Genomic DNA, 576,716 nt, shown 5'->3' with positions numbered 1-576,716 from the left:
TTCTCACTGATATCCTTGCAAATCTGCAGATCCCTGCTGACATGTAGGTGATATGGATTCTTGGATCAAATCTAGGGAAGGGTTCATGATCCCAGAAGAAAATTCTATATCTGACTTCTGTTTTCCGTCTTGATTTTGCATGCAGCTTCTGTTTCAAATCCTGAAACTCCCTTTCTAGTCCTTGTTTCATTTTTCTTGTGAAGATAACATTTCTTCTTGAAGAATGGATTAAATACTCATTAAAAATACATTTATAATTAAAATTCATATGACTGGGAATAGTTTTACATGCACAATACTTGTTACCAAGACCTGAGTGTCTTTGTCACTGTGAAATCTGTGCAAGTGGAGGGCTCAGTGGCTTTCAGACCTTTGAACCAACATTTTAACTTTCATTACTGCAGGTCAGCTCTTGTGCCATAAAAACTGAAGCACATCCTTCTCAAAGGATCAGTGGGTAAATGTTAAGGTAGCCTAAGCTTCTAGTGTCAGTGGGGAAAAAATTGTAGTGGGAACCTCTGAAAATGAAGTTCTTGATCCAGTAGCATCATAGATGATCACACAGTGATCATTATGGAGCTCCATAGTGCAATAGTTTTTGAGACTGAATCCTTATCTTACCACTTACAGTCACTTCAAAGTCCTCACTGAAGCCTTTCCTTTACACAGCATATAATCTGGCTATTTCTGCCTCTGTAAATCACCCATAAATCAAGGCAGTGTGTTGAGGACTGCACAGACTTGCAGGGGTATCTGGAGTCTCTGATAGAAAGTCCTACCTGTAAATTATTATGATAAAGATCTGTCATAGAAATTATGTATTGCATTGCAAGTTCTAACTTGCTATGATGGCAGATGGCAATGGAGTGATCCCCATTAATTTGGGATGGCTGGTAAACTCCAGCAGCTTCAATTACTGCTTTCAATTGTTCAGGGGTTCTCTAATGTGTTGCTTTCATAGGGAAGCTCACCAATGGCAATAACCCCTGCAGTCCTTACTGTTTGTGAGCTTGCTGTGTGAAAGCCATGACCTCCAAAACTCAGAAGGACCCATTTGCTCATGCCAGCAGCCATGCCAGGTCTGCCTGCCAGGCACCCACTGCCAAGAGGGAAGTATGGTACCAGGGTCGGAAAGGAATACAAGCCAGCCTTCAAATGCTGAATAAAGAGGTCTGAAATTTTCTTAGCTCTCCATTCTGAGCAGAAAGGATTTGATTCTGGCATTTTTCTTTGGCAGTGCTTTATCTTTGACTTTGTCCTGAGAATAGTGTATTTCTTCTTATTCTGGACACTGTAATCAATAATCTTAGAATTCTATTGCATTTCAAAAAATACTTTATTAGAGCAAACCTCTGCCTTTGACATGATTTGTGCCCCTGTTAAAGTTTTTAAATTCAATCCTGACAATTAAACCAATGAAAAATCCATTATACCACTATTTCACTCTGCACTGCAGAGGGTAGCTGAATGTCTTATCTCTGGAAGTCTAAAACACAACCATTAATATGTGGCAAGCACAGACCAAGAGCAAACTTGCAAGAAGAAAGCTGCAGCTCTCATCAGACACAGGCCTACAGGTTTCTTTGGCCATGGACTTGCAAACTCTGCAAGCACTTCTTTACTCAGAACCTTGTAGCATGTGACTGAAAAAAGAAAGACATTTTATCCAAAGCAAGTCAGCCTGAAACCTCTGGTGCCTTTTAGCTGTAAAATGGAGGCTGAAGTGTCCTTCATTATCATATGGCACCCAAAATGCTGATTTCCTACTTGGTCTTTTCTCAATATTTTCTGTAGACGACAATTTGCAGTTTCTCAGAATGTTTCTCAGTACATTGCAAGCAACAGCAGATGCAAGTTACTTAAATTTAGACAGTTGAATTTTTAGAAAGGCAAACTGTCTTCATTTTCTAGTAAATAGACGAACAGAGCTCATAAATATCAGATCACCTTTGTTTATGCAGAGAACATGGGCAAAGACAAGAATGTGCCTATAAGAGAAGTCAGGAGAGCCTCCTTGCTTTATGATGGTCATGCTCCTATTTCCCGTTTAAAGAACACTATAATCTACACTGCTGTTTATCTTCCAGGACTGTCAGGCAATTTAATTAGTTAATTTTTTAACAGCATAGGGAATTGGAAAATACAGTATTTGCATTGAATATTGTCATTTGGTCTGGAGAATATTTAAGTGTACGTTTTGAGCAATTTCATTTTTTATAGATATACATTACCTCTGCCTTGGTCCCATTGCCAATGCAAATAATTTTGAATTTAACTGAAAAAATTTCTGCTTTGTTTCTTCACATTTAAGATTGCAATTTTTTTTTGTGTCTGTGGGAGTCCTAAATTCCAAGATCTGCTGGCTTTTGTTTTTTCTTCCTTATGGCTTGCAGGATATATTCATTGCATTGAGGTTTTGGAGGACATCACATCTGCCCATATAAGGAAACACATGAAAAGCCATTCTGGAAGCACAGAAAGCATAACCATTTATCAAACAAATCAAATATGTTGTTTTAGAAGGCACTTTGAGTTTACTTCTTTTCACTTTAGATTTTGCCTCTCACAGAGGTCACCAAGCTTTATTATTTGGAGAAACTGGGTGGTTTTGAGATATTTTGATTTGGACAATAAGAAGTTAAATTCATTAGCTGCCCCTCCATATCTTCAGCTGGCATCTAAGAGCAGTCTTAGGTTGACATCTCTAAGGGATGAAATCCCTACTCCTTTTATTTTCTCTATGACATCTGGATTTCCTTGCATTGCTTGTAGGATATTCAACCTATTTAAAACACTTTGAGGTCAGTAACTTTGATTACATAGTCCCCAGTCAGGAAGAAATCAACTTTAACTCAGCATTCTTCCATTCTTAGACATGGACTCCCCATTACAGAGGTTAAAAGAGTCTGAATATCCATGTAGACTCATCTGGATTCTCAAACTGAAGGTAATCAGGGTGTCCTCTTCCTGTGTTTTTTTTCCTTTTCTTCAGTAAAAGTGTTTAATCAGCAAGTTATTCAAGAAGCTTTCAAACATATTTATAGTTCCTAAAGGCTTTTGCTACTGTTTCTCTTGAGTTGGAACTGGATTTGTTTGCCAATTAACATAAACTTTGATTTTATAAACCACATTATGAACAGTACAAAATAAAGTGTAGGGGATTTAAAATTATTTTCTGTAATTTGTATAGGTAGCATAATCTTTTGACAATGTGGCAAAATCTTAATTCCAGTTTAAAACAATTTAAACTCATGATGTGAAGATTGTTGCCCACATTTCACTGGGTTGGAAAAACACACCCAAGAGACTGTACCACTACCTGCCCCATATGTACAGTTCCAGACTTTCCAGACTGCTATTCAGAAACACTGTATAGTTGCATTTCCAGTTAAAGTTAGTATTAACAGTGATGAACACCTTATGCTTGTCATTCTTAAAATTTCAGAATTTTTCACATTCTGGAAATCCCTCTAATTGAGTCTCAAAGCAAGCAATTTTACATTGCCTTGTACTCCAAAGCCTTGAGTACCCGCCCATTGATGCTCCATTCTCCGTCTCTTGATGGTACAAACACGAGGACTAGGATGCCTCAAAATGAATGAACGTATTTTGGGAAAAGACATGAAATGACTTTCACCAGGATTCACTGCAGTTATCGTTACAAGATAGAAAATCAGGAAGTTGTCACTCCTTATTTGTCATTCCTTTCTTCACATGAAGCCAAATGGAATCTCTGAGAGCAAAGACTCTTATTTTCTGTTTGAGTCCAGGAGCAGGGGTCTGAGGCATGTCAGAAATATGCCATCTGATCTGCTTTCTCTGTGTGATCTGAAACATGCCATCTGTATTCTTCAGGTTAAATATGTCAAAATGCATAATGATGCTGACCAAAACCAGAATTCTGTGCTTACAGTCAAATAAAGAGAAGCCAAAGTTCCCATGTAAGACTAGTCATTATGCCATCCCTACTGGGATGCAAGGTAGAAAGTGGTCTACTGAACAGTAATACCAGGAGAAGTCAGATTACTTTCTTTATACTGTTCTAGGGTGTTAGGCCAGATAGATGGATTTTGGTTTGTTTCGGTGGGGGTGGGGTGGACTGTTAGTTTTTGGTTTTCTTGTTTGTTTTGAAGAGGCAAAGAGACAAAAAAATTACAGTAGATCGAGCACAATGTTTAAAGGGTACATGGATTTCAGACTGGGACTGACTTCTGCCCCGACTATTCAGAGTACAAGCAGAGTGAGGTTGGTTCAGTCTGCACCCACTGCGGTAGACAAGTTCTGTGTGGTGTTCTCAAGTGTGTATCTATTTCTGTTATGTAAAGATGAAAGTCTTTACAACTATTTTGGCAAATAGTCTTGTATGTATCTCCCACTGTATAAATAACTTTGAGAGCTTTGTTGAATAAATCAGGATTGATTTAATATACACAGTCCTTGAACACTTTTCAAGTGTTTTCATATGAATCTCTTGATTTCACAACCTGTTTATGGTGATCTCTTATGAGGCCAAGTGGCTGCAGTGAGAGCTTCACTCAGTGCCTGTAGATGTAACACATCTCTTCGCTGTGAGAGAAGAGCAGTAAGATTTACCAGCACACTATTGTAGTTTCTGTAAATGAAGTATCCTTTATACCCTCACTCTCTTACTAAGGATACATTTGTATCTTTTCTTCAATGTAGGGAAAACCGCAGGAATTTGATGGAATTTATCTGTGTGAAAGAAATCTGCATTTGTTACATTGGATCCACTACTGTGTGTGATTTTAAACTGGGTGCCATTTACCTGCATGTGATAGTTTATTGCAATTGTCATTTAAACTCATTTTACAAATGGAGAAGTGCAGACAGCTGTATGAACCTTGGCTAAAACATCTTTGCTGTAGTTTCATCACTTAGGGCCACAGCTTTTCCTAGATTTGTGCAGTTTGTGGCTATGGAGAAAAGGAAAACATTCTTTTGAATGTTCAAATGAATCCATTTGATAATGTTCAGCTTCCGTAACCAAATCACTTTTGAGAACAAAAGAAAATAAATTTTTCATTCTTAAAGTAAAAGTTTACAGTGTTTTAGGACAGATGTACTCCTGAGGTGGGTGTGAGTAGGATGTTAAATCTGGTGGGAAGGTTGCCAGAAAGGACTTTGTGCATTTGAATGTGCTTAGGAAAAAAATAGCTCTTAATTATTTCTTTTTTTTTGGTAGGGTGGGTGATAACTAAAGAAGACTATTCTCAATAGATTATTTTCCTCATAAACTAAATGCTGTCACTTTGGCATGATTCAGGTTTGTGAACAATGCAAAGCTAACCTGCCTTTGAGGGAAAACCAAAGGCTATTTTTTTTCTGGACTCACAAAGACTTCAGGAGGAGCCTAATGCATGAAAAGAGATCCAGAGAAACCCTCCCTCATGCCATTGTTGCACATGGGATTTAGAGACTTGGAGCCTGCTCTTTGTCATTTTAATGGTAAGGCAAGCTTCCATGAAAAGAATTAGGAAGCTGCTGTTGTACTATCCTGAGATGGGAGAAAAATTTTTTTCCCTAGAAGAGAGAGTTCTTCCTTTCTCCTCATTCTCATCCTACAGAATGAGTGGAAATACAGCAACAAGGATCAGTCCTTCCTTCCAAGATTATGATCAGGGTTTTATGGCAATCAGGAACGACTACGACATGTTGTGGCATTATTTTATGCCTTTGCAACTCTATAGCAGAGGGTAGCAACCACTGAACTTTTAATACATCTTCATGCAGCATTTACCTATCCTTTGTTAACCTCTTCTCCTGTCACCCATCAAGCTTTCTACTAATTTTATAGCAAACACTAAGTGTATGTGTGTGGGAGAGAGTTGCTGAATACTACAGTTGTTTCTGTTACGTTTCACACAACCCAAACTTGAGTTATGATGCAGAAACCAGTGAATTAATGTGCTTCTGGGTTATTTTAGGGTCAGTTTTTTGAAGCCATACACTTAGGTTTGGAAGATTGATTCTCTTGGACTATAGAACTTTAATCTCAAGAGACATCTGTATTTAAGTAATTTAGTATCAGAGTCAAAGGGTTTGTTTACATGGAGAATTGATCAGCAGTGCTACAGCAGAAAGAGCTTAACTCCAGTGTTACTCCCTCCTGTGGACATTGCGCTCTGGAATAAAACCGACTTCGTTTTGAAATAATTACTCTTACTAATTGTTCCAGAATCGAGTGTCCACAGGAGGGAGTTACGGCAGAAATAGTCATAACAGAATAATTACAGCTCTCTGATTATGTTCACTGGGTAGGAATATCCTGTGCAAGGGTGGCATGAGATTTGCAAGGGTAAAAAATGCAGTAGATACTGCCATTTCTGCTCTTGTCAACCAACTGGATTGTTGCTGTTAGTTTTTTCTCCTGTACAAAGATTTGTTGTTGTCACAGTGTTCCGGGAAACTGCAGCAATTTTGCTTTGATAGCACTCTCCAAATAAGTCAATAAATTTAATATAGAATACAGATTTGCCTCTTCTCTCCCTCTCCCCCATTTATTTTCCCTTTCTAAATTCAGTTACAATTTGAACATAAAATTCTTGGGTGAAAACCAGGTTTTTATTTTTTCTTACAGTGTTCCCTGACCTGCTGGTATTTGGCAGTTCACTGACGTTTCATGCCTCTCGTTACCTCTGAGCTAAAGAACACCTTCTTGAAAGACCTTTTCACCCTTGCCGCCATATAATCAGGCTTTACCACCAAAAAGACCATCAGGATGTCTGGTTTTCTTGGCTGCTTTTCTCCCCTGTAACAGCAAAGAGCTTTTTGCTAAAATATATTTCAGACATTGCTGGTAGCTGCCTGAATTTCAAATGGCTGAGACAAAAACCCCACAACAAACCAGAGAAGCAAGATAAAATTTTAACTTCTATAAAACCTGCCATTACAAAATATGTTTTGTGACTCTTCAGAAATCTTAAGGAATTGAGGTTTGGGCAGTTTTGTGTAAGCTATTCTGTAAAGGTGAGAATTGTATGTTTTAATCCTAGCTCTGCTAAAGTATGAGTCTGTGGCCCTGGAAGAATCTCATATGTGCCACTGTTTGCACAGAGACACACTGTACAGCATGTCTGACAGTTCAGACCATCAGGTAACAGCTGCCACACCACTGCAAGTGCTGAACATTAATTTTTACTGCTTTGGTTGCAAGTTCTAAAAGAATCATTCAGGGAAGTGGCTCAAGAATGGAAGCAAAGGTCCTGAAACTCTGCTAACCTCTCTGTGATGTACTGTGGGCCATAATGAGCTTACTCTTGCAGATCTTCAAGCCAGTTCCAAGTTAGATAGTTTCATTGCCATAGGGATGAATTCAAGTTCATATACTTTCTTTTCCAAGGTGGAGCACTGTCTTAAGCCTGTTGCTCATGGTGCACAGTAACCTGGCTACCTCTGGGAGTGCTGCTCAGCAGACTGGCAGCCAGGCAGAATATAGGCGCAGACATTAAATACAAAGGCTCCTGTGTGAGGATAGCAACGTATTTCAAATCACCCTCACTGAACTGGAATTTGGTTTCCGATTTGCAGACGTGTACTCCTACCCAGTATACTGGAGAAGAGGTCTGGAAAGGAAGGAAAAGTTTAACTAAAGTTAAAACCAAAGGAAATCCAGGAATATGCTGGCTCACTCCTCTGAGTATAGCAACATAGACACTTCAAATGGTGATAACTGGTCCTATAGAATAAAAGAGTCTGCACAAAGTTTATTGAGAGAGAATCTGTAGTGAAAAGGACAAAATAAACCAAAGTTGAAAAAAGTTCCCATGGAATCACAGAAAAACAACTAAACCACATGGTTTGTTTCCCTTCTCTCAACAAATAGACTGTCCCTCTATCAATGTTATTTCCAATGAGCAGAAAAATCAGTGGAATCCTCTCCACTCTGCAACAGACTTTTACATTTTGAAATATTGCTGTTTCTTTTTGCTTTGGTTTTCTCTTCACTGAAGAAAACAGTTTCAGCTTACGCAGTTTTTCCTCCTAGGTCCTGCTGTGTAGATCTCCACTTGTTCATGTTGCTCTCTTCCAGACTGTTTCCAGCAAGTTCACGTGTCATGCATGCATGACACTTGAGACTTTACCTGGGCCTCACCTAGAGGCCAAACGACTACTTCATGTATTTTAAGTACTTTATATATTCTGCTATGTTTTTTTATTTGCACTAGTTTTAATGTGAGGAAAAAGAAGCAAGTGCTTTTGCAAATGAACTAAACTTACTCATTCATATTCAGACTAGCACTCAAAATGAAAGGGAGGAAATGGGCCAGACCTGGGCTGCTACCAAGCTTAACAGAAGCTGTGAGTAAGGAGTGATTTCCTCCCACAGCAACACGTTAAGAGGAGAACCAGGAAAATGGCAAGAGAAAGAGCAGCAAATTAAAAGTGAGGTTCTCTCAGCTATAGGCAGCACAAAGACCAAGATTAGATAAAAAAGGTCATGCCTCTGTGTTAGAGCTACAATTCAATTACATTCATTACAATTCAAACATGAGACTCCTATGCATCATACAACAAGTGCTAATTCAAATGGGGTGTTGGGTGTTTCTAAGTTGGATTAGGAGGTAATAGAGATATTCAGTCTCACCTGGATCTCAAGAATGACTGCTTGCATTCAAATCAGGTTAATTGGAGGGAATCTCTTTAAATATCAATATTCAACTGTGCAGTGATTAATAAACTTGTTTTGGCTGGCTTGATGCGGAAAGAAAACTGAAGGTAGAGTGAGGATTAAAGAGGGGTCTCAAGTAGATGAAGAGAACCAAGTGGTCAAAGGGGCTTACTTTTCTGTTATGGAAGATGTATTCACTTTTCCATGACTTAGACATCATGGCAAAAGGAGGCCATGTATTGTCGCTTTAGCAAAGCTCTTCAAATGGTATATTTCTCGGCAGCATATTTTGCTGTTTTCCTTCAAAACAGTGTTTTAGCAAACATGAAGAAAGTATTAAAAATAAAAGCTATATAAGGAGATCAGGTAGAGCAGAGAAATCTCTTAATTTGCCCATGAAGTGCTGATCCGTAACAACAGAGGCTTTGAACACTGAAAACTTTTAATGCCCTTATTTCTAATCTAATGCAGTGCCTCTGTGGAAAGAGAACTCTTAAATCTTCACCTTATTTTGACAAGCTGGACTGAGGCATTGAAGAGCATTTTTGTAAAGAAGGATCTATTTCTTCACCCTGATTGTTGAGTTATTGAATTCTGAAATTGTCTACCTGTCCAGTGATGTAATGCTTTTCAGTCACTACATAATTACCTCTGCAGAAGGAATAGAGCAGAGCGTTATTCCCATCCTCCCATGTGTCCTCATTTCTCAGCAGATTTGTAGAAGACAACAGCCTTTACCAGCAGTAGAGTGAAGGACACAAAAATGGGTCACCCATGGCAGTGCTGACTGCCTTTTCCAGCAACGTGTCATTGTGAGAGAATGAATACTTCCCTGAGGGAATATTTCCTTGAGATTGATTATTTGGTAACTGTTACAGTTAAAGCAATGTGCTATTTATCAATGTTCTTCATTAAACTGAGAGACAGGATGTTCATTAAAAAGAAGAATGTTTCTTTTAATTAAAAAAAATTGTAATTCAGACCAATTGCTTGCATGTTGGATTTCCAAAGCTGTTGTGCTCAAACTGAGGGGATTCAGTGGGAATTGTTTCTGAACAGCACTCAGGTGGTCAGATTAGTCTCCCGGTCCTGTCCTGAAGTGTTACACTGCAATTGTTTCAGTCGTTAAAAAGTATCTGGATATTAAGAAGAGGACAGTGGGCACACCATTCCATCTGTTTCCTTGGACACAGATTCTGGCTGACATACATAGAATCCCTAGTTTAATTTTTTCCCTGTGAAACTCGGGAAGCAGTCAGCCCTGTGCTTCTTCTCAGCCCTCAGCTTGCTATCTTCTCTAAATATGCCAGTCCAACATGAAAACTGGATTTGGTGGTTAAACCTGTGCCAGATTAAAAACTCCTGTGTGAAGCTGTCCTTAGAAGGCTGCAAGATCTGATCAAGAGGGTAAAGATTGGGTTTTCTATCCTCTTAGCCTGGCATGTGAAGCTGTTTCTTAAAGAATTTAAACTATGTAATTGAGGCTCTTTGTTTTGTTTTGTATTTTTCTTGAAACAGGACTAATATGGAAATTTAAAGATCTAAGTGGTCCCTTCTGAAAGTTCCTAACATTGCTATCAGTATCATTCCTTTTTATAAACAGAACTGTTACAGTTCTAAGAAATAAAGTATTCAAAGAATGCACTCATAAAAGATTACGCATACAATGGAATTTTTTAGCCTCAATGGGAACAGAAGGCTTTGTGAGAAGTGTTTGTGTGCAATGAACATAATGTTTGAATCAATTTTTAAGCTGTTGCTAATGAAACACCACCATTTGAATAAGGGGCTACAAGGCATGTATCTTACAGATGCACAACATATCAGTTCCTGCCCAGCATATCAAGACCCCAGGGCTTTGGAGTGTGAAACAAGTGTTCAAAAAGAACTATTCTAGAAGGGAGGGGGAGGAGGGAAAGAGCCTGAAATGCAGCTTGAAGTGATGTGAGATTTATTCCCTTCGCTCGTGTTTTCTGTAGTTTCATCATATGATTTGGCAGTTCTGCCGGGCTGGTGTTAAATACATCACATGGGAGTGCAACAGTGATACTTCTGAGCCTTGGATAAGCTACAGACCTCACAGAGAAGTTGTTACATGACAGTTCCTACCTGTTCCACTTCTGTAGTTCAGCTTTTCTTTCTTATGTAGTCTCCAGTCTGTTTCTCCCATCACATAACTGATCTGACCACACCTCGGGGCTTTCCTTTCAGGGGCATGGCTGGTGATATTGCCCCTACTCAGATTTTTCAATGAATGGGAAGCTTTGGAGTATCCTTCCATTTTGTCCTCTCTTCACATACATTATGTGCTGCTAGAAGTCCCCCAGGCAGATTCTCTTCACAACTCAACCCCAGCCTTGCTTGAAATTAGCAATAAAGAAATACAGTTAAGGATGAATTGGTTATTCTGAAAGGTTCGGTGAATGATTTAGATGGGTACATATCGTCCACACTATGAATTGTTTCCAAATAATTTCCTCCGAGAAAGTTTGTGTCTTGATTCTGCAAAAAGGCATATTGCCAGACAAGATGGGGGCTTGGTCTTGAATGGATAACTCTAGAGCTTAAAATTAATTTCCAGCATGATATGTGAATGTTTCTGTTGCCTTCTCACAAACATCTACAAAACCTTGCCATCGTGACTGTTCTCTTGCACACATATTTATTTCTATGAGCTTCCATGTATTACATGAAATACATGTAATAAATGAGACACACATACAAATAAAAAGCCACCAAGTGCATTTAGTAGTTCTTTATTCAAGTGAATGTTTAGATTAACTGTTGCACAATAGTTGCCCAGAACTGCGTGGAGCTGGGTGTCCCTGCTATGAACGTATTTCTGGAATTTCCACTGGTTAGCAGAGTTTGTTACATACTTATTCCAGCAAGGATAACCCACTAGAAAAATAAGCCACTGAGAAATACTGCATTTAGCTAGACCTTTCTTTGGTCTATTTTTTATGGTGCTTTTGTTTAACTGTCACTGCATCTGGTGAGCACATTCAGACTGGGGAGTAAAAGCAAAAAAAAAGCAAAAAAAAGCAACATAGGGAGCAAGTGAGAAGTTCCTGGAATATTACAAGCTGCTGTGTGACTGGTAATGGCAGGGCACACAGGCAGAAAACTCTCTCCAAAGGTGACACTACAGTGGGAAAATTTGATACTTATTAGCTAGCAAATTCTCTGAAGCAATAACCTTGAAGCAAATGTTCAGCTGCAAACAAATATTGAATGTCCTGCTTTTCTTAATTTCTTTTCCCATTGATTCTTATACCCTATGCTTTTCAAGATGTGTTTTCTGAACTGTATTGTTTGAAATTTTATAGTCCAGATGGCATGTTTTCTAGATCTAGGGACTACTGTACGTTTTTTAATTACTTAAATTGTTTTTATTTTAAAGTGATCATCCCATTTAGACAAAAAACCAGATTACTGTCTAATTGCAGATGCCATTTGGGATGAAGCACAGATTACCTTGTATGCATTAAAGAGAGAAATGAGTTCATTACTCCATCTGCAACAAAGCTGATGTGCTGAATCCTTAGAAACAGCGAAGTCTGGTTCCCATTCTGTCCTGTGCACCATGTTCCCCAAAACTGCTGTCTTCTGGCAGCTCCTTTAGCCTGAAAATATGTGTAAGCTGTCATCTAAAACAAGAGGATGTATTGTCCTTAAAATAATTTTGAGAGTAGAAAACCTCTACCCTCATCTTTCAGACATGAATGAATGCAATTATCAGGATTGCATAAATAAAGTGTGGGTTTTTTCCCCAGTCTTCCTTTTCCTCTTCCTTAGAACTTTGTTCTCTGAGAGCTTTTCAAAAGGAGGGAAAAAACCAACCCAACACTTAGAGGAGCAGTTGAGGGGGTCCAATTCATATTGACCATTTTGAACCTTTTCTTAACCCACACCTCAGTGGCCCAACCAGGAGAGACAAGAATTAGGTTTAAAATGCACCCAGTTCTGGCTATATTCTTGGTTTAGGGCCTGATTCCCAGAACCACTACATAAGGTTACCTTTCCTGATAGTTTAGATATTCTTAATATCCCAATGTTGCATGGTAAGCAACAATTTTTGCTACATGACAAGCAAAAGTAATGTTAAAAAGTCAAAGTTGAACATGGGGAAAAAAAAAGAGGAGCTAAAGCAGTAATCCATGCTCACATACCTGCAGGTATCTGTAAGATTAGGACTTGGGTACCCATCCTCTTGTTATGAGTGTCAAATGAATAGATCCAATGAAGTCTGTAGAGTTCTTGTGTATAAACAACTGCAGTTACTTGGTCAAGTGTTGCTCCTCATCCACCCTCCACCCAAGCACTCCTAGCTGTTTCAGTGACTGAGAAAAAAAAGTTCTGTTTCTTAACCCAAATGTGCTTTTTTTTTTTTTTTCCTTTGTCCCCTTAACGTTTTAAAAACCACAGCTGAGCTACAATGTTTTTGGGGTGATCTGCATAGTGACGGTAGCTCCACCCAATCTGCTAGCCACAGGGGCTGGTGACAGCTCAGGCTGCCACCCATTTTGTTGCATGGCTGTGGTCTGGTGGCTCGGGTGCCAGTCCCATGCTCGCACAACCGAGCATCTTCTGCAGCATCCCAGCATCTGGAAAGACAAGCAGCACAAATTCACACTTGCCTGCACCTGAGTCTGCAAACATCCCTTCTGATGCCGTAATAGCCTCAAAATTTTCCGGTTTCAGTGGAGCTTAGCAGCTCATCATGAAAGGTTTGCAGGGGCTTCTAGGGAATCGAGGCATGCTGACTTAATTTTCACTTAGCATCAGCTGCAGGCAGGCTCGCCAGCTTATTAACAGCACTTGGCCGTGGAGGGTGGTGGAAAGGAGGTTGTGGAGCACCGATGCAGGATGCTCGGAGTTAACTGGTGCCTTTGAACAGAGGTCTTCCCTTTCTGGAAGTGCAGGAGCACGACATGTGTTATGCTGCCACAAATAACATTTGGGGGGCAGAGGAAGGAAGGCCTGGCTGCTTTGGAAGTCGTTGCCATGTCAGTGGCTCACAAATCTCCGGTGCCACCCAGCAAGGCCAGGTCACCGGTCCGGTTCAGAGGAACTTTCACGCGGGCAGTTTCATGCCTGTCGCGTAGTACCGCACAGACACGGGGACAGCGTGGGGCTACAGAAACGAGACGGGTTTAACTTGCTCCTTCTTCCCCTGTTCTTACACAAACATTTGGTCATACGGGAAAAGTCGCTTTTCCGTACACGTGGGCGAGGCATTTACGCAAATAGCCCCGCCTGCTACCAAAACAGGCGCCGCCCGCGGAAAGCGGAGGGGTGGGAGCACGATCTCCTGCGAAAAGCGGTGAAACGGGGCCAGAGAGCGCGGGGTGACACCGGGGCGGAGGGGACAGCGACGAGCCGGGGGCGGCGCTGGCCCCGGGCACCGCACCTGCGGCTCCCCCGCGGCCCCGCCAGGTGGCGCCGTCCCCCGCCCGCGAGTTCGTGTCCCGGGGCCGCGGGTTCCCGTCCGGGGCGCTCGTCCAGGCGCTTCCCAGAGCCCCCGCGACGTGCCGAGGGCTTGTCCCGGGGAAAGGCCCCCGGGAGCCGCGGGCTCTGCCTCCCGCGTCGCCTTACCCTCGCCGTGGAGTCCGGCCCAGGGGCAGGAAGGGCCGAGGAGGATGATCTGCCCTGGGGAAAATTGCTCCGTGTCTAGACAAATTCATGAAGTGGATTGGGGGGTGGGGAATGCAGGAAATTATTAGAGTAGCTACTCCCCATGGATACGTCCAATCTCCTCGCACCTCACGGCTTGAAGTCCTGCGGGGCAGGAAGGGCCGCGGAGCAGCAGGAGGATGGGGGTGCGCTCCTGCCGCTCCAGCCGTGTTTCCTAGGAGGCTGGACTCGGAGAGAGGAAATTTTCAGCTGAACAAAAAGTGTCCCTGTCATTCGAGAAGCACCGCAGAAACTTTTATATTTCAACAAAACTTTTCCCTCTGGGAAAGCTTTGTAGATGGGGAAGAGTGACTTTTATAAGGACTGGTCCCTGGTTTGTCTGAATGAAGCCTCTGCTCAGAATCAGAGCAAGAGACCAGCACTGAAAGACCATACTAAAACAAAACAAACCACTTGCCAAGTCCTATGAAAATTTCTGTGCAACACTTCTCTTACTTCTGTTTTTTAATGGAACATCAATTTGCTTTAATTATATGTGAAGCAATTTTTATTTTGGTATTCTAGAGGGCTGCCATGAAATGGAATCATAGTCCTCTTGGCTGTCAGGGTGATTGATTGCATTTTTTCCTAATCATGGTGAGAGAACTGTGGTTTCTTATCAGGCTGCTGTATTTATGTTATGTTCTGTATCTGTTTCATTATCTGCTAGTTTTAAGAGCTGAAATCAATAAAGCTTGATTGCTTGACTGTCGCTTACATGCATATGGGATACCCTTTTAATAGTTTTTAATAAATGCTGTAATATAAGTTGAAAACATTAACTGTTTGGGTCTAATGCCCTGAGAGAGACAAGCACTGCCGAATGTTGCAGGTTCTTGTCTCAGTTCACACTAATTTTACAGTGACTGATAAGCACTCTTTTGTATTTCTTAGAAAAATCTGAACTTCCCAGAAATGTCTGAGGTATTACAATGGCAAAACAACTGAATTTTGCAGACTTTTGATGGTTCTGAATTTGATGACAAACACAGATGCAATTGTGTAATGCAATGCCTCATATAGGCTCTCTTTAGTTTAGCTGATTCCTCTGGTATGTTTTTGCAAACCACCCTTCATTGCTGGGATTGTCTTTCCTGTAACCATTCACAGGTAGGAGCCTTGTCAGTACTTTACATTATTAATATATGATCTTGTTCATTTTGACAAGAGGCTTGAACAAATTCCTGGATACCTGTCACAGTGACTCCCCACAGGACTCCGACAAAGCTGCTTCTCTCTGCCTCATATTGGGCTCAGCTGTAGAACAGGAGTTATGGTATTTTATCTATGAGAGAGGTCAAGATTTGTAGGTGAAGAATGTGACTGTAAATTCAAACCTTTAAGAATAGATGAATTGGCCATATGCTGTCGAGAGAAACGGAACAAAAACCCCACCCTTCTCTGGTGACTGATCCAGTTTCTCTGAAGTCTTTTGGAATAGAACTGAAGTATTTCACATGTAGAGAAATCTACACAAAGGCTGTCCAAGCTTGTAAAGTGTCAGATGGACCAAGCTCACAAATATGTGCAAGATTCCAAAAGCACTTCAGAAAACTTGTTTTCCTTGCACTGGCAACACTGAATTTTTTTGTATCTCTGCATAAAATTGTTTATCGTACATTAAATTGTAACTGTGTGGCATCCATAAAAATTATTTCCTTTCTCTCTCTACTCCAAAAACAAATATTAAACTTATCTATACCTGAAGTATATCTAGATATACTTTATACTATTTTTTTTACCATTGAAGTGCTCAGCTTACACACTATGACCATCATCTAATCAAAATAACAGATAAGAACATATGTGATCATGATAGAATTATTTAGCTAACAGCAATTTCTGTAATGATCAGTTAAACAGACTCTTCTTGTTTGCACAGGATTTTTATAATGAGAACAAGGGTAGTGATGATGGTGTCAGTTAAAAGTTCAATTATTTTTGTAACACAGCAAGCTGCTTCTTTCAGATAGTCATGACTTTCAGACCACTCAAGCAGAATTATTACATTCTTGCTTATAGACAAAAAATTTGTCAGGAGATTTTCAACAGAACACATCCACCCTTTATTAAGTCATACTGATGCCAAGTATTAGAAACCACAGCCACAATGAAGAATGCTCTTACTGCTGCTACCAAAACATAAATGTGCATTTTCCTATCTTGATGGTAATTTAGATGCATATGCTATAACTTGCCCTTTTTGTAGCTCTCACTGAATCTCAAAACTTTGAAAATAGGTTTTTAAGTTATAACCACTTGCCTAGATTTTTTCGGTACCCTGATGTTTGCAAGGAGTGTCAAGGACATAGGAAATACTGTGCTGTAGCAGTGTCTGCACTTACTTTATTTCAGCTTGGTTGGAAATTGAAAAAGGGGTGGAACAAGTACGGCTCTTTTAAAATATATTCTTCATCTCTTGTGTTTGGATGTTGCTCTTCCTTCAGTAATATTGAACTCTGATTTTCAGAGTGTAGAGTGCCCTTGTGCAATTTAGGGCTTACAGGCTCTTTAAAACTCGAATGTGTTTTCAGAAACACTTTAGGAAACCCATGAGTTTCAGTGCTGCTGCTGATGTACTCATTTAGGAGGCTTAGAAACACACGAAGTGTTAGGATGAAGGCTCCCAAGTTCTATTTCCCACTTAGTTTTCATCTGGACATACTAATATTTCCATTAACAGAAATAAATAGACATCTCTTTGGGCTGGTTATTACAACCATTTTATAGATGGGAAAATGGAATTTCAGGAAAGGATATGGGTTCACAGACATGTATGTGTGAAGAAGGAATTGGCATCTGAGACAGGATACGGCTCTACCATAAGCAAAGTTCTAAGCCCCATATGTTTGCTGTTTCTTTACTTTCAGGGAAATTGCTTCTTCAGTCTCTGCTTTCTTACCTGGAAATTGAAACAAAACCATAAAACCCCACAGGTGATTGAAGAATAATGTCTCTCAGTGGTCTAATGCAAAACTCTTCCTTTTCTTATTAGTCCTTTTATGTTGATTATGTGAAGCAGACTAAGGAGGCCACCACACCAAATTGTAAGTTAACGCATTATATAATGCAAAGTTCAAGTGCAGTGAGTTTCAGTACAGTCCATGTATTTTTCCTATGTGGCTCTGTCCTCAAGTTTCAAAGAAATATGCATTCAAGCCAAATTCGTAGAAATTCTTTTTGGAGCTTTCACACTAAGAAACTTTTTCAACCTTTCCAGCAGCTTAGAAAGCCATGCTTTTGAAAGTTTTTTTATGCAGGTTCCACTTACATTGACTTTATTAAAGTTGTTAATCATTGCTTTTCCCTCTGGTCTGAATTAGAATGCCGCCCCAACTGCAGAGCTAGAAGGCGGCTCTCTTGAACATTTATCCTATTTCTTTCTTTATTCTTCTGCTGTCTCACCAGTGTCTCAAAAAAACCATTTTGTCAAAATGTCTCTATAGGTCCACCTAGTTTGTCCATGGCCTGCAAAAAATGTAGCGGGAACACTGTAGTGAGAAATTTGTTTCTTGTCTGTCAGTTTCCTTCTTGTAGCTTTAGCTATGTATTGAATATGCATATGCCAGTTTAGTAGCTCCATGAAAGATCTGGTATTGTACATATCTTATAAGAGCTGTCATAGCCTGTCCCGGCTTCATTTTGCTTATGCTGCGTGTGTAATTTCATAAATAAACATTTATTCACAGAATATAAATTTGGCTGAATCATTCTGCATATGTGAACCATTTATTCTTGAACAGAGTAATGTTCCGTATTCAGTAACTTAAATATTATATAACCACTGCAAAGCTTGTCCATTTGAAGGGAAAAAGAAAACACAATTTTCTTTTGGCCTCTTTCTTTAATTTCCGTAGAAACCTTTTCAATTGTGATTCAGCTTTGAAACACAAAAACATTAGCTTCGTTTTATTCAACAGAGCTTTAGCTTGTGTTTATCAAAGGCATAGTGGAAAAAGTAACCTTTTACTGCCTTTTGCTTCTGTTATCGTTTAGACCTAACACTGCTCTAAAATGACTCAAGGTATGTTGTCACATGCAGTATCAAAGCAGATTACTGAATTTTAAGCATTTGCAAAACAGGATAAACCCACTGCTTGAATCACAGTAGGAGCACTGGTTTGTGTGCTCAGCCTCACTGGTGCTGTCAGCAACATATGAGAAAATAAATACTTCACATAATTTGCATAGCATTGGCTGTGTTTGCACACTCTGTGAATGATTATGTTCAGTTGTGAGTCATTGAATGCAGAAGGAGGGAGCTGCATGGAGACACTAAGGTCCATTTTGTGGAACCATGGTGACTTACTGCTGCCATCCAGAGGGACCTGGACAGCCTTGAGAGCTGGGCCTGTGCAAACCTCATGGCTTCAACAGGGCCAAACACCCAGTGCCTGGGTCAGGGCAATCTCAAGCACAGGTTCAGGCTGGGCGGAGGATGGATTGAGGACAGCCCCCAGGAGAAGGAGGTATTAATGTGTTGGTGGACAAGAAGCACAACATGACCCAGCAATGTGCACTGGCATCCCAGAAAGACAAACACATCCTGGGCTGCATCTAGAGCAGTGCAGCCAGCAGGGCGAGGAAGGGGATTCTCACCCTCTGCTCCACTCTCATGAAGACCCCACCTGGAGTTCTGCATCCAGCTTGGGGCTCCCCAACAGAAGAAGGATGAGGAGCTGCTGGATTGGGCCCGGAGGAAGGTGAAGGGCAAGGAAGATGAATGATCAGGGGCTGAAGCCCTGCTCATATAATGACAGACTGAGAGAGTTGGTGCTGTTCAGCCTGAAGAAAAGAGTTTGGGGAGACCTTCTCACAGCAGCTTTTCGATACCCAAAGGGGGCCTGCAAGAAGGCTGGAGAGGAACTTTCTATGAGGACCTGTGGATTAGATATAGGGAAGAAATTTTTCATTGTGGGAGTGACGAGACACTGGAACAGGTTGTCCAGAGAAGCTGTGGATACCTCATCCCTGGAAGTGTTCAAGACCAGGCTGTATGGGGCTCTGGCCAGCCTGGTCTGGTGAAAAGTGTCCCTGCCCATGGCAGGGGGATTGGAGCTAAATGGCCTTTACACCCCGACCTTTCTATGATTCTGACTTGCACACATAACGTTTTATATTAGGACAATATCTAACAGGCGAAAAGGTGCAGTATTAAATTGTGGAGGGCCTTGTTTGATAAGAGACGGGGAAAGTTTTTAGTTCAGTAGTACAAGCATGATTCACTCACATAAGCAGCAGTCACCTTTGACATCGGTTTATAAGGTAAGAGATGGAGGGATTTAAGTATCTACATGTTTGAATATACATTTCCCCATTATTTCTTCTTCTTTTTCTTCTCCTTTATGTTCTCCTTTGCGTTCTTCTTCATCTTCTTCTTCCATGAAACAAGAAAGGAATGAAAAGCTTGGTAAGTTCAAGGAGAGAGGACATAATTATTCCCTTCTGGGTCTCCACAAGTACCCCCTAGGCATGTATAAGTCCTCATGTTTCCATATATTTTTTCAATTTTCTCACAGAAGAGCAGTCTGTCAATCAGTTGAGCTTACCCAGCGTACTCTCATGTATTTCTGGTAACTGTGGTTCTTCTCTTGGGCTAGCAGATTTGTGACTGAGTAGGAATAAAAATGCCTGTCTGTTTAAGCTAAACTCTTGTATACTTCTAACAGTGGGAGCAAAGCATGACATAACATTAGAGAAACATGATATTAAAATTATACCAGGTGTGTATGTAGTTCACCTTTACAAGGTCCTGACTTTCCTCTTCCTGGGGTTCCAGAAGGTAAACCTTTCCCTAAATTCTCATACAAAAGAGTCTCATTTGTCAGTCTCAAGACATAATCTCTCTCACTTTCTTTCAAGTGTATTTCTTGAAAAAATTCTTGAATCCCGGTATTCCTGCTGTCCCTGAAACAACTGCTTATCTCTTAAACAAACAAACAAACAAACAAACAACCCCCACCAAAGCAAAACAAAAATCCACCCCAAACTACTACTGTAATTTGTCTATTACAGATTCTATTATGAAAAAGAAAACAAAAACCAGGCTCTCCCCTTATGTCTCAGGTGTATAAAGAGTCTTAATCTAGCCCCACTGTAATTTTCCAGCCTGACTGCATCGCTATTATATTAGTTCAGTATTTGTATGCAGTAAATCAGCACACAGGATTCAGGAATTATCAAGGGCAGCTTTAAATCTATTTAAAGGAGAAGATTGTTCTTTGCATTGAGTAAAAAAATTGTAAATGAGGAAAGCAAAATTAGATATTACTGGTGTTCAGTCTCAAAAATAAATCAAAGTTGGGAAGATGTAAGCACTTAATGTAGAAAGAGTTTGCAATTCTTAGTCTGTGTTTGGCTTGCCTGTTGCCTTCTAGGCTGAGCATGAGATTAAAAGTATCTAAGTGATTAAAGACCAAGGCTGTTGGAGACTTAAAGGGATTTTGTGCATTATATCTGTTCATTTTGGGCTGTCCTTTCATGCTAATTTTTCAGTCCCTGATGGTGGAAAACTGGAATGTGATAACTTGTGTAAGCTAAACTGTGTGTCTGCTGTGGTACTGCTGGGCTGAGAAAAGTACCATAGGCCAGATGCATGTCTAATGTGGCTAGGCTCAATGATCCTGAAAATAGGATGTGGTTTGATCCAAAGTGAGAGATATTAGCTTAATTTTCCATCTGCGAAAGAGTTCCACTGTTCTGTTTACATTACTTCTCTGAGCCTGAACACTTGCTACAGTTCTTTGAAAAAGAGTCATTTACCCTCTTCCTTCACAAGATATTTATCTGCAAATTCTCAGGTCTCCAAGAGCTATCCCCTCTATTCCCTCTTACTTTACCTTTGCAGACATTGGCACATAGCTGTTTGGTCTTCCTGGCCAGAAAGTTCTGGATGTGACTCCAAGTAGCGTCATTCAACGCTGCTGTTGGCTGAATACAAAACATGTGCTGCTCCTGCACCTTGTTACACAAGCTCTGCTTCCTGCCTCCACACTGCTCATGAGAGTTTGCTGTGCTACTCCTATTTAATGAGAACATCTGACAAAAAAAAATATTCTGTTATCAATTTAGAACTTGAAAGATGTTCTTTAGGCTGTTCAATGCCACAGAGTCTATTAATGCCTTTTTATATTTTTCATATATTTGTAGCTTTGTAGATTGCCAATGAATGGGTTGTAGCTCCTAGTACTTTCTCATCCTCTTTCCCTACATTTAGGAACAATAAACTAACCTTCTACACACATTCCTAAAATATTGTTTAGTCTTACTTCAGGAAGACAACCAACTACAAGGACGTTCTGTTTTCCAACCAGAATCTGGACCAGACATAACTGAAGTGGGGTAAAGAAGCCCCTGAACCATTTCCAGTGGGACAGAACGCAGGGAATTATTACCTAACCAACTAACCTTTAAACTGGACAATATATGATAGATATACTAACCAACTAATCTTATAAAATTGTAGAATTACTGTACCGTGTTCTTTTTTTTTTTTGCCATATTATACCTGAAAACTTTCAGTTAAAGGTTTACTTTTATATTATCACTCTAATGTTGTTTGGGAAGACCTCTTCTGTTTTCTAGGCAACACTGTGTTATTTGATCCTCTGCTGCTTCAGTAGTAAATTTTCTGTTTCTTGAGCCTCATCCAGTTTTGTGTGATCATCTTTAGGAGGAAGGAATAGGGAAGGAACTGGAAACTGTGATTTTCCAAAAATGGTGTAATCTCAGTGCCTGAAACAGTGGAGTGTAATATTACAGCGTGTACTGTTGAGCAGAACAGTGCTGAGAACAGTATCCTACTTTTGAAAAATGTGGTCTCCTTCTCCAGAAGAAACTTGATACTTTTCAAAGGCAAACATTTGAAAAAATATCTTTTTATCATTGTAAGGAATGTGGTCTACATGTCTTAAAAGACAGGGAGAAGCTCATCAAAGACAAAGGAAATCTCCAAGGCCTTCATGGTTTGTGAGGGCAGAGGTTTGTGACTGGTGGTGTTCCCAAAGAACTTAAGGCCTTCTATGAGTGAGCACAATGATAATATTTAGGCCCTCTGCAGTGATCTGGAAATAACCTGAGTAAGAGAGTTCTCCACCTACTCAGGACCACGAAGGCCACAGGCAGCTCTGTCTAAGGAAGGGAGAACAAAGTGAAGTGAAGTGCTGGAAAGGTCCAAAAGACAAAATGAAGGGGATGAAGGGGCTGTGTAGAGTAGATAGTGAGGCATGACGGTAGCAGAGAAGAAAATACCATGAGATTTTGAACCAAGCATATGAATGGCATTGATGGAAACACTGCAAGGAAGGGGAGAGGGCTCTCTGCAAGATGCACAGCTATGCAGTTGAGAGCACCCAACGTTTGCTGCTGGCTCTGTGACCATGCCAGAATCTTCTCCTTGTGTCTGAATTATTCAGCTATAATCTGGGAGCTTGTCTCATAGGGAGTATTCATATTATTTTGGTATTTGCCAGGTAAGATGTAAGAAAGACATACTTAGTGAAACCATACCTTCAGGAGAAGCCTCGATGAATTTGAGAATTATGCTGGCAGACACATAAGTACTATCCTGTCATTGACAATGTATTTTTCCATACAAAAGCAATTGATTGTACTTACTTGGTAGTGCTCTTCATCAACCTCATTCATTTCAAATGTACGACGTATGTTCACAGCTCAGATTCTGTTAAATCATTACTGAACTTTGCAATGTTCTCGCAAACTTTGCAAAGCTCATAGGTAACAAGGAAAATCCTTTATATTTTCCATTGTGTCAGGTGGGGCAGACACTTTAAAAATCAAAGCTTTCACTATACCATTTCTCCTGCCAACACCCTGAATGCTGAATGAGCTAAATTTCATATTTAGGAGCCAAAATAAATATTTCTGCCACTTACTGCTGGCAGTGTTAGTCTGATTCCACTCTAAGCTAGAGTAAAGATGTTCCTGGAAAAAGAAATAATTGGCCAATGGTCGTCTTTCAGAATGCATTAGAAAGCTGGATGTATTCTGACCATCAGGGATACAGAATTTAAGTAAAATTAGGTTAATAAGGTTTCTATGGTGTTTCTGTAGTGTGTGCATGCCAACATGCCAGGGAATATTTATTTCAGCTACTATGAACTGTCTTACAATATAGACCATTAGTCTGGCTCCACATGTACGCTTTTCATGGGGTCAGCAGATAAATAGTTCCAGAAGGCAATTTTTCTACTTACCTCTGACATCTATGGTAGGAACTGGTAAGTTTCCCTGAGGTATTTTGTCTCCCTTCATTGACTACAGAAGAAACCTGTGCAATCAGCCAAGCCTAGATGCATAAGCGACTTAAATGACTACAGGTATCTACGATAAATTCATCCAGTACTGTAATGTATATGTGCAATATGCAGCACAGAAAACTTGGAGATCTTTTGATGTGGTATGGCATTATTGTTATACACAGAATGCAGACAAATCTCTGTGGCTTATCCCAAATTTGTCCCATTTCTGCAGCCTAGAACCTTGGCTTCCAGGGGAGGGTAGTTGTTTAACCGCACACACCCCCTCACACATCAGTGACTGCTGTTTCATCTGCTGTGTGGTATAGAAAATGTGAATATAGACTGGTCCTCTTCCACTGTATCTTCATAGAATCACAGAATCATTAAGTTTGGAAAAGACCTCCAAGATCATTGAGCCCAACCTTTAATTGATCACCACCTTGTCAACTAGACCACATCACTAAGTGCCATGTCCTGTGTCATTTCTTGAATACCTCTAGGGATGGTGACTCAATCACCTTCCTGGGCAGCCCATTCTGATGCATGACAACCCTTTCCATAAAGAAATTCTTCCTGACGTCCAACCTGAACCTCCCCTGGCACAGCCTGAGACTATGTCGTCTTGTCCTGTCCCTTGTTGCCTGGGAGAGGAGACTGACACCCACCTGGCTACACCCTCCTTTCAGGTAGTTGTACAGGCTCAAGGTCCCCTTGAGCCACCTTTTCTCCAGGCTGACCAACCCCCAGCTCTCTCAGCCACTCCTCATAGGACTTACTGTTGGAACCCTCTAGATCCTTCACCAGCTTTGTCCTTCCCTGGACACACTTCAGTGTCTTTCTTCTTGTGAGGGGCCCAGAACTGAACACACGATCTGGAGTGTGGCCTCACCGGTGCTCAGTACAGGGAGGCACTCCCTAGCCTGGTTCTGCTGGACACACTATTTTTGATACAGACCAGGATGTCATTGGCCTTCTTGGCCACCTGGGCACACACTGGTTCATGTTCAGCTACTGTCGACCACCACCCCAGGTTTTTTTTTCCAATGGGCCACTTTCTTCTCCCAGTCTGTAGTATGGGGTTGTTCTGACCCAAGTGCAGGACCTGGCACTTCACCTTATTGAACTCCATACAGTAGGCCTCAGCCCATCAGTCCAGCCGGTCCAAATCCCTCTGCAGAGCATTCCTACCCTCCTGAAGGTTAACACTCCACCCAACTTAGTGTTGTCCATGAACTTACTGAGGATGGACTTAGTCCCCATATCCAGATCATCAATAAAGATATTGAATTGGATTGGCCTCAGGACTGATCCCTGGGGGACAGCACTAGTGACTGGACACCAACTAGATGCAGAACATTCCTCACCATCCTCTGGGCCCAGCCTTCCAGCCACTTCTTAATCCAGAGAAGGGTGTATCTGCCCAAGATATGGGCAGCTGGATTTTCTAGGATAACACTGTGGGAGGCAGTGTCAAAAGATTTGCAGAAGTCCATCTAGACAAAATCCACAGCCTTTCTCTCATCCACTAGGGGAGTCGTGTGATCATAGAAGGAGAGCAGGTTGGTTGAGCAGGACCTGTGTCTCCTAAACCCATGGCTAATCCTCTGGTTGTTCTGTCTGTGCTGTGTGATTGCACTCAAGATTTTGCATCCTGCCTCAAAATGTCTCCTAGATTGAACAAAAGCAATCTATTAGACAGTATCTATTAGCTAAAAGAGCTGAGGGAAGACATTGAAGATGCAGGGAGCATGTTTGTTTTTTCTCAGAACTGAGAGAAAAGTATCAAGTATTTTTTTGAGTTACCAAGTATTTTTTTTTGTTCTTACTAGAGATGAAACAATATAACTGTTTTAGTAATTCAAATTTCCTGCTTCAAAATGGCACCAGATCACATTTGAAATAGTGGTACCAGGGGGCGCCAGCCTGAAGGGGCAGAAACAGAGATTTGATAAGACTTGGTTTTAATTTATGTAAAGTGGGCACTTGTAAAGAAGGCTGGGGTAAGATTTAAAGGAAAAGTAGTAACATTGGTCTAAGATACCAACAAGTAGCTAGAAAATTAAGATAATGACAGCAGTTTGAAGGAATGGCTATGGTCCCATAGTGCACAGCCAACATGCCAAGCAGAGAGCGAGGCACTGGTTTGTTAGCAAAAAATCTTCTCAGTGATTGATTGGAGGAGTGTCTGGTATATCCTCTAGATATAAATACCAGGGACAGCAACCTGAGGCAACTCATTTATAATCATCACCAAAGTATGAATGCGGGTTCCAGAAGTTTGCTAAACAGTGGAAATTCAGTTGGCTCTCAGAAGAGTGACCCAGGGTGTGAATTCATTTCCACTTAGAGGCAAAGGGGAGGCAACAGTGTGTTCACACACAAAATGTTAAGTTCAGAAACTGCAGAAAACTCCCTCATGTTGGTCTTCTAGGTTTTGGTGGGACAAATCATATGTGGTGACCTTTCTCCTCCTTCCTCTTTCTCCCAGTTTATCCAGACAAGCACTGTTTATTACAGGCTATTCAAATGCCAAGTTTTACGTTTTGCTGTTTAGCCATCTTGGAACAGTTGACCTGGGAAACTTTGTAACAGTGGTCAAAATGTTCAATATATTTAGTATTGTATTGATATATTTTGTATTCAATACATATTGTGTTTCTCACACACATATCTCTGAAGTGTCTCAGTGGATTTTTAATTTTTTTTGTTTCATTTTTCCCAAATGTTCTCCAGAAAAAAGTTGCCTTTGGCCAAATAATAAGCATGGAAGTCTTTGGCCCAAAAGACCAATATTTAATGGTCTTTTGACACATTAAATGAGCTTAATGTGTTATCATGGAAATGACTTGATAACCAGTGCTAAGACAGATAATAATGATGTCAGCTGTCACGTGCCTATGTCACAGGTGGGATTGGGAGCACTGTCTGTCTGCCCCCCATCATCCCATGATAAGACCTTGCTTTTCTTTGCTTTATTATTGTTGTTGAACTCAGACAGTTTAGGCTGAAATTTTCCATGTCAGGTCTCTGCCCAAGGTTGATGATTTTGGAAAACTCAGTTCAGCCATTTCCAAAAATAAGACTAGAGGAAAATATGTTGGTTCTGACTATGTCTAAAAAGCTGTGGCAAAGCTTTTGTTGAAAAGCTCTGGAACTGCAGTGCTTTAAGGCACAGGTGTACCATTTTCTGGGGTGATGAGACTGAAAGCAGGGGAAAAGCTTCATGTCAGTGACATAACTCCTGTTGTTCCACTCAGTACTGGGCACATATAGTTAAGTTATAAGCCTCTTAGAGAAAATGTTTTTTATTTTCTGAAAAGGCCTACTTGTATGTAACAGTTTAATATTCCTAAGTTATATCTCTGCTCAGACCACTTTGCACCTTAAGGTTTGGCAAGACTTTCTTTGCAGCTGTCTGATCTGTGTAAGAGCAGAAGAAACACTGAAAGTAGGGACCATGACAGAAGATGGGAGTAAATAGGGAGATGAACAAGTAAAGAAGTGTAAATTATATAAAGATATATAGAGGTGGTATAAAGGAATTATCTGTGACTAGTCACGGTGACAGAAAAAAGGAAAGAACATCTAAAAGAATGAAATTATGAGTTCCTGTATCAGAAGATGGGTGCTAGGTTTGGAGTCCTGAGGAACGGCTTCAAGAAATCAACTAGTGAGGGAAATGAGCCCTACAGATCTGGCCCTAGACACAGGCAAAATACTTAGAAGAGCAAAGTCCATTTCCTTGCTGCATATTTTGGCCATGTTAAAGCCCTGAGAGGTTGACAGGCTTCTGAGGATGATAGAAGAGGAGATGGGACATACAAGGTACCGTGTCCTTCTGCTAAATCTCTTATGTCCCAGTTTTTGCAGGAGCAGGATCTCCTGCTCTTCAGCAGTCACTTTGGCAATTTGATATGGGTCACGCCTCTTCTTCCCAGGCCAGCCATGAACAAGCCCTGACATTATCTGTAGCATGGCAACAGGTACTTTCTCCTCTCTTCTCCTCTCTTCTCCTCTCTTCTCCTCTCTTCTCCTCTCTTCTCCTCTCTTCTCCTCTCTTCTCCTCTCTTCTCCTCTCTTCTCCTCTCTTCTCCTCTCTTCTCCTCTCTTCTCCTCTCCTCTCCTCTCCTCTCCTCTCCTCTCCTCTCCTCTCCTCTCCTCTCCTCTCCTCTCCTCTCCTCTCCTCTCCTCTCCTCTCCTCTCCTCTCCTCTCCTCTCCTCTCCTCTCCTCTCCTCTCCTCTCCTCTCCTCTCCTCTCCTCTCCTCTCCTCTCCTCTCCTCTCCTCTCCTCTCCTCTCCTCTCCTCTCCTCTCCTCTCCTCTCCTCTCCTCTCCTCTCCTCTCCTCTCCTCTCCTCTCCTCTCACTGTGAACAGCACTTTGCTTGTGCAGTGTCCACAGCTGGCCTTGAATCCAAGAGAAGCTTTGGTGAGTTCTTGGCTGCTTTTCTCAGGAGCTGCTCCTAAGCAGAGGGTTTGCCCTTGGTTCTGTCTAAGCTGTGTTGTAGCTATGCCCTTGCCTGACCATGTCTCTTGCTCATCCAGACCAGCTGAAATAGGGTAGGAAACTGATCCCACAAGTGAAATCTTACCAATCCAGCAGCCAATGCTCACAAATGAGGCTGGAGCCCAGTATGCTAAGTGTGGTGTGCTCTTGCCTATGGAAATGCAATCTCAGTAAATAAAAGATAGGAGGGAAAAATATGACAGGGAGGTACAAAAACATGTAAAATCATCAAGATCAACCCAACAGAAAACGTATTTATTAATAATTTATTATCCAGGTTTCCTGGTTTACATATGGATCACACAACAGTCTCAAAGATGTGCAAAATATTATCTAAAATACTTGCCCTTTCTAAGTGGTCTTTGACCATTGCATTGTTAGTTATTTATTTTTTAATGGGATGGACTGGGAGTCTGACTGGAAAGGAATCATAAGGAAAGTAGTTGGGGATTGTCTTTACAAATGAGATTGGGATGCAGAACCTTAAAATTAAATGCTTTTCATTGTTGGGTAACTCCTTTGGCTTCTTGGTTTTCATTTGGCACTTCATTGCTACAGCTTTACTCCACTGTAGTCGTGGCAGTAACACTAACAAAGAACTGGAATTAAGCCTTGGCAGATCAGGAAAGCTAAAATTAACTATATTTCTTACATTTATCTTACTATTTTAGGGGTAAAATAGTAAGTTTTCATTAAAGAATAGTAATTTCATAAATAAAAATTGATCATGTTTGTAGGATCATCTGCGGACAGCAGGGAGAAGGAATTCTGCTGACCTGAGATATTCTAGAATGCGTGGTTTTATTGCATGGGTCGTGGGTAAAAAGGGCCTTGCCTTCAGCCACCAGCCTCGGCTGAAGGAAAGTCCCAGAGAGAGTGAGAGGAAGAGCAAGGGGGTATGAGTTAAGAGAGAAGGGAAGAGGTAAGAGTTAAGAGAGGTAGAAGTAAGAGAGCAAGGAATAGAGCTAGGAAAAAGAGAGCGAGGTCCTTCTTACAAAGCATTATATCTCCTTTTGTGATGAATATTCTAATTTACAGTGACCAACCAATACAAGACACAAAATCCTATAGAATCTACATATAGCCTATAAGAACTACTACATTACCATACTATGTTATATTTTAAACTCCAAAAACTACTCTTTAGATTTTCTGTTTTGCTACATTGACCTTTAGATCCCTTAGCCAGCAGAAAGCTATTGTTCAATCAAAAGAGATTCTTCTTCAGCTGGCTAGGCTATTGTTTTCAGGTTATATAGTAACTAAGACTTGGTGTCCTACAACTCAAAGTAAGCTTCCATTTCTATTTCGAGTATAGGTTTCATATTTTCAGAATCTTTTGCTAAACAATCATTTTTACAAGGTCTTCCTGATTCATCTTCCCCAACACATACTGACACTTGCTTTACCATTGAAGCAGGTTTTTCAAGATCTTTTAAGGATTTAAATGTCACTATTGTATATCAGCATTCTTAAACTTGATGTTGGTAGGAAGACAGTACAGTGTTTATCTTCAATGAGTGAAGTGCCCAAGCCTTTTGTATCCATAACAAATCTTAATACTGTACATTCATATGGTAGTACATGAAAGTAATTTGTTTCTGGCAGTGCTTATTTTATCCAGGTTTGACATATAAACAGCCAAAATCATATTAATAAATCCAGCCTTTAATTTTTGTCAACAAGTGCATAGCTGATTTTAAAAAATAAACAAATCCAAACACACCCCTGCTCTGTGCCATTGTCTTGGCCAAGCACCTTTGACATTCTGTCAGTTTGTGCTTTCCTGTGTGCTGGTAAAATGACAGGTAGGAGGTATTTGACAGTGTGTCTGTGACTAAAAGTAGTGAAACTAGTGGAGTACATCAGTTTATAACAGGTGGTGACATGCAGTGTAGGAAGAAGAGAACATGAAATTGTGTGGTGTGGCATACATAGTTTGTAAGTACAGATTGGAACATTTTATCTAATGAGAACTCCAGGAAAGATTTGCACAGCTAATCATAAATGAGTGCCAGTGACACCTTTTTTTCAAACTGGCTATTATGTATTTATTGTATGGATACCAGCAAAACTACTTCAGGAATATGCTAAAATTTCTATTTCCAATTTAGAATAAAAATATTGAGAAATAAATAGAATAATAGTGACAACTAGATTAGAGTTCAATCTTAAACACATTTTGAAGTATGTGGGTTTGGACCACTAAATTTGGAGGCAAAACCCCACAAACAGGGTTTTGCCCTCTGGAAAAATTCAAACCTGATTCCATGATGCCTGGCTGAGGCTCCGATATGTAATACAGTATTTGCCTGCAAGCATGTACACATAGGAGAGACTGGTAAAAGGGAGATCATGTTTTGGTACACCAGAGATATCTGGAGTAATTCAACTGGAGTAGGAAGAACCACATATTTACAGCTGCATGCCTAAATGAACAATATGGTCCATAATCTCCAGAATGTTAAAAAAAAAAAAAAATAGGGCAATCTCTTGAAAGTTCTCTCTGCTTTTGTCCTATTGAAATTACGTAACATTTAATAGTCCTTTCTTTATTTTCAGACTTATTTGTTAAGTCCAGGAATTATTACTTTTTCTTGGCAACAGCTAATCCATCATTCTCTAATTTCTCTACCTTGGAAATTTAATTTTTTTATTTTACAGTTGGCATCATCCTCAAAAGAAAACAAACAAACTGGTAGTCAGTGAAAGAAAGGACAAGAAACATTAAAGAAGGGATAGAGAAAAAAATCTTCAAATCATGTTTAGCCCCATCTGGCCCTAGAAAAACATGGAAATGTATGATCGAGTGCAGATTCCAGAACGGGCTGCCTTTCAAGGGAAACAAAATCTGGATATTTCTATGTCTAGACCACAGAAGGAAAAATGCTTTGGTGCTAATTAACCTATTAAAAGCTTACAAACCCTGAGTGGTGTCTGGTAACATTCGTAGGGAAGTTCGCAGATTTAAGCTGCCAGAGGAAATGTGGGAGGGTGCAGCCTGGGAGTCAGGAGATCTGGGTCCTGCTGCTTACTCTAGCCCTGGCATGGATCTTTGATTTTAGCATCAATACTCAGCTTTTCTCTGCCTTTTTTTCCCTCCCTTTAAAGTGGGACTGTGACATTCCCCTCCCTCCAAGAGTTCTCTGGTATCAAGAGAGGAAAAATGCTATGAATCCAGTCTTGCTCTTCTATGTTGTATACAATTTATCTGAATGTTGTCTATGTAGAAACCAGAGTCTAAGTTTGTATGCTGTAGTCAGATGTTAAATAGTCACTGAGTAAGCACTTTTTTAGGACCATCTATGTTGCTAAAAGGGTAAATAAAGCAGAAAATAATATGCTCCACGCTTCTCTTTCAGTACATATGTTCAGAGTTTCTTTCTAAGTGAGGTTTAGAAGGATATACAGATATTAGCCCCTCAGAAACCTAATAATTGTGCTTTAGACTGATTGGTTTTTAATTGCTAAAGCATGATCACCATTAGTGTGACCTTAAAAAACAGATTCAATATGGATGGAAATGGAAAAGTAGAAACAATATTTCACCCAGACAGGTGCTGCCTTTGATTCTTTACATGTTTCTCACCCCATCCCTGCAACCACCTGCCATTATGGTCCTGCTGATTTGGAACAGAGTGGAAATTGTTCCCATATGACTGCTTTTTGTATTAAATAAATACCCACTAGAAGACAGAAAAATCCACATTGGCTGCATCAAAGAGAAAAAAAGTCAAAATCCAGGCCTGCCTGGATCTGGGCAATACAGTGATCATCTAGTACCTGAATTTTACCTCTTGCTCCTTTGTCCCTCTAATGCCTTGGCAACCCTCCCACTCCTCTGTTACCACAGCTGCTAGTTCAGGCATTGCTGCTCTAATTTCACTGTCTGCATTACCCACTTTCCCATTTGGGGACACATGTTCCTCGTTTGTTTACATACCACCCTTTTCCTGGATTGCTCTGACTTTCACAAACGTGGGATTTCACAAACTGTTGGGGAGGGAAGAGAAGTTGGAGAAGGTTGGTTTGGTGATGGCTAATGGGAACTCTGTTAGAACTTCAAAACTTAGACAAACCTCCATTAGCACAAGAAGTTAATAATGATATATACTTTGGGAAGGAGCTTGAGAGGGAAGGGTCACTTTTGGCAATTTGGCATTCCTTCTGTGTTTACAGACATTTCACACTAATAAATTAGTTCAGTGTGTTAGCATCTACTTAAATGTTTGGGTTGTCACCCACTGATTGATAAGTTGAGAAGTACCCAAAGAAAGATTTACAGTCCCACCAGGTCAAAACGCCTGTTCAGCAGGAATGCTGGCTTAGGTGTTTAAATAAGTACTGGTATTTTGAGCTTCTAGATTTGCCTGGTAGGATGTCCTACCATGCTTTCTTCATTCTTTCCTTTATATTGCCTGTGTGCTCTTTCTCACTCCAGCTTCCTAAAGTGCATTTTTATCTTCCACCCTGCATAATTTAAATCTGTATTTTCATTTATTCTGGACCTCATCTTTTCTTCTGTGCACCTGCATTCAGTCCTACACATCTTTGTCACTGAATCCCAGAGTGACACAGGGCTCTCTGGAGTCTCTAAGTCAGTCTGCATGTTCAAAGAAAATGCTTAGAACCATATCTGGCTGGGTTTTGACATACCCAAGGATGACAACTCCACAACCTCTCTGGGCATCTTTTCCAATGTCTGTCCAGCCTTAAAGTAAAAGAAAATATTTTTCTTCCATTTAAATGGAGCTTTCGTATTTCACTTTGTGTCCATTGCCTCTTATTCTATCCATGCATTCTGCTGAGAAGACTCTGGCTCCATCTTTTTACTCTACCTCCTCCACTATTTACATGTTTTGGTAAGATCCTCCCTTTCTTTTGATAAGACCCTTGTTGTTATGGTTTTTTTAATTCTCTCAGTTGGTTATCATATCAAATGTTAGACAGGGAGAGGACCACTGCAGTGAGAAAGTCCTAAGAAGTACTGGCTGATTACAGGAGGAGACTGCCTGCAGTCATCAGACTGCTTGTGCTTGGAAGACAAGTGCCCCAAGGCAAGTGGATATTTCCTGGGGAGGAAATAGGCTGAGCACGGGTAGGAGCTCTCTCCTGGACTTCTCTGGCAGTGGTGACAGGGAGTTGAACTCAGTATTCAGCTCAGTATTGGCGTGAAACTGGAGAAAGTGAAGCAGTGCCAGAAGAAAGTCTTCCCTGGAGAAAAAGAGCTCTAGACAGAAAAACAAATAGCTTAGAGGGAAATAGGGTCAGGCATCTTCTTACTACTTGACTGAGATAAGAATGGAACATGGGTTGTTTTCATAGAGTAGGTTGCAGAAATCTGGATGGGGGCAGGAATTTGAAGTTCATTTGGGGGACACGGGCAGAATAGTACCCAGAGCCTTGAAAACATGTCTATGCTGACAAAAAAACTGAATGGAGTTTTGATAATGGAACATTGATAAAAAGTGGCATTACAAGGCGCAGGATGCATTGGTGCAAAAAGGGTATCAAATACCAGCTGCAAAGCTCAGGTTTAGCTTTACACCTTTTGCTATAGCATATTTCAACATTTCATTTTCTGTCTTGGAGCTAGTCTCCAGTCTTAAGATATGAAAGTTTTTTGCCCTTTCCACAGACTCTGTAAGTTCATAGGAGTGAAACCTTTACATCATATCCTGCTAATACTCATGCCAGATGTGTGAACAAAATCTGAACTCTAGGGGAGACAGTAATCAGGGAAGTCAAGTCAGCTGACCTTTTAAACCTGGTAAGCAGATTTTTAAATACATGTTCTGATTTGATAATGAAGGAAATTTGTTTGAATTTGGAGCTTTGTTACACATTATCTTAACTCCTGAGTCAAATAGAGTATGCCAGCAAATTAAACTCAACCTACATAAAGCCAGACTGCCAAATGCATGCTGATTTATAACCTGTGAGATTATAAAATCACAATTAAAGAAAATATAAACTTTGAATGGTACAGCTGCGAGTTCAGCTTTGGTAACTTAGGAAACTAGCCTTTGTCCTTGTCAGTCCAAAGGCATTCTCCTGTCTAAATGGGAAACATTTCTCTTCAATTAAGATTCAAGTGTATAACTTCAGAGTTGAAAATGGAAATATTTTGTTATTCTTTGTAGATGATCTTTCCACTCTTCATCAGATATAGTGTGTATGCATTTGTAGTATATATGTCTTCCCAATGTAAGCTCTCACCAAGTCAAGTATTTCATCAAATAAAATTACTAATTTCAGATTTCGTCTGCTGAGTATTGTGCTAAAAACTGATTCTTGGTTCAGTAGCTGAATATTAAAAAAAAAAAAAGATCTAATTTGAATTATCTATTCCTGACCAATATGAATAAATGATGGGGTTTTAAAAGTAAAATTAATATTTTGACATTTGAAAAGAACAGATAAGTGGAGGTGAACTAATAGACTTGAGGAATGTGGAAAAAGTCATTGAGGAGGTTTTGGCTCTGGGAGATAAAAAAGGAGTATTGAGATAAAAAAAAGGAGTATTCTCCCTTTGGCTTTTTCTTTGCTTTTTGTACAACTGTTTCAGAATGCAATGCTCTGTTAATGCTCAAATCAAAAGTTGAGTGTGAAGGAAAATGCTTATTTTCCCCAATTTTTTTCTAAAGTGAAAAAAGCAAACAAGAATTGGTTCAATCTAATATTTTAAGAATTTTCTGTCAAACATAAAGCTATTATTTGCTCATTTCTACTGACTAGATTTTTATAATTTTAATGGAAGAGGGTACACCAAGCAACAGCATTCAGGAGTAATTTCACAGCTACATACAGAGAGCTAATACATGATTTTGAGTGGTTTATAGAAGCCCATCATTCCCATAAAATTTTCTGTGTCCTATAAACTTATTATTTCTTTTTCCTTTGTGAAAATATCCACAGTATAACATTAGTTATGCAGCATCATTCCTGTTGTTTTTTATCACAATTATATTTATATCACATGGTGCTATATTTTATAAGCATCTATTTGTCCTTTATTCTAGATATTTTATTACTAAGTAGTCAAAGTGAAATTAAGCAGACCATGTCTTAAAAAGTGAAGTTATTTTATATGATGCTGAAAACTACCATGTTTTTCTGACATAGGGTCATTCTGTTAACAAAGAACAAGGTGTTCAATAGCAAGTCTGCTCATAAATCTGTTTTGGGGACATTTTTGTTTAGGTTTTTATTTCCTGAGAGATTAAAGCACATCACAGAAGAATTTGCGAAAGATAGATTAGAGGACATTTAAATAGCTTGGTAAGAGGACTTCCAATTTGGTTGTTCCTACCAATTCCATTTGAACCAAATTTCATTAGAAACAGAAGTAGGCAGATAAAATAGTTTAATATATGTTTAAACAAAACACAGTTTCACACAAAGGCCATAATGCCCTCTATTAGTATTTTAACACTATTTGTACAAACCAAAGAAGTTAGTGTGGAGAGCGCTGAACAGCATCATGAATTGTAAACATACACGTGTGTCACAGTTCTCAACAGAAGTATTCAGATCCCACTTTCATACATATTTGTTTGGAAGGGGGGTTATATATGAAAGCAGTAAAAGTAAACCATGCCACTTGGGAATCCATCATAGTAGGAGGAATGAAAATGTAGCTACTGAAAACAGTAGCTGTTCCAAATTTACTATAACCAGATTACAGGTCATCGTTAGTTTGCCTAACCTGTTTCATGGCATGGAAGGCCTCTACGATCTGTGAACCAACAATAAAAAAAGCTAATTTAGTGTAATTCATAATCCACTGTGAAAAGTTTATACATCTGAGCAAAGACCAATGTTTGGCCTCATTTGTGCAGGCTGATTAAATCATGCTGGAAACCATTACCTTTGCTGCTTTACTTACTGTTTATAAACTTAGGTCCTTTGTTTGTTTTGATTTTCCTTTCTCACACACCTCTCTAATGAAGTGTTTCAGTAACTTTGCAAACTACTGTAACTGAGGAACCAATTTCTTAGCATTCCAGGGCTAGCTAGTATTCATATTTCTCCTGTGTTTTCCTGAATGCTGATATCTATTTCTTAGTTCTCCTTGGAGCCCATCATTGTACTTAAATAATGAGTTACTTAAGTCACATCAACATCATTAATGGGGACACTATTTTACATTAAGCACTTTATCATTAACTTCTTGAGTATCAAAATACTGCAGGGAATGTGGTTTGTGTTTTTCACTTCTTTGGTTGATGATGTTATTGATTTCCTTTGTGTCTGGAAGAGATTTAGAAGTTGATAGGACATAGTCCTGTTGAAATGACTTTATGTTTTCAGTAGTGTGGTCCAGCAGTTTTGCATCTCCCCATATGATGCCCAGCTGTTTCTTTCCCTTATCCTGTCATGCATTTACCTTTTGTGACTTAATGCAGTGGCATTTGTATGAGCAAAATATTCTTTACAATAGTGTGTGACTTTGTAAAATCACTCTTTGTGTTTCATAGATAGCAGCCTTGCTATAAAATGTTTTAGAAATATGCAAATACAACAGTGTTCTACTACACTAACTGCTACACTGTTCAGAATGTTTGCCTTTTCCTTGAATAACAATATCTACCATAATTTCTGTCTTTCTGGAAGTTAAACCAAAAAAAAATAGCACGAAGAGGGACTCAAAGGACTGAAGTCAAAATGACTTTTCCATTCCTGATTCCCTTGGAGTCTGTGAGGGTCCTTAGTTAGGGTTGCCATAACCATTCCTAAGGCACTCTGAGTGCAGTATTGTGGAATCAATTATCTAGTTCTAAAGGAAATTTTAAGTATCTGAATTTAGGTTTTGGTTATAATATAAAAAAATCTTGTAGAGAAATAAACACTGCAGAGCAAATTCTCAGATGGTTATTTATCACTCAGCATGCAGAGTTATCAGTGGTTTGCATGGGTATTTCTGTCTTTGAAAAATTTGTTTTGGAAACTCTTGCCCCATTGTGCGGCACAAAAAAGCCCATACTCCTGTTCTTCATTATCCCGTATCCTTTGGCACTGCTATTGATATTGCTTGAGTGCCACAGTGTGGCTGGTGCCCCTCTGTCATGACAAAATACTTCTCTTTTCAAATGCTGTAGCACGTTTTCTCAAGCTACTCTTTCTCTCTCACTCTCTCTTTTATATTTGTTGTTTAGACCTTCTTTGTAGCCTCTCAGCAGCACTGGTACTCTCTCCAAAAACAAGGGTAAGGGAGGAAGCTGGGCCACTTGAAGAAGCTAGAAGTTTGGCTTGGATGTCAAAGAATATATGAAAGAAGTTTTTGCCTTGTAGGAAAAAATCCTGATAGAGAGAAATCCTGATAAAGGTCAATTATATTTGCTCCTGTTATGACTGTAGGGTAAAATTCTTTCTGGGTCTCTGGTGGGACTAGCATAGTGCAATGGAAAAAGCAAAGAATAATTATGGTGAGATTTTTTTGTTTGTTTTTAAAGATCTTGCTCTGTTAATGTGTAGGAGTGAAAAACGTGTAGGAGATATTGGTAAACCTGAGGAAGTTTGTGCTTGCATTAACAAGAAAAGAAACTCAGGTCTGACATCTGTACAGTGTCCTAGAGAGATGGTGGGACTGCCGGAGACACGTGTATGATTTTGGTATTCTTGTGGTGCAATGGAATGTCTCTGGCACAGTTATCCCAGGGCATGTGTCGGTAAGCTTAGTTATTAGAGATGATAAGCAGGCTGCTTGTGAAACCAGCCTGGGTCAGAGAGACATGGGTTTTCTTGGATTCTTTGTTAGCCACTACTGAGCTCTTGTGTGTAAAATCTCTAGGGTCCCTTATTCTATGTTTGCTAGGGTTCCCATGGGACATTGTACCAAAATTGATGCCAGAAACAAAATGTCTACTGCAACTGGAATTTTTGTAAAGCCTTAGAGTCCTTTGTAAAAGGACTCTTGTAAAATCTTGGAATTTGTTTTTTTGTTTGTTTGTTTTAATTTGGCAGTTGTTTAGTTCTGGGCTTTATGCTCCAGGTCAGGTTTGCAGCTCTTATTTCCAAAATCCAAGCAGCGCCTTATAGGTATTATTTTTCAAGATAAAAGTCTTATAAAATAATAGTTATATTAAAGATAATAAAGCACAAGTACTTTTATTTCTCTTATGACAGTAAATAAAAAGGTACATTTCTCTTTATGTAGCTATATTTGAGCATTACAGATGTGCAGGGAATGGTAATAATATCTTGTCTGACTGACTAAATGAAGATTGTCACTTCCTTTGGACATGCAATAAATGAAAACAGTTTTGGCCCAAGTTGAAAATGGGTAGAGCGCAGACTGATCTGTTGCTAATAAAAACCAACAGTGAGAATTACTCAGCACTGCAAATTCATAAATATTGGTTATACAATCTTAGGTCCCATTAAAATGCACCCTTGACATCATAGCACATTCATTGGAATTCATTGGTAAATAAAGCAATTATATGTGATTAAGTAAGCCCACAACAATGTCAGTCTACCTTTCATCATATTTTAGGTTTTCCATAATGACATTTTGGCATGTAGACTTGATTTTTGTCTCCATAATAAATGTGCTTTTGTATGATTAAAGGCATACCACAGCAGTCAATTTCCCCTGTTTATCTGGCCGGTTCCATAACAGGAGAAGAGGAGAGAGAGCTCCCAGATCCCAAGTCTCTCTGTCTGGTGGATGCTCGCAGCACAAGTCTTAACTATCATGGCTTACGCTCCCTTTGATGGCTGTTTTTCTTATATCCAGTGTTAAGCCTATATGACTTGTTTTATTACCCTTTTCAGCAAAGTTTGCCAATGATAGCAAAATAAATGTTTTTCCTGTGAGGAGTGCTGTGTTCAGTCTCCTCAGGAATATCTGCTGTGGCAGCAGGATGAGGGAGAAATTGCAGAAAAGGGCTGTTTACTGGAAAGGCCCTGCTACAGCAGGGTAGTTCTGGTGGGCAGATCAGCACCTGACATGAACCACGCAGAGCTAGGTGAACCAAAGGAACCAAGCAATGCACTGGGAGAGAAGGATGCAAGGACACTTCATAAATCTGTAATTCAAAGAACAGTTCACCGCACATTCTAGGCTGACGTTCAGGCCAGCTTGTTGCATTCAGACCTTTTCCATTCTCTTCGTCCATGCCCTTGTAAGGTTGCATTCAGCAACCACCGTTACAAACAAATGGTTAAGGTAATAAAATATCTTGGACTAAGCTAATCCTGTAAAGGAACTGCTGTTGCTTGGTCTGAGAGTGTTGAGAGAACAGAAAATTGGTGGGATGATGGGTTGGAGGAAGACACAGAATGCCTTTTGAGTATATTGCTTCCTATTCAAATTCTCAGCTGGATGCCATATCAGGAATGTACTTTTTCATTTGGCCAAGATAGTCAGCCCTTTTTAATTCTGCAAGTGGTTGTTGGACTGTGAACCTGAAATCAAAAGAAGTAAAATGGAAGAAGCCAAGTACTTTGTGTAAGATTCATAAAATAGTGTTAGAGGCACGTACAGCATTATACTATGCTGTATATGTTATGATACTTTTGCAGTATTCTTATAATACAATACAGAAAAATAAAAGGCCCATGTGGTTACCAACTCTCTATGTTATGGGGATTTGATGGAAGAAGAGCATTTATCCATCAGCAACCTGATTCTGCTTCCACTGAAGTCATATGGAGTTTTGCCAAAGACTTTAGTGGGTGTAAGAAAAGGATCTGGGAGGTTATAGATGAGAAAAAGCCAGAGCTTGTAAAGTTTTCTCAGTATGTCATTGGATAAGTGCCACTGTCTAGAGGGCAGTGGGTGGCCCAGAGTAAAGTTTCTGAAAAAAGAGATAGAACATGAATTCAAACTTTTTTGGGGGGAAGAGTCTTGTATAAAAGAAAAAGCTTTTGAGGGATGTTGTATCTTTCTATTGACTAGTGACTGTGGAAGGTCCACTGTGTCAGAGAAAAGCCATTAACAAGTCTAGGTTTGATTTTTAAGTGTGATGTTTCACAAAGTGGTGGCGTTAGAGAGATTCATCAGACAAAATGGATTTGGGTGGCGAATTGATATTCATGGTTGTCAGCCCAAAGGAGCCAGACCTGAAGTAAGGGTGTAGGAAGATAAGCCTTGGAGATACACCTTGTACTTTGGAAACTTTCGTTTGTACATCGCTACACTTCATGGAAAGCTGTTCTGAAGTTATCATTCTGGGGAAAGGGCACAGCCATGGAAGGGGCATATATAAGAACAGTTCACATATAAACTAGTAACAAAATGGAATAGTGAGCTTGACTATTCAACTATCTTCGTTGACTTCCACAGGGTGGCTTGCTGAGAACATCAAGAACAGTGGCTTATCAATTTACAATATATTTTTTTTCATTTGCAAATGAAAATTTCCGAAATAGATATGTAGCTCAGGAGTTTATAAAGGCCACAAGTTTTCTAGTCCATGATCCATAAAGGCACCAGGAAGATACTGCTGGATACACTATAGTGTAGTTAGTATAGACTAACTATAGTTACACTACTCTCCACATAGTAGTCAACAAAATACAAAGACAGGGAGACCTGGACTCTCCAGTCTTTACAGCACCTGCTGTTACCATCAGAAAGAAATCCACTAAATTCACTTCATATCCTGTATTGACTATTCTCATGCAGTTTTGTAGATCTTAACTGCTCTTGCCTTTTTACCTTGACAAAGATGGGCAGTTGACTACATGTGCAGACATCAACACACTTCAGTCTATGCAATTCCATCACGGTGGACATGGTTAGAGGAGTGTAGGACATGCACAGAGACTGATTCTTGGAATACCAGTGTTAGGCGTATGGAAAGAGACCTGAAGGTGTTAAGTGTAACAGTGTCAGCCTTTGAGAAAGCAGAAAGACAGAAGTGATTGTATAAGTGTAGGAGCATTATACTGAAAGACAGATTGAATGTCCAGCTCCGCCATTCTCCTCTTTGAGTGCTTGGACACACCATTCTGCCCTCAAATTTCATTTTGTAGAAACCATAAAAATATGTGTTGTTTCTGCACCCTTTTTATTTCTGGTTTGGGAAATCTGAACAAAGTGGATACAAGGTAGTATGCTGAAGTGGATCAGAAACTGCTGTTTTAAAAATCAATCTCAAAAAAACCCCAAACAAAATCAAAACAAAAACAGCTGTTGGCTTCAAGCATCTTCAGATGTGCAGTGAATTAGAGTGCAGAGGCCAATATCTTAATGGTTTCAACCAGGGTTCACATGGCAAGGCCAAGATCTGAAACCTTAAGCACCCTGCATATTTGGTATTTTTCCTTATTTTTTCTCTATGTTTGATTTCACATTGTGTATGCCCACTAGCAAGGATTCAGCCAGGGGACACTTGAGGCTGGAAAAGGCATGCCAGGGAATCATGGCAGGACACCAACATTTCTGCCTCCACGCTTTTCTGATCGAGGAAAACCATGGTGAAGGCGACCTTATCTGTGGCCCTGATATTTCCACACCTTTCTAATCTGGGCCATCCATGGTGATGGGATGAGGGGAAGTTGTTTGAGGAGTGGCTGAGGCCACTTGGTTTGTTCAGCCTGGAAAAGACTGAGAGGAGACCTACCTCGTGGTCTACAGCTTCCTCTGGAGGGAAGTGCAGGAGCAGGAATTGGCCTCCTTGGTGACCAGTGATAGGACATGAGAGAATTATAAGAAGCTGTGCTTAAACCAGAGTGTGGGCACTGGAACAGGGAAGTGGTCAAGGCACCAAACCTGCCAGAGCTCAAGAAGTGTTTGAACAATGCTCTCAGACACATGGTGTGACCCTTGGAGTGTCCTGTGCAGCACCAGGAGGTGGCTTTGGTGATCCTTGTGGGTCCTTTCCAACTCAGAATATTCTAGTCATCTTTTATTCTATTCTGTTTTTCTACTTGGAAACAGCAATATATATTACCACTTGCAACAGGAAAGGTCAGAGCACAGGATACAAACATTGCACTCTTTAAAGTAATGTTCTGGAAGACACAAAGCTATAGCTGAAAAGAGGAACTCTTAATTCACCTTTTATATCCCTTGTCAGCATTCACAGAAGGGGATACAGTGGAGATTTATGTATCAGAATTGCTAAATTAAGTGAAAATCTAATGTCTCTGAATGACCTGATGCCATTCATTAAACGGGGGGTCATTGAAGACCTCTCTGTATGTAACTCCATTATATTTATCTGCCAGGAAGCTTGGCTAATACATTCAACATTTTTATAGTGGAAAATCAATCTGTGTATAGTAAAGAACTTGCATTTTCTTCTTAGCACGTTTTTAATACTTACAGTGAAAAGGTATGCATTTGATCTACAAGCTGGGCAATAACCACTCGTGGGTAGAGGAACATGAGAAAAAAATTGGAAAGAAGAGTGACTTCTGTTCCACTGGTATCTCCCCTTGGGATCCTTCCAGCAAACACATATTTAAGCACTTCTATAAACCTACCGTTTCAGAAGAAATATCAACACCAGTTGCATTTCAGCCTCTTTTACAACCTGATAATGGTGTGTGCTTTTCTAGGGACTTGTGAAGCTCTATTTCAAATAGTAGTCACTGTTTTATATTGCCTAATGGCTTTTCCAATTTGCTCTGGTTAAATCTGATAGTAGTGCTGCGTGTGAACAGCCAATGGGCATACACAGATTTCATATTGTGTGTGCAGCTTGTTAAAGAGCATCAGCCTGCAATTCTTCCTGCAATTTTGCAAAAGTCCTGTCTTACACCAAAGAATATGGAAGATGCTTTTGCTATGAAGTTTCTTAAGTCTCTAGGTTTAGATGCACAGTGAGGCCACACAGTTAAGAGAACACTGAGCACAAGAAACTTCCTTTGTCCTTTACAAACATTTGTCTTTCCTGAAAGGTGATTGCCCCATGCAGGTAAGGGAGTTTCTGTGATTTGACTCACAAGTTTACCATATTGCTGAAGAGCTGCAAGTGGGTGTCTGTGGAGTCAGTCTACTAAACTGATTTGCAGTACACAGTGAGGTCAGGGAGATGCTCCAAGACAGCAGAGGCCACAGTGGCCCCCAATGATGTCCACTAAGCACGTGTTCTGTTCACCTGTCACAGAAGAGGCTGCAAAAACACACAGCACTCGTCATCAGACCAGAACTGTGTTCACTTCCGCAGGCAAAGCAGAATTGGTATACTTACCCAGGTTTGGTCAGGTCGTGTGGATGATTTCAGTCTTCTCTCAGCTTCATTCTCTTGCTTTCTTGTAAAAGGTTCAGTAATGGAGTGAAGCATTAAAAAAAAATTTTAAAAAAATCACACTCCAGAGCTTTCCTTTGTTTCCACAAGCAAATTTAAAAATTTTTGAATTTTGAGGCTGCACCAGGTATTCTGAGAATGGTACAGTGATCTATGCTAGAGTAGGAATCACTGGCAACTGCTCTCTTGTTAATGTCTTCTGTATATATAATCTGAGGAACTGTGCTATCACTGGCATTACTTTCATGCAGAGTAATTGTCTTTACACCAGCTGTGCAGAACACACCTAAAGAGCTATTTATTTATTTATTTATTTATTTATTATTACATGCACTTTCACACACACACAACTCGAGGTGGATTTAAAAAAGGCTCAGGATATTCCTTAAAAATATATATTTCTCTTGCAAAAAATGCAAATTAAGGCCATCCAGATTAATCAGATTCTCATATATGGTAGAATAAGAGAATAATTTTGAAATAGAAGTTTAATGTTATTTTAACTCTGAGTTTCAACTTATCTGGAAATCTAACTTAATTCTTAAAAAAAACCCAAAACCTTGCAACAAAGCTGGCAATGATTCAGGTCTTGGATTTGGGTTTTTTTCAGATTCTTTGTTATGTGTTTCCTGTAAACTATAAAAACGGTCTTCTTTGCATTTATGTTTCATATTTGCAAATTTTAATATTCTCCCAAAACTCAAGAAAAATGGAAACTGACAGCAGCATATCGAGGAGAGAACAGCTTGGTATGTTAGAAATCAGTTAATTTTAGTAAGATCTAATGGTCTGCAAAACTAAATGCCACTTACATTTAATCTAGTTCCTACATTTAAAACGTTGAAATTAGGAGTATCAATTTTAGGATAATAAGGCATGATTTTATTTTTAAAATAAAATGTCAGCATTCTTATATCTCAGTAAGAATAGAAACTCTTAGTTTTGCCTTTTGTGAAGAGGCTTCTTGCAAAACACCACGGTAAGGGTGGATGTTTAGTTTTTGTGATCTGGAACCATTTATTCATTTTGAGCAATTATTTTCAACACTGATTTTTTTATCTTCTCATACAAAGATTATGGTTGTTTACACTGTCTATATGTTTCCTTTTCACTTTCACAGACTCCCGGGAAGCAGTTCAGTGGCCCTGTGTTCACAGTTTGAAGATAAACAGATCCTAAGGGTAATATTATTACGTTATTCAGTTTAACATGTTCAGTATTGGCAGAAAAAAATTATACATTCTCACTGTAGACAATCTTATCTTATAGTAGGGGAAGTATTAGATTAAGATTGACATAATGGTATCATGACCATGTAGTTTCACATATTCTGATTTTTTTTATCTGAACCTTCTTTTTCTTTAAGGATTTCAGTCAAGTGTCTGCTGCATTTCCACGCAAGCACAGGTGTCCAACTTCACACATGGGTTCTTTGGTTCAGATACAACACATATGAAATTGGATTCATTGTTTTTGTTGCCTGGATATGCATTTTTTTCTGTGAGGTCTGAGAGGAGGGGTTGCTGAGGGAAAACTAGAGGCAGTATGATATAAATGAGTCATATAAAGTCATACTAAAAAAAAAAATGTATGTCAAACAGCAAGTTCCTTGAAATTTAAGCACTTGAATAGTTTTTCATACTGACTATTGTCTGGTCTTACATGAGAAGGAAAAAAAAAAAGAAGATGGACCCCAGATTACATGCTAAATTCTGCTTTTTAGCATAGAATATTACTCAGATGCCAAGCCTGCTAACTGTGCCCTACCTTCAGTATTTGGCTGAAAACACTGATGAGTACTGTTATGTAGGAAGTTTCATGCCAAGCAAGCAAGCAGCAATTTAAATAAAAAGGAACTTTAGAGTGGGATAAGTGAAAACAGACGTTAACACAGTTTCAGTCTCCGTTTCAGAGCCATATGGCACTCCAGGAATTGTAACAAAGACACAATGACCTTATTGCAAACCAACCACTCTGATTAATGGAGTAATAACTTCAATACTTCTCTTTTTTTTTTTTTTTTTTTTTTTTTTTTTTTTTTTTTTTAGGATTTAGGAAAACTAATTTTGTTAAAAGGAAACTTCACACACTTGATAAGGTGAAGGGAAAGTCTATCACTTGGCTAGAATTAAGAATACTTTCTATTGGACTTTATAATGGCTTTGATTTTTTGCTTTTATAATGACTTAAGTAAGAGGAAATTTGATTTGGATGTTCTGAGTTGCACTGCCAGAGACTTATGACCAAACTAGACTTTCAGGAACCCATTTGAAGGAAGTATATTCCACTGGATCTGTAGGACTTCCATGGTCTGAAAGACACACTGGCATTTGTGGAGTAAATGGGGGTGTTGGCTCTTCCCTGATCCAACAGGGACTCAACCTACATATCCCATTCTGGGAGATTCAGTGCTTATCTGTGAGAGCAGGACAAAGCACAGGAAGATGAACTTACCCTCCTTGTTTTAAATTCACCTCCTGGTCAAAGAGTGCATGGAAACAGCAACATTTACTCAATGCAGAAGTGTGGCAGGGGTCGCTAACAGGTTTAAGGGTCTGCACTTACTTTTTTTACTATGGGTCTTACTGTGGCAGACCAAAAGACAAGAAAACATTCAGCTCTGACAGACCCTGGGATTTGTTGCAAATGCATTCTGCTTATATCTGATGCATTTCTAAATGATTTGCCTGTGAAACTTGTCTGGATATCTGACAGTTTGCAGTTGTATGTTCATCTGTTAGATGGAAATAACATTTGAGGTGGAGAGTCCTACTTGTATATTTTTAATGGCTGCTAAGCCAACAAACACAGCTGGTGTGTTGCCAATTTGTGGCATTGTTTTGTCCTAGTCCTAAATTCTCACTTATGCAGATTACTCCCAGCAATTAAAAAGTGACTGACCCCTTGAATTCTTTTGCTTTACAAAGTTTCCCTTGGATTTCTGAGGTTTTCATCAGATTAGGCCTTTTTTTTTTTTTGCCATTTACTAATCTGTTTTTTTCTAAGTCTGGAAATTAGAAAGATCACACCATCCACAAGAATTTCATAACGCATTTCTGTGATGCTTATTATGGCATAATACTGGAGTTTTTTTATACATAGTGTTTTTTACATGCAAAGCTGTTAAATGCTCCCTTCTTAAATTCGAGATTTTTCTAAGAGATCTCTGTATAGGTCTCAATTTTAATTTGAATTAACTTTGCCAAATTTCAGCTGTTTATACTGATATTTTCCATGTTGGTCTTAGCCTGAAATTCTTGTTTTAATGTTTCAGATTAAATGGTACAGATGTTTCCAAGAACAAGATTAGGGATAACTGCATTGTTTTTTATCTATTGTTGATCTTTTTTTCATAAGTCCATCAGGAATCTCTGGAGCCTTTCATTCTCTGGAACAAAGATTTGAAGCATTAGGATAAGAGGAAAGACATGAGGAGGAGGTGAAAAAAGAAATGAGATGGAAACAAGCCCTAGGGGATCAAACAGTCTCTCTAAACAATGTTCTCCTCTGAATGTTGCTTCGGACCTGTGTGTCCCAAGTGTTTCTTTCCCATGCTCTCGGCAGTTAGTTCTGAGACATTTTGGAAAATGATTATTAGCCTCTTCCTGGTTGATGTCACTTGGGCAGTTTTCATTATGGCATTTCCTGAAGGGTTTTTTAAGTTTTGGATTGTAACTGACTTGGTATCAACTTTTTTTCCTTTTGTATGCTTAGGCATGGAGTTTATATCATGACAGTGTTCCAAAGGCAGTTAAAGCAAAGGTGAAGAGAGAAATGCACTTCCACAGAAAGCTCCTATTTTAGTGTAAGATGCAACAAATGAAGAACAGTAGCGCCGAAGGTGAAAACGGAAATACAAGCGGTAAATAGAAGGTGTATATAAAATAATTGTTAGTTTTTTTGATATAAAGCATTGCAAAGCTGTAGACTCTGTCTGAGGGAAACAGAATAGGGCTCATATGGGCACTCATTTTCAGATTACTCTTACCAGAATAAGAGATTGTGAAGTCATGAGAAAATGAAACTTTGTAATTCCTGCATCCATCTCTGACCAAAAAAACAATCAACCCCCGCCCCACCAAAACCCAAAACGAAACAATAACTCCCCCCCCAAAAAAACCCAAACCCGAAAACCAACCAAACAAAAATAACCCCAAATAAAAATTATTTTTTAAGATTTCTTTGACTTATGCTAAGATAAACCCTAGAGTATATTTTTTTTGAAAGGGACATTTTCCCACATTGAGTTTTTAGTTTTTACAGAACACAGTCATTATTGCTTTCCAGGCAGAGACTTTGCATCTTGTAACGTATGACTTGTTCTAGCCTACAATACCTCTGTGTTTGCAGAGCTTGGTATTTATCCCTGGCAACTCTGTGTGACCCACAGGGTTCTGTCTTGGACCTTCACTAATTGAATTCTCTCCTCCAAAATAAATGCCAAAGCATTAGCCAGAAAAAACATGAATATTCTGCATATGGAGGGGAAAACCCTGTTCTGTAGTTCATTTTTAGGACAAATAATGTAACGGTAAATAAAATTGTCAAAGAAAATTGTTTCACAGATCTAAACAGATGAATATTAATAAGCCCTTTCTTCATTCTAGGCTCACACAATCCCCCCCATGACTGCAGGGAAAAAAACCTGGTGCTTAGAAAACATTCTCCTTTCATATGGTCCAGCATATTTCACAGATCTGCATTGCCACCAATCATAGCCAAAGATGAGTAAAACTTATATTTTCTGTGAGGAAGATCTCAGAGTCTGGAAAGGTTCAGGAACACTTGGAGGCCAGAGTTCACATCCATTGGACACAATTTACTGAGTCAGGTGCAGAGATAGGAGCTGCAGCCCTAATGGCATCACACCACTCCCCAAAACAGCCGTGTCCTTCCATGGCTGGAGAGCAGCTCTCAAAGTTGCTTAGACGTACGATAGACTATCAAGATCTATTGAAAATGACAAGCCTGGAGAGCCCAAAAAAGCCTGGGAAGAAGCCTTATTGGAAAGGATGAGGCAGAATGCAGGAAGATTGAGGAGATACAGCAAAGAATCTGTAGCAATCCCAAGGGAAAAAGATAGGATCACATAACTAAGCATGCTGTCATCACACACATGCAGGATTAGACAAACTTAACCTTACCTTTGACATTTCCCAATTTTTGAGTGTTCAATTCTATAATTAGTTTCTAAAGTAGGTTGTTGGGGTTTTTTTGCTTGTTTTTAGTTTGTAACTATACATGCATGTATAGAATGAATCAAGCTTTGAACAGATGTGGGAGGGTGTGTGTTGCCTTGGGCTGTCCTGCTTGTACATGTGAGTTAGATCAGTAGTACGCATTTTCAAATGGAAGACTTGAATGAGCACAATGCAGCAGAGGTAGAAGATAATGTGATTTGTTGGGATTTCAGCAGGAATCTTATTTTGTACATCTACATGTTCTTCCCCATGCTCCTCAAAAGGCAAAAGAAGGTGAGGATGTGTTAAAAAAACCTTCTAGTGTGGCAAACAGGAAAGGTTTCTGAGCAAACTGGCTGTCTAAAAGAGAGTACACCTGGATAAAAAGCACAATGGAGATGTTTTTCAAGTGGAGGACAAGACAAAGTATTAGAGCTGCCCTGGTTGCTACTTCTGTCTTGTCTATCTGGGACAGAGCATGGTTGGTTTAAAGTCTAAAAATGCTAAGACACAGACACATCCTTTAATGCTGCCTGGTGTAACCTGCCCTTTCTCTGCTCTTGCTCTGCTTGAGTGAATGAGGAAACTTAGAGGTAAGGAGTGTTCATGCTTATCTCCTCATCGATTCCCTTGCCTGTTAAATAGCTAGCTGTTGGGCTAAGAACTTAACTCATCACAGCTTTCAAAATCATAGGGCTATTTTGGTTTTGAATCAAATTTATCTATTTGGCACAGAATATTGTATGTCTGTTACAAGGATCAAGATAAAATGCAAGCCCATTTCCTCCTCCCTTTTCCCTCTGCCCCTCTTTTTTGTCTTTGCTAAAATGAATACCAGACAGTATCCTTTGACAAAGGGATAGAGCTTCCTCCAGGTAATTTCAGAGGCAGTTCTCAAATTCTCATGGGGAAATCAGATTGCAAATTAACAACACTCTACATAGAGTCTAGTGTTTAAATAAATTCTGATCTCTTGTCCTAACATTAGCATCTATCAAATACAATAAGTTGTTAAAACAATGTGAAGAGTTTGAGACTGAAATTACATGTATATAGGGAAAAAAATTTAATTGATTTGTCATAATGTGGCGGTACTGTCAGTGAGTGAATGAAAACTGGAATTTGCAAAGGGAAATGGCTGCCAAATCCCCATTTTGGTGAGATTTGAGTACCTTAATCTCAATTTGAAATTCCCAGCCACAGTTCTTAAATGTATTGTTTTAGTCTACAAATGTTAAAAGATAACTCCAAATTTTTCAAGAAAGATGTGTTTATCTAAAGTGATAAAGGATCTGGGTGTAGGATAGTAACACAAGTTCTGTTCAGATGTTTTTCTCCCCTCACATTTGCACACAGGAGAATAGGGCTGTCCAAGCCCCAGATTCTTCCCTGCTCCATTCCTAGCAGTCCCCACTCCCTTCTTCCAGATGAATTTACAAGACTTCACTTCCAGGCTTTTATGCTGTCCATCAACTCATGACAGACAGTCTAGAAAATAGTGTGCCCTGAATGTCATGTAAATGTTAGTCTTAATCAGGCAGCCAAATTCAATATTGTGATACAGCTAAAAATGAATTAAAGAACCTGCCACACACACTTTTAAAAATTACCCTAGAAAGGAAGGTTTCGGGAAAGTTCAAATGCATAAAATAAGGAGAACATAGTCATGACAGGATACGTCTTTTGTTAACTGAAAAAATGAGGAAGGGTCAGCATCCAAAAGAAATAACACCCATTTAAAACATTATGGTAGAGGGGAATCCATTGCTGCTGGGTGAGAAGGCCTACCTGTCTGTTCTGTCTGGAGAACATAGAAATGGTATAGAAAACTAAGAAGACTCAATATCTCAAGGCACTGTGAAAAAAAAGAAGTGGCAGGAAAAGCCATTTCCATCATTTCACTTCCATATCATTAATACCTTTCACAAAAAATGGCCCAACCCACCTTTCCTTTATCCTTGCCTTTTAGCACTATCCTAGGGATGAGTGGTTGGTTCCTGTTATGGTAGAGCACCCACTGTAGCAATTAAAGCATTTCCTGTTTCTTTATGGTCTATAAGGAACTTTGCAAACATTAAAAAGCTGTCCTATGAATAATTACACTGCATTCTGAGCCACCAAAAGGCTATCCAAAGGGAAAGTCTTTCTTGTGGCTAGCAATTCCAAGTTCCTGATCCAGAAAGTGATAGCAAAAATGAAACTCAGGGTCTTTTATTGTGCCTCAGTAATTTTCAGGTCGAAGATCCATCTGGCTGGTTACTGAATATATTTTTTCCCTGTTTCTACACTCAGTTGCAAAAGCTTGCTTTGTGTGGTACATGTGGCACTTTATCCTTGCTGTGAGTTGGTGTATGATTCCTTTCCCTTGTACTCCCGTCTAGTCTATCAGCTTTTATTTCCTCCTGGGACATTGATAACCAGGTGACACTTGCTATGTTTGCCAACAGCTTTACTGGCTGTTGTGGACATCCCTATTTCTTGCAAACTGCTTAGGGGTTGGAGCCCAACAGCCTTGCTCTGATTATAATCTGAAGGTTCTGACTGGGTTTGTTATTTTTCTGTGCCCAATACACACTGTAGTGTATTAGACTGTTAGTTGTCTGAATTTGTACTCCTTTTAAAATATAGGCATATAACCAAATAGCTAATCATATCATAATATTAGTTTCTTGTAGGGAGAATGGGAATTACCAAAATGGTTTCCTTTTGTAGGGAAAACTGATATCCCTTTATAAATGCCAGCAATTCAGCAATAAAAAGTTCTTACATGTTATTTCCATGTGGAAAAAAACCCCCTGATGATGGTAGAGTGAAGCAGTCCTGCTTGTGCATAAAGGATGTGCATAAGCCATGTTCATCTGACCATATTTGAACAAAAGCAGTTACTTGGCCTCTAGCTCCATGCCTGTCTCTCTGGCAAGCTACAATAAAAGAGCTGGTGCTTTGCCATGCTGTTTGTCTCATCATTTCTGTTTTCCTCCTTGCTGTTTACAGTACACACCTAGGGTTGAATCCACATCCACATCCTGATGGTTTGTTTTGTTTTCTTGCATAACAGAAGGACACTGAACCTTCTCTGCCTTTGCCTAAGTGGCCTCTCCCACTTGATTAATTGTAGAGGTGTTTGTGATTTCCTTTCAATCACAGCCTTATCGAGTAGTGTCTAACCAACCACTGCTATTCCGGGCAATTGTGGAAAAATCTGCCTATCAATTTCTTTCTGTATATTTTTCTTTCAGTATCATGTAATTCCAGGAGGAAAATCAGATTCTGAGCCAGGATCCCTTCTACATAATTTGTTGCCTTTGAGTCAGAGCTGTTTGGGGATTTCAGCAATCAAAAGAGCCAATCATCCAGCTCACTTAGCCTGGGAATGAACTCACTTTTTCTCTGCCTGGCTTTAAAGGTGTCAGAGATACAAGGTCAATGGTAAAAGGCAGGTTTGTTTCCAGGTCCTTTTAACTTGAATTGCAGCTACAGAAAACTATAGCTCTGGCAGCACTTCAATGCATCACATTTGTAGTGTGTTGGCAAAACTGGCAGCTTCCATGAAGCTACAAGACCTATATTTGCTTCCTTGAAGCTGTGATAAAAATAACTCCTTCACAGTATAATCCTCTCAGGTAACAACTGGTACAACATGTCTTTACAAAGTTTAAAGCTCCTGGTTTTTACTGAAAATTACATTTTAATTGATTTTGGAATTAATGATGCTTATTTTTTTCTTGATTCAAGTTCTTTGATGTAAGTAACATTGACATTTGGTTGGGAATGTATTGCTGTTTTGAGAGAATATGTGGGAAAGAGGTACGAAAGTTCATGAGGTAATAATTTGACACTTCACATTTGAAGTCTGGATACAATCTTTCTTTGTCTTCTGTTGTCACTAGCTATGCTTCGTTTCTGAATAAGAAGTACATTTATCTGAAGTTTTTTATGAGATGCTCAAATCATGTGCAATTGTAATTTCCTCTGTATTATGAATATTTTTACTGTTTGTAATAGAGACCTAAAACTCATCCTTCTTTCAGGTTATACATATGGATGTTTGCCTTTTGCCTTTGATGAGTGATGTAGGAGCAAAAGCCTTTCATCCACTGCCTTACTGGCCATTGGGTTGTTTAGTCTGTTTTGCCCTTAGTCCTGCCATTAGTGATCATGGACCTACCTTGCTCTCCTGAGAAGATTTCAAAAACCAGTACTCCAGAAGCAAATCAGAGCCACTGTGCGCCCTTGGTTTGTGTAGGGGAACTTTATTCTCTTCTGGGAGAGAACTCATGAAAGTTAAATTCACTTTAAGGCTTCTTCATACTGGGGCTGAATTCTCATCTGCCTAACAGTTCTTAGGAATCAAACAACTTGTCCGTTTGCCTGAAGGAGAAAGATGGTGCGATGGGGTAGACTAAAGATATATCAGGATGCTTTCAGAGATAGGATATTCCACTAATTTTTGGGTGTCAAGCTGGCTGCAGGCAGCCACATCCCATCTACTTCTGACCCTCGTGTCTCCTTTGTAGTTGCATGGAGAAGACAGTAGGGGAAAGCAATGAATGCTAGATCTCTCCAGTTTCTCTCTTCTCCATTTTTTGTTCTTTCTTACCCCTCTCTTAGAAGTCCTGCTCAACTAGCATGACCTTGGGCCAGGCTTTCCTTCCTCCTAAGCACTACAGTGTGATAACTCCCTTTGGCCTATTCTATACCCCCCTTATCTCTGATTCCCTTGTTCTTGGCCTCTGACTGGTCATGGACCACAATACTTGACTCTATCTGTAGACCAGGACTCTTTGTGTCTTATAGCATGGTGGAGCAGTCAGCATTTGTCTTTTCTGTGATTTTTCCATTACATCAGCCACAAAGCTATGTAATATATAAGAAGATAAAGAATTACGAAAGAAAAAAATCTCCTTGGAGCTCTGTATGTGTGTCTTGTTTAGACACCAAAACAATCTACAAAGAATGACACTCATTATTCGCTGTCAATGAAGCAGAAGTGAGAGGTGCACTTGTTCCTCCTGTAAAAGGCAAGAACAACATCCCTTGTTCTTGCATGTGTAAGCTGCACAGCAATCCCTCTGTTAGTCTTTATTCTGCCCACCTGTGTCCATAATGCCATTCTCTCTTGCCTGCAGAAACTGCATGACATTTGCAATCAGAACTGGTTATGCAACAGGACTCACAACAAGAAGGAGGCACATCAGATATGTCTTCTACTGAGCATTTCTTCCAAACTGTAACTTCCTTTTCTGTCCTTGACTCCTAATCCTTCTGCTGCACAAAAGCCTTGACGAAGTTGGAGAAGGATTTGTTTGTTCCAGTGCAGGAGCCAGGAGGACATTATCTGATTGGAAAATAACTCAGCAGCAGGTACCTCATTGCAGGGTCCTCTTCACCTAACTCACCATACACAGCAATTGCTAACACACAGTACAAATGAGATTTTTTGACCCTCTCTCTTATAGGATCCTTTTGGATGCAGTGATATTTGGGGGGTTCAGTGTGAGGAACTGTGAAAACTGAAGCAGTGCTTTCCTTGCACTTTGAAGAGACCTCAGATTGCTTGTGAACTTCACTTCAAGGTACAGCATTAATTATAGAGGCCTCTTTCTGATGAAACAAGAACACTGTGAGTCCCATTCAGTGGGCCAAAGATCTGTGATAATCTCTTAGGAACTGAGAGTTAGATGAAAATTACAGTTTCCAAACCAGAAAGGTCTTGCTGTTACCTAATATACTTTTAACACAGAGGGGCATTTGTTACATGTGAGTCTTTGGCAGTAACTTCTTAACCACCTTTTCCTGAAACTCTCACAGTTGGGAGTTGCTTTCTCAGACTAAGGATAAATTACTTATGAACACATAAACATAGTTATTTTGTTAATGCTTTGGGTATTAGTATGAATAACAACATGGCCCTAAGCAAATTTCTCTTCGGATTTTAGACTTGTGAAGGAACAATAAGACCAATTATTCTAAAAAGGGTTATTTATTGTAACTCTTATGTTGTGTCTTTGCAGAGCTTGCTATTTTTACCAACTAAAATGCAGGGGAATTCTCAAAAACAGTTTAAAATAATAAACTTGTCTTAAGTCAAGAGCAGATCCTGTCAACCTATTGGCTCCTGCTTCTGTTTTGAAAGGAGCATTACTGTACCAACAGCCATTCTTCTGGTGTGAGTTTCCCATGGGTTTTCACTGTGGGTAATCTCTAAATTTTGACCAGATCTTAGACAGTGACATTATTGGAATTAAGAGCTTCTGAATGAGTCCTGTGGAATAACATTTGCATTCTGTACAGCTTGTATGACAGATTAGCATAAAGTCTTGGCCTCCTAAGATTAGCTGTTTTCCTCGTTCCAGCAAATGTCACTGAGAAAGAGGGGAGAAGATTTAAAGTATTGATCCCCATTTCAATCTGTCTTGTTTTGTTGGGTTTTTTTTGGGTTTTTTTTTTGTTTTTGTTTTGTTGTGGGGTTTTTTTGTGGGGGGGGGGGGGGAGGGGGGTTGTGTGTGGTTTTTTTCCCAAGAAGTGAAATGATCCATAAAAATTTGAGTTATTAATGTACATGATTTTTTGACTCAAGAATTTGTGGAGGATAGAGATCAAAATACAGAGCATACACAGTGAAGAATGTGTGCTCGTCCAGGGGAGCTTTCTCACACGAAGAACGAACAGCAGTGTGTGGCCTGTGGGCTCATCCTGCACTGTGTGCAGGGCATCCAGCTGCTGTTGCAGCGCTCCTTGGAAATCTGTCTTCTTGGACCCTAACAGGTATACCACAAACATCTGACAATAAATTAAGCCATTTGATTTAGGGCCACCAAGGAATGTCACAGAAAAGCTTTGCATACAAAATGGTGAACAAATTCCAGAAACATGAGCATAAAGGAGGGTCTCCCCACAAGGTTTGCTGCGGGTCCATGCTGGGAGGTCTGCATGCCTCTGAAGCACTGCAGCCCTGTTTCTGGATCCAACCTGTCAGCTACTGCTTTATTGCATCCCTGTCAGCAATAGGGAACAACACGTGGTGGCTGCAGGAACCTCAGCAACCTACCACCCAGAAAGTGGGATGTCATCTATACTACCAAAAAAACTGCCACTACTTTCATCCTGCCTGGAATAAATGGCATCCCATCACAACTGACTCACTGTTCCTCTCCAGTACAGCTCTCTAGAGGATGGTGGTCAAAGGAGCTTGAGATTTTACTTCCTGTCACTAGTGCTATATCAGACTTGATACAGAAAGGTTGGTGTCCCCAGCTACTGGAGATGCAGGCTTAGTGCAGGCCAGGGAGAATCTCTTCATTTCAGTCTGCACCATTAGCAGGGCGCCAGGCTGAACTGTGTCCTCACAGGCATGTGCTAGCTCTTTTTTCCTCAGTCAGGACAGGAACCTGCACACAGGTTCAAGGTACCTGGCTTAGGGAATTACTATCAAAACAAGAGATGAAACATATAAAAACAGAAGACACACAGAAAAGTGTGCATGTGCAAATGACAAATCTGCTTAGAAATTAGAGATTCATGAAAATGTAAAATCACACAATGAAAACTTCTAAGCTAATATTTTTATTGATGACATGAATGAGGTATCGAATCTTTCATTTGTAAATTTGCAGACACTAAGCTGGGAGTGTGTGTCGATCTGTTGTAAGGTAGAAGGGCTCTGCAGAGAGACTGGGAACAATTGCATGGATGGGCAAAATCCAATAAGATGAAGATTACTATGTCCAAGTGCTGAGTCCTGAATTTTGGCCACAATAACCCCCTGCAACATTATAGGCTGGGGACAGTGTGGCTGGACAGTGTCCCAGGTGGAAAAGGACCTGGGGGTACTGGTCGATAACTGACTGAACATAAGCCAGCAGTGTGCCCACAAGGCCAAGAAGGCCAAGGCATCCTGACCAGTATTAGGAATAGTATGACCAGCAGGAGCAGGGAGGTCATTCTTCTCCTGTACTGGGCACTGGTCAGGCCACATCTTGAGTGCTGTGTCCAATTCTGGGCCCCTCAGTTTAGGAAGGACGTTGAGATGCTTGAGCGTGTCCAGAGGAGGCAATGAGGCTGGTGAGGGGCTTGGAACATAAACCCTGTGAGGAATGGACTGAGGGAGCTGGGGTTGTTTAGCCTGGAGAAAAGGAGACTCAGGGGTGACCTTGTCACTCTCTGCAGCTTCCTGAAAGGTGACTGTAGTCAGGTAGGGGTTGGTCTCTTTCTTCAGGCAGCAGCTGACGGAATGAGAGAACACAGTCTTAAGCTGCGCCAAGGGAAATATAGGCTAGATATCAGGAAAAAGTTTTCTACAGAAAAGGTAATAAAGTATTGGAATAGTCTACCTGGGGAGGTGGTGGATTCACCATCTCTGGATGTGTTTAAGAAAAGACCAGATGTGGAACTTGGTGCCATGGTTTAGTTGAGGTTAGGGTTGGGTTGAACTTGATGACCTCAGAGGTCTCTTCCAACCTAATGATTCTGATTCTGATTCAATTTTTCAGCATAGACCTACAATACCTATTCCCCTTGCTCATTCAGGGATCAGGCCAGGTATTGTGATCAGAGCAGGCTGGCTGGGAGAATGGATTCCTTGATTCTTTTCCAGCGCTGTAGTCAATCCTCTGGGTCCTGCTGTTAAGGCCGCAATAACTGCAATAGCCACAGTTATGTATTTGAACAGAATATTTGGATTGGATCCTGAATGAGCTCAGACAAGCCAATTAGCATCCTTGCTATGTCTCATCTGCATTTGGTTTAGCAATACTTTTTATACATGGCATCTGGGAGTGGTGATTAATGATCAGAATGAGGTTTTGAAACTCTTGAATCAAAGAGGCTGCATCAGTACGATGTCTAAATATTTTTTAATTTTTTTTCTCTTAGTGCCAGTATTTTATACCTTGTAAACTCTTCAGCACAGCATGAAACTCCAATCCCATTAAATTTTATTGAACAACTTAATAAAAATCTGTGAAGTTCCAAAGAGAAAATGAACCGCAAGTATGAGCACAAGGAGCAGTTTTGTAAGCCCTGTTGTGGGCCTATGCAGGGATACCTGGGTGCATATGGAGCCCTTTTTACTCCATTGGTGCAAGCTACATCTTCTTGACACATTGTTCACAAATTACCACAGGAGATCATCTTGTGTCCTGTGTGGCTCCTATTACAGCAGCAGTTTATGTTTGCACAGGCAAGCTGGCATTGGAAAGCACTCCATGTGCCCAAAGCCTGGTTTGCAAAGAAAGAAGTTGGTATTTGCTGGTTCCACTGCTGCACTTGCCAGAAGAATTGTCAGAGTTCCTGATTTGTTCATGACTTTTGCCATGGGAATGTTTCGTGGCAGTGAATTGGTCTGAGGCTACTGAGTCTGCTTTCAGCCCTCTGGTAGTATGCCTAACAAACTCAAAGATTTGGAGCCAGTAAACTGCAGACAGATAGAAATAGTGCTCACAAATTCAAGTGCAGTATTTGTCACTTTATATCCTTCTAAAGTAAAGCTGAGCTAGTAACTAAAAGGTGTTTCATAAGTATAAATCTTTCCTAATTGCATTCAATCTGTTCTTAATATTTAAACAATTTTCTCATTGTTGGTTCTCTTAACCTGTAAAGTTAAAGAACTTGTGGGGTTCTTTGCTCATAAGGCTATCCCATGATACAAGCAGAAATAGCTAAATATAGTGAAACTCTCCTCTACGCAGCCCCCTAGGAAAATATTATGATAAGCCCAGGCCACAGGCAGGAAGGCTTGAAAAGGAAAGTAAGACATACCTCTCTGAATCTGTACAAACCTTAGGAAAGTGGGACTTAAGAAATAGACTACATTTAAGCTTTTATTTTATATGAATCAATTTGCCTATCCAATGTAAAACACATGTCATAATCCATCCAGGTAATAGGAACAAGGAAAATCTCTTTTTGTGATTCTTCTGCTTCTCTGTACCCAGATGTGACCCTGGCAAATGATCAGAGATTTGTTTTACATTTTGTTGGTCAGCAGTATACATCAGTAAGGCTGTCAGGGAGCTGCTGCTTTTCCTGCTTGCACATCCATACTGAGACAGCATTGTCTGAACCATGGGATATCCACAAAACAACAACAAAAGATCAATTTTATACGAAGCTTTTATAGATGGGAAATTGAATATGCTGTGGCTCAGATTATCAAGATAATCATGTTTTTTGGGTGCTGTACTCTTACGATGAGTAACATGGTAATGCTAAGGGGGAGGATGAGGTTAGAGAGAAGGGAGCTAACTTTCTGGGAGTGTGCATGATTTCAAATTGTATTTCAAGAGTATTGGCACCATCTGACTTCAGTGTCTAGCTTACGTGCCCATTGGAAGGTCAATGCCTACAACACAGTAAAAACTGTCAGGTTCTGGTCATCTCTGCAAACCCTGTTGCACAGTTTTTGCTGTAGCGTCCAAGGTGAGAAAGGATCTTTGCTTTGCAGCCCCTTGTGTCTGTGGTAAGAACATAGAAAGAGTTTTTGTACTTGGATCATTTTAGTCATTTTATTAGCAAATTCTCTTCTTATAAATTAAGGACAACTTCTAGTGCTACAAGTGAAAACCCATTTTTACAAAATCATGGCTAACCACATGCGTATCAGTTCTATGAATCATGGGGAAGGGGTTTAAAAAAAAAATCCCAAATCCAACCCCAAGCTGTTTCTTAGAGAGACTCACCATGAGTACAACGAGCAAGAGCAAATCTGCAGGTAAGTTCACTCATCTTTCAGGCATGCCCTGAGAAAACTTACTGTTATATAACTCAGGGCAAGGCTGGATAATGGCTTACCCAACAGAAAACCATAAAATATTATATGCTTCTGTGAAGTTTTTGGAAAGCTCCCTTGTCTCTGTGTTTTATGTTCTGTTCACTAAGGAGCTCATGTAACCAGACATCATGTCACACCCTGGAGTCTGACTGTACCGATGTTGCAAACAAATGGCCCTCAGAGTGCAAGCATTGTATTCAAAACTTTATAACAACCAAAAAATACCCCAACCCAAACAAACAAGAAACAACCACATGAACTCCTGACCTGTAGCACAATGTGCTGAGGACATATTTCAAGAGGACTGTTTTCCAACTAAAAGAATAGGAAGACATATAAAAACCCCAAATCAATATACTTTGCTCAAGGCTGAACTGAACTTTGATATTTAAGTGCTTTTAACCCTTGCACTACATCCTCTCACTTACTTCAAATACATGGTGGCCTCTCCACATGGTTTATTACCTCCTAAATGTGAAGCATGCTTTCAATGGGGTCAACACTTAGGGTTGTTTAAGGATAAAATATATGTGCTAAGAATTGCATATTTAACAGGAAATTGAATCATGAAGTGGTCTTAAAATACTTTTGATGGCATAGAAATAGCTAAGAGTTCCAAGTAGGAGAGTATTCCTTAGGTCATGGTTCTTATTCTGATCGTGGTATGTATGGAAAAATCATCATCATCATCATCATCATTAGTTCACAAAAGCTGTAATTTGCTGGAGCAATTGTAGCAGGTTGGTACACTCTGTGTTTGGTCAGACCTCTCACCTAGGATTATGTACCTTTTCTGTGGTCTATGTTGGTGTGCAAGAAACATTCTGAGCAGGATGGTCAGAGTGAGGCACCCCCATGAAATTGCTCAGAAAAAGCAATATGTATTTCCTAACATGTTCAGAAAAGACCTGGAGTAGAAAAAGCAGAGTGCTAGCCTACCTTTCCAAGAATTTCTAATGTCAAGTGAAGCCTGAGGCTAGAAAAACATTTTCACACCAGTCAGTCTGTTATATGCATAAAGCTGGTATTTTACAGGGCATTAAATATTTTTTGCCATATTTAAAGTAATTTTCTCTTATTGGTGCCAATTCAAATACATGCTGCATTTTCTGATCTTTGTTACTTATTCCTGAATGCCTCCCAGTTCATAGCTTTCCTTCTCCCAGCCTGCAGTTCTCAGGGACATCTCATTTTTTACTTATTTTTCCTCTTGATATTTCACTAATTTGTTTTCCATAACATCTAATCCTTTTCAAGTTATTGGCTTAATCTGCTCTTTTTAGTCCCTACTCACTTTTCATCAGTTCCATTCATTTATTGTTTTTTCTTGTCAAATTTGTTTTCTATTTTTGCTTAACCTCTCTCATTTATTATTTTTCTACTCTGTCTAAGCAAAATACAGTCAGGAGATAAAAGGGCACTTCTGTCTCATACATTCCTTTCCCAAGAGACCAGGATTGTTCCCATCAGTGCAGGACCAGACTTATTCCTTGATGAGGTCAGTTATATACCAAATTTTCAAGCCCAGTTTTTAATTCCTGAAACAGAAGGAACACATCTCAAGTATGATTTTTTTGTAATGATCTAAGAATTGGTATGAGATGGTAATCTCATATAATTAGTTGGTTAGTGATTGATTAATGAGGGTGAAGGAACACTAATGGAAGCTAAGGCATGATGTAGAGGAGTAACAGCCAAGAAAGCTCTTGCCAAATAGCTGTTATTTCCCTGGTGTCCACATGGACACTTGCCTTCTAATTTCATTAAGTTTTGGACGGAAGCTATTTTACTACCGTGAAGATTTTGGAACTGTGGTGCAAGCTGATTTTTATTTTAACCGACTGAAATAGACAGCTTAATGTTTCTAATCTTGGCCTCAGAAGGGCCAAAACATTTAAATTTTAAATTCAGCTAACTTCATCTCTACATTTATACTGAAACAAGTGTACCTGAACACACACTGTAACTTCCCTTATTTAAGCATGCAAGCTTGAAACATTCAGCCAAGATCCCCTCAATACAATCATGAAACCCTTGAGCTTTTCATACTTTCTCTTAGTCAAATTCTTCTGTCTTATGGGCAAAAATGAAACTAAAAGGACTCCATCTTCAAAACTATGCAGAAGGCAGGTGCAGCAGCACACTCAGAATCTCCTGGTTCATGCACTTTAAACCTCAGGTCTCTTTCTGCAGGGTGTAGGTGTATGCAGCACAGTCATCACCCCCTGATGTGTAAGACTGAAATGGTGGAAATCAGAGAACTACTCCCATTCCCTGACAGAATGGATGGGAAAGGGAATTGTTTGCAATAAACAGAAACAGCGAGCCTGGCAGTACTGCCACTGTTGGTTTTCCTCAGTGCTGGACTAACTGAACACAGGGCCAGTTGCCTGGAAGCATTAGCATGAGATGTGAAGTGCATGGAGACCTTATACAATGTTCTTGCCAAGGCTTGCCTGATAACCTCTAACCCACATAGATACAGCAATTCCTTGCGACACACGGGAAAATATACGTGTGAATATTCTCTGTCCCTCTCTTAAAAAAAGATTGTTTCCAAAAGCAATATGGAATATTTGAGAAAAACTCGGCCAGGACTGACCATGTGCAAGTGAGCTCCCCTTCAGTTCACACCTCCTGGTTGGGAGTCAGCATCCACCTGCAGGTCCTTAGGTCCTTTGCTACAAAGGTACATAGAGGCACCAAGCATGGCTCTTCCAGCTGAAGATGCAGCCCTTCCTTCCTTCCTTCCTTCCTTCCTTCCTTCCTTCCTTCCTTCCTTCCTTCCTTCCTTCCTTCCTTCCTTCCTTCCTTCCTTCCTTCCTTCCTTCCTTCCTTCCTTCCTTCCTTCCTTCCTTGAATCTTGTTACAAATGAATTGCAAGTTGGAATTACAGCTGTCTGAAATGGGATTTTGTTGTTGTTATTTTTCCCCTTTAATGGTAAGCGTTTTTCTTAGTTTGTAACTTGAAAAAAAAAAATTACACTGGTAGTTGTATGCAATTATGGGTTCAGAGAGCAGCGATAACTCCCTGTGCTGTGTTTGTGTTAGTTACCCAGAGCCTGACATGGCCCCAAACACCCAAGTTTTCATGTGCAAGCAAAGAAGAAAAAACCCTTGCAGACTTCTCTAAGATAAACTCCCATTCCTAGCAGAATGAACATTGTGCTGATAATGAAAACCTCAGTAACTAAGGAGTCCTTAAGACATTTGTTCAGAAATAGTTTCATTGGCAGATGTATCACATCAGGTTCTCTATATAGTTGAGACACTTCCAAAAATACAGAATCTGGGGTGAGGAAGCATTCAGACTGGATGAGAGATGAAAGTCGAGTTTCAATAGTAAATAATACAGTACAGGAATAACACCTTTTCCAAGACAGAGTTGTGACACAATTTTCAGAAAGCTGCTGGGATTGCAACTTTGCTAAATAGTGGTTTATTTTCTGTGTATTTGAGCAATAGAAGAGTTTATCAATCACTCCATATTTAGGTTGATGTTATATGGGGTTGTTTTTAGGTGCGAGCACCTATACCAGTGAGTATGTGTATTTAATGTCTAAGGTTACCTTAGAAGTAAGGAAAAATATTTTTAAAGGCAGTAATTAACATTTGATTTGAGGAAAAACTTGGAAAGAGCATGATGTTTCTCTTTCTTACAGAGTCTTTCTTATAAATCTTGTGATTAGCCTTTTCCATTTCATCATAGGAAACGCAAAATATAACAGCTGAAATTTTGTTAAGAGCAGAACAAAGCTGCCAAAATCCAGTTCTGTTAGATCTCAAATCAGCTAGCTAACTTGTGTTCTAATTCCCCTCATCATGTGCATATAATTTAGAACTGTAAACAAAAAACTGTGAGAATTCAGGTTCTGAAATGTATCCAGTTCCTCAGTGCTAGTAATGATGATGACCAAAGATACTCATATCTCCCTTTTGTGTGTCAGCATATTCTTCAGTTGTCAAAAATCATCCAACTGTATTTCTTGTCATTTTGGTTTTCTGAAAATGTGAAATGATGTTGAAAGAATTCACAATGACAGTTATTCCCTCTCTCTTCCACATGGCCTAGGAAACTGATTTGCATCACCAATGTTACAAGAAGGGGGAAGGAAATTATCTTAAAAATACGTAAGGGAGAAAGTACATGTAAAGGGAAAATTTTGTCTATGCTTAGAAAGAATGAAAAAACTAATGTTCATCTCTCTTTGGGCAGTCATTGCTGTCTCAGTAATGCAGTCTCAGTAGTACATGAAACATTTTCAGAACTGAAAGGATTGGAGTTTTATTGGCACAGCTGCCCATCCACGCACAAGGACTCCCTTGTAAACTTCAGTGTCTTTTCTGGGAAATACGGGACATCTGCAGATGTTTTAAAGAGCGTTGACAGAAGAAGGTTGTTGCTTAAACCTCATTTATAATAATGAAGTGGCAGGTTCTGTAAAAAGTTCAACAGCAGAAAATATGTTCTAATTTGTGCTGATCCTCTTCTCTTCTTGAATTCAAAGAGGGATAAACTTATGACTTTAGGATGAATCCTGAAATAGGATTTGTAGGAGAAAAAAAATTCACTCTGATTTGTATCAGACTCTGTGGCAAGCCTAGGGAGATGAGTAAGATTTTAATGGACATAAAGGATCAAAATTTGTAGGTAATTAAAAGAATTCTGTTGCATCTTGTTCTGACTTTAGTCATATAGAAGCTTTTTGATCAAATATCTCCCAGAATACTTGTTTTCTAAAATATAACCTAAGACTGTGTTTGTTTTAACAGAGGTTCTGCCCTTCAGAGGTGCTGAAAGCCCCTTGGACTTGAAGAATATACTGAATTTTCCACTGTCTTCAGCAAAAGAAGAAAATATTCAGCACCAGGTAGGAAGTAAAAGAGACCTGATTTATTGGTCTCAAAAACTGAGGAATCTTGAGATATATCAAAGAGCCTTGCACTCTGAAATCTTGAAAGTCCTTGGGAATTCAAAATGAGGTTTCATTGATCCTTAGGTCAAAACTCTTAGAAATATGCCTGTCATCAAGCCCTGAATTAAATATATCTTATGATAATCTGATCGTATCCATATTACATTACTGTCTTGGCATTACATGTGTTTATGATGGTGCCAAGTATTCCTTTTTTTTTCCACCACTGATGAAGTACAGATGTAGTAGCCTATGTTAGCAGAAGGGTGATGATTGGGGTATAGAGGCCTAAAATTACTGAATTTTGCCCTTTCTACTCTTTTAACCCTGTATATGTAACACAATTACTATCACTGCTGACATTTATAGTACTTATGGTGCACTGCTCCAGAGACTGGAAAATCTCCAGCAGGGAAACTTGTTGCATATCTGATCCTATTCCTAGTAAAGCATGTGGAATTGCACTAACATAAATACTGATACAAGTTCTCTCGAATAAGGGCATTTGACAGACAGCGAGTATTTCTTTTGTTTGTGGATGGAAGTAAAGCTCAAGAGGGTGTTAGGATTTCTGAACCTAGATTTGGCTGTGTGTCTTCAAAAATCACCTGTCACAAAGTATGAATTATGCACCAGCTATAAAGAGGTGCACCAACCTTTAAGAGCCTGGAACAGACTGGCACAAAACATATTTAGAGTGCTGTCAATTAGTCAGCTAATGACAAAATATCTTACTAAGTTGTTACCAAAACCCCTTTGATTGTAAGCTAAGCTAAGATGCAGTTAATCTACCAGTAGTTCTATACTTTATCTTTACTGTGGAACAAAGCTGAAATCTTGTTGAGATCCCAAAGCAGAAATGGATTTTCAGAAAAGCAGACATAGGCTTGAACCACAGTGTGGTAAGGAGTTAGCTGGACATAAAGCCAGTAATCTTATGCTAGTGCAAGAAATAAATACATAACCTAACTACCTAAAAAGTGGAAAGTTGTACCGTTTAAACTATTCTTCTGTTTGTATCAGAAGATGTGGTCATTCTTTAGTAGAGAATGGGAATTGTACTTGATGTTCAGATGGTCTTGAGTGACCGTTTACATTTTGCAAGCCAGGATGGAAGTCCATGTATGATGTCAGCTCTTGCAATGAGGCAAGAGGAGAGGAGGGAGCAGAACTCATCTGATGATGGTGTATCAAAAGCTGAAGTCAGACACAGAGGGAAAGAGCAACCAGCTGTCTGGCATGGAGGGAAGTCAGTGGTGGTTTCCTTTTTTTTTTTTTTTTTTTTTGCCAGCTAGCATGAATACCTAATGTTGGAGACTGTAAATGAAAGGGCTCTTATCTGTGGCCATTCCAATATGTTCCAAGATATGCAAGTAAGTAGTAATTAAGGATAAATGTCTAAGATCTGAAAGTGAATCAGTGATTCTTTAGTTAGTAGTGATTCTTTGGTCAGTACCCTCTTGACGGTAGAGACAGTGGAGGAAATGTTGCAGTTTGTCCTGCATTCTGGCCTCTCTTCATATTTCTTCTGAGCAGCCAGTGAGGACAAAAGGCCAAGCCTGAAAATAGAAAAGCTGCTTTTGCATATCATCACTACTTGATAAGTATAAACATAGCCTGTTCTCACTTAATTCCTGCCACAAAAGGCTTCTGTTTTCTATGTGATAGAGTTTATAGCACGTGTACAGGACAACTTGGCACCTGATTTTTGAAATGCAGGTAGCAAGAAACAATTTTGCTCATTTGTAATCATATGTCTCTAAAACACTTCATAAAGAGTCTCCAGTGAGATGATTTGCAGAAGCATAACAGAATGTTTTTTTCAAGGTCCTCAGAGAATTCAAAGCAGCACTGAGTGTATAGCTTTGAATTGCACAGCTTCCTATGGACTGACACTTCTTCCTGAGAGATCACCGTCCCTCGGGTCTTTTCTCCACATTGTCCTGGCAAAGTTCCATGTAATATGTGGTTACTGAAAGCTGTCCTCAGATGGTCTTTAGGATTTCCCAGGCAGGCATTCCTGAAACTGAACTGGGATTACAGAATAGCTAATTTGAGAGTATAGCTGCAGTTTAAAATAAATTCTGTTCTGTCTTCAACGCTTCCAATTTTAACTTCTAAGCTCAAGCAGCATAAATTATGTACCAAAGCCTACCAGCTGAGCCTGTTGTCATGCACCTTTCTGGTTCTTAAAAAAATGAAGTAAAAAGGTAGCAAACAGCTATCACAGAACAGCAGGAAAAATTCTCAGAGCTTTACGGCTTTCAGGTGTGGAAGCAGAAGCAGCAAGTTAGGGGCCAAATAAGGTGGATCAAATCACCTCTTTGTTTAAAAGAGAAGATGGATCAGTGCAGCTCTGGGCTGGAGAACGTGCTAGGAAGTGACTGACCTCTACAGCCTGAATGAGGAGTGAGAAACCTGTGTTTATCCATGTTTACCCCTGACTGGACCACAGGGCAAATGCAGGACAGGCCTCTTTCACACTCTCTCCCCTTGCCCATGCTCCTCAAAGTCCAGATGTGGCCTGACCTTTGGTCTGTGTGTGATGTGTCTGGAAGAGAACCAACAGGAGCTGGAGCTCTGGTGTTCTGCTGTCTTGGCTGTGCCATGGGCCAGTGAGGATGTAAATGGTGGGGAAGGAGAGAGCTTTCATCAGCCTCTGATCTCATCTCAGGAAGGTGGGAAGCCCAAGAGCCGAAAACATGGCAACACTGTTGTTTGGAATAGACTGAACATGTGAAAAATCACTGTCCTAATGATAAACACTGTAATAAATATTGGCAAGACATGAATCCAGCCTCTGCAAAAATGTCTTTTATTTGTTTTTGCAGCTCAAATCACATTTTTCTTTAGCACATCTTTTAAGTTTTTTATCCTTCACCCGTCTCTAGATTGCCAGCCATATGGTGAAAGAAATGGCTCTTAGAACTGTTTTCTGTAGAACTGTAGTAGACATGAATACCAAACAACTTCACAAAACCACTGAATATTTGGCAAACTTCTAGTCTACTGTAGTTTTTTTTAAAATGTTCAAGACAAATGTTTGTGTTGAAGGGGAAAAAAATCCCCAGGATAAAACTGTCAATTAATGGATAATTTCAGCTATCCTCTATAACACTGTTCCATAAATCATTCTTCATAAGGAGTGAATACTCTTCTAATTAAACGTTTCTGAACCCTAAAAGCATCTGAATTGTAAGTGGATGGTGCTCTGGCTTTTTTGGCATATTACATACCGGACGTCTGGCCAATTCTCCAGTCTTCTCTCAGATATGTTACTGATCCAAAATATTTTCACCAGACACCCTGAAATGGAATCACAAGTTTGCCAATTTCCATTTTGTGTATCTTCCTTAGAAAACTGAAAATTACGGCTCGTGAGCATTGGTGGTTTGATTGCTCAATGTCCAAACTTAACTCACTGGAAAAAAATAACAACAAAGGTGCAGAAGATGGTGCTTCTTCTTTTTGAGACAAAATTGCTTTAAAAAAGTGCTACCTTGTTTCTAGTTCAGGAGTTAATTCAGGGAAAACCAGTGTTCTTAAAACAATAATGAAGCAATATTTCAACAATATGAAACAATAAAACAATAATCAACAATTATGTTACAACTTCTTCAGCAAAGTTACTGCATTATTAGACTGACATTTCCCTGAACCTGCCCAGGTCTCCAAAGCAAAAGAGCAATTTTCAGTATCTTTACACTGTGTAATTTTCAATTTTCTCAATTCTCTGAGCTTCAAGTCAGCGCTTTTTTTGAGAAACATGTAAGTCAGAAGAAAATTCTCGACAGAGGTCTCATATTCTGATTTCCTTGGACCTTACAGCAAGATTTCAAATGCTGTTGAAATTGCCAAAGAAGAAAAATGTCTGTTATAGTATTACAGATGATAACATAGTCCAGCCTGGAGTTTTTCCTTTTACCCAGTGCTTGAGAGCTTAAGCAATGTTATTTCACTAGGCCAGGAAGTCTAGGCAGAACTTCATTAAAATACAGCTGAACGACCTGCTACATGAACTGAGCTCCACAATAAAGTATTTGGGAGTTTGGCAACGCTAATGGTCCAGCAAGTTGGTTCATTTTTCACTAAAGTTGTAGCCTGTGGCTTAAACAACTCCTGTTGTCTAGAGAGGGACAATTCTTCCTAGATGCCCCACAAGGTGTCTGGTCCTTATTGAAAAGTTCAACCCTGGTTCAAGTAAAAGGCTTAAATTCCTTACTATTGTCCTGAAAAATGCACTCCCCAGCCCTCATTCTATTCAAGACAAATGCTGATCCACCACCCCAGCCCATGCTTGTTCCAAGATGAGGCTGTGTGTTGGGGCCACCTCTTCACCTTCCAGAAAATCTTCTTGGTGGAAGAAACAAGAAAATGGAAGAGAGCTGTGGCTTTAGTAGTGAATCCCACAGGATATACAATGCTATGGTGATCTGACTTTGGAGGAAGAACATCCAGTTGATGTTGCCAGAAGCACTCCAAGAAGCTGGTAAAGATTATAGCAAGGCCAAGTCCAGTACTCTAGGTATGATCACCCAGATGTACAGGATATTTAGATTTGAAGCCCAAGGAGAGGACAATTTTAGAAACAAGTTCAGATTTGCTGAACTGGAGACTGAAGTGATAGCCATTTAGAAGGATACCATCATGTACCCAAAAGCTCATAAGTTCCCGAATTCAGGCTTTGCCTGAGATTGTTTTTCCAATCTCCTGTTTTGACCTTCAAGGTGCTGCAAATCCCATGTAATTATAGTCAGTGAGAATTTCAGGAGCTGGATCTTCTACGAAAATCTCAGCTAGGCAGACCAGCTACAATTTGCAGGAAGTGATACAAAAGAAATACACATAGAGCCAAAAGCTCTATCAGATCAGGAGGGCACTGCCTGAGTTGGTTTATGGTAACAGCCTGGCTTCCTCTGACATTCCTGAACTCTTGCACCAACCCAGCTTATCTCAAAGCCTGAAAACCTTTCCTCAATCCTTGCTCAGTGTAATGTAGCCACCCCACCAGGAAGCCCCAACAAGAGTTAGTAGGGAGTGTATGGGTGATTTCCAGTCCGGGATATCCAAGTATGCCCTGAATAGTAAGCTTTACATAGTGAATATTATTCTTCTTGAAGGAGAATAATATGATGTCTAGTGAGGGAGGGACTGCAAGACTATGGGCAATCATCCAGAACTGTAAAAGAAGGCTATCCTTTATAGTAGTGTATATCAGTTTAGAAATATCATCAGAGGGTTAAAGTAACTGCTTACAGACAGGTCATAAAAATAAAGGAACCCTGAGGATTTTCAGGATTAGCGTTAGTGGGGGGAACACAGTATTTTTATTCATAATTGGATGCAGTCTATCATTAGTACAGCAGCCTCTTCATTTTGTGCAGTATAAAATGGGAGGGAACAGTGTCACTTCTGGATGTGTCATCCCAGCAAGTGCTCTGTGTTCAATAAAGGGCTTCAGTCATAAAGACTGTCAGCTCAACAAGTTTCACTGAGGTAAAAAAAGACATTAATTTAAAACGTTAAAAGCTGTTCTTGCCAAAACATCATCTGGAGAGCACTAACATGCTCTGTGTTTAGGGCAAAAGCAAGATGAATATCTTGTGTCCAACTCTCTTTCTTTTTCTTCTGCCGTCATAAATTTCTGCAAGGTGAGTGAACACCAAATAAGGAAAGTGAAGTATGGGCAGTTTCTTTATCTACTTCCAAGTGACCTGGTTCTGTTCCAGCCAGGGAACTCTTGCTCACTGAGACATATTTTTGGCCCTGCTACTTTGGGGTGTCAGTCTGTATTCCTCTTTGCACAGTTAGTGCCAACATGGCAGTGGAGGGTCTTGCCATGCTCCTATCCTGGCCAGGCTCCCAATCTGAGCTTCCTTCTCCTCACTTGATTGGTGCACACAGGCAAGGATCAAGCTGCCCAATGAAAACTCCAAGATGCTTCTGGAGGTTCATTACAGGGTGCCCAGCTGGGGGCTTGCAGCTGCTTCTAAGGATTGCTGCACCTCAGGAGGCTCACATTGCCTTTACAAAGGTGTTTCATAAGTAAAAGCATCAGGGATGTTTTAATCCAAACTAGATTGTCTTTCATCCTCCATGGTTGTTTCTGCTGCCACGGAGCTGCTCAGAGGCCTGTGCCAGGGCTGAGTGTCTGCAGGGTGCTGGGACCAGTGAGGACAGTGAGCCCCACCACTGCCTCCACCCCACCACTGGCCTTCTCCTGCTGCCTCCTGTGCTGCCAGTGTTGTCTGCATTGGCTGTCCTAGTAGTGTGCTGATTGTGTGTTGTCAAAGGGGAAATTGCACATTATGGGAACACCAGATGAGATTCGGTGACCCTAAACCACCACAGAGAGGATTTTAAAGGGTTTTTAAAGCCAGAGCTTTCAAGTGCACAGCCTGAAGTTAAATATTTAAATCTGTGTTTAGGCATCAAAATAAACATGGTCTGATTTCAAAGAGTTGTGGAACAATTTGGGTTTTCCACACTATTCCCCAGAGCCTGCAATTTGTTCATTTCTGGCAGCCTCTTTAGATCTTTAGGAATGGAGCTGCACTCCCAGGAATCTGGGGAAGACTGAGAGCATCCCTCAAAACTTTGCTGAGTAAGGATCTGAGGACTGAAATCCAGAAAAGACCTGAGGCCTCTAGTCTGAAGCACAGCAAGAGTCTGGGTGCCTATACTCAGGGGCAAGAAGTAAAAACATATAAGCAAAAGAACTGAAGTAAAAAGTAGGTCCTCTCTATTTGCTAACTTCCAGGCCTTACCAGTCTTGTGTGGCTTTCCTAAGTGCTATAGTTTCCACATCACAGCTAGATCCTTGGCGCTGAGATTATTACCTTGGGAGAGGACAGAAGTGGGTTCAAACCCCCTGGGCTTGTGAGGCTTCTCCTTTTGGAGCCTGTGTTCCACTCCTTGCACTGTGATAGGAAACAAAGCACTGTTCTCACGCTTGTCCATCTTTTTTTTTTTTCTTTTTTTTTTTTTTCTCTAAAGAAAGCAATACAGTAATTCCAGCTGCCAAAAAGGACCAACTGTAGCAAAACCCATGAGAATTCTGCTGTTCTCACGTAACTGTGTATGTGGCAGGGCTGTAGCTTGGTCTGCTCATTTGATCATTTCTGTTCATCTGTTTTAGGCAGCTCCTGATCAGCACACCTTTTTTCCTTACTTGTTTTCCTGTGTGCTTAACTTTCCCCCATTCCCTCAATAAAGAATTCACTTGAGGCTGTGAATTCCTGTCCTGAAAACTCATGGCAGTGACTTCATTCCCCTGGGAGAACACATCCTGTGACCAAGAGTCCTAACACCTGTTTTCACCATTTGAAAGGCCGATAAACAATCTGAACTGCCTCCCAGCATCCTCTCTGAGGTCCTTTGAGAGAGGGCAAGACTTTTTCTAAGGGCAGTCCTGACCAGTTGTTTCAGATATCTTTCTGAGGAAAGGATAAATTTGGCCCAGTTGATCACTTCCACCACTGACAGTAGAGGAAGTCAAGAAGAACAAGTGGCATTAGAAACCTAACAGCAGCCTGAACGTGAGTGTCGGTTGTCACTGTCACATTCAATAAGTGATGTGTGGGTGGAGCTGGGACAAACATTTCTAATCAACACAGCATGTCTCCCTGTGCAGTGTTGCACAAGGCATTAGTGAAAAATTCAAGTCATCTGTGCTCCAGAAATTCACACTGGAAGACATGTAGAGGGTCAGTAATTAAAATGGGAAGCGAGGAACATGTTTTAGGAAGGAAATTTATAAGAGCTGTGTTAGTGTGGCCTCGTGAGATTAAATTTGAGAGCAGAATATGATTATTTTCACATACAGAACATTAAGGAAGGGGAGGAGTTGCTTAAGTGAAATTAGAACATTGGTAGAAGCACATATTGATAGGAAGATATCACAAATGCACAAATAAATGCAAAGAATTTCTACAATTTGCTTCATCCCTTTGTCTCTTCATGGTATTTATGCTGCAGAAGTTGGGGTCCCTTACAGGGGATGCATCACCTGTCTGAGCTCCTCTCCCTCCTTCCTCCTCTCAACATGAAAATAATTTGAAAAGTTATACAATGTGAGAAACATGTGGAAAGCCCCCCAAATATATTGATTACAAGTTGTCTTTTGGAGAGCATGGCGTTGGACCTTTACTCCACAGCTGATTCACCTTGCATGACTGAGTATAGATAAAGGGTGTTATTCATATGCAATGATAAAAATGTATCAGCCATGGACATATTTGGAAAAACTCATTATTTTGACTAATAGAGGACAAATCAAAATACATTAATATAGGATTTACATCCTTCCATCTCTTAAAAAAATTCAGTTGCAATTTAATAATCCTTTTGTAAAAATGCAGTGTATAGAGGGGATGTGAGAGAGTCTTATATATAGGTTGTACCAGCATAATACCCTACCATTATACTGTATCCTGGACACACCATATGATTAACACTGTTTCCATATACCATCATATGCCAGGCATAAAAAGTGTCCACTTCATATTTTTACCAGGGCATTTTGGTGTCAAACTTCCTAAAGTTCCCCTTCCCCCTTCTCCAGAGAAAGTGAAATCACATTATTTCTACCTCGTTTTCCTAGGTGTCCTGCAGAAGTTTACCATTGGTGAGGCTCTGGGATTCTCTTCTGATTACCTTTCTTCTTCTGGTCTCTCTGACTGAAACCTTTCAAGGTCTCTCTAGCCCCCGGTATCATCTTTTTCTCTTGTTGGTCAGCAAGTTACAACTGTGCAATTCCAGGTTACTTTGGGTCTCCGTGCCTGGTCTGGCTTGGAGCCCTAATAATACCACTGAAGGGACTTAGCAAATAATTTTCCTTTAAGTTCCTATTTTAAAAAGGGCTCAATGGGACCCCAGTATTTGAACTTCCCACAGCTGGTCTTCCAGCTCCTATGGGGTGCCACCCCATAAGCTTTAGATTTCTCTCAGGCAGACACTCAGGGAAGCTGCTGGTACAGTGAGCATGGATATAAAGATACTGCATCCTCGTGGCCCCTGCCATTTATCCTGGCCCCCTGGATGCTGTTCCCAGTCAGGAAAGAGATCACTAATCCTTGCTGGGCTTAGCACTGGAATGGCTCTAGTTTCTGGACACTGTAACTGTTAGCTTGATGTGCTTCCATTCACTGCTCCCATTTCTGCATCATCGGTTTCCAGGGATATTGGGCATTGCACTAAGTCTAGCACTGTGGTTTTAACTATTCCTCAAAACTGCAATAAAAATGAAACAATCCAGCCAATACTTTGATGTTTTTTTCTTACTAAATCCATGAAAACATGGCTCTTTACAGCACTGGAGGTTTTCCCAACAGTTTTCCTGACAAAAGGCAATATTTAGTTGACTAACAATGTCTGCTTTTTAAAAAAGCTTTTCATAAAAATGTGAGAAGGTAAATGTATTTTCCCATCAGTGCAATTATTTTCCAGGTGCCTAGATACGACCTTTGCCTCCATGAAGCAGGTTCATGAATGGACACCTAAAGAAATGTGGAATTAATGCATTTATTGATCAAAAATATATAAAAAACCCCCAAGCACTCTTTTCTAATGGGCCAAAAAAGGCTTGAGAGGCAGACAAAGCAAATAATTCCACTCATTCCTTCAACTCAAGTGATAGATCAGTGTGCAGACATGGTGTTGAACTGAAAGTTCTCCATAAATATTTCAGGTTAATGGCTTTGCATCATTCTCGCTGGTACAGGTTCCCCAGTGCTCATTGACTTTACATTTTAAATTGATATTCTGGATTATTGAGAATTTTTTACTCCATAAGATGCTGCACCACAGCCCACAGTTTTTTGGCCATGTATTTAATTCTAGCCTTGAAAGAGAAAGGATGATCACTCTGTGAGGCTGTACCCCAACATACATACCCACAAAGACAAATCTGGATAATAATAGTCATGTAAGACATTGCTATGACTTTTACACTGTAACTGATAAAAGAACTTCAGAAGAATATCCATGAAGAGGATATAAATTAAATAACTTTCGTTAATTACTCGTGCTGCAGAAAGAGCCCTATTTATGGACCCTATTTGTTTGGATCTCCCAAAAAAACATGAAACCTGCCTGGCCATAATAAAAATACATAAGGCAGAGAAGGAAAAGAGGAAGGTTATTTTACACAGAGATGTAAGTCTTAGACCTTCAAAGATTTTCATCTGGAGAAGATCTTGATGAAGTCATCCTGAAAGGGCATTCCAAAACTAAAAGTAAAATCCTGATCTCACAGACCCCATGCAAACAATGCCCATCCCATATTTTACATTCTCTTATGCATTTAGGGTGTGGGGCTTCTGATTATTACCTTGCTGGTAACTGGGCCCTTGAAAATTCACTAGAGAGAAGGTAGACAAGCAATCAGGCAACCACTGCTTTAAGCATATTAAGAAAGTGCTTGTAGTAAAACAGCTTGGTAAAAGACCTGAAAGTGATATGAAGTTGATGTCTTGAAATAATTCTGAAAGAAAGAAGCCTCCCTTGGCAGTTATATTCTTCTCATTACTTTCAAGCACATCAGTTCTCAAATGGTTCCTGAAAAACCTCCACAAAAGGGTTTTTGTCTCCCAGTATAATTGTCACTTCAATTGTCAGTTCTGCAAGAACTCAAGAATGAGCAACTTCTGAATATGAGGATACTTACTTACACGATGTTAAAATTACAACTAACACCACCAGAAAAAAATTACAGCTAACACCACTGTTTCTATTGCTGCTTTGAAGAAGGTGTGTTAAAATCCATTGATCAAAAAAGCCACATCTGTCCATAGCTGATACTATAAAGGCCAGCTCTCATGGAAGCACCGTCCTTGAAATTCAGCTTTGCTGAGGGGGATTTCAGGGAACTCCCGTCGTATGCAGAAGTCCTCTTTTTCCCAGAGTTGTTTTAATAGAGCCAACATTTTTCATGTGACAGCTGTCTGTCTTGGTTTAGATAGACAGGTATCTGCCAGGGAGGGTTGGAGTCTCCCTTAAAATGTAAGCCCCTCCCCCCTTTTTCCAAATTATCATAAATTTGCAATTAAAAGGTTGTCAGGCAAAGATTTTGGGAATAGGTATAGCAGTTCTTTACCAGGAATATAAAAATACAGATGTTGTAGTACAGAAGAATAAGCAAGCAAATAAACAAACAAGAAATCCTAGAAAACCCTGTCAGAGTCAGAAATACAACCTGACACCCTGTTGGTCGGGGTGTTGGAAGCAGTCCAAAGTAAGCCCTCCTGGAGTGGCAGATGTGGTTGTGTTGGAGTAGAGATGGTCCCGTCGAAGAAAAAGGGTCCAGTAATGGTGAGATGGGTCCGGTCTTCCTCCAGGGATCCGGTGGAAAAACTGGATACCTAGTGGGACTGTGGCTCCTTTTTGTCTAGGTTAAGATGGTTTGGCTCTTCCTCCCTGTGTAGAGCAGCTTACAATAGTGCAGTGTAATGTGTAATGTCATTCATGAGCTCTTAATGGTCCATTAGCAGAAGACATTCCCATGGGAGTAGTGAAACAATGAAGAGAGATAAGTAGCACTTCACCATCTGATAAGTGACACTGACCCATTTGGGCAAAGATAAGCAATTCTGCTCTACCCAGAAGGAATAGAATAATATGCTCTTTACAAAACCCATGACACTGTCATATAGCAAGGTAGTGACATCTTAATAGATTTATATCAGCTAAGCAAGGGCATTATGGGCACAACATGGTTTGGTGCTGTTCCACACTAATTCTGGAATATGGCTATAATTCTGTATTTTCCTACATTACCCTTAGCTGTGTGTATCAGTCATTAATGGGTTCTCTGCAAAATCTTCCTGATTGTTTTCTATTTGTCTTCTAGCTTTATATTAAGGTATCAGCGATACCTGGCTTGTGTATAATGCTTTAATCAGCAGGCCTTGTGGTCCTTGGCTGAGAGACCAATGTCATTTGCTCTGAGAAATGGAGAGGTTCAGGGACTGAGGCAGCTGCACATCACATGATGAAGACAGAAATTCAGTATTTTGTTTAAAGTTTGAACCATCCTTTTTGTCCATTGGAAGCAGATAGAGTTTCTGTGTGGAAAATGTAATAGAGGACATATGATTAAAAATTGCAGTAGAATGTCGGCATGCAGGAAGGCCACGTTCATCTTGGTCAAGCAGCAATTGATTCCAAGAGTTCCCTCACATTTTAGTGCTTGATATTGGTGTCTTAATAGCGTTGTTTCTGCATATTTTCTTTAATCAAAAGTTCTACATACATTCTGTGTCATGGTTTCCTAGTTTAAATGCAGCAAAGTGAATTATCACAGCATAAAACTGGAAAAATCAACAAATCTTTGTTTTGATATGAGTGAGTGATAAATCAGCAGTTTAAACTCAGAGTAAGTTTCAAAATATCATTGGATTGTAAGTGCAAAGTACCACAGAGATCTAGAGACTTCTGATAGCTAGAGACATAACATTTTCATAGCATGAAGAATCTCTTCATAGAAACTCCAGTTCAGAAAAATGGTACAATGTGTTCTTAACTTCCACAGAAGACAAAGCACATCCTTTTGTGAGCAAAGGCCAGAAAAACAGTCTCATTCCTTCTTGCCCTCCCATTCACAATCATGTAATGCCTCTGTACCAACTCAAAATATTTTATACATAGGAAAATATGTGTGTTTCATTGCAGGCAGTTATGGATAAATGGTTCTGTCCATTCTAAGACAAATTAATAATTCTGCCTACATGTGTTCCTAATTTCACCTGCCTCTCCTATCTGTTGTCTTCCTCTCTCTCTTCCAGCTCACTTTGTTTAACTGAGTTTTTCTGTTCATCTGAGATCAGAAGTTGGCCCAGCATGTGTTTGCAAATTTTATTTTATGTGTCTTAATAAGGTTTTGTTCAGAGATTTGGTTTCTTTCTTTTTAAAATCTCTTTCTTTGAAAATGGATTAAATATCGAGGCCATTGGTTTCCCTTTTGTGGGAAGTCAAAAGGTTTTCCCCTATGAATGGTCAAATGAGGAAGGTAGTGTTAACAGAAACCTGAACTGATGGAGCTGAATAATGTGCTCCAGTTCCAGGTTTCGGGAAGACTTACTTGACAGTCAGCCACATTTAGAGAGCAGAATGTGGGATATTTGTGAGGCAGGACTTGGAGGCCTCTCGCGTCCTGCTCTAGTGCTCCGTCGCAGAGTGAGCTTTGTACCACATCAAGTGCTTTATATCCACTCTTGAGAGTATAGCCAGGTGTGGCAGGAGTTTTTGTTTTACTTAGGTACACATACTCTATTAATCTAGCTCCAAATGCAAACACTCATCAAAGTAGATTAAATAGACTAATATTCATATGGAAACAAAGCTTCTAAGTGGCTGCTTTCATTACATTTCTAATTCAAACATTCTGTATGGCTTAATCTGTCCAATAAGCAACTGGTTTTCTTCTTTTCTTCACCTGCTATGAAGACATGTTCAAGATAAAGAAAAATGCAGAAAACCAAATATGTCATTATTCACTTGGAAGAACATGATTTAAAGCTTTGGAAGGGTTATGTATTTCTGCCCTACTTGACTGTTCTTGCTAACAGAATCCTAGTTTGCTGCAGGTGACATTTGAGAACTGCTGTAGGTTTGTAGAACAACTTGATATGTTCCAGGGCTGAACACATTTGTAACAGCCTCATGGAAAGCCATAACTCTTACTGGTGCATTGGAAAAACAGAAAGTTTCCCTGTGCAACTGGAGGATCCAATTTTGCTCTACATACTGCCACCAAAAAAATGAAAGTAACTCCACTTGAATTCAGAAACATTGCTGCACTGGAGTAATATAAAAATCAGAAATCAGTTTCTAGACATAACATTTTTCAGTTTTAAAAATAAAACCAAGAAAAAACCTCTTGAATTTGGCAACCCTTTTGTTTCTTGCCTGCTCCCACTGACTCTTCCTTCAGCCACTTGCCTCTCCATTCATCCAGTCTCCCACAGGCACATAGCACTGGTTTCAGTCTGTCATTAGATTCATTACTTTCAACTACTCCTTTTTATTTATACTGTCCAGCACATGCCGCTACTGAATTTGCTTCAGTGGCTTTCCTCTTCCATGCTTTTCGTTAGTGGCAGTCATGTTACTCACAGAGGGAGAAAGAGGCTCTTTGCTTTAAGTTCCTGTGCATAGTCTAGAGAAATTTTAAACCACCACTGCGGTCCTGACCCCAGAAGCTCCAGCCTGGCTTGGCAGCAGGGCTCACCTAGGGAGCTCTGACCATGCTTTGTGGAGCAAAAGCCTCCAGAGATCATAGATACTAGAAAATCAAGGGCTTTAGTAAGGATGTGTGAAATGCATTTTTTAAAAAAGCTTTCACAAAGACAGCAAAAAGGACTCCTGGCAGGAGTGCCCCTTCCCCTGCCAAATCTTATATGTATTCTTTGAAGTATTAAACAAATTGCGTACAAGAAATGGCCTAATTTTTTCATATGCGGGCAAAACTTATTTTTCCCTAACTTTTTTCTTAGAAACAATTGAACCATGACTCTTGAAATTTAAAAACACATGAATAACAATGGCCTGGAACAAACATCAGGCATGGAAAATGGAACTGAATGTGTAAAAGTTTAACTAAATTATAACAGCATCTAATAATATAAAATGTCAAAAAGTTTCTTAGTAGCTATAGAATAATGGTGAAACACATCCAGCATTTAGTTTTGGAGGGTTGATTAGGTAACAAATAGCATCACAGGAAGAAAAAATGGAAATAAATGAATGGTGGGTAGTAATAGGTAGCACACATAAACTATAGAAGCTGTAAAAAAGTTTAGAGAGTATTTCAGAATGTGTTTTTCTTAATATTTTTTTTTCTAATCATGAGAAATGTTAGTGGCATATTTCATAACGGGAAGAAAAAATGTAAAACACATAGGAATGTTGCAAAGTGGTGATAAAGTGATGAATGCTTTCAGACATCTAACTATTTTCATGGCTAAGGAAAAGTATCTTGGGTGATCTTTTAAGTTTGCCATTCCAGTCAGATATTTTTGTAAACCAGGCTAATGTATGGCAGTCAACTCTGTGGCAGCCACTCCAGTTGCAGTGATAGTGGGTCCCATTTCTCCCATCCACGACAAAGAAAACTCTCCATTGTAGGAAACAAAACTATGTGAAAATCAACCTTTCCTATGCATTGTAATGTATGGTTGTTAGATATCAATTACACTGCTAGTACACATCTAGACCATGGTACAGATGAAGCTTTCTGAGACCCTCTCTTGCACTTGGTTTTTCCACCTGTTTCACCCACAGTTGATATATCCTCTTTTCTGTTGCTGAAAAATGAAGAATAGATTCCCTTTCTTTGCTCTCCAAGAGGAGTTTTGCATCAGAACAAAAAAATAGCTGGTATTCACTGAGATGAACTGACTCCAGCTGAAGTTCTTTGCCTAGAAGCTTACAGGTAGTCCTTCCTTCTGAGGAGCAAAGAGTGTCGGAAACAACGATGAACATTTATTGTCATATTCTATTATTATACCCACACAGTAGCTCATGAAATGTCATCAGTCCCCAAGGGTGTCAGTACAGAACCTACCAAAACTACTGAATCTCCCCGTTTCTTGGGACCTGCTCTTGTCTAGGACTCAGGAGTAACTGTTTACATGGGTTTTTGGTCCCTCCTGTTGTCTATCTGCATTGCAGATGATTCCTATGGATATGCCTATGGTATGAATGAGACATCTTGGCCTTCTCATTAGTCAGTTCTTGGGTAGCAAAAAATAACTTGGGACAATTGTACACCTCCTTTCCCACCTATTCTTGGAAAAGCTGTTTGTGTCTTTTGGGGGGCATCAGCTGAGGCTGGTCTCTTCCAACCATTCCATTCTGTCAGCCAACTTTGCTCCCTTATCCTGTGCTATGAGGTTACCGACACATTCTAGGGATTTCTTTTACTGGACAAAAAATAGCAGCTTCCCAAGACTCTGTGCAAACAGCAATAAATCCAGCTGGACCTCAGAATAGACACTAGTACAACTTTCAGCATTTTCAACTGTAATGAGTTAGATCACACAACAGTAGAAAAAGTATTATATTTTCTTTTGTTGAAATAGAAAGGAATAAGTCCCAATCCCAAACATGGGGTTCTTTCCAGGGTTCCACACAGATCTTTCAGCAACATTGCCTGTCTGAAATTCTTTCTGAAAACTGGAGCTTTGTGGTGTGCCAAATACAGAACATTCTGACAAAAGAGTAGACAAGCATATTCCAAAGAAAGGAATGCTTTTATATTTAATTCCCTGAGAATATTTCTTTAGCTTTAGGCTTAATTTCTCTTCCAATACACTTTTCCCAAAAAAAGGCTTAATTCGATTTCATACTGTCTCTTTAACATGAAACAGTGGAATGTATCATAGTATCTTCTTACTTGCCAAGATTTGCTTTTCCAAATATGTGCATTTACTGAATGAGGTAAAACCAGATTGCATTCTGCTTGGGCAGCAGATGTGGCAGAAGTCTTCAGAAATTCCCTGGTAGATGGCTAGGACCCAGTGAATCCTACATGGTGTAGCACCCAAGATGTTGCAGGGAGAGACACTGACAATCTAAGGAGAACTTTTTGGTGGAGAGAACTTTCCAAAAATGGGTTAGTTTTCAGTAGGTTGGTATGCTCCTGACCTTGCTAGACACGACAGAATACATTTTAACTCATCCCCCATCCAAGACATTAATTATCTAAGGATTAATTTAAACTGTAATTATCAATCAGTGTTTTATTTTCCACCCTCAGCTGGAAACTTGCATTTTCTGTGAAATATTGTGAAATACTTTTGTGTAATTTTCAATTTTCATCTCTAATTTTGATGGCAGAGGGATGGTATCCTTTTTATTGTGTTTTGTGTTGTTTAACAAAAAAAGTTACAAGAATCAGATGGCCTACACAGTAATGGTTGCACATGTCATTATTAGTGATTAGTACAATTCCAGGAGCTGACATCCCTAAGGACTATGCTCTATCTTACCCAGGGGAAAATAAGTCAGGGAGAAGGACCATGGCCATTAGTTTGGAGAAAAAAAAAAGCACAAAGCAGTAAATCTAGAAAATGCAAAAATTGTAATCTTGATTTCTAGCATTGCTTGGTCAGAAACCATCTCTGTGCTTGTTTCTGCTTAAGGAAAGCATATCTTCTCACCAGAAAGCAAACGTGTATACACTCCTTCTGTTTGGTGTCCTTTTAAAGCCCAAGTCCTTGCTTTTGGTTTCACTTACATTTGAGTTTTACTTTAGCAGGCTGATTTAAACAAGTATACATCTGCTGCAAATGGGTCACATTTGTTGCTGTACAGTGAACAGCAAGCAGCCATTAATCCGGGATAACTTGTTATTTAACCCAGATTTACAGCTGTGCGTTTTCAGTGGCCTCCCCCTCTCAGCTTGCTTGTGCTGCAGCAGTGTTTTTCAAAGTGCAGGTCGTGTTCCCCTTGAGGGCTTTGAGAAGGATCAGAGGGTGGGTTGGAAGCTGCAGGAGAAGTGATAATCCAAGCAGCCCCGGCTGTGGCTCCAGCGGCTTTGCTTTGGTTGCAGCACTGGTGTGAGGAGTCCCCCTGCCCTTCCTCCCCGCTGCCGGCTCCTGTTCCGCACACCAGCCCTGGGGGCTCCTGAATGGGGCTGGGGAGTCACAGCACCCAAGCCAACAGGGGTCGGCCTGGCTGGTGAGATGCTCTGCCACACAAGCACACGCCCTGTCACAGCCAGATGTGTTTCCAGGCCCAGCTCTCCATGCAGACACGAGGTACCAGAGTGTTGCTGGCTTTGTGCCGGCCGTGGCACAGGGTAAGAACAAGCTGTGAACACCAGGTTAAGCAGCAGAGCCACAAGCTGGGAGCTTGTACTGTCAGGTCATTCAGGGTCAGGGAAAGTGGAGGCTGTAAATACTTGCTACAGTCTTGAAACTAGCCAGGAAACTACAAATTGACTTTAATTGCAGACAGTTTGTCTGCATGGAAGATGTGATTATTTAACTAATACAACATACATGAGCAGCCATTCTGGATCAGACCAATGTTCTTATTAGCACTGTATCCTGCCTCCAACATGAGCCAAAAAGTATACAAAGAAAACAGGCATACTCAGTAATTTTCCCCAAATACCCTCCTTGCTGCCAGCCACTTGCAGCTCAGGGGTTTCTGAGTTACATATGGTTGAATTTAGCAGTCCTCGGTGGACTTGTCTTCTATGAATTTCTATTTCTCCTTGAACCCATGTAAAATTTTACTATTTCAATGTCCAAAGACAGTTTATGTCTTGATGTAGTGATTTCAGCAAGTCCTTTCTTCTCTGCCTTGGAGAAAACGAGCTGCAGATCACACTTGGAGTCGTACCAAGACATATGAGCCAAAAGGAGTGGATGGAATTGCCACAGTTTCAAGAGGGTAAAGAAAACTTTTTTTGTTAAAAAGAGGTAATTTGGTCACTGTGTGCACTGAGTAATCTCTTCAAGAACTTAAGGGACCTATCCTTTAGCTGTTGAGCACAGATTTATCTTTACAGGCTTCAACAGCAGCAAATAGCAGTTGAGCTTAGCTTTCTTTGTAAGTGGCCATCAACTGGCTTGTAACATCTGCTCTTGCTGCTGGGGGTGTTCTGGGGAGGGAATTGAAAGCAATGCTCCCTGCACAGCCATCACAAAATCAGAAAGATAATTGCTTGGATTTGCATACGATGAGTAATTTGTTACCTAGAGAGTGGCAGAGGTCTCTGATCATTGATCAAATATTTCAGTATCCAAAATTCAGTCTTTGATTCGTGCTCATTAGATCAAAGTTCTGCCAGCTTAAGGATCCATTAAGCTTTTGTGCTGACTGCATATTGCAAACAAGCTGTACAAATTCTCCCTGCTGATGCACTTGTCTCTAACAATGACTATCAATTGGATAGGTAAACAGTACAAGCATAAAACCTGTCTCATTTGGCTTCCAGTTTCTGTAGGTTGTTCATTTGCTTTATCAGATATTAGTTGAGGTAGAATCATAGAATCATTAATTTGGAAAAGGTACCTCTCAAGTAGAATGGGTACTAGCTTTTCTTTTGGTAAATTCACATCACAGACTCAATTCCTAGCTCACAGCAGCAAAAATGTGCCCTTCAGAGGTTCATTTGTTTTCTCTTAGATTGTGTATCTATGACTCTGAAAAACTGTATTAACCTACATCTCACCCTTGAGGACAGAAGTGGTGAAATCTCAAAAATACCAAGTCGATGACTTCTAAGCACATCTGTCCTGTGACATGATAGATGTGCATGTGCGAATGCCAAGGAAAAACTTATTGTAACATGCGTGTTAGAAGATGTTGTGGGTTAGCCCTGAGAGGCAGCTCATTCCCACACAGATTGCTCACTCACTCTCTCCCAGCTGAATGAGGGAGAGAGTTGAGAGGATTAAAGTGAGAGAATTTGTGTTTTGAGATAAAGGTAGTTTAATAATAAAGGCAGTTGTGTGCACAAGCAAAGTGAAACAGTGAATGAATTCACTATCTCCCATGGATAAGCAGGTGTTCAGCCATCCCAGGAAGGCTGGGGTCCATCAAGTTGATGACTTGGGAAGGCAAATGCCATCACTATAAATGTCCCCCCCTTCCTCCTTCTTCTCCCAGCTTTTATTGCCAAGCACGCCGCCTTATGGTGTGAATATCCCCATGGTCACTTGGGGTCAGCTGTCCCCACTGTGTCTCCTCCCAGTGCTGCTGATCAGAGTGGCTAAAACATCCCTGTGTGTTCAACACTGTTTTCATCAGGAATCCAAAGCTTAGCAGCCTAGGAGCTGTTATGAGCAAGATTAACTCTATCCTTCCCAAAACCAATTCAAAGTCTGTATATTCTCCATATACTGTGCTGGGAATAGATTGATTTGCACACCCTCACTTAGCAGTTCTAGAACTGACTGGAGGTCAGTATATCCTAAACATTAAAGTGACAGAGAAAATAAAGCAAAAAATTCAGTAGCTAGTGTTGAGTAAAAGCCATGGATGTATTAAGATGTTATCTTTACCAGTTATCTTTTGTCATCCAGGTTAACTCACTCCTTCCTTGGTTTCTTCCTTAGTTTCACCAATACATCCTGTCAGTGTACAGAGAAAGGCTCCCAGAGGAATTGACCCAGAGCACTGACACCGTGAACTGCTCTCAGAAGAGCTGCCATGTGTTCTCATTAGAGGGAGGACCTAGGAAGGCCTTTGGCCTGCTATTTTGGGTGCATGGAACTGGGTGACTTTCCCCTCCCCCCCCCCTTTTTCAGTGACTGAAAATCACTTAAATTAATATAAAGATCTAGTCTCCATATTGATTTACGTGTTTTCAATTGTATGCATGTTTCCAATATGATATATTTGAATTTAATTTGTGTTACATTACATTCTTCTGTATGCAATGGCTTTCCTGTCTCTTTGTGTAATTAATATATAATAACACTTCATGATACCTCAGTGACCTGGAGTAGAGCCCTCAATCTGTGCAATGAGAAGGCTGCCAGAGGATTAGGGCACTGGAATAGAACTAAAAAGATATGAGATCCCTTTCCATCTCTGTTGCTGGAGGATAGCAGCAGTGTTGCTCTCCTCTCACTGCTCGTTTGCCTTTCTGGTCTGTGGAATTAGGATAATTAGTGCAACCGTGACCCTCAGTGAAATGAATAAATGGAAAATTGAGGTAATAAGTTTTACTGCAAGGTTTAACATTGCCAACTGTTTGTGTAGGTGCTCTCTCATTGTCAGATCTAGGATAACTTCTCAATTCTGTACTCCCTGTACCTACTCTGGCTGCATCCTGACTCTCAGGGATACACACTATCACAACTTCTTGTTTAAAATGCAGGGAACTGTGGGTGCGGGGGGATCAGAGCCAGGTCACCAGGCTGAGCAGTCAAGATGCCAGGACTGTGAAGAGTTCCATGGAACACACCTGATACAGGTAATTGACTGCTGTGAGCATACATGCCAGCTGTACACACACACAGATTAACACCCTGCTTTTCTTAACAGTTGGGTCCAGAGGTCAAAATACCTGCATTTTCCACACTGCCTTTATTAAAGGACAAAAAAAGGGATGCAGTTGTCTTTTTCACTGACAGCTGTAGTGGCACTTCGTTACTGTTGAAGCATGCCTGTGGCACAGGGAATATGTCTGGGAAATATCTGTCATGCTATCCTTAGGATGCCAGTGTCTGAATGCATCGTAAACCTTGCAGACATGAATGGTGTATGGCTATGGCACAGCTGCTGTGAGCAGCCCTTTGCCTGCTGGGCTGTGCACACAACATGCCAGTATCTGCTGTGCCAGGGAAAACAGCTGTCCTTTTGGTAGAGGCCACAGAGTAGAAGTTCTCATAACTTCTGGGGCCTGATTTATGCACATTGTGGACTATGAAGAGCAGTGCTCTTGAAAGGGCACTCAAGTAACAAACACTTTGCATGAAGAAAAATAATGTCAATGTACTGAAGGTAAATGTCATTTCATATTTTGACTGTCCTTGGTCCTCCCAGTCTGCTTCAAGGACCACATCTAACTTTTAAAACCTGAAAATCTTTCCAAATTATCTCTTAATCATAGACTTTTTCTTTCAGTTGTACCAAACCACAATACTTTCCTTGTGTTCTTTTGCTTTAAGTTGCATTGATCTGAAGTGTAAGACAGGCAATAAACAAATCTGAATCGGCTTCAGATCCAGTGTCTCACCAGAGCTAGACATGGAACCTTCCCAGTGCCCTGTGAGATATTTAATAGACTTAGAAGTCTCTAAGAATTAAAAGAATGCAATTTCTTTTTTTTTTTAATTTCTTTTAAAATAAAGCATTTTCTTTTTTTTCTTTTAGAAGTTTCTAAAATGCATTAACTGTGGATTCTATCTGTGTTTCACATCCACAGTATCTCTAGATAGGAGAATAGGAAAATTCTAAATCCTGAAATCACTTCCAGTATATTTTTCTTTAAAATGCAAAATAATCTTTGTTCAAACATACAGAATGGTTGGTATTTGGCCTGGTAAGTTATAGATTTTAGCTCACATAACTGTACCTCAAGATAACTCACATAACTCAAATAAAGTTGACAAATTCTGAATACAGTTGGAAGAATAAAGGCCTTTTTTTCTCTGTGCCTGAGTGGAAAAAGTTGAAGAAATATTATTTAGATTCCATTTGGAGGGCTCAGGAAAATAGAAACAACAAACAGGTGTTTTTGGCAAACTTCAAATATTTAATTTACTCTGAAATAAAACATTTTAATCCTTTTTGTCATCATCATTGTGTTTTTAATAAATGTTTTGTGCTTCCTTATTTATAAGGTAGGTCTTGCTAATGGAAAAAAGGACATTTTAAACCAGAAGTAAAAAATGTCAGAGCAGACCACTCTGGCTCTCCGTAGACAAATATTTCATATAAGGAGAATGAGGGAAATTGCCTTTTAGTCTTCAAAATTCTTCCAGTTGATCTTGGAACAAATTTTGGTCCAGTTCATTGCCTCAAGAGCTCGATTTCTTCTACCACCTCTACTGCTCACTGGAGAAAGAAAGGATAAAAAAAAAAAAAAACAGCAAAAAAGCCCCTAACTTTATTCAAAATAAACCCATCCAAACTGATGCCAGGAAACCCTTTTTGCCTTAGCAGCATGTCCTGGGCTGTAGTATAGGATGTGCACAAAGTATTCTACCATCATCTTCATGAACTGTTGAATCCAGGTGGGGCAGTGTTTTCCCAGACCCCCTCCCTCTGGGCCATTATCCTCTGCTAATGGCCCATCAAATGCCTTGCCCATGACCCATAGATAACTCCCTCCGGGAGTTATCTCTGTTTAATGGGCCATCAAGGACCCCCTGCATGATTCATCATCCCATTGTGAGATGCTCTGGCCAGGGGGAGGAACCAAGCGTTCTCACCTGGATATAATCTGGGGTTTGGGACAGTACAGGGGGCCTTTACCCACTGGATTCCCAGAGGAACAGAGCTACCAGACCTTTCTACAGGATCACTGCTTCAAGAAGACCACTTCATCTGGACTGCTTCCATCACTCTGCTCCCATAGTATTCTGACCCTGTCAGTGGTCTTTTGTATTATTGCATCTATTTTATTTTACTTTTTTTTTCCTTTCTTCCTATTAAATTGTATCTCTGACTTGGAGCCTCTCATTTGTTTTGCTTTCAAACCACTACACAGCATGTTCTGAAAACCTGCTCACTCAGGTACTGTGTTCTCTAGTGATGCAGACTCCCTGCAGCAGCAGTTAATTGCTTCCTCTTGGCGCAGACCCCTGGCTACCTTTGGGTAAACCTGCAGCAGTCCTGCACACAGGGGCCTGTCCATGGCATGACCTGAAGGATCCAAGCAGCTTCTCTGAAACCTCCCAGGTGTTAGTGCAGGGGCAGGCTGCTCCTGCCTTCCACACAGGCTCCACAGAAGAGCTTAACCAGAGCTCTGCATCACGGCTGAGAGCATCAGCTACTCTGATCCAGCAACTATCCATCCACCAAAGCCAATGACTTGGAATTAAGTGTGGTGAAGGGAAGCACAGTAGGACAATAATGGGCTCCAAGAGAAGCCAGCCTTGGACTTAAAGCAATAGTGAACGTTTTGCGTGAGAAATACAGCAGCACTTATGGGGAGATCTGTTCCACAGGAAAATTCTAGGGTGACTGGCCCAGCTCTCTGGGACCACTGGCTTTCTGAAAGACACACCACAGCCCATAAAACTGGCTACTAGGGCTGAAATAAATGAATCTGCTGTGGACACTAAATGCTGTACCATGAATGTTTCTTCAGTTCTAAACTTTCAGGTGCAGTTCCTAAAATTGGATAATGTTCTTCAGCTACTTTTTGTGGGAAATAGGAACTGTCTCCTAGACTTGCCATATTCATTCTCTCTTAGTTGAAGTGTTTGCTCCACATGTGTGGAAAGGAGGAAGGGGATAGGAAGGACAGGGTTTTCCAGAATACTTACTACTTTTCTGAGCCCTTATTAAGCATATGCATGAGATGTATCTCCTTCATTACTTGCCCTAATGTATGGGCTTTGTGCTTCATTTACAGAGCATTTAAAAAAACCCATAGAGAATCGAAAAAGCAGACATGCACTTTGACTGAAGGAACTGGGAAACAACAATACTTTTCTCAAGTCTGATTATCTTAATTTTACTCACCTAGCAAAACGAGAAAACATGTCTTTGAGTGGAATTATTTGGAATCAGACTAGATGCAGGATGTGTCATTTGTCTGACATGTGGAAACTTCTGGATTTATTTAGGAAAACATTACTTTAAAGGGAGTTCCTCAGAAGAAAGCAATTAAATGTAATTTAGGAAAAATGCATATTGTTGCATAAACGATGAAATATGATTGTAAAATGTATAGCTTTCTCTCCTGGTTTTATTTTTTCTGGTTGGACCTTCTCCACAGACCTGAACAGCAACAGCTAATCATACTGAAATGTGGGAGAGGTTTTAATGGGTTTGGGTGTAGGAAAATACCTAACAAAAGGACAACTTCTTGTTGCTCAAATCAGACTTACAAAGTTCTGATCTGACTGAAATTCTCAAGGGTGAAAAAAAAGTGCATTGAAAGCCCATGAAAACCAATAGCAGTCTTTCTTTTTACTTCACTGACCTTTAAAAATTACTTGGAGGTTGAAATCCTTCCCTCACTAACTTCAGCGGTTCTTGGATGAGGTCCACATAAGTGTTTACTACCTCCGGAGCATTTCTTCAAAAAGTGGGGAGCTTCCCTGTGCTTGCTACATACCAACTCCATTGGCAAAGTGGAATCAGAATTCAGACAACTTAACATTAAATCAAATGTATTTATTGATGGAAGTACTTTAAGCCATCCTGCTGAATTACTGCATCCCCCTTATCAAAATCTTGCAGACACTGAGGGTTTTTCCTCTGTGCTTGATTCTGCCTAAGGAATTTCTACCATCCTCCTCCAGGGGCTCTGTGCAGGTACAAGGATCCACATCCACAATCTCTGCTCCTCACAGTCAGGGATTCCAACTGTGGATTGGAAAACTATCATGACATTTTGAAAGGTTTAAGCTACTTTGTGACCTGCTTTTTCTCCTTTACGAGTGGGAGTGAAAACCTGGATACTTTTCATAATAGCCAATTATCGTGTAAAAAACCCAAGAGACTTAAGGCTACATTTTCTCCTGTAGGTTTAAGTAAAGTACTGTCCAGAAACAACTGCAGAGGCAAACATAAAAAACCCCTCTGTGTACACTTTGGTTAGGTTGATTCCAACCACTTTTGCGGGTACTACAGAGAATGTCATTAATGTCATTTGTCTGGTTTCAATATTGAAGCTTCAGAAAAATATTAAGGTACTGAATATGAAAGCAGAAATGTGTCAGCCTCAGCCCTGCACTCACTTGATCCCCACTAGCTGGGACAGCGGTTCATGTGATTCAAGTGGTTGTGGTTAAAAACGCTTTTATGTCTATCTAAAGTTACCACCAATAACACAGGGCCCTCTACCAGCACTGTCGCAGGGTACAAGTTCTTGGAAGCAGTAATAACAGGATTGTTTCTCTTCCTGTGTGTATGATCATTTTAACCTTAATTGTAGCTGTTCATTTATTAAAATAAATAACTCAGGAATATAACAAGTTTTAAATTCCAGCTGTTCAAACAGTCTTTTTATTTTCTTTGTGCACATGGTTTGGTGGGTAATTTATTGTATCCATTTTCTTTTTTAAAATTTTCTTTTTCTTTTTCTTTTATTTTCTTTTTTGTTTTAACAAAAAAAATGTGCAATGTATTTTCCAGATATACTTGACAACTATGTATGGAACCAGTGCTGGTTCAACACAGGGCCATAACAAAAAATAAACTTTGCCTTTTCTTTAATAGCATGTTACCTATGATGCACACTGATTTCTGATTCTGATAATGTTTGACAAGGTGGTTGAGACTGCCATTGTGCAGCTTAATTTTCCACCTGTCCCTTTGCTCTTCCCTTTACCTGCTAGCTCCTTTCCTTGAACTTTGCTTAAATGCTTATTAGTATCCACTGTGCCTTCTCCCAAAGGAATGCTACTCTTTGCCCTTGAGATGTGCACCAGGTTCCATTTACCAGCCTCCTTTGAGATCAGAAGTTCTGCTTCCTACATCAGACAGCATACAGGATACACAGGTGTAGATTCAAGGCCAATTCTTCCCCATGCTCCTCCAGTGAAGCCAGAGAAGGGTTTCCCCACTTCCCTCCCCTAAAGGAAGAGGCAAGAGGGCAGAGAGGTTCTGGCCTCAAACTGTCCTCCCACGCTCTGTCAGTCCTGAGGAGATGCAGGGAAAGGGAGGCAACTTGCAGCAGCAGAGAGCGTCTGCGCTGCTGGCTGGTATCCAGGCATGATTCAGAACACGAGTAACGAAAATATTCTCAGGAGCTGCTTATGATTTTAAACTGTCCCTATACATTATTAACTCATACTAGAAGGGCAATAAAATCACTGAATCCAAATCGAGTCTGTAAAAAGGTCTTTCTTCTGTAGTTTTGTATTCTTGTTATCACACCATCTCACACATGAAGCGAAGATGGTGATTTTCTTGCATTCAGCAAAGTAAAACATATAATGAGGCATAGTTTCACTTGTAGAAAGATAAGAGATAAAGGAAATAAAAGAAACAATCTTTTATATCTGCTAGGGAAATGGGATGCACAAATATGAATGCCTTGATTTTCATTAGCATTTAAAGTTGGCAGCATGTTTGTCTGGTCTTAAAGCGGATACAGGTCCCTTTTAAATCCACCTCTGGTAAGGGAATAGTGTAAAGTGTCCCCATACATCAAACTAAAGACAGGGTCTTCTGGCCATTTTTCCTGTGACACAGAAGAAGAGGCCCTGTAAAAGTCTAATGTCAAGAAAGGCTGAAGCTTTTCTGCATGGTGACAGGTTTAAATAATCTGGAAGAGAGCATGTAAGATCTGCTTCTGCTTACATGTGTATGCCAGTCGCCTAATTCTGATGTGTAAATGCTTCCCATATCCTAAAAATGGCAAAGGCTATATAATTCACCTCAACTCACCCTGGAACTCTGAATCCAATTTGTGATAGGAGCCAATGAGTTCTGCTTCAGAACCTGTTTCCTTCCAAAAACGAAAAGAAAATCTCTGTGAAGGAGTGGTTGTTCACAGGACTGCTGCCTCCTGATTTTCTCTGCATGATGTTCTCCTTTACACAGACTAATTGTCAGCACTTCTGAGTGTGATATCCAGCTTCCTGCATACTATAAGATGCTCATAGGGGAAAACATACCATTATTATGAAAGATAGTTTGCTGTCCCACAGGAGACACTTGGCAGAAGGAATAAGGAAATAAAGTCAGCTTGAAACTATAGCTGAACATTTGCAGACTGTTACAAAGCCTGCAAAACAGGAGAAATCCCAGCATGTTTCAGTTATATTGGCTCTCCCATATCATTAATCCCATGACCCAGGCAAGTCTTTTCCACAGTTCGCAATAATTAATAGTAGGAGAGAAGAGATTAAAGTTGAGGAAGAAAAAGCAGCAAAGACATTAGAAGCAGATTTCCTAGCTTTTGATGAGGAATGACTAATAAGAACTTTAAAAGCTGACCCGTCTTCAGAAATGTTTGGTTGAAGTTCCAAATCCCAATAACGCTTCATGAAAAATATTTTAAGCCTTCTATTTAAAGGCAAGCGTCTCTGTGTGTGTGTGTGTGCATGTGTGTGTGTGTTGTGGGGTCTGCATTTTAGCTCTTCACCTTGGAAAAGTTCTTTAATCTGCTTATGAAGAATTACTTGTATGGTGGTGATGCTGCAGTTACGAGCAATGTAAATGCTTTTAACCTAAAAGAGAACTAAAACGTCCAGATACCAAGATAGGCAGAGGGCTTGTCTGGAAAAAATTTAGAATGTTGCTCTGAATAGTGACTAACAAAAGATCTCCTTTCCACTTACACAGTAAATAAACTAGGATGAAAATAACTACTGTCCACAGGTATGACAAAAATAGCTGATCCCTGTGACACCCATGAACAGATGTATGAGGAAACCTTCCCAGGGTTTACAAAGCACTGCTTGCGGGCACCAGAAAACTTTGTAGCCTGGAATGAGTTACTGGATACCACACACGTTACCAACCACCAGAGAAGTCAGAGATACAGTGATTTTGTCTGAATCCCTTCCCCTCACTGCTTTGTACACATCAGCATGCATCCAGTCCCATGCAGAACTTTCCAAATTGAAATCACACATTGTGCTTCCCTTGAAATGTGCAAGCCATCTGCCACAACTTTGTTTGGGTTTGAGCCATTTCTTTGTGAATAGGTGCTTATCAGTTTCTCTTGTTATTTGTACTTTGAGGTAGGTGATGGGGAGTCCAAGACCACCAACACTCTCTTTGTCTGACCAGATGCATACAGAATTATTTTCTATAAATAATGGAAGAAAGTTCTGAAAAATTTATATTTCTATTGGATTTTTCATTACTTCTGGCTTTTGTGTTTATTTTTAATGTGTTGAGAAATAAGAATAGAGATGTATTGTTAGTATATTGTGACAAAGGTGCTAATAACATCAAAGAACATAATCTGTTTTACAAAAATGATAAAGTGTTTATGATTCACTATAAATGGACACCAGTATACTTATGAAGTATGTGAAGTACTAGTAAGCAGTATTTGTTTTCCCCTGTGGATAGCTGAGATGGTCATCATTGATATATGGGAGGCAAAAGGACAATTTTGTTTTGCTTTATTTTGGTTTGGTTTGGTTTTGAAGAAAACCCTGCTAAAGAAGTGGCCTTTTTATTCCTTTGACCTACATGATCTTAAAACTTGGTTTGCTCTCCCAGAAGGAATTCCATAGCCAGTAATTCTAATCCCCAAAACACTCTCCCCAAAGGCTGTCTAAGATGAAGTCAAAACTTGTCTTTTTTGTTTTACATCTTGTCTCAATGGAGCACAGCTGCTCTGTGGGTTGTGGGCAGAAAGGTGATCTGATGCACACTTCCTTTGAGCATGCACAAGAATATATATTCATCTACACTACTTTTTTCCACATAAATTATCCAGAACATAGTAAGAAAAACAAATGTTAGTCCCTCACAAAATGGAAAAGGTCTTAATAATTCAATAACCAGAAGTATTAGTTTGATACAAGTGTCTCTTGCTTCCTTTTGAAGGCAGCAGATTTATGAACAAGTGTAAAAATAAGATGAAAACTCTAATTTGGGGCTAGAAGGGACCTGTGGAGCAGGACCACTTTAAAGTTTTTTCAGGTTGCTTGTGACCTCATCTGGTCCAGTTTTAAATACCTCCAAAGAAAGAGAATCCATAACCTCCTTGGGGATGAAATATAATTTCTTCATGTGCTTCCATTCTTAAATAGGAATCTCCATGGCCACCTTACTATTTTCACAGTGAATTTAAGCTTTCATATCCATTATTAGAAAAACACAATTCAGGTCCTTGTACAATTAATTTAGATTTTCCTTTTTCAGAAGACTTGAGAACGAGGGAACATGTCGGGCTTACCAGTGTTTATTAAACATAACAGCAAGATAGGAAGGCAACAGACACAACCTGTAAGCTTAAGTTCCACTGGTCAGAGTAGAAAATGCTTTTCCAAAAGTCTCTGGAATTTTTAAAGGAGATTGTAATTTGATTTTCACTAAAAGAAATTTAAAGCATTCAGTCCATTTGGGACACACTTGCCAGGAATATTTTAGTAAATGAACTTATTTTGTTAAGAAAAGAAAATTATTCACAGGAAATTAATTCAGAAGTTTTATCCAGAAACCAGAACCTGAGTTTTAGGTTTGTCCCATGACCATAAAACCCTGTCCAGAGAAATAAAATGCAACAGACAGCAGAGCGAACAAATAAAAAACTGAGGCTGAGTAAGTAATGGGTGAATTGAGGAAGATGGCATCCTTCCTGCAAATACCTTTCAAGCAGAAAAAGCAGTGATTTGTGCCAGGTTCAATTTTTGTGGCAGTTTTTCATACACCTCTTACAGTGCTGCAGTCTGTGGAACGTGTTATTTTAGAAATTTACAAAATCGCGTTGGCTGCTGGATAAAAGGATAATCTGGTTCCTCTGTGTTTCTTAACCTTCATCATTTGCACCACTCCTAACAACAATCCCTAGGAAAATTGCTTCTATATACACAATCTTTAAGGATCTTGTTCCGAATGGAGGCAGATTCCCTAACAGCGTCTAGAAAATAAAAGAGCTTTACCTGATGACAAATGTCAAATGCAGGCTGCTCTGCTGTACCTAACCACTGCTGTTCACTTTCTTGGAAATGTTTGGAAGCGCTTAAAATCACTAAGGTCAATTTTTTTAAAATAAATGTCTACCCATAAAGCCAGATGCCTTGGGAACGTGAATGCAATTTATGGATGTCTGAGAGAAAGGAGGAAAGTGTAACTGATACTTTGTTTCCCCATACCATTTGAAATGTTTTGCTTCTCTAAAGTATGGTATCATTTAAGGAAGAAAGGAAGCACCTTGGTTGAACTCAGTGGTCTTACGGGCCTTTTCCAGCCTTGCTGGTCCCTGTGACCTCTCCTAATAGGGAGAGCGGCACCAACTCCATCAAACAGTCCTGGGAATGGGCATAAAATATTGGGTTTTTAACTTTCCAGACATCTAGGAGTAAATGTTATTCTTCTCCTTGAACAAGTGTGTTTCTTTCTTGTGAAGACAAGTATGGGAGAGTTTGAGGCTTTATATCTTATCCCTGAAGAAGCATGTAAATTTAAAAAAAAAAAAAATAGTGATATTTAAATAATTCCAAACCCCCACCTGTATTAAAGCCAACAAGAGGAGCAGTAAAAATCAGATAAAATTCCAGAGGTGTTTTGCCAGAGGCTGGTGTTCCTCAACTGCATCTTTGTTTCTCTGATCCAAAACTACAATGTCCTCCTTAACAATCCAAAAGAAGAAGCAGAGTGGCAGGCAAAGAGGGAGATCAGCAGGAGAAAAGTAACCTGGACCACATTTACATGCTGACCTTAAATCTGTGAACTACTCTCTTAATAAGTCCTCATAATTAATATTGGCATTAATATTTCATGAACAGCATTTCTATGAATTTTTATTCATTATATTGTAAAATTCCCCACAATAACCTCAGCTCTGCCCATGTTAACTTTGATATTTCCCTAGGAAAGAGACAACGTTGCTGTGACCAGTCTGGGGCTGCATATTTATTACGAGTGAATATGTTTGTACTCTTTAGAAGGGTTGCTGCAATTAAATTGTATTTACAAGGTCAGAGTTCTGTCCACATTCTCTCAGACTCTGTCTTTTACCCAGCAGTGTTTGACAGCAATTGAAGTAACTTCATTACCTACCTCTCTTTGAAACTTAGTTAAAATCAATTCACAAAACTCAAGTGATTGAGATGGGAAGACAGACTCATAGACCACTTCCATGTAAGTCCCCTTTCTTTGCAAAATTCCCACATTTTGTCACTTTTTTGGCTTGAAAGAAGGCTGAATTGAGTTCTAGATATGTCCAGCCAAAGGCATCATGACTTGGCATCAGTGTGTAAAAGTGGTCTTACTTAGAGTGGTCTCAAAAGTTATAATGCTGACCCCACAAATGTCTTTTCCCACTGTCATGACTCTCCTCTTTCAATATCAAATTTCCCTGCCTATGAAATTACAGCAATACAGAGGAGCAGCAGCTCAAGATTGTCACAGCCAATAGCTTATGGGCCTTCTTATTGAAATGGTGGGGCATAAATGGGCAAATTAATTCTTAAACAAAAGATTACCCTTCCTGTTCAGGAGACACTTAATGTGAGGTAATATAATTTTAACAGGAAAAACATTGAGGCTTTTTCTTTAATATAATGTTGCCAGACTCTAGAAAAATCTAGTCAGATACTCCAGACTAGAAAAATCAGTGTCCTCAGACACCCTGAGTTTGGGTGCCCTACATTTGGAATTACAAATCTTGGAGTGTGTTGGGCACCTCATGCAGCTTGCCGTTTTCTTCAGGCCAGAAAGTTTAGACAGATCCAGAAAGGCATCAGATCTCCAAAAAGAAAGGGCTTTAAGTTGTACATTTACATGTGGCTTGTTTCAAACCCTACTACTACATCCTATAAAACATACTAGGACTGCTGTTACTTCTTTATTGGCTTATAAAACTTGATCCTCTCTCCCAAATCCACAAGAGCACTGTTTACTAAGCTACCAGTTCCTATTTTCCAAAAGATAGCAGACAACTATAAGGAAAATTTAGTCTAGCAATTAAAGTTCGTCAGCTTTTTCTGAAGTTTTGGGTTGAAAGATGTTGGCAAAGATGCTGCTAGCAACAAAATCACTGGTATGTGCTGAAACAGTCTGTAAGTTTGTAATGACATGATTCTTTCTATTTGATTACCTGAGAATGTTAGGGCTGTTTCTAATGGGTTGTATCCATATATAATGCATAATGGAGGGCAGGATTCATGCTAGTTCAGGCTTACCTGATAATTAATATGGATTTTTTTGGGTGATAAATCCAGGCCAGCTAACTCATGTACCTTCCCTAGGTTTAGCTAGTGAAGTTCACGCTTTCAGATTACTAAAATACTGACGTGATGGCTGCCAGATTCACTAGTGCTGGCAGATGCCCTGCTGGAAAAGAGGAAATTCCCTGGCCAAGGAAGTGAAATGCAGCTGTCCCCTGCCCCTAGGAAGTGCAGTTAACAAATTATCGGCAGAATAGGATGGAAAAGGATAGACCCATGGGTTGATTCTGAACAGAAAATATGATCCAAAGTAGACAGGATTTTAAATTAGTTGGTGAGGCAAATGGCATTGCTATTCCTACTGTTGGTGATCAGCTGTCCAATGGCAGCTTGGGGTTTATCAACCAATTTGCTAACTTGTTGGCATCTAAATTTTCTTCAGGTACCTCCTTTCAGGCCTACATTGCCAGTACTTTAAAAATGGTCTTTGCTGCAGTCTGAAGGAAGCTGCAGGAAACAGAACACAGGCTAAATGTTTTAGCAGCAGAGGGATGTGAGAAGTGTGGGATCTTTTGCCAAATCTTCTTGGCTTTTCTGCACAAAATTTGACTGATTTTTCCTATGTTTTAACCTCTGACACTGTTCTTTAGGGGCTGTGTGTTGCATATATTTGAGTTGCTGTAGACTCAAACAGTCACAGCAAAAATCTAATGGCTTATTCATCAGGCACGTCAAGTTTTCAAGACTCAAGTTATTTCTTAGTAACCAGCAAGTTTCTTAGCTGCAGCCTTGCGTCTCCTGGGCCTAATGTACAGAGACAGCAAACATTCTCATATTCTCAGAAAATGAATGTTTCTATTCTTTTCAATGTGCGTAAAAATGGTGAATAGTCTTCATTAAACTTAATTCTTCCAGTCTTCTTTATGGCATGTCTTTATTTTGAAAGTTCTATTCACCCAAAATAATTATATTATTGATTTTTATTCCTTTTAACACTTTTTTCCTATAGTCCTTCAGAGGCTGATAAACTAGATGTAATGAGTGACCACAACTGAAATGCAGCCAGTTTTGAGGTGAAACAAAGCAGCTATAAAATGGCAAACAATAACATTTCAAAATAGGTTAGGAGAGGACAGAAGGAGTAATAATATAGGCAAGAGAAAATTCAGAGGGAATGTAAGAATACAAAACAGGAATTTGGTCAGTACATACCGTATTTAAAACTCACACTAAAAATAAGAATTTCAGAGGAGGGTTAGTAGCTGAATGCTCTTTTGAGTCTACATTCAGCTTGTTGCCAAGCGCGTTGATTGTGTGATAAAAGCAATTGAAATGTTTGACCAAAATGTGAAACATTGGGATTTTGTTTCACACTGCACCTATTAGTAGGAAATTATAACTGTTTTAATAGTGAGAGGCATTCTAGTCAAATTAAGCAGCTACCCAGGAGGAGAAATCAATGTAGGGAGGATCCATTGACTTTAAGCCAAGGAGCCCTCAAGTGTCCATTGGCACTTATACTCCGTCACACCTTGTCCACAGAGGAGTGTGACACTTATTGACACCAGGGCACACCGTATTTTGATGGCTTTTTTTATTATCTCTCAGGATCCTAAAAGGAAAATGTGGTATCCAACCACACATAGTTTAATTTGCAGGTATTATTGAAAAAGACCCTGGAGCTAAGGTGTCTCTCAGTAAATTCTGCCCTGTCTGTATTCTCTTATATCCACTTGGGATTTCCCTGAAGTTCCCCTTGAGCAACATCAAGAAGTCTCTATTCTGCCTATGAAAACTCCCATTTGCTCAACTGCCTCACAGAAGTGTCTTGGTTTCAACTTCTTTGAGCAAGGTAATACTGGGCTTTGGACAATGCAGACCCAGATGTGTTACTAGCCTTTTCCTACCAATTTTCTTTATTCACTTTTTGCATTTTTGAGGTAACACACAGCAGCCCTTGGTGCAGTGGGCCATGGAGCCAGCCCTGTACAAACATCCAGCTCACAGGCTCTGTTGGCCAGTTGGTCAGTTCCAATGGACACAGCAAACATCCCACACTGCTGAAGGAAGCTGGGAATGGCAGCTAAATGATGACATGAACAGCAAAGTCGACTTCATGTGAAGATAAGACATCCCAGGGCTGCTCACCCATCTCAGCCTAGGACAGCATTAGAAGCAGACCAATATCCCAAGCATTTTTCCCTGAACTGCTCATGGCACTAAGCCCAAATGAAGGCACAGCCCCAGGGAGATCTGCTTCCCAGTAACATCCAGTTCCCACATGCCTCTTTTTTCAGGTGGATCCTGGTAGGTACCCTATTATAGGGGAAATATCACCAATTCTTCAGTAAATTTCTCTCCTTGTCCTGTCTCCTGGGTTGGCATTGTCTCTGAAAGCTGGAGGAAGAGCTCAAGACCTGGCCAAGGGACAGAGGGTGAAGAGGGGAACAGTTTTACTGCTAATGCAGAATTGAATTTTGTCACATCCAGGCTGCAGACACAAAAGGGATTTTTAGCTTTGTTTGTGTCCTCCATCATTAGAACAACAAAATTGGATTTTTGCATATGTTACTAGGAAGTCTGGAACCAGCTTTCAGTAGCAATGAGCTTTATGTCTTTTTAAGTCCCTGATGTTGTTTACTTCTCATGAAAAAAAAAAAAAAAGCTGACTTTGTAGACTGAAATTCAGATAAATAGTCCCTGCTGTTAAAATTATTTTGCTGTTAGTCCAACTAAAACGTGAGGAAGCAGTTCAGCCTTTCGGATAGCCATTATAACCTCCTAATCCAGATGTTTCAGGTGGAATTGTTCAGCAGATGAGCATGCATTTTACAGAAAATGCATGCTGCACAGTCTGAGTAGTAGGTGTGATGGGAATTATGCTGCATTGGCATCCGTCTAGAATGACCAGATTCATTCTCTGCTGCATTGACATTCTTCAGCTCCTTTTCCCCATTTTTTATGTTTGTTCAGACAACCTGAATCTTGAAATGATGGAAGGGTGCCTGCAACCTCCTGGGTAAACTGGTGCCATTGGCAGTTCAGCCAAATGCTTTGCTGCAGCTTAAGACTCCACCAGAAATCAAAAGAACTCAAATGTCCGTACACTCCAGCCCAAGCAGACAATGTGTAAATGTTTAGTCTGAGGTATTTTATTATCTTGTTTCTCATCTCTCTGAGAATGAACATTTAACCTGTCCTGGATTTTTAATAATTTTTTTTTGCAATGGTTGAAAAATACAATGAAATCAATTTGTTGAACCTGTGTCCTCCATCTCAGTAAAAGAATAAAACATTTGAAATTCTCTAGGTTAAGGGAGTGAAAAATTATTGTTGTGGGCTCTCCAGTGAAATCCGTGACTTGTGTAAAAAAACTTTAAAAATCCTTCAGGCAGAATATTTTCAGAAAGAGATTTTTTTAACTGTTGAGAACTTTATTCAATATGGACAAGAGAAAACATTCTTCCATGAAATGCTAGAGAGATTTCAATGTATTGGGCAGCTGGAAAACATTAGAGATCAAATGAAAACCTTCTGAATTGAATTTTTCATGGTGGTTGGTGATTATTACTTATTACAGTACATGTTAAATTGCCTTTGCTCACTCATGATGATTTAGCTTACATATTCACTCTTGAGTACATGAAAGGTTTGAGTAGTGGAATTAATTCCTCTTGGAAAGAAGCTCCCAGACTTCAGCATAAGATGTGTCTTTCTGGTCAAATTTTTCCTGGCAGGAAGTTTTTCTTACAATGAGATGGCTTGAAAGGAAGATTTCATTGTTATTTCTTGCAGAGATGTGTGGGTGCTATTTTTTAGTTTTACTAGGTGACATAATGATGTCTATCTTAAAATAAATGCTTTTTGAAAACTTCATTTTCACAGACATTTCAGATGAAATCCAGCTGAATCACTGGGCCATCAGCCATCCCAAATAATTGAGCCCATTAATTTCAGAAGAATGACAGCAATGTTCAGTTTGCCTAGGAAGCAGAAGACCCTAGATTGGTTACCCAGGTGAGGGTTGCTGAGTTTCTACTTAGCTGATTCAATTCACTTAAGGTAATTTAACTCAATGCCAGTGTAATTGGAGTACCCAGATCCATACCAGGGAAACTGTTAACAAACCTTCATTTCTCCACCTTTTTCTTCAGTTCATCCTCGTCTTTTATGGTTGTGGTGACCAGTAGTACCAAAGCCTGTGAGCTTCAGACTTACTGGAGTGTATATATTAGGAGGGGGTGAAGGGAGAGAAGCAAACTCCTCATTTAGTAGATTGCTGTGCTGTAGGTGCTAGCAAAAAGAGAGGATTTTCAGCAGCCTGTGTAGTTGGGATGTTCACCAAGTTGTTTATTCAGTAGTGACTTTGGGACTGGAGACCTGTAATTTGAATCACTAACAGCCTTCCTCCTGCTCCTCAACCATGCAAGTTCATTCTGCTGTGAGGTAAGATTTTACAAATATTTTTGCAGCCACAGTTAAGCCTATATTTAACAAGTTGGGCAGAACTGCAACAACTTGTAGCAATGAAGACTTGAAACCAGCATGAAAATATTTTAAAGCTTCAACCAAAGCAGGATGAAGAACATGAGCTTTTTACTTTTATGATTACAAATAAGAAGGTTCTTCCCTGTTGCTCAAAACATTTAACCCTCCAAACCTCTTGTCTGTACAAAGCTGTCTCCATTATTTACATTAGCAGAAACACAGGGTTGGCTTTAGGACACAGGGCTGGTTCTTTAGGCAGAGTAGGAAAATTCACAGGCCAAATACTGCTCTGTGGGGTTGAAAGAGAAAGTTACTTTCCTCTGTTGCCATGTCATATGATGGAGGAGACCCACATTTAAAATGGGTGCTAAATCCTTTCTTGTTACTTTCCCCAAGTAAATCCATGAGGCTCACTTTTACTCTCAAGATGGATTACATCACTTAATCATACTTATTTAGATATTGATCCAAAGGTCTATTAAAAGCAGTGTGTTGTCCATGTGTCCTTAAAGAGAAAGAAAACTTTTTTACAAATCTAGTATTTATTGATTTTTTTAAATGAAAATTTTCTTTATATTTTCCCACACACAAACCTGAGAAAATATTGCAAAATTGGTTTTGTGAATTTTCATTCAAAATTTTAACAGGATGCTTAATACAACGATAATTAAGATAGTTCTCTGCTTTGTTCTATCCAACATATGGACAAACTCCTTATAAAGTAAGACTTTGTTTTTCCTACCTTTATTACCATTTCATAGCTTAAAAAAATTGAATTTCCCCCCACACCCTCTTAGTTGTAATGGTTTTTCTTGTGATCTGAGACTTAGGATATATGGCTGTACATCTGGAAACTTGTTCTACTTATCTCCAAGATCTTAGTACAAATGATACTAACAGGCAACCAACCAAGGAAATTATGATGCTTGGACTGTGTCTTTGAAAAGGATGTTTTGAGTGATGCGTGGTTATAATTTTCCGGATTGCATTCAGATGTCAGAACTGGCAGTTGCTTCCCCAAACAGCAGGTGTTCGAGCTGACAGACAAGATGGTAATAATAGCCAGCATAAAATTTTATGGTGAATTCTATATAGCACAGTATCTGTGTTTGACTACATGCAGAGTCATTAGGCAGTGAGAGATTTATGAAATCCCCAGGCTGATATGAACAGAAACTCAGTTCAGTCACTGAATGTGGAGAAAGTCAGTGAGCAATGAGCATGAACGCTTCTTTATTCCTTATCAAAATGACAAAGACTTTTTCAGTACTATCTCCATACATTTACCCCATGTCTCTTCTCTGTGAGCACTCCTGTAAACATCCTTGAGACACTTATCTGCCCGAGCTCTTTGGGCTGTCTCTGTCTCCCTGCAAACTAAAGTGGAGAAAATTATCAGTAACATATGAACGATGCCCCTGAAAAGTTCTGGGGCACAGGCATGCCTACTGGATGCAAATTTGGTAGAATTTGATGTCTTCTTAACCAGAGTAAGGGTACATGAATGTGTTCAAAACCTTTTGTATTATAGCTCACACTGAAATGTCATAAGATAGTTTAGAAAGAACAAACACAGTATTTCAATACAAACTTGGCAGAACAACCACAAAAGAAGTGTTAACAAAACAAACAAACAAACAAACAAAACCACCACACACACACACACAAAAAAAAAAAAAAAAAAAAAAAAAAAAAAAAAAAAAGAAAAGAAAAGGAAGAGTCTGGTTTCAGATGCCTGTTTTCTCTGTTTTTAGGCTGTAGAAAAGACTCACAACTTATTCTTAACTGCTGGATGATCCTTCTGACAGACCTGTGCTCCTAGTCTGACCCATACGTATTCTCTTAAAATATACATTGTTGAAACTTCAACAACATGAAGCTGAAAAGGTGGGTGATCCAAAGAAAATGTGCTTGCTATCCAAAATGCCTGTTGTTCCTTTACTTCAAATATTGACATTTGTCTGGGTGCTTCTTGTTGTTTGGGTTGTCCACAGACCAATTTAACTAAGACCAGCCTGCCAAGAAATAGGACTTGTCTCAATAGGAAATTTCACAATCATTACCACTGTTTAGTACCTGCTTTCAGTCTCATTGTATTCTTTAATAAACCAATTTAACTTACAAATTGATGAGGTTTCCTACCTGTATGTCACCATGCCACATGGTTCTGCCCTCACAGTAATGTTATATACAGCATTTTTTCTACATTTATTTTCAATTATTTAGGCATGCATTACTAGATCTGTGTTGTTCAAAGATCTCTTTACTGATCTATTACTTGGGGTTTTAATTTACTACTGTGAGCTTGGAGGTAGAGAAAGCCACTAAAAGAAACTTGTCACAGATAATTACAGATCTACAGGCAGACAGAAAGAAGTTTCCATTCTAGAAAAATGTTTCTAGAATGGCTGAGAGATTTCTGAAGATTCAAATTCTCGTAAAGACTTGGTAACCTTATAATGTGCCTTTATCTGTCCTTAGTGTGTTGTAACTTTTGGTTTATATATTTTATAGTTATGGTGTCATTTTAAGGGACAATTTAGTGGCACAAGAGAATAGAGATAACAAGGGAAAATCTGATTTGATTCCAGAAAAAGAAATTCACAGCAAAGGATACCAAGCACCGGAACAAGAGGCTCAAAGAAATATTAACATTTTCATCCTTGGAAATATTCTAGATTTGGCTGTGTATTATCCTAAGCAACCTGCTCTAGCTTCAAAGAAGGATCTGCTTTTAGCAGGGACTTGTACTAGATGGCCTCCAGAGATCCTTTCCAACCTAAATCGTTCTCAGATTCTCAGAAAATTCTGCTCTTTTGTCAATAGTTTGTGAAGAAAGTTCTAACATACTAAAGATTATAAAATCTAAAATTTTAAAGGATAGCAATAAAATTCTAATAGTAAATATTTCCCTCTGAATAACACAGTGACAAAAGATATTTCATTGAGTTGTCATAGACTGAATTCATTAGCATTTGTATCAGGGAGGTCTCCGCTGTCTTTTCCTAGCTAATGGGTCAAACTCCTTTTCCTTTTCAATTAAAATAAAGCATCAGCCTCCACCTTCCACTGCTTTTTGCTGTCACTTTGCCAATTAAAATATCACAGATGAACATTCTAATGAATGGTTCATTCCACCTCCCAGCAGGGGAAGAATCTTCCCTTCTGCATGCTGATGGTGCTTTTCCTTTTCTCATTTTAAGTCTCCCAGGGTTTCCACTACTGCATTTGCCCATCTACTTATTGAACAACAAACAGAACTCAGTCTAATGAAGTTTTCCCTAATACCAACCTGTTTTCTTATCTTTTCCTGTTGATTCTATCTCGCATATTATATTAATATACCTGTCCCCCTCTCTGTGTTTAAATATTTCTCATTCTTTTAGCAGTTTATATGTTATCACCTTCATTTTCCTCTGGGTATTGCTCTTCCCTGCCGTTTTTTGCTTCTCTGAAGTCCTGCCATCTTTTTGATCACTGGGCATGTGGAACTAAGCATTGCCTTCAAAGCCCACATGTATGGGAGCCAGGAAGAATTTAGGTTATTTTCCCCTTGCTCTGTGATGAGGTACCTCTGCAAAAACAGGATAGAAGTGCATTTAACTTTCCTTTCCTGAATTTACATTACAGTACAGCTGTAGAAATTTATCATCCACTGTCTCCATCAGAGTTCTTTCAGGATTACTGCCTCTCTGAGGAATAGCCCCACTGAGGAAGTGAACTCTGGGGCCTAAGAAATAGTCCTTTGAGACAGGTCATTAAAATCACTGGGTTCATATGTCTCATTAAAAAAATCAGAGGATAAATGTAGTAAAATGCTCTGTATGCAATGAAGCCAGCACAGTCTTTTCAGCGTGTTTAACATATTAATGGATGCTACCTACACGTCATGCAACTGTATGAAAGCACAGACTATGCAGAGATTTTCATGCAGCTCTGAACTCACAGCGTTGTGTTGTAAAGGTCAGCTGATGAACATGGACCAAATGAGGAATACTTCAAGCATGTGAATGAAGCTAACAAGTGGAGAAAGGAAGAAGAGAATCAAACTCGGGGGTGGGGGGGTGGGGGGGGGGGGTGGAGAAGGAGGAGGGAGATGACAAGGAAATGGTAATTCCCCGGCATAAATACCCTATATAGCTCTCCTACTCAGAGTCTGCATGATAAACTGAGAGCTATCCAAAGTCTCATTCCCTTTCCTCCTGCTCATCTCCGCTCCATCTGACTCCAACCCAGAGGAGGCCTGCTGAGAGTGCATCTCTGTGTCTGTGCACAAAAGGATCACTTGTACCTGCTTATCTTTTTGGGTATGTTCTTCATTCAACACCACCAGGAGTGTGTTTCTGATTAGCTAGAAAAAGAACATGTTCTATTTCACATTGAACCTCCCTTCAGGGAAAAGCAAACAAACGCGTTGAAATTGCAGGAAGAAAAAGTTCACCAATTCAAAGTAGGCTGATGGGTCTCTAAACTCAAAACAGAAGCATGGGAGGTTTGCCCACCGGTATGAATATGTGAGTCTGAATCACCAGAGAGGGAGGTCAGCATGCCAGCAGAGCTCCCCCTCCACTATGTCAGGAAAAAATCAAGGTCCCTGTGCTAACTGGGAATTCATCAGTCTGGCAGTAATCTCCATCCACATCTCTGTTGTCTGCAGGCAGGCAGGCAGGAAGGCAGGCAGTCTTGCAAACAGATGAGCATTGAGCCCACGCCCCAGGGAATGTAACCACACAGTCGGACCTGCGAGACACTGAACTAGAGTCCCTTCTATAGCTGCTCCTGTTTATCAGGAAACTTGTCTATAGAACCTATTAGATAAAACAGCCTTTGACAAGCCTCTAAATAATAACTGTGCTGCAGTAACAAGCCAGTCATGTCTGTCTAAAGCTTGGGAAAAGTTGTACTCAGTACAAAACAATACTTTTATTTCCAACTTTTTAACAGAGACCAGCTTCTAAATATGATATCGTTTTGCTAGTCTTTTTGGAAGTCAACCTTTCTGACTGTTTTTCTTTGGCATCTGCTATTCCAGCAAGGAATGATCTTAATAATTTTATAGAGAATTGGTTGGATTTTTCATCTCACAGTTATTAGAAAAGCAATGCTCATGAATTGGTCAGTGTTTCCAATATATTACAGTTTGCATTTCCAAAGTTGAAGCAATAATGATTTTATTTCTTCTTTTTTGGGCACTCTTAAAACACAAATTTTCAGTTTAGCCTGCCTGTAGGCTCTGTCCTGCCCTGTTTGCTCTGGCTTCTCTGCTTGTCCTTTGTGCTGAGTGACAGCAAAATGGCTTCCTCTCACTGGGCAAAAGGGTTGTGGGGTTTTTTGTTCTGTCTGGCATCTGTTCACAAAATAAAACCCCACAAAATTGAAGGCATGATGTCATAGAGATGTATCAGAACTCTGAACCTCTACTGATGCTGCTTCTCTCAGTTTGGGAGGAGGGATAGTACCATTAGATACCCTAAATTAACCTGATTTTCAGGAAATACAGATTCTGAAAAGAGGTTCCCTTTAAAAATACATCAAAGTAGGCAATTCCATTCAAACATTTTTTTTGAAAGCCATTTTTTTCTCTCTTTCTTTTGCCTGTACCTGTTCAATTTTACCACCTTGTTTTATCAGCCCTTTTCTTCAGCTGTGTAATTTCCTTAACTAATAGCTAAACATCAAGTGAAAAGTTGCTGCTGTTTTAAAAAGATCATTGAAAGATGCTTCCCTTCTTTCAATCTAATATCTCTGTGAGCCATAGGCATCCTAATAATTGACGTCTATTTTATTTGTGGAATTATAATATGAAAATAATTGTTCAATTCTTATTGGGGAGTTATTTTTGTTTCATTAAGCAAAATGCAAGTCATCTAGAGTCAAAAATATTATTACAACAGGATTTTCCCAGAGGATGTATGCTTTGTTTTATTTTTTACTCATTTTGTCCTTTGTATTTACATGTTTGTTTTTTTAATAAATATTTGAAAGTAGTGCTTTCAGTAACCACAGCAATGCCTGCTTCTAGTGAGAATGTTTAATAATACCTGAGACTTGGTAGCCACCTTCATGTTTTTTTCAAGGGATGACAAAATTCAAGCAAAAGACTTCCAGTTGTCTACAGTGTTTCTCCATGCAGTACCAAGAGACATGACATGCAGGGACCGTGCTGCTGTCCTGAGAAAACCTAATGCTGCATATTCCATAACTCTTTTAAAGAAAAGGTGTCTGAGGGGTCAGAGGGAGAGGAGGAAAGAGGCTGAGGGATGTGGTCAGGCTTAAAGCATAGAGATTGTTCAAAACTGACCACACGGAAGATACTGAGATGCTAATTCACTGAAGTTTAATCATCTCGGCTTAATTCTTTGATACAGCAGTCCCTTTTCTCCTCTGTCTCTGAACTGAGATCCCAATTAGAGCTTTTCTTGGATAAAACCAGTATGATGAGTGCTAGTGATTCAATTTCCCTTTATTGACATAAGGACATATGTAGGTAATGTAAGAGACATAAATGTAAGCAATATAAGAGTCTTTAAATGACATTCAGCTGGACTTTTTCAAGCTGAGAAGTCATACCTTGTTCTTCATAATTCCTTAGTGCACCCATCAATGCATGCAACCATGGAATGGGAATTTCAAAGACAGATATTGAACTTAAAAAGATATTGATCATTCATTACATTAATAATTTAGTGCTTGTTGCAGCACCTGGCTCTTTGCTGTGTTGAACATGTACCATTACAGTTGCCTCAAATACTTAAACAGAGGTCAGGCCCTAAAATAAAACAGAATCCCAAACTATGCTGTCTCAGTCAGCCTCTCTTCTGTTCTTAGAAATGAGCTTGGTCTTTCTCAAATTACGTTATCTCACTACTCCCTGTTGAAGACTTTTCCATTGTGAACTCAGACAATTAGTTTAAAATTATGTCTTTTGCCTGGCAATGACCTGTTATGGACATTCTTGCTGTAGCACAGGAACAAAACTGTCTCTTTCTGGAACAGCAAATATGATCTTCTTTTATCACCCAATCCCATATATTTTTAGCATTTTGGTGGAGGAATAGAAAGAAAACTATTTATTCAGGCTTTTGCTTTGTGTTATCAATATAGCATGGGACCTGGAAAGTTTTAATTCCTGAGAGGTTTGACAAAAGTATCCTTAAAGAAAACAAAAAAAGAACAAAGAAAGAACTAACAAAATTGTATCATTCTGGAAAGAAAGGGGCTCTGTAATATGGCATCCCTATAGACCTGGAGATACTATTATTTACAATAATAAAATCTAAGTCTTATTTGGCATTCTTTCTGAGTTGATCCCTGAGTGTTCCACAAATGGAGTCTTCGTCTCCATTTTGCAGATGGAATAACTGAGATACTGACTGTAAACTGCCTGCAAAGGATTGCCCCAAATGCAGAGCCAGGACCAGGATTTGAGACTTGTGGGCTCAAGCCTTTGCACAGAGCAGAAAGCCAGGCTGGCCCTGTGAGAGTACTAGCACTGTTGTCTGAGAGTGCCAAATGACCTGGGCAATTTCTTTGGGGTGCGTTTTGGGGAAGCACTCTGCTCTCCCTCCAGTCAGCCACAGTTCTGCTGCTGTTATCAGAGGGAGCAGAGTTCTAGATTTTGAATTTTTAAGGAAACACTGACCTTAATACATCGTACTTGTAACAGCACCATTATTAGGGATCCTGTTTGTGTTACTATGAGCAAGTCCCACACAGTTACATCTCTGCAGCTGAAAACCTCTTGTAAATTCCAATTTGACATGAAGTATCTGTTCTGCAGGCTGTTAGGCTCTCCACACTTAGAGATAATACTCCAAATCTGTTATACCAGCAATTATGGCTTACTTACATAGCCATAATCTTCTTGTGATTATTTAATCAGTCAAGATTTGGTCTCTTCAGTTCTTATCCTGCTTCCAAGAGGGCTGATGGTTAACTTCAGAGTGCCTTGGGTTTTTCTCCTGGCTGCAATGTAGACAGAATTTTCACTAATATGGGAAGCCTGGAGCCCCAGTGGAGTATGAACAGAAGGTTTCAAAATGTTTAAGAGAGGAAGACCTGTGAAGGCCTTAAACAGCTCTTACTGACAATGTCCAAAACATCCTTTCTTCACTGCTAAAAAGAAATTTTCCCCAATGCATCCTTTAAGAATAATAAGTAAGGCACTTGATGCGAAATAGTTGTTGCTGTAACAAACTGTGTCATTTTTATTCACTGCAGCCTTCTTTTCTATCTTGAAGGATGTGATTTTTAAATTACCTCTATCTTGACATTTTGCATTTTGGGGCTAATTATATATGGAAAGTTGAATGGCTGCATCAGATCAAATTGAATTGAACTCTAGCTGATCCAGGATCCTGCAACCAAAAAGTGACTAGAAACAGATGCCTGGATAAGAGCATCAGAAGAGGGCAACTTCAGATTAATACACGTCATATATTCTAGCTATTTGCAATTCAGAGCCTATCTGAAGCAGATATGATACTGTGTTTAAGTTCTGTCAGGAGAAAGAGAACATCAAGAGACATTGTGTCTGTGTCTAGTGCAATTACATTACAGGTACAGTCATTTTTTTTTGCATGTCATATTGCTTTCTGTTTAATTCACACATTTCTTTCTGCAGTTCACATAATTTTGTGAATTACTTCACAAAATGCCTCTTTTTGCTAGAGTTGGCCAGAGTAGAAAAATTTTAGTATAGCATATCTGTTCTGGTGTCACCTAACTCAGAAGTATTTTCCCTTTTGCCACATCTACCTATTAGCCCTATTTCCAAAAGACACCAGGATCAAATGGTGTATGTTTAATGTTTAAGCCATTATCAAAAAATTATTGAAAAGGACAAATCCTAAAAAGAAACAAACCCTATAGGAAACATTTTCCTTTATTGTAAATTCTTAGCTGGACACTCAGATTTTTTTCAGGACACTTGAATGTTTTGCCAGTGATGTCCTATAATCTGTAATACTCTAGGACTTCTCATTCTTTTTCTTCATGAAAAGACCTGCAACTGCTTCTCTGGGTTGCTGAACAGTTAATCAACTAAAATTGGGACAGCATGTTAAGGTTAGTGATGTGCTATATAAACATCTATTGGTAGTGTGTCTCATATCCAAAAAATCTCATTAGACTAGTAGCATTCCTTGGAGGAAAATCTCCACTCAGCCTACATCAATAGGAATGGTATGTATTACAGGCTTAATGTTGAGAGGGTAGTGGAATTATAGTTACAATATAGAAGTTAAAAATCTGATTGTCAGCTTGTTAATTTATTGTGATTTTGGGTAATAAATCGTGCTCATACTCCATCATGGTTAAGCTTCTCTTACATGCTTCATTGGGCTGATTTGTCCATGTGCATCACTGCTTACATAGTACCAGTAATTAGAATTACACCAGTGCTAAAATGAACAAAACTATCAGTCTTGAATTATGGAAGTCTAAAGCAGACAAACATGTGACAAGTCATCAGACCAAAGACTTGGCATCAGGAATGTGTGAAGAAAAAATAACTTTAAAGAATATTTTCCAAAGTCATGTAAGTGTGTATTTTGCAGAGAGTCAGAAAGCAATCATTGCTAGGAATTATACAAAAGAGTCTTCTCTAAGATTCATTTGTCTACTATAGAAGATGTTACTTTCCCTGCCACAGGGATCATCCCAGACTTCCTGGCTGTTTGGCTCCGTATGGAGAACTTAGAGACTTCCTGCTGCTACAGCTCAGGAAGACTAATGCACTCCTGGCAACTGAAAATGCTAAAAACACAAATGTGATTATTCTTTCAGTTCTCATTTGGATGCTTTGATTTCAAAAATATTATTTTCATAGCTGCCTTCTGAATATAAATCATTACCTTCATGGCTGCTTTGCACATTGCTTTCCTTTTCACTTAAGACATATTGCTTACACTCGGAGAAGTTGTGCAGCCAATTATTTGAGAAGAAGGTCAAGTGGCAGGAGTTCTCACACCCAGCATCCAGTTTGCCACTGATATTACATATTGCCTTGGGCAAATTGTCTGGTAGTACTGCCTATCACGTGTCCTGTGCACTTGTAAAAGGAGTAGATCTACCCTGTGGTGGTATTCTGTCATCACTGCCTTACCAGGGTAGTGGTGTTTGCAAGCCCCAGCAGACCCATCCATCTCTGTGTTGTCTGGGGATCTGATCTGAAAATAGAGCGTGGAAAAGAGGACGTAAAAAAAAAGTGGAGTTAGTAGAGAGTAAGGAGAATGCTGGCCTGCTTCTCACCAGCATCATTCTCCCAAGAGGAAATCAAAGAAGCACGAGTTTTGCAGACATTACCCTCTTAGTTTAATGCCTTCTGTGGTAAGCTTCATTACAGCTGTTGTTGGATACCTGTGCTTAGGCTTCACATAATTTTTTCCAGTGGAATAATTCTCTCAGTATAAAATTAGAAATGTTTGTTATTTTTCTTGGAAGAGGTTTTTTTTTCATAATAAAACTAAAAAGTTTTCTAATTCCAACAAAACCAGAAGCCAGATTGGTCTATACAGTCCTGCTGAATTTTTTTCACTGAGGTGGGCTCATGTGAAGAGTGTGGTGGGAAGCTGGTCAGTGTTTGCAAATTCTGCCAAGTGCCTTCTGCTTGAGCAAATTGCATTTTTAACCTGAAGCACAATGTTTTCCATTGTGTGTTATCCTAAAGATCACCAGACTCACAGAAATAAGCAGATTATTTTACATATAGAGAACTAGTATTCAAATATTATTAAGACACTTCCATTTTATCGTCAATTAAAAAACTGTATTCTTCCTTTTGGTTGTAAATTGTTCCACAGCAATTAGATCTGTATAGCTGCTACTAGAAGTCAGAGTAAATTTAAGTTTCTCGGCACAAGGGTGGCTCCAAGATTAGGTTTACAGCTGAATTATTTCCAAAAGAACCATTCAGCCATTCCCCAGAAGTGTATATTGAAGTTTTAATAAAATGTATGTCCTGTTTAAAAATGGTAAACCTGCTATTTTTACTTGGAGCTGAAGATCAGGTATGAATATCTACAGATGAGGGTTTTTTTAAAGGAGAGTTTCCTTCAAGCATGATGATCGGAAAATAGTTTGAGGAAACATTTTCTGTTGTTGCACGTTATTAGTGCAATGCAAAGTATTAAGACTGGTTTGATGAGAAAGATGAGCCAGGGAGTCAGAGAATTCTCTGTGACACTTTCCTGTGGGCTGTTTGCTCAGGTGTAGGAAAGACCGGGCTGATGTTTCAAAAACACAATTCTCTGTTTCAGAAGGAACCAAAAAACCAGGAATTACATCAGGTCCCTCTGATCACACTGCTTAATCTCCTGTAGAAACACCTGTATTTAAAATCCACTTGGTGTGTTATTCCCATGGTGAAGCCAGGAGAATTATTATTGGCAGCATTGTCAAGTCTTAGATGCTTAGATTTAAGCATCTAAATATGTGGCCTCATTCTTGAAGTGAATGTGCACACATTTTATTGAAGTCAGCTGGAGAAGCTGGGTCAGAAGCATTTTTGAAAATCAGAACACTTATTTAATTGTTTAAATATGGATTTATGAGCATAACTTCAGACACACTCAGGTATAATTGTAGCTGTCGTAGGCACCACTGTATTGTCCCCGCGCTGTGAGTTCTACATACTTCAGAATAGTTGTTAAGTCCCATTCCAGAATCACACTTCCCTCAATCAGGATGAATTAAAAGAACATTTTTTGTAGTAATTACATCCATAAAATAATAGTAGTAGTAGTAGTAGTAGTAGTAATAATAATAATAATAATAATAATAATAGTAATATAGAAGATAAAAGATATTATTCTTCCTCTGCATAAATGGAGCACAAATGGAGCATAAATGTAGTAGCCCTTACTTTTTACTCGTGAGACTTGGAAAGTCAGACAATTTTATTGGCCAGTATTTTTTCCTTTTGTTTCTTTTAAATATCACAGTGCTTACTGAATCAGTGGGGCAGCCTGTAGTTATTACTTATAAAGAGCAAAGGAAACCTCCGCGAGTCCTTGCTGTGCCACGGCAGCATTTTTGCTACACACTGGTTTGTGCTCCAGGTTTGGGACAAAAATCCAACCTCACCAAGGGGCATGAAAACTGAGCAAAGAAACCAACTTTACCAAAATTTTCCTGTGAAAGTGAATGTCAACAAGGTGCAATTCTGTTCATTAGCACCTGAGCAGTATAAGTTCATGCAAGCCTTGGGAGGCTGAGCATTTTTGATGATTCCCGTTGTCCATGGAATGGAATCATGCACTTTAAGTACCACTGAACCAGGCGAATATTCAGCTGTCATGACTAACTCAGCTGAAATACGTTTGTTCTTTCCTTTGCTTTTCTCTCTCCCCTTACCACAGAGAAGCTGATTAATGCAGAAGGCACTGCAGGGCTGGAGCCAGCTAGGCTAGAACTTTTGAAATGGTTCTTCCCCCCATCTCAAGACAACTTTGTTTCCTCTACCTTTTCAACACTCATGCAATTTATAAAGCATGGTCTAAAATTACGTGAGTGCTGAAAAAATAAGAGCTAACATGCAAACCAAAGAAAGATTTCCAATGGCTGAATCCACACAGAAAAACATATAAGGTGAGGGGCAGCAGTGTTTTTTGGGCATGTTTCTCAAAATGTCCTAAAATTCTTTATAAAATAATTAATGTATGATCAATTCCATTTTTGTTTCTAAACATTCCCAGAAACATATATTTAATATAGAACTTCCACTGATACTCATTTTGCTCCACTGCAGGACAGGTTTCCCTGCTATTTTTATAGCAGGGAAAATATTTTATATTTTTATCTTTCTCATCCTCTTCAGCAGTACCTCACTTTCTAGATGTTCCTTGCCAACTCCATAAACAATGAGTGACAGACTAAGTGGAGATAGATTAGTAGTCTCAGAAAAGAAACATCAAGAGAAACTGAATTTAGCTCTGAGAATGAAGGAAGTAGGTAAATAAGAAAGGAACAGTTCCAAGTGAAGAGTGAAATGTACATGCCAGACTAGAAAGGAAAATGGGGAATTTTTTCCTTCAGACACTCAGTAACAAAAACTTCAGTCACCATCAGTGGGAGATTCCCAGTTCGCTTAAATGGTTATAGTGTCAGAGCCCAATGTCCTGGGCAGAATATCACAGGAGTGTAAAAAGGAGCTTTTCACAAGCAGAGGAGTTATCCCTCTCTCATGGGTCTTAATAGTCTGGAAAACAAAGGATGAGGCAGAGAAACTCATGATATCCAATGAAGGAACTGGGGCACAGGCAGGTACATGGTTTTTGGCTGGCTGGTTAACAGTGACTTCTTGTTTCTAGCTGCATAAATACCCTCTCCTTTAGCTTCCTAACATGGTTCAGTCCTTTTTTTTTTTTTTTGTCTGCATCAGTTCAGTCTCCATTCAGTGTCATCACTCAGCTACTTCCTTATAGTTGTCCTGTCTTGCCCACAAGAATACTGAGATAGTAAGCATGCCATCTGCTCAGCTCCTTGCTTAGAAAGCAAGAGATCTTCCAGGAAGTCCTGTACAGGGAGTATAGACCACAGTGAAGAGGAAGAAGTGAACTTGACAAAGAGATGCTCAGCACAGGAAACCGAGGATGATACAATCAGACAGAAGCATGGGAACACACAGAGTATGAAAGTCAAATTACTTTGTTTTTTTTTCACTCATGTAAACAATTAGCCTATCAGTATAAGGTTCCCTCTGGTACTTTCCATCACATAAACAGGCTGTCTCACAGTCTGGGAATGATGTGGGAATCATCTGAAAAGCAGATCATTTCAAATAGTTGTGCCAACCCTGGACTGTGAAGCAGTAAGAAAATTTAGATTTGTGAGGAAGGGAAGGTCTTGAGCTAGTCACTCTATAAAAAGATATTAAACAATGGCCCAAAAATGCATAGGAACTGGAGAATTTTTCAGAAGATGAGATGTAAGACAGGCCATCTGAGGTGAGAAACAAATCAACATGTTTCTAAGATCTGGGAAGACACAGTAAGTAAAGTATGTTGCTGTCTTAACTGCAGCAGGATTTTCAGTTCCCGGCTACCTTCATCAATAATGAGCCCACTAAAAACAAAAGAAAGTTACTCATCAGATATTTTTGGCAGCAGGGCAGAAGTTATTCAGTCAAAAGGTTACATGCCATACAAAGCCATTTATGAGATCTGCAGGACAAGGATTTTGTTGTGGTGATTTTCTTAGTGATTGCATTAAAAAAATACAAAATTGAGTGTAACTTTTAGAGAGTAATACATACATCCACACAGGCTAGACTGTGGGAAGAGGTCTTGGACTGAGGTCACATAATTCAGGACTTGGGTTAAGACTGGTTACATGTTTCCATGTTCACTATTAAAAGGAAGTGCCACTTCTGGGCACACTAGGTTTCGTACAAACACAGAGAAGAAAAAGTTCCTTCTCCAAAAAGCATTAAAGCTTTGGGGTTTGTCCAGTTATAATACAGAACTTGTTTTAACACATTTAAGTTAGACAAGCTGAAGCCTGTTTCCCACAGGCTTAGCAGCTGGAGTTTCCTAAATGTATCGTGGACAGAGCATAAAGTAAATTTACCCTACTTCACTCCCTTCTGACACAGAGATGTGGCAGAAGGAGGCTTCGCACCATCATTAGAAGCCGACCATATAAAACTATCTTCCTATCCATGTACACAGAACAGCACACTCTGATTTCTCTTCTCATCTAATCTCTCCTGAATCCCCAGCAGCACACTTCTGCATTGTCATTTTTTTCTCGGTTATTTTCTAACAAATGCTTTAAAAACTCTGATCTTCAGCAATATAGTATTGATTTGAATCCTGAATGCAGATATGAGTGATTCAAATTATTTTTTCTTACTCATGAAGAAAATTAAAAACCTTTCTATTAAATGAGATATAACAACAGACCAAATGAGCCCATATTGTTTTACTGAACCACCTCATCTAGATTATACTAAAACTTCTGGATTCATTCTCATATGAATTTGGCCTTCCAAAGAACATCTACTTACCTGGACTGCTCTTATCCAGAGGCTTTACCTTGTGCAGTGCTTTGTCCTTTTCAGAAGTCATGAAACAGAAGTTTCTTTAGTCTCCATAATAGTAGCAACCAAAATTCTCAGGAATTTCTAAGGACACCTGTTCCCATGTTTTCATCTCTGTTCTGATGTCATCATGTGAGATGGTAGAGAGGAAAGAATTTTTTCTATCCCATAATGCAGCCTAGTGTGTTGGGGTTGACGTGAGATGTATTTAGGCCCCTTTTGTTAATGAACTACTATCTGCACTTGGTAATAATTTAGTAAAGGGATTTGCTTGAATTGTTTCTATAAAATGGAGTGCTTCGAGAACCAAACTTTTGAGGGGTGTACAGTGATAACGATTTTCAGCATAGACATTGCAGAAGATTGCACACATAAATCAGGAATGTGGCAATGGGATATTGAGCACACCAGCCAAGAATATCTTTACTTGTCAGATGAGAAGAGGGCTTACTCCTTCCATGTGTGCTTTTTCAGTAAAACAAGTTTGTACGGCTGAGGCTTTATGAAAATGTGAGGTTACTGCCTGTAAAATGTCAAACTTAATGCCTGTTTGAGTGGACACCAGAAAATCTGTACGCTTTAATCTCAGGCTGTGCATGAATTTGTTTCCAAGTTTGTAAAACACACTGCTGATGGTATTTCATCAGCTGTGAATCCTGTAGGTACGGAATTACATCCTGCATCCTGTAGGTACAGAATTGCACCACTGAAGTTGGAATTTATCCTCATTTACAGATGATCAGACCTAGTAGATAAACTGCACTTGCGTTACACCACGCTCCAGTACAGCCAGTGAGGTTGCATCAGGGCAGCTGAGAAATGAATGTTCGTTTTTCATTCCAGCATGGGCTGTCTCCAGTCATTGTTTTCATCTGCTGCTGCCTATGAGCCACCAGACCTTTCTGCCTGAGAATGTTTGAATCCTTTGTATTCCTCACCACCTAAACTGTATCCAATGGGCAACGTGTTTTCCCTCAGATCTTTAATATTGATTAGGTAACTGAATTTAAATTTTAGAACTATGAAAGTTTGGAAACATCTGCAGACACTGAATAAAGTCTGTTTTCTCTTCCACAGTCTGCGAACAGCTGGAATCCTCAGCCTGAAAAGACTTCTTTGTTTCCCAGGTTTCCATTACACATTTTTGTACCACACATGCAAGCTATCCAGGCCTATGAAGGAGGAGCAATTCTTATTTTTGTGAAAGATGTTTGCCATTTTCCATTCTGCACTCTTCAGACTTCTCCTTGTCCAATAAATGCTAACTTGTTAAAAACGTCCTATTTTTCCCTCTACAGCTATATATTTAGTACAGATACAGAGCCAAAGTTTGATTTTGCACCAAATTTAATCCATCACACACAATTAACATCAGCAAGTTTTCTCTAGATTTGTTTTGAGGCACAACACAAACTTTTTGCTAATCTCTTCCTCAGAAGCTATAGAACAAGTAGGGCATGTATTAACCATGGTACCCACTAAAAATATCAGCAACACTGGTGAAGAGCTGTATGTTCCTTTTTCCCCTCCCTCATATTTGCACACCTAAAGTATGTTAGGTGGAGATTTATAGACCCTACTCTGCAATTTATTGAGCATAATTCTTGACCTGATATATGATTTCACAGATGTTCTGCTGATTTTCCATGATTAGGCCTACCAACAACTGGTTTTAATAGCATTCTGGGCATGTTGTTTGTGTGTGCAATTAATCCAGCTACTGTCAGATGTTTATTACTGTTTATCATTATTATTATTATTATTATTATTATTATTATTATTATTATTGCTAGATACTTATGTATTTTTAGACATTTACTGTTGTTAGATGTTATTAGATATTTATCTATGGTTAGATGTTAATTATTGTTAGCCGTTTACTATTGTATAGGTATTATTTGTTATTGAACACCTATTATTAGTAGATATTTAGAATAAAGACTCAGCGAGGAAAAGGCTTGTCAAGCCTCTAAAGGGGGGAAATGATGCCTTAAGTTTTAGCTTTCATGTTTTCAGATTCTATGCTGCCTAGGGGTGTAGATCTGAGCCTCATATTAAGCACTGGTAAGCTCTCTTCACATTGTAGGTAGACAAAACAAATCCTTTTCCTGCTCAGGACCAAGGACAACTTTCAGGCCCAAAAGCACAAACAATGGCAGACTGAAGGGAGGAACAAGAAGGATGAGACCTCACAACCTGAAGCTGTAATTGGATGATTAAACCCCAATATGCAAATCGACCAAAACTTTAAATAAATTTAAGATCTCATGACCAGCCAGTGATTTTGTGACCGTTCTTAGTCCACCTTGGGTGTAGGCCTGGTCAGGCCCTGTCCTGCCCAAGGTGGATCCTGGAGGTCTTTCAATAAATACCTGGTTTATTCTCAAGCTCTGTCCAGCCTCTGTTTCAGGTCAGCCTTCCCAAGGCATCAATTCTGTAATTTAAATGTTACATAGATAATGTTAGGGGTTTGAGTATTCATCAGTAGTCTAATCTGAAATCCTTGGAATAATAACAATGGCTGATCAATGTCTATCTTGTTTTGTCTGAGCTAACAGAATTCTTTTCAACATGTAGTACTTGGTTGAAGAATTTTGAATACACATAGAAATGTCTATGAAACTGAGTGATTCCCACTTCCTAGAGTTACATGGCAATATTTTCAAACCTGGTACTGAAATCAAAAGATTGAGTTGCAATGGGTAGACATTCTTGGTCCTTGCAATTGTACACTCACAGAAATAAAACGGGACTGTAGAAGGTTGCTTAGTCTACCCTTTACCATGTGCAGGATGAACTACACTGTACTGTACTGTGTTCTTCTAGCTATGGCTGGTGGGAAAAATCCAGCTTGATAATAAAAGTGTGCCATAGAAACTCTGCTGCTTTCCCGTGTCATGTATGCCAGCCTGAAATGACTTGATGCTTTGAAACGTTTTCTGATGGTTTTTCTGAAGCTCCATATTTTTTCTGGTTACAGTGCACTGGAGAACGTGTGGAGGAAAACACACACATCTTCTCTTTGCAACAACTACTTGCTTTTTGGACACTGCCTTCAAAACATTTTTGCAGAGACTGACAAAGAGTTTGTAATAATCAAGGCATTTTGACTGAAATGCAGTCAAACCTGGATTAAAAGAACTGCCTTTAAGTGATTGTATCTGATGATACTTGCAAAGACCTGGAACAAATTAAGTAAAGCATTTGTCTGTGCCATGCTTTTAGTCAGTCCTCTGCACAATGTGAAAAAGTTACCAATTCCAGATTGACTACAAGGAGGTTTTATAAAGGATAGACAGAATCACACAGACAGCAATGTGCAAAATTTGTACTGAAAACTGCTTTCAAATCATGCGCCTGATTACCAGAGAGTGAGCTCAGAAGCAGTCCTACAACTAGGAATATTGATTAGGAAAGCACATCAAGTTTTTTTAATGATACCACCAAAAGAAAAACGAGACTAGTACAATAATAGCACACTAGATAAAAGACAAGTTTTTTAGATTTTATATCTATTTCCCCATAGGAAGTAAAGGTAAAGAACAGAGTACAGAAATAATTTTTAATAAGTATTGAACTAGTTTTTGCAGAAACACGTTTCCAATAAAGCCTCACCTTTCAATCTGTGGACACAATCCATCAACAGAATTAACTGCTCACAGAATACATTCAAGTACAGATTTAAAAAGCAAAGCTGCTTCATTATTATTATTAAGTGGATTTTTCATATTAACATCACTTTATCCTGCCCTTTCAAGCATATGAGACCTCTCATTTTGAAATTACTTTTTCAAAAAGACTCCTGTGTAAGCTATTCACATAAATTTAATTTCCTAAATCTTCCTCCTGTTGTTTCTAGGTATTTTGTCCTCTCTACCTCTCTACATTGACAATATTTTTCTTGGTCATGAACAGAAATGGACATTTCTGGATTTTATTTTATTCCAGTCAAGACAAGAAGAACACAGAAGCTCCAATAAATTATAACTCTGAATAATACTAGTTATAAAGGAATGGCAAAGCTTCTTGGCGATGTATTTGCAAGGGAGAGCCAGAGAACCAGAGACTAACGTCTAGTAAAAGATGTCAGATTCAATTCTTGCTGCCAATGTCTGGTGAAAAAAACCCTGCCCAATACATGATTTACCTCATTTGACCCAGTTGGCCCTCAGGGAAATGTTGCTTAATCATCATAAAGATAGTGCAGGTAAATTGTAAGGAAGGCATGTAGTACTTCCCATACATCCCAATTTTTGCATACTGTTGTTCTCTGGATTTTAAAACTGGGCATTCATCCATAACAGTATTGTCAGGGGCTTATAGGAACCTCAGTCTGCTGAAAATGGTGAAATCTTTGGGATTTAAATCATTGCTGGCAGTGGGTGCTCACCCAGTGGATTCAAGAGAGCTTCTGCACTTCTTCACTGACACTCAATCTCTTTGGCCTCATTTTCATAAGGGAGGGAAATCACAACGTCCTTGTATTTCTGTGAAAAGAGTAAACTTCCTTTCCCTTTGGCTTCCCCCAATGGCATCAAAGCCGTATATTGAATTGCACAATGGTATTTCAAGGGACAGAACACATGATATCTGTCAAATACATGAAGCAGAGCTAGCCAGGTTTCAGCTCTTGTTGCATAAAGTTGGGATATTGTGTGCAGGATTTTGGTGGCCTGTTGGAGCTGTTATTGTTCAGCCAGCCCAGGAGCATCTGTGGATAGGTACTCACCTGTATTAACCGTGATGGAATAGCATGAGAGCAAAAATAGCTAAAGTGTTTATCTAACTAGCAGCAAATTGGCAGTAATAGGAGCTCGTATCCCAGAACTGTGACACCAGCTCCAAAGTGACATTTCTGCATGTATGCCTTAGACAGCCCAATAATTTAGAGATGGTGTTTTAAAAATGTGATATCTCTCAGGCTATATAGAAGTTATTTCATCTACAGTTGGCTCAGCATGCATAAACTTTGACAGCCTGGCAAAGGCATGCTCCCCAAAAAAGTCTAAAAACAAACTAAGTCCCATCTTCGCTACCTACCTGCTCCTGAATGGATGTCCATCGGGCAGTCCATTACCTTGACAGGTTGATCCTAGTGAGGTCAATCAAATTACTATTTTTAAAAATCAGATACCAGCACATTTGTTTTGCCCTCCTTGACAAAAGAAGGAAGATAAAGTGCAAAGAAAAACTCCTGGTCAAGCACAAAAAAAGCAGGTTGAAATTTATGCCCCTTACCATAGAAATCTCAAACACTGTGAATACCACCTTAATTCCCTGAATAGCATTTCATTAACATGACAATACAGCTCTACAAAGCCAAAAGATAAAATCAAAGCAAGATAAGATTGCCCAAAATGAAGTAGTACTAAAGCTTGACAAATAAACTGGCAAAATGTTAATCGAGAACAAGTTGCTCAGTGCTTGCATCAATCAGGAGTTCACCATTCAGCAGATTATTTCTCTGCGATGTCCAAAATGTGCTCTCCTTGGGTCATCAGCAGTTTCTGTGCTCATCAGGGAGACCAGGCATCCCTATTAGGGCTGCCCAGGATGTTTAGTCCAGCTGGTTGGAGACATGCCATTTATAAACAAACAAACAATCAAACAACCCCCACACTGTTTTTGGTGCTGCTTGCAGTATTCACTCCTGAAAAGATTTCTGACTGACTGTGTGACTCCCAGATAGCAAAGACAAGTTTTCAGTATATAACATCTGATGAATAGGCTGTCCCCTGGGGTTTGGCAGGGCTCAGTAACTGCCTGAGATCTGCTGTAACTTTCTCCACTTGGCCTAAACTTTCTGATATGAGATGCCTCAAAGTTACACAACTAAAAGCCATCTTTAACCACTCAAAAAAGCAGACTTCTTTTAGAGACTCTGAAAACTGCAACTCCAGCAGGAGCATATGGGAATACTTGCGGTGAAAATCAGGCCATTGTCATAAATGACTGCTTTAGGCACACAAGTCTGGAATAAAAAGGCCAATAAACTGAACAGGATCATTGGTGAATGACCCACCAGTGGCATTCACTCAAAAGCCTGGAGATAGCAGTTTGGATTTCATTCATTAAGATTTGCATGCAACTAATTTTCCCAGCTGCTATTTAAGGAACATTATAAAGCAACAGTGAGAACCTGAGGTTTTTTCCAGTTTGAGTTCCGTGCTTTCAGTGAATATTTTATGAAGCATGAGTTTGGCTAATAGTTGCAATTCATCTCAGCGGCCTCTTTGATGACGTGCATTTTTGAAACGGATGCTTGTGCTGATGGAGTGACTTGTTCCAGGGTTAAGTGGGTCCTCCAAGACATAGCTCTGACTGCCTGCTGCTGGGGTCACCAAACTACTTCAGTGGGTTTATTTTAGCTCCCTGAAAGACACCCCTTCTGATGGCTTTAGCTCTGAGCAAAATTCTTTTGCTTCCTAAAGGCATTTTCTGACTTCACCATGTCACAGATTACAGTGTTCTAGCAATTCAATCCTGACTTTTCATTTTTTCAGAGGCATTATAATTTATCCATGGGTTGCATGTTGGTTCTTCTGCCAAAAAACAATACACAGCAGCAAGTGAATATTGTTAATTAAATTACTACAAGCCAGAGTTATCTCCTAGTTTGCAGCCATCTCATTAAGAGATGCACACATCTTCATTCAGCACCTGAAAAAGTTTGCAAGAGAAGAGCAGTCCAGCTGCTTACTCAAAGTCTCCAGGGACTGGTGTTCAACTCACAGTTTATCTGTGCCATATTCTTGTTTCTCTCTCTGTCATTTGATCTCAAAGTGTTCCAGATCCCTCTGTCTCTAATGAGAATACTACAGCCTCTCATATCCTACAGGCAGTTGTTTTAAGGTTTAACTTCTCGAGGACTTCTGCCTATAAAATGGTCTATGTTTGTGAATCTCCTGCTTTTAAGCAAATTTTCTCCTAAGCAGTCAAAATTCTCATTCAGAATCATCACTTGTCTCTCTTTAAGGCTACAAGGAAACCTTACTATTTTCCCTCTAGGTGTTTTTCTACTCTCTCTTCAAGTTCAGGTTGTGCTGTGTGAGACTAAGATATGAGCAGATCCATGTAAGTCTGAGGTCTTTGACATTGTCCCCTTTGTCACGGTGTGCAAGTACTTCGTAGTCCCTAGGACAGCTCCCCTTCCTTCACTGATGTGAGCTGTCTCCTCACAGGTAACAACCCCTACCTTTCCTAAGGTGGTTCCTGGCAGTAGATCTAGAGGAGCTCTATGAAACAGTTTCCCTGTTTTCCAAAAGAAACAAAGAGAAGAGTGCAGACCAAGTGCATAATGTCCCTTTTTATCTCTGAAGTGAGATTTAAATAAAGCTTAGATGCCGAATCCAGGTGTGGAATCTGACTCTGTTAAGCACTCACATCCTCTAGCTTTGCCAAGAAAGGATCTCCCAAGCACTAAACCCGTGTTTCTGCATATGCTCAGAACAGCTTCTGATTTGGCAAGACTCATCCACTGCTAGATCTGCTGTTCAGGAGTTTAATCTGATGTCTCTGGTAATTCCTATCCCAGCCTTCTACTACGGTTTGAGTAGAATTTGCAAACTGGAATTAGTAGGATTTATGTATTGGAGATCAAAACAATTTCTAGTGTTAATAATATTTCTGTATGAACATTAAGAGAGCTCTAGTGTTTCCTCAACACTTAATCTAGTTTATGTGAAATTCTTGAGAAAATATGTATTTCTTCTACTCATACTTGATGTTCAGATACAATTTTGGCTAAAGCAAGGCATCTGGATATCCTGAGGGTGTTTCCATTATATTCTCACTAAACAGGCATTGCTTCCTGTAGGGCAAAAATGCTGCAGAATAATTTGTCCTTTTGCAAGTCAACAAGTATTTAGTGAACCAGGAACCACCCATCTGCACAAAAGAAGACATAGGTAAAACAGATTTGAAAGAGAAGGAGCACACAGCTATAGAAATAGCAGGTTCTTCAGTCTAGGAGGCATGGGGCTTTGTTTCAGAACCTCAAAATGAGGGGTCAGAAAATAAATGGAGGCATTATATTTCCATTTCTTATCTGACAGAATAAATAAATAGATAGATAAATAATATATGACATTCTGTTTACCCTGTATTTTTTAAGAATGGTGATTGATAAACTAAATCTATAGATTAAAGACTCTGGCGGTTTGAAATACATTCCATTAATTTAGAGAATGAGTGGAAAATATTCTTAGTCCCAGCACCTGCTGTTGAATTCCCCAGATTCTCTGTGGTTTTACTGTAACACTTTCCAATTTTAAAAAAGCGAAGTAGACTAGACACAAGATATTGTCAAATGCCCAAGACAAATAAACTGGAAAAATATTAAGAAAATTGTATATAAATTTCTGTAATAGCAAAAGGGAATATTAAGTGAATAATATTAAATTAAGAGACAATTCTGAAAAAAAAAGTAAATGGCAATAAAGTAAAAGTGGAACAGCATCCCTTTTAAATAAATATACAAAATGCCCACTGAATCCTAAGGGGTGAAATCTTTCTGTGTTGCTTCACAGAATATGGAATATGACTCAATCTTAATTTATGCAGTAGATTAATTATACATTTTTAATGTGAATCATATCTCTCAGTTTCTGAACTTACAAAAGTCACCTTTACTGGCCCCATAGGAGAGCTCAGTGCCAAGACCACCCAGTGACTTTACTTTGAAGGATGCAGGAAACTGTAGAGTCTTAAATTCTCATGCAAATGCTGATTCTCAAATTCCTAACTTAAAGAATAGGAAGATGGAAACTCATAGCACACTACAATAAAAACACCCTTTGCACCTAGAAGAGAAAAAGTCACTTGTGAGGTTCCCTTCTGGATTTCCCTGTGTTTCCCTAGGATGCCCCAAAAAGTGAACAAAAGACCTTTTATCTAATAGACAATTATGACAAATCCAGTTCAGGGCATTAGGTAGGTGCCTGAGAAGCTGTATCATTAAATCCTCTCTGCTGTTTAGGAAGAGAAAGAACTAAAATGGGAAAGAAGGCCAGTACCATGTTAAACTACTTAAGAGGTCAAATAAAATCTGACTGCAGCCAGCAATGTTTGGATTTTTCCTTTGGCTCAGAGAACAAGCTGTACATCATCCAGTAAATGTGGACTCTACAAGGGGTCAGAGGAAAAAACATCTGCCCATACTGGGCAGCTGCTTCAGCCCCCTCCTGTTGCCAAGTTCCTAAAAGTACCCAGAAGCATCTAGGCTGATGCATCAGGTCTCCTGCCTCTCCCTGGGCTGGTTCATGTCCACCCCAGATCCTTGTGCATTAGATGTGACATGTAATATGCAGAGGGAAGGGGGGAAGCACTCATGAACCATTTGTTTGTCCTTCTCCTGACAAGGTTGTGACATAAGTTTTTTATCCCAACTTGAAGGGGATTGTGGAAACTGTGGAGAGGGAGAGAGAACTCCTCACTCCTTTGCTGGTTTACCTCTAGTCCACACATTGAAAAATCAAATATGTTCCAGCCTTACCCTGATGACAATTTGTGTACTTGCAAGAAGAAGATGAAATTCTCAGCTCAGTGGAGAACATAAAACCATCTTTTTCAGTAGAAAAGCCAGCAAAGCAGGAGGTGGTGAAACCTCCCTGGAGAGCATGGCAGCATAGGAAAAGTACGTGACAATGGGAGGGGTAGTTGCATTAACTCTTCCTGACCTATGCTTTTCCTGTGAATGTATATTAAAATATGTACCAAGATTTGTTTCTGTGGCTACAAAGCCACAAAAAATTACAGCACTTGTCAGTAACAACACGGATGGGCTTTCAACAAAATCAGCTGTTCTGAGACACCTTCGAAATAAGAATCATGTCGTAAGTATAGAGAAAAACTTTTTCACTTTCATATACCTGTAGTTCTACTGCATCTGGGGCTCATTTCTGGCAGGGTAATGCAAACAAATATAAAGAAGAATCCCCTGATGTACTAAGCATCCTGAACTTTACAGTCACCTGCACTTACGACATTCTTAGTGTTTCACTATGGTCTGGGATAGAAGTAATCTGCAAAAGGAATGGAGATGATTTCTCATTTTTTTATTTCTTTTGAATGTGCTATCTACCAACCTGAGTTTACTAAAACAATTTAGATTGGAGCTGGCCTAGGTATTTGGCTAATACACTGGCTTCCCGCCTTCACCTTGAGCTTTTTTCTTTCCGGAAGGCACGGACACTCAGCAGTCTGCTTAAAAATGAAGACGTCGTGACACCTAGTGGCGAATTAAACGCCAGTAACTTCTATTTCCCTCGCGGTTCGCGCGTGTTCTCCACAGGCACGTTGCTCTTGCTCAGACTGCAACGCGAGAGAGGTGGGCATTACCCTGACTGCCCACAACATCCAAGCAGCTCATTTCTGTTGCAGTCCCTGACAATGTGTCTTGTTGCATCAGGCTTGTTGCACAATGTGTGTGTCTTGTTGCATCAGACTTCCGTGCTTCTCGACAGAAGGTGGTATTGTCAAAGCCCCTGTGCAGCCCCAGGTCATGCTCCTTACTGAACGGCATCTTTGGAGTAGCCATTTATACCAAGATCACTACAAGTGCCTTGTCTTTGGAGAGAAAGGGAACATGGCAGAATCCTGGCATAATACCAGCTGGGAATTTCAGACTCATTTTCTTGTCAAGTACTTATTCATCAAGGCTGTCTTCAGATGGGGACTCAAAAATGTATTGTATGGCATGCTACAAATTCCTGGCAAGCTGCTTAAACTGACTCAGTTACTGGCAAATTCTTTTGCTTTTGAAGACTACTCAGAGTCTGCCTTGGTCAGCAGCAGTGAAAAAGTGCATACTGGCTGTGATACCATGACAAGAAGTCACACTGAAAAGCGGTAAACCAGTCTAGACATGTGCAAAAAAATTATAGGTTCTTTCCAAACAGTGGCAAGCCTTGGAGATTTTTTTTTTTTAAAATTTATTTTTTTAGGGAAGCAGAACAATGTACAGTTGTAACTAGGCTGCAATCACCAAGTGGCGAGATTTCTTGGCTTGTTGAGCCAACTGGCTGGGGAGTGCCCATTTTTTATCACAAGAATGAGCTTCAGTGCAAAAAAAATTCAAGTGAAAACATCACTGTAGGTTGTTCCGGAATCTGATTGCATGCTTCTTTGCATCTGTAAGGGCTGTTAGCAGTGCAGCCCCACAGCTTCATGTCCATATTTGTGCATGATATATCAAGCATACTTTCCACTGCCTTCAATGAGACAAACTCCTTCCTCCGCCTTTGTCTTGCAGAAGAGATGCATGACAAAATTGCATGTTGTAACTGAGAAATGGAAACTAAATTACTTGAATATACAAGGTCTGTTTCATCTAAAGATTTTTTTTTACCACATATATTAGTACCTGTAACCTCCCCATTTTGCTGTCTTGGGTATAATTAACACTTATACCACCAGAGTGTCTGAATATAAGGCAAGTGAATACAAAAACATCAGCTCTGTGCAAAATGTTCCAGTTTCTATCCCTTGAATCATCAGCATGTGACCTGTTCTGTGCCAGTATTAATAACCATTGCTCATGGCTTTCAAACAACTCAAACTATTTAAAAATTAATTCTGTTTACTGTGCCTTCTAGAGGAAGTATTTTGTAGAAGTGAATAACTCAAACTGACTAGTGGCTACCCACAAAATATGACTATCCAGTAACAAAATGAATCATTTAGAACTTAGTTGGCAAGGAATGGACATATTGTTGGACAAAATAGAAAGTGGAGATCAGATACAGCAACAGAGACCCCTGGGTTCATTTTCCACTGTACCATGCATTTCCTATGTTGCTCTGACAAAAGCAGGCCTAGCCTTTGTCATCTCAAATCCCACTGTTGGCTTTTTTTGCACAGAGCTGTCACCTGTGAGGGTGACATTCAGCTGTCACTCCTAGAAACATTTGTAGCCATGAATTGGAGGCCATAGATTATATTTTGACTTTGGTTTTACCTCTGTAAAAGGGAGATGGTCACCAACTGGTGCATGACAAGGTTGTTTGAAGTCCCTAGTGTGAGTCAAGGACTAGTATTTCTTCAGTCTTCACTGAAGAGAAACAACACGTAATAAAAAGAAAACACTAATGTTGGCAGATTTGAAACCTGAAATAGGTAATGCAGTCATGAACAGTACCAGTGCAGGCAGAGTTTTTGAAGTGCCAAATTGAAAATGTGACTTTGGTACAGCAGCAACAGTGTGTTTGACCATTCTCATGCCAGGCAGGACAGTCGGCTGCAGTCTGTGTTATTTGGGTACATACACCAGAACCGCTTCTATGTCTTGCTCTTGCATTTTCATGATTCTCCTTCTGACAAATAGGACACAAGGACTGTAAGACAGAAAGTAGCTGCCAGAGACACACTGAGGAGTAAATTTGTAGGTGATATTCACTCACATGGGATTTTGAATGCTCAGCTAGGATGTGATTTTTATGCTAGTATCGGTATGATACTAGCTGAGCGCAGCTGAGATGTGGACAGTGAATCTCCAGTGTATCACACTCACGTGCATGGCTAAGCCGCAATGGTTAGAATGAGAAGGAATCTGTAGAGATTGTTTAGTGTAAACCCCTTGGTCAAAGCAGGCTCAGCTACAGCAGGTTGCTCAGGACCATACTACAACAGGTTGCTCAGGACCATACTCAACTGGGTTTGAATATCTTCAAGGACAGAGACTTACAACCTCACTGGGCAACCTGTGAAAATCCTGAATTACCCTTCAGTTAGTAAAAAAAAAAATTATAAATAAATAAAAAGAGGTTTTTGATGTTTAAATGAAATTTCTAGTGTTTCAGTTTGTGTTTATTGCCTCTTGTCCTTCCACTGGATACCACTGAGAAGAGTCTGACTCTATTTTCTTTATACGCATCAGGTATCCATCCATGCTATTAAGAATTCCCTTACAATCCCAGCCCTCACCCTCCCCTACTATGTCAGATGCTCCAATCCATTTGTGATTTTTGTGGCATTGCCCTGGACTGGCTGAAGTATGCTCATGTCCCTCCTGCAGTGAGGAGCCCAGCACCGGGCCCAGCACTCCAGATGTGGCCTCACCAGGCTGAGTGAGGAATCACCTTTGACTTACTGGCCATGCTCTTCCCTTATGCAGCGACAACAGCCACCCTTGCTGCAAAAGCACATCTCTAGTTCATGTTCAACTTGTTGTCTACCAGGACATCTGTCTGATATCCAGTTCCACATTAGTGGCTAGTTTCAGCTGTAGCTTTCTTTAGCTTCCTTGATTTAATTGCTTGAGTTTCTCCTTAATACAAAGATAAACATGCCTGGTCTGTTGTGCATCATGGACTGTTTCTGAATCAGAGCTATTTAATTACTCAGTAGCACTGGGAGCTCTAAAAAGGCCTCCAGGCTGTTGACCAATTCAGCAGAATGGAGTCAACTGCCTAGAGCAGACAGAACCAGCAGCACATTACTGTGATTTCTTGTGAACCAGGGTAATACCAAACCTCTTGCTGTACCAAAAGCTTTCTTGGCATCCTAACACTGCAGAATGGCTTGAATTGAGGGAGGAGCTGCTTCTGATAGCAATCTCATTGTTGTCCTTATGGATAAAACAATTCTGTGATCTCTATATACACATTTGGGGCACCTCTCAGGCCTACATTTCCTTGCCCTACAGCAGGAAGGAAAATTCACCCTTTCCCTGGTAACTGTCTGAAATTCTTCTACAAAAAGCCCAACTACATTCTCCAAAAGGCAACAAAAATGAACACTGTGTTAACACTCCAAAAACAGGAAATACCCCTAACCAACACTCCATGTCATCACATAACCTAGATTTCAGTTGAGAATTTGGGTGTTGTTTTAGATAACAAAATACAACATGTGTTCACCATTAATCTTCTTGAACATTTGTTTGGCCAGAAACTGTCTCTGATCAACTCACTTATGTAAACAGGTCTATGCTTCAGACTGGAGTGGTAAAATGTTATTCCAAGGGCCTGCATTGCAGGGAATCTCTCCTAAACTCTAATAAGATTCACTTAATGACAGCCTCAGTATCGGTGTCTGTACTTCAAAGACTTCTATCTTCAGTTTAAATTTCAACATGTAATAAAAAATCTTGCCTCAAAGAAGAAGAGCACAACCTCTAAAAATCTATGATTTGTCCCTACTCTATCTGCAGTTTCAATTTCCAATGATTTTGCATCTGGTTTGTGAAGAAACAAAAAGCTGTTTCGTTTTTCATTACCAAATGGCAAATGCATTCTTTGCAGTGGAACACCCTGGAGAAGCTTCCACTCATCATGCAAATTTTTCTGCAGGTACAGGACCACACAAAAAATTAAAGAAAAAAATTAGGAAAATAAGCTTGGTTTATTTAAGGAAAATAAATGGTCTATCTCAGTTGTGTCAGCTAGTTCTGGGCACAGCTGATGTATTTCATTTGCGTTTGAAAATGTAGGCACATAAACTATCAAAATTTTTAATTCCAGAATATTGGTGCAATAAATTAAAACATGTAATTTCCTACAAGCTCTTGCTCCCGATAGTTGGTCTCTTCATGACTTTTTGTTTCAGACCAAAACAAGAACATGCAAACAGCTTCAGTCCAACCAGTCCAAGTGCAGTGTGTGAATGGAGAGCAAGGCTCTCATGGAGTTGTGATCACTGCAGCTTCTTACTGACTGTGAAAATTGCCCAAACTTTTCTGTCTTTCTTTCTGCATTTGTAAAATGTAAAACGTATCTAAGAACCAGCCAAGAGCCATATACTTACTCATGTCTGGGGAAGTTAGCTCTTCACAATCGAAAAGAGTTAATGCTTTGATTGCTTGAGGGTTAATCCAAGGCTTTAAACTGTCTGATAAGAACTCATGTCCAGATAGAAGGAGCCCCAAGTTTGCAATAAACACAGCCATTAGAAATATTTATCATTGAGTCAAAGCATTGAAGAGGATTAGTCTCAGCTGCGCCCATGCCAGAACACAGTATCTTAATTGCATTACATAGTTTGGACACTGTCCTGAAATGCTTCCGGAGATCGTAGAGATAAAGAACTCTTGAGATATGGTTTTGTTTTGCTCTTAAATCTGTAATTCAGTTTACCCAGGATGATTGTTTTAAGGATTTATTACAAAGTTCTGCATTCAGTAGCTGGGAAAACAGTACAGAAAAGAGTGCGTTAAGAGACATGCAGAGTAATAAGGAAAGTACAAAAGCTAGAAAGGACAGAGTAAGGGAAATAAAAGACAACTACGCTGGCTCTTAATATTTCAAATCCCTCAATGGATGGGAAGAAAATAGAGTTACTTTTGTAGCTGCAAAGAGAATTTGGTAGCTTTAGAAAGAGGACAGCTAGTATAAATGACATGGTTTCTTCTCTCTGCTTTTGGCAGAAATTGTACCCCTCAGAAAATGTGCTGCCATTCCGCTGCCTTTTGAGGCTTTTAAATGCATTTAAAAGCTGTATCTGCCATTCTGCAGAGTTTGCCACCAAAGAATCAGAAATCCTGATGAATTAAATGAGCTGAAGTCAGACCTCCCCTTCCAATTCCAAAATTGTTAATGCTACCCCTTTTTCATTTGGATTTCAGTCTTAGTATACTGAACTGAACAGTTGTAAGTCTCCAATATACTGTTTTTTTCTGCTAAGTATTGCTCTGAAGCCCTTCTATCTATGCAGTTTGGCTTGCCACAACTCTGTCATGACAAAGGTTCCTTCAGAGATATTATCCCATTATATCTACAAGTGATTGAGATCCATAGAAGTCTAGATTGGTTGTCTGGAGTTGTTGGAAATTACAAAAATCCATCTTAGCCTGTTACATAAACTTGTTTTGAAAGCAAAATGAAATTAGAAGCAGATAGGTTGGCTCATATCAGACAGGTTAAATCAGTTGTGATAGTGAATACTTAGAGTTATTTGGTCATGCAATGATTACAACAATGAGAAAAATAAGAGGAAATGTTTGTAGCTGAAGTCACTAAAATGTACCATAAGTAATGTCCATGGAATGTGGTTTTCAGCTTTCATGTTGTTTTTCTGAGGGTCACTGAACAGAGGCAGAGGAAAATTGACTGGGGAGAGCTCTTATCATCATGGATTTCATCCTAGCATATCTCAGAGGGATCCATCATTACACTAACACACTTCTAATAGGAGCCTGCTCTGGTGCTAAACCTGGATTTTGGCTGCATTTATTCAGTGAGGAAAATCTCCCTGGGAGCCCTCATTTCCTGAGTCAGTTTGGAGCACCGTCTGAATAGCTTTGGGGATAACAATGTTAAAGGTGCAGTAAATAAGGTCATGAGCAGTTCTTTTTCAGAATCTGGACAGGTTCAAGGCTCCCTCTTAAAACTGAAAACTCAGTCTTCCAGGATCCATTATTTCTAGACTTCAAATATATGTAGAAGTTTAAGAATGTAAACAGAGCCAAAGACCTCTTAGTCTGCAGTCAAGATAATTTTCTTTTGATACTGCCAAAATGTAATGTTTAGATTCTGGGTTTTTTATATTTTCTCTTCCAAAACCAACTTCAAATTTCCCATCTTGTCTCCTGAGGTGGTATTGTTTCCTTTTTCCTGTTCACTCCATCACTCTTCAGTTTCCATCGTAAAGAAAATCATGACTGTGAAAAGCTCCACAGTTCAGCAACATGGAATCACAGAATTATAGAATGTCAAATGTTGGAAGGGACCTTAAAGATCATCCAGTCGCAGCCCTCAACATGGAAGGAGTGGAATCATCACAAGAGGCCCAGTAAACTGATGTTGTAGAAATGGTCTGAAAGAATCTGGATTATTTGGAAATAGTATTTTAGCCATGAAAAACTTCACTATGATGGAAGAAGAAGTAAGTTGGTCAGTGACCCGTTTAAATGTTTTGGGGTTTCTCTTACACATGATACATTTTCTTTGTATTCTGCTCTGTCTTGGATAAAAGTAAAACTACCATGATCTTCATACCAAGCCTACATCTGGAGGATTGTGTAAGTCTTCTGGTTGCTCTGGATGTTAGTGTTTCAATTGGTGGAGACTTACAACAGATTTATTACATTTCTGTTAGTTTCTGTGTAATTTATTTAAGAGGGAACCAAAAGCGTTATATCATTTCAGGGGTGGATTGGATGGAGTATTTACCTAAAGTAGTATGAACTGTTATCCAAAAAACCGAGGTGATGTGAAATACAGACTGAGCAAACTGGGCCCAAAACTGTTTACAAACAGCTGCAACTCAGGTTTGAAGTGATCAGTACTCAAAGTGGTCTTGATATGAGACACACAGGGGGGGAAATGAATTTCTTTTCTCTTTTGTGATGGGGGTTCTCTGAATTTATTTCACATTTATTCTGTGCACAGTGCTGGTGGTAAAAATATAAACCCACTTGATGCTGTATTAAGAACTGAATCCACTGCTCATTTCTATCTTTTGAGCGTTCAAGCTGCCTGCAATCTGACTACACATCCAGCTTCTGCAAAAGGGTCCTGTCTCTCCAATGGGCCCCTCAGTGACTGAACCCAAAATCCTGATTCCAGCTTTCCCTGTTTTGAGGACATTTCCCTGTTAATATCTGAATTTTACTGCATGAGCTTGCCATGTCTGTCTACTGCTGATAGCAGGCACCTTTTAATTTTCCAGGAGCTGTGTCTGTGCTCAGAGGGAGCAGCCAGACTGTTCTCAAACTATGTTCAGGGTCACACTAAGGAAACACCCTCTTGGAAGCTGCCTGGCTCTTTGTTCCTTCCATCAATCTAAAATAAATGCCATTGAAAACGTCTCATTCCTCTTTGTGTATGCAAAGACCATGGGAACACTTACAAGTCACTGTCTTTCAGATACTGCATAGAAAATCGGAGGAAATAACAATGTTTGGATCTTTTAAGAAAATCCAAAGTGTCCAGATTTCTTTGGCAGACATTACCACTTTGTTTTGCCAAGCTGAGAATCATGGAAGTGCCTTTTCCACCTCTTTCCACCTCCCTGTCACTCATAAGTATGGCTGATCATACTTGGAATGAGAGACAAAACTTAAAAGTGGATGGAAAAACACATCCAGCTGACCCAAAGGGGAACTGCGTCCTCTACCTGCTGCTGTCTTCTTCCACATGTTTTACCTTCTTTCTGCAGGTTGACCCACTACATTCTTCTGCCAATTACTTATCTTCTGTTTTCTCTGTGTGCACAGCAAATCTCTGATGCTTGTGAGACTGTTCCAAGTTCAATAAAATTTCATTTTCTGAAGATTATAAGATTCCTCAAACTCCAGTCAAGATCTGGAGCCAGAGGGAGGTCCAGACTACATAAATACAAAGTTCTGCCACAGGCAAGTGACACATATATCTCATTAATAAAGTTCTCAATCTGAAAGTGTTATTTTCTATGTGAAGAAGTCATCTTAACTGAGTATAAACTATTGCTGAAATTTTAACTGGAATTATGTACACAGTCCTGGCTGGCATAAGCAGAAAATATTTGCAGCATCCTGACCCACAGATAGAGTTCAAACAAACACTGATGGGAAAATTAAATTAGAAGTACAGGATATTGTCCTTCATTCTCTGCATTCAGCCTACTCAGATGGCAGAATCTGAAATTTATATGGCATTTTAATTGGTCATAAACAAACTCAAAATGATTCCAAGGTTGGATCTGAACAGATTTCATACATGAATATTTAATATTCATAATGTTTGCCAGGAGGACTGTTCTGAATGTTGAAACTTCGCGTTCATCGGCAAAACAAGGAAAGCAACAGAGGTGAACAGCAGAAGCTTAGGCAGAAAATCCCCTTAACACTTTTTGTGATCCCCTGTGCTGTGCCATAGTGATACATTAAACACCTGAAGTGTTTACTTTTTCACTTATACTATCAATGTTTCTATTATTCTCTTTAATTTTTGTATCTGTCTCCATGCATGAAAAAAAAATGGTATGGCAAAGAAATTTAGCACTGTGAAAGAGGATTTTAGGCTGTTTAGCCAAATGGAAAAGTTGGGGGAAAAAATCTATTTTGGAAAACCTGACACACAAATTAAAAAATGAGCATTAATGAAAGCACTTGTTTTGTCCCAGCCATCAGTATTTAATATAGTGCTTAGTTTAAACACTTTTTTGACATTTTAATATATATATAAATTGCAAATAAAATAAAAAGGAAAGAACATACTATCCTTAAATATTCAAATGAAACATGCATGATTGGGATGAAACAATTGCAGTGCTATTTACCAGCCTCACAAACAGCTCAAAACTGTGATTTCTTGCTTGCTTGCTTTTCTTTACAGTAAATAATTCTACCCAGTCTCAGAATAATCCATAAAGGAATCATCTTAGCCTTCATCAGACCCCTGTTAACACCTGCCGCTCTCCAAAAATGACCAGAAGGCATAAATCCAACGTCCATCCCCTGTCCTATCCCAACAGAACTGCTAACATCACATTTCTCCAGATCCTCCTTTCCAGCCATACTGAAATGAATACTAATTAACCTTCCTTGATGTCAAACTTTACCTCAGCTTTATCAAAGCTCATGTTGAGCATGGAGCAACTACTAAAGACCTAAAGCAAATCCCAGATGAAAGTCTTGTCCAGAGTTTTATCCGTGCTCCAACCTCTTTCACACATTACATTCCTGCTCTTCACGACTTAGATCAGCCAATGAAATGGGAATTATTGGTCTCACAGAACCCAGGCACAGAACATGCTTCTCAGGCTTTGCTTATGTAAAACACAGCAGCAACCATTGCTCCCCTCTCAGCAGAAGCCTTACTCTCCCACACAGAAAGCACACACCCTCCCTAACCATGGCTTTCATCCTGCCCTGGAGAGCTGAAGGACTCCAATAATAAGCTGACCTCTGAAGCCCCTGCTTTCCTGAACTGCGGTTTTATTGCTGTCTAAATTTCAAGTCCAGAAAGATAATCTCCTCGTTCTAGGCCTCAATGCCCTGCAAGAAACCACACTAATATTTAAAACCACACCAGTATTTGAATTTTGCTTCACAGATCCCTAGTTTCAAATCCTGTCCTTCTGGTTATTGTATCCAAAACCTTGTCAATGTTTCCTGCCATTCACTACTCAGAGGAAGGATCAGCCGCAACGCGTCAGGATCCTTTAAGGAAATTTTCTACAGTCATCTTTCTTTACCTTAAACACAATGTTAGCCAATAAACACAATAAAACCTCACCAACCCAGACACTCTAAAAATTAAGTTTGGAGAGAACCACACAGCTCACTACAAACAGTAGCTCCTACATGATTCCCGCAGAACTTTGTAGGTCATCCACCTATTAATATGCTCATGTAGCCTCCCCTTTCCTGGACCATAACATTCAAGACCAGGATGTTTTGTTAATTACAATGCCAATGAGTTCTACTGACTTCATACCATGAATGGCTTCTCTAATATCAAAGTTTGCTCTTTTTCTTTAGCTTTTGAAGGAACAATCGTAAAACCAAGACCTTAGCAATCTTTTACTGGACCTGTGATCCATAGCCACCTAAGAGCTTTCCTGCCAGTGAATGCTCTTGCATCCTCGGCTCAGTCACAGTTTTCTGTCAGGGGATGAATTACACATTATTCACTGCCAAGAGAACTAGTCCTGAAACTGTTGGTCTACAGTTCCTGTTGCAGCTAGCCAGAAGCTATAAATCCTTGCCACCACCAGCCCTCATCCTAGACACACGACACTGATAAGATCCTGCAGTAAATGCATTTGTCCAGCTCTTCCTTTCCTGAACCCTAACCCCCACTGCAACCATACAGCTCATCCCTGCCACTCCAGAGCATCAGCCATAATTGTAACCTTAACTGCAACCAGTCCTCTCCAGCACAGAATTAATCACCTGCAGACTAATCCTCTCTCCACTGCTAGATGGAAAACCTGTGAAATTAGGCTTACAGGGCAGCAAAAAATGCCAATACAGGAAAATTATCTTCCTTTGAAGTGATATGTACCTTTTCTTCATTTGTTGCTTGAAAACCATTTTTAAAGGTACTGCTGTCAGTTTTAACTGTGTTTTTGTTTGAAGAAATGAGTTTTAGCTTTAGTGTAGTGTCAATGCTTTTACAGACCAGGGCTAACAGAAAATCTTTATTTGCAGCTTAATAGCAAAAGGGAAAACACATGAAGGCTTCTTCAATATCAGAAATGCTGTGCAAGGACAGATACACTGCCTCCAGTAAATGTGCAAATGCTTTACCAGATGTAAGCTGTAGAAAGCTTTGTTGGATGGAATTTTTATCTTTTTCTTTACCTACATTTGTATGTGTTGGAAGATATTTTCACTTATTGCAAAAAAGATTAAATAAATTTATGAAATCATATTCTTTCTTTTCCTCTGTAAAATTCTCACTCTTCTAATCCAGTGCTAATTAGAAAATTGTGATCCCCATTAATTTTCATAGGTTCTGGAAGATACTGTAAACCAGTACCTTATAAAACTAACAGCATGACAAAATGTTTCAGAATTAACATGAATACTTCTCTCTATATAAAAATTTCTTCGAAAGCAAATGCCTGGAGTCTTCCACACGTTTTCCTAATCATATTTCTTTTTTGGTAATGTAAGCAGTCATTCCCCATGGGCAGGATTTTGTTCCCCTTCAAGTCAAAGATAAAATGTCTCTTGAGTTTCATGGGAACAAGAGCATTCTAAAAATAAAATTCCTTCTCTGATAACCTCTAATGGATGTTTTTTTCTCAGAAAGTAAACACAACAAAGATGACCTTTCCATCAGTTCCATTTCTGTCCTTAGGGTGTAACTCTGAAGGATCTGTGAAGGCAGGTTATGTCATCTCATGCTCCCTCTGAGGCAAAATTGTGCCTTTCTAGTGGTAGTTTACAGCTGCTTCTGGGCATTGGTATAGCACAGGAGCCTCCAGATAAGTAGGGAAAAAGACTGATTAGTCTTAGACTGCATCACAGTAGGGGCAAATCTTTTTTGAACTCTGGGAATTTCTCATCAGCCCTGGTATACTGCCATGATTACCACAGAAGAGGCTGCAAGTCTGCTCGTGCACTGTGAATCCCTACTGAGGATGGGAAGACACGGGGCTGCCACAAAGGAAGGTAGAACAAAGAACTAAACTTGTACCTCTGCCACAGATCAAGTGTGTAAGGCAAAAAAAGAATTAAAATCATTATACAGATTCAGGAATCAGACCGTCCTTGAGCCTCTCTAGCTATGAATTCTTCAGGTCTGTGCAGAGACCCACAAGACACTTTGTGACTCAAGCTTTCCAGGAGAGAGACGGATTTTTAAACTTTCTGGATCTCACTTTAGGTAAAAACAATGAGCAATCTGTTGTGATGAATGCTGCCTGTGTGCCGTGCCCATCTCCTCATCTGTTGTTTACTCTTGCAGTTAAACAAAGCTCTGCAGGATATTTCCTCATGTCTTTTGGAGACTTGTGTTTGTCGTTCTGCATGAATAGGTGGTACCTTGCTCCATTGGCACTGAGCTGGGTGGCCATGCTGGGCTCAGCAAACACCGCTGGAATTGGAGCACCACTGTTCACTTGGGTATGTGAGCAGGGTGATGGAGAGAACCACACAGACACAACCCACGCATATGAAAAACTACTGTCAGCATCTCTAGAACCACTTTGTAGGCATCACTGCTTAAAGAAATGCTGTTCATCAGGTTGTCTGTTCAGACAGAAGCTGAAAGAGAGAAAGAGATGTTTGCTTGTATAGGTTTATACTGCATTTTTCCTGGTTTACTTGTGTTTCATAGCTGGATTTAAAAAGAAAAAGAAGAAGAAGAAAAGAAAAAAATAAAAAAAAAAAAAAGGAGAATGGGAAGGCAGTGGGAAGCAGTTTCCTGCCTACACAGTAATGGCAGAAAGTTTACATTAAACTGATGGATTTACTTGAAGCAACTGCAGTCAGAAGACTGTGCTTTTAGACACACACAAGTTAATTATTTAATTTTAATACTGACAATATATTAGTTTGTACAGCTATCACACCTTTCGTTTCTTTAAAGGTTTATTAAAATACTTCATACTGTTTGAGCGAGCACCGCTTACACAAGTACCGTAACTTGTGTTCTTCGCCAGTAGAGGACAGCACGAACCCAGCTATTGTCCCGAAAGTTGCTTCACCATTTTTTCCTCATTTCTTCACCCAACATCTAAAGTCAATGGAAGTTTCCTCGCTAGCTTTTTCTCAAGATGAATACCTGGTCTCCTTACTGAATGTTTTTCAGTCAAGTAAAATCCAAGCATATGTTTTATTACTGGCAGAAATCTCTAATGATCAACATATTCACAAGGCTGCTGTTAGTTTTCTTCCTTCCAAGATACCTTTGACCTGGGAGATCCTCTACCATTTCTCACAGACACAGAAAATAACAGAAGTTAAACCCAAGGTGAGCCTGAGAGGCTGACAGATAAACAAGCTGTGTTCTACTGCAGTTTCCAGACGTCACCAGCCTGCAGTTTGCTCTTCGCTTAATGTTGCTTTCCAAGAAGCACAGAACTGTATCAGCCTTGAAAAGCACAAAGGAAAACAGGGTCTTTGTCCTAAAATGTATTTGATCTTACCTTAGACAAATCTGATCAATTCAGACAAATAGAAAGGATCCTAGTAAGGGGATAAGCTGCAGATTCTGCATTACAGTTCATAGTGGATGATCACAGGAGGTGGCTGGTTCTTCCTTTCTTCCTAGGGATTGACCAGGAGAGTTTACCTACTGTCTAATTCAGAAGATGCAATGAATTGCTCTAAATCTCTCATTATTTCAGCTTTTGCCTTAATGCTTGTTTGTGTTCCTTAGGCCTACCTCATCCCCATGTATGATCTGGGCTCTGGGCTGTCTCTGGCTGCCATGCCTGGCTGGCCCTTCTTGGTTTACTCTGGTAGCACGGGGCTGACACAGCTTCTGCCCTATTGTCCTTGTTATGCTTGGCTTCCAGCTGCTCCCCAGTGTTGGAGAACAGCTGGACTTTGCCTTTCCTCACACTCACCCACCTCACAGTAGCTCAAAATCTGCAGAAAAATGACAGACAAAAAACATTTAAGTTTTAGTTAGAATATCGCCTGGATAGTACTTCAATATCCCTGCTTATGTGAGTCCTACTTGTCTAAGCTTGTGGTTTTCCTTTTTTCAAAGTAAGTGACAAGAATTTTTCCAAGTCAGGCAGCTTTAATGAAAAGATTGTTTTAAAAATAATTCTTTCTTTCAAATGGACTCTTTTGTGACTTGAAAAAGCCTACTACAACTCTTTATACCCAGAAATTCAAAACTGAGGTCAAGACCTTCTAGGAAATGCAGGTTTGGAGTTGCACACGTGCACTGTGCCTGGGTAGAGATAATGGTGTAGATATTTTTAGGGAATTATTGAGTTATTTTACTAAAGATGCTTAACTATGAATATTTAAGATGAAATTGCAGGATGATTTCTAACAACCCAAGCTTTATGTTTGTCAAATACTCCCTGTTAGCTGCACCAGGCAAGCTGCTGGCAACAAATTAGACTTTGGCAAAGCTTTGAAGGTTTTGTATGATTTAGGGCACCTAACTCTACAAGAGATGAGTGCAAGCCAGGTTAGAAAGGGACACAGAAAACTTCAAGTTTTATTACACATTTACTTCCACTTTATCTTCTGTAGTTCTGGTTGTGAGCTTCTACACAAGGGTATGAAACACAACATAGCCAACTCGGCAAGAAATTATCAAACCCTAAATCTCTTTTGATTCATAAGATTTCTGTTGCTTTTTGAGGAAATTGAGTCGGTAATAGGACAATTTAGGGGAAACCCTTCTGATGGGACATTGGATTTTCTTGTTTAATTGAACAAGCAGAGCCAACAACCTGCAGCTCTGTCTGCCTGTATTTGTATTTCTGTCTTTCAGTTGCGTATCTACAGCATTTGCCACACCTGCTCCTGCTTCTCTGCAGGCACTCACGACAATGCACTGAGTCTGGTCACCCTCAGCTCTCACAGGGAATTCAGAGTTTGTCTCTACTAGAATTTGAATTGTAATGTTTGTCTGTGCCGTGTTGAGTACACATGTAACGCTCACAGCCACTTTTCCTCCGAGCAGTAAAACTGGTGTCCATTGAGCAGCTTTTCAAAAATGGTTTTTCAGTTGTTGGGAACAGCACATAATTAGGTATCTCTAATTCAGATCCCAAGTCTATACTACAAAGTGTCTCCTAGTTAACTTCAGAAAAGCCATGTCAATTTTCAAGCTCATCTGACTCTTCCTGCATCTTCTAAACCTTACAGAAACACTTCTTTGACAGAAATGCTGTCTCACTCTTGCCTTGTCTCTAGGCAAATGTCTATTTGCTTCCTGAACGCTGATGAGCCCTGGACAGTGTAGTGACAGACAGTTTTGATAGAACATGTCTCATTAGCTCTGGGGGAAAAAACAAGCAACTTGTGTCAGTTTTGAAGTGAAGCTGAATTATGGGTGGCCATTTCCTGCCATCCAAAGTTCAGAGAACTTGTGTTACTTCATTTGAGGTGCAACAATTTCTGAGAGCTAATTTGTGTATGTATATGGTCTTGCAGAGGACTCTGGGTATTGATTTTGAATAAAAAGTTCTGCTTAACATGACTTACAAGTTCTCCTTGAGTTCCTGCAGGGGAAAGAGATTTTGCCTTTTAATCCTCCTTTTTCACGATCTCTAAAGTATCCCAAGTGTTGCCTCAGCACTGATGGTTTGGGCAGCAGTAACTGCGAAGACTTCTCAAATGCCCCATATATCTTCTCACATTTTGAGCTGGGTCAGGTAAGGCCTACCTTACACTTCCCATGGCCTCTTACCTCCTAAAAGTAATCCTGAGAAATCATGATAGATAGTACACTGTAAGATATTAATCATCTCAGGCCCACTTAGTCCTGTGATCTCTTCTTAGGGAAATAATAAAGACCTGGGAAGAGCTATAGATGACTTCAAGGAAGTCATCTATAAGCAGCATCTATAAGTCAGCAGCTAATACACATTCTAAGGCCTGTTTGCGTTTTGTGAAGATAAAGCAGTACCAATTCAGCAATTTCCAGTGCACTGATTAGCCTGAAATGCTAGCAATTCCTCCTGCTCTGCAAAAAAACACAGTATCCTTTATTTTGAAAAAATGTTGTCTGTGTCCAAAAAGAGTTTGACTCAATATGAATATTTAGGGGCCGTGTTTCTTGCATTCAGACCTTCTGGTTGAGCAGGATGTTTCTGAGGAGATTCCTTTCTTAGCTATTTGTTACTGCTTCCCCAAAGATGGGAGAGAGCTTCTTAAAACCATGAGGGATGATATTACATTTTTATTACAATATATCCCTCTGCCTGGTGATGGAATCTAGCAGAGAGGAGTGTCTGGAAATTGCATAGCCTCCCCCAGCTTTGGTTGTCTCTTGCAAACTCTGGGGTATATTGTAATTCTTATCTAATGTTTCTTAAGGTTTCTGAATTCCTTTGTCTGCAAGTAACAACATTTAATTTTTTCTTTTGTGACAGATATGCATAATATAATGGTTTTGTTTTGCGTTTTTTTCTTTCGAGAAAGGAAGACTCCTACAAATTAAATGCTAGGCAAGTAATCGTGCATCAATAATGAGCAAGGGCACGTAGTCAGCAAGCATTTCGGACTTTATTCTTTTCACAGGAATGCCTCCATTCTTGCTTGCGGCCACCAGGCACAGCAGAATTTAGGAAAAGTCTGTGATATTTCTTGGAGATAGCATTCTTGCACAGAAAGGCAAATTTCTTGTACAACAGACGCTAATCTAAATGTTCTGATGACTTGATCAAATAGTCATAAGCATAAAGCAATATTTGCCATAAAGCAAATATTTCCATGGGCTATTTGATCAGACTTGACAATAACATCTTTAGCTTGAAGGAATGATGCGATAGTAACTTTGAAAATTCAAAGCCATATAACTTCCTATATAATAAATAAGAATAAATATCAGCCCTCATTATCAATGCTGTTTACCCAACTGCCAAGCTACAATCTGTTTCACTAAGGCGGTCATCTTTTTCGATTCCCTTTAATATTAACAGAGTGTTTATTCCTTTACCCTCTTTAAACTCCGTCTGATCACATAGCTGTTCCCCTAAAGGAAATTACAGGCTGCAGAGAAATCTGGAGAAATATCTGTGTTTTAATACTAGCTGTATGTCATCCAGGATCCCACCGGAGATGACATTATTACTTTTCAATGGCAAGAGCTGGTCACATGGGAGGTGATGTTTTTATTATAATCAGCTGCAGAGAACTGGTGAGGGTGAGCTCATCTGCAGCTGAGTATGTTTGAACTTTTGCACCTTTCAGTACCTTTCTGTGAGCAGTGAAAACTCTCTCCAAGTGGGATGTGTTAGGGAGTTAGGTTTCCTGTAAATGCTGAGATCTTAGAAAATGGCCACAGGAAATGAACATTGCAAAATAAAATAGAACTGAAGAATTATGATGTTGATTATTGAAGCAAAGTAGTTTCATCTGGGTTCTGAAGGAAAGGATTATTATGGTTTAAATATCTGATTTGATTTTAGTCTTCCATTCACAGAATTAATCAAAAGACTTCTTGAATCTAGGTCATATTACTCAAAGCAGATTCCACGAACACTGTGGCCAGCCATTCTGCTGTGAGTCTCCTGGGAGATGCTGCGCACCCTGAACTCCTGTCTGAAGCTTCAAAAAACGGTCTTTTGTCAAAACCTCGAGAAACAGATCACATCTGCTTCCCTTGGACAATTTCCAGACAATATGCATTTAATTGACTTTTGGTGAGGAATAAATGGAAATCTAGTGGCACATCTGGTGCTGCCTTCAAACCAATTTACAGTGGTTAAATAGATTTGAACTGACACTCACTTGCATGAAGAACCTGTCATGCAGCTCTTTGTTCACTTCACCCCACTAACTAGGCTATTAAACAGTGTATTTTGCCTTAATGCAGATTTTGCTGAAAAAAAGATGACATTTTGCACAAGGCTGGGCTCTAAGGCAGTTAATGAAATTAAAGCAAAGAACTCCCAGCACAGTAGGAAACCCAGATAACAGGAACAATCGTTTAGTCAGCACATTTCTGCTCCCACAGGAGCTGAGGCTAATTATCAGGGCCAAGGCATCCAGCATCCAGAGGGGTGAGGAGGTGACAGCACAACAGCATTTCTCTGCACAACTGCCCTAGTCAAATTTATTTACACATGCTGGAGAAACAATGCTTTTGAAACATATTTTCCCAATGCAGACAGGGAAGTGTAGATAATGGATCCATGTAGTTGTCCTATTAAGTTGTCACAACAATTTGCAGTTTGGAAAGCAACTTAGGTAGTTTATACAGTGCCATCCATACGGGTTGACCCTGGGTAATTTTGGAAAAGATGTATCAAAGGAAAAAAAGAGTTTACAGAGGGAAAGGATTCAAGTCTGGAAAATGTCTCTACACAAAACAGACACTTTCTTTCCTCCCACCCCCCCCTCCCCAATTTAAGAAAATTCAAATAACATTCCACAGTCATCAAAGCCCGTTCTCTTATCACCAAGCTGGCTTTGAGTTAACGGCACCCTTATTGATCTTTCTCTATTTTCTTTACTAAACCAGATCATAAAAGGTGAGAAAGAGCAGTTTTTTCTGAGCACTTTTATGAGTTAAAAGCATTATTTTGTGCTTAAGGCACTGGGCCAGATCTTCGAACATCTGGTTCAGATCCTGCTTTTTCCTGTGTGACAAAATATATTTGCATTTCAATTCCCCATCTACAAGGAGGGGATCATGTTGTTTTATTGTTTTACAGAGGTGGTCAGTTCATGGAGTTTGTGAGTGCCTGGATGGCCCAGTTCAATGAAAATGTGACTTTAAGCTGTGTAAAACAGTTGGTTACTTAATGTTTTGATTATCTGGTTCCAGCTCTATCGCTGTTTTCTGTGGCTTCAAATTATTTTTGCCAATATTGCCATTCATAATATGAGGAAAATCCTGCTTTCTTACTTCCAATGGCAGTTATATTAATAAGTTGTTTACACTGCTTCCAAAAATGTGCTGTAAAGATGGAAATTATTTCAGTCATGTGAACTCCATCCACTAAGGTATCTTTTGCAAAGACAGTCCTTCCACTTTTTTTGCTGCTCCTGCTCACAGAGCTTCTTCCCTGTTGTTTCCTATACATGGAAAAGTCTATTCAGGCTTCACACATTACTATCTCCCAATTTTCAGATGTACAAATCCAGCTGCAACATCGTGAAAGATGAGGAATGAGTAAATGATGGTTGCAGTCTGATCTTGGCCAGAACTCAGTTAAGATTTTCTCTTAACGCTGCCTTTGGTGTCCAGGGAAAGAACTGACCTGTGGGCCACCTTCCAGCTCGTGCCTAATTGGAATGCTGGCCCTTGACCAACAGCCCAGCAGAAAATCAAGTCGTGAAACAGGAGAAATCTTTGAGTCAGCTCTCAAAATAGGTGGAGCTGTCGCAGGCAATGAAGTCTTTTTACCATCCACTCTGGGAAACATCTTTCCTTCCCAAGGTTTTATTGCTTTTGTGGCTTCCTGATAGTTTTCCAGCAAGATTGCAATCTCAGCCTACAAAGCACCAAAAGACTGATTCTAGGTGAAAATGCTCTGTGGTAAATGGACACATTTCTGACGCGTCTACTTTTCTGTAAGGGAGCTATGTGTTTGGAACAAATGCTGCAGACATCTCCTTTGGGCTGATCATTTCTGTTGTGAGTTAGTTCAGGAAAATCTGCTTAATTGCTACACAGGACAGGACCACAACTATCCCAAATGTAAATATGCCAATTATCTGGTCCTGTTCTTATATCCTAAGAATTTTCCCTTTCAATCTTTCACCAAAAATCACAGAATTATATTCTCAAAATTACAGATTCAAATGTTTTACAACCTGTTCATAATGCAGTATTTCTGTAAACTGTGTGCTGGTCCTTTTACTGCCTCCTAATTGAAGGAGAGTATTTTTCTGAGATGAGGGAATTTTTTTCACAGTAATGCAGGAACTCTCAGCAAATCGTGTCAATATCCTTCTTGAGCCAAAAAAAAAAAAAAGAAAAGAAGAAAAAAAAAAAGGCAAAAAAAAAAAAAAAAAGCAAGCAAACAGGCTTTTGAGGAAGGACTCAGCTTTTCATTCCAGGATTCTTACTCAGACCAATACACATTCCACAATTCCAGCCTGTTCCTGATAAACACAGAGCACACTCTGCTTTCTCAGGAACAAACATTTTCTAGTAATTTACATGTGTCTATTTGGATTGACTGAAATGATAAACTAAGTGTTTTGAAAAATCCCTGGGATATCAAGAAATTGTATGCAAATCTGGCCATACTTTCTCTAGAAGAACACCACATGTTGTGGGGTTCCTTAGGATCCCACCCATGGGTACCCCAAAGTTCCTTCTGAGACAAGAAATATGGAGGGATTTTTTCAGGTTTCCCCTTAGCCCAGGGGGAATAATTGCTAATATTTCTTTCGTGGTGAGTTTTGAAAGAGGATGATCAGATATTATCAGATATATAAGCAGATATTCTGTTTATGTAAAGCAGAATATGAAGAAAAGATAACAGGGTGCACCAGGGATTGAGGATGTGTGAACAAGTGGAGTGCATATTCAATGGGAGACAAAATTCCCTTCTCACCAACCTAGAAATGTTCAGTAAACAATCAAAGGAGCAGTGTGGGCTGGGTGTAGGAAAAACCATCGCTTAGGAGCTGCTCTTAAGTACCAAACACCAATTTTAGAAAGTAATGCTTTTCATCAAACTATCCAGAGAAAAGGTTTGTGACATGGAAATCAGTTTGGGTTTTGCTAGTTCTGCCAGCAGGTATAGAAAAAGGTCACTTCCTCGCAGCCTATTGTAGCTACAGCAACACTGCTACATTTTAATGCTGTTGGGTACTCCTGAGACAGAAAGGGTATAAAGGACCAGCTTGTGAAATCCATGGACCTCTAGCAACTTTGGTAGAGTTTCTTTTTATTTACATGAAGTAAATCAGACCTTGGTCCTCCTTTGAGACCACTCTAAAGGAGAGTTTCAGGAATTTGTTTCAGAACAGTGATCCAGATAATTAAATAGATTTGAATGGATCAGAGTGGAAGTAACAGTGGTGTGAAAGTATAATCAAAACCTAACACTGCATCTATAAAGCTGATAAAAAGTAGATCAAATAATAAAGTGTGATGACAAATATTGTGAGCAGGCAGGACTTTTACATCAGCAATTCAATGCAGAGAAGTTCATTCTCAAACACAGGTCAAATTTCAAGATACTTCCTGATAACATGGGAGGCAATCTGTGCCTGCATGCAATTCCTCACTTAGATAATGCATAGGAAACAAAATGATTTAAACTCCCAAGGCATCTGACCCTGTGTGCAGTTGTCTAGAAACAAAATTATGTACAAAATACTCAGATATTATCAGAGCCTTGTGCATATCATGATTCCATAGCAATGGAATTTGCTGAAGAATTGTGGTCTTGACTCTTGCTTATTATTAGTTACTATATGAAAGGGAATGAGAAGGAATTTGGAAGTTGTCAGGGAAGTCTCCTGGTAGGCATTTTGCAGACATCCAGTAAATAAACACAGATTATAGAACAGGAAACTGCACCCGAAGGTGTAAATCACAGCACTAATTGCAACAGCTGTGATTAAAAGAAAACACAAACAAGCCAACAAACAAACAAACACACACCCCTGGAAAAAAATGACCGAGAAAATGGGAGGTGGTAGTTTATAAAGTGGGCAACATTCTAATCTGAATGAGTATTAAAGTACCTTTAACAGTGCCAGCCAAGCATCATCAGTGTACTGAGCTTTAATGAAAGCTGTGTGTGAGAAGGATAAGCTCTGATCATCTGGAAGGGATGGAAGGCAAATTTCAAAAGGAAAAATTCACTTTAGAAATTGAATAATTAACCATCTCATTGCAGAGTAATTCCCTAACTCTCATTTCTAGTCATACTCATCCCATAAGCCCAGGCTGCCCCTCCAACCATTACAGAAGTTTGTCACGGAAATGTAACTGCCAATAGGTGAACATGAAAATTATAATGAGTATGAAACTGAAGAGCTTCTTTGGATTGTTTGAGTTAATGCTCAAAATAATTTTTTAGAAACACTTACTCTTCCAAATATAAATGAAAGGGCTGTGAGATTTCTAATATTCCGGAATGTTTTATGATGAGTTCTTAGGTACACATCTAACATGATGGTTTTTAATTAATCAGATCTTATATTTAATTGAAATCTGACTTATTTTAAAAGATTTATTTAAAATGTGAATTTGTAACTCCCTTTTTAGCAGGTCTAAGATTCATTCCCACTCTCTTCTGATAATACTTTGTGGTGATAACAGAGGCCCAGACTGTTCTTTTCTCATTTTATTTTCATTTTGACATCAGATTGTTGGTTACCTTTACATTGTGCTGCCTCAGCTTGGGAACAGACTATAGGAACAGCAGCCACAGCATCACACCAGGACACCTGTGCAGAGCCTGTGGAGCCCAAGGAGGGGAAGATGAAGCCAACAGAGTAGAAGTAATCACTGCTAATCAAGGAGAGTTAATCACCAGCACTGCAGTTCAGTGAGCTTGACACTGCAGTTTACAAGGGCATGCCTTAGAATTAGTTCCCCCTTCTCTGCTGGAGCTTTTCTGAAAGTCAGTTTGTGATGTGTGGAAGGCAAATCTGTAGATATGTCTCAGCCTTATTCTCCTAATGGTGATTTTAGGAATCCCAAATTTTAGTGATGGCACTCCAGACCAGCACAACTCCACTGGAGAGGCTGTCATTGTCCGGCCATGACTGGTCAGTGTGTGTTTGGGGGACACTTGGCAGCTGACAAAGTGAATGGAGTCAGGCCAAGGAAGCTAAAACAGGGACACGTCTCGGGAAGGCAAAAGCCAAGGGTGCATCTGATATCATCAGCAGACCATGATCAGGCATAGGCAGAGGATGTTGCAGAATTTCCAAACTCTTTCAAAACTTCCTAATCACAACCTAGACAAGAACTCTTTGAGCCTCACCAGAAAAAGCTGAACTTAGATGAGCACTATAACAAGGAGTAGGAGTTCTACAGAACAATGCAGAGAGGTATTGAGGAGTCAAAGGACAAGCAATGATTTCACTAGAGCCCGAAAGGTAACTAAACACTACTTACAGCTTTTTGAGGCCATAGGGAGAATGTTTCAAACTGTCTGTATTTAAGTAGATTTCTCAATCCTAAACAGCAGTGGCAATTTTAGAAGTCTTTTCTCCTCTTCACTTTTTTTTTTGCTTTCCATTGGAAGAAAGCGGAGAGAAAAAAGGTCATGAGGTTCTGTATAAAAACCTTGAGGTCCACAAAGTGCAACCTGCTGTTGGTAAGTTTGCCTGTGGCAAACAGTCATTTAATAAAAATCTACTCATAAACTGTTGACAGTTCTTTAAAAACATAATTAATCTGATTGCACCTCCAATATCAGAAATCCATTTGGTAACTGCCTGCTCTGCTCTTTAGAGATCTTGCTCTACCTCTTCTTTTGCCAGTAGCATCTTGTGCAATGAAGAACAAATTCCTCTTATCTATGACCTTACCTATTTGCTCATTTGAACAACATCACTCATTTAGGCATCTTATCCAGATAGGCTCTTCATGAATGTAGAATCCAGTCTCCTGAGCAGCCTAGCATCCCATCTCTGAAGGTGTTCTCTCTGTACTCAATCCAGATCAAGTTAATCCTTTTAATAATGGTGACCCATTCCAGGAGATGTTTTATTATTTTAAGTAAATTTAATTTAACATTGCCATATCTCTGTGAAAATATCTCATCTCTCAGCTGAGCAATACACTTGTCTTTTTCATATCTTCTGTCAGTTATATCCCATAGTTAGGCCATCAACCTAACATACAAGTCATTGTCCCTGCCTCCAAATAATAGACTGTCAACTTAAATGAGAAATTCTTATTAGTCTTTTTAATTGTAGTTCATCACATTTCTATCACTCCTGACTTATAAATCAATCTTTCTTGTATGATAATGTTCCCCTTCCTTATACAATGTTTTATCACTATACTGAAAATGCCTCCCACTGTGTAATCAGCAGATTTCATTAATGTGTTCCTATTCTTTGTGCCAAGGCCATTCATGAGGGTATTTTATAATGCTGAGTTCCATAAACAGTCATGGAGGATGTCTGCAATCTTCCTTGAACTCTCAGTGATAAATCCTCATTCTCTCTTTCCCTTACTCTCCTTGCCAAATCCTCTTGCTATTATCATACTCATTTGTATTCACATAGGTGATTCCTAAGCTACTTCATATATTTTCCACTTTAATTTATGAACTGTATGAGAATACAGAAGTCATTAAAAATTCACTGTATTTTCTTTCCCTAAAAAAGCTGATTGCTGTCAAAAACAATGCCAGTAGAATATGCCATTTTTCATAAACCCAAACTCAATTTTGTCCTATTTTTTACTACCTTTATGCCTTGTATTTTCCTTTGCAACACATTCTAAAGCCTGTATACTATTCTAAGTGTATAATTGCATCAACATGTTCTTTCTGTATTCTAAAATACAAATGTTTATTTCCTAAACAAGATGGAAAAAATAGCCCCCTTTTTCCTGCGGTATCTTCATTTCTGATTTGCTTATATTAAACAGTGATCAACTTTTTAAACAATTAAAGTCTCCTTCCACACCCCTTTTTTCTTTGTCTTTTGATAATCCATATTTCTTTGCTATTTTTTCTCATTGCCAAAGCAGATTTTTTCCTAAGTTTTTTTTTTTTATTTCTAACATATTTTTTCAGGTAGCTGCTCATCCAGTTACAGTAAGATCCCTCCTCTAAGAGTTACAGAGGGTTTTTGCATCTCCTGTTTATCAATCCTCCCAAACTTCCTCAACATTCAGGACTCCACACTATTCTGTCAACCCTACGTCTCCAAATGGTTCTCCTTCTTTCATAAAATTTCTTCTTTCTTTCTAATACTTCTTTTTTGTTACAATAATTTAATTTATATTGATCTGACGTAACTCATTATCATCAGACCCAAAACTATTTTATGCTACTCTTGTTCTTTAGCCAGTTGGGGCAAAGACACAGTCCTTCCTGAATAGCACTTTTTCAGTAAATTCTCAAGCGTTTTCCTTCCTAAACTAAATGAAAAACAATACAACAGAAAAGTAATGTATTTCTTCTATTAGAACAGCACAACTTTCAGTTCAAGGGATGATCACTCTCTTTACCCAGTCTCAAATCTATTTACCCAGATTTATAGTGATTAAGAGACTGATGCATTCAATATATAGTCTTTTCTCCACAATGAAAAAACATTTGTCTGAGGTTTTTTTAAGACACATTTTATCTACTCCAGTATGCCCACTTTATTCTTTAAGGCTAGAGCCCTGCCCCTTGAATAATCCTGATAATTTCCAATGGAGTAAGTTTTGGGCGTGATATTCCGAGAAGACATAAGGGAATCAGGTCCTAAACAAAAGGGCAGTGAAGGTTACTGAGGGAGGAGAATTCTCAATGTATTCCAAAGAAGTGTGCTAGTAATTATGGGAAGAAATTGAGGTTAAAAAAAAAAAAAGGATATCAGGAAAAAATATACTGAGACCAAAATACACTACAGTCTGGAGACATCTTCCAAAGGGAATCTCGGAAGCAGAAAAGTCTTGGGCTTTTAAAAGCAGATTTGACAAAGCAATAGAATAGGAGCTACATTTTTAAGCTGGCTAGCGGAGACTTTTTCCATCTGTAGCTTCTCTGTGAAGCTTCCCTTTGTCTGTGTTCTCTACCTTCTTTTTCCCAGACAGATGTTCTACTCCTCATTAAATAAGGAAGTATCAGCTCCCTTTACTGACTTCCCCTCACTTTTCACTCATAATTTAACCCCAGATTTAAATTGCTGCTGCACTGCTTTGATCTATTCCACTGAAATGAATTCCAGGTAGTTTTTCTCTTTGAGGTACAGTCCCTCTCTGTGGCCCAGCTAAGGAGGGAAATGAAGAAAAAAATGCTACCTGCATTTTAACAGTTCTGTGAATGAAAAAACATACATTTAATGACAGCTTGCAGCCTGTGGATAGGACTCAAAACAAGGTGGTTTTTATTCATTGCATTTAATATCACATGCTAAAGTTTGAGGCACCAATGGCAGGCAATCAATTTTTGTGAAACTACTTCCCATATCTCTAATTTCTTTAAAATCTTCCTTTGTACACTGTCAGACTTACATGCACTGCCCCCTCAAACACAGGGCTGGAGTCATTCTTCATCTCTTAGGGTTAACTAATTCATCATTAGATGAAGCCATGCAGATCCGCATGAAATGTTTGCTTTTAAAGCCAAGCTTTCTTACATCAGCTTTTGAAATTTTATTCACTTGGACAAGCTGATTAATGGTGTCAGCATTGTTCATTTGCTTTGCAATGCATACTGAGCAGATGTTACACTGGCTTGTTGCCCCACACTGAGAATGAAGGGGTAAATCCTTTGAGACCTTGCTTTTCTTAGTAGGTCACTTACCAAAAGGTCAATAAGTCTGTTTTATACATAAACATGATATTGATTAATCTGAGATATTTTGATTCAGTTCTTCTGAGAGGGGCTTTATATTAGAAGCACAGGGCCAAAACCTGACATGTCAGACTAGGCAAAACATTGGCTTACTGTAAGGGTAATCTTTTCTATGAGGGTTTCCAGGTTGGGCCAGTTGTGGGGTGCTGTCATTATAGTTTGTATTTTTTCTCTCAGGAGGCATGCAGGCCAGGGCTGTAGGGAGAGGTAATGTCTTTTCATCGAGGCAATGAGATGTAAAAAAAGAATGTTTTAGGCATGCAAATGCCTCTTTAGGTGTGAAATGGAAACCACAAACTTCAAGCTCAATACACAGTGAGAAGGAAAATGTTCTTGAAAAAAATCTGGGTAAGTAGCCCTAGGAAAAATATTAAATGTTAGCAAGAGAAGGAATAATAAGCCATAGATAAGCATTTTCCTTTAACATGGGCTAAACTTCAGAAATTAATCCACTGAAGTAGAACTATGGCTGGCAGAAGAGAATCAAGAGCATTGATACAAATGTCAGAAACATTTTGCCATGAATTTTAAGTCAGGTATGAGGTTTCCCAAAGCTCAGGAAGTATTCAGAACCAGAGCTTTTATATTACAAAATGGAGGCTGTAAGCCTACCTTATTTTTTGTCCTGGGAAAAAGATTTTGAATATGCAACTCTCACAGACAGAAATAAAATTATCTCCCTACCTCCTCAAAATGCAATGTAGTTTTAAACTTTATTTAATTTACTGATGATATATATATATATATATATACACACATAAATTTGTTAATTCACACGTTTGTTTTTCCCCAGAATTCTTTCTCCATCCTAGAGAAAAAGAAGAAACAAAATCAAAAATGTATGCATTAATCCCATACAGGTAAAACTTAATCTATTTCAGTGGATGCAAGATATGAATATTCACAATGGTCTCAGATCTTACAGCCCTCCCTAAGGCTCAGGGCTTGCCTCCCAAGTGAATCTCTAAAACCCAGTATTAAATCTTCAAAACAGATTTTGTAAAATATTTTTTAGTATTTGTAATATTTAAATATCAGTAGTATTATCACTTTTATGGCAGAAAAGGTTTGAATGTAAGCTACATCAGCTAGAATGACACAATTATATTGACATGAGTCTGCTGATCAGGAAAACCTCTTACTTTACAATTGTTCTTGTCTCACAAGTTCCTGGGAGCTTGGCTATTTAGCTTATGCTGAAGAGAATGGATTCAGCCCTGGAGCTCCACAGACACGGCCTGCTTTTGAAGGGTATGACTAATATTTAGTTCAATATTTCACTCACATCTCTAGAAAGACCAATGTAAAATGACAATGACATATAAATATAACTAGACTACAGCCTGTATTAAGTGTATTTCCTTTTAATAACATTTAGATTGTTTGTATTTCTTTCCCTAAGAATAGGTACCCAATTTACTTGCATATCATTAAAAAAAGTCTCTGTCTGAACAATCAAGGCATTGTAACTTATTTGCTTAAACTATTGAGAGTTTATATGTACTAAAAGCCTAAAAGTACCAAGGGTTTTAATTACTGGACACCTTTAGTATTAGTCTCGGTTGTGACATGAAGTGGTTTCTAACACAATTCATCACCTTCCAGCCGACTGCACCCCTCCCCTTGAATAAGAATTTGCAGGCAAAATAGCTACTGAAAGGTCAAGGGATAAAGAAAAGCAGCCCCATGAACAGAATGGCATTTATTCCTTCTGCCACTTCAAGTTGCTGACTTCCTTGCCCTCTCCATGCTTCCATTTGCATAACAGAGTCGATCATCTGGCCTTTATTACGGCGGGTTGAATGTAAATCATCACTGAAACATAAAATACATCCTAGTGAACACTCTGCTCACTGACAGAAAAATGAAGGTGCTATTGCTGCCTAAAGGATACCGGAGGTGATAAAGGAAGCACATCAATACTGCTGATTGACTCTCTTTGTTACAACTTGCTTGAGAGGCTGCAGGAGGTTTTCATGGTCACGCTGAAAGAAGTGCTTCTTCTGGTTCACCTCCTTTCTCCCATTGCTTAAAGTTGTTTAAGAGACTGGACCTCATATCTCAGTATACAGCTTACCACCAAAGCCACCCCCATTTTTGATACCCTCTTGGACTGAAGCGGGCTCCAAACAGGGAGGTTTCATCTTACATTGCGATACGATCATGTACTTAGAGGTCACCAATCTAATGAAAAGACGCTCCTGATCTGCAACATTTTACTGAGCCATTCTACTTAAAAGATATTTATATATTATATTTATGTATTTCTTTTATATATCTATTATGTATAATACATGTATATGCATATAAAATTATATATAATTTTATATAATATAAAATATGTGTTGTGTACATTATGTATGTATTTTATATATTTATTTATGTTTATATCTGGAGAGAAGCTCTTTTTCTTCTCAACATACAAGCAGCTGCAGGCTTTAATTCCTAACATTCAGAAATATACTGAAAATTATAGGTTCCATACTTACTCAACCTTTTTGACAAGGATTCCCTAACTTTTATTTTTGCTAGAGCAAGCTGGGTTGCCATGCTTCCTGTATCTGTGCATTAACGGTGTTACTGCACATACACACTAGGTCCAGGACTTTCCAGTGAAACATTGCACATCTGTGTTGCTGGGCCTCGACTCAGGAAGCCTGTGAGTTACTGCTCCAACCTTCTGATATTCAATATGGTAATTCCTTCCCTTTACATTTGCCCAGAAGATATGATTTAGTGAACCTCTGCCTTCCCATCCGCTGCAACTGGCTGCACAAATTCTTCCGGTGTCTCTCCAAATCCATTTTCACTCACATTTGTATTACTTCTATCTCGTTCACAGGAGAGATTGACGCTATGAGGTTGCAATCTCCTCCAACAACTCACATCTTTCTCATGAAGTCTTGCCCGAAAGACACTTCAGGGCCTGTGTTGCCACAGAAGTTGTGGTGTTGCACCTCAAAAGAACTGGCTGTCATTTGCCCCTTATGTCTGAAAATGCAAAGGAACTGGGTAACTGAGTATTACCAGCCACAAATTAACAAAAAAAACCCCAACTAGGCCTGAAAAGACAATGCTATTTAAAGAATATGCAGTGCCAGAGAGTCTTTTGTCTATTTTTTGTTTTTATCAAACTTTCTGGTTGATTTGAGAATCCTTTAAAATTATTTTAACAATCGTAAGGGTAGGATCATAGAAACCTACTCTTTTATCTTTTATCTTTTATCTCTCTCTCTCTCTCTTATTTTTTAATTTGGATTTTGATTCTTGCATAGTTGTTGCTTGCCAGCATCCAAGGGCTGGCAATAACAAACAAAAAAAAAACAACAAAAAACAAAACAAAAACAAAAAACCCAACAAAAACAAAAAACCAAGCCAACAAACAAACAAACTCCAACAAACCAACAAGATTGTGGGTTTTTTAGTAACTGGCAATGCTGTTCTCCAGAGAGAAGAATTACCTCTGTGCACAAAGCTTGGATTTCACATAAAACAACCCTATTTCTTCTTTAAATTTGATCAAAAGCCCTAATGTTTATGTATGTCTCTATTAGCAATGTGTAATATTTCCTTTAAAGCTTTCAATATTTTCAGGCTTTCTTCCATTTAAAATTAAAATTCTCTGCTATTTCAGTTAAATGCAACAGCAATTTGTTTGAAGTTGAGTCATTTTTGCCTGCAGTTCTAGCTCTGAATTTCATCGCACCACTTAGGGCTGTCTATCAGCAGCACATTACTTAAATCTGTACAAAAGGTATCAAGCTTTTCACCATTAATCTGGTATTTCTAGAATATACTTTCCCATTTTGATTCTCTTCTTTCACTACAGTTTGTTTTACTCATCACTGTACTGATATGGTTGCAGCTCAGTTTGTGTTGGTGGGTCTGCAATGAAAGATCAGACGATGTCAAGCTGTTCTCCAGCTTCTTTATCTGGAAGAGAATGAGCTGATATCAACAATTTCATACCCCGAGTCACAATTTTAAGAACAGTCAAAGTACAAACTCTTGAAACAAATTAATTTATTTGCTAAGGAACTTACCAATCTCATCTGCATCTATTTCTGAAACAGAAAATTTGCTTGAAGCTCTTCCTTTTGGATCTCGGCTTCCAAGCATTGTCTTCACAGGTCCCAGGTTGTTAGGTTATAGTCTCACCTCAAGGTTCTGTTGACATCTTAGCCTCCCCTGTAGACAGAATTAGGCACAAATGTATTACAAATAAACATTATATTGGTCTCTGATAGTGATGTATAGACATAGAATTTTCTTTAGACTGGATACAAAGCCCTGAAGTATGCCACACTTAATTCCTCTCTTTCACCTTCATATAAGGACAAAAGAAAGGGTGCTCTTAATCATAAATGATTGTGCTCTTAATCATTTATGATTTTCCTAATCATAAATGTGATCTGTTCTCCTCAAGCATGTATCAGCAAAGAGCTGCAACATTTGAGGAGCTCAACATCTAAATTTTTTCTAGTTCCCACTGGTCAATGAGGTTGGAAGCCGAAATCAGTATAATTCAAATAATGATTCAACCTGTACAGTGACTAAATCAATTCAGAGGTAATAACAAATAAGAATGCAGGCAGTGAAGAGAAGTAGAACAATATAAGCAAGGTACAGAATTTGGAACAGGTGCAAGTCACAAAAGATTGTTTCAACCTGGGCTTTGCATGCATGAAGAAGAAAAGCTACAGGACAAAACTAAATCCTGACAAAAATGCAAGACATTGAAAAGAATGGGAAGAACAGTATCTTAACTATAGAACAGAGAGGAAACGTATGGAAATAATTGAAACAGAGGATTCATAGTTCCTCATTAAGCCAAATAGATACAGGCTTAAGTATGCTTTTAATTCCCACAGAAGCTAAAGCCATGATTAAAATTTTACCTGTGCTTAAGCGCTTAATTAATCCTACAGTAATCATAGACTCCTCCTTCAGCTTTCACTGAGCCATAGGATTCACTGTATCCTGGGAATTTAAATTGCTCAATACTTTGAAATACTGCTTTTATTTAAATGTATAAAACCCACAGTTACAAGATACAATTCGTCTTTAATGTTTTTCTAACTGTTTTTGCTTGAAGGATCTTAGTAGTACTGGGCATTGATCCAATAAACATGAACTTGTTTGAGAGCAGAAGGCAGTAAGAGATCCACCCTAGTATTTTCCTTCTCTATTTACAGTGTTCAAAAAGGAAAAAAACAGCTTTTCTTTTTTAATCACCAGCATCTCTGAATTGTTTCATATATACAGTGCAGTAAAAAAAGTAAAAAAATAATTAATCTTGGAATTTCTCCTACTGTTCTCCCCAGATAATGACTTTTAGCAAAGTAAAATTAACAGATGTTTCTTACTAAAATAATCCAGAACTAAATGTTGAGTGTTTATTTTCCTTTAAAAACACAAACCAGTCAGCAACCAAATAACTCTAGAGTGTCAAATAAATGTGCTTTATGTAGCTTCCTAGCTGAAGTGAATTAATAATGAACCTCAGGTAAATATATCATGGTGGCTTTATAAATTTGTTTCTGAGGATGAGACTAATTACATGCATTGATGTGAGTAATATATAATCAATACTCATTTTCCTTTCTAAAAGGATGAATTTAAACCCATTCTGCAACTAAGACTTTGTTATTCTTAAAAAATAATCAGCATAATAGGCAATAAAAACTGAAGCAAAGAAAAAATGAGAGCAAAGAAAGGCGCAGAATGATTTTTACTGAAAGCTATAACAAAATGTAGAGATCCTAAATGAGATGAAAAAAAAGTAGCCAAGAGCAACAAAAGCTAGGTTCTAGAACATACCTGGAACCATAGGACTTTCATCCACAGCCCATCACTTGGTGCCTTAGAAGCGTACAGTCATAACAGGTCAGAAGGGACCTTCAGGGTTATCTAGTGTAACTCCTTGCTCAAACAGGCCTCATCAGATCAGGTTGATCAGGGCTAAGGGAGTCCCGAACATCTTTAAATATGGAGGCTCTACAACATCTTTGAGCAACCCAGTCCAGTGCATGACCATCCTTATGGTATTTTTTTCCCCTTTTATCTAGAATATGGAATTTACTGTGATGCAATTTGTGTCTGTTGGCTCTTGTGCCATCATGGTACACTTATGAGAAGAGTATGGCTGGATCCATCTTCCAGTCCTGTCCTGCAGTCAGGTAGTTGTAAGCAGCAACAAGGTCTCCTTTCCGCCGAGCTGAAAATACCCAGCTCTATCAGCCTCTTCGTGCACATCATGTTCTCCAGCCCCTGACTCTTTTGGAGGCCTTTTGATTGACTCTGTTCCATGTGTCAATACTGCCCTTGTACTGGAGGGAGCCCCAAACCAGTGACAGTACTGAGATGGGGTATTACAAAAGATCATTCCCTTGGCCCTCTCATTAATACAGCTCAAGACGCTGTTGGCCACCTTGACTACAAGGGCACAGTGCTGACACACATTCAAACTGTCCTCTAGGACACTGAAGTCCTTTTCTGCTTCCAAACAGCTCCCAGCCAGTACTGTTGCATGGGGCTATTCCTTCCCGGATGCAAGAACTTGGAATTACTCTTGTGGAGCTCTCCCTGAATAGCAGCCCTGCCCTCCAGCTGAATTCAGATTTCGAAATGCAACAAAAGAATGTAAAATCTAGAGAACTGTGGTGGGAAAGAAGCCCAGCACTCCGAAGCTTCTCGAGGGAAATGAGAGAACCAGATGGAGATGATAGCTTCAGTTACCTCTAGAAGTTACTCGCAATGGGAAGGAAACATTACAGAAATGCTTAGTTGGCTAAATATTCTTCTATCAGCACTAAGGAGTTGGTTTGGTCTTCTGTCTTACCACATTGGAAAAAACAGTATTTGTGCTGATTTCATAAGAGGTGTTGGCAACTTGCCTTATGAGATTGGTATCATATGTTATTATGTGTTTGTTTCCCACAACATTTTAATTTTGTATCTGTTTTGATTTGATGACAGTGACAGTTCTAAGTCACAAACTCAAATCGAGTCTTTCTTACACAATTTTCCCAGAGGAGATGCCTGGGAACTCTCACAGGCCAAAATATGCAGTTCTCTGCAGCTGGTGTACCTAAACTCCTTTTGTGCCGGAATCTTCTCAGAAGGAAGATTCTGAAAGCCGTAGTGACCATCTGGATTTATCTAATTCTTCAGATCACTCTATTGCATGAAAACCGTGCATTACAGCAAGCCTTTCACACACTTGCATTGGTAATCCCTTGGCTCTGTAGATTCTATAAATCTTTGAGTCTTTTAAGGTGTATAACCTTTAATAGTTTGTCATTGCTTCTGTCAGGATGGTGGTGTTTCCTTTGCAAAATATGTAACCTAGGGTCCACAAGAACCATCTGTGGTCAGGGAATGTAGCTTTGGGATAAACTTCCAAGATAGATTAGGCAAATTTGGCTTCTGGCTGCTCTTAGGAATTCTGCAAGTTTTCACACCCCATTTAGAAATCAACCCTTTCACAGATTCAGATACTCCTTTTTTACATGCACAAATAAACCATTTAGAATAGTCAAATCAAGTTCACGAAATACCTTGACAACAGAAGATAACACAGGAGGAAACCTCTGTCAGGTCCACCAGAGACTGTTACTGAATTACCTGCAGAATGTTCAGATGCTCCTCTTAATGCATGGCACCACTAAGCCACAAATTATTCAAGGAGTGATTTTTCCAGTACACAGTAAATACCACCAGTGATTGGTGATCTCAGGAATGTGGTCTCTGTAGTACAGAAAGGATGTTATTGTAGTGATATAACTGTTTCATATGACCAATGGCATGAACTGCTGTCTGGTGAATGGAAGACAAAGCAATCAATGTATGTCAATTATTTTTGATTCACCTTCCATTATGTGTTGCGGGATATCTTGGTGGCTATTACATCTTACAGGATGACTTTAAAAAGATTCACCTGTGATATACTTCCATTGACTTTGCTTTCATTGGGGTCTCTTCCCATATCATTAAAAAGTTTTCAAAAGGGGAAAAATAAGAAATGTTCTAAAATCCCCATGTTTATCAATCCCTAATTATATTAGAAGCCACTTCCAAGGAGCTGTGGCACAAGTATGGGCCAAACAAATAAAAAATGTGTAACAAAATTTTGCGGTGTTTATTCTGAGCAACTGGACCTGTTCTGGAATTTTCTGTTCCGCCTTGTGATTTGGCAAAAGCGGTATGGATGATGTGCTCAAGGAAGGAGAGGTAATGCTCTACATGTTTCTTTGTCAACAGGCTTTAATAGCCTTATACAAAGCCCTTAATAAGCTGTAAGCAAAGACTTGGACATAGTTCAGTTTTCAACATCTTAATAAGGAATAGTAATGTCAAAATAATTACTAAACATAATCTAAATACTTCTTCAAGCAACTCTGTGGATTGGGTAAGACTGACTCCTGAGATGGTTTTCCTGCCATTTTGGTGGGGCCAGCACCGGACACTCCTGGCCAGGAAGCAGTATCTTTCAAAGAGCTGTTTGGGAGGAGAACAATTTCTTCCTGAAGACACGTTTTACTGTGCAACCGCTGGATCTGGATACCACCCGGGTTTGACGTGCAACAGCCCTTCCACAGCAGAAAGGATGAACCATGAGGCCTATACTGGCTGAGAGGCTGATCTTTGGAAGCTGGGGAGTTCCAAGTTCCTCCTGCTTTGTGGTGAGAGACAGCGTGGTCAGTAGAGTGCTGAGTTTTTCAGTCATAAACTGAGAGAAAGGTGAAATTATGTCTGTGTAGGTGTGGCTCCCACCCTTCCTCTTGACCCTTAAACCTTGCTGGGAGGAATCTGGGTTGTGACTGCAGTGTGGAAGCATGGACATGATGTTTTATCAGCACCTGAAAATTACATTCTTTTCATCTACCACTGAAAAAACATGGAGAAAGTGCTCCTTTCTGTAATGATGGTTAGAAAGGTGGTTCTTTCATCCTAACAGTGGTTAAAATCTCATCATTTTAAGACTTGAGAATTCCAGTTTGGTTTTTTCCAAGTATTTATTTTCCACGGGTGACTTCAGCCTTTAGGGAAAGCTCTCCAATCACACACCGTCCGTGTTCAAAAGCTGGGGAACAAGGGCTTTAGCTGCAATGGCTTGGGACTTCATAGCCAAGCCCTCCCACACCTAGAGCTGAACTCACATTTGCGTGCGGAGCACTGTGACACCAGATTATCCTTTCTATTGACAACAGCAATACTCGTGTTTCCGAGGACTTTTGTTTGGGCTTTTCCCATAAATTTTGCCTCGATGTCAACTTCGGGAGGGAAAAAACATCTCCAAAAAAGCGAAATACTCGTAGCCAGCTCGCAGAGGAGGGCGGAGGTGGAACAGAGCGGGAATTCAGGGGCTGGCTCCGGGGACTCGGTCTGGGGCCGTGAGCCCCGCGCAGGGCGCCCGGGAGGGCGCGGCTCGGGGCGGGAGCGGAGGGGGCCCCACGCTCGGCGGAGCCTCGGCGGAGCCGCCCGGGGCTCGGCGGCGCCCGGGGCCGGCCGTGCGCGGCGGAGGGGCGGCAGGAAGCGGGGCGGCCCCGCCGCGCCCCCGGAAGCGGTTGGGCGGCCGCGGGGGACGGGCGGGCTGGCGGGCGCGCAGGGCTCAGACGCGGCCCGGCGCGGCCGCCCCGCAGCCCGCGATGCCCTGGGACCGCCGGGCGCGCCGGCCACGCCGCGGGGCATGGTGAGCCCGGGGCGGCCGCTCCCCGCGGGGACCCGGCGGGCGGCCTCGCTGCTCCGCCCCAGCCTCTTCCTGCTGCTGCTGCTGCTGCGGAGCACCCAGGCGCAGAAAGGTGAGTGCGAGAGCGACGGCGGGCGAGCCCCGCAGCCCCGGCGGCCGCGGGAGGGAGACCAGCCCTCCGGGGCTCTGCTGCTGGGAGAGGGCGCCCCTCGGCATGTGGCCCCTCCGTGGCCAACAAAGGGCGAGAGAAGAGACCCGTTTGGAGAAGAAACCAAAACAACCAGCCAGCCAAAAGCGAAATCAACGTTTTTTCCTCCCCGCTCCCGCACTCGCACGGGGAGCTGGCGGCGGGGGGCTGTCCCCGGGCGGGGCGGGACCGGGGCTCGCAGGGAGCCGGGGCTGTGCGGGGCTGTGCGGGGCTGTGCGGGGCTGTGCGGGGCTGTGCGGGGCTGTGCGGGGCTGTGCGGGGCTCGGTGTGCGCGGGCTGTGCGGGGGCAGTGAGGGGGCTGTGCTGGGCTGCGGGGCTGTGCGGGGCTGTGCGGGGCCGTGCGGGGCCGTGAGGGGGCCGTGAGGGGGCTGTGCGGGGGCCGTGCGGGGCCGTGCGGGGGCTGTGCGGGGGCAGTGCGGGGGCTGTGCGGGGCTGTGCTGGGCTGCGGGGCTGTGCAGGGCTCGGCGTGCCCGGGGCGCGGTGACCCCCGCCTGCGGGCTCTGAAGCGTTCGTGTGAGCCAGGAGCCGGGCAAAGGGGAGATTCTGCTGTCAAAATTAACTTGCACTCGCCCGCGAGTGTGCAGCAGTGTATAGAGGGGGGAGAGTCCGGAACGTGTGGCAGACAGGGCGGTAGGCGTTGTTGTTTTTTGAGGTTTTTTTTTTTGTTTAGAGAAATCGACGAGATTTCTCCTCCTCGGGTGAAATTAATGAGCAGGCTTTAGCACTGTGAAAATTACGAGGTACAGTTTGGTCACTTCATGGCAGGAGATCAGAGGATGCCGCTGTGACTGTCACTTTGATCGTGTGCTTGGGACGAAGTGGTGGGAGTGAGTGTTTTGACAGCATCTTGAAACTCGCTTCTGGGTTTGGGAAGATTTGTGGTTTTCAATTCCACTTGCTTCTTGCACTGGTCTTGAATCGTTTCAGAAACTGTTCTCAGAAACTGTTTTGTCACATAACTTTCTCTTTCTTTGTATCTCAGAGATGGAAATCTGTTTGAATTTCAGAAATGCTGCATTTAAATGCACGAAGAGAACAGGAACTATACGCACGCAACTGTTTTTGCACCTAAATTAAATGTTTAACTAATTAATTAAAATTAATTAATTGAACGGGAGAAGTTCAGTGATTTATCCATAGAGCAAGGTAGTTGTGTGGACTGAGCTTTTCCTCTTATTTCTAGCTAATTGCATTTAAGTATGTTCCTATCCACGTACAAAACTAATGCTGATAAGCATTTGACGCCGCTGGGTTTGTTTTCTTGTAAATTATAGTGGAGCTGGAGGAGACCCATTTGCTTTTGAGAGGAAATGGGGCTATTTTAACATTTAGTCTTTTGAAGGTTGCTGCTGGATGAGGCAGGCAGCAGCAAGGTGTTAGTTCACACTGTAGGAGCATCATGCTTGTGCTGACCTGGCACTTGTCTGACCTTTTGGTGGGCAGACTGACTTTGTTATTGTAGGAGAAAACTGAAACAACTGTGGGGGTAGGGAAGAGTCATAATTTACCTGCAGGTGACTGAATTGGCTCACTGAATGGTCGGGGGTGTGTTGGAGGGGGTGGGACCATGCAGCAAGAAGTGGCGCTTGTGAGGGCAGTAGGCTTTTAGAGAAACAAAGTACAGAAAGATAAGCTCTCGTTAATGCTTAAAGTTTGCTCCTAAGTCTCACTTTTGAGCAGGAGGGGAACTTGTTTATTGACAAGCTTCGTTTTATTTGCTAAAAATAAGCAGAGCTTGTTTTGAGGGGAAGGACTCTGGTATTGTCAAATACAATGCTTCAATATGAGAAACTGCTAGAGCTTCTAAGAAGAGTTCTGCTAGTGAGGGATTGTTTCCTTGCCAAAATATTTTCATTTATCTTATTCCAGAGAAGGTTGGGGAGCCCATATCCTGTATCTCTAAATGCTGGCAGTATTCTAGTTTGGGTAATGGAGTCCCATATAGAAATGAAGCTGCTGTCTAGTTCTTGAAGGTCTGCACAAAGTTATTGCTCTATTAGGGCATTAAATACGTGAACAGGCTTCTAAGAGAATGTCTGCTTGACAATGAAAATAACCACGAGTTGGGGAATTCCGCAATTAAAGTTGCTTTTAAGTTCTTTTATAAAAGTACAGTGAGTGATACTATGTAGGAACCTACGCTCATTCATTATGTTAGAGAGGCTGATCCTGTGTTAATAAGCAATTGTTCATTTTCTTTTCCACTGTTCAGCAGCTCTAAGCCTCACACACAACATGGTATTTAAATATTTTTCTGAAGATAGTGTTTTCATTTCTCACATGCTTTTCTGCAGAGCACCTTCCTGGTATGAACTGATTTTAAAATAAAATTATTTTGGTCAATGTGAAGCTTGTTTTTAGTACCTGGTCAAATGGTGCTCCTCTCCTTCCAGAGAGCTGACATTTGAGAAATGAGAAAGTGCAGGTATTGCTGTGGTGAGTATGTTTTGCACAGTAGCCCACTGTATTATCTTGTAGGATTCAAGTGGATTTTTTTTCAGTCTGTCGTATTTAAAATCATTCAGTGTATGTAATTCAGAATTCCTTGGTCAAGGATTTGAACTCGAGTGTGTTGCTGTCTTTGAAAATTAGGAGCATTTTGTATTAGCTGTAACGCCATCAGAAGTGCCCTGTGCTGCATTTCATAATCTCGTGCCTTGGGGACTATTCAGCTGATGGCTGTGCAAGGCAGCTCTTGTGATTTTTGAAACAGTTGTGTAGTGGGTCTAGCTCCTGGTTGCAAGGAAATTGATGTTTGAAAAATACTTTGAGTATTTTTTTGTTTGTTTTTCATGTAATTAGGCAGGTGTGAATGAAAGCAAGCCAGCAGCTAAGCTTTCTGCTCTTTGTGGATTGCATTTTGAGAAACGGTGCTCTTAGCAGATGTTTAGGTTTTGACATAAGTTTGGTATGGTCTGTTCCTTAGCTAAGTTTAACCTCTTTTTTTTTAATTTAGAAAAGCACAGCTATGGGAGGAATGGTTGCTTAGCTTTCATCAAAGTAGAAGTTGAATAATGTGTCAGTAATTCTGAAGGTATGAAGCTTGCAGGGTCTGTAGAGCAAGAACTTTTGTTACCACACAAACTAGTTTGGTAGCCATGTGCTGGGATTCCTAGGGGATACTAATGTACCAATAAAACTGGGAAAAAGTGCCTAAATGTAAAAGGAGCCTTTTGTTCTGGAGCTGATTCCCCAGTGACTTGAAGCAGATTTATTTGCAGTCTTTTTATAAAGTAGTTAGTGCTGGATGCTTGTATTTGAATGTGATTCCCACATTTTGTTCTAAACAAATGGCGGCCCATCAGGATGCTGTTATATGCTCAAGCCTCGTTGAAGAAGGTGCAAAAAAGTGATTCACTACTGTTATTTAAGAATGTTTGCTTCGGTGTAGCAGAGAAAAATAATTTTTAAATGTCTGGTACTGAGCTTTTGTCGTCTGAAAAGTGAAGTGGCAAGACTGATGGCTGTGTGCACATTGAGCCTCAGGAGATGGTTTTCCATGGCCTTGAGTTCCGGGGCTCAGCCGCAGCGTTTGTGGATCATTCGTGTGTTCCTTGTTTCTCATCTGTTCCTTGGTGTGCTCTCCTCTCTGCCGCGCTCCGGGTCTCACCTCTGCTTGTCCCTCCTGCCAGGCTCTGGTGGCTCTGGCTGTGGCCAGTCCAGAACTGGGCAGGTGCTGATCCATCACCTGCAGTCTGGGGAGAAGGAATCAGGCAAAGAGAAGATGGCTCTAGCCGCACATCCAGTGGCTGAGCAAGATGGAGGGAGGCTGCAGCTTCTCCCTCAGGGTCCTGGAAGAGGTGATTTCCTGCTCTGGCAGGGGCTGACAAGGGTTCCAGCTGCCGGGGTTGCCCATTGCAGGTGTGTCTTTTCCTGCTGCAGAGAGCTCCGGGCACATGAATGAATATAAAGCTCTGCCACAAAGCCGTCTGTCGCGTGAGCCATTGCCATGTGCTGCCTTGCACACGAGGGCTGGTTTCCATTCTTGCTGAATTAGGTTGGGGGGTGTCTCACTGCCCGTTGTATCCCGTGTCCTTGGCTGGGCTCATCTGGAAGGAAGGGAGTCACAGCCAAACCCGAAAGGAATTACTTTGATTTAAAGGACCCTCTTTAAATGACTGCATTTAAATGATTTTTGCATTAGAGATTTGTTGTCCCTCAAAATTGACATCAGATTAAGTGTTTTATGAGGAGGAGGGCAGCGCTCTAATGAACTGTTTTGCTTTGTTAATGGGACAATTTTACTTCAGAGTGCAGAGTGTTGAAGAAGCAGTTGAGCAGCTTGAGGATTCAGGGATTAGTTCCACTTAGGCAGGAGTGCTGAGGCAAATCCCTTTCATCGCTGTGTTGAGAAGGATGGAAGAATTTTTCAAGACCAGGGCTTAAAGTTAGGGTAGGCTTTTTCAGGTTTTATGATGCTCTTTTTAACTTCCCAGCATTGCACCTTGAAGGTAGATTTTGAGAGGAAGAACAGTGCTGTAAAGAATTTCTTGGAGGAATGTTGTTCCTGAAGGGAAGTGAGCTGGTATTGGAAGTACAAATCTAAAAAGAGTGAATATTCTTTGTTTTTGAAAACAAAAGTCTCAGCAACGTTATTTTTTTCTCCTCCAGTTAATGGGCCTTACTTGAGGATGTGGTGGGCGAAAGGTACATCCATGTGTTTTGCAGAACATCCTTTTTGGGAGGGTGTCTTCCCAGTCCTGGCTTGGTTCAGCTCAGCTCATCTGGGAGCCTGTTGAGGCTGTGCTAGCCTCCTCCATTCCTGTAAAGAATGCAAGAATCACCCTTTTGTGTAAATACCCTCTGGAGCTCTCATACTCAAAAGAATGTACAGCGTTTTAGATTCAAGCAGTACAGTGCATGTTGGTTTTTTATATATAACTATATGTGTGTGGCTATAAAAATCAAGCATCTGAGCTGGTGTAAAAAAAGCAATATAAGTGTTCTTTCAGAAGCTTGTGTGTATCTCAAGCCAGTGACCTTCTAGCACGTTAGTGCAGTCTTTAGGAAAATTATTTTTCTGCTACTGAATGGAGATGTTCAACTTCCATGATTTTCAGGAATGTTTTCTTACGTTACTCATGGAAGAGCAAAATAACTTACATGCAATTAACTCCTTTCTCTGCAATTCTGGCAACCTGCTTTATGCTGTGGGAAATGATGCATTAGGTTTTTAATGCCATTGCTGCTGTTCTGGGTCGTTTCAGTCATCAGCTGGTTAAGGGCTGCCTTGAATGCATCAGCTTTCATAGCTCAGTCATCAGTTCAGATGCAATCCTTGCTGGAATTGCTGCTCAGCGTATTGTGAAATGTTTCTATATTGGTGATTTTATCTGTATTTTGAAAGGCTTTAAAAAATGCCATTGCCTGTTGCCTCCACTTTTATAACTGCACCATCCTGTGCTTTGGGGAAACCTGGAATTTGTTTTGTAGTCAAAGTATTTCCTTTTCCTCCTGCATTTTCTGATTGAGTTGCTTTTAGATTAATTTCTCTAAATCAAATACTATGGAACATTCAGGGTCCTTTTATTTAAAATAGTATAAGGTGAAACCAGTGTCCAAGCATAGAGTGTACATTTATTACTAAAATGAGGTTGAGGGGAGGTGGGGAGGGAGGGTGGGAGTGGTATTGATCTACAAGGCCATGTGGTAACTTGCATTAAGATAAAATTTTCAGTCCTGGGGTTTTTTTTATACAGAGTGGTGGGTTGTTATCTGTGAAGCTTGTTCGTTAATCAGCAAGACTATGAAATATCACATTTTGTTAAGCTGCTTGCCATCCATTACTGGAGGCAAACAGCTTGAGCTGTGCTATTCATAGTCTGTTTGAGCTTGTTGCTTTATAACCAAACGCTTTATGTGGTTTGAGACAAAAACTATACTTGAAAATCTAATAGTGACTTGACATTTGGACCACAGAATAACACCGATTTTGAAAGTGGCTTCTGGTTGATGCATTTTTTTGTCTAGTGCTTGGGAAAAAACCACAAAACCCCAAACACCAGCCCTTGGATGGGTAAGAAGTGTTGAACCTGTGCTTCCTTTCCAAGCATGTAATTTCTGGTGTTTGCCTGCATGACCACTTAGTTTCCCTTCGTGAAAAGTTGTAAGAGGATAACATTTCTTTATGGTTGTTAAACTCTTAAAAAGTGAAGTTAAAGCTGATAGTCCATACTTGTTTAGCTATCTCAGTATTTTAATCAACAGGATTGTGAATTTGTAACACAGTCACTTGGTACTGCTTACGGACTGGAATGCTTCCTGTTGGCATTTCTTCAAAATCTCTGTGCTTGCAGTTGTCACTTTTGTTTGGGTTATATTCTTCTTTTCCCTGCAAATACCAAAACAAAAGTAATTTTCAGTGAGCTAGCAGTCTGTAGGGTTTAGACCAGCACAGCTGGTGGATTCTGAAGCTCAGTGATTAGTTGTCTCTTTGATTTTGGTGAGTTTAGCTGCATCCTGAAAATCAAGCATATAAGTGTTTAACTTTGCAGTGACAGCTCATACCTCTAAATATTTTGTTGCAAGTTTGCAGTGAGACTGTGATTTGAGTTCACCTCTCTAGCCATAAAACAACAGTAGCAATATGGAATGCAAGTCCACGAACCATCAGAAGTGCAAGGATTCTTAGCAGCCACTGGCAGTTGCTTCTAAAGAAAGTACATTCTTTTGAAGAAAAAGGATTCCTGGAAGCAGAATATGTGTAAATGAGGACTGAGGTGTCAGACGTCCTTGTTTTTAATGTTTGCGGACATGAGGAGGATGCGTTGGCCTGGTCGCTGGTCTCTGTACAAGAGGTGCTGTGCGTTGCGACTCAGGTAATCATTATTTTCCTGCAGTTATTTGACTGCTGACGTTAAGAACCCCTGTTCTCAGGATCTTACTGAAAATGCCAACTGGTGTCCAGTTAGTAGGAGTTCCATGACTTTTGTTTTCGGGTGGCGTCGCGGTGAGGAGGTCCCGGCTCCGCTGCGATAGTCGCGTACGTTGCTGTCGCGTTAGTAAATGTTGTGGAAGCTGAACCAAGTTTGTGAACTCAGTTGTGTCATTCTTGGCAATACCAGTACCGTGTTTTTGAGAATGTCTTAGAAATCGATGGGGTGGGGAGTTGGTTTTGTGTTTTGTTTATTTGTTTTCTTCGCCAGGCGTTTAAAGCCTGCTAGCTTTAGAAATAGTTAAGAAGTCTCTCTCTCAAGGCGTCTTTGCTCTTCTTTGCTCGTCTTGAAAGTCTGAAAACTTTCTGGAACGAAATTAAATGCAACTTCCTGAATTCCCCTTAGTTAGAATACTGCCTAGCCAACTCTTAGTCAAGGTGTACAAGAAATCATACTCTAAAGGACCTTTCTGCTCTTCAGTACACTGTGAAACCATCATTGTGTAAAATGACTTAAAAATTAGGCTCGGACAGCTTCAAAATTGCCACTTTTTTCTATTTGAGAGTGGGTCTGGAGGATTTTGGTGTAGTTTTTCAATGTTTCTTTATTTTATTTTATTTTATTTTATTTTGAAATACTTCTCTGGCATTTTCTTTATGCCAGAGCTTGTTTTTCATTGGCAAAACTGTATTACAGTGGTTTTGTTAATTGTAATGTTAGAGAAAAAAAGAAACAGCTATTTTAAGATTTTCTTTTTTTCTGTGTGGGTATCTTTGATTTTGTTAACATTTGTCATTGTTCAGTAAAAGTTTCAAATTAGTGTATAACATTTTAACATTCTTCATGATGTGACAACTGAATTCAACTAATCACAGGAGACTGCTTTATTAACCATATTTCACAGATCATGCATCATTTATGAACTGAAAAGTGAAATGAAATCAGTGGTCACATCATCTATGTGCTTTATTAAACACTCCCCTTCCCACTTTGCATCTTCACTAGTTAATCCCCCCTCTAAATCTTCCTCCCAGATTTTCAAGTTTTCTGAGTATACTTTTAGCTCCAGGAAGAGGTCTCGTTATCTAGGATTGGAATATTATCCGTCAGAATGGCAATTCTTGCCAGCTGCTCATCTTTGGATTGTCACTCTTGCTGGAATTTGATGGATTGTGCATGAGGTCACGTGGATTCTCTTTTAAATTTTTCTTCTTTCTTTACTTTAAGTGCTGTCAGAGGTAATAATTTGATACATCCTTGTGAACACTATTAATGGTGCAGAAGGGAACTTGAAAAGCTTGACATGCTTCTGGAAATGGTTGTGAGCAGATAATTGTTCTGTCATGGTTTCTAAACAGGAGGATGGTGTAAACGCTTCCCAGAGTGATGCTGTCAGTTATCGCCTTATTTATTGTCACCTGGCTTTTCATCAAGGTTTGTATATAAATGTTCTGTAAAATTATTCTAGATTTGCAAAAGGATAATTATTTTTCATCCCTCAGTACCATTTTCTCCTCCTATTGAGTGATCCATTTGTGATTTTCCTAAATTTAGATTTTGCCATTGTAAGACCTCACATGTTGCTTAACTGTGAAGAGGAAATCCTTTCAGGTCTCTTAATTGCAAATTCTTGTAGTAGGAGTAACTGTTTCAGTGCCGAGTTGCGGCTTTCAATGTTGAAGGATAAAACTGAACTGTTTTAGCAGTTGTGCCACAGCTTTCTTTAGTTGCTCTCCAATGTAAAATTAAAAATGCAAAAATAGGATATATAAAGTGTTTTAAATAAGACTTGGTAAGACAAGCCACTTGTATAGCTACATGCATGTAAATATGGGGCTTTTTTCTGGAGAGAAACCTCACAGGCATGAGGCAGGTGAAAGATCCTCAATATCTTGAGTGGAAAGACAAAATACAGAGATGCAATTTTGTGTGGTTACTCTGCAGAGTTCAGAGCTTTTGCCTCTGGAAGGATAGTGTACCACAGAGTTATAGCACGGATGCTGAGAATGTTGTGCGTGTATGATTGCCTGCAGGACCACACAGGGTTTCATAGCTGGCAGCTGCTGCATCTCCAGCAGGACTGTAGCCAGTTAAAGCCCATATCTGGGTATTTTAACCTTGCTCCAGAGTGGTTAAGATATGGAGAAAAACATCTTGTCTTGTTCAGTGTGGTGGAAAAAAGCCACTGGTGTTTAATTTTTCTTTTGCAAATCTGTGAGTTTTATGATAAACTGAGAAGCCCTAAACCACATTATCTGTTCAATTCTATTTTTGTGCAATTGTGTACAGGTATCAGAGTACATCTCATTATCACGAGAGTGGAAAGAGGAATGCATTAAATTGAATGCTTTTGAACACTTGTGTACTAGGTCTAGTGATGATCAGTTTTTGTCGTTTTCCTAAGTATATTTGAAAATTTCAAATAAAGCATTTGCATTACTTTATATCTTCATTTTTAAAGAGATGTTTTCAAGTTCTCCAGTCCTCCTACACAAGGCATCATTTCCTCCTTGCTATGAAGAGGGGCTATGAAAAGCTGATGGGCAAGCTTAAAGCTTAAAGCCACTGAAGCTTCCCACCTTGGCTTCCTGGATGCTCTCGCTATACTTTTTGTGATTAATTTGGCACTGCAAAACAGTGACTCAAACATTTAAATTTATTGTCATCTTCCTAGTTCATCATCTTGTTATTCAGTAATACATAATGCTTATTTTATTGGTTGTATTCATAGAGGGTCTAAAGTGTGACAGAATCTTTTTTCTAAGGGAATATCTACAGGGCAGAATTAGGAATGAAGTGCCTTTTAGAACAGACTGTATATTAAATTTTATGATGTTAGAATGAAGCCAAGACATTCAAAATGGGGAAACTCCAAACAGTCCCCGCTGTAATTTTGAAATTAGATCAGAAAATGAATGTTAGAAATCAAGATGATGCCGTATGCCACCCGCGCAGGGAGAAGGAATTGCTGGTGCACACATGTAGGGTGGGACTGTTTCATCAGTTGGATGACAAACTTTAAAGAGGGTTACAAATATCTTTAAAATCTCAGTTCTTGGTGCAGCTGTGGGGTGCAAGTAATGAAAACTGTGTTTTGAGGGTTTTTTTTTGAAAGCATCCACGCTTTTTTCTTTTCGTGCAGGTACCCAAACCAGGAGCTTCCTCCCTGCCAGCTTCTGTGGGTAACAAAAGCTATTCTTACCTGTGACTTCTGCAGTCTCCTCCCTGTCCCTGCCTTGCATCCTCTGCATGGTTCAGATGGGATGGGAAGCTGGGCTGGGCCCGGGGTGCAGCCCAACAGGGGTGCAGTGGGCACTGGCACTGGGTGGGGCAGGCAAGGGGCAGCTGCTCATGAGAGGCGAGGTGGTGCTGCCACCATGGATCTGCAGTTCGGGCTGTGCAGTCTCATGAACGGAAAAGGAAGGGGGGAAATGTTGAGCGTGGCGTTAATTTAGCATGTGAATTGTTGGTATGATTGGAGAACGGTTTGCCTCTTAGTTGACATATGTGAGGCTTGTGAAATTTCGCGTGGTCCTAGTGTGGTGAGGAGTTTGAAGGACTTCCAGAAGGTTTGAATCCCGTTCTGACCATGACCACTGATTATTCTCATAGTGTTTTGCATGACTGTCTGTGTGTTATTTTTCATTTATTCATCATCTGTGTTTCTGCTGTGTAGCACTTAAAGCACTGAAGCACAACAGTGTTTATTTTTAAGAAAGTGTTGGTGCAGATTGCAAAGTAAATGCTGGGAAGTGGGCATGTGCCAGCCAAACAAAGACATAGAGCATGAGCTGTCACTGTGAGTCAGCCTGGGCAGCAGATCAGAGGGGCTTCTGCGTTATGTACCATTGAGCACACAGTCCTCTCACAGACTCCTCATGTAAATCGCTTTTCACCATGCCTAGCCTGTCTTTGTGGGCTCCTTTGGCCAGCATACTATTTAAGCAAGTCATAGCTGTCCCTGGGGACTTACACAGTTTCCCTGGCATCAGTAAGTAAACGCTCTGCAGCCCGGTCTTACACAGCTGATGTCTCTTCTGTTCTTTTGAAGCAGTCAGTTCAGTTAGTACATGGCAGCAGAGGAAGCATGTATTACCTGCTCTGACAGCTTCATAATTTTAGATAATTTATTTTAAAATGTTACCATGTTTTGGATGCTAAATGTAGGATTCGTAAGTATTACGCTTTTGTGTAAAATTCAGTGGCTGAAAGCGAAGACTGGAGTCCCAGAGAGGATGATTGTAAAGCTGCGTGTACAGATTAAAAGAATAAAGTGCTAGTTATCACTAGCCCAGCACGTGGCCTGTGTTGTAAATGAAAACAGTAAAATTTTTTTGTCATGGCATATTAAATTTTGTACTTTTGCTCTAAGAACAAGAATCAGCCTCTGTCTGCTGTCACCCCACTGAGCTGCCAACATTTGGAAAAGCGGAACGCTTACTGTGCTTTCGTCCTGTTCCTATCTTTGTTAAACCTCATCCCATAATTTCATTAACTGTCTAGTTTTGTGCTTTACCACAGCAGGTAAATCAATCCAAGCTGAGGCAGCCATAATCCCACCTGCCCTCCACTCCTTGCCCTGGCACTGGCAGGGGCCCCTGGAGCTGCCTCCGAGAGCTGGGTTGATGAAGCCCAGCGCGGTGTGGTGTGAGTGGGTTGGGGCACTCTCTGCAGCCAGCTTGGTTCCTCAGGCCAGCGCACCACTCTGGTGTGACTGCTCTTCCCGGGGCTGGGATGGTTTCTACCTCTCTGGTTGGCATTCAAGGTTGTTTGTAATGCAAACATGGGTTGGCAGTGCTGGTGAAAGAAGCAGTTGCTGGTGTTCCCCTTCTCTCACATTGTCGTATCCCCCTGTCAAGGAAGGCACTGCTGCAAATGCATTCTCAGATAAATTAGGGGTTGCTCTAGGTTAAAACTAGCAGCTGTTTTTATGCCAAGTCCCTACTCTTGTTGGCCATGTGGCTGCATAAATGTTTGCCTCCAGTACCAGGAAGGGTGTGAGAACGTGGCCAAAAGTGAGAGGCAGACAAGGCTTGCTTTTGTCTGTGGCTGTGCTAATTTAAAGTGCCTTCAAGTGTTTATTGAGCTGTGGCCTCGCTTGTGGCAGCGTGGAGTATTTTATGTTGTGAAACATCTGCAGTGGGATGAAATGCCCAAACCAGTGTGTTACTGAGGCAAGTAAATGGCATTAAGATCAAAGCGGACTGTGTGCTTGTTGGCTTGTTAAGAGAATTAATTCTGACAGAGGAACAGATTCCTTCCTGGAGAACATCACTTTATGGAATTTGGTGGAAACAGCAGTGAGTTTGGAGGACACAAATAAGGGCATTTGAAAGTACTTGAAAAGGCTATTTAGAATTTGATGTCTCTGATTTAATTCCTCAGTCTTTCTTATTCATGGAACTCTTTTGTTCTTTGTGTAAACCTTTGTGCTCACGCTGAGAAAAGCAAAAGGCAGATACAGTGTCTTTTAGTGGTATGCTGATAAAAAGTAGGGAAATGCAGAGCACAGGAGCTGAACCGAAGAGGAGAAATTGTAGTAATGCATTGAGTCAGAGTTGTGTATTTGAAGTTAAAATGAATGTTTTGAAACACCCTTTTTTGCTTACATGATTCTTACAGATTGGGTTCTACTTTTGCTTAGTTAAAAAAGTTTTAATTACATCCAATATTTAGTCACAAACATGCTTATATATATGTAAAATCTTCTCAGGAAATCCACTGGTTTAAATTGAGTCTGTTCAAAAGGCAGTGCCACGTGTTAAACTTGAGATTGGTGTTTTGATCTGCATCAGTTATGCTTTATAGATTATAATATTGAACTGTCTAATGTCTTTATCATGCACTCCTCTCCAAGTAAGGAATAGGAAAGTATTCACTGGTCTAAAAAATGATTTTGAACATGTTTTGATAGAACAGGTTTCGCAGTCACTAACAGCAACTGTTCTTGGGGGGGAAGCTCTAATTAATTGACTTCCGCAACTACAAAGTATAGTTAATCTTTTTTTTTCTTTTTTGTAGGTTATTATGACTTAGCACCCACTCCTGCATGTTCAATATTCTTTCATTTTATCAAACTCCACATTTTCTTCAAGTATCAAAAGTATCAAAATCCTGTGGATTTGGTATGTTTGTGTTGGTCCAGGTCCTGTATTTTGTTAATGTAAAGAACTTGGCTTTAAGAAGTTGTTTTCAGTCATCTGCATGATTGCATCAGACGTCAGTGTGCCATGGCTGGGGGCTTGTATGATCTCTGTCAGGAGGGTTCATCCAGGCTGCGTTCAGAGGTGCCTGCAGAAGAGATGGATCTTGCCCCTGATGCTGGCAGTCTGCCTTCCTCTGCCAGCTGCTTAAGAGGTGCCCACGTTTCTAACACAAGTTTTGGTGAAGAGCTGAGCATTTCCTCTTTGCCGTGAACTTGGTCCCCAGGACGTGTGAAATTGGATGCACATCTGCAGCCTCTCCAAGTGTCAGGTGTGATGTGTGCACACGAGTGATCTGGTGCTTCTGCTGAGGGTTTTATCTGTCCTGCAAGTGCAGGAGGTCTGTGGTGTGACACAGAAGTCTGTAAGAAAGCAGGAGATTTGTTCAGCTGTGTACTGACAACAGAGGTGGTCAGCCCATCCAGGAATAATTGATTAGGGAATTGATGTCTCTCTTCCACGTGTGCTCAGATATTCCACTCTCACAGATTAACAGGAGCAAAAGATTCTGTGGCACATAATGACTTGCAAGTGGACGAAGTGAGTACTGTCCTATATATGCTGCGGTAGTGCAAAGAATTGTACTTTTTCTTGGAGAAATTGCTGAGTATCGCAGATTGCTCCCCTGCTGCTGGATGTGTGTATGTGTCTCTGGAGTTCATCAGTGGTGTTTAAATAAAGTATGGCAGAAATGATGAAGCACCATGTTACATGGAGAGGCTCAAGAATTGCCCTTTTATAGTACCAATACAATAAGATGTGGGTTCACTGTTCTGCAAGTTTCACTGGAATTATGATTTTTAAAATTTTCCAAATAGCTCATGAATGATGCTGCTGCCTTTGGCAGACTGTATGTGCCATGTTAATCTTCACACCCTTCAGGCATGAAGTGCCTGGCATTTCTGTTATCACTAACCTAAGTGAAATACAATAAAAAGATCTAAAATGTCCGTTGAGAACAAGCTGCTTTTAAAAGCTTCATAGTAAGATGCTGCAGTTCAGCACAACAGTTGATTTCTTTTCCCTACCTTTCTAGTATGATTTGACAGCAGGTTCTTTATTGTGGATAGAGGAGTATTTTTCCTCTCATGTTTTTAGGAAAGCCTACAACAAAAGGGAGGTTTGAGATTGATGTTTCCATTGAATTTTGTGAAGTAAATGAGAAAGTTTTGCTCTCTATCCATGGGAAACAATAATTCTTCCAGACTAGAAGGGGTGATGTTGTCGTTTTTTAGTGATATGTCTTTAAAAGAAAAGGCCCAATGTGGTTTTAAACCTTGAAATATTATATTTGCACTTTCTCATCTAAATGTGTTTAGTTGTTTTGGAGTTCTTTTGCTTTTCTCATGAGAGAGCTGTGCCCTGTACATCATGCGCAGTGCAGGTATTGTTTCGTGCTTGAGACAGCTGAACAGCAAGCTAGCAGAGAGAAGTGTTTAAATGAATGTTAGGCGTGATCTTTTCTACTTTTAACTGGAGAAATGTACATTTTAAGTACATTTTGGGTCAAAGAGAAGACCCAGGCTTTCCTTTGTCTTTGATTTCTAGCAGCATAGGCTTAAGATGCAAAAGGTGGGGAAGAATCAAAGGTACAGAGTCATGTGCATTATTGGTATTCCTGGTTTTAAGAAATAGTATTTGTGTGGTGACTGCATTGCAATTACAGGGCTATTAAAATGAGAAATGATTAACTTCTGAGCATTATTATTATTATTATTATTATTATTATTATTATTATTATTATTATTATTATTATTATTTATGCAAGGATTTTTATTTTCCTTAAAATGCACTCAGAACAGTGTATGTGCCCATACAGGTGAATGCTACTATGATTTCATATTCAGAAGGCCCCTGTGTCAGTGTATGTGCAGAGTATTTTCAGTCTGTGAATGAATAAGCAGTTGCTTACCCCATCACGGGACAGGGAAAGCACAGAACTGGTAAATGGCTCATCGCTTTTGTTTAGCACATCACCTGAAACTGACTGCTGCTTGTGTTGATAATTATTTTTTGTATCTGCAGTATAAAGAGTTTTGAAATGCTAACCCCATATCACCATGAATATATTTGTTGGTTTTGTTGTTGTTAATATAATAAATTCCATGCATTTTGTAATGTGTGTGAGTATTTGCTTGTGAAAAGCCATTTTACTGGAAAAGGAATCGATGTTGTTGAGCGTTAACATATTAAAACTGATCAGAAATCTGATATTTGAATGCTTAGTAGCTAATAAACCAAGGCCATACAGGTTCTAAATAATAAACCTTTCACTTTTCTTAGGTTTATAACATGCCTTTTGAAAGAAACCAGGATTATAATGATATATAAAACACGCAGTTTAAGTTACGTCTTTGTAATGTTGAACGATGATGTCTCGTGTTAGAAAAACTCTAATTTAGAAGAGTAATTTATCAGGTGTCATCCAAATGGAAATAACATTTGCCATAGGATAAAATGAAGTGTTTTAAAGCAAATTGCAGTAATGAAAACATGGCTGAAGAACAGCTTCACAAAAAAAGTTTTGATTTTACTAAGCAGATATTCCAGTTAACTTTCCCAAGGATGTATCATTTTCATTCCAGACTGCTAGCAAGATAAACAGCTGTAGTTTGTATCTGCATCTGTTCATGATTCTGTGTATACTAGCAGTACTTTAGCTTTTATAACGTGCAGCTATCTTTCAATGTGCTCAGATTATAAGGAGAATAGTTTTTGTTAGCAGAAATTTGGTGTGTTTGCAAACAGATTAATCAGACCTAGTTAACTTCATCACAGGGGTTTGTTTTTTTCAGGTCACTTCAGTGCATTGGACTTACTTTTCCACTTAGGCTTACATATAATACATATACGAATTTTGAAATTTAGTTAAAATTTTTAAGTATGTGTACAGCTTTTGTACCTAAAGCTCAGTGTACCTTTTCATATTTAATAGAGGAACTACATGTGTTACTGTGTAATATGAAACACTTTTAGCTGTCAAAACAAATTTCTGTCAATAGGAATCATGGTGATCAGTGTGAATGTTACTCTAAGAGCATTCACATTTCTAAACCAGCACAGAAATTCTTACACTTTCTTTGCTACGTACTGGGGGCATTGCATGTCTAACTGTTGAGTAATTGAATTTATCAGTTTGCTCTTTATAATTTGATATTGACAATACACACTTTGTGCTATTGTTTTCCATTTGTTAAACAAATCAGTTCTAGTGCTATTATTGCTGTTCAAAATTGCTACTCAGATGTTAGTTAGAGGACTTCAGGTTGGAGTCACAGCAGATTCCAAAAAATTGAGTATGTTCTCCAAATAAGAGTGAATTGCAGCATTAAAACAGTGGTACAGTAGAAAACAACATATTGGCAGTTGGGTAATGGTCAGAGCTATATTTAATATGCTGCATTTTATTTGCTGTCCATTGGCTTTCTACTTCTTTTTCATTGTGTTGTGAGTGCGGTAACTCAGTAAAACCAACGTGCTCTTGTTTAATTGTCAGGTTTCTCTGTCCTTTTTCAGCACCTGTTTCCTTCTGTACTGAGGCGTTGAGGAAACATGAAATAGCAGGGCACTTCCTGTACTGTCCATGGTGTTTTTTTAAGTTGTTATGGATCTATTTCCATCTCTTTGAGGAAGTTGTAGCAGCTCTCTGGTCACCTGTGATGATAAGCTAAGCAGAAGGCAATGGTAGTTGAATGGTATTTTGTCACCATTGACAAAATGTGAGTTACCTTGGAGTTTTCTCCCAGCGTGGTTGCTGTGGTGTGCTGTGAGGATGAACGTGGGAGCTGATTTCTGTCTGTTCTTTCCTAGGTGACGGGTGTGGGCACACGGTGCTGGGCCCCGAGAGCGGGACGCTGGCCTCCATCAACTACCCGCGCACCTCTCCCAACAGCACGGTCTGCGAGTGGGAGATCCGGGTGAGGCCTGGGCAGCGAGTCCAGCTCAGCTTCGGGGACTTTGATATTGATGACTCCGATTCCTGCCACTCCAGTTACCTGAGAGTTCATAATGGCATTGGCCCCAACAGGACAGAGATAGGTACGAGCTTTGATTATCCCTGTTTGGCTGTTGTCTTGTAGAGAACTCGGGTGTGCTGTTGGTACTTTTGTTAGTTTTTAACAACAGCTGTATGATAAATGCAACATGGATCCTGTAATAATATACAGATCCTGTAATAATCTTTGATTCTTGAGATTCCCAAAGGAAGCTCTTCTGCAATGTGGGGTTTTTTTCTCAGGCATTTCCTAGTAGCTTGCAAAGTTCTTGTAAGCAATGAAGAGGGGACTGTAAAACTGGAGGCATCTTCATTAAAAAAAAAAGGAGCATATATATGTGTGTATATATATATATATATACACACACCTGAAATATCTTTTTATATGGATTCACTCTGATTTGAGCTGCTCATCTTGGTGGTGTTAAAAAATGACAGGCTTCAAAAGGTGTTTAGTCCAAATATCCTCCATCTTCTGATAATGTTCTTAGTTTGGTTTTTGTTCTCTTCAGAAGAATTCAATGACTGGAAGTCAGTGGGTTTTTTTCATGTAGCAGTGTGATGTTACCATCTACATCAGGGTGTGTATATAGAGTTTCAAGACTCTTGTGGTTACTTTGCATAGAACTCAAAATAAATTGTCATTCTTCCTTCTCTAAAATTAGTTGTTATTATACAGATTAACTTTCTTTCCTAAAGCTTTAATTTGGAGAGAGGCAAAGAGGGATTTACTTCACTGAGACTGTTTTTGTGCAGTTTGAATTCTGATCCTGCTAAATGGAGTCTTTTGAGTCTAGCCTGCTAAGGAGGCTAGTGGAGTGTTAGGTTTATTAACCTTCTTTTCCAACTGTTACCTAGGTAAATGTGTGTGAAAATAAGTATGTGCTTGGAGCTGTTGAGCCAGACTTGGTCTAAAATAGGAAACACTGAATGCCTTAAATGGCAAGGAACGTCAAGTTCTGATAAGTCTATTACTCACTTTTACAAGGGACTTAATGGGTTCGAGTAAATTCCTGCTTCATTTGTTGACCTTGCTTTTCAGCTGTGGCCTGCACAGTATGTTGAGGAAATGTGTGTGTTGTTCTGCTCTTAATAAATTAAATCACAGGACATACAGTGATGTTAGCAGTGGCAAACACAGATGAGGCAGGGTTTGCGTTTTTTTCAGGTTTGGAGCAACAGACACTGGGGAGATTAAACAGTGACTTTGAATTTTCTTGGGAGAAATCTGGACTTAACCTGAGTTTTTCCATTCAAGACTATTAACATGATCTAACATTAAAATACTTGTTTTACATAAAATCTGAAATTCAGTCATGCCTTTTTTAACCCAAAATTACTTAAAAGTTGGCTGGTTAGATTAAAAAATAGTTAGTGGGTTCACTGAGAAACAGAGAAGGTTTCTGATGAAGCTTTTAAGGGCTAGTGCTTATTCTAAGCCTCTTGAGTATTTATCAGAAAATCAAAAGAAGATTCAAATGCTCAGTATTAGGTTTGTCTCTAGAATAAGTAAGATCTAGAGGAGTTTATAAGATTTCAATACAGTCAAATCACTGTGCATCTGCAGTCAGATGTACTTAAGACATGGGAGTTCCCTCTCTTGCTGTATTGTTGCTGTACAAAAGCACTCAGGATCCTTCAATGCATAAGTACAGACAAAATAACAATATTACATCTTCTGCATGTACAGCTGACAAAGGTGTTACTGCAGTCATGTTTTGTCCATTCCTAGTGCTTGCTTTTTAAAAGATTGACAAAAATCAGGGAAGAGTTAGAAATACGATTTATAGTCTCAAAAGTATACCTTGCCATGAATCAGAAGGTGCATCACTCTACAGTTTGTCAAAGGCTGTATGTCAATGGGGCAAGCAGCACTGGAGAGTTTATCCAAGATGGGTTTAAATGGCTTGCACTGTGTATTTGCCTGAAGAAGGGGATAAATGGTGTTTTGACAGGAGTCTCATGATGGTCACTCATGTAACAACATCCAGTGGCTAGAAACAAAACTTAAAACTTTTCTGGTTTTTATTAGAAGATACCCTTGCTTTGATTAAAAACAAACAAAAAAACCCCAGCTGAATAAGCAACATCTAGAAAGCTCTGAATAATGATGGGAATTTGTATTTTAACTTTTACAATTTTTAAAATTATTTTGTTTGTGTTTGGGAGTGCAGTTCACTTTTTAAAGGAAATTGACATACATATTATATTTATTTTGTGTTATATTTGTTAGAACTATTCCTGCAGAACTATGTTACTCCACTTCCTCTACATTACTATTGTAATTTGCCTTTACAAGAGAAAGGAGTCTTACCTCTTTTTCTGCTATTTTACAGTATAGCAATTACATACTCATTATGAGGAAAGCAAGTGGAATGATGAGCTGAAACAGAGGCAGTGTCATTTACTGCTGGTGATTATCCACTTTGCATATCCACTGCAGAATCTTACATAGGATTATAGATGGTTTCTACAATATCAAATGATCAAGGTAGCCTGTAGAACAGAAGATTTTTTTTTTTCTACACAAGTTAATTAACTGGTCAGTATCTTTACTAAAGCTTCTTGTTAGTAGGACTGGAGAATTCCATATTGACTGGGATCTGTTTAATAGCCGTTCATTTATAAATGTGACTTGGTATCAATTCTAGAACTTCATTGGGCAAATACTGTCAATATCTGTGGAGTCCAGCAGTTAAAATTGTGTTATTTTTGTTCATTTTGTATGGCAAGAGAAGTACCCAGTGCAGAACCTTTGTTACATTTTTTAGGTGTGACAAAATAGAAAGTGAACGAACTGGTAATGTATCCTAATGATGCTCACATATGATATGATATATGTATCACACTGCTGAAATGCCGTGAGCTGTGCCTGCTGCTGTCCAGAATTAAGGAAAGTATGTGACAGAAACCATAGAAGAGTCTGTGAGGAAGAAGTGCTCCAGGAACTTTGGGAAAAGGAGGGCTTTTTTCTCATTTGCTTCTCATTGTCCTAACTTGATCCTTTTCCTTGAGAAATTCCTCATGTTCTTTGGAGCTCTTACTACGGAGGTTATGCATGGCTAGAGGTGAATGGGTTAAGGTTACATTTGTCTGTAAGTATTGGCGTGTGAGAGACCTTTGACAGTGACTAAACAAATGTGTAACTCACAGTCTGCCATTTGCTTTAAATGGTCACTAAGCACATTATTTAGTGTCATGCTCATCTATTTGCTTTTGAATATACACCAGAACTAATGTGAGTCTACACTGCAGATGAAATAAGAGGCTGGAAATTGAACAAGATGCTAATTACATGTGTTGTTTTGGATCAATATTTGTTCTCCTCCTTCTCTCCACAGGAAAATACTGTGGGTTTGGCTTTCAAATGGATGGATTAATTACTTCAAAAAGTAATGAAGTCACAGTGCAGTTCATGAGTGGAATTCACACTTCTGGACGTGGATTTCTTGCAGCTTATTCAACCACTGACAAATCAGGTATTTATAATTATTTGGTAATTTTTCTCTGCTGGCAGAATTAGACCTGTCGAGTAAAAACACAGAACCAATTCATTAATTCCATATCCTCTCAAAATAACTTCTAAAAATTTAGTACATTTTTCATTATACTTCTGTGTAGGAAATTTGACTGCCAGTTATCTAAAAGTTGTTGTAGTTTTAAAGAAGAGGTGTCAAAGCTTACCTTGAATAGCAGAGTAAAAATGTCAGTTGTCTGTTATAAATGAAAGAACTGCTTCAGATTTTTTCAGGCAGTAGTTAAGGTGGCAAATAGCTAACAAGTTTTATTATCAAACTGTGTATATTTTATAGAGAAGAACCTCGTGGAAATTTTTATTTCAGTAGCAACATCCTGTGCTCCCTTAGGGCTTTAATGACATAATCTGCTGACTAGTTTTTTGTCTTTCTCTTGGTTTTGTTTTTTTTTTTTTTTTTTTTTTTCCTGATTTTGGTTCTTTTAAGCCTCTGAAAGAGGTTGCTGTATTAATTTTGCATCTCCTCCCACTCCTTGTGAAGGTGAGTGATATACATGGTCTGCAAGGAAAAGAGGGAGGGCAGCAACTGCCTCAGAAAGCAAAAACCCTATCTGGATATTATTCTAAAAAGAGCAGATAAAGAGTTCCGATTTTTAATTTTGTAGGGTTTTTGATGCTTTCCTTTCTGAATTTTGGACTGTATGTGTTGATACACAGCAGACACAAACACGAAATTTGTAGTATCAGTCGTGGATGCCAATAGCACAGTATTCTAACAATTCGTTCTCTGTGGTGCTTGGGCTCAGCACTGCAGAACCATAAAATGATGGAAACACAGGCCTCTTTAGCTTACTAATTTAATTTTGTGAAAAGAGCATATGCTTCTGTCTCTGATTTATCTCTGAAATATGGCTATAAATTAAAGTTAGGCCACACAGAAAATGAATTTTTATAGTATTATCTTGTGTCAAATTCTCAGTAGATTTCCCAGTTACTCAGACAAATTAGCAAGGTTCTACTGTAATACAAAATCTGTCGCAAGAAAATTTGGTAGGAATGTGATTTTTTTCATTCTGAGACTTTTGATAAAGCCTCAGAGGCTCAAATGTATGTATTTGTGCACTTTAAAAAGCATATTCAAGCTTGTTGTCTTTTTCATCCTCTTGACCTAACATTTTTTCTTTCCAGACTTAATTACCTGTTTAGACAAAGCAAGTCACTTTTCCGAACCAGAATTCAAGTAAGACTGATTTTTACCTGTTTCCCATTCCAGTCTCTTTAATGAAGTAATTTTAGTGTTTCTACTTTGCTTTGTTACATATATCTGATGCAGCTTGAAAATTGGCCATCCAGAGAACTTGAGACACAAACTAAGTAGGGTTAAAGCTGAAGAATTTTGACATTTGCACTCCTCCTTCCTGCTCCTCTCTCCCATGTGTGTTATTTACATGCAGTATACAGTAGAACCTCGTTAATTTGCACTAACACATAGGAGCTAATATCTCATTTCCGTAAAAAGAGTATTGCTTTTATAAATGTAGCAGGTACACAGCTTAATTACTGACATTTGTATTGCAGTTACTTAAAGAGCACTAAATGATGAAATCGTTAGAAATTACAAACCCATTTCACAGTTTGGTGCTCATTAATGAGGTTCTGTGGAGACACAGAATGCTGTACGTTCTGAAGGGGAAAATGTGTAATTTCCCTGTTGTCTCCTTCCCCATTTCCATCTAAACCAAGGGTAATGTTTAAAGCTGCAGAATTGTGAAGTATCTAAGCTTACTTTTTGAAGAACTTAAACCGTGGCAATATGAAACATTTCAAAGTGCAATCTTTGCATTTCTCCTTCATTTTCCCAGGTTCCAAAATAGGGCTCTAGTTGTTGGTTCTGGCCTTAGTCAACATGTGACAAAGTCTGTGAATCCCCCTGTTTTCATGGATCCTAGAGCATTGCTTTGGCTGTTGCTGAACTGTGGTGAAAACATTGATGAGTTTACTCCACTTTACTTCTAGCTCTTGAAGATGAAATAATTTCATGTGTGCAGTATGAAATGGCCCTAGAACAGGAACGTAGGCTTGCTCCAGAGGTGCTGGTGTCTTGCCTCTTGCTTTTTGTGAACTAGTGGTAATTTGGCCTGTTTTTTATGATCAAAGCATTCCCAGAAGTTGTTACAAAATAGCATTACTTTTCAGATGTTTTATTTAAGGATGCAAAACATAGATATGCAGGTCTCTAGTTCATAAAATAAATTCGTTAATATTGTTACTTCTATGACTTTGAATTTATAGGAGCCATATGGTATTCATAGTACAAAATGCTGGCTTTGTTAGTTCATCATATTGAGACTGGAACTGTACTTTCAGCTGTTTCAGCCCTTTGTTTTAAAAACATTTTAAGTGTCTGTTCACCTGTTTGTGTACTTGTGAGTATTTTGGATCTGATTTGATGTCTTCAATTAGGAGGTATCCTTATGTAGTGATACATGAATAGCAGAGTGTTGCAAATCAAAAATATAACTTTTTTATAACAGTCAGAGAGTTATAGGTGCATGCATATCCTGACTTAATATTTTGTTCTCTTTCAGTAAGTATTGTCCAGCTGGATGTGTGATTCCTTTTGCTGATATTTCAGGCACTATTCCTCATGGATACAGAGATGTAAGTAAAAATACCAGGGGCTCAAGTGAATTTTGGTAAAACACGTGATGGATGATGCAAGTCAGTTGTAGTTGCTGGAATTAGTTGTGCTTCCTAGGTGCTGAGATTTGTACCTCCTAAAAGTGAATGATATGGTATTAAATTTTTAGCACTGGTGCTAAATGACAGGTGCTTCAGATGTTGCCATCTCCAAGAAGTGGAGTAGTGGAGTGGATTCTCAAATACATTCATAAGTCCTGCAGAGAAGGGTGGATCAATCAAAAGAGTGGAGTTTTTTTTCTACTTCCTCTTTTCTTTTTGTTGATTTTCTCGGGCTGGGAAATCGAGATTTATAACGAAAGAACCAGTTATTTTATTGACATCCTCTTTGACACTGTAATGCTTCTTTCAGCAGTGTCTTAGTGGTTATCTTAATTTTTGTTACACCTGACAGATTAAGTACTGTTTATGCTCAGCAGCTATAAAATAATTTGCAAAACAAAGTTAATACTGTAACAGTAGTTCTATAAATTGGTAATGAGCATCTTTAATAATGTACTGCTTACTTAAAACACTGCAAAACCCTATACAATATTTTTCTAATATAAGCCTTTGCAGGTCAATTAATGAACTTTCCATAGGCTGGGAGGGTGTTTGCTCTGTTTATTTTTAAGTGATTATAATTTTGCTAGCAGTCTACTAAAAATTACATTAAATCCCTGGTTTTTATCTGAAAATACTTTTTCAATAAGCCCTTAGATCTAACGCAGAGATAAGGAGATAATGTAAAAATGTTAGTTACCAAAGTTTTTAGTATTAAATACAAACTTAAAATGTCCCTCTCTGGTTTTGGGTTTTTTTTCCCAAATATTTGTAAATCCCAGGCTAGTTGCTAAAACAATCAACCCCATGTAAAATTATTGCCACAGTGTAACTGTGTTACTTGTTCTGGTCTGCAGTGAGTCCAAACTAAGTGGCTGCAAGGTAATTTTTGTGGCTAGTATCAAGATGAAATTGATTCTCTGCCCCACGAATTTGCCCATCTGTAGGAGTTCTGCCTGTTGGGAGTTTTTTGCCAAAATCTGTAACAATTGTTTTCTGTGGAGTAAAAGGAAACATTTTTCTAAGGAAATAAATGCCCCGTGACTTTCTTTTTGTATATTTCATTGCTCAGAAAAGGCAGAGAATTTCCCAGAAGTCTGGCTATGTGGAAAGAAATTAAATTCTCCAGCATTTTAGACCAAGCTTCAGGTTGAGTTTTCTCATGCATCTCTTTCAAATGTATGGGAGTTGTTTGCTGCTTTAAAAAATACCCAAAATCTTGATTCTTTTCTGTGTGACCCTAATGTTCAAAGTCCTTGAGGTCTCAGAGCTCTCACTGCTGACATCTGGTGAGCAGGGAGGAGAGAGCTGTATCTCCTGCAGAATTCTGTGCTCTTACTTTGATGGAAGAGGGAGCTCTGTTGATCCCAGATCTGTTAGATGTGGCTTATTACTCTTTGCAAGCCTGAACTGGGTGTGATGAGTGCTGCTCACTGTGGCACCTGTAGCCTGCAAGCCAGGGAAGTGTCAGTGTGACATTTGTTAGTAGATTCTGTCATCCAAGGAGAGAAGGCAAAAACATTTTTTATTACTTATCTCCACTGACTTGTACAACATAGGTAATTGACTTGCTTAGGATCAATTGTATGCATGTGCTACTGTGGCTTTACGTGGATCAGTGCTGATTATGATTAAAATAACCACAGATTATGATTAAAAATAATACAACCCCCTTGGTTAAAAGCTACAAAATCTGCAGTGCATCACCCTTAATTGTGAGAAAATAAACATATTTTCAGTGTGCTTTCTATTAAAAGGTTTTATGTATTTACATCTTCTGTTGTCTACTATAATTTATTATAGGCTGAGCCTGGCTGGCTTTTTCACACCGATTCACCTTGGTGTTAGTTTGAGGTTATTTAATTACAACAGTTACATTCTAAATGCAACTGGGTGAGGACACAATGAAATGCAGGGCCTTCTGCTTGTGTTTTTATAAATTCAATAGTAAATAAGGATTAAGGGTTTCTGAATAACCAAGGTAACAGTTAACTAAGAATAGTATTTTAATGTAATAATAACAAAGTCTTTAACTGGACAGTGTAGCATTTACAATATGTGGTGTGGTGTTTAATTTATTCACTTATTAGTATGAAATTTTTCTTTCTCTCCCTCCCTCAAGTCATCATCACTTTGCATGGCTGGTGTTCACGCAGGCGTTGTGTCAAATACTCTGGGTGGTCAAATTAATGTTGTAATCAGCAAGGGCATTCCGTACTATGAGGGCTCCTTGGCTAATAATGTCACCTCAAAAGTGTAAGTGTATTTCCTATCATTTCCTCATCTTTAGCACCTTGGGTCTTGGTAGTGACTCATTGTGGGATTAATTTCAGCTCGTGGAGTTGTATGTTCCCTGGACAGGTTCTCTAAGTATCTCACACTTCTGCTGTAGTGTAATTGCTTTACCAAATATCTTCAACCTCTAGAACAGAAATTTTCATTTTCCAAATTCTGCATGGAGTTTTTACCTTCTTGGCCATAAATTCCTTCTGGTCTGTGGAAAAACAGTAGTTTAATGACAGCTTTTCAGTTTCAGGGAAAGAGTGTAGCTTGTGATTGTATCTCAAGTCCCACAAATGAAAGCAATCACGGGAGACTGATTTGTGTTACTGTGATTAGCTTAATTTGAAAAGAAAGCATTTTAATGAGTCTTGCATTTTGCTAGGTAGATGTTTGTTTGAAAGTCTCTAACCCAATATCCCTGGACTTGATTTCATTTGAGAAGGTTGTTTGTATAGACAGTGCTGCAACTTGCTGGCAGAATGTGTTAATCATTAAGTGCTTGTTCAGGCATAGGTTTCAGTGGTGAGCAGTCAGACAAGAAAAATAAATTGAAGACAGTTTGTTTCAATTTTTCTCACTGCAAAACATCATCTTTTGTCCTCTGCAGGGGACCCTTATCTACAAGTCTCTTCACCTTTAAGACAAGTGGTAAGTGTTCTCCCATATATTACATGTTCCTGCTTTCATACAAACTTTATGAATAGAAATAAGTGTACAGGTATGATTTCTTAATTTTTCTCATTTGTGAGACTTTTATTTAGTGCATTCCCCAATAATGTATATTTTTGAATTGTTTTACTGTCTCAATTTGATGATTAATCATTACTACACTTATATGTACAGTGATGTTTCAAGTAAGCCTTCCTTATCTGCAGAAAGAGATTCTTTCAGGCTAATTAAATAAATTAACTGTAGTTTTCTAAGTGGAAACTGTTTTTTCTGTAAGTCACTTTAAATGCCATCTTTGAGTGGATGATGGAAATAATGTGAGGACAGTGGCTTCTCCTTAGTCTCTTTAACTGTTTTAATAACAACGTAAAAACCATAAAACCATAACGTATGTTTTTCATAAAGATAAAGAAAGGGGGAGAAATCATGCACATACTTCTCAAAAATAAACAAATACTTTTCCTAATACATAAATAAAAGGCACAGTGAATGGGGATATAAAGGCAGGAATCTGATGGGCAGGAGTATTTGGTAATGGAAATGTATAAATAAGCAAAAATTAGAAAATACAGCGCACATAAAATTATTTCTCTCTCAGACATCTATAAGAACTGAGAGAAAGAATTACGTGTCTGGTGTCCTTATGCATAAAGAATATTAAACACAGTCATCCAGGCAGGGTTTGCTGGGGTTTTTTGTCTTTCAGGATGTTATCTGATAGTGTATATGAAAGCAATTAAATGTCTTGGAAATTGGATGAGATACGACAGAATGCTGATCTAGACTTGGTGGATTTCAGTGACACGTGAGAGGTTATTGAATAAGCTAGAGACAAGATGCTGTCTAAATTAAAATGTCTGTAGTTGTGTTGCCTAGGAGTAAGTTGAGGGAAAAAAAAACCCTGTAGTATATTCAAATGAGGTTTATCAGACTATGGTCCTAGTGTGTTCCTGCTGTTGTAGTTGTTTTCATGGCTTGGTGTGAAATAGAACAGTGTGTTATTAATGCTAGAGGCATGGTCAGTGCAGAGGAAGATGAGACTACTTATAGAGGAAGAACTGCCTGACTTTGAGACTTGGTAGAAATTACCTGAAGCATCACAGAGCAAAGTGTGGAATGTAGCAGGTGTTTAGAGACTGAGGCATTTCTGCTTTAAAGTGGCAGCATGTTTAGATGGAACATGACAGATTTCCCTTTTCACTAAGGGAAGAGGATTCCCTTAGTGAAGTGATCCTGTGCTGTGGCAGATGACGTACATCCAGCAGAGACATTAATGCCATCTCACAGGACATGGGCAAGACTTTCTCTGGGATCCAGTCACATGTGGGCTTTGCCACCTCTGCCTCCCTTGAGGGATGAGTGCCCACCTTGCAGAGGGGCCTGCAGGGTGAGAGGGAGCTCACAGAAGAGAAACTAGGCTGGGTTGTTCAGCCTGCGTGACTGAAGGCAAAGATTGCTCTCTGCTGATACTTCTGGGGAGTATGCATGTGAGAGGGGAAAACTGTCAAAACTGAAAAAAAAATTACAGATCAAGAAATTTAGCCCTGAATTTAGTTTTTCAGCCACCAGCAGAAGGCAACATGGGAAGAAATATTTAGTTAGAATTGTGGCCAGGAAAAATGTAACTAATCTCATGGATGTGTTTGAGCTCAAGACCAGGATTATGACATGACTTCCTACATGCTTTGGTTTTGTTCAAATTAACACTGTGATACTGGGGTTGGTTTAAAAGCCCAAGAAGTTATACAGACACAAAAAAGGAAAGAATGAACCAGTGGTCTGTTTCCCATTCCTGCATCGACCATAGATATTCTTAGACCATGAAACTTGCCCAGTGCTTCTCGTTGAGTGCACTTTGTGAGTGAACTGAGAGACTGTCCACTTTACTCTTGGAAGAGGCACAAATCGTGGCATTCTTGTGACTAGCTTGGTTCTAGAATCCCTGTTAGAAAGAAAAAGACAGTGTGTTTTGTTGGTATTGTTGTTATGGAATAAATTTAGATAGCAGTTTAATATTTGCATGTAAAGTCTTAAAATCCAAGCAGTGTAACTTCAGTTCTCATTTTCAGTCCTCACCTTTTCTGTTGTTCAGGTTGTTACGGGACACTGGGGATGGAATCTGGGGTGATTCCTGATTCCCACATCACGTCATCATCTGTTCTTGAGTGGCCTAACCAAACAGGACAAGTAAACATTTGGAAACCTGAAAATGCCAGACTAAAAAGGATTGGACCTCCTTGGGCTGCTTTTATCAGTGATGAACATCAGTGGTTGCAGATTGACTTGAATAAAGAGAAGAAAATAACAGGTAAGTGAATCTGATGTGGCTTCTCAGCAGCATTCAAAATTTTTGGTTACTGACATCCTTTTTTCCAGTGCTGGGCCTTAGATAAAGCTCAGGTGGCACTTAATTACCATTACACCTAATTTGCTTCCACGTCCTGGCTAATACACTGGGGAGCCTGAAGCTGAAAAGGTGTAGTTTCACAGTAGAAGACACCTCTTCCATTGGAAGTTGAAGTGTTGAAGTGTTTCCTATGGTTTTATTGGATCCTTCATGCTTCCCTTTTCCTGCTCGTTGTCTCCTTGGAGGTGCAGATCAAAATCCAGTCAGCTCAGCCCACTGGTAGCTCTGATGCCAGTGTACTGACTGGTGTTCCTAGGTTTTCCCTGGTGGCCATTGTGGCCACAGTGAATCCAACGGCAGGGAAAGGAGCATTTCCAGTGCAGTGTGAGGAAGCAGCAGACACAGGAGAGAAGCTGGCAGCCTCCCCTTCACCTCCTTGTCTCAAGTGGGGCTTTGGCCCACAGCTGGAAACTGCAGCCCCCCCCACCAGCAGTCTCTGCCGGGCCGTGCTTCAGCAGACAGGCCAGCCAGCCAGGCTCTGGGTTTGGCCCTGCTCCTGGGGGTGATTTTAGCAGCTGTGTTGATTTGGAGACACAGCTGGAGGTGCTGCTTCCCAGGCTGCTCTGGATGGTTTGTTTTCTGTTCTGAGCTGAGCAGCCAGCTCGTGGTTACCAATTCCTGTTGACTGCAGCGTCGCCCATTCCAAGTAGCACAGCACTGAGGCGTTGTCATTTTGGGTTTAATCTTCATGAGGCATTGGCATTTTGGGTTTAATCTCCAGGGTAGCTGTGCAGCTGTTGAACCTTCGGTGCCAGTGTTAGCGTTTTCTGGTTTAATCATTTAGAGGTGATTTGCTGTTGTTAATGGGAATGTTTGTCATCTGATGTAAATCAGAATTAAGTTGGATTTAGGCAGAGTGCTCCATAGAGTCCAGGGCTTTCAGGCTGTTGTGAAACATGTTCCGCTGATCAGTTTGCATTTGCCTCTTTCCAAAATGCCCGAGCTGGTCTCTGAAACCTCGGCTGCTTACCCTGCTATCAGCAGCATGGCTTGCTGTCATTAAGCAACTTGGATTTACCAGTGGCCTTTTTTATTACCTCCCTGAGGACTCTTTGGATTTTGCATTGCTCCTCTAATTCCTGTGCTAATAAGCTTTTCCAAAACAGCTTTCCTGTGTGAGTTGTGCTGCAGTGTCAGCTGTAGGAAGCTGCAGTTCTTCCAGTGGAGGCTTTAGGTTGGCAGTACAAGAGCAGGGAAGAGCTGTGTCAACAGCTGCAGACAAGAGTGGGCTGTGGTCAAATGAAGGCGCAATTTCCATCAAGAAACTAGGGGGAAAAGGGCTTAGCCAAGTTATATAGTGAAAATTAAAATACAAACTAAGTAAAAGTTTCAGTCACTGTGGAAACTTCAGACCCTGGGACTTCGGATAAACTTCTTGAAGCTAACTGGACCAGTGAAGGTTCTCCGCTGTGCAACTTTGGATTCAAAAACTGATCTGTTAATTTTTACAAAGTGGTACCAGTTTTTTGTCCTAACGGGGCACCTCAATTTTCACAGGTATTATAACTACTGGATCAACTTTAGCAGAGCACTACTATTATGTCTCAGCCTACAGGATTCTATACAGTGATGACGCACAGAAGTGGACAGTGTACAGAGAACCTGGCATGGGTAAAGATAAGGTAAAAATACCACATACTTTCTAGGTATGTTCTATGGAGATTTCACAGTTGTAAATACAAGTCTTTTAGGTATGGTGAAGAATCATTAGATAACTTTCATGTTGAATCATAAACAGCAGATAAACCGAAGAAAATATGACAGTATGCAAATATGTAAAGTTTTGAACAGTTCTAAAATTCAGATATTATTTTTATTACTATTTGGGACGGGAATATTCTATACAAGAAATTTCTGTTGCCAGTGGTAGGCTGTCTGGTACTGCATCTCTTCAAGAATAGTTCTCTTTCTTGTAAAATAGGTTATATGCTTTCAAATTAAACTTTACTTTCTTGTTCTCTTGTGGTTACAGGAAATAAATGTTACAGGTCCTGTTAGTTTTCATGTTTTCTAATGTTTCTGTCAACCAATTTCTAACCAAATACTATTAAGTTATGTATGTAAGAGAACAGCCCTTGCAGAGGGGATATGTTCAGATTACGAATGTTTTGCCATACAGAAAAAGACCCTAATGTTAGCAGCAAGATAATCTTATTTCCCTCCTGTTTACAGCTCTGCAATATTTAATAGACAGTAAAAATGAGAAAATGCCTGTCTTCCCAGTGGTTCAGATAAGATTTTCTTAAAGAAACAACAGGATTCTTAATAATGTGACTGGAACTAGATTTCCCATCTTTTTCTTAAAATCCTTGGATGTAATTTGCCTTAGCTCTATAGGCCTGTGGTATTATGGACATGTAACTGTAACTACTAGTTTGGTAGGTTTTTAGAAACAGGCTTTAAGTCTGGTCACTTTGGCTGTCCATGGTCTTGTCTTTACTCTGGGTTTGGAATGTTTCAAGGTAGGTTGTAGCATCCTGTTGAAGAAGTAAAAGGCTGAAATTCAGAGATTTTTGAACACTGACCATAACTGCAGTCGGAAACACTTGAAAGAGAGGAGGAGAATTTACTGTCAGGTCTGAGCCTACATGTGAACTAAAGTGACTGTTGGTGTGAAGTATTCAAGAAAAAAGGAAAAAAACTGCATATTTGGGTAGTTTTGAGTGCCCTCTTCTGGCCATAAAATAAAATCTCAGCAAGCTGCCTAGATTTAAGCTTCAGTGCTGGTTTGATAATTTTCTTTAAAAACCTTTGCAGCTAATATCTTGAATTTGAGTGCTTTGTTCCTCTCATAGGCTCATGGAATGAAACAAATTGTGGAGCCTGAAATTGCAGGCAACAGATCTCTCTTTGCACTCTGTGTGTCATTAAGGGACAGGGCATGAAGAATCATATGTACCCAGGAACTGGCAGCTGTAGTTAAATGACAAGAAAATTGTTCAGTTTGGTTGAAGATAGCAGATTTTCTCTCTATCTGCCGCACCTCACTTGATACAGATTTGCTTTTGGATGCATCTGCTTACAGGCTCGTCCCTTTCAGCATGCCAGACCAGCTGGGAGGTGCTAGACCCCGTTTTTTTGAAACGTGTTTGGAATTCCTAACATTTTTCAGGAGACTAGAAGTTTTTTTCTGAGATTTTCCTGTAGTTCTTTCTGCAAATATCTTTTACAGATTTGGCAGTACACAAGAAAACTTTTTCTTAACTTTTCATGGGTAAAAAAAAAGAATAAATGCTTGAACTGGGGAAAAAGGACAGATCAGAGTTGCAGTGTTGGAAAAGCTCTATTTAACTGCATAGAGGGAAATGGAAAGACTTTGGTAGTAAAAAGAATATTAAAGTGATTTCTAATTAAAAAAGTTTGTACTGTATTGAGCTCCAAAGCAAATTAATTTTTAATGCAAAAATTAGGGTAACAAAAAATACAGAGCTGCAGGTAAAGATAAGTTACTTCTGTAACACTGGACTTCAAAAGCTTGACTGATAAAAACCTGGAGTAAAGATCTTCACTGTTAATCTTTTTTGAAAGTAAGAGTTCGCATTGATTCTTTTTGCCCTTGCTGCTATATGCTCAGAAACCTCAGCCTCAGAAACCTGACATGAGATTCAACTTTCAGAGTTGGGCATCTGTTTCCCTAATCTGTAACCTCTGCATGTGTTGCCTGGGCAGCCTTCTTTTGGTACTGGGCTCTGGCGGGCACAGCACAAGCACAGATACAGTACAGCAATTTGGACTGGATGCATCCCCTCTGGAGGTCAGTTCTCTATTTGGCTTCTCACTTGCAAAAAGTTCTTTGGTGAGATCTGTAGCTACAAGCCCATCATTAAAAATAGTAATAAGGGAAAAGTGGCTGTAAATTGGAACTCGGTCTGCTGTGGGCACATGTACTTCAACTACTTGGTGTTATTCATTTATTTCCAAAATAATATCATAGGCTTGCCCCTGCATTTACTCTGTCCTCGTTTGTTGCTACTGAATATTTTTAAGAGCAAGAAGCTTAAATTGGGAGCAGGGACTTGTTTTGAATGGATAGTTTACTAAAATAACTAATTCAGACCTCTAGGAATAGTCTAGACATTTTGTTCAAAAACCCAGCAGTGCAATACAGAAATCTCTTCTCTTGTGTATCAAGATTGAATCAGCAGTGAGTTGTATTAATCAGAGGTGGGCTAAAAGCTCTTGACTGCTCCATGTTATGCAGACACATCAGCTGTTACACAATGCAGTGCTTGTCTTTAAGAATGGCAAGGTGCTGTATTGGTTACCAAGTGGTGTGAGTGAGAGGAAAACTCCTTGTAGTATTGACTTTTTTCAGCCAAGTGCCATAATTCTGTTCTGCTTTGTGTCCACCATGATTTGCAGTGTCTGTATCAGTGCTTTCAAAAGAAAGAACTCATTTACTGTCATGCCAGCGGTGACCTGTGTTGCAGCAGCACCACAGAGTTGCTTGTGCAGGGCCAAAGCCCCACTGCTGTGCACTAACATGGAGAGGCAGCTCACTTCCTACCCAAAGACATGGTGCCAAACCAGTCCTCCTGAAGGAGAGGGGGGGGTTGGAGTACTGGGCCAAGCTGCTGTATTCTTTTAAGCAGGTCGGGGTTGAAAAACCCATGGTTAGCTGTAAATCTGTCAGTGTGCTTACATTGCATCTCACAGGGCCTCCACTCACTGCTTTTAAACTTCAACCAGACTCGTTGTGTATTGTCACATTTTGATGAGTTCTTTGTGTGCAAGGATGGCAGAGAAGGACCAGCTGGAGCTCATCCTTCACGCAGAGTCTGCACCCTTCTCCTGCAGAGCCTCGAGGCTCGGTGTGAGACTGAGGAGAGCTTTCACATTCTGAACGTGAATTCTTTTATTTTGTTGTGGCTCAGCACTTGTAGGCAGCAGCCACGAGAGGACAGTGTGGTTACACACTTGAGGGTGCTTCCCAATGCTGTCTAATGAATGCCATCCCTCAGGCTGTGCTGAACTGCTGGACTGTGTGAAGGCACTGCTTAATTCCTGCTTGCACAGTATCACAACTCCTTGCTATCCGTGTATATTTGAAGAGTAAATGCAAAATACCAAGAGGGACCAAATTAGAATGGCTCAGTGCCATAAACATGTGAGATGTGTGTAACAGCAGGCACTGCCTGGGGAGCATCAGTAGGATATTCCATGGTACCTTTACTCTGAACTATGTAGCTGTGTGCATACATGCACACACCTTTCTTGGTTTTATTTAGTTGTAAATGTAATGGGGCCAAGGGAGTGGACAAGTGCAGGCAGCAGCACCATTCTGGGGTGAATTGGATCCTTCACTGTTTATTCTTCCTAAATAAAACATCAAAATTGGTAGTACTTACCTAATTGCTGTGGTATTTGTAGAACATAATGTTTCTCTCTTTTTTTTTCCCCCTTCTTTTCTAGATATTTCAAGGGAATACTGAATTGTACCAGGAAGTTCGCAACAATTTCATTCCACCTATTATTGCACGTTTTTTTAGGATTAACCCCTTAAAATGGCACCAGAAAATTGCAATGAAAGTAGAGTTGCTAGGATGTCAGTTTAGTCTAGGTAAGAAAAACTGAAAGCTTTCAACTGTGCAGGACAAGAAGTGAAACTATTAAGGTTGTACGTGAAATTACTAAGGTTAGAAGGTATATTATGGGTATATTTTCAGTAAGTCTGAAGTAGTTCTTTGCTGCATAATCCTTCTTTAACTGGAACTTCTGAGTTTATCCAAAAGTTACTACACTTAACCAGGAAAATACTGAGTTTAGGTGTACACAAGGTAATTTACAAAATAAGTGTGTCAAAAGATGCCAATCACTTGCTTTCCATGTCATTGATTCATGGAGGGGGGGAGGGGGGATTTCCTCATTATATAACATGAACAAAAGCTTTATAGCAAACTGTTACAGCTGTCTTCTCCTGGAAAGGAGATATGGGAAACTAGCACTTCAAAGAACTTACCTTATAAATTTTTTTCCTCTGAAGGTCGTGCTCCTAAAATCACCTTGCCACCACCACCTCAGAACAAGAATGATGAGAAGAATGCTGACTTCATGGATGACTTCATTCATTCAGTGAAGACTTCACTGCAGACAGATAAAACAACTTTCACACCTGAAATAAAAAACACTACAGTGACTCCGAGTGTAACCAAAGGTACCCACCATGAAACAGTAGAAATGTTTGTAACTCCTTATAGTGCTTTAGCATATATTAAGTGTGCTTTCTGCTTTGAAATTTTCTCTAAACTTAACAAATTACAGCAGATGATTGGTGTTTCATTTCTAATATTTACCAGTTATTAAATACACAGATGATAAAAAGACAAGCAGTTGCATACTGCATGCAGAAACAAAACCAATCTGCCAAGTAATATATATAATATAAATGTGTATATAATATATATTTTATAGATATATTATAGTTCCATCTTCCAGAACTTGTTCAAACTGAGTTCAGCTTTTAATCACTGAACAAGTTTTGTTAGAAGGAGAAGTTGGAACTTGGACTTCCCTTCTGAATTAACCAGGTATAACTACTTTATTTAATAATTTCTTAGAACAAAACATCTTTGATAGAGCAAATCTTTTCTGGAGCAGTCTTTTTGGCATGAAATTTGAAAAACATCACCTGGCATAATCATTTTGTTTATCAAAGAAAATGGTCAGAAAAGGGAGCAAAGTCACTGCAGATGTGGGCACTGCTGAAGTGTCCTTTGGATGGCAGGGGACAGGATCACACACAGACCCAGCACAGACTGATTGGGATTAACTGTTAAGGTACTGTGAAATTTACTTCTTAAAGGAGGTTCAAATTTACATGGTGGCACTAAGGGATTTTCTGCCTAAATAACAAAACACATTGTTGTAATGGAAAAAACATATATTAAGACAAACTGGTTGATTTAGATGAAAAACCCTGCAAAACCACCAGCTGTGCATGCATGTAGAAGTGCCAGATGTTAATTGAAGTTTGCACTGTGGGAGCATCCAGCAGAGTACTTAGCTGGGGGATCTGGTGTGATAGACATTAAACATGAAAACTGTGTGCTTTACCCAAGTAATTTTCAAATCAAAAACTGATTTATGAGAAGCTCTTTCTGTCTGACACCACTTAATTTAATGGCTTTCAGATGTGGCATTGGCAGCAGTTCTGGTTCCAGTGCTGGTGATGGTCTTCACTACTCTGATTCTTATCTTAGTTTGTGCGTGGCATTGGAGAAACCGGTAAATGAAGAGATGGGTGAAAGTGCTTTAAGTGAATGTTGTGGGAATGAAATGCTGCATGTATTGCTGCGGGAACTCTGTGGTCTGCACTTGTGGAAAGAATTGCATTCTTTCTGAGAAAAACTTCACTTGACTGGCAAGGACAGAGCAGCTTTTTGTAACTGTTTGGAAGTGCTTTGACTAAAAGCTGGTTTCTCTGGTAGCAGCAGACTGGTGATGGCAAGCCAGGTTACTGGTGCTTATACATTAAATTTGAGGACAGCCAAGGTGGTAGTTGCTGAGCATTAATTAATGAATCTTTTGATAAGCAGACTACCTAAAATAACCCTTTTTCTTTTTTTTTTTTTTTTTTTTTCACAGCAAGAAAAAAATGGAGGGCACGTATGATCTGCCTTACTGGGATCGTGCAGGTAACAAAAGAGTTTTATGAAACCATTTACTCAGTGTTTCATAACTGTGTATTTTAGATTGCAGTTACAATTTCCACTAGCAGAAGCTTCTCTAATGCTAAATGACGGAGGCATAGCAAACACTGAATTTCTTTTCTGAACAAACTTAAATGCACTGCTTCGTTCTTCGATTTCTTTTTTTTTTTTTCAAAAATAGTAAATGCTGTGTCTCCTCTTAGAGCTGACTGCTTCAGGGGGTTTTTTGTGAACAAAGTAGAAAACCTCTTAATTATACAACATGAGGGGAAAAAACTAATTTTTAAGGAATGTCTTTATACATTTGATAACCATTTCTTTGGAACTTTTTTGTCATGGAAGAAAATCTTTCATCTTAGCATCTAAGTTCTATCAAAAAATTTGTCTTCATTTCCCTAGTAAGCATGTGGAATTTAGGTATTTCTTCCATCCTTCTGTCTTGTGCCTCATAAACTTAAGATCAGACCATTGCACCAAGCAGCTCTTTGCAATGATCCTGAAACCACCTGTGCCCCAGGTGCAAGGGGCAGCTGCAGCACTTGGGTTGGTACTGCTGTGTGACTGTGCTTCACTTCTCTGGCCTCCTGTTGAAAACATGCACACCTGTGTGTCTGCTCACAGGGGGTCTTAAGTATGTCTTACCCTTTAGAGAAGGAACCTTTTAATCACTTTTTTTGCTACATGCTTGCTTCTGATAGCTCACAGCTCTGATGTCTTAGGGTATTACTCAAAATAGTGATAATTGAGTTATTTACCTGCTTCAACAAAGTACAAGCTGTGCTGAAAAATATTTTAGTAGCTTAAAAGACAGTATATATACAATCTTGGGTGGTTTTTTGTTTTTGTTTTTTTTAATCCATTTGAAGGATGGTGGAAAGGAATGAAGCAGTTTTTCCCAACCAAATCAGCAGAACATGAAGAAACTCCTGTACGCTACAGCAGCAGTGAAATCAGTCACCTAAGACCAAGAGAAGTCCCAACAATGTTGCAAACAGAGTCTGCAGGTATGTTGTGGGCCATTTTTTGTATATATTTATAGATATATTTATAGCTATGATATGCCAAAAGATGTCAGGCATCTGGCTACATTTAGTTGTTTCCTGGTTTTGGTGGGGGGGAACAGAGAAGAAATGAATAGTTCCGTGATTAAGCATCTCTCTTAAAATGTAGGCTTTTTCGTGTCTGTTCTCTCATTTCATGTGCTGTAGATAGACACTCGCCCAAGTTACTGCAGTAACTGAAAGGTTCTTTAGTTGTTTTTAAACCTCATGAAAGGGTAAAGAATTCTTTTGGTCATATTTTCATGCACTGGAAATAATTTCATCACAATATTTTTATGCACAAATCTGAAATGTAGCACTTGATTCTCTCCCCTTACTATATGGGTTTAATCATACTTGTGACCTGGAAAAGGAGGGTTTATGGGATAGTGCAGATTCCCTTTCCCTGGTGACCCAGGCATGGGAGGAGGATGGCTGGCTGTGCCTTTGGTTCTGTGCTTACCTTCTGATGGCAGAATTGGGCAGATGTGCAGGAGTTACAGCTTCACTTCAAGCAGGATTACTTTTCTCCTTTTGGCTACTTGTCTGTTTGTACCCAGCTCGGCAGGCTTTTCACCTCCAGCTTTTGTAACTCAGATTATCCCTTGAGCTAAAACATCTCACACTACATGCAGGCTTTGCCCCCTCAAAGGACAAACCCTCCATCCCAAGGACTACTTTTCATCCAGACCCAGGCAGAATAATTTTATTTAGATCTAATTTCAAGAGAAGAACATTTCAGTCAGCTTCATTTTCAGGCAGATTTGCAGCATGGAAAGTTGCAGCTCATCTGGGAAGAAATATAAACCTGAGAAGTGGGGATGTTTCAGCTATCTCAGTGGCTTTACCTACTGGGTGGAAAGGAATCCTTTTCCAAAGTGATTGGCACTGGTGGACAGAGATGGACCACTGGTTTGATGTAGGATAGTAGTGATCTCTGGGAGACCACTGCCAGTTGTATTTAATGTGATGCTGCTGTAAAACAACCCATTGTGTGTGTTTATGTTTTGTTTTGTTTTGTTGGGGCTTGCAACACAGAATATGCTCAGCCCCTGGTAGGGGGAATTGTGGGCACACTTCACCAGAGATCAACCTTCAAACCAGAGGAAGGAAAAGAAGCCAGCTACGCTGACTTGGACCCTTACAACTCCCCCATCCAAGAAGTTTACCATGCCTATGCCGAGCCACTGCCTGTCACCGGACCCGAGTACGCGACTCCCATCATCATGGACATGTCCAGCCATCCCAGCACGCCTCTTGGTGCTCCTTCCATTTCCACCTTCAAAGCTGCAGGGAATCAAGCTCCTCCACTGGTTGGAACGTGCAATAAGCTGTTATCCAGGACAGACAGTGCATCCTCAGCACAGGCACTGTACGATATACCAAAGGGGCAGCCAGGGCCCGGCAGTGCCGACCAACTCGTGTACCAGGTGCCACAGAGCGTGGCCCATCCCACTGTGAGTAAGGATGAACAAAGTTAGCTCATGGGTAAGGTAGAATGATGGCTTGTTTCTAAAAGCCAGCTCCATAAAGCTCACAGTTTCACTTTTTTAATTCCATTGTTTTGGTACTGTTAGTCTTAAATAATACAACGTTGAACCAAAAGATGTGGTATGGGAGGTCTGGGAAAACAGTAATTCTGCTTTTCCTTAAGCTGTCTGTACGATTAACAGCTTGTCTCCTGCAAAACCATGGACTTTATTACTACTGTACAATTGTCTGCCAGACATGAGAGAAGAGCTCTTCATGATTAGCTCCAGTAATTCACAGATTTGAGTGCTAAATTGGGAGAAACAGTTTAAGTACAAAAGCCTGTTATTTCTTCCTAATGGTACTATTTCTTGGGGGGGAAAAAAACCCACCTCAATACCCAAAGCTCTTAATTTCTGTGCAAGCACTACAGCTTCTAAAATTCTTCTTTTCCTTGTAAAATGTCTGCACAACTTTGGACTTAACAAGCTACTATCAGGACTGATGGCAAAAATCCCTTTAGCTTCATGGCATAAAATAGTTCTGATTCTGAATTACATTATTTCAGCTTTTGTTAACAGAATTGGGAATTTTCAGCTGTGTGTTCCTCAGAAGGTTCCTGCCTTTTTGGTTAGGTTAGCCTTCCAAAACTAGAAGCTGCTGTCTGTACAATCTCTTTTCTGCCTCTTCTCCTTACACCACTCAGTCTTGTTCCTTCCTAGGGATCCAGGAGGCACAGATTGACACAAGCAAACTACCTGGGAACTTCTTTGACGTTTTTCCCTATACTGTGAGGGCCACTTGAATAGTACCTGCCTCCAAGTCAGGCTTTCCTAATGCTCAGTGCAAGAAGCATCCAGGTCTTGGAGGTGACTTGAATTGAGAAGGGCCCTGCCCTCCCCCAGAGTGTCCATTATTCTGTGTTCAGGTGTGAGCTTATACAAAAAAAGATCTGTACATACTTTTGTGAGTGCTTAAGGAAGCACACAAATATTCTAATGGTGCACAGTTTGTGTTAGACATGCATTTAGCACATATGGTACGTTTTAGCACAACTGCCAAATTTAGCCTTAGGGCTTTTTTATGATTGTTCTTATTAGAAGCATGAAAGATTACAAAACCTTTGCAAAAAAAACCAGTACTATTCCAAAGAGCATCCATTTCAGATGTATTTATTGGAATTTGTATCCTTTGAATGTTCCAGTGTTCTGTACTATGAAAACTTTGCAGTTGGTTTTTTACTGAGGTAATGTAAACTCATTTTAGCTAGATAATCACAAAATGAAAACAGTCTGAATGGCATATTTGCCTTTTTTTTTTTCTTGTTAAAAAAAAAGCACAGCTTTCTTACCTAAGTAGGAGAAAACCCCACTCTAAAAATGCCGTATTTTTATTCTAATGGCACTATTGGAAGGATGCTGAATCAATTTGTAGATGTGGGACCCCCTGGCTACCCAGTAGCCCAGTTTTATAGACTTCAGGGGTTACTGTTTGTTTGTGATGCAATTCAAAGCCTTGTTTACTGCCCAGGTCCTTAAATGTCGTGGACAATGTCTGAGTGCAAACTGCTGTGCTGTTCAAGGGGCTGCCACCCTGCCTTAATACCAGTACAGTGTCCTCACTTACCACTTCAAAATGTGTTTGCAGAGGGGCTGTATATAAACTCTGGAGTCAAAAATCACTTGTGGCCTATCATATCTAAAATATGATACTATGTAGAATCATAGAATGGCTGGCGTTGGAAGGGACCCTATGGATCATCTGCTTCCAATCCCCTGCCATGGGCAGGGACACCTTCCCACTAGATCAGGTTGCTCAGAGCTCCATTAAAGCTGGCCTTGAACACCTCCAGGGATTGGGTATCCATAATTTCTTTGAGCAATCTCTTCCAGTGTCTCACCACCCTCACAGTAAAGAATTTCTTCCCAGTCTGTAACCTAAGCTTCCCCTCTTTCAGTCTGTACCCACTTCCCCTTGTCCTGTCACAGCAGTTCCTGACAAGGAGTCCCTCTCCGGCCTCCCTAGGGGATCCTTCCCTGGAAGGTTGTAATGAGGTTTCCACACAACCTCCTTTTCACTAGGCTGAACAGCCCCAACCTTCTCAGCCTGTCTCCATAGGGAGGTGCTCCTGTCCTCTTATGGACCTCGTGACCTCCTCTGGCCTTGCTCCAACAGTTCCATGACCTTCTTATGTTGGGGGCACCAGGGCTGGATGTAGCACTCCAGGTGGGGTCTCACCTGAGCAGAGGAGAATCCCTCACCCTTCTGATCCTGCTCCTTTTGATGCAGCCCAGGATCCCTTTGGTTTTTTGGGCTGTGAGAGCACATTGCTGGCTCACGTTGAGTTTTTCATCAGCCATCACCCCCCAGTCCTTCTCTGCAGGGCTGCTGCTCTGGCACTTCTCTGCCCAAGCTGTCTGTGAGCCTGGGATTGCCCTGACCCAGGTGTAGGACAACACTTTGTTCAACCCCACAAAGTGCCAGCTCTCAGGGCTGTCCAGCCCCTCTGGATGGCATCCCTTCCCTCCAGCATGATGGCACCTCACAGCTTGGTGCTGGGGGAAAACTCACTGAGGGTGTGCTTAGTCCCACTGTCCCTGTCACCAGCAAAGATGCTGAACATTCTCTGTGCTACCTTAAAGCCCAGTTCTACAATTTCTGATCATTCATTCTCATTTATTGAGAATGACATTTTTTAATTATTTGTTTTAGAGCTGGGTGTCTTAAGCCTAAATGTGAATGTAAGGATGGTAAATAAGACCCATTTGTGAACAGCAAATTCCTGCCTGTGATTGTACTTTTGATGTTACTGCAACTTTTTCTGCCTGATAAAAAGTACTCTGCAATCTTTATAGTTTTGCTTCAACAGGTAACTGTTCTTAGCTATCAGCAGCAGCTGTGACTGAAATTATCTGAGCTGATTTTATTTCAGGGAGTGGGAAGTTACTAGTTTCCACTAAGATGTGACAATACAGCTACAGCCAAGTTAAGAATCCTCTCCATTCTCAACCTGTAGCAGTTTAGGCTTAGAAAAATTAATCAACCATAAAAATGAATGGATATGTCCCAAGTTCAGTATAAATAACACACCTGGATTTAATTCTTACTGCAGACCAGGAATGGTAGAACTGTGGCTAGCTGAACGCTAAGGTCGTGTAAGAATTAAGCAGTTTCTCTACAGTGGGTTATTTTTTAAGCGAACATAATGCAACTTCATTATCTGAGGAGAATGAGTTGTCAAAGAAATGGATGTTTTTAAAATATAAGCCCATTTTTGGAAGGAATTTGGTCCCAGGCTTTGCTCCTGCTTCAGACTTTGGACATGTTATCTGCTGGGGCTGAGATACATTTGAACATGTAACAGTTGGGTTTAATTGCATGACACACTAAGACTAGAATTTGCCTGTGTACAATAAAGCAAAGGTACATTTCATGGGTCTCTTATATATGATGAAGACATGTATATAAAATGTATTTCAGTCTTGTTTGGCTTGAGTATTCTCCCAGAATGTATGTTCTTACCTCAGCATGTATTGTAGTTGCTCAGTATTTGTATATGTTGCTAGGATAGACTGTATAAATAGTGAGGGGGTTTTATATGTTAAAAAGTATTTTAAATAAATTGTACATACATATTACTCAGTATGTTTGCAGTTAACATCGACCTTGCATCTAATTCACCTGCAGTCTGGAAATGCCAGGGAATTGTGAATTACAGAGGGTCATGCCCAGTGTCCAAGAGTTTCCTGGCAGCAGGTGGGTCCCTGTCCCCAGTCAGCACAACCCCTCTGCCCTGCTCCACAGGCTGCTGGTTCAGTCTTCACTTAGACCACGGCTGTTGCCAGTCACTGGGTAAAGCTGTTGCTGCTTGTGCTTTTTCCTCTTTTTCATATGGATTCCAGCACTGCAGTGCCTCACACAAAGAACTCAGTCACAATTGTTCTTTTATGAGTAAATGTAGTGTGAGTTCACAGTGTCTTGTTGCAAGCTGGAAGAAACTCCTGTTGCAGTACCAGGCATTTCAAATGTCTCTTAAAACAAAGAAATGCACACAATTAAAACAAGTGATGCTGACCTGGGAGGAGATGAGCATGAAGGAATTCTACTGCCTGTGATAGTCCAATGTCAGTTTTTATGAGTTGTCTGCTTCTTAGGTAAGAATTAAAACAATTGTTGATCATATAATCAAATCTAGTGTGGCTTAACTTGGAGAGATGCACAACTATCACTTTTGTGAAACCACGTGATCAGTAACCAAATTCTGATCTAAAGAGGGATAAAAGACTTGAAACTGGCATCAGTTTTCTGCATAACCAGAAGTTCCGAGCGAGGCTGTCTCTGGTGCCATGAAAAAGAAAACAGTTTTTCTGCACATGTCATGACAGTATTGCATGGGAACTGGATGAGACTCCTACTTACATTCATGTTTAAATATCAGAAGATTAGAACAGCTTTTAAGTGTCCTGTCTGAAAGCTGACCTGAACTAGAGCGAGCACACCCCCACAACTGTATTATCAAATTACAGCACATTCAGAGTCTCTCTAAAACCAAACTCAAATAATGATGTTTTAGCTTTTTTACCTTTGTACATGGCTTGATGCAAGACAGAGTCCAGACTGGTCAGGATGCAGCTGAAGGAGAAGGTGAATGGCTGCAGGTCAGGTTGCACACTAATACATAAGAGTTGTTTTATAAAGTCTTACATAATTCTCTAAGTGCCTGCAGATCACTTGCCTTGTTCCTGAACATGCTGCAGCTTCATAAGATTTCGGCTCTCCACAAGCAGCTTGTGGCAACAACAGGCTGAGTGCCAGAATCCATTCTGCTCAGGAAGGCTCCTTCGTTCTGGATTGTGCTAGTACATAAAGCTTTCTGAAATAAGGCAAATAGGTTGAGTTTTATTAGTTAAAAGAAAAAAAAAGGATCAATGCTGTATGTATAAGGAACCTGATCCCTGTCTAAACCAGCTGATACAAAGGCATGGATGATTAAAATATTCTTTCAGAGGTAACAGAAGTAGGTCTGTCTGAAGGCCTTCTACACCTTCCCTCTATAACCTCTCAAAAATAGATTCAAAAATATGGTCTGTACTACTGTACCTTCAGTAATTGTGATTTTTTTTCCCCCCTCCATCAAAAGTCACACAATTCCCAGCTGTGAGTGTGGGATAAGAAGGCACTGGATCATCCAATAAAGTCACCTGCAACTGAGGTGAGCAGCTGCCTCTCTCCTGAAAGAATATCCAAGATTAGCATCTTGTTTCTGATAAGGAGGCACAAGTATTAAGTTCCTCATGTCTTGCTCATCTTCTGGGTGAGGCAAGATTTGTGGTCTTCCTCATCCTTCAGCATAATGAATACACTTACCTAAAAGACCTAAGCTAGGACTGATTTTTCATGTGTTGAAGAAATTCTAGATCCTCTCTAGTGCATGTATAACCTCCTTGTACTCTTGCTATACTCGCTTCACTGAAGCCTGCTCACAAAGAAATTCATGCTTTTATTTTTTTCCTAAAGTGAGGAATTTTGCCAACTTCCTAATGACCAAAACACCAAATGCTTGCAGAGGGGAGCAAAAATAATTTTTTTTTCCAGCTCAGCTGGCTGCACTGCCACCAGTTAATCTACAGGAACAGAGATACAAGCTCCTGTCTTTTGTCTTGTGCATGTTCTCCAAAATACCCAACCAGCTAGAGCAGAATAGAAGGTTCATAGAGGAATTCTCTCTGCTGTTCTGCAGTGGGAAGCATTCAGTGGGGTTTCCTTCACTTGGCCATCTGCTTTTGAGGCTTTTTGTTAAAAAGACAGCCTGAAGATTGCTTTTTCAAGTTTGGCTCACAGACAATACAGAAAGCATCAATTCCTTCATGATAGGATAACTAAAAGGATTTGTCAAGACTTAATTGCCATCAATGCCAGCAAAGCACAGAAGTGCAGCCTCTGCCAAGACTTTGTGTGAATCTGCTAAGGAAGAAAGGCAGGTGGAGGCAGGAGAGACAAAAAGAAATTTCCATAGCCATTATTAGGAGCAAGTGAGGAATGGCTACAAAGAAGACAGAGCAGATGGGATGTTAAATGTGTGTTTTGTAGTTTAGGATCAAAAGGCAGACCAATTCCACACATTACCTATGAGAAGCAATAAAGAAATTAATTAAGAGCTTGATGCAAATAGACAAAGCCAGTGATAGTTTGTACTCCTTCACATTCCAAAGGTACTGAAACCAACCTTACTTTAAAAGTCACCTCTGCTCTATCACAGTAAACTCAATTTAAATGGAAAGATGACAAATGAACATGTGGGGTTTATGATGTCTTTCTTTGTTTTACCTTAACTGCAATTCTCTCCGCTTTATGTTGTTCCATGTTCTTTTGAAAATTGAGAAATTTTTCTCTTCAGGGGCTCACTGGAAGTTGAGGTCCAGGGAAATCCATCTCAAAGCTCCACCCCACAGAAGATCCCCTCACAAAGCTATGGCGTTTGCATGGGAACTGAACCAGGAATGTTTAATTCACATTCACTGCAGTCCAGTAGGTAGCAGTACCTTGAACAGGAGCTTATCCAGACATGGAGACAGCACCTATCCTGAACTGGTTTCTGGTGTTCAATCTCCTGACACAGCAGTGAAAACTCCTGATGCACAGGAATCTTGTTGAACACAAAACAACTTTCAGTGTCAGAAAGAACAGCATTATAAAATACAGACAAAAGCGTAAACTCACTTGTGTATGTAAAACTCCTATGATGGAATATATTTGGAATTCATTCAGATTGCATTTGCAGAACAAAAATTAGAGTATTCTCCAGATGCTGAGACAAAATACTTAAACAAGCCCTCTCCTTTTCTCCTTTTTTCTTCAGGTTTTACAATAACAATTTGTTGTGACAGGTAGAAGAGTTATAAAAGAAAGACCTCATTAATTAGGCTTGCTCTATTAAATTAATAGCTAGCCTGTCATCTCTTCTAAGTGTAGTTAAGCAATTAGCAAATTCCCATGCAAAAACAATCTTGATATGAAAGATTCTTTAACACAACAACCTATTCTTGGGTTGAAAAGTAAGTTCATCTGTGTAAACAGTAAGATCTGTTCCGTGAGAGGCCATAAAAGAAAAACGTAAACAATCTGAATCTTAGCATGTACACACAAATCACCTTCTGACCAAAAAATGAAGTAGTAAGAAAACCACCAGCCAACAGGTGTTGCACATGAGGTCTGTGAAAACTGTATAAGTTATGTGAATAAAGAATGGGCTCTTCCTGCATGAAGAAAATGGAGTCTTGGCTAACTTACTACAATAACAATTTTAGAACAAAAATACCAAAAGAGAGAAAAAAACCAAAATCCCAAAGTTCCTAAGCCATCTGTATTAAAGGTAACTTTGTCCAATGTTACTTCAACAGTTACCTTTGTTTCTCAAAATTAAATGGGATCAAAAATTCAGTACTTTGATGTGAAAGAAACAAATCCTAACAAAATTCCAGTTCCTAAGAGCAGATTATAACCAATGGTATGTCAATCATGTTTTCTTAGCAAAATACAAATAATTTATGCTTCTATGCATATTTTATAGCATTTTTCCCAACACAGTAGGAAGATGAAACCATAATCACAAAGTACTGGTCTCTGCATAAGGCAAACGAAAATGAATGCTGCTTATTAAACCAAATGTCTCTCATGAAATCAGACCTCCACTGGTAGCATTCTCACTCCAAACAGTGGCAGATGCTAGATTTGTCAGCATCAAAAGACTGAAATAATTACTGATTATTTCAAAAGTTTTTATTTCTTTGGGTCTGTATCAGATTTTAAACTCACAGGATGATGAGACAGTCACATGATACCCAGTGATACTAATACAGCTGCTCGCAAGAATGAGTCTCAAAGTGATCCACTTCATCCTAGCTGAATCCTCCTTCATAAATGGGACAGTTTAAAAACTCTCTCTAGTGACAAATTGCTTTGTTGGTATAAACAAGAGAGGGGTACAAGGAAGCTGCTTTCCCATGGGAACAGTGTTACACTTCAGGGTTTGATTTTTTTTGAAATAACTAGTTATGAAACTTCACATTTTTTCAGGATCTTGGATGCAGAACATCTCACAGCTAGCAGACTGACACTGAACCATTCCAAGGAGCTGTATATACAATTTTACACTGTTTTTTTCCCCCCTTTCATTTTGCATGGTAAGATATATCTGAAAAATTCACTATTTTCAAGTTCAAATATTTTCAGATCTTCATTCACAAATTCATGTTTTTAAAAACGTCCTTACCTGGCATCCGTATCTATGTGTCGTCAGACTTAACCTCAGATGCCTTCCATGTCTCCTAACCATGAAGCTGCATCTAGAACCAAACAGAAAATTACTTTTTAAAAAAAGTTATTTTTCCTTAACTGATCCTTTCTCTACAAACACATGCACAAAGAATGTATACACAATACTTGTTTACAAGTATACAGTAAATATGACTACATATAATTAGCTCTATGTAGTTAGATAACATGTGGAGTTCCAATTCAAGATAGCATTACTAAGTTTTGCAGTATGAAACCAAACTCTTATTCTCACATAACCTGAGGAAAAAATAGCATGTGAAGTCCTATTTTTTTCTGTACAACCAATTATAAAAAATACCACAGTTTTAATCAGCTTTTCTCTAGTACACCTGCACCGAAGTTTATTTCCTCACAGCATTTACAATTCCATGGAAACAAGTGGATTTTGTTACCAGCTACTTGGAGGTTAATTAGTAAAGTAAAACTGTGGCTGTATAAACTAAATATGCAATAGCAAATAGTTACAAATCCCCCCCACTGAGTCAAAAATTGCCTGAATTCTGAAGAAAAAAGAAAAATAAATTTTTTTGTTTTCATATCAAATTAGTTCAGCTTAGAACATAATTATACAAAAAAGCACTTTATATTATGAATTATGATGAAAAATTAGTTTACATTTTTTCAGTAACATAACTATTTTCAGATAAAAATTGTCTTCTGGAGGCCTCATAATAACCACACCAGAGACTTTCTACCCTTCTTCTAGAGAAGGAAAGTACTAATGCCTGGAAAATGTCAGCATCAATCCAGTGTTTGCCTCACAGGCCCTTAACTCATCAGTGAGGATCCCACATTAGGTAGGGACAACTCAGTTCTGGTATGAGCCTGAAACTTTAAAATCATACTACTCCCCCACAGAAAAAGAATATATTTTGCTCCAGAGCTCAGCATTATCAAATTGAAGTAATTACAGAAAATCTTTCAGCTGAGAACACTTAAAATTACACATGACACATTCATACTTCCATTTACTTCTGTGACATGATCACTGTCACCTGTTAGGCTGGTGTGAGAAGTGCTGACAGAAAAAGTAAGTTTCAAGGCAAATCCCAAATTACAAAACTTAGCCTATTCACTTACACTGTGTGTGACATTCCATTCCAATCAAAACCCCCCAAAAGCAAAGAAATACAAAAATGCCCAACAGGCTTGTGCTCTGCCTTCTCATTTTCTCACCTCCCTTTGAAAAGCAACTCTTGACCTTGTTAGTTAAGACTTGGCTTTCCACTGGTTGCCTGAGGGGAAGTTACGAACTTAGAAATCTGAATGATAAATTCCTCAAGCTACAGCCTAAAACCCATGGACACAATTACAGTTTGTACATATGTTAAGCAGTTCTTGTATTTAATTCATTTTATCAGTAACACAAACATGCAGAGATAAAATCTTATCCATAGCTTTTCTTTTCTTAGCTCATCAGCTTCATTCAGGATCAGTTTTTATTAACTGCACAGCCAGAAATGACAGTGCATGAGGAAAACCTGCTCAAAGGCTTTCTATGATCATAGGTGGGCCTCACGTCCACAAGTTTAAAAGAGAGAAATCTGACTGTAAGCACTGGTGTAAGGTGTAGATGATGACTCACGGATTATTCTTTTATTAGTTTTAGTGATTCTAATTTCAATGTCCCACACTGAGATGGCACCACACAGGCCAGCAAAAGCCAGCCCATACAGGGGCTGTCATCGAATTACACAACTTGGGAGCACACCCTGCCACCCACCAGGATGATGTGGGTGGCAGTGCATTTCCTGGGAGCATATCGTTGGCACCCAGCATTGAATCCCTTCTTCCACCCAGCGCTGGGGACACGGCCCCACCGTGACAGATCTCCCAGCCCAGCCTCTGTGGGGAGGAGGGTTATTAACTGCAGATGTTACTATTGTCCTGAGGCTGGTGTGAAGCCTCCCTTTGCACTGTCAAATAAGTGCCACATTTCACCTCAGAGGCAGCACAGCGGCTCCACACTCTCTCTCGAATAATTAACTGGTTATGACAGCCTGTGCTATGGGCAGGTACTACTTCCTTACTTTTTTCTCTTAACCATTCCAGTTTCTTGGACACATTTTATCTAGTGTTTTCAGGTTCATTGTCACTAATTACACAGCCCAGAGATAACCCAGGGATTCATATACCTTATCTGAGAAATCTCAAGACCTTTTAACCTAATCTCAAACCCTGAATCCTCCTGTATTATAACTGGTAATGCAACAGTCTTCATTACAGACAAGAACTGCCATAGGGAAAAAAGCAAAAAACTTTGGGTAGCTGGGCTTGACACAGTAGAAAAACTCATTTTCTTCAGAAGCTTTTTAAATTGTTTTGGTCTGAGAGGGATAATTTTAGGCTCTTTACTGCAAAGTGACAATAGCTGCAATAGCATAGGAGTATAACCAAATGGCCTCTTTTCATCTTACTTCTTGCTGGTTTTGTTCACAGAGTACATAGTACACACTCAGTAAATACTAGGTTTTTTTGGTTAGAGCTTTCTGAAATAAAAGCTTTCCAGGGTATGAGCTATTTTCACAGAATCAGAAGGTCAGAAAAGACCTTTGAGATCATCAAGTCCAATCCATGATCTAACACCTCCTCATCAATTAAACCATGGCACCGAGTGCCACATCCAATCTTTTTTTAAATTCCTCCAGGGACGGTGACTCCACCACTTTGCTGAGCAGACAATTCCAGTGCTCAGTCATTCTTTCAGTGAAAAATTTTTTCTTGATGTCAAACCTAAACTTCCCCTGGCACAGCTTAAGACTGTGTCCTCTCATTCTGTGAGCTGCTGCCTGGAGAAAGAGAACAACTCCCACCTGACTACAGCCGCCTTTCAGGGAGTTGTAGAGTGACAAGGGCACCCCTGAGTCTCTTTTTCTCCAGGCTAAACAACCCCAGCTCCCTCAGTCCATTCCTCACAGGGTTTGTGCTCCTAGCCCCTCACCAGCCTCATTGCCTCCTCTGGTTGCGCTCAAGTGTCTCAACGTCCTTCCTAAACTGAGGGGCCAGAGCTGGACACAGCACTCAAGGTGTGGCCTCACCAGTGCCCAGGACAGGGGAAGAATGACCTCCCTGCTCCTGCTGGCCACCATCTTTTTTTTTCCTTAGTTCCTTCAAAACTAAACCAGCCCATCCAGGCTGGTTGTTTTCCTCATTGGCTAATCTTTTGGCACACAGGGACAGTTTGCTCTTGTGCTTATGAGATCTCAGTTTTGAAGCACTCCCATCCTTCCTGGACCCCTTTGTTTTTAAGGGCTGTGTCCCAAGGAACTCTCCAAATAAGTCTCTTGAATAGACCAAAGTCCTCCCTCTGGAAGTCCAGTGTGAAAGTTTTGCTGATGCCCCTCCTTGTTTCACCAAATATTGAGATATCTATAATTTCATGATCACTGTGCCCCAATCATCCTCCAACCACCACATCTCCCACCAGCCCATCTCTGTTTGCAAACAGCAGGTCTAACACAGTCTCTCCCCTGGTGGGCTCACTCACCAGCTGTGACAAAAGTTGTCCTCCACACATTCTAAGAATCTCCCAGACTGTCTCTTCTCTGCTGTGTTGAGTTTCCAGCAGATATTGGGGAGGTTAAAGTCACCTACAAGAACAAAGGCTGGTGATCTCCAGCTGCTTGTAGAATAAGTTATCCACCTCTTCGTCCTGCTTAGGTGTTCTATAACAGACTCCCACCAGGATGTCAGCCTTGTTCGCCTTCCCCCTGATTCTTACCCATAGGCACTCACCTTATCATCATTAATCTCAATTTCCATGGTGCTGAGAGCCTCCCTAACACAGAGCCACCCCTCCACCTCTTCCCCCTCTCCTGTCTCTTCTGAAGAGCTTGTAGCCATGGAGTGCAGCACTCCAGCCATGTGAGTCATTCCACCACGTTTCCATGATGGTGACTACATCACAGCTTTCCTGCTGTATCATGGCCTGCAGCTCTTCTTGTTTGTTACATTAGTGTACATGCACCTCAGCTGGGGTGCTGATTTCACCCTGACTCTGGCTTACCACCCTTGGGCTTGTTTCTGGAGAGCCCAGCTGCATCCCTTTCCCCCTTCAAACCTAGTTTAAAGCCCTCTCAATCAGCCCTGCCCATTCATGGGCTAGAATCCCTTTGCCCTTGATAGACAGATGGATTCCATCTGGCTCCAGCAGGCCAGGTGCCATAAAAGTTGCCCCATGATCAATGAACCCAAAATTCTGCCCAGGGCACCAGCCCTTGAGCCACTTGTTGATAATGTGGGTTCTCCTATTCCTTTCCCCATCTGTCCCTGCCACCAAAGGGACTGATCAGAACACCACCTGTGCTCCTGCCCCATCAACCACTTGGCCCAGTGCCCTGAAGTCCTTTTTCATTGCCCTGACACTCCTCTTTTCAATCTCATCACTGCCAGCCTGCAGTACCAGCAGTGGGCAATAATCACGGGGCTGAATGAGCCCAGGGAGTCTCTCAGTGATATCCCATACCCGGGCCCCAGGGAGCAGCAGAGCTCCCCGTGGGATGGGTCTGGTTGACATAAGGGGCCTCTGTTCCCCTCAGAAGGGAGTCACCCACCACAACTGCCCTTCTTTTCTTTTTAATGTCAGAGGGGGTGCTCTGTCTGACAGGTGAAGTGTAATTGGGAGGCTGACTGGGCAGATCAGTTTCTTTTGCATCATCTGGCAGACCCTCTGGGTCCAGGGTCTCATACCTATTCTGAAGTGGCACCTGGGTAGGTGATGGGGAGTTGGGAGGAATTTTTATTATTACCTCCCTGAGTAGGGACCCCTTTCCACTCCCCTTCATCTACTAGGCCTACTCCTTCTGCCTGATGGTAAGAGACAGGGGATGTCCTCTGACTCCTGGTGGGCTTCTCTCAGGGATGGAAGGGTGAAACTCCACCAGTTTATTCCCCTTTCACTTTCCCTAATGCTCCTTAGTCTTTCTACTTCTCCTTAAGCTTTTTTGTTCATTCATGAATGTGAGCAAAAGCAAATCAAGTCCCACTTTCCCCTGCCTGGCTTTCATAACCCAAGGAAAAAGCAGGACCCAAGGAGAACAAAAAATGCTCCACAATCCTTCTTTCAGAAACAAGAGACCACCAAATTGAAGGCAGCTGCCCAAGGCACTCCCAGCTCATAACAAAATTACTCTTGGAATTGTAGGGAATAATGCAATTACAGAGAATCCAGTCAAAACACCTTAGCTCAAAACCTATGCACTGTAGTTCAGACTGCACTGAAAACCAAGAAACTTTTACTTAACTTGGCTGCAGCTCAAAATTGTATGGGCTTTCCAGATCCCATGTCAGGATATACCATCATCTTGAGCAGCTCAGCCAAATTTCTTTGCCTCCACACCCAGGACCAGCAACAATAATTCTTTCCCTTCTGCTGCTCCCCTCATTTTATGATTACAAGTTTTTCTCAAATCAGCTGTTTCAAACCTACTGCTCCCAGAGAGGCTTGACAGCACCTTCTTATGTGACAAAAGCAAATACTCTCTCCTCTTTTAGATCTACCTCAAATCCAAATTGCTCTTCAACCTCTCTTTATATTGTCAAAGCTTCCAAAGCCCTCCCTTCCCTGAACTGTCATCTTTGGCTTTACTCTTGCATGAGTTTCATTTCTCAGAGGAAGGAGAGGAAGCTTTTACACTCTAGTGCATATGACAATAACAAACACCATCCAAACACTAATATCAATACTCTGCATGTAACACAGCTGTTAATATAAAATAGATGCAGCATGTAAGTAATTTTTCCAGATTCTATAGGTCTGTGATCATGCTAATCTATTTCACATGAAGGACCCATCCCTTTATTTTTAGATGAAAGCAAATGTCTGTGATTAGAAACAGAAAAACCAATGGAGGCAGACAAATACTGGCCCTATATTCATGGGACTGTAAAGCCTGAAAAAGGCTTGGAAAAATTCTCTAACTGAAGGGCTACTGAAATATCCTGTAACACCTGATTAATTTTTACATCTCTCTTTCTAGATATAGAGTTATATCCATTAATGAAATTTAATCCTAAAAGGAGCTGGCAACCAAAACCACTATAACAGTTTTGACATTAAAATATAAATGTCCTCTATACCTCTCTATAATTCAGAAATTAGATTTAAATTGCAGATAAGTTTTTCATAATGATGGAATCTTGTCCCCTCCAGATATTTTTGCCATTGTTATAAACCAAAGAACCCCAGAATACGGTCCTACATGTAACTGCCATATTCAAAATCATAAACAAACCCCAGAAACATATATCCCATTTGACTTATCTATTTTAGGCCATTTTTACCATATAAATTTAGATTACATCTGTTAACAGGAATCCTTTGTCCAGTTTTCCATTTACTAAATATCTACTCACCCCCCTCCCCCCGAAAAAAACCCTGAATAAATAATGACCTCCTTTATTCATCTATTCTAGGTAAAAATAAGGGGGGGGTGGGGAGGGGGGAAATGCACTTTCTAATAGTGTCAGCATCTCTGACATCATTCATTTCGGTTCACCAAACCTAAACCTCATTTCTGAAATGCATCTTTCTTTTGTTGAGGGTGAAGGAAATTGCAAAATTTTATTTAGCTCAAAGGGACTGAAAATGCAGCAATGATGCAAGATGAGGCTTTTAAGTAGCTGTAACAAAGGAACCAACAATTTAATAATTTTGATATTCCAAGATATTACAAATAATGGCAGTTAGTCTTTTATGGCTTTATGTTGACCACCTCACAGTGGTGCTGTTGACTTAAGACTTTTCAGGTACTGCTCAATGTCATTCAGCAGTCATAAACCCGGACATTTTTGCTCTGAGTTGTCCAGCCTACATAAGTCAGTCTCTCTGAGAAAAGAACCCATCCACTACTGGTGAAAGTATGTTTGATAGATAAGCTAATTAAAATTCTATTTTGGAAAGTTTTACCAAGGCACTTTTAAAAATTTTTCCTCTTTACTCAAGACACATAATCTTAATTCATAAAATCAAATGTCCAAGGTCAAAGCAGCACTGTGCCAAAGACACAGTACCGGTCATAACACTCCAGGTATTCTGAAAGCAATTTATAACTCAGGAAAAGTGCAGCATTTCTGGTTGTTTCAAACCTCCGCCCTCCAAACCTTAGTGTTGTTTTCCCTGATCCAACTGACCTAATGATCTCCTAATAGCCAGGATAAATTAATTCAAAATCCCACTGGATATTTGCTTGGACTCATGCCTCCTGCTGCTATCAGCAGCTGACAAAGGGGGACAATCCCCTGGGACCTGGCTCAGTGAAGAAGTCAATGATGGCTTTCACCATCTTCCTGTTAGGTCAGGTCAGTCCTTCAGCCCAGCCTTTCACTCCTGTTCCAGCCCCTGCACAAAGGCAGCAGCAGCATAGACAAATTCAACAACACATTTCATGTAGATAGAGAAGCATTCCCAGAGTGGGCACTTGGGAAAGCACAGCTGCAAAGCTTTCATGTGCTCTGGCACAGGGGCAGACCCACAGCGTGGCTGCAGCACTGGCACAAAAGGCAGGGTGAGGAGGTTGCTAACACTTATTTTCCACCCTTTTGAGCAAGGCAGATTCCGTCTGCTGGGAGTCATTAATCAATCAACCTGCCATTCCCATTGCTCTGGTCTGGGCAGCACCATCCTGAACCAGACACTGCAGAGCTTCTCAGAGCTAACAACAGAAACAGCTGGAGCTGGAGCAGCAGCTTCCAAGGACACTGTTCAGAAGGTACCAGAAAGATGTAAAGCATGTTTAGAGCTGTGATAAGATGAAAAATGAGATTCTGAGCATATAAACAAAGACAGACAACTTCAGGGAAAACAGAAAGATTTGTTTGAAGACAGGTCTTCTCTATGGAGAGGTTTGAAGACAATCTATATTTCAAGGGAAGAGGTTCCTGCAAAAACCTCTGGGAGATAATGGGCAAACAATATTTGCTGGGCTGTGTTTTCTAGATAACTTTTTTTCCTGGTAGACACTGACTCACTGAAATACAGTCAGTGTATATAGTCTCCTTTTACTAATTTTTTAACCAGATACTTCATGAAAAAATGAAATCAGTGACAATTGCATGGTGACTTAACCACCCCTATTATTTCTCGAAAGTCAGTTTCTCAGACAATGAAAAAAAAAAAACCCACAAAAACATAAACAAGAAAGAGAAAGAGAAAAATAAAGAAATTCCTATGGTCTGTTAGGGGCCAGAAAACATATGTTCAGATTTGTCAGGAAATTCCATCAGGGTTTTTCAGAGAGCTGCATGGGATTACATTCTCAAAAGGACTTAAAAGATTTAGGAGCAAGTCCCACTGTTAAAAGTGATTTAGACTAACGACCTTAAGCATTGTTGAATGCACTGCTTCATGCTCTGTCTTGTCCAGCCCAGTGAGGGGTGGGGTTCTTCCACAGCTCCTGACAGATCCAGGTGAAAGGGCTGAAATCCAGAAATCCTGTTTCTACAGCTTCAGGATGGAGGTGACTGGCCCCGAGCAGGAAGAGCAGAAGGGACAGGCACCTTTCCCAGGTCAGCATAGAGCATCGGTGGAGCAGGGCTGTCCTCCCAGGCTGGGCCGAGAAACTAGAGCAGCTCCCCTTCTGCGGCTCATGGCTCAGCTACAAAGCAGAACTTCAAGGGAACTGCACCTTCTGTGCTGCAAACCCTTTTAGCAGGGGCCATCTGTCACAGGTCACCAGATGCCCAGCCCCAGACACTCTCAAAGGCAGATGCGGGTGCCTTGATATCCCCACATCCCCTGCTCCTGCTACTGTCTGTGATTTCCTTCTTGTTCTAGTGAGAAGGGTTTTTTGCAGAGAGGCGAGGCACACAAAATACATTTGAAAGGAATTGAAAGTGTTTTATTCCACTTGCACTTTTACAACAGAAAAACTACTTTAAAAAATTCACACCTACCATGGTATGCTTGACCTAAATTCTTCAGTGCTGTTCCTTCATTTTGTGAGACTAGAAATAAGTCCTAAATGTGTAAAATTTTGAACATGAAACATGAACATTGATGAACCTGTTCATGAGCTGCAGTGTATGCTTTAAATTAAGTTGGCAGATTTTCTGGTGCTTTGTTTTTTATTGACAGTATATTACCATTCTGTGTCACGTAGGAATCTCTGAACTTTCACATGGAAGGGTGGAATAGGTAGCAGTGCAATTTTGGCCTAGTAGTTAAATTAGGTTGATGGTTTTGCTAAAATATTTTGCATTAAAGGAGCTTTTAATTTAGGGTTTCTATTAAACCATAATTTAAAAAAATGTAAATCAGTGATTGGATGCCCTCCAGCTCTCAGGTGCTAGATAAATCCAATACATTTGGTCTAAACAAACTCCAAACTCCTAATAATAGCCCTGTATTCAACCACAAATCAGGTGTCAAACTGGAGTGAATATACGGATGTAAACTGGTTGCTTTTTTCAGCATAGCTGAAGATGGTAGATAAAACCCAAGCCAAGCCATTCAGCACATGTACATGGCCCACAAGCAGGTTTTAGCAGCAAGTTCTACCTGCTCAAGCTTTTTGTTGGATCAAGACCTCACTTTTTACCCATCCAAAGCTCCATTTCAGTTAAGCGAAATGTTGTCTGAATTATGGGCTGAGTAAAAAATTAATATGGACCCTGACTTGTGGCCAGACATTGGTACCGTAATTTCTCTGCCGTTGAGATTCTGATCTGCTGTGCTGTCTGCTGTTTGAAGCTCATCTCACTACAAGCTTCTGAGGAAACAAATTTAGGCTCACAGGTACATTAATGAGAATGGCACCTGAGGTAAGTTTGGTTTCAGATGATGGAATAGCCCTGCCCCTCAGTTTGCTTACATTCACCAAACCTGGCACTGAAAATGGTCCAGAACTCAGGGGAAAGAGTGAAAGGTCTGGGCGACACCTTCTTTGTTCACTGCACACTTCTTTGTTCAGAAAGTCAGGTGAACCTTATTGCTTCTGAAAGTATGTTTTCTTTTTCCTGAGCTTCAAGTGGATGCCAGTTATGACAAAACCTGTCAGGGTTGCTGCTGTGCCAGAAACCAGGTAGGCAATTCCCAGGAATGGGTTACTTCCACCGCTCCACACCACAGTTGAAAGAATCACACGCTTCCTCCCCTTGAATCTGGTAACAGGGAAATCTGAAAGAAGGATGTTAAGATTTTGCTAACAAAGTGTACACTATTTCCAGGAGAAGAGAAAGTAGTGGTTAAATGCTCAAAAAGCTTTCCAAGGCATAAAGGGTTCTGAGGTCTGCATTTGCTGCCAAAACTACTTTAACTGATTGGTGATGTTTCTGCTATTCCGGATCCAAAAACTCAGCTGTTCTTGGGAGGTGGTTGGCAGCTGGTGGTAAGAAACCCAGTTGTTTTAGATACAGTCTTTGTGTGCATGTGGAAATACTTCCTTTTTAAAAACATTGTAAATTCCAGACTCATAATTTATAGGATTTCTACTGCATTAATTTGCTATGAAAGCTCAGTTGAAAATGGACCTTTTGGGAAGCTTATCACGATACTCCACATAGTCTCTGGGAGAGTAAATGCTCACTTCTAGCAAGTATGCTGTAGCCAGAAGGTTATAGGAGTTTACCTTTCATCTCTCCCATGGAAGCTTTCAGAACAGAACCATGGCAGAACATCTAAAACCACATCTCTATCAGCTGAGAAAGAAGAGAAGTTTCTGGTCACGTTGCCAGAACTCCTGCTGACAAAAGGAGCGCTTTAGTCAGCAGAGTTCCCACTGCTGGGCGTGAGGGGGCAGCTGCGCCGGCACAAAGGCTCCCGCCAGTCAGGACACGGCCCAAACCCCTCAGAGGCTCTGCTGACACAGGCGTGTTCCACACGGCTTCTCTGCCAGCTGCCCGCACAAATCCTGCCCACTCCCACCTCCCTGTAACTCCCCGGCAGGCGCAGGGGATCCGAAAGGATACTGTAGGAGATGCGGAAGGTGTAATTCCCTGAGGGCAGGCCCTGGGCAAAGTGCCGCACCCGCCTGACGCGCCGGTAGAGATTCCTGAACGTGGCGAAGGCCGACACTCGCATCCAGATAATGAAGTCGTCGTTCACAAAGCCATTGTTCCTCTCGTCTTCCTCGTCCAACAGATACACTGGTTTCTGCCAGTAAGGGGGTCTGGCTGTCCCTGGTCACAAAGAGACAGAGCAGGAATGTCACTGTCAGTAAAAGCAGTGATTGCTGAGATTCTGGGCCTCACACAACCAACACAGTGTACGAGCTGTGGAAGAGACATAAGACACTGTCCAAAATTATACACATGCCAGATAACAGCACTTCCAAGTACGTCCGCTCACCTCAAACATGAATGAACAGTTTAACACTTTAACCCAGGGGCTGCTGCACTTTAGAACCTTCAAGCACAGAAAAACAAAGTGACTTGCACAAGTGAAAATGCTGTTTACTCTGGATTCTCGTCTCTTCAGCAACAACATGTTCTCTATAATGAGGAGCTTGCCTTCATTTTTACACATTAATATATCCCTGTACAACCAGAAAGGCATCATTTTGCAGTCTAAAGGCACAGCCTATGACATTTAGAATCTGTCCCGGTTAATTATCTAACTCTTGCACTGCCTTGATCCACAACAGGCACCTTTTAGCCCCACGTCAATAGAGATTAACCATAACAAGGAAACAGCCCTAGGAAACAGGTCTGAAAGGTCCAGTGACAAAGGCAGCCTCTCATGTCTCACAACTGCCCAAGAATCTGCAAAGGCGTGAAGGAAAGATGAGACATGCAATTCTTCTTCACAGATGTTTTCAACAGGAAAAAAAAACCAACTGCATCCTTGCTTTCTCTGGACAGACTAAGCATTACAAGAAACTATGAAGAAGGGTGTTGATGTGGGCTAACCTCAGTCTTCCAAAACCATTTTCTTTCAATTTCTGTGGTCACCGATTAAAAAAGTAAAAAGGTGATACTTTGGCTAAATGTGCCTTCTGCTCTCAGTCACCCTCTAAAGCTGCTTCTTCAACTTGCTTTGGGAGATATTTCTCCCAAAGGTGCTTTTTTCTCAGAATGGGAGACATATGAAGGGGGAGATAGAGAAGCCACTGAAAAATAAGGCCCACCAGCAGAACCATTCTTACCTGCAAACGCAGAAGAAAGATTGTATGACTCAGGATTGCGAAATTTCACATTTTTATCTGTCCACCAACTGTTTCCAGTCTTCAGCAGTGGCACTTGAATCACAGATGAGTTATGACTGTAAAAAAGATCAATAGTATCTGCAGGGAATACAATAAGCAACATCTGTGAGTCAAAGACAGTCATTCTAATTGCCAGCATGACTAACAAGAAAATGTCACATTGAAACAGCTTTCAAGTGGATAGAAAACCTGAACATCCTGGGAAAGGTTTCATCATGTGTATGGAGCACTGCACATTTCACAAAAGGAATTCAGGTACCAGAGTCTTAGAACTTCTGACGTTTTAAAGCCTGAACATTTCCTACCAATGCCTGTGTATGCTCTGCACGTTCCTCATGTCCATCAACTCCTTGGGATGTACTTCTTTGCAAATCACTTTTTGAGCTCTCTACCTAGTTACAGAAGTTACTGTCCTAGTTAGTTTCCCCTAGAATTCCTTTGACAGTTGTTCCAAAACTTTGCTATAGATGATATGTTTTCTTTGCTATATATGATGTGGGACTAGGGTAGAGGTAAAAGCACAATCAGAGGAATCCAGTCCTTCAGAGAATATTTTGCTTTAGTTTTATGCCAATTAGAGCTTGCTTACCAACTTGGACAGAAACACCTTCTACAATCAAAAACCATTTAGTTAAAATTGTGCCTAACCATGCCATGCAGTTTCAGTGTGTGAACAGCACTTGTTTTTATCCATTATTATTTTCCTAGATAGATTGGTTTAACATTAGGCCAAAACATTATAGGACACATTACCAGCTCTGTAAACCCCCAGGCAGCCAATGGGATGGTGGGCAGGGGCAATCAGACGATACAAATGGGGAGGGGTTGCCTTTTAGGAGACATGAAAAGCACAACCCAGCTGGGTAAGCATCAATGGAAGCAAACTTTTTTTGTTTCTTCGTACAAAGCCTGTGTTCACGCAGCTCCTTAAAGCTCAGACACACTCTTGTGGGGAAGTGATCCTTCTGTGGCCCGCCACATCCCCGGCTATTTGTGAATTGCAATGCTCTGAGCTCTGCCGGCTCAGTTGCTTGTCTTGACTCTCCCTCACATGCTCCAGAACAGCGTGGGCTGCACACAGCTGGGCTCTGCTGGCCTAGGTCTGCGCCCAACCCAGTAAATCACACCTGCAGGGCAGCAGGTGGGCAAGCAGGCAGATGAAAATCAAATGGATCTAGAAATTATAGAATGCAACTGGCTGTCACAAATCCCCTGGTGTGGGTGGCACAGCTGCTTGGAAAGAGCTGCTGTCTTCTTAAAGCCTGCTGCATGGAACAGCTTAAAAAAAGAGTAGGAGCAGGGAATGGTAGAAATTGGAAGACAAAAAAGATGGGGTAGTGAAGAAAAGTCTGGACAGGTTTTTTTTGTTGCTTTTTCTTCCAAAGATACATTCTGAAATCACCCAAGTGTACTCATAAGCAGATTATGCCCACTAGATTACTACCAAGATCAAATCCAGGATCCAATTAAGACTACGTATGCTTCTGGCATTCTAAGAACAAAAATGAAACCACGTCGATCCAAAGACCCAAACTAATGTGGAGAACATGGAGAATCTCTCCTTCTCAAGCACATAATTGTGGGAAGGTGGAATCTGGGCTCTTGCATCACTGTACAAGAATGTGCTTTTCAGCAAGGAAGTACATTAAATCTGTTGTTTCCTCATTCCTTAATTCAAAAGGGCCTAAATTCCTCACCCCTGCTGTACACTCACATGGAAGAGGGCCTTAGAAAATGAGAAATCTCCCTCAGCTTCCAAACAAGGGCCAAGGTCCTAAACAGTAGGAAGCAGAGCCTCACGTTCACCAGAGCAGCATCACCAAACAAAGCCTTCTGTGTCAGAAAGAAGAGGCCTTGCAATACAGGTCTCCCCTGGGCTGGATAAGGGAATAGCTCCAAGAGGGAATGAGTAAGGGGCAGAGGGAGGTGTCCACGTACCATTGAACATGCTGTTGGCAATGGCCCCGCATGGCGCCATCGGGGTTCCGTTCCTGTAGGTGCTGAAGGGCGCACAGTAGCTCCTCTGGATCTGCATCAAGGGCACACAACAATCAGGCAGAGACCCACGGCTTGGTTTTAATTTGCTGGTGTCCTCCCATGCCCTCTTCTGAAAAGCCACTGAACAATTAAGTCCCCGGTACCTTTTGATCACATTAGAGAGACATCCAAATGAAGAGGTCTGTAGTTCAGGGACACCCTCCATATCTAGTACAGAAACTTAAAGTCTTCACCAAATTTTGCTGCCTACTTGCAAGACTCCAGACTACAAAAACAGGTTTGGGGATCAGCTACTGTAAAATGGCTACAACTGAAAATGTTCCAGTGAAGCCTTGGCTTATCCTAGAACATCTTATTTTTCCTTCTTTCTAATTCTGACCTGGGCCGCATTAGTGCTGGAGAACAGCAGATGTAGTTGGCCACATTACTGCAATTCAACAAGGGCAAATCTTGATATATGAAGATACCGAATGAAAAACAGAAGTCCACCTCAGCTTTATCACATCTTTCCGATCCCATTTTAAAAGAACTATAAACCTTGAGGTTTCAACACAGAAACATTTTCAAGTAATTCCAATGAGGTGTGTATCTGGTCAGCACAAAAGCCAAAAGCAGCTGCATCTGCATGCAAACAAACAAGCTGACAGGACACCTGGAGAGCTGTACGACGCATTTTATAGAAATGAGGAACATGTCCGGAGATTGTAAGAGGCATTTTATAGCAACAACAGATTATCATGGCACAACCATCATATATACTGAAAGGACATGTGGACTATGTGTATATTAAGAAATGCTACTTTTAAGCCAAAGAAAATACGCTTTTGATTTGTAAGCAAAAGAACCTAAATGCCATGATTGCATTCTCCAGTTTCCTTATGCAGGTCTGCTGCAGGTGATGCTGCCTACTCCCTCTTTAGACCTCTAAATTGCATACTTAGAATACTACATGATCAGTTATTTCAGCACAAACCTTTTCCTGCTCCTTGCCTGCTTCCAAAGCCAGATGGCAAAACTAAAGACAGGATAACTTAATTCCCTAGCCCTACAATAAAATCACAGCTTAAAACACTTCTGGCTAAAAAGACTGACAACACAAGAAGGAAAAGCTTTCTGTATATTTATTTGAAAAAGACAGTGTATTGTTAACCAGCACTACAAGGTGCAGCTTTGAGAACTGCAACACTGGACTGACATCTTTTATTCCCCTCCTCCCCCCCAACCTTCCTCTTTTATTAACTCATTAGACATAATGGCCCTAACAAGCATAAAAGCCGGGACCAAACACTGAAAATCTGTACTTTATTATTCCCTAGAGCCACCTAAACACACTTATGGTTCTGCCTAGTTAGCTTTCCATATGGCCAAAGGCGCACCTGCCAGAAGTGCTGCTGAACTCACAACACAAAAAGAAAACTCACGTTTACATTTCGGCCCAACAGTTGTGCGTCACTTCTTGACATCACGTATCGACGGTGGTTTTGAAAGAAGTTCTGCAGACCATAGTACATAAAAACATCACCCTAGAATCCAAGGATAAATCCCTTCAATAAGGAGAGTTCATGAAGGCAGTGAGAAAAATCCTATTACTTGCTAAAAAAGAGGGGAAGAGAGTACAGACATTAAAATGTCCATAACTGTACCCTAAGCAATACAGCAGTTATGGGCTAGAATCTAATCTTTACCCTAACTGTAAATTTTTATGTTTTGGCACAAAATAAAACATGATTTAAATTACCAAACAAAATGGAAAATAAAAATGCCTGATAATTATTTCACTCAAGATGGCATGGCTGGCCATAAACTTGCAATGACTGTGAATCATATTGTGGAGACCGACACTGATTTTCCATTAAAGAAGGTGCACAAAACCCTTCACATTAAAAGGAGAATTCTAGGCAGGCAAATCACACATGAAAGGTAATTATGTGACTATAAAAAACCCATTACTCAGTTAAATTGACTTCTCATCTCAAACATCACTGCAATCTGAAGAATTACAAAGTATTTTAACAGCCTCGTCAATACTGAAGAATCCTAAAGTGACTTTAAATTGCACTGTAATTTTAAGGGATCATTTATTCAGTGTAAGATCTCTTTGGCAGAACATGAAGCATTTTAACAGTCTCGACAACATGACCTGGTAGTTTAAGGCAGGAAACGAAGGATACTTTTTCCAAAAGAAACTTCAGAATCACACTGCTAGACTTGAATTATTTCAAGGACCTGGGGGATTAACAGCACAAGCCTTGTAAAAATGACTACAGGGGTCTACTTATGTAAAGTGGTCAGGGCTTCAGATTTCCTTCTCACTTGAGAGCTTAGCAGGGCAGCAACAACCAGCCCCAGGCCAAGGGCAAGGCTTTGCCACTGACTCAGAGAGCGATACAGAGAGAGGTCACCTCCACAATCAAACAGCATTTCCTCCACCCCTTTCTTCTCCTTGAACATCTCACAGACAAGGAGCCTGGTCTTGGTTATAAATACCAAAACGAACAACAAAGGCAAAAGTGGAAAATTTTGAGCATCACATGTTCTGAAAAAGTACAAAACAAATTCAGTCAGGAGCTCTACAAAACAGAATTACTGTCATTTATCATTAGGGATATAAGTAACAGGTGGTACCAACTTGAGTTGGTTTTTCGCACCCACTTACCAATATAGCTTCCTTTAGCGTGAAATTAACAGAACAGAGGCATTCCTTGTTCCAGTTTGAGGAATTTTCACGGAGCTTTGAACAATCTGAGCATTTATCTGAATAATCTATCTGTCAGAGAAATGAACAGGCAAATATATTGTAATAAAGGACATGCTCATAGGAAAGGGTTAGTGTTTTAGGTCTAAGGCTTCTCAGAGCTGTTCTCTTCTAAGTGACTCTGGACTGCCAAAACCATTGTTGAAAAGGAAGAGGCAGAGTGAGGACTTGGCCTTGATGAACATCCACAAAATTTATCCCTAGTTTAAAGCTGGTTTAGAGCCTTTTGATGACTGTTGTAGAACTTTCCCATCTGCTCCTTGGCAAAGGAGTGCCGAGTGAAGAACACTCCTGCACCCTGGGCTGGCTGACCAAGGAACGCTTGAGAAATCCCCACATGCATCATGGCCCACCCCTGCTGAACAGCCTGGGTGTAGTGCTGAGTGTTGGCTCCAAACAGGAGTCTATTCACAACACCACAGGTCTGAATAACCTTTTCTGCAGAAGGGATTTAAACATTAGGGCTCCCTGTATTTCAAGATTTTGTCCCAGAAAACATGTATGTTATCATATTGTCAAACAATTTCTGAGGGATTTGCTTATTTCCCTTCAAAACCCCAGAAAATAATGACAACATTTTGGTATTAGCAGCCAGTGGCAGTAATTGTCACACATATTTCAGACATTACCACACAGTTAATCACCCAGTGCTCTGATTTTATTGATGACCGACTGCCTCTGAAAATTTTCATAGGAATACCAGCTGCTGGACACATGTCGAAGGCATGAAGCCATTGCTATCATCTTTATTCAGAAGCAAAAACTCAAAGCCTTTTCCCTCCAAGCCTGGTCTGGTTTCTTTACAGAATATCAAAGAACACCACTCCCAAACCAACCTGTATTTCTCTGACGCTGTTTGCAGACAGGACAAGGCAGACTCCCACAGTGAGGCAGAATGCCCCTGTCAGAAAGAAGCTGGAGAGCACAGATGCAATGGTGAGCTGGGGCTTCCAAGCTGGCAGCCTCTGCTGTTTGAATGCAGTGTTATCTGGACATCTGGAAGGTTGGGCTTCTCCTTCTCTGGGAAGAAAATTTGTCTTGTTTTTCATTTTCTTCTCGATGAGAGAAAGGAATAATATCCTTGTGCTGGAGACTGTTTCAGCGGAGATACTGTCTTTATTGTTGGGAGACTGTATTGTTTGTTCAAACTTGCATTATGGTGAGGAATTACTTATTAACTAGATCTCTTTCTTCCTCCTTTTCTGCATTTGTGCCTGGATCCCCATGATCACCTTGTACCAATCAAGTGATTGTGTACTTTGATCAGGGTATCCAGTTCATTCCTCCTGGAAAAGCTTATACATTTTTCCTGCTCCACAGCTCACTAGGATTTGTTATGTCTTATTCATTTGCAGGGATACTGCCAACTATACTGGAATTTCTGTGTAATTTCAGATGCATTATTTCTTCTCCTTTCACTTCCATACCTGCCCAGCTAACAAGCATGGCATACAATGAAAGGAGTTCTACTCCAGTTGCACTGGATTCCACTGGGGAGGACTGCAGGTGCTGAGACAGCACTGGACAGAGAACATTGCTTTGGAAGACCAAACCAATTTTCTTAACCTATTACATTCACTGCTATTGACTGAGATGCAATTAAAGGTTGTAAAAAGGTTGTGTGTTCTTTATTATAGAAGGACTACTCATTTTTAAAATACCCAATTTGGATCAATCAGTACCCAAGATCCTCATCTCTATTCATCTCGTTCTCTGAAAAAGAATCCATCAATTCCCTACTATCCACAATGACAAAAGAATCACCCAGAGATCGCCTCATTTTAATTTAAATGGACAAACATAAGAATACTTTTTGCACACTTCAACAGTTTAACCAAAATAAAACCTCAGTATAATATACAGATAATTTATCCTTTGAAAGCAAAAAGCAGCATTTGGCCAGCTCTAGAACAGATAGGTGAAAAATACCTTTTTAACATGTTACTGAAGTTCATACAACTTTTTCACAGACCCCCCAAGGGCAAAAATTAGATTACCACTCTCATGAGAGAAATATGTGTCTCATTTGGGACAGCACAGGGAGGGAACAGAAAACTGAGCTGTGCAAAGACTTTCACCCATGTTTGCTCATCTTCAAAGTTTTACTAGTGACAGATAGTAGTAAATCTAGCAGGTGGAAGCAGTGTAACTCTGATTTCAGTATGACATTGTTCGTGAAATGAAAATAATACTAGAACTACAAACAAAACTTCTGGCTTTTTATTAAAAGAGAACTCAGAAAATGTTGCAATGTGCCTTCTGTATTGAGCCCTCTGAAAAGTCAAAATTCAATTGCAGGCAGGATACAGTAAAATGGAGCTGCAAATTACTTCCTTGTTGGTAAACTCATTAAAAGAGTCCCAGTTTCACAGATCCATCTCTGCACAGCTTTATAATACTCTTCTCCAGTAGGTCAATTGTTTCTTTCTTTATCTGAAGAAAACAAAAATCAAAGAAAGAATAAGAAGTTAATGATAATGATACCATTATTTATTTACTCAGGCACCTTACTATAGGACTAGGAATTAAAGAAGAGATTCCTATACAATGTTCTCTAGAATGTTTCCATTTTTTAAAACACCCATCACTTGCCCTGCACCCCTGAAGTCCCATTTCACAGGGCTACAGAAAGGTTGTCAGTGGCAGAGTTGATAAAGCACACCACAGCCAAAGGCCCATCCTGGGCTACAGAATCCCTACAGGACTTTGCAGAGTAACCATTGGCATAAAGCAGATCAAGGGCAGTGCAAGAGGCACAGCCCTGTCTGTGCCTGAGACACCTGAATGAAAGTGAGCATGAAGGTCAGGTCTGCCTGTGCTGCATACCAGGTACTTTGGTTTATGACACTGATATGGCTGTAGCTTATGGTTTATCTAAAGATAACACAAATGTATTACAGAGCAAATATTGACTACGTATTTCAGAGGGAACACAGGATTCTTTATCATCATAGTCCAGAGTTTCCTTATAGCTCCCTCTTATCATTTATTAATAACTTGTTTGCAGGTTTTCTCTCAGGATTATATCCTCCTGTGCCTCCACTTTGCAGAGGAATAAAAGATGTAAGAAAGCCCAGCCAGCCTCAATTTAAGACTGGATGTGCTACACAAGGTAAAAATAGTTGTATTCCTCTATCACAAGTCCATTTCTCACAAACCTTTTATTTTCATGAAGTCTGAAACTTAAACTTAGCATATTTTCTGAAGCAAATTTACTGAAGGCTTGGTGTATGCTTGCAAACAATACAATATTGGGGTTTGTTGAAAAAAACTTCACTTGGATCATAGGAACAAGTAATGTGAGGAGTTGAGACTGCTCTGTATTGCCTTCAATCTCTATACAAAAAGCTTTCAAAGCAGGAAGCTTGTCCTTTGGTCAGATCAAAAAGTATGCAATCCATTTTTATTTACACCTTTATGCTTTACTTCAGTTCCAGTGTGCCAAGACAAAGTCTCATAAACTCATTCACTCCTCCTGTGGTTTCTTTGGGAGCTTTCATCTCCTTCTCTCTCCACTGTTTGGGATGAGTGAAGGGGGAGACACCGAAACAGAGAACGAAAAAATCCAAAAGCATTAACTAATGAGAAGCTGAGGCAGCTGACAGAGCAGTGGATCAGGGCACCATCCATTGTGTGGACATGATGGGATACAGAACAACCACATGGGAAGATCCACGTGTTTTTAAATTCATATATTTATTAGAATATACCACTGTGTACAGAATTCTCCACTGAACATCGGGTGACTACAAAAACAGCAAGTACAATGGACATGAGCTTCCAGCTGTTCTTGTTTTCTGGTGCAAACACAATGAAGTCTAGCAATGTTGCACCTTAAGTATGCAAAGAAATTATTGAGGTTTGCACTGAAAATAGGCCAGTATGCTGAGTTTCTAATTTGAAGTGTACAATTTTGCCTCCATAACTAACACAGATGAAAGAAATTAGTGCATCAAACAGCCAATTCTCTAAATTGTCTTTGGTACTGTACTTCCTCTCTCTGAGAAAACTTATTACTATTCATAGCATGTATTTGACATTTTTCTATATAATTAGAAAAGTTGACTAAGACTGTATTCCATATTTGAAGCCCACAAGTTGCTAGAACATCCCATTGGTTTACATGTGGTGTTAAGATGCCTTATCACCAAAACATTTTTGGGTGCCTTTTGCTGTTGACATTCCTTATACATAACTTTAAGGAATCTGTCTGATGTCTGTAGTGGGAGAAATACCTGCAAACTACTCCACTTATAAAGCCCAAGATGTCAAGTCCCTTTCTTTATGATGTGTTACCTTCAACTTCTCCAGTTTGAAGACTTTTCTGTAATTACATATTCACTGTTCTGTAATCACACATAAATATCTTCTGCTTATCCTAACACAACATATGATGGTGTAGTGTTTTTACCTACCTGGATTTAACTTGAACTAAGCTTTAACTTTTTATGCTAAGATAGCCTTAGGATTTTGCCTTGATAAAATAGACTTGGAGTCACAACTTTTGGCCTATATTTCTAGACAGACACAGAGAACTGCTATGATGCTGCCTACAGTGAAATGAAAACTATAGCTGAGGTTTGCAATAGCCCAAAAAGAAATATTGGCAACATAATCTTGGAGGTGGATCACATTGGCATATTGGCAACATTTTTTGGAAGTGGATCACCTATGTTCTACTTTATGGATATTGACTTCAGATGACTTAAAAAAACCATCCCACTGCCATCAACACCTTTTTTACTGCCTGTGATTTTGTACTTGACTGACTGTGATTTCATGTTTTCTGTTATTTAAAAAACTTACAGGTAAGTGCAAGCACCATACAAAAAAAAAGTCTCATGTATTAACCACAAGAGGGAGCCTCCTTGCCTCCAAAAAACTGAAGGCAAGTTTTTTGCTACTTCATTTCTTCAGTGTATTTTTGTTTTGTTTTGTGTATGTGAGGCTGTAAAATGCAGCACATTCAAATACTTAGACAAGTACATAGTTGGATTAATGGAAATCCATAGATGCATTTTCACTTGTCAAACAGCTTAATGTCTATATGCAAAAGAAGTCCTTTTCCCTGGAAATTCCTTCTAAATGACTTGCTCTAAATGTACAAAACCTGAAGGCACTGTGCAGGAGACTGGGAGCTTTCTAACAAGCACTAGTGGAGGAAACTGCCTCCTCATCTGGGTAGAAATAGGTGATGCCCCACAACATCCTGTAAACATGGCTTGTTACAGCAAGAAATATAAAAGCTGGATTACAGAACTGGAAGGAACTGGGAATTATCTTGGAGTGTACAAATGATGGATGGCTCTAAGTTGTTTGTACCCTACTTCTTGTCAAAAAAAAAAACAAAAAAAGAAAAAAAAAAGACTATAAAGAAAAGAAAAAAAATAAGAAAACTGTCCGGAGATTAACTCATACAATGTTACCTTACTCTCAGCTGGAGAAACATAGATGTTTGGCCATAGTTTTGTTTGGTTTTTGAGGAAACTCTTCATTGAATCACAGAAAATGCTGAGTTGGAAGGGACCCACAAGGATCAAATCCAAATCCTGGCCCTGCACAGGACACCCCAAGAATCACACCCTGTGCCTGACAACATTGTCCAATCACTTCTTGAACTTGTCAGGCTTGGTGCTGTGACCACTTCCCTGGGGAGCCTGTTCCAGGGCCAAACCACCTTCTTGGGGTAGAACCTTCTCCTGATATGTAACCTAAACCTCCCCTGACACAGCCTCAGGCTGTTCCCTCAGATCCTGTCACTGGTCAGCACAGAGAAGAGATCAGTGCCTGCCCGTCCTCTTCCCCTCACGAGGAAGCTGTAACTGCAGTGAGGTCTGTCCTCAGTCTCCTCTTCTCCAGGCTGAACAGACCCAGTGCCCTCAGCTCCTTCTCATGCAGCTTCCCCTCAAGGCCCTACACCACCTTCATTTACCCACCCCCGGAAGCTCTCTAACAGCTTTATATCCTTCTTACATTGTGGCACCCCAAATTGCCCCCAGCACTCGAGGTGAGGCCACCCCAGCTCAGAGCAGAGCAGGACAATCCCCTCCCCTGCCTGGCTGTGATGCTGTGCCTGATGCCCCCCAGGACAGGGTTGGCCCTCCTGGCTCCACGGCACTGCTGGCTCAGGTTCAGCTTTCCATCGACCAGGACCCCCAGGTCCCTTTCCATCGTGCTGCTTTCCAACATCTCATTCCCCAGTCTGTCTGTGCATCCAGTGTTGCCCATCCCAGGTGCAGAATCCAGCACTTCCCTTTGTTAAATTTCACAGTCAGTAAAGCCCATCTCTCTCATTTGCTGAGGTCTAGGACTCTGTAGAAAGTCCTCCTACTGAGGGAACTCCCTGGGGACAGGGAGAACATCCATCAAGCATAAACAGGGGAAAACTCACATCACAACCGTAGAAGTCACAGATGTGACTTGCAACAGTAAGGGAAAAAATTCTTTTTTAGATGATTTTGAGACCTGAGAGTAAAGACTTCTCAGTCACTGTGAACTTCTTTGTGTTCCTTTACCACTGAAGACAGTTTTACAGAAAGAAAACTTTAGTAACCAAGACCTGAGAACTACCAACAAAAGTAATGAATACACAGAATATAACACATACAGGTGCTTATACAATACCTCAGGGATGTCCATCATTCTCCTTAGTTTCTGATCTCTCCAGTTCCAATCCAGAATCATATATTTTGTGGAGTTCAAGCACAGGGCATCTAAAAAGGCAACATTAATTTCACAATCAAGATAATATGACATATGCTTATAAAAATGATTTTTGGCTTTTACATCTTTTTCTGCCTGTTTCCAAGGGAACTAATCTTTGAACACTTAAGTACTACATTTGCTGGTTAGAAAACTAATGCACTGACACTGCAAACTCCCTTAGCCACATAATCCCATGCCTTTTTGGAAAACAAGCACGAAAGCAGAACTACTGTTGCCAGACTTGTCGAGAGCTTAACATCCTGCCAGAAAGTAATTCCTCAAGCCTCCTCTTGATGAAACCAGAGGAGCTGCATTTCCACAGCTGATGTCACTGGTAAGTTACAAGGACCCTAACCTGAAAATTGATGGTAACAGGAACACACAGTGTTCAGCAACTTACAGGACAGGGTGCTATGTGAATACGAGTCAGGTCAGGCATGCTGCTGAAGAATTCCTTTATCCTTCAAATAAATGGTGGTGAAAAAAAAAAGACCCTTTCTGAACTTGCTTTTCAGACATTCTCCTATTTTTTCCCTGGTCTTCTACATGATACCCACGATTTTTTCCCATCCGTTTTGATTTCTCTCCCTTCTCTAAGTGACCTGGCACTGCAACACTAAACTGTCAAAAAAGAACTAGAGCTTGGGATAAATTTTAACGCTTCCAGGGATGGGGCAGCCACAGCTTCTCTGGGCAACCTGTTCCAGTGCCTCACTACTCTCATGGCAATGTGCTGATATGCTGAGCACTAACATTCAATGTTGGTGGAGGCAACAAAATGACGTTACTCCTGCACTCTTTTGGAAGGTGCAGTAGAGTCCCAAACCACCACCAGTCCCTGACCAAGAGACCACAGTCAGAGCAAGACAGTGTCTTGCATGAGAGGAATGGAAAGAACTGCCTTATCATCTTGTCATTTTGTTGTTGCTTTTTCTTTGTGTACATACTGTCGACCGAGTAAGTAAAAGACTCCCAATTTGGGAAGAGAAAAGGAGATCTGTTTAGAATAATTAATTTTATTACAGGCAAATGAGAAAAAGGATCAAATCAGCAAGCAGATCTTTCACCCACTCCTCACAAAAGTTTACACTGAGCTCAGAGTGACACGATACAGTGACTTCTGCCACTATTTCCTTTTGATCCACTTGCAGTGTTTGGTTTCCTGGAGCTTTAAATCTCACACTATGGTTTTGTAATCACTTTCAAGTCAGCATAAATCAGTGTTCCAGCCAAAAGAGGAAGTCCCCCACCTCTGCCTGCTCATTACCTGATTTTGTGTGCACACTGGTTTTGGTTTAATTGGGGTCACTTCACTGAGCTGCCAGACTCCTGGGCTTGCACAGGGAGCAGGAAGGGGGAATAAGCATGGACTGGTGGGTGAGAGGAAGCATTACTGTACCCTTCTCTGCTAATACTGGCTTGCGCCAGCTTAAAGTGATCATAAAACAAAGTATAAGAACCTTGAACTTGTTTTCACTGACATAGCACAAGTGAAGAAACAGAACCATAGAGTTTAGTACCCAAATCTACATGTTCATGTCAACCTAAAAAATCCAGTTAAGTTTCAATTCTCATGAGACCAAATATAAAATAATTAGGGAAGGAACCCTCCTCGTTCTCCTACCTTGCTCCACTAGTGCCTTTACTCTCCCAGGAGTTCCAACCCCAATGTGGAACACGCCTTTCTCCAACATATTTATTTGTTCCTTTATCTAATTTGAAGAGAGAAAGAAAAATCACAGTAAACCCATAATTGTTTTAAAATTTCTTCTTAAGGAGTTGGAAATACATTCAAGATCTCACTGTATTTCTTTCTAGAACACCATCAAGTAACAAATGATATTTGTCTTTCAAATTGTCAGATGATTATATCTGGAAGAAAGTTAAAAAAATGTAACAAGCCAGCTGGGCATCACACTTCTCTAGAAGTTCAATCTTTTTTAACTTTAAAAATCTGCTATTACACCAACTATTTTTGGAGGTGAGAACAGCAAGATTCCTTCAGCATTTAAACAAATTCTCTGGAATTCTGAAAAACTTGAATTAACTCTGAAGTCCTTCAAGATGAAAATACTGGAAAAAGGTGAAATAAAGCAAATAACATGTGCGTGTTTGACAGCATTTATATCAAAGGCCAAGTGTCCACTCACTACTCCCAACACCCCCATAAGGTGTGCTTTTTAACAGGTATGGATACTGGGGATCCAGGCACTCAGTTTTCAGAATCCAAATGTGGGTGTTGGTACAGTTTGCTTCCACAGACCTGGGTGTGTGAGCCTTCTGGCAACTGAATGAACACTCGATGGGAATGTGGAAAAGTGAGACTCAGCAGGTGCACAAACATCTACATTCTGCACAGGGTTGCGCCAGGGCTACTGGAGATGGTGCTTAGTGAAATTCCTCACACTGCAGCAATGGGTTACCAAAGGAAACACTACCTAATGGAAGGAACTTCCTATGAACACTGTATGAAAGGCACTACTGTCAAAGGATTTAAATTTGAAAATGGTATCACACTATTTAGCTGTTTACTTGCTCTATTAAAATTCCCTACCTTTATGTGCTTTGCAAACAACTTGAGGACTCTGCAATCTCCTTTAAAGGCTGTCATTGACCTAGCAATAAACAAACAAAAAAAAAGAACAATGAAATACAAGAAGCAGGGCTGGGCTTAAGACCACACATGAGGAAAGAAAAACTAACTGGCATTTCTCAATATGTTTGAGACACACACAGTCCTTCAGTGAACCCTGGTTGTACTCTGAACACTGTGCACATTCTTGTTTGCTACTCACCAACAGAGATCAACAACAGGACAGACACAATGGAAGCTATCAGTAGGGGGCAATATTGTTTAGATAGCTTTTCAGATAATATTTATCAGATAACATTATGGCCTGTGCTTTCACAGCTAGCTTAGTTCCAAACTGGTTAATCACCAAATCCTAATTAAAAAATAATTCAGTTACTGAGATAAAGGCATTAATGAATATGTGTCTGTGTGCACAAAAGGAAGGATCTTTGTATGGACAAACCCACATTTTACAGTCTTCCTGCAGCACGGCTGCTGGGAAAACCTAGGCTGCCACTGTCTTTACTGCAGACATTGTCTAAATTCCAATTAACCAAACTCATCTGTTAGAAACCTTAACTTGTTTTTCTGACACTCCGTTTTTGCACAGTAACAATTTTAGGTTCTGTATTCATCAAACAGGAGACAACATAGTATTTGTTGAATGTCATTTAAGACAGCTTGCTCTGCATGCTTCTTGCAGTGCACCAAATTTCTAATTTGCCAAGCTAAAGGATTATCTACATCTAAAGCACTTAAGCAAGCCTTAGGTGCTAGTTACTGCCTGCATGACTGGCACTTATCTGCCTTACCTATGCTCATATCTGTGTCATGGAATCAAACTTCCCAGCTCTCCATCTCGTTTTGTACTGACAGATAATCACAGGAAGTAGGGTCAAGACACAGAAGACAACCATGAAATTTGTGAGGTATACATTAATTCGTCAAAGTCATCAAAACTTCTGGCATGAGAAGTGGGAGACTGAAGAAGGGGAAAAAACAGGGACAGGGCACTGAAAATTGTCATCTCTGCCCAGCAGTTCTGCCAGCCTGAGCCAGCTGAGAACACTGACACTGACCTGGAGGCACTCAGGCCATGACTTTTAGTGGTAGATCATGGTGCTTTATGGGCTTACTCAGTTCCTGAGTTTAACTTTTTCCAAGTTTCCCCTAATTTGGTTACAGTTTACTTCTGGCTTTTAACAGAAGTAACACTTCCCAGGCAACTGAAGTAGCGAGCATTACTTCAGTCCAAACCTGAACACCACACTCCCAGAGTTTAAAGAAGGCAGGGATATTGCATCAGTTTGAGTCAGTGAATTTGCTGGCTAGCAGAGGACAGTGTCCCAGTTTTGCCTTTTGGCCTGTGGTTCCAAGACAGAACTCTTGACTGACTGCCAACCCCAACACAGCATTTGTTACTGACATACTTGATGAGCTCCAAGGAGCGAAGGGCAGAGCTGCAAAGGACCAGCATCACCACTGACTTCTTCTCCTTGTGGGTCCTCCGGAGCTTCGCCCACTTAGGACAGACTGCAATGGAAAAGCCCTTGTACCCACACAGAGTACTACATGCCACAATTTTAAATTACTAGAGTACATGATGAATGGTAGCCAGCAGCAAGAACACACATGCTGACTCCTTTGAGGACTTTGGCAACACTTTTGCATTTAGTCATGGCTGAGAAAATGGAAAATGTAATGCCCAAAATAAATAAAATACAGAAATATCACATAACTGAACAAACTAGATAAGCAGTAATAATCAACGGTTTTTAAGGTGATGAGCCCATTGTCTTCATTTGCCACATATAGCAATTTGTATCAGAAAAAATCAACTGCAAAGAAACATTTACCAGACCAGAAGTTCTGTACAAATATACAAGAGAATAAAAATTCTCTTGGTTCATGTCAGCAGGCAGCTGCAGGACTTTTATTGTAAGATAATGCATACACCTACTCATGAAGCCCCAATAAATTACTGATAAATAATCCCTTACAATTAAAAGAAAGCCCAGAACCTTTTTGATATCAAAACCAAGTGATGAAGTAAAAACGAACCAGAAAAGCAAGCCCTGTCATAAAAAAGAATTTAAAACTTTAAAGGGATTAATATTTCATAATAAACAATATTTGTACCTACATATAAAAATGCAATAATATTGCCTTAACAATATTTTTCATACAACTTTTCATCTCATCCAGACCAACATTTAAACTCACTTTCCTTCAGGTATGAAGAAAAACTGTGGGTAAGATCATTGGCTGGCAAAAAACAGGAATCTGAAAACATAAAGGAAAAAATATTTTTGTTGATGTATTTTGACAGCGAAGGGAGAATACATGTTTGCAGCATAACCACTAGTTATATTGATGAAATCCCAACTTCATAAATCCATCTCAATAAATTACCATTTCTGAAACAAAAATTAATGTAGAAGAAACTTTATATGGATTAAATCAATGAAGGTAACATCTCTGAATTGCAATTTCTTTTTTTCTCCCAGCCCGAAACCTGGAATACAGGGCTGCTGTACAGGTATGATCACATGCTTTAAAGAAAGCTTTCACATGTCTTCGCCACAACGAATCAAAGCCTCTGCCAAAAGTCGTACACTCCTAGACTGTTCCTCCAATGTATCTATGATGAAATATGTTTGTACATCCTCCAAATAATTCATACCATGTGAATGCAAGAATCTACCAATACTTTACTTGTCAGTAAGTCCGTTCACCTTCTGGCCTTTCTTATTGTGGTAATCTACCTAAGGATATCGGCCCTAACAGCAACACTTTCACTACATTTCAGTGCCTTTCTCTTCCTCCATTTCCTGTTGACTTCCTTTTCTCTGGTCACTACGTTAACTGGGAAGTCTTTTAAAAGCACTCTGTGGCAGACCTGCCATTTAACTTCATATAACGGCAATGAAGATCCTAGCAGGTTCTTTGGAAGGTTATTTCTCATGTCCGTACAGAAAATCAAAGTCTTAAAAAGGTGATTAAAATTCCATGGTCTGAAAACTTGCCACTGTTGTTAGGGGCTCTTTGCCTGATGGAACAATATGTTTCTGCAGAGCATTAACAATTCTGTCTTTGAAGACTTACATATTTGTCATGATCTTGCAGGAAGCACAGCCCCTCAGGGTGGCCATGGGTGTTTGCTAATACATTTTCTAAACTAAGGAGGTTTCTTCAACGACATTATTCATGTTCACATGAACAGTGCACCGTGCTAATGCTGAGAGCATCAGTCCAAGATCTTCACTGGAACAGACAGTGTGACAAACCTGGTTTGTAGTTAATGCCTGACTGAAGTCCTGTCTTGCTAAAAACTTTTATTTTGCACTGATTCCTATTAAATCCCGAGATTGACATTTACTGGGACTTGAGCTTCAAAGGAAATGAATATGTAAAACTGAAGGATCAGCAGCTGATTTACTTTAAAAATCATGTTTAAAAGATGCACTTGATGCTGGTGGAGCGGGCAGGGGCTGATTTTCTGAATACATGGTGTCAATAATGACCGGCAGTTCAAGAGGTCCTTTCTGAAGACACAGCTTCAGTCACTGACTCTTCACCAACTGTCCAGCAACACTGCAGTATTTACAACAGTTTTAAATAGAAGTTTCAGGAAGGGGGAAGAAACACACAGCCCCAGACTGCAGCAAGAGACCATGCTGACTTTCTGACCAACCCTGACCTTCTGCGCTCTGTCAGTGAACAGGAGCACACAACTCCAAAGTAGCTGCTTGTTATTTACTCAGTGCTTTGACGTGAATGACTTGACAGCTGTACAAGTTTGTAAACTCCTTGGCACTCTAAGCCTTCAACTCCCAGCAAAAAAATTAAGGAAAAAATATCTCCATCCAACACATATGGAAAATGGGTCACTTCAGTAGCCCAAAGGGCTCTTTTAATAAGAAAGAAACCAAACCAATTTATTATTTCCTGAAAACCTCATATGCCAAAAAATACTTAACACAAGCTTTTCAAAGAAATCTATATGGGACTTCTCCAGGTTTTCTTGATCCAGTAACAAAGCTGAGACTGCCCCACAGAAATAAAGAAGGGTCCACCTAGAACCATGGGGATTAAGGAGGAGCACATTTACCTAGAGACAGGCTTATGCATTAAAAAAGAAAAAGCACTGCTGGACTAGAAGGCTTCTACATTGGGTATAGGTCACTGACAGTTCAAGAAGTCCCAAAGGTGAGTGCAGTTTTGTTATCAGGCTGCAGCTCTTCATGAGCCCTACCAAGAAATAATGGGCAGTGTCTCTGTCTGCACAGGAGAGGCAGAGAAGTTCAATGTTGCCATCATCTCCAATGCAACCTGCAATTGACAGCTCTGTCCTGCTTTTTGCCTTTTCTATCTGGCTTTTTACTGGAGGCAGAATATAGGGAACAAAGAGGGTCCTCAGGGGTAAAACTTGTTCACTTCACACATGGACCAAAATTACCCCCTCAATCCATGGCACTTCCTGAAAAAACACTGCATTCAAAATCTCATACCCATATGAAAATGATGCCTCATTTTTTCTTTGTCTGTTTCTGTCAGTCCCTTATTATGCATCTGGATTGACTCAGATAATCCCAGGAACAAAACACATCTCTCATAGCATCTTGAGAGCTACTATTAGGAATCATAAAATTTCTATCAGAAAAGTGAGCTCCAGAAATTAATACTTTACAATAAAAAGAGACACTTAAACAATGTTTCATTTCAATTACTCCACAAAATCCACATTTATTCCAAAGAAACTAACATTGAAACTTAAACAACAAATTAATATACCATAAAAAAGAAATTTAAGAAAATATTTTCATTAAAAAGTACAGCTCAAGACCTGCCCCAAATATCTTCTTTCTTCTGCAGAAAAATAAGTTAATAGTATCATGAAAGAAACATTATTTATCTATTAAATATAGGGTAAGTTACCTGACAGCTGTAATTCCTCTAGTTCAATCACAGAACGGTTTTCACCAAAATGTTGAGTAAGCAGGTTTTGTAGATCTTCAGGGACACCAGGTTTTGGAGCAGATTTTTGCAGAACATCAGAAATCTTCTTCTGTAAATTCCAAGTCAAATGGGTTAATATGGTATTTCTATATAGCCCTAACAACACTGTAAATAAATGTTCCTCCATATCTTTATACAGTTTTATCAGTTTAATTATGGCTTAATTGGAAAAACACAGTGGGACAAGATTCCCTTTGTCTTTAGAGGGAATGCAGACTTCAGATGCAAGCTGAGAAATTTGGACAAGATGATCTGTGAGCCTGAACATGAAAAATCTTGTGCACTCACCTGAAATGCTGCTGTAACAAAAACATAACTGAGAGATGTTTTTTGAGTTTTCCTATTGCTATACTTTAGTATCAGTTTGAAAATTCAGGCTTTTATTCATAATTTGTTTTAGTTTATTATTCTTAGGGCATAACAACAGGAATCAAGTGATAATACATGATGTGGTTATATTTTGATTTAAACAGGATAATCTATCTATCTATCTGTATTTGGAAGGGAAGATGGTTAAGTATCTATATATCTATCTATATTTTAAAGGAAAGATGGTTAGCTATGTTCACAGAATACCATGCCAAGGTGATGAAAATAAGTAAAAACAACAAAACCGGAGGTCAAGCAGCAAGAATTCACAGCTGCTTTGTTCTCCCACACTGTAATTTTTTTAAAAAAATGACTAACTTTTAGATACTAAACATGAGTTCATAATGATTGTGTTTTACACCTTAGGAATGTTACCAAGTAACAGGTCTGAATTCTCACTGAAGTGAAAGGATTGCTGTATTTTTTGTCATACTTAAATGGAACATGTGGGAAGTATAGCCCAAGGTTCCCATTGACCCATCTGTCAGCATTTAAGAAAAGCAAATTTTAAGTATTTAAGAAAACAGCAAATTTGCAAGGATGGAGGCAGTCTGGAGAGAATGACAAGAATGTGATGCCTCTCTAGTTCTTGCTGAGATGTGTTTAGTTTTTGAAAGGGCAGCTTAAGGTTTCTCAGCTGTGTAAGCTAAACTGAACTCATCATCAAGGGGACACATGGTAGCATAAGTCCAGAAGTGAAAAGGAGCAGAAGGATGTGGTTAGGAGGGAGCATAGGGATCTGTATTTTTGAGGCAAAGCGGGATTTCACAGAGAGGAGGTGGGTCTGGAAGAATTTTTGGCAGCTGTGGAGGGACGATGGCTACCTTCAGTTTGGTAGGCTAAGATTCAGGACAGCAAAGATCAGTGGAAATTTTGAAGAGAGGTATGGCAGGAATTCTAATGTTGGGGACAGCCCTTCTTCCATTTATTCTTTCCCTCACTCCATCTCAGCACCCACTCCCTCCTCTCTTCCATTCCCCACCACTCTATCTCTCCCTCTTGCCCAGTAAAGCCCAGATACTCCAATAACAGCAGCATGAGGGCCAGAAAGCTGAACAGGGAAGAACCATCTGGGGGCTGCCAGAACAGCAAAGGCAAGGCAAGCACTGCCTCTCCCAGCCATGGCCACTTTGGCACTGCCCATTTCACCCTTGCTAAAAGCCACCTGTGGATTTGCAGGACCCCAGCTGAACCTTTGACAGTGGGGGACATGGAGATGAAGTGGTTTTGCTTTCCTCTCAGTTCAGCTTTGGCCTGGTGCAAAGCCCTCTTCAGACCTTGGAAGACTTCGCAGAGGACATCTGGCTGTTCTGCAGGTTTCTGCAGTGCTTGAATCTGTACCATTCCTTCCCAAGATTCCCCTTCACTTACCACTGTTGTATTTTTCTGCCATGGAACAAGTGTCTTCCCAAAGCATGACCAGAGGCTGTGAGCAGCACAGCCAACCTCTGTGTGAGTCCCAGAACCAAACCTCTGCATTGTTCTTCCCAACAACCCCAAATGCTTTTCCCCTCACAAGCTGCCTCTGGAATGACCCACATTTGGAAACCTGTGATTTACCAGACAGCAAGACAGAACTATCAGGCTCATTTTACTTGGTAATTCAGCATAAGACTCTGTTCTACAGGACCATTACATCATTCATTGTGCCACTTGGTTCCTTCAGAAAAATTATTGCCCTCTGGAGGGGAAAAGCCAGATACAAGAAATTCTTTAAGAGCAAGAGCAAGGACACCTGAGCAAACTCTCTTCCTTCAAGGAGGGCTGTGGGGAAAAGTTCCTCATGCAGGAAGTTTCACTATTTTTCTTCCAATTCATTCCAGATGCTTAAAAACAAAAGGGCTTTCCCCCCTATTCCTTACTTTTGGAGACAGCACTTTGGAAGCCACAGATCAACCTAATAAATGTTTCCTAATGGGATTTTTTGACAGGCTGTGTATGTCAGCTTAGTTGGCCCAGGGAAAACAAAGGTGTAAGTAAGCAGCTGCTGTTTGCCTGAGAATGGGGTTTCTTGCTAGGTGGGTTTGCCAGCCTCTGCCATGGCATGCCTTCACTCTGGCTCCAGTGGAGTAAGTACTGTACTTGCTCTGCAAAATCCCGCTCTTCCCGCTTCCCATGCCCTGGATGATTAAGAGGCCTAACATAACACAAAAAGGCCACCCCTCAGCCTTGTGAGGGAGCCAACTATTTACAGTCTGCCCCCCTACAGAAAGACAATTAACTTGCCTGGTGCCATATAATCTCCATTTAGACTGCAGGGTGTGTTTGTTGTTGTGGGTGAGCATGGAGCACGGCCAGAGGGACAATACAGAGTATTTATTTATATACTTATGCTATGAGGAGAAGAGTGAACAAGGACAGTCCTTGGCTCAGAAGACGTTACAGCAGCTGGAGCCTGACCACACTGTGGGAATGGGTCAATTCTGCAGCAACTGAAATTCCACCTTTCTTCCATACAGTCTCCCTTTCCTGGTGGGCAACACTTGCAAGTGGGGTGTAGGCATACACAACCCATGAGTGGAATACAGACATAATGCCACAGGTCAGGCTGGGAATAGGTATCTTGAATAAGGTGAAAAATTAGGAATTTCTCTTCTTCTCCAAAAGAGGCTACAATAAGACGACCATATCACTTCTCATCATTATGGGTTTGTCCCCATTCTGCATCTTGTAGTAGCATCTAAACCCACTGCCCAGACCCCAAACACACTCTAGAACAATCATACCTTCTTCCTCCTCTTTGCCTTTACAGCGCTCTCTTGCTTTTCTTCAGGCTGACTTAAAAAACACTCTGTAGGCTGCAAAACACATTAAAAAAAAAAAAAAGTAAGAAAAAAAAAAGTCACCAAAGGAAGGCAAAGGAGGTAAGAGGAGATACAGAAACTATAATGCTGGGCTAGGAAAAAACAATTAAAATGGAACTTCCCCACCTGTAGAAGGAATCAAATCCTTACAGTTATCTGCATATAAAATAATTTTGGAATTGAGACTGATGTTGCAACCAAGAGAGGGAATAAAAGAAGAGAAAATAGAAACATTTAGGGTGTAGTCATAATTCCATAAAATGGTGAAAAGCAGGTTTTGATACTTTATAAAAATCAGGAGGAAAATACGAACAAAATCTACTGCTAAATTTATATTTTTAATCTCTACTATTGTAAATGATAATTTTTCTAAACTTTGCCAGTAGTGTTCTAAAATAACTGGGTCCAAGGTGAGCATCCAGATGGTAAAAAATAACATGGAACTGGGAAAGATTAATTTGAAACAATCATACTCTGGAGCTCCCTCTACACTTGTAATGCAAAATTTAGGAAAACATGTTTCAAATTTGTCCTACCCCATTCTCGCTTTGTTTCCTCAGAGCAGGCAGGGTCAAATACACACAAGAAAAATACATGGTGCATTTCAGAATAATCCAACATGTGCTGCTATCCATTAACCCTCTTTTGTGCCTGAGTGAACAGGCTGAATTGGTCCATTTGTACCAGAGTCCCTGTTCACATAATCCAGCACTAGGATTTGTCCATAGCCACCTAAAATTGTCCAAAAGAGAGGAAGTGAGGCACAAACTTCTCTTGTTTCTCTTTTTTTTTTTGCCTTCTTACGGTCTTCTACCTAATGGAAATGCACATTTATCTCCATAGACGGGCTTTGGAACTTAATAAGTGACTTGATGAAGAGTAATGAAAAAATAGGCTGAGCTGCAGGAAAAAAGCTCCACGCTACTATGATGCATTTGGCTGGAAAATTCTGCTCTTGTGAGAAAATGTGGAGAAGACTCATCACATGCAGCATTAAAAAGCTCAGGAACAGCAAATCCAGCAGTCCTCCCTGGGGAAGGCCTGAAAGAAAAGTATCAGCAGGAAAGGGAGCCCAGCTGAAAGCCAGAGAAGCTGTTCCTTTGCTCCCTTGGGAAGGCAGCTTCAGTCAGGCCTAGAGGGCAAAGGAAAGCTAACAGAAGTTCAGAGTATCTGGGCCTTTCTGAGCCCCCACCTTAACAGAGGACACTTCATGGCAACTGGTGCTGAATGACCCAACCCAGCACACTCCTGCCTTTCCAAGCCCACTCTCACAGCCTTATCAGAAGCAATTTTTGAGGCTTAATTGTTCATATTATGCGTGTATTTCTCTTTTCCTCCCCACTCCCCTTGCTAAATTAGCTACTAAAACAGGTAACCACCATACTCAACACAAAGAAAGGACCTCTTGCCTTCTGTGCTGTGATGCAGCCACAGTCACTGCCCTTGCAAAGGCAGCAGTATTGTATAGCAATGGCTCTGAAACTCGTTGAGGATTAAAATGAAACTTAGGAATGATCAGAGAAGATTTGGCTGGGGACTTGCTACAGCGAGCAAAGCACTCTACAGCTACAGCTGGAATGTAACGCACCCTGCATCAAAATCTATGAGAAGTTGTGACAGGGACTGTACCTTGCCTCAACAACAGAGATCTGTCCCTGTGATTTTCTCAGGTATAAACAGAGATTATCTTCACTAGAAATGAGGGGAATGACTGCAAGTGGAAACTCACTTAAGTTAACAAAATTGTTCCAGAGTTAATGTAAGTTTGTTGGCTTTATTTTTGGTTTGTTGCTTTTTAAAAATCTCTGTCCTGACTCTGATTCAAGTGTTTTTAAAACACCACCATACATTTCTTCATTCTTATCCCTACCATTTGCATTCCCAGACATTGAGACTGAAACAGAGCTACCCTCTGCTCTACTCTTACACATCCCAGCTGTCCATAGATACTTAAAAGACATTTGCCAGGTGTTTTAATCATAAATTTTATATTCAATATCATATTTTATGCAGAGAACAAGACTTTGGATTGCTTCAGTCAAGGGCTACCTACAAGCAATCCAAAAGTCAGAAAAGGACCAACCTGGATCTCTGTCCTCCAGTAGAGTATGATGGTTCCCTATCCCAGTGGTGCTACCACTCTTCCAGCACACTGAAAAATGTCACTCACTCACTTTGGGCCCATTTCTCCCTTCTTATATATCGTGAACTGCTTTACATAACTCTGCAAACACTCCCAACTGGTATCTGTATGAGAAAAGAATGAAATACGCCCCACAGCTGAAAAATTTTCTCTGAACTAAGAAACTTCTCACTGCTAAGCCTTCATTCAAATGTTTGAAAGTACCAACAAATGCCATGGTTTCTTTTTTGAAGGCAGTATGTAACCCTTTCTTTCAACAGCCACAGAAACACACAGCAGGCAACACAAGCACACAGCAGGCTTGTAGTCAAAGCCTTGCTTCCTTAGAGAAGCATGTTAAGACTCAAAATTGCCCCCTTTACACTGCATATATATATATTTAGGCATAGTATAATATTAGCCCAGCAATAGCAAATCCACTTTATTTAAACATTAAAAATAGTGACATAAAAAGAGAAATTGCATGGTGGCGAATGGCTGTAAACTTACACGTCTGTGATGATCTGCAGTCTAAAATATTTCAGCATCTGATCTCTCCTGAACTTCTGACCCTCATCCAAGCATTAGCTGCCTACCTACTCATGCAATAGCTCTTTGCATGCCACCCTTAAGTAAAGGTCATTTGCATGCTTTTCTTATGCAAGACACAAAGCAGACAACCACTGTTTTTTGACACTGCTCCCTCGTGCTCTGTGTTTTTATGCTATTTTTACATGGAAATTCTTAAAATGCAGAAAACAGGAAATTTGTGCTGAGACCAGTGATTTATGAACTAAAATGACATAAATTCCTTGTTTGTTAGTCATACACAGAACATAAAATATTTCCTGTATTCTATTTCTAACATGCTTTTTTTCTTTACATGTTGCCAAAGTTACGGGAAATTCAAATGAAGAGTGAAAACAGCCTTGCATGTGTGTGAAATTTACATTCCAGGTCAGCCACATACTCTGACTTTTGGAGTTTGTGACAAAGTAAACACATCACTGCGTCACTCAGATTGGAGACAGATCATTCATTTCACTGGAAGCCCGAGGACAGCCTGCAGACTAGGAACATGGATGCTCATAACTCTGGTTTGGTCATCTCGTGACAGGCTTTAAGGTGCCAAGTCCATTGCAGAACAGCTTCCAGCCTTAGAATAAAGCAGGCATGAGGAAAATGGGTTTTGTTATTTGCACCAGAACTACAAGACCACCAGCTTTCTGTAAATAACTCTGATTTTCTGCATCTAAAAGACGGGCAACAGCCCATCCATGACTTTGAGCTCCCATAAAGCATTTCCCTCTTGCAGTTTCACATCTAAACATCAAATCACCTGATTTCAACATGCAGGCTGATATTCTTTACATGACAGAAAGACCAGTGGCAGTTGTTCTGCTACAGCTGAGCAGTCCCAGGCTACCTTGGCAAGTAACTTGTGTTGGCTATCCTTTCTAATGTTCTCATAAAAAGGGTCAAGCAACCCTTCGAAGCAAAGTGTCTTAACCTACTTCTAAATGCCTAAGTGAAAATGGTGATAAAAAGTGGCTCCATAAGAATTCTCACTCCTTGGCATCTGACCCCCTGGTAGAGCATGTGCAAAGGCAATACAGCTTTCTCCTGTATTGCTTGGTTCTCTTTCCTAATCAAAACATTGTACTCATTCAGATATTTGGATTACTTCACCTTTGGTCTCTTTGGAAAGACATCCAAAAGCATAGTAATTGCTACCATGTTGTTTACACTTCTCTGTTACAAAAAAAGAACATCCCTGCAAATGGCTTTCAGTAGGGCAATTGCCTAGGCATTACAGAGTGAATTTACTATTGACCTAGGGGTCAAAATTAATATCCATAACCTCAAGGAGAGATAGCTTCCAACGTAATTTTAGCTCTCTGACAGCCACTCAGTCGATTCCCCTGGGTGGTATGAGGAAGGCAGAACAAATTTACCTTCAAACAAGAAACTTCTTAAAATCAGCTGACCTCTAGATGACTTTTTCCCTCGAACTAGGGTGATGCTGCCTGTTCCTTGGCATACTCCATGCAGTGCTGAACAACACAGTTCCTCTTGGCATTAAGTGAAGGTTTTAGTAGTACAAGGGTAAGAAAACATCAGCCTATGAAGACCTAAATTCTTTTTCACTTGGACCTTGAACTGGGGACATGCTTGGGTAGAGAATCTGTGCAACAAGTAAATATAGCTTTCCAGACTTTGTGTGTGCAGGGAAAGGGAAAAAGTTGCAGGGGAGGATACTCAGTACCACCATACAGGCTTGTACCGCTGGACAGTCACTTTGTAAGACAGGTCAGGCAATCTCAACTCACACAAAACAAGTGTGAAGTTATTGCTGAAAGGTACTAGAATGTGATCACTTCCAAATAAGGCAACATAATAATAATAATAAAAAAAAAAAAAGATACATGAACAGATCAGAGAGAGTGAAGAAAACTGTCCCTTTAGTGAAAAAAAAGGACATTATGTTTCCCTGTGTGTTATCATCATTGTGCTAAACAATTGCTTAATTTACAAACCTGCTTTCTTTTCTTTTTCACAGCAGGTTTGGAATCTGAATCTTGACATGTTGCTGTCCTGTTTTCACTTGCTTTTTCAGTAGCTGCATCATCTGAAGGATCTAATCAGAAAAAAAGAAAAGATCTTGTTACTGTTTTTCACATCCATCTATCCATCTCTGCATTCAAAAACAGGGATAAAATCTCTAGCTGAAAGGCTGTCACAATAACACACTCTCATGATTGGCAATAAATACAGCTGTAACAAATACATTCTTCTTGCTAAGTTTGCTGATAGTTCTTTCAAAATAAAGTTATTTCCTGCTACTAAAACAAGTCTTGCAGATGAAGGGAAAAAACAGTCCAAGCAAACACATACAAAAATGCACAAAATCTCATTCCAAGCTCCCAAATGCCTTACTGACACACATTTAAGAAGAAAAATTATAGGACAAGTATGATGTCCTACTGTGTAAAAAATATGCACACTTTTCCTGCAAGTACCTTTTAAGTGTGTCTCTTACTTCAGCAATAATTAGACAAAGGCACACTCCCGAAGTTTGAGCAGAATGTCCACAAATCTAAAACACACTTAGGTTTTAAAAGACAACTATTTAAATTCAGGTGTCTCTACCCATTCTCTTCTTCATCTCTTTTATCAGAAAGACTTTGGGGAAAAAATAAATGCACACCAACAGCTCCCTCCAACAGTGTTATAATAGTGCTTTAGATGTATTCAGACAGACATTTCTACTGGGGTCTCAGTTATTTCCCTGATTACTGCCAGAAGTGTTATCATCCATCAAACTGAATTAATTCAACTTCTGTAATTGGAGTATTTCTGCCCAACAGGTATTCAGTCTTTATTGCAATCTCATGTATTCCAAAGTTGTAAATTCATAGTTTCAAGATTAAGTTATTTATTTTGAAAAGAGAGGAATAGGATTTCTTAAGCATCACCCCAAGTATAGATGACATAACTATATCTATGCAATCACTAGTTGAGAGCAGAGCAAACTGATGGCCAGAGAACGTGAGAGAGAGAAAATCAGTTATAGCTGGTATTTACAAATTCCATGTTGAAATGGCTATCTACTAAAAAAAGGTAAGTGAAAGGATACGTGAAAAATATGCAAAAGAATTTAAGTGAAAGGTCAGTAAAGGGATGAAAGAGGGGAGGGAAGAATCTCTATTAATCCACAAATGCAGCATTATATATTATGTGGCAATAAGGCAGTGGCTGTAAAAAACCTAATGTGACAGAATGGTTAACAAAATGGGTACATATTTATTCCTGGAAAGATACCATTTTATAATCTTCACTCCTTTCTCCCACCTTGAAAAGCCTGTGTAACAGTCAGCACCCTAAAGTTGGGTTCTGACAGCTGTTAGGAGTTCAAAAAAGTTTAGTAAGTTGAAAGACAGTAAAGAAAATCAGCAAATATTTTAGTAGGTTGGATGCCATTTGTCATGAAATCTCACTTGATATAGACTAGATTCTTGGCAAACCACAAGAGCTTTAGAAAGAGAGCAGCAACTGAGGAGAGAATTTGTTTTCTGTTCAGTACAACTAGGAGACTCCCAAGTGAAGAGGGTAGATAAATACGTTAATGAACTTAATTAAGACCAAAATAGATGCAGTGGAAGAAATGATAGCACTTGTTTGCATCTCAATATAGGATGAAGACATTCTGAAATCTTAAAATAGGAATTCACCAAGAAAACCCCTCATTTTCCAGCTCTCAAGCAAATGCAGGAATGTGTGCAGCAAGTGAACGTGACAGCTCAGCTGACCTATCTGTTTCATTCTCCTTGCAGGCACAGCCTCATATCAGAGCTGAACAGACTGTGGCTACACGAGTGCCAGAGCCCACGCAGAAATGATGTGCTTAGTCCTGTACAGGCCAACACATGGCAGCAGGTGAACAGAGCAACAAAATATGTGGGACAAAGCTTTTCCTTACAGTGCAGAGCAAATATCTTTCTGTTGAGGATGTCCAAGTGCTCCTGTACCATATGGCTGTCCCTGCACAGCAGCAGATCTTTCCTGCCTATTCCTCTCCAAGGTCACTGAGCACTTACGTGCTCCAGCCACTTTGGAATCTTAGATACAACACTCCATTGGAAGAAGCTGAAAAATCACATCATTCAGCATACTCCAGAAAGTTTAAAAGGTGTCTTGGTAATTCAGTGTTACCCGTGGCCATTCCCATGGGCTTGATTCCCTGTGGATCACCCTTCCTCTAGCAATTTTTTTTGTGCTGTATTTTGGTAGAGCAGCTTCTGTATTTCAGGACCCATCACTGACTTCTGTCTCATTTGCCCTGACTCCAGAGATATTGAAAGAGCGACCAGCTTTAACACACATCAGTTTCACACCCCTGGGGTTTTTGGACACACTGCAGTGAAGCAGGCTGTGGAGAGATGATATAAATGAAGTACATCAAAGAAATCAGATTTGCCTCTTCATCCCTCTTGCTCGCTGCGCTTGAGCCCCAAACACCCACTCCAAAACGAGTTTGTGTATGTTTCACTGAACTGAACTGCTGTGTGAGCTCTTTCCAATGTTTCACACTGAAAATAAATGAGAATTGCATCAAATAGATTCAGGGGAAGCTGTCTGTGATCTGCAAGCATTCCTTCTGAAATCCCACTTGGCGTGCTCTGAAAGGCAAACAGGAGTCATGTAAGTCTTAAATAACCTCTTCTCTTTCTCACAACTGAAAGACATGCTGCTAGCAATAGCAATCTAAAACTGGACAAATGGTTTCCATGATCTGAAATAGCCTGACAATGTACCACCTGTTCACTGCTCATTTGAGTTTTGGACAGCACTTCATGGTGCAATGTCCTCTGCTCTCAGCAAGAAGTGAGAGAAGAGGGCACAGACTCAGACTTAATAAACATCAGTTCAAATTTGAGCATCTTTCTGCAGTACCTGAGTTTCTTTATTTCATACAACTGGAGAACTTTCTACCTATTTCACAAACAATCACCTATGTCCCAGTCGGGACAGCAGCTCAACTCAAGCTGTAATTGTTTATGACACCATGTCAGCTCCTGTGATGACAGGAGCATTTTGTTGCAGGCATAAAATACCACAGGCCAGACTCTGCCAACCATGCTCACATTAAACCATGTACCTTTCTCTGCAAATAGTTACCTTGATGTCAGCAGGGTTATTCACAAAATAAATCATAACTTGATGCAAATAAATGCAGAAGCTCAGAGATCACATACGTGTCTGTAACAGGCCAGCACTGTTTGCTCTGCTTTGAGGTGTTGAGCTTCCCAAGAGAACTCTCTCTGCCAGAACAGGAGAATTCACAAATCCTTCCTTAATAATAAGCTGGTGAAAATGCAGAACCTAATTGATTAATACAAAGTTGACTTTCATCTGGCTTGAGGTGCAAAGGAGTGGGCAGGCGGGTGCTGACAGGACACACGGCTTGCAGGGTGATGCTGTTGAGCACAGCAATTCTCTGCCTCTGCTTCCCCGAGACTTACACCATTTACGCAACCACAAGGTCGTCCAAGGCATCAGAACAGTCACAAAATGCTCTGAATACAGAATAATAAATGAGAATTCCACAACTCTCCACATGTTTTGCTTTGGTATTACATCAGCAGCATGGCACATACAAACAGGCTTCCCACTCATGAAGTATTTATGTTTGAGCTTATTTTGAACCATGTAGAAAGGAAAAAGCCATTTCTGCTTCATACATGCACACACACACACACACAAACTTTTTCATTTATATCCATCACTGTTTAAAATCATCCAGTGCACTGGTTTCTAACTTCTTTCAAATTTAATATTAACATATGCATGTAGTCCAAGTACATCAATATGGGTACTAATTATATAGATGTAAACACATGTATTAATACATGCATATCTACATGTTTATACACATTCATATTAAAAAATTCCAGAGATATTTAGATAATTTAACAGGTTCCCTTTAACAATCACCTTTATTAACCAATATATTCACAACAAATTAATATTTTTTCATTATTTACTATGGTATTTTTAAAGGCAAACAAGACCTTAATGATATAGGACGTAACAACATGTGCTTTGATGTGAATGCAATTTTGTTCATACAAAATAGCTAGTTCATACAAATGCATGCATTTGCATTTTGATTCACCACTACTGAGACTTCTGACCTTCACATGCCACTTTTCTACTCTGAAATTATTAACATAGGAGTTAAAGTGACAACAGCATAAATAATTAATTCCTGTAAGGACCAAGGCTGACTGAAAAAGTGAAACTCTTCTAGGCAGGACACTTCCAAATGCCCCAAAAGTAATAAAAAGTTACTACTGTAAATAATCTTAAAATTCTTTGGGAAATGGAGCTTGTGGTTCAAGCCAGTCTACAACTGAAATAAAGATAAAGGCAGCTCAAAGAAATTATACCAGCCATGGGAAGCTTGTTACAAGATGGGAATATGAAGGAAACAAAAGGAGCTTTTTGAGAGATGAAGGAGGGAAGGTTCTTAGAACTCTTCATAATGTAGGAACAACCAACATGTAATTAAAAAAAGAAAACTTGGAATAGAAATATGTTGTTTTGCATACGTACACAAAGATAAGAGAGAAAATAATTTCTACTAGTGTTTTTTTGTTTTGGTTTGGGCTTTTTTTTTGTTCTGGAGCTAAGCAAGATCTGGCATCTATCTGGTGTCCAAAAGGCTCCCAGTGACAAAGGCCAGTACAGGACAAGTTCAATTCTTACCACTAAATTAATCTCTGTGACAAAATTTGGAGGGAACCTATTTTGCATGCCCACAAGGCAGGATCCCTCAACTTTTATTTTGTGTATCTGCCTGCAATCAGACACGCTCTGGGTCAGAAATCCCTGTTTCTTCCCTTATGCTTTCATCAGGGCTATGTATCAGTACTAAACTAGAATTACATGAGAACAAAGTTTGTACAAAATTTATTATGCCCCTCACCCCTTTACCCCTTTCCAGTTTCTATCCTTCTCTGCCTGTTCTAAAATTGCTTCATACCTGAAACCAGATTTTAAATAATGCCTGTGTTTCCTAATTTTTAACAAAAAAGTTCAGTACACTGTGGAAACAGGTTTTGTATTTCTTATGCTCTCTTTCTAGTTTCAGATATATTATAGGAAATTATATGCTTGTCATAATTCTGTAGGTGGGCATAGTTCAGTTTGGGTGTGCTATGATGGATTAATTTCAGGCTGCTTTGTAAGTGTTTATTTTTATTTACTGGTTGATTAAATTGTACTGATCTGTGTTCATTAATCTGGAGCAAACTATTTCTCAGGGCTCCCACCTCTAAATTCAGTAGATTGAAACACTTTGATGCCAATTAAAATGCCAAGTGTGTTGGGCACATCTTGAGACTTTTCTTAATTGCCATTTCTCTTTGGGAGGAAGGGAGAAGAGGGGAAGAGGTCAGAGAAAAAAAAACAACTGAGACTTCCTTATTATTCTCAGTTTTGCTATTAAAAACTGGCCTCAATCTTTAGTGATTCAGATTAAGTAATCTCAAGGTCAATGCACTGCTTGGAACTTCTCTCACTGCTCCTCTCCTGCATGTCCCATCAGGTACACACAGTGCAAGGTCAATTAAATTTCTGTAAAACGTTAACAGCTGTCAGCAAAATTGGCTCCCAAGTCCCTGTTCATCCTTGCTCAGCTGAGAGGGCTCCTGTTGCCAGCCGAGTTGTGCTGACCACAGTGGCTGGGCTAAAAGTGGCAATGACAGTATTTTACACCACACCCCCAAGGTACCACTCCTGGAGGCAGCAGAGAACACGGGGCTCAGGTGGGTCCTGCCATGCTGCCCACCAGCACCCAAACAACAGATGGGCTCTTTTAAATGCAACAGGCATGGCTGGTGGGCTGGTTAACTAAGAAAAAAGGATGAACATCCTTCCCTGACAAAAGGCAAAGGTTCTGCATAGCAGTGGGAGAAGGAGGTACAGAATTCAGTGTTTCACAACAGTCCAAACCATCTCCTGGACAAATCCTAAATTACTCAGCTATGTGTCACCAGCACAGCTGACCCCAAAAGGAGGATCTCTTTCATGTCTACCAGGTCAATCCTCCCAAAATTCCCTCTCTGTAGGCAGTGGACAGCTTTGATTTTTCCTGTCGAGAAGCCTAATAATAGCTCAGATACCCTGGAGCCCACGGTGTAAAGCCAACTGGCCAAGCAATAGCTATGAAACTCTTTTGGAGACTTTTAGACCACAGAATGGCTAAGAATACAAATTTTATTATTAATATGGTTCTTCAGACCAGTTGCTGGCTATTTATCATGGCAATACTTTAGAAATTTCTAGTAAATGAGATAAAAATGTTAGACACAAAAGCAATCTGTCCTTGGGAAGATCACCACATAACCATTGCATTAAAAATAGCTACGACAGTGTCAGCACCCTTTTCTCAGATTGCTCTGGCTAAATTAGAAAGGGTCCCCTGGCAACTCAAGAAAAATAAGTAATTCTCTCCATCACAGGCATGCATCAAGTGCAGTGAGCAGCACAACTGAGAAATATAGATGACACATTACAGAAAAAAAATCCCCAAACAACAAAACATTTCCTTACCTCCTTGAATAAGGATTAGCTAAATCATTTAAAACAGTAGAGTAAGACAAGATCTAGTCTTAGAAATCAATACAAGAACATATACTCACAATAAACGAAAAAATAGTATTTAATTGTATCAAAAAGACATAATATTACAGCTTAATGGAAAACTTAGGCAATTTTTGCAGTTTAGCTTTTGCAAAATGGGCACATGAATCAAATGAAGTGCCTTCAGTCATAAGGCCTTAAAATATTTGGGTATTTTGACCACTTAGAACTCAAGAGAGAACACGGAATGCACTGATACCTGTTATTGTCACTAGGAAGCACAAAGCTGCACAGGAAGCTCTGTTGCAGGTTATTATTACCAGTTAGTACCCATTCCTCCGACTTCATCAGCCTACTGCAAGAGGGGACTGAGCTGCCTCCCTGCTTGGGCTGAGACAGCCTCCATAGGAATTACACATGGTGCCAGTGCTCCATCATCCCAAACCATCTACAGTCCCCAAGATCTGGGCTGTTTTGCCTTCCAATCTCTACAAACTAAAGAGTCCTTTCCCAAAACAGGTGCATTCCAGGACAACAGTAAGTTTTGATATCTGTGAGGATGCCTCAAACTGCAAACTTTATCTCCTAAGGTATTTGAAAAAAGGTATTTCCAACTGTGCTTGTGAGGCACACCCAAGGGGCAGACAATATGGGACTCAGCACAAACAGACACAGTCCTACCAAAGAATCAAACCAGCTTCAACTTTGTCCCCATGGGTAACGTTCAGATAGCATAAACTTCAAACTCCATCCAGGCCAAGCCTGTGCCAGGCCACTCTGTAGGAGTTCCCTGCAATAGTTCCTAAGGACTGGCAAAAGCTTGTACTACAAAGTCAAAGAAAATATTCTTCTAAAAATGCAAACCCTTTCCTGGGGCAGTTCAGTTTGTGCACATCTAGCACAAACAACTACTTTTGCCTGATAAATCCTGTGACAGGATATTCAGTTTAGGTTCCTCTTCTTTAAATTGGATAATTTAAATTAAAATTACTGTCCATTCAAGCAAAAAAGAATAGATCTTAATGGAATAATATCAAGTTAATTTTCACTAAATTCTAATCTGATAGAAAACTTTTTTTTTTTTTTATCACAGACATAACTATCTGCAATGCAAAGGATTTCCCACAATACATTTCTAACAACTACATCTCCCCTTTTTTAAACATTTTTCTTTCAATACTCAAAACAGGTACTACCAAACTGATTTTTGACATGACTTGCTGACTGGGAGTGAATTAAAGAGACAAAATAAAGGGGATATCAGAGAATAAGACCAGAAGAAATCCTCTGTTGTATACATGTAAGAACAGGAAAATAAATTTTATATGATCAAGGCTGGGCCTTGTAGTATAGCTACAACTTCAACCTACTCATAATTCGACTTTTTCATTGTTATATTTTGCCTATAAGACAGAAAGATGGTAGAAAAGCCACAGAACATAACTGATCAGAGGTAAAAAGTAGTAGGTAACTCTCTTTTTAATAAGAATAACTTTTTCACCTACTAGGTAAAGGCTGAATGTGATATCCTACTTATGCCCTTGACAATGGAAAACAGCATCACCAAGGTAAGCAGAGAGAACTCAGTATTCATTTAGTCACTGGAGTATTAAAACCCATGGCAAGCAAAGGACAAACAGGAAGGTTTGACATGATAGGAACACGACACGTCCTTTGACTGTTTGCCATCCAATTTAATTTGTTCATTATGAGCTTGTCAAAATTGAGCAACCAGAGACTTCAGCACAGGGTACAAATCAGTTCTGTTGTTTGTACCCTTCACTCATGGTATCATGAGTGAAGGCTGAGATAACATCCACAAACCACTTCAGTCTACTCTTTTCCTTTTGTTCTCTTCAAAAACTATCCTTCATGCTGAAACTTCCAATAACCTCCTTGTAACTCAAAATTTAATTCAAAACCTTATTTCTAGAGAGATGAGGAAATGGGAGACTTTTGTTTAAGTAGCATGGGGTTTTGGCTCTTTTCAAATCTACTGGATGGATGAACATTATGAACGTTAACCTTGTAAAAAGAGCTTCTCTTCCTAAGAGATGCCACACATTGCACGCCATACAGTCAGTTTAGAAACCACTCAAAAGAGTGCCAGCAATCCTGTGCAACAGCTTATGCTCATAAGACAATGCTATCCAACTCTGAAAAGCAGAGGAACAGAGCAAGCCAGGATACAGTTGACCACACTGGAAACTGTCTGAGCCATTATGGTTCACAATCTCACCTTGTAAATGCTCCATGGGATACTTAAACAACTACGACTGTCTAGGAATTTGGGGTTAATCCAAAGAAAAATCACCTCACACATACTAGTTACTAGAATGTTTAATTGTGTTGAGGGAGAATCCCACAAACTTGGCTTGAAATAGGTCTCAACCCCAACACAGGCATCTGGGATAGAAAACTGCCTGGGCTCTGAAGAGTCAGACCCAACTCATTCCAGAGGAAATGCTACCAAAGAAATCTGGGCAGTCAAAAGCTGTCAACAAATAAGCAGAAAAAATATTCAGAATCATAAGGAAAACAAAAGTTAAGAGCTCAGGGAAAGCTAGGCACAAACTAGGGCCAGACTCTACTGCATTTTCCTCTTCGTGGTGCAGAGAGAAAAATTAAAGTCATCCTAAAGAAAACTTGAGCGTACACAGCTGTCAAACAAAACACTTTTCCATCCATCTTGATGAACACATACAACCACTTTTAAAGACTTTTCCCCTTCTTCCAGGAAGTCTGCATCACTGGGGTTGGTCATGCAACATTTAGAGCCCTGTACACATGAACAGCACCACTCTATAAAAGCCTCCCCAAAGATTAACTCCCTGCTCAAAGCCAACCAGTGTATTATTTGTGTGAGCAAGAAATCACTCCTTCTCCGCAATATTCCTAAGGGAGAAGTGCACGGCCCAGTTCCTGACAAAGTATGACTACAGCCTGTGCTTTAAGACCCGCCAAGCACTGTGATTGCTCCTTTTTCTAACAACTACCCATCCATCACTATGGAAGCCTCTGTTTGCTGCAGAGGGTGAAAAGCGGGTGAAAAAGAGGTGAAAAGTATACTCCTCATGCTGGGGAGGGGTATATATTCCCTCCTTCATCCTCATCACCTTCCAGGTCTGAATGAAGGTATCTGTGGTGAATTCAATATCCTGGCACTAGAGAGAGGGGTAGAATTGGCAGGGGCACTGTGGAGCTTGAACTGGGAGGGTTGGTGTGGCTCTCACGAGGGTACCACCCTGGAGCACAGACAGCCACAGTGCTATCCATGTTTAGTGATGTTGGTGACCTGTACATTCAGAATTTCACTACATACACAGTGCTATTCAATACACACCTATCTGTAGGTGGACTTGTTCCTTTTACAGGTCCTCTCTTCTAAATCAAAGACCACCGTTCTTCATTTGTTACAATATTGACTTCTGAAAAACATTTATTCTTGTTAATGGGGAATAAATAGGTAAACTGGGGGGAAAGATGAACTTGGGTAAATCCATAAAACCATTTAATGGGTGGGGTCTCGCCTAGGTCTGACTATGAGTGAGTTTTAGCCAGGAATGTAGCATAGTCCCAGATGTGATGTCTCCCTTAATAATTCCAGTGATTCCTGCTTTTTTACTGTTCTCTGTATTGGGAAGCAGCTGTGGCTCACAGCTGCAGTTCTTGCTGTGAGGGTAACACAGAGAGTCTGGCTGATCCTGTGCACTTCAAGTATATAGATCATGATAAAATTACACAGTGGAACTTGCCAAAAATAGTAGGCTGCAATTAAAAAGGATATATAGCACACTTCACAAAAACTTAACAGCACAAATTATTGTTCACAGAGATATATTGCTACTTTACTGACTACTGATACCATTCCCACCTTTTTGGCTCATGGATGTTTTGCAGATGCACACATCTGTAGTATGCAGTTACCACAGTCCTGATTTTTCTCAGGTTCTCTCTGAACATGGAAAACTGCATGCATGCATAAAATATAGCATACACTCAGATAGCTGTCACCACCAAATAATACATCCCACTGAAGAACAACACTGCAAACAGTCTTTTATCCCAACTCTCCTGCCCATCTTTACACACAACATGAGAGTTGACATTTTAAGCTGCTCTGATTTCTGCAGCTTTTTTTTTTTTTTTTTTTTTTTTAGAAGCTTTCATATGACATAGAAGTATCAGGTCTCCATTTGACAGAGTATCAGGTTGACTCATATCAAGCTAAACTCTCCTTCAGGCTAAGAACAAAATACCCTGACATGTTGCCACACAGTTAGAGTGGCAAATTCCCCAGATTATAAAACATCTGTTGAAAACCAGTTCCCCATCTAAGGCACAAGGGTTATGTTTCTATTCCTCTTATTCTTTGCTTCCTCCTCCTCTCATATACTTCACATTTCTCTGCAGTTTGATCTCTGCTGTTGCAGGTTCTCATCCCCTTTTAAGCTATCCTAACATCTCAAATTTATACAGCACTAGAATATACATTTATGGATTTAACTCACTTTTCCAAAAAGTCTCACTGATTATAAAAGCAAGTGAAAGAAGGGATAATTTTTATAGTCAGAAGCATTTAGGGCAATACTGCACACTGATGCATTAAGGCTTTTGAGAGGAGGAAAGGCATCGGGCTTGTCATCTATGTCAGTGCTCTCTATTTAAGACTAACAATTACAATGCAATCTCATCTGCACAGGCCTTTTGTGAACTGACATGCAGCTCATTTGTTTAAATGATCAAATAAAACACATCATGAGTCAATCAGTTCTAACTATCAGGAAAATAGGAGCTCATACCTAAATTCATTTTGCTGCAAGCAGATGGTGGATTGCTTTTCTGTCCCTTTATGCCGGAGTCCTGTTCCCTTAGATCCTCTCTACTAAGAGGGGGACGTACCGGGAGGTCAGTTTTCCGACAAGGTCATCTGCCTTCAGAGCATGAAGAGAATTGCACAGAAAGTGGGTTGGGCTATATTTAGAGTTTGGTCCAACTCCGTGCCAAGGTCCCCCCCGCTGTCTCTCTCTTGCAGCACCATCTCAGGTTTATTCTTGCAGATTCTCAGCCTACAGAACACACGAGGATAGGAAAGTCGCTCTGAGCTACTGCTGGATCGAGGTTTTTTGCAATTTGCTAAAAACAAGTGGATCAGCAGTTCAGATGAGAACTCCTTAAATCCTTCACTCTTCTAGTCCTTATCTTTTTCTTATTTAAGTGGATTTTCCCTTTTCAGTTGAATAAGGAGAGGAAACTGCCTGGGACAGAGCAAAAAGACTCTCCTGAGCAAAGGTAAGGCTGCTTTATTTTTGTATTGTCATTGTAATTACAGAGCAATTGATGATTTGGATCAGATATGCTTCTTCTGCTACACCAGTTCTGCATGTCAGCATTAAGGGTATTTTTGGATTATGAAATTCTTCATGTAAAAATATCAATTCTCATTATCACTGTGTATAAGAAATGGGAAAATAAAATGGGTATCAGCATGTGAAATAGAATATACACTATCTGATTTTTACCTGCTTAAATTACTGTAAAAAGCACGCAGCCATGCCAGTAGACTGTATCATTCTGAAAAATGAGAGAATCCCAAATGTGTGGCTATATGCACATTGATTACATATACAGGCATGCACCTAGATGTGTTCAGTCATGTTTCAGCCACATTATTTTGCACAATATGAGCAAGCATGCCAGCAAGTTTGCTTTAGAGGGCTTGCTGTAAATGGCACAGATATAAGTAAAAAATAATAATAATTAATAAATGAACACGTGCTCAAATCCCTGTATAGTTCCAAAGAAGTTGCTCAGCTCCAGAGCGCAGGTAGCATTACAGATCATATTGTATTTGGTGCCCTTTACACTGTATGCTATACACTGGTTCAGCATTGCTTCTCTTTATAAAAGCACATATGGCTCAACAATTTTTCTCAGCACCATTTTAAACTGTTGTGATTCTTAAGGAAAATAAAACCTCTGGACAGAATACATCATTGCATACCTGACTGTAAGGAGATCCTAACACACTTCAGGTCACATGGGCATGATGATACTTTAGTATGGATCCAACATGAGGAGAATGTTGTCATGTAAAGACACTCTGGAGCCATGGATTTAGCACTGGCACACACACACACTTTCTAATGCAACATGACCACAGCGAGGCCACAGGAATGGTGAAACATGAAAAAATTGGGTAGGAAGGTCCACTTGATCCAAAGGTCCAAACACTGATGGGACATCACCAAAACATTCTTCACAACATAATCACTGCGTAAAAGCCTTAGCAGAAGCAACTGAAGAAAGGCAGATGGATTCTGGATTAAAAGTAAGCAAAGAGCAAGAGAGGTCACCAAGTCACTGTGAGTTCAGCTAAGGTGACTGGGTGAATTCCCATAATTATTTCAGGTTGTCTTTCCTTAGCATAGCAGCTAGTTAAACGATGCCATGCATCAGGCTATAAAACATTCTAAGTTGGCAAAAGTCTAATCTGCTGAAAAAACTTCTCATTTTGCTTACTCTCAGCTCTATACAAGATCTCGTTCTTTGCTTCTGATTTTGCTTAGTAATTTATGCTTGGAGTCTTAAGTTTATTTGACAGAAGTAATAAACACCATCCCTTTCACACCAAATACCTTCCTAGCAGTCCTAACACTCTTTAACAAATGAAAATTGTGGTATCATGCCACGGAACCAACTTGGGCTGTGTTGCATGTGATAACTCAGATTCATCCAGAAGGCTGATATTGCAAGAACTTGGAAGAAGAGGCTGTTAAAGGAGGGTTACTGAAGTACTGCAAATGCGTTTATCAAATTTACCAGCAAGTAAAAGGTGTCACAGTATAAAAGCATCTAGTGCAATGTAAGATCTGAACAATCTTCTAGAAACAGTAGCTATACACTGATAGAAAAGGGGGAAAATACGTCTTCATGAATTTTAAATGTTCAGGTTTTGCCTAAAGTTATTGCTTAATGAATCAACTTAGTTTTTGTGATGCTTTGTGGTACTACTCTCCATTTGCACGTGGGAAAATATTACTTACTCCCCCATCAATATTAAAGACACCAGGGTTGTAGGGTTGGCTTAAAAAAAAGCAGTAGTGATGTGACTGTGCTTACTAATGCAGCATTGCCAAACATCCCCCTGGCAGATGGACAGGAGCGCTGCCACATCACAGTGGCAGACAGGGACTGGCTTGTTTTGAAGGAAGGGTCATCACACCCTTCCCACAGGAGATGAGCCTAAAATGTGTCTGTCACCCAAACTGGTGGGAGGTTTGTTGACATAGGGATGACAGGATGACAGCTTTGGAAAATGGCAGTATGATAATGAATATGAGCATGGCATTACCAGAAGAAGCTAGAGAAAAGCACATCTGAGTGAACAGGCCTCATATTCTAAGGTAGACAAACCTCAGTCTGCTTCTAGCCTCCCTCTGGGGCCAATTCTACTTGGTGGGTTCTTAGTCTTTCTATTCTCTCCTCATAAAACTCCATTAAAAAATTCCGGCACCATGAGTTAGCTTTGTCTTGCTATGGTATGGTCTCCAATGGGCACAATATGTCCATTCTAGTGGAGACCACCATGGAAGAGAAAAAAATTTTAAAAAAATTAATTTAAAGGAGGAAATTTATTTTTTTCTCCTCTCATGTAAGAAAGAAAGAAAGACTGAAACCCTTCAATTTTATTAGAGGGGCTGATAGGGCTGAAACCCACCTTCCTTCCCTGTGGTGGAAGGGCATGGCCATACATACTGAATGACATGTCCAAGGCTGTGGAGGAGGAGGAAGGGAAAGCTTGGCTAATGATGTATGCTGCCAACTGCCCAGGCAAAGCTCCAAGAGCACATTCACTCACTCGTTGCTTTGGCACTGTCCCCCTCAGCTGACAGGTGTAAGCAGGGCCAGAGCCAGAGGGGTAAATCCAAACAGCGCCAGGGGGACAAGTCCCTGGGGGGATCAGCAGTCAGATCCCCTGCTCTACTCACTGTATTTATGTTCTGCCTTGGGAGCTTTCTTCTGGTGCAACCAAACAACAGATAAGCCTGAGATTTTTCTCGCTTTCTGCCAAGCTGAACAGTAAAACAAGCTGGGATTTTGGGGAGAGTCAGATACCTCAACCCGTACTGAAACAAGGACCTTTAACAGGAGGTCCTGCCAGGTGCCACAGCACCAATGCTACATGGCTCTGCAGTCAACCTGCAGGACCCAAGACACCTCCATCCACCACCACCAATATACAGCTGGTGCTGCAGCTTGCATCGAGGCAGGGACACCCAAAAGGGGCTTGGAAGAGTGTGAAAAGGGTAAAGGTGGCACTGGGAGTCAGTCTGTGAGTACTTGGGTACAGCTCTATGTGTACACCTGTGTAAGGGAGGAACACAAAATTTGGTATGAAAACAGGTGCCTACAGCTGCTAAAGGAGCTCTGCCTTAAATCCTGCACCGAAACTTTCTTTCAAAACCTTTAGTGACTATTGCCACAACTTCCGAATATACTTTCCAGGAAGAGCTGGATGATGACATGCCAATATATGCTGTATAGGAAAGAGAGATACTTACAGACACAGAAAAATCCCAAAGCTATAATTAAGCAAGCAGCTAATCAAATAATTACAGTCATTCTGCTAAACATTACTTTCCCTTGAGACTTATTTGTAATAGGGACAGGGAAAGAAATCGAAGATCATACTCACAACCAGGCACATAACCCCAACCTTTGTCTGACCTGCTTTCACAAATCCATCTCTCAAAAATGGGAAGGAAAAAACCCTGACAACACAACTTTTCCATAGGGTGTCCTGCTGGTAGAGTCTGCCCTGAGGAGAGGAACAGACCCATCATCTGCATTTTTTTTCAGTCTGATACAAGTGTTGGGACGGACAGAAAGCTCTCCAACACTGGTTTTCATGTTTTGCAATTACAGAATATTACTTTTAAATGTGGCAAAGCGACTGTTGTCTACTGAAAGTACAAAAAAATCTTCATGCACACAACTAAGCACAGGTAAGGCACAGGACAATAAATCCACTGGATCAGTGAGATACTCTTCAGGCCTGCAGTATCACACTGCTTGCCGGTCGCAGGTGCCAGCTCTGAACTCAGGAAAACTGCAGGCAGACCACAATCTGCTATACCCAGTGCCCTATTTCTTGCCCAGACAACTTTGTGGTCCCACTCAATACAATTTCCTGGCTCTCGGTCCCTACTTTGGTGATTATTCAGGATGGGTATACAACCCATTCATGTGAGAAGATGAAGGTTGTCAACTTTAAAACAATTTCCAATGACAATCCCATCTATACAGTGTGGCATTAAGCTATGCAGGAAGAAACAGTTAAAACTGGGATTATATAAAACTGACACAAATTTCTTATCTTCCATTACATAAGCCTAAATTCTTTCAATTGCAGCAAATTCAGTGATCATTACTGATGCTGAAATGCCACAGAAAGTAATCCAACAACACTTGAGTTCCTCTGTCCCAAACACTAGAGAATGAAAGTGCATATAGACAACTGCAAAACAGTAAATCACAATTTTACATAAAATGAACCATAGTCCTGTTAGAAGAAATCCTTGGAGGTGAACTTTCTCACTTTTCACTCATAACCAGCTTTTGAGTACACCAGTCTGATCTGCAGGCATTCACTTCAACAAGAGAGCAGAGTCCAATCCCTAGCACAAATAACTTTGCAAAAAATCAGTATGTACAACATGGTTGTATTTTAGCACAGTCCTCATGCACTTTTCTTAACAACTAATAATATCATGGGTGAATAAAAGACTGAAGGATGAAAAAAAATATCTCTAAATGGATGTCAAATAATTTAGTGCTCTCCCTTAAGAAACAATTTAAAAATCATGTAGAAAGTACAGTAAAAATAGGCATTTTATACCATCTTGTCGGTCTTTAGGAACACTCAATTTAACATAGCAAATGAGCAGCAGCCACTCTCCCTGTCACTGAGTTCTCTTCTGCTAACACAACGCTCAGAGATGTCACCCAGTACAAGTTGATGTACGTCCCCTCTCACAACACCTGCCTGAAAGAAGGGGGTGGCAAGGAAGTCCCACTTGGGAAGAAAGTGAGACTGTACAGGATGAGCTTGTCAGTATATGAGAAAAATGAAGGGTTGAGAAGATGTGTCAGGGCTCATGTGCTCGAGCACCTGCTGTTGCTGTGCAGTTCCTCTCACTCAGCCGAGCCAAGGGGCTGCACATTCCTTGCTGCACATTCACCCACTCATCAGCACCAGCCCACTTAGAAGGAGAGACAACCAGGCTGCAATGGAGACAAGCAGACACCCAGAGGTTGAAATTATATGGCCTTTTTTGCAACTTGAGGCACTTGAAGGGGGGGCGGGAAACAGAGTTTTTGCTCCTCCTCAAAATACCTTTCATCTGACTTCCAGCTGTCTGAGGTGGACAGCATGTAGTATAATTATAGATTTATTGAGTCTTCCCAGAGATTGGCTCCTTACGTGGGCAAAGAATTTCACAAATCTCTTTGGGAGCCTGGATATTCCTCCATTTTAGACTTCTCTGTCATAAACATACAAGGCAGGTTTCCCATCAAGTTTGCTCCCTGACACCGAAACAAAAGGAAGAAATGCCAGGCTTCATCAAACAGTGCAGGGTATGGAGTCATCACTGCAGAAGGCACAGCTACACTCTTCCCTACTGTCTTCTCCTCTGACATGTCACTTAAATAGAACTGCTAACACTGAAGACTTTTTTGGCATTACAAGTGTAAAGTTATAGTATGTACTAAGCAGTTAATATTCTATTTTACAATTGATGATGTACTCATCATAGATGAGTCAATACATTGTGTTTCATTTGTGTAAATGCCCAGTCCACGTGGTCTGAGGAGGAAGTTCTAGAGGATTTATTTGGATGGAAGTCAGGGCATGTATGTGCTGTGTTATACTAAAGAGATTGGGAGTATTCATTGAGAGGGACTCATTTGAGAGGGGCTTCTTAGCCTTTAGCAAACCACTAGCATTTCTTCCATCTCAGTTAGTCTTACTGCAGGAAAAAAAAAAGATGCAGAAATATCCCTTAATGGGGTTTGTTGGAGCCTAAATAACATATGTGAAGTCCTGTGGGATTCTGGAAGTGCTATAGGAGAATATAATAGTTGTTTTTTATATTGTGACAGAAAGGACATGAAATCCCTTTCTTTAACACTTGAAAAAGCAAAAGTGTTTTTAAAAGTCTTTTTGAGAATCCAAACCAGTTGCATTCAGATCATTAGTACAAAGAACGAACTTGGGTCTTACTCTGTCAGAGCCAAAACTAAGTTAGATGCATTTTGATCTTGAGTTACAATCTCCACGCTCCAGTATTGACAGCCACAATCAAAGGCTTCTTTGTCATGTCTTTGCTATTCAGCAGCTTCTGGGAGAGTGCCCCTGACAGGACACAAGAGAAAGATAAGGGTCAGCCTTATCCAGAGGGTTTCACTACCACATCCAGCTCAAGGACAAACTGCTGACAGACTCTGCAAAGCTGGGGCCAGAATATGCGCGGGGTGGGAGAGACAGAAGCAGTGCTTTATCTAGATCCTGAAGTCTGGACTCTGGAGACAGCCTCGTAAGGCAGATGTCCTCTGGTATCCTGTACGGATTCACATGATGTGAGCTCCTCCTTCGAGACCCTGTTGGGAAATGCAGTCTCCAACTTGTTGATTTACTGCAGGACTGCTGATAAGGAAACTCCTGTAGCAGAACCAACCCACAGCACAACAAGGACGAGATAGGAAGCACATCTGCACAGGGAGATCAGTGTCTTAGCCAAAGTTACAGAAAACAGAAATCGTAAATTATTCCATGTCTTACAATATGGAAAACAGCATAACCCTCATATCAGAGATACTTTGTCTCTCACTGTTTGTCTTTGGGAGCAGAAAGAATGGCTATATACAATTAATGACATCAAACAGTGCCCAGCATAGCAATAAAAAAAACCCCAAACAATACATTAAGTACTGTCATGGTCATTTTATCCTTTGGTTTTTGTTTTAAACTGAACTAATTACTTAGCTCAGCAATGGTCAAGACTGGAAGGCTACACCAGGACGGTAATGAAGGTATAACCCTGGGGAACAATTTTGAGTATAAGGAAGGTTACAGCTGACTACATTTTAATTAATCCAAGTAGTACAGCACTCTGAATCCCCAGATATCCCAGATCAATTTGGAGACTAACATGATTCGTTTTACAGCACACTTTAACATTGCTCTAATAAATTCTTCAACAGTTCTTTTAAGTCTCAGAGGTAATCTAATTTCTCTTCTATTTTTATTATAGAGGCTTTCAAAAGACATTTCAACTATATATCACTAAAATCATGTGGCTGTGAAATGCCAAATATAGCATCAGAAACCAAATACCTCTTCAATACTTGTATTAATTAAAAGCACAAAAACATTCCTAATCATAAAAGAAGGGTTTATTTTGATAAAGCATTTTAATTTAAAATATGCCTCTCTTATAATAAAGATGAGCCACAGTAGCATTTGGTTAAAAAGCTCAGCAGTGAACTAGCATAATAATATGAGATAACATGAAAAGATGAAAAGCAGGATGTTCAGGGTTCAACACATGGTGCAGTGTCATATACATTTTCTGTATAATCCAGGCTTACAGGAGTTGTGCCTAAAGTCTGACAAAACATGCACATAAATATGTGGCAAACAAAGAACCAGATCCCAAAATAAGCAAGTTTTGAGCTAATACATCATAAGACTCATAAGATGATGTCATCTATATCTTTAAATTCAGAAAGCACATAAATTTTCCTGTGCATTCTCCTTTGCATCATGAATTCACCAGTGTTTTGCTGCTGTATGAAAATGAAAATGTTAAATTGCCCAGGACTCTCCCTGCTTCTACTGAGACACTGCAGTCCCCAGCATCAGTTAAACGTGACCTGTGGAGGTGGCTGCACACTGTCCCCATCCAGTAGCAGCAGTAGATACCAAATCTTCCTCCAAAAGGGATGTAATAACCAGAAAAAGATCCAATGTGAAAGGACCAGGAAAACCCCTGAAGAAAATATTCTAGCGGAAATGGCTAAACCCAAGAGAAGGGCAGCCAGCACATGCCAACGAAGCCAGTGGCAGTGGTGGCAGGAAAGGGAATGAGGGTAAGAGATGTGGAACTCTAATTCTGACCCAGAACATTTCTCTTTGTTGTCATGTAGAAAATGCTTTGTTTTCTGCAAAACCCAACCCTCTCCCCTTCTCAACAGGGTGAGCTTCTGCATCCCCTGCTCAGGGTCTGGACAGTCACGGTCCCTGCTGGAGGCGCTGTCACACAGGGGTGGAAACACACTTGCTCCTGGCAGCTCCTACCCCTGTGAAGGGATACCAAGTTCCTGCCGGCTATACCACTAGGCTAAATCCAGCCCAACTCTGCCAGCTGTTCATTGTTGTTACCTACATTTTTCGAAAAGACAGGCACTGAAGAGGCTGGGGGAAAGAAAGAGAAGTAAATTCACATGTCCCTTGCCCCAGTGTACCCATAAAGCTGACAAAACCCAACCCAATTAAAATAAATGATGAATTAGATTAGTTTTCCAGGGTGAAATTGGTGCGTGCAGGATAAAAAAACATATCTCACTTTGTGCAGGAGCAATGAAGTAAATCTGATTTAAGAGACTGATAATGGATTTCCTTTCGCAACAGGCGATGTACAGACCTATGCTCAGATCTCTAGCATGGCATCTAGCTCATTATTTTCTGTTTGCTTCTGCTAACCCAACAGTACCGCAGATATTCTATTTTACAGTTGTCATTCCCCCAGCAGTTACAGTAATAATTTGTTTCAGTAAATAATCACAGAATTGGGTAAAGGCAATGGCATTCTCTGGAGCATGTAAAATTATTCCAGGCTGGAAACCAGTCATTCATGCTTAGCAGTAATTGTTTGTGAAACCAATGCTTGAAGAGCTTGGACTGCAAACCTCAAAATGGAAAAAGCATCAAATTATTACTGTAAACAGGGCACAAAATCTGACTTTTTTATTTGGAGAGGCAGTCTCTGCACAGATTTTCAAGCCTCAGTCATTTTAATTTTTTTTTTTTTTTTTTTTTTTTTTTTTTTTTTTTTTTTTACACTGGGCAACCAACTGAGTATTTAGTTCAAGTTTCAGAAGAGCTTGAGTGATGTATTTAACACCCACTGGGTACACCACCACTTACACCGTGTTCAAGCCAGCAGGAAAGGAACAGCTGCTATTGCTCTCCCTGCCTCAGGTTAAATACCAGGAATGTGTGACAGTACCAGCACTTGCATGCTGCAGCCTTGAGAGATCAAGAATTCCCCTCCTAATTTTATATTCTTCACCCATTCCATCTCTTTTAATTGCATCCAAGGATGTGGAAAGGTAAATAACATGGTGCACTTCACCTTGGGCTGACCCTAAAAACTGCTTCAAAACGGCAAGCTTGGGCAGATCATACCCAGCACCTCAGAAGGGAGCCCAAAAGAGCTTGAGCCTACAAAGCTCTATCACTCCATGGTTCTGAACTCTGGCTGACAAAAAAGGTGTAGAAGGGATAGGTCAAAAGCCTCCAACCTGTGTACAACACAGAAAGTATTAAAGAGACCAAACAGTTCTCAGCTCCCAAACTGAAAATGGGAAGCAGAAGTGGCTGCAGAGGATTTTAATTCAAAAAACTGCTGCGGTTCTGGTTTGTTGGTCAAGACTTGTGGTAGGATGTATTTCACTAAGCACACTTGTAGTCTGCTATTCAAGGGTGAAAAAAGTTCCTTCTGCTGTATTCTTGAGTTCAGTTGTGGGGTCATTTTTCTAAGAGAGTTTTGAAGTGTACAGAGCCAAGAATTGGACATGATCACGCATCCATAGATCTGTGCTGCATTCAACACAGTCTGCTACAAGGTGCGAGCAACTTGCCTGCAGAACAAACAGGAGTCAATCCCAATCTGTCTCAGATGGTTCCTCCTGTTCTTCTCAGGAGGCCCAAGGCAGGCAGCTGCTCCTCCTCACTAGGAGTGCTTGCTGTGGCATCCCAACAGATTAGGCTCCATTCCCCATGAATCTATACATTATTAATCTTATCTGAAGCAGACAGTGCTGACGCCCAGCTTCCTCAGTGTCTGGAGGAATCCCAGCTGTCTCCAGCTCAGCACAAGGAAATTGAATCTCTGCATGTATTAAGAATAAATATTTCTTAAGGATTCAGAATCCTTCCCCTCTCCTTTTCCCTATGCACTATCAAACCAACTGCCTGGGATTCATATGCCACTCCATGGCTCTGCATGCCCAGGAGCAGCACACTCTTTATCTTCTGCTTACAAAATGACTGTGCCACGTTCTCCCACACAAGGACCTGGCCCCAACAGCCCATCCATTTGAGGATTTTTGGACGGGTTATGCAAGGACTGTCTTTATCAGACCAACAGGAGATGCCCAGATTTTGCAGCCAGTGGAAGACAGGGCAAGCACACCTCTCAGAGCACAGGAATGGACACCAAAGAAAACTACTGTACTCAACAATTCCTTAAAATGTACCTCTAAGAAATACTTCATGTTCTTGGGTCTAAGGTTTAACAATTTCTATGGTTTTTTTCATCAGCTGTGGAACATTACAGCCAAGAAACCACACAGTTGCTAATGTTGTAGATAAAATAGCTCATTGCTACTGAAAGACAACCAAATTGAGAAACAACATCTAACCCTGAACGTAAGAACTGGTTTAAGTGGTAGCAGGTAAGATTCATATTCATCAGCCCTTCTTAGAAGTGACTCTAATGAACTTGATGGCAAATTACACAAAAGGAGGGAAGAAATGGATTTTGATGGACTTACAGAGCTTTTGAAGTCTCTAACCATCTCAAAGATGTTCTCATGGTTGTGTAGACAGGGCACAGACTGGGGCATTACAAAAACATGGTTTGACAGATAGATTAACTCCTTAAAATCCAAAGGGCACTAATTACTGTAGCTAATTTTGCATCAGAAGTTTGTTTCTTTGATCAGTTTTGCATTTCAGGCTGCAGTCCAGCAGTAAGTTGGTTTACGAACAGTCACATTAAGACACACATATCTTGCATATCTTATCCTCTCAGGAAACTCAGGGGTCTCTACTGTGTCAGCATTACATGTAAAAAAGGGCTATTTTTAAATAAAAACATTTCCCTCTGGGGTAAAAAGTGAACTCCAAACAGTTTTTGATCCCCTAAATCAGGAACTGAGACTTTGCTAGCAAGTGGGAGAGTTTTCTACAATTCAAAAGGTTACAACCAAGGGATGAAAGCAACCTGAAATGGCTCACAAGCAGTCATTTTTACTGTAGAAAGTGACACACCATGTTCAGATCTAATAAAAGCACATCAGTTGTTGTTATGAAAAAGACACTAATCTGACCCACTGTTTTCCACAGGTTTACAGCACTAATAAATCCATGTTTGTATCATTAATCTGTAGAACTAATGACCAGTATGAGTGCAGTAAGTGGTGATTAAAGCAATCAAAATGCCCCATTATACAAATGTTATTGCCGTTGTGTGAGGAGGCACTGTGTGGTAAAGGAGTATTAACCTCAAAAATTGTGTTCATTTTACAGTTGGGCTCTCCAACGAAAGCTGGATTTGGATCACGTTAGTGTAATAACATGTTCTCAAGTGTTATTTTATTTTTCAAACTGGTAATTGTAATGAAACACTCTGGCTGAATAGTATTACCCTCACCCACTTACACCATTAAAACAAGATGTCAAATTTACTTTTCCTAAAGCTTGATTTTGGCAAAGCAAGTCATCTGTATTCTCAGGTACTGTTTAGAAAGCAGGATTAGCAGATTGAGCCATTTACCTCCTCGAATAATGCACTTTTTACATTGCCATAGTTGCCACATAACTTCAGCCATGGGAAATAAAAAGCTGTGGTAAATCTGTGTTTGACAGGGCTCTTTAGGCCTCTTGGAGCACGCTGATAAGCTTTGTAGCATAAGTCCTGGTATGAAGTACTTGAAAAAAAATAAAGATTTCCAGCTAGAAAATTGAAATGTATTATACATCTATACTCAAATTCCACAAGGTAAACCTACTCACATGTATTTACCTGGTAGATATGTATGAAGGTGCTTTGACTGTTTATTATTGCAACAGAGGAAGGCTGGATAAGCATTTATAATCTCAACAAATTAGCTTTAGCCTATAGCCTTCCCCACACTCATCTCTGGGTTTGACTCTTACAGTCACCTATGTATTTATATTAAGACACTTTCAGTAAGCCTTCATCACAAGGCAATGATAATTAGTTCCCATTAACTGATTTTCAATTAACCAGAGGTCTTAAGAATCTGATGTCTCACATAGTAATGTAGAGTTGGAGCCAAGGTCTGCCTGTTTATACGGGACAAAACAATTTAAATATACACTAGTAAGAGAGTTTGATTTTAATCATGCAAGACGGAGTATTTGTCCAAGCAAAAGCACAAGGGGAATACACTAAAAACCAAAAGAAAATAAACCTCCTAAAACGTGGCCGTTGAAAGAAAATTATGGTTGCATCTCATGTTAGAAATATTGATATATGAGTTCAGAGTTGCTGCCAAGGTTATGGTCATTCTGAATACATATTGGTCATTCAGCTTCTACCCACCAGATTTAAAGAATAAAACAACATATAGATTTGCACAGATCTGATACTACAAGTGAAATTTAACAAGTTGTTTGCTTTTTTTGTTGTCTTGTTTTGTTAAAACCAACCACCATTCTGCATGTGTTTAGAAAAAGTCACATTTTTCAGGAGTCTTTTAATCAATTGTAGCAATTTATAAACCCATTTCAAAAATAAATATTTAGAGGTCATGTAAGCAATGAACTCAGAGAATGGCTGAGATTCAAGCATTGTGTAGACTGAATGACATGATCCTCCAGACATTTTTCTGCCCATGTGGTGCCATCAAAGAATTTTGGGTTGTTTTTTTTTTTTTTTGTTTTGTTTTTATTTAAACATCATGGCAAAAATTAGGAAGGAAATAGAGAGACACATGAGAACTGTGAAAAGAGACAGTAATAATCCAAGAGGGGTCATATCCCATCACTCAAACATGGGCCAGCAGAAGAGAAGGAACAAGATAAGAAGGAAAATCAGAGCAGCAATGGCAGCCATGTCTTTTCTTGGAAAGAGCTTAAGAACGAAATTAAAATAGAAAACAACCCTCACATTTCTCTTCAGACATCAGCTATTCTCTGTACTCTCCTCTTCTTACCAGTCTGGAGATGACTTTTACCAGGAAACCATTTTCAATTGCCCATTTGGATTGTGAAGTGCTTGAAGAAAGCACTGAGGACTTGGCTGTCATGCCAACATTAAATGTGGCTGGCAAAATACTCTGCTCCACTAATTACCTTTCCTTGATCAAAAAGCTTCCTGGGGGTGACCAAGGAAAAGGGGAAGGAGAAACAACACCTCACTGTTGATAAATTATCTGCCATTTCAGACCCCTAGAAAACTCTAGAAAAGTGCTACCTCTCCTCCAGTTTAAATACAAACACAAGACTGAGGCACCTGGATTTTGACATCCACACAAAGGATTCTTCTCTGGCCTGGCCACCAACCATGCCAGGTCTCTGCAGCAATTTGCAGCAATATCCTCCATTGGATTATGCTGCTAAATTAGCTGCAGATGCTTCTGTAGTCAATCTTTCCTTAGCTGTGTGCTTCAGAAAAAAATGAACTGGAAAATTCTGCTTCATCGGCTCTGTATCAGCCACAAAAAACTGCATGAAATCATGAAGCTCAAATGCCCCTGGAGAATTCTGGAGCACCACTGTCACATCCCCATTTTACAATTTCATCCACTCAGCTGAAAGGATGTTTAAAACCAACATTTCTGGGGACAAAGAAAATCTCATTTCATTCTTCTCTCATTACTGAAGTGTGGATGAAACCTATTCCCAGAAAAGTGAAAAATAAATAAATGTTGGTATATGCAGGAAATTTTTAGCCTCAGAAGTGGAATTTCTCACAAGAACTGTTGAGCAGCTGAATGGATAGGAAAGAACACTATTACTTCTCTTAGCCAAAGCAAATGCTAACACGATTCTATTGTCTCCCTTTAAGGTTCATTTACACAAAGGGAGGTGAGCCTATCAGTAAATAACAGACTAAACTATCACATGCCCATAAGCCTCTCATCCTGTAACTGCCATATACCCAAATATCACCATGAAAGCAGATCCCACACTCAAGGTGGAAGCCATCTAAGGCCTTTCAGTAAACTCAAGCACCATTTCAGACTCTGAGGTGCTGTTTCTTAACAGCATGACACAAGCCATCGTGCTGACAGCGAGGCTGTTTCTGAGAAACACCACTGCACTTCCATGCCTGACTCTTCTCCTATTTCTCACGTTTACCTCCATATTTGAAAAGCTTGTTTGGTGCTCCAACTCATCCTACACCATGAGCTAAATCCGTTAAAGTTAAACCCTTAGTTCTTTCATTTTGGGTTTAAGTCTGAGATTGAGAATCTAATAAAATCCAGGATACTCAAACTATGTCCTGCAACTACAAAATACAGTCCTTTTCCCAGCACCTTCTGTATATATAATGGAAAAAATACTACAAAGCTTGTCAGAAACAAAAGCCACCTTCTCTATAGAAGAGTAGAGTGCAATTTCAGAGGGCAGCCACAGCCTCTAGTGAAAACAGATATGCCAGAGCACAGAACGGGAAGATGATTTTTCCCAAATTACAGGTCAAGTTAAATGGCAACGCCAGGAACAGTATGCAAATCTTACTGATGTCGTAAAACATCTGCAAGCCCATGTGTGGCTTTTCTGCTTACTTATGTGTCTCTACATCTAGTTATTTTTCACATGCTGAATATGCAAGACTGAGCTATGCTTTTCCCACACTTGGGAAGTGTTAGATGTAACTGCTCGTTATTTTCACGGAGTGAGAAACCATACCTTTGAATAGCCTTTGTTCATCTAAAATCCTGTGTCTTTATGCTTGCAGTTATCATATTTCTCTTAGGGTTACTAGAAATAGTACCATTTTTCTCCTATTTCTGAAAACTCTTTGTGGTTAAATAGGGAAATCTTCACTGTCTCTTACTACTTGTAAGGTTGTTTCTCCAAGTGCCCACTGTGCTGAACTTGGGTTACAAGTTATATCGCAAAAGAAAAAGAAAGCCACCAAGAATCCCCTATGGTCTTGGTGGCACATAAGCAGGGAAGCTCAAAGGGGCAGGGAAAGAGAAGATGCTGTACGCCTCCTACCCCCTGCTTTGTATGTGTAAAATCCCCATTTCTCAGGACACTCTTGGTGACTCCTCCATGCAGAGCCCACAGTGGGGTTCCCACTGCACCTCTCCTTTTCTTTGCTTCTTAGGGAATCAGGATTTATATATGACCACCACAATATGTCTGTGTGAATGTCTATGTCTGTGTGTTGATCCCAGAGTTTTTGTCTTGGCCCACAGCCATTGAGCCAAGATTCGATAAAAAGCTGGAGAAAGCAAATTCCTGCAAGTTCTTACAAGTTTTGTGAAAACAGGCAGGAAGGCAATTCTATAATTATCTTTGTGAAAGGCGAGGCTAGCATGTGCAATCTCAGAGAGAGGGGAGCATCCCAGTAAATTCCTCAGCCATGGGAAAAGTATCCACTGAGACTCACAGTCAACCACTGGACACAAATTTATAGGCAAGTAGGCATGTTCAACCCCAGTGCTCAGAAAACTACTCATCTGGCTAGGCAGGCACTGCAAAACATAGTCATTTGAATGATTTATTCCATTCTTTCTTCTAAATTTTTCCCAGCATTGGATCAGGAGGGAGCAAACTGGTGGGTGACACACATTTGCTAGCACAGCAAGGATCTTTATAAAGCAGATTTTGTATTTTCCAAATTAAACAAAAACAAAAACAAAAAAAAGGCCAATGACAGGGTGTGGTAAGGAATCCTGATTGTTTCTAAGCCTCTTTTCAAACACTTTGCATGCATGAACATTCAAATACAGAACAGCATCCATTCTGAAATAAGCACCAGAGTAGAGCCAATGCATCTGTCTTGGGGTAGCTAAATTTACTTTTTCAAGGTTTGTATTTCAGAGCACAGATATCTGTTATGAATATTTTGATCACACATCCCCAGTCAGCACTGGCTGTGACTGCTTAAATAAGAGGGGAAAGGGGAAGACTGAGCCCATCATCAGCCTTATTCAAGTCGTGCTCCTTTAGTTGCCCAAGCACAGTTCAGCTGCTCAAACCAGTCTGGCAATGGCCCTTTCCTCAGGCTGTTTACTGCTCCCCCTGCTTGTGATGGTCCAGGGGCAGTCACAGAGCAGAAGCAAGCCACTCACCTGGGAGATCTGCAGGGGACTGGAGGAAGCAGGCAGTGACCTTTTTGGCCAGCAAAAACCACAGCAGGAAGACGGTGCTTGTACAAACCTTATCACGCCACATAAAACTTCCCCGCCGGCGTAATAATGTAAGGGGAAACTATTTCCCACCGCAGCTTACTGTGTGAGGATGCAGCCTCTGTACAAAAGGACACGTGAATTTCCAGGCTAAAACAGTTGCGCCAGACCAGACAGGCACACTCTTAAGGAGTTCAGACACATCACACACAACATACTGCCCACAACAGCAGCAGTGGTAACAGTACAGGAAGCACAGAATGAAGGACAGGAGACTCAGACATGTGGCTGCACTGCCCAGAGGGTCCCACCAGTGAGTGAGAACTGAGCTGTGACACATCCTCTCTTGAACTTTCATGGTCCCAGAAACTAAACACAGTGTGGCAGGAGAGCTGTGGACTCCCTACAGCTCTGTCCACCTACCCTACCTGCATCAAATCTTGCTGCCTAATACCACCTTCATCTCTCCAACCCCCTCCTTTCTTCCCCCCATGGAACTTTGAATGTTATTTTTCACAAGTCGAAATTACCAACACTGATAGAATTCTTACATCTCAGTTTTAAAAATTATTTTTTAAAAGGTTTATGATTGCACTAAATATATCTCTCTGTACTCCAACCCTCTCCACTCAATCCCTATCTATAGATCCTTTAATGGGAATTATTCCATTTATTTTCTAGTTTCCCAGGTGATGACATGACAGACCTTCAACCTGGTCTTGCACAATCAGCAAAGGAGAGGTCAGTGAATTGGCAATAACAAAGTATTTGAGAGCCAGCAACAGGGAGGGGGAGTTCAGATACTCAACAATTACATACTAGCACAATTGCATCCTTCCCTCCAAAAAGACTCCAGCATAAGAAAAAAGCTTCAGGAGCAGATCCTTCATCGTAATCTCCTAAGATTGTTTTGATCTGGTTACTTAAACACTTAAGTTTGATTTGCTTGCCTTCGTCTGTGGCTGGGACCTGCAACAGAGACAAAGATCCGGTGCCAGAGATCTAAACAAGGGACCAAAACACAAAAGGTCCTACACATCTGTGAAACTTGTAATAGGCAATCAGGCAAGGATCTGAGTTTAATCTCTTGTACCTGGTTTTCTGTTGCTTTCGTATTCCCCTAGTCAACAGCCACTTCTCCTTTTAGGAATTTGGGATGAACATGCATTTCTTGCCAGTTCTCACAGATGGGCTCAGTTGGTCAGAGCATGGCGTTAAGAACACCCAGGTTGTGAGTTCAATCCCCATATGGGCCATTCACATAAAGAGCTGGACTCGATGATCCTCGTGGGTCCCTTCCAACTCAGAGCATCCTGTGATGGAGGACTTACATGGGCAGGGGCACAGTGCCTCTCCCACAGCATGCAATGGGAAAACCATTCCAGCAAAACTGCTCTACAGGACTGGGTCATACTGCCAGCGAACATAAGCCACAGGGAACCCCTGAGCAAGTCAGATCCCTGATGTGAGAAAAAGTGGGCCAGAAAGACATGCATGGAGGCAAGGGAATGGGAAAATACCTCTCCCCAGTAATATGAGATTTTGAAAAAGCTGATGTTTGACATAGGGAAAGGCAAGGCTGAAACATCTCGTTCTAAAAAAAAAACCCCATGGATGGACTCCTGTATGGCAGCATGAAACTCCTGAGTGGGAAGTTCAACAAACCACAATCTTTCTTAGCAAGGAGAGCCTTGTTAGCTCACCAATATGTGGGAATCTATATGAAAGAAGAAAGCAGCAAAGTATTTTTAAAACATCCATTTAAATCCAGACCAGCTCTCCCTCCTCAGTAAGGCTTCAGTGTAGTTGCTCCTGTTAGTGAGGGACTGGAAGTGGTGATATTTCAGGCCTATTCTTCAGCAGTGCTCTACAACCCCTGGCTCTGAAGCCAGCCTGCCAATCAGGCACCTTGCTCTGTTTGCACACAAACCCAAGTCACGTAACCTGAGGAGACATTAGCAACTCAACACTCACCACAGTTTCATGCCGTGGTCTGACCAAGAGGCACAAGCTCTTAACCACAGCATGCTGTGCACACTAATCCCTCCTTGATATTTCATGTCAGCTCCCACTGTGAATCAGCAGAGAGAGCAATGGATTCTGGCTTAACAAGTGGATTCAATTGCACTTGCACTTTTTGGACTAAGAGGGATTATCATTCCTACCTACATTACACAATGATCCCAACTGCAGTCCATCAACATCCTCCAAATGGTGCCCTAGCAGGGCTAATGTGCAGCTAGGGGTGTCCCAGCAGAGACTGCCTGAACAGCTCAGCCATTCTCTTCAGGGGAAAACACCAAAGGAGCTGATGTCATTTACACTTTACCTGACTGTGTCAAGCCAACTTGCTGTCGAGCCAACCACAACACAACAGTGACACTTTAAAATAAGTGTTCAGGACATGCTTTTCATTACCACAGTCAATCCAAACACAGCATCACTGCTTCCACCTCATGCAGGACTTTAAAAAGCTAAAGCAATAGCTACATGTGGATGATGAAAACATTCCACTGGGAACTGGAATATGCTGAACACTGGGCAAGAACATGAAGTTAGGTATTTTCTGTATCCAGAAGTGGTTTTTCATGACATATTAGACTTCCTAATTTTTATAATTCTTCTTTGAAGTTCAGGTCCAGAGTGAGGTGAGGCCCCAAGGCAGCATGGCACAGAAATGTGTGCAGCCAATATGGCACAGGATAACAAGTCCTTTGACTTGCCATCCAGAAAGGTCAGATACTTTGAGAGCTACCCATGGTATTTTACAGCTGCCTGATTGGAGGAAGCTGTGGATACAAATCCGTTCCGAGCAAGGCTGCTTCTCACTCATCTAGACTGGGAGCAGGTCTTTCAAACACTCAATAAAGAGCAAAGCTTCTGGAGGCATGACTGTTCTTAATGGATGTGCCAAGAAACTAAGAGCTCGGCTGTTATGGAGGGAGTCAATTATCTGCAGACAAGATACTGTGCAGGATCACTTCTAAAACAAAGTCAGTTACTTTCTTCCAACTGGTATCTGAAATTTGCCAACCATCCGTAAGAAAAGTATTCAAGAGAAAAATAAGGGAGCACAAACACGGGGATTAGCTGTAAAAATAGACTGTCTTCTTTTCATTACCATTAGTATTATTAATTGCAAGTGGAATCAGAATACATTCTCCTAGTGATAATGTAATTTAAGCAGTCTGTTATTCAGCATTGTGTTAAATCAATATTCTGCAAAATGTTAACCTCCATGCCAAGTTCATCCCCCTATCCCATCCCCAATATACTTGTTCCAAAAAACTCACTGTATTTAATCCCAAAGTTTATAAAGCAGATAACAAAAGCTATTGCAGTCAACTCTAGAGAATTACTTGCCCAGTTCTCTTGAAATCTCTACGGAAACTCCTGCTGGTATAATATTTAAAACTTTAGTCCCTAAAGAAATCTTTTCCATATGACCTCAGACCTAAAGCTACCTAAGTTGCATCAAACTGCTCAGACATGTTGATGCTGGCAGCAGGTCAAGTTCTTTTAAAATACAGTTATGATGTGCAATAAATAGTGAACAATGAAGTCACCACATGAGAAAAAATTTCAAAAGTTACCGATCAGAAAAAGCAAGGGAGATCTTGCACAGAAACAAGAACAATCATTTCAAAGAGTGGCTGAGTGCCCTCCTCTCTCAGAGCTTGTTCAGCCATTATGCTCTTCAAAGTACTGCATGTCACCCTTCAGCTCTGTCAATATGCTATATAGATCAAGGGTGGAGACACAGGTTAATACATAACCCAAGAGAGGTGAATATATTTGAAATTCCATCTGATCCTCATCAAAGGAAAAAAATCATCAGCCTTCCTTGAGAGTGCAAGAAGTTACCAAATGCCCCTGGGGACGATGGCTGCCCTTCTGAAATAAGGCCTTTCCCCCCCACAGCAATACCATCAGCTCCAGGTGGACTATATGGGTTCTCCATGGGATCTTCACCTTTCAATAGTGGCTTAGAACCAAGAATGTTACTATTGAAGAACAAGGGCGGAAGGGCTGAATCCCAAGATAAGTAAGCAGCAGGGCTGACCTCATCTGCTGTTCCCTAGGGCATTCCATTTAGGACCCCATGAAGTTCCTGAAACAGTATATGAAAAACAGACATTGAGGTTTTACTATTCATAGGCAGGAAGTAAACACCAGTTAGCAGGAATTAAAACCACTTATTCAGAGACATTTAAAACACAAACCCCACATACAAATCATGCTGGGGTTAAAGCAGTACTTTGATCCAATGAGGGAGCACAGGAGGAACAGGCCACAAGAAAATCCACATTTGTAGTGCACACGCACACACACACACACCTGTGAAGGCAGAGAGAGAACTAGAGAGTCAGGTATCCAGTGTTCTTCAAGAACACTGGCCACTACATTAAAATACCAGAATCTGAACCAAACCATTAGTTTGGTTCAGATCCATTCCCAGAGAAGCCAGTAGAAGAAAAACAGCAACAAAAGTCTCCAAAACAAACAACACATTTCAGTGGGCAGAAAATCAAGCTCCTCATGAGCACTTCGGAAAGTCTTCCTCCTACATGCATGCTCTGCTGAGAGAAACCTGTGTGAGCTGTCAAAACATTTCAGCTTTTGTCTACTTTGAGGTCTGTCCCATGCAGATGAGTCTCACCTGAGTTTCCCCCTTAATATGTGAAAGAAATCTACTCTATAAAGTATGCGTTTAAATATTCTCTAATACTGAAGCTTATCCTTCTAACATGCTGCAGACATTCAGAGGAAATTAACTGGGAAATAAAAGGTTTGAGAAACATCAACAATACAGGAAAAAAAGCAGTAGGAACATATGATGGACCCAGAATTTCACACCTATCACTGCAGCAAGCCACGTACTTTTATTCAGATCTTTTCACTTTTTTTCTACAGCGATGACCTCTTTTTATTTCTAGGCCTAAAATCACAGGCACCTCAGATGCCTGAGCTGCAGGATTAGGACCCACAGATGAAGGCAGCTGGCATTGTTCTCCGTTCATATAGTCTGTGACAGGCTCATGTGGACTGCACTGCAAGCAGTACAACTCCTATATTGGTCCACTGGACCCCTGCCACCAAACTGGCCTTCAGATCAAGTTAAACCAGAACAACCATAACAGGAGAAGATCACAGAGCAACTATTCCAAGGAAAAGGCTTTTGCTTGGGTTAAACAGATTTAAAGTGATCTCCCCAAAATATTTCTCCCCCACACACTCCCCATCCCAGTATGCTACAATTTTTCCAAGCAGTTGAGGACTACCGAATACTCAGTACTCTGAGATCAACATTTTCGTGTTTTCCTCCCTTAGAGGCAAATTAATAACTAAGGAAGAAATCACTTTAAAAGTACAATACTCAGTGCTTATATAATGCCAGCAACTCAAAGAGGTGCATGCACTTTTTAACGTACTTATTGATCACAATTCTAGAAAACTGGACATGTCTCTACTCAGTCTTTTACAATAGACACCAGTTTTGAGCAAACAATTTTTTTTTTTCCCAGTACCAAAAAATCATGCTTTTTAGGACCTTAAAAAGATGAAGAAAAACAGTTTTTGGTCAATTGCATCCGATGCAGCCAAAGTCTCACACTCAGCTAATAAAAAATAATTCTCTTGATGTAGCCAAGCTGTACTACACTGATATCTGGGTATTATCCTGGTGCTGGAAACACCTAATTCATAAAAATCCTGAATTCTATTCAAAAGCTGATAGGACACATGAATTTCAAGTGACAGGTACATCACCAGAGCACAAAGAACCTCTTGGTTTTGAGTCCACAGATTAAAAACCATAAACATTTAAAACAGGTTCTGCAAAAGAATAGACACACACTCCAGGGCCAACTCACTGCTCTGGCCCCCTGGCTTTATAATTCTACATATAACTGAAATAAACCCAGCTCAAAGCACCATTGTGAAAACTCTACTCAAAAGTTGCTCCGTTTACATGTTTTCATGTCCTAAGAGAGGGGCATAGAACACGATAAAAATATTAGGAATTGGGCTTTAGGAACTGTGATCTCACAGATGAGAACAGAACAATTTCAACTGCAGTCAACGGAATTCTAACACAGCCATGAGATCACAACGTGGCACTCAAAAAATACCTTCAATCATAAAATCCCCAGATGCAATGCCTGTGGCCAACATTTATACTAGCCACACGTGCATTATCCTGAAAGAAGGTTTTAATTATTTTTATAGTGAGATAATGTTCCCTTGACTATCTTAAAGTCTAGTAGCATGTAGCAATTAAATTTCATTCTCGAGAAGACAATAGCAAACATCTGCTACTTTGAATCCATACAAGAATTAGCAATTTTTCCATTTCTTCACAATAACATTGACTTTTCCACAATACCATAAAAGCTACTGACAAACGACATACAAAAATTTGAGGAGAAAGCAGGGGAAAGTCTTCTCTGGAGCCAAGTGTGAACTGGAAGTTTAACACTTTGCCAGTTGCAAGAAAAATGGGAAAGAAAAGACTTCATTCTGTAATAAAGTATCAGCTAACACACTTAGCAGAAGGAAACACACTCTTCACCAGCCAAATCTGACTTTCATTCCGTGAACTAAAAATATATCTAGAGAGGTCTTTTAATATGGCTGACCTCAAAATTTGGAACTTCCTTCCTTCCAGATGCAAAATAGCTCAAAATTATGCATTTTCAGGTAAGGATCCAAGGGCCCCTCTACTGTCTATTCCCCACAGAAGTTAATCACAAGCACTACTGAACACATCAGTGCTTGAAACTAAGGAAACACTGTAATTCCCACGTATGGATAGAATACTGAGCAACTGGTCTCTTCTGTGTTTTCTAGAATACACTACACAGAGAATATGCCTTTCCCTACCAAACACGGTTTCGAGTTGCAATTGCTTGACTTACCAAATTTAAAAGATTAGCCAGCTTGTTAGGACAAGTTCCTGTGATGAGCTGATTTTACATAGCCAATGATAGTACTGATCTGACACTGTAAGGGATCAAGAGTGCCAGCAGGATTCTCCATCCATAGGGACACTAAGGGATAGAACTCCAGCAGCTTTCCCTCTTGGGTGACCCTTAACATTAATCCAACATAATGCGCTTACAACATTCCCAAGCACCCATGTATAATAATCTGGCAGATTATTCTCTGTTCTGTAGTTTTTCTTCCAAATAATTTACAGGTTTGGATTTTTTTTATAACTTCAGGATAGCTAGTGAGTGGTTCAATCGTTCCCCTCAGTTTTGTACAGTCCAGTAAAAGGAACTGCTCTAAAGTGGGCACATATTTTTAAATTAAAAGGAAATTTGTGAGATCCTACCCCTGATTGTCTAAAGAATTCCTTCAGCTGTTTTGATATATGTGGCGAACTATATAAAACCATTTGGAAGCAACAGTTTCATCCCAAATCAGAAATGACACTTCTTTTATTGGCATGGTGGTGAGGAATGTGGAGTTACAAATCATCCAGTCATTAGGAATAGTAGACATTTCAAAGACAAACTCCAAATAAATGGACTAAATTTTTCTATAGCCACTGTCAAAGAAAGTGAGTATAATTATGTAGGAACAAAGCAACAGTACAGCTATTACTTAGTACATAAGCCCTGAGCAACTCAGTTTCGTTATGCAATGTTTAATTCAGAGGAATAAGACAGTCCCTCCATCTGAAAACTTTAATCCAAACCAAATTAAAATCCCAGGGAAATGCAGCAAGCAATTAAAAACACATTCCAAATAAAAACACCAAAAAATGGATGTCTGTCTTAAAAGAGACAAGGATGTATAGTTTGATGAGTTTTGTTTAACTGCTTAATTTCAGGGCCAAGCCTCATTTAAAAATTTATTTCACTCAAACTACAGACGAGGAAAAGTATATTCACACGATCTATAACAATCTTGTGTATAGCTAATGTTTTCTTGTAACAGGGCTGCTTCACTCTACGTTTAAGTTGCCTTTGAACTCCATCTCCTTAAGATGCCTTTGCAGTAAAAAACAATGGTGAAGTTTGCAGCCTGACTTGACTTTACATGTAAAGAGGAGCTCTTCACAGCTGGCTCACAGTAACACCCTCTGATCACTCCTTGGCAACAGCTGTAGAGATCCACCACCTGTGTTGGCCATGAGGAAACAAGAGGTGGGGGGAAAAAGCCTACAGGTTAATGTGGTGGGTTTTTTCTATCTATCATTCAGAGGTGACAAAGAGACACAGCCCATTATGTCTAAGACAGTACACAGCTCTGCCGTGCTTGTCACATAAAACCAATAAATTGCCTTCCTAAGGATGTAGCATTTACCTAAATAAATTGTAGGCTGGAACCATCTTGCATCACCACATCAGGATTTTTAGGTCATGCAGGTAGGCAAGTGCATTCAGAGCCAGGTAGGCAAATGTCTCATTTATGTTTCAAAACCTCAAATGATGTGGTATTTCACAAAGCTTTTTCTACTGCAACATCTTAGTCGGTTCATCCAGTTAAAAGGCTTCAGGATGAAACTGATATTGTGAAGGAAGTAAATTGCCATTCATTTTATTAAGAAGGATGAGGAAGACAAGGGAGGAACACCCAAAAAAGCAGTAAAGAAAGGTCTACGGTATGTAATTGTACCAGCTCTGTATCGCTGTGTAATCTAGTACAAAACTGGTTCCTGTTTTCTCCTTGGTTTATCATCCTTCATCTGGCAACTTTTCCCATCCATTGTGAATGCTCCTGATCATTCACAACTCTCTCACACCTCAACCTTATTAGCTCAGCTAGCCTACTGGGGGTCTTTACTGTGCCTTTGACTTAAATAGGAATTTTTCTATTGGTGCAAAGAAATCCTGACCAAAGTCTTCAAATAGTGCCAATACATATGCTTATGGCTAAATAAAATAAATGTGAAAAATGAAGCAATACATCAGTTAGATCCATTACATGTTCTTGCAGTGAGTAATAATTTCTTTTGTGTTTCAGAAGATTTTTAAGAGTCAACTGAAGCATGGGAAAATATTTAATGTGATTTTCCAAAGCACTGTGTTTCTGAAGCTCAGCCAGTCATGTAGTAGATTGAACACAGCATTACGAACTACTCTCACATGTAACCACAGGGACTCTATGACACAGGTTATTTAAAGCTTTATGAGATTCATTTACAATACTAGGTAAAGCACATTTCTGAAAGTATTTCACTGGCAACTGTCTGAAGCTGTGTTTCAAAAACCAGAGTGCAAATTTCACAGCCTCTAATTCCAGCAATCCACATCCTATAAAATATCCAGAATTTTTATCTTTTGCAGAATAGCTAGAATCCCACGCTCTTGCAAGACAATTTTTATATTTTTTCTTCCTAAACAATAAAAAATAACAAGAGCTGTTAGCAGGTTGGAAGAGGGTCAACAAAACTAGTGTCACGGGCTTTTTATTTCCTTTCTTTCAAACTCCATGGGGAGTCTAATGATCAAAACTTAGCAAAGTGTGTAAGTATGTTGTGTAACAGGATTGTTAGATCTCTTGGCTTCAGACTAAAAAGACTATAAACCAAAATTCCTATTATGGCTATTTCTTGATGTTTGGTGGTCTGTTATGCATTCCCAATATGGATAGTAATTTTCATCCTCTTGCCATTAAGATTTCTGATTAAAAGCATTGCTGCAATACGTCCATGAAATTACTGTAATCTGGGAATTTTTCTTTTGCAAAGAATGTAACAGAATAATTAATGTGTCTATCAATTCCATTCTCTTGGCTAATGCCGAAAGCGGAAGGGACGAATTATAGCCACTTGCTTGCTTTGGCTATCACATTGACAAAATGTCATAGAATCACGGAATCATTTAGGTTGGAAACGGCCTTTGTGTTAGACCCACTTGGAGCATTTCCAGAATGTCAGGAGCTCCATCTACTTCTGCCCACAGAGACCTGTCCCGATGGACAGTGCACACTCACAACAAACATCTGAAATAAAGCTGGGTCTTCCTAGAAACATCTGTTTTAACACTTCACTGTTGATCCACAAGAAAAGGGAAAGCAGACAAATTTGAAGCATATTTTGTACTTATGCTTAAGCAATTCCTGGTTGGAGCTTAAAAAGCTGGTTTTGATCAATGAAGTTCTCTGTTTCTCTGTGCTACGTTAAGGAATGCCTCGCCTTTCTTTGTCTGATGAGAGGGCCTGAGACTTGCCCCCAGCAGAGCCAATCTTTCCAAAGATTTCCTTCTTAAATGCTTCATCTATTTGGAGGGTTTTTCTGTACAGTAACCCACTGCTGTAGATTACAACCAGTGACCAGCAAACGGTTTTGAGCTTCACCAGTGTGACTAAGAAAAGAATCCGGCCTGAGTGCCATAAACACCATAAGCCAAATCTTAGTCACACAGAATTCAATGGCAAGCTTCCGATTGATTTTGTGGAATTCAGAACTTACTTTCTAGTCACAGACACTTATCTATTAAAAAACACAGAAGGAATCTGACATTAGACTTCCTCAATATATGTACTAAGGTGAAGCTTTTTGCTACATTTTAAGCACGTAATATTGAAACTTTTCTTCCAAAATTAAAATTTCACATCCTTTGGTATTTCTTATTTAGTATTCTACCTTCCCACTCCCTTGGTATTTTACAAGCAGATCTTAGCATCGTAAAACAGCACACCACATATAAATACACACCACATTAGATACAGCAGACTTCTCTCAAAGGAAGTGAATTCACAAGTTCTGAGGTCAGTTGAGTAGTTTTTCCTCTAAACAGCTAAGTCAGTCTTTTCCCCAATAAATGTAAAGTAGCATTTTAGATCTTCACATATAACTTGAACATCATTTTGTAACTCCTCAGAGAAAATACTGATACTTAACAAGCTCTTTTTTAAAAATACAGACCCAAATCCCCCGAAATCAAAATGGCCAAAACAAGAAACTCAATCAGGAAATTAAATAAGTTCCTAAATTTCTGCACATGGCTGGACTTGCCTCAACAGGCCTTAAATGCATCAGCAAAATATAAATGAAAGTTAGTTAGATAATCTTGTAACCATAACTGCAGACTTTATTGCATACTTTGAATAGTTATTTGCTTCCAAAAGCAAATACTTGTAAATATTTAATTTAGCTCTTTCATTTAGAAGTTTCTTTCTATGGCTTTTCCGGAAGAAAACAGAATTCCTTGATTCTGGTTATTGGCCCTGAAAACTGGGGTGATTTATTTCAAAGTCAATCAAGCTGTGTCTGTTTTGTGGAGAGACAGCTAACATCAATTGTACACTACAAACAAACCCACTGGCGGCTACTGGGTTTATAATTTCTCATATTTTAACACACTGAAGGCAAAACACTTCAGGCAGTATATGAGAAAACCCAAAGTCAACGTGCCCCAGTCAGAGGCACTGCATGGTTAAATTTTGATACTAGTCAGTGGTAACTGAAGTGCAGAAGTATTTCAAGCAAAATTTTAATTATGCAAATAAACTGGGAAAAGATGACTGGAAAAGACTAAAACATAAATCAAGCTAACCATGTATAAAACTATAATAAAACACACACATGCCATATTATCCTTTGAAAAAACCCAAGTGGCCAAATTTCTGTAAGAAGCAGTACAGGTTTTAAGGAGCAGTGGGCACTGTCATTAGATGAGTCCTTACTCTGCACTTACTCCTTCCACAACCATTTGATGCAACAGAAGGTGTTGGGAGCAACTGTGGTCTTGCTAATCCAAGACCCGTACAATCATCAGAGTTAAATGAAATCTGACTAACAGAGCAAGGAGTTAACCCTTTAAATAAGATGTTGTAGGGCTCCTCCTTGAGAGATTTCTTAATTGCCATAAAAACAATGTTTTAAATCCAGCTTCCATTGCTAGAATAAAAACAAATGCTGCTTTAGTTACCAAATTTAATGGTTTTTGTATCAATGTAAAGACAGGCTTCAAAATAACATTTTTCCAGAGGTCATGGCTCACAGATTCCAGACAATCCATCATCAAAACCTTTCAAAAGTAGGAGGCAAATTTAATTTCGGCACCTGAGGATTCTTACATAGGAGCTTACACAAAGTCCTCAAAAACGTGTGTTATCATAAAACATACTTAGGCATCTCATGTGATCTCAGCAAGCAAGCATGGGTGAGTTCACCTCATATGGCACTAATATCAATGCTGCAGATTTACTGCTTCCTTCTCCTAAAGTAATGATGAAAGCCATTCTTCTTCCATATTACCTCCTCCACCGAGCTCTTCAGGCTGTTGTCTTCTGCTAAAGACATAAAACTTCAGCCTTGGCCATTTATTTGCACTAAAACAGAAACTGATCTATCTTCTGCAGCTGCTAGCTTGTTCAAACCCCAATTTAGATTGTATCTGCCTCATCAGATTTCCCCTTTGGTGATACCTGAGTAAATAGTTTTATTTTCTTCACACAACCCTGTTTTTTCCATCTTTTTCCTAATTGAACTGCCACAAGTTTTTCAAATGGAGGAAAAGTCAAGCTGTAAACTTGTTTTAGGGCAAGGGAACTGCTTTTAATTTTAACTTTTAAAAATGCATGATATATGGGTCATCCAAACGAGCAAGATTTTAAAATTTGAAGGAAAGTAACTGTGATTAACAGATGGTTTTACAAGAGCAGTGGTGAATAAAACCTACCCACTAGGCAAATTCCAACAAGCCAAATTGACCAATGATAAAGGAAAGAGGTGATGGCATCCAGCTGCAAAATAAGTAGCACTTTTTAGAAGTGTTTTTTTAAACAATCTTTAGAATTTATTGTCAGATGTTATTTGCATCTTTTGCACTGAATTTTATGATGGTATCCATCAAGAGATGAAAGTGGTGATGTAGTGTTACTAATCCTCTTATCCAAGTATTTTGGACACTGATTACAGCATTATGAGAAACACTCAAAACTCCAAGGTGCAGGGGCATAAAAAGGTTACTAAAGGCCATCCTTTCCTAGAGGAATGAAAAGGTTTCAAGGAAGCACAGTTGGATGTCACTGTTTGTCAATGCTCAAAAAAGTCAGTTTGGCCATATAATTTCCTTCACTGCCTATCCATACCACTAACTCAAGCTCCTGCTGCTCACCTGGTACCATACAAAGTCTAGAAACATACATGGTTACCAGTCTCCAAAAAATTTCAGTTTTCATGTTCCTCATCTACTTGATTTTAGGGGGCTCTCATTAGGAGACTAAGTGGAATGGGCCTGATCTGACAATGCTGCCAGAAGAACTGAGGCTGCACAGCCCCATGCTCCCAGGTGCAACCAGCAGCAAGGCTGACAACGTGTTCTCAGTAGGGAACACACAGCCCCTCCCTGCCTAAACAGGAAGGGGTCTGCTAGTCAGAATATGTCTGTTTTATATACATACATGTGTTCTTATTATGTGTGTGTGTGTATATTTATACACACACACATCCACACACATGGGCAATTTAGATTCCTTCAGCTGCTGGGCTCACAGAGTCTGCCCAGCAGCCATTTCTGGATCCCAATGCTCCCAGCTGCTGGCACCCGGATAAACAAGCCCACTCCAGAGCTGGCACAGACTGTCACACATATCCAGATATCTCCAAAATCTACTCTGGCACTGACCCATCTTGATGGGTTTCAGATCTGGACTCTGGGGCTGAGGTGCTCCTCAGACTGTCCTGTAAAGGACTCTAGACCTGGTGTCTCTTCCTTTTTGTCTTTAGTTACTTTTCTGCCTGTCATTGTACTCCTGTGCTCCTCTAGGCCTGTGGAGGTGGGCTGATGGACCCAGTGATGACCTGGGAGGAGTCCAGGGCAGGGTACCAGCTGGGATCCTGTCTGCCTTTGCGCTCACAAAATGTAGCAGACAGTCCCATACAAGAGTGGCCTGGCAATAAAATATCCTACCCCACCTCCAGATCTCTTTTCCTTTTCAATTAATCTATTTTCCTGTAATTGGTGAACATCTGCTCTTCCTACTGAGCATTTGGTATAATTTAGAGGAAGAATGAAAGGCATCTGTATTGGAAGCACAAATCAGAGGCACTTGAGATCAGACAAAACAATCCTCATAGAGAGCATGAAAATAAGTTCCAAACAAATGCAAAGGTGAATTTTCCAAATGCCAGCCCCCTCACTTTAGAAGATGCATTGAGCATTTGTCTACAACTTTTAAAAAACTTTTTGTTTACTATCAGGCAAAGAACTCCATAAACTTCATTCAACATTCATTCTAACCGTGGGTACCTTCAGGCCAGCCCCACCCAGAGCTCCCAAGCTGGCTTTGCCACACAGGATGCTTTCAGCTAGTCCAGCACATCCCTTTGGGAGAAGAGGAGGAGTGGCGGCCAGCAGAGCAGACAGGCCTCCCTGGTCCATGCAGGCAGAGCTGGGCTGGCTGATCACAGTCCTGACAAGAGGTATTTTTGCTTTCTGACCAAGCACTGCAGGCAGCAGCCTGCTGCACTTGTGGGGAGTTGCTAAGCATTTCAACCAATTCTTTCCAAGCACAGGGAAAATTACTGCTGCTTATGTAATCTGTCTTTTGCCAAATGGGAATCTGGGAGCTCAGCTGAGCTGACGTTACATTTAAGTTAAGGAGCCAAAACATTTTTCACTCTGATGCTCTTTTGGTTTCCACCATTGACTACAGATTCTCCTAAAAAGTTACATCACATTCCCAAATGCCGCCTATAACATTAGGTCAAGCAAGGTATGTTATTTGAGGTACAGTTTGGAAGGCAAGCTTTGGGAATACAGGGACATCAAGTTGTACATAGCAGAAGCAGCAGCAGCAGCACTGAACTGTGTAAGCCCCACAGGGCCCAGGTACTGTGTGGCACCTGGTTGTCCCATGTGACAGTGGGCACCCTGCTGACCTGGGGCTCCTGGAAAGACACAGCCCCAAGTGTCTTCAGACAACCTTCCCACCTTGTTTATTAAATCGGGAACTTATTTACCCTCTTAACTGCCAGCACATAATGCCATCGAATTACACTCACAGTCTCTTTTTAACATAACCCTTGAAGCAGTTGAGTTCTTAATTTTTATACCACTTAACATAAATATGTATCATGGAAAGAAGATATATTTGCCAAGAAAAGAAAACAGAGACAATTAAGAAAGATCTCTCTCAACAAAAACAGCATACTGATTAATTGAAAGCCCATTTCATAATCTGTCAGGAAACGGCAGAGATGGGTATCAATTTTAAAATACTAAGCATAAAGTAAATACAGAAAACCTGTAAGGAAGCTGAAGGAAGTCTGTTATGGAAGTCCAGCAGACTTTAAATGATTCAAGACCACACGTTCTTATCAGGTACAAAAGCTGGCTAACAAACTGCATATGAATGAAGACCAAAACAATGTCAATACTCATCTGTGATGAGAAATGGCTCATCCAAAAAGAGGATCCCAACCCAAAAAGAGGATGCCAACCCACCTACTGCTCCTGTAACTTGAGTTTGGGTCAATTCTTACCCTGAGTCAAGGTTCTACTAGCTTGAATGAGAGTTGATCATATTGATGCTCAGAAAACCAATGTCTCAAATTTAGAAACTTAAGTCTTGTATATACTTAACTCTTGTGTATACAGGAAAAAGTCTCTTCTGTTCATCTCGTGGAACCTTCAAAGAAAACCAGCCATGAGGGCATAACGCATGCAAACAGGTGTGACAGAAATCACAAGCTCCTTCTGTAAATACCTTTGGTTGGCAAAGCATTTCTTTGCCCTTATATCTGCCAAGGGATGACTTCAGCAAGGTTAAAGAAACAGCTGAAAGCAGCAATACTTTAACTTTTAACTTGGAAGTCCCTAAACACTGTACAACAAGAAACAAATTCAACTAAACAAACAGGTGGGTGTTTTGTGTATCCCTCTTCCCTAATTAAATTTTAGATAGCTTGTGAAAAGGATATGCAAGTGATGCCACCTCCAAACCAGCCTCTGGCTGTGTCGCTGCTGTAACTGAAAGGGTTGAATTTTTTGTAATTCTCAAACCCAGCACTCTGCAACAGCAGAAAATGCTTTTACATTTTTCTCACATGCACTGCGAATAAACTTGATGAACAGGTCCACCACTCTCTCATGACTCAGCAGCAGTCAAGTTTGTTTTGGTAGCTATGGACTTCTTCCCTTTCACTATTTCCTCCAAAGTAGATACAAAAGCAAACAAAAATACCTAAAGAAAACCCCCACAAGCAAAAAAAAAAACACCAAAAAGGCAAGGCCAAAGAGATGCAAAGACAAAACTGGTTTGCTTTATTTGATTTGCCTAACCACAACACAGCAACATAACAAAATCCGTCTTTTTTCAATACTATATTACACCTGAATGCCACGTGTAGGAGTAAGAGAGCCTTGTGACACTTGCAGACACCTCACTGCAGTTTCCTGTTTATCTGTTCATCACAGACTCATCAGTCAGTAAAGCTGATTCTCAGTGAACCAACGACAGGTGTCATCAAAGTAACAGGAACTCGTAGCAGGGAAAAACTGCAGCTCAACAACAGGGTCAGTATGTCTCGGGCTTGACTCATTTCTAGTTATGCCAACACCCTTCAAATTGTCAAATTTACTTTGAAAACCCTATGGACTCCCCTAAAATTATTTCTGTAATAGCAATAAGTAAAAGCTGGAGTACTGCGAGATTTGATTCCAATCACTGTGATAAAAAAAAAAAACACAAAAAAAAAGAGAAAACATGAGGAAAATGAAGGAGAGATGGTAGATTTTGGCTATGGCTGCCACTGCTGTTGTTTTGCTGCACTTTATTATAAGTAAAGCCACATTTTTAAACACTGACAAAGCTCAGTAAAATTTAGTAGCTATAACATACAGTTAATCTTGGTTAGATTCTCCATCACCTGAAGTCTTTAAATCAATACTGGGCACCTCCTCAGAAGATAAGCTGTAGCTCAGCCAAATTTATTAAGCTGTACAAAAAACTACTAGATTAGGCTCTCTGGTTTGTGTTTATGTAAGATTGCAACCATGACATAATGTCTCTAACCTTAAGTATCCACTAGGCTATAGAATATCCAAAATTCAAAGGCTGTATGTGGGAGCTATTGACTCTAGCGCAGCAAAGGTGGGCACATAAAACAGTATATGACAAACAAGAAAGAGAACAGTGCAGTAACTCCAACATGGGCAACTTCGGCGAAGTATGGAAAATCACTGCACACGCTATTATGCTGCAAATACAGTGCTGAAAATAAAATTTACATCTTAGAACAAGACAAACAACTACAGAACCTGTCTTACCAGTGTCATGGCAACTGTAAAAGAAAACACACACACTGACCTGAAATGGTAGCGACTTCTTCCCCTTAAGAATATTGCTTATAAGGGAACGAGCAAGAGCCGGCTGACCACATATCCATAAAAGCTGGGAATGTTTTCTGTTTCCAGAAAGGGTTTAATGCCTTTACTATTTTTACCAAAATAAAAAGAAACCAAAACCACCAACAAAATCAAACAAACAAACAAAATCAAGAAAGAAAAAAAAAAGGGGGGGGGAGGGGTGTCACTGATTTTACGGTCCCCAAGTACATGAAGCTAACAAGTTGAACATATGCACACTTCAGGGACTTTTCATAATCCAAACCATCTACTTTTCACTTGCCTCAGAATGTGCTGATAAAAACAAACTCCCTTAACCAGACCCTGATCCCACAGGCTGATCTAACCCTTACAACACAAGCATCCCACTCCTTTGTCTCAACAAAGAGACAATGACCTGCTCACACAAGTAGGCTGACAAAGTAAAAAAGGAACAGCTGCATCTGCCCAGCCAGGGATTAACTGGCATTTCAGCCCTGTCTGTCCACTGAACAGCTTTCACATTACTAGGATTCACCACTTTAATGCCATTAACTCCAGTGAATTTTTAAGAAATGCTATACACAATTGGATAGACCTGTAAGAAAGGTTGTACCAGCTTGGTTGGAGACTCCTTCCTAAAGAAAATCTTGCACAGGATGTTTTACAATTATAAATCAGATATTGTCCCTTAACACTGCTGGCAGATTTCAAAAGAGAAAGAAAAGTTCTGAAAATAGCAAACTCCTAAAAATTTGGTTGAAAAATCAATGCAGAGAAAGGAGATTATAATCAGAGTGTGTAGGGGAAAAGCCCCCAGATGTGAACTGTGCCACTGTCAGGCTTATTTGGTGGTACAGCACCAAAACTGCTTCTGAGTGAATGTAGCAGACAATGGCTATTGCCCAGTGTAGTATTCAGTAAGGAGAACAGCGTGGAGTTGGATGTACCCAAGCAGAAAAGGACACACATCTAGTAATCATCTTATTTTCAAGCCACAAACAGTTTGGATTTGCTTGTTTAACCATAATATATTTTTCTATTAGCAAATGACTATGTAGGTATGTTCACAAGGTCTCCACATCTGAGCAAAAACCGAAAGCGGAAAATCCTGCCTAAAATCAAGTATCACTTATCATATCCTACAATAAATATAACTGTAACAGAAATAATCTTACATACGGCACTGGATATTTAAATATTGTATAGCAAGCAAAAATAAGAGCTAATACATATACTCACATATACCCCTCATGTCTTTACTGTGACTAACACAAAAGTCTGATTTACAAGTACTCAATAAATTTGTGAAAACTAGCATGGAAACTGTTCTGAACTCAGTAACCTGTTGGAACCAACTCAACACAAGTGCTGTGCACACAGTCCTTCCCAGTAACACAAGCCTGTGAGCCACCAAAGGGGAAGGGAAAACGGCAAAACAACAGGCACGTTTTTGCATTTAATAACCAGAAACAGTTTGGACTGCTATTCTCTGCCCTGTTCACTGACTTCTAAGAGCTCCCATTTAAACATCTAGAATAACTTACATCTCATGACTACTTAATCCAGTTCTCCAACCTGAAAGTCCTAACAGCTGCTGCTGTTTGAAGCATCCAGAACATTACTTGCATGTACTTTGTAAAAATGGCATTTGCTAGTAAAAGCAAAGCTTTTAAAGCTTAGGGGAAATAGCCTCAGGGTTTTCCCCTTCTGAGAGCTTAAAGTTTTATGAGTGAACCTAAAGGACTGCCAGACTTCTGAAGTGACAACACATTACGAAAAAATTTCCTATGTGTTTTGCAAATTTGAAGTCAGCCACATTTCACAACTGACATCAGGGTTTTTAATATCAGCTCTAATGAAATATAATTCTCCAATGACATAACTGTGAAGTATAGCATTTTCATTTCACTAGCTGGCAGAGGGGTTTTGGCCTTATTATTATTATTATTTCTTATGTAGAGCCAAAAGTGTTCTAGGCCGTGCACAGACATGCCTGAAGACAAAACCTTTTCCTTGTATCTGCTGTAAACACAGAGACCACAGCGTATTCAGCTTTACAGAACAGGTCACGCATTTTCACACAAACGCTATGGCCAAGTCACATGGTAGGACACAGGAATACTGCAAAAATGTAAGAAATGGTTTGCCTTCATCTTCTCTACAGTTTCTCTTTCACTAAATCTCTTTGGGTAGGATTGGATAGTTTCTGGTTTGGGAGAATGTCACTGTTTATTGAAAAAAATCCTACAGTCAATGAAGAAATTCCAGCCATCATCACAAAAGCCTGAGGGGAGCGGGGCGCAAGCTGAGAATTAAAACGATAGTCTTATTTTTGAATCTGGTTCTTCCTGAGGTCACAATTCCTCTGCTGGATCAGAGAGGTGTTTATTTTAGAACTGATACATGCACAGCTCATGACAGTTTAACCACACACCAATAAAAATTAAAAAGCTCCCATTTGCAAATGACTGGACTAAGGATTTAACTGAGAGGAGCTCTGCCTTCACTAGACCCTGAAAACCCAAGAAACTGGGATGAGAGGAAAAAGCTGTACTTCTCCCATCAGGGCCCACACCCCCTGACGACTGAGATGAAATCCAAGCATGGAAGACAGCAGTCAGAAAGAGAGACTTGTCTACTCCAAAGGCCCCAAGTAGCTGGCAGGAGCATCTGGCATGGCCACTTTGTTCTGAATTTGTCGTGGGAACAAGCAACGACGAGAACAATGTTGTACTCACCCCTTCACCTACACATCCTGCTCAACGTATGTTTCTTCAGCAATGTTACTTGAGGAAGAAATTGCCTCAGTTTGGCTGTTGCTTGCATGTTGTGCTTTAGGACCAAGCAGTGACTCTGGTCTCACCAAGTGCTTGGGGATACTGACACTCTAAGGACACCTCCACACACAGACCCAGCTCCAGCTTAAGAAGAAATTTGAAAGGGGTATCTCATGGCATAGTTCACAGTAACAAGTCTAGGCCTGACCTGCTAAAGCACACACAGAAGGGATAAAGCATACTGACAGGTACACAGGGGACGCCTCTACTGTGGCAACATCTCCTAGTGGCTGTCATGAGTGGAAAGTAAGGACACAGTCTCTTGGCCACAGGGATGATGCAAACTCAGCTTGAAAAAGAATAAGGACTGGCATTCAGTGCATCAAGTTGAAAGGTGGAGAGAAAAGCCTCCAAAAACATAAAGGGCAGATGTGTGGTGAGAGTTAACAAAAAGGTTCATTTGTGGGGTTCATTTGTTGGCTTCTTGTGTAAGTCTTGAGATAGCACCTTGTTGGATTCATAAAACACAAATGCACTAGATCAGCAGCAATTTCCCCTTTGGACTGGAATCTAATCAGAGTATCTTGGTATCCATGCCCTCCTTTTGCATCTTTCTGAAATACTAAAGCACATTTTAATGGGGGTTTGCAGACCCTGAACTGCAGCCTGAACATGGTTTGAACTCTCAGTGAACCACTGACAGCTGCACATACTTGTTTGAGGCTACAGCAGAAGCTGAAAAGAAATCATGTTTGATTTTTCTCCTTTGGGGGGCAGATGAGGAGAAGAGTCCATATAATGCATTATGGTGCAGCTTGCAGTGGTGGTGGCTGTCTCTTTTGGTGCCGCAGCTCATTTCTGTAAAGATAGCTATGCAGGATGAAGTAAGTGTTATCCTTCGGTTTCTCTAGACTGCTGACAAACATTACACTGGTTTCCAACGCTGATGGAACACAGAAGGGAAAACACAGAGCATGACTTCCCAAAAACGGGCAAAAACTTTGGTTCTCTCTGGAGGATGCTCTGGGAAGAGGCAGAGGATAAACGGGGTCAGAACAGCCTTTCCCAGCTTCACAAAACCAGGTGTAAATTAAGAGTAACAGAGATGTTACCTCTGAGGGGCTGCGTGAAGCTTGTGGCAGACAACAGCACAGTAGTGGAAAAACTGCAATGCATATCTGCTCTCCACAGCCAAGAGATCACAGTCGGGACTAACACACTTAGTGGAAGGTTTGCCTCAGAAGGGAGAGAATCAAACCCATGGAAGGATGGCAGGGTTTGTCCCACTGTAAATGCTGGCGTTTATAATGGAGAACAAAGTGTCACTGGCTGCATGTTGCAGACACTCACCGTTTGCTTTTCACAATGTCATGTGACGATGCTTTGTACTAAGATTTCATACAGTAGGAGTTCTTTAATTTAAGTAATTACATTTTCTGCTTGTAGGAAATGGTCTCTTTGACCATACTAAATAAGCTATTGTCCCATCAATCACATAGTCAAAATCAGCCACCAACATTTGTTTTAAGGCACTGCCATTTCTTAAGAGCTCTTACCTCTTTATTAAAGGACAATGAAAGCCTAAAATCGAAAGAATACTCTTCCCCAAAGACAACTTCCCTTTCATCAGGCACTGAAGCAATAAAAGGCATAGGAAGGAGAAAAAATCATTAGTTACACAAACCATCTAAAGCCTCTGCCTATGAACTCAAAAAATACTATTTTTCACACCGTTCTAGAGTCCTAATATGTAAAGTTATACTAAAGCAGTATTAAATCCCCTACATCTTACACCCACACAAACAAAGCAGTCCCCTCCTAACCCTCCACAGCTTCCAGCCTCAAATATCCTGGTGTAAAATGATCAGACAAAATAGGTGACTTATGTTTTTATTGGTTCCTCCAGACTATGACGACATTTCCTAAAACACTGAGCCAGGAAACTATTAATGTCTCTGAAAAAGTGGAAAGGGTCAGGCTATTTCAAAGGATGTGTTTGCTAAGAGGCCTTTGTTATAGATGTATAGACCGCTTAAGATTTGATTAATAATAACAAAAGTATTTTTCATTCCCGTAACATTTCTAGCTCCAAGGTATATTGTGAACATGTTTCTTACATTGTGTTACAAATATATTCCTGTATTTCTTGCGCTGTGAAAGCATTACTGCTTTTCACCTTTCTGAGAATGAAAATAGGCAGGTTAATAAGCTTGCCTAAGATTTTGTGAAGTGATTTATCCATTTCAAGATCAGAATTACCCACAGATCTGTATGTGCTCCTAATCTCAGGCTGTTATTGGAGAGAGAAATGAAAAGGGTCTCCGCTTATCACCATTATAAAATGAAAGACCTGGAAGATTTTCCATCTCAGCTGTGCTGGCCTGCATTTGGCAGCACAAGTCAGGTCAGGCACTTGTAGATGGGGTCAGAGATCCCTTAAAAAAGCTGTGTGTGTGTTATATACAAGCACTAAACCAGAGCAACCAGTACTCAAACAGGAGCACAGCACAATGCACGCAGGACAGACAGATCCCACAGAGACTCCTCAAAACTTTCTAGTTTTCTAGCACGTGCTACATGTGTATAGCTCTTCGTTTTGGCTGCTTTGTCAGTAGGTCTGAGAAATGACAAGGGGGACACAAAGGACTTGCACAAAAGCCTTGGAAGTAAAGATGCTCCAAAGACATCACCACTTCTTTTGTGACCAGAGCTATTTCACCCACAAACCCAGTTCTGATCCTGACTGCACCAGAATACGTACAAAGGTCAGTTCCCTAAGGCATGAGTGCAAAGCGGATAGTACGACTTGTTTCACACAGGAGAGAACTGAGGCACCCGAAAAGAAGTGCAAGTCGCTCTCTTTTTACCGACTAAGGAACTTCACTTATCTGTCACGTCTCAATCACAGTCGGGTCAGACGACAAACGCTGCAGGTAAAAATCCCACTATTGCACAGTGCCACCTCCTGGGCAAGCAAGACTGGAAAAACACCCTCGTGTGTCCCTTCTCTGCTGCAGCGTCCCAGGTTTTAAGTGTCCGTCTCCCAGGCCCTGGCAGGCCAGGCACTACCTCTGTTCTCAAAAGGCAGGACATGAATTCACAGAAAGGAGAGCAAATAGTTCACAGCCCTCCCCACAAAACGCGAGCTGCAGCAATCCCACTCTTGAGTGAGGCTGTATTTGCATAGGCAAGCACCGCACAAACCCACAGGATTAAGTTCACTCTGGGTTGCTGGCTAATCACAAATTAGCAATCAGGGCTTCCTTTCAACATCCAAACAGGAAATGGGAGTGGAGGAAATTGAAAGCTTAATAATTTCTTGCATGTTAACAAGTTACATGAGCCACTCCAATAAAAAAGCTTTGCTAAGTGAACTTAAACCCAGCACAGTCTGTCCCAAAATGGGAAACATTTATCTTTAAAACTAAGCTGTGTGTTTCGGAAAGACAACGGATGCAGACATTTAAATCAGCATAATTTAATTTCCAGGATGAGAGGACATCAAGCTGTGATCTGAAGTTGAGGATCCCAGTTTACTGTAAATGCTAGCGTTGAGACTATAACGCGCAAACTAAACCCAAGGTGGTAATCCTGGCATCTCTCTTGAAATTCAGTGAAAAAAGAGGATTAGAAGGGCAACATTTTAGTTCTCACAATCTGTTCAATCCATAACGGCCTCTGACAAAGTAGCAAGAAAATAATGCCTAATGTTACCTCCATTTCTTTCCACTGTGTTTTAGGGGTACTGTACTCTTTGGTTGTGCACACCCTGTAATATTTACCTCTCCACACACAGTTAAGTGTCAGGAACGCTGGGAAATAAAGTCCCTGTAAGACACTGAGAACCCTAAAATGCCTAAAGGAGCACAGGACTTTCAGGTCTCCACGTCAAGCACAGCAAGGAACATCTCTCCATCTTTAGGTTATGAGATCACAGCCCCTGGCAGTTGGGAAAAGCCTGGCCCATAATATGCTCCTAATTTGGTACTATCTATCCTCACAGCAGGAGGAGGAAAAACAATTTTGTGCAACTGTCAAACAATTCTCAAGAGTTCAAGACGGATGAAAGGCCAATTTCTTGGTTGCCTGAAGATATTAAGACAGATTAGGGACAAAAGTAAGACGACTTAAATGGGTGGATATAGACTGATGTTTTGAGGGAACTAAACTGCAAGGTAGAATGCCTTGTTTTTTTATGAATGTACCCAACAAAAAAGAAAAATCTCTCGAAAAAACTCTGCAGTATAGAAAGAGATTATTTCAGTGGGCTGCATGAAGAACATAACAGAAGCAAGGGAATATGGAAAAGAAACCCTGCTGTCAGTATAACCACTAAACAATCTCATTATCTCCCAGGGATGCAAGCAAGAACAGACATATAACATAGATAGTTACCATGGCCCACAATAAGCTGGCTACAGTAAATATGGAGCTAAAACTGTGTGGGTGCACGCTCTGCATCATGGAGTGTGAAAGCAAGTTTTTTCCCTACTTTCAGCAGTAGAGACATGGGCACTCCTAGCTCCAATGCAGCATTTACCATGAAGTGTTGCCTGCCATAAGCCACCTCAATGTACTTGCTACACTGTGCACACAGTTGGAAATGCAGACCTTGCTGTGGACTCTTGTACTATTGTTCTGAGCAAGAAAAAAGGGGAAAAAGTCTTTTGTACATGAACATCTGAATTTCCATCCTGGATCCTTCAGATTATTTTCACAGTAGGCATTCCCTGTTTCCAAGGTGACAAGAGGCAGAGCAGATATTTAATCAGCTTGGGTTTAGACCACCCATTTGCAAAAACTCTCCAGTAGAGTTTAAAAAGCTGAAAAGCAAGGAGTCTATAAGACTGCAGGGTCTGGTGTTGGGGTGTTTGCTTTGTAAGACATAATCATTGGTAGATATTAGATCTCTCACTGGCAAGACCGATAACTCCTACAGTACTCGTATTGTGACCTTGCACTTCAATACTCGTCGTATCAACTGTGTCCAAGAGTTTATTTCTGTGGAGTCATTAACTAACCACTTCTTTTTTAGGATGTTTGCATCCAGGGCAGCAATGCCACTTCCAACTACGTGATAAAGACCATGAAGACTTTGCAGGACTGCCACCTGCGCCTTGCCAAAATGACGGCGTCTGCCAGAACATTCAGGTTTCCAGTCCGTGATGCTCCAGCAGGTTAGCTGATCTTCACTTAACTTCTGTAGTACCAAATGGTTTTCCTTAAGCCAGAGACTTCCAATTTTCCTTCCCTCTACTTCCAGTGAGAGAGGTTAGAGGTTCCAGACAAGGTCTTTTTGGTAAAGAATGCTGATGAGCTCGTACCTGTTTAGCATCTATCACTCTATCAACAATCCACTGTCAAAATATGGAGGAGGAATGTGCTCGATAATGTGAGAGACAAATTATGATCTGTGTCCTCCTTGCTCTACATTCATGTAACATCCAAGGTTCACATGTGCTATTCACTTAAGTGTCTAAAGGAAAGTGTAGTTGTGACCAGTTTCTCTGGATCAGACACCAGGTAGCTGTTAAATAATATTAAGAATGATTTCACCATGAGATGCTTGTACTGGATCTCACCCAAAACCTTTTTATATTGCATATATTACTGTTTTGCTGCAAATGTGGTCTCAAAGCAAAGTAAGAACTTCGATGAATATATGCATGAGATCATCCAGACAAGGAGACTGCATGTTTACAGAGGTGTGGAAACACTTGACAAAATAGATTATCTTTTTCAGTCTGTATTCCAAAATAAAGGTTTTCTTGGATGATAAACTCAGGAATTCCCTGAGTTTTGTTCATGGAGGGCAACCTAATGAGTGGGACATCAGGCTAGGGACTGCATGACCAAAAAAAAAAAAAAAAATCAGCTGGACAGTGCAGAAAAGCCACAATTCGAAAATTTTCCTTAGCAGCTTTCCAGGTTAGTCTCTGGGAACCCCTGACTCAAATGCTGAATTCTTGTGAGGAATACAACTGATCCTCGTGCGGAGTTTTCCTCCTCAAAGACATATTTCTAAAGGTTTGCTTTTTTTGTGATGACTACTGGGCTCTGTGTTACACAAACAGAAGAATGGCAAGGCAAGAGCAGACATGCTAACCTTTCAATTTATATGGTAGCTGTAAATGCTTGTACAAGCTCAAAACAAGTGGTAGTCTTACTGAGGAGGCCTCCAGCTCTAGAAGCAGCTCATATATTTAGGTGGTGGTGGAAGGGAAGGTGCTCTTCAGCTTAAATCTTCAGTAGACCTTTAAAGTTTATTTTCATAGTCTAAAGGCTTGGGAAGGTAATGATAATTTGTGGTAGTCTCTACGATACCACTGTCATTGTGGTCTTGTTGAGTTATCTGCATGATTTGGTTCCCCTGTACCACAAACATTAAAAAAAATAGGAAATATTTCTGCCTTACATTTCACCTCTGCAAGTGAGAGATTGCCAACAGAGGGAAGAGGAACAGCTGTGCAGATGATTGCTATAAAGGATATCAGCCTCCATTTACACCCCATCAAGTGCAAGTGACAACTGTAAACTGTACCTAATATTTGAGCACACAACTGCGCCAGTTAATAATTCACTCATGGAAGAAGATAAAGAACATTTTTGGTTTGCAGGTGCTCTCCTGCACTTAAAATTTCTGTGCATATTTTCAAAGGCCTCTCATTCCCAGTTGAGAGATTCCCACAGATTTACAAAATAAGAGATGTTAGCAACTCGCTCTCCAGTTTGCAGGGATGTTTACTTGAGTTCTGCCAGATTAATGGAGAACATCTACCTTACTCCTTTGGTACAAGCAGATGTAAAGGAGAGTTCCCTTCTGCCAAAAGAAACTACCTGAGGAACAAACTAGGGGTCTTTCTCAGCAAACTTTCTGCCTATTAATTCAGATGTTATGAGGGGAAAAGCCACCAGTGAAATGGAAAAGCAAACAGATAAAAATCTCTGGAATGTCCTCTCTGCTCAGAGCTCAGGAAAACTCAGTTATGCAGGGAGACCTGGCAGGAACCCCATGCTCCCCCAAGACGCAAGGGACTCCATGAGGGTGTGAGAGCTGCAGTCCCAACCAAAAAATTTCTTTTGTCTCTATTAGTCTGGCAGACCTGACAATGAACTTCTCAACTTCTGGGCAGGGAAAGCACGTGTTGGGTCACGCACTCCTGTCCTGTTGGATCACGGGGTACTGCCTGTGGTTGGAGGACTGCGTGACAACATGAAAAGTGTTCTGGCGTGGCTGAAGCACCCTTGTTAAAAGGTCTCCTGTCAGTAGCAGGCATGATTGACTGGCAGAGATCTGGCTTAACTAAGTAAACTCCATTGTACTCATCATCCCACAAGACAGGTGTGGCTGTTTCTTGTTGAGAAATCAAGACTCACCTTCCCCAAGGCCCTGCCCTGCCTCTTTAAGGAGAGGAGGAAACCCAGCTGCCTCTGTTGCAAACTGGGAATAGTCCAGGTTAGGCTGTGGGGTAACGCGAGGTCAAAGCCTGGTGCGATGGTGTGATGTTCACTGCATGCACTGTGTGCCAGGAATGGTCAGTGAGTCACAGAGCTCTCAGGAAGGTGCCTGGTCCACGTGAAATAGAGACCCAAGAAACACCACTTGCTTTTAGCTGAAGATCAGACAGTGAGGATATATGGCAAAGTCACACAGCTGCTGTGGAGACAAAAGGGTATGCCAGGCAGCAGGTTTTCTAGGAGACAGCCAGCCAAGGAGGCTGCATCTGACCTGCGGTCTGTTTAAGAAATACAGCCTCGCTGTCTCCCGTGTTTTATCTCATTCTGATCATGGGTTAAGTGAGGCACTCAGCCTATTGTTCTTGCCACGTGATAAGTAACTAGCTACATGTAAACAAAGCAATTAAGCTCCATAAGGAATTGTTTGCCCTTCAAAGCTGAACTAAACATTGGATTTTGTTTTGGGAATCCAAATATGGTGAATTACTGACAGTTAACTATGACCATGGGATTGTTTCCTGCACAGAAAAGGCTCCTGGAACAAGCAGCACATACTGGAAAATCACCTTTCCTCCTCTTTACCCTGACATTAACCATCTAAAGACCCTGCTGCAGTCACTGCTAGCTGCCTTTTGCTGACTATCACCTTAGCATAACGAATTTATGATAATTTATGATAATTTATGATAATTCTTATCACAATTTGTGGTAAGAATAGAGAGAGAAGCTTCTTAGGCTGGCACAGCTTGTTCCAAACCCCTGCTCTTCAGGTGTAAAACCACCAGGCTCCATCAGCACCCCTCCAGGAGAACATCTCTCAGTTGTTAAGTCCTTAATGTATTTGGCAGTCAGACAATTCAGTAGGGAGCAGCACAGTGCAGAAATACACACCAACTCATTATTTTCTTATTAGCTGGACTCCTGTGCACCTAAAACCCCTAATCAGTACCGGACTGTCAACCTACTGAACACAATATGCACAGAGGAAGAAAGAATCCCCTGTCTTCAAGACCAGAAGACTCAACACTTTTAACCCAACACACATCCAACTGAAAAAACCCCAACTCTCCCACTGGTAATATGTGCATGTGTTCAGCTTGTAGGCTGAATTTATATATTCATAGAATGTAGTAATCTAGTGTAGACAAGGTAAAAAAAGAACCACCAAAATAAAGACAGAAAGGAAACATTACTAAATCCATTTGGGGCTATTAAAAGCAAAAGCAAAAATGCATTCTGGCATAGCACCCATTATAAATGTTCACTTTTATATTTTAAATGTGCAGTTTGTTCCTTTGCAAAGACTAAACAGCCATTCCCGGTTACACACCTGCACTGCAGCTCTCTGCTCTGTCTGTCACTGTGGGACAGAAGCACCTGAGCTGAAGCAGGCACATGGCTGAGGGAGGAAAACCAGGAGCTGGCTGGAAGAGGACAAGTGGAGTGCTGAGTCCCATGTCAGAGAGGTCCCAGCACACTAAGAGGAAGGACACAGCCTGGAAGGTGGTGGCAGCTCTCCTTCCCAAAGTTCCCACTGGAAACCTGGGAGTTAAAACCACAGTCATGGTGGATCTTCTTATATCCATTAGTCACGCTCTCCCAACAAACTCTGCTATGTGGTATCTCTGCTTACGCTGCCTTAGAAACTTCCCAGCCTCCTGATGAAGCTACTAGATAAATTGTGAGTTTTGAAATACAGATAGACAAAGGTTAAGAAAACAAACTGTCTTACTATTTACTGCAGTGCTGCAACACGCACGTCTCCATCTCTGATGAAGGGTGAAAAACCCCATTTTGTGCAGTAGAGTGGCAAGGACAACTGCTGGGAGGCTGAAATGGCCTGTTATGGTGATGTTATCCAACTGACATATAGCTGTGGGAGACTGGGACATAGGCTGTACAGATGCTCTTTCCAGTATATTAACAGAAAAAGCACAACTTACATACAATAGATACCAAAATACACTAATTTATTTCATTTTATAAGTTCTGGGTGCCAAAATGCGAGGCAGAACCAGGATGAAAAAGATAAAAATAGCCTTAAATTTCTTGAGATTCACCCACCCTCATCAATATTACTGGCCATCAGATTTTTACAACTTACCTTCTCTATTCCTTGCAAATACTTATGGGCACACCTTCAAAGCTGCTGTATAATGGAGGAGGTCTGAGCATCCTAGGTAGGAGGCAACAATGCCAGGAACACACAGAAAAACATTCAACTGTTTCTAAATCAAAAGTCCACATCAAGTGTTGCTTTTCTGTCCCTCAGGTTTCTACTTTTTTGACTACTGAAGGGAATCCTTCATTCAGCAAAGACAAAAAGGCCTAAAGCTGCTTCTTGGGATATATCTTAGGGTGGGATAAATTGGGAAGAGATGCAGGCCTAGGATAGAGCTTCTTTGGAAGCACATAGGGACCTGGAGAGTTTGGGACTCATCCAATAGGAAGATCAAGTTAACTCAGAAAAGACAGAAAGCTGTGAAGGTCTGGGCTCCAAAGCCAGGGGTGAGGGGTCTAGATCTGGGACAGACTGTAGGACAATAGTTGGTTCCTAGTCTTAGTGAAACTGGTGTCTAGGGAAAGGTCCAATTCTTCTTACAGCCAACACAGGAACAATATATGAGGCCTGCAGCATTCTTTTAACGGTGTAATTGCAGTATAGGAATTCTGATTGTGAAGGACTTGAGGCTGGGAAGGAAAGCTGCTTCTAGACCCATGCAGTGACTAGACACACCAAAGCTCAAGCTTTCATCAAATGGGCACAACTACTTTCAGCTGGTTCTACTTGTCCTTTGGACAGTCCAGCATCCATCCTTTCCAATACCATGTTTCAGAGGAAAATATTGTAGGAGTGCAGGTCAAGATGCACTCTTCAGAAACTACACTCTAGTACAAGTATTAGGTTTACCCTTATTCCTTACTTAAACATGCTATTTCTCTGCCTAATCTAACCTCTGCGCTCTCTTTCACTGTTTTATTCTTGGCTCCATTAACTGTACACTTGGCTCTTTCTGTTTTACCTTCATTCTCTCTGGTTTTCTTCCTCTTCACTAAAACAGTCTTTCCCTCTTGCACGCTATTTCCCCACAACAAAAACTGTAGCATTAATCTGATTTCACACGTGTAGCACAATTGCATTTACTTTTGCATTCTCCACATTTTTCCTTCCATTGATACTCTCCATAAGCACTCTGGAACATGGTCTGTTCAAATTCGAACTGTGTTTAGCAAAGGAGCACCCAAAAGATCTTGACTGGCCCCCCCAGTATGCCCTGGACAAAGGCACTTAACAACACTGCTTGGGTAACTTGCTTCTTACACAGCCGCCACCCTATTCCACCTTAGGATTTGAAGTTTAGGTCAACTCATTAATACTGTGTCATCCCCGAGTACAGTACCTGAGGCAATTCTCTTCAAGGTCAATGTGCCAACAACTTTTAAGGCGGTTGAAGAACTCTACCTCAGAATCTAGGCAACAAAACCCCCTGCTGTATGAGGGAAAACTCTTCCAAGATACAGAGCAAAAGGCCTCTACCTTCCATCCCTAACAAACATAAGGCACTACCCTGCCCCTCCCTCTGCAGGTCAGAGGGCTCGGGAAGCACTTGCATCCCATGGTGTGGAGCATGGCAGTAAAACCTAGAAAGATCATTCAAACAAGTAGTACCTGGGCATCCTGTTTCTCATGGCACCATTCTCAAAAAATACAACTGCTACCAAACATTACACTATAAAATTTCCACTGAACACAAAACCCACTTCACAAATATCTAAAAGAAGAATAAAAATATTTATATCTTAAAACATGCTGACTGGGTAAACAAGATTGTAGCTGTGTTTCAGTTATGTCCTGCTTCCCCATGTGCAGGCTGAAGCAGATATAAATGTTTACAGCAGACACTGCTGCGATGCACCCATGGCCCATGGGCTGCCCTTCCCACCCTCTGCCTGGCAGGAGCAGAGCAAGGCCTGAACACAAGGATGGGTGCCTGCTTATGCTTAGAAGGTGATGACCCATGAGCACTCTGCAGATGATGAGCTTCTCAGCCAGCTAAAATAAATCATTCCCACACTATGTGCAAACACCATGCACGGCTACAGGTACAACTGTCAACTTTTCTTCAGGTCCCAAGTGCCTGATGGAGCCTGTTTGTAGCTACAGAATAATGCCTTTCTCCATCCTCCATAAGTTATGATCCTTCATAACTTTTTTGTGGGGTCAATTTACTCTCAGATAATTATCTAAAATGTAAATGAAAAAAAAAAATCACGACCAAAAATGGTCCTCTCCAGCTGTCACTGCAAGCATTTAGAAGTCCATCTGTCCATTCCATTGCCGCCAGTCACCTTCTTCTTTAGAGTGCCTGCGTGCTAGAATTAATTGTGTCATAAATGTGACAAATCTAATCATCCATGACATTAATACTTATTACGTTATGTTGCATTTGGCCAAAACCATAATTTATACACAGAAGCATGTGCCTTTTATAACTCAACATCTTTGCAATATATTAGTTTTTCAGTACACTTTTTATACTTAAAGCTTTATGATCAAAGATCTCTAAACCTACAAATATCCTGCCTACCTGTATCTGTAATAACAGTCTTCAAAACTCTTCAAGATGACAACTGAAAATCTGTAACCTGTGGAGAGCTTGCAACATTTCAATCCCATGCAAAAAGCAACTTCTATGCTTTAATGCTGGTAAGCAAACACAGGACATAACCATCCAAATAAAGATACCTGAGGGACCTTTTTTTTTCAGTTAGCACCTTAATTAATGTAAGAAGAACTTAATGTAAGGAGAATTCAAATAGTTAAGAATAATTCTATGACAGAAGTTGCGTACAGGAGCTCTATTTCAGGTAAGTACCTGAATTCCTGACTTATCCTAGACTGAAGGTCTGACACATCCAGTCAGCTTGTCTGATTTCCAATGACATCTTTGTATTTCCAGCCAAAGTATATACTGATGTATCACTCTACAGTAAAGAGGGAAGATCCTTTCCAAAGCTTCTAACATCTGAAATGCTTCTGAAATCAGGATTTGCCACCCTAGTCAGAGCACCTCAGATGCACTTATTCTGCAGATTTCTTCTTAAAAACCACACCATTAATAGGTGATAACTTGTAATCTACTGAACTGTCAGTAAGAGAACCAACAATAAAAATCAGTTAAGTGCTACTGTCTAGTTGTTCTAGTTAATTCTTGTGGTTTTATCGTCACTGTGTTCTCTCCCCTTCGTCAGTGCGTAAGAAAATCAACACATAGAGTGTTTGCCTATTTAGCCATGCAAACACAGCAGTGGCAGAGAATATGCTTGAAAATTGTCTGAACTATTATAGAGAGGAAAAATGGATTCTTTTTCTCTTGAGTAGTCACAGCCATTACTTGTAACAGGGATATGCAAAAAGCATTAAAGTGGATGTATGAACTCTTACTTGATGATATGCTGTAGTCCATTACATCTGAGGAAGTGTTGTTACAGGGAATACTAGTGAGAGCATTTTGATATGGGCCACAGGACTGGCTAACACCAGTTTCACTGCTCAATGCAGCATATTTTTCCTATTATGTAATGCTTATTGGAGGTATTATAATGATACATAGCTGAAAGCCATCAGTAAAAGCTTTCACAAGGGACCCTGCAGAGAAAACTGATACAATGATAAAGAGACAGCACTTGATTGTTTTTCCTTATATTCTTTTGTACCTTTTGGTGGCTGTTAAATCAGTATGTTCTGATCAGATCTGTTAACCTCACCTGCCACCTTTATGATACCATTTGCCAGACCAAATTTAGAAAACAGCTGCTGGGAGAAGGCTGCTGTCTCATCACTTGTGGAAGGTCACTAAATAAGGAGGCAGCAGGGGGGAGGTCTCTGTCAGGTCACTTCACATCATTACAAGCTGTACAAGCTCCATCTTTCCCAGGATGATTTCTTACAGCACATGCAGATGCCAAAATGGTTAGAAAACAGACTAACTAGCTGGGGCAATTATGGAGAAACCTCTCAAAATATGAAACCATATTAGGTGGCCTTTTATTGACTATGCCTAATTTAAAGTTTATATGTCATTAGGGCAGACTTGCAGAAATCCTCGTGAATGCAGTGTAATCGAGCTTTTATTAAAACTACACAGACGTTTTCACCACCAAAGCCAGGATTTCATTAGGAACCTTTCTCTGGTTACTCCGTTGAACTTTCTACATTTACAGAACCCTGTCAAAATTACTTCTTAAAGATTTAAGACTGAATTAACTGATACTTTCCAGGGCGCTATTTATCACCGAGAAAAAGTACACTAATTTGGATAGTTTAGGGTATTCAGATCTTTTGTCTTTTCTTTTGAGAAACTTCAACTGTGCTGGTGAGAAGCAGATGCTTCCAGTCTCAACCTCAGAATGAGACTGCTTCCAGTCTCAACATCAGGTATTAAACAACCATTTAATTATTAAAAGGAATAAAGTGCAAAGCAAATGAAAGTTCAAAAAGTAAAGAGTTTCATGTCTCAAAATCCTTCTGTCACCGACAGACCACAGAGGTCTAAGAATCCACACTAAGTGGAATTAAATACAATAAACAGGGTGGAATCATTATTAAAAATTCATGTGAAATTAAATGACTGAGCACTACTTCAAAGCAGCTGGCGATAAAGTTACTCCACCAATTTATTCATAATCCCATTTCTTGACCAAATACTCTAAATTCAATACAATATAATCATGAAATGCTGAATTGCATGTAGAAGTCTGCCTATCAGTTCTTTAAAATACCACAGTGAAAGAATGCATATTCTAACCTCATTGTATAAAATATAATTTTGGAACCCCCCTATAATTCCAGGATGAAGTCACCACAATTGGTCTAAAAATGCAGTATTTTAAAATTTAATTGCTTCATATTTTGAGGGGAAAAAAATACTTGCCTCTTGCAAAGGGAGAGTGAAAGGCATCTCAAGTATGTTTGTCCTTAAAAACAAGATTGTAACCTAATGGGGGAAAAAATCCACCAGCTGTTTAAACCAAAGAAAACATTCAGTTACAAGTCCCAGTCCATTTTGGCATCTGGTCACTCTTGACAGTGCAGATGCAGACAGAGTGTGCAAGGTATAGGATGAAAACATAAGAAGTTGCACAGGGTCCCATACTTTGGAAAAGGGATAAGACACAGAACTATTTGCTGATAACAAGCCCACGAACTCTTTGGTTCCAGATGATTCCCCTCCTTCATTTGCTTCCTCGGTGCCTTCTGGGCCACTAGAAAGGCAAGTTCCTTCAAGCAGAGATCTCATGAGGTAAGGTCATCCAAACATCAAAGGCACCAACAAAGATGACACATACACAAATATGTGAAGGACATAAAAGAAGGCAAGTCTGGAGCAGCTGTCAGAATAAAGGGAGCAAGACTGAGGCTGGGCAGAAAATAAGTGATCAGAGAAAGAAATACCGGCAGATTAGCATCAAGCTGAGCAGTGAAAGCAAAAAAGGAAAATTGGTTATTGCTCTCCCCTGGAACAGAAAAGCAGTCAAGCTAAGAGGAAGAACTTGGTGAAACAACACAACTGTCACTATAATATTAGCCTTGCCAAACCTTAAAGTAATTTAAAGCAGGCAAAATCAGTGTCTAAGACAACAAATGAACAGGAAGCACACGCTATTTATCTGGCAGCCAATACTGAGAAAGCATGCAGGATGAAATGACAGAATTTTGTCCTCATATGAATGCAATAGAGAAGCTGGACAAGAGGAAAAAGCTGAAGATGTTGCAAGCGTAAGGGAAGAGAATGCAGAGCTCCCACTGCATGTAGGCATCTAACACAGAGCCAAAGACAAGTCTAGACACACTGCAATAGCTCTGTGAGGGTCAGGTATGGGAGCAGCCCAGCTGTGACTATGGAACACAGAGCAGTTTATTAGCTCATATACCAACCTGGTTAGTAATCCGCCTGGTGAGAGTGACTCTCTCAAAGTAGCAAAAATGTAGTGTAAGAGTATGGGGAACTTAATGCTGTGGGGGATAAATGAGACCCTCCATTCCTAAGTGAGTTGGGTTTTTTTTGTTGTTGTGGTTTTTTTTTTTTTTTTTTTTTTTTTAAAAGAAAAAACAGCTTCCAGTTGGGAAGAATTTGAAAACCACATCTCTTGGATTCAGTCCTTTAAGTCTGACAACAGCAGTTTTGGCTGTAAAGGATTCTGGAGTTGCTGAAAACAAGGAATACAGCAACTCTGAGCTAAAAAATCATTCACTGATTTTCTCATTTGTCAGTCAGAAACAAATTGGAACTCAGGCCTCCAACATCAAATCCTTGTCGTAGTTACTGCAGCCCCTATTTTTATTAAGGTAAAAATTATATCCACCCGAACAATAAAACAGGATCGTGATTTGAACTCAAATTAGTACCATAACAAATTCTGGATCAAAGAACTTGAGTCCTGAAGTCATCTCTTCTTTCTTTTCACTCAGTCCTCCAAGCAACTACGTGATGCCTAGCACTGTGGGTTTGGCTGCATGGAAAGCCACTCACTGGAGCTTGTCCAGCTTCAGCTCAAGTACAAGACCAAATTTTTTCATAACAGGAACTATTTCAAGAAATTCAGGATGGACATTAACTCCAACAAAGCCATGAAATAGCCATATTTATAGGAAGGCCCTGATTAATGTCTTACGATGTCCAAGTGCTTTCATAAAGTCAGGAATTGAGTATGTGGACCTTCACATCTGGGTAAATGATGACTGTGTGTAAAATGGAGTTTGCATCCCATCTGCCCTACAAACTAAAACAATGTGGTCAGTCAGTACTGATTCTTGCTGTGCTTGTAGGTTAGATAAATCCAATCTACCTCAAGACTGAGAGGAGATCAAATCCAGTTGAAGATTTTTAAGAGAAAAGAGTATTAGACGTAGACAGGAGAACTAAAAATCCTCACACAATAGAGATAAAATTTGTGCCATGGAAGCCCGGAGATAACTGATCAGTCAGGCTGCCTAAAGCTTTTGGGCATGAGCAACATTTTCATGAACACTTCACCCATCCTCTAAGCTATTACAAGGGCATTCTCAGAGCTACTGGAAGACAAAACTGATGGAAGGATGAATCATGACTCCGCATGGGCAGTGTCACAGAGCTGGTAGAAGCCTGAACCATGACCTCAATTTCACCCTCAACTCCTGTCCAACTTAAGCACCTTAACAAAAAGGCAAAAACCTATATTAGAAGTACAAGAAATACTTCAATAGATGCTCAGACCATGGTCTGAGATACATCTGTTCTGTGAGGAAGAAAGGGAGGGAATGAAATAATTAGCCTGAGGGCACACTCCAGTATTTCTTCCATGACTTTTGTACATAAAGTCTTGAAATTTTCCATTGTCTCAGGACTCCAGGCAGTTTCCATCATCTAAAAAGGAAAAAAAATCAGCAATCCACAAGAAGAATTGGGCCTGTAGGTATTTGTGTTTTAACATATAATCAAAATGTTGAACTGAAGTGAATTTAAAAAATGTGCTGTGAATACTGTGGTGCATAGGCAAATATGAAATATATTGGTGAGTCATATTTCCCAACGTAAAAACTTGGTCTACATAGGAATTCAGTCTCCAAACCTGAATAGTTTAGAAATCTATTAAATTATGTAAATCAGACATTCTATTCTTTTCTGTTATGGGGCCTGAAAATGTGTCAGTCAACTTTTGTGCTGTTCTACCTTGTGACTACCACACACTGTAGAATGTTAGAAATGAGGCAACCAAGGTCAGGAGCAATCCTTGCAGTTCAACTCTATAGTCATTTACACTGAAAGAATATTTATATTCAGTTCCTACATGGGCATTCATAGAAGTTTTTTAAGGGATCAAAATGTCCCATTAGCATTCCCCTGAGCTGCTATAATACAAATCAAGCATAAGGTCATTAAAATTTGGTGTCAAGAAGTAGACTTTTTGTCATTTTAATTGTTTCCTAATTAGAGAAGAGACTATAGGGCATGTGTGGTTTATAATATTACATAACAAAAATAGCATTCATTTTAACAATTGTCTAAATGCAGATTTAAACAATTAGCCAAAATACTGCCTCAAATATTATCATGTCCAATTTAAAAAAAAAGCTTTTAAAAGCACTCAAATGTAGTTAATAGTAGGAAAGCCATAAAATCCTATTTTAGTGATGTACAAAGTCTAATCTGAACCAGGTGGATGAAACATCAATCCTAGACTGTCTTTACTCTGTGGGTTTATATAAAAAAGAGATGAGACCAAATCCCCACCTAAATTCAACAAAATAATTTTTTTAGAGAAATACAAGGGCCGAATTCATGGAAGACCATGTGAATGGGTCAACTGATATTGTCTCAATATATTGCTCAAATAGTCAAATTCAGCTTTTCAGAACCCTGTCCACCAAATACACTGTTGCCTTTGTCCCTCCCCATTTTTGCCAAACACTGATGTGTGACAGCAGGACAGGGCAAGCAAGATAATGATCCTCGAGACAGGCGGTTCCAACCACACACCATTCTGTTTCCTACGACTGTGTAACAGACTTCAATTTTTAAATTTTTTATTTAATATATCACCTATTATTTGATTGTGTATATACATACATACATATATATATATATATATATATATATATATATAAAATATGCATTATTAGTTAACATTACAGCCTCACATACATTTTCCCAGCTTGCCTCGAAATCTCTCAACATACATTTCCTTGTGTTTTCTGTGCTTCCATGCCCAGTTCCACTGAGCTGTGTATTGTAAGCTAGAAATTTTCTTTCTCTCATGCTCAAGGACTCCTGTGTTTCTCCCCTGTCTTCCTGCACCTTTACCAATGTCTCCTTAACAATAAAAAAATTTACAATAGACTTTTTTCCTCTTTTTCCACCCACATAGTAAAGAGGTTCCTTCACCTATTATGTGCCAGAGCAAACGACACAAAATTAAAGGACTAAGTATTCTGCTTCTGGCATAAGTGACAGCCCAACTATTGGGACCTTTGCTTCTTTTCTAGAAGGAAGTTGTATAGATCTCAGTTATTTTTTTTAGGTTTTGGGTTTGGTGGGGGTTTTTTTGTTTTGTTTTTTCAGAGTGAGACAAAGAAAGATCTATAGTTCGGTAGTCCACCAGCAGTGTCAGGGTAGTCAGCTTGCTCCTAAGGATGAGAAGAACCATAGGACAAGCAACAGCTAGTGACAACTCACCACCAAGCAATTTAAGTACAAATAAAAGTAAAGAATGGCAAAGTTTAGCGTTTGGAACAGTAAGAAAAGCAAAGCAGGAAACATAAATGTGGGATGCTGAAGGGAGACAGAGACAAGTGACAATAAGAAGCTGTACAGCCCATGGGAGATCATCAAGTCTGGGATTAAAGCCCACAAAAGCTTCTAGAATACACTCAGGTTTCTTCTGACAGGCTGATGGGAATATGGGAATTCTGAATATCAATAAATACCTTACTGAAGCAGCTGCTTATTTGATCAGGATGTATAGGAATCAAATGCCTGCCAACAGAAATGTCACACTTCTCCAGCCCAAAGAATATTGCAACCTTAAAAAAAGCCCCACATTGGACTGAAGTGCCTGATTTTGTTCAAAATATCTGAGGAGGGGAAAAAACAGGAAAAAAAAAAAAAAAAAAAAAAAAAAAAGGAGGACAGGGCCAGTTCAGCAGTTGGGGTTGGAAAGCAAAGCAGAGCAGTGACAGTTTTGTTCTGGTTTTAGATGTGCAGTACACAGAACTGGCTGAAAATAGCCAGGCAATGATGCCTGTTGCATTCTGGAGATTAGGATCAGGCAAAGGCTTTATGCTGACTGCCAGCATTTGAATAGTTTTGAGACATTTCAGAAGACTACGTGATTCCAGAAGACCTTTTTTGTTTTTAAACTGGAGGGTGCTTTTAATAGATGTTGAGTACAGTCAGGCCTTGTTTGAGAAAAGCACTGCTTATCTCAAAATAAGCAGGATGATCCAGACAAAATGCTGCATCGGGTCACTGCCTCCTAACAAGATCTTTACTTAGGAGCTCTACCCATTGCATTGAATAAATGCAACTTGAAAGTGAAGGCAGAACAACCTAACTGGTAATAAAAGGTGTTCGCTAAATAGCCAGGGCAAGGGCACTATTGGATGGACAGTAACTCCAGGACAAAAGCAGCACCTAAAAAGCTTGCTCCTGGATTTCAAACTGTGAATATCATCTGCCCTCAGCAACTGCAGCTTTGAGCAGAAGTGATGAGGGAATTACTGTTAGCTCTCACCCACCTAAGCAGGCTTCTCACCACATATAAGAGAACAATCAGAAGCACTAAGGGAAATGTGCTCATGTTTTGGTCAGCAGGGCACGAGATTAACAAGAAATTATAATCGGTGTGATTGAAAAAAACCTGCACAACTCCTCCATTCTTTCTGTGAGTAGTGCCAATTGGATGGCTACTGGATTCCAACCTGAATCGAACCAAAGCACATGGAAAACTGATATGAGACACAACACTTCTGACACAGTAGTCAACAACTATAGAAATCCTTTCCCCCCCCTCTTTTTTTTCCCCAAGGATTGGAAATAGTGACTCACTAGCTCTGCATCCTACAAATCCTACCCCCTGCAAGGAATTTTAATCATCACACTGCAGTCAGTTGAAAAAGCTTCAGTTTTTAAAGGAAACTTGTGATTTTCAGAGTATTTTTTCCTCATATTGAAGGAAGCTGTTTAAATCTCTCTCCTTTATTACATGCTTCAGTACACCAAGCAGTCTGAAGACAGGGAAATGGATTAGATAAATAGACATATTTTTGTTATGACCTAATTTAAGGATCTTAAAAATAATACGATAACTTCAAAAACTGAAAAGCATCAAAAGACTTAAAAATATTGGAGAGACATGAGAGTGCAAGATATCTGGCAAGTATTGATAGAGCAACGTTTAACTTGAATGAGAAACAGGAGGCATTCAGAGACACATGGTTACCATTCACATAAATTTATTACCAGGGCATTTCTGTTACTGTAATACTCTTTATACCAGGAGCCACATGCAATGGCTCAGCCTTTTATGTGCAATGTCCATTTATGTCATATTGCTGAAAATTAAAGAAAGGTTTGAATTTGGAATTTGCTGCCTGCCAGTACAATGTAAAAGATCATGGTAGTAGAGCTTCTGCTCTTTGTAAAAGAAATCAACAGCCCTAGGAGAAAGCAATTTTGCAGCTTTTACAAAATTCACAGTAAACAATAGAGGAGATGGCTATGATGCAAAATTATACTTGCCCCGTAATATATGCAATGAATATCAATCTATTCTACTTCAAATTGCACCTTTAGTAAAACTGCCTCATGTTTCTATCCAACTAAAGAATGCACTGCTTCCTTGATTACCTTAAAAATTCATTTGTGCATTTGCACTAGCAGTGAAAATTCATTGCATTATTTGTTCTACAGAATACCTTTAGTAAACCACTTTCTACCACACCATCAATGGTTTTCAAACCAGATGCACATTGCAATCTCTATTGAAATTCTCTCATTATTAATTTTACAATTTATAGTATTTTCTGTATTGCATTCCTCCTTTACAGAAGCACTTAAGACATCCCAGCAGCCTGAGTAAAAAAATCCAAATTATAAATAGTAACAACTTCTCCTTATCAGGCAGTAAGTGTCTTGGACCCAAATAAGGTGAAGTAATTTGTAAACTGGAGAAATAATGAGTTGTAAGAAAAATTATGCCAAATCATTTCACAAACTGTTTTTCCAGTGGATGTCTGCCTCTACCTGCACACCAAATTCACATCATTAAGATAAGATGGGAAGAAGTCCTCAGCCCCATGCTGTTCACTACCGAGTTCTTTGATTCTCATGCACGATGCCTGACCTCCTCAAATTGCTCCTTGGTTTGTTGTGTTTATGGCTTCTCTTAAGGTAGCTTATTTTAAGAGAAATACTGTGCCTAAACCCACAGGAAACACCACTGCCCCAACTCTAACCTGCATTTGTTTTACTGCTCCTTTAAGTTCCACTGCATGAGTCTGTATCTTACTGACATGCCCTGTACTCCTTGCCATCTCTCTGAGCTTATTTGCACAGCCCAATACTGCACTGTAAAGTCCTGAACTTACACTGAGTCGGCTGCTTAGAGAAACGTGTTCCCTTTTTCTATGCTACAACATGCCAGTGTGGCTCTACAATAAAGCAGGGACAGAGGAGTTGCAACAAAGCAGAGCTCCACAGGATGCCTGGCACAGTGGACAGCATCCAGCCCAACACCTCTGAGAACTCCAACCTGACATAGTCACAAGAAAACTACATGTGATAATGGCTCATTCCCTTTTTTGTAACCACAACGCAGCCACAGACAAAAGCAGCAAGGCTACACTCAAGGCTAAATCTAGACAACACCCTTCCCATAGGTAAAGGGAGATGGGCTTATACAAGAAATATTTTATCCAGTGAATTCATGAAACCTCAAAAGCAAAAGAACATCATTGCTCCAAAGAAAATCAATGTGTCTTCATGCCATACACTTCCTCCCCTAGTTTCCCTGACAACTGCTTCATCAAGACTGTCCCTTTTCCAGCATCTTTCTACTAAAATGTTTTCTTTGGAGAATAACAGTGCATTTTACAGATGGAACAGCTTGTTTTGTGTCTTTATTTGCTAAAAAACCCCACCCAAACCCAATAACAAATGCAAAAACCACCCCAAAGCAACAAAAAAGAAAGATTTTTACTTAGAAGTAGCATTCCTAACACGAGAAAAAAAAAAACCAACAACAACCTCACGCACACAGCAGAAAGACTGTTGATTGTCTCACTCTGCTGGAATGCTTCACAAAATCCCTTATATCCCCATACGGAATAAAAAGTCACAGCAGTTCTTGACACTTCACCTATATTTTACAAATACCTCAGTTGAGAGGTCATGTAAATTTTGCTCCCAGTTCTTCAGCGTGAAGAAATTCCTTTTAACCAACATAGATGATCATATCAGAGAGGAAAGAGGAAAGGAGAGAAATATGGTTATTATTGATAACATTTTCTAATTTCTCACATGAGTGACACATTTAATTCCATGAAATTTCAATGGGATTGCTAATAAGACCACTATGATCTAAATGCTGTTCACCCAATGAACACACACCACTCTACCCCACTCCAGTAGTGACAGGCTTCCTACCAGGGTTGTACCATACTGAAATAGAATAGGGGCCACAGACAGTGCCTCTCACAATGTGTGTAAAGTGTAAGGGAACACAGAATTATCTAAGTCATTGGGTGTTACAGACACCACAAATGCACATAATGGTTTTTCTTACCTGTTTACCTGAGAGTTTTCACAGCTGCAGTTCAATTCCTGTTCAACGCCACAAAACAGGGAATAAACTTTTTTGCAAGTCAAGGCAGTCGGAAAATCTTAAGGGCCTATTTTCTCAATGAATACAATCATCTGAAATTGTTAAGAGAAATATTAAAAAGAGGTGTTCTGTCCAGCTTTCCACATCCATGGAGATGGCTGTTTTTTTCCTCATTGGCATCTGAGCAGCTGATAAGTGAGAACTTCAGGAAGCCTACAATGTTGCTGTGCAAGACATTGTTGCCTCAAACCTTTAACAACAGCTGAAGCACAAGGTAGGCTGACTGCAGCACAGTGAAACTGCACTAGGGATTAAGGATGCATCATTTGGGTAGGGCAATATAACAATTTCACACCACTTACAACCAATCTCTTGCTGCTCCTGTTATGCAATTAACGCCATTCACACATTAACAAAGAAAAAAAAAGCAAAATCCTCAAGGCTTCACTGCTTTTCCTAATGTGAGTACCCTGTTGCCCTGTTATTATAAAGACATTTCTATTGGTATGGATGACAGATTAAGGGTTTATAAATGACTAATTCCCAAAATCTGCTTTCAAGCTTTCATTTCACAGATTTTGTAACTCAAGTTCCATATTAGAAGAGGGGATTAGTGTCACTGTTATAGAGACTACTGCACATTAGTATAAAGACTTACAGAATTTTGAGTCAGTGCCATCAAAGCAGAGCGCTGTGCTGTATGGGGAACTGTCACTGCACTTATAATAGCTCATAAGATGTTCAGAAATGCAACAAATCTGAAAAAAAAAAGCCTCAGTTCTAATTCATTATGTTCGTATACTTAAAATAATCCATGCAGTGCTTAACAATCCTTTGCTCTTCCATAAACATGGTGTAATTTTGACATTTAAGCAAAAAGACTGCTCTGATTTATTTGCAGATTAAGTCGTATTTTTGCACTAAATGCTCAGCTGCTCTGCCCAACAGACCAAAGCATGACATTTGTTCATATATGGTTATTCTCAGTTAAAAGCTCTCTTCATCTGCCTGGAGGTTTATTAATAACTCATCACCATGGTATCACGGCATCTTAAGGAAAATAAAACACAGAGATAGTTGCTAGGCTCTCCAGCCTCTAGGGATAAAAGGGAATATTTCTTGAGGAAGACTGGAGAAACTCTTTTGGTGCATTTACTTATCACCCTTAAGGGTGAGGCTAAGCCAAGAGATGGCCCCCATACTGTGTTCTGAAAGCTGCAAGTATTGTAGACATCACTCAAACATGTCACCCATGATCCAATTCTCTGCATTAACAAATTAAAAACAAATATCCAGAAATCCAAACTCTAAGGAAAAAGAGATTGGGGTGAAAGAATTTCCGCAGCACTCCCATTTAACCCTCAAAAGGACTCTGCAGCCACATCACTGTTGCTCCCAATCATACTACCCACACTAAGCTGTTTGCTAACATGCACTGAACCCTACACTGCCATGCTGCAAACACATCTGACATCAGAGGGGAGAAACACGGAACAGGTCAATGACACATCCTCTACCCAGAAAGGCTTCAGCTGTTTCTCACAAGTATTTTCAAATGTACTGAATGTGAGAAGTGCAGCCCTTTACCTGTAACACCCAAACCCCATTGATACTGAGGGAGGAGATGTTCCCGTGGTTCTGACAGGTTTAAGCTCCAGAAGAAACAAGTAGTCTGCGCTCTTGTAAACATTATCTGCTTCAATATGTGAAGTCAGGTCTAAATATGCTAATGTCTTCAGAACACTAATACAGGGAAGCATCAAACTGAAATGCAGTAAAACACATATAGCAGACAGGGTTTGCTTGCAGATCCCACAAAAGAGACTTTTCAAAAAGCATGTACTGTCAAGGTTGCCACACTATTATTCCTGGAAAGAATGTGACTGCAAAGGAAAATCTGTAAAAACAACATGTATAATGCAGGGTACAAGTGTGCTTCCTACTTACAAATAACTACAGTATTGACAAAATGTTTTTTAAGGCCAAAAGGCAATGAAGTCAGAAGTCACACCTTTAGTTGGTATGCTACTCTGATGAAGTGTCTCATGAGCAGGAAAGCTTTACAGAATCATTACGTCTTCTGTCAGGGAGAAACATCCAGCCATGCAAACTCTCCAGTCTGCCCTCTGAGAGAGAGACAGTGAGTGATCACACCATTTCCTTCTCTCTTCCCTGATCAGACCAAAAAGCCAACATGGTTACAGAAAGAACCACTGGATGTGCCAGATTCATCTCCAGTGCCATCTCCTTGAAGTCACACTACTCATTCATTCCTTCACATGTGACATTAATCCAGCAAAAAGATCATGTGGCTCAAGGGGCAGAGAAGACCAGAAACACAGAGTCTTTCCCACTGAAGGGCTGGCACGACACAAAAAGCCAGCAGACCTGCCACACTCCCCCAGGGACGCTGCCATAGCTCAACACATTTCCTCTCAGAAGGGTTTTCACTCCTGTGTGCTATTTATTCAGTATTTTAGAAGAGGGGAAAGTGCTTTTTGTCACATATTTTTCGCACTCATATTACTGCATACTGAAGCAGAAGTCTGTCACCTCCATTAAGTAGAAGAGGGTGTATTTTGATCTCTCAGGTGGCCTCATGTTAAGTTTCAAGAGCAGTTAAGCACAGGAGGAGACTATTCCTCTTGTTCTTTGGCTGCTTAGCTAATTAGAGCAAGCAACAAGAAACCCGAAAATCTTTTTCTTTTTGCTGGATAGTTGTAGTTCTGAGAGGCAATGATTCTGGGATTGTGAAGCTGTGTGCTACTTAAGGTCCTCGTTAAGGGTGAAAAAGCATAGGTCAAGGTAAAAATGTCTGGAAACAAACAAACAAATCATCCTGATTTAACCCTGCCAGTCAGGGTGCATTTTGTCCATGTCTGTATCCAAAACATATATAAGTAATTCTATTTTCTAGAACAGCAATTGTTGATTGATGAGTCATCTTTCCTGTAAATTTATTTTTTTAAGTGATTTTGGCATTGTTCCTTGAAATTCCTCTCTGGCTATGTAATGGAAATTTTGACCTCACACTCTGGTTTCTTTAACATCACAGATACAGATATTATGAGTTTAGGAAGACCAAACAGTTGAATAAAGGATGCAATGTAGAAATCTGTAACTCGAAAAGAAAGCAAGCTATACTAAATAAACTTGCAAGTAAATATTTAGCTGTGTGGCCATACAGAAACTCATTTATTGTTATTAAGAATTCACGGGGAAGGCGGTTACTTCCCTCTTTTCTCTCCCAAAAGTGGTTAAAGTTGCTGGCAAGTGAAACTCACGAAAAGATATCAAAGTTTAGTTTTTCCTTATTAATTAGCAACTCCCCATATTACTGTTTCTAAAGCATACTGCAATTCGTAGTCAGAAAACACAAAGTAGAAAAATGTAAGCCAGAAGAGAGTAGAAAGAACACAAAAGCACAAAAGAATACATTCATGAGACATAATTATTGCAGAGGGTAGCATAACACTCTTCAGACTGCAACCACCACCATTAAGGGCTTTTCTTCCCTTTTTTCCCTCCATTTGGGGGCAATGGAGAAAGCACATGGTAGCTCAAAGTCTTCAGCTATGCTGAGTTCAAAACATATGACACGGAACTCAGAGTTCTGAACTACCTTAGTCCCACAAGAAGAATTGGATGGATCTTTATAGCAAGAAAAAAAAATTAACATATCTAAGAACTACTCTGATTGATCTAAAACATCATTTAATAAATAGAAGAGAATCTCCTTTTTCCACTCAGCCTGGATTCAGCTGGCAGGAAAACTCCACAGCAGAAACAGACAGTGCTGTAAGCACCTGCTGGAGCCTGGAGCCAGCATTTGCCATCAGTCAAATGCAAATCATCATCGTAAGCTAAATGTATGAAGTGGCACATTCATGGATCAGGAAGGCCAAGCCTCTTGAAAATAAATTCACATGCCTATCTTCCAGTTGTTAAGTGGAATGGTCAAGAGACGTGATAACATGAGCTTCAAATTATGCATTCTTGGAAAAACTCTAAACAAGATTTCTCAGATGACAACACTGTTATGGTCTCTGGTCATTCTTCATGGTCATGCCAGAGGGCATCCCACTCCATCCCACCCATGTTCAGCTTGCTCCACCAACCAATTTTCATTCAGGCTGAGCAAAAGGGACAGGATATTTGGGAATGAGCTCTACTAGCTTCTCTAACCACAGGGCAGCCCACAGCAATCACTTCAGAGGTTTCATTCAACACTGAACAACCTAAATGGCCAATTTAAGCCAGAAAGGTCACAGCAGATTTGAAGCTTTGAAGACAGTCTGTGCTCCTGCCCATCAACATGGCACTCTGAATGGAAACTGTGCACCCAACAGTAAATTAGCTCTGCCTAGGTAGGCTGGGACATTTGACTGTGCTGCTGGAACTCCAGACAGCTTTGCAGCTGCTTTGAAATTCATAGGAACATCTGTTCTCAGTCTGTTGATTTGAGGGAATGAGTTCATGTGACTTGTACAAGTGCGATGGCTGACTGATAAGGTTTCAGAAACCACTTGCGAAAAGATGCTACTGGAAACAAAACAAAAAAAATCAATGTTTTGTAACATTCTCAGCTCTTATCGTAACTTCAATGAGGTTGAGTTCTCAAAAGAAGACAGTAAAATTATTTGGTACTTACCTTTTCAGTCTCAACAATCAACACAACAGCTGGTAAAACTCTTTGTTATTTGCAAAAAACCCTCAACAAACCAACCTTCAGATTTTCATGTCAAGAACATCTAAAAAAAAACCAGCTCAAAGTTTCTGATAACAGGTAACAGCCAAGTTGAAACTGTTTCTGCATACATTAATGGCTCAGAGGTGGCTGTAGATTAGTAAAACAAAGCCTGTGACCTAGGGTGAAATACAAAATTTTAATACAAGCTAGTACAGACTCCCTTACATACAGTGGGTACAGAAGAGAAATGGCCAAAAGCTTTCTTATTACATTAATGCAATTTTAAGTAAAGCATTTTCAAATTCTCCGTATCATTCTCTTCAGCTTCATAGGCAAACTTCCACTGATGCAAACACAAGTCGATACTGGGGGAGATGGGTGTCTTTTCTAGTCACAAACATACAAACGTCATAAGAGTAGTTGGGCAGAACATGGGGAAAAATATTTAGCATCTGTGTAGTTCCTTCAGCTGCTAGGGAAACATCCACCAGATGTTCCTAGATGTTACCTCAGCTGCCTCCCAAACCACTATCACATCTGCTCTCTTCCTTATTGAATACCAGCAGTAACTGAACTAATGTTTCACTTAACTCATCTTTGTAAAATATTCTCAACACCCTTGCGGAACTCCTTTTTAAGGAGTTTTGCTACCCACAAAAAGCAATGTGAAAATCCCCTGTGATTACATGATTGAATTTCCTGAAATTCTCAAGTTATTTAATACATAGGGAATACCATCATTTATACAAAAGTATTATTCAAAGTGATGGTATCTTTTCATAAACACAAGTATTGAAACAGCAACAGAAATAATGGTCCACAGAAACTACCAGAATTAAGGAGAAAAAAGGGAGGAAAGAAATTCCATTGTTATTAAATGCTCCTCTTTATTAGGGACACCAAAATTCTTCCTCAAGACCTTCCTTATATACCTAGAACTGAAACTATTTCCTGTGTTCAGCTACTGAAAATCCCCTCTGCCTATCACCTTTGTGGTATGCAAGATTTGCTTACACTTAGCAGCAGTGGAAGTATTGCACTTGTATCCAATAGAGAAGAGGAAGGAACACAAAAAAACCCCAAACCACCAAAAAACCCCCATGCACAAAAAAAAACCCCAAACCATCAAACACAAAGAGAAAGACCACACAGATCAAAACGTCTTAACATTTTCTTTTCCGGAATTTTAAAAACTCAAACGTACACATACATAAGCAATATATAGCATCTGTGTATGATCTAAAATAATCCAAAAGGAAGTATCTTCATAAACTGTACACTAACAGTCTTATCTACTTGTCCAGTACATCTATTATTCTCAATGATCATAATTTCTAAAATGTGTAAGGAAGTAATGGTTACTTATTCCAAACTCTCTCAAGTTATTCTCTTTGTATTTTCAGCCCAAAACATTTTTCTAGTTATTTTCCAGGTATGCTGCACTATACTGCGTAATGTAGAGAAAAATACAATAAAGACATCAGAAAAGCAAAAAATGGACAAATCCATGTTACCAGTATACTCTAGCTGATACCCTGCATGACCCTGAACAAATCACTTAGCCACATTCCCACCAAAAATGGAGAGGGCTCCAGACTCTGAAAAATGACTGTCAGACCAAAAAATGTTTACAGAGCAGCTTGCAATCTTCAAACAGAGGGCTCTGCAAATGGAAAGTATTACAGCATGTGGGATGTTCTAGCCATGCGTTTAAAAAAAAACCCCAGAAGAGCAGAAAAAAGAACCTTCACAATCATGACTAGGCACATGTTCCAAACAGAAATGAAACTCCTGCTTCTCTCATATAGCTCTTTGATTTTTCATTATTTACACTTGATGAATACTATATCTATAACTAAGAAAAATAAATCAGAAGCTCATCCATAGCTGCTGAAATACTGTGCAAACTGCAGGTATGACAAGGTTCTTGGAAAGAGGCAGTATCTAGTACCAGATTTCATCCCTATAGCTAAAAGTTAAATTTCCGTTACCAAGGTATTTTCTGCAGGTTTCAGTCACATTTATAAATTAACGGATAAAAGGAAAATAAAAACAATGTGTGTCAGGTCAAGATGCAACAAAGCACATACCAACCATTGATTTGACAGATGGAATGAGAAGCTCTTGCCTTTTATTTGCATGTGAGAAATGAATATAACTCAATGTTTATTTGCAGATGAGAAATCAGGACACGTTTTTTTGCAGGAAGAGAGGGTATCGCTATTTGAAAGGAACCCAGAAAGTTTCTTTTTCTCCTCCTCCTTGGTAAAATTTGGATGAAGGAACAACGAAATCAAATGCCACTGTTTCCTAGTGAAATACTTGTTCAAGCAAACAAAGAAATACATTCATGATTACAAAGGGATCCATAAAACCAGCTCTACCTTGTTTCCAAAGGCATAGCATAAGCAAAGCAAAAGCCTACTATTTTCTGTGTAATTACTTTTTCTTACCAAAAACATCAGCTATACCTTTCATTCAACATGTAAACCTAAATAGATAACTGAAATAAGCTTTTTTTCTCCACGTGTGAAACTAACAATTAACCTCAATAATTAAAAGCATCAGAGTGCTGAACATCCATTGGTTTTCCCGAGCATTCGTCCATACTGAACATCTGACAGTGGTTTCAAAGAAATCTGGATTGAATAACATGATTCAGATGTGAAGAGACTGACAGTAAACAGCATTTTAGTACTGTTCAGTCATAAACCAGCGAGCTTTAGTACTGCATGTCCACATTAGGAAAAATGAAACGGATTCTTCCGAGAACAACATGCTGGATCTTTCACCCATGTGCCTGCATTTTCCCCGTGAAAACCAGGGGAAATTTGTTTTCCTGATTTCCCTTGTTCCTTACAGCCATACAGAACTGTGTAACTACCAAAAAAAAAAAAAAAAATTACAACTTTGCTTTTAAAATCTTAGAAAAAATTTTCATTACCCACTTTTGTAACTTTTAATAAAATCATTTTATGATGTTGCTGTTTTAAAAGAACAATGCTCACACAAGAACTAAAAACAAAGCCATAAAAGACTTTTCTCAAAGATTACTAAGTGGACTGGGTGGCCTATGACAATGCAAAAGCTACTCAGTGCAAGCACGTCCTGATGCTAGCATAAGTGATTGGCCTACCCATGGCAAGGAAGCAACTACAGAGCTCTGGGAAGAAAACATGAAACACAGTGACTCCTTTTATAAGGACCTTCCCTATGTCCCTTCAAATTCCTACAGGCAAGGGTCTTTTGGCAGTTTCCATAACAACTAAATCTTCTATAAAATCAACGAAAGAACGAACACTGTAACTAGACTCACCACATTTCTCAAGTTTTCTAGGCTATGGTGGACAGATGAATTTAAAAGATGCTTTAAAAGAAACTTCACAAATGCAAATATATATCACAACACACCATTAGCAGATGGTGATTACAAAATGTGTCTGAGGGAGGCACAGGTGTGCTTAATCACACAGTTCACAAGAAAAGACAGACTACTATGGATATGTTACCACGAGGCACAATTTCCAAAATTAAAAGCTGAAAATAGATTTCAGAATAGAATTTGAGCAGATTTGTCAAAACCAGCAAGACATGACAAAAAAAAAAGGCATGACTGTAGACTTGTCCTGTTCCTGTAATCTTTCTCTCGCTGTTATAGATGACAGACAGGACTAGGTGGCCAATGAATATATCTGCTTCTCAATGCTCAGTAGAAGCCAGATATAAAGATGTATACCCTTTCTCAAAAAGTCTATCCATGCGACTGCTGCTATGATCTGTTTATTACTTGATTTTTTAATAGCAATCCTTTTATTGTTAATGGATGTGGTTGATGCAAATCTTATCCACCACAGATACAGATTTATAAATTACTCTAAATTACCGTGCTGTAATGGGACAGCGTTGACATGAAACTCAGTGTAGGAATTTCCAGAGGCATGATGCCTAGAGCCAAAGTTTAATTTCAGCTCTGAAGCTGATTCCTTTTGCACCTTTAGGTTAATCACCTGCATTTCCTCCTCTCTAAATCTGCCTCCCAGGATGGTGCTGGAAGTTTACTTAATGAATGTGAATCATCTTAGCACTGCCTCCTGAAATCCAGATATAATCAATAACAAGCCAAAGCTTGGGCAAAAGTTGCATTTGAGGAAAAATGCGCCTTCCACTATGCCTGTCAGAAGTGGTCTCACAAAACACCAAAAGCAAAGCTGTGCTATTTTTATCTCTGCCAACAAGTGCAGCAGTCTGCCTTCAAGTGTGCAGCCACGGAAGCTGCTTAGCTCTCCTAGAGCCCCACTCTGACCTGTGGCATCACAGCTTCTCTGCTAACCAGCTCAAGCTACCAACGCAGACACTGCAGCCAGGTGATAATCTGTGTGCACCTGCCTTCACAGCCCCCAGATGCAGAGCAGAGACATCACTGGTTGTGAGCATGCAGCCTCTGCCAGGAGTCACCTTTCCTCAGAGGATATGTCTTTTTCCTACACACAGCCAAAGGGCAGGTCAACACCCCCCCAAACTTGCCTAGCTGCTTGTACGATCATTCTCTAGTCATTTTCACCGGAGACAGATCAGCACAGATGAGCTCCCTCAACATTTTTGGTTATTCTGAGCCTGCTAGTTTTGCCCAAAACAAGCCAGGGAACAATTGCAGCTGAGAAAGTGGGTATGAGAGGGCAGAATTTTGCAAGAGATGTCGTAAGTTCTTGTATGTGACCAGCACACCATTAATCAATGCCCAAGGACTTGTTCAAATTATGCAGCTGCCAGATGCATCCCTCCCTGTGTGATTCACAAGACTCCACAATCATGAGACTACCTGTGTCCACCAGATTTGATCACCTTCATCTCTCTGTTCAAGTACTTTTGTATGCTGTGACCCCAGTTGGTTTTGGCATCAGTATCAAGAAAATAATTTCAGGCATGTGCTCTTGAAAAGATTGGTTTTTTACATAACACTGAACAGCTTCATATTACAGAGCAAAAGGAAGGGGAAGCTACTGTAAATATTGTAACTGCAAAGTGTCATTAACTTTCCATCTCGTCAGCTCTTGGCAATTCCAGAGGTATCACAGCAGCCATGTTCATGTCCCACCTCCCTGTTTCTCATGACAGTCATCATCACCCCCTTAACTTTTTGGACCTAAGGATCACTTCAGCATACATTGCAGGCTAAAATCCTCACAGAGTATTTTCAGTTCTTAACTACAGAGCTGTGAGACAGCTTGTGGATGAACGTCCAGTTTTAGTGACGTGGGGGAATGATGGAGAAGCTGTTATTACTCTCAGAGGCAAGCTATTCCTTTAAGTTCCAAGACCAGTTTCTGCAAGTAAGTGTCAGGAGAAGAACTGCCAAAAAACGAAAAAAAACTTAGACCTGCATCAGTCATTTAATACACGGAAAAGCATTAAACTGCTGTCAGTCATAGGTTCCTCAAGGTCCGACTGTTTCTGTACCAAGTATATTGCCAGATCCACTAAAGAAACTGACAACAAAACCAACACACGTGCATGCATGTGCCCAGACACACACAGTACATGACAGCCACCTCACTCAGATCTCTGGGCAAGATCAATTTCAACTATGCTAATTACCATCCTGGAAAAGAGATTATATTCAGATTTGTAACTGATAATAAAAATAAGCCCAAACATATATTAACACAAGACAAAACATGAGTATCTTACAAGGGAATTATCTGAAACCTACCACTTAATTTCATTTCATCGGGAACAAGACAGGTGGTCTGCACATAAGCAAATGTTGGCTGTTTTTACTGGTGCTGTGTTACAATCAAGACATTACAGGCCCCTGTAACTGATAGCTAACCAGAGACCTAAGTGTTCAAAGAATTAATGCTTTCACCTTATTCTAGATGGTTAAGTTTAGTTTCAGTCGGCAATTCTGCCAGGTCAAAAAAGGAGTAGAAGAACTCAGACATCCAATCTTTCCACTCTACATATAATTCATTAGCAAACTCATACATGCTTCCCATCCATTTACATTCACTGGCACTGAAGCACCGAAAGGGTATGAACTCCTTTCCCCTTTTCCCTTGCAGCAACACTGTCTCCAAGCCTCATTACCTAAACCGAATATAGTTACAGGACAACTATGAGCAGTTACACATCTAAAACCAATATATTAGTCAACAGCTGATTATATTAAAAATGTGATACTCATTTGAGAATATCCTTATAAAAAAACCTAAGAAATCCCATGACTTTTTATGAGTCTTTTAAGCTGTAATCAATTTAGAGCATAGAAACTGAGTCAGCTGCTATATAATCACGGCTCCTCATGAGAAGTACAGCTTTGCAATGACTCAACGTGCATTGTTCTCAACCTGCATGAGCCTGAAACACTGCAATCACTACCAAGAGCAGCTCATGGCATCTTCCCACTAAAATCCACAGGAAGGTATTTTCACCTTCCCCTCCCAGTCAGATATTGCTTTGTTAGAAAATGGAGTCTGCCTTCCTTTGCCACAGCTACTGCCTTCCGAACACAATAGCCACCTTTGATATTGCTAGGTAACTAAGTGCCTCCAGTATAACTGTGACGCCTCCATGCCTTTATTCTTGTTCCCTCCCCAGTTTGCTGTCAGGCAATGGGGGCCTTGCATGAAGTAGTCTTGACACCTCCACAGAAAGACTCCCACAGCACCGAAATGCTGTTCTCCTCTTAATACGCTCAATGAGCTTGGCAGGAGAGATCATGCTCAGATCCAGCTTTCAGTTCTTCCTTCCTCCACGTTCTGGTGTGTGTTGGCCCTTTGCCCACAAGTCCAGACCAGGAATGTTGGTAGGAAGGGATGTTGCTCATTGCTGCAGAAGACCTCCTCTGTAAGGAAATGCAGAAATCCTCCTGTGCAAAGCTTCCTTTTGAATTTGGAACAGACCTTGGTTTAAGGAAAGGCAAATTTTCCTATTCAAATGGGAAATAAGCAGAAAATGCAACACATAAGAGTAAAAATTCATGTGCGTGAGAGTTCCCAGTCCTAGTAAATAATTATTACCTGCAGTAACAGGCAGTGCAGCTCCCACCTCTCTCCTTTTTGTGTGTGTGGTTGGGTTTTTTCCCTGCTTTCCCTTCCCCCTCTTTTTCTTTTTCTTCAATTATAGCATCAAAAGAAAATTAAGATCTTTTGGAGACAAAGTGAAGCATTCCTGCTCTGGAATGGCATCAGCATCTGGACACCTGGCAAGACATAGTTCAGTACCTGTTGTACCTATTTCTCAACCCTCCCGACAAGCAAGCATGAAGAGTCTTGCCTTTCTTCTTATTTACCAACAAGAATTAAAGCTGAGAGCGTTCAGTAGCCCATTTCAATAGGTTTTGTTCTGGTTACATTACAACAGATTGCTTTGATCTGGGGGGAGGAAGGAGGAGAGGAGCAGAGCACATCTTAAGTTCACAAAGCTAAAAGCCAAGATGCACAAAACTGAAGCATTCCAAAGTTAAAAATAATCGTCTTTAAACTGCAAGAGCAGAGCTGTAATTTTGAGCAGTACAGCATGACATCACGGTTTATGTGGGGCCAGCTCAATAAATCAAACTGTGCCTAATTAGAGATCATACTGCAAATCTACATTATTTGGATGAATAATTAAAACAGGACAGTCCATAACACAAGCCAGATATGTTTACTAAAATATGCTCTTTTCAAACTTTTATGTTCACTACTGCTCACAAAGCTTTCACATTTGGTAAATTATAGACCCCTAAGCTTTTATTTTAGGCTGACTTCACTTTCAAGGAATTCTTCAATTAACTTTACGTTGCTTCAAGCTCTTCATCCAATGAGAAAACAATCTGTGGTTTCTTGCCTCTCCCAGTGCCAATGGCTGCCCTCCATGTTTGACTAACAGACTTACTGTCTCTTTAGAGCCAGGATCTGTTTGTCTAAAATCAGCCTAGTTGTGACAGTGTTTTGACAAGTCCTCTATAAAAGGGGAACAAACTTTTGTGGGGGGTTAACTGCTAAGAATAATGAAGATTGTTCTCACAATCTCAACAGATAAGTGCCAAAATTAAGGAACATTCAGCAATACACCCTGAGCTGAAAGCCCTGACTACCTCAGTTGCCCTTCTTTCCCACCTACTCCAATTTTTCCAACTTCTACTTTTTTCAGTTGTTTTTCTAAAATGTGTGCTTTTTCTCAAATCCAAAAGCTATGACATACTCAAACATTTGTAGCATAAAAAAGCCCCCTGTACTAGCCAACATTACTATCTGTAAATGGTCAGGACGCCTCTGGAATTGTTGGAAATGCTGTGGAGATTTTGACTATCAGTTACTGGGTAGATAATTTAAAATCAAGAGCCAAAGAGTTTAATAAAAAGCATGAGCTGAACAAAAGGGATAAGACTCATTCCGAAACTGCACATTTTTCCTCCTAGAGCTGGAGAAATTTGTGTGAAACTTTTTAATCTCAGAAACAAAAAACAGGGGAGAGTTGGCAGCTCTCCTTCCTTTTCCCCTCTGATATTTGCCTTGGTAAATGGACCAACATACAGATGATTAAAGGAACTCTGAAGACAATGACTGAGAAGCAAAATGTTTGACACTCTCAACAAGAAAGGACTATACAAAAATAAGATATGTCTATTAGTGCCGTATTATGTTGTGCAAGTAATTTTTTTCTGCAGAATGTTACCTAAGCACTGATATGGAGAAAGTATCATTGACTTCTTAATACACAGATTTTTAGATTAAAAAATCCAGGGTTTTTTAAAGGAATCAAAACACATTAAACATTAAATGCACAGCATAGCAATATTTATACAGACATGACAAATGAGTCTCCCTCAACCACAGCCACCACGATCAGCATAACCTTAAATAGGAATGAACCTTCCAGACCTCAGTTTCAATTCTTTGTTACAATAAATATGCATCAAATGTGTACTTATTTAAAAAAAAAAATTTAGAACTTTCTTTGTGGCCAGAAATATTATGACTGACCTCTGTTAACTGCAAGCATTCAGAGCCATAGCCATTCCAATTCCCTTACATCCTCAGTGTGCAGCAACAGATTTCTCAGAAAAAAAACAACAACCCTGTAACTATTTGGACATACTTCTGAAAGCAAGAGTGAAAATTAAGAAAGCAGCCTTCCCAAAGAAGTATCTATTTTTGAAATGTATGCTTTTAAAACAGAATGCTTATGGAATGAACTACTTCAGTTCTCTTGTGTAAACTTGTACAGATTGTTTGCTATTGATCTTTTGAGTCATATTTTGGCAGTAAACTGGTATCCTTGTAGAAAATATAAGTACTGTAGAACAAGTGATGTAATCTACATCTATACTTTATTTTTTTTTAGTTACATTTATATTTGAAAAAAATAATCTGAACTGCATACTTCATTTCTTCCCTAGATTATGAGCTTTATGATATTGAAGACATTCAGAGGAGACAGTTCGTCTGTAGGAATGTGGCTCCTTTAAGTCATAGGAAAGAACTGAGATCAAAGAAAGTAGTGTTTCTATCTGTACTCAAATGTAGGTCTATTAACTTTTTTCTTAACTGAATGACATAAAGTGACTCTATAAAACCAGTACAAAACCTGATCTCAAGGAAGTGAAATCTAGGTTTTTTCCACAGTGTATTGTTCTTTTCCCCCTGCCCCCAAGCTACTGTCCATTCAGAAAACAACGCAAAGAGGAGAAAAAAGAAAATTGCACTGCAGCAAGGCTATCCACATAGCCAGGCTTGTGCTGTGTGTGCAGTATGTATAGAGGCACTGCATGCTGATGTGGCCCAGAGCACGGGCACAATGTCCAGGTTTCTGGTCCTTTGTGGAGTACAAAACACTGCATGGCAGTTGAACACAAGTGGAAAGAGCATATGGAGGTGGGTAGCTGATGGAATGAAACCAATGCAATACACCAGGCAGGTAATTAAAGCGCTCAGCCTCAAACTCTCAAATATGGAAATTCTTTAACCAACAAGAGATTGCCAGGAAAGGACAACAGTGAATGAGGGAAAGTACATAATCAAGACTGTGCACAGGACATGGAGCACAAGTGCTTTCTCCCTTTCCTCCTCTCACATTTCTCCCACTGAGAACCACTACCTAAAGGCATGAATCTCTTCTAAGTCTGATTACTCTAAAAATAAGAACTCGGTCAAGGCAGTGCATAGAGACCAAGTATAGGAATTCCACCTTTTAAGTCCTAGATCAATGTTTTCTTACCTCTCGGAAGCAGTGATTGATGGCAGCTTTCTCACATCTTTTCCTCACTCTCATGCCATCAAGTGCCACTACTTCTCTGCTCTACTGTCCTCGTCACACTGCTTCCCAGCTCTTTCTCACTGCCACCTGAGATCCAGTTTCATGGGGAGCCGTCAAGATAAGGACAAACACCATGCACCCACCCCTGGGAAACTACAGGCTTTTGTCCCTAGAAGCACAGCATCTCCAACTTTTCCTTCGAGAGATCTCTAATGGCCCTTCAGATAGAATGGCAAGGAAGGAGAATATTTAAGACTTGAGAAAAATTAAAATTAAACCAGCTTGCAGTGACTTTATTAGAGGCCGAAGCCCACGTAAAATCTGTTTGAATAATAAGCAAGAGATTTTTGCCTTACATTACACAAAGGATCAGATTAGATGACTACAGAGAGTCCTTCTAACTAAGTTGTGACAATACATATGCTAGAGAATTTTGAAGATCAGAGTTATTTCCCAGTATGAATTACATTATTTCTTGTTTTAGTTTTGATCTTCTAAAACCAGACAAACCCTAAAGGAATATTATGCACACAGTCGCCCAGAGCCTGTCTTTAGATACCGTGCAAATGACATACTTTCTGACCAAGGAGATAGCAATACCTCTGTTTCCATTAATTCTCTGTTAAGAATCACAGGATTGAAATTGTTGATTTCCAGCATTACCTCATGCTGGGCCTCTCACTGATTAATTAAAACTGTTTATGTATAGGAAAAAGGACAAAAAAGCAGAACCGCAGTAGTTTGAACCAAGAGCGTCCCTGATAAAAGAAATGGGCTGCTGTTCCCAACTCCCTTCCATAGGTTGATTGTGAATTGTAACCAGACAAGATCTCCTTTTTCAAGCTTCCAGAAACTGGCAAACATGCCTACTGCACAGGAAGTCATATTTATAGTTGCATTACTTTCCACAATAAACCAATTCTCCTACAATCAGAAGTTGTCTCTAGGCTTGCTAAATGAAAGATCTTTTCCCTTGAGATTGCAGCCTCTGAACAGAAAGCCTCTAAATCTACAGTTAGTGATGGCTGTGACAGGAAAAACACGGTCCAGTACAGCCCCCACATCATTATTACACACTAAAGACATACCAGGTTTTTTTATTTCAAAAAAGAAGAAACAACTCTGAAATCCTGGTATTGCAACATGTGTTAATTACCCTGTCGAATTACCATTTAATTTTCAGTGTGTGTTTAGCTGACCTTCTTTTTACTGTCTAGCTTGAAATTCTTCTTGGATGTAGACAGATAAAGAGCTTCTACTATATAAGCCTTATTGTATACTTGAGCAGGGCATTTGAACATGCAGGTATTCAACAAGAAATCTGAAGCAGTACACTGCTTCATTTAAGGGAAATATATTTCAAACTTCTCCAAATTACTACAGGTGACAGTTAATAAATTGCTTGTACATTTTGACTATCATCCTGCATATAGAAAATTATTAAGAAAAACCCAAACACCTACTTGAAATTTTCAAACTCCCTTCCAGCAACTGTATCAGAGTTTTTAGAAGCGCACAGCACTAGCTTTGGCCAAGAATTCCCCCTCCTCTCTTACATTCAGAGAAAAAGAATACCATTTTTTTAAGGAAGATAGATTAATACTTTACCCAAGCAGAAATTCTTCAAAACCAAAAACACACTGCAAAACTCATTCTTACCTAAAATTAGAAGAAAAGAGAGGGGAAAAGGTAAGATTAAGAATCATCCCTTGGAGCGTTACACCTTCAAAATAGAAAGAATTCCCAAACAAATCTAAAGTAAACAAGTTACAAGAGAACAGGAAAATGCAATTTCTTCGAAACAGTAATTAACCTTAGGAGGGAAACTACTATCAATATAAACAAATAAGTAATAAAGGAAACATTTTACCGAAGGGAAACCTGTCTTGAAGCAGCATGACAAGGGAATATAAAAACACTTGGACTGATGGTCTCTAAATGGGTCTCTAAAGAAAACTGGAGCAACTCTGTAGTAAGGATCATGCAGACACAAACTTCAAATGGGTAATTTTCCAGGTTTCAAAGAGGAGGCTGGATCACAGAAATTCAGAAACTTTTAAATACAGGACTCAAATTTAAACTGAATGCAATCTCATACTGTTGTCACACAGAAACAGGAGGATTTTGAAATATATCTACCAAGCTAAATTGCTTTTAAAATCATAGCTTTCCATGCCCAATCCTTGTTATTTATAAACAACTACAGCTAAAGTAAGCACAAGCAACATGGTGATTATTTCATTATATTAAATAGTAATCAGAAATGAGAAAATATGAAAAATCAGAAACTTGAACTTTCATCAGACGATGATGTTTTCAAAAATTTGCCTAAGGAACATGCATACAGAACTGAAAACAGATCTAACATTCAAAATGTAAAATCATTACTTTTAGATAAAAACTAATTCTCAAATCTGAAGTATTTTTATTTTCATTGCTTGCATTTCTTAAATAGTTGCAAGTGAGCAGTAGTCCTCTTGTATTTATTTCAATGGAAATAAGTTCACAGTGGTGTAAGAAAGTTATAAATAAAATAAATACCAAAAACAGAGGCATTTTTTATTTCAGAATTTAAATCAACTATCTGCAAGTAACAGCATTTCAGACTGTCCTTATTTGTTCTTGTTTATTACACTGGTGCCCTTTGTGGCTTCTTGTATTTTAGCAACTGGAACATACACAGTAAAGCTAGCAACACAACAGAAGTTTAGCAAAGGCAGACATAATTTGATTTAAAAAAAACACCACGGAAAAGAGCAAGCAGCTCTACAAACAGTGGAGCCAATGTGGTTTGGCTTCCCATGAACTTGTGTCTTATGGGGAGTTGAAAAAACATAAGTAGGTCCACAAGCTCACACCAAGATTTCTCTCTCCTACCTGGGAAGCCACTGGAATGAAATTTGCTAAAACTTACTATCATCAAATTCTGTTTCTCAGCTGATCCATCCCCACCACTGGGAATGACTGAAAAACAGATAAAAGTCCTTCTTGCCTAGAACAACAGGTCAGCGACAGAAGTATCAGATCCACTGCTTTTACACAGGTTCATTCCATTTTTAATAAGTGGCATTCAACTAAGAAAAAAACCTCTCTTCATATCTGAACCAGCTTCTAAAATACTATAGCAGTGGTAAGTTTTGTGACCTCTTGTTATCTTTTTCATGCATTTAGGAGACTCATTACAAGAGAAAAACCTTAATATGATATTAAAACAAATCCGCAGTCAGCACATTCCAATATTTACATTCAAGGGGGATTTAGTAAATTCAGAAATGGAAAATATTTGTTATAGTAATCTAAAAGACAATTACACCACCTCTGCCTCATCACCCGCACAAAGCGAGTTTTGTCCTACTGCTCCTGAAGAGATTTGGGAAATGGAAATTTCCAGTGCTAGAGAAGTGGCAGAAAATAACATGTACAAATTAAGGATGTCACAGGGTTGCACTCAGGAAGCTTAAAAAGGTTATCTCTGGAAACACCTTCTCAAATGGAAAAATGGTGGCGGCAGCAACCATGAGAGACGAGGGAAAATCGGGGCTATCTAAAAACAAGACAAACTCACCAAATCCCAAGAGGAAGTTTAGAGCAGGAATGAAGTAAGATCTCTGACGGCAACATAATGCACTTTTCTCATGTTGTTAAACCAAAGTGCAAGAGGGCACTGAGAAACCCTCTGAGTTACCCTGTCGCTATCTACCTGCAGGAGCTCAGACTAAGGGCTCCCACAGCGAGCCAGAAGTCAGGCAGCAACAACCCTGAAAGGGTTTTAAAGTACAGGCAGGCCACCAGCAAACCAGGAACAAAGGCTTTGCTTCTGAGAAAAACCTGACAGACGTAGAGCCTCAAACAAAATGCAAGAAATCCCATCACAGAGGTGCTGTCCAGGCACTTCTCAAAAGCCAGAGGAGCCAAAAGAAAGGCTCCAGGCACAGACCTCTGCACTGCTGCTCCACAGCATCACAAGCGTGGACCACCTCTCTTTGACAAGTGGTGCCTTCATGGCACAATCTTTAAGCATCCTGCTTACCCCCTCCAAGATCAGTTTCCTTCAGTTCCATTTATACTACTCAAGAGTGGGGTTTTTGTTTGTTTTGTTTATTTGGGCTTTTTTTTTTTAGTTTTTGCTTTGTTGTGGGTTTGTCTGTTTTTTTGTAATTTATTTTATTTTTAACTCTGAGATTCCCCATTTCCTTCTGGGATCTTGTAATATCAGACACTTGAACTGATGAATGGATACCAGGAACATCCAAAGCCTGAAAGCACATTGGAAAATGCATTTCTATGCACTTTCCCTGGAAGATAAGGTGCCAACACCCAAGTGAAATAGTTTGCTGCAGGCTTCCTATGGTGCTGGTACAACTAATGTACTAGCAAAGGCTACAGGAAGAAAGGCGTACACAGCAAAAATATAATACTAAATCTGCATTTTTTGGGGGACTTCAAAGGACTTTTTCTGAACATGTAAGACTCCAATGTTGTCCTTTTACATCCCCCTATGCATGGTGGGCTTTGGTCACACAGAAGATAACTACTGAAATACCAAGATGACCGTAGCAAGCCTTTGAGAAAGGTACCTAACTGCACGTGACCTTGGTGTTATCAGACAAGGTCCCTGAAGCTTGACAACACACCACAAATGGCAAACAAAGCACAGCATGTGCAAAAGGCACAGTACTCCTTAGATAAACCCAGATTTAAGTAGCCCAATAAATAAGACTGAGCTCCAGTTATAGCCATTTAACCACTTAGTTATTTTGGCTTGGTACATTTGTTATCTGGCTACCTGAGCCAGGACACTGCTGCCAACATCTGTTTCCTGCCTCTTGGGTCCTTCCTCAATCAGAGTTTCCTCTGGATTTGTGGGCTTGCCTGAGGCTGAGCCAGACAGAGCCTTGCAGGGCTGTTTGCTGCTTTGTGCAACAACAAGTAACCACAGCCTAATGAACTGGAGGGTGGTGATGTCCTGCCTCATAAACCTGCACAAGTGAAGGTACAAGTTTTATGGAACAGTTATTTTTTGCACTTCTACTTCATTCAGTGCCTTTCAATTTTGAAAAAAAAAAAAAAGATGTTTTAAAGCCTTGTTTGAATAATTTTCTAGTTGCAAGCATGAAAGAAGAGGGGTTTGGACAAAAAGCAAAAAATCAGTTCTACAGCCACGGCACTGGCTATTTCACCAGAATAAAACAAAAGCCATGAAAACCATTTCACTGCTCAAACTGAAAGACAGATTCTAGAAACACAGCTTACATAAAGGCACGTGTCAAACAATATGCTTATTTTTTGCCTAAACACTGACTCACTGAATAAAATCTATGTTACTCTTTTATATAAACAGTTCCTTTAAAAGCAGGAAAATTAAATACAGACAACATTAAGCTGAACATGAACTTTTGCCATTCCCATTTAGGCATCTGTGTAATTAAAATCAATAACTCCATTAGCATATGCTGCAATGTATGTAAAATGTGTTCACATAGCATTCAAAAACTTTTAGATATTTTAATGATATGTTTACAATAAGAATTTACTCACCTGGCACACCTTTTGAGATTAACAGATCATAGGACCTTTGTTTTCTTTAAGATATGTTTGCAAAATGTAATCAAAGTGCACATAAAATTTTATCTCAGGCATCAGTATAGACTTTATTAGAAGGAGTTGAGCCTTTTAGAACTAAGTTGCATTGATTTTGGGTTTTTTTTCTGGCTAATTATTCACTTTGACCATTCTTTTCTCTTAAGGCAATGTTATTTCCAAGAAATGTCCCTTTCCCACTTATCAAGGTTGTTTACATTCTACGCAAATGTTATGCTCTCAAGCTTTCATTTTTGAAAATGTCAGAAAGTAGAGGGGATGATGCTGTGCTTGTAAAAACATTCTTTATTAACAGAATGAGTCTCAAGGCATTTTAGGTTTCCCACAAGACATTTTTCTGTCTATCATTTTAGAACTTTTTCCCACACATTGTGTTCCCAATATAGGCTTTGGCAGGTTGTGAGATACAGGCTAGCTGGAAAACGATAGCCTGCTTTCAGCATTTTCTTGTACAGTTCAACATTGAGCACTTTTTGCACAAGATAATTCAGAGAGCAGCTCATACAGAGAAAAGGCGACAGTTTCAGCTGAGGAAAGCCAAAGTCCTGAAGGATGCCAAAGGATTTGTGACAGTTCTACAGAGAAAACAAAGGAATCTTGAAAAACTAATCAGCATTACTTGAAAATTCTACACTGACTTCATTCGGGTCTTTTAAAAGAGATTTGAGAACACGTGACAGTTAAAGGACACACATACACAAATAGCAGAATAATATTTGTTGTTCTGCAGGTACACTGAGCCAGCCCTCAGTAAGGGAATGACCAAGGCTTCAAAGAGTTTCAGAGAACATGCCTATGTTTTCATATCAGTAAGATGAATTTCCCAAATGCTTCATTAAGGAATTAGTAGGTGAACCAAATCTGATGGGAACTCTTGCACTTGCAGCCCAAGGAAGTTTCAAAAGCTGGAGACAGCAGCACAAACTTGCTGTTTGTATTTTGTAAGCTTTTATCTGTACAAAGACACAAGAAGAAACAGGAGACTTTACTGACAGACAGCAACTGACTCACGGTCCTATTGCAAAGCTCACTAATGTCAAAACACTATCACTGTTAAAGCCATGAACGTGAAAACGACTTCAGCTGATGAAAATCAGAATTCATGTAAGGACAGAGAAAGTTTCTAAAGCCGTCTGGATCACAGATATCTAATGGCACTTTTCATTTTGCCTTATGGTCAGCTATCTGCAAAAAGTGTATTGAATGTTTAATAAACAGAGTTTAAAACAAAAGTGCTTCTAATCAGATCTGGCAGGAAAGGGAGAAATGCATACATAGAATGAGGTAAGTGTGATTTTGCCCAGCTGAAGAACAGGGAATGGCAGAGCTTCAGGCCATGACTCACACAGACACTAAACAGTAGAGAGCTATAGATAATTCTCAGGTAAACTTTGCATGAGCCACTACGTCATCCTTCTCTACCCTTCCTGCATTAATCATGTCATTAGTAACCTGACGCAGCCCAAGAAGAATGTCTGATTTACAGGGAGCAGAGCAATGCTAACAGAACAAACCCTTTGGCAGGTCAAAAAAGGAAAGACCAACCTAAATTTCATTTTCAAACCACACCCTAAAAGAACATGGAAACTAGGAAAAAGAAAAAACAAAAAAAGGTATCTTCCCAGCGTGAGATCACATATTTCATTAAAAGTTCCTGATGAACCAGTTACTTAAGAGTATAAATACGGAGGATTTGCAAGAGTGCACGGATCAAAATCGAGCCCAAACATGTACCTAAACAAAGCAAAGGGGGTGGGGGGGAACCCCCAAGCTTTCTTTTGAAGTTTTCACCACAGTTACGTAATTTCCATGTTAGTCTAGATGTTTTTAAACATCTTTCATAGTGTACAGTTGGGAACCAATTGTACAACAGGTACAAAGTGTACTGTTAGGAAAGATTCATGTCTCAGTCAGGTATCTTGGTTGCTCCACTAAATATAAAAAGGATAAGGGGAATCACTTGGGCAAGCGAAAAATGGAAGATTTCAGAATTTCTTCGAAGAATTGTTACTCAGTCTGAATTGATAGCAGTCACTTCGATAAATTTGGCTATAATCTACATTATTGTATATGGTTATTTCACCTTAAATATCCTGTAAAAGTAACAGTCACTTGAAGGAAGGGCAGATCACTACCATTCACTCTGAAGCAAATAAAAAAACTTGTAGATTACCTTAAAAGAAGAATGGAATTATCATTAGTTTCTTGAAACAAAATTATCACCCAAAACAAGGTGTGCAGGTAGCAGCAGGTGCTGTGTTAAAACCCGAGTCCACAAAAGCCATTTCTTAGTAGCAATTTCCAGAAGAACACCAAAGAAAATGTGTGCCTAAGTCTTAAGTGTCTGGCAAACCCACTTGTTATGATGGTATTTTGTTAAGTTTCTCATGGCTCTGTTTCTAAGTATTCCAAAGCAGATTGTCTATTTTCTTGGTACTTCCTTCCCATTAAACACTCCCTTTTCCCTCACTTTCCTCTCATTTTATCTTAGCAACAATTCTGTGAACTGTCAAATTCATTTCTTACCTTCATGACTTTGAATGACAGAGTTGCGGGTCTACTTTCCATCTTAAAGCAAAGCTCTAGAAATTGAAATCTCCTTTGTCTTTGACCCTGTACAACAGCTGAGCTGAAAGAGCTGAAATGAGTCAACTCAGTTAAAAACCAGCTAACCATCTTGTTCCTACTCATTATTAATGCATCCTTTTTGCCATATTAATAGTAGTGTACAAAATACAACCAACTGTATAGCTAAAATGGTAGCACAATGATCACAATATTAGTGAAATGCAAAATAACAAAGAAAATGCACTTATCTTCTCAAACCAGTTTGGAAAGCTTCTCCATCATGCCATGACACCAGCCCTGTATCTCTTAATGAAAATTTTAAAACAGATGTTTTGAAGGTTCTCTAAACTTATATGAATGGCATGACCCTTTCCTGGCTTCTTGCTTTAAAGCCAACAGTAACTTGAGAGAAGCAAAAAATTCTTTTGTCCCTGGTAGTTGTTCAACGTCATGTGCTGCAAAACCCAGATAACCCCAAATCTGAAATAGGCAGTAATCTGCCTTATAGCTATTCCCTTTGCCATCAGTCTTTCTGAAGGTCAGGTAAAGACTATGTGTCACAGAGAAACAACTCTCAGAAGAGTGTCTACATTGATAAACAGGGTTTGCCAGAAAACAGTAGGTGTTTATGCTTCATTCAGCAGAAGTGTTAAGGATAGTTTCACAACTTAGGTTTATTCTGGGAGGAGTGGGGATATCTGGCTTGTCTTTTTAATTTAAGAACTGAAATCAAAGAAAAGATTTAGAGATGCAATGCCAACAGCTTAATGAATATTCTGTAGTGTATATAAGCACCCTGGGGAAAACCTGCACTCAGATAAACAACAGATTCCATCTTCCCCTGCCTTGAGGAATATAAACCAGGCTCAGAGTTTACACCTAATTCAATAGTGGCTTTCAAACAAACATATTTCAGGCACATCTAGCAAATACTCCTCTTCCCCCTCTGCATCCAAAACTTTCTCTTGGAAACAAAAGGCCTCCTCCTTGACAAAGATTTCACGCCTATCTTCCAAATCTGCCAAGAGCTTGCATTACATAGTACACCTAAAAATTTTAAACTGACCTTTGTCTCCTCTGAGAAAGCTGTCTGTTCAAAATGGCCCACACACACTCAGCAGAAAGCCAGAGCTCACAGAGACTCTTTCAAATACATTAGGAATCTGTCCCATGGGGAGAGCCCGTGCATGGCTCCATGCACACACAAAAGGGTGAGAAGAGCTTTCTGCAGTGCTGAATATCCCACAGCACATATCTGGGTCCTTAGAGGCTTTTCCTACACCTTCCTCTGTGGCACTGCTTCCTTTCCCAGTATGGGCTGCAGAATGGCAAGGAGGAGGAACACTCACAGCCCACTAAGGCTGCACACCTACTCAAGTGAGACTGGAAGTTGCACTTTCCCAAAGGGAACATGCAGTGGAGCTTGCATGGCTATTATATACCCCTTGCAAACGCACAGAGTTTTCTGACGGTGGGAACTGAATTTTACGTCTTCTGCCAACTTAAAAATCTATCCCTAGTGAAGAAAAACAAAACCAAAGAAACAAAGCAGACAATGGCTACAGAGACTCCAGAGGAATGTAATGACTGTAACAAAAGGCAACAGCAGTAGTGAGTGGGGTTTATTAACGGGTCAAAAAACAAGCTCAAATGACTCAGATGTGGAATCAAATCCCAGCAGGATTTCCTTAAATCTCCTTCAGAGACTGCAGACCCTCATGCAGTTTGTATTCAAGCTCTCTTGGGATCAGTAAAAAGGCGGCTCTATCTGGTCCTTCACCTCTCGATCAGAAGAATGCCTTGCCAAAACAGGGTAGCATCACTACCCCCTTTAGCCGAGCAGAAACAGGCTCAAAGGAGTCAAATGGTACCCTCTGAAAGAAGGGCAGGGAGTCAAAGCAGAGCACACGACTCCTACCAAACTGCCATAGGTGCAATGCAAATGTTTTCCTTGGAGCAACTGTAAGAATTCCGTGAGAAACTGGTCAAGGGAGTTTGTACAACTACTACTCAAAAAGCACATAAACAGGCTGTAAGCATGGAGAGAGGTGACAACAGTGGAGTGATTTAGGTATTTTATCCCATCCATTCAAGGAAGGCATATCAAACCACCCTCTACTACAGCCTTGCTCTTTGGAAACACTACCTGCCCTTGCCATTATTGGGACTTTCATGCACTCTATGAATACTTTAGTATTTACTTTTGGTTATTCATTCATATGTAAGTGTCATTCCAAGTATGCAAGAGAGAGGAGGGTGATGTGATTTTGAGCCCTTCTACATTTCACAGGTAACTACTCACAAAATTGACACACCTTTAGCTCATCTATGCCAGGCCTTATCTCAATTATCCAACTTAAAAGGCTCAGCTGCACGAAGGTTAAAACATTAATTTAACAAAAAAATCTCAATTGCTTGTATTTAAAAAAACCCACCAAATCAATTCAGAAATCATACTCTTTTCAAAAACAAATATGCAGATTTTTAAACAGAGCTTTCTAAGCAGTAAGACAATATATTCCTTGATGCTCTGTGTGTACCATGGAAGAGCATTTGATGAGGACAATCACAACAGCCAGTTTTAGTTTCTTTCAGAATACCAAGACAAGTGCCAAATTCTTCTATACATCTGACGAGGAGGTAAATGCTTCAGCTGGATGTCTAAAGATGCAGGAGAAAGACCAGAATACACTGAAATCAAAAAGGGACAGTCACAGAACTGGCTGGAATTATGGACTGAACGGAATCAAAATCCAGATTTATTGGCCAAAACCAACCCAATATACTTTGAAGAAAAATAAAAAACAAACAAAAAATAACATATTTTTACATCACTGTTACAAGAAAACACGTTCAAGTTCCTTGTGGTAAATCTCCTTGAAAAGCCAAGGAGAGAGACTGATGGATTGACATCATTTCTCGTATCAGGCATTGCTAGATAATTTTGTAAGGTGAATATTTACACTGCATCTCACAAAAATTTGTTTTAACCAACAATTAGTAAAACAGGATTCTGGTTTTATCTCCCTCCTGTGTCTGAATCAGTAACTGTTTGGTAAATACAAAAACTTTCTCCCTTTTGACTTCAAGAATGAATTCCCTGCTTCACCATCAAAAATTCAGAATTTAAACAAGAAAGCCACTACAGATCCAAAATTTTGTGCCTCTAGCATCTAAAAGCAAAGATAAGTAAAATGTAAGTGACAGTGCAGGGCATCTGTAATTTTAAAACTCAAACATGCTTCTTTTGTTAAGAGGTGTTACTGCAGCCTTTCTGGTATTTGTTATCTTATTAAAATAGCCAATAGAAAAGTGATCAAAAGGCACATTACCTGAAAAAGTTTGAAGCAGACAATGATGTGAATACTTGAGATTACCTGACATTGACATGGAGACAATTCATCCAAAAAGCAGTGGGAAATCAACACAGCCTAGTAGAACTTTAGTAATCTAAGGGCTCAAGAAAGAGTTATCCAGAGCACATGAGCTAATCCAGACTAACTGGTGCCTTCTCTCTCTACTCTGTCATTACCCATCAGTAATAGATGGTTCAAATGCTTGAAATGTATTATGCGGTTTTTCACTCTTGGCAAAACCTTCCAGAAACAGCAGACAAATCTAAAGTATAACTCAGTTTGAAACAACTGTGTGTGTATATCAAATGAGTTGATACCAGTAAATAACAAAAAAATCTGTGTTCCTGCACCTAAATAATCCCATTTTCCTTCCCTTTCTTTTCTGTCACATCCTTGGATCATCAGAAAACACAGATCATACTTGTTTCACTCCACAGCATGTAGCAGGGCTGCACTCAGGTCTTCTCTTCACTAGCCTGCCTTTATCTCCTTATGCACCTCACCTGAGGTCCCAGGTCACATCTCTATAAAAAAGCCCAACCTCTGCTATTATACCATTCAGCACCCCCATGATCCCTGGCCATGAGCTGCACTTTTCAAAGGGCCCTTCAAGCTCAGTGACCCAGCTTCACAAACAGGTGAATTTCCAAAGAGGAAATTACTACATGAGTTCCAGCAGCTAGAATTGTTCACTCCCTACCAACATAAATGAATCTTTTTTAAAACTATAGAAGAATATTAAAAAAAAAGTACAGAAGAAACAAGTTTTTAAACGAAACAAAAATCAGAGGCTAAATGGCAGTGCTTTATTTTAGTATTCCTACAGGCATCCTGCTAGACTTCATTTCAGTTAATCATATTATTCATGAGCAACTTTTTAAATGGTAGAATCTTTACTGGATCTAGTCTAACTCTTAATAAATTATTTTATAAAAATTTATCAAGTTAATGCTGCAATAAGGACCTCTGCAATCTAAAGAAAAAAATGTCTCAAGCAATATTTAGTTATGCTTGTTAAAAAAATAATCATTTATGTTTGATTTTTACTGCAGATTCATACTATAAGAGGCACAATTCTGGAGACAACCAAGAGGAAATTTAGGGAAAATTCCCTAACTATCAGTTGAAGAGCTCTGAACTGGTAGGAAGTATTTTTACTTGCATGCTTTTATGTGGGTACTTCTGAAAAATATAAATAAAATACAACCTTTCTCACATCTGTTCAGGAGAATAGAAATAATAATAAGTAGAACAAACTTCAGTAGAATGAAAATAATACAGGACACTTTTTGCAGATAACTTGGTAGATTGACTAGTGAAAAATGTTAAATATTTCAAAAGCCAATTCTTTAAAATTCTAAGTCAGTGAATGCTTTAAGGGGAAAATGAGATTTTGTTCTGCTTACTAAGGAACTCAGTTAAATTAGTGAAAAGCACATTAGAAATCAAATCAGTCTCTGAGCATAAAGTAAATGGGAAAATGTAAGTAGATTCGTATTCCTCCTTTACTAATTTTTCAAGTCAAAGATACCCCTTATAATAATAAACAAAACTATCAAAAATTATGTGAAGCCCCCATATGTTTAAAAAGTAGGTTCATACAGCCAGCAATATCATTATTTTAAATACATATAGTGGCTACCACAACTGCTTTTGCCATTTGTACATTAGAGCAACACGTAATGCTTATTCTGGACTGAAATGATGTTTCTGTAAACATATTCTGGAGTTTCACTGTTTCATTTAAATTAATATGGATCTTATGGTAAGTGGCCCTGAGAGAAAGAACATTTCTGATGTCTTTGCGTGAAACACATACCTTCCTGAAACACTTCCTGTCTTGCACCCGTTTTTGGATATTATCACTGCTGTCTGACAAGAATGAGGTCAGCCTGGATTTGTAGCAATACTTTACAGCAGCTGTCCCGCATTTCTTTGAAAGTCCACAAGCCTTTAACTCCTTAACTACCTCACCAAAACAGACACTGAAGCCTTGCAGGAACACTGGAAGAACAATGACTTTTCAGTGTGCTGAACAGTCTCAAGGGGTTTAACAGAGGGAAGTGAAAGACTGAGCTTTTCAGGTGAGCAAAAATGAGAAAGAGCATGAAGAGGGATGGGAACTTAAGAAATGTTACCACCTTTGTGGCAGCCAGGCCAAATCAGGGATGGGGAGGCGAGACAACATGATATATACAAAAGGAAGAGACATACTGTGTTTGAAAAACAGCAGAGAGACACTCAGGTTTAAAATAGTCAGGTTTATCAGCATTCTCCCACAGAGAGCCACTTGGCTGACTCTCAGCAAATAAAACCGTCCATTTGCTCAGTAGCACCAATAAAGCTGCACTAAAATTGTATAAGCAGCAAAGAGTACCCTGAATTTGCACAGAACTTAGTTATAGGGTTACACAACAAACTTCCATCCCCAAGACGCTCATGAAACTTCCTGATGGTTTAAAACTAGTTGTCTCAGGTCAGGCAGATTGTCAGAAACCTTTTAAATATAGGAAGCAGCATGCACACAATCACTAGCATGAGCTCAGTGCATGAATTAATCTCTCAGTAGCATTTGATCTGTATCAACCACGCCCATATTAAACAAGCCAAAATCTGCACCCGTGTTAGACTGGCTGTGGGAGGGCAGACAGAACCACAAAGATGCAGGCTTAAGGTATCTGGCATACAAGCTTTACTTGTATAAAAGTTATTGTGTTTAATTATTTGTCAGTTCCACTCCTGATGTAAACTTACTTGATATCAGTTACCCGAACTGCACTGGCCAGGGTTTCTCTTTGAGCAGCTTTAAGATGATACAAACTTACCATGACACCAACCCAAGTTTCTTTGCTTTGTTGCTTTTCCACACATTGCGTAAGAGCTGTGGAGAAGAGGGGAACAGCTCTACACCTCACCACAATCTCTCCAATTCAGGCACCAGAAAAGGCTCTGAGGGAACAGCAACTAGGAGTGCAGAATGTGTGTTTAAAATGCTCAGCTATGAGATTGGTGAGGGACTGTGATCATGCAGCACAAATACCCTGATAAGAGAGATATCCACAGCTTCTTACTTTCCTTTTTTACACTGTGAGTAAAACACTTTTTACACTTTTTTTACACTTTTTCCTTTTAAACACTGTGTTTACAGGTGTTGTGCACATCTCCCCCCTTTATGTACAGTGATCCTAGTCTGCATCTTCTTCCCAGAATACTGTGATGACTTTGTGATTTAAACCATAATGTAGTTACAATATTAAGGTTGGCATCGTTTTAAAAGACCAGCATTCCTCCCTAGGCTCCATACTGCTCACACTTTGCAGGGTTTTGGCAGCAAGCAACTTAGCTCATCTGTTATCAGACCCTGAAACACTTCAGAATGTACAACTGATCTAAGAAAGCATTTACAAACTCGACTTGGGGGGAGAAAAAGATTTAAAACCAAACCTTTCACAAAACTGATCCTGTGTTCCAAAAGTCTCTGTATGCCTTTGGCAGCTCCTGTTCCCACCTGAGGCAGGGCGTACCCACATGTGCTGGATGTTATACATGTGCGTGCAGGCCTGCAAGGACAACCTCTGTGCTTCCTTCCAAATGGCAACTTTTCAAGAAGAAGCTGCCACTGTGCACCTTACTGTGTACAGAAGCTCAAGCTACGAGCTGAGAAGCAAGTCAACACACAAGAAATTAGCTCAGCAAACCAAAACACAAAGAATGAAAAAGTAAGCAATTTCCAATCACTTCACCTGGCTCATGAATTAAATGAACAAATGCTCATGAAGCAAACAACATTCAAAAGAATGCTTCTTGTCCTATCATGACAGTTCCTGATGAATTTAGTTACAATGATTAGAGTAAATATGTATTTAATTTTATTATACATAACTGAAACATAAAATAGAGGGAACCAATTGAATTATAATAGACCAGAAATATTTTGGGGTTTGAAACAATTGCAAAAGCTCACATGTTCCTGGAGACTCATACATCAATTCAAATTAGTTTGTCTTGGGTACCTAACAGTCCAAACACAAGCAACATGTTCTTTAGGGACAAATTATTTTTGATGAAATGGGTAAAAACTGCCCAATCTTATAGGCAGGTTACATGATTGATTTTAGCTTTTTCTTACTGATGAATCATTTACTTCATCTTAGTCTAGCTTAAAGTGCTTATAATTGGCCATTCTATAAGCCAGTTGTGAGGCTTATTCACAAGTACCTTAATGTTAAAGGGGAGAGGGGTGGAAGAGAGGAGAATATGGGAAATCATGTGTGAAAACCCAGTCTAAAAGACACAAAAGAAAATGCAATAAAAGAAACTCTAAGAGCCCCAGCTGCTTTACCTGATACATGCAGGTTGTTTTAAAATGTACACAGCAGCCTTCAGAAAGTATCACCTATCCTAAAAGACTTGTAGTTCAAGGCATGTGAATGTTCACTGGCTCATTCAGTTGAATAAAAGCAGACAGGAGCAAGAAGGAAGCCTGAATCATTTTGCCAAAACTAACAGGAAAGCAACCCCTGAAGTTCTGGTGCGGATTCTGCTCTAGAAATATAAGAACCAGGAAATATAAATAAGAAAAAAAAAATCACAAAGTCTTATGAGGACTGCAAAATAATTTCCACTGGAATGCAGAGGAAGTCTCATATCTTGTAATACCTTAAACTAGATGGAACAAAATAGTGGAAAGTAACCCAAGGAAAAAGCTAGTACTGGCAAGTAGACAGGCTATATGGAATACATTTTTTCTTGCATCTCTGACTTCTATTAACATTTTTGTGGCTCTTGAGGCAGCAAGGTAAGAGCTTTGGTTTATACTCCACAAACACAAGCCAAAAGCCTCCCACAGTTCCATTTGGTAACTTCAGCTTAACATGCTCAAATATACACAGACTTTTGACAATGATTCAATTTCCCACTCAAGCATAAACCATGCCAAAAGACACCCAAGATTATTTCAACTAATAAACACTTGGTTAAAAAACATGTCAGATCAACTTGGTTTTTACATCAATTTAATCTTGGTTTTTACATCAATTTAAAAGCCTCTTACCACAATCACTGCCCGAAACATAGTAAGTTGCAGGAAGAACCAAAAGAAAAAAATTATTGATAACACTCTCACAGTGTTCCTCTGTCATCACTTCTGTGGTTGCACAAAGCTCAGGACCCTGCACTTGAAAGAGTGAAAATAATTTTAAGGATGTCAACATCCTGACTCCTGAAAACTAGGATTTAGGACAAATACTGTGCCAAAATTTAGTTCTTAAAACTAAATAGATCAAAGTCCTGTATCCTGTCATGGTGCACAGTTTCAAAGCCCTCTCAAAAAGCTGCCCTTTGATTTAACCTTCACAGACATCGCTACACAAGAAATACAATACTTAAAGATATGTACACTGTCACCCCAACTTAATACAGATGCTGTTCAGCATATTTATTCTCTTTGTAAAACAGTGACATTTGAACTTCAGATTTTTCCCAAGTCCATCCAACTTCCCTACTGAGTTTGTGTATTGAGTATTAAAAAGTCAGGCAAAGCAAAAAATAAAAACCAAAATTTCAACACAAGGACACAAATGAAGTGCAAGGTAACTTGTGATATGCTGGGTTTATTATAGATCCCGAAATTGTGTTCTCCAGATGGTTATTCTTCTCAAATTTTCACAGTTACAGTAGTGCAGAAGGTGTATCTGGTATAGTTAGCTCTTGCCCAACTCTTTCCAATGAAAGTAACATCTCTAATAGACCATTCTGATGAGCAATTAAAGAAAAGTAAGGCAAATTTCTACCAGACAGGTGAAAGGAATAAAGCAGAAATGTACACCAAGTTAAAAACTGATTGGAAAACCATCCCCAGTAGCCATTATAGCAGCTAAAAGCTGGTTTTCCTAATCAGGACTGAGGCACATTTGAGAGGCTATAGTGCCCATCAGAGCAAGCCTTCTCCTCCACAACTACCATTCTGAAGCTAATCATGGACAAAAAAAATACTAAATTTGCTCAAAATACTCGAGACAAAAGTTCTTAGACAACCCAGTTCAAGAGAAAACACATGTATCCAAACACTATTCCTGTTTACGTATGTATTTTCTCCTACAGAATAGTGACATGAGCTAAAATCTCATTCCCAGTGAGGGATCTGTTGACTACTCATGGAAAGATGAATCACTCAATGGAAATAGTGACTTGTGACAGCAGATAACTTCAAATGTATAAAGTATTGCATGGGCAAAATTAGCCTGACTCCCTACTGCAAATAATTAGTGGATTGTTACAAAATGTATTTCACTACCTAGCTTTAAAAGGTACCAGAGAATTAATAGTCTAGAGTCTCACCTGTGCTCCAGGAAAAATGCATCAGGAAAGCCAGAGGCTGATCTAGCTCAAAAACCTTTCTGATAGCGGCCAAAAGCAGATGTTTGCAGAAAGACAGCAGTGGGACTGATCCTTCTCCTAGCATGCCCTCAGCTGTCACTTCAGGATTTAAGCTTCCTTCAGAACATCCTGCTGACCTACCACAACTAAACTGTTCCTCTGTGAATCTCCTCACTGAAAGTACTGGACACCTCTGGCCTCAGCTATATCCTGTGGCACTCATCTCAGGGGTTTAGCTATATTCTGTATATCAGTTTCAATTCTGTGGCAAACTGATCCACGGAGTGTCCCCCATCATCATGCTATGAGCAATTAACTATTTCAATTTTACTTCATGTTTGCTGCTCAGAATATCTGAGTCCTAAATCACATGTCTCTTACACATTTTTTTTCCTATTTGAGCAGTCATGATCTGTTTGTCCCAGGAGATAAGAGCATAGGTAGTCTGGTGCTACTTTACATTTTATGAAGACACGGAATCAACTGCATCCCATACCCAAAATATGTTGGCACAAAGGCATAAGATGCCTTCTGGTTTAACTCACCTGCTGTGTTAAAGCTCTCTGGTTTCCTAGCAGCGCAGGAGCCTAAGTTGAAGTACTCCAGAACAATGACAAGGGATCTTCCACAAGCCCTTTTTGCTGAGTATCAGTTGCTAATAACTCAGGACGTTTTCGTAGAGACAGAAGCACCTAATTAAGTAGCCTGATAAGCCATCTGTTTTCACCATTTTCCTGCTACAATTCTGACACTTAATTCTTAAGCAAAGCAAACTCTGGTATGTTGCACTGAACAGGAAGCTTAAGATTTCTGAGAATCAACACTGATTCTTTTGAGGAGGAGTGCACAACAGGAAAGAAAAGAAGCTTTCATACTTCAGAGTTTAGGTTCTTAACCAACCAATCTGCTGCTACACCTCATGGAGAAATCAGGGCTTCTCCAAAGTGGGAATCCACCTTTGGGATTGTGGAAGTGCCCTCTGAACACCAACTCCATCCCTCTTCACTGCCTACAGCCAGACAGGTTAGCTACATATGCAAAGCTAGCATGAAAACCCTCCTGCACAAGCATATCTATTAAGAGATCTGATTCTGGACACAGAGACACCGTTTTTTCACAAGGTATCACAGTCTCAGCCCTTACAGTTCTTCCTCACAGTGAAGTGAGTGTGCATACAGGTATGCCTAGATAGTTTTAGAGACAGGTAATTTTATATATGTAAATACTTACGAGCCTTATATGTGTCCCACAGAGTTACTCAAAGTTACTCAGATGCTCTGTCCAGTTCACCATGCATGCACAGCTTCCCTAAGACAAAGATGACACTCCAACATTGGTGTCATGGCCACTTTCCCAAAACTGTCATACGTGTTTTGTCAAGAGCTTCCCTCCCTTCTGCCTCTTCATCCTCCCAGGCCACCCTGCTGTCCCCAGTGCCAAGGTGAGCAGGTGCAGAGGAGCTCTGGGCACAGCAGATAATCTGGAGGCAGCTGGGGCAGAGAGCACAGCAGGGACACATGGGAACTGTTGGAACAGCACTGGCAAACATCTCTGCTCCAGCAGCTGGACAGTGGCCAAATGCTGGCTTTGCTGACCTGCCAGGCCAGGGAGCAGACGACCAGGGTCCATGCCTAACCATGCAGGTGCAAACTCAACAAAGCTGTGCTTTACAAATATCATACAGGCCCTTCAGGAAGGCAGCCTTAAACCTCCACAGGGTTATGTCTTGCACAGGTGGCCTGTAGAGCTTCATGGGATACTGGTCTTAATATTTTCTTCAAAGCTTGCTCACTACGTTTATTCCTGTAGTAGTGACTAAGCCTCCAAACTATTTTTACAGGCCCTGAACAATAGTAATCATTTAGGATCAAGTTCTGCTTGCTGAACTGAATTGTATCTGGTCTAGATTCTTAAAGCCCCACAGCTCTGACAAACTCTGTTGGTCACAGAACAGAAAGGATATCAGTTGGGATAACACTGGCTTAGCAGACATTTGAAGAACACCACAAGAACAAGAATTTGCTATAAGGCTTCTTCATTGTTCAGATCCCAAAGAAGTGCAGTGCATTGCAATACCTCCTTAGCAACAACTTCATTTTGAAAGGCACAATGCAGATGCAGTAAGGTAAAGATGATCAGGATTCTGAACGATCACTCTTGTCAATTTTTCCTGTGGCATTTAGGAACCCTGTCTAGGACCTAGCAGGACATTAAGAGGCTGTGTATGTCATGTTCAAATAAAGCAAAACTAAATCTAGAATGTGCATTTGCAAATGGCTACATTTTATCCCAAAAGACTGGATTTTACTTAACTCATAGGAGAGCAACTCATTCCAATTCAATTCTATTTCCTGAAACAAGAAGCACTAGTTTTTACTGTTGAAGCCTTTGCCTGTCACCACATACATTTTAAACAAATCACTAACGTTAAAAAGATGGGTACATTTCAGCAGGTCTAATTGGCACAAAGGTGAAACTATGACCTAAACAATCTCACTACGTAAATGCTCTGAGGATAAACCTACGTAATTTGTCTTAAGCTCATGCAAAACCAGAAAATTATTATGAACAGTATGTCTGACATTATTAACGCTGGTGTTAAAAGCCACAATCTACTCCGTATTTATCACACATATGCATTTATTCAGTATTTTTTCCTTCAATTCTAGCCCTAAAAATCAAACCAGACAGTCAGTTTTACTTCTTAATTATGAATATACCTTCCCCCCTCTTACCAGTAAATTCTGTGTTTGGTGGGTTGTAAAGGGTCCGTTTTTTGTTGTTGTGGGTTTTTTTTTTGTTTTGTTTAGTTTTGTTTTGGGGTTTTTTTTGGTAGTTCTTTGGTGGTTTTTGGTTTTTTTTGGGGTTTTGTTTTGTTTTTTGTTTTTGTTTTTGTTTTTTTTTGGTTCATATACGTGTGTGGGATGGTGGTTTGGGTTTTTTTTTTCTCATTTTCTTCTTTTTTTTAGGCTTTATGACACGAAAATGACCAAACCTTAAATTAAACATCTTATGTTTCTACATTTGTTTCTTTAATTAATAGATATGCCTGTGTTAACAAGAGACCTTTAAAATGCTACATTTTGAGACTGTCCAGACCATACTTAAAAGAAAATACATGTCCTCAGAGTTATACAAGCAGTAAGAGTCACAAAATACAGTCCCTAGCCCTGTAAACCAATCTTGCACATGCAGCCCCACAGACTTTATTGGGCCTATGAGCACAAAGAAAGCCTGCAGAATCCCACCACGTGCACTCTGATGTCTTCTGGGTGTTTGGTATTAAGTGATACAGGACAGATTCTCAGGCCTTTCATTTAAAAGCCTTACCTTTATTTTACCTCTGGAAATTTAACTTAAATTTTGGCATCAGAGAAGTATTAGGATTTGTGATTGTTCCCCAAACAGAACAGCTTGCACATACAGGAACATCTAGCTATTCAAGGCAGTGTATCATCTTAATCAAGGTAAATCCACTCTACTGTTAACACTTTTAAAATACGTATTCACTCAAACAGAACTAATTTGAACAGAGCACTGAGAAAAATTACCGTCTTAGAGAAAAAACATAAATACCATTAATTCATGGGAACATACGATCACAACATACACACACCTGCTGTGCATTAAAATGACTCCTTTACAACCACCCAGTAATCAAAATGGAGAAGGGGTGTCCACTTCAGAATTTATCTGCTTTTTTTCATGCTAAGCAAATGTTCAAAAACAAACTTACAAATCAGAAGTTTGACCAGGCACTATCTTTTCCACATATGTATATGTACTATATCTGCAGGATATATGCACTATATCCATAGGACAGATGTCTGTATGTTCAGATGATGAGGTGCACAGGCACTGTCAGAAGTGGCATTAACCTGCTACTTAATGTAATTGTTTAATGTAAAACAAATTAGCATTATTTATGTGTAGAAGAGGCATGGTGCTCTCAGGAGCTAAATATTAGTTTCTGATAAAACAGTTTTGGTGAAGCCTTGCTAAGTAGCAAACTAAGGATGTATGCCTGCAGGATATGACTCATTGCTTTGTTAGGAAGGACCTGCATGTTAAATGCAAACATTAGGAGTCACCTGTTTGTGCCCTCTTTAACACACCTAAAAACTGTAGACTTGTCCTCAGCTGCCAGGAAAACACCAGAAGAAATGTAATATAATTGCCACCAAGACCAAAAAAGCAATTTCAACAGGGCTGTACTGGCAGATCACCCCATTTATGATAACTGCTGCTCAGGGAGCAGTTCCTTCCCCAGTGTTCTCATTATAATTGCAGGGCTGAACACCGGCAGCAAAGGGTCCCTACTGTGTCCCCCATGTTCCACCTTGCTTCTGCCCAGTTCCACACTGTTTGTCACCAACCATCAGGGGCAGGTGACAAGCTTTCTGCACATCTCCAGCACCAACACACATGTAACGAAGCCACACCAGGACACGTAGGACAAGTCCTGCCAAGCAGTTAAGCTGGACAATACAAAGATTCTGCTTTCATTTTAAGTACAATTCTTCCAAAAAGATAAAAAGGTATTGCAAGTGGGCTTTTCAGAGAGGCCTTTAGAGGGGTGAGGATGGGGAGGAAGGCATTGAGACCTTGGTGTTCCCTTCGGACCTCTCTGAACATCAGACTCTTGCAAAATATTCATAGATGCTCTCATTTAGATCCGCAAGATCTGTTTCCTCCACTCTCGCTAGCCACTGGGCTAGCAGCTGCCCAGAGACGTATTTTATTTGAGCAAGTGGAAAAACAGAGAGAGGAACAAACAACGGTAGGTGCTCTATGCCACACACGTTGCCCTTCCCCACGGCTACAGTATCATCAAAACCAGGATGGAGTCACAGCTGCAGCCACAAATCAACAACTTTTGCCTTTAGGTGTGAACCTCATGTGCCAAAACTGTGGGGTCCTTATGCAGCAATGAGAGGAAGATATGGGTTTTCTCTACCTGCCCTACATCAAAACACAGGTGATGGCCTCAAGATCAAACTTCCAACACGGTGGAAAAAGCAGAAGAAAGCACAGCTACTGACAGAGAGGAGGGATATTTACCTGGCTCACTGACTGACCTCCATCCCATTTCCTTTTTACTGGGAGGAGGCATTTTAACTTCACTGCTTACAAGAAACTTCCCATTAGAAAGCTGACGTTTCCAGTGCATTTTCATTGCATTTTCCAAAGTTGTGGCATCAGAGCAGGGCATATTCCTATGGGAATACTGTAAAGCATTATAATAAATAATGAGTGTCATGGCTAGTAAAACATGTAATGTGAAAACATACAAAAATTAATTTCACTGTGTACAGATACTTTTCAAATTCTGTGCTTTTCACATTTTCCTGGCAGACACATATAGGCACAGTCACTAATTAATATGAACAATATCAAAAAATATAAGCCATACCTGTAATTTTACTTTCACTTATTTAAGGCAATAATCAATTTTAATGAAAAAAAATTATAAACTAAAAACAAACTGCAAAGCTGACTTGAGAATCTACAAGGAAGCTCACATTTCCTGTGTGTTTATTTGTGTGGAGGTGAGCATGCAGTAGATGATTTAAAATATCCTGCTGCCATAACATCAACAGGTAGAACTAGAGATTAATAAGAACAAAAAGAAAGAATAAAAGAAGACCGAGAAAATTTAAAAAAACCCAAAAAAACCCACCAAAAAAACCACAAAAAACCCACAAAAAACAAAACAAAACAAAACAAAAATGAACAAAACAAACAAACAAACAAAACCCCTCCAAAACAACAAAAAGCTGAAATACACATTCCAGTCACAAAAAGGCATTTTGATTCAGAAGACCAACACAAGACTTACTTCCACTTCCACCAAAGCCTAGGAATTAATGTTTTCAAGATTTCTTAGGAGCACCTTGTGACTCCAGGCACTCTTATCAAATCCTGCAATTTGTCCACAGGCATCACAAGAGTGGTATGGCAGCATGTGTGGAGCTGGGTAAGCAGAATACAGGGCAGTGCCAGTGAGCACTCCTGGCTCAGAGGTGAGGAGGGAACTCCTGCCATTCATCCCTTCCCCTCATCAAACCCCCAAACCTAAATCCTCTATGTTCCATAGACAGTAAGGTGTAATCTGCATAGAAAAGTGAGAGAACTGGAGATCTGAGAGAGATATACTTTCATTAAACTCCTGGGAAAAATATATCAGATATTTATCCAAATTTTCCTCTTGAATGTTAAACATGGAGGATGTGAGCATGGGGAAGCAGTTGAGGAATCTTCCAGGGCCATGCACATGTTGTTATTTTGTAGCTGCAGCTGGAAGAGTAAAATGCCAGAGCCAATTTTTTGCACAGCTAAGGATTATCCAAGTCAGACAAAAAGATGTTAGCCTGTTGTTACATACTAAGGTATTGTCATGAATGAGAAAAGCAAGCAAGGAGAAAACAAAACAACATCACACTGGTTTTGTATTACAAACTACAAAGAAAACCTTGGTATTGTTCCAAAGTACCAAATCACAGAATGTAATGAAGATCAAAACTTTAGGCTATACAAGAAAAGTCCTGTCCACAGCTAAAAGAAAACCCTAATATCTACCAAAAAAAAAAAAAAAGAAAAAAAAAAAGAAAAAAAAGAAAATTAAATTATTTCATTGATGATGAGATGAACCAACAAAAGATTATTGTCCAATTTCTAGGTAGCAGTAGAACACAGTCATTGATGGAGATGGTATTAAAAATGTTTGTCTTAAACCAACAACTAACAAAAAACCCCTAACCCACCAACTTGGAAACCCTCGGTCTAGATACAAGCCTGAAGTCCTACCTAGCACCCAACAGATGCTTTGTGGCAGCATGACAAAACCAGTAAAATGCTTCAAAAGAGAAACTTCTCAACAGCTTCTAAGAGTTAAGAGCTCTCTGCTATCAGAGAGCCTATAAAAATTTGGCCTGAATGATAAAAGATGCGGTTCATGAAGCAAACAGACATAAGAAATAGGTAAGACAGAAAATCCAGGCCTTAAAGAATAAAATCAATTTATTTTCCTGAATGCTGTCTAAAGGTGGGGAATTCCAGCTCAGGGAGAAGTTCTCAAAATTTGAAAGCTTAGCTCATGTGAGTTATGGGTTGTTTTGATGCAAAAGGAGATAGATATTTTTGGACATATTGAATCAAAACCAGGAAGGAAAAAAAACCCAAACCCCAAAACAAACAAACAAACAAACCCAAAAAACCAAGCAAACAAAGATGTAAAATTTCTTTGATGTGAAAGTCATGCCTGGACATTTGAGTGAATGCAACAGCCACAAAAGCAGATAAAATTGATAAAATAAAAAACCCCTCAATTGACTCATTCTTACACAAAACCCTTGTACATGCACTGTTTAAGACAATTGTTTGAAGCAGAGCAACCCACAGAGCACAGTGGGGGAAAAACCAACAGAGTTGGTTTTAAGAAGTCATTTTATTCATGACTCTCTTGGTAAAATTAGGAGCATCTGTGGATTCCCCTACCTCCTCCTTCTCCAAACAAGGCATCTCCCCCCAGAGCAGGCTGCAAATGATCAAATCAATGGAAAAATGATCTTGATTGTCTTAACCAGCCCTCCATAGACATGAGTTCACAAGAGAGGCAGCTTCCTCAGACATTAATAAAGACCTTTGATCTGTCTTTGAAGAAATTTTTCTCAGGATATTTAAAAAGTCTGTGGTTTATTTTCATGTGTGGAGAAAAGCAACACTGAGGTGAACACTCCCACACAAATGTCTCAACAAATCTACACTTGTCAAAAATACCCTTGAAGAAAATTAACATAAATGCACTTTGAAGGTGTACATTTTTATTCTGTAGTTCTCACTGTAGCCTCTGCTCCTTATTTCACAACTCATGGATATAGAGCACTCCATACAAACACCAAGCAGACAAAAAAGCCCATGAGTAAACTGGAAATGGAGATGGCTGCAAGGGTTAAGAAGTTTCAGTCTCAGATACCCAGACCAATTAGTGTGGGTTAACAAATTAACTTACACTAGATATCATATCCTAGATAAACCTTGCTCACTAACCATACATTTTCATTGAAAACAAAATCAAGATACTTCAAAACTTTGTGGACTTCTACTGTGCTTTTGACAGAAGTATCTTATAAAGGCTACTTATTTTGTATTTACTGTGAGCATCAAGTGCAAGAGCATTACACAGATACACACTTGGTACACAAATATATTATTTCATAGGTCATATGTATGCATATGAAGACACACACATGCACACTGAAGCACAAGAATTACCACTGATTTCTTCCTTTTCTTTTGCCCACAGCTGTTATAGCTAATAACCTCATAATGTGGTATTTCTTCATTTAGACTCTTTTTGAAGAACCGTGATTATAGGCTGCTTTTCAAAGTGACCTTGCACGACATTACCAGCATGCTGAAGGGCACAGAAAATTACTATCACAAGCACTTTGGCAGAGAGAATTTACCTTCCATCAGAAAGGTGGGACCTTATTAGAGTAAACACCAATGAAATGGTGCTGGTATGTGCAACTGTGTATGTAAAGGTAAAGTTAACCACTGAAGTCAGAGGTGTACAAATGGCAGTGGGCTGAGTAAACATCCTTTCCCTGTTATTCTTATAAGCTTTGCTTAGTTATGTTCAGGTTTTGCATCCTAATTATTTTGAGAAATATTTCTGAAATGAGATCTGTCATGCTGCTACAAACCTGGAAAGAAAAATATTCAATTTATAGTGGTTAAATCCTGCTTAGATGATTAAAACAGAACATTAAATATTCCCACTTTGGCAGTGATAGGATGTTTTGTGAAGTGAGAGAATACTATAAAAACGGGATTTTTAGGCGTTTTTTTAAACCTGCTATCACAAAACTCACCCTGAAATATTTACAGAATTACCACACAATGATGGTATTTTGGCTGCATCAAGTCTGCTGAGGGCAGCAAAAGAAGTATGGGCAATTACCTAAGCTATATTGTCAGAAAGACAAAAACAGCTGCTTTTGTAGGTTCCCATTTACCAAAATCATGTTGAACCCAGGGAAGAAAGGGCCTATACGCACCTAAGCAAACACATGGAACATTTTGGAGAGACTCGTGTAGTAAGAAACCTTCCCTGGTTTTTAAATTCCGCCAAAACATGTACTTATAGAAAACCAATTATGTTTATAGAAAACAATACTTTCACATAGGGTTACACCATGAACCTACGAATTCATTCACTAAGTCTCAGTAGAGAGAGAGAAAGCAAAATCCAGAGGCATGGGTCTTTGACCTGGGAGGCACATGGATCTCATGTGAAAGAGGGAGAAATGAGAAATGAATGCATGAATTAGATCAGACTGATAACCTGTAAAACATAAAAGCCAGGAAAAACTGTCAGTAATTTTCCAAAAAAATACCCTCAAACAAACCACCTCAAAACAAAACACAACCCCTTCACCATTCAGTTGACAGAAGCTGTGTGACTTTCCACACAGAAAGTTCTGGCCTATCCTGAAGCCCAAAATTTAAAAAATTTTGGTTTGGGTTTTTTCCTTCTGTAAAATAACAAGACTGAAACCAAACAGATGGAGACCCCTTCTTGCATCCTAAAATACCTCACTCGAGCTATTGCCTCACTATGGGATTTACAGTAACATGTCATGCATGATAAAACCTATTTGTTTCACAAGTCTGAATATCCTACCCTTCAGTTTCATGAATGTCTCTAGGATATTCCCAGGAATCTGGGAAGGGCCAACCAAAGTTCCCAGTATGTTCTTCCTTAGGATAGCCTGAGTTTGTTTCTCTGCAGCAAGGAGGCTGCACGTCTTGTCCAATGTCTAACCAGGGGTCCCAGCCTGAATCAAGGCCAGCTCCAAACAGGGCAGAGAGAGGGGAAAAGGTACTGACATCTCTACAAATTTCAGGGAAACTGATGCCTACAGAGAGTTCAGAGATAGCCACAGTGAGGAAAAACTGAAATTATCAACTGAAACACTGAATTATCCAGCTACATAAATGTCTACAGTCCAGGTAGTTTAAAGATATTCAGGGAAAAGGATTACTTTAGACACACAGTTTCTAAGTTTGGAACATTTTTTTTCATGTAGCACCACTTCATGGTTTTGCTTCAGATAATGCTGTGATTACAGAGTAATTATACATTGGAGTCAAAACTGCAGCAGCTGAATAATTAATATTAAACCATGTTTATATAGTAATAAATATTAAATTCAATTGTATATTAAATATTAATAAATATTAATGTTAACTATTTCTTATGCTCATAAAAAGAAAAAATCTATACTTGGAAAGTAAATTTATATAATTGAAATTGGAGCAGCTGAGTTTTATTTCTGTTTACTAATAAAAATCTGTCATACAAGATAGTACAAGATTCACATTTTTTTTGTTTAGCAAGAGAAGCAGATTGAATGGCATTGCAGAGTTTACCTTTCCTAATACTTAGATCTACCTGATATTATAGCAACATTTCTTCACATTTTTTCACTCTCTTGCTCTAATCCTTACAGATAATCCACGATTGGTGTCTAATTACAAAATAAGTATGAAACATTTTACTTTAAAAAGAAATATAAAACAAACCTAAACCCAAGGGACTATACATAAAAAACCCCCAAATCCTATTAATCTCAGAGGCAATTCAGCTAATTGTGTAAAATTCCCCTCAACCCTCTATTCCCAGCAGTAGAAAGCTAAACACATTCTAGGTATTTTACTTTTGATTCCCCCTCAACCTCCAAATATTATACTAGTGTTGTCACCCTGCAGCAGCACATAGAAGCTACAGTGCACCTGCAATGTCGGAGTCCTTCTCCCACTGCAGTGGAACCCTTGGCTTCACACTGTGGCCTCATGGCAGGGGTAGCACCTCACTGAGAAGACAAATCACCTCAAGCATATCCACTGTGTCTCACCTACTTGCTACAGGAACTGTACCCTTGTAATGTGATAAATATACTGTCATCTTCCAAGACTACCATCAACTTGGCAAAATGCTGGACCACAAACTAGGAGAGGTAAATTCCTGTGGAGGAGAGAAAAGAAGGATTTAGCAGAAGTTGTTTCAGAGAGAAGGGAAAAAAACCCAGTCCATGTCTCAAAGTACTGATTTCTGAGCTGGAAGCTTTGTGGAATCCAGACCTTCATTTCAAATTTTAAAAGAGATATCCAGTTTTGCCAGAGAAATGTTGTGTGATACGTCAAGGAGGCCAAACTCTTGATTTTCTCACGGATCATCACAAAGCAGTCTATTACCCAACCATCTGAAGGATCCTATTTAAAACAAAACTTGACATCTCTGAACAGGAGTATACATTCCTGCCAGATATTCCTAATGTGAAAATTTCAAATTTGTTCAAGGTGAGTATCTTATGCTTTCATGCTGTGCACCGTGAATGTGTGGGCTTTGAACCGCCAAATATGTGGGCAAACACCACCTAAGACTTAGCAGGAGATGGGCTGAGATCAGTTAATCTACAGAATGGGCTTAACTTGAGCTCAAGGCCACAAAACCAAAAACTAGTCACGTGGCACAGGTTCTTTCCTCTACTTTTGTCCAGGCACAAAATCCAGCGGGTGTGGGGATGCGTGTGTTTATCTACATTGATATATCTGCAGTTTGAGACATTGCAAGAATGAAGACCAGATCACAAATTCACACACCAATAATGAAATGACAGACAAGTGATACAAATATATCCTTCAAAAGAACCAGGTCAAAACTTCCCACACAGACTCCGCCTTGTAAAGACGACTGTAAACCTGCACGTATGCAAAATGGACCTGGGAAGATCTTAGCTACCACACTTACAAACCTATCTGGCAATATACTACAGGATTGGAAGGGGGAGGAGGAGGAGGCAACAGATGGTGGAAATTTCACAGTACCTTTACTGCAAGCAGAGTACCATGACAACTCTAACATGGTTCAAAAGGCATCTTACTGTCTCAGAAGAGGCTCCCTATAGCCAAGGGATGAGGAATCAGGCTTGTGGTCAGATGAACATAAACCACAACCAGCCCAAAAATGATGTCCAGTTCTCACCCATGTACATTTCCTGTCTGGGAGTGTTCACATCCTTGGCTGAATCCAGACTTTCTATCCATTTGTGTTACGGCTGTTCTTGTAGGATCCCCAAGGGCTTCAAAGACAAAATTTGACAAAATCCTGTGAGTGGGGAAACAGGCTACTAATTTATTTTCTTTCTGCTGCTTGACTTCCTTCAACTATGCATGCCAACAGATGCATCAGGATACACGGATAAGCACTCTTCCATCAGTCTCCCCAGAAAAATGGTTTAATCTTGCCATTTCCCTGCCAGGATGGAAACACTTACTTATGCCAGATTTCCTGACTGAAGAACCTGTTAAAGGAGTCTCTTTTCACTAAATGACCATCCTTTTGTGCACCAAAACAGCACGAAGTGTACTGAGAATGAGAGCACAGCTCAAATAAGATAGCTGGTCATGGCACAGACCATCCGTCTGAACAGAACATCCCTCTGGATAGAAGCCACTTCAAACTGTTTTCAGGAAAACACTAATGCAAGTCTTCCCAAAAGGAAGGGCTGTTTTCTTTGGAAGTGGGGCAAATCTACCACAAAGCAACATATTTCCACTTAAAGGAAGAATAAAAGTCCTAAGCACATTCTGTCAGAAGGCACCAGTTCCAGGAAAGGCTCAGTGATGCTGTGAAATGGCCACATCCTGGGATTCTAATTATTGAGAAGACTTTTTCACGTTCTACCCCAGTTCAGTAAGTGCATTTGCTGGCCTAAAGGCCAAACCAGGACTGCAAAAGAAGAACAAGACAAATCTTTGTGGGACCCCTTTTCTTCTTGCCCCAATCCACACTTATAGTGACGGGCAGAGGATTGCAGGCCTCTTTTCAAAAGATATCATGTGCTTTGCACTCTCCCATTACATTGGTATGCCAAGCAATCAGATCTCAACTCCTTTTAAAAGCCAGTCTGCTGGTAGGAGTCCCATCCATTTCAGCAAATCAAAAGCACTGTCCTTTAGGGGATGCTAAAAACCAGAGTGATATAATTCCTTGCTTAGTCATGGATTTTTTGGAAGAAGCAGCAAGTCCTTAACAATTCAGGGTCCTTACCCTGCGATTAATGGAATATGTAGTCCTGTGAGGGATTTTGTTAGCTCGTAAATCAATCACTGACTAAAAAAAGGAAAAGACTAAAGGTGAAAATAAATGCCAAAATATCTCTCAAAACTCTAAGATGAAGCCACCTCTGAAGGATATTTCAGTCTTTCCCACAGACGTGCAGGGATTTTGGAACCACCTGCTAATTCAGTGCTGCCAAAGAGACAAATGCAGTTTAACCTCCTTCAGAATATGATTGAGAGGGTGGAGACTAAGTTAACAACACAGAAGCATTTGGTCCTTCATTCACCTGGCTCTTAAGGAAAGTATATTTTCATGCTTCAGATTGCTTGTTCATCACCAAGAAAAGAAAATACCTCCTTTATATGCAGAAGCACATCATTCAGTTCAGAGATGAGCAAGATCTTTAAAAAGCAGAACAGAAAATAAACTGCAAAAAGAACAAGAACATAAACACTAAGAATAGATACAAATTTTGCCGAGTCTCTAATTTGCAATTATTTGATTTATCAGATTGTTTCGGTGTAACCCAATCTCATTCCTCTTAGAATCTGGACCCAGCCTACCAAGATGCAGAACTCTGATGAGCTTGGGAACATTGTCACTTCAAGCAAGATACCAGTGCAAACATCTTCTGTAAAACAGGCACCTCGTAACATGAAGGAAAGCACAATAGTGCAGAACACAGGTCTTGTGCTATTCCATTAGCACAATCATGGAAAACTAATCTCTGTTAAGCACCCACAGTATAGTGGTCTGTGATTTCAAGATATGTTACTTCATGATCTGGATGCTCCCTTTCAATCTTTTCATTTTGATGCAAGCATTGGTATATAATGCATCATATGAGGACGCTGGCAAGTATCCTTGCTTCTTCTGTTTACGTAGCTATAATCCCTGCTGTTTAGTAATTGAGCTAATACAATGAAAGATCACAAGTGCAAGGCCACAGATACACAACGAGTTCATTTTCAGCAATCGTTTACTGTTTTCTAAGGCATCTTATATTGTCATCCTTCCTGGTGGTACAGATAAAAGGGGCTTAAATTAACTTCGATACAAAAGTTTGCCACAAGACACAAGAGTCTGCTCTCCAGGAGAAATCACAGAGCCTCTGTGAATTACAAACTCTGTTACAGGAAGAAACACTTTTTCTTACCTCTTTTTTTGCAAGAAAGCTTTTTCGTACACAGACGCCATCATTATAGAATTTAAGTGTTGGTTGAGACAGATATGCAAAAAGGCAAATTTTATGCTCATTAGTCTAATCTTGAGAACCTGGGCTCACTGTTTTGGGTGCCATGAACAACATTTATGATACTCATAAATTTGATGGGTCTATTAACATTTTTACCTTGTGGAAAAAAAGCCAATGAAATAAAACATTGCTCTTCACTAACCTTTCAAGAACATGGAAAGAGTTACTGAAAACAGAAAATAACCCAATGTACCAAAACACACTGGTGAAAATTTTGAATAATGCTACTTCTGTTTTAAATGTCTCATTACCGTCATTCCAGGGTCTAATAACATTGCAGAAAACCAGCACCCTCTGGAATAGAATGGGTGTTTTTTCTGTTCTGTGCCATGGTGCAGGGGCATGAATAGCTGATGTTCTGTCCAAAATGTCAGGTGTGTCTTGAAGGCGAGTCCCTTAGGTGGTAGCACATCTAGGAAGTCTGACAATTTGAAGTGAGGGATTACAGGGTAGGTGGATGGGATGTTTGGTTTTGTCCATTTCTGAGGTCCCATTTAGCTTGCTACACCAGCATTTACATTGTGCATTTGAAGTCTTAAATTGCCCTGTTACTCATACCTACCTCCTCTGAGAACCACATCAGCACTAACAGCCTTCTGTAGGCAGACAACCCTACAAATAATAATGCCTATCAGTGTACAGGTAGTAAGAAAGTTTAAATAAATCAACTGAGAAAGAATATGCTAATAAAGCAGGCTACTACTACCAGTGTGCTTGTGCCTCTCATCGGCTACATTCAAGTACCATTTAAAAAGTGCTGAAGTATACCTTCAGTATTTCACTACAACCTCTAATAATTCATATTAATTGCTTAATTTGATAAATACTTGCATTAGCAGATTCGATAGTAGGCACTGGCACTCAGGAATTTCAGAACAGAATGCAGGTAAAGTGTACGTAAGAACTCTCAACAAGAAAAGGAAATACTCCATCCTGGGAGACTGAAAAGATGCCATTGTCCATTGGAGCACAGCCTGTCTGGCAAGTCAGCTGTCCTTCCCAAGGACCAAGTGCCTTTTGCCAGTGCAATAAGGACTGATCTACCTGATTAGTTAGTAGGCATGACAAACCTAAAAGGGAGACACAGTTTACTCCCTGCAGCTGTGAAAACTGGGTGGCATGGGGCGTTGAAGCCAAGAGCATACATACAGTGCAAGAGTAAATGCAGGGGAGGATGTCCTTCTTGGACTGTTTTTCCAAGCTCATTATTTTGAGGTTCACTCAGTTCCAAAAGCTTGAGAAAGTATGAAGCTCTTCCTCATATGCTGGTTTCTCACTCCTTCCACAAGAAATATCATACTGATGTTTGTTGTCAACAACTTTGATAGTAGCTTGATGTCCCATTTATACCACTGCTGCAACTTGCATTCATGAAGGTGATTTCTTGAACCATTTATGCATTTCATAGCATCATGTGCTTGTGGTGTCAAAGCCCACAGACAAACGCAGAGTACATTCAGGTTACCTGATATAGCTCACAACTCCTGCATTTGACCTTAAAAGCATGAGCCTTTAACTGCACACAAAAGCCAAGTAGGCATCCAGCATCTTACACTCAAAGGAAACCAACAGCCTTCTTCCCAAGTAATAACCTGTAAGCAAGAGGCAAAAGGTGAGTATCCTGATAAACACACCACAGTGGATAAAGAGAATCTGCATTTGAATGAAAGACCAAGATGAACACCAAGTAAAATTAATCATCACCAACTGCCAGCCTTGGTTTCCTACATGCACAATAATAAGCTCCCATCCTAACCTGACATTGTTGATGCTTCACAAAACAGTTTGCCATGCAAATCTGACACACCATAGTTTTCTGAGACCTGGAGAAACAGGATTTTCTTATTAATGAGTGCTTCAAATCAGACTAGAAGAGACTTCAACATTACAGAAAATATCACTTTCTTTTTTTGTAATGTTTTTTATCAATTCACCCCACTCTCAGTTGTCATCCATTACATACCAAATGCTACTTCCACCTCCTCTGTTCTTTGAGAAAAACAACAAAAGGAAGCGTTCCTAGCATTCAGTGGAAAGTTACCACAGTTAAGGAGTGTAGTCACAGAGTTTAAGATTTAGAGTCAAAAATCTGGTGGAAGGGAGTAGGGGAGGAGGCTCTCAAAGAATTTTATCAGCCACAGAACTGAGGCACAAAAGCAGCCAAGAAATCATCTAGTGCCTATCATAGACCATAATGATTTTCTGGACTTTTCAGCAATTAGCTTGGCAGTTTAATAAGAAAAATTGTGCCTTATTTGTATTCGGAACATGTTGAATTTCACCTTTGAATCACATGATCAGGCTATTGTTTGCTAGATGGTATCCATGACCACAATTTTCCAGCAGAGGTGGACTATAATCCATTCATTCCTTAATCTGAGTGGCGATAACCAAAACACAAGTTCCTGAGGTTAATCAATATTTGCACAGTGTTGGTCATTTATCTGAAAAGGCATTAGGGTATGTTTCCTTAACAGTGGCACTTCAAAGGGGCCTAGCTAGGATAAGTCTCCCTTTTACCAGGTACTAACACCTCTGGAGTGCTGGTTTCAAGCACTGAAGAAGTAGCAGGGGTTTATACTGCATGGTTTTAAGAGTGGACTAGTCATGATCTGCCCGGTAGTTTGGTTTTGGTGGTGGTGGTGTTGGGGAGGGAGGATCTACAGTGCTGCTCACTTCTTGCAGTCTGCATGTTTGCTTGTCCCTGCATTTTGCCAAACATGGATAATGCAGCCTGCGTAGCTCACAGTAGTGGAGGACTGCTTTTGTGCCCTTCCCTTGGAAAGACAAAAGAAAACAGAACACAGTACAGGCTGGGACACTATTAAAGTGGAACAGAAAGATCTTCCTAGTGAAAAGCTTCTGAACTTAAATCTGCCTCATCATAGTAAGTATCTACCTGAAAGGTGAGGTAGGCCTTGTCACAAAATAGCAAATGTGGTTTGCAGCGATGCACCCAGCGCTGCTGCTAAAGATGATGCCTGAGAAGTATCAAGGAGGGAACTATTACAAAGGCACAAGACCAGTATAAAGACTCACTTCACTACAGACATCCAGTAAGGACCACATCCCAGTCCTGCTGGTTTGTCAAATGACAAACAGCCTTGTGCGGACAGGACAATTACCATTCTGGAGGGAAAAACACCCACCATCAATTATAGTAACAGTTTTATAGTCTCTGTTAGCTAAAACAATTACTTTTCTCCCCAATTTCCTTCAGATTCAGAGATATAAACCATGCATTCCAGAAGTAACAGCACTGAAAGCCCAACCAGACCAAAGCTGAGCCAGGCAAGGGTGAAAGACCACCACAAAGAAGAGGCTGGTTTTAGTGGGAAAGGAAATGCACAACCAAGGCAGAAAGAGAAGAATGATGTAGCCCAAGCCAGTACCATCCTGAGAAGTCCAAAGGCAGAGAAAAAACAAAAAAGTTCTGTCAAGCAAAGGGAGGATCTTTCTCGTGATGACTTGCTATTTCTTCTCAGTGTCCTCGAGGGTGAATTGCAGGTAATGTATTGTCCTACTTTATATTCCAAATGAAAAGACTCTCTTACCCTTCACTCCCATTCCCCTCTCCACCACAAACACATGCTTGCTTTTATGTTAAGGAAACACCTTACCCAGTCTGATACAGGACAAATATGAACTGCAGTATACCAAAACACCCCAAAATTATAGCTATTCTAGCTATCAGACAGGAAGCATGACCTTTATACCACAAGTAACTCTCAAAGTAGAAAGCTCATAAAACTTTCTAGCTGTGCTGTCCCCATTCTAAATACCTTGAGTACAAAGTAGTTGTCATTTTACAGCTGATATGGAGAACATATTACAGACCTTTAAGATATTTTACTTAATTATGTTTTACCCTCCCACTCCTATGCAGTCGTGACCTTTACTCCCTATGAAACAGTATGTGCTCCTTCACAAGAAGTAACTCATTCAACAGTGTTCTAACACTTTTTGCTAGAGAAATCAAAATAGCCATTTTATTTCCCATCATACAAAGTAAAAGTGTTACATGCCACTTAGCCCACTAGTTACTGGATTTTAAGAGTGAGCATTTTTCTACCTAGAAAAGGATCCGTCTGTCAAGTGCTAAATGATGCCTAATCTAGTCAAACGTAATTTCAGGAAGTGGGAACCAGATTTCCAGTGAGCAGGGAAAATATTTCTGTGGCAGGCTTATTGCATAGACGCAGTGACTCGAAAACTACTCACAGGCAGAGAAGAAAGGAAACTGGCCAAAGCGCCTAAATGGGTGTAGCACACAGTTTCAGAGTTTATTACCCAGTCAGTACCTGGGTAATTCTATCCTTAACGTATGTGTGTATGTTTATATAACAATACAGACATGCTTAACAGAACATACATGTGATATGAATATTTAATAGCTGCACCAATCTTTGAGGGTAGATCCAAGGCAAGCTTCTACAGATTGTTTCATTATGCAAACAGGACAATTTCCATGTTTGCAAAACATTTCTCTCCTGCCCACTTGCCCTTTCTTAATTTAGGTTAAAATTCAGATGTCACACATTTTTATATATTTATTTATATTATACATACACTCTTCATTACATTTGCATCATAAAAATATATAAACATAAATATATAAATATAACACACACACATGCACTTCAATTAATAAGGTTTAAAGCTGGAATAGGGAAATGAGAAACTGGAAAACAATGAGCCTGACATGAACATTTTAAATCATGTCTGAAATTTAAAAGGAAGCAGCATTATGAATGAAAAAGATAAGAAGCCATTTTTATACCTTATTTTCCACCTCCTGTAATGCCAAGTCAAATTGCTGAAGATCAGCTGAAGATCACCCAACCATAATTAAGTTTGTAATTTACATGTCATTCCTTTCCAAATTCCAGAACACTCAAGGGTTTAAACTACAGAAGCCGTTTACACCCAAAACATACAGAATGTACAACACTTTCAGGCTTCAAGAAACATCCCACCATCCTGCACTAACAAGTCGATTTCTAATACCACAAGCCAGACTTTGCCCTGAAACTTTGTCTTGTGAATGCTATACATTGGTCCAGAAAGAGCAAAACGATCAAATCATTAAAGAAGTACTTAAGCTTTGATGAAGGGTCTGAAGATCTTGGGGTTTATATTGAACTATTAAAATAAAAAGACCAATACTTCCCTCGTGCTTTTCAACTGTCTTCACATTACTGTTTTGGAGCACTTAACGTACAGAGTGTTATTTTAGAAGTTTTTTAGTTTTCTTAAAATCAAAAGCAGAGAGCTAACCTGTAAATTCATATATACAGTTTAACAAGATAAAGCCTTACTTTGTGTTTCTGCAGGCTCAAGATGAAGTTATAGGAGTACTTAAGGCTGAAAAAATTGACTTAGCTTTGCTTGAAGCACAGTACGGCTTTGTTACTCCCAAGAAGGTGTTAGAGGCACTCCAGCGAGATGCAATTCAAACAAAGGCTGAGCAATGGCAAGAAGATATCTATGAAAAGCCTATGGGAGAGGTAAGAATGGGTAATTGATATTTAACCATAGCTCCCACCAAATTGAACTGAAAATCTCTCATCCAGTGCTGGGGAAGGAGGCAAATGGTCTCTAAATCTAGAATGGAACATGAGTGTAAGTGAGAGCAGAACAAAGTCCAGGATCCAGCTGGGACCTGAATCTAATGATCCTCCCTTCTACTGGAGACTGGGGGCTTTACACATTGACAGAAATGACTTTGTCTAATTCAAACCATCTTCTTTTTCTTCTTCCCTTTCTGTTATCCACATACCCAGCCCATACAAGCAGAAGCCTGGCCAGTCCCCACTTGTCTCATGGAGGTCCATCTTACCAGCGGCTGCAGGGGCCCATCCAGCAGCAATGACACAGCTGTGCACCTCTGCATATCCCTGCTCCCATTAACTCGGGAGCAGTCATGGTGATACCTGCTTGGCCTGAGAGTTACTATAATGAGCTGGCATTAGAAACTTCATCCAGGCAGAAATCTAATATTTTCACATTATACCGAAGCAACCTTTAGTTTAATTACACTGCAGCAGCAGCTGCCATACTTTCTGAACAATGCTATCTGATTCATTTCTGCCCTGCAATGCAAACCACTGGATATTAAAACACCTGCACATCAGATTGTGGTTTTTTATCCCAGGTAGTTGTCTCCAATTCAGATAAACATTTTTTTAACATACTGCTCAGTATAGATAAACATCACAAAATAAAAGCAAAAATTATGAATAAAATTCTCCTACCAAGCATTTTCCAAGTTTTTTGAACAGAAATGTACCTAAGGACACAGAGATTACTCCAGACAAAATTATGTCAGGCAAAAGGTCAACTCTCATTTCAGAAGCTCAAAGGTTAAAATCTCTGATTATAATCTGAAACAGATAAACTTCATCTCTGAAGCTTGATTTTAGAACACTGTGGTATCATGTCACAGAAACTTTGAGCACAAATGGAAACGATTTGAGGAGAAGTCCAAAATAGTTTGAAAACATAACCTCAGTCTGTTACTTTACGTAAGTTTATACACACTCTTTCCTCCTTACACTTAATGGCAGAGAAATCATTTCTAGCACCGCTGGATTTGGCAATTTCAAAAGGCAAAGGTAAACATCCTAAGAGCAACTGAAAGAGTAGAAGTGCCATTGCCACTTCTTGGTCCTGGTAGACCAAAGCATGATGTAATAGGCAGGCATTCCACAATTTCAGTTTCAAAATCCCCCTGAATTTTGTCAGATATCTGTTTTGTTGGTTTGGGGTGAGGTTTTTTTTCTTTTATTTTTCCTTTTTTTTTTTTTTTTTTTTTGTCTTTTTAAAACACATATAAAGACCAAATGAGAGGTGGAACAAGCCACACTGTCCAGGAACAGACCATTTAAATTCCCCCCTTTGCTACTAGGACAAGGTACCTTTGTATCTGCATGTGCATCTCACCCTTGGGAACTTTGCCTGTAGCTCTGAACACAGAGAATCTTCCCAAAACTCAAGTGAAATTACAATTAATTTCAGACGACAACTGTAAGATTTCCAGTCCTTTACCATTCTCTCACAATTCTCTTACCTATTCTAAACATAAGTTTCTTGGCAAATTTGATTAAGAATGTAGTGGGAAAATTTGGTGACTGGACAACTTTATTCTTTGGGAACAGGATTCATAGGTGAAGATATGTAGTTAGAAATGTAGCAAGTTGGAAAGCAGTATTAAGACATCTTCCTCTGCAAAACCTACGAGAAATGTGACAGATCCAAGGCATTTCTTCTTTGGCCATGAGGAGATATTAATTTATTTTTTTTTTTGAAAACAGGTTTTTTCAATCAAACTTGCTCTACAGCTATTTCTTTCTGCAACCTAAAAAATGTCAGATAAGGTTACTGTTAACACTGACATTTGATAGCCATAAATCAGACTTTTATTTTGGTTTTGTTTCTGACTCAAAGGCCTGAAAAGGTTTTCCATTTCTGCATGTTTTATAAATTTAGAAGTAGTCAGTTTTTGTGACAAAAATCTGTCTTCGGATCACTTGTCACTTCTCTTGGATAGACAATGAATAGTACTCAGCATTCTAGTAAATGCAGAATAACAATATAAGAATAATTTTCCCTGATTCAAAAATAAACAATCATTTTTTAAAGGAGTCCAAAAAATCAGAGATGGTGATGTAGGAAAAGAAAGATAAAGATGAAGATTATGCAGAATTTGTGGTGTCTTTTTCTCTTCTCTTCATGGTATCAGAAAGCAGACTCTGGTATCTAACTCACCCAATAATACAGCCAAAGATAAAAAAAAAAACCTGTGTGATTCACTGTTTGGAATAGGACGAACCTCTTATCACTTTGAGAGCTCCTCTAAAAGTAGTGAAATGAGAGAAAAGCCTGTATTTTGCATCCATCAAGGATAACTAAAAATTGAATCCATTTTTGAAATCCTATTGCAAATCACCTTGGGGATTTAAACTTTATTTTACCAAAGCCTATCTGATTGTCTCCTCACAACATCTGATTGGTCAAAACTTTCCAAGGACCACAGCTGTAGGGCACCAATAAGTCAGACACAGGAAGAGACTGAAACAACAGCGCTGATAAGGTGGCATTCAGGACAAGACCACCAACGTTTCTGCATAGAAATTTGACTCAGCTAGGGTTGAAAAAGGCAAGGGAAGAAGTGCTCCCATAATCTCTGGTAATCCTAAACTCAGGATTATACATTTATAAACAGTGACTGTGAGGGTATTATTAACAGAAATAATATTACACTGAACTTATGATAAAAAATGTAACTACCCTGGATTTTCTTCTGGCACACCACCAAACACAAAACAATCTAAAAGAAGAAAGATGAAGAGTTCAGTTCTGATGTAATGGATATGAGATACACCATCCTCACTTGACTTCAGTCAGGAGTTAGTGGCAGAATGTAGTTAAACTATTAAATTTGTGTGAATTTTTGGCTTGCTCAACTATTCAGTTACGTAAGGCTATGCCTCTGATTTTCCATTGTATTGTACAGCGTGTTCGAGTATTAAGTCTAGCAAAAAGTCCATATGGTTAGCAAGAACAAAACAACAAATCACTTAATTAAGATTTTATCACTTTAATTTTCAACAGAAGACATTTATACTGCTGCTTATTAGTCCTCTGTGGTTTTTAGCTAAGAACTGTGTAGGCTGAGTAAACTTGTGTGCATGCATATAAATGCGTATTTCTGCATGGGTAGATCTAGCACTTGGCCAGAGTAGTCTGAGGAACTTGGGGCTGTTGGAGACGCTTCTGTGTGAGGATCTCACACCAGCCGAGGTTCACACGACTTCTCCCTCTTCTCTGCTGGAGATGTGGGAGTCAGCCACAAGATCTCACAGGGAAAATGCAAGAGTCAAATTTGCTCCCCAGGGAGGGGCCCTCATCTTGCAGAAGGACACATCATTTTCTCAACAAACCACATGGAAGTGCAGCAACCCAGTCCCATGCTCAGCTCTGTGTGGTCGTGCAGGGAGGGAAAGGTGTGCTGCACAGGGACACAAAAGTGTCACAAGGCCAAATGCCCATTCCTGTTACATATCTCACATGCAGATCTCAAGTGCGTGCATTAATTGTGATGTAGGACTGCTGTCTCTCCAATTCTCTCCTTCATGACCCACCCGTACCAGGAGACAGTCCCAGCACTTCTTTCCTTCCCTACCGAGCTCACACCATCCACCTTGTACCCAGCCACAACAGCCAAATGCTCACAGCAGAAATTATCTGACAGCATGCTTAAAAGAAACAGAAATGCATCTTCTAGTCCCAGCAACAGGAGAAAACTGCAACATGCAAACTGCTTAAATACGGCAGCTTATTTACTTTTCTCTTAGTCTTTCATGTCAGCAGGTCTCCCCAAGATACTACTCTTCTTTTCTCATTTAAAATTCTTTGTTGCATCTCCCTGCCTTGAATACACCCATCTCAAACACCAGTTTGTAATCCAAACTGTTGTAATCTCAACAGTGACAAATATGCTACTGTGAAGTGCAAGGTACGGAGAGCTGCAAAACAAAACCCTGGAATTCATGACTTTCATTTTTGCATAGATGCTGCTTAGATTACTGCTTGAATTAACCTCTCGTAGTCATTCAACAAGTGTTCTAGAGCAAACAAAATACACAGAACATATAAAACCCTCCTGGCAGGTCCCACATCCTTTACACCAAGCAGTGCAAGATGCAGGGCTATTTTATACTTGGTTGCTTGGCTGACGACTAACCCTCATCTCAATCAAGCATTTACATGTTGAGAACCAGGACCACCTGATTTATGATCAGCTTGTAGCCAGACATGCCAGTGCTTTCTTATGACAGCAATTTACATATCCTCTCAGATATTTACACATTCAAAGTGGTGGCCCAATCCACATAAATGCCTTTACTTTCTTAACCCCACCCATGCAGCCTGCCTGACTTCACACTGAGGGCTGAGATCAGCAAGCACTTGTGCAAAGCTTATGCCCGGCTCGTATCAATTTAAGCAAAACAGAGCCGTAGTTGCAAGCAGCACTACATCAGAACTTTGCCAAAACCAGGAGCCAGGTTGCTTTCTGATAATGTTGTATATTCACCTGACAGCATCATCTTTAAAAAGACAAGGATTAGAAACTTAGGTGATGGCACTTCATGCATCTCTAAGTAATACCTGTTCCAAAAACCCCTCTTAAATCTTGGGGGGTGGGGTGGGGGGAGGGTTGGTAAAACATCTTTCTGGTAAGTTAGAAGCTAAACAAAATATTTCAATTTTTTAAATTTCCCCTTCTGGTAAAATAAGGGAGAGTGTGAAGAAATTAAAATGGACCGTTTTCCTCAACCTGACCTTTTAAGGCAGTCCAGTTTTCAACTGCTTTAAAAAATATAGAAAGCACAGCCAAAAGACTCCTGTATAAGGCGACTCTTGCTTAGAAAGATTGCACATGCAAGGGTTTAGGTAAGAAATGTTTTCCCAGGGGAAGTCCTGCTTCAGGATCATGATTCCAGAAAGCCTTGCTAGGGTAAAGCAAACAAATTATCAGCGAACAAGATGAAAAAACCCTCAATGATCTGCTATAAGAGCACCACAAAATAGCGCTGAAACAAATATTCAAAGGTTTCTTCATATTCCTTGATCATGCATGAAACAAGCTCAGCTATGTTACAACAGAAAAGACTCTCTAATGCCATAAGTAGAAATCACAGGAAGTTTTAAAAAATGGTTCACATTTTTGTTGGAATATTTTGGATTCTAACCATCTTCACAGCCTTGTCAATAGCTCCTTTTTCTTCATATCATTGTCAACAAAACGCTAACAATTATTTAGGAAGAACATAAGAGAAAATATATACCTTTAAAAGAAGCTGAGATAAGCAGGAGGAGACTTGGAAACCTAAGCAGAAATTGATGATATCCTTACTCATTCAAGAAACTCATGTTTAGGCATTCCAGCCCTCCCTGTCACCATTTCTATTGGGCAAACTCTGAATAAACATGAGGAAAACATAATTAATCATATTCCCTGGAATTAAATTGTCTCAAACAAGCAGTGGCCCTAAGAATCTGAAACCCCAGTGTTTCTTGTGGCACACAGAATTCCTTGTGGGGGAAACATCAGAGAACCAGAACCAGCTTTGCTTCCCACACTGCCCATTTGGGAATTCTTTCCTATTAATAGAGTGAAAGACTACAATCAGATTGACCTACTAGAGTAGACTGTGGTTAAAAGGAGGCACTGGGCTGTGAGCTCAGAATTTCTCTTTTCCAAAAAGGACACAAGGATTCCTATGTTGACCTGTTGAGGGAGGCAGTCTCCGAAGGGGAACAAGCAGGGAACAAAGCTGCTCACAAATACAGACTCTTCCCAGATCTTTTCAAGGCCTCCAGTGATCCTCCCTGAAACTTCACCTGGATCAGTAATGGCCAAGGAGGAAAACCACTCATGGTTTCACACACACACTTCCACAACACGGTCACATACTGCACTCAAAATTGTAACAGAATCCTCAGAATCACTGTTTTCTCTAAGTTTGTGGAGTTATTTTAACAGCATAACTCTAGTGAACAGTTATGCCAATACTTCCGTGGTTTAGAAAAATTCAAAATTATTGCCAAAAGCTAAAATACATTACTTATATTAAAATATCACTATATAGTAATATTTAGAAAAATTGAAAATTCTTCATTGAAAGGGTGGTCAGGCATTGAAATGGGCTGCCCAGGGACACGGTGGAGTCACCATCCCTGAAAGTGTTCAAGAAATGACTGAGCATGGCACTCAGTGCTATGGTTTAGTTGGCATGATGGTTTTTGGTCAAAAAATTTGACTCAATGATCTTGGAGTTCTTTTCCATCCTTAATGATTCTCTGATCAGGTGTTAAGCAGAAATCCTTGAGGAAGGCAGGGGAATTTTATGCTCAAACTGTGCTATAAACGTGCCATCTGAAAGACAAAGACCTCAACAACATGTGCAATCTGAGGAACGTAACAGGAAATGCCACCATTAAAAAGAAATACTTCTAACTATTAAAAAATTCAGCACTTACTTATTCCACAAACCCAGAGCCATGCTCAGAGTAAGCACAAGAGACAGGATTGTTTTGCACTCTTGGCACAACCATGCATTTACTGTGAAACCAGAAAACTGCTTCTTGATCTACCTCTACCTTACAAAGACAATTCAATGCTCTTATTTCCTAGGCAACTGTAAGTCAGGTCGCTATTTCTAGTCAGTCATTCACTGTGTGAAGCATAGGACAATGCTTCTTCTGCCAAGACGTCTGGTTCTCTACCACAATGATCAATGAGAAAAGCACAACTCTGAGAACAGTAACTGTTAGTTAAAAAATGCTGAGGATCATTCATGGCAGGAGGAGGAAAGGAAGGTGATAGAGGGTCCTGAAAAACAGTACCTTATTTTTCTAATTTGTTGGGATTAGACTGAGAGAATTAAATGGATACCAGATGACCCTGCTACTACATTTATTATTATTATTATTATTATTATTATTATTATTATTATTATTATTATTATTATTATTATTATAATATTAAGCTGCTCTTAAAATTCTTTTAGTAATTATTAAGCTGCTCATGAAATTCTTTTGGTAATAAAAGCCCAAGAAAGCAAAAGTTTCAAAATATTTCAGGAGTTTTTAGTTTGTTTTTTTTTTTCAGCTTGATAAAGTTGTAGAGAAACAGAAAGAAGTTCACAGAAGAATGCTTGAACAACTTCTAATGGTAGAAAAAGCACATAGACAGACACTGTATGAACTAGAGGAAGAGAAGAGGAAGCACAGCAAATACATGGAAAAAAGTGATGAGTTTACCAACTTGCTGGAACAAGAATGTGAAAGGTAAGGTTACCTCTTACCATACTAGTAAGAAGTATGTACAATTTAACATTACATCTAAGGATCTCTCTGCTTTCTTATTTTGTATCCACTAAAAATCGTGCACATTTGTGGAACTGTATTTTGAGAGTTCAGCTGTGAAAACATAACTAATGACTTCTAACAAACAATGTCTACATCTCCATCAGCCAACAAGGTAGGTCAAATGGTTGGCAGACTCTTCAGCACTGTTGCAGGATGCCAAGGATGTTACAATGCAAAGAATACATGCAGATGTATGACATTATAACCAACAGGAAGCAGGTGAACCTGCTTTCAGTATGTTTTAGAGTCTTAGTACACACTACAGTATGGAAGGAACAGAACATGTCATCAGCATGCAGCCTTTCATGGCAGAAGATACAAGGAAACATAGATATTTGGACAAAACATAGAAATACATAGAGAGAAAGCAAAGGCAGAGGATAATTTCCAGAAAACTTTGAAAGTAAGAATGACAAAGGTCTCATATCAGGGTTGGCATAAAACCCATAAAAACAGCTTTATTTTTTAAGAATAACCTAGAAGTGCCACAGCTTGTTTAAGCAGTGTTACAGTTTCAATGCCAATTCTCAGAAGAATTAAGAAGAATTTAATAATGCTTATTATCTTTAAAAGAAGCCACTTTATACTTTGACTTCTCTGAATCTGCAATAAAACTGAACACATCCTAAGGAAAAAAAAAAATCAAAGATCATTTCCTATTCCCTGTATACCTTGCCCAGAAGATAGGAGAATATTGTCTCAGTTTCCTTTCGCTTAGGAACAGATGGAAATGTTTGGGTGTGGGAATGTCAAGCCCATTCTAAACTCACATTATGCATAGATAATTCTTCCTTTGCTTGGCCTGTGTAACATCATGTCCCAGGTATTCTGGCAGCGTTCACCCCGTGTGCTCCACCTCTGTCCTGCATGTCCACCAAAGGCAGCACACACCGAGCACACAGCCAGATTTACGGCTCACAGCTACAGAGGCTGCAGAAGGAAACATTTTGTTTCTCAGGAAAATGTATACAGATGCAGGCAAGCATAGGCACATAGAGAAAAGCACCTACTAGGAAATGCTCTTGGGAATCATCATCAATCAGGAACCAAACCCAGAGATCAAGGGAAGTTTTCGTCTCTGCCGTCTTCTCCTCAAAATCTGAGATATTCATCTCTTAGAGGCAGAGCTAGACAACACCACTTGCTAAGAGTGGCAAAATGTTACATCAAAATGTGCTCACACTGTGAAAAGCTGCACAGAGGAAAAGACAAAGTATTGGAGTATTTTTTTTTTAAACAGGTTAGACATGAGATTAAAACTCTCTTCCCTCCTCTATATCCCTCTATCCCTCCCCCTCTGCCCCACCTCTGTTCCCATTCCCAAGAAGACTGTAAAGCATTTACCACTATTGTCTGCTACTTTTAGTCAAGCTGCCTGGAAAATGGTGGGAATAGGGGGAATGCTGAGGTGCTTAAAGAGACCTTAGAGGATATAATAATAGATTGCAGATTAAGTCTCAATTTTGATCTTTTTTTTTTGAGGATGTATTTTATGTGGAAAACCTTAAGGGGGTGTGATGTCACTAGCTGAGCTGATTCCAAATTGTTTGCCAAGTAATGTCACCATCAAGATCTCCACACAGTTGCCTGCCATAACAGAAAAAAAAAAAAAAAAAAAAAAAAAAAAAAAAAAAAAAAAAAAAAAGAAAAAAAGAAAGAAAAAGAAAAACGCAATTTAAAAACCCACAACCTAAAAACCACTCACCAAGTTAAGACAGCTCTTCCTACATGAGCCTGCCTGATATGGCCAAGTGACCCTTCCTTCCACTTCAAAACTCTTACCAAAATTTACATTTTCTCACAATGCAAACTTTGCATTTGGAACAAGAACAAAAAGAACTCTAGAAAAAGTTTCACATGCAAAGCAATGACATGAATTTTTGCTTACCCCCAATACAAGTTAAAAAAAAAAGCAGGAGGTATTCACCAATGAACTTACTTTTTTTTAGCCAGAAGCAATATCCTCTTCTATATGATGGATATGTAGCATTCCAAACAGAATTTCAAGTTCAAAGCAAAATCCCTGACTTCAATTAGCCAAAGACTTGCCTTGTTTTTAACAAAGAGCAAGACTACAGCATATGCTAAAGATATCCTTGAAGGCTATACAATGTATAGTAGCCAAAGAAAGTACATGAATAATATGTGACTATGTGATCAAAAGGGAAAAAAAACAGATGTTATGAGACAGTGATGCTGAGATTCTGAAAACTACTTCTTACGGCAAGAATAAAGAAATTATTAGTTAGATCCAAGTCCTACAAACTGTTCTGGATATACTTTCAAATAAATAGAAAAGTGCAGAAAGAAAGCACTTCCTCTCTCTTGCCTCAGGAAAAACAAAACTGAAGAATTTTTAAATGAAAATTTTAGTGATGAATTTATCAGATTATCATGTTTTACATAAACTAGACAACCCTTCTTCTCTATGGCGTTTATACTGCCCTTTATCAATGGCATCTCTCATTGAAAGAGTTAATGTTTGGATTGTGCAAAATATAAGTCTTCGTTGACTCAGTAAAAGCTCTTCACCTTAACCATTCAGGGATTTGACTTTACAGTAAGGTGACAAGACTGTCCTCAGCAATTGTACATTGTCAGATTTGGGAGGTTAAGCTCAGAGTGAAAACCTAGATATGAGAACCAGATTAGCATTCAATGTTAACCCTTTAGGCATTTTAAGCATTTTTCTGGTCGCCAGCCAAAAACTAATCCTCCATTTTCTTGCTATAGTTCAGAGACAAAGACTGATCTTCAAACTGAACAGTCTCATTCCTTACAACAGACTTTTACCCGCAAACAAAGAATAAAACTATCCTACTGTCATTGTATTGATTCATCTTCAGTCACACTTTTAAAGCATGGAGCCACAAATGAGCCAGAAGACTGAGAAACCCCTATTATATGAGGAAAAGTTCTGTAGAGAAAAAGAGGCCAATGGGCAACCTTTCCACATTAGCTATTTCAGCCTTCTCTGTATCTTCCTTGGATGCACACTCAATTCTGAATTAAGGCTATGTTTTTTCTCTTGTGTACCTTCACAGTACACTCTTACGCTCTAATGCAATGTTATTACATGGACTAAGCATCACACTAGAACTGTACCAAAATTAAATGATATTACAAGACTGCTCAGGGTTTGAGTTGGTAAGAAAGACAATTTCAAGAAACTGAGAGGTCGAGACAGGGAGTTTGGGGTTTATTTTAAAGTGTCAGATGAAAGTAATTGCTACCACAGTAGATCAAGTAAAACAGTGCTTGAAATTCAGGACAGGGTATCAAGGAAAAGAAGGAACCATTTTAACTAAAAGGTGAAGTGTATTAGTTGCCACCATAACATTGCTATACTTTAATTCAAACACACTTACACATTGGAACAACGATATCTTGCATGTCCAGCTCTGGAAAGTTCAATATTCTGGAAGAGTGGGTATAATTAATATTTGCTATTTTTCTTAATGAAGCTAATTAAATATTATAAGAAGCAGGATCTTATCTCTGCAGAGAGCTGCAATAAAAATAAACACTGTCAACTTATTTATTCTACACGTGTTACCAGCGGTTTTTAATTTCATGCACACTGAACTATTGTTGTAGATTGCATTGTACTCAAATGCAATCATTTCCTTTTAGCTTTCTGGCAATGAGTTATATGTATTACATATGCTGGAGACTATGTCTTGCAAGCTGTGAAATGGATGCCAGATCTGTGTACATTTGACCTTTTTCATGGGTATCTTGTGTTCTGTAGGTGAATAAGAAAGACCCACCACAAGCACAACATTAGCATTCTTATTCTACACTACACTCCAATGGGACAGGCCCACTAATAACACCACTGAGGCACGAAGAGAGACTCGAGGAAGTGATGTACACAGATTAATTACCTCATGCTCGTATGTGGAAAACTATGTACTGTTGCACTACATAACTTTCAACAGATGTTGTGAAATCAAATCTTTGTCACAATTCAAGGATTTGAAGATGCTTACAACAGCCTTTGTGCGTGATGGAATATAAATACTTTATCTTAAAGCAAATAAACAGAATTTAGGGTTAAGATCTCAAAACTGCTAAACAAGGTCACATTATGTTTTTTCAATGCAAAAATCCAAGAATAAATACAAACAGAAAGAGGGCTCAGTGTTAACCTAACTGAGAAGTTCTTTCTAGATTGGTGGTGCAATTCAAAATTATTCCACCTACTGTCATTAGCAACGAGGTGTGAGACCTAGATGACGAACATTTCTCATGCAACTCCACTGACATTGGTGGAATGACACAGAAAAAGAGACTCATATTAAGATTTATTTTCATTCTGTGCACGCAACATATCTGTTCACTGTTTCAGGCACACTATCACTATTAGCAACCAATAATATCACTGCACACTTGGAGGATGGGCAGGGCACAACGAACAACCTTAGCCAAAGTACATTCTCCTACACTGTTACCCTCTCGCCTCTTGTGTGGGGAAAGAGATGCTCATTGCCCTCCCTGCAAAAGGACATAAATTCTGAAAAGGACAACTGTGGAAAGCCACCCTTTACCACCAGGGTGGTGGCCCTGGTCAGCACTTTTAACCCTCATGTCAGAACTCAAAGGGAAGGATGACCTTTCCAAGCTGGCAAGTCTCAGCATATTTATGGCTCTTGTAAATCAACACCTAAGCAGTGACCAGCATGGGCGATGAAGCACAGGCCAAATATGCTCACGGGGAGGCACTGCCCTCAGCAATGGGGACTCACTCCAGTCACCAATTTACATTTCCAAATAAGACTGAGTGCACCCCTCGGTGAATGGCACAGCATAACAAGCCTAATCGTAAGCAACAATAGAAGCAGATGACTGTACCAAGACCTGTGACCAAAGAAAGACAGGGTGCACTTCTGATTCATTGCAGGGTGGGGCTGTGAGAGAGGGAGAAACTGGCACTGGATTTTGTAACTGTAACTTTGAAAAGCAAACACACAACATCAGACAGACAGACAGACAAATCCCTAAATCGTTCTCCGAGATAAAAAAACTTGACACTCTCATTATTTTCCAAAAAAAGCCATGGCTATGGGAGAGGATGTACTCCTGTTTGAATGTGGAGGAGGAGAAATCTCAATGAAGTTAAGATCTTTCTTGTGGCAGGAAAATTTAAGTGACTTACATGTGCTATAATTAGTTTCATATCTTAAAAACAGGCAGGAGAAAATGGCCATGAGAACTTAGAATGCAGGTCACACACCAGTTACCAAGACTTGTGATCTAAACTCAACCAAGTTTCCCATGGCATGCTGTGAGCTTTCAGTGCATTTATGCCCAACTAGAAAACCTCTGAGTATTATATACACACAGAGGAGAGAACCATGCATGGCAGACTGCAGCATTTTAAGAAAAATGTCTCAGCCTCAAACTCTGTGCTGAGACAGTAATTTCAGAGAATAAATAAAAAGATCAAAAGCACTAAATCTGTTAAGAACAGAGACTACTTGAAAAAACTGCTAAAAATAAACATCTAAATCTCACATGGCAAGTTTGATTTTCATGAACATACATTATTTTGTTTCTTTAGCCTGAAATGCACATTTTAGAGCCTTTCAGAAAAACACCACACATTGGGACAAGGTAACAAAACCTATGTAAAGTCTGAAGATCAAGAGTGCGAACACACTGAAAAACTATGTTCAATATTTGTATCTTTCTAGTAAGATGATTGGAAAAAAGTCACAGAAATTATATAAAAGTTTGAGAAGGACATATAATGAACTCTGGTTTTTAGAATTTGTGATTCAGACTTGTGTATGTTTCAGCGTGTGTAATGAGGAGGCACATGTCAGATGGATGACTCAGAGTAGCAAATGGGAGTAGATACAAGAAAACCTGGACCATCTAGTCTCTCCCTTGCAACAGAGTTGTTCTCCAAATGCAGTGTCGACAGTTTTACATCTCATTTCAGATGTCCAAAATACAGAGAAATCCAAATCTCCCTAGAAATGTTCTACAGAAGTTGCATTGTCATAAACAGAATTATGCTTTTCTATTCATTCAATAATTAATTCTCTTTAACAGCTCAATACAGTACTTCCTCTACTGAAAGATTCTAAATACTTGGCTAGGACTGAAAAAGAACCCTAAGGCACCCATTTTGGTAACAGAGAGATACACAGCAGATAAAACCCTAGGAGGAGAGTTTGAGTGGGCTGCAGTAAGGTCTGCTTCAGGAAGATTCCAAATAAAGAACTGCCCACTCCCCTGGTATGGTAGGTCTCAGCTGCACACCCCTAGGGAAAAAATCTGACACAATGGCCTTTGTGAGGCACAACTTGAAGGAACTTCAAAGACTGAGCAGGCAGAGAATTAACCAGTCCCTTCATGCTCCCACAGAGAAGTTTATGATGGCCGGTAAAAGCTGAATCTTGCACAGACATTCAGCAAGGGAAGGCTCAAGCACTAAAGACCCTCAAACCATAACTTGATCATCAACAACAGCAACAAGCAGATAAAAACGCCAAACCCAATAGTCCTGATGACTACTGAGAGATGTCAGGGGAAGTATTCTGCCATAGAAAACTTTTATTCCTTTCCCCTCCCCAAAATAGGAGATTAAAAATCCAAAAGGGACAATAACACTGAAATTACTCGGTTAACTGATTTATGTCTGCCAGATTTGGCCTAGCATCAGGTACCTTCTCCCAGACTCTGCCTTTGCGTTGGAGAAGGGAAACTCACTGAATCCAGAAACATGGTTGTTTTCAAATGTGTACATGAGCTACAAGAGATATACCTTGCACAGGTCCGCTCTCTTTCTCTGACCAAGATCCACTAAGCATCTTCAGCAGTGATAGCATCCAACTTAAGGCACTGCAAAAGTACATCACTAAAGCTGCTCTTTGCCTTGTTTAATTCCTTGCCAATACCTCCCAAGTCACACATTTTGCTTGAAATTACACGAGCTGATTAAAACCCTGCAACTTAGAACAGAGCTCTTCACTTTTAAAAAGCAGTCAAGGTCTTTGGCTTTAATATGCTACTGGGAAATTCCTTAGCCTCAGCAATTTCACAGCATCTTCATGTCACTGGGGAAAGACATGTCCCACAAATATTATCAGGTACTAATAGGTACTAAACCCTGTTTTTCTTAAACTACCCTTTCATTTCACAAAACCGTAATTATTACCATCTCGCTTGCACTTCCTTACACATGATGCTAGCCTCCTTCCTCCTCATAGTCTGAACAAAATCAGAGAACCTTGCAGAAAAGGAAATAAAACCTAGCAAAAATGGAGACCATGCACCCTCCTCTCCCTTCACTCTGATTTGTTTGCTAAAAATGTCAGGGTTATCAAGAAATTCTGAGCACTGTAAACCTTATTCTGATGTATAAATTTACTATTAAAATGACTTTTAGGAATGTCCACATCCTACGATTTGTGTTTAAGTCATCAGGAAATTGGGACATCATTTATTAAATGTTTAGACAAGATTTCACATGTTTCTCATTTCAAAATTTCATCTTGCATCCAAATGAGGAACCGAAAAACAAGACTAACTCCCTGAAATCCTAAAATTCTCCCTTCATTACAACAGTCTTGCCAGCTAAACTCTGGATATCTTTGTGTTCTGTGAGACAGGAGAATGAGTCAGTCTGTCCCTAACTGGCTTTCTAAAAGGGAAATTGAGAAGTTTGACGACATATTTGGATAAACACATTCAGTGGATAAAGTTACTTAACTTTTTATATCTCTAAGTTTGCTATAAACCTTCAAAATCCTTATAGGCTAGATTTAAGTATAGCCAATAAAAACTATAGGTTATAAATAAAGTTAATGAAAATCACTCTGTTAAAACTCCAAGGACCTTGTAAACATGCTTATCAAAGCTCATCAAAGCTTCACCACTGTAATACAGCACCACATCCATAAATCCATGTTATTAATTGCTAGTCATCCACAACTCTTATTGAAATATCAACTCTATGTAGATTGCCTTTGGTCCGGAACCCAGTTTTCTCATGGTCTCTGAACACAATGTAGCAGCCAACACTAGCTCTGAACGAACAAGCAGTGAGTAAACTCTGAGTTTACACAGTTCAATTCTCCTGAAAAGACAATGAAAACTGCTGTGATCATCTGTATGTGCTTTAGGTCTCCTTGAGTGTAGCATTTGGCCTAGAAATAAAGGATGATTGAAATATACAGAGCTGAACCTAGAGAAGGGCACAAAGGCTGAGCTGATTTAGCTTCCTAAGCCCTCAGTTTACCAGAGGGTAAAGAGGTTTGTAATACCACTTTGGGATGTGTCATTTCTTGCAATAGCAAATATCCAACAGCATGGTGCGTAACTCAATAGTTTTATCAAAGGAACATTCTTACAGATTCAAGATCCTGATCTCTGTGAACTCCCATCTTTAGCTCTCTTTTAATTTCAGATGCAAAGTAAGAAAAGCAGGCATTCCAATACAAAGAAAAGAAGGCATTCCAAACAGAGCTTTTACTAGTTGCACAACATAAAACATTTATTTTCCATGAATCAGCCTGTTTTCCATATATGCTTATAAGGATTATCGAATTTTAAGATTAGTTTGGTCAAAATTTCTTGTCTGCAACCAATCTTAAAATTCAGCTAATTCCATATAATATCAGATTTCACTGCCGGCATTTCACTAAAGTTTGTTGTTTAATGGTTACATATGCAAAGATCTGAGTCTCAAAGCAGTACATACAACCTTGCCCTTGGGTATTCTGATTACTAAATGCAAAGACAGGTGGTTTTATGATACACAGCAGACATCCAGAGAATTTCTTGGAGAAAACTGAGAAGGAGCTGTTCATGATAAAAATAACAACATATAAAAGAATTTTCAATGTGTTTGGAGAAAAAAATTAGCTTTTTAGCCACCTGAAACAAGACTGTCTCCATGGCTACATCTTTTAAATAGTTGTAGTACCAAAGTACAGGTTCTGGCATTATTTCATATTTCATAAAGTCATATTTCATACAGTAGTTGAGAAAGTGATGCAGAAAGAAAGAATTCAGTTTTATTAGACTGTAGAGGCCTTTTGGAACAGGATGCACAACTTTACCTAAAATAAAACAAAAACAGGCTACTGGTATTTAAGCTTAAAATTGAGATGAAGACTATTTAAACTTAACAGAAAGTAGGCAGGTGCAGATGCAAACACAGTTCAGGATAACACACCAATTAGAGATGCGATCATTAAAACTGTATTCTTGGAAATAAAGCATTTAGGTAGCTAATGAAGTTTGACAGGAAATAGCAAAGCTCTGTCTAACCACAGAGCATTTTAAACAAGCAGAATTTAAAAAAACCAACCAAACAAAAAAAAAAAAAAAAAAACAAAAAAAAAAAAAACAACAAAAAAAAAACAACCAACTACAAACCAAACAGTCAAAGAACTAGGGTGCAAGGGCTCCTTCGCAACTTCAAGAATCCAACATAAAAATTAGTCTGTCCAGTTGTGAATGTGGCCATGGATAGAATGTGGTTTTATACACTTCTAAACTATGTGAGAAGAACATCCAGAGAAATATGATTATACCATTGATAAGTATTTAAATCAAAATTAGAGAACACATTATGCTGATGTAGGAGCTGTACAGCTGCAACAAAAAAAGGAAAGCAGAAAAGTGGAGCCAAACAAGAGAAATGTATTTTACTGTGTAAAAGCATATCCAAATCTTCTGTGAGTTAAAGTACATGTACAAACAGATAATCATATAAATGCTAGACTACTGATCATCTATCAAAAATAATGACAAAGGCTGAAATCAGAATCTGGAGACCTTTCTCCTCTGAACAATGAAGTAAAAAATTAATTTGATTCATTTGTCACAATCTCTCCTTCCCCACCTGTCGTCAAGTAACACTTTGCTGCTCTATCCTGTTAATCCTGGAATCCAAACAGAAGCAAGACTAACTGAGCTTGGAGCCGTTCATTTACCCCTCTCCCAGCATGGACATGTTTCTCTTTAATGTGCATAAAAAAGCCCTTGACGGTTTGACTATTTACATACAATTGTTTGAAACAGATATTTACAAAGGCCATTTTTAATTGAGTTTCTTAGCCTGTGTGCCAATCCATCATCATCCCATTTCTTCATCCATAAGCAACTTCAACTAAAATGCAAGAATCTTCTGAATTACTCAGTATCTACTGGGCTCTTGAAAACAGATTACGTTTTAGTGTCCAAGCAAGAGGGCAGTTTGACCTCGATAAGAGTATGTTTTAGAAAACCTTTGTGTTCCTCCCAACAGTGTGGAAAGCCTGGTAGCTTGCACATTACTAGCCAATAAAACAAATCCAGTCATGAAACAAACTTCCATAACTCATTTCGTTTCACAATACAAAGAGCCAGCTTTTTTCCACAGCAAATAATGCTGTTTATACAAACAGCTACCTATCCTTACTGCACCCAAATGAAGAAGTACTATCAGAAGTTTGATTTGCCATTGCAAAAGCTGAATATTTGGATAGCTGTAGAATATCACAACCTTTACTTTTCCTTTCTTCCTAAAAATCAAAGAATGAGATCATGGGAACCCATGCATAAGTCTCTTGAAAATATCTATAATGAAATACTTAGTTGAATTTTAAAGAAATAAGTACTTGCTTGTGGCGTCATAGTTTGAAAAGAGCTCAGGCATGCAGCCTTCATCCTCCTAGAGAGCCACAGCCAGACTTCCCAATGAAATAAGGCATGCAGCAGTTCATAAAAATAATGGGGAGAGGAATAAAGATGCTGAGCTCAAGGGAACAGTTAGGCTTTTAAAAATTATTCCAAATAAAGCAGAGCTCTCCTACCTCCAAGAAGAAAGGGAGAGGCTGTTTGTTTTTAAAAGAAAAATGCTAAAAATATCTTCAATTACATTTATCTCAAAAAATGCTGGAGAGAACATATCACAAGTCCTCTTCAAATGAATGCACAGAAATAAAAGAGCAATTAGACCATATCTGTATGATGAATATTTAAGACACTAAAATATCTTTGAGAATTAGGACAGTGGAATACTTGGATCCCAACACAAGACGATATTAAGACCAGGAATGCAGAAAAAAATCCATCTTGAACCATTTGAATACCATGCCACTTCCTTATAGCATCCAGACATCTACCTTAATTATTTAAGAAACTTCTCATGCTATTTTTTTTGTTCAGGTGTTATAATTGCAGTGGGAAGGAAAAAGCTGATGATTTGCTGTATAATACTCAAGAAGCCCTTCCTTATTTCACACAAACTCCTCACTTTCCTGCATAAAATGGAATGATGACACTCCAAGTCATTACAGGTGCCAAGCCTTACTCACTGTCATTGCATTCAGAACAAATACATAAAACAAGAGAGTACAAACAACTACATGTTAGAGAAATGTGTAAATACTTGAAAAGGTATATACTAAGCAGACATTCAGATGCAAGTTTTGTGCATTGATTTCTGGGATTTTTTTTAATGTTTATTTTATTTGATCCATCTGTTCTCGGATACTTCAGTCCTTAGTATTAAAATCATTCAATACAATTTCCTTTTCTGTTCTTGTCATCAGCTCTAAAAAGAGTACAAAGTTTTGCAATCATTACGGCAAAAGACGAAGTTTTGATTGCAGCTCAAAAAGAATCCCAGCCTTCTCTTCCTATTCAGATTATGTTACTGTTTCTCCATTCCTACACGAGATGATCTCATGACAGGTATATCATAGCACCTTCTAGTAAGCCTAACACAGAGCAAGTTCTGTTCTCCTAGTGCTCATATCCCCCCTCTGCTTTTGAGTATAGCTGTAAATTATGTTCAGAAACAGAAAGATGAACTCTGTTCCATGTTTGGCATTAAAGGCAGGATTCAGCCTATAGATCTAAAGTGGGGGACTTTGTTCAGATGCCTCCACTCTGGGGCTGGTGCCCAAAATCCCAGTGTTGCCCATGGAAATACGGCTCCACTCAAGTGACTAAAGACAGGCATCTTTACACACACTAAAATCCCACTCCAGAAGTGATGACCTATAGATAACGTAGCTCGGTCACTACTCCTTTCCATAACCTCTCTTTGATTAAGCAATTTGCAGGATAAATTTGTACTGGGCTCTTTATTTATACCACAATCACTTGCAGCAGTTTCTGGTACTTCTCCCTTGTGTGCAGGTATTAACCAATGCATCTGACCCAGCTTATCTGTTTCACATCTACAGCATCTGCCTATTCAGATTTCTTACCATTCTACTTGTGTCTACACATTTAGACTTCACACTTCAGTTTTATGGAAACACCCTCTTAAAAGAAAATTAATTCATCAAATTTGGGGAGCAAAAAAAAGGCAAACAGCAAAATCACAGAAATAGCTGAAAATGATACATTTCATAGAAGTCCACTAAATTGCATTCTGCATTCTGAGTTTGGACCAAGTGGAATGTGATAAGCATATATGCCATGTATGGTGGAATTTGTGACAGCCCTCTAGGATACACTTGGTAGTAAAAAATAAAACAGTTAGGAAATTGGTTCCAATACCACATGGTTAACAAAAAAGAAATGTGAGAAATGATTACTGCTGTCTTTTCTCATTACTCATGTAGAGATATCCCTATTTATCAGCAAGGGAAAGGAAAAATATATAATGACATTTTCATGGGAAGGGGAAAAAATACAAGCCCTATTTGATTCTTAACTGTTTGGCCAAGTTTAGAGTTACAAAATGTGTTTATATTAAGAACCTGAGGTTTGTTTGAATGTTTACTTTACAAAAGTTCTGAGTTGAGAAGCTTGCAGAGTGAACTGCATGATACTGTCAGTGTAAATTACAGGTTTTGTTTGCCACAGCCCTGTGCAATGAGCAGCTGGCCACGAGCCAAATAAAAGGGCATAATTTAAAACACTCAATCAGTTATATTCTTAGATATTTTGTTTAGTGTTTAATAAGCTCTCCAGGGACGGAGAAATTACTAAAGCACATTGTCCTGACATGAGCTAAAGCGGTCCTCTCTTGTTACCACATTTCTGAGAATTTGACATTAATGTAGTAGATGAATCTAAGTGCATATATATACACATACAGGCTCATATTTTTGTACATACATATATTGAGATACATTTTATTTTACAGATTTGCACATCTGATGTTCTTTATTGCTTTCCACCTTTCAACTGAATCATCCATACCCAGTGACATTTCAGTACCCACTCATACATGCACTCACCTCCTCTCTCTGCAAGATTTCTTGTTTCATGTATGAAGAGAGGACACAATCTAATGCATCACACAAAAAGCACCATGAATGGAGATCGAAGGCTGTTCAGGAACTGTTCTTTAGTTTACTTTGCATTATGGAAAAAGAAAGCCTCAATTAATATAAAAGCAGGGTAACTCCAAAACTAAAGGTACGTCAAAAAAGTTGTTTCTTTTATTGATAAAGAGATTATGACACTACAACCAGGAATTTCTAAGTCCAAAAGTTTAGGAAATTCTGCTGAGCCTTTAGATGCAAAATAAAGGCACTGAAATGGTTGACACTTGTTTCTGAGGATTCAGCAGCATGTGTGAAAAAGAAGGGAAAAATATTATTTTGAATTCAAATGTATTTCTGATTAGAAATCTGTCGTGGTTTAGGAAGACAGGTACCTGCCAGGTAAAAAAAAGCTGGAGTTTCCTTTGGAATGGAGAGTGTAAACCCACCCCCCCCTCCTTTTTTTTTTTTTTTCCAATTATAAATTTACAATCAGAGGCTCTTAGGCAAAGATTTGGGAAATAGGAATAGCAGTCCTTTACTAGTATGTATTACAAAGCAAACAAACACAAAAAAACCCCCACCAAACAACTACAGCATTAATAACAAACGAAAACAGTACCAAGAACCTTGAGGGCTTTGTTTCACAAAACCCAGGGCAGTTTGGTTTCGCTGTCCCTGCAGGATCCTCAGAGCACCAAGCTGAAACAGTGGAAAAGTCCCGGGCTGGTAGCTGGGATGGCAGGGTGTCCCGGCAGGCATGGGCAGGATGTCCCGGCAGCGCAGGGGGTGCAGGGTCACACTGTAGCAAGAGGAGCAGCGCCGAAGAAGCCGAAGGCGAGGCAGTGCCCGGACCAGCTCCCGCGGGTGGCCGGGAAAACTCCGGATTCAGGCCGACCCAGTGATAGTAGATTTCCCAGGACTGGATCCCTTTGGCCACAGTGAAACTCTTCCAGCCAGCAACAGCCATTCTCTCTCTCCCCGAACGCCGGAAAAAGAAGAGCCCGCAGTCGCCTCAAGCTCTGTCTTTTACCTGCATTATCTCCCCCTTCCACCTTTGTCCACCTCCTTGTTTCGGTTAAGTACTCTCAAGCATCCAACACTTGGTCTCCTTGGTAACTTGTGGGGAAAAAAGTTTTTAGAGAAAGAAGGAACAAACCTAACCCCCAACATTATCAAAATGAGACATTATTATAGAAAAAATTATTCTGTCCATGCTTACCCTACAGTTTGCCTCCTACACTTCTGTTAAGTATTCTATGCCAAAAGTCCTGATAATATCCTAGAACAAGTGTCCTAACATGCTTTACAAATCTTTTTATTCTCTGCTTCCAAGTCACTATAAAATAGCAACGGCTGTTGTTGGTGCCCTTAATACACATAAATCAATATGAAAAAATTAAGGTATTTTGAATTCCTGGAAGGAAGCAAAGAGAAAGGAGTTTGTAATGTCTATTCCCAGACAGGGAGAAATCAATCAGAAATGTAAAATTCCTGTCCTGGTGACCATAATCTCAAGTGCATTTAGGTTTCAATTACTGTCATCTATTTACATTGTTGAAATGTTTATTTCATTAGTATACAGGTAAGATATTTTTGCACGCTTTTATTTCTCCACACTAATAAGCTAACATCCTAGGAGTTTACATCTTTTAAAAACATACAAACATTCTGCTTAAAAGGAAATGGTATAAAACAACATCAGAAGACATTCTAGACTTTAAAGCCCAAATATTTACATAGGATGTCAACTGTAATCATGTTGCATCCTCCTCTTAGAATATTTACAAACTTCAAATTATAATTTGCAATAAACACCCAAAGCATTAGATTTGTTGTCTCTTTAGTTTATTCAGAGAGCTCTCCAGAGTATGCAATTCCTAATCATCTCTAGGCAAAATTTCAGCATGGAAAACAATCTACAGCAGCATCAGCACTCAGACAGGATGGGGAAGTAAACAAGAATACTGATCCCCAAGACCCATAGAAGAAATTCATCCCAGTACAGTAAACCAACACGGCTTATATTTGAGACTGAAAAAACCAACTCCAATGACAATGGATAAAAGGATTTAAAGAATTTTCAAGAAGTTCAAATCTACTGCTATTAGAAGCTGCAGCTGAGAGAACATCTCACCTTCTCAGCATTAGAAAAAGCAGACTGAACCCCACCATGATATCCAAATCCAACTCAATTTGCAGCTATACTCAAAACAGTTCATACCCACTGCTGTGCACCAGCACAGGTCACACATGCAAAAGTCAGAGCTACACATCTGCACAAAGATTTTTTCAAATATCCAAAGTTATACTTTAAGAAGCTAATAGCTCGGTAAAAACAAGAGTGACTTTTTACAGGGCAACTAATTCCCAGTACTCTGCCTAAGAACAGAATCCTAAAGTTCAGCTATCTAGAGAAGGATTTATCATTTTATTAGGAAAAGACAAAATATTGGTGGATCTTATCTAAAGATAGGTGGCATAAAAGCACAGGTTTCAACCTTCAGTCAGGGAGGGACAACAGCAGCGGCTTTCTCTCCTCCAGCATTCACTATATGGTGATTGAAGTAAAATAGAGCAGTAGAACTTCTGTTCAACTCAAGAAAAGGGAAGGGGAAAAGGACGAATTCAGTGCTAGGATTTCACAAATAGCTACATATGCACGTGTGCTCCATACCCAGCAAACAGCCCATACATGTCCCTTTGAAATCTGCCCTTCTACTGGATGGCTGCCACTCATGGCACACAGACAGGCAACAACCCTGATGCTTTAAAAAGCTGTGCAAACCACTTGGGAGTTTCCCACACCATAAAGATGTCACACCTTGAGACTACAGTCGCATGGTGGTGGAGTACAACAACATAAGAGCCATGCACTGATTCCCTTCTGACACCCGACAGTGGGCCACAGTTTGTATGTTTCAGCCAATGTACTGGAGCAAAAAGCTCTTCCTCTAACATGACAAGTCCTCACAGCGTTTTATGCTGGTGTGATGGCCAGTCCAAGGAAATACTCCAATCAGCTGAAGTGTTTATGATACAAAATGTAGTTCTCTCTTTAACCATTAGTTGCTCAGAAACCAAAACATGACCAGAGCAGCAGAAGGACCAAATCTGTTTAAATGCACTCTTCAAACTGATGCATAATTAGGCCTCATAGAAAGGATAAATGTCCTTGTCCCTTCTGACCTACACTGCTGTAGTCTGCACATTTGCAGGATTCTGCTTGCATGGAAGTGATTCCACCAAAGTCAATAAACTAAAAAGCCAACAATCAAACAAAATAACCCAAACAAATTACAGAGCAATTGAATGCATTTGCATGTAAGTAAAATAAGACATACAGAAGTTATCAAATAGAAAATGTTTAATAATTTTTCTAAAACTTCTTTTAAAATGTCTCCTCTTTCTTCCCAAACAAGCAGTACATTAATAATTTTTGTTGCACAGGTTCCTCTCTCCACATAGAATTTTTTTCTTCTTTTTTAACTCCAAAGATTTCTATGAATTTCAGAAGCATTTTCCTGGCTTTTCGCTAACATGGGTAACAACCAGAATAACATAAATAGGTTTCCTTTTGAAACATTTGTTTTAATTAATTTTGCTGACAGTATTTGTGATGTAATTTACTCTGGTAGAGATACTAGCTCAGATTTCTCAAGTTTTCAGACTGTTACTTGTTAACACAATACTAATTATGGAGGCTGTTTTCATTGTTTTGATTTTCTTTTTTTAAAAAGCTAGAGCTGGCTTATAATCTATTTTTAGAAGTTTAACACAGCATACTTTTAAATAAGATTGGTAAGGCATCTGCCCATCAGTCCCCAGAATAAGCCACAATTGTTAGCAAAATGAAATCAACTTACCAGTATTTATAATCTCACATAAGACTTGGCATCTCAAAATTAAACTTCTAGACCATAAAATCCCAGAGCCAGAAGAGGTCAGAAAGAAGAGTGAACAAAATTAAAACGTCATTTAGTCAATTTTCCTTTTCCATGCAAGGACTAAGATCCCCATGGAGTAAGGGCCATAACAAGACCAATCAGTTGCCAAGTTACAGTTCTCCAAGGGCCTCACCACTCTTCAGAAAAGAGGCCACATTTCTGAAGGCAAATGTGGTGGGAGACATTCTCCCAGGGTTTTGATAAATTATTTTTCAATAGAAAGAAAACAGACTGATTTCCTCCTAAGCATTTTCGAGAATATATTCTTTGGATTGTAGAGTTTTCAGCTTCAGGCCAAAGAGCATTCTTAAACAGACATTTTACATGTCATCAGAAACTCTACAAGACTAGGTTTGACCTTGACCTTCCCAACAACACTCTCCCTTGAAATGAATTATTCAACTCAGGGCACAAAACAAACTGAGGACACAGAAAGAACTACCCACATTCTCTCCACATCACATACAGTTTGAGATTCTGCATTTTGCTTACAATTGTGCACAGATGTATGCGTGGGTAGAAGCCCTTTTTAAAAAAGTCAGCAGGTTACCTCAGCATGTACTGCATACTGGAAACACTATTTTACATGATGCCTGTTTCCAGGACAGCTATTCTATTCATTAAGCAGTATATCTTATATTGCATTAAGACATAAACATTCTAGCTAACTCAATATGGTAAAAAAAAAAAAGAAAAAAAAAGAAAAAAAAATAGAAGGCACAAAACTGAATATTAAAATAAAGGTTTTCAATTCTTCCTGTTTTAAAATGAGAATATGAATGAAGGTTGGTTTGTCTATTTGCATCCAGATTTCCCCCTCTATTCCTTGGTTGAAGCTCTGAACCTCTCCTATCACCTTCCACTCCATCCAGAGCAGAGAAATTATGAAGGCACTGTAAGATGAAGGCCACGCATAGAAAACCTGAATAGGAGCATACATTTTTGTCTTTAAATAAATCAGTCCCCCAGAAGTTAAGTGTACCAATTATGTGGCTAACGTTAGGGCAACAAATTTTTCCTTGCCTTCCTATTGCCATATGCCTGTCATTTTTTTCCTACATTTTCCACTCACTGTTTCAAACATATGTTGCCACTTATATGCCAAGAAAGGAATCTCTGAATTACCCCCTTCAAGTAGGATGGAATGGCAGACTGAATGGAGCCAGAGAGAGCACCATTAGCAGTTGTTCACACTTCTGTTTTCTCTTAACTTCCTCTTCTCCAAAGTTTATTCCTCCTATGCAAGGGGTCTAGAACTATAAAGCTAGCTATGACTCATGCTGCAAAATATATAGCTGCAGCCATGTACCGGAGAAGCAATTTTTTACCTTTTTTCTTTTTTTTAAAGGCCACCTTAAATAAACCTTTTCTCCTTTCAGTTTCCAGACGGAAGATTCCTTTGTGAATTGCTTATCCAAGCATCAACACTGGTGATCCAACATTCTTGTAAACTTACTGCTCAGTTGACCAGTGGTTTGCAGTCTCTCTCCCTGCAACTCCTGCTTCCCAGGGTCAGCTTGGGCACACGCTTCACAGTTCCAGAGTAGTGCACCTCAAAAAACATCCATAACACTACACATGCCCTTGTTTTCGTTGTCAGGAGAAGACAATGAAAAGCTAAAATAATGCAGATAATTCTTCAGGAAGGTAGGCAGAAAAAAAAGGGTAAAAGATGAATGGAGGGGGAGAAAATGGATGCTATCCGCTAAAAGAGAAGTGAGCAGTTACCTTGGTACCATTAAACAGAAGTAATTAGTCCATCAAGAGATAAATTTTTAAAATAGGTTTAAAATAACCAAGCATTTCCAAAAGAGTCACTCAGTGATAAACAGCACAAAAGCAGGTATGTTGACCAGCTTTAAGAGAAGTTTCACAGAATAAAAAGTGTTAATAAACAAAACTGAATTTAAAAAAACCCTTCATTTTCTTCTCTGGTGCTCTTGCACTGACTATCAGCACCACAATCACTACGTAACAATACTTAATCTTATCTTTTCCTGGTTTTGTTTTTCATTTCTTTAGTTCATTGATTTCCGGTTTTTGGATCATTTTTTTCTCATTTGGTTAGGGTTTTTGGTTGTTGATTTGTTTTTTTATGTGAGGACATGCAGATAGAGCTTTCCAAAGGAAAAAAAGGGAACCATACATTCAAGGTCAGAAAATTACCTAAACTGCATAATCAGAGACTAAAGAATTACCTTTTACCTCCATTTAAATTATCAAGAGCATAATGAAACCAACAGAGATACACAGCCTGAAACCTGGTATTTTCTAACTTTTGCAAAACCACTGGTAATTACTTAAAGACATGGGTTATGCTAAGAATGGGAACTATCCAGCACATCTTACTTTTGTTTAGTTTTGTTATTGAGTGACTCTTCTTGGACATGCTGGGTTATTTTTACCTGGTTTTTAAACTTAAGTTTCATCCCAGGGTCTGATGTTTGTTACTTCCAAGGTGTCCTATAAAACTGACTGCAATTCATGTAGAATTAAGCTTTTCCTTACATTTCTGAGTAGTATTCAGGACAATTCAGAGAAGCCAAAAAGCTGAAAGGTCATGCAGCAAGATCCACTGTCAAAAAGAGAAATCCTACAGGCTGATGCTTCCCTACCAAAACCTGGAGGGTGTTTGTGGTGATGTTTTCCTCAACACATCAGTCATATGTATATTTAGCTCTCCAAATTAACTAGTAATCCTTTGCCCCAATGTCTGCTCCACCACTGGTATAAATATCACTGGGAGACCGAGACAGAAAGATGCCTACATGAATAACTATCGGAGAGAAAATGTCACACAGGCTCATCCCCCCACCCAACCTTCCCCTCTCAACTTTTCTAAACAGAACTGCTAATAAGTAAAAGGAAAGCAAGTTAGCAGGATGCTAAACACCTCCTACTGCCCATCCAATGGATAACAGCTGAAACCTGCATTCATCAAATATTTGCATATTAGCTTTACTAAGTCTACTGAGCGCTCATCCACACTGTCCTGGGTACGCATTTTCATAAAAAAGTAAAGAATTACACTGTCTGCTGTACCTGGACAAATATACAAGGAAGTTTTAAATTGTGCTGTACATGCCTTGCTTTTCATTTGAGGATTTCAGTACTACACACACTTCTGTCCCAGTGGTCCTTGAAGGATCAAGGAGAGTATTTTGAGGTTAACACTTCCAAAATCAGTATCATGTTCCAAGATTTTTATGGGAGCACTGTCCATCTGAAATGGACGTCGTGAAGAACCGGGGGAATTATTCTGTGACATGACCAAATCAAATTTTTTATTTCTAAGGATATGTTGGGACAGGCACAGTAACAAAAAGGAACCTGCCAACAAGTTCCCACTCTTCAACAAATATACCTCAAAAGCAAAGTCAATATTGATGGATTACACATACTGGAGCCTAATTTAGTCTGGGAGCAGCACAAGAGGGAAGAGAGGAACAAAACCCATGGCCTCGGGTTCAGTCACCATTTTCCTTGAAAAACACCTTCCAGTCTAAAAGGTACACATACCCAAAGGCTGACTAGCAGTTGTAATTCAAAAGTTCGGTGCAATTTTACCCTGAAGCCACATATAAAAACTGCATTAAGACAACACAGGAAATCACATGTAGATCATCATAACATAAAGCTCAGATTTTTTTAATGTGGGAGTTTTGTTTGGTTTTTGTTTTTTTAATGTGGTCTCATTTCCCACAGAGTAAGGACTTACCTGTTTATTTAATTTATTTAATGAGGTTTATGAAATCCAGGTTCATTAAAACTAGACTGAGATCACAAAAAATACCATGACAATCAATAAAAGACCAAACTTGGTATCACTTTCATGTAGCTTGAGAATTATAAGCTTGAGAATTATAAGCTTTATATTATACCTTTCACAAAAAAAGGTTTATTAAAAACCAGATCAGTTCTGAACTGGACCAATTAAAATCACCAGACACATATTTTGCACATATGGTCCTTAACAAGTGAATACCCCTAAAAAGTGCTTAAATTAGCTTAGAAAGACAAATTTAATATTCTATAACCAAAAAAAATTTATTTCTGGTATTTTTAAGTGGATCATTTTCCAGTAAATTAAAACCAAGACCGGATGGAAATTGGTCTACCTCCTTTGAATTCATTAACAACAGGAATTACACCACATGACAGCTCAGCAAATCAGTCTGTAAATATATTCATAAAACTCTTCTGGTTCTTTCTGTTTGTTTCAATACAGTTAAATGCATTTACAGAGAGATGATGAACTCATTAAACCAAGTTAAAATCTTATTGTCTTTAGCTACACCCTTCCCAAGTGAATCCTATCCTCAGGCTCTTATTTCACCTCATAGCTGTTGACAGGATGGTTAAGAAACAGTTAATTCTGTAAGATTATGTCTTCCATATGCAACTACCATTCAGCATCCCACCCTAAGGGTACAATCAACCAATAAAGGCTTTGTTCTGATTATGTAATGCATGTATTTGATATCCCACTTGAGAACTCTGTTGGATGTAAAGACAGCTATAGCCTCGTGACTTTGCAAGTAAGATGATGTAATAGTTCTTTGGAAGTAACAGAACATCTGACCATGCTCAGAGTGAGCCACAGCATTCAGAAGCCCAAGCACTTTTCAGTTTGAACCACTCAGCTGCTCGAGAGCTGTGTCCCCCTTCTTGGTTTGCTTGCTCTGTAGCACTTACAAACTTGCTGACACCAAGAACAGAATCACAATTTTCTTCTAAATTAGTCACACAAAAAACCACACAGAACAACCCAGCTCAACTTCATTTGAATTTACAGGTTCTCAAAAAAATTGAATAAAATTCTCTCCCAAACTGAACCCGTGAACAAGAAGAAAAAATGGGGGTTTTTTCTAAGCAACTTTAAAAAAAAGCATATGCCCAAAAGGCAGCAGCCAAAAGAACACCTAAGAGATCTGTGTAATTCCTAAGAGAGAAATTATACGTGGAATTCCAGCTTGTACCAATACATCCATTGCTTAAGAGTTATGAAGGTGTTTAACTTAGGATTTGCATTCAAATGTTGCACATGAACACATTCCCAGTACATTCATTGTTCATCCAAGTAGAAACAGCCTATAAATGTCATGAAACCATGTACACAAACATATACTTTGAAAGGACTGTCACCTGATCGGGGTTTAGATATAGCAGCTTTCATAGCTCAGGTCAATGAAGAAGTGGTTTTTAAAAGAGAAGAAAAGTTTAGTGAAAGTAAAATATTCAAATATTCACCAGAAAAATGACACAACAAAACAATAAGGTTCTATTATCAGCTGAGTAAAATCACTGTCACTTAAGAAACTACTATGAATAGTGAGAGAGATAGAACAATGTCAGAGTCAGAAGAATGAAGACAGATAAATAAATCAAACCCAAAGCTCTACTAGAAAACAAAGTGAACATTTTTCTTCATTATGAGAGACATTCTCTGTCCTCGATGCCATGCAATTGACAGTAACAAGTTGGCCCTATTTGAAACACAAGATTTCTAAGATACTCCATGCAGAAATGCAACACCCAGGCATCCTCCTTTCTAAACTCAGATGAATGAAAAAGTGAAAAGCACACATTTGTGATTATGTGCCGATTACTTCCGATTCTGGACCTCTTCCCTTTCCCACTGACCTCCCTCAGGGAACAAAAGTGCAATCAATGAGCCTCCCTGCATTCCAGTACAAATGCTAAAAATACCTCTAACCATTCCCACCCAGTCACTCCATTGGACATTGGCATCTTAACATGGCCCTCCCTCCCCCTTCCAATAATCCACTAATGGATTTTCTTCTTCTGACATGACAAACTGGAACCTCACCTGACCAACGTTAGCCACTTTGATTGGTTTTGGCTCCTAGATGCACACAAAAAACAGAGAGAGTCACAGAACAGCACAGGAAGAGAAGAGAAAAAACTTAATAGCTGGTGCAGTAGTTAAAGAAACAAACAAACTCCACTAGGTGATTTGGTCTCTCTATTATACTGCACTTAGGAAATTATTGTACTTGCAAAAGGATTCACAAATTTGATTCCCCATTTCTTTTTGTATTTCTTATGTTAATGCTATTCCCTGACGCCTGTGGGAGTTCACTACCAAAAATGGGCAGCTTTGTTGCTTTTGGTAAGTATCTAAAATAGAGAAAATGCTTCCAAAAAAGCCCAATATCGAAGCAAAAGTAATGAGTCCAAGTTTGACTAAATGACCCAAACTCTATGACATCAATTCACGTGGAACACAGACCAGGATATCATTTAAAGCTAAGGTATCACAACCAGCTCTCAGTCACTAATTCTAAATATTAACTAACTGAAAGAAGTCAAAATCCATTGGAACTATTGCTCGTGGAAGTTCAGACACACCCAGAACTCCTTTGTGTAAAACTGCATAAACTTTTCAGAGTGATTCCCAACAGATCTGGAGGCACTTCAGAATTCCCCCCGACTCAGACCCTGCTCTCCACAAGCAAAGCCACTGACAAGGGTTTCCAGAAGCCCCTGAGCTATGTGTGTTTCTGATCCAGGGATACCTATGCCTACCACAAGTGCTCCAAGAACTGCAACCATCCGTCACACTGACTGCTGAGAAAAATATACTTAGCAACATTTCTGGGCATGACTTGCTTTGATTTACACACACACAGATAGCTAAAAGTTAAGGCTCCACTTAGGTTCCCAAGCCCCAAGGTCAAAGCAATTTTATAGCTCTCAAAGTGTTTATTCTTGTCAAGCTCTGTATAACCTTATGTCACTCTGGACATCTTAGGCTTCTAGCAAAATAACTCCTCCTATTTTGGTGGTGTTGGATTCATGTATGCTCCTCTTTACTCAGCAGCAATACCAAGGACTGATATGTTTTATGTGATAATAGCCTCTGCCCATGTACTAGGGAAATTTGAAATAAAAACATTAAAATCAGAAAAATAGAGTAAAACAGAAAAGAACTAACAAACTTCATGTGTCCCAAACTTGAATCAAACTAAGAGGTCATGCACAACTGGATCTGGATTGAACCAGTATAACATACATTAGGAATTCAAAAATATACTTGTTCTTTTGCAGCTTTCTAGTTCTAGGCCTCTGTTTATTCCAAATGGAATCGAGACGTTTCTGTATTATTTTAAAAGTTAAACACAAAAAGGCTGCATAAGTACTATCATAAGTACTGCATTACAATAACTAGAACCACTTTTTTCCTCTGTCCTTGCTACTGGCTAGAGTTATGCACAAATATTTACCTATAAATATAGTTCTGTATTTATTGGAGTGGAGGCAGAGGGGTAAATAACCCGAAGATCTACAAATTTACAGTGTTTAAATCTTTGTTCTGTAGAGTCACCAAAAAGTACTGAAGTCCATGTTTTTTCGTTGAATCCATTTAAGAAATTAGCTTATCTTTTCGTGAGTAATAGTACAGTATGCTTACAAGATAAATTATTAGCAATTATCAAATGTACTATGAGATTTCATAGCAGAAGATGCCACTACAGATTTCACTTACATGAAATTGTAACACTACATGAAAGAACCCAATACATTGCTCTCTTTAATCAATTCTACATCATTCATCCTGACCACAGACTTCATAAGTGCAATTTGTATGGACTGTAACTATCTTTCATCTTATTAACATTAATCTTTGTATTAGAAGCTCCTGAGTTAACTGGCCAGAGCAAACAGAAGCCAGAAATTATGCTCTGTCAAAATGCTTTCAATCAAGTTACCCAGGGGAAACAATGTTAAAAGGTACAGAAGCTTCATCCTCACAACTAAAAATTGGTAACTGAACAAAACAGGTTAAAAACAAAAGTCCCAACAACTAAAAAAACTCCACAAAATAAAGCAGACTGTAAAGCAGTGGGAAAGGCTGCAGGGAAGCCTGTTGAAAGATCATAGGATTTTAGGGACTAAAGGAAAATTTTGTCTTTCCTTCCCATGCTGGATGAGAATTTCCTTAAACCACTTTTTTTGTGCTTTAGTTCAGTTTTCAAGCATGAAGCAAGTTGTAGGCTATTCAAGCTTTTTGTTCATCTCCTAAAAGACTTTCTTAGTAATAGTCCATCCTGTTGACAATAACAACCGGAGACATGAGATCAATAAAAGTGTTCCCAGATAATGACACAACTTCAATATTGCCGAGTTGAAAGTAATAGTTCTTAAGGCTGATACGTCTCATGCCAGCTGCTGTAAAAAGGCCAAATTAATACCCTTTTGTATTTGGTCCCCTTCCTCACTCCAGGGTTTTGTAAAATTTTTGTTGCAGACTCTGGAGCTATGGAGTGTCTGAGTCTGCTAAATACATTTCCCCAAGCCCAAGAGACTCCTCGAACAGTACCTGCTGTGGGCAAGACTAACACAAAGAGTTACATGTGACTACACCCTAGGAGGTCAAGAAATTCTGTAAATGCTTTTCCAGACCAGGGAACTGAACCACACAACTAAGTCACATTTCTAAACTATGAATCCATCAGATATCTCAGCAATTCTGAACCCCAAAGGGATCAAAGTTTTATGAGCTACATTACATCCCTAGGAATCCACAATCTAAACCAGCTTGGATAGGATACATTCGCCTCTGCGTTATTTCAACACATATTCCTAGAACAGGTACCAAAATCACCAATAACTTGAAGCATTGTGCTTTAAACAGGAACTAACGTATAGCTACTGAAATTACAGAGAATAAGAAAAGCCTTTTTGAATGTATTTCTTACCAGGAATCCTAAGGGGGGGGGAATGGATGGATTTATCAAGGCAGAAAACATGTCTATTATTACACAGATTTTGTAACATAGATGCAGCATCTAGAGATCCAAAGAAGGGCCTCTGGGCCCGAGAGCATGTTTGTGTTTTACTCTGCTCAGCCCAACAAAAAAATACATTCTCTCCTTGCAAATTCTGCCTTCCCTAGCAACCATACTCATTCTACAGCCTTACTCCCTTTCAAAAAGCTCTTTAACAGCACTGTTTTCACTGGGTTAATTGGTAGGAGGCAAGAGAAGCCTGTTCAACAGTATTACAACAATGACATGTAGGCTTCATGATACATTTTAATTCTGGATTCTCCCTACTTAACCACCAAAAAAAGAAAAAAACCATGATAGCTTTGTACTCCACTTTGCATAAAATCAGTGGCACCAATGACCCTTCTTCCAGTTCTGATGCTGCACTCAAGCCCACATTCACCTAAGCGTGTGCTGACAGGCTTGTGCTTCCAAAGTAGCAAATGGCCTCAGGAGACTCCTGTAAACCTGTAACCGGCAAGAAATGCACTGAATGGCAAATCCCTTCTACTGTGGGCTGGGCTTTGCTCTCCAAGACACTGGTGGAAAGGCATCACACAGCAACAAGTGCAGGAACAACAGATGTGAAGGGAAAAGAGTAAGGGAAGAGATGCTGCATGACATAGAGGAGTTGAGAAAGCCTGCAATAATTTGATCTACTTTTTCACATCATATCATCAAAGCTTTGAAGGAAACATCCTCCACTGCCACCATATTCAACTCATGGCAGGGTTAAAAGTTGAGTCAACAAACCTGTGCAGTTTTTATTCAAACAAAAATTACATTGCTCTGAAAAGGAGTTGACCACTTTCAATAAAATAACTCAACTCACAGCTTAGATTAGTACTTAAAAAAGAGGCAGGGGTTCATGTGGAGTCAGACTTGAAGCTCAAAATATTTCAGCCATACCACTTCCCTGAAGTTCTACAAAAAGGATCTTGCTTTGATGGAATTCAAAGGAAACGGACGAAGAAAAGTAATACATAGTGTCATTTTTTTCTGCAGTCTGATGACTAAAGTGACATCTAAAATATGTACTGCTTCATGCTTACAAACACAAAACTGAGCACCTTCCAAGGTCCTAAGTCTTCACAGGATTAGAACTCACTTTTGCTATTGCATTAATACTGAAATGACTGTCGTGCCTCCAGAAATAGCCAAACTAGACAGGCACACTTGTGGGTGCGGGTGGGCTGATAAAAAAAATCTCACTGCAGAACCCATCACAAAGAAAACTAACCTCCCAAATTTCTTCTTAAAATACACTCTTGTACAGAGCTTTCATGAACTAAAGAACATTATCTCATTTTATCATGGAGAAAAGATTACTTGGCTATATATGATTTATATAGAGTAGGGGAAGGCATACAAATTAAATTTTTGTTCATGGTAAACTCTGCCATGCAAAAAATTGTCTTTTTCATAAAAAATTACCTTGGTCCCATATACAAGATGAAACCATCTCACAAGCCGATATGAAGCACTTGCAAACTCCCCTTAGAAGCCATTAGTAGTTGAGAGGTGCAGTCATCAACTTCCCAATACAGCACCCAACACAAAGGGATCTAATTATCCTTAATATTGGGCTAGGAATTTTATTTGTATCTGCCAAAAAAAAAAAAAAAAAAAAAAAAGAAAAAAGGGAGAATAATGAAATCTGCAAACAATAGGAGAATTTGAAAAAATATTTCTCCCTGCTGCCAAAAAAAATTAAAACCACAGAGTAATGGAGATATGAATCTCTTTCTGCCCATGGTCCATAGCAAAATACACATGAATCTGAAGAATGTTATCTTTAGAACTTTCCCCTGCTTCTGCCCCTTGCCTTCCACATGCATTTATCAGTTGTCAGTACGTTTCAGACTGTAAATAAGCCATAATAACCTCCATATTTCTCTTTGCAATACTCAGAAATTAATCTATACATTAGGATATGAAGCCCCAAATTTATGGATGAAAACTAAGAGATGATCAAACACAATGCTACAAGAAATAATAAAGATAAATTGTAAAATTTTTGAAAGATGCTAATAATCTAAAAAATAATTAAAGTGAATCTTCTTCCACTGAATAATGTCCAAACTCCCACAGATTTCAGAGACAAGGCTGAGCACACATTTAAGAAAAATCCTTAAAGTCACATGAGTCATTAAAACATTAAATATCAGATCCCATTTATGCAAGGCGATAAAATTCAACTTGTCAATTCTGCATATGTTTCAGTTCTCCAGGTATCCCACGCAAAACTTAAGCAGATCACCTCCAAAAAAGCGAACAGTTTCAAGTAATGTAAAATACTAATAAAATTTTTGACAGTATTTGTACTTCAGTAGATGTTTATTTTTAGAATATGAAAATAACCTAAAGATTTAGACCCCAGAGAGAATTTCAAAAGCCCAAGCTTCAACAATATCTACATGAAGTAAATGTGACCAAGAGCCTGATCCAGCCAAGCATTTCAATATATCATTAAAATCAGACTTCTGCTGAAGTCCTTTCCTTTTTCAACAAAAAATACACAGGGCTATGTTTTAAGTGCTTTGTTGAACTGAGGCCCAAGTTCTAACTTCCTTTATTTATCTTAGATATAAAATGGCCAAAAGAAGGGGTCAAATGCTGCAATAGATAGGTTATGGTTTTAAGGACACTGGAACTGCTGCTATGAAACGCCATGAGAGAAAAAGAAAAGAGAAGCAGTTTAACGATGGAACTAATGGGAGGAATTCAGATAGTTTAAGATAAAGTCCAAACAACTGCCTCAAAGTCTTTTAGCTTATTCATCCTATCTCCTCTTTGCCTCATATAATCTTCCATCTTCCCAGGTTCTATTTTTCTAAAGTAAAATCCTGAAAGAATGTGGGCACAAATAACAATACAAAACGATAATCAGAGACTAGAAAAAAATCACTGCAAGCAGCTGCAGAGAGTTGCCCTGCATTGACAGGAGATGCACCAATGATTTAGTAAGATTTTCTTTTGGTCTCCAATTTCTACAAATCAACAGTTCCTTTTGCTGTCACAATACTTGCAAATGCACCAATTCTGTGCAAAACTATGTGTAGTAACTAAGGAAACAGAATTCACTTTCAGGGAGCAATAGAGAATGATGAGACAGGCATAGCTGCCTACCCAAAGCCTTTTTTTCCCTCTTCGGTTTAGTTCACTAGTGCCAGGATTCCACCTACAGATACTGAAAGAAACTGTAAAAATGCAGCAAAGGAAGGCTTCTTTGAAGCTCAATTCATTGCCTCAGATAAAAGTAAACTTTTCATATTATAGTAGTTCAGAATTTTTAGTAATATATTCATGCCCTTAACAGGGCATGAGAAGGAAGTCAGGTCATTACACACTCATCTGATGCTCTTTGATAAAGCTAGTTTGCACAAGGTCACAGATGCGCACTTTTGTATTGCAGAGAGGAATTAATTAAGAAATGAGGAGTTTGTATTTTGGCCATCCCCAGATATAAACACAGACTTATAAACAGAAGGACTTGCATTCCCTATTCCCTGTTCCCAGACTACCAATAAACTTATCACCAGCACTATCTGAGCTTTGTTCCTTGCAACTCCAGAACAGAACTAGGTTGTGAGGATGAATTCTTGATTACCAGCTTTTGAGAAGTCCTCTTCTTCAAAGCTGCTTATGGCCTAAAACAACTGTTTCATGTGGGAGAACAAAAATGCAGGCAATTTTCATATAGACTACAGAAACAGGGTGTGTGCAGGTGAAGGGAAAGTTGCAGAAAAACAAAACAATTGCAAAGGGAAGGGAAGAAAAGAAACCAAAACCAGGACAGAAACAGTAATTCTCACCCCTAACAATTTATATATTAATGCTTGCATACACACATACATGTAAAAAAGAACGTATTCACATTTAACTCCTACCTACCTCCCACTGAGTAACTTCCCTGACTCCCCCTGCAAATCAGAACTGATACAGCAGAACCTCCACAGCCTGCCCTTAGACAGTGCCTTGCACCTGCAGTTCTCCTGTCATTTTAAAGAGTCCCAGCAGAAAGGCTGAGTTTGCAGCTGAAGATATTTCCCATACCAAGGTCACCTAGATGACCTGTATTTCGAAAGATGCATATTGGCATAATACTTTTGAGAAAAACTAGACAAACTGCTGGCCTCCACAAACATTAGCCAAGGAACTGAATAGGTCAACATCAGCTAAAGGACAGGTTGTTTTTATTTGGATTTGATTATTACCTCTCCCTAGAATAGCAGATGAAATGTTATCCTGGTCTGTACATTGGTATATTCAAATAAGATGTTTTCTATCTCCAAAATCATTTGGGAAGGGTTAGTATTAAATAATTTCAAAGTTTTCTGATGAGGTACCCAAATCTGAACTTTCTCAGAAACTTACAAAGAGGATTGCCCATACAAACAAGCAGCAGAGTTCTGATGAAGTCTTTACTCAGTAACCATGCAAGGGGCTGCCTGGAATTTTCCAACTAAAGAATAAGCACCTTTTTTCAGGCTACACTTGGGGTAAATATATGCAAGATAGCTAGAAGATGTCTGTCCTGCTAATGAAATGCAAACATCTTAATCACCATTTTTATTCATACCTACAGAAAACACCTCCAAATACGTAACTTCCCTTATTGTTAGCAGCATGTTCAAAACACACTAAAAGCAGGCAGAAGAACAGCTTAAGCTATAGAGATGAAGACTAAAATTCAAATGCTGCAAATAGATTAACTGTGGATGCACCTACTACTTTAGTAGTGTAGAATGCCTTTCAATGGTCTAATTTACCCACCAACATAAAGGAATTTATTTCACTGACTCCCATTAATGCTTAATGGATTTTCAATAACGAAATTTGTGCCTATTTCCAGTATTTCTTCCTTCTGTCGCCAATGTTTATTCAGGGTGTACACTAAAGGACAGGGAATACAAGAGATACATTTTAAGTTCTTCAATCTAAATCCTACTTTTTGGCTTTCTGCCTCTTTCTAAATATTAAAACAAACTACTCATTTCTTCAAGACCTTCTTACTAAAAATAGTTGGTTGGACTGCTTAATTGTGTTAGCTGAAACACAAACACACGAAAAAGGAAAGGGGTTTGTAGAAAAAACATTGAAGAGAGAGAAAAAAAATCAGTTTTCATCTGGCCTTCCCATCATCACTTAAGAGAATTGTTTTGTAGTTACATCATCAGGAAATAAAATACTATCCTCCAAGGACCCCGACTCTTTACAGAAGGAAAAAAAAGGAAGGCTCCAAGTTCATTTTCCCCCTCAGAGGAGTTCAGCTGAAGTCGCATTTTTTGTCATAATAAAATTAACAGGGGGGAAAAAAAAAGAAAAACAACAAAAAAACACAACCACAAAAAACTCCCTTAGAACAACTAATTAAACAAGATGACTTGGAGTTTAGTTTTTCCGTTTTCAAACGCTAGGTTGTGGGACTAAGTGGAAAACATTGTACCTAATCAGTAACAACCCCGAACGACTTTATTATCAGCGCTAGAGAGGAACTGCCCTGACCCAAACCTTCCGCGCATTCTTCTTGGCCTTGAGCGGGTGGACAAACGCAGGGTTCCACACAGGGCTGGGCTCAGCCGGAGCCAGCGCCCGCTGCCGAGCTGCCAAGGGCCAGCGGAGCTGCCCAAAGGGAACCCAGCTGAGCTGCCCAAAGAGAGCCCAACTAACCAGAGGAAATCGAGCTGGGCTGCCCAAAGACAGCTCAGCTGCCCAAACGGAGCCCAGCTGCCCAGGGCCGAGCCCAGCTGCCCAAAGGGAGCCCAGCTGCCCAAAGGGAGCCGAGCTGCCCAGGGCCGAGCCCAGCTGCCCAGAAGGAGCCGAGCTGCCCAGGGCCGAGCCCAGCTGCCCAAAGGGAGCCGAGCTGCCCAGGGCCGAGCCCAGCTGCCCAAAGGGAGCCGAGTTGCCCAGGGCCGAGCCCAGCTGCCCAAAGGGAGCCCAGCTGCCCAAAGGGAGCCCAGCTGCCCAGAGGTGGCCGGGCTGCCGGGGCAGCGGCCGCAGCGGAGAGCCCCGGGCAGCGCGGCGGGGCTGCACCGCGCCTTATATGGCAAGGCGCTGACGTAATGGTGCATAGGCTCGGGCCGCCCGCCGCCCATCCCTCATTGTTCCGCGGGAGCGCTGGAATGCTCGCAGCAGCCCCGATGCCACCGCGCAGCGCCCGCGCCCCGCAGCACCGGCTCACCCGGGAGTGCTATAGCCCGCCGGCGCAAGGTAAGGCAGAGGGTGGGAAGCAAGCTTCTTCTGGCAAGCACTAGCGCTTCTGGCTTTTTCCTGTTGAGATACCTTTTATTTTTTTAAAGTCACTTCCAAAAAGAAAAAAAAAAAAAAAAAGAAAAAAAAAAGAGGGGTGAGGACTGAGAAACAGTGAAATCCCCCAAAAGAGCACCAGAAGATCTAGAAGATGTCTGGTGAATCATATATAGGGTGACTATTTCAAGCGTTAAAAAGTGTCTTTAAAACAATTCCTGCAGAGGCAACAGACGAGGAATTAACTTAACATTAAAGAAGGAGAGAGTTATGAATTACACACACTTTCCAAATGCTCGGATAAAATCATGACTGCATTTAAAGCTGTGGACGGAGTCCAACAGTATTGTAATATATTAGGTAGAGCTACTGCCTCTCTTTCTGCTGCATTTATATGCATATGCTATATATTAGTAGACATGTACACACACATGTCTCTAAGCATTTACTATACTTTTGAACAACTTCTGCTGTAGTTTTCAGAGTGATGTATAAATTGCCACAAACACTACTCTGCAATAAGATTATGCTATGTCTAAAAGAAAGAATTGCAACTAGTTCAATTACTAACAAACTTTTCAACTCATACACACTGCTTCCCTCTTCTGTGTCTTGCGTGCAAGTGTCAAATCACAAGAGGGCAGAACTGTCAGATTTTGATGAAAAAAACTTAATCCTGGTCAAACACATGGTGAGTGTGAGGATCAGAAAGCACACTGCTCTCTTCAAGGCTTATTCTGCAAGATGCTCAACAGTATTGCAGCTATTAACGCCAGAAAACAGGGAATGAAAACCAGCTCTGATGAGGCACAAAGCACCTTGAAAGATTAGATTTGTGTGTTTATAATTCACACCCGAATAGTATGCAAAATTACACTGTCCTCTCCGTTAATTAAGGGCCAAACCCTGTCAAATCTTTGTTCACAGGAACAAATGCAATTAAGTCAATTGTACTGTCCTACTTCCAAATTGGAACTACTGCACACTGCTCTTCAGAGTCCTGTGTGTAATTAAAAATGTTAGAAAAGTTAGACCTTAAGACCTTTAAATTCAAACTCTTCTTAACAGGTAAAACATGTTTGGTGATATGTTTTCCTTTTCTTTAACACAAAAATAATGCAATTTTAGGAGAGAAGTAAGGGTTCTTTTTCCCTTTATTTGATGTTTTGAATCCTGCAAAATCCTTGTTCAGTTATATATTTAGGAAAAATCAAAGCTGGTACTAACATATGCATTGTTGTAGTATCATGCATACACGGATTTAGAGACTGAGCCAAAATACCTTGTGTGGACTTTTTAATAACTTATTTTTGGCTTTAAAAATGGAGAAAATATGAAGCAGTTGTTTTCAACATGCTTCTAAAAATGTGATTATAAAGAGACATTTCATTTCAAAGATAATTCAGGTATTTCTGCATTATTAACCTGGCAATTAGATAAAAGTCACATCCACGTTTCCAACATATTCTTTTTTGTAACAAGCAAAGCTTATACCTCTGTTGAGAGAATCAGGGAAGAGGGCAATGTATAGTATACACTGTATAGTGTATATGTAGAATGAAAAGAATCCTAGCAACCAGAACAAATGTAATTTCACAGTACAAAAACAATACCCCATATATCAGTATCCTGAGCCCCTTAAAAAGTCTTCTGCTCACTATTCTGTCATATCTCCAGAGTCCTCACAGTTTTAAAATGATTACTTAGTTTTCTAATTATCCTATATTTCTAAATACTGTGAAGTTATAAAGTAGAAAACTTAGCTACATTATGAACAGATGTGTTAGGAACCAAAGTGACAGTCTCCAAGAAGCGTGTCTGAGCAGAAAGAATGAGTTGAAGAAATCGAAAGACTTGACTATGGCAAAGAAAAAATATTAACAGGAATGCTACGCATGCCATAAATTTGATAAAAGCACTAAGTAGAAAAAGAAAAAAGTCTCCCCATAGGTGGAGACAATTTCAGCTGCTCCAAATCCAACAAAGAAGGGTGACTTCTATCACTGATCAACTGCTTTAGCAGTATCTAAAGTACCATCTGTACTCTGAAGACTGCTAGCTTAGAACAAATCATAACATCTATCAAAAGCCAGAACTCAGCTTCCCACAGTCTGTCTTCCTCAGATTAAAAGGGTAAACATTCTTCACTTAATACTTACAGGACCAATTTTGCTCTCATTAATACTGGTAAAACTCCAAAATAATTAGACGGAGGCATAATGATTAAACTGCCTCACTGCTGTTTTTCCCCACCACCACCTCTGTATTACACTCCTATATTATATCAGATTTCTTAACGTGTTTTGGGTATTAATTGATAGGTATTCCTAATTTTAAGTTATTAAAATGCTAGCTTCTTTTAATTAAAAGGAGACAGTGAAAGAAAAGAATCATCACGTAAGTCAGTCTCAAACAATTGTATTTCTTCATGTAAATTTTTTTTTAGTAATTTTTCACAACATCCAATGTGAAAACATTTTAAGAACAAATATATCCTCCAGAAATGAAAGTCAACTTCCTATCAAACTGCATTGACCCTTTGTTCATTTCTCGTCACTTCCCTTTCCTCTGCTGATAAACATCTGCTGACAGCAGAATTTTTAGAGATTTGATCCAGAAGACAAGGGATAGTTTCTATTCCCCATCAGTATTAGTAAAATCAAATTATTTCTTGATTTGTGCTGAGCAACAGAATTTTCATACTATTTACCTAATACTATGATGGATTATGAATTTTGCACTTGTCATGGGATTAAAAAAAAGCACCTGGTTTTACTCCCAGTCAGTTTCCCCCCTGTGGCAGATCTTACAAGCCTGCTACTTTTCTCTAGGAGAAATTCTTTACCACACGTAGTTTGGCATAGGCAACTGAGCAACTACAGCTCCTCTGGATCTTTCCTACAAGCAGCTGTTCTCAAATCCTGGGTGTGGCACTACCTGAATAAAGTTCATTTAAAAAGCAATTAAAATATCTCAGTCAGAGAATCCTAAGGAGTTTACAATGTAGGCAGACATATCTTTAAAAATCATTGTATAAAAGTGTACTTCTCTCTCATTAAGTTTCCCTCAACACTTTATCTTGTCACCAAGTTGATTTTAACTTGGAAACTGTGTCTTAGCAACAATTTTTAATTGCTTAGGGTTTTTTTTTCATACTGAATAGATTCTGCCATAGCACCCTTAGGGTTTATGTTGAGCTTCTTGATGTAGTTAAAAGCTTGGTTATTTCAACCATTCACTAAACTGTATTACTCAGCTCCAAGAAGGTAAAAATCACTGCTGAAAAATTCTAAATATAGTGCCCAGTTTTGTGATTTAAGTGAAGTAATGGACACTTCAACTCTTAACACCTCTCAGTACATTATGCTGACTTTGAGGTTTGCTGTGTTTTCTGTCAACAAGACAGAAATCACTTTGATTGCATGTCCAATGCACCATGATGTTCCTGAAGTTCAGTAGCTGCACTCACACCAATGGAGCACTCTCAGGCAGTTACAGCTCACTTCTCCAGAGTGTTCACAATTTCTAGCAGAATGTATTTGAAGATTTTCTGAGGTAGTCTGTAGCCACCAGTTAAAAAAGTATGGGAAACACCTCCCAGAGCAATTGTTCCTCACCAGGGCTGATATGACTGTGAAGAGGTGAATGCTCATGCAAACATCACGTGCTGAACACCCAGCAACATTATCATAGAACCCTCCTTTAACAGCAGTATGGAAATATTGGAGGTGAAAGTTCAATGCAACCTTGCCGTATACACAACATTTCCACACAACTCAAAACCATAACCTTGGTCATTTAAGCTGATAAATGCGTGTACCTTTTGCCTGTTGCAGAAGTCACACCTGCTGCTGCAGCAGGCTCATGGTGCACATGATAATGATGTAACTCAGCTGCTTGACTTCAGCCTCAGGCTGGGCAGGTGACCACCAGAGAGTGGCTGCTGAGGCAAGGCAGCAGAACTGGAGCCATTCTGCTTCAAGCTGCATGCTCAAAGAAGCTGAGAAACCAGAGCCCACAACCATTTAACTGCTCATGCCCACACTTCCCAAAGCTTTACAGGCGTACATCAGGTAGGGTGCACAAAGCTATAGAGAAATGGCTGAAAACGCAGATGGGAAAGAGTCCACCCTTGACAAGAAAAACACTCGTCTTGCATATGTGTCAGGGATGTGAAATTACATTACATTATCCTTTATAGATTTCCAAAGGCCTGGGAAGGAACACAACAACAGCACTTAAATGATGGATAGAGTTTTGAAGATCTGCCTTAAACCTAATATTCAAAGCATTTTCTTTCAAATTCATTGCACACAGCTGATTTAAAAGTTTGTCTTTATTTATTAGAGACACAAAGCTTATCTAGTGTTTGCATAGCAACTATCGCAATGACAGAGTAAGAGAATGAAGAAAGATTTTAAAAACTGAAATGAAGCAGCATGATGCTACTGCCATTAAAAACCACATAAAACTGGCTGCTTAAAAATAGAAGGTAATGCACTCATAAAATTCACATGTTGATTACACACTGAATTTCAGCACATGGACAAAACTATCTAAGAATTAAGTTTAAGCTGACTGAATTCTGTCAGCTTTCAATGGATTTAATCTTTTTTTGGTACAATTTATACAGCTTTCAGTCATTAAATCTAATTATGAAGAAAATTAGGAAATTTTATCACATGTAAGTTTGGCCTACATGTTTTATCACATGTAAGTTTGAAACTAACGTCACCCATCACATTCCCAAACACGATTCTATTCTACTTAGTCACAAGGAGGTTTCTCAGAAGAAGCCTAATAAATGCCACAGTTGTTTTCGTTTTCAACTTCAAAATGTTACCCCCTGGCCAAGCATGTTCTACACCTTAGAAGAGCCATTCTGTTACCAAAAAAATATCCATGCCAAAAGAAAGGAAAGTGATTTATATGGGTCACATGAACCTGAGGGTGTAACAATGCCACATTTAGCGCAGCCAATACCTAATCTAAATATCTGAAATCCTGAACACACTAACCTGGATGTAGGAAGGTGTGGAAAAAAAATGCAATGCTCAAGTGTTAATGCTTAAATCTGAAACATTTTTCTTAACTTGCAAAATGCTACTATATACTCTTTCCTGTAAAGAGAAAAGTTTTTTAATTAGCAGCCAAAAAACTAAATTCCCAAACTAAATACTGAATTGTCTTCAATGAAGAGGCCACCGGGAACCTTGGCAGCCCTAAAACCTCTGAAATCTGTGTTTCTAAAGACATATCTAATATATAAATGAGCACGTTCATTTGTACGCATATGAGTGAGCAGAGCAGGGGGATGAAAGCCCCTGCAGCGAAGTCAGCGCGTCCAGCTCCACTGCAGGCCAGCTCCAGATGACAAATTGCTGCCTACGAGGGTGGTGCGGGGACGACACCAACCGGTGGAGAATGCTTAGTTAGGCTTGTGCTGGGAGATTCACACATCGGTTCCCTTTTGGCAAAGCAGCAGACAACAGCTGACAGGAACAGTCAAGCTTACGTACCTTGCTAACCCATACAAAGGAGGAAGGAGGAAAACATACCCTGGTATACAAAGGAGCTGCCACTTTGGAAAGAAAGGGTCTTGCCCCTGCTTTGTTCCCACCCGCCACCTAGAGCTCTATAGGATACTGTCATCTCTGTAAATAGCAAAATTTCCTTATTTCAGTCAAGATTAACTGGGTGGGAGGAGTCAGAAATTGACATTGGTAACTTTTTATAACTTGTAAATTACCCTCTCATTTATCTAGATTAAAGCAGTTAACTGAACAACTTGCAAGTTCTGTCTAGAGAGAACTCTCATTTTCAGCATTTGAAACCACAACATTAAATGAATGATAAAAGCTAAAATGTATTACATCAGAAACATACTGTACATGAAAGCATGCTACAGCTCCTTCATTTTCAGTGACATCTGAAACAAGAAACTAGAACCTGAATACCACAGACCATCAGCCAAGAGGCAAGGAAAGAGATCAAGTAGGGCGTGTAGCCAAATGTCACATAATGATACTGAGTTATAAATCAGTTTGGGGTACACTATCAAGGCACAGAATGTTCAACTGAATTCACAGTTCCTTAAAGAACAAGGAACACAAAGTCTTCATATGAAGGCACAAGGGAAGCATACATGCACATGACCCTTCTCTTTCCTAAAAAAGCCTTTTCCTATGACAGTTTTTGAAAGGCAAAGAACACTGGAAAAAAACTAAAGATGGAAAAAATATCTCTCTTGGCTTTAGGAAGACTGCTCAGACCAATTTTAAAAGACATCATTGATCACAGAAATGCTAGAACTAGTTAAATCCACTTTTTTTCCATCCCAACAAATTTGGTTTTTTTTCCTTTGGAAATAGAGAAACATTTATTTTACAAAGCAAGGTAGTTACTGCAGCTGCTGAACACACATGCAAGTAGCTAAAAAACCCAAAACACCACAATAACCCTAAACACTGCTTTTGGCACTTTGAGTGGACATTCGACTAAAGAGTCCAGTTTCTTTTACTCTTAAGCAGGGTATTTGATCTTTAACACAGTGAACAACCAAGGCTGCAAAAAATGGAAAAATATTACCTCAACACATCATAATCAACATACCGGAGTAAAAGATGTTCTTCAGTTAGACAATTCATCACAGGTAAAGAAGCTACTTCAACTATCATTTGCTATTGAACTGTGAATTAAATCTGTGAAGTAAACCTTGGTTAGAACTATAACCATTAAAAAAATTCTCAAACTATCATCTTCAGATTTCCAATGTAGCTTCCTGTCCTGTAGTCTAAAACAATGTGTTAGTCCTCTTTGAAGAGGATCAGTTTGGAGAAACCATGTAAACTTAAATGCTGAAGCAGAGCACCTTTGCCCAGGATTAAGATGTTTTAGACAAACATGCATTGATGTTGCACCTTTAGATAATTCACCAAGTGCTCCCAGGTCTGTGTGGCCAGAGCCCTACTGGGAGAAGAGAAAATACAACTTCCAAACATTCAGCAGGCTTACAACAGATAGCAAGAAAATTAATTATCTGCCAGGTCACCAGAGCTATAGAGGTTCAGTACCCAGAAGCAACTGGTAATGCATAAGAAAAAGTTCCAGTACAATTTCCAAAGGTCACAGAATGCAAAGTAGGAAACTAGCAGGATTCATCATCGCTCGCAGCTCCAAAGCCAAGTTTAGCTAGTTAACCCTGCCACAATGCATTGCTACCATCTCTCTCACCTGTGCCTCCAACATGAAGTGCTGGCCAAGCCTATCTTAGAGAAAATGGACACCTTCACATTTTCAGGTCTATGGGAAAAGATGCATATCTAGCTTCAAAATGAAACTTCTGTTTGATATTAACGCTACTGCTGTTAACATTATTACTTACAGTCTTGGCTACCAGAAAAAGAACTGTATCAGCAAACCTGATAAAAGCCTCCAACTGCAGTGCTTCATGCAACTTAGCATCAAGGAAAATTTAAATACGTCGGGCTAAATTTGCAGTAACAATTAAGATTTAAGTTTTCTGACAAAGAGGAAATGGGGTGCCACCCAAGCCCAGTTTCAAACACTCAGAGTTTATCAAACACGTACACAGAGTTTCTTCAGGAAATAAGCACACCAGAAAAAGGGCTTACTTTTGTCTGAGGATGTATGTATGTTATAAAGATTTATGGGTATGAACAGGATCGAACCCTAACGAAGTAATGGAATTTGAATCCTCCTGCAAAGCAGTGACACCACCTATATAATTTCTCAGGAATGTTTGTCTAATTGTTTACAACCGGCCTCATTCCTCCAAATAAGGGTAAATTCTCAGTCTTCCCTATCAGTGCTGTTCAGCACTAAAGTATCTTTATTTAACTTATCACGTTTAATCTATGTCATTTAAATCACAATGTCAGCACATAAATTCTTGTACACTGAGCATGAAGAGTGCATAATAAAGTTTGCAGACAAGTTCCACCTGCCTAGAAGCAAGTGGTCACTGAGCAGCTTATCCAGGGCTGGCAGCATGAGTAGGATGCCTTCAGAATAAGTGAGCATGGTAGTATGGAAAGTTCTATATTTTTCCACTGTTGATGACTGATAAGGCTATGGCTAACGTAAGATAGGCACAGTGCCTACTCTGACCATGGATGAAAATGCAGTGCCAGACATTTATTTTTATATAAAATGTGTGTTAAAATTGTTTTAGAGAACATCCAGTTCCTGTAAATGTTATGGGAAAATGACATTTACGACTAACCGGTCTCCTCTGAGTAACTTGATGTGGCTGAGTGCCATTTTCTGTCATGCCAAAAATATTAACTAAATGAAGTTAAAAAAAGTTTGTATAAATTACATCCTTGCACAATTATGCCCAATTCTGGTCAAGACAGCAGCACCAGAACTGCCTCAGGTGCATCATATACCAGAACAGTTTCCCACTTGTGCCCCACCAAAAAACATTCTATAAAATAGGCCCACAATGCACCTACACACTGTGATGTTACATACAGAATTAAAAAAAAATAAATAAATTCACGGGATTTATCAATAGATACTGCTTAAAGAAAACTCAGACTGTTCTCTTAATATAAAACTGTAAAAATATGACTTAAGGGTTACAAACTTACACCAAGCTGAAGCAACTGACTCATGCAGAGAATCAGAACTTCAGCAAACTCCTCAATCAACTGAAAGATGCAGAGTCAATAGCCAAGACAAAAACTCACACCTCCAAATATTACTCTTCCATCAACAGTAAACACAGTATAGCAGTGATAGCAAATTAGTATTTGCTTTACATAAACCAAACACAAGTGGCTGGGATCATCAGTCTAGAACAGCCTCACCAGAACTATCCACGACTTGGGCAAGTGCACTCCCTCATCAGTGCCTAATCTTTCCATGGGGACTAGGGGGGGAAGTCAGGCAGGGCTCCAAAGGACAGTTTTCAGGAGCTGAGTTAACTCCTGCAAGAGTTTTTCACTTGGTAAATCCTAGCAGGAGGATGCAACGTTATCGATTCCTAGTACTGACACTCAGAACAGAAAATGCAAACCCATTCACCTGCCCACAGGGTAAGGGGTGGACTAAGCCCTGACCTATTTATCTCTGCAGTATTGAGTGTTTTATCACACTGGTGATTTTAAAAACAGCTCAGTAGCTGGGGTCAAGCAATAACAATAACATTCTATCAGGAATAACGCTTAAAGTATATGCTTAAAACAAAATTCAGGTTCAGAAAGACACACAGTTTCTCCCATCAATTTAACTTGTTAGCATGTAACATCAAGTATCAAATTCAATCATTTCAATGATGCTGTTGTTTAAAAATCATAAATTACAAAAACCAGTAGTTGTTTGGGTTTATTTTGTATAATTACTGCATTTAAAACCTATTTGGATTAATAATAATTCTCAAAATCTGTTACAGTAAGTAAACACTGTTTTTCCATTTTAATAAATCTGAGGATCAGGCACAAAATTTCACTTGTTAAAGATGAAGACAAGACAGAAGCAGGACTTGAACTAGTAACTGAAAAGTTCTGCCTCAGTCTTGTTGCTTTGACCCCTATACCACATCTCTTGTGGTTCATCTTTCCATTTCCTTCAGAAATCTTTCCATCTGCAAAACTATAATTTGCTGGCTGACGTAAATTTGAAGAGTTCCAAATTCTGGTGTTGCATCTGAAATTACTGGTTTTATTTCTGACTTTACAGGCAGTGTGATGGGAGACATTGAGAGAGATGGGGGAGCAAGGGGATAGTGGTGAATATGCACTATGTGACTATAAAAAAAAATCCTGAATTACTAACTAACAAAACCTAAGTGCTATTCCTGTGAGCTGGTTACCTTGTTGAAGTATTTAGATTCAGAACAGAAGAGGATTAACTCATGCTGCATGCACAATCATATGGCATTGAAATGCCAACAGTAATAGATACTGACTTCAAAGAATACCTGATATAGCTGTTAAATCTAGAAAGTGGAAAGAAGAAAGCAGAGTGCATCTCAAAAGCAGTGACACACCAGAGTCCAGCTCACAATTCGTTGTGCCATGATTTCTAATAAGCCGAATGCTGGGACCCAGAGATTTTAAGGCTAACTTCAAGTACAGCTCATTAATATTGTGGTCTTCTCAGCCTAGTGTTCATTTAAAATGTTTTCAGGATAAGCAATCAAGTCAAAAAACAAACCAAACCAAAAACCTGCCAACAATTTAACAGGACAGTGTCTTCTTCACTCCCACCTAAGAATCTGACTCCCACCTCCCTATCATAATCTCAAACACTGTAGATGGCTGCTATTAGAAGATTAGAAATGAACACCAGAATGAATAATTGTCACATTGACATTCAAATCCTTACTGCCACAGAAAGCATTAATGCTTTTTACACAAGACTGATGTTTTGATAGGTGACTTCCAAGAACATCTAGATAAGGAAAGAATGTAGTTCAAGATAGAAAATTTTTTTCTTAAACTGAGGTTTCATCATAAAACAAAATTGAATTTTAGTGCTCGAGTAAAATTACTTGAACTGAAAGTTAACCTGGTCTTAAATCTTAAATTAACCAATATAAATTTGTTAAAAGCTTCTCACAGTATCTACTGTCACTGAATTTGCACAGGATTTCATAACATTTATGAGTGCAAACACCCCTATATCACCAGTAAGAATATTCAGCAGCTTAGAAGTTGTGAAATCATGGTCACAAACAACATCAGTGTTCCAGAATAATTAATTTTTAAAAGTATATATTATCTACATATGTTTACTCAGCATCACAGGTAAATACATCTGGTTACCCATGTGGAATTTTGTCCGTTAACCCAGAACTGGCAATACCATTCATCTTCTATGACTTTTATTAAGACTTGTAAAGCAAGTCAGCATTTCCAGCATCAGATAAAATGATAATTACTTTGTGATAGTCTATGGAGTAATAAGAACTCACACCCCCCTCATTACAAGTTCTCATTTTATAAAATAAATTTCCTTATTGGGAAATTTGCCTTACAAAGTCTCTTGCAGTTGAGACACCCTTTGTGCAGGTTTGCATCCTAGCATAAACAAATTCTTTGAAATTTACAGATGTAAATTAATGTAATGGAAAACAAATTTAAAGAAAGCGTTCACATTCTGTTGGGAAGTGCTGACTGATTCAGATGAAGCCAGCAGATTACACAACAGCTATGGTATGTTGTTGCTGCTGTAATTTCAAAGGCTTTTGACTTTATTTATGATGGGGAAAAAGAAGCATTAATAAAGATAATAGAGAGCCATAAAAAAGGCTGTAACATATGTCTTCATAAAAACTGCACATCGATAAATAGAACTGTAGGCAAAGGAAAAGAAAAATTTAAAATAAAAAAAAAAAAAAAAAAAAAAAGGCATAGCCACCCCAAGACCAGAAATACTTTAACAAACACAAATTTTGTTTCAATGAACTGTGGAAGGCACAGACTGGCTTTCTTACAAAAATAAATATGTAACTGCACTGGTGTCAAAAAATTACAACAACTTTGTAAGATTTACCAGAAATGATGAAGCATATTTCTTCTCTTATTAAAGGCCAGACCATGTCTTATTGCTAACTGGGAAGAGTGCCTCAAAGGAAGAGGCATGACTTAATCCACATTTAAAAGCTTTCAGCTTAAAGCTTTTATTTGCTTTGTACCAGGGGAAATTCAAGCATATGTCCAAAAACTTTAGAAGTAAGTCTCCCTCGTGTAATAACCTGTAGAACCTCTCGTAAACCACATCCTTCATCTGGGGAAGGGTGAAGAGCATGACCTAGTCAAAAATATGTATCTTTATGAGTTCAAAAAAAAAGAATCACAGAAATTAAAAATCACTATCATTTCTTCAGAATGGTCTGATACAGATATTGACAATATGTACATTAAAAACTCCACAACACTTTAGTGAAAGACAAAAGCTGAGCTTTACAAACCATCATCTGTTTCACTTGCATCCTTAGAAGACAGCCTTTTCTAAAGTTACAACACTGCTTAAACAAACAAAAAAATCATATTTTTTATTCTTATTATTCAAAGAATAGCAGTTCAGTCCAGAACAAACTAAAAAAAAAAAATTAAAAACAAGAGTGTTGTAATCTCAGCCTCCCATACTTTCTTTGGTTTCTGTGAAACTCGAAGGAAAACTTGTCCCCTTAGAATTCTGTAAAAACATAAATTAAACAATGTCCTTGTAATACAGGTCACCCCAGGAAAATGGAAAGTCCCTCTTAAAGACAAAATGTTATGACATGACACCAGGACACTGAACTGTTATGAGAGTCTCCACATCCTGTAGAGAATACAGTCATTATGTTGCCAAATATCATGTAGTGTAGCTGAAGCTATATGCACTTGGAAAAAATGAGGAAGAACAAGATAACACAATTGAATACACAGTGTTAACACCAAGAAGCTGTAGGCTGCATACTGAGGGAAACAACTACAATGAACAGAGGAGAGCTGAGAAATACAATTCCTTCCAGGAAATAAAGGAGCAGTTAACTGGTATTGGAAATAAGTACAATATTAAGCCACAATAAAGCAATAATTTATAACAGAAGTTCTGAAGTAATAAGACACTGCCCTGACTCTCTTTAACTACTTATCAGTCATGTTCATAAAAACCATTTTCAATGTCTGTTTTTGCTGGCCTCAATTCAGAAAGGGTTGTTGTAGTCCTGTGAAGTCAACTGCTTAGAGCTGCGTAAAAGCTTTGTCTAAACGATATACCTACCTTTGCCTAATACAAAATTACATGATCATGAAATTTAGCTGGCAAAGAAAATGATAAAAATATTTTATTAGATGGGGAGTGCCTGTTCTTTTTTAAAAATTATTATTTATGTAGGCCAACTTTTTTGACCTTTGCATATTTTCAGTAAAATTGCTCTCTCAGATACTCTGGATACTGTTCTTCAGGAAGACAGTATTTTGGATGAAGTTAACATAAAGTATTTTTACCCTGTCACCAAAGTCACTAAGCGCTATTATCAGTTAAAGCGCTTCTTCAAGCACGTGACTTCTTAATTCAGATTATATACATAACCAAGCACCAGCCCACAGAACTTGGGTTCCAAAAAACAACCCTGGCCAAAATTAAGCAATTAATTTAAGAATACAAGCAAACAAATGAATAACACCAAACCCCCCAAGCATTTTAGGGTCCTCTTCCATTCCTAAGTGCATATGTGCAGACACAGTCACTCTGACCTACTGAACCATGAAACAGGAACCCAGCAGCCAAGGAAAATTCTTTGCAAATATTAACAGACTCCCAGTTGACTTCCTACAATATCAATGTTTATCCAAGAAATCACTGTCTATTCAGCACTGTTAAGGGTATTTTCTATATAGGAATATATGACTAAGCATACAGTTATCAAAAGCAGGTGAAAACACTTAATGACACTGCATCAAAAAATATACCATGCTTAATACATTCCCTTTTTCTTTCTGGAAACATGTCAAAATCCTTTCCCTCCCAGTTGCTGCACTATGCTCTTAACTTCAATCAAGTAATTTCATAGAAGTATTTTTTAAAAATTAAATAGATCTCAGTTATTACATATATTTACTTGTGAGTCTATTTGAATCTTAAAACTGCATTTTGTCTCTTGAATGAAGGAATAATTTTTAAATACCCAAAGTCTTTTGGCATGACCAAAGAAACAGACTCTCTTGAAAATCCTTACACAACAATCCAGGTACCAGTAATATAGGGACTTTTGTTCAAATAGCCTATGCAACACAGACTTGATCAGACTTGACATGATTGTCAACTTATTTTATTCACAATTATCTTATTTGAATCATAAAAAATTTAGACAGCATCTGTATGAAAATTACAACTGTTTGTAAATATTTGGCCGAAGAGCTTCTTTCCAAAGCAATTTAAGAGGCATGACTTGCTGGATCATTAGAGTTTCATTTCGCCAGAGAAATATCAACTAGTTAATATGCAAGTATTGGGTAAAACACTGATTACTTAAGGACTGCAGCTAAATCTGCCTTAAAAAAATAAATTACAGTGAAGCAAGCTAAAATAAATCAAATGCTAGTAAGTCCAAGTAACCATATTAATATGTCTTAACTTCATGCACACACAAAGCCTGAGTTCATTCCAAATGAAATTGTTAGCTGTACTTCTGTTATGGTTTTATAGCTATAGCAACGGTAAATCATCAATTGAACTTCACTACTAAAGCATTCAGAGACAAGGGTGGGGAGAGAAAAAAGATTTTTACACTAAAAAGAATTAGAACTGAAAGTAGCACTGAAAAGGGGACAAAAGCTTATATACCATGAACACAGTAAAAAGCTGCCTTTGAGACAGTGCAGTCCTCTCCCCATTTATTTGTTCTGTCAACCAGCAGCATTATCTCAAACTCATTTCACAAACCTTTCCCTTTCCATTTCTACATTTTCATATTTGTTTCTCCCATTATGTTAGTTGACTGTTGTACAGAATTTGTGACTGCTTCAAGTCTTTGATATTTATGGCTACTTCCATCCTGTTAATTTTTCACACAAAGCATTTCATTACATTCAACATAGTGGAACTTAGGCACTAAAATAGAAACAGTAAGGACTATGAAGATGTTACAAGAAATTTTATTGTCATGGATTTCTATACAACATCGCCATTAAATCAGACAAGTCTGGTGGACAGTTGTACAATGGTAAGGACTTCCTCTCTCTGTGCAGGAAAATTACATTGCTCCCAAAGGGGATGCTGCTGAGGCAACCTATTGCCCAGGAATATATGTCTTCAGTCAGTCAACAGCTAATGAAAAGCTGTGCAAAGGAGGCCCTTATCTAAGCTCTTCCTGAACTAAAAGGGAGGCTGCAACAGGAACTTGTCAGTGGGAAGCTGTAAAGACTTATCACTTGGACATGGACATCACAATAGTGACCATAGACAAATGTGGAACAGGAATCCAATGCTTCAGCAGCAACTTACAGCTGTCATCATATTTGAGAGGGGGAAAGAAAATAAGGTTTAATGGGTGCTTATACATTCATTTTATACAAGTACTGTCTTGATAACCACGTCATTTCCTTCACATGGTCTACACAACTGAGTCTGTACCATTCTTACGAACAACATACAAATTTTAATTCTTTATTACTTCAACCTAGACTTTTCAAAATTTGTTTAATACCAGAATATATTTATCTTGGCTGTAGGAAAAACATAATTGAAAGGAGGCATATGTCCTGGCCAAACCTAATCATACTTTAGACAAACTCCTTCACAAAGAAAAGTCTACAAACAAACCTATGAAGCTGAGGTACTTGGAGGTTTCTTAGGATCTTACATAAACAAACACACAACCTTATCCCAAGTCTCTTGCAAGTTAAGTATGTTGCATCCAAATAGAGACTGAGTATTAGCATAAATTTGTAAAACTAATTTTGAAAAATCATCATGAAAACCTTCAAGGATCATGTAGAAGCAGGGCTGCACTGAGGCATATCTGCAAATCCAGACCTAACACACATTAAGACATTTGGGCTTTGTTAAGTTCAAAAGGCACAACTGAATACCTGTTTATCTTCTGACTGCATTTTTGTGTGGGTGCATGTGCCTGTGTTTGATACAAAGTCACAAGGCCTGCACTTTCACTAAGGACAGACTTAGCTAATTTTGCTCTGGTCTGCTGCTTTAGGGTTCACACTAGGCAGCCTGACTAACTGCCCATTGTGGCTACAGTTCCTTCACATACTCAAACGTCCTTAAGGTTTGATCATAAAATATCAGGATGGTTTATAAGTAACAAAGCTAGGAGGTTTATGATGCTGTAAATGATATCTGCCCTTGAGGGCTGCACTGGCTTAATTTCTCCAGCATTGTAATAATCACATTTCTTAAAAACAAGAAGGAACAACGCACACAAAAGACCAAACACATCTAGTATGCATATACCTAGCCTCAGCAAACAGCTGAGAGAAGTGCAGTTCCAGTGCAGAATAACAAAATAGTTTTGTTGCTTTGATCCCTGTCAAAAGTTGGAAATATAATCAAAGATGCACAGTAACTGAAGTTGCTAAGTCTAAATGATCATACTGAAGTGTCCATTACAAATGAACTTCTGAATAGGAAGTAAGGCCAGTGGGCACTTCCAAATGATGCTGCAAGGAGAGGTCTGCTTGTAGTTACAATTGAATGTTCATGGACATCTGGCAGAAATGTTGTAATATTTCAAGTGTTTTTAAATGCCTGCTAAAATGGCTACAAAATACAATATTATTTCCTCCCACAGATTGAAAAAGCTTCTTGAACAAGAGACAGTGTATCAGGCAAAAAAAGAAAAGGAGAACAACAAGAAAATAGCTAAACTGAAAGAAGAATTGACTAAACTGAAATCCTTTGCTTTAATGGTGGTAGATGAACAGCAAAGACTCACTGAGCAGTTGAATCAACAAAGTAAAAAAATTCAAGAATTAACCGCTTCTACAGAACAAGCACACGAAAAGCTGACTTTTGCTGAAGCAAAAATTCAAGAAGAGAAACAAAGATCCAGCAGGCTGGAGGCTGAAATTCAGGCCCAGAGCAGTAAGATTTCCCAAGACCAAGAAGCAATGATGGCCAAACTAACCAATGAAGACAGTCAGAATCGCCAGCTCCGGCTAAAATTAACGACTCTCAGCCGGCAAATCGATGAGCTGGAAGAGACCAACAAATCTTTACGAAAAGCAGAAGAAGAACTGCAAGACCTAAGGGATAAGATAAATAAGGGAGAGTGTGGGAACGCCACACTTATGACTGAAGTAGAAGAACTACGGAAACGTCTGCTGGAGATGGAAGGAAAAGATGAAGAGCTCATAAAAATGGAAGATCAGTGCAGAGAACTTAATAGAAAGTTAGAAAAAGAAGCATCACAGAGCAAGAACCTTAAAGGCGAAGTTGATAAACTTAATAAAAGAATTATGGAGCTGGAGAAACTAGAGGATGCTTTCAACAAGAGTAAACAAGAATGTTACTCCCTGAAATGCAACCTAGAAAGAGAAAAGATGTTAACAAAGCAGTTGTCCCATGAGCTGGATGGTTTAAAAGCCAGAGTTGGCGAGCTTGAAGCAATTGAAAGCAAGTTAGAAAAAACTGAGTTTACACTTAAAGAAGATTTAACAAAGCTGAAGAGTTTAACAGTGATGCTTGTAGATGAAAGAAAAACTATGGGTGAAAAAATAAAGCAAACAGAAGAAAAGCTGCAAGCTGCAACTTCTCAGCTTCAGGTGGAACAAAATAAAGTCATGTCGGTTACAGAAAAGCTGATGGAGGAAAGTAAAAAGGCACTGAAATCCAAATCTGATGCAGAGGAAAAAATGTCCAGTGTTACAAAAGAAAGAGATGAACTGAAAAACAAACTCAAAGCAGAAGAAGAGAAAGGAAGCGATCTTGTTTCCAAAGTGAATATTCTAAGTAAAAGACTTCAGTCTCTGGAAGATGTTGAAAAAGAGTTTCTTAAAAATAAACGGAAGGAGAGTACTAAATCTAGCACCTCCTTGCAGCAGGAAAACAACATAATCAAAGAGCTTTCTCAAGAAGTTGAGAGGCTTAAGCAGAAGCTCAATGAAATGAAGTCCGTAGAAGATGACCTTATGAAAACTGAAGATGAATTTGAGTCTCTAGAACGAAAATATGTCAGTGAACGGGACAGAGCCAAGCTCCTCTCCGAGGAGTTGGAGGCTGTGAAAATGGAATTGGCGAGGTATAAATTAACGGAAAAGGCAGAATCCAATCAGGAGCGCCTTTTTAAGAAACTCAAAGATGAGGAAGCTAAATCGAGTCACCTTTCCAGAGAAGTAGATGCACTGAAAGAGAAAGTTCATGAATATGTGGCAACAGAAGAGCTAATCTGTCACCTGCGAGGTGATCACACAGTCTTACAGAAGAAACTTCTCCAGCAAGAAAACAAAAACAGGGAGTTAGCAAGAGAAATGGAAAGCCTCACGAAAGAACTGGAGAGGTACAGGTCCTTCAGCAAGAACATCAGGCCCGGTCTCAATGGAAAGAAGATTCCAGATGTGCAAGTTTTTTCTAAAGAAATCCAAACAGATCCAGCAGACAATGAACCGCCCGATTACAAAACCCTCATGCCTTTAGAGCGAACGGTTGTAAATGGGCAGCTCTATGAAGACAGTGATAATGAGGAGGAACAAACAGTGTCTTTCAAAAGCAACTCATCCACCGCAAAAGCCGCAAACAAAAAATTATGGATCCCTTGGATGAAGTCCAAAGACAGCCATCCTCAAAATGGAAAGATACACACAAAGCAAAATGGAAGCTGTGCACAGACTGGGGATCTAGTGCTAAGCCATACTCCTGGCCAACCCCTACACATAAAAGTAACTCCAGACCATGGACAGAACACAGCAACCCTTGAAATAACCAGTCCTACTGCTGAAAGCCCTCACTCCTACACAAGCACAGCAGTTATACCCAACTGTGGCACACCAAAGCAAAGAATAACCATTATTCAAAACGCCTCCTTAACACCTGTAAAATCAAAAGCAGGAGAAGGTTATACGAGCCCAGAGCATGTAATTTCTCCTATTACTATGACTACTTTCGCAAGATCTCAAACTCCAGAATCATGTGGTTCTTTAACTCCTGAAAGAACAATGTCCCCTTTGGCTTTACCTGGCTCAAGTTCTCAGGAACAAACACTCTCCTCGGAGCCTTTGGAAATGGGAGCCAAGCATGCTGTTTTTAGAGTATCCCCAGACAGGCAGTCAACATGGCAGTTTCAGAGATCTAACAGTACAGGATCAAGTGTAATAACTACTGAGGATAACAAAATCCACATTCATTTAGGAAGTCCGTATGTCCAAGCTCTCACCAATTCCAAGCCTGTCAGTCCTTGCAATGCAGTGCAAGACAACAGAACTCCAGCACTAGCTAATGGCCTACCCACTAAGCCCACCAATAAAATCACCAGCAGTATTACTATCACACCAACAGCCACTCCTCTTCCACGGCAATCACAAATTACAGTAAGTAATGTCTATAACTGACCCCCATCCATGCTGACACCCTTACCAGCAACCCATCCTGTTTTTCATCCCAGCAAGAATTATTTGGAACAGCCTCTTTACTTTGGGAAAGATCTGTGCATGAACTATACAACAGCATATGGAACTAACGTTAAGTTTTGCCTGCTTAGTGTTATCAAGTGTGCACTTACTGTATATCTTCTCATTGAAATACAGTTATGTAAAATATTTAGTCTTGCACTTGTATAAATGCATCTTTATGTATTGCCATTTTCAAAATAACTCACATTACTTTTGACTGCAACCTGCCTTGGTAAAATATTTTAACATTACAAAAAAATCAGTAAATAATTGATTATTTTCATCATTGCTTGCTGAAAAATTTTTGTTTGTTATGTGTGGTTTGTATTTTTCTGCATGTATGGTAGAAACTGAATTAAGCCATAATACTGCCTGCTAACTTCAGATAGGACTTGATTCATTATCTTCCCTACTATTTCCCAATTCCTTCTAGCCCTCTCATTTCAGGTAATTATCACTACATCACACACAAAATATTATGTATTGTATAACAGTGTTTGGTTAAAACTCTTTTTAAACCTTCCTGCAAACTTTGTTTTTAAGTGAACTGAGTTCAGAAGCTTGTATCACAAAGTAATTCTCTCCCAACAAGGGTTTTTTCCAATACAACAGGAAAACTGCAGTCATTTAGCTATGCTGTAAAACAATAAACAGCAACATCTAAACAATAATTCAGGAGAACAGGTTTACATACAATAGTCACATTTCATCTAAGCTCCTAGCCATCAATTCGACAAAGAATATACATCACACAAGTACATTGAAGAAGAAACAAGACTACCAAACTATGGCATACCTTCATGTTTTTCACTTCATAGACAGAGAAAGCTTGGCAGAAGCATTAAGAAGGAATATTAGACCAAGTCTCCAAACATGCAGGCCTCTGGGTCTGGGATAAATGGGAGTGCCATACAGAATGGACAAAGCAGGTTAAGGTATTTCAGCGACAATTATAGCATTTGTCCCTAGGAAAAGGACAGAAATGTAATCAATTCTATCCTTTACACATGTGCCAAGCAATCAATTTTAATTTCCCATAAAATATTGTTAGTGATAGAGCAGCTTCACATACAATGTAAATCAGTCCAGAAGACCTGGGATGCACTTTCAAACTTCTCTTCTTCACAAAAGCTGTACACTCCAAATTTAAATAGTAACAGTTATTCAATTATTCTTATTTTAAAACGTTAAATTCCCATAAATTTGATGCTTTTGGGGGAGGGGGTGGTGGTGTTATGTATTATTTTTTAAAGAATTAAAAACTGCAACTTCCTCATCAACAAGGAAGTTTGCAAGTAAGCAGAAAGTCCCTATTCACTAAACCCTTATCTTTATTCTGCCTATATTCCCCAGAGGAAAAAAAGATTTCTGTGGTATAACTTAGCAACGGATTCAGCAAAAAACTTTGGCCCATGATCTCACATAACAAGGGGACTTCTATCATTTTAAGTCCTTTGATTGACAGGAAACTAAATGTTTATAACTGTAGATAATAACTGCTTTTAGAACAGTTTCTATTGTAAAGCAAAGTCCACTGCCCATATACACTTTTTTCAGTAAACAATGGGAAGAAAAAAACCATTAAAATATATAAGATATGTGATAGAAATGGATAATAACATATGTATTACAGTTGAACAATGGCAGTTTCAAAAAGAGAAGTTGTGTGTGGATCTGCACAACCCCAGCTTATATAATCTGAAGTTACTAGGCTTCATGAAAGGTCCTTCTTCCTTGTTTTGTCTCACTCTATCTCCATGGCTGCACAAGTGAGCTCTGACTAAGACCTGGGTCAGAAGGAGTACATAGTCTTATTCTGCAAAGCAAACTTTGACTCACACCAACTTCAGCAAAAGTTACTGATGAAGACAGCAGCCAGAACTCAGGCAAAACAAAATTAAAGCATTTTTAGAGAATGTTAACTATATGCACAAGTTACCTAATTACGTTCAGCTGCACATTCTTAGCTGCAGGCCTCAGTTAAAAGCCCAAAAATCAGAACCTTCAGCATACATTCTCTGCACTTCTGTTCTTTGGGATACTGCATATCCTGGTGATCTGTACCTAAGATCTCTGCAGGAACACATTACAAGCATGGTACTGAAGTAGCCACTTGCCAGCATACTAGCAGACACCAAATTCTCCAAAAATTAAAGGTTTAACGCTTGTCCTCCAGAGGCACAAGTATTTTCTTCAGTTAGACTTAAAAAGTGTGTAGAAAAAAAATCAGATCTACCTTCAAAAATACACAGAAATGTGTTGATCATTAACCACCTGGCCATCTATTACAATATCTTATAAAAGAAAAGTACAAATCAGGGCATAGCAATAAGCACACACAGTCCTTTGGACACTTACCAAGCTATTATGAATAAGGAAGTTCAGTCTTTAAAGCTACATTTGAATACAAAATCTAGATGAGAGTTCACACCATTTATAAGTATAGTCATTTAACAGGACAGTAGTCCTGTCCCTGTCTTAAACTCATAATGATTTATCAGTAACTGTCTAAGTAACAAAAGACAAAGGAAGCAGCCACTCCTGACCATTAACTCCTAAGTAAGAAGCTTCAGCCATGCCTGGAAATGGAATTGCTACATTTCCTAAAAACGCACCTTGGTTGAGGGAAGCTTGAGTTCCCCTACTGATGAAACATCCCCTGTGTAGATTTAACTGACTTCACAGCAAAATTTTTGTCAGTCATTCCAACAGATAAAAAAATCAAGTAATTATTTTTGCCTGAAAATAATATTTTCACAATGAAGCAGGTTCTTTCTGTTTGAATTCCCAAGATTGGTTTCAAAACAAAGAAAATAAACGCCTGGATGTATTTGCTGAGAGCTGAAACTTAATTGTTTAAACAGAAAGAAGTCAGCTGTTTTTTTATCATGAAATAGCAAACAGAAAGCATAGCTTAAGGAATCAAATTATTGATTTAAAAATTAACCTCGAGTTGTTCAGATCATCTCTCCATATTTCAGAGTATTTCCATTTTGCTGAGTGGGAATAGCCACCTGCTTCCTTGGCAGACAATAAGGAAACAGCAGAACAAGGAGAAATTTAAATAAGTTATCTGCACATTAATTCAAGCACTCTGAACAAAAACATCAAGCGTAATCATTTTAAAATTCTACAAGTAAGGCAGCTTTTCTAGGACTTTCAGCTACTCTGTGAGTGGTAAGTATTGCTGTTAATTTGGAGGCAGAGATATTTTTGCTTTCAGCAGTTGCTCAAAAAGCATAAAGTCTGACAGGTATGTAATGATTCATTTAAATGTTATGGGGAAATAAGGTCACATAACAAGAAGCATATATCAGAAGGATTAAACTGTGAAAGAGAGCATAAAAACAGTTTTCAGCAGATCATAATATCAATCCTTCTCTTTTCCAAAACTCTTGGCAAGCATCTCTAAGGTATAAACATCTACCCTTTCTCCTTTATGTTTAGTTCCCAGCGAAAGAGAGAGAGAGAGAATTGATTAAAAAATGACAGTAGTCACCAGCCCATTTTCCTTCATCTTTTTGGGTTTATTTCAGTGAATGATCAAATGGACACAAGTGAGGGCAGTACCAACACTTTGGTGTTCAGCATTTTTCAGCCATTCTTTTTATGTGATTAAATTTCTCAGAAGAAATACTTGCAATTTTTGTCCTTACAGGGAGGATGGATGAGGGGAGGGAGGGAAAAGGAGGAGAAGCAAAAAGAAGATAATACAAAGCGATAATGGTAATCCGAGACCAAGGCGCCCATCCATCAACTATGAGGCAGTATCTCAAGTTATTTAAAGACCTCCTGCAAGCCACTAATTAAGAAACAGAATTGACAAAAATTACAGGAGCAGACTGCTAATCTTCCTGAGCTAAAGCACCGTAGCCAATACGGTGTCTGGGGACAGCATGTAAGGCTGTAATAAGAAAAAGATCTGTATGTAAGCATTTCATGCAAGGATTAGGAAGGCGTGCTCCCCACACTAGGGAAAAAATAATCAGAAACAGAATTGTACAGCTCTATTTTCTGAATAAGATTCAACGGATGCTGCAGGGTTAGATGATGGAAATGGAGTAACCATCTGCAGGATAACTTTGTCCCTAGGAAACAGATATTGAGACAGGCAAAACAAAAACTGACAACTGCCTAATCTCCAGGCTTAAGGAAAGACTACCAAAACATTATGTTACCAAGAAACAGAAGAGAAAAAGATCTTAGGGTTCAAATACAGCACAAGTGGGTGTATAAAACTGCTTTAAAATTAACACCAAGTACTTTAAGTGGGAAATTGCTCAAAAAAGACAAGCCATAAAATTTAACCAGCATGGAGTGTTTTCACAGATCTGCAGCCAGTGGCCCCAAGATGAAGCTACATTCTCTCTGTGCTCTAGCTAGCACTTTAGTCAATGACCCACAATACCGTGAGCACCCAAAAAGCCAATAGCAGAGTTGCTAACTGAATATGGTTCTCTTCTGACCACAAAGTATTCTTGAGAAACACTTTTTGAGTACAAGTGGAAAGACCTCTTTTAATCAATGTCTCTTCATTTGCCACACAGTGGTCTGACATCACGGGGTCTTCAAATAGGGATGGGCCAAAGAAGCTCCCTCCCCTTTTTCGCCCCTACCACAACCCAGATTACAAAATACTGCCCTTTCAGTGGTGCTGTCACCACTGTTCCAGAAGGCAGCACTGTGAACCAGGTCAAGAAACTAACCTGGATTTAAAAAAACAAAAGCAAAACCACAAACAAAAAGCCATACCACAAATCCTCATTAACAAAAAAAAAGAGAGAAACAAAAACCAACCAAACAACGTCAACCAAACAGGATCCATATCACAACACAGCTTTATGAAAGAGCTACATCAGCATAACTGAATGGACAAGCAAAAAAGAAAAAGGAGCATTTTATAGTGCAATCGCTGCCAAAGTCCTGGTCCCATCACCAGTCTGAAGAGATAAAATCTAGCATGCAAATACATCACATAGCACTTCAAATATGCAACAAACATTAATCAGTCCCATTAAAATAATTCTGTATCTCTCTTGGGAAGGAAGTTAATTGTGCAAAAATGGAGTAAGGCAGCTTTGAATATGATTAGTACCTACATTCTCTTATCCTTGATTGTCTCATAATCAAGCCACTATAGGTCATGTTTTGTCCTGAAGAAGCATCAGTCTTAGCTGGATAAAAGGTAGAGAGTCTTTTATTTTAATTATAATTTTATATAATATATATATTAGGAGAAAAATATATACTGAAAATAGGACTCTGATTAACACATCTTTTAATGTGGCCTTCCAAGAGGAAAACAGCCTACTTACAGACAGAATAAAGCCATGATGGTAAAAGCAAAGAGGGTCTTTCTCCTTCTCCATGCAGAACCTCTGTAAACCTTTCCAACATAAGAATTTGCTAACATGAAGAAAACATCCTCAAAGCTTTTGAACAGACAATATTGATAATGAAGACGTTTTCACATTAAAAGGCGTGCGTGGCTGTAAGCGCAGTTTCAAACATCTTTAAAAACTTTCTCAAAAATACCCCAACACCAAATATCCCTCCGTGCCCCCAGTCTGTACAGAATGATCCTCCACTGCCAAGAATCTTACTCGACAAATGGCAAAGCAGCTTTAAACCAACTGGGCTGCTGGTCTCGCCCAGGCTGTGTTCTCTGCAGCGGCACTGACACCTAAGTGCCTGCAGGAACGTGTAAGTGCCAGCACTCCCCTGTGCGGACCACAACTGCTATTGCAGCGTGTGTAGGATTCTAAAAAGGCCACACACTTCTGTTCCTAGGGACCCCCAAGCACCATGTCAAGGTGCCTGAGACCCCTTGGACTTTCAGGGGGCAAAAGGAAGATTAACAACAGCTGTTCACTGTGCATGACAATGCTGATCAACCAGCCCCAGGTAACCTCATCCCACAGGAGTTAACCCACAATACAACCTTACCCTTCCCTGCATCTTCTCAGTTATCTACTAGAAATGAGTCTTTAAGTTATCTGAAGTTTAAAATAATGTCATCACACTTGCCAATGAAGACATGTCCCAAGAAAAGCAAGACAGAATTTTAGAAACTGTAAATACAACTTCTGCATTCAGCCATTTTTCTTTTCCCCGCCACCACAAAGCAGATTTAAACTCTGCATTCAGGAAATAAGATCACAGCGACATATTTAAGTGTGACAGTACAAATTGTGCCACATATATGGAAATAATTTCTGATATTAATACAGATTTTTCAGTCAAATATGCCACATTATTGAAATCAAGAGGGCTGTAATAAAGCAAATAGCAGCAGAAGAGTAAAAGATGCATAAAATAGAGCTTTTAAAGGATCTCAGGATGTATTTGAGCCTGTTTCCTCACTATAACTTGACTTAAAACCTTCCAAATAAATAGCTCATACAGTTCTAAAAAACTTCTGCAATGACAATTGGTACCCAGGAATCTAGAACAGGGCTGAAATACCTTTGTCATTAGCAGTCTTGCTAATTTCTAAACTAAATTTACGTTGCTGAAATTGTACTCCAGTATTCTCTTTTCTGGCCCCCCACTGGACTTTGAAAATTATTTTCTCTGCAACACATATTAGAAGACAATTATCACATCTCTTCTCAGTTTTGTTTTCTCCAGATTAAACAAACCCAACTGCTCTCCCACTTAATAGCTCGAGTACTATGACTCTAGATTATTGTAGAGTTATATTGCCTCTGCAGAGGTGTTTATAGTGGTGTGACAATGCAGTGAGCCGAGCCAGACACCAGCCTGGCTTAGGTCTTGCCCTTAATGAGTTACTGAGAGTAAGGATTACACTGCTTCTGCTCACACATCTCAGTATAGTCACACAGGTGGTGCTGCATAAAAGGGAATTCAGAGCAATTGAGACTCCTCACTTTGAATTCCTAGAAAACAAATGCCAGGATCTAGTGAAAGAAAAGTAAAGAAGAGGAAGTATCTGAATGCTCTGTGCAGTTGAAGATGCCTAACCAGAAATTTCAGCCAAAGCTGTCTGGCTTGGAGACCAAAGGGAATATTCAACTTTATCACTCAATCTTTACTCGTTCTCACTTGCAGACCTGGCTTTCATTCTGACTACATTCAATCATCCAGGAACAAACTTAAGTCCGGCAAGAGGCACGCTTGTGCACAAAGAGAGTGAGTAAGGGATCTTCAGCACCATCCCCTGGACACTTTGACTAAAGATGCAAATGATACTCTGTTACTCAAATATCTTAAACTAAAAATTTAAGCCCTGAGAAAGAATGTTATCTAAAGTTATTTCTCCTAGATCAAGTGCCACAATGACATAGAAAAACAAATAAGAAAACTTACAGCATAAATACTACATCCTCCCCTCCATTTAAATCAATAAAGTTCAAACAGGAAGCAAAGCACATGTCATATTTTCAGAAGGAAAAGGATTAGGACCAAAATAACTCTTTCAACAGCGCAGAAAGAGAACTATTTTCTCTCTTTGACACTCCCACACACACTTGTCTTAGCCCACTCCCTAAAGCAAGCACTGCATTGTGTTAAAAAGCTGGTCCATATAAATAAACCACCTCTGTCCTCATAGGGGAGAAAAAAAGGTGGGTTTGCAGTACACATCCTGATGTTTCAGAGCATGATTTCTCCATTGTCTTCTTGAAATTCGAAGGGCCATTTTCATATTAATGTGGGAAATTTTCTCAATTGTCACCTGTGCCAACGTTTGCCCCCATCCCTGAAGTACCCACCGTCATTTGCTAAGACACAACAAACATAGATAGGCCCTGTGTACAGTTCACACTCTAACACACTTTCTTCTGCCAATTCCTATAACAGGCAATTGATGTCTGCTTCAGAAGTTAATTTTAAAATGAACTTAAAATGCAGCCTTCTTGATTTTTAGATCACTGCTTGACTTGAAAATTAGCTTTAACTGTCCATTTTTCCAACTAAGCACTGCTGTTTTCCAAGCCTAATGCCTTGAACCAATATGGTGCTATTATATTTACAGACAGACATACCACAATCTAATTTAAAAGTGGCCAGTTTAATGCTTTTGGGGTTGTTGTTGTTGCAGTAATTATTTGCGGATGCTTACTTAGACACATTAAGTAAAGGAAGTAACTTTGCATAACTACTCAGACAGGTCACTCCTGGGCAATATTTTGTTTCTGGGGGTGTTTCAAGAGCATTAACAGGAACTCACAAGGGATCTCCAAAACATGAAAGGCAGCTCAGCTTGTTTTTGGAAGAACAAACATCTTTTTTTTCTCTTCTCTAATTTAGAAAGATATGAAAAGTGGCCTAGAGATGGGAACTCAAGAGACATAGCTAAACAGCAATGATGAACACAAAGCCAGCAAATTCGGAATACAAATGAGACTTCAAAAAAGGATGAGGGAGACTAAAAACATTCATCCTGAAGGAGAAGATGTACTGGTAGAAAGGATGCATACATTTGACAAGAACTGAAGTAATTAATGGTGTGCACGCAGATTTCCCATGCATAGTTAAAAATCAAATTGAAAAGGCTCACCAAAATCTATATATTAGTGGTTTTCAGTCATCCAGGTCTGCCTAAAACCCAGACATCCTTAAATACAATCCTGCTATGGCAAATGTATCTGCTTACATGCCTCTACACTAAGCAGCAGGGAAGGACCTGGGAGTATTGCACAAGGATTTTCAGAATACATACAACTAAACCAATGCAGAATTTTATATATGGTTACTTCCAAGTGCTTTCCAGACGACTCCCACATAGTACCATTCCCTCTTTATGCATACATCTTACAGCAGCTTAAGCACTGATCTAGTCAACTGACCCAAAATGTTCTGTTTAGAACTCTTAACTGAGATTCATAATTTGTCAAGTACATGTTTTAGAAAATAAAATTTAGTCCTTGATCTAGCTGCACGTGTAATTGAATTCAAATGCTAAATGTCAAAAGTGTTTTCCTTAAATTTAAATTATTTATTCTTTCCTATTATCTCATGTGATATAGAATTTATATCTATAATTCTATATCGTGATAAACAATATATCATGAATGATAAAAAACAAACCAATTTTAAGTGCAGTATGAGGAGGAAGAAAACTAGATGACCAGTTTGTTAAATCTTTGCCTTCATCGGAAATTAGACTGGTACAACCACTGAAGTGCAAGTTCAGTTGTTTATTTGCATAGGAAAAAAAAGCCCCATAATACAACTATTATCCTCAAGTTTGAGCCCATGCCAGGAGTTAGAGCAATTCAGTTATTGTAGCTACAATCAAACATGACACAAGCAAAAGAGGGCAATACAAACTCTGTAAGCAGATCAAACTTCGACAAGTCCATCAGTTATAATGCACCTCGAGGCACTAAATGATAATAGTGTAGAGGTATTCAATACTGTCATTCAGAACTGCAAAATATGTAATTTTGAATCACAAAAAAAAAATGCTTGAAATTAAATCTGATGGCTCAGAAGGCCATATTGTCAATGCTGGCTTTAATAAGCTAGACTCTGGTGCAAACGATAGGCCAGAGCACAGGGATATTTCAACACATAACTTTTCACTGGTTCAATAAAACCTTACAGCCTGAATACCAGAGTCAGATGCACAAAACCTGTAAAAATCTGGGCCTATGAATACCTTCCTGAAGTACTGACACGGCTGATCAAGCAGTTCCAGACAATACTCCAATTACTCTGCAACCTGAGGAATCTCTGAACTGGACCACTTCTCAAAAAGAACCTGAACCAAACAACCAAACACAACTCTTAGGGATACAATCTCACTTCAGTATGCCAGACTTTACATAAACATTTTCATCTATTCACTTCAACATACTTAGCAAATGATGGCTAATGTAATTCTTTTTAGTTGGGAAACAGACACATTTTCTATCATCTCTATAATTACATCACACAGTAGCACTGCCAGTAATAGCCCAAATAACCCAAACATTTTATTCTCAATATTGTGCCTCATCTATCAGGCCATACGACATGGTCAGAGGCAAAATCTTCCAACTCAGTACTCATGGAAAGCCACACAGCAGTAACACATCCCCTCCAACATCAATTCGTTCGTAACCAAGCACCTTTAGTAATTGAAGCAAAATGCTTTTTGGTTTGGGGGCAAAAGGGGAATTCCTTTTTTCTTTTTTTTTTTTTTCTTTTTTTTTTTTCTTTTTTTTTTTTTTTTCTTCCTTTCCTACTAACAATATGAATGCTAAAATTCCAGCCTACCATGAAAATGCATGTTAATTTTGTTTATTTAGCATTTAACTAAGAGTTTCTGTCGGGTTTAAGTGAAATACTGGGATGCAACACAAAAGGAAATCTTCGCTGCCACCTAGAGGTAAAATCTTGAAGAAACACAGGGGAAGAAAAATGCATCCCCTTTTCCCTTACTCACTTAGAAAGCCAAACTCTTTGCTTTCTCAAGGCATTAAAAAAAAAATAAAAGTGCTACAAATTGAAACATGTTGTTTTCAAAAATAAAAACATGAAAGAGATTTTAGACACTCAGACTACTATCTCCTCTTTGGTAGTGACCAGTGTCAAATGTCTCTGAATGTTAAGTACCAGGCACACAGAGCATAAAACCCAGCCTCTGGCAGCTGCAACTTACAGCAGAAATCTCCACACATCTTCGTGTTTAGCAGTCCTTGATGGATGCCCTCAATCAGTATAAATTCTCTCCAAACCAATTTCTATCATCAACTCAAAATTGTCTGTCCCAATGGGTTTCATAACTCACTGACAAGGTAAAACACTTTTCCCATACCTTTAATCCACTCCCAGCAGATGCCCTCTTAAACATGCAAGAGAATTGCCCTCTTCACCATAATGCCACATTTCTGTTGTAGTTTATTTTTCTCACCACCATCAATTTTCCAGTCTTGAAAAGGTTTAGTGTATGTTATTTATCTTCACTCAGAAGACATTTCATAGTCTTTGTCACCTTTTTTGCATTTTGGCATACCCTTTCTTGAGCTGATTGGACAAAACCCAGCAAAACATCCACAATGTAGGATGGTTTGGATTTACACACTAAAAAATGTTGAGGTTTGTTTTCTTCTATTCTTGTTCTAGTAATTCCTAACTTATCTTTTTGACAACTGCCAGTTGCTGAGCAATTAGGACAGTTTATAGAGATTCCAAGATTCCTACTCTGTGTCCTGAGTTACAATAAATGTCACTATTGTACATGAACTAGTTTTCCCTACATATATTATTTTTCCATTGTTAACACTAAACTGACACACATTTTTACTCACTAACATGAATTACTGTCAGTTCTTGCTTCTAATATTCTCCCTGCTATACCTGAAATATTATCATTTCAGTACTGTCTTTCTGTGCAGTTTATGAATATGTTGACTATCAGAGGTTCCTGTGAGATTCAGATGCTATCTCCATTATACTATTAAAAACTAGCTCACTGCTTTGCTACCTATCCACTTGCCACTTATTAACCTTGAGAATTTTCCTTGGTTTTCCATAGTTGGCACACAAAATCTGCTCTCACAAGATTCTTTTGTTAGAGACTGCTATCAAGGGGATTTTTTTTTTAAACTTACCTAGGTCTTTCCCTCCCATATGGGTCTCATCATTAAACAATCCAAATAGCATGAACCTATATAACAATATCTGACTAACAGACTGGAATATTATCCCTGACAAGAAATGTGGATGTTTTTTACAAAATTAGTAACCATGTGGGCAAACACATTACTTAACTGACATTTCTACATTTTGATCAGTTCAGCAGCTACATTTATGAATCTTCTGTGAAGCTTTACTCTAAAGTGGCATTGCACCCCTCTAGCATCACCAACAATTTCAGTGGTGGATTGCACATCGCTAACAAGGATTCTGCAATTTTAAAAATCATCCCCTTCAGAACTCTTAGAAACATACCATGCTGTTCTGGGAGACAGTTACCATTTTGTCTCTTTATTATCAAACTTCAATAAAGCCCAGGCTGATTTTTTTCCTTACCCATGATTCATTAAGCACATCTGTAAAGTGCAAACTTTCCCCAAATTCCTCCACGCTGAACACATGCAATGATCTGATGTTGGTTCAGCTTCATTCTATTGAAAAATGATGTCATACATAATTATCTACAGGTAAATGGCAAGCTTTTGATTTGTGATTATTTTTAATCAGCCAAGATAGACCATTATAGCCACTAGGAAGTTTTCTCAAAACCCGTTTTGACCTACCTCATTCTTACTCATAATTAAGTCACCAGAATTCCAACACTGTTTTCTATTGTCCTCATTTGAACATCATTTATGTTTTATGATTTTTTTTTAATTAAGTGAAGTTCTTTCACCCTTAGCTTGACTGAAAAAGGTATATAAAAATGCTTGTGATGCAAAAAGGTTTTCTCATGAGTACTGCATGTTTAATCCTGGTTTCGGAAAATGGTACTTTTCAAACAAACATCTTGCCTTTATAGTTCTTCACTCCTTTTCAGTGCACATCGTAACTTTTTGGGGCATATTTACATTTTTTGCAATTTAATATGACTATGATTGTTCTGCAGGGAGAGCTGTCTCACAAATTCATTAATTTTGTGTACACTGGTCACTGTCAAAGAATGATCTCTCACAGTAAAGTACGACCTGCCTTCTACGCTGGACTGAATCAAAATTTGCTTCTGCATGTGGGAGTTCTCTGATTATTCACTCAGAGAACCCACACAGTTCAAGACTTTGCACTGTATCACTCACTCAGCTCCCAGGTCTGATAGTCAGCTGACAGACAGGAAATCCCTCTTATTTACCAATAATAAGAGTATCAATCCATTGAGATTCTTTGACATTCACGAATCAAGTAGATAAGTTAAATACAAAGCTCCTGTCTCATTACCAACAAGATAAAGGAAGTTTAAACAATCCGTTCTAAAAGTACTCAGAGTATGCAGGTTTATAAAGTGGAAAAAGCACTACCAAGCTAAAAACACCGCTTGTTTCTCCTCCCTAATGCATGATTTGTTTTCTCGGTTTATTTCCAGATTACCAATACCTTCCGTCGTTCAATTCCAACTCGGATCCCCAAACCAAAGCCTGTAAGCACAACCAAAGCACCCGCCAAAATTCCTGCTGGACATCTCAACAAACCACTCCAAGACAGCCCTTCTGGAAAGATACGCATTATAAGGACTGTGTCTAAAGCCTGCCTTCAAAGTGGAGGGAGAAGGTAAAAACTTTTCTGTGATCTATGACATTAAAATGGATTTAAGCCATCTGAATCTCAGCAGCAGTTGTTTTGACTGGGGAAACATCAGAAACCATCCACATGGTCAGCACATCAACGGTCACCAATCACAGGACATCAGGACAGCCAAATTCTTAGGAGACAAAGTTTACTGCATGTCTGCAGGGACCATGCTCTGCTCTGTTTTTTCTGGAGCAGTTCCAGATTTTGCCACTCACAGCACAAGAGCACAGGACACAAATAGGTTTCTACTATAAATTCAATTCTGACATGCTCTACAAGGAACAATAGTAAGGTTATCTCAGTAGATTTATAAAAACATGGTCAATCACATGAAGAGGGGTTGCAGAAGGTGGCATTTTTTCAAAGTTGGTCTAGCCAAGAAGTGTCTTGGTATGGACACCTTAAGTTCAACACTAAGGGTGGAATGAAGAAAGGCATAGAGAAATCTGCTCTCGTATAATATATTGAATTTAGAGAAATGCACAGCAATCCTTTCTGTGCCAAGCATCACTTTAAAAGCATGACATGAAGATAAGCAACTCCCTCCTCAAGGACTTAACTAGTGTGATTATCTCCACTCCAATTCATGCAGATGTTATATTAGGAAAACAGATGCAAGAATCAAGATGGACATTGTTTGCATCAGCTGTATAAACTCTCACCGTTGGGACTACAGTATTTAGATTTCAGTTTACTAAAACAGTATTTTAGAACTGATTAAAATTAGTATCAAGCTTAACAGTAAGTTGTGGCTTACACAGAAGTACAACTTTATTCTTGCATTCCTTCACAATTTTGCCCTTACTTTGAACTCCTCTCATTCACTTATAATATGTAACCAGATTCATGGCTCCTAGTGAAGGGTGGTTTTTTTCAACTGAAGTCTTTGCACAAGAAATTCTAGTTCATGCATGACAGAATTTGCGTTTTTGCTTTTCTTAAAGCGTAACTTCTTTAAATGAATTAAAATTCAAGGTTTCCCTTCAGCCAACACACACACAAAAAACCTCAAACAAAACACACAAACAAAAACATTACAAGAGACTATGCTTGTTGTTTCCAATTTTCTGAAAAATAGCAATTGTTGCTCTGCAAGAAAATTTCTCACTGTTCTACAGAACGTTAGAAAGACTAACAAAATGCTACAACTACAGCAAGGAACCCCCACACAAGAATCCTGTAATACCAACTAACACTAGTTACTGCTTTAAAATATAAAAATTAATTTATTTCTCTGGTATTAATGTCTCCCTCATTCTTCTTCCCCTAACAGAGTGCATTCCAACAGTCTAAATGGCTCAACTGATAATACGTGGGAAAACTCCTTACACATAGGTGTTTCTTTAAGAACTGCCAAATCCTAATTCCTAAAAAAAAGCAAAAGCTGGTGGTGAACACAGTGCCATAGCCAGAACTGCTATCCTTTAGCTGAAGCAAGGAGAGATTCTGATGCTTTCAGTTACCCGACTTTTCCCTTTTATTTCACAGCTAAAAATTTACCTTAACCACTGAGACAGTACAACATGTTAGCACTGCTGTGCGACTGGTTTTGCAAATCCTCAAGAAACCTATGCCTTCCTCAACAGCTTCACAAGAAATTCTCAAAAAGTACTTTTAAAAAAAGTTTTAAAAGATGAGTCTACTGAAGACACACCTGCATTAATATGCAGACATTAAAGAATTACTTTTCCACCGTAAAAAGGAAAGTCTTCCCGTTGTATTCACTAGATGTGCAGCTATCAAGTTCTGAGTGTCTGTATCATGTATGCTCAGATCCCAACACAGCTCACAGAAGCCCACCATTGCAACTCGCAGAATGAATGGACACTGATGTGAAGAAACACAGATTTCAAAAAGCAGCTGTCAACTTGGCATGCTTATCAGAAAGATCTTCAAGGACTGACCAAGTTCTGTTACAAGGAACAGCAAGCCATGGATGAGCCAAAATAAAGATACAAACCTCTTCACACAGAGCCCAGCACAGACCTCAGCTCTGATCAAGCAACAGCGCTCCCAACTGAATGCACTACCATGAAGAGTCTGCTTCTCAATAGCAGCAAATCACACATTACAATTTCATGTTAACTGGCACCCTTCAGTATGCAGAAAGAAAAGAGAACCCCTGGCAAAAGATACCAAATCCTGCAATAGCATCCTTTGCTTTAGAGCCCACACAGGACCCCACAAGCACTGCCAAATCATCCTCTGTGGTCCCACATTATACTTCTCATCTATTTGTGCTGCTGACATACAAGAGTTTTGTTCCTGTCTTGCAATGACACAATCAGTTTCTACCTAAGAGGGCCATGCCCCTCATAGGTAGATCCTACTTAAGGATCTAAAACTGACAGATGGGGATACTACACTCCTACAGGATTAAGGACGATACAGAAAGCATGAAGAATGAACGACAAGGAGTGGTAACTAAAAAGGAGGAAACTGGAAGAATTTGTGAAAAATAGAATTCCATCCCTCTCCCTCAAACTGACTGGGAGATGAGGCACACTGGTTACAGGCAAGATCCCGACATTTATAGCGCTGTGAGTGTTTCTCTTTTCTGTTCACGGAGGGAAGCGGAAAGTTGGTGTCCTTCACCAGTATGAAATAAACTCCTCCGAATTCCTTATCCTTCCCCTTGTAATTCTGAATGCAATGTAAAAATCACATGAAAGACTGGACAAAGTTGTGGCACAAACGGGAAAAAAGGAAGGTAAGGAAGTCCGGCAGTTGCATGACGTGGGACATGTAACACTAAACTGCGCTGCTAAGTAGAGAACGACGCCTAACCACTCCCTTCACAAATCGCATCTCAAAGGTTTGCTGAAGACCATCATCAGGCAAGACTGTTTAGGTTTTGTCACGTGACAAGGAAAAAAGATGGGTAATCCCTTCAGCATTTTTTTTCCCTGGGTTTTCTGGGCTTTTTTTACACCTACATATCACTTGCAGCAGGGTAAACATTCATGTCTTAAGGTGAGAGCAATTACCTTTAATCTTTAATAGGGACTCTAAAATAATGACTTCCAATGATATGGCCAAAAGCAAATTTAGAATTACATATCCGTACACCAGGATATATATTTATATATATTTTGTGTTTTCATACTCTTTAGGTGGAGTGTATGAACGATGTTCATATTCACTTTAAAAGTAGCCTTTTCTAACTACAAGCGGCTAAAATCTAACACTTTTTTGAGAGCTAAGTTCTGATGAAGATTCTGTAGTCAGAGCTTATTCTAGGGTTAATTTTAAAGGATGTGGCAAAAGATCAGTATTTCAAAAGTACATTTTGAATTCTGCAGTTATGGCAGAGATGTTATTTTTAAATAGGTCAGCAAATGAGGTTGGATAGTATTTTTTTTAACGAAACTTGATGTTTCACAGAAATAAAACTGACCAAGTCTTTCAAAGGTGCTCGCTAATGTGCAATTATTTTCTTGTATTGCTGCCTACATCATACATTGTGAACCCTGATTTCCCCTCCTACGCCAACTGATTTTAAAGCATTTTACAGTATCGACGAGATGTTGTGCAAATTAACCTTTGATTTTACCGGTTTTCATGGAAAATAACTACATAAAATAAAAGTAACAAATGTTTTATGTTTACTGATAGCTTGTGTCAACTTCATCCAACAACAGGCTCCATAAAAAGAACCTGCCAACAAGTTTACAAAGGTGGGCTGCAGACAGCAGAGTACCTGGTTTGCACAACACACACAAAGAATGTTCTTGGAGTAAAGTATACAGGATTGGGTTAGACACCTCCAGAGGTTATGTTCCACCTGAATTCTTTCAGTAGCTCAAAAATACTGTTGCAAAAATCCCAAGGGGTTTTTCATAACTGGAAAAGTTGTCATTCACAGTCTCACCTCAAAGTCAGATGGTTCATCCATTATGTCAAAAGTTTATCATCAAAGTCTTGCTCTATATCCAGTCTCTAAAGGAAAGCTGCCAACATTGTACCAGTCAGCTAACCACCCACCCCAAATGAAACCTGAGGCTGCTGAATGTGCAGGTAGGCTCTTAAGAAAAATTCCTAATGAAGAGCATTGGAACTGGGACTGCTTAAGGAACCCACATGAGACTAAAAATAAAAATTAAAAGCTCAGAAGCCTAATTAGGTCTTGTGAGCCCCCTTTATTACATATATACAATTTTTATATTGCTTTCTCTCTAACTATTCTCCAAGTAGCTTTCAAAGGAAATAAGCACCAATTATCAAGACACTAAAGAAACTGGAGTCTTTGCAGAGGTACACATAACTCCCAGTAGTTCCCAACTCTAGCCAATATTGTATTTAAAAGAAATTCAAAAAACAATCAATAAAATAGGGCACCATAAAGTCTAAAGTCATTTTAGGTGCCTAGATCTACCTAAATTTTCACACTAAATGTAAGCATCACAGACAAAACATCTTACAGCTCGTGGTTTCAAGACACATTGAAAAAATACAAGTGTATGAGCCAGGTATAACAACTATCAGGGAAAAAGAAGACAAATCAGTCACAGCACCATACTCCAAAGAGCAATGGCTGGAGAGAACTTTTTAACTCCTGCCCTTTACAGTAACACATGGCAAGGGTGATGCGACACACCCCAGTGAGCACATGGGTGATGCTTTTCAAGTACCACAGATACTTTTCCCCCCAAAGGCTCTACTATGGATTTACTGTTTCCTAAGCCTTACAGAACAGCAAATAAGTTAATGCCAAACACAATCACAGGATATTCTGGGGTGGAAGGAACCCACAAGGATCATACATTATGCAAAAGCCTTTCATCAAATAAACTCTTGAGAAGAAGATAGAGTTTGAAAGGTAAATGAATGCAAGGGAAAGCTGAGCTCTGAATTCAAATCAAGAGGATTTCCCATTCCCCTCGCCTCACTTTTTAAACTCTGCATAAATATATTTTTGTTAAGTGGGTTCCTGTTGTTACCTAGGTCCTGGCATTTACGTTTGCCGCTCCATCGTCTACCCCAGGGCTCTGATCGGAGACTGGACATCACCTCGCCGCAGAGATTCTGCTTACAAGAAAACCCGCCCTCGGTAGCAAGCAGGGAAAAGCAGGCACAGGGGGAAAAGCGAGAGTGGAAAACCTGGAGAAATAAATTAAAAGCAGAGAAGGGAAAGGCGGAGGGTGGAAGTGGGGAAAAAAAATTAAAGAAAACCCAAATCCAACGGAAGGAGGGCAGGAAAGGAAGGTGGAGGGCAAGCTCTCAGGCAAAAAAGCCTCAATCCCAGCGTGAGGAGCGATCTCCAGGAGAGGAGTACCTGGCGTGTCGCCCGCCCCGGTCTCGGTGTCCCACCACGGCTCCTCCAGCGTGTCCCCCATGCCGCCGCCGCCGCCGCGCCTGCGCACTGCCCGCGGGGCCGGGCCGGGCGGGGCCCGCGCTGCCGGGGGGCGGCGCTGCCTCGGGCGCGGCTGCTGTCACAGTGCATCTCACAAAATACTCTTCTGAAAGAGAAGTAGGCCTCCGGATGCTTTTTTTTTTTTTTTTTTTTTTTTTTTTAAGTGGAAAATATAAAAGTGAGAGAAAGAGGAAAGGAATTAAAAGTGTTATCCCGTTCTTCAGAACATTCACTTAATTTCCTCAAGCCGGTTTCATACCGTGAAATACCTGTTTTCTTGGTGGAGGTAATTCACGTAATCTTTTCTGAGGAACAGCTAGGCGCTTGCAGAGGGTGCCCCGTACCTTGGGATGGGTGTTCTCGGCCCCTTGGGGCCGGAGCCTGCAGGACAAGCGTGCCTATCCTGTATCTCTTCCCGCAGGAGCCGTCCTGCTCCCAGCCTGCGCGTTACCTGCTGGAGCACATCCCCAGTCAAGCCGTGGAAGCGAACCAGACCAGTGTAAGGACTGGGATTTCTCCTAAGGCGGCACTGTTATTCCGTGAATAACCCGCTCCGGTGATTTTTCTCAACTTCCATTGAAGTATACTATTTTTTTCCCCCTTTGAGGATACAGGTGGGTAAGGAACGTGCATGACAGAGAGCACTAGTGTCGTTCTGCCCAGGGCGGCTAGTGGACGTCACCAAGAGATTTTTAGCCCTTGGAAACGCCGTGAAACCTGTGAATTTCCCCGACTCGCGGAATCCGTCCAACCTGTGACACGTTAAACACCGTGGGGGAAGTCACTTAACGATCCAACCTACATCTGGCAAAACCGTTCAGCTTTCTGAAAACCCAAAACATTCAAAGCCCCGGCAGAGCTGCCCCCTCCCCTACTCCAGGGGCGCTGCCCCAGCCGCTCCCTCCGCGGCCGCCCCGCCCTCGGCCCGGCCCGGCCCGGCCCGGCCCGGCCCGGCTTCCGCGCTTTGCGGCCCGCGCCCTCAGCCCGGCGGCGGGGAGGCGGGGACGGGCCCGGGAAGGGGCCGGGAAGGGGCCGGGGAGGGGCCGGGGAGGGGCCGGCTTCGGGAGGAGCGGCCTCGCCGGGAAACACCTCCCAACGCGCTTTACGGCCGGGCGAGCGGGCACGTCAACAGCTATGGCGGAAGGGGAAGAGGCGCCGCCGCCGCCGGGCAGCTGGTGAGTTATGGGGGTGTGGGCGCCCTCCCTCCCGCTCGGCTCCCTCCCCTCCGCAGCGGGGACGAGGGGAGAGGGGCCGGAACGCCCCGCCCGCCGCCGCTCGCCCGCCGGGACCCGCCGCGCTCGGGGCTGTGCGGGTGGCGCTGGGAGCCCGCCGGGAGCCCCCCGCCGACGCCGGCGGCGGCTCCGGCTCTCCTGGGAGGAAAGGGCCCGTCAAAACACGGGCCGGACACAGAACCAGGGCCCTGCCCAGCCTGGAGCCAAGCGGTCTCACCGGTTCTAATGACAGCTTTAATACGCGGTAGGAGCTGCTCCAGGAGCCTGCCTGGAGTGGAGTTGCTTTGTTCAGTCAGCTTCCCCTGTCGCTGCGTGCTTGCTCTCGGAAACAGGTGACACCAGTAGGTCCTGCCTCGTTTTCTGAATGATTTTGCTCACCACCCTTCTTTAGCGCAGCTATTACTTATAATAGATTTTACGTTGAACCTCTAGGACAAGAATGGAAACTATTTCTGGAGCGTGTATAGGATCGTTTTGATGGTTACAGTGATGTGATTTTAGTATCTGCTAGGTGCGTATTCACTCAAGATTGCCGAGGCTTAAATAAACATTGTGTTTAAACACTGAAACTATTCTTACTGCACCCAACATCTCCATTTGCGTCTTCACTTTGTTGTTGTCTTTGCGCGTCTGCATTGCATGTGATTTCTTTCTGTGGCTCTGTGCCACACCATTGCTCTTTGTCCTTTCCACGTATATGCTTTTCAAGCCATTGCTTTACAGACGTGCCTTTTTATGATCACTTCCAACCTGATGGTTTTGCTTTTAGGCTCTGTTTGATGTGGTAGATTCCAAGTTTCCTGCAGACTGAGCCTAGCCTTCTTTGTGCTTAGTTATCTCACTGATAAAACATGCCTGAACACACACACAGGTGTAGGTGGAACCTCTCCTTTGTCTAGGTTGGTTCTACAAATACAGTTCTTGGTTAAAACAGCTGAGTATCATTAACTAGAAAATGAAAGTTAGTTGGTGTCATTTTTTATTCTTAGTTTGTTTTGGGGGGGGGGTTTGTTTTTTGGTTTTTTTTTCTTTTAGCTTCAAAATTTATGACGCTCTTTCTATAAGCAGAGTATTGTATAAACATTATTTCTAAACACTGGCCTGACTGTTGGGCCATGTAATTACAAAGTGAGGGATGGACTCACTGACAGTGCACTCCTGACACTTTGGAATATAACCCTGGTCATTGAATAAGAGCCATACTTCAAATACCTCTGGAAAAAATACTTCAGATGACTTCCATTACTAATGTTGGAATAATATTGCTGTCTCCCAGACCTCAACAAACTTCTCTAGAATTTCTGTTAAGGATGAGGACAAGTGTGTTTCCAGACACATTCCAAGGCACAGCCTGTTTGTTGATATTCTGCTTGCAGCTTCAAAACTATAGTAAATTTTATGTGCTGATGGTGCTAGAAAATGCAAACCTGAAGGCATTTGTTAAAACAGATCTAAGTCTTTATGGGAACGATTAAAGAGTTCTATACTTACATGCTACATTAATATGTGACAGTGCATCCTGTTACTAGAGCTGTGTGCTGTGAATGACACAGTTGCATTCCTTATTGCTTACTTAGGAACCTCACGTGGCTTTTTGGGTTTGTTTTCTTGTTTGGTTTTTTATTTAAAAGCCAGTTTCAGTGGAGTATTTGCTTTTTCATTTATGGATTTAAAGTGTTGTCTTGCATTCATATTTCAATGCTGTGAACAGTTGTTGTTGAAAGAGCTTTCTGGTGTAAATTATTGCACTACCGTATTTTGAAGTAAATAGGATTTCAAATTTTAAAAATACCCAAACATATAATGATACATGTGTATGCCTGAGCTTTGTTGGGAGCAAAACTGGCAGTGCTAATTCCATGTCCTCTCTTCACTTCCTTAGGAGGATTAAAAGGCAGATGGAATTTTGTGTTCAGAGGCTGTTGCAGCACCTTGAGTATGTAGAATCCAGATGTGGGTCTGACATAAATCCTCACTAACATAAAATTCCCTGTTTGTTTTCCCGGTGTTAAGTTGTCATGCAGTGCTGGTATCAGTGATTTGGGTGGGTGGAAATTATGATTATTTAATTATGAATTAAACCCTTCAACATCTGTACTGACTGTTTTTGCTCAACAAAAACCAGGAAACTTTGCCACTGCACAATAAAATAAAATTAAAAAGAAAACCCAGCATCACCACCACCCCAAACTTATATAGAGAGAAAGATGAGAGTGTAGTTTCTTTTTCTTCAGTAGATTCAAGAAGTTGTTATCTACACTTTTGATTTAAAAAGGAGCAAAATCAGATGGACTTTGTTTGCTAATATTTCTTTTGAGCTGTTTGGCATATACTCAAAAGCTAATTTGAGAAACTGCCAGCACTATTTTGTTCTGGAGGACATATTTGTCCAAAGCTAAGGATTCTGTGAGACACAGAGGAGGCAGGCTGCTTTCAAACTGCTGTAAAATCTTCTTTCTTTTTTTTTCTTTTTTTTGGTCTGCTTATTTGTGTATTTTAATCATAATTTCAGTCAATGCAATGCATCTAGTCAGTAGACTGTATGGACAGAAATAAGATGGCCTGTTCCTAGTTAAAATGTTTGTAATTGGAAGTTATAGATTTTTCTCTCCTCATTTATCAAGGAAATCGATGATTTGGACCTTATTTTTCTTGTCCAGATTTTCAAGCAGATTAATGGTTATGAATTAATTTCTAAAACCTTTTTGCAGATGTTTGTTTAATACTCAAGCTTCAGGAAACTTGATCAAGTAGTAATTTTTAAGATCTGTACTTGGAAAATCAGGACCTCAAGTAACTAAATATAACTGTAACCACAGATGGAATTGTTCCTGGGCGTTTAAATTTGCATTGGAATAACTCATTTTATGGGTCCCAAAACGCACTGCAACTGCCTAAGACAGCAGGGTGACAAATGTAGTTTCCGTGTATCTTTCCCATTCTCACTATCTGGCTAATTAGTACATGGAGCCATAGTATTTATTCTGAAAGCCCAAGAACGGAAAAGTCCTTTCCAGTTAAGCATGAAATTGAAGAAAAAATGTCAGGGAATTGTTTTTCTCCAAAATTCTGGAGAATAATAAATGGTTCAGTCGTGTGCTGGATACAATGGATATTTTAAGGCAAATGTGAGGGATTGATTTTTGTTTGTTTGCTTTCAATAGAGAACAAACACTCATTAATTTCAATTCAATGTAGCTCTTGTTGAGGCTTTTTCCTGGTAGTCAGGAAAATCCGGAATTAAAAGTAGGAACCGTAGTAGTGACTTCTATAAAAGTATGAAATTGATTGCAGTATTCTTAACACTTTATGTAGTTTATTGATCACTTACTATTATCTTTTCCTGATGTTCACATTCCCTTCACTAGTATTGATGACTGATTATTACCAAGTATCTCAGTCGTATATAAATAATACTTAGAAAAAGTGGTTTAAGCTGAATTCCAACAGTTGATCAATTTTTTCTTGCTGCCAGCTTACACATCTTAAGTTTAGAAAGGTCCTGTTTAATATCTGTGAAGATAACTACTTATTGATTATGTCACCAGACTGGCATGGATGTAAGAGATCCTTCTGTAAGTATGGAGATTTACTGCCGATACACTAACAGGAACATTTTGTATCATGACATTTTGAACAGTATATCATGTGGGGATTTACCTTTCAGGCCATGGCTGGGGTGTAAGCTGGAATTCTCCACATCTAACCAAAATTCTGAGTAGCACCTATAAACAGGCAGTGAAGCCATGGCAGAGCAGAAAGTACAGATGTTCTGGTGTGGAGGAGTTTGCCCATAGGGAGAAGTGCTGCTTTCTGTTCAAAATAAGTGTAATAATTGTCCATGTGAACAGAGGACTTCCTAGCTGCTCTTCACTGCTGAAAGACAAGGATCCAGATTGCTAGCAGTTTGCTGGAATATTTATAGAACAACTGACAGAAATAAGGTAAAACACAGCGAGTGGACATGTGTTAAAGTGTTGAAATCACTTTCATGTTTTGTGCTTTGCAAGTTAGCCTGAACAAAAAGTTTATTAGAAAAGAATTTGCTTGATCTTTGAAAAATCCTTACAGCCTATGAGCGATCTTGCAGTTGATGGAGGAAATGAGCACCTAATTGAATCACAGCAGAACAAAGCATTTTCCCCCCCTGCTGTCATTTCATTTAACTCCTTGTTGGTAACTCATCACATCTCTTCATGTGGCAGATGGGCATGTCAGTGTCTTGCTTTGTGAGGTGAAGTAGTAAAACTGGCATTTGCCTCTCATCTTTACAGTGTAGAAAGTGGAGGTGACAGCCCTTGGAAGAAGTTTTTGCAGATGGTGAGATACTGTCAAGCAGCAGAAGCACACGTTTGCAAGATAACACGTTGAAGTTGGTGTTAACCCGTGCACAGCTTTTTGAATGCTGGGTACTAGTAACTGGTAGAATTAGTCCTTGTGGGTTTGTGAAACATTCTTTGCCAGATGATTCTGTAGTTAGTGTAGATGTAATTTTAAGTGTTGGTTCAAGTAAAAATTACTTTTTTATTCTCAAAAGAGTTTCTTTGGGCGACATAGAAATGAAGTTAGAGTATTTCAATTTAAGACCTTTCTAGAAATGGAACATGTACACAGCTGTTGCATTCATCTCCACATACCTGTTCAATACTTGGATGTAGTTGTAGCAACTAGTTATATTTTGCATGCTGTAATCTAAGGCCTGGCTGTTGCTCTCTGGTCTGTTTTTCATACTCAGTGTTCACAGAAACGTGCAATATGTCTAAGAGCACCTCATTCTCTCCAGCTGATGTTTGATGTTGGCTTCTGTTGAAACTAGATCGTCTTAGAGTTCATGCAGTTCTGCTGAGAGTTATGAGGTTTCTTTGTGTAGATGCCCTGGAAATACTTGATTTTTATTCAGGGCTAACTGATCCATTCATTTAACTTCTCAGGCTTTGACCATTATGTACACAACTGGACAACAGGATAGATGATGGAAGTGCAAGTGTGCTTCCATACTCTTCTTCCCCTCCATTTCTGTCTCGGGAAAGGGATTGGCAACCTGTGCAACCTGTAGGCCTATACAAAACAGACTTTGGAAATTTTTTTTTCTTTTTTTGTAATACTAAAAATGTGAGAAAATAAGGCAAACCAGTCTCTTTGTAATCTATGCTTTCTTTCGTGCAAATTTGCAAAAATACTTGAAGAAAATAGAGTTGTGCCCCAGTGTCTATTCGAAATATGATTTAAAATGCAAACCAAAAAGTAGTGACAAAGAAGCTGCCTGATACAATGCAAGGCAAATGCTTATTCTTCAGACCTGTAAATACTTCAAGAAGTCTTGAGTAAAGCCAGCCAAATATCTGCACACCTTCTTCCAGGTCTGGGATTTTAATCCATTTGTCCAAAAGGATGTTATTTAGAAAATCAGAAATGTGTGTTTGAAGTTTTCAGGAGACCAAACTTGTGAATCCTTATATCAAGGAGTTAGTTATGGATATATGGAAATTAAAGTCGGCAAGAGTTCCACAGCTGACATTCTTTTTCTGTGGCTTTTTGAATTGACTACATAGTAGTCCTGGAGTAATTGAGAATTAAACTGGTAGTAGTTCAACATCTGTTACTCCATGTGTATAAATACATGTGTTATTCACCAGGATTGCATCTTCCCACATGAATATCTGTCCTGGAGGTTCTGTGTTTTGCTCTGGCTGTGTACCCCCTGGATGTGTGTTTAGCTCACCAGGTATCTGAAGCAAAGCCTTTCCTAAGGCAGATGTCAGAGCAAGTAGAGAAGAATTTAAAGGATATAGCAAGGGAGAAGTTTTGCCTATGGGACCTATGTGTCACTGCCATTGCTATTTTTCCAGTGAACCTGTTTTGCCACTGCTCTGCTCCATGATATTGAAATCCTGAAATCGTCAGATGTGGTTCTCCCATTACTGACAGCATGGAAACATTGAACCAGTCTGCAGAAGCTATCAGAGAGATTGTAAAGTAATCATTCCTGAATGCTGAATTTCTTCTTATCTATAATGCTTGCGAACTTTTGTTGTCTTACTACAGCAATTGTCATTAATGTTTGTCTCATCAATTTGTGTATTTTTCTACTCTCTGGGTTAACATTTTTGTATGTTTTAACTCAGACTTGTGCATATGTCCACACTTAAAATAATAGAACTGTATATAAATTTGAGTTTGACCAAAAGGTCTTTTCCCATTTCAGGGAAGGTGAGATTAAAAGCTGACTGTTCTAAACCTTCGAAACAAGTGTTCTGTTTTCTAGGACATCTAATATTTTATTTAAAATGATAACTCCACTGTCTAATTTAGGTGCACTGTTTGCTTTGTGTGTGTGTGAAAACTGAAATTGCAAGTTGCTGGAAGTTGTAAACTGCAACCGAATTTGCATTTTTATGATACATTTTGCAACATTGTCACTAAATGAAAACAAAAAAAAAGCAAACTTCTTTTTTCTTCTATGTAAATTGAATGGAGTTACAAGCAGCTTTAAAGTAGAAGAATAAATAACATTTTGCAAGTATTTCTTTTTAGTAGCGTTCAAGTTGTCTTATGCCTTTGCATATGTGTGGGATTTGCCTGACAGTAGTCTTCAGTCTGCATAAACATTGAAAACTAGTATAATTGATTTTTTAAAATTACATTTCATTATTTTAGGATAAAAGATCTTGCAGATGCTCTAGAAGAAGGAGGCTGTGATCTTGAAACTGTGAGAAGCATCATTCAAGGAAGGCAATTGCCTGCTGATCTAAGGGCCAAAGTCTGGAAGGTAAATATGAGCTTAAATCAAGAAGCAGGAAATACTTGAAGTTGTGTTTCATTTGAGGTAAAAGATTTAATTGCCAGCCGTCTCTACAGAAGAGATGTAGTACTGGAATTTTAATATGCATTGATGTTGATTCAGTTTAAGAATAGTTCTCTCTTCTTTTTTTTTTTTTTTTTTTTTTTAATTACTGGGTTCAGTAATTGAACAACCACAAAAAGACTCTAAAATATTTAGAGGGCTTTCTGGTTTTGTTTTCAGATTGCACTTAATGTTGTAGGAAAGGGGGACAGCCTAGCATCCTGGGATGGCTCCTTAGACCTACCTGAGCAGAGTATAATTCATAAGGATTGCCAAGAGTTAATTGGTGAGTTCTGTTACATTTGTATCATCAGTTTGAAAACTTCTGTATTCTCAGTTATCTTAAGGCTTTTTTCAATTAAATGATCTGAATGGTGTTTACATTTTGGAGGAAGATGAAAGAGCAGATAAAAATCAGTAAGAGACTGTAAGAAAATAATAGTATCTTACCTGCACACAGACTTTGGGCAGGATGACATTGTGGGAGTTTAAAGTATTAGCTTGCAAATGATATTTTGCATAGTCAGAAAGCTTTGTGAGATGAAAAAATAGTAATTGTTTTCCAAGCTCCATGTTTTAAAGCAGACATTCTTTGTATAGTGTTCTGCAGGCTTTTATTTGTGGAAGGCCTGGTTCTTAATCTGAAAACCTGCTGTAGCACGAAAATGCATATAACATTTGAGAGAAGAAATATATTAAACATTTTGGACTTCAAAAACTATTTGAAAGAAATATACTTCCTAATAGCATTTTCAGTGAAAGTAAAATGCTGTGTTTGTGCAAGCAAGGTGCTGCCAGGACAAAGGAGATAATACTCTGGTATGTCTGCAAGGAGGTGCCACAGGATCTGCTTGGCAGCTCATCACAGGACTGGTCAAACCCCTGATGTGATGCAGCAGCACTGATATCAGTGATCACTTGATGGAATCAATGAAGGCTCATTAATCAGGATGCATCTCACTACTTCAATAAGAGAATCTTCTAATTTATTACCTATCACTTTATTTATTCCTGTGCAATTGAAAGTTAAGGCAGAGGATGGAGTTGGTGCATGCATACATACCTACCATTTCTGAAATGCAGTTCTACACTTTCTAGCCTTAAAGTATAGTAGGACTTATTTTCTTTCTCTCTGTCCTGTAAAGGAAAGAAATGAGGGTAGAATTTCCACTCTCTTATTTAATCACAGTCTCTCCTCAGGAAGATGCAAAATGTCCTGGTTATATTCATAACATACAAAATTAAGCACTTTGGTTTCTGATAGTTCTCTTTTTGTATTTATTGGAAAATATTTTGTGATATGTAATGATTTTAACTGACAAAGGGAACAAATGTAAAGTTTCTTCAGAAAGAAGGTTATATTGAGGCTTCAATTTTTTTTTGTTGGATTAAATGTTTCTATTTCAATGTTTTAGCAAAGCAAGTAGTGTCCAAATTTAAAGTATATCCTCAGCTGGAATGTGAGTCTTATGTGCTGTTTCATTTTTCTGAGAGGTACAGAAAAGGAATGCCAAATATTGACTGCCTTTGATGGGAAAGTGTTAACGTCTTTTGTAATAAAAATAATTATTTACAGTAATGAGACTCGTGGTCTTCTTGTAACTAAGGGGGAAAGAGGTTTCCTAAAAATTTAATGCCACAATGTTAATGTAGTGTGTACAGATCTCTTTCCCACACCCTGGACAAAAAAAAATGTGATTTATAACTTAATGCTCAAATTTAAGTCTGTAAGCCTAGATGACCTAAAACTCCTGATTTGGATAAGTTTGCATGTCAGTCAGCTTTTGGGGAATTGAAGGTGTACGTTGTGGGTTGATCTATGTTGAAATTCAAATGAATTTGTTGTAGAGTTGAGCCTAAGTTGTGTGCTGAGCTCATCAAATAGGAGCAGAAGAGCAGCATTCTGTGCATTGAAAGAATCTACCTCCTTCTTTCATATAGATCCTGGAAACCCCAAACTTCTTTCAGCCTGTTGTTGCAGTATTTAAGTGTCTTATCCTACTGGGTTTATAAAACCGCTTGTGTTTTGATACCTTTTTAGATGCCTTTCTGTAAGAATTTAATCCAAATAGCCAGCTTTTTGTTTGTCTGGTATTTTGGGGGTTTTTTCCCTGTTCAGTCCCTGTTGGTACAATTCTGCTATGAAATAATCTCATCTAATTTCTCTGAAAAGCCTTTAACACAGTTTATATTACTGTGCCTGTTTCAGACCAGTTGTCGGTGCCAGAAGAAGAGAAATCAGTATTAATTTTGGATATTGAGTCTGTTATTACTTTTTATTGTAAATCACGCAATGTTAAATACAGTTCTTGCCTCGGCTGGATACATCTGCTCAAACCTCTGGTGCACCTTCATTTGCCCCGCAGTGATTTGTACAACTGCTTCTATGCTATCATGAATAAATTCATTCCAAGGTAAAACTCTTTTCCACATGTTCTATTTTTTTGGCAGTTGGAGTATTCTCTGAAAGATGTGCATATTGATTTTGGCTAGAGCAGCACCGTTTGTAGCCAAGTTGTCAGATTCTTTCATATGATCATAAATTTCAGTACCTGTTGGTTTGAAATCCAGGAGATGATTATGTTGGTTTAAGATTCAAGGAATTTGCATGTGACTAGATTCAATATGCCTTTTAAAGAATTATCATTTCATGCAATATCAAAAACATTTGTTTATTAACTAATTCACATAGGTTATGTGAAAGAGGTTTTTTTTCCCTTTCCTAGCATTTTTGGTATCTAAAATACTTCTATCCCATCAGAAACAGTCATTCATAAGCAATAATTAAGTCTCAAAACCTCTTTAGAAGTAGTTGATATTTCCCCTATGTTCTATTGAGTTGGGTCTGAAATCTTTTTTTTTTTTTTTAAGTTGCTAGATATTTTTGATGACAAATACTAAATTTGAGATTTTCATGCTGTTATATAGGTGCTCTCTCTAAAATGAGTTCTTATGTATGTTGGAGCACCATGTTACTTCAGCAGGGCTGGATAGTCTGTAGTTAAAGATCTTAGTCTGATTGCCTGGAGAGGAGATTCCAGGCTGGCTGATGGATTTGTGCCCAAAATCTGAAAAACGCATGTTTGCTGTAGTGGCAGGAAGCATTTATCACTCCTGTCACTTGACTCAGCTCGTGTCCCTTTCTGCTCTGAAATACTCTTGGGCTCTGTGAGCTGTTTGGGGATAGTGGCATTATGGTCAAATAACTTACGTGCTTCCAGTTGTAGAAGGCTTGCAGAGTATATGGTATTTGAGCTTCTCTGTAGGAATCTGGGTGGTGTTTCAAGGAGATGTAGACTCTTTTCCTGCTTTTTTCTTTTCAGTAGGAGAATGAAAGACATAGAAAGGCAATTTATAGTAGATCAGTGAATCTCTGCTCCATTGGTACCATGCTTACCTTGTTTTGAGATTTAAATCTGTTTTAAATGTTTCTGCATTGTATCATCTATCAAGTATTGATAATATTTCATTCTGCTGCCTTGTTAATTTAGTGGGGGTTTCAGTGTTTGTGGGGTTTTTGTTGGTTTGATTTGGTTGGTTGGTTTTTTGACTCTTGAGGCAAGCTGACTTCATGATCAGTCCCTGTGAATTAAAAGAGCAATGTACAGGAAATCATGTAATCACAGATAGTAAAGAATTGCTACTGTAAGTCTGAAAACTGCAATATTACTGGGGAGTTTATTCTTTTCATTGCTACTTTTTAGGGATTGTTTCATGAAGGGAAGACCCTTTCATCTATTTAGACTGTTGCTTCAGTACCATGAGCCTGAACTCTGCTCCTTCCTTGATACCAAGAAGATGACTCCAGATTCATATGCACTCAACTGGGTAATAAAGTGAAAGTAGGGAAACATAATGAAAAATAAATTTCTGTTAAAATTTAAGTACATGTTGCCAGCTTATGGAAGAGTAGTACAAGCAATTAGAACTGCATGTTTAAAGAAATTGCATGTTTTAATACAGTGTGGGCTTTTTGTCTTTAGTGTTTAGCATGAGGTCTTGTTAATGTCATGTTTCTGTTGTACTGGGTGAGACCTTATTAAGCCACTGATGTTAGAAACTTCTTGGAGTAAGGAAGAATGAGAGCAGCTGATTACTCAAAAAGCAAGAAGCCCTGATGTTAGTTTTGATTGTGGGCAGTTTTGATTGTATGTTGCAGATGTGGGTAAACATCAGTCTAACAGGTCTTTTAGAGCTGAAGTATGAATTGTTTTAAAAACCTCCCTGCTAAGACATATATGTATATCTTTTAGAATTTAGGCACATTTTACAACTTCTAAGGCATTAGTCGTTTCCTCTTCAAAACTGCCTCAGATTGTGGGTAATTACAAAGATACTTACCTCAATCATTTTTTATGTGTAGCAGGACTACAACAAAATTTTTGTTTCAGTGCTACTTCATATATGCAATACAAAATCATGGTACTGTGCTTGCACAGGCAAAGTCTGTAATTTAATAGAGAAGGCTTTGACCCATGAACTCTTCTAGGTTCTTTTTTCATACTCATTGACTATGTAAATTTTTTTTCAACTTTGTGTATTTTCAGCTAAAGAAGACTGAAACAAATTATTAAACTGTGAAGTCTGTATTTGTGGTTTTGTTTTGGTTTAGTTTTTGGGGGGGGTTGTTTGATTTGGTTTGATTTATTTTTTTGTTTAGTTTTGGGTTTTTTAAGGCTGCTGCCAATTTTAGTATAAAAATGTGTCTAGGAAAAATTTTAATCTTCTCAAAATCTGTCTTTCCAGTCTCATGAGCCTTCAAAAGAGAAATCAGGTCTTTTTTTGCCACTCAATTTCCATTTCTTAGTAGAATTTTCCTTAGTAAATACAAAATTCTTTGAAGTTGTTTACCAGAATTTTGGAACCTAATTAAAAAAGAATCTTCTCTCTGAAAGGTGGTAGTGAAGTAAGCTGGTGTAGCTGCCAATCCTCAGCGCCATGCTGCTTGGTGTACAACTTTAGGAAAAGATCTTAAGTTTCATTTTATATAAGATTACAGTAAAATTCCCTGTTTCATCTGTGAAAAATCTCTGTCTATAGAGGTGTAGCAGTAATACTTAGAGATATATAAGCAACATACAGAGACCTGCCATTGTCATCTTGTTCACGGATGTTTTGTCTTTAATTGCATTAGAGTCAGAATTGAGTAATTCTTTTTTTCTTTTGCTATAAAACTATACTAGGAAGTGTTGAAATATTCCACAATAGTGTTTTAAAACAGATACCAAGCTTTTGAAAGCTATAGCTGTGTTGATACCGAATTTGTGTGCATCAGCAAGTTCATTAAGACCCCAGTGAAGTCAGGTGGTATGCATTTGATTTAGGTGTGATTGTAAACCTGTCTGGCACGTATGGGCGAAAGTTCCTACCTTTTATTTGCTTTGAACTTTGTGTATCAGAGAGGATGTATTTTCAAGTGGGAGCATGGGAACGGGCAAAGAGTTTCTTAAATGGTAATGAAAATTTTCTGATGCTTGCAAATGTTTAATTACTCAGTCATAAAGCATCATAATGTACTGCTAAGTAAGTGATGTTGTTAAACTAATGTGCAACTATGTTCAATTAGCCCAATTCTACTGTGAAAAATAAAAATAATTATGTTTGCAGGATCCTTTCAAAGCTCTAATTGCTATGCTATTTGAGTAAATATATTCTCTTATGATTGTCTTCTTAGTATAATTGGTATTTAGCAGTGGCTGTGAGCTAAACAGTACTCCAGCTTGATTGTGTTATCTGTGGTTGAATTTGCAAGGCTGGCAGTGTACAGCAACTTTGCCTTCACAATAGTCATATTTATTCACTGATACTCTGCAGTGTTGTGCACTGTTTCCATAAAAATTGGTTTAGAGGTTAGAACCATCCTTCAGTACGCTGCGCAGATGTTGGTTTTATCGTAATTTTGTTGGGTTTATTTTCTTTTAGCTATCTTGTATCTCTGTTAAAAATGTATTTCTGATAAGATTGTTCCTGGTAATTGCTTTTTCTCACATTGTTTTCCAAATTTTTAGCTTGGAAGCCTTTTCTCATACTACTGTTCAGCTGAAGTCACTCAGGCAATTTGGGATGGATATCTACAACAAGCAGATCCATTCTTTATTTATTTCCTAATGTTGATCATCCTTGTCAATGCAAAGTAAGTGTATAGTTAATTCTTTGGGACATTCTTTGCTGACACTGTTTTAATCCAGGTTTGTTTCATTTTGGTTTTACTGACTTAATCTATGCCTGTGACTTTACTGTTTTCAGAGACGTTATCTTAGCACAAGAATCAGATAAAGAAGAAATGATAAGTAAGTACTTCTCTTACATAGCTGCTAGTGAATTATACTGTAAATATACTGTAATCCCCATTTATATATACTGTAATCCCCATTCATTACTATTTTTTGTTGCTAAAGAGCTAGATTGTTTATTTCCATCTGATTTTTCTCATTAATGAATCCCTTCACCCTCTAATTCCATTCTTAGTGTTCTTTTGCTGCCCTGTCCTTGGCCTTCTTTCCTTATTCCTTTTAGTACTCTCAGACCTAGTTTTGTACTTCAGTTTGAAGCGCTGGAAACAGTCACCAGTAACTGGTCTTTCTAAGCCCAATGCAACAGCTGTGAAATCCTTCTTTAAATCTACTGCACTTGTTGCATTTTCTGGATTGTGTTCATGGGCACTTGATTTGAGCCTAATTCATTGTTTTTATAGGAAATGCATTAAATTTCAGTGGAAAATTTAAATAACTCTTGCCTTTGGTTTTGTTTTTGATTTTTTTTTACATACATAATACAATGTAATTCATAATCTCTAGTAGTTCAAATGAGAGTGCTTGGAATTTTGTGTCTTTGCCATACACTGCAGAAATACACCCTTGGGTTATCCTGGACAGAGAACAGTGCTACTGCTTAAGTACTCATTTTAAAGCATTCTCATGATGAGAGCTCTTTAGAAAAGTAGCTGACTTAGAATTAGAACTAAACTATAAAGCTAAAACTATACAGAAGTAAGAATGTGGTAAAAAAATAATTTGCATAGAAGGTTCAAACATCTGGCAAAAAGCATAAGTTTTCTATGGATAAGGAGTATTTCCTGTGTCTTCATTTTTCATCTGGAAAGTGAATCAATATTCTTGTTTAATCAATACACTAGATTGTTATGCCTTATTAAAAATACGTTCTTTTATGATCTGTGTTGCTTGATTTCTGTGTCTGAAATAGTGTTGCATTTATGTTGTTTGTCTGTCTCAGAATTCTTAGAAACATCACCAGCCAATCTCGATTTAGAGGATATAGAAGATCTGTTCTCTTTGGCACAATATTACTGTAGCAAAACTCCTGCTTCTTTCAGGAAGGTAATAACAGTAATTTTGACATTCTGTTCTTTTTGCAAGTGTTTAAGCTCCTGCTGACAGTAACTTTGAATATTTCATTGCGATATTCTTTTTTTAAGCAATTTTTTTCATGTTGTTACTCTGGTGGAATTTACTGTTAGGATCTTAGAAAAAAGATAAGGTTAAGTGAAACTTATGAGACAGAAACTTCCTTGCAATATTCTCACTTCATCACTGATAACCTAATTTTCCAAACAAGGTTCTCGTAAGAACTGATGCAGCTAAACTTCATATTGACACAATTGCATTGTAGTACACTCCACAGCAGTGCTAGCTGTATTTGCAATAACAAAGAGGAAAAAGTCTCTTACTATAGGTAAATCTGTTATCACCTGCACTGTTTTTGTAGCTCTTCCTTACTCAGGACATCTGACTTAGTGAATAAATGAAATAAAAGTATTTGATAGCCATTGCCCTTGGCTTGTATGAACTTTCTCTGATGTGTGTAGACAGGTATGGGAGGCTTTTTGTGGGGAAAAACCAAAACAACTAAAAACCAAATACCAGAGGCACTGCATCGTGTTGGCATGGTTAAAGTGGTGAACAAGTATGCCTGTAATGGAAGTACAGACCTTGCCATGATTTTCAGAAAGAATTTCAGTTGATCAAAGGTTTCATTACTATGTGGACAGGATACACATGTGGGGAACTTAATATTTGCAACTTAATGGATATAGTTTTATTTTAAACTTTCACACATAAAGACAATGGCTTCAGTTAATCTTTTTTTTTCCTTGCCTTATTAGGACAACCACAGTCTTTTTGGCAGCAGCTTGCTGGGCCTCAAAGATGATGACACAGACTTGAGCCAGGCTCTCTGTCTAGCAGTTTCTGTGTCTGAGATTCTGCAAGCAAATCAGCAACAAGGAGTCAGTAAACTGAATTAACCTTCCCCCCCCACTTCCCCCCCAGTTTTGTACAAAAGGAAAAGAATCAATCACTAACCATTAGTTTTAACTGCTAACAGCACAAATGAGTATTTGCTATTTCAGGAAAAAATATTTTTGTCTTGAACAGTTCTCCCTTGTAAGTGATCTGCTGTCTTCAATGCATTTGTGCTGTAGCAAGGAGCATAGGGGAGCTAAAGACAGCTGATTTGAATTTGAGGAGTGTGAGCTGAAAGTAGTGTCTTACTGATTTGAATTCCTTTCCAAATGAAGCTACTGTAGAGGAAAATTTAAAACTCACTACTCAGTACCTTTCAGAAGAATGCTGTTAAGGAAGATATGTCTTTTGTCAATGAAAGGTTTAAATGAAAAAAGAAAATTGATTAAACCTGTTTGAGTAGAAGTTAATTGGAGCCACAGATTTTTAAGACCCATATATGGATCATAATGTAGTTAGATTACAGTGTTTCTTATTGACTACTGACTTCCTGTAGCAGTTTCCAGGCCCCAGTTTTGTCATGCATAGTTTGGATTTTTTCCTCGTCCAAGTTAAGTTAAGCATCTGTTTATATCCTGTCCAAGTTGGTGGGATATAAACCCATCCTTATGTGCTGTGCTGATTAGTAGGGTGCTCTTGGATTGTCTCATACCCACTGTGTTTCCTCTCAGTAGCAATTACATAATTGCACTTGGATGATCCTTTCCCAAGCACAAGCTGATGTATTAATATGCATTAATATGATGTATTTCCATGCACACGTTGATACTAAAATACTACTGGTGGTCTGGTAACTGTAGACAAAATTCAGATTAATCAAATGAAGTAAGATATTTTTTAATAGCTCTTAGCCTCTCTGAGCAGTTTCTGTAGTATAGGAAATAGTATTAGAATGTAATTGAATTCTGTCATTAATTATACAATTTTAAAATTTAGAAATTTCTCTTTCAGGAAGGAGTGAGATTCTTTGTAGTGGATTGTCGTCCTGCAGAGCAATACAATGCTGGGCATTTATCAACAGCATTTCATTTAGACTCAGATTTGGTTTGTATGCTTTTTGTTTCTTTGCTGGTATTTGAATCCTAACAGAGACAGAAGGGGAGAGAAATGCCTGCCTTGAAAAATAAAGCATCCTTAATTTAGGCACTAGTTTGTGAACTGCCGTGTCTAGCCACGTGATGGTAAGGTTTCAAAAATAAGGTTCTCTAAAGGACATGGTAGAACATCATTTTTACTGAGAAGTTTGGTCCTTAATGACATTAGAATTTGGGATTCCAGACTTCGTGTTCTTTGGTTGGGAATGGAAACCCATACAGACTGAGAACTAAACATTGCTTGGAGGAGAAATCTCTTTTTAGTGTCCCAATTTCCAGTGAAACGTGTAATTAATTTTTTAAAAGAGTAGGGTTTTTTTCTTTGTCTCATTTTTTGCCTCAGCCAGTCTTATTACAGTCTGTTTTACAGGGCATATAACTTGAAAAGGATTTGGTTGCTTCTTTAAAATTTTTGCTGTACAATATGAAAGAGAAAGTGCCCAAATTAAAACACTGAGATGTGCTATGAATGAATAACTTCAATATTTTTGTACTTTCTATTTGATTCTGAGTTGCTAATTGAACATTCAGTTGTATTTTTCTCTGTCCTTTTTTCCCCCCAAAATCACTTCCATTTTAGCAGTGTATTCATCACTTCTAGATTAGCCCTCAACTATTTTACTTTAAGCAGTCTGTAATAGCTGTATGGAATGATTTATTTGGATATACACTACAAAAGACTTTTATACCTTAGCTAAATTCAATCCCTCATCTAATATCTTTATCTCTCTAATTAAAATGATGCATTATTCGGTATTACATGCACATATATAATATTAAATGTAATTACATAGGAGAGAAAAGGAGGCTGAAGGGCGACCTTAGTGCTTTCTGTAACTATCTGAAGGAGGTTGTAGCAAGATGGGTGTCAGTCTCTCCCAAGTAACGAGCAGTAGGACAGGAGGAAGTGGCTTCGTGTTGCACCAGGGGAAGTTTAGGTTGGATATTAGGGAAAATTTCTTCCCCAAAAGTGTTGTCAAGTATTGGAACAGGCTGCCCAGGGAAGGGGTTGAGTCACCATCCCTGAAGGTGTTTATTACTTGTAGATGTGGCACTTAGGGGTGTGGCTTAGCAGTGGAGAGTTGGCAGTGTGAAGTTCATGGTTGGACTTGATGACAAGGGTCTTTTCCAACCTTAATGATTCTTTGATATTGTGTGGTTTTTAACGTAGATCAAAAATCATTTAGGAAAAAAAACTTTGCTGTCCTATGTGGGTGTTCTGCTAGCCTTAATTGAATGTCATGTTCAGTGAAGTAGAAATAAGCATTTTAAATTTTTAAGTAGTACAAATAGCTGATAGTATATGAAAAAGGAGTCCATGCAAACAAGTCTTAAATCAGTTCATATGTATTTAAATTGTATATTGGAATTAATGGTCCTTCATGAACAATGGTGGCTGAATGTCACCAGGTTCATCCTTGTTTTTTAAAGTTCAATGCTAGGAAAATACTATGGGGAAAAGATCTTTGTGATGAAAAGTCATTAATGTAATTTCAGTGCATTTTATATTCCAAAATAATTTATATATATATATATATAGTATTATAATAATTATTGTAAGGAGAGACAATGGGGAAAGAAAGCGTTTTGGAATCCATCTCATTTATAGTTAGAGGAAATAGTGAGATTTAGGACTGTGTAATAAAGCAGCAGCCTTTATCTCTAGGAAAACCCCAGTTAAAATTCAGCCTTACTGATGGCTAAGTTGTGTACTTGTGACTTTGTCCTTCATCCTTTAACCCACTGTACAGACAAGATAATGAGAATCCCTTCTGGCCCTTCCCTGTCCCCCTCAATCCAGTTACAGGTCAAAATTCCCTTATGAGTTTAAATAAGTACCTTCCCCACAAACACAAGTTATAATTCTGGCTGTATTGAGAAAGTCCTTGTTTCTCCACCTCTTTCATATAGAACACATGTTTTTGGATGCATGGTAGCCCTTCATATATCCCAGCCTTAACTTTTTGAGAGTACAAAGAATCACAGATGCCTCCTTATACTCTCAATTGTAATTTTTTTCCCCCTAAAATCTTGATAAGTAAATGAGAAAAAACTTAGTGGGTTGGCAACAAGAGGAAGACTTGAAATTCTAGGTAATTTAAAGGGTTTCAAATCTCCAAAGTTTGAATGTGTTGTGCCCAAGCATGCGTAAATATGGAAAGCAGTCCCACTGCTCTATTACCAAATTGAGGCAACATGAAAGTTGCAAAGGCTTGTTCCTCTATTACTTGATGCCTTCAGAAATAAGCTAACAAATACTAGGTGTATTTCTTTCCTGGGGAGAACAAGTGGGATGAGGAAGTAAAGGACCATTCACAGTGTTCTTGATGTAACACGAGGTCTTGGTCAGGTTCTGTGGGTGTGTGTGTGTGACTTGCACAGTGCTGATGTTGCCTTGCTTCTCAACAAACTAGCCATTCTCAAAGTTTGTCCCCTTTCACAACTCATGTTACAATATCTTGGTGTCAAACTGCATTTTTTGTTTGTTCGTTCCCCAGATGCTTCAAAACCCATCAGAATTTGCACAGTCTGTAAAATCCCTGTTAGAAGCACAAAAACAATCTATTGAGTCTGGCTCCATAGCTGGTGGGGAACATCTCTGCTTCATGGGAAGTGGCAGGGAAGAAGAAGATATGTATATGAACATGGTGTTAGCACATTTCTTACAGGTACAATTAAATTGCTATTGATTTAACTGGAGTAAAGGGTGTCTGCATGTGTCATTGATGGTAAATGGTAACACATTTTCTCCTTAAAACCTGAACTGGTTTTTACATTAGTTGAGTTTACAGTTTTTAGTAAACAAACTAACCCCTGTTTCATTACCATTCTTGCCAAACTCATCCCATGGGTTTTTGCTCTGATCACAATTATCTTCTCTGTTTCAGAAAAATAAGGAATATGTAAGCATTGCCAAAGGAGGCTTTATGGGTAAGCTTATTAATAATGAACTTTGATTTGAAAAGTCTTGATATTTTAACACTCTTGGTATTTTTGAGGCTTTTGCTAAAAACCATCTAAATGAATAGCAGCTAGGTCTCATTTGTCAGGTTTTTGTTTTGTGTAAGTAAACACTGTGCACTTACACATTTGTGGTTAACTCTTACGATTTACCCAAATTTCTGAGTGGTGAAAAATTAATGCAGGAATTGGGGAAATTCCCTCTTCCAACCTGTCGTTCTTGATGTTTTAGCCACTGTAGATTGCAGATTCATATGAAGATGCAACTTCATAATTACTATTTACTGCTGTTACAATTTCTTAAATCAGGAGTTCATAATTCTGCAGTTGATGTTGCTGGAAATAATCAGACTCTACAAGAGTGGAGAGATCTGTGCTACAATGTAGCAATAGAGGCATTTTTAATCAATGTGTGGTGTTGTAAGAGCTGTTTTCAAGATCAAAGAAATTATTTATATTATATTGATATTATTATATATTGATATAAATATTTTAATTGCTGCTATATTCTGAGTGTTTACTAAAATAATTAGTATAGCAGCTAGATAAATAGGCACTAGATAATTAGATTATCTTAATGCCTTTGTACCACTGAAAGAGAAGCTGGAGATTATTATAGTGATTGCTGAATCTATTTTATTGAATTTTATTGAATTGAGGGGGAAAATTGTTACTGATTAGTCTCAGGTATATACAATATTTCCATCAACAGACTAAGTCCAGTATAATTCTGAATGTCTTTAATGGCCTTTTAACAGCCCTCCAACAGCACTTAGCAGATATCAATGTGGAAGGACCAGAAAATGGGTATGGCCACTGGATTGCTAGTACCTCAGGCTCAAGAAATAGCATCAGCTCTGTTGATGTAAGTGAAATTTTAGCGTGTTACAGTGGGATGGGAGCCCTAGGTGTACTGAATTTTTAATTCACGTTCCTCATTCTATTCCATGAAATGCATTAATGCAAGTCATAACTGTTTTCACTCGTGTGTTTAATTTCAAACTATGATCACAGTCTAGTCAGAGGTGACCTAAACATTTTTATCCTCTTGAAGGGAAGAATTTGTAGTTAAGAACTTGATGTAGTCATTCTCCAGCAGAATATATGCAATAGACAACTCTTTCCCTGGCTCTTACTCACTATGGGAATAAGTTATGATAAAGTGGCATACAATTTCATGGCAAAGCTCAAAATTTTGTATTTTCTACAGCTGATATGTTATCTGTAGAATTAAGCTTTTAATTTAGATGCAATGTATCACTAGTAGGATTCCTTTGTCTAGATGTCCATAGCAGAGTGCTCAGTAATATAGTTTGTCAAGCTTGCTTTATTGGATGATATTTTCCTCAGTCACATATAATTGCTGCTATTTGATAGAACTCTAAAGAAATACTCAGTTGTGTAATTAAGGTTCTACTGAGTACCAAAAAGTAAATTGCTGTTGTGTAGTCTGTTTCCTTTTTAATCAATTCGTTGAGATGAAATAACATACTTTTATATGACTAATCCTGAGAGGAGGTACTTTTACAGGGTGATTCTCCTAACGGTTCAGGTGATGGAAAAGGAGTGAAGTCCCTGGTGAATAAAATGACGGTTGCTTTGAAGACTAAATCTGTGAATGTGAAAGAGAAAGTTATCAGTTTTATTGAAAATACATCTACTCCAGTGGACAGGTGTGTCATTTATATCTCACTGTGCATTAGCTGGGACAAGTGGCGTCCTATTTCATGTGGCTGTTTAGTCAGTGTGAAAGCTGGGCTAATCAGGAAAAAGTTGTCTTCCACATTCAGTTTTTTAATTTTCCACCCCAACCCTCCTCACAATTTTATTGTCACCCAGGGAGCCTACTGTGCTCTTTAGTATTGCAAGGCCAATGTGGGTCTCTGTTGCCTTGAATCTTTATCTAGAATTTTTCATTTAATTTCACTTCTTATAATGTGTCAATTTTGTGTTCAATCTAAAAGTGAACAATGATTTCAGTTCCTCCCCACCCTGACTCAAATGAAATAGATTAATGACAGCAGAATTCTGGGTAGGTTTTTTTGGTTGGTTGGTTTTGTTTTGGTTTGGTTTCTTTCGCTGCTGCATCTTGCCAAATTGAGTTTACCTCTTTTAAAAACCTTGATTTCTTTTCAAGTCCTTATGTAAAGCTGCTTTTCAAACTCAGAATCCACTGTTGTTTGGGTTTTGTGTATTCAGGTACAGCAAGGAATGAGAAGGTGCAAGTAGATTGAAGAACACTTTCAAATTTGGAAGTCATCATTCCAAATACTTGACTAAATACAAGAATAACAGCTTTCATCTGTCAGAGCTTTAAATGAAATGCCTTGTTGTAGTTCTTTAAATTCCAGCCTTTGAAGGTATATGTTGAATACCAAGACACTGGTATTCAGGAATCTCAGAGACCTGGCATTTGTTTGACAGCAGCATTTGAAATATCAAATGAAGAGAAGTTTTTAATAGTCTTGTACCTCAGATCACTCCTTCTTTTTGTGTTGGAAAATGTTTTTCTAAATTACTATTATTACTTCTATTTCACAGTTAGAGGAAAAACTTCTTAACTAGCGTTTGGTAGTAGCTTTTCCTGTGTGAAGAATTAAACTGAATGCGTGTGAAGATTTAAACTGAAAAAGAGTAGATTCAGATTAGATATTAGGAAGAAATTCTTTACAGTGAGGGTGGTGAAGTGCTGGCACAGGTTGCCCAGGGAAGCTGGCTGCCCCATCCCTGGCAATGCAGAGGGCCGGGCTGGATGGAGCTTTGAGCAATGTGGTCTGGTGTGAGGTGTCCCTGTGCAGGGCAGGGCGTGGAACAAGATGGTCTTTAGGGTCCCTTCCAACCCGAGGAATGCTGTGGAATCAAGTAATGCTTACATGTAAGCCATAGGTAGCATAGGAAATGCATCTTTTATTAGATTTTTTTGCAAACATTTTTTTACCTTGTGTCCAGCTTTCATGAAGCCTTGGTTTTATTTACAAGCATCCTCCTTGAAGAAGATACATTGCCAATATAGAGAATTTCAGCTATTTATCTAGGTTTTTCCTTTACATTTTTATAATTCTTTTGTTCTGTCCTCTGCCCCAATGTACTGTAGAATACCTTTCAATATTTCCTGGCCAGACAGAGCAAGCATGGAGCGGTAAGCTTGATAATTAAGCAGTCTGACTAAAACCACCTTTCTTGTATTTAGCATGGCATCACAATGTTTGTAAGCATTGGTTACACTGACAAGATTACTTGAGTATTTTGATATTAATTTAATTTTTTGAAATATATTTAAACTATTGCTTTCTACAATCACTGGTCAAGAGACTAAAGGAAGAAAAGGAATGTATTGGCAGTGCTTTCTTCTCTTAGTTTCTGCTTTGTTATTTCTATTGTCTCCTTACTATTGCTTTTTATGGATTTTTTTTTTTTTACCTGTCATTTCCTATATACATTTTATTAGTAACCTGTAGTAGTAGAAGACACCAGGAGCAATTACTGAACAAATTATGGCTTAAGGTTTTAACAAGAGAGACTATAAGTGTGAAAAGTAAACTTTTCATAAAACATCATCAGTACTTAGATATGACAGGGAACCCATATGGAAATTCTGTCTGGAAGTCTCAAATTCTTATGCTTCTTATCACATAGTGGTAGAACATGCTGAAAGAAACAGAAAGAAACATGCTCATTACTGGGAAAAGAAAAATTATAAGTAAATATGCTTTGCAATTCTACCTCATCTTGTTCACATAACTACTGCATTTCATGCAAATGTGGAGGCCGCTCACATTTGCCTCACATACAGTGTCTTAAAATTATTTCAGAAATAAAAATTGTGAACTGATTTTTTATAAAATTCCTTGTGCTAATTGATTATGCTCATGCATAATCACTTTGGAACTTTGGTTGTACTTTAAGAGTTTTGTAGCTTTTGATCTCCTTACACTGAAATGCATGAAGATTAGTGCCAGATGAATTATTGAAAATTTTAAAAGTGGGTTTTCAAGGATTTTTGACTAATTTTTCTCTCAAGTAGTTTGCACATAATCTGAGCTGGGATTCACCCAAAAGTATCCCAGAAAGGTGGTGTTTTTGTGTGCAAAATCAGTAGTAATGTTAGCCAGTATTCTGTAAAAGAAGAACAATGGGAATGGCCCAATAGCACATAGTATGTTTTGTTAATTTAGAAATACTAAAGATCATGGGGATTGTACCCCACGTTTTGTTGATCTGTTTCTAGAATATAGTAAGAAAGTGTTAAAATACCAAATTAAATATATGGTGACTCTTTGATAACTCAGAGATGCATGAATCTGTATTTGTAACCAAGAAGTTTTGATATATTGAGATTTTAGTTTGGATATTTTGCTTATTCCTTTCACTCCTATTGCACATCTTCTTTCATTGGGTAGATGCAATAATAAATTAGCTCACACTGTATATCCCTAGAGTATTTTCTCTAAATTATAGTTCTTAAAAACCGAGAATGGCATTTTTTTTTCCTGTATCCATTCAATTAGGTCTACTTTGTGTTTATCACCAGGATATTTCATAGGGCAGGTTTGCCACCAAAGGACGCTGCATTCAATTTGTAACCATGTAATGATGGCCTTCCATGTAAAGGGTTAAAAGGAATCAATTTCTAGTTTAAGATGTTACCAGGCTTTTATAAAGTTGCGTTTTACTCTCTTGTTACTCTCTGGTCCTGACTAACTTCACTTGATAAACATCAGTGAGATCTGCTCTTAGGTCGGCTCTGTGTAACTCAATCTGACATTATTTAAATATGCTGCTTCTTACTCAATTGGTTATGTATTACTAAAGCATATTTACAAAAGCCTCCATATGGAAGCCCTCTTGAATTGTCAGTGTCATTGATGCTTATTGTCTTAAACGCTAATGAGCATGTTGTTGTATGTTTATTTTTGTGCCATTGTAGACCACATTTCTGTTTGTTTGGGTTTTTTAACTTTTCCTTATTTTGTTTATATTAGTAAATTTTACCCATAGAAAATGTTTTCTAACTTTGAATTCTACTTTTCACATATCCCGAAGTAGTAGCATTAATTTACCTGTTACTAAACCTGTTCCCTGTCCAGCTTAGTTCTACAGTAGCATTTAAACTGGAGTTGTGCATGTACTTAAAATAGGATCCAAGGCTTAGAGTTGGTAGGAAACATAAATGCACAGTATGGGGAAGGAGGTTATTGAACTGGAGGAAAGGGAAAGGCAAGTTTTTTGGATTTGTTTTGAGTTTTTTAAAATTGCTAAGCACTGCTGCTTCTAAAGGCTAAAATTATGAGCTGTTTGGTTTTTTCAGAAATTGCCTGTATTGTTGATTTCTGAACTTTCAGGTTTTTCTCATATTTTTCAGGTATTCTCAACAGTTGAGGGCAAGAGCTTTTAATTCAGCTGTGACCATGTAATCACAGCATTCTGAGCTGAAGCTTTAAAATATCTCAGGATTTGCAATCTTACCGTCACACATTACGACTCAGTTGTGTGTGTTTGTGTCATTTGATATGATCTATAGAAACAATTTAAATGTGGTTTTTGACATCAGTATCACAATGATGCTGGGATTGTAGCAGTAGAAAATGTTTGAGCAAATATTTCAGGATTTGACTCAAGCTGGGATAATGAACAGGAAGTCCGAGTTTAGACTACAGAGGATGGTTTGTAATAACCCCACTATGTAGTTCTTAAAGCATTTTATTATCCTTTGAGGAATTAATCAGAAAAATTAACAGCCCAACATGTTAGTTAATATTCTTTGGTTTTTGCTTCATCTGAATTTGGCGTCCTTGCAGAGTTGCCCTGACTGTCCAGATACGTTTTAGTTTCATGCCAGAAACTGTCAGTTTTCAGGTCTCTAACATATGTTGCCATTTGAGAAGGTGAGCAGAAGTTGGAGATTTTTTAAAACAAAACACCATTTCTTTTCACTTTGTTTGTTACAACAGTCAGCCTCACAAAGGGAGTGAACTGTGCTTTCACTAACCAAGTTGCGTGATGGGTCACTCACATCTTCTTGCAGGCAGCTTCATGAAATTCTCTTGTCCTTCTCTGTTGCACAGCTGTGTTTACATTTTGCTAATATGTTACTGTGGAACTCAGACCATCAGTTTGAAAGTTACTTTTCTCCTCCTGTCCCATGCCCTCTCCTACCCTTTTCATTGCCAACAGACATGTCAGCAGCAGTGACAGAGTGGGAAAACCCTACCGTGGTGTGAAGCCAGTATTCAGCATTGGAGATGAAGAAGAATATGATACTGGTACAGTAGAAGATTTTCCTCTTACATAAATTACCTTTTTCAGACAAAATTATTAAGTTGGACTAAATCAAAGAGTGCCTCTTACATCTTTATCTTGCAATATGATACTTGTCTGTTATTGTTGTTCATGTGTGTTATGGTAATGCCTAGGACCAGCCCTCTTCAAATATATAGTAGCAGATAAAATAAAAAATAACTTGTGGTAGGCACCAAACAGCCAACAGGAAGGAATTGAAATAAGCAGATATAGTGGATCTTTTGTCTTCACTTGTTATTTCTGTAGTAAAGATCTTTTTCTACACTGGTCTTGTACATGTAAACTGGCAATTGCGCCTTTATTATAACAGAAAGCAAAATGTAAAAGACCTACTTTGGCTGATATATCTCAGTTTAAATGTCTAGTATTGTCAGTTAGTGTAATGATCTGAATTTCTGAAGTATAGTTGGAGCTGGACTTTAAATGGCTACTGTGTGCACACCTGTCCAGTGTTTCAGACTCTGCTTTTCAGCACTGAATCTATTAATAATGGATTCATCTCTTGATATGCATGTAGATTGCTGTAGAAAAAAGTGCAATTTTTATTTAAATTTTTTATCTAGCTGAAAAACTACAGGCAAAACTGGAGCATCACACATTTCATTAAGGTTTGCTTGAAGTTTTTTTGAGAGCAGCTCTAACACTAGAATGGTGCAGACCTACTGTTGCCCTGGTTTTTCTCTGGTAGTTTTAGCCCACTCCCAGTCATCATCTCACACATAACTCTTTTGTGGCCAAAAGGCGTATTTGGCTTCTGTGGGAGAAACAAGTAACTAGTCTGAGAATCTCTGACATGCAAAAGAAACAATTCAGGAAGATTAATGACAGTCACAGGTTTAAATAACATGGATGACAGACAGTTGATCATCATCTGCCATAAAAATTTTGAAGGAGCAAAGTGAAAATTATCAGGCAGAAGCTTTAATGCTAACAAGATTTTTCTCCAAATGCCACATAATTAGTTTGCACAGTTCTTTGAGCACCCATAATAGTGTTTGGCAAAATCTGTGTAGTTTGATAAAACTAGCTCCTCCAAGGCAGATTGTCTAGAACACATATTCAGTAATGGTTGTTGGCTAAGTTCTATTTAATACTTGCCTTTAAAAGCACTATTACACTTGGTAACTAAGCAGAATCAGAGCAATTTGAGTAAGCAAAGCTAACATATATGAAGTGAAATATATAAAATCTTGATACAGAAGAATGGAAAAAGTAAACCTGTTTCTGTATAATTGGTTTTATGAGATTTTAGTGTTTGGGGTTTTTCTGTAGTAATTGCAGTCAACTGTAATTACTGCAGCCTGCTCTAGGTGGATCTGCTTGAGCAGGATGGTTGGACCAGGTGACCTCCAGAGATCCCTTCTATCCTCAGCCATTCTGTGATTCTGTGACATGAGGGTGGATTATTGTTCCATTTGCTTCAATTCCATAATGTATTTTCAGTGAAAACGGTTTCCAAAGTGTGTTTCAAATTCTAAATTGCATTGAAGTAAATAGCTTAACAAAGTATAGGAAACTGGCTTTGAAAAAGGCTCTTTAAAGAGCTGTCCTGAGTAATTTCTTGGAGTAATTTGTATGGAGTTAATATAGCTGATTGTGTTGAACAACTAGATTGCTTAAATTCTTCTAATGTAGCACCAAAATTACTATGTAAACATAATCACCATCTTTAGATGTAAAAGCAGTACTTTGCAACTAAGTAGTAACACATGCAGGAGTTGGGTGTTTCACAGACATGTGTGCTGAAAATATGGGGTTGGAATATGAAATTCAGTATGAATTTAATGCAAGAAAGACATTAAAAAACCCCCCAGCCACTTCTACTTTCAGATCCAGTGGTGGCAGAATGATTTGGCTGTGTCCAGCAGCAGTGGGTTTATAATAAGTAAGCAGTCCTTAGCAGTCAGAAAAGCAAATCAAATATTCAGAAATCCATGATTCACCCACGCATTAAATATTGTGTTGTCTTTTGCCCTTGATGGCAGAAACAATGTTTGAACAGGAGAAGGTTCAGAGGGGAGTAAGAATGGTGAGGAAAGATGTGATACTATTTTCACAAAAGGCACAGCCGAATGTTAGAAGTTTTGTCATGTGAAAGAGGCATTTTAAGGGAGGAAAAGTGATCCACAAAAATGATGCCTGGCCTTGAAAGGGATCAGCAGGCGTTCATTTCTTCTTGTGAAAGAAACTAAAAGCCACAAGAAGAGACTCCCTTGGACTGTAGTTGGCTTGGTTTTGATCCTACTTGCCAAAAGATATTGGTGCTTTAATTGCAGAGGGTTTATATGGCTTCAAGGAAAGTCTGGAGAAGTCCATGTGAAAGAAATCCATGAAACTTTACTGAATGGATAAATCAGACCAGCCTAAGACCCCCTGACCTATAAGTACTTGTTTGTTGAGAGAAAATTAAGAGAGAAATACCAGATATACCTTTTTCTTTCTTCCCTCTCAGTATTTCTGTATGATTAGGTACACTTGCTTTGAACCAGTGTAGCTATAGTGCGTTTAAGTGAATAAAAAAGTTGGCTGATGGGTGTGGAAATATTTACTCCTTTTTTGGTTTTTTAATGTTTTTACCCCCTCCATTCAAAACAGATGAAATTGATAGCTCCTCAATGTCGGACGATGATCGAAAAGAGGTTGTCAACATCCAAACATGGATAAATAAACCTGATGTGAAGTATAACTTTCCATGCAATGAAGTAAAAGAAAATGGACATATGTTTCCCAGGTATTGAAATTAATCCTAAATTCAATGAAAACATCAATCTTGATATACATTCTAAAAAAAAAGTTGGTCACTTAACTTATCCTTTGTATTAGACTAGGAAATGAAAGTGTGAAACAACCTAGAACAAAGTATTACTGTATTTGCTTTCTTGTATTTGCAGCGTTATAGAACAGTAATTATATACAAAACCTGGTGTAAAGTTTTGCTATGAAGAATAAGATGGTAAGAAAAATTGGAGGGGGAGAGAGGGGCTGGAGGTACTTTCCATGCTCTGTGCATCAGTAATGCTGGGAGCAATACCATGCTTGTTTTCAGAAATGGCCATGCCACAGCACTCAAGGAAAATCTGAAGTATTTTGTAGAGCTTTCTTAATTAGATATTATGAAAGTATTAAAACTGTTTCTTAGATTTGGTAGCTGTATTATCTGGATCTCTCCATATAGTTTATTAATGGTATTTAACTTTATAAATAGCTTATATTTAATCCATTAACAAAACTAATTTGTATTTTTCTTCTCCTTCAAGCCATCTCCTAGTAACAGCAACTCACATGTACTGTTTGAGGGAGATTCCATCACGAAAGGGACTGGCTTACATACAGTCTCGACAGGCACTCAACTCTGTAGTCAAAATCACATCCAAGAAGAAACACCCAGAGCTGATCACCTTTAAGTATGGAAACAGCAATACTTCAGGCATAGAAATCCTGGCAGTTGAAAGGTAAACCATCTCAGCAGCAGAGGTGTAAGTGGTAATGATATCCAGGATGCTATACACTGGAAGTCAGGGGTATGCTGCAATTCCCAGAATTGAGTTCAAAAGTAATAGTTTTTATTTAGGAATACATAATTCAGATATGAACTAGGAAAAAAGATTTGCTGGCAAAATTATGAGACCCAGAAGAGAGGAACTGCAACTGCAGTTGTTAGGGATGGGAGCAAGTGTTTCTTTTTTTTTTTTGTAATAGGTCTTAAACAAAAATGAAGTGGACAGTTCTCTGCAGCAAAAATACGGATTTGTGAAGAGTGGGGTTTAAGAGTATGGTCGTTCTTCTGTGGAATTTTTTTTTTTTTTCTTTTTGACATCTGACTCCCACTGTCTGTACATTGTGCAAGGAGTCCAGAAGCCTGAACTCAAAACTATGATTCCCTGAAACCTGATTCCTGGAAGTTACATGGTGCCATGCTCAGTATTTGCATGCTTAAGAGGGGAAAGGGGTCAGATGGTGTGGTGTATCAGGCTTTTTTCCACTGGGGTAGCCTGCTGTTTCTTGGCACTGTTTTAAGAAGGTTGCTGATACCAGCTGGGTGTTTGCTCATCCTCTTCCTTGGAGAGAACTGTGTGCAGTGGATGCTGTTTTCACAAGAGAGGAGAGATGAGTTTCCTACCTAACTAGGGATGTTCTATGCCTGTTGGTTCCTTAGGTGTGTAGTAAAGTTAAATTAAAACTTTGCAGAAAACTTTACTGCTTGTTGAATTACTTCATCACCACCTTGTGGACTGAAGCAGATTGATCTAGAGGTATCTAAAGGAATTAAAAAAACACAGAAAACAAAATACCACAAAACAAAAACCAAGCAAGGACTGCTATGCTTCAGTCAGACAGTGCTATCTCTAGAGATCTTGAATGGCCTGACCTATGCCAAAGTTTTCTTTTCAAAAAGGCCTGTGAAATACTCCTCAACAGTTCTAAGTTCACAAAGAGAAAGTTTCATAGTATAATCAGGAATTAAATGTTATTTTCTTAGTATTTTTTCATTTCAATATATTCCCCTCTTCCCTTTCTCCTAGACAGAGGAAGAATGAAAAGAATTATAGAATTTATACTCAAAAATTTCATAGTGAATTAATGATGGCTTTTTCTAATTTTTTTAAGGTATTTGATTCCAAATGCAGGTGATGCTACCAAAGCCATAAAACAACAGATCATGAAAGTATTGGATGCCTTGGAGAGTTAATAACTAAAGACTTTGTAGAGACCAGTATATAAAGAAGAAGCAACCAAGATACTGTATGTGGACACAAGCTGACTGTTTCCCAACTGAATACTAACTTAAGAGAATTTTTTGGTTTGCTGGTGGGAGTGCCTGAGTAGCAGGCTTAAGATAGGGTAAATTATTATCCATTTCTGAACAGGATTTTTGATGGTTTTGTTTTTTTTTTTTTTTTAATATATAATTTTTTGTTTTGGAGAAGTGTTTATTATAAAGGTCAGTTTGTTTCATTTTTATGCAGCCTTAATGGGTGTGATCTGCATTTTTGCAAGAGCAGATGCAGCTGGGCTCACGTTAGGTGTGTTAAAAGAATGAAGGACTGTGAGATACAGAGAAGCAGTTGAAAACACAATGATTTTTAATTTATTGTCCCTTGCAAATAAAATGTCTCCATTGCCTACAGTCTAGAAATTTGATTTTGTCTACCAGGTAGTATCAAAAACTAATTAAAAATTTAGGGTTTTGAGCACAGCAGATACAAATCTTAAAAACACTGTTTTCACATTAAAAACGGGTAAATCCAGTTTGGGCTGCAGATAAATGGAAAAAAGTACAAGCAATTTGTAAAATTTTTAAATCCTTACCAGCTACTAGGCTAAACAACTGGGATTGGTGGTAAGGATTGTTTTTAAATACTTAAATTAACTGTAGTTTTTACTACAGGGTTGTGGATTTTTTTTTAATTATGCAAAATTTTACATTTCATAGGTTGAGGCTGTTTCCCTTGTAAAGATGAATGTGTGCATTGAAATGCATGTTTCGTGACAGAATATGACAGTTGAAAACAATTTGCCTTGCTCCTCAGAAACAAGATATCTAAGAAATTTAGATGTTTAAAGCCCTTCAGTTCAGCACAAAAGTGAGTACATGCTGAGCAAAGGTGTGTTCAGCAAGAAGATGAGTGCACACAAAACCAGGAAAGAAATTCCAGTGCTGTATACCTGTGATAAATGTATTCTTAACAGGTTGCCTTCATTGATTCAAGCATTTGTTTATATTATTTTGAGTAACAACTTCTAAATTAGTAAATATTTGGGAGATGGCAACTATGTGATTGTTCATCATAAGCTTTCCAGTTGTTTAAGAATGGTTCTCTTGTTCAAAGCTCAGTACAGGAGTGTTCTTATGGACAAGGCAGAGCATCTTTGTAGACTGATGGGAAATCACCAAAAACTGTGAAATAAAGATAATGGGGATTAGCTTTGCTGCATGAAATCTTCTGAGTACTTGAATCAAAGTCTATGATTTGGTACTCTATGAGAAGGTGAAATAAGTTAAACTGACCTTTATAAAAAACATTTATTCCAGGTTATTTTACTAGGAATTAAGCTAGGGCACCTTAATTCTGGAACTAATAACTTTTTTTTCTTCTTACTATCTGAGTAAACACCAATAGAACTTGAACTGTTGAAAATATTTGCATGATATTGCACCTGGGCCAATGCTCATGTATTTATAGTTTTTCCCAGCAGCTGTTGTATTACATTTTCCTCTTCCTAATCCCTTCTGAAAATATCCTCGAGAGTCTCTGACTCTGTGCCTACTTCAGCAACGAGATTTTTTCATGTAAAGATGTTTGTGCTACTGTTTATAAACTACAGTTGTAAATAAACCAGTACAATTTGAACATAACTTGTTCTGTCAAAAAGCATTTAGTTGCATACTGTGTAGATTCTCTGAATCAATTAAAAGTTTTTCCTAAAGGTGTTTTGTAAATGGAAGTGAATTTGATCTTTGAAGTGGAAGAAGCTGATTATGGATCATAGGGAGCTGCTGCCAGTGACCTCTTAGTGTAAGTATTTCAGAATTTAAGTTAATTTCATTAAGGACTTTTGGGTGAGCGTTCACAGAAAGGTCAAAGTGAATTAACAAATATTCAAGTTATAGAAGAGGTTTCTGCATAAATTCCAGACTTCTCAGTCTTATCTTCATCATATTTTTATTATTAAAATGCTGACAGAATGATACAACATATTTCTGCGAGCCAGGAGGGGGAAAATGACACTCGGCTGTTAAACAGGTGTATGTGAGTTTTTCATGTGGAATGTGGCTAATGTGTATGCTTCACTGTGAGGACAGCAAGTACAGCAGACCTTTGAGATCTACAGCAAGTAAAGCAACAGGAAGTCAGTTCTTCAGTCCCTTTTCTGTAGAAAATATAATCCAAGCCATTTTGAGGCTAATTATTTGTAAATTTTAAGGCAATGTACAAGTTGTCAACAGATAACTTATTTTTTATCTTAAGAAGCTCAGCCCAAACTATGAATAATTTTAATGGTGCTGGTGTATCTCTACCCACAGTTTAAGGGCCACTTTTGCCTTATAGTGTACGTACCTGTAGTTACTATTTTTGTTATAGAACTCGTATTACTAAGCAAGAATTCTAATTATAGTTCTGCAGTGACTTTTTTGAAAAAGAAAATCAAAAAAGTTGGTATGCTACTTCCTGTTCCTTGTAGCTTCAAGGGGTTTTTTTAAACTATTTGCTAGAGATGTGTTGGCTCTTGTTTAATCTGCATACACCACTGTCTATATTGTTGAATATAAGGTGACAGTTGTTACGATGCAGGAGTGATAGAAATGAGGTCTGGAGTAGGAAAGAAAGTCTTGGAGTAAACTTCCCTGCCAAATGAAAGCTCTTACCTTTGTGTCGTAGTGAGATTTGGTGCTTCTGTGCTCACTGATGGCTCTTCACTTGTCTCACAATTTCCTTTAGGTTTGATTTGTATGAGAATTTGTAAAGAACTTTATATCTATTACCCACCAAAAATACTGTTGATTGCAGAGTTGCAATTTTTAAAATTGCCTTTTCCTGTTAGCCCTTACACATGGGTCTTACCTGTGATTGTATCTTTTCCTTCCAGCTACATGTCAGCTGTAGTTTCAAAACTTCGGGTACTGTCAAATAAGCTTTTTCAATATAGGCCTAGTCTACTGAATGTGTGAAAAGTTTCCCTTTAGGGAAGAAAAAGGGTGGTACTATGTAATTTGTTCTACTTAGAGCTTTCAGATGCTTTTGTTTGGAAACTTGAAAAATTTATTTTATCTCTCTGACCCATAGGAAACTGAATTTTCGGCATGTGCTTTGCACCTTGAAAGGATACTACGTAATTTTTTATTCTTTTTTTTTTTTATTTGTGAAGAAGTTGGGAGATAGTTGTTTTTTGTACCTGGAGCTCTGCAAAGTGTGATGTTTGGAGGAAAAAAAAATTATAAAGTCGTATGCTCTTTCTACCAGCATGGGCATGTATACAAAGGAGGGAGGCCTGCGAAGGGCTGCTGCACTGTCTGTTCTGCCATCCTTTGGCTTGGTCAGATTGGGATGAGTGGCTCCCTTTACTGCCCCAAGGGGCAGGTTGAACTGTTCTCTGGTTGAGGGAAGGTTTGTAATTGTTGCACTCAGTAGTGGTTGTGTATTTTACAGTGGTTATGCACTTCCCATCCTTTATCTCTTTGCATGTTTCCTGAAAGGGAAGGTGTGTAAGAGATTGATCAAGCTGTGTTACCCATTTTATCTTTACCCATTCTGCCGTTATGTGCTTTCAGCTTACAGACATAACCTCGTGTGAGAGATATTGCTACACAACATAAATCTACAATTCTATAAACATGCTTCGAAAAAGCCCAAGGCTGGAAAAAATGTACATGAGAAGCAATGTTTTGTGCTGAGTAAAGGGGAACACTTAGTGTTTGAAGCCAAGGAAGAGTAGGAGAGTACTTAGTGTGTTGGTTTCACAGAATTGGCAGTGTTGGACAGGACCTCTGGAGCTCATCTGGTCCAAGGTCCCTGCCAAGGCAGGGTCACCTAGAGCAGGGGACGCAGGAACTTGTCCAGGTGGGTTTGGAATGTCTCCAGAAAGGGAGGCTTCACTGGGCAGCCTGTTCAGTGCTCTGCCACCCTGAATGTAAGGAGTTCCTCCTCATATTGAGATGAAACTTTGTGTTGTAGTTTATAACCATTGCTCCTTGGTGCTCCTGGGCACCACTGAAATGAGTCAGGCACCACCCTCCTGACAAACGCCTTTGAGATGTTTATATACACTTATGGAATCCCCCCTCAGCCTTCCCTTCTCTGGACTAAACAGGCCCAGCTCCCACAGTCTGTCCTCATAAGAGAGATACTCCAGACCCCGAATCATCTTTGGTAGCCTCCACATCACCCTCCAGTAGCTCCTTGTCTTTCTGGTCCTGAGGAGCCCAGAACTGGACACTGCTCCACATCTGGAGCACTGTGGAGGTGTTTGTACCTTGGGAGATACTGTTCTTGTCAAGAAAGACGCGGATGTCCCGGGTGAACGAGTTACCTGTAAACTGGTACAGGTCCCTTGGGATGAACCCTGAGCAGACTTAGGGCTGCCAGGGCTTGCTGCGCGGTGCAGGGCAGGGAGCTTTGGGGGCTCCGCTGTTGCTGCCGGCGCTCACGGGCCCGGGGGAGCGCTGCCCGCTCGCTGCCGGCCGGGCAGGGCGGGGGTGCCGCATCCCTGCACTTTGGCCGCTCCCAAGGCGGCTCCCGGCGCCATCCGGGCGGGATACAGGCGGCCGGAGGGCGGCTCTGAGCGAGTCCCGGCAGCCCCCGCGGGCCGGGGCGGAGCCGGGAATGCGGGCGGCCGGCGCAGCCATGGCGTGTGAGTGGGAGCCTTTCCCGTCCCTCTCCTGCCGCCATCCCGGCCCCGCGGGGCGCTGGCCCGGGTGCCCCGCTCCTCTCGGCCCTGGGGAGACCGGGAAAGGCCTCGGTGCTGGGCACTGGCACAGCCTGTGGAGGAGTGCGGGGAAAAGGGAGCCGCCCTTGGGCTCGGCTGGTTAATGGGATACAGCGCTCGCCCTGCAGGGCTCAGCTCCTCGGGAAATGCGAACATACCGGGCGTGCTTCGCTCCCCGTGTTTTAAAACAAAGCAAGCATGTTTTGTAATGTAGTGGTTCAAATGTGAACCAGTATTTTACTCCGATGCGCTTTTACCCGGTTGTGGCCTACATTGCTTTAGGCTTATCCTGGGAATTGCTTTTAAATAAGTTTTTGAGGCAGGTGGTCAAGGCTGGGAGCAGACGTGTCTCTCTACAGCACTGCTGCTCGTTTCTCTGCGTTTCTGTCGCTTCCACGTCTGAGTGTTTGTAAACGAAACTGTGGCACAAATACATGAGTTCTGTTGTGGCTGAGCTTCAGTTTTGCACCTTATCAAACTCCAAACCTGAGTTGGGAGGCATATAATATTAAATTTGTATTTAGGAAGATAATATTAATTACCTTACATTTCCTGTTTTTTTAAGCATTATGGGGTTTTTTCCTGGTGCCTTTTTTTTTTTTTTTTTTTTTTTTTTTTTTTTTTTTTTGTCTTTTTTTCTTTTACACTGAAATGTAAATCTTTAAGTGGCCAACTTGTCTGAACTAAAACACATTCCACAAATACTGGGAAGTTTTTGACAGATCCCTAGTATGATTATCTCGGTGGATCTGGAACCTGTGGCTACATCTGTTGAGAATACCAGATAAGCTTTGTTTGCCCAGTAGAGCCAGTAAAAGTCTCTTGCATGAGGAGTGGCATAGGGAGCAGTTAATAATTTGCTTGGCCTCTAGAAATTAGCTACTTAGCTACTGAAGTGAGAATTAAGTGTAAAAAAAGTTGTATGTCAACTGCTCCTGATGCAGTCTGATCTTCATTTGAATCAGCTTTTCCAGGTTCCCTGACCACTGGGACTGTCTTGCTTCCAGCTTTGTCTTTTTCTTATTGTGATATTTGACTGTATGATGGGCGAGTTTTCCAGACAGGAGACGTGCTATGAAACTGGGATTGTTGTTTGTTTTTTTTTAATAGAGCCAGAGAGGGCTGGTTGGTTTGTGTTTGTTATAAAGGAAACTTCTGCCTGATCAGGGTGTGTTTCCCTATAACCTGGGGCACTCGGGTGTTAATGGAAGTGCTAGGGGTGTGCACAAAACCTGGCTGCTTGGAGAGCCTGCAAATGTATATCCTGCTTAGAGGGAATAGCAGCTGTTGATAACACTTGCAACTTGGCCAGGAACCGGTTTGCTAAGAGAGGATCAGGAAAAATGTTAACCTTTCTTGGTTTTTATAGCCATTTCCCAGACTAGGTGTGAATTGAGGGATAAAAGCAAACAATTCCTTTATTAGGTCCTTTTGGGATTATCCAGTCCTTTGGTGTGCTAGTGGCATTTTAGGCGATGAGTGCAACAAGAAGATGGGCTCCCACAGTGGGCAGCAGCCTGGGAAGGAGGGGCTGGGGGGGCCTGTGCTCTCCCTTTCTGTAACGTGGCTCCTTCCCTTAGAACATGGACTGGGTGTTGCTGGCACAGGAGCTCTGAGATCTTTGCAGGGTGGTGGCCATGCTTGGCTCCCGTTGGCAGTCCTGGGTTTCAGTGCTCTCCATGTGTTACGAGACCGTTTCCAGAGTCAGACGTAGGCTGCAGAATGAGTTGGTAGTGGTTTGTGCATATGTTTATGTAATAACTCATTTGTTTTCTTCAATGCTTGTTACTGAATTCAAGTTTGGAAGAGTTTTCTGGGGGAATTTTAAAGAATAATTTTTTCTTTTCTGCCATCAGCCTTCCGCCTTGCTCTTATCCAGCTTCATGTATCTGCTGTTAAATCAGATAATCTCCAACGAGCCTGTGGACTGGTGAGAGAAGCATCAGCTAAAGGAGCAAAACTTGTGGCTCTACCTGTGAGTAAAGATCATGGCCTACTTAGACCTTATGCTTCAAACCCTTCAAAACCTTTTCTGGTGCTGTTAATGCAATATATATTCCTCTTTCTCCCTGGACAGCTTGGATGCTGTATGAAGCTTCAAAATAAAAATGAAAAATCCCAGGGGTTGTATCTGGCATCACACTAAGAGGTGGAGAATGAAAAAAAAAACAAACAAAAAACAGGTCAATCTTTTTTTTGTAGTATAGTATTCTGGTAAAGTTTTTTGCTGGTTTAAATCCTAGGCAATGGTGTCATTGATATATTCTGAATTCAGGTAAGTGACACTATAGTTTGAATCTTTGCTGAAGAAGTGTAGAAAAAAACCAATTTTCAGCTGAAGAATGTTGACATGAAGGTGAAAGACAGTAGGTACACAGTAACTCTCTTTGCTGTAAGCATTCCAGATATATGAGAAACAAAATAGACTTAAAACGTATTTCCAGCAGATCATTTGTGGCTGAATTATGATTAAGACACATTTCTCTTGTGACTTTCATGTGTGGAATCCTAAATAGCCACTTAAAATGATCAGTCACTTCTGACTTATTTTTCAAACTTCAGCCGTAATTACTTTGCTGGATTTTCACACAATGGGTGTGCTGGCAACAGGGTGAGCTTCCCAGTGCAGCTTTGAGCTTTTCTCCTCCTTCATTGTGTTACTCCTGTACCCTGCAGCATCTGACACAGGAGTGCAAAGTTCATCTCTGGGTGAACTTTGGGTCTCAGCTTTACACACAGAATGTTTTCTCTCCTGCTGTCGTGGGGCAAGCATTGAGCAACCTTCCCAGCTCCTCTGTGCTAACATGGTTCTTGTGTTGCAAATGTGGCCATTCAGTGTTCTGCCTGGGCCTCCTGTGTAGAGAATACCTGTTATTTACTGGTTTCAACGTGTGTACAAACGTGGAATTTTCCAGACTTACTTAGCTGAGATACTCACTTTGCCAACAATAATTTATGCTTTTAGAATACAGGTTGTCAAACGTGGGCAAGGCATTTCACAGACTTTTGGGAGATAAATTTTGCATTGACATTGGGGCATGGACGTGAAATATTGTCTTCCCTCTGTTTTGTTTCTTTGGGGGTTTGTTGTTTGCTTTAATAACTTTATACAGAAAAGTAACTCACACTGAATATTTGAAGATGGAGGCAGCTGGCTTTGCTTTCACTTCTTGGGAGTTCAGCCCAGATTTCAAAAGCTCACTGACAGCCTGCAGAGACTTCCCTTCCTGCTTCTTCCATCTACAGATTGTGCTGTAGGTTAGCTGGTACCTGCTGGCCTAGTGCCTGTATAGGAGGAAAAAACCCTTTCCTTTTTATTCATTCCAGTTAAGGAGAACCTACCTCAGTTGTTAAGAACTTCGCTTGAGCAGATAAAACAGAAATGTTTATTGTGCTAGTCACAGCTTGATTTTTTTTTTTCTCCCTTTTTCTTTGCGGGGGTGGGAGTGTGTTTGTCACCTCTGATGAGCAAAGGGAACAATGGAGGTGTCTGCCTGGGAGTCCCTTTCTCACAGAAAAGTTGCTGCCGCCGTTTGATGGCCCATCTGTGGCCTCCAGCTGTATGCCTTCAGGGGACAAAAAAGTGTTGGGTGGGGTGTCTCACGTCCTCACAGAGCTGGAAAATGTAACAGAGTGAAAGTTCCTCATATCTTGGGCATCTCAAATACCACCAGCCCATCTGTTTTAGGCATCTAAAATAGTCTGGTTAATCTGACTGTGTAAAGATTACATGCCTGGTTCTGAGGGATGGCAAATCTTTAGCTAGGGCCTAAGGTGGAGGACACTATTCAGTTGTGAGGAAATAGTGTTTAAAGAATTGTTTTAGCAAAACAATAAGTAATTTTGAGATATGCATGCTTTTGCAGATATCCTTTTAAAAATGAAGAATTCATGAGCTGAGGATGAGCATTAGCGTTTCACAGTTCTGAGAGGATCTGTTGAGCTTGTAACTTGTCAAATGAGCTGTGTGGAACTTGGCTCCTCATTCTGATGTGAACATCCCTTGTGTTCTTGCTAAGCCCAGAGCAGTGAATGTGCTGGCCTTCCACCTTGCATGATGGTGTTAGCTTATGTTTTGTTTGGCAGGCACTCCACAAGCACACCTGTTGTATTTTCAACAATTGTTCAAGTCTCTCTTCCTGGTATTTTCTGGTTTGCTTACTGAGCTCCTATAAACTAAACTCCTGTAACCAAAGGTTGTTTGAGAACATGGTTAGAGAGGACTTTGAAAAGTTAGGTACGTCTCATTGTAGTGGTGTAACTGGAGTTTAGCTTTTTTTTTTTTTTTCTCCCCCATCTAATTCTAGGAGTGCTTTAATTCTCCATATGGAACCCAATACTTTAAGGAGTATGCAGAGAAGATCCCTGGGGAATCGACACAAAAGCTGTCAGAAGTTGCAAAGGAGTGCAGCATATATCTCATTGGAGGTAGTTTACTCTTAGTGACATCTCACTGGGGGGAAAACGGGCAATGTCTATTACTGCCATTGGATCAGAATTACATCAGTAACACAGAGGGTGAAATCTCTGTTCTCACCTTTACAAAGGATCCATTCCAGAAGAGGATGGTGGAAAGCTCTATAATACATGTACTGTCTTTGGGCCTGATGGTGCTCTGCTGGCAAAGCATAGGAAGGTAAGATGACAGAATATTGTTATGAAAAGTTTTTTCAGCAGTGTTGCACAAATTATTTCACCTGTACTTAAAGGTGATATAAATTAGTAGAATCTTGTAATAATAATAAGTTGTGTAGCATCACCCATGAAATTTCATGTAACTTTTATTTGGGGCATATAAACATCACTTCAAAAGGTGGTCATAGATTTGTTCTGAATAAGGATGACAAAATACTAGAAGGTGTAATTGGCTTTCCCCATATGCTGGGAAAACCATGATAAAGGGTAAAACTGATCCAACTCAGATATCTCTGTACCCTGGCCTAAGTCCCACACAGTGCCACTTGAGTGGGATCAGGATTTTCCCTCAGCTTCCTGATGGATTTAGTCCTTCTGTTATAATAAATACTGTCCTTTACATACTTTGTGCTATACAGGTGTTTAGTGCAGACATCCATCCAACGTGCAGAGTCCAAGTTAAGCTGTCACTGCTGTTTGTGGTAGATGTTTGCTTGCTATGATCCTCACCTCAACATTGCTTTGTGCCTTCTGGAAAATTGCCTTCCATTTGGAACTCGAGAGTCAGTTTCTCTTCTTGGGACTCTTCATTCTTATCCCCAGTTTCTGTTCATGGGTCTGTGCACACAGGGATCACTCCATGAGTGAACAACAGCTTATTTCTTTCAAGGATAAGCCAAAAAGATAATGCAGGGTTACTTGGAATAAATAAGGTGGTGCAAAATCCCTCAGTGGTGCAGGTATTCATTTATTCTGATTGCTGATTCTACAATAGCATCATGTACTAGATCAGCTTCTGCATTCTGTGTTGCCTTCTTCCTGTCACAGCACAGCAGTCTGTAAGCCCAGGAGTTTCCCGTAGAATGAGTGCAGGCTTGTGCTAAGTATGAACAAACAATAAAATAAAACCAGCTCTGTTGTTAGGAAGCTGCAGTCAGGAACAACATCTTCCTTTGCAGGGGAGGGATAAAGGCTGCTGCAGGCCCTCAGAAGCGTCTGCGTAGCTGAAGTCATAGGAGCTTTATGGCTTGGTAAAGGTATTTTCTTGAGAAGTTTTACAGGAATGGGGTTCAAATGTTAGAGACAAATCACTAGGTCAAGACATGTAGCTGTTTTGCCTGTATTTGCAACTTTAGACATGTATATTTCTGTAAAGAAGAAAATACTTTAAATCGTCTTGGGGGATCTAACAATCTTAAGCAATGTTTGCTTTGGATCCTGACAAAAGAGTAATCTAGATAACAGTAGAAAACATACACCTAAAGAGGCTCAAATACCAAGCAGAGAAATTGGTAGTAATTGTTATTAATCCTACTATAATTTCAGGTTCATTTGTTTGACATTAATGTTCCTGGGAAGATACAGTTCAAAGAGTCTGAAACACTGAGTCCAGGAAACAGTTTCTCCATGTTTGACACGCGTGAGTATAAGACAAGCCCTCTCTTTAAGGAGCTCTACTGCAGTAACACTACAGTCACTCTGGAGTTCTCTTCCCTCTTCTCCTTCCCAGCAGTGCATTTTTAGACTGTCAGATTGGGCATTTGATAACTATGGCAAATGTAGTTTAAGTTTGCTTCAAGTGTTTGGGTCACCTCTGTAAATTTTTAAGAGGCACTGTTGTTGCAAAAAGACAGAGGAGCAGAAAGGATTGAAACATGTCACCCCACGTGCCTTAATTAAAGAATGGTCCTACTGATTTGTTAGAGAGAAGTGACTGTATTTTTTATAGCAGTTACAGCTTGAAAATGGTTCTTATGAAACTTGGTCTAGGCAGGAAAAGTATGTAACAGCCTACACTGGTACATTGCTTCATGTGAGGATGATATAATAATGGAGACAATTAACTATATAAGGAATCCCATTCCAGCCATCTTGAATCAACCACCTCAGATAAAAAAGCAAAATACCTACTCCTCCCCACCCCATGTTGCTCAAAAACTGACACAGTCTGTTTACTGAACTCTCCAAAGAGCCTCATCTGCCACAGTCGCTTTCTTCTCCTTGTGCATGCTCTAAGGAAGAACACGATTGTATTTTCACTCCATGAAAAGCAAGGAGTGTTTCCTTTTATTGAAAAGAAAATAATGGAAAAAATTGCAGCTAAATGAGAGAGGAATATGTTACACAAAGACCCAATACAACATGATTTTGTGTGAAATGGCTGTTCTTAAAGGGTAAGTAAGACTGCTTCTCACAGTCTTTCTGTCATCATGAGGCATGAATTCTCCCCCACCAATAGCCAGTGCTTGTTGGACACACGTTTAAATATAGCTCCTCCTGTTGCTTTGAGCCTTGTAAAGTTGGCAGGATGGCTATAGGGTGTCTTGTGATTGTTTTGTGTATTTGTGCTGGTGATGTGACTGCTCTCTCTTGTGTTTTGGGAACAGCATACTGCAAAGTGGGCCTGGGCATCTGCTATGATATGAGATTTGCTGAGATGGCTCAAATCTACGGCCAGAAAGGTGAGGCTGGGTCACCTGAGGGGGAACATGGGCAGTCCTAAGGCCAGGGCTAGGCAGGGCTGGTGCTGGGTGATCCCTGTGATCAGGCATTCCTTGATCCATGTGATCAGGCACTCTCATCCCTGCCCAGTAACACAAAATGCATCCTGTCGCCAAGACGCTTACTCAGATGAGTGACTTCTCTCAGGGTGTAAAGTAACCATCACTTCCTGATCCACCTGTGCTGGTGCAGTGATGGAGCTGGGGGTATCCCCACAACAGCTCTTGGCTGATGTGACCTGTTACATATGGACAGGCTCTCTGGTTCCATTTTGTGCAGAGGCTGGGAAGTGTGGAAAGAAACCTCACCTTGGGTTTCAGCATGAAGGGCATGAACCCTACCCACTCTAGGGTAAACCATCTTCCCCTTAATGATGCTTGGGTTCTAATTATCTCTTAACAAAGGTTGCCAGCTGCTGATATATCCAGGGGCTTTTAACATGACAACAGGACCAGCTCATTGGGAACTGTTACAAAGGGGAAGGTAAGATCACAGTTACAGCTTATCCCCCTGTTCTAGAGGAGATTTAGTGCATGGAACCGAACTTTTTTGTGTTCCAAATGACACTTGTGCATCAGGAGTGGTGCTGCAGGGCTCCTCTGCCATTGCAGCTGTACCATCCCTCAAGCCTTGCATGGGACACCAAAATGATTTTACTGTCAAGGAGAAAAGCAGGAAGTTCTCAGCCTTTACTCCTGTCTGGCCCTGTTATGCCCTTTCAACAACCCTTTCCCATGGCTTTATAAGCGCCCTTCACACACAAATTCTAGAGAGAAGAGCCAGAGTAACCATTTGGGAAGTGATCTAATTACAGGTAGAAATAGACTCTGAGATTCCTGAATGCAGTATTATTTATTAATTTGGTCAGCTTCAATCAATTTTGCTACATACTGAATGAACCTGTGAATTATGTGATATTCCGTGTACTAACTCTGGATCCAGGTGCTAGAGACTTCTCTTTCCAGTCTCTTTCTCTGACCTTTCTCTCATTCACAGTTTGGATTCCAAACTGTGATATATATCCTCTGTGTCATTTAGAGAATATATAGCCTGTCCTTCAGAGTGGATTCTTTATCTTCTGTTTAGTTAAATGGTATTATAAAAAATATTTCTTCTCACTTTTTCCCTCCCTTCCTTTATTTTTCTGTGAACACAGAGCTGTTGATAATCAACTCTACGTAGCTACTGTATCTCCTGCTAGAGATGAAAAAGCATCCTATGTTGCCTGGGGACATAGCACTGTAGTAAATCCTTGGTGAGTTCAATAAAATAAAAAACACCTCCTTTTTTGGGGGGGTTAAAAATATTTTAATTGGCAGTCACACTTCAGTCCTACTTTTCCATCTACTGTTAAAAGTGCATGTTCTTGGGAAAAAGCACATGAGACTTGAGCCTACAATCTCAAGATCATAATTTAAAACAGCCAAACTAAAAAAAAAACAAGAGGTAAACTAGAACTAGTTTGAGTATGTATTCATTTTGGTAGTAAAGATGCTACTTAGTACAAGGATTTAGCATTAGTTGAACCGCTGACCTTGTCACCTTGTCCCTGAAGTTCAGTCCATTATATGCTATGCATATGGTAATTCTCTGTGTAGAAGCAAACCATCTTAAACGGCTTACACAGAACTGTCTCATTTCCTCAAAGAACAACACTGCTTTGACATAAGAAAGAACAAGAAGAATGTCTTCAGCTAGAGAAGAGAGATTCTGACTTGTGCAGAAGTCACGCAGGTGCACAGGAGGTAAAAGTGACCAAATCTTCAGGCAGTTGTTTTTCTTTCAAATTAATCTATTGATAGTTCTCTTCCAGTTGTTTGCACAGTAAGAAAAACTTTGTCTGTGTCTTGAGCTTTTAACTTTAGGTGATGAAAGCAGTGACAGAACACTTGGGGGAGACACGATCATGTTCAGTAGTTCATGCAGAGTAAAAGTACACTATTAAAAGCCAGTAGGATCTTCAAAGGTGAAAGTGTTCATCTTTGCCAGTGTGGTTGTTCCTTTCCCCTTGAGGTGTGTTGCATGCTCGCAGGCAGTGGTTCTCAGAGTGGCTTTTTACCACAGTTCTTTATCTTTGAAAGACACTTAGGTTAAGTATGTATATATCACATATAAAAAGTGCCATATATAAAGCCTGGAAGCCATTTCTATCATGCCAGAGTTCTGGATTACAATGCTATTTTTAGTGCAGCCCTGTTGTTGCAGCTGTAGGCATCAATGGTAGGAACTCCTTTTTGTACAAACAGCAGCAACTGGACTGATGCCTTGAGACCAGTGTGTTAATCCTGTGAACAAATGTGCTTAATTTTGCAGGGGTGAAATCATAGCCAAAGCTGGGGCTGAGGAAACAGTTGTGTACACAGATATAGGTAAGGGGAGAATTGTTTTTGTTTTTTCCCTGCTTTTTTTCTGGAGTACAGGTCATGACACTAAGGAGAGACAGTTTTTAAGTCTGTGGCCTTACACATGCAACTGCAGATGCTGCAGCATTACTCTGCCTTGACCACCTTTTCTGGGTTAAAGCAAGAACCAGCAGCTCTTGCCTGTACTGTTCTCTATATAATACTCTATAGCTGTACCCCTCTAGATCAGTTCCTTAGGAAGAAGGTGCCATCCTAGGATAGAGCAAAGCTGAGGCTTCCTTCAGGCCTGGCTGCTCTCTTGCAGTGCCCTACCACCCTATTCTCCATCAAAGCTGCTATTTTCCCTGTCTTACCTCAGAGCAAGTCAGGACCTTTCTTTTTGGACTGCTGTTCTCTTAACTCTTTTCTTCTCCCCTGCAGATCTAAAGAAACTTGCAGAAATACGTCAACAAATTCCTATTTTAAGTCAGAAGCGTTGTGATCTCTATGGTGTAGAGATGAAAAAGTGAAGCCAGGTGAAGAGGGAAGGTTCAGCTGTCACAATGGCTGTTGCCTTCATCTTTGGAAGGATTTCTTTTGTTGTTGCTCCACAACTTACTGCCATATGTGCCAGTTAAGAAACCACCACGTAACAAAAAACTCTGTGCAATTCTAAAATGATTGAAATAAAACTTTTGTATCTCCTCTCACACTTAAGTACTTCATAGTATTTTACAGCTAGGATAAAGATGGAGATGAAATCAGTTCAATACAGTAATTAACATTGATTTTTATGCATCATAATGTTTTAGTTACCTTCTGAGGGCTGTTGTGTAGAACACAGAAATGGAGATCTTGTTCTCTGAAAGTCCCCCTCAAGTCAGCTTTGGCATTATGAATTTTTCAGTGAATTATCAGAAAATCTAGAAGCATGACTCTTCTCATTCTGTCCTTTTTAGATGTACATGATTTAACCTAAGTCCTTGAATGCCCTACTTCTAACTTGAGAAGCTTAAAATTTAACACACTGATCAAAACAGGCCAAATTCTGCTCTGTACTACTCAGGACACTGCCAGAAGCTGCCAGACAGCGCTGCTCCTATAGAAGAATCTGTAACAGTTTTTGGTTCATGTGTTTTGTCTGGATCTGTGTATTAAATTCTCCTTATGGCAAATTCTGTTCATTGCTGAAGTGACATGGGTTACTGTGTTGTTACAATAATCCACACCTTGCCACACCTTTGCTCTCCATACTGCTTCCTTAATACAATGTCTGAGTGGGTTTTCATTTTGCTGCCTGGGGAAGGCTGAGGGCAGTCAGGTTGGAAAACCTGTTGCACTAAGTCCTTCTGCCCACTCTCCCAGCAGACTGGCTCAATGTTTGAATGCACTATTGGTACCATGGGCAGCTCGCATCTACTGCAGAGAAAACATTCCTTACTGTGCTGCTTTTGCTGGAGACAAACTGATTGTGAAAGACGGCTTTAAAATACTGGCTGGAAAACCAGCCAAGCATGTTGCACTTTTGGGTTTGGGTTTTTTTGTTTTTGTTTTTGTTTTTGTTTTTGTTTTTTTTTTTTTAAGGAGGACATCTTTTAATGTAAAAAGAATTTCAAAATCCCGATTTTTATTCCTTGGGCTGAAGAAAAGAAGCAATTTACCAGCCTTCACTGATAAGCTTTTAGTTTTCCAGCAGCATGAAACAGCTGTGAGGCTAAAAGAGATTTCAAAGTACAAAAATGGGAGAGAGAGAAGGTTTTGTCCTGCTCTAGCTAACCATACTTCCTCCAAAACCATCTTACCTTTTTTTCATGTTCAGCAATTCTCCTCTTCCCACAGTTTTCACAGTTTTTTGGTTTGGTGTTCTTTTTTTTGGGTTGTTTTTTTTTTTTAATATTTTGGTTTCTCTGTAATGAGCTTGGTCTGTGTTTTATAAAGAAAAACAAATGCTCAGCCAAGCCCTGACACATCCTTCTCTCAAAAGCCAGATCCTACCATTCCACTTGGTGGCATTCTGTATCAGCAGGTATTTTTGGTCTCTACTTTTCACTGCATGTTGTTGTACATGCTGCACTGGAACTTTTAAGAAACAAGCCACAGAGCACAAGGTGAAATGAAGGTTTATTTGTTGAAAAATAAATATTAAAAAATTAACAATTTACCATTTGAGCTGAGTCTCCTGCATTAGATTAGTGCTTCCCATATATTCAACAACCCATATCCATGATGGCCATTGCTGGGCTCCAACTTCTAAATCATAATAACTGTTTTAACTCTTTCCCTTCACTCCCTCTACTAGTTCAACACGCAGGAGTAAATAAACACTACCTTTGGAGGATTAAAGTAGTGCAGGACTCTCATGGGCTGACCACTTACATCTGAGAAATGCAAAGTGCAGTTTGCAACAGGTACCAGAATCTGTGGTCTGAACTCTCCTCCCTTGGAATCCCTAAGGGAGAGGATGGATGAAAATCTATTACAAGCTACTTTGGTGAACGCAGCTGAAGAGCTGACATGAGCTCAGTTCTTTTCAGTCTGTGAGGACAACTTCTAAGCACCAGTTTTAGTAGGGTATTTAATAGGGTTTCCAGTGTGCTGCACTCAGAAGTGATACAAATGGGATGGTGAATTTGTGAGGCTTTCACTTGTACTTTTTGAAGCAGTCACTACTCAACCTTTGTGTTGGTAGACAACAATCGCTTTCAAGTATCCACGTGACACATATGCACCAGTATTCTGTAAGTTCAGGAAATTAATCAGTAACAACCCCAAAACAGTTCCAGAATTTCAGCCTGCAAGAATTTAAATAATTTTTACAGAAATGGCAGAAAATTGGGCAGTGTTAGGATTTCTGGGCTGGTTAAAGCGGTATCTAAGCTGCTCTTGATAGTTCTGGAGTAAGTTACAGTACTGCTCTTCAATTTATGTTAGTTCCCTCTTCCCTTTCCATCTGCAGTTAGATCCTAGGAATTCAAGTCACAGCTTAGAATCATGGAATATGTTGAGTTGGAAGGGGCCCATCAGGATCAGAGTCCAACTCCTGGCCCTGTGCAGGACATCCCAAGAATCACACCGTGTGCCTGAGAGCATTGTCCCTGTGAACAACAGGGACCATACGTGGTGAGAATTAAGTTGCTAGACAATTGTATGTAGAAGCAGCTTCCCAAAATCTCCCTCTAGGATACCCAGGCTTTATCCAAGTCTTCAGTACTAGCTTCCTACATAATTTCAACTTTTTTTTAATAGCAGTAATACTTGTTTCACTTCAAAGTTCACATGCACACCTGGCTTAAAATAATAACCTCAACTGTATCAGGCATTTACAAAAAGTCCCTTTCATCACAGGGATGCACCTGCATGCACACATGAATAGGGTCTCAGCTGGTCAAATTCCCAGCCTTCCTGGCTCGACTTCCTTTCCCCTGTAATCTTCAGCTCTCAAGGTCATGCCTCTGTGGGTGACAGAAGAAAGCAGAGATCAGATTTATTGATTCTATGTCTCCTCCTCATTCTTTCTTAAAGGTTGAAGTGAGAGAAGATGACAAGGAGTCAGTCAATTATCAGTTCTTCCTAGACTAAGAACATAAGCACAGAGCTCACCACTGCAGAGAACACCTTCATCAAAACCTGTTCTTATACATGTCAGAGAGAGGTACTTGAAGGTAGTATTTATTTTTTTCAGTTTACAGGTGATATGTCATTTACAAAAAAATTACAGACAATGCATCCTTTCAGTGCAGTTTCAAACTAGTTGAAGAACAGGCAAAAGTCTGTGATGATTTGGAATGCTAGTAATTGACAGCACATGCTTATTTCCCTTAATTGATTGGGTGGGTAAGGGATGGGGTACAGATGGGGTGATGATGAGAAAATGCCAATGTAAATAAGGCCATGCGAATAAAAACTCCTCAGAGAACAGGACTCGTCAGTCTGGCATATTTTTGTTCTCAGGTAATTGATGCAGAGATTGGAAGTTGGAGAAGACATTTGACGCTTGTTATGTTCAGTGCCCCTGGAAGCTGCCAGTACCTTCCCATATCTTCAATTCTACAGCACTGCTATGATTTCAGATCACCTAATGAGCTACTAAAGTAATGATTAAATCTTTATGTCTACTGTCAAACCCACCATTTGAATACTCGACTGTAGTTGCTGGGAGAAAGGAAGGTCAAGTTGAAAATGCAAGCTGCTGCTGCATGGTGGCACTACTACAGACCAAGACAGTTTTGACTACAGCATCATTCATTTCTTTAAAAGGTTAAATACATTAGACAATTCACCACGAACAAATCTATGATTTCAGGATGGAAAGAAGCCCAAACTAGTAAGTCATAAATTAAGCTACATCATTTGCATGAGGTTTGTCCAGCCACATCAGTCCAGGGAAAGGCAAGATGGACTGACTGACTTCACAGCAGAAAGGATCCAAAGCAAGAGGGCCCTCTGTGAAGTTCCTAACAAGAGGAAAACTATTTCATAATTTACCCATCTACTGTATGCAGCACAACTGCTTCCTTTCTACAGTATTTGTAATCTTGGACAAGGCAGGGTGTACAGAACAAGGACCTGAGTGCAGATTGCAAATCCATTATTGGAAGTTTGAGCCTATGCTTTGTTCCTTATCTCATTTAATCCTGCTAAAGGGCTCTTAAAAGGAGATCATAACCCAGCAGTCTCTAGAGACTGAAGAGAATTTAGTCTATCAGCTGCTACATTTATGCAAAAGCATCAGAGATTACAAAGATTATATGCAAGCATGACCTTACCTTTTGGAGCTTGACTCCCAGCAGTGCCTTCTGTTCTTGAAAGTCCCTCTGAACCCTCCAGAACAATTTCCTGTGACATTCAAGTAAGGACTGCTGCACAGGAATACATTCTTTCTTCCAGTAAAGCCTACACTGAAGCAGCGTAACCTGACCTCCTTCCGCAGCCAACCTTTTTCCTAGCTCTCCTATGCAGTACTCTAGGGCTTTCTGGGGTGAGAATAAGGACTATCAAATTAATTCCCTGATAGCTGCCACAGGACTATTTCTAAGTAAGTTATGCAGAGGGTGGAAGGGGATTTAAGGAAAGATTGTGCATGCTTGCATATATTTACAGGGATCCTCTCCACATCTACTGACTTAAAAAAACCTTCTATTATTAAAGTTTGAAAATTAATTTTTGCAAAATTAAAATCAACCCTCAAGGATTAACTGGATATAAAAAAGAAACCTATTTTACAGCACTGACTAGTGTTACCTTTAAATTCAAAAAACCCACATGCTGTAATATTATTTGATAAAGCAAAAATCGCCCACAACATAATCACCCAAAATGAACCAGTGTGAAGTTTTTATTTGCATGGCCAAAATATGTTCCTTTGGTTCCCCTGCAACTTTATTTCCCTTAAAACACTCTAAGGTTTTTGCTGCAGAAGGAACAAGATGCAGCACTGCATACTTCCTTGAACAACCACTCCCACAACACCTAAACATTTAACAGATGTAGCAAATGACAACACCACGAACGGGAAAAAACTAAGTTCCACCATTCAGCATGGTCTGCAACAGCGTCTTTAGGGCTGGCTGAAGTGGGCAACTTCACTTTGGAAGGTCATTTCCTCCTTGTTTCTTTACAGTGTTGGTGGTTTCAATCCATACTTCTTTGCAACTTCTGTCTGGGCATAGGCAGCATCACAGAGTGAGTAGAGGTGGGCCATCTCCATTTCTGATTTGGCCAGGTTGATAGCTTTGTTGAACATCTCAATGGCTTTATCCAGATTACCTCTGAAATAAACAAAAATTTAGCCCAGTTAAGACTGCCAACGCAATCTTGTCATCTCTAAAACATCGTTTTTCTTTCAGGACTTACACTCTCCACCATTAATAACTTAAGAGGACTTTGGGAGGAACCACCACAAGACCTTGTGGTGATGCTGAGTAAACTCAAAGAAGCTGTTACCAAGCCTAAGCAACTGGGACAGCTGTCAAACAGCCTTCCTCTTGAGAGACCCCACGGGTGGTGGTGCAGGATAAAATATTTTCCACAGGACACCAAGTTCACTACAAACATAATGCTGGGCGACTGAATGAAGTCTCATCTCCCCTGAAAGGATTTAGCATACAAAAGAGGAAAACTAGCACAGACAGAAGCACATCATTTAAATCGGGAAATGCTTGCAAAATTTCTCATGGCAATAGTTTAATTGTCTGTCCTTTAGAGGACTAGACTATTAAAAAGAGACTTGACTGTACTATCAGCTACACCCCAAACCTTTGCACAATTGCAGTACAATGTTACAGAGCAGTGCATTCCTCTTTCCACCAAGAACTAAACGGGAGTCCTGTTGGCTGCAGGAGAAAACAGCACAGTACAGACAGTCCAATGTCCAAGGACAAATCAGATACACACAAAGCCAGGTAATGATTAAGGAAGTCACTTTAAATGCAGAAGGGATGTATTTAAACATACATGGACTCATCTGCACGTTGTCCATTAAGTATGAAATTGGTGATAAGAAGTTGTCAGATCATAAACCACAATTATGCCACACAGAATGGAGGGCTTTACCTAAAGTTACAGAACAGAAATCAGGACTTTGGGTAAGAGCTGGCCTTACAGGACACCAGGGAGATCTCAACACATAGGATCCATAAAAAAATTGAAAGAACTTCAGAAGTAATAAAGAACTCTCAGCACTGCAATTCAGCATTACCTTTGCACTTCAATCGTTCCCATGGTCTCATATGCAAAATCACATTTGTTATCAATTTCAATGGCCTTGCTTATGAGTTCTAATCCTTTGTCTAAATCTTGCTTCCACTGGAGCTGAAGTAAACTACAAGAGAGAGACAATTTCAAACAGGTTTCACATACTCCTCCCAAAAACTTCATCATGGTAAGCAAAACCACCCCAAATGTATAATGTATTTAATTTCTAACGCAGGTACACAGTAACTTAGTAACTTCACGACTTTTAAAAACACCTGTGTGAAAGTCACTTTCAGTAAGCCACTTTACTGCTTTAATGACTCAAATTTTTTTCTTCCCCAGAGGAGTTGGTACTTGTTGTTTTATAAAAGAAAAAACTTCGACACAAAGCTGAAACTAATTGGGCTAAAGGAAAAATCAGATATACTTCAAGCAGATACTCAATTAGCAATGAACACAGATGAAACTTTCCTGAAACTTATTTGCAGCTTAGACAAGACAAAATATGGAATTACGTTTAAGAGCACAAAGATGCTTTCATAAAGTTATTTTTCCTGGTTAAACTTCTAAACATAAACATTAAATTCAGGTTGGTTCATCTAAATGCACCAACTGCTCTCAGCCAAAAAGGACTGCAAATTCAATACATACCCTTTATGAACATATGTAGTAGCATTGTCTGGCTCAAGGTCAATGCATTTATCATACATTTCATCAGCCTTGCCAAACTGCTGTTGATCAGTTAGTGCCTGAATCAAAAGAGAAACCTGTTTGTCAATAAGCATGCACTCTGCACTCAGCTAATTCTAATTAAAACTGTATTGACAACGTGACACTGGATGTAGTTCATTTATGGTAGAGCAGGCCAGGCACATCAGTTACCAGAGTTAAGTTTCAAAATTAAAGCTTTTTGGAAAGCTTCTCTGCTTTAAGTGCACAGATTGTTGACCACACTGTCACCTGTAATGGGAGATCCACAAACAACATGCTGTGTGCTGTAAATAAAAACCATTCCAAAAGTTTGTACCCACAAGCTTCAACTCTTCCTTTTTCAAATATACTTCTTTCAGAAGGAAATGCATATATATTGCCAACCTACTTAAAATCAGAATATCTCATGCTTCCTACTAAAACCAGCAGTATGTTCTTAGAGAAGAAATCAGTCTCTGTTACAAGTGTACTCCAAGCAGCTGTTCTAAACCACTACATGCCACTGATAGCAGAACAAAAACGTCATCCTAGTTCCACACATCTGACTCTCAGATTACCCAGAGAATCCCCGACATTCATCAACTGAGATGCTACACACATGCAGGAAGGAGGGAATCATGCAGGAATAAGCTTCATCTCCTAATAACCACCCTCAACTCTCATTACTTATAACCTGCTCCACCAATATTCCCTGTATTTCCTCTGCCCCAGAACACCCATAACCATAAATGCAAGCAGCTTATTCCAGGCAGCATCTCTTATCTCAGTCAGAACTTAAGTGTCAAAAATCTTCATCTGTTCTTTGAAGGAATGTTATATCCAAGATAAAAAGTACAAGAGAATGCAGCATTTTCTTTAACAGAGAGAAAAACATACCTGAGCATAGAGTGCATAGCCCTCAGCACACTTTGGAAATTTTTTAATGACATCTTCAAAGCCTTTCATGGCTGCTTGCACAGTCAAAGCATTACTTCCTGTATAAGCCTGGCGATACTATTCCAAGGAAAAAAATTAAAGAAAAAAATTACACCATCACCAGACTGAAAAAAAAAGCTAATCAGGCCTCTACCCACCTCCCAAAGAGTTGCCTGCATCATCATAATTCAAAGTTATTTTACATAAGCTGAGAGAATTGGGATTGTTCAGCCTGGAGAAGAGGCTTTGGGATGATCAAATAGTGGACTTCAGATATCTGAAGGGAGCCATGAGAAAGGTGGAGAGGGATTTTTTACAACAGCATGTAGTGACAGGACAAGGGAGAATGGATTCAAATTGAAAGACAGCGGGTTTAGACTGGATATTAGGAAAAAATTCTTTATTGTAAAGGTGGTGAGACACTGGGACAGTGCCCAGGGAAGTTGTGGATGCCTCATCCATGGCACTGTTCAAGGGCAGGTTGCGTGGGACTCTGAGCAACCTGGTTTAGTGGAAGGTGTCCCTGTTCATGACAGGGGAGTTGGAACAAGATGATCTTTGAGGTCCCTTTCAACCCAGGCGACTGTATGATTTTGTGCTAAGTTCCAGAAGGTACAAGCCTGTACATCCTACCAAATCTGGTTTTGGGAACCTACCACATGTCCAAGTGTCTGGACTTGGAGCGGAAAACAGGTGAAAGAAGGAAGTCATAAGGCCTGATAATTGTGATAGCCTCCCTCTATTTCAAATGCTTAGAAATTCCAAACTTGGCATTCCTCCTTGTTCACACCATGCAAAGCTGTCCTGACAAGATTCTTGCACACTGAGTCATTGTACTAGCATGAAATAGTTTGTTTGCAATTTCTTGATGATGACCCTTTTCAACAATAGTAAAGCTTTATTAAAATCAATTTTATGTGCTCCAATTAGAATCAAGGTTTTTGTTCCTCTCCCACAGAACAGGAAAAATGTTCTACTGTTTGAACAATGAGTGTTTCAGAAGGAAAGCAGCAAACCCACACTCCAGCTGAAGAAACTGCTGCATTATTCCTTTACCTTATTATTAGAAGAGATGTACGTTGCCCTACTTTCCTGTTAAATTGGAATAAACCAGAGAAACAGAGTGTTTTCCAGAACTCTTTAAAGCAAAAGCACCCAGACAAACCCCAGCACATTACCTACCAGAGCGAAACATTTCTGTGCTTGCGCCAAGGCAGAATTGGGTCGCAATCGGATACATTCATCAAAGTCTTCCACAGCCTCCTCAATTTGGTCAAGCAGGATTTTCAGCTAGCCAGAATGAAAGAAAATCCTATTTCTCTATTTCATCTGGACTTCAGACACTTACATGATAATTCAATTAGCATCAGTTACTCATATCATCTCCAGCTCAGTTGAAGAACTGTCTAGAAACCTACAAAACCCATAACTAAAAATCCCTGTCATAATGTATTATCAAAGCCATCAGTGAAACTTTGCCTACCTACACAAGCAGGAAACGACCCTGTGTAGGGATTCAGGCAATGACCCTGTTTAGGGATTGACAATGCTTGCATTTTAGACTGTTGCCATCGTAGCGTCAGCATTATGACCAGTCTCCAAAATTAAGCCATATTTTCTCAAGTTGTTTTGCCTCTCTGTAGCCAGTAGCTGTGGACTAGTTGGACATTGACACATTTCAGCTTTTCTAGCTTGTATTTCAACTTCTTTTGTTGGGTTGGGGTTTTTTTTTGTTTTGTTTTGTTTTGTTTTGACATGCTTACTCCTCCACAGGAGCAGAGTTCACTTCATCATTCTCTTACTTTACTGTGAAGCCACCGTAAAACACAAGTTTTCAACCTGCAGACAACTTTCATTCCATTCAGTCAACACATAGCACCATTTTAATTTCTGAGCACTAAAGATACCTAACAAATTCATGGAGAAAATCCCTTGATCCATGGAAGTCTTCCTTACAAATATGACTTAGCCTATCTGCATATTCTAGTGTTCCTTTCTTACTTTCAGCACCATTCATCTTAGAGATTTGTGGCAGCAGGCTTCTCTAGAGCTAGAAATTAGTCAGACACAGCAGTGTCACAAAGCAGAGAGGGATGAGCTGAAGAGATCCAAGTCCAGGGCACAGGGCTGCAGGTGTTATCAGGGACACACTTCCTCTGCTGTAACAAAGCTTCCTGCTGTGCAGATGATGCTCTGCCACCCAGGCCCCTTCACAGAACAGCTTTTATCTGCTGTATGTACACAAGCCCCAGTACTTCTAAGTCTCAGTTCATACTAATAGAGGCTTTCCTATAGCTGTAGAAATAAACTACTTCTGCCTGACCTGAACCTCCAAAACAGACTGTGTGTTTACCCCACAAAAGTCCCCAATTAGTTCATGTTTTTTCTGCCACAAACAGTATGAAGTGTCTCCAACGACACCATTTTTCCTTTCAGTGTGTACTGAAACAGCCAAGTGTTGGTTGGGACCAAAACTCTGAGGTTTCTTACTTGTCCTCGATGGTGGTAAACATCAGCATTCTGAGGATCAATGTCAGCAGCCATGTTGAAGTCCTGGGTGGACAGCATGGGCTGCTGCTGCTGCATGAACATACTGCCCCGTTTGATCAGAGCGTTGGCTCGCAGCTGCAAGACACGGTCAGGGAAACATCAGCCACCCCAGTGCTCCTCCACACTTAAGGCTTTGTTACAATCACAGTGAATTTCTCATTTGACTAGTTCCTACCACTGACAGGTTTCAATTATTCTAAGCAGGAGTAAGTTTCATATTACCCTAAGTGAATGAACTCCCTTACTTCATTTCAAAAATGTCAGCCTACGTTTCCATCTCAAGTCCCCCACAGTATCCTTCCCAATTCCTGTTTACAAATGCATTAGTGTTTTCTGAAGCAGCTGAATATGCAAGTGCAATTAAAGTTTTTCACTTATCCAGAGTGGATAAGCCTCCAAGTCATTCGACTTCCTCCATTCTTTAGTTTGCACTACTTATCACCTTTAGTCTGCACTACTCACTGCAGCTGTCTCAAAAATCAACAAGCCCTTGAAAGAAACAATTTGTCAGTAACAAAACAGTAAATAAACCAGAATATTCCCATTAATACATCTGAAAATTTGGACAAACAACTTCTTGAAGTACATTGCAAGTTTATCATCTAACTTCTCAATCCCAACTACAATCCAGCTGTGACAGATTCTTACCTTCACATTTGCATCTTCCATGCTGATGACCTGATCTAGGTCTGGTTTGGCAGCACTTGCATTGCCAATAAGTAAGTAGAAAGTAGCTCGCAGAAGCAAAGCTTCTGCCATGTATTTTCCCTTTGCTTCAATTTCTTTTGTGCTTTCACTGATAATTTTGTCATAGTTCTCTTCTTCCATATATTGTTTTGCTCTCAAATAGCCAGAGCTGCAAATGATGTAAGAACAGTTGTATATATACATGCATTCACTGAACACTGCAATTTCCATTCAGATGTTTCATCAAATCATTACAAATACTAACTTGTGCCATACTTTTACAACACCAGCATAGTCCCATTGGAACATCCATTCCTGGATGGAGCCAACATAGATGGAAAACAATTTGCACAAAAACTGGCCAAATTACATTGGAAATAAAGGAGAAAAATGTTTTAAAGATTTTGAATGTAAGCTTCATTTGTCCCTTGAGGTTTTTTTCAAATGAAGAACAGCAATTATCTCTGGTTTAAAACAAGAGGGTGGAATTCATGGACAGGAATGTGAAATATTAAACCTAGCAATGTGCAGCTTGTATGTGGAAGAAATTATTTAATAGCAAAAAATTACAGCACTGCCTTGTTCTCAGCTATGTCCTGGATTCAGTGAATCTGCCTGCAGATCAGGACACTCTCTCTTACTTTAAAAAAAAGTCATAATGCTGTTTGCAATGGTTTCCAAACTGACAGCACTGCTATCTTCCAAAAATAATCTGGAAAGTAGCATAGTAAATTAAAGAACCATTTATGTGGTGCTCAGGCTCCACTAAAAAAGAACAAAACAAAACCACAAACCCGAGTTTTTCTATAGCAGAACAAACTTTTCATTTATGGGCAATTTGATTCCAGAAAGATAAAACACCCTTTCAGCCTCAGCTGCTGTAAATGCATGTTTTCATTTAACAATCCCCTTTTCCTAGTTCATCTTCTCTCTGCCAGTCCAAAGGCTATCTTGCTCTTTTCCTTGGAAATGCTCCTCCAGTATAAAATATTCCTTTCCCCCAAAAGTATCATTCAGCCTTCTCCAGTGCTCCCGTCTCCTAAGATTTACTGTGATACTGTAGTAAATATTTAGCATATTTTCCCAGTCTCATTGTTCTTCCTCTGCTTAGTGCAAGTTTGGAACTTGCCAGTCAGCTTTCACTAAGGTTTCACATAGCAACACTGATATTATTTATATCAAAGGAATCTCCATGCCAAGTCCTACACAAACAGCAGCACATTACACGGAGCAGAATGTCCAAATCATTGAAAACTTAATTCCAGTACCAAACAATTCCCAACTGTACTGTACACTCACTTTTCTTTCACTTCAGAAGCCTCTCCCTCCTTGTCTTTATCTTCATCTGATTTCTCACCCTTAAGTAAAGGTTGGGAAATTATATCATCTGTGAAAGAACTGAAGTAGGATTTAATGAACTGTGGCGAGGGCATCAGAGGCTCCCGATTCTGAAACAGAGAAAGGCAATTCCAAGTCACTAGGTGGTAAGATCAGATGATAAAGATAGAAATGGATAGCAAACATGATTATTTAGAAAAAAAATTGTGGAAGAACCAATGTATGACTTTCACTATGTCATCTGATAGCCTGATATTTTGGATTTGCCATTTTGATGTTTAGGGATTCTTTAAGCTTCAGATCACAACGCAATACCCATCACCAGTGAAAATAAAACACTGATATTTGGAGAGGAGGGAATTTTATCTTTCTACATTTGTGGCTAGAAATAAGGACCCTTAGGATATCATAAGACATTGGGTAGATGTACTAAAGCACTGGGTGTGCACATAAACTCATTGAAAAATGCAAGCTGGTGATTTAAGCATAAGCCTAAATTAAAGCAGATTCTGAATGGCAGTTTTCTCTTTTCTCCAATTTGTCCAAGAGAAGCTACTGCCATTGTTACAATGGAAACTAATGAGGCAATACCCTAGTTCTGTGTGAAATTTGGCCCAAATGTCACACATTTTATTTGAAGTCCCAGAAGTAACACCTCTCAGGTAATGAATCTTTCCTACAGCCAAAAAATATTTCTTGTTTAAAATAAACTGCACACAAGAATTATAATTCAATCTCTCCTGCAGGAAAACACTGAATGCACTCTTCTGAAGCACACCTATCTTTGTCCACCACACTCATAACACTGTTTGTTGTTACCCCTGCACTACACATTTACATGAATTTCTGTAGTGCAGAAATTCAGCATCTCAAAACCAACACGGGATTTCAGTACTGCAACAACCATCAAAACAAAAGCAAGAATGCTTAAAAACAACCAAGAACGTGTTAATATCTGTCCCAACCTTTTTGCAAACCTACAGGCACTTAAAATGACTGCTCCTGGCTACCCCTATGCTTCCACACTTCTCACTTGGGCAGTTTCCAAACATTCATGCATAGATAGGTGTCTGTTCCAACACACCCAGTTTCCATGGAGTTGCAAGCTCACAAAAGCCCTATGTAGGGCAGCACACCAACTTAGGGTGTCTCCTGAATGTCATAACAAATTTCATTCTTAAAGGGAAACAACTGCTAGAAGTAGATCTCTCTTCCCTGCTGAGGTTCCAAAAACTCTGGAGAGGTCCCAAAGGAAAATAACACTGGCACAATGACAGCTTTGTAGAAAACAATTTGTGTCGCGTCATACGCTTGAGCAGATGAAGACAGTGACTTGTTTACAACAACTGACAGAATGCCAACAACCGACTTTTCAACAGCTGCTCAGGTGAAATAACAATTAGTCAGCACTACCACAAGTCCTACCTTATACTTCTCTTTGGCCTTTTCTTTTCCAAGGAGTTTAAGAACTTTATCAGCTAACAACATACTTTGCTGGTTTTGGAAGGCTTCTAAAATGCAGACTGCCGTGACATCTAGGAAACAATGTACAAAAGTGAGATTAAAGGAATTGTGATAGTCATTGAAGTACACTATAAAATATGCCACTGAGTACAATGAGGCACTCCCAAACTAATACATGTCCTGCTCTCAGGCAAAACCCTCTGTTTCCACTTTGCTGTATTTACTGTATTTTTCAAGACACATATTTGTATCCAAAATGATCTTCCTGGGATAAAAGAACTTCATGACAGTGAATGAAAAGAAATTCCATCTATTTTTCTGTTCATGTTTTTATCTTGAGACAAACACACTTAAATCAACAGTGAAAATGTATACTTCTACCAGGGACTTTCACCATTTCAAAACTTGGAGGAGATTATGTTCATAGCATCAAAAGTGTTAACACAACTTCTCTTCTGGGACTGGTCTTTATTTTCTACTTCTAAAATTCACACTCAGTCCCATCACATCTCATTTACTCCTCAGTTTAAGAAATCTGCCTAAGTTCTATCTCAAATTTTTCTGCTCACCCCTGTGACTTTGGAAGGGAGCAAGGAGAAATACCTTGCCGGCCTATTTAAAGTGCCAGCCCTGTCACATGGCTTTCATTCACACAGAGAAACCTCTGCAGATGTTAACCCCCTGCTGCCTGAGTGAAGCTTCCTAGTGTGAAATGCATTCTTACCACACACACATGGTTTCTCTGGATCCTCCACTTAATGCAATGCTACCACAGGTTTTCCCTGTTTTGTTTTCATTTAAACATTAGTGAAAATGGACAGAGCCTGGACTTGGAATTCAAGCAGTGTATCGTCTGAATATGCTTGAAAAGTCAATGTCTTGCCCTGGAGTTTAAGTATATTTCTCTAATTCTACACTGCTAGAAGGACTGTTAAGCCATCACTTATACAGAAACTCCCTGTACCTCTGGCATGGTCAGGAAGCACATCAGAACATCTGGGAAAATACGGTACCCCCAGAAAGATGGTGTTACAGAAACCCAGCACACACCCTCTGCCCAAAGACTGCTGCACTCCAGGCTTGTCTGCAGCAGCAACATCTTCCCAAATTATACTGCCAGGGATCACAGGAGAAGTTTTCTTCTGGTAGTGGCTGGGTTTTGAGGTTTGTTTGTTTTTGCTTTCATTCACTACATGGGGATACCCTGCTTCCTGGGATTATACTGGCTACTGGCCATATGTGGTTGGCAGGTAAAAGCAAGGTTATAGAAAAACTGTGTAGTTCAAAAAAAATTTAAAAAAAAAAAAAAATAGCAAGAAAGCTTCAGATCTGCAAAAACTGCAAGCAAAAAATCAAATAGAAACCAAGGCTGAAAATAATTATCACTAACATTACTGCTATTAACACTAAAAGAAGTTATATTTAAAACTGTCCTACTGTCACAGGGACACTTGATCTTTCTTGATCACCTGGCAGCTACATAAGGCTTAGATTTTATTACAGCACTCTGGAAGTGCAGCTGATACACAGTGGTTGCAAAGGAGTGCACTAAATGAACAAAGTTGTCCTTTTCTAGTCACTATGGTCTCAAAGGGCATAAAGGCATTCTGCCAGCAGATAAACAGATAGATAAAATTTCCACATCTAATTCACCTTCTAATTTGGCAGACCTAATTCTTAGCTGTTACACATAATGAAACTAATTTAACGGTTAGATTTGCCAGCCAAAGCACTGCCTTATTTTCTGTCCTTCTTTGATAATGAGCACAGATGAAAATTTCATTTGTCTTTTAACCTAACATCAGCAGGAATGATTTCACTTGATGAAATTTATAAGGGTAATTTCAAGCAGTGTACTGAGCTCAAAAGTGCTGTGAGACAACACATCTGACCTGTAGTTCTTAATTTCTCTGGCTTCTCAGTGACATCTTCCTGACAGTTCAAAATGTATTCTGTTTAGGAATAGCATTGGAAGCATTTGACACAGTAATTTCTTCCAAATACAAAGTATTAATATTAAAAAAAGAATTCAATCTGTTCTGGTTTTCATAAGCTATACACCAGAAAAAAATGCTACTGAAGCTGTTGTCCCTCTAATATCAGTCCAATGCATTTAAATTTCTGCAATACTTTTATTTCTGACGATGTATCTCTTCCTGCAAAAACACTCATTTCTGTAGTAGTATAATTTCTCTAAAACAAAGAGAGAAGAAAATCTCTTTACTACATGGAAATAGAACAGCTGTTGTCCTGGTTATCCACTCATCAAGTTAGATGAATTCTATTCTAAAGTGAAGGAGTTTCCTGGAAAAAGAATACCTTGAGTTGCTACAGTAACATCAATTTCTCAGCAGTCATTTCAGAAGTGAGCAGATGAAAGCTTGAGTAATGTGAAAAGGTTTCTTCTGACAAGAGAAGAATATGTATTTGCAGAAGCTACGATTGGTTTTAAATACGTAATTCTGTATTACTGTAGCTACTGAAGTGAAACAAAAACATTTCCAGAAGTTGCCATCTCCAAAGCTCTCCAAAGCAGCAGAGCTAACTCCACTTTTAAGTATACACAGCACGAGCCACTCACCTTCTAAACATTCCTTCTTATTGTCTAGCTTCTCATGGGCCTTTGCACGTCTGAAGAGAGCTTTGACATATTTAGGGTTTAGCTCAACAGCCTTTGTACAATCTTGTGCCACCTCTGTCCATTTTTGCTGTGGGCACAAAAAGAACACAGTGAGAGCTCCCTGTGCTGCTTCCCCCGGGCAGCTCTAGGGTCCCATGCACCCAGTGGTGCCGGCGGCTCCCGGGGCTCCACTTCCTCCTGTTTCCCCCTGCTTCCCTCTGCAAGGCCCACAGGGAGAGACTGCCTGGGCACCACTGCAAACCTCCTGCATCAGAAAGGCCACACAACAGAAACTGAATTCCTACAAAATACTACACCAGACAGTAAACAAATCCAATGGGGGAAGATAATGAGTTGATGCAAAGATGCCTGCAGGAGGTAACACTGGGACTGAAAGACAAGGGTAAAACAACCAGAGGAAAAAAGATGGAAATAAAATGGAAGCAAACAGGATTACCAAAGTGCTAAAACATTTTTTTTCAAGTTATTTCAATTTATCAAAATATCCTTCTCTAACAGAGGAACCATATACATTTGGGATTCATTATGGCATTAATTCATGTTAGACAAGAACCAAATCTAACACCAGATTTATGTAAACACAGTCTCTCACTTGATACTTCAGACTGCACAAGGCCAACTTTTGCACTCCTTTATACAGCTCACCAACTCGACCTCATAAGCAAACCCATCTTACCATAATAAGCAACACTGGCTGACTTCTAAAATAACACCAAGTATACTCAGCTGTTGAGTAAATGTTACTTCCCCACGTGCAAAATTTAGGCCTTGGCCTTTACTAAGATTTCAATGGTTTTTTTTGTTTGAAGTTTGAAGTAGCATCCTTCCAAAATATCTGGCCTTTCACCTTTCTTTCATGGTTAAGCACTCAAGTAGAGAGAAGTAAAATTAACTTCTATACAAGAAAATTGTTCCAGAGAATAAGAAATTAAAACTTTGTCTTGGAAGAACAGGATGTATAAGAATTTCGTGAGGTAGATTGAGTGTAGTTAACAGAAAAGAATTTTATTTATATGTAGAAAAGAATGATGAGCTGGAAAAAGCTGAATGATGAGCTGCGACAGCATCTTGCTGTGAAAGCAGCAGATGTTATCACTTGGGACCTTTCACTGAATGGAAGTGACAAAATACAAAACTGATAATGCTATTTTTTACAATAAACACATAATTATCTTCAATTTCTTACCAGTTGTTCATAGGCAGCAGCTCTGTTTTGATAGAAGGTAGAAAGATCAAGGTTTTTCTCAGGAGGACACAGCCTGATAGCCTCAGTATAACACTGAATAGCTAGCTCATATTTTCCTGCTTTAAAGTATTTGTTTCCTTTGTTCTTGGCTGCTTGGGCTCTACCAAGAGGACTCTGAAAAAGAGAGTGAGAGGTCAGTTCAAATTAAAAAGGCACCACAGCACACAAGCTATGCACTTTAGGGCTCATCTTCAAAGATATAAAAATGAACCCGAGTTGAAAACTGTAGCCTAAACTTCTGAAAAATCTCACTGATCTCAATTCCTGCAAACACACAAGAATTTTCTTTAGCAAGTGTATCAGATGGGAGACAACCTTTTCACAAGATTCATTACAATGATAATAAACAATGTAGTGATTTCTGTTTGGAAAGCTAAACAGATTGTTATCTTTTTACAGGGCTGGTGATCAGAAGAACAAATGAGGTAAGTTGTTTCTCCAAAGGCTACATGTGCAAAGACAACAAAGCCCTCAAAGCAATTCAAACAGAAGAGTTTCCTTCAGAAATACATACAGCCTGTAATACCAGAGGTGATTCTCAGACTATGAATTAAATACGGAAAACACTTTGTGGAAAGACCTACTGAGCAAGACAAATCCAACCTGTAAGGAAAATAAAGCTGGTCTGCCTTCCAGACATTAGGCAAATCAACTTTATAGCTGCCTCCAGTGCAGCTTCGCACACTCTGCTTCATGCAATGATACGTGCTGGACCATCACCATCTTAGCAGGGGATGGGCAACTTTGCTGACCGGCCTGAGATCCTGCTAAATGCATCTTTATGTTCTGCACCACATGCTGATGATCTGTATTTCTGCAGAAAATAACACTGCTACCTACCTGAAACCCCTGGATTTACAAATCAGTTATCAAATCTCATGGTTTGTAAGGGATCAGATTTAAAAATGCTCTCTATAAAAGGGGTGTGACCCACATTCAAGAAATAAGAGCTACAAAAGATCCTAACATTGATCTTCTGGATTTCTGCTCCTCTGTCACAGCCTTGCTCATGGACAACATTTTGGGGCAGTTCTGCCAGACCAAAAGGAACAGAAGTTTGAGTACACATGCCATTCTACCAACCTTTCTGAGAAGGGAAAGGCTGCAAACTGGGGGTAGGAGTGCCTTTAACAAGAGCTGCAGGATTCACTACATCACTTGCACTTCAGATCATCGAGGATTTGGTGGGAATTGCCCCTGCTGCTCTTTGACCATACTTCTGCCTCCTCTACCCACTCACCCACTGCCAGGGCCAAGCTGAACAGATAGAGACAACCAGACAGCTGTCACATAAATTTGAAAGCAACTTTGCATTTCATTTGCCCATTCTCCTTAATGTCTGCTCATTTCATTCCAACCTGATCATTTTTTGCATCTAAGTACTTTAAAACTGAAAACCTGAGGGGAAGCCAGGACTTGCTCTACAACCTGTCTTTTAAGGCCTGGATCCCTATCCTGGCAGGAGAGAATCAGCCTCAGATCCTACATAAAAGTAGGCATCCAAATAGAACAAAAGTATCTTAGAGGCATTCTCCGGAGGGGAGACTTACAAGTGAAACCAAATAAGGGAGTGAATTTCTTAAATATCCCTACTGCCAGCAAAGCTCTTCTCTCACAAGTCATTAATCACTGGGCTCACAGGAAATCAATCTGCACCATCTTCACTGTTCACAGAACAAGGCAATCTGCAAGGCTTTCAGATTTTTCTATTGTAAAGCTTCAAATTTAATTTGATAAAAGATTATTAACTTCACCCCATACACTGTATGTAACTCTATGGAACTCTAAGCCAAAATTAAGAGTGCAACTATTTTTACTGAGAAAAGTAACTGTGCATCTGATAAGTTGTTCCTTTAAAACTTAACCAAAGTCCCAAAATGTTAAATTTATTTCAAGTAGGTCCTAAATTTACCTCCAAATACAACAATGCTTTTCTTTTAACAAAGGGAAGGGTTATGCATATGCTGCAAACTTAAAAGCATGCTAGTCAGCCTAAATTTTTCCTTGTGCATTTCTAGAGCAAACCACATTAAAAATGCCTTTGTGTAATAATCTTACAAAATTCAGTGCTGTTCCTATTAACTTGGGTCAAAAAAGAAGAACACATGATATGGGCCATGTTGTAACATTCATACATGTGTTCCCAGTGTGAAAATTATTTAAGACTGCAGAGATTAAGCCTCAGGGCAGCTAGATTACTACTTTATGATCACTGCCAATTGCTTCATCCCAGGGATCTCCTATCCCAGCAAGTGCCCCAGGCTGAGCAGTCTGTGTGCTCCATCCCAGGCACACTGAGAGCCCGATCCCACAGCCCTGGAGTAAAGACACAGCTATGGATGAGGACTGCTGGATAACATCCAGTGCAATGGCTCCTCCGGTGTGGGAACTGTAACTGGACACAGGACACAGGCAGGTCTGGGGCCCTCACTCGTGCTCTGCTGGTTTTGGGGAAGCATCAAGCCTTCAGACAAGCCTACAAAGTGCACACAGCAGTGATCAAAAAATTCAGAGACTACAGACATGAAGCCGAAGTTACTAACATCAGTAACTCTGTTACGGGAGTAAACAGTTGCAGGATCACAGACCACCCAAGCAATGGCACTGAAATGAATCATGGAACACTTGCTGACTCCTTGGTTACCCCCTGCTGCACCCATTGCACGAGGCAAGAAATTTGGGGGTAAGGAGTCAGAACTTGGAGCACAGCATACTCTCATGCAATAGTCACCAGCAGCGCCCAAGGCAAGGAAGAAATCAGCCTGTTTGTTTATGCTGCCTTAAACTAGGCTGCTTGCTCTGAGATGTTCTATCACCCTTACTCAAACTACTCCGCTGTAGCCCTCAGTATGCACCCAAAACACCACCAAATCCAATGTATGCTTTTGTTTGATTTGGTGGGTTTTTTTTGCTCTTGTTGGCTTGGAGGTTATTTGGTAGCTGTTTATTTAAAAAAAGAAAAGCTATTAAAGAACTCACGTCACATTATGTGCTGCAATACCTTTTCGTGATAGCACAAATAAGAATATGAAAATTATTTCTTCACACAACATCAATTTCTGAAGGTTTATCAAGCCTTAAATTTAACCCTTACAGAATTTTAAAGCATATTTTTAAAAACTCCTTTTCAATTACTACACTGCACATACACAAGATGTGCACATAAGAAACTGATCATGCAAACAAACTTAATGTACCTCATGCACAACCAATCAGAAACCTCATTCTTCCATTTTCTTGCCAAACTAATTATCCTAGACATTATTTTCCAATTCCACTGCTGCTCTTCACCTGACCCGTTGCCATCCTATGTGGCACACCAGACATTTTTTATCCCCAAGGTGAAGGTCCATACAGAGCAAGAAAAACTCTCCAGTTTGTCATCCTCTGGTCAAAGAATCTGTGCAACAACAAAACCAGCTCAATAAAATGAATTTAAGTTCGTAACAGCTCAACAAAACAAATAACTCAGAAGTTATCTGCAGCTACACAAAACATAACACGTCAGGACTGGTCTCAGCAACTGTTCATTAACAAGTCTTAGAACAGAACTTAAGCCAAAGGACACTTGTGAAACTGAGTTATCAGTTATCCAGGTACCTGAAAAGCAGATTGCTAACTGACTAAAGAATAGACAACATGACAAAATTTTCTTAACTTCTACTTTAGCCTCAGCAAATGTGTTTTCCTCACAAAATGTTCAGAAACTGCATGCAAACAACAACTTAACAGCAACAGACTGCCTGCTGCAAGAATAATGCTTATTAATTCCCAGCAATAGCATTATTGTTAAACTACCAGTTCAGAAACCTTATATATTTCAGGGAGACTGTTATTCAAAGCAGAACAAGAAATTTCCTGCCAGCCAGCGATGACAGTGATTCACAACAGAAGCATGAGCAGAGAGTTTCAGCGTTTTCTTTTGGTTGAAAAGGATTTGCATGAGCCCTTGTCTGACAGATGACATGGAGGGCAACTACTGTTTCAGCCATCTTAATTCAACCTGCAAAAAAAAATAAAGCCTTGGTCTAGACCTCTTTTTCATCCTTTCCATGTGAGAGAACCCTCTTAATGAGATGAGGTACCAGGAAAAAAAAATCCTGTTCTTTTCGGAATATCTGTCTTTCCACTATTTTTTTTTGACTAAAGTTCATCTCAAGTCTTTTTTCAAACGAAGACATTAACTGAATACAAACGGTTTTAAAAGTCTCTTTAGCACTAAAACAACTATGAGAAAAAGTATGCTTACATGAGCTTTATAAGTCAATTCAAAGCATAAGCAAGGAAGTTATTTTACTCCAAAAAAACAAAATTAAGTTTACAGGACAAATTCACAGTGTTCTCAGTCAGTCACCTTCCTGCTAAATGAATCTGCCATCCATGCCTTCCAAGAATAAGCCAAGAGTCTAACAACTGTTTCACTGCTATTATACACACATTCAGGAGTTTTCTACACCTGTCCACTACAGCTAGCACGAAACAGAAGACTTACAGGAGGTTGATAGTGAGATTTATTAAGCAACAGGTGGACAGTACAATAGAAATGACGTTGTAGTTACTTTGCTCAGATCAATTTAGAGTGAGAACCGAGGTGAGTGTATCTAGACTAAGGGGCTCAGCTCGTTCATTTCCTGATCTAATGTCAGGGCACTGAGGGAGGCAGCTTTCAGCAATTGCTGCTAAAACAGACCCTGGAAAGAAGCCACGCTGCTTCGCTGCTGATCCCGGTATGTGGCACCACAAAGGCCGAGGAGTTTGTCACGTTCACCCACCGCTGCACTCAAGGACAGTGCCCAGCTCCCAGGAGAGTACACAGAGACAGGGAACTGCTGTGGACCCCAATGGCTCTGCCTGCAATACACAAGGCCACTCTCTCACACCAGACACTGTGAACTTGCTGGAAGAGTTAAGGGGTGAGGTTTGGACTATCACAGAGTGCAAAAGGGATTGATTCCAACTTCAGGGGAAAAAAATACTGAAGCAACCAACACATTATCTCACTGACTAACCAGTGCTCACTCCCGTAAGACAAGGAGAGCATAAAAAGCTGCTAAGAATTTTTCATGGAAGAAGTTAAAAAAAAATTTAACCAATTGGGCACCAACTAAAGCAATATATGCAAAGCATTCTGTGTTTTAGTTACGCAATACTCCGTACAAACCAGGAGAGCATGTAAAAAACAACTGCTACTGAGTAACTAAAACACATTCCATCTAAATTATAAGAAACAATGACAATTGTCATGAACAGATGCAATTTGGCTTTAGGACCTTTGAGCCATCCATAGATGCAGTTTTATCATCATCACTTAACTGGTCCAATAATGCCAGTTTACTGTACTGGTAAGGAGCTGTGCTTACAGGAGAAGGAACCTCAAAAGTAGTTCAGCTTTTCCCAATATAGCACCTGGGCTAAGGGCTTCTGCCAACACAATGTCAGTCACAGATCACACACTTGGCCAGTGCATCGATGTCAGGAGAATCCTCTGGTGCAGACACAGCCTGGGAAAAAAAATGTGAGGCCTATGCAGCAGGTAAAAGAAAAGCCTGAACTGCTTGCAAAATAGTAACAAGTCTGAATAAAGAACAGGGAAGATATTGGACCTTACATATTTTTAAACAAAGAAAAAAAAATTCAAATTTGTCTCTTCAGAAACAGTGACCAGAACATCAAATGGATAAAGGGGCCGATTTAATGAAAAGCAAAAAAAGTACGAGTCCTAAGTTACATTTATGAGTAAAAGAATAGTTAGGTGACACTGCTGTTGGTGGCAGATTCATTACTGACCTATGCGTTTACCAAAAGATTTTCCTCTTGTATTTCAACTGTGAAATGAATTACCACGTCTTATTCACTGTGCAGACTTGTATGTGAAATCCAACTGAGTTTCAAAAACCACCCCATTACGTTAGACAGGCAGATTAATACAGTACAGGCAGTTTTACAAGTGAAGCATCTGCAGTGGTTGTATTTTCAATCATGGGTCTTACCACTGATATCCATACCTAATAAAATACGAGAGGAAACATGAAATCTACATGGCATCACTGCTTTGGATATGAGTAACAGGAAGACAATCCTGCGCGCACACACACATAAAGCATTCCTGGGAACTTGCAGCCACATTTATTTTCCTGATGCAGCCATATTTTGACCAGTGAGACAATTATTCCATGTAATCAATCAGATCTGATAATTTCTGCAGCTTTCCTAAGCAATATCTCTCATTTCTTTACAGTGTAAGCAACGACACTCTCAAGAAACCTTGCATGAGGTCATACCACTCAACTTATTCTTAAATGCACAGAGCCTTCTGGTAATTCCATTTGTGGAGCAACACACAATATTTTAAATCAAATGCTACGTAACTGTTTTAAAAGTTTTAAGTGCTTCCTTCCTACAACTGCAGAACGACTACCAACCCCTGGATATTGCTGGAATTCAGAAACACAATCAGGAAACACAGAGTGAAGGCACTAACAGGGAAGTCACTGCAGCAAGACAAAGGTCACGAGCAGCCTGCAAACCAGAGCTCACACACAGCAAGCACACTCCCATAAATATGCCAGGTGCTGCTTGCAGCCACGAGCCAAAGCTACCACAGTAAACAGCCTGAATTCATCCTCTGTACACAAGAGGTTCAGAACTGTTTGGTGCCCAGGAAGGAACAAATCACTGCATTCATGTAACTGCCTCAAGGCCCAGCATAGGTTTTACAGCTCACTGTGCTTCCAGGAATGCCCCAGAGTAGCTGTGATTCACTAACAGGGGAAGTGGCCACCTTCCTCACCACTCCCACATGCGTCCACCGCTGCCCGCCCAAGCGCCTCAGTCCTCATCACTCAAACCGAAGAGGTTAAAACTCACTTTTTCCCGTCTCCCAGAGGTAATTTTTTTTCCTCTTCTGACCATTTCTGATGGGAAGCTTAAACTGTTGGACTGTTCAAATTGGGTGATCCACAAGGACGGGAGAAGAAAATGCAGTATGAGATATTCTTACTAAAGTAAATCCGTCTGTCAAATCCATGACTTTAAACGTGCTTGCCAACTGCAACCTCACCTCAGTAATGCTGCGTGACTGGCAAGGCACATCTGGAGCTGCAGATGTGCAGAAAGTGCATCTTAAGAGATATTTTTTCAAATGCAGATATACAAGACAACCATGGATCCGATCTGGACTCCGAATGTACACGTTGTCCTTGAGTTTTTGCACAGACCATTTTATCTGAAAGTTCTCAGAATGGTAATTTACAACAGGCTAAATGCATGTTTTGAGAGCATGCCTACTCAGGCAAATTCTACACATTAAAGTCCCGGCTGCATAAACTGTGTGGCTTCTATATTTTCATGGAATGTATTCCATTTTAAAACCATCCTGGTTGTGTTTTCTTTCCTCTCTGCTGTATCCAGCACCTCACACACAACAGATCACAGATTTCCTTTTCAAAACACTATTCCTGGACAAAACTTACTCACAGCTATTCTAGACCTCAGAGGCAGAGGCACGTTCCCCCCTCAGCAGCACAGATCCACGCTCAGTCACTCGATGAGAAGATGCATTTGGCAATGCCAGATCTTGGAACAAACTACTCCCGATCCCTGCGCGGCGAAGGCAGAACCGCTGCCACGAATGCCCAGCTAAGAGCTCTGTGGGTGACACATGCCGACCACAGGGAGACATGGAGTGCCAGGAGCATGTCCAGCCAAGGGGGACAAACGTGATTTAAGGGACTGGAGCACCTCTCATAGGAGCAAAACCTAAAGGAGAATGGCCTGGTCAGCCTTGAGAAGAGATGGCTGAGAGGGGACCTCGTCAATACCTATCAGCATCTCAAGGAAATGTGTCAGGAGGATAGGTCCGGGCTCTGCTCGGCGGTGCCAAGCAATGGGACAAAAACTGATGTACATAAATTCCACTTGAACATGAGGAAGAACTTCTTTACTGTGCAGTGACAGGTTGCTCAGAAGGGGTGTGGAGTCTCCCTCGCTGGAGATATTCCAGACCTCCCGGACACAATTCTGTGCAATGTTCTCTGGCATGGCCCTGCTCGGGCCCGGAGGACGGACCAGACGACTCACTGTGGGCCCTTCCCACCTGCCCAGTCTGCGATTCCGTGACCTACCGGGCGTCTCACGCAGAGCACGACCGGGACGCCACCCGAGCTCCATCCCATCAGACGCCCGCTCCTCGGCCGGGACCGGCACGCCGACAGCGGCTCTCCGGGTCGGGCCAGAGCCCTGTCGCCCGCAGACCGCAGCCCGGCCATGCCCACGCTGCTCCGGCCGGCCCGGCCGGCGGCGGGACCCCGGCCCCGGCTCCCGGCGCGGCGAGCCCGGCCCCTGCCGCCCCTCCCGGCGGCGCCGCTCCCCGCTCACCATCTCCTCGTGTCCGGGCCCGTCGGGCTGCCCGGAGCCGCCCTCGCCGCCGGGCCCGGGGCTCGCCCGCCCCTCGGGGGTCTTCCGCTCGTTCGCGCCCTTCCCGCGCCGCGCCGCCCGCCGCCCCCATAGGTAGATCGCGCCGGCACCCAGCAGGACGGGCGCGCCCAGCACCAGCGCCAGCTGCCAGCGGGACAGCCCGGCGGTGCCGCCGCCGCCCGGCGCCTCCACGGGCTTCGAGGCGGCCATGACGCCCGGGAGGAGGAGGAGGAGGAGAAGGAGGAGGAAGGAGGGCCAGCGGACACGCGGGGCGCGCCGGGAGGGCGCGGGAGCGCCGCCGCTTCCGCCCGCCCGCAGCGGCCCCTGGCGGCCCGGAGGGGCACCGCAGCCCCTGTCAGGGAGCCCGGGCGGGGCCGGGAGCGGGGCCGGGCGCGGCGGAGATCCCGGGGAGGCAGCGCTGGAGTGGCCTCGGGACCGGAGTGATCCGTGCGGAAAGAGTTCTGAGCCGCTTACAGGAGAAGTGCGCTCCACATCTAAAGTGCTGTGCGCGGTTCTGGGCTGCCCAGTACCAGAGAGACGTGCAGCTCCTGGAGCCGGTCCAGGAGAGGGCTACGAAGGTGATTAAAGGAATCTTTGAGAGGAAAGGCTGAGGGAGCTGGGCCTGTTCAGCCTTGAGATTGAACGGCTGAGAGGGGCTCTCATCAATGTCTGCAAGTACCTAAAGAGGGGGTGCCAAGAAGATGGATCCAGGCTCTGCTCGGTGGTGCAAAGCAGTGGGAGAAGAGGCAGCGGGCAGAAACTGATGCACAGAAGTTCCACCAGAACATGGGGAAGAAATTCTTTACTCTGCAGGTGACTGAGCACTGGAACGGGTTGCCCAGAGAGGTTGTAGAGTCTCCCTCACTGGAGATATTCCAGACCTGTATGGATACAACCCTGTGCCATGTGCTCGGGGATGACCCTGCTTGAGCAGGGAGTTTGGACCAGATGATCCATTGTGGCCCCTTCCAGCCTTACCTGACTGATTCTCTAATTCTGTGAAGTTTCAGCTGATGTGGCTGTTTCAAACTTTCTAGGATTTTGTACTTGAGTTTTGGAGCAATCCTTGTTATAAATGAAATCTTTCTGTTTTCTTCCTAGTTATTAATTGAATCTGTCATAAAAATAATTTAATATGTAATACTGTAATTTTGTTCATTTGTGTGCCTATGCCTAGTTCAAATCCTTACCTGTAGGCAGAGGAAGCTTATGTCCCTGTCTGCTCTTATTTCCGTGGAGCACTCAGCTGAGAAGGAAGATGAGTCGTTTTTGATGTGTTTTTACAATCAGCTCCAGTCATCTCATGCCTGGAAATTTCATTGTAGGTAGGAGGAAAATGTGAGAAGAGACATATTGTGCAGAAGAAAAAACAGCTGCAAATAAAAACAACAGGAAGATTGCGAAGCAAACACCTCAGGATCCAAACTAAAATTTGCCCTGCTGCACTCTGAGTCAGTGTATCTGTGTGCCTGGTAGTAAACAACCTGAAAAATGTCCTTTAATTGATGGATTATTACTATTTATGTAAGCATATTTTGACAAAGCTGTGGAACAACCTCTCTCCCCATTCTCCCTGTCACCTCACAACAGAAAATACGTATCCAACAGGTCAATAGCTCCCTGCTGGGACATCCTCAATTTCACGCACATCATGCACCCTGTAGGCCTTCAGATGTGCCTTGCCTGTACAGATGGGTGGCCTCCAGGATGTAAGTGAAATTCAGGCTGTTTGAATATGGCCAGGAGTATCCCCCACCTAGAAAATCAGCCTACACATGCTTTTCATTGCTTCAGGTGTCTTCTTACTGTGCTGTTTTGCAGATATTCCTCTTGCTCTGTCCAGGCTGCTACAGGTGTTGTTGTGTCTCCAAACTCTCATACAGAATATCTGAGATAATGCCATCTGCACAACTGTGTACTCAGGTCTCTCTGCTAATCACACTCCTGCCTGCCATGGACAAGGTGAAATTGGGCACATAGACATCCATGACCAATCATTCCCTTCACCTGTATTCAGAATGAACGGTCCTACACTTTACTTACCCCCTCACACCTGCACCCCCATGAAGGAGACTGGAGTTTTGTAGCTACATCTGTAGTTCTAAACTGGTTGGGGAAAATGTTTAATGCTGAATCACTGGTTCTCTATAATGCTAAATTACCAGCAAGCTTTTTGGCATGTTCCTAGCCAAGACCAACCGGCATCTCCACAGCAATGCCTGGGAACCAGAAGAACACCAGCACACACCAAGGACTGCTTCCAGTAAGAACTTTGGATTCTTCCTCCCATGTAGTCTTCAAACGCCATCCCAACAGGCTCCACAGCCTTAGAGCCCCTGTTGTCCTCCTGCCAGGTCCCAAAGCATATAACATGTCTTCCAGTTTCATACCACGCAGACAACAGGTTTGTGGGCCACAACAGTTTTTGTGTTATATCAGAGATTTTGAAACAAAGGAGACACAAAAATGACAACAAAGTATTACAGCCACAGTGTAGTGATTACAGTGCAGAGCCTCAAGGAGACCTTCTGCACAAACACCATGTAGGGTACATGCGGGCAGTTTAGACACTTGGTCTGAGGACCAGAAATCATTCCCTGGCCCTATTCTGTTCTGTGGTATAGGCAGGGCCTGTATGGCTTACACCCAGGGCTGGTGAGGAAGAGCCAGCACATTTTTACCCTGAGTGCATTCAAGTGATGCAGGGCCTCCCATACCGCTGATATGGCAGGTGAAATTACTCAGGTGAAAAGCAGCAGCTGCATGCTTGCACTGTCTGTCATAACCCAAAAATGAATGAGCAGTTGCTTCAGAGAGGGTTTCCACCTAGACAGACGACATTTCTGAAGGAAGAGCAGAGGCAACAGAAGTCAGGGGAGACAGAGCAACAGGGGAAGAGTGGGCCATTTGTGCTCCCTCCCACAGAGCTAGCTAGGTCTCTGCAAGCAGCTGTGCCAGTTTCTGACCAACATCAATATGTCAATTCCGCTTCTCAAAAATCACAAGCCTACTTTGGGTCTGCCCCCCGCAGGCATGTAACTGTGGGCAATCCTGCATCGGTATTGACAGCTGGGGCACTCAGCAGCAGCACAGGGAGCAGCCACAGCCCTGCCACCCACCCCCCGTGGCAGTGTCATATTGGACATCGCTGCAATGGAAAGGTTAAAGGAAACCTTGTTGAAAAGAGATGAGAAAGGGCTGACTTTATGTTTAGACAGCCCCCGGGGCTGCAGAGGGACTGGTTTTGGGGAGGGAGTGCAGAAAGAGTGGTGGAAACTGCGTCTCTGCTTCCTCTTGTTGGCAGAACAGTGTGAAGCTACTGGCTTGGTGGTGGAATTTGACCTTGCTTTGCCTTGTCTGGTTGGGAGAGCCCCCCCAAGTTTGGAGCATCTGTACATGGAATATGATGAGGATGATGATATTTTCTTTGCAAAATGGATGAGCAGCTTCTGGGGCCACAACTTGATTGATGAGGAGAAAGAAGGCAGAGGCCACAAGAAACGTCAGCCACGACTCTGTAGTGAAAGGAGAGCATCCCTACCGGTAAGAGCCGTGTGCAGCTTCCTCTGTGTGTGCACGTGGTGTAGGGATAAATATAACTTCCATCCCCAGAGGCACGGCCCCAGGGAGGCATGAGGAGTATGGAACACCTTGCCAAGTAAGTTCAGTTTCTTCTGGCAGCTGCTAGTTGCTTTTTGAACTTAACTGTCTGACGGGGTCAAGCCTCTGGGGTCTTGGAGTACAGAAAACTGGCAAACTCCAAGATAAGTGCTGATAGGACCAGAAATGTAAGGAGGATTGTGTAATAGCTGTGTAACTATGTATTACAGTGTTGTTCTGGCTGCTCAGCACAACCTGGCAGAGATCAGAACATTTTGTACCTGCATAAAGACTGTTTGTAACCAGTCTGTTCTCATGTGAAAAACTGTATAACTCCATATGTGTTAAAAGGATTTGGACCTAATTATGCAACTGTATTGTCTCCAGGAAGTGTTACCCTTTCCCCCTTGGGATTTACTTGTTTTCAGGTAAGTGTAACTTCTATATTGAGTTAGAGGATGCAGTCCCTTCTGTTTTAAAACATCTGTCTCTGAAAACAATGATACAACACATAACAAAGGTTACTAAACTGTGAAGTAAGATTTTCAGGTAGAAGGTAAGATTCTTTATTCTTAAAACAAAATAGTTGGGGAAGAGGCAGGTTCATGTGCAGAAGGCAGCTCACAACTAAGTGATTATTGAAATTAGGTTAAACTGAAAAGAGCTGTTCACAATCTTTTCTTTATTCAAAGACTGTTGTTTTCATTTCAGCTTTTAAAAGAATGTCCAAACCTGTCTCATTTTTTTTTCCAACTACATCAGTCGTCTTAACAAAGATATTATGTTTCATTAAAAAACATTTTTTACTTATATCCTTAGATCATTATGGCTGCAATGGAGAAAATGCTAATATATTGAGGAGGAGCAGCTAATCTTTTCCAAACTTGTTTTTTGTGCCATTCTGTGTTTCCATCATGCAAGTTCTTCTCTACAGCTGTCAGGTTCTAAAATGTGGGATTTTTCATTTCCAAAAAACATTGGCTAAGAAAAACAAACGAGTCCAAAACCACTTCCTCCCTGTTTAAATTCATGGACAGGCTGGAGAGGTAATCTTCATTCATAACTTCTGATCTGATCAGCCACATTTGTTATTTACTCTTATATTTCACCTCAGCCATAGATTGTAAGACAGACTCTAAGCTAGAGCTTTGCTGCTGTATTCCATCAGAATGCTGAACACATAACATTTATTAATGGGAGGGGAAGGAGGTTAATTAATTTTACTGTATTTTTGTACTTTTTATTTGTACTTTTTCACTCCAAGACCCATGCATATGTGATTTCTTTAGGTCTCAAGAGAAACTGGAGTGTAAGAATGTATTTTAAACCTCTTTCCATTCAGCAAGGTGCTGAACACATCTTGGATGTTGGTGTCTGTATTTATGTGTGCACAGACATTTCATTTGAAGCATGTCCTTATATTCAGCTTGTTCAAAAACTATTTAAATATTTAGCTAATAGCTATTCAAATACTTTGCTATACTTGCATTCCTGAATCCATACCTAGAATTTAGATTAAGTTTACCGACAGAAAGCTAGCTAGAAATAAATTATTTTTTTGATGTTACTGTTTAACGAGCTAATTAAAACACTTCATTATATCTGGCCTTTACATTAATACTTCACACAAATTTGTCTTGCTCCACTAGTTTCATATAGAGGATGTAAATTTTAACTGCTTTATTTCTCAGTGCCAGATGTTGACTGGAAGAATGAGATGAGAAGATTTGTCTGGGGATTTTATGATTTAGGGATAGATTTTGAAATAAACTCTTGATTTGGAAGTTGGATATTTCATAGTGAACAGCACTAGTATGTGTTGTCCAACCAAAGCCAGAAGTTAAACAAATGGGCACTACTGATGCCTTGGAAATACCTCCAGAAAGAGCATCTCCTTGTTGAGAGCAGTAACTTGAGAGCTATTGCACCTGGATGGGTGTTTTTTGCCCAGTTGCTCCAAATTATAACTACTGTAAGATTAATTATTGCAAATTATAACTGTTGTAAGATTCAAAACACTGGTACCGTTGTTTAAACATTGTTTTCATTTTATCAGAACAGTGCTAATTATCAGGAGGAATAATAACTGAGATTAGCATGCATCTCTTCTGCAAACTAATACCTCCACAGCAGGTCACAGCATATCCTTTCTTCCGTCTCAACATTGAAAATTGGAGTAACTCCACTGTCTAGATGAAAATCAATCAGCAAGTTCTGACATAGATGCTGGGAAAAGCTCCTTGTGCAGGTACAATGGTACAGCCAAAAGAGCACTGCCAGCTCACTTGGTCTCATATCCAGGACTGGTGTTCAGGGCATGAGCAGCAGAGCAGTCCTGCCCATGTGAACTGCTTCTGCACCACGAGCCTTTTGGTGCTACATACCAAAGGGTAGCACAAAAGATGGTTCTGCTGGAAAATCACTTTCAGCTCCAAACTGCTGTGTTGGTCCTTGTAGATTTTCCTGTGCTGTAGTGAGACATTCAAGTCACTGCCCCCACCTCAAAGACCAAAATAAACTCCTGTGGTATCCTATCGTGGTACAGTCCCCACCCTAAATATGGTTAAAGCTTTGAAGAATAACTCCCAAACTGACAACACTTTTCATTATTTTTCCCCAATGTCTTGGTATTCTTCACAAACTGTACCGAGATGAGCTTTGCAAAATGCTTTTGCGCTTTTCATTCACACTTTGCAGGGGGGAGCACAAAATTATATTTATCCTTCACTGGGTCACTTGCAAGTCAGGCTAAAACATTAACTCCAGTCTGTCAGGCTAAAACAACATGTAACTCCACTCTCCTGGAAAGCTCAGAGCTGTGTGCCTTGCTGTGGGCCAATACTGAATGTAAAAACTGCCTGGGGATAATTAAGTCAGCTGTTTCCATCTCCCTTATTTAACTTGTTTCCCTGGCAAACTTCAGAAAAATTAACCGTGATACCCTTTCTGAAGCCTCCAGCTATGACTTTCCTTGACACATTCTAGTTACCCTATATAATTTTGGTTCTAAACACATCTTACCTCCCAGACATTTTGTTGTAAGGAAGAGATTGGAGGCAAAGGAGAACTGATAAGAAGTTTACAGCCCTACACAGGTATCCACCTTCAAATAGACACTGTTGCTCACAGGAGAAAATTGCTTAGAGCAGCTGAGAGTGGGTGCAGAGCAAATGACTGCTGTTGAAGTTACTGACGTTTAATTTAAATTAAATTTAGACTGAACATCTACCACAATATTGTTACTATAGACCAATTGAAGGCCAGACCAAAATATTTTTAAGAAATATATGCTTTTCTGTAAACTTCTTGGAAGGAAATGAAGCCATAGGAGAACATCTGAATGTCAGATGTTCCAAAATATCCCTACAATACTCGGGTCATTGTGTAAACTGCAGCAAACAATGAACATTTGTGCTGACACACTGAAGATTAATGTTCTTACTGACAGTTGTGCAAGCTCTCAGATCAAGCCCAAAGGAAGTAAACAATCAACTTGTCTACAACAGAAACTGAGAAAGAGATAAGGCAAATTATACTGACAACAGTTTTTGTTGTGTGAAGCATTTTTGTTTGTGTACCTTTTGTGTGTTTGAGATGGGCAATTAGCAGAAGATTAGCTGTTTTGTAAATAGATACACTGAGCATGAGTGGCCTTTACCCAGCACAGAAAAAAGGGGTACTAATGAGAATGAGAAACAATCACTGAGATCGCTTGTGCTTCTGGCTTTCCCAGCACTGGCAAATGATCCCCATTTTGATAGTGGAGAATTTAATGTATCATGCAAAGGCACTGTGAGAGAAAGCATAGTCACAGTGATATGACTACATAGACCTGTAGCTTTACCCTTAGCCCACTGAGGGAGACGGGCATTTCAGAGGAAAGCCTGTCCCTTTACTGGACCATTGCTGCCATATCAGTAGGTAAACTGAAGTCTTTTTGGTAAGGGCTTAACTGCAATTCTATCTGTGAAGGGCAATTAAAAAGCAATGTCTTAGTAAAAGAAAACATTTACAGACTTTGCAAAACAAGATTGATAGAATACAATCCCCCTTTTCAGCTGTCCTCCTGTGTTTGGTTTGGTTTTTTTCCCAAACCCTCTAGGAACAGATACCAGTGATTTTTACCATGAGACAGTTTTTATTTCCAGGAAAGAATATATGTTGATGCCATTAAAATGACAGAGAAGATATTTAGCTGGTTGAGCCTGGCATGTCATGTGTGGTCCTGTCCCTCGAGCACAATGTGATTGCTTTCATGCTTTCTAAAGTAACAATACAATATGACCTTACAGAACTTGCAGCTGTATTGACTGGTTTGAAACCAAAGCAAAAATAATATGGCAGCAATCATTAACACTACTCTCAGAGGCAGTCCATAATACTGGACATTGTAAGCTTATGCCTGGAAAAGAAATGGGACCAGTACCATACATTCTGTAAACACTCTTCAATATTAGGTACTTCTGTCAGATGTGAGATTGACTATTTTTAGCATCTCTCATCAAACCTGTCGAATGTGGTGTAACTGCAGCCATATGAATGCACAGCCTGTCTGTTCAGGGAAAGGCTGCATAGGTCACTGTTGTGCCAATACATTTATAGTAGCATCTGGGCCAGAGTGAATGAAGTTGTGTGCAGGACAGTTGTGTTTCAGGTCCCTTGCAGTCCAAGGTTTGTAGATTCACGTGAACACTGTACCAAGTTGTTTTAATTTCCCCACTTGCTAAAATAACAAAACAACCAATACACACACCACAAACCCTGCTCTGAGTGTAGGGTTTTCTACTGGATTTTCTTAGAAAGCATTGCAGAACCAGTGGGATAAACCCTCCTTTATTAGAAACAAACACAGCTCCCTTAAAGCAGAACTTTTTGGGGTTAGTTAGTAGCTGAAGGCTTAGCAACAGGTTTATACAAAACAGAGAACCACAGAATCAATAAGGTTGGAAAAGACCCCAGAGATCATCAAATCCAACCTTTGACCAATCCACCACCATGTCAACTAGACCATGGCACTGAGTGCCATGTTCTGTCTTTCCTTAAGCACTTCCAGGGACTATGACCCCACCACCTCCCTGGGCAGTCCAATTCCGATGTCTAGTCATCCTTTCTGTGAAGAAATTCCTCATAATGTCCAAAACATACATGCATTCAAAAATAAATGCAGCAGCTGGGTGCCTGGAGTGCTGTAATCTGACACGAGCAGGGGTGTAATTTTCAGTACCTCCCATCTCTCACAACTTTCACCATCTACATCTTACCAGTGTTCAGCTACTCATCCTGAAAATCCTCAATAGCTGGCAGGGTTTGGGGTATCCCTGGCTCTGTGTGGTGTCCTTCTCATGCCTCCCTTCTACATGTCTGTCCCTTTCTAAAAACACCAATACATGACTCCACAGGACACAGCAGTTCTGTATCAGTTTAATCTCCTTTGCAGACATTCAATTAAACGCAGCGGATGCAGATCAATATCTGCATGCCAGGCCTCAGAAAACTGAATCACACTGAAACTAAACAACTATCTACTCACTCCCCACTTCAGTCCTGCAAATGTAATTGTACAAGTCTATTTCCTACCACTTCTTTGGTAGGGATGTTCAGCACCCTGAAAGTGCTGCTCCATTAGCTCAAGACAAATGTGCCCAAGAAACCAGCAGAAAATTCAAATCAGGGCAATAAAGCATCTTGTCTGCATGTAGGCTGTGCTGAAAACTTGACAGAACTGGGTGAGAAATGGTCGCTGTCACACTCTAAACTCAAACAGCTGATAAGGCCTGCAGCATTGTGGGTCAAACCTCTTATCTGACTCATCTGGCCACAAAAGGCTGGGTGATGCTTTTTGAGCGTCCTGCCTGGAAACTGCAGCCATGTGCAAGGCCTGCGTTTTTGAGGTTATGAAGAGTCCCAGTTCCTTTTAGTGTCAGTGAACACTAAGAGGACCCAGCACACTTTGCACTTGAAATGTTCACTGTGTGCCAAAACTTATATCTTCAAACCCAGGAATAATAGGAAATTCTGCCACTGCTGCCTCCAGAAAGCAAGTTCTTGGCAGTGTGATTCTCCTACACTTAAAAAGAAAGATACAGAATTCTGGGGAAGGTCCTTCACTTTGCACCACTGTTTGGGAGAGTGTCTGTGGCAGGAAAAAATCTGGCTTGTGTGTTCTACTTTGCTGTTCAATAGTCAATAAAGACTTTTTGTTTTTCAGGCCAAGCTTTCCTCCCTTCATACAACACGACTTCATGCATCTGCCAAAGGCTCATCTTCAGGCCACCTCAGGGGCTCCAAGGAATTTCAAGAAGACCAAGATGTCAAGTGCCACTGTCACAAGAAGGCAAGCAGAACACCTTCAGCAGACAGCTCATGTCCAGAGACAAACTCCATTCAGGAATTTGCAGAGTCCTTTGAAAAGCAACTGCATCTCAAAAGCAAACGCTCAGTTTCTTTGGTAGGTAACAACCAACTTAAGATCACTACACAAGAAAAATGCCCAACCAACCAAGTCAGCTTCATCCTTTGTGTAATTGCTGTGACTTTGCTGGGGGAGGTGCAGAAATAAACTCCAACTGGAATTTCTCAAATTACTACAAGTAGCGCAAACAAGGTTAAAGTTGTATCATTAATGTGAGGATTTTTGATGTGGTGTTACTGCCTAGGCTTATTCAGGAATGTTTATCCTCAAAATGAGGCACTGCACTGGCTCATGTGACAATGTTGTCAGAGGTTTCTATGGCTGTGGCCACAAAACATGACAATACAAACCCAGGTTTGCTTCACTTCTGCTGCAAGGCCCAGCTCAATTTTTCACTGCTGCTGACCTGACTTAACCTATGTGGAATTATCTGTAATACTGCCAGACACTGCAGTGTTTGAGAGGCTTCTCATTTACCCCTCAGGACTCCATCCACTCCTTTCTGCAGTGTCACCATGCAGCTGCAGCAGCAGCTATTGCTATAAGTAGCAGAACTTATTTTCACTGAAAGGGCATGCAGGCAGCAGGGGATTCTCCCCCCATTTCATCCTTCTCCCCATCATTCTGTCCAGAGCCATGAGCATTTTGTCTGGTGTGTTTTGATGAAGTAGCCAATAGCAACTTTTTGTCTATGACACTTCAGTATATTTTTGCTATGATGATACATATTATCTGCTGTATCATGCAATGGAAGAAAGGGTAATAAATCCTGACTCATTTTAAGTATCAGAAAAACACTATCAGATTGTCACTCCATTCAAAAAACCGTGCTTGAATAACACCTGACATTAGAATCAAATAACTACATAAGGAAGTATCCTTTTTTTTTTTTTCCAGTTTCTTGACACTGACAATTTGTATGGAAAAGGAATTTTCAATCCTCTTTGCACAGCAAAAGAGGGGAAAAAATCTCTTTTCACAAAGCAGCATAATTACATGATCAGTCCCATAATTAGTGCTTGCATGAACAGTCCTCTAAGAATTATGATGATGACAGCATTGTTACACCATAGTCAGAATTTCAAGCGCATTTCCTAATCTTCTTTTTCCTCTTCAGGAACTATTCAATTGATTTCATTTGGAAATTTACATTGCCTCATGTGCCAACATTTACTAGTGGTTGTCTGGTTTATAATTTATAATTTCTCAAAAATGCCTGTGGCTAGAAAGTCTGTGAGTGTGTAGTTGATGTATGATTATGTTTAGTGAGCATAATGTATTAAATATGGCTTCGGTGCCAGTTAAAAGCATGGATTCCAGTGCCCCTCTGTAATCAGCAGTGAGGTGTGCTGAGCTGTATTTTAATCTGTTTTTCAAGCAGATCAAGTTGCTGCCATTCCCTCAGTCACAGCTGTAGTTTGGGTGATGTGAAGGACTTATGAATCTCAAAGAACTGAGCAATAGGTCAGAGATCTGAAAGGAAATTTGGGCTTAAACCTGTGTCTCCAAATCGTGCATTTTTTTTGCATTCAGAGCTCTGTGGGTGCAATTCAAACCACCATGATCAGACAGGTGAAGAGTGTGGGAGAGGTAATTCATCTCCTTTCCTGCCTATTGCTTTTCTCATATAAATGTGTCTGTGAGAACCCTTCAGACCTTGGCTTCAGCGAGGTCTTTGCAGCTAGCACTGAGCAGCCTTCAGGGACATAAAGATGGATCACATGAAAGGATATTAACATGGAGTCTGGGCTGGCATCTCCGAGCCCTTCCCTTTCTCCCTCCTGTCTGCTCTCCTCTTCAAGTCTACTGAGCCTGTGACCCTCCTATCATATACAGAGTAAAATCAAAGCATGTGTGTTGCTTATTGCTGAGTTTAAGGTGATTGGCTTGCGCCTTGAATTTGAGCCCATGATGGTAAAGCTGATCTTGCTGAGGCAGGTTACTGGAGTATTTTGCTACATAGTGAAATAAAATAATGAGTTTTTAAATTTTTTTGTTCTTGTAGGAGTCTCTTCTAATTCCCTGCTATTTTTATCCCTGCCTTTTAGCAACCTGAAGGTGCAAAAGAGAGACGAGAAAGAGAAAAATTGCATTTGAGAAAAAGCAAGTCTCATAAGAGAACGGGAGAGAAATCAGAGGCGAGGAGAGAGCGGGAAGAAGCTGAAAGTTCAGAAGTACCTGCAAAACACAGCGAACAGTTTCCATCACAAGCAAGCATTCATAAAGGTTATGTATGCACAGGCAGCTAAAATGCATTGAGATAATCAATCTTAACACTTTCCCTGAAGAGCGGAGGGAGCATTCTTGTTCTGTTTTGACTAGAAGAGGCTTATTAGCTAGAATAACCCCTAAGTTGTAAAATAAAAGTAAAATTCAACCGCATCATTGACACCATGTTACTACCTTCCTTTCTTTACTTTTGTCATTAGAAATGTGACCTTTGTCATAGGAGTGTATCAGTAGCAAGATCCAAGTTAGAGATTTACCATCATAAGAGGATTTCAGGCATATTTAGCATTGCAGCAGGACAGTGGTGGATGTGCTCCTTTAAGAGGAGACCACCATCTATGTATTACAGAGCCATGCAAAGCCTTATGTTTCTTTTTTAATTGAAAACAGGCTTTTTGGTAGGTTTGGGAAGAAAAAAGTACACATAAACAGCCAACTGCTTCCTGGCCCTGACATTCACTTAGATTTGTCTTGAAAACAGGTATCTTTTTGCTCTGACAATCTTTCAGCTCCAAATTTCTGTAAGAGGAGAGAAGCCCATGTTCTCTTCTACACCTCCTCTATGTCTCAATTCCCTCTGCTTTTCCTGTCACTGTGCAGTGGGACTCATTTCACTGGCATCTCCCAGCCCTCTCCCATATCCTCAGTCCCATTTCCCCAGTCACACAAATCATTATTCCTCCCAACTTCACCCTCGTTACCTTGCTTCTTATTGTGGCCTTTCTTCTCTCCATTTACTACTTTACTGCCGTGTAACTACCAGTCTCTTTTGCTACATCGCTACTTTTGCTTCATCAATATCTGAGCCTTGCTGAAAACTTTCCAGTAAAACCAGAGATGTTCTGTCTCTCATATTTCCATATAATCTCTTCAAGGGATTGCTGAGGCATTGCAACCCCTTTTCCTTTTCCAGAATTGGGGCCAAACTGGCAGTCTATGGTAAGCAGGATCTAGGAACACTCTGTTCCTCTGGCTGAGAATCTCCTGAACACAGGTGTAAATCTCATCTCCACATGCTCACAAACACACACTCCCACAATTCCCCTTTCTTCAAAGTGCCAGTGTTCTTTGCAGATACAGCCCTGCTCTCTTTAGGAATAACTTCCCCAGGCCCAGTATGGAGAAAGCCTGATTTGGATTATATGGTTAGTTAATGAAGTTAGTTGTGAGTTAATGAAGCCATGAGAGAAAGTCAAGGTCTGACGGATATTCTTCCTGTGATTTTTCTGTAATTAACAAAGATCTTACTAATTTGCCTTAGAGCCTTACTTTTGAATATTCAGCCCTTTAAAAGCTTAGGGCATCCTTAAAACTTTGTAACACTTATATCCATTAAGGGATTGTGTTGTTTGGGTTTTTTTGTTAAGGGATTTGGGGGATATATAGGAAAGCAACTGAACCCTTACTGATGCTTGTAAATTGCTTCTTGTCTGGTAACATATATTATAAACTAATAAATCTAATAATGAAAAAATGTTGTTCCTATGCATAGTTCCTGTCCTTCCCAATCCAGACTGAATTTTTACCAAGTTCTTCTGTCAGCCAAGACTTCAGTGCAGATGACTTTTACTTTACAACCTTGATCTGAAGACTGCATTACAGAAGGTCTGGATAGAAAAGAACATGGCCAGCAGTGTCTGAGCTGCTCAGATAAAACCTCTCGCATACATCCCTTAGGTAGCAGCCTGTCCTCACATCTTGTGAGAGCTGAATGTCGTGGCTGCATCAGCTTTGCCTGGATTTCAGTCTATCAGCTGCCTCCTCCTGTTTTACAGACAGGTTAACTCAACAGGCCCCAGCAGAATTTGCTTGTGTTCATCAGACCAACGTGCTGATTGTACACCACACCTGACGGAAAGAAAACACGAAGCAGAGCTAAAACAGGGGAGGCCTGTGTAGCTGCCCCTGACTTGCTGGTTACCACCTCCTAGAAAGCACAGAAAAGCCTCACTGCCACCAGGGCAGCCAGGCAGCTCTGCCTGCAAACAGATCTCCTGTGTTCCACCAAATCCCATCTCTCTGATGGGGGAGTCTGTAAGTGTTTATGTGCTTTTGAACCGGCCCATCAGCCCCACAGTGTGACTCTGGAAACAGAAACTTTCACATAATGCCCTCTATTTACTCAAAAGTGTTCTCTCTTGCTTTGTATCATGGCTGAGTACACCAACAGCCCTTTCCGGTTCAATCCCTTCCAGTCTGCGGCAATAGTAGTACTTAGATGGACTGAAGCTTGCATGATAGAATGAAATAATTCTCCACAGAAATTAACAAATATTCCATAACAAATTGGGCAATTGGGAAGGCAGGTAACCATCCAAAGTGGGATCTGATTTCAATGGTATGTCTGATATTTCTGTTTCCACAGGAAGTGGAATATACACATAGTCAGAAAGATTCCAGAGGGTTCCATTCTCACAGTAGGTCACTAGTTCGGTTGCAACTGACATAAAAAATAGTCATTGCATTGATTCCATCTTGAATTCTCAGAGCAATGGGGCTGGCTGCAGGCAGTTTCTGCACAAACACTCATTCCTGGGCAAACATTGTTTGCTTTTTGTGCCCTTTCCAAGGGATGGCTACAAGTTGTATCACAGTCCAAACCCTGGACATGGAGGTCAGGCTTCAGTGGGAAGCGAAGACAAAGGGATGAAATAATCCATATGCTCACTAATAAGAAATATTGAAAACATGAAACAGAAAGGGGAACAAGCAGGAAAACTGGTGTGCTTCAGGGACCCATGAAGGAAATTTTAAACTTGCTGTGTCTCACAAGTGGAAGACCATGGTCTGATAAAATGCTCATCCCTGTGAATTCTTCCAGCAGTTCAGGCCTGCTGGAAAGTGTTCCTGTGGGAAAATGTGAGTACATACTACCTTTCAAGAGCAAGAGAGACTTATACCCCAGTGTTTTCTGAGAGGGCTATGAGAGGACATCAGTTGTGGTTACCTCATCTGTTGGGCAGGCATTCCCAAAGCAAAACATTTATTCTTGCTTCTCAGATATTATTTAATTGCAGCGTGGTTTGGAGGATGAATTAAATTTTGAGTGCTGGTTAACTTATCATGTATTGTTATATGAAATGCCATTCCCCTCACAGGTAAAATGATGTAACAGCTGTGTTTATGTACATGCTCAGAGCAACCCTTTCTGGGGAATAAAATAGGAAATATTTAAATGCATGAATAAAATAAAAATTAAACAACCATGAAGTATAACTGAAGAAGAATATAATACCTATTAAAAAAAAGAAACAAATTATTAAATACAAAAAAATTAAAATATTAATCAACAGGTTTTTGTTCTTTAGCACGAGAAATGGTATTAGAGTAAGCACAGCCCTGGCTCTAAATGCACTCAGTGTACATGTGAATAGTGTAAAACCATGCAGAGATATAATCAAGCTTGATAATTGAAATTATTCACACAGCAATGAATCATAATCACGGGACTTTGAGCTTATCACAGCTTTCTGCCAAAACTGTTGTAAACAAACAGGTCTTGCAATATTTCCAGCCAAAATCTAGTCATTCAGTGAGAGAATTGAACACTGAAATACAACAAACTTCATAAAGAATGCCATGCCTGCAGTTGTTGTGCCAGAGCTTTAGGTAATTGCATGAGAATAAATGTGAAAATAAACCCACTCATCATAGAAAACATTGCTCATAGCATGTTGATTTTCATTTTCGCTGTTGTTTTAGATTGACTTGACAGATGCTATTGCTCCTATTAGGATGATCCCTCTGAATCCCAGCTCAGTATCTACAGTTCTTTGGAAAAAGATAATTTCTTTCTGCTGTGTCTTGAGGTCAGACTGAAAATAAGATAAAGAAGTGATACAAAGAGCATGAATATTCTGTCATACTGGATGCATTCTTGTCCTTCTTATCTGTTTTTCAAAATGCTTCAGGTTTCTAAACTGACATAAGTTTTGGTGTATTGAGAAGACCAACCAACTTGTGACAGTTGTACATGAATTTTCATCAAAAAGCCATCAAGGCCCCTACAGAGGATCCTCAGACTGGAAAATTAGTCTTGTTCTTGATAATGAAGTATCAAAAAAGAACTCTTTTTGCTCTAAGTATTCAAGGCCAGGCCTGAGTAACCAGGTCTATTAGAATGTTCCTTGCCCATGGCACAGTGCTTGGAACCAAACAATGTTTTAACCCAAACCATTCTGCAATTCTATGATGATAAAGTATATGGTGTAGTTGTTGCCTATATTGATAACCTCAGGAAAGTCACCAAGCACCAAGTACTCCTCTCTTTGGAGGTGCTTTCTGTAGGTAGCATCTGAGACACAGTGGTGGGGTGGAGTGGAGTGAGAGAAGCAGGTATAACTGCTGTGCTATAGTGGTACTTTAAAACACAAATCTTATCTCTGTACTCTTTGGTCTGGTATCAAATAAGTAAAAATAGAAAGCACTGGATAACATGTTTTTCTAGAGGATAAATAAAGCTGTGTCTGACCTGGATCCTGCTGAAGTTATTCTGATGATAAGAGGACTTCATCTAACAATAGTAAGCTTCCTTTCCTTAAGATCAATGATCCTATAAATAATTTGGACCAGGGATCTTCATTTCTGAAGGGATTATATCAGCTCCACCTCAAAATTCCTGAGAAATAATAGGAAATCTTGCATTAAAATCCTGTTGCACGTGCTCTTTTCCACTTGCTTTTAACAGTGAATGCAAAAGTTGTTGCTGAAGAAACCAACCTGTCCCACATGTCATGTTCTGGTGCATCTCTAAAGTCAGTGGCAGGTTCTTGTCCTTTGTGATGAAGTAGTGAAGAAGAGAGGGTCTTTTAGGATTACTGAGGGGAACTATTCAAGCCTGGATTCTAGATACAGTAGAAATTTTTTTTCTCAAAAGAAAAATTAGAAAATTACTCAGTGCACTAATGCATTATAAGGTTAGTGTAAGTGGTGTGAATTTTTACAAAGTTCAGAGCTGAACTTTGAAGATAAAGCCTCCTAGCTTCTTCCCAGTGATTAGGGAAGAAGTCAAAATATTTTTACAATTCCTTGGACAGTGTAAATCAAAATTGCACATTTGCTACAAAACACATTGTTTGCAAGTTTTCACTTACGATCATTAATCAACTAGATAACCTTCATAGCCATTTTCCAGCAGAGGGAGTCTGTCCATACCAAGTGAGAACACTACAGTCCACTGCAAGCACGAGTTTGAGACAAAAATAGTTACAGTGCCGGCAGGAGGCAACCATCATCAACAGCACGGGTCCAAGCAGTCAAATTTTGCCCTGTGTTGATCATATATGAGGGGTTTTTTTTAATAAATAAAAGAAATCAACATACACTGAAACCCATGGCAGGGTTTAGTCTGGTATTAGGGACTGCAGCATTTACCCCGTGGTCAGCAGAAAAGCCCGATCCAACTCTCTCCTAGTCCTTACTGTAGGAAAGATAACACATTTCTTCCCCCAGGTTTATTCTGACAGAAGTTTCTCAGTGAGAAAAAGCAATAGCATTTTTATTCTTCTAAGCAGCACAAGTTCTTTTCACAGGCAACATAGCTGAAAATAACCCATATTTTAAAATACATTTCAAAACATTTCTGTTCATCAAATGCAACCTCTTTTCCACAACCTAAGTGAGATGGGTGGCATGTCCACCCCTATCTTGGCTGGTCTGTTCAGAGTCTGGGATGTGGGGAGGTTTTTGCTGCTTTGCTGGGCTGAGAACTCCCATGGCAAAGGGCAGGGACATGCTCCTGTTGGGCAGCTTTGCTGTGAAGGTACATCTGGCAGTGGGACAGAAATCAGTACCTGGGGAGCAGCAGGAGTCTTAAACCACTCAACTTCTTTGCACAGGCAATGTGAGTCACAGTCCTTGGCCTCTCACTGTTATTGCAGAGGAAATCTGGACACATAAACCATATTGAACTGCATTCTCCAAGCAGATACAAATACGCTAACTGCAGCGGGATTATTCATGGTTGTGAAGTGAAGCATAAATGGACACATTGGCAGGATCAGTTCATATGTCCTGTCAAGTAAATGTGTGTATTTGCTCAGAAACAAAAAGCAGGTAAAACAACTGTATTTCCTAAAAGAAACAAAGTAAGTCACAGGGAAGTCAAAACAAAGCTGACAGTAATTGAAAAAGGATGATTTGGCTGCAAACTTCAGCAGGAGACATAGGACCAGAATTGGCCTTCTTTCCCTTTTACACTTATCACTGGCTTACTAAATTAGTAGGTAATTTCATTTTTATTATGCCTGTTCACCAAGGTACAAAATAACATTTAATGTACATTTATATAACATATGAACTATACATATATATGTGCAGATATAAACGTATACGTATACGTATATGTATGCACAGAGACATGTGCTGACAATTAGGTATTTGTATATCTGCATCTCCTCGGAGAACTGTGCTGTACTGTGGGTTTCTGTCCACCACTCCTCCTGCCTGGCCACAAACTATTACATTTCAAGCTGCCCCTGGGTTTCTCTGCTTTCCCTCAACCTTCTTGCTCAGAAACAGCCTTCGCTCCATCAATCCCCAGCTTTCCTGCAACAGCCTTTTCCTACAGAGATGCTTAGCTGACTGCCTGTGACCCCATTTGTATCCAACATCTCCTAGCAAGCTCAAACCCATGTTCAAGCGTGCCTGTGCTGATAAGGTCTCTGTGTCAATATATCCTAACCCATGGGCAGATGGACATTCCCATGCTATGGGAAACCTCATGAAAAGGCAGGAACAAGTGGGAGTCTGCACCATGCAGGTGGCAGTGCCAGCTTCTGGACTTCTGGATTAAAGCAAAGAGGAGGAGGAGGAGGACCCCAGTGAATTCATGCTGAAGCGCCTCTGCAGCTGTAACTTGGTGTCTGGCTTGGGAACAGAGTTGGTGATACCAGAGTGAGGAGCTCAGGCTGAACTTTTTCATGGGGTGGTCTGATTAGGGCATCCCTGGGGAGGAGTGTGATGGAGAGAGCCCAGAGCAGCCTATGGGAGGGAGCTGGTTTGTAAGACATGTTTTGGGTTCATAGGCACTCTGTAAATTCAGGTGTTTTAGGAGGCCAAAATTTCCCTAAGTGATGGCCAGCCAGAAGACCTATGGATCCATTTCCCAGTGAGATGGGACACGTGACTCTGTCTGTCGGGAGCTGGTTGGGAAGACAGTGGCTGTGGGGAAAGTGTTTGTTTCCTGGGAATATTTCACCTGATCACACAGACTTTTGTGACTTGGGTGCAGTCCCTCCTTATTTTGGCTCTTTCTCTTTCATGTAAGTGATAAATGTGCATATTGGGGAAGCTTTTGTGCACCAGAGATTTTATGGCCCTGGTCCTGTGGGATGAAGACTGCTACAACAATCAAATGTGGCAAGCAGGAGGACATTTTCCTGCTGTGCTGCAGAGGAGCCAAGGAGAAGGGTCGCAGGAGGCAATGCCTGCGCAGTGACACTGGATTTCCAGCCTCCTCATCACTCCACACTCACCTTCCACAGCTGTGCTCCTGGTCTCACTCTCTCTTCTGATGAAAAAGCATTTTTCCCTCTTTATCCCTAGGCTGGGCTACAGCTGATGTTTTTCATATCGTTGCTTCACTGGCCAGTTTCCCCATCCTGTTCTTTCTGCCTCATGTCTCTGTCTGGAAGGTTGTTCACCCTGATGTCTTTCCCCAGCTAACTGTCCTGACTCACCCGAGGTACGTGCAGTACAGCCACAGAGACTGAGAGAACAAAAATTAACAAAACAATGAGGAAGACAAAACTGCAACTTTAAAAAAAATATGGAAAGAACACCATTAGGTTTACAAAGTTAAACTCTCAAATGTTGGACAAATCCAGACCTAAGGCTGCCTTCGGAGGGGTAGTTTGGCCCCCTTTTCCCTTCCCCCACACAATGTGTATTATGTGACATGATTTAATTGTTTGGCTGCATACTATTTTTCCCACAGGACTAGTGCCTCATTTAGTGTAAATGCAGGACAGCGTCTGGGAATGAAGCTGGTCTCTGCATTTCCTGGACTAAGTGTGTTACTAGGAGCCCCGTTTATCACCACCCAACCCAGACACTGCGCTGAATTTGGAGCTGACTGCTTTTTCATGAGGTTTTCTGGAGTGGCTTCCCTGCAGCCTCTGACTATTTATCACCACAGTGTGCCTAAAGGTGAGAAGCTACTGTTTCCAGGGAACTGGGAACTTTTTATTATGATTTTATGAAGTTTTTTTGAATACTCCATTGACTCTGACATTTGTTCAGAATACTTTATGATTTAACTAACTGATGCAGCAGACTTCATTTGCTGTTCTGAGTGCTGGGTTCTTCTATGAATCTATAACCTAAATGTCTCCTACCAAGTATCTAAAATCAAGAAACCATAAGCCAGACATGAAGATGTCTCACCTAGATGTAACTAAGGAACTTGATAGAAGCAGGGAGAGTTTCTTCTTCTTTCGGCCGCCATTTCTTTCTCTGTTAGTAGAATATTCCCTGTTTTCCCACAGTCTTCTGCCTTAGGTTTCCATGTCCCAGATGAAGTAGGACTTGGCTTGATATTTGTCCCTGAGTGAGCAAACCAGATGAGCTCTCCACTACCTGGTGATGTTTAGAAGTCACATCTTGTAAACTTGTTTGACTTTTCTGTTGCTGACTGTCCTTCACCAAAAAATGCCGTGTCATTTTCCTCAGCGTGAATAATCTTTCATTTTCTAACACAAAACTTACATCCTGAGCTGGAGCATAGCAAAAAGAAATGCCATTCCACATTCTCAGAGATGATTTTCAGAGCTCTGTGTTGATATATGCAGCTTTAAAATCATCTTTTCTCTCATTCGGCTGATACTTGATGAAACAAGGAAAAGCAAAGATTCTTACTTGGCACTGTGGGGACAGGGCTCAATCTTTTTTTATCATTTGTATCATGGTTTAACATGTTTTTTAGCATTTGTGTCATGGTTTAACATTTGCACAAAAGCAGCACAGTACTGCAGACAACCTCACCTGCACAGCTCTCTGTGTTGAGACATATTTGCTTCAAGAACTGAAACTCTGAGAAGAAAAACTTCTGGAACCTGCAAACTGCTTTCTCCTGGTGCTTCTGCTTTTCCCAGATTTCTCTGTACTTCATCATCATAATACAGGGATAGGAAAGGCTGGGGAGAAAGTTCTTACTCTTACTACTCCCGGTATTTCTGGCTTTATTACACTAGATTCTCTGTGCCAAATTGCTAGACTAGTTCAAAGGACTCTGATCAACTTGAAACATTGCCAATTACCTGTGAATTATAGATTGTTTCAGGAAATGCTCCTGCAGTCACTGCAGTTCCTCTGTTCATGCAGATAGCGTTATGCTGAGCTCTGCTGACTTTTTTATCTCCATGATTGTTTTTGCGTGTTCTTCTAGATGAAAGACTTTCATAAGGGGGGGGTTTACATTTTTTTATGTTAGAAATCAGCCTGACAGATTGCAAAGTACCCCTTTTAAAAGTTTCTTCGAAAGGTCTTATAGGCTACTCATAATAAAACAAAAAGCAGACTACATAAACATAGCTAATAACTATTAATATTAAAAAATAAAATTTCATGTATAATGTAACTACTTTTCTTCCCCCCTTAGATGATAGGATTAGGCCTGGAAGCATTTTTAAACTTTACCGATTTAAACCTGTACCTTCAAAATCCATGCAAGAGCAAATATCCCTAATAGCACTCCAAAGAATGGACTTTTGTAAAAATGGGTCTTTGTATTCAAATTCACTTTTTATTTATTTTGGTGTTACAAGTTGTATTGAAACCAGAATGTCAATGCTTGTTTTTCCTCAAGTCATAGCCAATGCATGTATTTGCTCTTTATTCAATTGTTGCATGAACTTTGCAAGGTCAGAATTTTTTTGTTTAACTTTCTAGACACTCTCTCCAGAGAGCTATTATTTTATCAGCCACACTTCTATGGTACATCTCATAAAACCATAGAATGGTTTAGGTTGGAAGGAGCCTTACAAACCATCAAGTTCCAACACCTTGCCATGGGCACCTTTCACTAGACCAGGTTGCTGAGGGCCCCATCCAGCCTGGCTTTGAACATTACCAGGGATGGGGCATCCACAGCTTCTCTGGACTACCTGTGCCAGTGCCTCAGCAACCTCACTGTAAAGAATTCTCAGTAAAGAATTCCTCATATCTTCCTTTCTCCCCTTTTTGAAAATGGGAGCAATGATTCCTGTTTTATTCAGTCCCTGGGAACTTCACCTGACCTCTGTGACTTTTCAAATATGATGGAAAGTGGCTTAGGAACAATATCAGCCAGTCCCCTCAGGACCCTGGGATGCATCTCACCAGGTCCCAGAGACTCATAGGTATTCACCTTCATCAGATGGTCCTGAACCTGCTCTTCACTTCTCATGGGAGGGCCTTCACTCCCCGAGCTATAAATTAGGTGTGGTGCTACAAAGACACCTACAGACAGCAAACACAAACCTTGGACTCCAAGTGTTCAGGGGAGCAGATCAACATTTCACTTCAGTTTTTACCCAGAAACAAGTCGTGGATATGTAAAGTAGTGTTCCCTCAAGTGCCTAGGCTGAAACCAGCTCGCCTGCCCCCAGGTGCTATCTTGCCTTCTGGGTGAAAATGCAGATGGTACAATAATCCATCTAGAGTTCTAATTTGTCTGTAATGTGCTCATGAATTATTTGGATCAAGGCATAGATGTGTGACTTCATGGTTGATGTTCGTGTCTGGTTATCTGTGATAGCTTTGATGAAGTGAAAGCACTGGACACCACATTAAATGCAATGTAATGGACCTGCAGGTCTTAGAGCCACAGACATTTGACCATGTGATGTTTCACTAAGCTAACTTCTGTGGAGCATTGTTCTAGCACTACTTGCAAATTCATCTCACATCATTTAGGCTTTGCCATGAAATAATATTTTAGTTCCTTGCTTCAGGTGTAATGCTCAATATCAGCAGTGAACAACCAAACAAATGCTCTGTTTGGATGCTCTATTCCTCCAGCAAGAGAAGAGCTCAATTGCCTGTCTGAGTGTCAAGTGTGTATCCTGAGTTTGCAAGAGGAGTGTCGAATTAATTTCCTAAATAACTTTGGAATAAGGCAAAAAGAGTAAGGTCAAAATGAAGGAAGGTCTGAACTTGACTGAATGTGGCAGCACTGCTGGCTTTTGTTGACCTTAGGTAAAAACATTGCAAAAGATGTTTTGTTTTTTCCATTGTCTCTAACAGTTTTGTAGAATATTTTATGCGTGCACTTCTCTGTGGTTACTTTGACACACACTGACTCACAGAAGCGCAGAATCCCTGTAGGGCTCTGGGGAAGCTAATTGGAGTTTTTTACATTGGCAACCTTGGTTGCCACTTAGAATGATTTTAAGTAATTTTAAGTGTGGATGGAAATGAGGAATCCCAGGAAGCGATTGTTGCTCCACTGCCAAGACAAGCATCAAACCAGTGGTAAATAGATGAAGAAATTACAATTATCAGTATTATTGACTGACTTAGCTCCATCTAACTGAAAACTCCTCTGCGAGAGAAGGATATCCATTAGGTAGGGATTAATGCTGTGAAGTGAAATGCATTCTGCTGTCTGAAAAAAATAAAAAGCAGAAGTCACTCAGGCTAGGAAGCAGCTTTCATAGAGGCTGGATTTCTGAAGCGCTGTTTACAGAGAGGTGATCCTTCTGGAAAATATTGTTGCCCTTTTCTCTGTGCTCATTATATCATCCAACCTGCAAAGGCATCTGCTTGCCAGATGCTGAGGGGTGTTTGATGGAGTACTATTCATCTGAGAGTGAAAATGTCCCTTTGTGATAAAGGGCAGGCATGGATGCAGATGCCCGAGAAGATAAGTGAGTGTGAAAAAGTTTTAATCTTTACATGGAGTTGATTTTCTTCACAAATTTCCACAAAAAGGCTTCTGGATCATGAAAGGCAGAAATCTTAAATTAGGGGACTTGGGGGGGGGGGGGGGGGAATTTCTCAGACTTCAGTCTAAGCTGTGACTTACTGGTAGGAAGAGTTGCACCTCGGCTTGGTTATTCCTACAGCCACAGGGCAATCTGACGACCCAAGATCTTGATGCCGACAGAGGTGGAAAGGGGTCAAGGAGTCTTCTGGTGTAGTTTAAACAGAGCTTCAAAACCCGATTGTCACAACTTCCTGAAAAATACCTCAAAGGAGGATTTGAGGCTTTCGCTGGTGTTTCCTGCTGGCTGTTGTGACAGAGGTGGTGCAGTGGAAGATGTCCTTCTTCACGCTGTGAATGATTCTGCAATGTCACTTTTGCCGTTTACTACAGGGTGACATCTGCAAAAAAAGCCATGGTTTCATTCTTTAAATTTTATTTTTAGATATTCTTCTTTTGGATTCAGGGCTGTACCAAAAATTCCTGCTAAATTACAGGAATGACAGCCACGGGTGCTCATTTTCATGGAGAAAACCACGGTTGTCGGTGTGTGTGTAAATAAAAAAAAAAAAAAAGGCCTCTGTTATATGCAGCGATCAAAGGAAGGTTTGTATGTCTGAAAGTCTCTCTACTTTTTCTATTCTTCCTCGCCTGCCCGGGCTACTGGGAGCCGCTGCCCCCGGCCCCAGCCCCGCGCCAGCCCTGCCCGCTCCCGGCCGCTTTTCCTGGAAAGCGGGGCAAGAGAGGGGGCGGGCAGCGCCGGATCCCGCGGAAGCCTCTCTTTCCCCGAGCCCCTTTCCTTTGGCCCTGCTCTGGGTCCTTCCCGGCCAGGCGGGGAGGAGAACGCCCGCCCCCCGCGGGGCCGCCAGGGGAACATCTGGCCGGCCGCGCCGCAAACATCTGGAGCGACCGCGGCGCATCCCGCGGGGCCGCAGCTGCAGGGTGCTGCCCCCGGCGCTGCCCGGGCCGGCAGCGAGACCCCCGCAGGAGGGGAAGGAAGGCGGAGAAGGGGCTGCGAGGGAGGGCGCGGCGCAGGTAAGGGCAGCCCGGCGGTCCCCGGCTGCGGGAAGGGCCGGGGTGAAGGCAGGACGGGCGGCGGGGCAGGGCGGGGGAATGTCGGATATCGCCGGGGAAAAGGACAACCACTCCATGTTTGCCTCCACTCGGCCCACGGGGGGCACTTCTGAAGTGAAAAGCGCGGACGGGACTTTTAAACCAGCAGTGGCTTTCGCGAAGGCTGGTGGTGTTCGAATGCGAGCGGGGTGGCCCTCGCAGGAATCCGGAGCATTCTGCCTCGTGTGAGAGATGTTTCGCAGCCGAGGTTCGGGGTCCTTGAACAAAGCGGAGATTAAGTGCTCGGCTTAGGTAAAATTATTATAGCCTCTTTATCTTCTTTCATTTCCAAACAGAATAAGCCTCAGGAAAACATTTTCCATCCCTAGATATGTTCCATTTCGTTTCAATTTTCCATCAATAAATCACATTCCACTCTACTAATAACACTTAATACTTGAGATGATATCAAAAATTATTATCTTTTTGATAAAGGGCTTTCTGGAGAGTTTGGGAACTGAAGTACCTAAGACCAATGTGTTTCTGCTTTTTACTTTTAAAACCAAGTGTGTGATGATTACCATGCATTTGCATACTTAGGACTTCTTATTTCTCCACTATGTGTAACTTTGTTTGTGTCACATTATATTGCTGTTTCTGTGGAACTCTTTAAATTATGGCATAAGTTGTATTCCAAGTGACTGTAAGTACTTTGTTAAAGGAATGTTTCCAATATCCATTTTAGATGCAAATTCATCATTGACTCTGGAGTTACCTTTCAGAAGTTTGCCCTGATGTCTTTTGCTGCTTTTCAGGGTTGCTTGTGTGGCTTTTTCTGTATTTTTCTCCTTACAAATGAAGCTGGGCAAACCAAACAGATTTCTCTCAGTTGTGGAGACTGTGGGCAGAAATAACTGCTGGAGAAGAAAACTCAAATGAACCTTGAGGAGTGGCTGGAATAATTATGCCTGTGTTTAGGCAAACTGCTGTTTACTCTCTTCTTGCACACAAATCTGCCTGCAAAGATCGTTTTAGTCAGTTCTGCAGATGGCCAGTGCAGCAGTGCAAAAATGGGCTCCTTGTTTTCAGTCAGAAGAGGTACATGAACCAAGACTTCTCAGTGTTGAAACTCTTGTCAGCTGGCTTCTTGTTCTTACATGTGACCAAATATGCTCATGCTCATTTGCAGTTGGCAGTAGTAGTAATTTTGACCATTTCTTCCAAGCTACAAGCAAGACAAGCTCCTAAACCCAGGAATTACAAATAATTTGACATTGGTTTTGAAATAGCTTCATTTTAGTAGAGCGACTCTATGGGGGCAGTTCTATCCCATCATGCAGCATGAGCCAGACCTTGGGCCCTAATGCTGCTTTTTGCTCCAGAAAGTAAAAAGAAGACTTAAGTCCCTTTTATCAATTTATGCCTAAATCAGGGCCTGCTGTAACACTTTATTGCTATCTGAGCAACACTCCTAAAACTCTTTCTCCAAATCACTTTGCACTTGAGACATTTCTAAGACAAATTGTGTAGCATCTGTAATGCCAGTGGTTTTGGAAGGGGACTTTGCTGAGTCTGCTCCCTCTGTTAATTGTGTTGTTGGAGGGGTTGCAGGAACTGAAGCTGCTGCTGCTGTGGCCTTGTATCATGGAGGACTTACCAGTTTCTGCTAATGTAGTAGCACAAGTTGATTCCAATTTAATGAGTATGAGGTGATCCTGCAGAATGGAACTACACCTCAAGCATTTTATCTTTTCTAGCTGGGCAAGGCCAGCCCAGCCATTTCTCCCAGCTACCATCAATGTTACAGACTGCCTTGCCAACACTCCCATTTATTCATTAGTGTTTCTCTTTGCTTTAGATCCACGCAACTTTCTGCTGTTGATAGTGCGTTTCCCCCAAGCTATAGTTGGTAGAGGCAGTGCATTTGGCTTCCCTTGGAGAAGCAGTATTATCAGGCAGCCTGAGATTGACAGACAAGACTGCAGAGAAAACTACAAGGTACATAGGCAGGTTAGCCAAGGCAAAGCTCTAGGTGCAAACCACACCTGCTCTGTAGCACAGCTTTGTGGAAATTACTGATAAGAAATTTTTTATATATTTTTTTTCTTATCACAGCAGAATGCCAGTAAGCCCCAAGCACTCATATAATTGGTTACAATCTTCAAATCCACAAGATTTAAAAATATATTTTTAATCGCTTTGTTTGCAATGAGGGCTCACACTACCTAACTGTACTGCACAGACTGATGGGGCGGCTGAAGATGGGAACAGACTTTTTAGTAGGGTTTGTTGATAGGACAAGGAGTAATGGTTTTAAACTGAAAGAGACACTGAGAGACACTGGTGAGACACTGGCACAGGTTTTCCAGAGAGGTGGAAATGTTCCTTCCAACCCGAACTATTTTATAATACTATCATAAGGTTATGAACACTTAATGGAATAACTTCAGAAAGCAGAGATTCATGAACAAGTGGCTGGCTCTCTATGGGATAAGACAGCAAAATGAAGAACAGTGTCACAGCAGAAGCCAATATTCTGGACACGTGTACCCCATGTTTCCAGCCTTCTCCCTTGCAGGGGACAGGAGAAGTTCAGTTCTTACAAGAGTCACCTGCTTGTTGCCCAAGTATGAGTGGTTATGAGCATCACATTAGCAAACTGAGTCTGTAATTTTCCAGTAAGAAAAACAAGTCCTTCTTATGAAAACCATCAAAGACTTAATAATGACCTCGCATTTGTTGATATGAGCTCCCTTCCAGTTTTTGTAAATTTGAGACTGTCTTTAAGATGAAAGTCTAATAATGCACACAGCACAGATGACACTTCTTCCCATACTTTGTTAGTGTTTGGTGATTCCTTAAAACAGGGTCTTCTTTGTAATCCAGTTTCTCATTCAAAGGCTTCGGTCACCCCAATATATGGTACTGTACATAATGAAGAGAAATTCTAATGCCTTTTCTGCACAGTCACCAGTAGTTATTGTAAGGGAGCCACCCTGGCAAACAAACAATTATAACTTCTATTGAGGTCAGCAAGCCGTGTACTTCATACCTTCATGCCTTCACACCTCCTCGACAGCTACCTGAAAGGTGGTTGTAGCCATGTGTGAGTCCACCTCTTCTCCCAAGCAAGTAGGGACTGGATGAAAGGGCACAGTCGTAAGCTGTGCCTGGAGAGGTTTCAGTTGGACATTAGGAAGAATTTCTTCACGGAGAGGGTGATTAGACATTGGATTGGATGGCCCAGGGAGGCGGTGGAGTCACTGTCCCTGGAAGTGTTTAAGGACAGACTGGTCATGCCAGTCAGTGCCCCATGGTGTAGCTGACAGGGTGGTGATCAAAGGCTGGACTTGATGATCTGAGAGGTGCTTTCCAAGCTAATTGATTCTGTGATTCTGTGACCTCCTCTAAGCACAGAGTTCTCTTTCAGATATGGCTTCTTGGCTGGAGGAAAATATCCATTGAAGACCATTCAAACATTACATTTTCTCAGTAGACTCCCTCCTTTTTTTGGGGTTGTGTCTTTTTGTCTTCATGAAGTGTTTGGAGACCTACATAGCAATTGCAGCAACTTCTAAGAGTCTGTAAAGAGCTTCGTAAATGCCAAGTGCAGGATCTTTCACAGCCTAAGTGGTCATTAGTATTTATTACAAGTATTTTCCAAAGTCCTTTTGGCTTTGCTGTTTTGAGATCATTCAACTGAAACCCCGACTGTACTCTCAAGATGCTGTAGGAGGAAGTCCATAAAGAGGATGCCAACAGAAACCAAACCTGTTTTATTTCATTTCCTCTCTAGAGCAGGGCTCTGATCTCTATATCATCAGTTGATACATCAAATTTTTGCTCTCTTGACATTTTCCTAGCCTAGGAAGCCTTTTCTCTCCTAGGAAGCAGAGAACATTTAAGTGAACACAACTGGAAAGACAAAGAGGAGCCAGAGATTACACCCTACAGAACTGGTTTTTGTGGCAAAGCCATGGAGTGATCTTCCTAGTGGCTGTGTAATATCTGCTGGACCATGGAACTCCAGGAATAGCTAGAGTTCTGCAGAGGTTGTTCATTGAAGTGACTCGGACTGTTTCAAAGATCATAGGTAATCCTCTCCCACCAGTCTGCACTGGTGAGGCCAGTCTGGGGTGCTGTGTCCAGTTCTGGGCTCTTGAGTTCAAGGAAGACAAGGAATTACTGAAGAGGGTCCAGCAGAGGGCTACAAGGAAGATTAGAGGACTGGAGCATCTCTCTTCAGAGGAACAGCTGAAGGAGCTGGGCCTGTTTAGCCTGGAGAAGACAACTGAGAGAGGACCTCATCAATGCATACAGGGATCTTAAGGGCTGGTGTCAAGAGGATGGTGCCAGAATCTCTTCAGTGGTACCCGGTGACAGGACAAGGGACAATGGGCACAAACTGAAATACAGGAAGTTCCACCTGAGCATGATGAAAAACCTCCTTCCTGTGCAGGTGACTGAGCACTGGAACAGGTTGTCCAGAGAGGTTGTGGAGTCTCCCTCACTGGAGATATTAAACAACTGTCTGGATGCAATCCTGGGCAACCTGCTCTAGATAAACCTGCTTTAGCGGGGTGGGGGGGGGGGGTGGGGGGGTGTTGGACTAGATGACCTGCAGAAGTCCCTTCCAACACTAACCTTTCTGTGATTTCATGATTTTGTGATTCTGTGATAAAAGGAATTAACCTCAACAAAAGGAAAGTGACTGCATATAGGAATTTCACTAGCCAGCACAAGTTGGGTAAAAATAGGGAAGCACTAGGAGATCCAGCTAAGCCCTGCTCTGGGTGGACTGGAAAGGGGACATGGTCTCAGATATTAGTGAAGTGCTCCCACACCACAGCAGTGGGATGTCACTACATGTCCCTCCTTATGCCCTGTCTGGCAGCACTCTGCCTCTGCCCCACCCAATTAAAAACTGTCAGGCTGGGAGGAGCCCTGCAGCACCTCAGCTGAAAGGCAGCAGTCTGCTGTGACCCTCTGTGGAGAAGGAAAAACTGCTACCCTGCATAGGGAGCAGATGGAGGATCACCCCACTGGAGGCACCCCACTGTGGGCACGGAAGTGGCTGTGGTGGCTGGAGCCAAGCCTGGTCCCACTGCCACACCTGCAACAGCTTACTGACACACCCGTGCTATTGTACCCTTTACTTCAGCCACTGCTAGGAAATACCAGGGTTTATGGCCAATACAGGAACTATGAATATTTCATAGGAAAAAATTACTCTTATGTGTCCCATGCACTTACTAGGTTTACTTTTTGTGTGTGTAAGTTTTTTGAACTTGTGGTGCTCTGAAAAAGGCTCCAATTTGGCAGTCCTGAAGACCAAAAATTTCATATCCCCAGATGAGCAGCTGCTCAGATATCAAGAGCCAATGGTAAGATTATTATGTAGTACTTGTCCCTGGATAACCCCTGGAGATAGCCTGCTCATCTATGGGAGCAGAAACAGTCAGCAGATGCACAGAGAACAGGGAAACAGAGCCAGAAGACTAAGGGTCATGAGAGATGACAACACAGTGAGGAGCACTCAGAGGGCTGACAAGTGTCTGGGAAGGAAGAGCCTCTGACAGATGCAAGGCACTGAAAAAGAATAGAGTGGTACAAGTTGTGGGCCCAAGCTCATCACTGTGGGAGACTATGTCCTAGAATCCCTCCTTTCTGAGGCCAGCAGATAGATTTCTGGTCACTACCTCTGGGATTTTTGGTTTTCATTGCTGTCTTCTAGGCTTGAAGGTTCTCTCAAGGCCTGAATTCTTCTCCTACAGACTTTGAAGATGTGTGTGTTTATGACATTTCTTTTTTTTTTTTTTTTTTCTTTTTTTTTTTTTTTTTCTGAAAATTTTAATCTCCCACATCCCTAAGCCAAAAATACCAAGGCTGTCCTGTCACTTTTTAGCATTTCAAATAGTCTTGTGTTCTGCTTTCATTAGTACACAAAATACTTAGTTCCAGTCTAATTCTAAAGCAGCTATAGGGGTCAGCTGAGTATTTCCTAAACACCAGAGCAGTGATCTCATCTGGAAACACGGAGCTGTAATCGCTGAAATGCTTTCAGTCATGACATGAAATCAGGACTGCGTTTAGTGAACAATTGGAGCAGACAGTTTTTCAGATCAGCCTGGCTGTCTGTGGTGTTTACAGTGTAATGGCTGCAGGACAAAAAGGCACTTGTCTCGTGAACAGATCTTTAGCTGCAAGTAGGAAACTTTGGTACTGAATTAAACTTGTCTGTGATTTTCTTTGTCTTACATGCATTTCAGCTTTGCTGGTTTCCATTTTTTGTAAAAGCTGTATGATTACAGCTTGTGCACTGGTTAGAAAATGCCCACAATTGTTATTTCCTCCTCTTATCTGGGTGCATCATTCTCACTGATATAACAATCCATTCCTGCAGCTGTTATAGATAAATAGACATTTCCCATCAAATATTATAAACTCCACATCACTGCTTTCGAATCTAGCATATGGAAAAAAAATTGGTGATGTTTAATCTTTGATCTTAACCTTTGTTGTCATACATAAACAACCGTTTATGCTGTTTAGCAGAGATGGAAGCATTGCAGCAGAGTGAGTTTGTGGCTTTATAAATTGTGCCATTTCTGGAAAAGAAATCCAGATTTCTGGTCGACGGTAGCATCCCCCAGGGCTTGACAAGCACAGGAAATTGCAGGGCATACTGCTGTGGCAGGAGAATGTGCAGGGAAGGGAAGCAGCCTGCTGCAGGGCGGGCTCTGGCTCAGCTACTGCTCACATCCCTGTCCCATGTAGGTTGCACTGCCTAAACCCGTCTGTCCTTTAAAGGGAAAGGGGATAAAAGGGAAACTAACCTAGTTCTTCCAGAAACAACTGAGAAGTCTTCTGAGTAACCAGGTGGTATGTAGGGTTTCTTCATAGCACTTCCAAATCTTGCCTTAGACTCCACAAAAGTGGAGATCAGAAATCAAACTGGTAAATATTACGAAACATCTCTCCCCAAAACATCGGAGGATGTTTAAATCAACCATCCGAGTCTATTTCTTACCTGCCTTTCGTGCTTCTGATGGTGTGAGATAATTTTCAGGCTAAAAAGGTAGCTCTTAATAGCCACAAAAATGCCCATCTTTTCTTGAGTGCTCACTTGGAAACCTCCTTTTTCATGGAATCCCATGTTCCCTTCTGACCCCAAGGAGTAAGATGCAGCCCGAACAGAGGGATGAACAATCCAGGTACACAAAGCATTATGGCTACATGGAGAATTTGCTGGAAACTGTGAACAGCCTGTATTGGTTTGGCTAAATGTGGATGTAAACCACTTTTGCTATAACATGCAGTTTTCTAATTGCTGGAAAAACCTTAATCATGGAGTGCTTTCTGTGCTTATTCCAAGAAAAACTATGCTTGGAATTCTCACATTAAAAAAAAGCATCTCACATTGACAGGTAGCTGTAAATTATTCTTGTTCTTTATTCCAATCAGCTGCAGAAATGTTGGCTGGTACTTAAAATTTATAAACTACCTCAACAATTGAGTTTATTGCCATAATTATGCCTAATTACCTTTTTCTCCACTTCCCCGGAGGACACAGGCCCCTGAGCAGGGGTGCCAGGATGGGGGTCCTGGGTGAGGACAGTTGAAGCCTGTGGCTGTCCTGGAACCCTGACAGCAGCCTCCTGTGCTGGCATGTTCCACACTCTCCTGAGAGCAGGGTTTCAAGGGGTACTTTGTGTGAAAAGCCTGGATCTGGGCTGGAACGTGTGCTTTGTCCAGTTCCTGGGCATGCTCCTTGGAGCAGCAGCCTTGCTGGTTGGCAGAGGGGGAACCTTCCCTCATCTTGACTCCAAAATTCGCTTTGCTAGAGCTCAAAATTTACTGTTGCCCTGGCTGCTGGGGCTCATGGCTCTTTGCTGGGGAGTGGTGGAAGGGTCCTGAGTGGTGAGACTTCAGGGTTTCACCAGGAGACATGAGGAGTGAGTGATCCTGCAGGAATCCTGGGGGTGCACAGAGCAGGTAGCAGTGGCAATTTGATCCGCAAAGGGCAAGGACATGCTGCAAAGCCAACCCTGTCATCCGTGGGGAGGACTGCAGCCAGGTGAAGAAACTGATCTGCCCAGGGAGCCTCCCAATTACACTTCACCTGTCAGACAGAGCACCCCCTCTGACATTAAAAAGAAAAGAAGGGCAGTTGTGGTGGGTGACTCCCTTCTGAGGGGAACAGAGGCCCCTTATGTCAACCAGACCCATCCCACGGGGAGCTCTGCTGCTCCCTGGGGCCCGGGTATGGGATATCACTGAGAGACTCCCTGGTCTCATTCAGCCCCGTGATTATTGCCCACTGCTGGTACTGCAGGCTGGCAGTGATGAGATTGAAAAGAGGAGTGTCAGGGCAATGAAAAGGGACTTCAGGGCACTGGGCCAAGTGGTTGATGGGGCAGGAGCACAGGTGGTGTTCTGATCAGTCCCTTTGGTGGCAGGGACAGATGGGGAAAGGAACAGGAGAACCCACATTATCAACAAGTGGCTCAAGGGCTGGTGCCATGGGCAGAATTTTGGGTTCATTGATCCTGGGGCAACTTTTATGGCACCTGGCCTGCTGGAGCCAGATGGACTCCATCTGTCTATCAAGGGAAAAGGGATTCTAGCCCATGAATGGGCAGGGCTGATTGAGAGGGCTTTAAACTAGGTTTGAAGGGGGAAAGGGATGCAGCTGGGCTCTCCAGAAACAAGCCCAAGGGTGGTAAGCCAGAGTCAGGGTGAAATCAGCACCCCAGCTGAGGTGCGTGTACACTAATGTAACAAACAAGAAGAGCTGGAGGCCATGATACAGCAGGAAAGCTGTGATGTAGTCACCATCACAGAAACGTGATGGGATGACTCACATGGCTGGAGTGCCACACTCCATGGCTACAAGCTCTTCAGAAGAGACAGGAGAGGGGGAAGAGCTGGAGGGGTGGCCCTTTATATTAGTGAGGCTTTTGATGCCATAGGTATTGAAACTAATGACAGTGAAGTTGAATGTCTATGTGTAAGATTTAAGGGGAAAGCCAACAAGGTTGACATCCTACTGGGAGTCTGTTATTGTCCACCTGACCAGGAAAAAGAGGTGGACAACTGATTCTATAAGCAGATGGAGAATGTTTCAGGATCACCAGTCCTTGTTCTTGTAGGTGACTTCAGCCTACCAGACATCTGCTGGGCACTTAATGCAGCAGAAAAGAGGCAGTCCAGGAAGTTCTTAGAGTGTGTGAAAGACAACTTTTTGTCCCAACTGGTGGGTGAGCCCACCAGGGGAGGGACTATGTTAGATCTGTTGTTTGCAAATAGAGATGGGCTGGTGGGAGATGTGATAGTTGGAGGCCACAGTCATCATGAAATTATGGAGTTCTCAATATTTGGTGAAACAAGGAGGAACATCAATAAGACTTTTACATTGGATTTCCAGAGGGCAGACTTGGGCCTGTTTAGGAGACTTATTCAGAGGCTTCCTTGGGAAGCAGCCCTAAAAACCAAAAGGATCCAGAAAAGCTGGGTATGTTTCAGAGATCTTGAAGGCATAGGAAGAGACTGTCCCTGTGTGCCAAAAGATGAATCGATGAGGAAAACGACCAGCCTGGATGGGCAAGGAGGTTTTGGAGGAACTTAGGAATAAAAAGAGGGTGTATCATCTTTGGAAGGAGGGTCAGGTCTCTCAGGAAGTATTTAAGGGGGTTGCTAGGGCATGTAGGAAAAAAATTAGGGAGGCTAAAGCTCAGCTCAAAGTTAATTTGGTAACTTTTTTAAAGGATAATAAAAAATGTTTTTACATATATGTATTAATGATAAAAGGAATGGTAAGACCAACCTTTGTTCTCTACTGGACATGGGAGGGAACATAGTAACTGCAGATGAGGACAAGGCAGAGGTGCTTAACTCCTTCTTTGCCTCAGTCTTTAGTGGGAAGATGGCTTGTCCTCAGGACAGCTGTCCTCCTGGGTTGGTAGATGGAGTCAGGGAACAGAATGGTCCCCCCATTATCCAAGTGGAGGCAGTCAGAGAACTGCTGAGCCACTTGGATGTTCATAAATCTCTGGGCCCATATGGGATCCATCCCAGGGTGATGAGGGAGCTGACAGATGAGCTTGCACAGCCACTCTCCATCATTTACCAACAGTCCTGGCTCACTGGTGAGGTTCCAGATGACTGGAAGCTGGCCACTGTGACACCCATCCACAAAAAGGGTGGGAAGGAGGATCCAGGAAACTCCAGGCCTGTTAGCGTGACCTCAGTGCCCAGCAAGGTAATGGAACAGTTTATAGTGAGAGCTATTATGCAGCACTTAGAGGATGGCCAGGGTATCAGACCCAACCAGCACAGGTTTGGAAGGGGCAGGTTGTGCCTGACCAACCTGGTCTCCTTTTATGACCAGGTGACCCAACTGGTGGATGCAGGGAAGGCCATGGATGTTGTGTACCTGGACTTTAGCGAAGTCTTTGACACGGTCTCCCACAGCACAGTCCTGGATAAGCTGGCAGCCCGTGGCTTGGACAGGAGCACTCTTTGCTGGGTTAAGAACTGGCTGCATGGCTGGGCCCAGAGAGTGGCGGTGAATGGTGCTGCATCCAGCTGGGGACAGGCACCAGTGGTGTCCCTCAGGGGTCTGTGCTGGGGCCAGCTCTGTCCAGTATTTTAATTGTTGATGTGGATGAAGGTAGTGGGTAAATTATATTATTTTTTTTAGTAAATCTGTGGATGACACTAAGCTGGGAGCATGTGTCGATCTGCTGGAAGGCAGGAGGGCTCTGCAGAGAGACCTGGAGCAGCTGTATGGATGGGCAGAGTCCAAGAAGATGAAGTTTAATAAGTTCAAGTTCTGAGTCCTGCACTTTGGCCACAATAACCCCCTACAACGTTATAGGCTGGGGACGGTGTGGCTGGACAGTGCCCAGGCAGAAAGGGACCTGGGGGTACTGGTGACAGCAGCTGAACCTGAGCCAGCAGTGTGCCCACGTGGCCAAGAAGGCCAATGGCATCCTGGCCTGGATCAGGAATGGTGTGGCCAGCAGGAGCAGGGAGGTCATTCTCCCCTGTCCTGGGCACTGGTGAGGCCACACCTTGAGTGCTGTGTCCAGCTCTGGCCCCTCAGTTTAGGAAGGACATTGAGACACTTGAGCGCATCCAGAGGAGGCAATGAGGCTGGTGAGGGGCTAGGAGCACAAACCCTGTGAGGAATGGACTGAGGGAGCTGGGGTTGTTTAGCCTGGAGAAGACTCCAAGGTGACCTTATCACTCTCTACAACTCCCTGAAAAGTGGCTGTAGTCAGGTGGGGGTTGGTCTCTTTCTCCAGGCAACAACTGACAGAACGAGAAGACACAGTCTTAAGCTGCGCCAAGGGAAATTTAGGTTGGATATTAGGAAAAAGTTTTTTACAGAAAGACTGGTAAAGTACTGGAATGGTCTGCCAGGGGAGGTGGTTGGAGTCACCACCCCTGGAGGTGTTTAAAAAGAGATTGGATGTGGCACTTAGTGCCATGGTTTAGTTGAGGTGTTAGGGCATGGGTTGGACTTGATGATCTTGAAGGTCTTTTCCAGCCTAGTGATTCTGTGTGATTCTGTGATGCCAGTGGTCTGTGTGACTTTTGTAGGCTTCAGAACTACTGGCTGTGCCTGTGTCAGAGTCTGTCCAAGGATGTGATATGCCTCACAACTGTCTCCAATGATTGAGGACTGAGACCCCAGTCTTTGAAAGGAGCCCCTGGCCTGGCTGAGGTCGAACACCTGCCAAGTCTTGGAAGACTGGTATGCATCTCCATGGGAACAGTGTGCCAGAACAATGGAACTGGTCAAGCCTGCTTGTTCGAACTGGACTGCTCATACCAGGTGTATGTTGCAGCATGTTTCTGGGCACCCACCCTCAACACAAGAGGCTCCCGCCTTGGCTCTGTGCCCCTTGCCTCAGTCCCCACCTTGACTGACCTATAAAAACTCTGGAGACCCCCCGCTCATTTCATGATCACCCCACTGGAGAAACTCGCGTCTATAGGCATCTTCAAAAGCCTCGAGGACTCGACCCTCCATGTTGGTAGCTATAATCCCCCTTCCCTCTTTTTCTGTCTTTCTTACTCTCTTTTCTCTCCCCACTATCGCATTTGTTGTCGCTAAATAAAGGTGCATTTGTGATTGAATAAACTGAGTTTGTCCCCCGCTGTGTCTTTTGCGCTCTGAGATCCCTAGAACGAACCATCACGAACCCCGCTTGTGTGAGCGGATCGTGACAGCCTGGCAGGGTTAGGAGAAGGATTTGGACAGTTGAAGTTGTGAAACAGGTCACCAGCTAAAGGAAAGTGTGTGGCACCTGGTGGGGCTGGGTGGCTTTGGGGCCAGGCCTCATGGCCCCCATCTGTGGGGCAACTCTTCTTACAACTCTGGCAGACCATAGAATTACAGAATTGTTTAGGTAGGAAAAGACCTCTCAGATTATTGAGTCCAGTTTTTAACATAGCACTGCCAAGTCCTCCACTGAACAATGTCCCAGGAGCCACATCTCCATATCTTTTAAATACCTCCAGGAATGATGATCCCACCACTTACCTGGGCAGTGACTTGACAATTCTTTCAGTGAAGAAATTTCTCCTGATATCCAATCTAAGATGATGAACTCTAGGGAGGGTTGTGTGCAGCAAGGAATGTTTGCTGCTGAGAATGTGGCTGCAGCTCTGCCAACACCCTTGGCCCTGAAATCACTGAGGGTAAAAAAGAGGGTCTTGGATTTGTACATTCTGCAACATCAGTCCAATGTTGCAGATATAGACTGATAAGGCTCTGTAAAAATAAGCCCTCAAATTTATCAAATATTGTCATAACATGCTGATGCCATCTTTATCCAATAAATAGCATCTGCTGTACCAAAACTGTCTGGCTCTCAAGCTGTGCAGAAGAGCTGGCAGGAGATGTTTTGTCCCAGGCTGCACAGAGGGATGCCAAAGTGCCACATGGAAAGGCAGCAGCCTGACATTTTGTTCTCCTCTCCTTTCACCTCTCAGTACACCCCAGCTTTCCACCTCCAGGTCCATCTCCTGACCCCACAGTGACTTTCCTACTAAGGAGTCTCTGCTTAGCCTCACTGTGTTCTCAGTTTCATACTAAGCCCCCAAATTGTGCAATATCCTCCAGTTTATTTGCAGAAAGAACTTCTCAGTCACATCAAAACTGTGGATGTTGGTAGGTGACTTCTAGACTCACCAAAAGGAATTCTCAGGCTTGAAAAGAGAAAACTCATTAATTAGGAAGTTTAATCAGTTTAAGACAAGTTCTGTCACAATGTTTTCAAGTTTACTTGAAACTTTGAAGGGTAAGTTGTATAACTCCTTTCTGAAACCAACTGTGTTGAGATGCAGCATTCCAAAGGTCTGCCACAACAGCTGGCCAGCAGAACGGATGTGTGTCTTTCTAGGGAAATCCTACAAAAAATCCCTAACACCTTCGGATGAACTCAGTCTGAAGTTTACACTCTCTAAAGCTAATAATATGTGATTGTATTACTTTTAGCAAAAAATTAATTTTTCTGGTTCTATTTTGTTTATATTGGATGTGGAACATCAGCTGCTGTATCACTCTTTTCTACTTTTTGCTTGTTTTGAAAGGCAAAAAAGAGTTTAAAACAAATTTTCTTGATGTCTTGCCCAGATTTAGTGCAGAAAAATCCTCCAGGTTTTAAAGATCTAGGTAACTGTCTTGGGTTTTGTAACCAAAAAAAATGTTTATTCTATTCCATCTATTGAAACCGGGTGGAGCAATGTTGCTTATCGCTGCCCAGATGGGTCAGTGTTGCTCAAATGGGTCAGTGTTGCTTATCAAATGGAGTAGTGTTGCTTATCTCTGTTCATTTTTCCACTACACCCATGGGGATATCTTCTGTTAATGGACCACTAAAGCTCACCAATGACATGACTCATTACATCACACCATTGTAAGATGCTCTACCCAGAGAGGAGGAGCCAAACCATCTTCACCCAGATAAAAAGAGCCACAAGTGTCACCAGTCATTCAGTTTTCCACTGGATTCCTGGAGGAAGACTGGACCCATCTCACCATTACTGGACCCTTTTCCGATGGGACCATCTCTTCTCCAACAGAACCGCATCTGTCACTCCAGGAGGGCTTACTTTGGGCAGCTTCCAACACCCTGACCAACAGGGTGTCAGGTTGTATTTCTGACTCTGTCAGGGTTTTCTAGGATTTCTTGGTTTTTTGTTTGCTTGCTTATTCTTCTATACAACAACATCTGTATTTTTATATCCCTAGTAAAGAACTGCTATACCTATTCCCAAAATCTTTGCCTGACAGCCTTTTAATTGCAAATTTATAATAATTTGGAAAGGGGGGAAGGGGCTTACATTCCAAGGAAGACTCCAATCTTCCCTGGCAGATACCTGTCCATCTCAACCAAGACAGTAACCCAGGTGTGAATTTACAGATTAAGAATTACTTTTGAAGCTTTGTATACTGTGCACTACAAATGATGTCAACACAGTTCTTAATTTCACTCCCACTGCAGCTGTACTCTCCTAAGGGAAGGTTATTCAGTGGTTTCATTTTCCTTTCTAATCCATTGTTTTGCTTTGATGTGCAGTACAGGGTAAATTGTTCCTTTTGAACTGCTTTTACCTATGGTGAATAATAATGAATAAAGTCTTTCCAATGAACAGTGTTCAGTGAGATCAGACATGGTGAGGAAAAGCCACTCTCTTCTCCTCCCTCTTCCTTTCAGTCAAAGAAGGGAAAAGAACCAATGTGTCTGAAAAGACAGCAATGCCTTCCAGGCCAGCATGCTTAAAAAACCTCAGAAATTAAGGTTTGAAAAGCAAAAGAAGTATTCTAAAGGTTAAAGCAAAGTTTAGATGACTGTCTGAAGCTGTTAGTACTGCCCTTTATTGAGGCAGATGTGCAGTGGCACGGATGTGCACGCAGGTCAGACTCCTTGAACTAGAGATGTCCCAAAGTGAAGAAAGAACCTCTTGGCTGAGATAGCAGGGACTGCGTCCCACCAATGGGGCTTAGCTCCCCAAACCTGACCAGTGAGAGTCCCACTGTGCTGTGGACTGCTGCAGAGTGACCAGTGCTTTCCCCACCTGCAAATAAAACACACAGGCATCAATCCTGTGGAACTTAAAGGGTGATGGAGGAGGCAGAGGAGGCAGAGAAAGGCTCTCCCAGCCCTTGGACCCTCAGCTGCAGGAGGCCTTTCCCCACAGCCGAAATCCCAAGTGGGAGCCCTTTATGTTTTGTTCATAAACGTGTCCCCTGTGCCCCCTTTGGCTGCCCCATGACTGGCCCCATTCCCTGAGCCCAGTGCATCCATCTCCACACTCTCTCCTTCCCAGCTTCCACATACAGACACCAGACCCTGCAACACCTGTGGGGACACATCCAGAAATGGGCTTGTTTGGGCAACCAGCATCACATTTCTCTGCTCTTGTACTTCCCCAGTGCTTCCCTAGAAATTAGGTAAGCAGGATATTGTCCAAGGAAATCTTTTAAATCTCAGCTCTCCCACTCAATAGCCTTTACAGTGGGACACCTCAGCTCTGGAAGAGGAAAGGACAGGCAGGGGCTGCAGGACCCTCTTTAGCATCCTGTTTAAATCAGGCCAGACTCATGCTATGCATGAACTTTTGTTCAGTCATGTTTTCTTTTCTTCTCCTTTGTGGCTATGGACGTCACCTCTCCTCATGCAGATGGGATAGCTTTAGGAGAATTCCAGGACCTGTGCATGTGGAAAAAATTCTCTTCTTAAATTTTTTTTTTTTAAAAATAGTGCTTTCAGTGGAGTTGAGTCTCCAGGAATAGGAGAGGGCTCACACCACGTGACTAGACAGCCTTACATGAAACAGCTGCAAGTACCCCACGGCCCAGAAGCCACATTTTAAGGCTTCTAATGCAGAGCTGACCATAGGAAATAGTCATGAAAAAGAAAGAGCTTCCGTGTTCCATTCATAGCCAGATGGCTCCAGTGCAGTGTGCCAGTTGAACTTTTAAGTCAGCAACAATAATAAGACAAAGTGCAGACAGAGTGCCAATCCTTTTAAAATGGTTATTCTTGATTGCTGCCTGTGCAGAGACTCAGTATGCCTTTGGGGCATGAGGCACAACAACCTAATTTATAATATCTTAAAGCAAAATTGCAATTTAATGTTAGAACTGTCATTTTAATGGAGAAGCCGCTGGCTCAATGGCAACTATCCTAAATGTTGGAATGATGACCAGAATTACTAGGAATATGAATGGCACTCTTTTTAAGTGACTATATAATCCTGACCAACTAATAACCTTGTCACACAGTGCACTTGATGTTCCTGATAACATATATCTAGTTGTGGGTGCATAATTCACCCATCAAATAATGAGAATTACTTGCTGTTTGTAAATCATAACAAGACATCTGGATTGAAATAAAAAAGAAAATTTACTAATGAATATTTACCCATTTGATGGATATGCAATTTGTTTTTCCTTCAGTCAGGTATTGTTTTGGTTTCCTTTCATGAAGGAAAAAAATATAAAACCCTCTCTAAAGATGAAAGCACCAAATAGTGAATATTCATGTTCTCTCTTTTGCTAGCCCAACTTCTACATTACGACATAGTGTGCTAGGGCTTTTCCTTCTCTTACCCTGCTGACTGCCAGCTCTGCATTTCAGGTCAGCTGCTCTGCAGCTGGGTCTCTGATTCTGCTTCTGCAAAGCTATGAAATTGGGAAGACTGACTGGGAAGAGAAGTACTCAAAATTATTTTTAAATTAACTGTGAGTTTTTAATTCAGTGACACCCATTTGATCTATTCAAGGACACATGTTAAAATTACAATCCACAGAATTCTCCCACTATTCCCATAATCGGTCTCTGTTTTTTTCTCCTTCAGGTATTGCCTAGCAGAAAGCCATGGGCAATTTCAAAGGGCATGCCCTCCCTGGAAGCTTTTTCCTTCTTTTTGGCTTATGGTGGTCAGTGAAGTATCCACTGAAGTATGCCTGTCGAAAAAACAAGAATGCTTGCTACCTTGGTTCCAGGGCAGGATTCCAGCGCCTGGAGTTTGTTGAGGGCATCATCAAAGCTGTCTTTGCCCTCATTGGTAAGCGAGGTCAACTAAGGGCAGGCTGTACCTTCTAACACTTTTTGCTTTACATTTTGTTCTCTGATAAAATGGATCTCCTTGTGTTCTTCTCTTTTGCCCTTTAGCCACTGGGAAGTGGTGGGGCTACTGCTGTTAATTACACAGCTGTGGCCAGAATGTGATTTCCATCCATAACACTCTTCTGGAGATTCTGTGAGGTCTCCTGACCACTTTTGAGCACTTGACCACTCCTGACCACATCTCAGTGCTCAGGTACTGTTCACTATACAGGGAGGGAGGTAAGATATTTAGGCAAGGGGCTCTCGTGCACTCTAGGAGCACCAGACTGGAAAGTGCTACTTCTCTATTTTGAATTCAACCATCTCAGATGTTGGAAGCCTCCACTGATTTATTGTAAAATATGTAAATGATGCAGATGATTTTTTGATTAATATCAGTCAAAAGTGAAAATATTCACATAAAAGGACTGAACTCCAGATCTTATTGTTGCAGGACTGTTGTGATGGGGTGTGGGGGAGCTCTTTGTCCTTCTGTTGTGTCCAGGTCCAGGTACAAACCCACTGGGATGGTTTTGAGGGCTGTGTAGCTGACTGGAAGTGTTTAGTTCTTGTTTACATCTGGCAGGCTGTATGGTAGTGATTCAGCTTTAGAGGGTAAGTAAATTAAACAACAGGGGATCTGGGGAGTTCAGCACCTGTGGCTCAAGTTGAAAAACATCTAAACTTTAAGAATTTTTGCACTTCTAGATTCTATTTGTCTGCACTTCTTTAGACGCCCAGATTTGCCTCATTTCTAATCAAGGTGCAGGCTGTGACAAAGCCTTGTTCTTGCTTTTCCTTCCTCTCTGGTAAGATACATCAGCACTGAAGGGATCATGTGTCTACAGTTTTATCATTAAAAATGATAAAAATCTAAATAATAGCATTCATTTTGAGGCATGACTGTGGACATCATTCCTACAAATCTCCCAGTCTGTGTCCAGAGGTAGTCTGGCAGGTAAAACGTTAATCTATTCTTCTTGTTTTCACCTTGAAACCACAAGCTATTATTTTAATATATGGAAATTCCAATTCTAATCAAAAGTGTGGAAAAAACACTTGGCTAAAACAGCCAGTAAAGGCATTAGGAAAAAAACATTCTGTTTCCATTTTAGGAAAACTGGAAATAAATGTGGAACAACACTGCATTTGTTCTACAGCATACGTACTTATACAGCAGGATGCTGGCCTATGCTTTATAAACAATATAATCAGCTTTAATGTTTTAAAAGCAGAACAACTTTTAAACCCTCCCCAAACTTCATTGATCCTATAAAGCATTTAAAAGCAGTTTTCCCTTGCTGGAGTACCTTAGCTAGTCAGAAAGACACTGAGGGGCCAAGGTAAGGGAGAGAGTGGAGCAGAGATTCAAATACTGACTCTGTGTACATTCCCATGGCACTTTTAATAACACTGCATGGTGGAGGGGTTTCCTTTTATGGCTTTAGAGGAAATATCCCCTTTGGATTATGAGTCTGAACTCTGTCATCCTGCATGTGGCAGGGCACTGAAATGGTAAATCTTTCTTTTGGAGACTTTAGTGTGCATTATGCTTGTGTTTGAACCATTGGAAAAGGCAGCTGAAAAATTTGGTCAGCGTACTACTACAATAGCAATTGTTTAAAAGAAGAAAAAGCAGGACAGAAGAACTGTTTTCATTTTCACTTCTGGAAACTGCAAGATGCAAATAGTTCCACCAGGAGTGGAGCTGAAGCCTGATTTCCTCTGGCTCTCCACTCTCCAGATTACGTGATGCTAAAACCTCAAACTTACTGGCATTATGCTGCATGGGGATTTATTGCTGCCTCTATTGTTTGTGTAAAGACTTGTCATCAGTTTATACCTCAAGTACCAGAACAAATGCTTTTTCTTGTTTCATGCTCAGGGATGGTGGCTGAGCAGTTTGTCCCTGATGGACCTCATCTGAAGCTGTACAACTATGAGAAGAAGCACTGGGATCACTTGATGAACTGGCAGCATGCCACCATGTACCTCTTCTACGGCATTTCAGGGCTGGTGGACATCGTGGCGCATGGGACCAACACGCTGCCAGCTGCCATGGACAGGATGATGCTTTCCTTAGCAGTCTTTATTGAAGGTCAGTTTTCCTCTCCCTGAAGGGATGTGCATGAATCCTGTGGATGGGTGTTGATCATTGGTCTGAGAATCTCAGATCAGCCCCAAAGAATGAACCTCCAGGAGCTGGGTGTTTCACTCTCTAAAAGATCACAAAAAATCCGTCTTGGCCCTCCTTACACTGCCCAGGTCATGATCCTGCATTGTAGAGGTGTATCTTAGCTTTCCTACCTGACTCAGACAGCAACAGAAATGTTATGAAAATAGCAGCAAAAGCCTGTTTTGAGTAAGTGCTCAGTAACTCAGGCATGTGTTTGATGCAGGTACTGGCACAGTACACAACTAGTTAGCTAAAGACAGAATGAGTGAAGGTGATACTGGCATAAAGAGAAATGCCAGAAATGTTTCACTGTTTTCTAAAAGCACATGCAGGGAAAGTGCAAGGGAAGAAATCATCTTAAATTGATCACAATTTATTCCAGGTTTTCTCTTCTGCTACCACCTTCATGGGAGAGCCATGCTGGATGTTCATGTTCATCAGTTACTGCTATTTGCTATCTTTGGAGCTGCTGCCTGCATATTTTTGGAAGTTTTTTTCCGTGGTAGTATTGTGCTAGAGATGCTCCGTACAAGCCTCTGCATATTACAAGGCAGCTGGTTCTGGCAGGTAGGTCACTTTTCTGCCTTTGTAATTTTCTCCTCATCAAAATGAGTCATTTAACCCTTTGCAGATGTTTCACAGGTTATATATATGCCTTTTAAACACAGAAAATAAGTTCCTTTAAAGAGATACAGAAAAAATATTCCTTTTAAGACATAAAAGTATTTCTCATGTCCATTTTACAGAAGAAGAAGCAGCAGTAGTTTTACTTCATGTGCCTTTTATTTGAATCAATAAAGAAGCTAAAGTGTTTTTCTTGATCTCTCCATGTTACAGACCTCTCTGATCCCTGTAACATCATGTTCCAAATTTTCCAGCCAAATGGCAGTGATTTTAGAGCATGGAAATATATGTTGTTCTTTACAAAGGGAGTCTCACTGTCAGCTGCTGGAGCTGTGGGTAGATGCCCAGTGTAGTACTGGGCAGGTGAGGCAAAGGCCTCATTGACATTGCCAGGTGGTTCAAAAGGTACTTAAGTTACAGATTCTCATTAGGAGACTGGGTGATGTAAAGCCTCCTGCTTTTCTAGTGCTCTGGGACCTGGGCAGAAAAAAGAACAGCTAAAACTTTGATATTTCAGGGATGTGGCTCCTGAAAGGACTCTTCAAAATGTAGCTTCCATGCCCTCACTCACTTGTCAGTCTATCCAACAATAGATATTTGACAGCTACTGTTTCTCTGCTGTCAGAACAAGAGACAGATTTAAGGAGCTGCTGGGAGTTTGTAACAGAAATAGGAGCACCAGTGCTGATGTGTGTTTCATCTTATAGTGGAGAATTGAGGTCACTCCAAAGATTTTTCTTTCCGGCATGTCTAGACTGGCTTCCCTTTTTTCTATGCTGGCCAGACACGATGAATAAAAATGTTTGCTGTTTCTTAGGAGAACTGGACACTCAGCACCAAATCAAATATTTAAATGCTTGCTCTGGCATGAAGACAGACCTCAGAACTGGCTGTATTTTTCTATAAGTGAACTCAAGAATGTGGTGCTGCAGCACTTTCTGTTTTATTTTCTTGTTTGTAAACTTTCAGCTGGTGATTTAAGAAACTTCACATATGAGGAATAGATGCAATCATTTATTCATTGTTTTCTGCCTAGTCTAATTTTAGAACAGAATATTTCTTTAGCTCTAGAGAAAATGTGGGTTTTGTTTCAAAGTAAAAATTGAAGTACTAAAAATAGAAGAAATTTAAGTGTGGCTTTTTTCACGCCCGCATCAGACTTCAACCATCTGTGTGACTGAAAACCGCACACTGACTGCAGCACAGGAAATTTGTAAAAGGTAAAGGGACTTTCTTTCTGCATCATCAGCACCCTCATTCATTGAATTCTCTGCATGGAAATGCAAAATGCACTCCCCTCCTCCTTCCTCTCCTCTTCCCAGTTTCTAAATTCTCAGCTAAACTGCTGAGTGATGACTTTGCAGAGCATTAAGCAGTACAGAGGGTTGGTGTTTGTCATGCAAACCCTGCAAGCCACAGGATCGACCGTTTTCCCATTTCATGCACAAATATGAATTGGATCTTTCCCACTCTGACTAAACAAATCAGCTACTTATTTTACATGAACTTACAGTCTTGAAGGAGGAAGCTCCATTTTTATGCCATTTCTGACCTTTCCCTTGGATGGCCCAGAAGAAATAGACTTGTGGCTTCCCTTTATTTGTTCATTATTAATTTTCCCTGCTTTTGTAATGCATTCCCAGACACTGCTGGGAAGAAGAGGGGCAGTGCAAATGGCCAGGCAGGTTTTCTGATCCATGAGGTGATTTCAATTCAGAGCACACAGGGCTGAGTACCAGCCCCTCTCCTTACAGCGCATAATGGTGATTGTTGCAGGGCTGGGCTGTTGGGCAGGCTCCTTAATTTTCTGGGCAAGAGCAGTGGGTCTCTGGGACTGGCACTTTATCTTCAAAGGCATTTCTGCACAGAGCTGTTTAAAGTGATCCATCACACCTGAGATTGACTACAAAATTGTTTTAAATAGCAAACATGGAAATAAGAAACACTATATGGAAATTAAATGTCTGCCTCGTGATGGGTAGCATAAAACATGATATGGCAAGAGATGCTCATCAAATGACATGTACTAAATCTCTTGTATTTTACTACAGATTGGCTTTGTGCTTTATCCTCCAAATGGGAGCCCAGAGTGGAATCAGACTGATCACACCAACATGATGTTCCTGACCATGTGCTATTGCTGGCATTATGCCTTTGCTTTTCTTATACTTGCAGTGAATTACACAATTGTTAGCTGGTAAGTTGCTTGAAACACTAAAATTTTGGTGACTTGTCTATTTAGTCTAGTAGGAGTTTTATTTTAGAAAAGTTTCACTGACAAATGAAAATATTTCTATGAAGGAATTAATTGTCTTGCAAGGTAAAATAAAAATAGTTATTAGTAATCAATGAAAATCACATGCCATTGCTTCAGTAGAAAGGGGAAAAAACACATCCATAAATACAGCTCGGATAGCATAATACTTCTCACATAAGATGAGCTCCAATAGTCTTCCACATATGTAAGTGCATATAAGGTCAGAAGTAGGAGATTCTTTTTACCTGCAGAATCTTGTCTCCTGCTGCTCATTTCTGCTGATTTTAAGTGGCTTAGTGAGCAGGCTTCATGACTTTACTTTGAAGATTATTACACAGAATTCCTTCCTAGAAATTTCCTGTGATAAAACTTGATTTCTTTTTCACTAATCATTTTCACCCACTAATGTCTAAAGTTAGCCCTTTTTCTCATTGCCCAGTGCTAATTCTGACAAAATTCCAACTGCAGCGTTAATTTGGCTGTAAAAATGCCTCTGCCATGAGATCACAGAATGTGACCACCTTCTGTCCACAGGATCTTAACGAGCCTTTTCCTGCAGTGTCCTGAACATTCTTCTCACCCCTTGCTTTATCCCTACCATCCTAGTAGCCCTATTTAATCATGTTAAATACATGGTTCTTCCAGTCTTGATTTGCACTGAGGTGCCAGTCCTTTTTGTATCTCAGTCTGAAAGGCAGCAGCACTCGAGGCTGGGTAACTGGTTTGCTGTATAAAGAAAGGCAGCTCTTGAGGAAGTGCCAGCAATCTCATGTCCCTTCTGATGCTGGGACCAGTGGCTGCTGCAGCATCAGACGAGGCCTCGGGGGAGGCTGATCGTGGCATGCTGATCATGGCATGTTGGTAGTGTTCCCCTCTGAGAGTAGTTTGGCCAGACACTCTCACAGCTTTATGGTCCCTTCCCAAGCAAACACAGCACCTGCACAAGGCTGAACCTTCTGGAGGGTTCACTGAGGTTTGTTTAAAGTGCTCTGTGATATGTCCATAGGAACACGAGCTTACAAGCTGTACAGTCAGGATGTATCAATAAAGGCAGGACTTCCTAAACACAGAATCACAGAATGAGTCATCCTAACTCACTGATGAGACACAAGAGAGATAAAACAGGATTTTATCATCAAAAAAATGGTCAGATGAAACTTTGAGTTATTATTGACAACTTTTTTGTTGTTGTTTCCAGGGCGGTCCGTTCGAAGGTTAAGCAGTCCCAGTCCATGGAAATGGGTTTACTGAAAACATCTGAACGAGATCATGAGTCAGAAGAAGAAATTTAACATGAGTATGGCTTGACCAGTTTGCCCACTCCAACCATTAGGCTAATCGATACCTCATTTCTACATTTTTTTGCCATCCTATTAATTCTTTACTACAACTTGCTTTGCAAATTTCACTCCTCTACAATGTCTGCATCTACACAGGGTCTTTTGTTTGGCTGGTTGTTTTTTTGGGTTTGTTTGTTTTTGGTTTCTTGTTTTGTTTGTTTTCAGTTTTTTGCTTGATATTGATTCATGGTGGTTGCACTAGTACCTTGCTTATCTCATGCTTCACAGAAAATCAGACTAGTATTAGACAGACTTGGCGTGGATAAGGTGGCACAGTGAAGTCTGTATGTTTGCCTTATTAAAAGCTAAGCAAAACATTTTTCAGCCACTGCTGGACATAAAGTTTCCATAATTAAGGTGTCTAAATATGTGTATTGGTTGCCCTGCAAGTACCTGTGGATAAACAACTGTTCAGACCTGGAAAACAGTAGAACAAGATAAAGAAACCACAGTCTCGCAGCTGTCTTGTGTGACAACTTTGTGTCTCTGCTTGTGGCTTTATGTTAAGCAGAAAGAACTCATTGTGAACCCATTGAGTGGTTCACTGAAGAGTGTGTAGGTGTTCATTCCTGCCAGAGACAGCACTAAGCCTGGCAGGACCAAAGATGTGTATGGTGATCAAAACCCAGTGCAGTTGTTCATGCTTGTACCTAGACAGTCCTGTCTGCTATCCTTTGAGTTTGCAAGGCAGTGGAAGTGACTCTGCCTTCCCTTGGTGCCTGGAACAATTTCTTTTCCAGAAATGCTGAGGGGTGTCCAGTCAGGCAGCACCTAACTGCAAAACCAGTTTCTTTCCCAAAGCTATATCCTTTCCTTTGGTGGAATTTGGTGGTTTCCTGCAGGATTCAGAGAAGACATGTGACCCACTACCTGAGTCAGGAGTGGGTAATTCTGCTCTGTGGGCAGGATGAGGTGGTTTTGCATCCCTTTCCCTGTATCAGCCCTTCACTCACCAGGCAGCCTGCACAGTGCTGCACAGTGAGCTGTGGGAGAGCAGGTGTTTCCTTCTCAGTAGCTCCATACCCAGCTACCAACACCAGTGAGGGAATTAAAAACATAACACCACTTTTAATTGCATTTATTTTCTCCATGCAAACTGATCTAGTGAAAAGCACAGTATTCATGGCCTATAACAGCAAACTGATTGCTTAAAAAAGCTAGCTAATAAAATAGCTTGTACCTCAAAGGGATCCCAAGACACAAAAAATCCTTACAGGCTTTTTCTGAAGCTATTTTACCTTCAATGCAACACAAATATTTACTTCACTTTTAAGATGTACCTTTTATCTCCCCTTTTTCAAGGAGCACCTTTCTTAGCTGCACAATCTGTTAATGCTGTATTTTAGTCTGTCAGTTTTGTCAGTGCCTTTCCAGAATCAGTGGTGGTGTTTATTCTGAAAGAGATCATCAGAAACTACTTTGCTTCTCACAGGCAGGAACAATGCAAGTTCCTTCACTGCTTTTCTTGATAAATACATTTAATACTGTGCAAATATTAAGGTGCTGTATCTCTAAACTGAGAGGATAACATAAGCAGAATGAAAAACACAATAAACTGTCTGAGCTTTTGTATGTCTTCTTAGAAGACTTCAGTTGTTAATTTTTAAAATTATTTTAGATGTTTGCCTAGTATTGTGAAGTAACACCTGTAACCAGGTGTCAGATTATCCAGATGAATCTTCTTTGGAAAGCAAGAGTAGTTGGCTCACATACATTTCTACATTTACAAATATCAAAGAGGAAATTGCACATAGCTAGCCAAAGATCACTGCTTTTCTTAACAATTGTTGACCCTTTTTCAATGCCTTTCTCTGAAGGCTCTTGGAGATTTTGGCAAACTTTAGTTAAGCCTGTCTCGGGACATTCTTGTAAGATAGGTATTGGTATGGTATTTTTGTAGCTCTATCTCAGTTTTAGAGTGTTCTTACTACAAACTCTGAAATACTTGTATTTACTGCACTCTGCAAATCTAAGACTTGAGTTTGATTATTGTGGTTCCATTAAAATCAGATTTTCTGTAGAAGGAAGATCCATGGCTTCCCTGAGGAGCTTGCTTGTTAATTGCAGCAGGGATACATTTACCAAATGCATCCCTGTTACGATCTTACCTTCGTGCACCACATCACTGTTGTCTCTAAATGGTGGGGATTTTTTTTAAAGGACGGATTCTTTTTCCTGTTAAAATGGTTGAGCTACAAAGCTTCTGTAGTGCAAGGCAGAGAAAATGATGTTTGTGCATCAAAGAGAACTTGAGGATTATTACAAACGTCTGTCGCAGTAAGCCAAAATCAGTTGATGAAGTGAGCCTCATGGGTGAGCTGTGCACAGGGAAGGTGCTTAGCAAAATCTCCTTTTGAAAAAAATTCCCTGCTTTTACAGAAGCAAAAAGTGACAGTACTTGAATGCATTGGCCAGAGAGTGGCTGACTGGCACCGTTCCTCCTGTGGGGAGGGGCCTGGGGACTCTGGCTCTGTCCTTACCTACATCCAGCAGTGGCTCTAGAGCTGGGTCTTTTCTTTGGAGAAAAACTGAACAGGATCTGGCCTTCTGAGAGGTACCTGCACTTCCCTCTAGGTCCCTGCTGTGCATCTCCTGTAAATGATCACAGAACTGGACAAATAAGCCCAACACACATCTGCTGACTTTGGTGCAACCATACTTAGCAAAGATGCCTTTACAGAAGCCCACACTGGAGATTGATGCAGTCTGTGACACAGAGCTGGAGGGCAAGCTTTGTGCAAAGGCTCTCTCCTCACATTAAAAAAGGTGGCATTGCATTATCAAGCTTGGAGAAATGCAAGGAAAAACAGATCCTGAAGTCTCAAAGAAAGAGTAGTCTTCTGAATTTAATTTTTAATACTTACAGTACATGCAAAGCGAGTGTCATAGTGGGGGTTTGTGTCTGACAAATTTATGGTGGCACAAAGGAAAGAAACACCCTATTTCAGAGTGGGGTTTTGCTACGTGAAATGCCTGACCCATTCTCCTGTGTTCAAAAGAGATGCCCAGGAACAGTAGGGCAGCTATTACAGTGAAAAAGGTACAGCCTTCATCATTTCACAAGCAGCAGGTATTGCCTGAGTTGAATGAGGGGAGGGGAGTCTGACAAGTTTACAAACAACACTCAGAGAAAAGGAAGCTTGTCTCAAGAAAATTTAAATTATTTTTAAATATTGGTGCCTTTGAAAAACTATATGGTAGTTTTTACTAGACAAAATACACCTGTAATTTTATTTAAATAAAATTGATTTATTAATGTAAGATGTCTGTCCTGTTTTCAGGGGAAAAATAGAACCATTTATTGGACAGGATGGGGTGCGATAAACAGGTTATTCTCATTACACATCCAGACATTTGAACAAGTTGCATTTCAATTCAAGAAAGGTCAGTACTACCTTGTCATTAGAAACTGTGGTGTTTGTTCTATATTCTGGAAACAAATATTTTTTTCCCTTGTAACTAAACATAGCATGAACGAAGAGCAAATATGACAGCAGGATTTTGAATCCTCCAAGTTCACTCATCCTTAAAACTTAGGCACTAGAAAACTTCAGTGGAACAGGTACCTTAATGCCTTCCCCCAAAAAGCTACAGTTCCTCCAAACTGCAGCAGCTGGGGTAGGAGTTGCTGGTACAGAAGTTGGTGGAAGAAAACAGAATAATTTTTTATCCAAAAAGGCCTTCAGCATGTGCAGTAGTGGAAGGGAGCCTGACTCCCAAGGACTAAGCAACAAAGAGCACATCTGTTAAAAGGGAGAAAGAAAACTGGAAAACTGCCGGAAAATTTGTCCTTAAGATCTATCCTAGGTACAATATGTGCTTGCTCAAAATATGTGGGAGTAAAAAGCCTAATATTTATCAAATAAGGAATAACTTGTCCTCAGATGACATTTTTTGAACACTGATTTCTATCTTTTAGCGACATAATTGTGGCAGTTCATGGATTTCTATATTTGATACACTTAGAATGAAAATATGTTTAGAAAAGTAAATGAAAACCATAATTATAAATACTAAAACAATACTACTTAGCAATTTAGCTTAGAAAGGAAGCTCTCACCTAAACACTTCTGCCATTTACCGACAAAACACACTTCCAGAGGTGGCACCTAAGAGGTCAATGTAAGGGCACAATAAAGGCATGAAATATGGAGCAGAAATGGTTTTGTCTACATACTGTGGTTACCAGCCACTGCCTCCCCAGGGAGGAGAAGAAGGAAGGCTGCAGATCCATACAGCTGAATAGCAATTAAGCAACAAGAAATCACTCCCAGCACTCTGAAGACCTTGGGAGGGGCAGCTTTGTTCATGGTATACAGCAATCCATCCTCCTGCCTCCACCGTTATTTATCAGGGGCAAGGCTCTCAGCCTAAAAATCCACATCGTGGGATTTTTATGACTCCTGTGCCGCAGGAAACAGCAACGGCAATCTTCCACTTCCAGTGGGAATGACAGTAGGAGTGAAAGCTTGCATTGCTTTGCTGGAATTTTACTGGTTTTTGACTCTGACTCAGATGGAGTTGACACAAAAAAAAGTCAAAGATGGTGTTTACTGCTGGCATCACACTTTAAGCACACTTGAAAACAAAACAGAAAGGAAATAAGAAACATCTGGCTCTAATTAAGGCTTAAAAGAAATGGAGGAAAGTAGAAGAAACATATCCAGTCACTCAAGAACAATTTTATCTCACTGCATCTGCATCACAGATCCAAATTTGCAAGTGTTAAGGGTCCCTTTCAGTTTGATTATTCTATCATATAAACATGGTTTAATATTTTCATAAATAAAAGTATACTATCTTTTAAGAGTCGTTCATTCATTTGTATTGGTTTTGCCAGCTGATTCCTTAAGTAGTTTTTTCTCTGTGTTTTGTATAAAATGTTCCCGTGAAGTTAGAAATTCACCATCAGTTTTGCTCACAATCCTGCTGCAACTTCCCAGCTGACAAACTGTCTTCCATTTGCACAGCTGGGCTTGCAATCCAAAGTTTTGGACTCAGAGTATTTCATATACCTAAACTCAATATTCTAGTTAAAGATATCCATGATGATGTTAGCCATGTAAAGGAAAGAAGCAAGGATACTCTTTCCATTGAATAGGAAGGGCAGTGTAAATAACCATGAGAATGAATCACAATTTCTTTCCTATTTTGTAATTTAGAAATATCTGCAATCATCCAGCAGCATTTCTATTAGCAAAGGACTCAGACCAGTGATTCAGAAGCTGGGTATGCTTTTAATATACCACAAACCTCAGACTTAGGTTACCAAAGCTGGATGGAGCTAAACTTAATGTCACTGAACTGTTCTGTGCCTCAGTTTCCCCATCTTCAAAATCCAAATTACACCTGGTTCTGTTTTGTTGGTAAGAGTCCTGTTTAGGAATGAGCATCTTCCTGTGTGTCTCTTAGATCCAGTTTTACATTCCTATCCCTTTAAACAGCAGAAAAGCAAACATTTAACTATTTATGGCAGGAGGCTGTAAAGTAATTAACATTTCAAGGGTCTAAAGCATTCTCTGTGAGCAGGATGAGGAGGAGATGTTTCTGTGCAGCTGAGCATCGCTGCTGTTCACAGTTTAGCAGCAGAAGGAGAGCTGGGCCATGCAACCTTCAGGCTCCCAGGGCTTGTGTGGCCAACCCTGCTAATATTTCCAAGCCCACGGGATACCCGGTCATTGGGATGCACACTGGGGCCAGCCCTCAAGATGTGCCACCCAGTCTCCACCCAGCCTCCACACATGGCTGTCCTGCCCCACAGACCCCCGTGTCTGCCCTTCTCTGATGCAGCCTCCCCTTCCCTGGCAATCCCCTTGGGGGAAACTGTGATTTGGTATCTTAGGGAATGAAAGGGCCCCTGGGTGCCATTTCCTCCCACCCTTGGACTCTCACCCATCACCTGAGTGCCATGGTCCCTGTGCCCTCCTCGTGTCTCTGTGCTGATCCCAGCACTGAGGATATTCTCCCTTTTCTGTCTCCCGTGCTAATGAGAATCACATGGAGAGAGGGAAGATCAAGGACAAGAAACATGCTTGTGACAACATGGCTACCACAGACATGCAGACACCCCCTGGCCGTGGGAGTTCAGCTGGTTGGGATACATAGTGAGCTAGCCTTTGTTAACAA

The 576,716-nt window shown here is 40.0% G+C and overlaps 9 protein-coding genes and 2 long non-coding RNA genes across 22 annotated transcripts; 7 read left to right on the top strand and 4 right to left on the bottom strand.

The window, feature by feature from the left end:
- The first annotated feature begins 100,697 nt into the window (after nt 1–100,697).
- On the top strand, nt 100,698–104,048 carry LOC136285837 (uncharacterized). Its single transcript, XR_010719570.1, has 3 exons — nt 100,698–101,026; nt 102,823–102,955; nt 103,660–104,048. It is a non-coding gene; the product is annotated as an uncharacterized lncRNA (long non-coding RNA).
- A 58,261-nt stretch (nt 104,049–162,309) lies between these two features.
- Nucleotides 162,310–204,962, top strand: DCBLD2 (discoidin, CUB and LCCL domain containing 2). Its single transcript, XM_066175209.1, has 15 exons — nt 162,310–162,421; nt 179,406–179,633; nt 182,931–183,068; nt 184,253–184,304; nt 185,653–185,725; nt 187,929–188,062; nt 188,697–188,737; nt 190,851–191,066; nt 192,663–192,787; nt 196,578–196,725; nt 197,149–197,319; nt 198,296–198,389; nt 198,750–198,799; nt 199,681–199,818; nt 200,893–204,962. Exons 1-15 carry the CDS (start codon nt 162,310–162,312, stop codon nt 201,333–201,335), a joined length of 2,163 nt encoding a protein of 720 aa, XP_066031306.1. The 3' UTR covers nt 201,336–204,962.
- Nucleotides 204,963–204,994: 32 nt separating this feature from the next.
- On the bottom strand, nt 204,995–213,579 carry LOC136284797 (uncharacterized). Its single transcript, XR_010719298.1, has 6 exons — nt 213,397–213,579; nt 213,149–213,251; nt 209,597–209,669; nt 206,060–206,197; nt 205,907–205,956; nt 204,995–205,355 (listed from the first exon to the last, which is right to left on the bottom strand). It is a non-coding gene; the product is annotated as an uncharacterized lncRNA (long non-coding RNA).
- A 4,929-nt stretch (nt 213,580–218,508) lies between these two features.
- LOC136285836 (cell cycle control protein 50C-like) lies at nt 218,509–227,603 on the bottom strand. Its single transcript, XM_066177349.1, has 7 exons — nt 227,391–227,603; nt 226,456–226,566; nt 225,221–225,322; nt 223,740–223,830; nt 221,742–221,879; nt 220,567–220,776; nt 218,509–219,775 (listed from the first exon to the last, which is right to left on the bottom strand). The coding sequence occupies exons 1-7, from the start codon at nt 227,601–227,603 to the stop codon at nt 219,585–219,587; spliced, it is 1,056 nt and encodes a 351-aa protein (XP_066033446.1). The 3' UTR covers nt 218,509–219,584.
- A 1,149-nt stretch (nt 227,604–228,752) lies between these two features.
- On the bottom strand, nt 228,753–449,882 carry CMSS1 (cms1 ribosomal small subunit homolog). 8 transcript variants are annotated; one of them, XM_066175200.1, is made up of 11 exons: nt 449,531–449,882; nt 357,483–357,648; nt 248,683–248,783; nt 243,946–244,017; nt 240,770–240,899; nt 238,055–238,114; nt 237,262–237,364; nt 235,814–235,874; nt 234,884–234,971; nt 233,179–233,267; nt 228,753–228,987 (listed from the first exon to the last, which is right to left on the bottom strand). In XM_066175200.1, exons 1-11 carry the CDS (start codon nt 449,696–449,698, stop codon nt 228,904–228,906), a joined length of 1,122 nt encoding a protein of 373 aa, XP_066031297.1. In that variant the 5' UTR covers nt 449,699–449,882; the 3' UTR covers nt 228,753–228,903. The 8 variants fall into 8 exon arrangements, with proteins under 8 accessions (XP_066031297.1, XP_066031300.1, XP_066031298.1 ...); XM_066175203.1 differs by lacking the exon at nt 357,483–357,648 and adding an exon at nt 336,127–336,177 and having other exon boundaries at nt 449,531–449,655; XM_066175201.1 differs by lacking the exon at nt 449,531–449,882 and adding an exon at nt 417,478–417,506.
- FILIP1L (filamin A interacting protein 1 like) lies at nt 347,096–431,329 on the top strand. Of its 2 annotated transcripts, XM_066175198.1 has the most exons (5): nt 347,096–347,184; nt 370,029–370,315; nt 372,142–372,315; nt 379,485–379,663; nt 428,229–431,329. In XM_066175198.1, exons 2-5 carry the CDS (start codon nt 370,046–370,048, stop codon nt 430,981–430,983), a joined length of 3,378 nt encoding a protein of 1,125 aa, XP_066031295.1. In that variant the 5' UTR covers nt 347,096–347,184; nt 370,029–370,045; the 3' UTR covers nt 430,984–431,329. The 2 variants fall into 2 exon arrangements, with proteins under 2 accessions (XP_066031295.1, XP_066031296.1); XM_066175199.1 differs by lacking the exons at nt 347,096–347,184; nt 370,029–370,315; nt 372,142–372,315; nt 379,485–379,663 and adding an exon at nt 411,814–411,922.
- An 808-nt stretch (nt 449,883–450,690) lies between the features above and the next one.
- TBC1D23 (TBC1 domain family member 23) lies at nt 450,691–482,658 on the top strand. 2 transcript variants are annotated; one of them, XM_066175192.1, is made up of 19 exons: nt 450,691–450,783; nt 457,498–457,609; nt 457,865–457,970; nt 459,894–460,098; nt 461,389–461,512; nt 463,693–463,817; nt 463,931–463,974; nt 464,918–465,021; nt 465,807–465,929; nt 466,897–466,989; nt 469,538–469,708; nt 469,928–469,970; nt 470,759–470,865; nt 471,531–471,673; nt 473,095–473,139; nt 476,175–476,263; nt 478,896–479,031; nt 479,558–479,752; nt 480,909–482,658. In XM_066175192.1, exons 1-19 carry the CDS (start codon nt 450,743–450,745, stop codon nt 480,988–480,990), a joined length of 2,088 nt encoding a protein of 695 aa, XP_066031289.1. In that variant the 5' UTR covers nt 450,691–450,742; the 3' UTR covers nt 480,991–482,658. The 2 variants fall into 2 exon arrangements, with proteins under 2 accessions (XP_066031289.1, XP_066031291.1); XM_066175194.1 differs by lacking the exon at nt 473,095–473,139.
- A 2,956-nt stretch (nt 482,659–485,614) lies between these two features.
- Nucleotides 485,615–498,815, top strand: NIT2 (nitrilase family member 2). 2 transcript variants are annotated; one of them, XM_066175197.1, is made up of 10 exons: nt 485,615–485,651; nt 487,583–487,701; nt 490,034–490,154; nt 490,274–490,362; nt 491,688–491,781; nt 492,749–492,823; nt 493,268–493,346; nt 494,020–494,118; nt 495,177–495,232; nt 498,728–498,815. In XM_066175197.1, the coding sequence occupies exons 1-10, from the start codon at nt 485,624–485,626 to the stop codon at nt 498,730–498,732; spliced, it is 765 nt and encodes a 254-aa protein (XP_066031294.1). In that variant the 5' UTR covers nt 485,615–485,623; the 3' UTR covers nt 498,733–498,815. The 2 variants fall into 2 exon arrangements, with proteins under 2 accessions (XP_066031294.1, XP_066031293.1); XM_066175196.1 differs by lacking the exon at nt 498,728–498,815 and adding an exon at nt 495,647–496,401.
- Nucleotides 498,816–498,847: 32 nt separating this feature from the next.
- On the bottom strand, nt 498,848–522,103 carry TOMM70 (translocase of outer mitochondrial membrane 70). The gene is made up of 12 exons (XM_066175195.1): nt 521,827–522,103; nt 513,391–513,564; nt 512,145–512,271; nt 509,525–509,634; nt 508,061–508,209; nt 506,723–506,930; nt 506,015–506,149; nt 504,707–504,814; nt 503,486–503,602; nt 502,550–502,647; nt 501,903–502,025; nt 498,848–500,973 (listed from the first exon to the last, which is right to left on the bottom strand). The coding sequence occupies exons 1-12, from the start codon at nt 522,073–522,075 to the stop codon at nt 500,820–500,822; spliced, it is 1,752 nt and encodes a 583-aa protein (XP_066031292.1). The 5' UTR covers nt 522,076–522,103; the 3' UTR covers nt 498,848–500,819.
- A 3,149-nt stretch (nt 522,104–525,252) lies between these two features.
- LNP1 (leukemia NUP98 fusion partner 1) lies at nt 525,253–535,533 on the top strand. The gene is made up of 3 exons (XM_066177348.1): nt 525,253–525,408; nt 531,674–531,913; nt 533,926–535,533. The coding sequence occupies exons 1-3, from the start codon at nt 525,262–525,264 to the stop codon at nt 534,124–534,126; spliced, it is 588 nt and encodes a 195-aa protein (XP_066033445.1). The 5' UTR covers nt 525,253–525,261; the 3' UTR covers nt 534,127–535,533.
- Nucleotides 535,534–546,852: 11,319 nt separating this feature from the next.
- Nucleotides 546,853–573,851, top strand: TMEM45A (transmembrane protein 45A). 2 transcript variants are annotated; one of them, XM_066175190.1, is made up of 6 exons: nt 546,853–547,043; nt 563,943–564,152; nt 566,079–566,291; nt 566,752–566,936; nt 569,045–569,190; nt 570,449–573,851. In XM_066175190.1, the coding sequence occupies exons 2-6, from the start codon at nt 563,963–563,965 to the stop codon at nt 570,540–570,542; spliced, it is 828 nt and encodes a 275-aa protein (XP_066031287.1). In that variant the 5' UTR covers nt 546,853–547,043; nt 563,943–563,962; the 3' UTR covers nt 570,543–573,851. The 2 variants fall into 2 exon arrangements, with proteins under 2 accessions (XP_066031287.1, XP_066031288.1); XM_066175191.1 differs by lacking the exon at nt 546,853–547,043 and adding an exon at nt 547,355–547,373.
- Nucleotides 573,852–576,716: the final 2,865 nt, after the last annotated feature.

This window comes from Chamaea fasciata, unplaced genomic scaffold, assembly GCF_029207755.1.
Source record: "Chamaea fasciata isolate MVZ Bird 193981 ecotype frontalis unplaced genomic scaffold, bChaFas1.0.hap1 SCAF_2, whole genome shotgun sequence".
Classification (NCBI taxonomy): Eukaryota; Metazoa; Chordata; class Aves; order Passeriformes; family Sylviidae; genus Chamaea; species Chamaea fasciata.
This window is presented reverse-complemented; position numbering and strand designations above follow the sequence as displayed.

Excerpts from the sequence above, each read along its gene's own strand:
- DCBLD2 (XM_066175209.1), top strand. The coding sequence starts at position 162,310 with ATGGTGAGCCCGGGGCGGCCGCTCCCCGCGGGGACCCGGCGGGCGGCC. Across the intron at positions 162,422-179,405 it reads GAGCACCCAGGCGCAGAAAG|GTGACGGGTGTGGGCACACG; the intron begins GTGAGTGCGAGA and ends GTTCTTTCCTAG. Across the intron at positions 197,320-198,295 it reads GACTCCGAGTGTAACCAAAG|ATGTGGCATTGGCAGCAGTT; the intron begins GTACCCACCATG and ends AATGGCTTTCAG.
- LOC136285836 (XM_066177349.1), bottom strand. The coding sequence starts at position 227,603 with ATGAAAAACAAGACAAATTTTCTTCCCAGAGAAGGAGAAGCCCAACCT. Across the intron at positions 226,567-227,390 it reads ACAGCGTCAGAGAAATACAG|ATAGATTATTCAGATAAATG; the intron begins GTTGGTTTGGGA and ends TTTCTCTGACAG. Across the intron at positions 219,776-220,566 it reads CACCTTCCGCATCTCCTACA|ATTTCCCTGTTACCAGATTC; the intron begins GTATCCTTTCGG and ends TCCTTCTTTCAG.
- FILIP1L (XM_066175198.1), top strand. The coding sequence starts at position 370,046 with ATGCATTCCAGAAGTAACAGCACTGAAAGCCCAACCAGACCAAAGCTG. Across the intron at positions 372,316-379,484 it reads ATGAAAAGCCTATGGGAGAG|CTTGATAAAGTTGTAGAGAA; the intron begins GTAAGAATGGGT and ends TTTTTTTTTCAG. Across the intron at positions 379,664-428,228 it reads CTGGAACAAGAATGTGAAAG|ATTGAAAAAGCTTCTTGAAC; the intron begins GTAAGGTTACCT and ends TTCCTCCCACAG.
- CMSS1 (XM_066175200.1), bottom strand. The coding sequence starts at position 449,698 with ATGCACTGTGACAGCAGCCGCGCCCGAGGCAGCGCCGCCCCCCGGCAG. Across the intron at positions 244,018-248,682 it reads TGAAAAAGAAAAGAAAGCAG|CCTACAGAGTGTTTTTTAAG; the intron begins GTTTGTAAATTA and ends TGTGTTTTGCAG. Across the intron at positions 234,972-235,813 it reads TGTTTGCAAAGCACATAAAG|ATAAAGGAACAAATAAATAT; the intron begins GTAGGGAATTTT and ends TCTTCAAATTAG.
- TBC1D23 (XM_066175192.1), top strand. The coding sequence starts at position 450,743 with ATGGCGGAAGGGGAAGAGGCGCCGCCGCCGCCGGGCAGCTG. Across the intron at positions 460,099-461,388 it reads ATGAATAAATTCATTCCAAG|GGATTGTTTCATGAAGGGAA; the intron begins GTAAAACTCTTT and ends GCTACTTTTTAG. Across the intron at positions 479,753-480,908 it reads GAAATCCTGGCAGTTGAAAG|GTATTTGATTCCAAATGCAG; the intron begins GTAAACCATCTC and ends AATTTTTTTAAG.
- NIT2 (XM_066175196.1), top strand. The coding sequence starts at position 485,624 with ATGCGGGCGGCCGGCGCAGCCATGGCGT. Across the intron at positions 493,347-494,019 it reads GAACTGTTACAAAGGGGAAG|AGCTGTTGATAATCAACTCT; the intron begins GTAAGATCACAG and ends CTGTGAACACAG. Across the intron at positions 494,119-495,176 it reads AGCACTGTAGTAAATCCTTG|GGGTGAAATCATAGCCAAAG; the intron begins GTGAGTTCAATA and ends TTAATTTTGCAG.
- TOMM70 (XM_066175195.1), bottom strand. The coding sequence starts at position 522,075 with ATGGCCGCCTCGAAGCCCGTGGAGGCGCCGGGCGGCGGCGGCACCGCC. Across the intron at positions 508,210-509,524 it reads AGGCCAAAGAGAAGTATAAG|AATCGGGAGCCTCTGATGCC; the intron begins GTAGGACTTGTG and ends TCTCTGTTTCAG. Across the intron at positions 504,815-506,014 it reads TTTACCACCATCGAGGACAA|CTGAAAATCCTGCTTGACCA; the intron begins GTAAGAAACCTC and ends CATTCTGGCTAG.
- LNP1 (XM_066177348.1), top strand. The coding sequence starts at position 525,262 with ATGGAATATGATGAGGATGATGATATTTTCTTTGCAAAATGGATGAGC. Across the intron at positions 525,409-531,673 it reads AAAGGAGAGCATCCCTACCG|GCCAAGCTTTCCTCCCTTCA; the intron begins GTAAGAGCCGTG and ends TTTGTTTTTCAG. Across the intron at positions 531,914-533,925 it reads GCAAACGCTCAGTTTCTTTG|CAACCTGAAGGTGCAAAAGA; the intron begins GTAGGTAACAAC and ends CCTGCCTTTTAG.
- TMEM45A (XM_066175190.1), top strand. The coding sequence starts at position 563,963 with ATGGGCAATTTCAAAGGGCATGCCCTCCCTGGAAGCTTTTTCCTTCTT. Across the intron at positions 566,292-566,751 it reads CTTAGCAGTCTTTATTGAAG|GTTTTCTCTTCTGCTACCAC; the intron begins GTCAGTTTTCCT and ends AATTTATTCCAG. Across the intron at positions 569,191-570,448 it reads AATTACACAATTGTTAGCTG|GGCGGTCCGTTCGAAGGTTA; the intron begins GTAAGTTGCTTG and ends TGTTGTTTCCAG.